The 576,716-nt window shown below is 44.2% G+C and overlaps 5 protein-coding genes and 2 pseudogenes across 13 annotated transcripts; 3 read left to right on the plus strand and 4 right to left on the minus strand.

The window, feature by feature from the left end:
• The first annotated feature begins 11,806 nt into the window (after positions 1-11,806).
• Positions 11,807-115,043, plus strand: UBE2G1 (ubiquitin conjugating enzyme E2 G1). Its single transcript, XM_055305109.1, has 6 exons — positions 11,807-12,182; positions 83,859-83,961; positions 93,219-93,316; positions 98,344-98,522; positions 103,277-103,398; positions 112,010-115,043. The coding sequence occupies exons 1-5, from the start codon at positions 12,137-12,139 to the stop codon at positions 103,361-103,363; spliced, it is 513 nt and encodes a 170-aa protein (XP_055161084.1). The 5' UTR covers positions 11,807-12,136; the 3' UTR covers positions 103,364-103,398; positions 112,010-115,043.
• On the minus strand, positions 75,037-76,212 carry LOC129496794 (malate dehydrogenase, mitochondrial-like; annotated as a pseudogene).
• On the minus strand, positions 77,002-77,086 carry LOC129498013 (U4 spliceosomal RNA; annotated as a pseudogene).
• Positions 115,044-118,744: 3,701 nt separating the features above from the next.
• On the plus strand, positions 118,745-200,224 carry ANKFY1 (ankyrin repeat and FYVE domain containing 1). 3 transcript variants are annotated; one of them, XM_055307203.1, is made up of 25 exons: positions 118,745-118,800; positions 134,343-134,535; positions 139,333-139,451; positions 159,254-159,389; positions 164,273-164,396; positions 165,250-165,399; positions 166,598-166,763; positions 173,659-173,863; positions 175,046-175,114; positions 175,323-175,522; positions 180,343-180,440; positions 183,218-183,446; positions 184,362-184,460; positions 184,734-184,887; positions 185,464-185,632; positions 186,338-186,456; positions 187,072-187,228; positions 187,482-187,682; positions 189,081-189,257; positions 193,274-193,421; positions 193,834-193,924; positions 194,218-194,342; positions 195,432-195,578; positions 196,285-196,375; positions 196,721-200,224. In XM_055307203.1, the coding sequence occupies exons 1-25, from the start codon at positions 118,791-118,793 to the stop codon at positions 196,851-196,853; spliced, it is 3,510 nt and encodes a 1,169-aa protein (XP_055163178.1). In that variant the 5' UTR covers positions 118,745-118,790; the 3' UTR covers positions 196,854-200,224. The 3 variants fall into 3 exon arrangements, with proteins under 3 accessions (XP_055163178.1, XP_055163179.1, XP_055163180.1); XM_055307204.1 differs by lacking the exon at positions 118,745-118,800 and adding an exon at positions 122,108-122,297; XM_055307205.1 differs by lacking the exons at positions 118,745-118,800; positions 134,343-134,535; positions 139,333-139,451 and adding an exon at positions 140,246-140,324.
• On the minus strand, positions 200,130-210,582 carry LOC129497942 (neuferricin). Of its 2 annotated transcripts, XM_055307206.1 has the most exons (5): positions 210,210-210,582; positions 206,578-206,718; positions 203,544-203,730; positions 202,118-202,330; positions 200,130-201,813 (listed from the first exon to the last, which is right to left on the minus strand). In XM_055307206.1, the coding sequence occupies exons 1-5, from the start codon at positions 210,457-210,459 to the stop codon at positions 201,807-201,809; spliced, it is 798 nt and encodes a 265-aa protein (XP_055163181.1). In that variant the 5' UTR covers positions 210,460-210,582; the 3' UTR covers positions 200,130-201,806. The 2 variants fall into 2 exon arrangements, with proteins under 2 accessions (XP_055163181.1, XP_055163182.1); XM_055307207.1 differs by having other exon boundaries at positions 200,130-202,330.
• A 255-nt stretch (positions 210,583-210,837) lies between these two features.
• Positions 210,838-314,215, plus strand: ZZEF1 (zinc finger ZZ-type and EF-hand domain containing 1). Of its 3 annotated transcripts, none has more exons than XM_055307200.1 (55): positions 210,838-211,346; positions 227,445-227,589; positions 230,940-231,134; positions 232,587-232,758; positions 233,914-234,113; positions 235,455-235,665; positions 239,335-239,451; positions 240,348-240,526; positions 241,958-242,056; positions 246,730-246,821; positions 247,189-247,337; positions 250,737-250,848; positions 251,891-252,106; positions 253,132-253,232; positions 253,749-253,918; positions 254,456-254,589; positions 257,845-257,915; positions 258,809-258,923; positions 261,215-261,374; positions 262,412-262,533; positions 262,636-262,758; positions 263,479-263,645; positions 263,726-263,807; positions 264,609-264,810; positions 265,790-265,938; positions 267,455-267,695; positions 269,968-270,047; positions 272,322-272,415; positions 273,909-274,377; positions 274,933-275,097; positions 277,634-277,753; positions 278,367-278,528; positions 279,830-279,959; positions 281,508-281,646; positions 282,988-283,153; positions 283,743-284,005; positions 284,891-285,051; positions 287,056-287,191; positions 288,363-288,502; positions 288,819-289,096; positions 289,978-290,152; positions 290,677-290,809; positions 294,667-294,860; positions 296,329-296,448; positions 297,721-297,912; positions 298,865-298,965; positions 300,100-300,235; positions 300,324-300,683; positions 301,946-302,089; positions 302,499-302,667; positions 302,829-302,927; positions 303,523-303,688; positions 307,594-307,747; positions 308,226-308,297; positions 309,640-314,215. In XM_055307200.1, the coding sequence occupies exons 1-55, from the start codon at positions 210,993-210,995 to the stop codon at positions 309,718-309,720; spliced, it is 8,877 nt and encodes a 2,958-aa protein (XP_055163175.1). In that variant the 5' UTR covers positions 210,838-210,992; the 3' UTR covers positions 309,721-314,215. The 3 variants fall into 3 exon arrangements, with proteins under 3 accessions (XP_055163175.1, XP_055163176.1, XP_055163177.1); XM_055307201.1 differs by having other exon boundaries at positions 257,848-257,915; XM_055307202.1 differs by lacking the exons at positions 308,226-308,297; positions 309,640-314,215 and adding an exon at positions 308,019-308,219.
• A 120,485-nt stretch (positions 314,216-434,700) lies between these two features.
• Positions 434,701-547,628, minus strand: TRPC6 (transient receptor potential cation channel subfamily C member 6). 4 transcript variants are annotated; one of them, XM_055304751.1, is made up of 14 exons: positions 547,282-547,376; positions 473,867-473,954; positions 470,682-471,456; positions 466,468-466,653; positions 464,528-464,692; positions 458,316-458,532; positions 454,413-454,646; positions 452,361-452,625; positions 450,813-451,008; positions 449,624-449,827; positions 445,952-446,026; positions 437,770-437,853; positions 436,150-436,225; positions 434,701-435,619 (listed from the first exon to the last, which is right to left on the minus strand). In XM_055304751.1, the coding sequence occupies exons 1-14, from the start codon at positions 547,298-547,300 to the stop codon at positions 435,468-435,470; spliced, it is 2,736 nt and encodes a 911-aa protein (XP_055160726.1). In that variant the 5' UTR covers positions 547,301-547,376; the 3' UTR covers positions 434,701-435,467. The 4 variants fall into 4 exon arrangements, with proteins under 4 accessions (XP_055160726.1, XP_055160725.1, XP_055160728.1 ...); XM_055304750.1 differs by lacking the exon at positions 473,867-473,954 and having other exon boundaries at positions 547,282-547,628; XM_055304753.1 differs by lacking the exons at positions 473,867-473,954; positions 547,282-547,376 and adding an exon at positions 475,338-475,353.
• Positions 547,629-576,716: the final 29,088 nt, after the last annotated feature.

The following is a 576,716-nucleotide window of genomic DNA, read 5'->3' on the forward strand; positions in this document are numbered from 1 at the left end:
GGAATATAACAGTCTCGTCATCTATCAGCTTCTCCCATCCCCTCGGAGCAAACGAGTCTTAAAAACCGGCTAGACATGAAGACCAGTGGCCACAGCCTTCAGGGTTTGAACGTCGTGGAAGGAACCAACTCACAGGTGCTCCCTGTCATCCAGGTGTGTTTGTGGCTGTGGAGGCCAGGCAAGGGGCCTGGGGACTGCGGAGAAGCGTTGGTTTGTGCGGGGCTGTGGGCGAGGCACCCGAGGGAGCTTACACACAGCTGGCTCAGTGCCTGGTCTGCGGGGGGTACTTGGAGTGCCTGGGGGAGCCCAGCCCCGGTGGAGCCTTCACACTTAGTCTCTCAGTGATCCTTAGAGCTTGCGTTCCCTCTACTGAGATGAGAAAACGCAACTCGTAGGCAGGGAGTGAGGGTCGGTAGGCTCGGTGAGCAGTGGACAGACAGGCAGATGAAGCCTGGAGCCCCAGAGGGACCCTCTGTGCCCAGGGTGGGCGGATGCACGGCTCCTGGGTTTCCTCTGTCCGTGCAGGCCCCAGCAGTCGGGCTGACTTCTCTAGTTCGCATAGAATGGACTTCCCTGCTGGTGGCAGTGTCCACAGCCTGTCTGTGGGCCTGATAGGTGCTCTCATGTAACCAGCACCCTGAGCCATGGCCCCGTTGCAGTCCCCTGCCCCCCCCCCCAGGATCAGAACCCAAGCCCTGTGTGAGCCTGGGTGGCAGTCGTCCTTCTGGGAAGGAGGTGCTCCCCTGCCGGGTTCCCCCAGCAGGAGCTGGGGCCCTGGACTCAGTTCTGGTCATGAGAAGGCACGAAGGTATATAGTGACCACCAGGCGACTTGTCAAATGAAGCTTTGGTCAAGAATTCATGTTGGGAGGGGCACCCGGGGGGACTCCATGGGTGAAGCATCTGCCTTCAGCTCAGGTCATGATCTCGGGGTCTTGGGATAGAGTCCACATCGGGCATCCTGCTCAGCGAGGAGCCTGCTTCCCTGTCTCCTCCCCACTCATGCTCTCGCCATCTCTGTCTCTCTCTCTCAAATAAATAAATAAAATCTTAAAAAACAAAGAATTCATGTTGGGAAACTTACTGAGGGAGGAACATTTCTTGCATTCATTCATTCATTCATTCAGGTGACTCGGATTTAAGGACCGAGAACAAGGTATTGTTCCGGGCCTTGGGGACAGGCAGTGAATGGGGGAGCCTGGGGAGCCCTTACTCTGTCTTGCAGTCGACATCCCGAAATGATCATAGTTTTAAATAATGGCATGTCTTGTAATGCACTTGAACAGAAGAGGACTTGATTGACAGTGATTTAGTAGCTTGCTGGGTGTCTGGGAAGCTGCAGATTGGCACCATACCTGCTGTATACAGCAGCCACTGGCCGCATGGGTATCCCATCCATGGCCAGTCTGCATTGGGGTGCACTTTATGCGATAAATATACACTGACTTTCAAAGATTTAGTATAGGGCAGCCCAGGTAGCTCAGCGGTTTAGCGCTGCCTTCAGCCCAGGGCATGATCCTGGAGACCCCAGATTGAGTCCCATGTCAAGCTCCCTGCATGGAGCCTGCTTCTCCCTCTGCCTGTGTCTCTGCTTCTCTCTCTCTCTTTCTCTCTCTCTCTTTCTGTGTGTCTCTCATGAATGAATAAATAAAATCTTTTAAAAAATAAGTAAATAAAAAAATAAAAGGGCAGCCCAGATGGCTCAGTGGTTTAGCGCTGCCTTTGGCCCAGGGCGTGATCCTGGAGACCCAGGATCAAGTCTCGCATCAGGCTCCATGCAGGGAGCCTGCTTCTCCCTCTGCCTGTGTCTCTGCCTCTCTCTCTGTGTCTCTCATAAATAAATAAATTAAATATTAAAAAAGAAAAGATTTAGTATAAAGAAGAATATAAATCATTCCACGGGTACTTTCTTATATTGATTACATGTTGAAATAATATTTAGGATATGTTGGGTTAAGTCAAATAATATGCTGTTAAAATGATCTCACCTTTGGGGGGTGCCTGGGTGGCTCAGTGGTTGAGCGTCTGCCTTCGGCTCAGGGCATGATCCCAGGGTCCTGGGATTGAGTCCCACCTTGGGTTTCCTGCAAGGAACCTGCTTCTCCCTCTGCCTGTGTCTCTGCCACTCTCTCTGTGTCTCTCATGAATAAATAAATTAAATCTTAAAAAAAAAAAGGTAAGCAACTTAAAATTACTTATGTGGCTTGCCCTACATTTCTGCTGGCAGCAGTCCTCTAGGACTAGGGATGATCTGCGGATCCCAGGGCTGGGCTGCTGACAGGAAGGAGGTGGCTCCCCTCCGGCCCTGGACACCTAAGTGCACAGCAGCTCACAGGCCATTTCTGACCAAGGACCTGTGGCCCTACTGCCTCCAAGAGCCTTGCCAGCCCTGCCAACAGAAGGGATCCTGCCAGGCCAATGCCACCTTCCCTGTGGCTCTGTTTCCTGAATTCAGGTCTAGGGGTGTCCAGGTCCAGCCTTTGGGGTCCTGGCTTCCAAGGAGGTCAGACAGGCAAGTCCAGCACCTACCTCTGGAGGCTGGGAAAGCACCAGCATAGAAGTGGGTTCAAAAGATGCTGGGTGGCTACCCAGCTACCCAGACAACAAATCCCATCACACGCACCAGTGAGCTTTCTGAAGCAGCCTCTGCAGTGTGCAGGTCACTGGTCGTGAGGTCCCCAATCATGGAATGTGCACACACATTGAAAGGACCTGGTTCTGAGGGCCGCCTGAGTGACTCAGTTGGTAGAGCATCCAGCTCTTGGGCTCAGCCCAGGCCTCCATCTCAAGGTGGTCAGTTTGAGCATCACACTGGGCTCCATGTTGGGCACGGAGCTGACTGGAAATAAATAAAACTGCTGTGAGCTTTAGCATCAACATGGAAGAACAGTGCCAACAGAATAGCCTCTTCTCCTGTGGGGGCTGCTTGTGCCTTCGGTACCAGGGGCATTTGGGGAGTTACTCCCACACTTGGACGGGTGTCCTCCACTCTCCTGTCCTGGCATCTGGCACGTGGCCTCCAGCCCCCCCAAGTTCCCGTGCTCTCTGGGTCTACGTCAGGGCAAGTGAGCAGTGCCGAGGAACGTCTCCGTTCTGGGCACACCGGCACCACTGCACACGTGTTCAAGATCAACATGCCCCGGGCTGCCTGGCCATCCATCCTCCAGCTTTGCTGGTCAGCTGTCTCTACTGTTCCCTGTTTCCTAACCCTCCTGCCCCACCCCATCCAAACACAGCCAGACCCTGCCTCCTGCCCCACACTGACCAACCACCTGCTTCACATCCCCCTTCCCTCCTGGTTCCAAGGGAAGAAGTGGCCTCCTTCCCGCTTGGGGCCTCCTCCACCTGGGCTGTGGTCACACGTCCCCCCTCCCCGGGCGCCCTCTTGTTCTCTCCAGCTCACCCTTAACACCCTTGTCCTAAACGATAGCACCACCCAAAACCAGCAACAAGAGCTTCTCTGTCCCCACCAGTCACCTTTCAGCCCCTGGATAGCTGTGTTTCTTGAGGTCAGCTGTGGGCTGTCACTGTGTGCTGGCCTTCACCACCCCCAGGCCCGTGGGCAGCCCCATGGGCAACGTGCCTGCCGGGTCAGGATCGGATCAGGATCCTCCCTACTGTGAGGGATGGCAATTACCTGAGACAGGTGAGGGGTCAGGAAGCCAGATGTCAGCAGATGACAGGTCTGTGATGCAGGCACGCATTTCTGGTGAGGACAGTGGTGAAGGTCCACGGAGCCTGACTCCCCGTGCTGGGTTTCCTCCTGCCTCCTGAGGGCCTGGGGCCCCTTCCCCCATGTGAGGGGACCATCAGGGTGCCCATGAGGATCCCCATGGCCCTTTGTCCTCTGCTTGTGCTCCGCCCACCCTGGCCCTGACTCTGCTCTCAATGATGGCCCGATTCCTGTGTCACCAAAGGACAACCCATCTCTTCTCTGCCCTGAGGACCTCCTGCCCTTTGGGCCCCCCTCAACTCCCCACTAGTCTATCTGCCCTCAGGCCTCTAGACTGGAGCTTCTCGAGCCCCTTCCCTCTACCGCCCTTCCCAGGGCATCTTTCTGGGGATGCCCCAGCTATCCTGGAAGCCCTGCTTCTCTGCTCCGACTGTTTCCATACCATCCACATTCCTTCCATTGGACACATGCTTATCTTCTCGCCTTCCTGTGGGGTCTCGGGGACATTCCCTGCTTGTTCCTGCATGTTTTAGGGCTGGAGGGAGAGGGAGAGAGGATCTCAAGGAGACTCCCTGCTCAGTGCGGAGCCCGACTGGGGGCACAACTCCATGACCCTGATATCCTGGCATCGTGACCTGAGTGGAAATCAAGAGTCGGGTGCTGAATTCTCTGGGCCACCCAGACCCTGGTTCCTGCACCTGTGGGAGGGTTTTCTGGGGTGGCCCCTTGATGGGTGAGGGTAATTCCTGTCGGTCTGTTCGGTGCCTACAGGCTTCTCCTGCCTCTGATCTGCTGGTGTGGCAAATTTGGTCACTGACTTCCTGGGTGGGAACCCAACCGCTCGCCCCTGGACACATCCATCTCAGACATGAGGCACTGTTTTTACGTCTGGCTGTATTCAGTTCACTAACTTTTTTTTTTTAAGTTTTGCATTTTGGTTCATCATTTACACTGGTCTGAACTTGTCACTTCTCAGACTGACCTTGTTGGGTCTCGGTATTTTGGTTATGCTGGTTTTCTATCATGTACCCTTGGTCCCTGACTCCAGATTGCAAAAGATTAGATTCAGTTGATCATCAAAATTTGGCTAAACATCAGTAAGGCCATCTGGGCTTATGGTTTTCGCTATAGGAAGATATTTAACTTCCAATTCCTCATGTTTAAAATAGCAATGGAGCAGACCGGGTGGCTCAGTGGTTCAGCACCGCCTTCAGCCCGGGGCATGATCCCAGAGACCTGGGATGGAGTCCCACTTCGAGCTCTCTGCATGGAGCCTTATTTATTTATTCATGAGAGACACAGAGAGAGGCAGAGACATAGGCAGAGGGAGAAGCAGGCTCCATGCAAGGAGCTGGATGTGGGACTTGATCCTGGAACTCCAGGATCACACCCTGGGCCGAAGGCAGGTGCTCAACTGCTGAGCCACCCAGGTGTCCCTGTTATTTTACTTTTGGGGGGCATATTTTTTAATAACAGCTTTATTAAGATATAATTTATACACTGTACAATTTACCCATGTAAAGTACACGTAATCCAGTGGTTGTTAAGATACTCATAGAGTTGTGCAGCTATCACCACAATTAATCTTAAGGTATTGTCATCTTTCTAAAGAGAATTCTGTGCCCATTAGCTGTTCCTCTCCCTGCCCACCCTTCAACTCCATGCCCAGGCAGAAACCCATTTACTCTCTGTCTCTATGGATTTGCATATTCTGGGCATTTCATATAAATGGAATCATATAAAGTGTGGCCTTTTATGTCATAATTCTTTTAGTTAGAATAATGTTTGCAAGGTTCATTAATATTTTATCGTGTGTCAGTGCTTTGTTCTTTTTATGGCTGCATAATATTCCACTACGTGTATTTATCCTTTCCTTAGTTGATGGACATTTGAGTTGTTTCCACCTTTTCACTGTTATGAGTAATGATGCTGTGAACATTCCTGTACACATTTTTTTATTTCTTTTCTTACGATTTTATTTTGTTTTAAAGATTTACTCAGGTATTCATGAGAGACACAGAGAGAGGGGCAGAGACACAGGCAGAGGGAGAAGCAGGCTCCCTGCAGGGAGCTGGATGCGGGACTTGATCCTAGGACCCTGGGGTCATATCCTGAGCTGAAGGCAGACGCTCAACCCGAGTCACCCAGGCGTCCCATCTGTACACGTTTTTGTGTGAACATGTGTTTTCAATTCTGTTGGTGACACACCTAGAAGTAGAACAGCTGAGTCATATAGAAATTATACGTTGAACTCTCTGAGAAACTGCCAGACTGTTTTCCACAGTGGCTGCACCATTTCACACTCTGCCAACCACGTATGAGGGTTCCATCCATGGTAACGCTCATTAATATCTGGCTTTTCTATCCAGTGAATGTGAAACGCTATCTCATTGTGGTTCTGATTCTTGTTTCCCTGAAGGCTAATAATGTTGAACTCCTTTTCATGGCCTTATTGGCCATTCATGTGTCTCCTTTGGAGAGATATCTCTTCAGATCTTTTGTTCATTTTGAAATTGGGTTATTTGTCTTTTTATTGAGTTGTAGGAGTTCTCTATATATTCTAGCTATGAGTCCTTTAGCAGATACGTGATTTGTAAAACATTTCTCCCATGTTTGGGGTTTTCTTCTTACTTTCTTGCTGGTGTCCTGTAAGCACAAAGGTTTTCATTTGGATGAGTCCAATTTATCTACTTTATCTTTTGTTACTTGTACTTGTGTCTTGTCTAGGAAACCACCACCTGATCTAAGATCACAAATATTTCCTTCAGTGTTTTCTTCTAGGTATTTTACAGTTTCAGCCCTTATCTTTACATGCCCAAATTAATTTTCAGTTAATTTGCATATATGATGTGAGGTAGGGGTCTGACTCCATTTTTTTTTTTTTTTTGTACATGGCTGTCCAACTCCCTCAGGACCATTCTTTGTGGTTATTTGGTTTTTCTAACTTTTTACAATAAGTGCTTAGCTTATTAAGTGTTCAATCTTTCTTTTCTAATATAAGCATATGAAGTTATAGATTTAAGTACTTTTTATTTTCTAATCTCAAAAAAAAAAAAAAAAAGAGCCAAATTGGCAACCCAAGAGAGACTTATTCTGTAGCTTTAAGAACACCTTGGCACACTACTCTGTACCATCTTCTGCAAGGTATACAAATCCAAATTTAAAAAGCCTCACTCTCTAGGACTTTTGAAAGATTATCCTATTATTAATTTAATAGAGTCGACTTATTAATTCAACACCTACTTATTGAGTGCCTACTGTGTAGTACCATTACAGTAAGTTCTGAGAACAGAGAAGAAATATACAGCACTGCCATTGCACAGCTTACAGACAATTGCAAAGAAAAAAACAATGTGATGCTGCATGATAACTGGTGGGAAAGGAGATATAATACACACTGGAAATAGGAAACAGGGAAGTAAGATTACTTTGGAGATGAGAAAGGTTTTCTAGGGGATATTGCTTCCTTCAAAGACCTGAAAGTTGGTTTAGCAGGAGTTCTCCAAGTGCCTGGCAGTAAAGAATGTTCTGGGCCACTGGAACAGCAAAGGGAAAGACAGAGGTATAAGAAAAACAAAGCTTGACCTTTTTTTTTTTCATTTATTCATGAGAGACGAGAGAGAGAGAGAGAGAGAGAGAGAGAGAGAGAGAGAGAGATGCAGAGACACAGGCAGAAGGAGAAGCAGGCTCCATGCAGGTAGCCTGATACGGGACTGGATCCTTGGTCTCCGGGATCATACCCTGGGCCAAAGGCAGGCGCTAAACCACTGAGCCCCCCAGCGATCCCCCATTGACCTTTTGGAGGAAGGAGAGAAGTGCAGTCAGCAAGAGGCCCAGGGTGAAGCTGGAGCCCCTGGGAGTTTAGATTTCATCCTTAAATAGTTGAGCCACTGTTTTAAGTAAATAAATAAAAAAAAGATTTTATTGATTTATTCATGAGAGACACAGAGAGAGGCAGAGACACAGGGAGAGAGAGAAGCAGGCTTCTTGCGGAGAGCCCAATATGGGACTTGATCCTAGGACCCCGGGGTCATGCCCTAAGCTGAAGGCAGATGCTCAACCACTGAGCCACCCGGGTGCCCCCAAATACCTTCTCTGGATAGGGGACTTCCTAGGCCTTATCTAGTATGGAACCTTTTTCTTGAGTTTTTCACTCACCCAATTTATTTGTCATGCCACTTATTATAATCCAATGTCAAATTGTTTAATATTTGCTTAGTTTTTTTTTACTGACTATCCTCTCTGACTGGTATCATTGCCATGAGAGTAGGGACCTGACCTGATTTGCCTAGTTTACTTCTACACTTTGTCCTGAAAATCACCTTTATTATTTATTATTTTTTAAAAGATTTTTAAAAAAGATTTTATTTACTTATTCATAAGAGACAGAGAGAGAGGGGATCCCTGGGTGGCGCAGCAGTTTGGCGCCTGCCTTTGGCCCAGGGCGCGATCCTGGAGACCTGGGATCAAATCCCACGTCAGGCTCCCGGTGCATGGAGTCTGCTTCTCCCTCTGCCTATGTCTCTGCCTCTCTCTCTCTCTGTGTGACTATCATAAATAAATAAAAATTAAAAAAAAAAAAAAGAGACAGAGAGAGAGAGAGAGAGAGGCAGAGATACAGGCAGAAGGAGAAGCAGGCTCCATGCAGGGAGCCCAATGTAGGACTTGACCCCTGGACCCCAGGATCATGACCTCAGTCAAAGGCAGATGCTTAACCGACTGAGCCACCCAGGAGCCTCTCAGTTGCTTTTAAAAATATTTTTAGGGCACTTGGGTGGCTCAGTGGTTGAACATCTGCCTTTGGCTCAGGTTGGGACCCCGGGGTCCTGGGATCAAGTCCCACATTGGGCTCTCCAAATGGAGCCTGCTTCTCCCTATGCCTGTGTCTCTGCCTCTCTCTCTGTGTTTCTCATGAATAAATGAATAAAATCTTTACAAAATGTATTTTTATATACCAGGAAAATGCAGACTATCTCACAATCTTATGCTCATCTCTATATGTAAATGTAAACAACCATTGTCTCACCACAAAACTCACTGAGCACGATGAGTTACAAAAAGAGAGCATGCTACAGACATACCAACAGGTGTTATCATGGTATCTGAAAATACCAGAGAGGCCACCTAAACTGGAACAAGAATCAACAGCATCGCTGCATGCTAGAAGACAATGAATCAATACTTTCATATTCCTGAAGAAAAAATATTTGATTTTAAACATAAAATTCTATACCCAGCTAAACTGGCATTAAGCTATAGATTTTTAAGACTTTGGCATTTTTGGACATAGAAGGACTTAGAACATTTTCCCTACATATATTTCTCAGAAGTATCTGAGAATATGCTCTGGCATTAAGAAGAAGTACACAAAGAAGAATTACGCTTGAGATCAGGGATGACATAGATGGAGCCCAGGAGCATGGCCAAGGAGAACCTAGGAAAGGTTTCTGGACATCAGGCATTGCTCAGTGCACCAGCTCAGATGAGAGGGGTAATATACAGTTTCGGCAAGGGAGATTTCTAAGAAACAGAGCTTGATAGAATACAGTAACAAGGGGGTGGGATGGAGAAGGGAAGGATATTGATTATAATTGAGATACCGCAAGAAAAAAAGGTATGATCAGAAACTCTAGGCCAAAAAGTGTCTGTGTAAGGAACACATATAATCCATTAGAGTCAACATTTTTTTTAAAGATTTTATTTATTTGAGAAAGAGACATAGTGAAAGAGAGCATGAATGAGGGTAATGGCAGACGGAGAGCGAGAAGCATGCTCTCCGCTAAGCAGGGAGCCGGTGGCACTGGATCCCAGGATCCAGAGATCATGACCTGAGCCCAAGGCAGATGCTCAACCTACTGAGCCACCCAGGTGGCCCAATTATATAATCCACTATAGTCAACAAGTATGAAGTCACAATAGTGTAAAAACTTATAACACCTACTGATTTAAAAGCTATTGATTGAGGGATGCCCAGGTGGCTCAGTGGTTGGGCATCTGCCTTTGGCTTAGGGCGTGACCTGGGAGTGAGTCTCGCATCAGCTTCCCGCATCGGCTTCCCTCATAGAGCATGCTCCCCCCTCAGCCTATGTCTCTGCCTCTCTCTCTCTGTGTCTCTCATGAATAAGTACCTAAAATACATAAATGTATTTATTCATGAGAGAGAGAAGCAGAGAGGCTGAGACTCAGGCAGAGGGAGTAGCAGGCTCCAGGCAGGGAGCCTGATGTGGGACTTGATCCCGGGACTACAGGATCATGCCCTGGGCTACAGGCTGGCGCTAAACAGCTGAGCCACCCAGGGATCCCCCAATACATAAAATCTTAAAAAAAAAAAAAAAACCTATTGATTGATATGTGATGATTTAATGACATTAGGAGAATAAAAGGTGGAAGGTAGCATAAAATAGCTAAATCCTCATTGGTTATAGCAAGAATAAATTCATAAGGTCTTTCTTTTTTAATTCATAAGGTCTTAAATGGATAAGTCAAGAAAAAGTATTAAAGTACATTATATAAACCAATGGAGGAGGTAAGTACCAGTGGAAAGTGCTAAGGGCAGTAACAGGGACCTGCCCGGGGTTGCTGGATTTCAGAGTGGGGAAGGCTAACCGAAGAATGTGTTTCAATATAAGCCCTAATATGCTAATTATGACTTATGTGTATTTATTACTTTGAAAAATATAAAAATTTATTTAAAAAGAACGGTTTTGGGGATCCCTGGGTGGCTCAGCGGTTTGGGGCCTGCCTTTGGCCCAGGACGCGATCCTGGAGTCCCGGGATCGAGTCCCACATCGGGCTCCCGGCATGGAGCCTGTTCTCCCTCCTCCTATGTCTCTGCCTCTCTCTCTCTCTCATAAATAAATAAATCTTAAAAAAAAAGGAACAGTTTCTAGGGGCACCTGGGGGGGTCAGGGATTTAGCGTCTGCCTTCGGCTCAGAGCGTGACACCGGGGTCGCGGGATGGAGTACCGCATGGGGCTTCCGGCAGGGGAGCCTGTGCCTCTCCCTGTGTCTCTGCCTCTCTCTGTGTCTCTTAGGAATAAATAAAATATTAAAAAAAAAAACTAAAAAGAACGGTTTCTAGTCCAGAAAGGAAGGGTGTTTTCGGACACTGGTTTTTATGGAGCAGCCAGAAAGCTCCAGCGCGGGGACAAGCTAGGCTGCGGCAGGGAGGCCCTGAGGAGAGCGGGCCGTTAAGTAGGACTTCTTTTCTCGTTATAAAGAAACACGTTTGGGGCCTTTCTGTCTCGCTCTCCTTCTTAGTGACCCCGCACTGAGCACACCTGAGGCCTTGCCTGCGGAGCTTGTGACCCCGAGGGAGCAGGGAGCCCCTCTCCACGTGTACCTGCTCTGGGGGCGCCCAGGGCGATTCTCGGAGACATTCCTCATCTGGAAAGCGGTCTGAGCTAGGACGCAGCCAGCCTCCTGCGGGCAAAGGCAGGGCGGTCCTTCCCCGCGGCCCCCGCTACAGAGGCGTGCAGGTGCACCGGGTAGGTGCTGGAGGGACCGAGGGGCCGGAGCGCGCTCCACGGGGTCGCGCAGCCCCCGGGGCCGTGCAGGTGCTCGAGGGACGGGAAGGCCCAGGTTCCCTCCGCTGCCTCCGCGGCCCCCACAGCTGTGCAGGCGCACCGGGCAAGTGCTGGAGGACTGGGGGCCCGAGCGCCGTCCGCGGGGTCCCAGGAGATGCTCTATGGTCAGTCCGTGGTCAGTCCGCAGTAAGAGCTGCGCCAGGAATCTTCACCCTTCTTTCTGTAAAAGGAGTTAGAGCACCTGACGTCAGCTTCGGGGGTTTACGTAAAACGGGACACACCAGCACGAAGTTCGGCTCCAGCCACAGCTCGTTCGCAGTCGCCCGCAAGCTGGCCCCGCACTCCGGGACCACCTGCTCCAGCCCGGGGGCTAAGTCCGGGCAAGCGGCGACCTCCTCGTCATGGTGTCCAAGCGGCGTCGGCCAGCGGCTCCGCTCCCCATACCCGCCCCGGCGTCCCCTGCGCCTCGCGCGACCTTCCCAAGATGGCGGCGGCTGGCCCCGCGGCGCGCAGGGGGCGGGATTCCGCCGGCGGGGGCGGGGCCGGCGGGCGGGCCGAGGCGAGGAGGGCAGCCCCAGCGCGCCTGCGCGGAGCGGCCCTGCGCGCAGTGAGGCAGTGGCGGGGGGAAAGGCACCGGCGGGGCCGACGGGCGGCTCGAAGGAGGGGAGCGGGCAAGCGGAGTCCCAGTACGCGCCGCGGCCGCCCGGGCGCCCTCCCGTTCCGGGCGTGAGGCGCCGTGTGGAGCCCCCCGCGCTGACCCGCGCCGGTAGCGAGGCGCCGCTCCCGCCGCCAGCCCGGCCTGCCCCGGCCCCGGCCCCGGCCCCGGCTCTCCCGTCGCGGGGGCCCGCGTTCCTCAGCACTCCCGGCTCCGGGCGCCCCCACAGCCTGCCCCCGGCCCCTCGGAAGCCCCGGCGCCGGCCCGGGCCCTCGGCGGGAGGATGACGGAGCTGCAGTCGGCGCTGCTACTGCGGAGACAGCTGGCAGGTGAGCGCCGGCCGGCCCGGGCCCTCCTCCTCCGGGCGGGCGGCCGGGGCGAGGTCGGGGAGTCCGTCCGGCCGGGCCCGCACTCGGCCGGCGTCGGGAGGCCGTCGGGGGCGGGGACGCGGCCCGCCGCGGGGACCCGGCCGGCGCCCGCCCCCTCCCCTCCGCTCCCCTCCCCCACCGCGCGGTGGGACGTTGCGGGGGAGGGGCTGCGGGGCCCCGGAGGGGCGGGCCCCGGGGCTCAGGTGCGGCCGCGGGGGGAGGGGCGGCCGCGGGACCCGGGGGCCGGGGGCGTCCGGGCTGGTTGGCTGCGGGGGGCCGGGCCGGGCCGGGCCGGCGGGCGGGGCGCGGGCGGGCGGGCTGGGGGAGGCGGCCCCCGGCCGCGGAGGGGAGGCGCGCAAAACTTCTGGCCGGCCGCGCGGCGCCGCGGAGTTGGGGCGGACAACAAAGCGCCGGCCTGGGCGGCCGCGGCGCGCGGGGTTGGCGGAGCGGGCAGTGCGGGCCGCCGCCGGGCCGCCGCCGGGCCGCCGCCGGGCCGCCGCCGGGCCGCCTCCGCCTGGCACGGGCCCCGCCTGGCCCGCCCGCCTCGCCTCGCCTCGCCTCGCCTCGCCTCGCCCGCCGCGGAGGGTGGGAGCGGGCCGGGAGCCGCTCGCGGCCGCCCCGGGCTTTGTGCCCCGAGGGCCCCCGCACCGGCTCGCTGAGCCCCCGAGCCGCGGGGCCGGGCCGGGGCGGCGGCCGGGGGCGGTCCCCTCCCCCATTGTCCCGGCCTCCGGCCGTTTGCGGCTTCCAGGTTGACTTTTTAGGGGTTGGCTCCTGCTCCGCTAGGACGGTGCGAGCGGGGCATGCGCACTGGGGGCGGACGTGCGCCGAGGGCGGGGGGGCCGGTGGCTTCACAATGCCGCCCCACGTGCTGCCAGATTTAAAGAGAAATGTGCACCCCCGGCCCCGCGCGCCTGCCGCCGTCGTCGCTGCTGCTCCCGGCGGGGTCCTCGCCGCCCCGAGCCCTGGGCCCTGGGCCCCGGGTCCGGCGCTCGGCGCTCGGAGCCCAGGCCTGCAAGAACTCCAGCTCGTCCACACTCCTCGAGCTGCTGCTTCAATCACCTCGATGGCTTCTTGAGAAAAGGGTTGTCAGGGACTGCTGGAGGTTGTATAATTAGCGTTATTATTAGACCATGAGCAAGCAGGTTTGGACACTTTCAACTTCTGGATGCTCAGGGCAGTGACTTGAAGTGGATGGAGAAGTTCTGGCGATAGTTGATAATCCATCACGGAGAATGTATCGGAAAAGCGATGAAACAATAACCTTATTGCATCCTGTTTTTTGTCTTTTTTTTTTTTTTTTTTTTTTGGTTTATTTTGTTTTGGAGGAAGGAGTTAGGATGTCCTTTTGTCTCGTGAAGAATTCTCTAATAAGTTTTTATTGTGTGCTGAACTATTGAACAGCATTAGAATACGAAGTCAATAGTAAAACAGTCTTCAGCTCTTAACATGGCAGGAAAGATACACATTTTTAAAGGTGTGAAGGAAGTTAGGCAGTTACTAAGAAAGTAAAGTATGACTAAAAACAGTGGTAGCAGTTGAGAAGTACTTTCCTACTCCGCTCTAGGTTTTGATGGCCTCTTGGTTCAGTTTTGCTTTTTGTCAAGATTAATCCCAAATGTTGATAAAACATTTTCCAGAGGTCTTCATTTTTGGCTTACTCTTTTAATTAATTTTAATTAATGATAGAGAGAGAGAGAGGCAGGCAGAGACAGAGGCAGAGGCAGAGGGAGAAGCAGGCTCCACGCACCGGGAGCCCGACGTGGGATTCGATCCCGGGTCTCCAGGATCGCGCCCTGAGCCAAAGGCAGGCGCCAAACCGCTGCGCCACCCAGGGATCACTGGCTTACTCTTTTAAAGGATTTTATGTGTAAGTGCTGTCTGCACCCAGTGTGGGACTCAAACCCACAACCCGGAATGGAGAGCTCTGCACCCTCCACCTGCTGAGCTGGCCGGTGCCCCACTGCTTGACTGTTAGCTAAGGCCATTGATACTCACTTTGAAGTTGGAGGAGAGACTGTATTGCTGTCATTTTTCAAGCCTCATTATAAAGTTAGTTAATTGCTGATTAAGTTTTCTTGCATTTAAAAAAAATTTTTTTTTTTTAAGATTTTATTTATTCATGAGAAACAGAAAGAGAGGCAGAGACAGGCAGAGGGAGGAGCAGGCTTCATGCAGGGAGCCTGATGTGGGACTGGATCCCCGGACTCCAGGATCACGCCCTGGGCCAAAGGCAGACGCTAAACCGCTGAGCCACCCAGGGATCCCCATTTTTTTCTTGCATTTTTGATCAGAAGCAGTGGACTGTTCTTAATTTCTTGAAGATTTGGACGGTTTTAATTAACATGAACAAAACAGGAGATGAAGGGAGTTTTTTTTTTTTTTTTAAGATTTTATTTATTTATTCATGACAGACACACAGAGAGGGAGAGAGGCAGAGACACAGGCAGAGGGAGAAGCAGGCTCCAGGCTCCACTCAGGGAGCCCAGAGTGGGACTCGATCCTGGGTCCCCAGGATCCGACCCTGGGCTGAAGGCGGCGCTAAACCGCTGAGCCACCCGGGCTGCCCAAAGGGAGTGTTTTAAGTGAAATGTAAAAATATCAAGAGACTTGATAATTACTTCCTAAAATAAAGGCCCTGTTGTATGTAAGTAGTACATTGAGCTTTGTGGTTCTTCAGATATCATTTGAAAACAGGAAAGCATGGTAAACTGTAATCTCTTGAAATCATTTAGAGTGAATTTTGAAAGGCTTAATAATAAATGCTTTAAAAGTCTTGAAGTGTAGATTTGAGTAGAGAAACTTGTATGCCATTGTAGCTGCTAGAATATCAGAAACAGTGGTCCACAGTGGTCGGGTTTATTGAGACTGGCCTTTACAGGTTTTACATCATTAGTCCTGGTGAGAATTTCCTGTATTTGTGTCTGTTTTGTTGGTAACTGAAGAGTGGGGTGCATTTGGTTGCAGAGTTTCTCAGACTCAGAACCACTGACATTTTGGGCTTACTATTGTGGGGGCCTGTACTGTGCCTTAGAGAATGTTTAGCAGCACTCTTGGCCTCTACACGCCAGATGCCGGTGGTAGTACACCCCCTCTGCTGTGACAACCAGACCCGTCTCATTGCCATTTTCCCTGGGAGATTCAAACCAACCCAGGCTGAAAAATCACTGGTTTAAGATTGTTTTGGTTAAGACCATTGTAGCTATTGTGAAGCAAGTAAGAACACCTAACAGACTCATGAAATCAGATAGGCTCTGTGTTTCTTTGTATTATTAGACTCTGACTTACTCCTTGGCGGGTTTAGCAGGAGTTTGTAATACTAAACACAGAAATCTGACACACCAGAGATACTTCAGAATTGTTTTATTTTTTGAGAAGGTAATATAAGCACTGGTTTAAGATATACAACGCAAAATGGTATATAGTCTTTCCAGTACCCCAAAGAATACCAGGTGCTTTTCTTGGAAACAGTCATCATTGATAATTTCTGTGTGCCTTTTCAGAGAGATTCTTGTATCTGTGTTTATGTGTATATATATTTACTGAGGACTGGCACGTACTGGGCAATGCGCAGGTTATGTGTATTATCTTGTTTCATCCTCCTGATAAAGAAATAGTGGCTTGGAGAGATTGAGTTACTTGCCCAAAGTCAAGCGGTGGTAAGTGAGTGGTGCTGCTGTGTTCAAATTGAAGGGCTTCTTATTTTGGAGACTTTGTTTTTATTTATTTTCTTGCTGTTTATTTTATTTTTTCTCTATTGTTTTTAATTGGCTATATTGCCTCCCAGGGAGCAATAATAACCACAAACATGAAATAGTATTTATAAATTTAAATATTCAGAGTTAATTTATCCAGTAACTACCAAAATGATTGTGGAAATGTTCTTAGTAAAGTGTTTTGTACAAAGTGCTATACATTAAAATCAAAGTGGTGTTCTTAATCATAAAAAGATTTTTGCCATTGTGAGCTTAAGGCCAACATTCTGCAGAATCGGGAGTACTAGTGAGCTTTGTGGTGTTGGTGGATAACTATGAGAAAAATTTTGAAGTTACTGGATTTGGAAATTCATTTATTTATTTATTTACTTATTTAAAGTAGGCTCCACACTCAGCATGGAGCCCATTGCAGGGCTTGAACTCCTGACCCTGAGATCAAGGTGCCCCTTGGGCTAGTTGGACTTACTCTCTACTCTTACTGAACTAAATTTTGTGATGTGATGAGCATTTATAAGGAATAAGGGGAAGTTTTTGTTTTTTTTAAGATCACTTGAAGTTTTTTAAAGATTGGTACCATAGGTTTTCAAGAGTTAAGGTCTCACAGACACTTGTCATTCCAGAATTAGGAAGAATTCTTTTATACAGTAACAATGAAATAATTGAGCTGCTTTTACTGTAGAAATTTTCATTGTGTATTTAAAAGTTATCTGGATGATTCCCAAATCTTCCATCTCCTTGGCTACCCATATAAGTAGGTTGTTGTGATGAGTTAGTTATATGTGTTTCTTAGATTTAGAATGTGCAGTGGAATCACTTGGGGAAATACAGATTCCTGATCTCATGCCCAAAGAGTCTACATATCATGATGAAGAAAATCGACTTTTTAAAGGAGTTCTGTGGGTGGCTGTGAAGCCAGGGGTTCAGAGCCATAACTGCAGTGGGTGCCCTGAGCTCTTTCCTCCAGAGGGCTCCCTACAGTTCCTGGTTTTGTCATGTGCTCTTTCTTTAGCAGGGTGTTCCTAAGATATTCAGAGAATACTCTTAGGAGGAGTCAGAAAGATTTGATATTTTTGACCTTTCTAGAATATATTGGCACTTTGACATACAGTTCCATTAACGATGTTAAACAAACAGAAATTGAATAATTATTGACAGGAATTACCCTAGTGTCAGAAGATTCTGGGTGATAAACGTAATTCTCTCTCTCTCTCTCTCTCTCTGTATACATATACACATAGATGCATATGTATGTATACTTATGTATATACACACATATATATGTATACACACACATATATACACATATACACACAAATATATTTTTTAAGTAGGCTCCATGCCCAGTGTAGAGCTCAGCACAGGGCTTGAACTCAACCCCAAGATCAAGACCTGAGCTGAAATCAGGAGTCAGACATTTAACTGACTGAGCCACCCAGGTGCTCCTTAATAGATGTATTTTTTAAGATTTTATTTATTTATTTCAGAGAGAGAGCTCCAGCGCACACACGAGTGTTGGGAGGAACAGGGAGAGAGGAGGAGAGAAACCGACTCTCCTCACCACTCGAGGCAGAGGTTGATACGTGGATCTCAGGCCTATGAGATCATGACTTGAGCCAAAATTAAGAGTTGATTGCTTAACCAACTGAGCCACTCAGCACCTCCCCCCCCTTAATAGATGTTAATCTTTTTTTTTTTTTAAGATAAAAGACTCAAACTGACAATCCTGAGATCAAGAATCTCAGCCTCTACCAACTCAGCCAGCAAGGCGCCTCTTAACTATTAACATTTTTAATAGTTGTTAACTCATATAGAAGAAAATGTTTAAAAATATGGAAATGGCAGGGAAGTCTACAAGTAAGTTTATATTGCATCATACTACTAATTGTTTAACAGTCTGGGAATTTTTATATCCAGAAATAATTCCTTTATTATAGAAATAGTGGAGCTACTGCATGTTTTACTGAATATGCTGTCAAGAAAAAAAGCGTAAGTGAAACATACTGTGATGGGGTGGGGGTGTTGGATAATTTACGTGCCTTGCAGTGGAGGAATTGGATATCTGACCTGTGTTGTCACAGAATCTAAAGCAGCCTCATTTTGCGGTGTATACATGTCAAATCATTATGTTGTGGACCTTAAAAGTACATAATGTTATATGTCAATTGTATCTCCGTGAAACTGGGGAAGTCTTTAATAATTTTTTAAAGATTTTATTTATTTGAGAGAGAGCGAGCGATCAGGGGGGTAGAGGGAGAGGGAGAAGCAGACTCCTCACTGAGCAGGGAGCCCAACACAGGGCTGGATCCCAGGGTCCCGGGATCATGACCTGAGCTGAAGGAAGACACTTAATCAACTGAGCCACCCAGTTGCCCCGAAGCTGGGGGAAAGTCTTAGTATTTCAGTGAATAAGTGAATTTTCTTAACATTAGGGAATAAATGATTTTTGAGTAATAATTTCTGTTGTTCAGTGAATATTTTTGATAATGCAATGAAACTCTTTTATAAGCAACAGTAGTTTGATTTTCTATAAACTACTGAATGAAACATACTACTTTAGTCTTTTGTAACAGATGACCTCACTTTCTGAGATGCTGCTGAGCATGTTAAAAGGTTAAAGTAAATTAAATTCTACAATCTGTAGATACTAGTATTTTGTATAATCTGCATTTGCTGTGATGTACTACCAGAATATATAGTTTTACTATGTAGTTTTTATGCTAATACACTTTGTATTTGGTGATACTTTTGTACATAATTAAGAAGCCTTGGTTGTGTATGGTACATGGTGTAGGAGACTGTCACTGTATTGCTGCTTTTGATTTCCTTTTCTCAGGTGGAGTATTTGTTTATATTATCAAGAAGGTTTCAACCCTTGGATTATTTGGTTTTGGATGCTTCAGTGCAGTTTTTTTTTTTTTTAAAGATTTTATTTATTTATTCATGATAGAGAGAGAGAGAGAGGCAGAGACACAGGCAGAGGGAGAAGCAGGCTCCACGCCGGGAGCCCGACGCAGGACCCGATCCTGGGACCCCAGGATCACGCCCTGGGCCAAAGGCAGGTGCCAAACCACTGAGCCACCCAGGGATCCCCCTACTAATTTTATGGTTAACTGTAGTGTAGATGTGTTCTTGCTTTAAGCAAGTAAATGCTAAGTGTTCTTTTGTTTTAATGGACTCTGTTCCATTCAGGATGAAAAATTTTGCCTTTCTTAATTATTAAGAAATATTTTTGTTAGAATTTGAAACATGAAGTGATCTCCAAGGTTTTGTTTAATGCATCTTTGATTGGTTTGTAGGAAGTAACTTCTCAGAGAAATAGGCGTAGAAATACATCATACAGAAGCAGTCTAACGAGGTAAACATAGCTGCTTACATCTGGTTGATGGCATTGTTCAGCTACAGACAAGTACAGATCAGAAAAAGCAAATATTTTGCAAATTATGATAATGAACAGATAAGAGTAAGAATAAAAGGCCTTTTTTTGGAAATAAGATACGTGCATCTTTTTAAAAGATTTTATTTATTTATTCATGAGAGGCAGAGACGCAGGCAGAGGGAGAAGCAGGCTCCATGCAGGAGCCCAATGGTGGGACTCGATCCTGGGATTCCAGTATCACGCCCCGATGGCCAGGTGCTAAACTGCTGAGCCACCCAGGGATCCCTAAGATATGTGCATGTTAAAATACAGCATTATATTTTTTTTCCCCAGTGTAGGGTAGTATTAGCCTTATTCAAGGATGTCAGAAATTTTTATTGGTGCTGTTCCAGTGTTGGATTCTGGCACTCCGAAAAAATGCTGGGAAAAATACAGTAATTTTTTGTTGTTGGCATAGCGATGTATACCTCTCTTTATGATGTGAAATTCTAGAAAATATGTGGGGAGTTAATTTTTGTAAGAGTAAAATTTCCTTTTTTTTTTTTTTTAATTTTTATTTATTTATGATAGTCACACAGAATGAGAGAGAGAGAGGCAGAGACACAGGCAGAAGGAGAAGTAGGCTCCATGTACCGGGAGCCCGACGTGGGATTCGATCCCGGGTCTCCAGGATCGCGCCCTGGGCCAAAGACAGGCGCTAAACCGCTGCGCCACCCAGGGATCCCTAAAATTTCCTTTTATTTATGCTTTCTGTCAATGTCTGATAACTTAGAAAAGCTGCTACTGCTCCTTTTGACTTTTCTCCACCTTTCTTGTCCATGTCCTCAGTGGTTAGGGGTCTGTGAAAAGTGTAAACAATAAATAACTTATTTATGTTTTTACCTGGCAGTAGAAATTTTTAAAGTTGTTTTGCTTTAATCTTGTAAGGATTGCTTTTAAAGAACAATTAATCACATTTAGGATTTTTTCCTAAATGTCCTTTATGTTAGGAAGCACTGTTTGGATTTGCTTTTGAATGTGCCCATATTTTAACTGTGTGTGTTGTCATTTTCTTATTCTTATGTCCATTACATAAGAATGTACATTACATTGGAGTTTCAGTTTCAAAGACAGTGGGTTGCTAGGTGAAGGGTTTTTGTGCACAGCATCCAAAGCACAATCCATAAGAGGAATATTGGTAAATTGGGCATCACCAACATTAAAAAGTTATGTTTGTGAGAGACAAATGAAAAGGCAAGCTACAAACTGGAAGAATGTATTTGTAAACTAAATATCTGGCAAAGAATAGTTGTAGACTATATAAAGAACTCTCAAACTCAGCAGGAAAAGAAAACAGTCCTTGTAGAAAGTGAGCAAAAATGTGAACAGACACTTCAGGTGGCACGTGAGCAAATGAAAAGATGGTCCACATTATTGGACATTAGGAAAATGCACATTTAAACCATGCTGTGCATTGGTGTAGAGGAACGTGAGCTCTCCTATGTTGGTGGGAGTGTGAGATGGTGCAGCCACTGTGGAAAAGTTCGTGGTTTCTTGTAAAAGCCTATAGACTATTATCAAGGGCACATTCAGGCATTTATTTTAGAGAAATGAAAATTATGTCCTTGTGAAAACCTGAATGGTCATAGTAGCTTTATAAGTGAGAGCTGAGAACTGGCAGACGACCCAGACACCCTCCGTGGGTGAATAAACGGTGGTACATCGGTATCATGGATGAACTGGATGTGTACGAATGAACACCGCTGATACACATGACCACTTGGATGAGCTCAAGGGAGTTCCTGCTGAATGAAGAAAAGCTAATCTCAAAAGTTTACATGCTGTATGATTCCCTTTACATAAAATTATTTTTATTGTAAAAAACACACAAAATTGACCTTGACTATTTTTTTTTAAGATTTATTTATTTATTCAGAGAGAGAGAGAGAGAGAGAGAGAGAGAGACAGAGACACAGAGACACTGGCAGAGGGAGAAACAGGCTCCATGCAGGGAGCCCAATGTGGAACTCAATCCCGGGTCTCCAGGATCATACCCTGGGCTGCAGGCGGTGCTAAACTGCTGTGCCACCGGGGCTGCCCCCTTCTTAACTATTTTTAAGTGTACAGTTCAGTAGTGTTAAATACATTCACATTGTGAACAGACCTCTAGAACTTTATCTTTAAAACTGAAACTGTTTATCCATCAAACCACAACTGTCCCTTTCCCCTTTCCTCTTGCCCCTTGCTCATAACCATCGTTTTACTTTCTGTTTCTGTGAATTTAATAACTTTACTTCCTATAAATGAAATCATACATACAGTATTTGTCTTTTTCTGACTTGACTGGCTTATTCACTAACATATGTCCTAAAGGTCATCCATGCAGTAGCTTGTGACAGACGTTCATTCCCTTTTATTTTTATTTATTTATTTTTAAGATTTTACTTATTCATGAGAGAGAAAGAGAGAGGCAGAGACACAGGCAGAGGGAGAAGCAGACTCCCTGTGGGGACCCCGATGCGGGACTCGACCCCAGGACTCCAGGATCATGCCCTGAACCAAAGGCAGATGCTCAACCCTTGAGCCACACAGGTGCCCCAGTTCCTTCTCTTTTAAAGCTAAATAATGTTCCTTTGTATGTGTGTGCCACGTGGTGTTTATCCACTCATCCATACATCTGGGTCACTTCCACCTCTTGGCTCTTGTGATTATTGCTGCTTTGAAAATGGGTGTGCAAATATCTCTTCAAGATCATGCTTTTAGTTTGGCTATAAATTCAGAAGTGGGATTGCTGGATCATATGGTAGTTCTGTTTTTAAAAATAGACTATTTTTAGAGCAGTTTTAGGGTCACAGCAAAATTGAGCAAACACTACAGAGATTTCTCATACACCCCTCTGCCCCCATATGTTCTAGACCCCCTGCCTGTTATCTGCACCCCCCATGAGTAGTGCCTGTGTCACAGTTTTTTAATTTTATTTTTTAGATTTTTCTTTTTATTTATGCATGAGAGAGAGAGAGAGGCAGAGACACAGGCATAGGGAGAAGCAGGCTCCATGCAGGGAGCCCGATGTGGGACTCGATCCTGGGTCTCCATGATCAGGCCTTGGGCTGAAGGCAGCGCTAAACTGCTGAGCTACTGGGGCTGCCCCTGTGTCACAGTTGATGAGCCTACTATGAGTTCTGTTTTTATGTTTTTTGGGGAACCTCCATATTCTCCCTAGTGGTAGCACTATTTTACATTCCCACCAAAAGGGTACAAGGGTTCCAAATTGTCTACATCCTCGCCAACACTTATTATTACCTTTTTGTTTGTTTTTGTTTTAAATATTTTATTTATTTGAGAGGGCATGAGTGGGGGTGAGAGAGGGAGAAGCTTGCTCCGCACTAAGTAGAGAGCTGGATTTAGGACTCAATCCCAGGACCCTGGGATCATGATGTTTGTTTGTTCTGGACTGTAGCCATCCTGATGGGCATTAGATGATATCTTATAGTTTTGATTTGTATTTCTCTGATGATTCATGATGTTGAGCAACTTTTCATGTGCTCATTGGACCTTGAATCTTTGGAGAAATGTCTATTCAAGTCCTTTACCCATTTTTAACCAGGTTATTTGATTTTTTTTGTTGTTAAGTTGTATGAGTTCTATTTTATTTTATTTATTTTTTAAGTTTGAGTTCTTTATGTACTCTGGATATTAGCCCTTTATTAGGTAGTAAATACTATTTGCAAGTATTCTCCCATTCCATAGGTTACCTTTTCACTCTGTTGATCGTGTCCTTTGGCATACAAAAATTTTCAAGTTTGGTGCTCTCTGTTTTTGCTTTTGTGGCCTGTCCTTTTGGTGTCATATCCAGGAAACCATCGCCAAATCTGGTGTCATCAGGCATTTCTCCTGTGTGCTCTTCTAATAGTTTTATAGTTCCAGGTCTCATGTTTAGATCTTTTATCCATTTTGAGTTAATTTTTGTACATGATGTAAGATAAGGATTCAACTTCGGTCTTTCGCACGTGGATATCCAGGTTTCCCATCACCACTTGTTGAAGAGACTGCCCTTTCCCACACTGAATGGTCTTGATATATGTATAGAATTCTCGAAATGACGCAATTATGGAGATATAGAATGGACTAGTGGTTTTCAGGGATTAGGGATGATAGTGGTGTGTGGCTATATAGGGTGGTGGTAGCATGAAGGATCTTTGTGGCCATGGGACAGTTTTGTATCTTTGCAAATATGCAGATGTGGTAAAATTGCATTGAGCTGTAGGCACACTGAGTGATGAAATCTGTATAAAGTGTGTGGATTGTATTGATGTCAATATCTTTGGTTTGATCTACTATAGCAGGATGTTTAGTATATGAGGCCTTTCTGTACTATTTTTTCCATTATAGATCTATACTTAAAAATAAAAAGGTTTTAAAATGTCACTGGTAGCCAAAGCATTTTTATCAGTCTTTTTTCATGTAGAGAACTCCCATTTTTACTATTCATAGTTTTAAGCAATGATACAACTGCCATATTAACACTTTCAAGGAAAAGGAAGTTGAGAGAGAAATCTATAGTTTAAGATAGAAATTCCATCTTAATTTTAAGTAATCCTTATCTAAACTGCTTGTGCTGCCATTTGGAAAATGGAAGAGAGGATCAGAAGAAAAGTTGATTTATTGAGGTCTTGTGTGGAGTTGCACTGGGAAATGCTGGGGGATGCAGAGGGGGTGTGGTATTCTACCTTGAGGTGCTGCGCATAGTAGAGAGAGGTCAATGGACATGCAAACAAAAGGTTAATGCTGTATGCACGTGAGCATGTGGAAAGAAGGAGTGATTAGCTTTGGGGGTGGGAAGGACGGTGGGGTTGGGAAGGCTTCCTGGATACATCAGAACCAGCATGTCTGGTCTCTTTAAGGTTATATACTAGGTTATATACTTTAAAGAAGTTTTTGCGTTTATTATGTAAAGAAAGTAGTAACTAGAAATAATTAACATGGTGGGCCGAAATCGAAAGTTGACAGAATTACAACAGATAGGTGTTTCTGAGAGACAACCCATAAGCCTGTTGAAGATTTCCATGAAGAGTCTGAACACAACTTTCAAGGGATGGCAGCAATTTGTAATTTAAAAACGCTTTACCCTCTGTCTGTGTCTCTGCCTCTCTCTGTGTGTCTCTCTCATGAATAAATAAAATCTTTTTTTTTAAAAAAAAGGGGGACGCCTGGGTGGCTCAGAAGTTGGGCATCTGCCTTTGGCCCAGGACGTGATCCTGGAGTCCTGGGATCGAGTCCTACGTCGGGCTCCCTGCGTGGAGCCTGCTTCTCCCTCTGTCTCTCTGCCTCTCTGTGTGTGTGTCTCTCATGAATAAATAAAATCTTTTTTTAAAAAAATATTTATTTATTTATGAGAGACACAGAGCATGAGAGAGAGAGAGAGAGGCAGAGACACAGGCAGAGGGAGAAGCAGGCTCCATGCACCGGGAGCCCGACGTGGGATTTGATCCCAGGTCTCCAGGATCGCGCCCTGGGCCAAAGGCAGGCGCCAAACCGCTGCGCCACCCAGGGATCCCGAATAAATAAAATCTTAAAAAAAAAAATGCTTTAAAGGGCCTAAGCCTGCTCACCTCACAGTTATATAAATAAACGTATTTAAAAGAGAGGCGATGGGAAGGAAACAGATCGTTGAGTGCTTGTCACAATACTCTTCCTGATCCCAGGACTTTCCACTTGTGGTCACATTCAGTCCTCACAGCAAATCTTTGAAGTCAATGTTACCACCTTCTTGAGATAAGGAAGTTGAGGTTTATATTCCATCTGGTAATTTCCCCAAGCTAACCCTGATGGAGCTGGGTGGCAAAAATAGGTCTGTCTGCTGATGGAGCCTGATTCCTTCCCTGAATGTGCTTTTATAAATGAGTTGACAATTTAATGAATTAAAGACCTTCTCTTGAGAGAAGTGTTCATACACAAATTTGGGTATAATTTCAGCATATTCTGATCTCTTGAGTGAAGTTCATTTGTGTATGTACAATGCTATGTCGTAACATGATTCCTTCAAATTTGATGACCTGTTGTTTTGTGTGCTGTGGGGATGGCAAGTGAGTACAGTGTTGTCCTTATGTGATGAAAGACCAGCTTTAAAGAAAAATCTAATTAATTTTGTAATAATACTTAGAAGAAAAACAATAGAAATGAGCTGTTAGAGAAATTAAATTGAAAAGACATACATTTCAGCCCATAATTTATGATATTAGGCCCCTATAAAGTGACTTATCAAATTGCTGTATGAGTTTCTAAATGCTTGCCTTGGGTTCATGTGTCACTGAGCAATAGTGGTTTGGTAGATGTGCACCTGTTAATGGAGCATATTTTGAGTATCACTGCTCTGGGCAGGGTGCAGAGTGACATTTAAACTGCATGCTCTCTCCATGAGGACGGAGACTTCTAGTCAAGTGTGATTAACATGAGTGTCGTATTAGTTTCAGGTGCACAATATGGTGACCCAGCAGTTCTGTACATTTCTCTGTGCCCATCAGAAGTGTGCTCTTCATCCCCCTTCCCCCACTGGGTATAGAGACTCTTATTTTTGCCTGTTAACTGACATCCCAGAAGCCTAGGAGGGTGACTGAAATTTAGCAGGCAGCCATTAAATGGGTATTGAATGCATTAGAACTAATGTACTCGATTTTTTTTCACCCTGAGGACTTAAGGACATGTGAACTGAATCTTTTAAGTTAGAAAGTAAAACAGAATACTTCCACTTAATAAACATTAGTTTCTTCTCCATGCTTAGTCCTAGGGCTATGTGATACGATCCCTGGCTTCCCTTTCTAGTGTGGAAGGCAAAGTTTTATAGACAAATATTGGTTAATAATTAGAGGTAGGTCTTTCACCACAGTAGAATAGACATTGTTGGCCTTTTTACAAGTATAGCTTTGACCAGATGACTCTCACTGTAATGCTTTGTTTCTCAACAGGGCTCTAATTTTTTATCTCAGAGCAATTTCTTTAATGGACAGTTCTATCTATTATGGCTATAGTTTTCTCAACTCTTATTAATTTATAAATTGCCACAAAAATTAAAGGTTCCCCCCCCAGCTTTTGTCTATTCTTTACTTTTTTTCTTCTTTTTTTTTAATATTTTTTATTTAATTATTTTTATTTATTTATGACAATCACACAGATAGAGAGAGGCAGAGACACAGGCAGAGGGAGAAGCAGGCTCCATGCACCGGGAGCCTGACGTGGGACTCGATCCCGGGTCTCCAGGATCACGCCCTGGGCCAAAGGCAGGCGCCAAACCGCTGCGCCACCCAGGGATCCCTTTCTTCTTTTTTTTAAATGTCTTCAAAGATTCTCTCTGGTCCTCTACCTTAGCTACCTTAGACTTTCTACCCAGGTGGCTGACCACATTTTTCCGGGAGAGGAAACTAGGTTTGACTTATTCACAATAGCAAAACAAAGACAACTAGACTTCATTAATCTCTCTCTCTCTCTCTTTTTTTTTTTTTTTTTAAGATTTTATTTATTCATGAGAGAGAGAGAGGCAGAGACACAGCAGAAGGAGAAGCAGGCTCCATGCAGGGAGCCCAACATGGAACTCGATCCCGGGACTCCAGGATCAGGCCCTGGGCTGAAGGCAGGCGCTAAACCGCTGAGCCACACAGGGATCCCCCAACTTCATTAATCTCTGAGACTGTCTTTAGCAGTATTTAAATTAGATGTACGTAGAGAATATAAAATGAGTTGATTGAATTATCCCTTTACTACTTAAGTCCTAGGATGTCTTTGAGGGTCATATGTTTCTTTCATTTTCTTACTTTTTTTTTTGATGGTGAGTCAGATGTATTTAAATCTTAGGCAACCTAAATCAAGATTCTACAGGAAGATGTCATATGTATGTTTTTAAAGAACTTTAGTAATGACAAATGAACATGATTATTGTAGATTTGGAAAAGAAAACTTATGATAGAAATATCAGCCATCCCTTTGAAGTTTCTGTTAATGTAATTATTTTTGTTATATTTTGCCTTTTTAGTAAACTGAAATTCTGGAAGGAAGGACCTTTAGTGTTAAGAATTTTAGTGGAAATCATACTCTTTGGAGTTAAGTTCTTTGAAGTTCCTTTTACATACTTGATACTGTTTAAGAAAATGAGCCCAAGATCAAGAAGTTGATTTTACAAATTCATTTAGCAAGTAAATGCAGCAGTAGGTTTCAAACCCAGGTTACCTTTTTAATAAGACTGCTGCTTTTTTATATGATAGCACGCTGTGTGTTAAACTTTGTATCTTTCAAAAGGCGCATTACTATTGCTCATGGCCTCACCTGATGTTTGGGTTTGTTTGTCATCTTCTTCATTGGAGGATTCTAAAACTAAAATATCCTTTAAAGGCTTATATAGAGAGGGGTGTTATTCTGAGACTTTGCTTTAATATTCTTTGACACCCCCCCCCCCAGTAAGTAGAGGAGAACATATATTTTTATTTAGCAGTGCATAGGGCGGTTTATATTGTCATCATTAGAAGTCTAGGATGTGCTAACATCATTTTTCAAAATGCTGTGAACATTTATGGCATGCTAGTTCCCCTGAGAAACACTGTATTTTTCAGCGTCTTCTCTGGTTGTTTATACATCTCTCCCTTAGGGTTATACCCTTGCTGCTGCTTCTCCCTTAGCATTTGCTTGGTGGAAACAGAACAAAACTGTCATCCAACTTGGTTTATATTTAACTCTCACAGGTGCAGCAGTGGCCTGGGTGAGAGCTCTGCTTCCTGCTGCTCTCTTCGGGGTCTAAGGCATCTGGCGTGTGGCTGCTGGGGAAGCTATACCACTGTTATAAGCTTTTTTTCTCTTGTTTTAAACCGTTAATTTTAGGAAGAGTTTTAGATTTGTAGAAAAATTGCAAAGATAGTACGGAGAGTTCCTATATATGTACCAGGTTTCTCGCTAACATCTTATATTAGTATGGTATGTTTGTTACAGTTAATGAACCAGTACTTATACATTATTATTAACTCAAGTTCTTACCTCAGATTTTCACAGTTTCTACCTGCTGTCCGTCTCTGTTCCAGGAGTCCATCCAGGACTTCACGTCGTGTCTGGTTGGCATGGCTTCCTAGGCTTCTGTTCTCAGAGTTTTCTTGTTTTTCATGGCTTTTACAGTTTTGAGAATACTGGTTAGGTACATTGTAGAATGTTCCTCAAATTGGGTTTGTCTAATGTTTTTCTCATGATTAGACTGGGGTTACAGGTTTTCAGAAAGAATACTGCAGAGGTGAAGTGCCCTTGTTATTACATTGGACTCATTACTTGCGATAACCACATGACAGCATTGCTTGCGTGATCCTTGGTCACTTGGGTAAGGCAGTGTTGGTTGGGTTTTCCACTGTAACTTCGTTTCCCCCTTTCCTACCCTTTTCATTGTAAACTACTAAGGCCAGCCCACACTCCTGGGAAGGAGGGAGTAGGCCTCCCACCTCCTGTTGGGGAGAATATTTACTTAACATTATTTGGAATTTTTCTGTAAGGAGGACTTTTCACTTCTCCCCTGTTTGTTAATTCAATGTTGTTGTATTGTGTATAGACTGGTGTGTATTTTTTAAAATTTTAAGTCGGCTCCGCGTCCAACGTGGGGCTTGAACTCATGACCCTGAGATGAAGAGTTGGCAGGCTCTACTGACTGAGCCAGCCAGGCACCCTACAGACTTGAATATTTTATTGTATACTTTGGGTTGCAATCTATATTAGTAGGGTTCTCCAGAGAAATACAACTGATAGGATGGAGGTAAATACATATATATATCATGGTGTATGATTGTAGAGGCTGGCAAGTCCAATATCTGCAGGGTAGCCTGGCATTCTAGGGGAGAGAGGATGTTGCAGTTCAACTCCAGACGCAGTGTGCTGGCAGAATTTTATCTTAGAGCGAGGTTAGTCTTTTGAAAAATTAGGACCTTCAGCTGATTGGATGAGGCCCATTCACATTATGGAGGATAATCAGCTTTACTCAGAGTTTACTGATTTAAATTATGGTCTTGTCTGAAAACAACCTTCACAGAAACACCTGGAATAATGTTTGATCAAATACCTGGGTACTGTGGCTTGCTCACACTGACACGTATAATAAGCTGTCACATGTTTTATTTCTTATGTCATTTATTTTGTTCTCAGATTGTTCCAGCTTTGGTCATTGACAGTTCTTTCAGGTTGTCTGGTATTCCTCTGACATGTGCTTGTCCTTTTAATTTTTGAGCACTTCCTTTTCTGATGACTGTAGAATGTATCAGACCTGTCTTGTATTTTCTCTCACCCAGCCCTAGAATCTGCTGTTTTTCCAAGAATGTGAGATGTGGTCTCTAGAAAGCAAGGTCTGGGCGTTGGCAGTGCTTGTTGCTCCTGGAGCGTCATTGCATTAGGAGGAGGTGGGCACTGTGTGCGAGTGGTCACCCTGTGTGTATCTACAGTGTTTCTGTGGTCCTCTGTATCTACACTTGGTTTCCTACTGATGTGGCTCACTCTGATAAAGGGCCAGGGGTCCCTTGTTTTCCTGACCCTGAGAAATGCAGCTCCCACCACTCATTTGAAAGCAGTTCCAGAATTGCTAACCATACCCTTGTGGGAAACAGATTGACAACTAGAGTATAGGCTTATGCACATTCTTTTTCTTCTCATCTTTCCAGTTTGTAGTCAGGACATTGATGTCCAGTGTTATTTAGATCTCCTTTTCCTAGCCGTCCCTTCAGTGGGGTTTTGTCAGCATTTCTGATAGTCATTTGTCAGAGGATCCTTGTTGATTTTTGAAATTTATTCTGCATACCTCAAAGTTCATTGTTTGAGTGGGTTTGACAAGTGCATAAAGTCACATATCCACCACTTCAGGACCCTGGAAATAGTTGTATGACCTAGAGTTCCCCTGTATGTGCCCCCTATGGTTGGTCACTGCCCTCCACTAGTCTTGGCAACCACAGATCTGTTTCATCCTTGGTGGTTTTGCCTTTTCCGGAATATCATATGTGGCTTTAGGGTCTGCCTTCTTTCACTGAGCAGTATGTATTTAAGTTTCATCCACGTTGCTGCATGGATCTGTAGCCTATTCCTTTTCATCACAGAGTCGCATTCTCTTGTGTATATATATATATATATGCTGTATATATATACAGTCGCATTCTCTTGTATATATATATACATATATATATATATATATACATATATATATACACACCCTTCTACTTTGTACATTCCACTGGACCGCGGTTTGCGTATCCATTCTCATGTTGAGGGCTGTCTTGGTATCTTGGTGTTTTCCAGTTTTAGTGACTATGAATAAAGCTGCTACAAGCATTTGTCTACAGGTTTTTGTGTGAACCTACATTTTCAGTTCACTTGTATAGATGCCTAGGAGTATGATTGCTGATTGTATGGAAAGACAGTTTAACTTGATAAGAAACTGCCAAGTTAACTGGAGGGTATTATGCTGAGTGAAGTAAGTCAATCAGAGAAGGACAATCATCACATGGTTTCATTCATATGGGGAATGTAAAAAGTAGTGAAAGGGATTATAGGGGAAAGGAGAGAAAATGAGTGGGAAAAATCAGAGAGGGGGACAGAACATGAGAGACTGCTAACTCTGGGAGATGAACAAGGGGTAGTGGAAGGGGAGGAGGTGACTGGGTGATGGGCACTGAGGGGGGCACTTGATGGGATGAGCACGGGTTGTTATGCTATGTTGGCAAGTCAAACTCCAGTGAAAAATATACAAAAAAAATGTATTAAAGAAAAATAAAACACAAGTTCAAAAAGAAAAAAAAAATCTGCCAGATTGTCTTCTAAAGTTGCTCTACCCCACATTTTATTTTGGAAACATACCATCTTAATGCATTGTTCTTAATCTTGATGTTTCACTTAATGTAGTATAGCCATCTTTTTTTATTGTTGGGTTTTTTTTTTTGTTTTTTGAGAGAGGGAAGAGAGGGGAGGGGAAGAAGACTTTTTTTTTGAAGATTGGTTTATTTTAGAGAGAGGGCATATGTGTGGGAGAGTGTGGTGGGGTGGGGGGTAGAGGGAGAGAGAATCCCATCCAGACTTACTGCCCAGTGCAGAGCTGGACCCAGGGCTTGAGCTGGCAACCCTGAGATCACCAATGGAGCCAAAATTGAGAGTCAGGCACTTACCCAAGGGAGCCACCCAGGCGTCCCTAGTGTAGTCATCTTTATGTATTTGCACATAGAGAACGACACAGTATTCCACTGTATGGCTAAAACATAACTCAGTTGTTAGTGAAACAATTCTTTAAATTATAAAGGTATTGCATATCATGGCATAAAATGTGAGTTTTATCAAAGAGAATAGAATGAAAAGCAAGTCTCTCATCTGCCCCTCCTTTCTCCATTCTTCAGAAGGGAATTGAGAGCTCATGGGCATCTTTCCTGTCTTCCAGCAGAACTTTGGAACTTCTGCTAGTCAGGTGTTGGAGGTCCCTAATCTCTTTGCCTTTTTATTTTCATATTGTCCATTTTCTGTCTTTATTTAGTTAAAATATTTTGGAGATTTTCTCTACTCTGTCCTCCATGTTACTGATATGGTTTTGTCATTTAGTTTGGCAATAGTATTTAAAGTAAATTAAGTAAAAACACTTAGTTTTTCATTTGGCAATAGTCTAATTTTCAAGAACAACTTCTTTTTCCCCCTAGAAGTTTATTTTTTAAACAGATTTATTGAGGTATATTTTGTATGCCATAAAATCTTCTTGGTGTAAGTATAATTCTGTACTTTTAGTACATTTAGAGTTGCAACCATCATCACAATATAATTTTAGGACCTTTCCACCACCACAGAAAGAAACCTTGTGCCCGTGAGTGGTCAGCTTCCCAGCCCCAGTCAACTACTGATTTGCTTCTTGTCCCTGTGAACTTTCCTTTTCTGGACATTTCGTGTAAATGAGACCTATGCATGGCTTCTTTCACTTAGCATATTTTTGTTAAGGTTGATCTCTGCTGTAGCGTATTACATCTGTTGTTCCAGCATCATTTGTTGAAAACACTATCCTTTTGCTCTGAATTATCTTCGAACTTTTGTTGAAAATCTCTTGATGGGACTCTGGTGCAGGTCTCTTTGGGGACTTGGTATTCTGTTACGTGGATCTGTGTGCCTGTCCTTCGGCGCTACCATAGTTTCTTGAATATTGTTGTATAGTAAGTTTTGAAATTATGTGGTGGAAGTCTTCCAACTTTGCTTTTCTTTTTAAATATTATTTTGGCATGTTGAGGTCTTTTCAGGTCAGCTTAATGATTTTCACAAAGAGACGCCTGAGTGGCTCAGTTGGTGAAGCGTCTGCCTTCGGCTCAGGTCATGATCTCAGGGTCTCAGGATCCAGCCCCACATAAGGCTCCCTGCTTCTCCCTCTACCCCTCCCCCACTTGTGCACGTGTGCACTCTCTCTCTTTCTCTCCTCTTAAATAAATAAAATCTTAAAAAAAAGAAGCCTGCTGTGATTTTGAGTGGAATTAAAGCAAACATCTAGATTAATTTGAGGAGAACTAACATCGTAACAGTTTGAGTCTTCCATCCTGTGAACATGACATACCTGGCCATTTATTTAGGTCTTTTATATTTTAGCAAAGTTTGTTGTTTTCCGTGTGTAGATCTTATACCTGCTTTATTGAATGTATCAATCAGTATCTCATGTTTTTTTTTTAATGTTGCCGTAAATTATATCATCTACAGTTTTTCTTTTAAGATGTATTTATTTATTCATGAGAGACACACAGAGAGAGGCAGAGACACAGGCAGAGGGAGAAGCAGGCTCCCTGCGGGGAGCCCGACACAGGGCTGGATCCCCGGACCCCGGGATCATGCCCTGGGCCGAAGGCAGGCACTAGACTGCTGAGCCACCTAGGCATCTGTCATCTACAGTTTTTATTTTTCAATTATTCATGTCTTATATATAGAAATAAAACAGGGACATCTGAGTGGCTCAGTTGGTGAAGCATGCGACTCTTGATTTAGGCTCAGGTCATGATCTCAGGGGGTCTGAGCTAGAGCCTTGCCTCGGGCTCTGTGCTGGGCGTGGAGTCTACCTAAGATTCTCTTTCCTTCTCTGCGTTGCACCTCCCTTCCCCTATCCCTATCACAGGATCTCTTGCTATCTCAAAAAAAGAAAAAAAAGGCTTTTGTATTTTGACCTTGCCTTGTGCAGCCATCCTAAATCGAGTTACTGTTTTTATATTTTCTGTAGGTGTTTCTGCATATACAGTTGTTTGCAAATCAACACATTTTTACTTGTCTGATTTGTGTGTCTTTTATTTATTTTTCTTATCACACTGGCTGTGATCTGCAGTACAGTGTTGCATGTAAGTATTGTGGTGATTTCTCCTTGATTCATTTTTCGGAATCCAGGTAGCAGTTGCTGTACTCTCTTCTTGAACTCTTAGCTCCAGGGCTGGGGGTAGGTCAGTTTCGCATTTCTCTGGTGGTCTTCCTGGAGCTTTTTCTCTTAACTCATTCTTTTAGCCTTTCTAGTAATGTTGTAAGCACCCAGTTCCTCGCTGAATTCTTTCTCCTTAAAACATATCCATTTTCTGTTTTCTGCCCTGAGCTTTGACTGATACACTTTAATTTACCATGTTGGTCATTCTTAGGGCCCTTGGGAGACAACTTCTTCATGGGTCAAATAATAATTAACATTGGAGTAGAAAGAAATGAATGTCTGCCCAGTGTCCTTTTTTATGGGTCCTCCATGATCTGATGATTCCTCATGATCTGATACCACTTTTGAGTGAACTACATGGAAACATTTTTGCTATGGAGAATGGGAAGGCAGCCTCATGATGAAGATATATTATCTAAGAGGGGTATAAGTAACTAAATAACTGACTAACTAACTGGCCATGCCACTTAATCACCAGTTGTTTCTTTCAGTCCCTGGGTGCATGTTCTACAAATAGTGTAGGTTGGAGAGTACAGCAGAAAGTAACTGCTCAAAGCCAGACATTGTCTGAATGCTTTATTATTTTGAAATGTTTGTGGTGGCATTTAGATTTAATTGCTTCGACCGTGTTCTCAACCAGGTACCTGAGCCATAGTATATTGAATAGAAATGTGCTCAGTTGTGTATCAGACAGGAGATTATAAAATTTCTTAGGTGAATTTGCTTTTCACCAGAGGTAGTCTTGTTCTTCAGGTAAATTTTTGAATGTTGACCTTTGAACAATGTAGGGGTTAGAGGTGTCCACCCCCTGCACACCCCTGCACAGTTGAAAATCTCTGTGTGTGACTTTGACTTCCTCAAAACTTAACTAGTAATAGCCTATTGTTAACTGGAAGCCTTACCAGTACTGTAAACAGTCGATTAACACATATTTTGTATGTTATGTGTGTTACATACTATATCCTGACAACAGAGTAAGCTAAAGAAAATGTTACTAAGAAAAGTCATAAGAGATAATACATGTACAGAACTGTATTTCTCCAAATTTCCAAAAAACTCCCCAAATATATTTATTGGAAAAAAAATCCATGCATAAGTGGACCTGCACAGTTCAAACCTATGTTGTTTAGGGTCAGCTGTGCTATTGGGCTTGGAAGACCCTGGAGAAATGTCCCTCCCCTGGGGCAGGGAGGACAGTCACATTTGTAATTGCCATGAAATGTGGGGATCATACAGCAGGAGGAGTTGGGAACATCATTATGGAAGTGATAACTAAGTTAAGACTAAAGAATAATTAATAGGTACTAGCTAGACGTTTGAAAAGGTCAGGACATTTGGGGACACTAAAAGAGGTCCCGAGTGGTTGGGGATGATGATGGCTGTTGGGGAATTGTTAAGCTGTTGTAAGTGACTGCTGGGACCATCTTCTTGGTCAGAGAGGACGTTTTGCTTCACACCAGGGTTATTCTGAGGAGTCCACGTTGAGTGTAAGTAACCGCACTCGAGGTATTTGGCCAGTGATGCAGTCAGAGGTCTGTTGCTACCATATTCAGCTCTGCCGGTATTAAATTTTTTGAGGATTGATTGAAGGCTCTGCAGTCCATCCCTTCTGGAGGTCTTGGATGGACATTGTAGTCTGGAATCCCTTGAAATTGTATTCAAAATTGTGCATTTGGTGAAGGGAAGGGAGGATTGCTCCCTTCTCATAGGGTCTTGAAACCACCTACCTGCTACCCCAGTCTCATCCCCCAGGTACTTTGATGTGCTCCTTCTGACTGCAGAAAGCTGTGCACCTACCTGTATAGAGAGGTCTTGACTGAACTGTACTTTGGATGCTGTCCCTGCTGTCCCCAACCAGGGGAGGAATGCTGTCACCAGCCCTCCAGTGACACTCATCTGGCTGTTAACGAAGATGTTGCATTTCAGTGTTCTTTTTAAGGGGACCTGGAGGAGAAATTAATTCTTTCTGTTAGCAATGCAAATAACTCTTTAATCATTAAAAAATACATTTTTTAATCTTAGTGGCGTTTAGTTGTGACTTTTTAAGAAAAAATATTTATTTTTTCATGAAAGAGAGAGAAAGATAGAGAGGGGCAGAGACACAGGCAGAGGGAGAAGCAGGCTCCCTGCAAGGAGCTGGATGTGGGACTCGATCCTGGGTCTCCAGGATCACACCCTGGACTGAAGGTGGCACTAAACCGCCGAGCCACCTGGGCTGCCCTAGTAGTGACTTTCGGATCATACTTCCTTTTTCATATAAGCTGCTAGATTCTATTAAGACTTGACAGAATAGTTCCTGGTAGCCAGTGGAAGACTGGATGCATGTACATTTGAACAGTTATAACTGTAGTGGTGGTTGATTGGTTCATATTAGTCTTGATGGACAGTCTACTGGTTTGTTTCAGGGTTCCTGAACTTGATCGATCAAATTCCAAGAAATAATCACTGGGTGAAGACATGACTGTATATACTAAGTTTATAGGAATCACAGAAATTGAATGACCATTAGGTTAGTTGATAAAATCAGGATTTAGGAAGCTTTCTACAGTTGTGCAGAAAATTTGCTAAAATAGCAGATAGTAGTTATTTGTTTTTAAAACCATTTCCAGTATGAGGTCAGGGAGACCTAGCTTGGCAGTAGGCAACTTCTGAAAAGGAGATCTATATTGATCACTCTTTATGTTAGAATGGGCTAGGTTATGTTGTGGTTAAACACGTATGCACACACACACACACACACACACAGACATACGCCTGAAGACCCCAGAGGTCTCTGCTCACTGAGGTTGCTCTGTGACAGTGCAGCCACCATCTCAAACATTGCCAGAGAAAAGCACTGTTTATCTGGAGGCTCTGTTCAACCAATAAAAGCTCTGGCCAGAATTGAATGGAGGCACTTTCACTTACAAGTCACGGACTAGATCTCATCACATGGTGCCTCTCTAACCACAAGGGGGCCAAGAAATGTATTCTTCCCCTGGTGTCTGACAGTGTCGCTGACAACTCCATTCTGTTCCTAGTGCACTGTGTAGTCACTGCTTGACATATATTGAGCACTCAGTAAACCTAGGTTAAATGGATGGCATTGTTCAAGTTGCTGCTAAATTTAAATCTCTGTAAAGATGGTTTTAAAGGGAACTCCTTTGCAGATTATGTTAGAACTAGGCAGTCTTTATTTATTTATTTTTTTTAAGAGAGGGAGAGATTGAGGAGGGACAGAAGGGGAGAGAGAGAGAATCTTAAGCAGACTCCATGCCCAGCAGGGGCTCATCACGGAGATCAATCTCCTGACCTGGAGATCATGACCTTAGCTGACTCATGACCTGAGCTGAAACCAAGAGTCCAATGCTCACGCTCAACGATGCTCAACCAACGCTGGAGCCACCCAGGCACCCCTCGCAGGCTTTATTGAATTTCTGCAGTTGTGGTTGCTTCTTCATTAGTACCCTTTCTCAGGCCATCTTTATTCCTTTTCTCTGTTCATTCCTCTTTTCTTGACTCCTTCTGAAACTGTAAGCTGTGTAGATGAGAGTGCAGTGTCTTATCTACTTTGAGGGACCATGAAAACTGTTTTCAGATAGTATCCGATCTATATATTTAGGATTATTTTAGCTTATACTTACTCTTGATTAGCATTAATATTTTATGTTCGTTGGGTCAGTATAAAGTGTGATCTACATGTAAAGCCTTCTTTCATTAGCTAGAAAATATACCTTAAGATGAGAATTACTATTGGTCTTCACATTAATGACAGTAGATGATATTTGTATTTTAGGGCAAGTATGGTCATTTCTATAAAGAGGATAGATCATAAGTTGTATAATAATTCTGAATACTATATTGTTACTGTCCTCTTAGCAGTCCTGATGTAAAACTAGTTTGAAAAGTGCAGTCTTGAATTATTTGTGTTTAAATTATGAGAAATACCATCCTTTTTTGGATTTTTGAATAGTACCCTAGGTTATTTTCTTAAGCATGGTGTGCTGTGTTTTTCCTCCCCATTCTCAATTTGAGTCTCTGGAGTCTGTTCTATTTTTACTTGTGGATCCTGCATACTGAAGCAGTCTCTGATTTCATGCTCTACAGATCAACAAGAGATCTCTTGTAAGATGAGAATTGGGTAATAGGTGACTATTAGGGGAGTAAACAGTTCTTAGTAAGTTAGTAAACATTTATTGAGTGAAATGTTTTCGGTAACAGCAGTTCTTTACCAAATGTCTGTTGGTACTATGACTAAAAGTAATTCCAGAATAAATGCAGTAGTTGGCTTTTTGCTGTGACTGCTAGAAGTGATTTTTTGTAGTATTGTTGAAGCTCTATTTTCTATGTGTTTAATTTTTTTAGCTATTTTTTAAGGGATCACTGAAAGTAATATTTATGAAATATTTACAATTGTCAGAAATAAGCCAGGACTGTTGAATTTTAAAAAAGTCTTTATTTGGGACGCCTGGGTGGCTTACTGGTTGAGCGTCTGGCTCTGGCTCAGGGCATGATCCTGGGGTCCTGGGATCAAGTCCTGTATCGGGCTTCCCACAGGGAGCCTGCTTCTCCCTCTGCCTGTGTCTCTGCCTCTCTCTCTCAGTCTGTGTCTCTCATGAATAAATAAATAAAATCTTAAAAAAAGTGTTCATTAATGAAAGTAAAACACTGTTGTTTGTTTATTTATTTATATGTTTATTTTTTTAAAGATCCAGCATCCCAGGATCACACCCTGGGCCAAAGGCAGACGCCCAACTGCTGAACCACGCAGGCGTCCCAAACACTGTTGTTTGTTTGTTTATTTATTTATTTAATCTATTTTTAAAAGCTTTTATTTATTTATTCATGAGAGACACAGAGAGGCAGAGACACACACAGGCAGAGGGAGAGGCAGGCTCCATGCAGGGAGCCTCACGTGAGACTCTGTCCTGGGTCTCCAGGATCATGCCCTGGGCTGAAGGTGGCGCTAAACCGCTGAGCCACCTGGGCTGCCCAGCACTGTTGTTTAAAAATCAAATTGTGCAACATTTATTCTTTGTAGGGCATTAGAATCTGCTTGGGGCTGGGGTTAAAAAAAATTATTTGGTTGTTAGATCACTTTTGCTAAACATTGCAGAGAAGACCTAATGACACTGTTTTCCCCCTCAAAGTGATGGACATTAAGTTGCTTTTTGGGAGATTGGGGCTTTCTTGCATATTTGCCTATCTGATTCCTTCTGGGTGTCTGGCCTAACAGGGCATCATATCAGATTTTAATTATGAGTCAATTTACTTTGCAGAACTGATCTAAAATTTTCAGATTATTTTGTTTTCAAGGTGAAGTTTGATTTTTATTTCTTGTGCACATGAATGCATATGGTAAAGCAAAACTTGTTTGAACTGGAGGGAATTTCCAAAGGTAGGTTTTCTCACTGTTGAACTATTAGTGCTTGGTTCTTTTTTTTTTTTTAAAGATTTATTTTTATTTATTTATGATAGACATAGAGAGCGAGAGAGAGAGAAGGGCAGAGGGAGAAGCAGGCTCCATGCCAGGAGCCCGACGCGGGACTTGATCCTGAGACTCCAGGATCACGCCCTGGGCCAAAGGCAGGCGCGAAACCGCTGAGCCACCCAGGGATCCCCTAGTGCTTGGTTCTTAAATCCTGATTTGTCTGCATATTCAGTTTGCTCTTTGACATTGGTATGCTCAGTCTGTTAGTTGTTTCTTTAAAGTTATATCATCCTCTCCCCTGAGTTGTGCCTGCCTCCCATGCATTTTTTTTTCTTAAATCTGTGGTGAGTTAGATGTCTTGGATGCAGGCAGATAGTCACACAGAACTTTGTTGGACAGGCATTTGGTCTTTTTGTCAACAGTGGAGCAATGGGGAGACAAAGGACAGGAGATTTCAGGAGAAAGGCCCACAGGGTGTGGTAACACATTTATTTACTGGTTCTCACTAAATGGAAACAGGGCTCCACAGAGAAATGACTGATTTGTCTGAGATTGGCAATGTTGGGAACATCCTGTCTTGTGTACAGAAAGCAGGAAAGCTATCAGAGGTCAATGGGCAGGCAACTTTATCAGTGGGCAGGGTTCCCATTGGACAGATTGCTCAGTGGGACAGTTTGGGTGGATAAAATGAGTACTAATTATGGATTAAAACAGATTTCATAATACTAAAGCCAATGACAACAGCAGCAGCAGTAACAGCAAAACACTTTAACAGTCACATTGGAAGACATGGAACCAGCCCCCTCTGAGGGCAAGAGTAAGGAATCAGGTATTCTGGGTAGGTGAATCAGTATCACAACTAATAAAAATATGAAAGAAATTAGAGTATTGCCATTTTGAAGCCTAATTAAATAGCTATAGGTAAGGATCAATAACAACTGTAGCTAGTAGGTTGAAGAGGGTGGCTTCTGTACAGATCATAAACAGGGACCAGCCAGGACATGGGCTTCCTGACGTGATGTAGTGGCACCCCCTGTGAAATTGTCTTGCAAAAAAACTCGATTCTGAATCTGATTAAGCCCTTAGGTCTGCCAATTTATAGGAAATACAAGGTACAGAAGATCATGTTCAAAGACCCCATGAGAGGATACACTTGTAAAATCCAGAAGTAAATTCTATAGGAAAGATGTCTTGGCTTCAACAGATAAGTGACAAGAAAAGAAAACAGCTCAGGGACCTAGAAATTAAAGAGCCATATTGACCAAATATAGTGTGGGGATCTTGTTTGGATGGATCCTGGTTCTCACCAAGTAATTGTAAATTAGTCTTATGGAGCAAAAGGGAAAATCTAAGTGCTAGATAAGTGATGCTAGCAAATTGTAAACCTTTCTTAGGATATAATAATATTGTGGTTATGTTTTAGAACCTATCTTAAAATATATTTTTTAAAGATTTTATTTATTCATTCATGATAGATAGAGGCAGAGAAACAGGCAGAGGGAGAAGCAGGTCCCATGCAGGGAGCCCGACGTGGGACTTGATCCCAGGTCCCCAGGATCACATCCTGGGCTGAACGCAGGTGCTAAACCACTGAGCCACCCAGGGATCCCAGAACTTATATTAAAATCTTAATAGATGGAAGTATGACATCTGGAGTTCCTTTTGCGCTGAGGCTGCAGCCATGAGTGTGCTCAGGCTTCAGAAGAGGCTTGCCTCCAGTGCCCTGCGCCGTGGCAGAAAGGTCGGGTTGGACCTCATGATACCAATGAAATTGCCAATGCCAGCTCCTGCCGGGATATCCAGAAATTGATCAGAAATGAGCTGATCATCCAGAAGTCTGTGACTGTCCATTCCCAGCTCTGTCCCACTTTGGGCATTGGTAAGTGAAATGGTATTTTCTGACAGTGCTCAAATGCCTGAGAGGGTGGCCTGGATGAGGAATGAGAGCTCTGCACCGGCTGCTCAGAAGATACCGTCAGTCTGAGAAGATAGGCCACCACATGTGTCACAGCCCGTACTTCTAAGTGAAGAGTAACATGTTCAAAATGAGCGGATTCTCCTGGAACACATCCACAAGCTGCAGGCAGACAAGGTTGGCAAGAAGCTTCTGGCTGACCAGGCTGAGGCCCACAGGTCTAAGACCAAGAATGCCCATCAGTGCTGCAAAGAGCGGCTCCAGGCCAGAGGGGAAATCGTTAAGACTTTGTCCAAGAGAAGGAGACCAAGAAATAGAATTCCCACTCCTCTGTATGTAGTGGCCTCAGATCAGTTATTCAATAAAACAAATCTTTATCAACCCCCCACCTCCCATAAAGTATGACACCTGGAGTTTACTTTGAAATCTATGTTGAGGAGATAGGGTTGCAGATATAGGTAAATGAGAATGGTCATGTGCTGATTTGAACCTGTGTGGTGCATACATGGTACATCATGTAACTATTCTACTTTTCTTCTAAAAATTTGCTAAGTTTTAAAAGTTGTATATGTTGATGCTTTGATCCTATCTGAATTGCATAAAATTCAGTTATGTATGAGGAAAATTTGTTTTCTCAATTGTTAAATTTTTTTCTTTAGCTGTTTACTCAAAGAACACTAGAACTTTTTGGTAATGGTATTTATAATTTGAATTCTCTGTGAAACTTGAATTCATGCGTTATTTTTTCAAGTGTAAGGTTACTCTAATTTATCTTCAATTCCTGCTTGCCTAATGGTATACTTTTCACTAGGGTATACCTAAAACTATAGTAAAAAAACATGGTGTAAATATTCCTGAGCTATCGATTTACTTGACAATTCAAGAAAAACCATTAAATTAAACATGGATGTATTACAAAGTTAAAATGAAAAATTGCCCTAACATTTAAAGTAAAAATGAGATTTGAAAGAAATTTATATTTGAAGATATTTCTGTTCTCTGCAGTTAGAGGTTTTTTTTTTTTTTACTTCTGTCAACTTTTAGTTTATTCATAGGTCTCCTGGTTAGGGTACAGATATTTATTTATTTATTTATTTATTTACTTACTTACTTACTTACTTACTTATTTTTTCTGACCATCCACAGCCGGGCCGCCATCTCCGTCCGGGGGAGCCCTTTTTTTTTCATATTAAGATTAAAATAATGTCTGAGACCCATTTTATTTGTTTGTTTGTTTATTTTTAAGATTTTATCTATTCATGAGAGACACAGAGACATAGGCAGAGGGGAAGCAGGCTCCTTGCAGGGAGCCCAAAATGGGACTTTATTCCGGAACCCTGGGATCACACCTTGAGCCGAATGAAGGCATGCGTAACTGCTGAGCCACCCATACTGAGACCCATTCCTTTTAATTAGACTTCTGTTTGAGTACTAGGGCGAGCGGTAAGAACCCTTTTTCCGTATTTTTTTAAAAAGATATGTATGTATGTATGTATGTATGTATATATTTATTTTTTTATGATAGACATAGAGAGGCAGAGACACAGGCAGAGGGAGAAGCAGGCTCCATGCCGGGAGCCTGACATGGGACTCGATCCCAGGACTCCAAGATTGCGCCCTGGGCCAAAGGCAGGCACTAAACTGCTGAGCCACCCAGGGATCCCCATTTTTCCATATTTTTGATTGGGCTTCTTGGTTGTAAAGTCTTTGAGGTACAACATGTTACGTTGTATGCTCATCCTTAATAGCAGTAGCTAGGTATTCTTTATTGTTTCCTTGTTATACTATTTTTTCCTCATACTAACTTGCCTTAATGTTGAGCATAAAACCTTGACTCTGTCTTCACTATATGGAGGACTTGGTTTTGTTTTAGAAACTTGCTGGGGTACCAACATACTTGTTAGCCTCAATTTTTTTTCTTTTAGCTAAAGTCTTTGCTACTTTTTTCCGGAGATGTCCCTGGAGCTTTAGTCTCCAAGGTTTATATCTGCTGCAACTGAAAAGACATTTACTGGTAATACGGGTTTTTTTTTTTTTTTTTTCCTTTCTGGAAAAACGGTTTGAAGAAGAATGTAGTAAAATCTCTTAACCCTTATACAGGAACAGAGGGCTTGACCTTGTTTGAAAATCATAGCTTTTAAGCCACAGGATCATGTAAAAACTATCTTAATATAACACTTAAAGCACTGACATACCAAATTTAATCTTCAAATTTAATTCTGTAGCCACTTAACAAATATTTTGGGTTCCTATTTCTCTAAGAATAATACTTAAAATAACAGCGTAAAAATCTTGCTGGCATAGCATTTACTTTTAGTGTGTGAAGACCGATAATAAGCTAGATAATTAAATTTAAAATATGGTGTGTTAGATTGTGATAAGTGCCCCAGAGAGAAAATAAGGGAGAGAGAGAATGAACAGTTGGGGGTGGTGTATTGATGTCTGGAGTGCTTTCCAGGCCTGTGGACTAATAGCCAGGCTCTGCTCCAAGATGGGAGGAAAGTCTGATGAGGAGCTCAGTGGGAAGTAGTGGTATCGTCTTCATAGGTAAGGACTTTGGTTCTTACTCTGAGGTTAGATAAGCCATTAGAAGTTCTTCAGCATAAGAGTGATATGATCTGGGGTGCCTAGGGTGGCTCAGGCATTTTTTAAGTGGCCAACTTGATTTCTGCTCAAATCATGATCTCAAGGTCCTGGGACCCAAGTCCCACGTCGGGGCTCCATGCTCATTGGGGAATATGCTTAAGAAATGTCTCCCTCTGCCCTTGATCGTGTGTATGTGCGTGCTTGCTTGCTAGCTCTCAAATACATAAATCTTAAAAAGAATGACATGATCTGACTCCTGTTTGATCAGTCTTGACTCGCAGGGTGAGAATGGACTGCAGGGGGACAGAGGCAGAGACAAATATGTAGACTGGGTATGAGGCTTTAGCAGTAGGTCAGATGGGATGCCATATTGGCTTGGTTCAGGATGGTGGCAGTGGAGATGATAAATGGTTGAATTCTTACTTTTGTTTTCTGAACAGAGCTCTCACTCTGGTGAGATCAGATGTTTTTTGGAGGGGTGCATGTGTGAGAATGTTTCAGGATGCTTTCGGGGTTTTTGGCCTGAGCAGCTGAAAGGATGGATGTGGCAGTGAGGTGGAAGGACTGCAGGACCAGAACATTACCAGAGGCTCAGTGTTAAATAGACAAATTTTGAATTGCCTGTTAGACATTGATGTAGAGGGGATCCCTGGGTGGCACAGCGGTTTGGCACCTGCCTTTGGCCCAGGGCGTGATCCTGGGGACCCGGGATCGAGTCCCACGTCAGGCTCCCAGTGCTAGGAGCCTGCTTCTCCCTCTGCCTGTGTCTCTGCCTCTCTCTCTCTCACTGTGTGCCTATCATAAATAAAAAACAAAAAAAAAATTAAAAAAAAAAGATATTGATGTAGAGGAGTCACATAGGCAGCTTATCATACATGATCAGGAATTCAGTGAAGATACTTGGTTCAGAGCTGTAACTAGGAATTGGTATATAGATTATATATATAGGGCAGCCTGGATAGCTCAGCGGTTTAGCACCGCCTTTAGCCCAGGGTGTGATCCTGGAGTCCCGGGATGGAGTCCCACGTCGGGCTCCCTGCAAGGAGCCTGCTTCTCCCTCTGCCTGTGTCTCTGCCTCTCTCTCTCTCTCTCTCTCTCTCTGTCTGTCTAATGAATAAATTTAAAAAAAGTCTTTAAAAAAAGATTGTATATATAAACTGAGGCTGAATGGGATGAGTGAGAGAAGAGGGTTAAGGAGTAACCGTTGGAGGCACACCAGCGTTAAGCAGTCAGAAGTTAGCAGAAACGAGTGAAGGGGTAGGAGGAGGAGTCAGGGAGGTAAGTGGAAAACCAGAATATGGTAGTCTGTAAGCCCACCAAAGAACATTTCAAGGAGGGAGGGAGATCACCTGTATCAGATGAGAAGTCTCAGGTAAGATAAGGGATAGATAGGGGTCACTAGAGGTGAATGGTGACCTTGAGAAGGAGTTTCAGGGGGTGTGGTTGGGGCAAACGCCAGATCAGTGGGAGCTTGAGAGAATGGGTGCGGGAATTGGAGGCATGGATATGGAGGAGCCCTCTTAAAATACCCCGCCTCAAAAGTTAGACTATAAAACGAAATCAGAGAAATGGGACAGTAACTGGAATGAGCTTGGGCTTCTTCCTATTTCTTTTTGTAAAAGTTGGAGAAATTATAGCATGTTTGTTGAGGGGATTGAATTCAGTAGGGAAGGCAGGAATTTCTGGAACAGAGTGTCTTTGAGTTGGGGAAATAAAATGGGATCCGATTACTGCCCAGTTTGGAAGCCTGAGCTGGGAACAAGGACAGTTGATCCAGAATTACACAGAGAAGGTAGAGGAATAAAGTATATGGGCAGAGATTCAGGGGAGAGGGTAGATCTGTGTAGTGTGTGTAAATTTAAGTAGTCACTTCACAGGATTTTTGTGAGGATTAAATAGTTTAATACTTATAAAGGGATCATGATGGAACATACTGAGTGTTCAGTTAGTATTGACTACCATCATCATCTCTTGTAGAGGTAACTAAACGATTTGGTGTCTGAGACTGTTAATGTTGTAATATTTATTTATAAAGTTAAAGAGTTATTTAAATAGCCAGTTTCCTTAAATCTGTGTGACACTCTGGAAATACTGTTGTTTTCCCTTGAGCCATATGGATCAGTCTGTAATTTCTGGTTATGCAGTGGTTTCTTGCAAAGATGCAGGCCACCAGAGGTGCTGCTCATACAATTAGCAACTTAGAGCACATCCCAGAAAAACAGGATTTCTGAATCAGAAACATTGTAGTTTTATGTTGATGGTTTTTGAAGGTGTTTGTTTTTGTATATATGAGTGAAAGTTCCTTCAACAAAACTGTAACATTGTGTGATAGAAAAGAGTTCTTTTTATACATTGGTTAGAAGTAGCAGAGAAATCCACATGTATCCAGGTGAAAATTGTATTTGCAGCTTTAGGGTCAGTTGTGAAGTGGGTGGGTGGGACCTGTGGATACTTAGGAAACCTGCTTAGACTCTCACTCTCAAATAAATATTTTTAAAAAGTAAAATAACCTAAAAATTGAATGTAAACAAAAGAGTAAAAAAGTGAAGTCTAGTAATGCCACCTTGATGTATATAAAAATGTATCAGTGGGCATTTTCACTACTGCTTGTTGGCCCATGTCTTTGTCAACTCTTGTTACGATTGAGAAGTGCTTCCCAATCTTCAGACACAAGTGATTTCCTTGTATTTTTATTTTTATTTTTTATTTTTTTTAAACATTTTATATATTTATTCATGAGAGACACAGAGAGAGAAAGAGGCTGAGACACCGGCAGGGGGAGAAGCAGGCTCCACACAGGGAGCCCGATGCAGGACTCGATCCAGGGTCCCCAGGATCACGCGCTGGGCCAAAGGCAGGTGCTAAACCACTGAGCTACCCTGGGATCCCCCTCCTTGTATTTTTAAATTAGTGAAGTTTGAATATGCCTTTATTAGACATTTGTATTTACTCCTCTGTGCTTTATTCGTGCTCTTTACTTGTTTAGGGATTTATGCATGTTTCCCCCTCAGCGAGTCTTTTGGGTTCCTCTTCCCCCTTTTCTGTTTTCTGCATGACCTCTTTCTGGAACTTGTATTCATAATGTCAGATGTGTTGGGTCTCTGTGGGGAGTTTAAACAGGAGAGCAGTGGAAGAGGAAGATGGACAGCCAAAGAGGCAGCACGTGCGTGGTCCTGTTGGGCCTTGTGGGCCCCTTGTAAGGGCTGGGCTTGGCCTGGGGTAGGGGTGGGAGGGTGGAGGGGGGTGTCTCAGCAGGTGTCATCTGATTCTACTGTAATCCTTTCCTTCTGACACAACCCGAACCTCCAAGTGCCACGGAAGATGTGCTAAATAGAAGTCAGAATGTGCTATTTCAGCAGCTAGAAAAACAAGCCCCCAAATACTTAAAAATTCAAATGGTATAATAGCTGCACTTTTTGTTAGATCAGACTTTTTTTTTTTTTAAAGATTTATTTATTTATTCATTCAGAGAGAGCGAGAGAGAGGCAGAGACTCAGGCACAGGGAGAAGCAGGCTCCATGCAGGAAGCCTGATGTGGGACTCCATCCTGGGTCTCCAGGATCACTCCCCAGGGTGCAGGTGGCGCTAAACCGCTGCGCCACCGGGGCTGCCCTGTTAGATCAGACTTAAAATATCTCTGTGTGTAAATTATTAGTGCAGTATTTTATCCTTGAACGGTTTGTTAGCAGCTAATATTGGGCTGTATGTTTAACATTTATTTTAGTAAGTTTACATTTTGTTGTAATTAACCTTTTCTTTTGCATTGAGATTATTTTTACAAATTTAAAAACTGTTAAGGATACTGAACACTATTTAAAATGCAAATGTTACTACTGGTATTCAGATACCAAGGGAAGGCATACTGGCATCTGTTTACTCCAGGATTGCACAGCCTGACATCACCTTGTCACATTCCATTCACCACCATGCCCTCCCTCTTCCCCCAAACCCAACCCAGCATTTTGATGGAGTGAGTGGCACTGAATTTATAGATTAATTAAGGAGGTATTTGACATTTTTGCAATATCAAGTTATTTTTCCAAGAACAAAATCTGACTTCCTACATAACCATGTCTTTCAGTGGGCATTTTAATTTATTTTTAGAGCGTGTTCTACATTTTCCACCAGATTTCAGTTTCTGCTGGGGACAGTCATTTTTCAGTGTATTTTTTGATTACTTAGTATTTATGTATAAGAAACCTGTTAATTTTGTAAGTGGCTACTTTGTTAATAGTTTTTATTTGATTTGGTCAGTTTCCTAGCTGTGTAATAATTATATTCAGATCTCTAATTATTTTCTTCATCAGTGTACATTGCCCAATTCTAAAATAGTGTTAAATATTTATTTTCATTATTTTTTATTAATAGTTTATTAACCATATTATATGCTTCTGTTTTTGTTTTTCTTTCTTCAAGGAACATCCATTTTATTACTTGTCTTCATTTCTTGTCTTCCGTGGTAGTTATCATGGCAGGTGACCTGGTTTTTGTCTTGTTATTGACTTTAATGGATATACTTGTGATTTCCATCTTTGTGGCATGATGTGTTAATGTGTGTATACAAGATCCTTAATGAATATACACATATTTGCAGCTTAATGTATGTTATATGGTATGTCTTTGCTAAAGATACTGGTACTATACCTATCTCTATTTTGGGGGGATTCTCTTTCCATTTAGTATCATAAAATAGATAATCTGTATACATCTATATTACATTTTATGAAAGATTTTCAGCAGTAGAGATGAATGTCCTTTCTCTTGGACCTTGATGTGATGTCTGCGAAACAGATTGAGCCTCTCTTGAATTTGTGGAAGATTGAGACTTTTAAAATTTGTTGACTTTTATTTTAGAAAAACAGTAAGTGCCTAATCTCTGAGGTGTCGTTGTGTACGTTCAAACTAGCCTCTCTGTTAGCACAGCTCTCTGGGGTTAGCCTCCTCAACGGTGCAGAGAACCAGTCTGCAGCTCTTCAACAGGGTGTGGCCGTCAGCCCGCTGGAAGTAGTACTAACTACTAGTACTATCAGTAGTGATGTACTGGCTGCTTTCTTGTGACTGGCTGGGAAAGCGGTCATACTTGGCACAAACAGGGCTTTCCGGACTCTGCTCTAGCAGAGCCAAGCTCTGGCACCCTGCTGGTAGTAGTGGTGAGTCTCTTGTGCCTGCCACCCTCCAGCTGGGCTCATTGTTTGCAATCAACTCATTATATACATTGCTACCTAGACTGGTGTCTGGAGTGCAGTAACTACTACTTGGTAGTGCTTGCTGTTAGTATTTTGAATTTTTGCCAAGTGTATTCTCTTTGTTGTTTGTGCACAACTGGCTTCCTGAGATAGGAAACTTTGTTTTTTGGATATGGTTTAATAAAGTTTAATAAAGGAATTACCTTTTGAATTTACTGTGAAAGGTTTCTGGAATGGTTGGGGAGATAACTGACACTACACTAAACCCTGTGGTGGTCAGCATGGTGTTTGTCTAGTCAATCAGTGGAACTGGAGAACACTCTGGATTTTCCTTGAAAACCACCTACTTCATCTACATCACAACATTTAGTACCTTAAAATTTAGTGGAAACTTTTTTTTTAAGATTTTATTTATTTGACACAGAGAGCAGCATGTGTGCACAAGCAGGGGGAGCAGCAGAGTGAGAGGAAGAGGGAGGAGCAGGGAGCCCGATGCGGGACTTGATCCCAGGACCCCAGGATCACGACAGGGAGCTGAAGGCAGCCGCTCAACCACTGAGCCCCCTGGGTGCCCCCTACTGGAAACTTAGGTCATACTTAGTTTGGTTGCTTCTGTTTCATCTTGTTTCTTTTTTAGCCCTAATTTTACATAATTGTTTTTTTAGTCCTGCTAATATGTTTTTTATTTATTAATTTTTCTTTTTTTCAAAATGCAGCTCCTAGATTTTATTTATTATTTATTTTTTAAATATTTTATTTATTCATGAGAGAGACAGAGAGGCAGAGACACAGGCAGAGGGAGAAGCAGGCTCCCCGCTGATGGCAGCTCCTAGATTTTAGAATTACATTTATTAGCTTCTGTTTTCTGAGTAACTTCTGTGTTTCTTTAATACCTTTATTCTGATTTTTATGTAATTGTATTTTCTATCCTTGAATTGAAAACTTAATACATTTAATTTTAATTCTTAACTAGTTGATAGTATTTAGGCTTGGATCTTATTCTGGGGATAGCTTTTTTTTGTGTACCAAAGGCTTTTGTCTAGATAGTCTTTATAATTATTACTTACTAGCTAATCTGTATTCATTTTGATTTCCATCTTTTAAGTAAGCTGTATGCCCAGGGTGGGGCTTGAACTCAGCACCCAGAAATCAAGAGTTGTGTGTTCTTCTGACTGAGCCCCCAGATGCCCCTGGGTTCCATCTTTGAATGGAGTAATTCAGGGAGAGATAGCTCATTGATGGTCACGTCTCCTCCCCTAAGTGGTGGAGTAGCGTGATTGATAATTTTTGAGGTGTTGTAGCCTAAATTAGCGATCTGCTCTCATCCTGTCTTGTGTTTAGATGTTTTATTATTTTTGTCTTTTGATCTTTCAGGACTGAAATGGTGATTGCCTTTTATGTTTATTTCACCCAGTTTCCTTGTATTTGAAGTTTTGGCTTGAAATATATACTTTGAAGGGTTTTTATTTTTTAAAGATTTTATTTATTCATGAGAGACAGGGAGAGAGGCAGAGACACAGGCAGAGGGAGAAGCAGGCTCCATGCGGGAGCCCAACGTGGGACTCGATCCTAGGTCTCCAGGATCACACCCTGGGCTGAAGGTGGCGCTAAACCGCTGAGCCACCTGGGCTGCCCATGGTTTTTTTGTATATCACTTTATAAACATATCTTCCTTAGACAGTGATCTTGATAATTGTAAAAAGCGATCCTTTTCTGCCACCTTTCACGTTCTTTGAATTGCACTAGTTTTAGGAACATGTTGATACTTGCCTGGTGGACTTTCATCTCACTTTCATTTGTAACCTCCCAGAGTCTGTTCTTTTATGTATGTCTCATTGAGACCCCCTACTTTAATCTAAGGTTGGGGGTGGACCCCGTGTGAGACACTTTCTATGCATTTACATCAATATTGTATGTTTGGTTTTGCTTCTGTGATATGGTTTTCTTCATTGACTATCCTTTTGCTTGGTTTTCTTTTTTCTCTATTATTTTTAAAAATAAGGGCATTTTATTTACTTATTTATTTGGTTGTAAAAATATTAACTTATTTTAGAGAAAGCTGGCGTAAGCATGAGCAGGGGGAGGGGCAGAGGGAGGGAGAGAATCTCCAGCAGACTCCCTGCAGAGCATGGAGCCTGGGCTTGACCCCTTGTCCCTGAGATCATGACCGGAGTCAAGATCAAGACTCAAACGTTTAACTCGCTGAACCACCCAGGCACTCTTCTTTTTTCCTCTGTGAAGTACGGTGTTTATTTTCTTATTTGCTATTCCCAATTCCCATCTCATTTTGTAAGTTAAATATCCTATGTCATTTATGTCTAAGGTACCCTTGAGTAAGAGGCCTCATTATTCTGGTAGCCATGATGGTGGTCAAGTGCTGCCTAAGAACCTGGATGTGCTATCAGTTGTGGTACATGTACTTTCTGATACGCTCAAAAGTGAAAAAAAGTGCATCTTAGAAAAGATGAGATAAGGTGCTTTTTTTATTTGTAGTTATTATAAAGTTGTAGGTTTAACATATACTGTCTTTTATGTTTATCAGTTACATTTTTGTTTGAGGACGGCTTGTGTGTTTAGAAATGTCCATCAGTGGCTTTCACAGGTGCAACGATATTTTGGCTGATTATAGAGTTTTTGAGCTATGTTACCTTTCCCTTAACACCCAGTAAACATTTTTCTGTTGTCTTCTGGTTCTGGGGTGACTCTTTCCCCCTTTGTTGGTGACCTCCTTGTGCCTGGGTGTTGGAGGGGTTCTTTCTCTGGTCTCGTCGTCCAGAACATCCTTTCTGCGATGCGATTCCCTGTCTTGTGGTAGGTAGGCTCCTTCACTCTGACCTGGAGTAGTTTCTGATGCATCTTTTACTGTGCTTTCCTTCTTATCTTCTTTCCTTGGGAAATACCAGGTTTATGCTTGTTCATCTCTATGTCTTAGCTTTCATTTTATTATTTTTTCTGAGTGCTTCCTTTGTCCTTTTCTGCTTTGTTCTCTGTAGATTATCTTTCATAGCATTGTTTTCATCAATATGAGGTCTGCGTCTTCCTCTGTATGATACAGTTCTCATGTTGCCGGTGGCTTCAGCACACCATCCAAGTGCGTTTATTTACGTCTGCGAGCAGCCCTTTGAATTTGTCTCGTTTATCTCCCTATTCTTAAAAAAGCCTTTATTACTTTTTGTGGTAAAAACAGGTAAAACCACATTGTTTTTGAGAAGATGGGGAAAACCATTTGCAAAGCGGCTAATACCAAAATTTATTTTCCAAGAGCACAAAACAAGTGTTTGTTTATTTACTTATTTAAGATTTATTTATTCATGAGAGACAGAGACACAGGCAGAGGGAGAAGTAGGCTCCCCAGGGAGCCTGATGCAGGACTTGATCCGGGATCCTGGGATCACACCCTGAGCTGAAGGCAGATGCTCAACCACTGAGCCACCCAGGCGTCCCTAAAACAAGTATTTAATAGATTGTTTTATCAAGTCCTGCTGTTAGGTAGATTTTAATGACACGAAATACGGAAGAGCCATTATTCATGTGCAGGCTTAGAGATGCTTCTTTTTGCACTTGGGTAGTCTTCTTTTTTACATGGTAGAAATGTTTTTCTATCATGTGTGCTTTTGTGGATGAGGAAGAAGTGTTCAAAGACTTTTTTTTCTTTTGTTTCTATTAATCATTAAATCTATTGATTTTTTTTTTCCATTCAGTGAATTGTAGATGAGGAAAGAAACTCATTGAAATCATGACCAACAGGGGCACTGTTGTCCATGTGGGCCAGAACAGACCTGGTGTGTGAATTTGTCCTTCCTGCCGAGTTGAAGGACACAGCGAAACTGTGAACCTGTGCAAACTGTGGTTCCTGAGAATGAGACTTTGGCTGTGGCTTCAAAAAAAGACACCAGACTTGTGTACTTGGAAGTTTCTTAGCTGTTTAGGGAATAGGTTCTTCCATGGTTTGGTTGGTTTGTTTTTAACGATGGCCAACACACAGGCATTCTTTCTGTTAGTGTGTTAACAGTGGTTGTCTTATTTTGTAGACTTACCTCTTCACTGTGGCACATGGTGTATGCCAGCAACATGTTCAGTATTGTGAAAAGCCTGAATTTACTACTCCAGAGTCTAAATCATCACTTATCTTTATAATTAAAATGATCGCTATCTTAACGGTTCCAAACTTAAAACTTAAAACACACACTTAAGCTGTGCTTAGTTGCCAGTAATAACAGCATCTTCCTAAGATCTACCTATTTCATTTTATTTTTATTTTTAAAAATATTTTATTTATTTATTTATGAGAGAGACACACACACAGAGAGGCAGAGACACAGGCCAAGAGGGAGAAGCAGGCTCCATGCAGGGAGCCTGATGTGGGAGTCCATCCCGGGACTCCAGGATCACACCCTGGGCTGAAGGCAGGTGCTAAACCGCTGAGCTACCCAGGGATCCCTACCTATGTATTTTAAAGACTTTATTTATTTATTTGAGACAGAGAGAGAGAGAGAGAGAGTGAGCAGAGGAAGGGGGTAGAGGGAGAGGGAGAAGCAGAAGCAGATTGGGTTGAGCAGGGAGCCCAACGTAGGGCTCAGTCCCAGGATCCTGGGATCACGACCCAAGCTGAAGGGTCTGCTTTACCGACTGAGTCACACAGGTGTCCGAGAGCTATGTAACTACTGCATTAATTTAGCAGGTAGTTGGCAAAGGCCTGCTCGGTGCTGGGAGCTGTAGCATGGCATGGATTGGGCACAAATTTGTATTTATTTATTTGTTTGTTTGTTTGTTTATTTATTTTTACAAATTTGTTTTAAATGGGCACGGATTTAACCCATGATTGCTGTGGCTCCATCAATAAAAAAGACACCCATGTCTTTTAGAGCTGTGTTCTCCTGGGGCTGGGGGAGGACACAGGGCTAAGAGTACAGTGTAGAGGGTTGTGGGGGATATAGAACAGGAAGGGGGATGAAGTAGGAGGAGTGTGCACGTGTGCAGGGGTCCTACTTTGAATGAGGGTGGTGACACTACAGAGGTGAGTTAGGTGAGGGCCAGCTAGAAGGTTGATGGGATCTGCTGGTGGAACCTCATGGGCCCTGTGGCCAAGGCCACCATGCAGACTCTGATCCTGCTGGCTGTGAACTCTGGACACGGTCACTGTGTGTCCCCCCCCTCCCCGTGTAAGTGAACGTCCATGACCAAAGTGAAAGCTTCATCAACAGCATCTCTGTCTCATTGTTTTCTTTTCTTAGGAACAAGAGATCCTGCTGGTGGCCCCCCCCCCCAGATCTGTGTCATGACCTCATGACTTGGGGTGGAGAGACACCTGCTAAATGCCATGTGGGCTGTGCTGTGATGGGAAGGGAAGGGAGGGAGACAGATGGCCATGTGTATTAGGGAGAAAGGGGGAAAGTGTAAAAAGGAAAAAGAATTAAAACTTCACATCAACATTATATGTACATTTAGTTTCAAGAATAATTAACTGTGAGGCCTACAAGAGGCCTAATGCTGAAGAGCCCCGCTCCCCAGGGGCAGCTGCTTTTAAAACACCTTTTCCATGAAAATTTCATGGGGCTCCATGTTTCTAAATAATGTGTTTGTCATGTTTATTGTTTACCAACCTTAGATGCTTGCTGTGACACATTTTCAGTGTCCACGTCTCACTGCTGATCCTATTCCCAGGCACTCTGCTCACAGAGCAGTCTCTGCCGTTCTGCCTGGAAGACCAACCACTGCTGCCTCCTGCCTCCTTCTTCCTCCCCCTCCTCCTCCATCTCCTCCCCTCCATCCCTCCTTTCCCCTCCTCTCCCTCCATCCCTACCCCTTCATCTTGCCCCTCCCTCCCCTCCCCCCAGTGGTGGGGGAGTACCCTCTGGGAGTACCCTGTACTCTGATGCAATCACTGTCTCCCATCCATTTTCCATCTTTAAGAGCCATGGACAAATCTACTTTGTCTTTAAACAAAATATTTTTAGCTAAACGGTTATTTTAAAATTTGTTTAGGTAAATTTAATTATTAGGAAGAAGAGGAAATGAACACATGGGATCACACTGGCATTGTAAACTGAAGATAGATTGGAGGTTGGCCACAGCCTTTTTTTTTTTTTGTTTAGTATGCACAGTGTGTATTTGTTTTTTTTTTTTTTTAATTTTTATTTTTATTTATGATAGTCGCAGAGAGAGAGAGGCAGAGACACAGGCAGAGGGAGAAGCAGGCTCCATGCACCGGGAGCCCGACGTGGGATTCGATCCCGGGTCTCCAGGATCGCGCCCTGGGCCAAAGGCAGGCGCCAAACCACTGCGCCACCCAGGGATCCCTGTATTTGTTTTTTTTTTAATTTTTTTTATTTGTTGAGAGATAAATTTACAGTATTTTATCTTTTTATTTTTATTTATTTTATTTTATCTTTTTAAAGCAAATTTTAAACATTTCCTCATGTCATTAAATGCTCTTTCAAAGTACTTTATATTATTATTAGTAGTTTTTTAAAATATTCATTTATTCATGAGAGACACACAGAGAGAGGCAGAGACAAGTCAGGCAGAGGGAGAAGCAGGCTCCCTGCTGGGAGCCTGATGCGGGACTTGATCCCAGGACCCTGGGATCACACCCTGAGCTGAAGGCAGACGTTCAACCACTGAGCCACCCATGTGCCCCTCAAAGTACTTTAAACAGATGCATAGCAATTTTCCATATTCTGTTAACCATAATATTCCTCGAATTTTGACTTTTAGGTTGTTTTTGATTTACAAATTATTAAAAATTATTTGTTATAGCTAATGCTTCTCTGGATTTTCCTTATGAACAATATTTACATGTTATCTTGGATTACTTTCTCTTAGGATAAATATCTAGGAGTGGTCACCATTATATCAAAGAAAAACATTTTTTCTTACCATTTTATTCAGATGCAGCTGACATACAGTATGGCATAAATTTAAGATGTGCAGCATCATTGCTTTACATAGTTAAAATGAAAAAAATTATTCCCCATCTGTCTCCCATCCCTCCCCCACCATGAGAGCTTTTAGGATTTCCTGTCCTGGGAACTTCCAGGTGTGCCTCAGGTTGTTAGCCATAGCCATGATGTTGTGTGTTATCTTAGGAATGGAAGTTTGTCTTTTCTGAGGTTGTTCATAATTATCACCATCTGCCTGCTAGGAAGCTTGTGCTAATTTATATTCTCATTGTTGTATTGAAAATTCACTTTTTACTATGTTCTTAATACTATCAGGGACTTCTGAAAATGTTTGATTCTGCCAGGTAAAAAGAAATAATTTTATTTTAATAATTGCCAAGAATGTTGGAACACTTCTTGACAGTTTTGAATTTTATGTATGTATGTGTTGGTTGTTTTAAATAAAGGTTTGTAAGAGCAGTTGTTTGTCTTTTAATTTTTTATGGTTATTTTACATGGAAATTTTTTTTTTTTTACTTGTCCAATTAATTAGGCTTTCCTGTGTTTTCTTCCTTTTTTTTCCCCCCGCACTTAGAATGTTTCCTATTTCTAAGATGAGATAAGGCTACGGAAAATTTGAAAGTCTCTTGGAAACGGGTGGGGGGGGGCGGTGCGGGGGGCGGGGGACTTGACATCCCTTCCTTTAAACACAGCTGGCCTTTGGCTTGTATTGAGAAAAATCCATCCTGGTAATTTAATTGTGGTTTGTTGTTGTCTTGCCTTGTACTGTAGAGGTGTTAAATTATTAGATGCTTCCATGAAAATACTTTATAACGTGTCAAGCTTTGTAGATGTATGAGGATTTACTAGTCCTAGCAGCTTGGAGCTCTGGGTAATTGGGCTAAATGAGTCCACTCACAGGGCATGATACTTCAGCTGTCTCTAGAGTCATGGGATGTCACCAGGGAATTTGTCACTGTTTGGCATAATTTTATTAGGATCTTCTGGTGATAGTTTATAGTTCTTTTTGGGAAAAAATTAACTTATTTTAGACTAAGAGAACTTTTATTGACATTTTAAGGTATTTATAAGTAGCAATGTGTTATAAAAATGTTTAAAAATTACCATTTAAAAAGCCTACGTGGCAGTGGGCCATGCAGCATCGTAAACAAGGTATTACTGGGAAGGGAGAAATTGGCTTATGAATTGGCTACAGGAGACAGAGAAGAATTATTTTGGAGGGATCCCTGTTTTCTGAGGTCCGAGAAATTATAGAGAGTGAACAATCTGTCTCATTTCACTTGCACGATTACTATGGTTTTGGTGTATTTTTTTCTCTAGACTTTTTATTTATTTTATTATTTAAAAAAATTTTTTATTGGAGTTCAATTTGCCAACATATAGCATAACACCCAGTGCTTATCCCACCAAGTACCCCCCTCAGTGCCCATCACCTAGTTGCCCCAACCTCCCTTATCCACTACCCCTTGTTCATTTCCCAGAGTTAGGTGTCTCTCATGTTCCGTCACCCTCACTGATATTTTCACTCATTTTCTCTCCTTTCCTTTTATTCCCTTTCACTAATTTTTATATTCCCCAAATGAATGAGACCATATAATGTTTGTCCTTTTCCAACTGACTTATTTCACTCAGCATAATACCCTCCAGTTCCATCCATGTCGAAGCAAATGGTGGGTATTTGTCGTTTCTAACGTTCTTTAGCCTTTTTAGTATGCATTTGTTTGTATATTTTATAATTGTGTGAGCATGTTGCCCTCGGTAGTGAACAGTGTGTTTGCAGCTGCGTTCGGTGTTAGTGTGGATGTGGCACAAGAGCCCTTCACATCATTTCTCATTTAGACCTTTCTGTAAAAGTCTTAATTCCGGTGTTTCATTTCGGTGGTTAGATTTCATGTGTTTGTTCCAGTAGAGACTGTCAGAGTTGTCCCATGGGTTCTGGCACACGTCCCTTGGTGATGCTGGCGGCCCAGCAGCCCCACATGCCCTTTGTTGTGCCCAATCACCTTCCCTCTCTGGTAGTCAGGGTACAAGGCCGTGAATTCAGATGGAAACCTTGGGCTTTACTGAAATGTTTGTTAGTTCATTGAACATTTATTCTGCCCATGAAACCACCTGGTACAAGTGAGAGCTGTTGGTTTGCATCAGGTACCAAACACCTTGGTGTGTTTGTGCTTTGAAGAGCAGAAAATACTAGCAGCTTATGCATGTTCCTAAGCATGTTAGTATGTGGAAAGTATTTCTCGTGTTTTTTAAAAACCAACACTGACTCATCTTTACCATCTAGTTTTCAGCTGGGAGAAGTAGACTGACCACTGTGTGCTAGTCTTGGCTGTGACGTCCCACTCTGGGAGGGCGCCAGGCCTCAGCCTGCTGGGATTTGCTGTCTCCTGTGAGCCCGAGCTGTCTGTGGGTCCAGCTGGGGTTGCTTCTGCCCTCTGGGTGTTGAACAGTGCTGGTGAGGCTGCTGGCTTCCTGGTACTACGGGGACTGTGGTAGGGACTCACTCCAGTGTACCTGTCACCTGCAGAGAACAGGAGAGAACATGGTCCTGCAGGAGGAGAAATATAGGTGTGTCTTGGGTTGCATGTGTGAAGGCAAGGGTGGCAGACGTGCTGGCACTTGTGTGTTTGGTTGGAATGGCTGCTGAGTGTATGGCGTTGGGAGGCCTGGAGTAGTGTGGCTGGTGATCAGTGGTGCCTTCCTGTGGTGTGGCCCACATCACGGCCTTGAGAGTGAGTGAGAGCCTTGGCTCCTGCAGTCTGTGCCTCGCTGTGTCCACCGGGAGGCAGGAAGGTGCTTGGCTTCCCTTTGGCAGGCTCCACATTGATCTGATTTGTATTTTGGGCATTTTTTGTTGTGATACGATACACATAACTGATCCTGTTAACCCTGAGTTTGTAGTTTACTGGCATTAAGCACATTCCACTACTGTGTGTATTGAGAGCATTTTCTTCATCTCAAACTGAATTCTCTACCTGTGGCACAGTCCTGCCCATTCTCTCCTCCCCCAGCCCGTGTAGCCACCATTCTGTTTACTGGCCCAGTGAATTGGGCGACTCCAGGTACCCCCTGTCAGAATCACAATATCTGTTCTTTGTGTCTGCCATGTGTCACTTACTGTAATAAGTTTTCAGGGTTTGTGCATATTATAGTGTGTATCAGTTCCTTTTCAGAGGCAGCATAATACTCCGCTGTGTGTATAGACTGCAGGTGGTTTGGCCTTTGTGAATGCTGCTGCTGTGAACTTGGTGAACCAGTGTCTGTTTGTGTCCCTGCTTTTAATCTTGTGGGTAGATAACCAGAAATATATTTGCTGGGCCATACAGTAATTCCACTTTAAATGTTTTCAGGAGCTCCTGTACTGTTTTTTTTTTTTTTTAAGATTTTATTTCAAAAAAAAGATTTTATTTATTTATTCATGAGAGACAGAGAGAGGCAGAGGGAGAAGCAGGCCCTTGCGGGGCACCTGAAGCAGGACTCGATCCCAGGACTCCGGGGTCACGCCCTGAGCCAAAGGCAGACACTCCAACCACTGAGCCCCTTCTGTACTGTCTTTACAATGGCTGCACCATTTACCATTCCCATCAGCACTGTACAAGGGCTTCTAATTTCCCTATATCCTTGTCAATATTTGTTTTGTTTTTATTTTTAAAAAGATAATAGCCATCCTAATTGGTGTGAAGTGGCATCTTCCTGTAATTTGGATTTGCTTTTCCCTAATGGTGAGTGATGTTGAGCATCTTGTCAAGTGCTCACTGGCTGTATGTCTTTGGAGAAGTTCCTGTTCAGGTCCACGGCCCATTTTTGACTTGGGTGTTTGCGTGTGAGCGTGTATAGACTTCATGTTTGGGTATCCCTCTTATGTTGGGTGATTTGAAGATCTCTCCCATTCAATGGGTAGCCTTTGATGCATAGGGTTTTTTCATTTTGATGAAGTCAAACTTACCTTTTTTCCCCTATGCTGCCTTTGCTTTTGGTGTCATATATTTAAAAAAAAAAATCATTACCAAATCTAATGTCTTGAAGACTTTCCCCTGTGTTTTCTTTGAAGAATTTTTTAGGTGTAGCTCTTATGTTTAGGTCTTTGACTCATTGTGAGTGACTTTCTAATACGGTGTAGGAAGGAGTCCGCTCCCTTCTTTGGCATGTGGACAACCAGCTTCCCCAGCACCTTTTGTTGAAGACATGGTCCTTTCCTGGTTTTGAGTGATCTCGGGTTTCTGTGATGAAAATCATGTGACCATATACATGAGAGCTTATTTCTGGGCTTTTATTCTAATCCACTGATCTATAGATCTTTTTATGCCACTATACTGTTTTGATTGTTATAGCTTTGTAGGAGGCTTTGAAATCAGAAAATAGGAGTCTTGCATCTTGGTTTCTTTTCAAGACTGTTTTGGCTATTTTGGAGTCCCTTGACATTCTATATGAATATTAGGATGGGTTTTTTTGTTTGTTTTCAAGATTTTTATAAGGCTTTTGTTGAATCTGTACATCTCTTTGGGTGGACTTTTTGCATATTTGAGGAAAAAATTCAGTTTAAGGGTCTCATTTTATTTATTTTTTTAAAATTTTTTTTATTATTATTTTTTTTATTTACGATAGTCATACAGAGAGAGAGAGAGAGAGAGACCCAGGCAGAGGGAGAAGCAGGCTCCATGCACCGGGAGCCCGACGTGGGACTCGATCCCGGGTCTCCAGGATCGCGCCCTGGGCCAAAGGCAGGCGCCAAACCGCTGCGCCACCCAGGGATCCCAAGGGTCTCATTTTAAAAATATTTTTTTCGGGGATCCCTGGGTGGCGCAGCGGTTTGGCGCCTGCCTTTGGCCCAGGGCGCGATCCTGGAGACCCGGGATCGAGTCCCACGTCGGGCTCCCGGTGCATGGAGCCTGCTTCTCCCTCTGCCTGGGTCTCTCTCTCTCTCTCTCTCTGTATGACTATCGTAAATAAATAAAAGAAAAAAAACATTAAAAAATATTTTTTTCAGTTTCTTTCAAGTGTTTGTCCTTTTTACTCTTATGCTGTATATTTACATAGATAGTATGTGTATGTGAGCCATGTGGTTTAAAGAGGTATGTAAGGCAGCGTGTAAGAGTATGGATAATCAGGTGGTTGTGATTGCAGCTGAGTCAGAAAACAGAAGTATGCTCCTCAGGATGTGGTAGGGAAGAATGCTGTATTAGGGGATGTCTTGTGAGCTGGGGACAGGAGGCCAGCATTGCTTATAGCCTGGTGCTGCATCTAGAGTAGACAGCGTGAGTGCTTGTGTCGGGAACATTGCTCTGGACGTCAGCTAGGAGTCTAAATCTGTAGTCTGTTTTGCCAGGATTAAGAGTAAAGGAGCTAGAAAGCACACCTGTTAAAGCAGAGTCATATTGTGAAAAGAGTTAAAGCTAGTTTGAACCCAGAATAAGCTGATCTGGTTGTTGCTGATTACTGCTCTCAAACCCCACACTATGCATAATTATAGTCAAGTGTGATTGTGCATCCATTTGAATTGCCTAGATTTCAGTGTGATTTTGGCAAACTGTAGTAATGGTAGGAACTTAATATACATTTTCTGTAAATCAACAAGTGCTATATGGAATCTGTGCTTAGCATGGTTCTGGTAAGTGTAGGGTTTATACCGACGGGTTTGTGTGTTACAGCTATCAGGTGAGTTTTTGCATATCCTCTCCCCTAAATTAATGGCTCTCCTTGAGCATTTTACAATATAATTGAATTATTAAAATAAACCTAAATTAATTAATATGGCCAGAATGTGGCAAACTCAGTAATACAAAGTGGCAGGGAGCACAAGTGAGAAAGGTAACTTATATTCCTGGTTTGGCATGAGGAGAGGGGGCCAGATATGGTTTAGGAGGAAGTCGGCAGTTGTCAGTATGAGCACCCCTGTAAGGGTGTTCAGGGATGCAGAGGATGTGTAGGAAGAGATAAAATGATGGAAAACTTTATTTTGAAGTTGAATCACAGAGGACGAGAATTATGTCTGAGGAAGAATAGTCTGGTGGCAGTTTGCAGGTTGGATTGCTTGGAAGGACAGTGGAGGCAGGTTGGAGAGAGGTTAGCCATCAGGAGCCTGCTGCAAGGCTGGGCGACAGGGGAGGGGACTGACATAAAGTCAAATGGAAGAATGGTTTAGGACAGAGCGTGGGTTCAGGTTGAGCTCTGGTAAGATTTTCTGAAGCTAGAAGCTTGAGAAAGGTAAATTTGGAAGTAATCCTCTACAGAAGGTAGAACTTGAAGGCTTTGTTGTGTGCAAATGCACAGAGGAGGAGGACAGATGACGAGATCTTGGAGTGGAGATGGAGGGAAACAAGCCATTAAAGAGCCCAAAGATACAGATGTAGTGATCTGAAGGTGCACCTGCACCCCAGTGTTCACAGCAGCAGTGTCCACAGTAGCCACATTGTGGGAGGAGCTGATATGTCCTTCAACAGATGAATGGATAAAGATGTGGTGTAGATATACACTGGAATATCAGCTATCAGGAAAGATGAATACCTACCATTTATATTGACGTGCATGAAACTAGAGGCTATTATGTTGTGTGAAATAAGTTGATCAGAGAAAGACCATTGTCTTATGGTTTCACTGATAGGAGGAATATAAGAAACAGTGCAGAGGTTCATAGGGGAATGGAATGAAGACTGAATGGGAAGTCAGAGACAGAGACCAACCATGAGAGACCCTTACTTCCATTTCGGAAACACACTGAGTGAGGGTTGTTGGAGGGGATTGGGTGGGGGGGACAGGGCAACTGGGTGATGGGCATTAAGAAGGGCACATGATGGGATGAGCACTGGATGTTACATGGAACTGATGAATTATTGAACGTTATATCTGAAACTAATGATGTAGTATATGTTGGTAAATTGAATTAAAATTAAAAAAAAAAAAGAGCCATTAATGCAATGAGCAGTGGCGGGATGAAGGAGAGAGTCACTGAAGCCTGAGGGATGGAAGTCTGGAGGGGAGGTGCGGGGCGGGGGGAGTGCAATTCCTAAACCCAGGTGGTGTGCCCAGCCACAGGGCAGGCGGGGAGTATGATGGAGCTAGATTCCAGAGGGAGGCTCTGTCTAAGGGAGTTGGCGATCTACCAGGGGAGAGGTGAGGGCTGAGGCATTTTGAAGGGTACGATTTAGTGGCATTACATCCATTCACATTGTGCAACCTTCACCATCACCAGAAATGTGTTTGAGTGGGAGAGATTGGAGATAAAGTGCTGTTTAAATATTTTTTGGTTTGATGAGTTGGACTATCATTTTTTCTCTTTCTCATTCAAAAAGGGTTTTGTGGTGGCTTATGGGGATTCTTGAAATGCCCAGATGTGTACAAGTGCTCCCACTTGAAGGTTTTGTAAACTATGCCCACTACTATGCCTCATCCTGGTCCTGTTTTCTTCTCCACAGCTTTATTTTTCTTCACAGAAAGCATCACTTCCTGGTATACCTTATATTTGTTTGTCTTTTCCAACCAGAATAAATGATCTGCAGACTGTCAAAGGGAGCAAAGATTGTTTTGCTCATTGCTGTATGTATCTCCAGTGTCTGGCACATAACTCAAGTAAAAATTTGAATAAATGAATACCTTTAGGTAACTATTGACATCAACTATTAGAAGAGAGAACAAAAGGGGAAAATGGATACAGGCATAAAGTATTCACTAGAATTATCTTTTAATAAAAATACATACCGAACAATTCTGTGTACTTACTGCTGGTATAAACTGCCTGTTCAGTATTCTCGCAGCCAAAATTTAGAGGCAGATTGGATGAGTGATGCAGTTCATGGAATAGATAAGATAAAAACATAAGCCACATACTCTGAAGAAGCCTATGCATTGCTGAGGTCAGAAAATTATTTCTCTTGAATGCCTTCCCTCATAAGGAAGGTACACACTATTTGAGTATAATAAATAACACCCTCAACCATCTTTCCAGTAAATACAGAAGACAGCCTTTAGTATAGGTGGAAAACAGTTGAGATAGTTTTATCGTATTTTAGGATTAAACCTAGGCTATGGGTATCCCTGGGTGGCTTAGTGGTTTGGTGCCTGCCTTCGGCCCAGGGCGTGTTCCTGGAGTCCCGGGATGGAGTCCCACATCAGGCTCCCCACAGGGAACCTGCTTCTCCCTCTGCCTGTGTCTCTGCCTCTCTGTCTCTCATGAATAAATAAATAAAATCCTAAAAAAAAAATAAATAAACCTAGGCTATGCTGAAAGAAGAGAGATGGTGGAGATATTTTGCAAGGAAGGAACATCTAGCAAGGGTGACTAGAGGCTCCTCTTTTTTTTTTTTTTTAAGATTTTATTTATTTATTTGGGAGAGAGCACAGAAGCAGGGGGAGGGGCTGGGGGAGAAGGAGAAGCAGACCCCTGGCTGAGCAGGGAGCCTGGTGCCCACGCACAACTCGATCCCAGGACCCAGAGATCTTGACCAGAGCCGAAGGCAGGTGCTTCCCCGATGAAGCCCCCAGAGGATCTTTAGTTATGTTGAAGGGACTGGTCGTACATGGAAGGGGAGTCAGAGAGTAAGTCTTGACCCTGTATGGTTCAGGAAATGGGGGAGGTTGTGAAGAGAAAGAACGAGTAGGATGAAAGTAGACTCAGTACTCATCCTGCCATAAAAGTAGCTTTATTTTCTGATTATAAAAATATTAATATTGCTTTTTATAGTGTCCCTCCCATTTTTTTTCAAAAATACTAAAAAGCTATATATAGAGAAAACCATTTTGCAACGTTTTCTCAAGTACTGTATTTTTTGTTAAGATGCTATATATTTATTAGAGAGAGAGCATGTGCACCCGGGTGGAGGGGTAGGGGGAGAGGGACAAGCAGACTCTGCACAGAGTGGGGTGGGGGGCATCGAGGTACCCATCCCAGGACCCTGAGACTGCGACCTGAGCTGAGATCAAGAGATCAAGAGTCAGGACCCTGAGACTGCCACCTGAGCCGAAATCAAGAGATCAAGAGGCGGTGGCTCAAGTGACGGAGCCCCCAGGCGCCCCTCAGGGGTGGTGTTTTGAGCACAGCAGCAGAGGCTTTAGGGTAGCCTGTCGGCTTTTCTCTGTGAGCAGTTAGCCTGGCATTTTTTTCTTGTTCTGTGAAATGAAAATATAAGATGGCTTTCATTTCTAAGAAAGGGCCTGCTTTAGAGATTACAGAGCTGGTTTCCAGTATTATCCTCTTTACTAAAAAGATGTGTAGTAGCCTCACTGTCAGCAGTGGCTGTTTTCCGGTGATATGTAATGTCCGCTGTCTCCAAGACCAGCCAGGACTTGCTCAACAACCTGACTTTCCTACTGAATCCTGTCCTCTCACCTCCTCCCACCTTGCACAACACCAAATGCCTGTTGCTGTGTCCACATGGTGCTTGGCGGCGTCCGTGCTGACTGGTTATAAATTTGTTGTACGGAGGGCTTCTCTCTTCTCCAGAACAGCCATCTGTACCTCCTGCATTTTTATTTCTCTTGCATAGAAACAGTCTTATGTGTGGTTGTGGGAAGTGTGATCACAGTCAGACTCCTGTCTTTGGTTTTGTTTGGGCCTGTGCTCCTCTGGGCCCCTTGCTCATGTTTACCTGTGTTTTCACAGGACATCCCACTGAGAAGCCGCTTTGGCTTCATGTGGAGATCACTGTACTGTGTGCTTGCTGGTAAAGGTTGTGTTGCTCTCACTCCATTTCTGGCCATGCAGCAGGGTTCTCTCCTTTTGTTGATGTGATGATAATGAGAAAAAAAAACACCTACAAATAAAATGAATGGTAATTAGAAGAACATCATCTATCAGTACCACTGAGGGAAAGGTTTGAAGAGGAGTTTAAGATGATGGGGGAGGCTTGCCATAATGAATTAATACATATAAGTAAAAAAAAATACACATAAGTAATATGTTAACATAGTGGTATGTTACTGCTGTCCCCACCCTGTCACACCTATGATTCTCCTCTTGGGAAGAAATCTTGGCCCCGCCTGTTTCTCCCTGCGGCAAGGGAGGACATTGTGGTAGAACCAGGAATCAGTATTGTGTTTAGTATGCATTTGTGATGCAGCATCTTGATTTGTATCACCCATCCTAGATTTTACTTTGTGTGTTGCCTTTTTTTGGTATTTGTTACGTGAATCCACTAACACGTGCAGCAGAAGTATGTTAAAACTCGATCATGTGTTAGTAATCTTTTTTTTTTTAAGTAAGCTCTACCCCCAACATGGGGCTTGAACTCTCAACCTTGAGATCAGGCATTGCAGTGCTCCACTGACTGAGTCAGCCAGGAATGATTTTTTCCTATCATTCATTTCTGTGTAGACAAAGCTGTTAATTGACTGGTGTGACTTTTGAGTTCCATGTCTTGCTTAGTCCCGCTAGTGAATAAAAAAATCAAAACTAAATTATTTTAGTTTGAAAATTATTAAAAACTTTAAAATAATTTAAAAATTATTATAGCTTATATATAAATGTATAATGTGATATAAGTCTTAGACTTATTCCTCTCTTCCCCAATGGATAATTCTATAAATTCCCAAAGAGCCTGTTTTTGTCTAGCATGTTGTATTGATCTGTTTATTCTGATATTCATGTCACTTACTCATGTGACATGAATTATAACTATTATGAAGATTATAAAGCTTCCTGTTTCATTTGAGCCTATTATAACTATGGTATCAAAATCTGACAGCGTGGAAACACTCTGGACCAGAGGGTGGAGGAGGGGTGGGCAGAATGGGTGGGGCGTGGGGGATCCAGGCATCCAGATACAGAAGGGATAAGCCTCAAAAGTAAAAGGCACAGTGCAAGGAAGATAGTCAGTGATACTGTAGCAGCCTTTAGGGTGACAGGTGCTGGCTACACTATGGTGAGCATAGAATGAGGTATAGAGAGGCCGAATCATTGTGTTGTACACTGAAACTAAGGTAACATTGTGTGTCAACTGTGCTCAAATAAAAACGTTTATTAAAAAAGAAAAGCACTCTGGACCAATCCCAGTATAGATGCCAGATCCTCAGTAAGATCTTAGCAAGTTGAAGCCTGCAGAATAGTAAATGACCAGTGGGATTCCACTTAGGGATGCGAAGGTGATGCATTACTGTTCCTGCTGGTACTGTACATTAGTACATTAAAGGAGAAGCAGTCCCATGTGATTGTGGGTCAGCAATAACATAATGTATATATTATATATATTATATGTTATATTTCAAAAGGCATATTTTGTTTGAAAATATGTTTGAAAAATAGTTTGAGGGGATCCCTGGGTGGCTCAGCGGTTTGGCACCTGCCTTTGGCCCACGGAGTGATCCTAGAGTCCCGGGATCGAGTCCTGTGTCGGGCTCCCGGCATGGGGCCTGCCTCTCCCTCCGCCTGTGTCTCTGCCTCTCTCTCTCTTTCTGTGTGTGTCTATCATAAATAAATAAACGAATGAATGAATGAATGAAAAATAGTTTGAAAAAATTCAACTTTCATTCTTTACATTTTAAAAACCAAACAGCAACAACAAAAAAAGCAATTTAGAGCCATAGAAAAAGAATGAAACTGCTTTAATGTGTAAATAATAGTTGTTGAAAATCAGCAGTAATTAATATGTAATATTTAAAAATCAGGAATAATAAAAAGGTGTACATCGCTACTGTTGATTGTATTTTTAATAATGTTCTAGCTGATATAGGAAAATGAGACAAAAAGCAAGAGAGAAATAATGGAAACAAAGTAAAACCAAATGATACGTTATCAAAGACAGATCTCCTTTAAAATTCCAGGAAAATCAACTGAAAGTTAGAAAAGAGGACTAAGATGGATTATTTGAATATAATACTTAAAATTGAAAATTTTATTATTTTTTTAAAGATTTTATTTATTTATTCATGAGAGACACACAAAGGCAGAGACACAGGCAGAGGGAGAAGCAGGCTCCCTGCGGGGAGCCCCATGCAGGACTCAATCCCAGGACCCCAGGATCATGACCTGAGCCAAAGGCAGGTGCTCAACCACTGAGCCACCCAGATGTCCCTGGAAATTTTACTTAATAAATGAGTTAAGAAAAACGAGCGTCTTTTTTAAAAAGATAAATGACAAGAACATGTTATTTATTTGTAATTTGTGTATAAAATAAAGCTCACCGGGATCCCTGGGTGGCGCAGCGGTTTGGCGCCTGCCTTTGGCCCAGGGCGCGATCCTGGAGACCCGGGATCGAGTCCCACATCGGGCTCTCGGTGCATGGAGTCTGCTTCTCCCTCTGCCTGTGTCTCTGCGCCTCTCTCTCTCTCTCTCTCTCTCTCTCTCTCTCTCTGTGACTATCATAAATAAATAAAAAAAATTAAAAAAAAATAAAGCTCACCTCACTAATAATTTGACAGTAAGTTATATTTTTTGCCTACCAAATCAAAATGCAAAATATTGTTTGGAACTGTAGTGAATTTTTTTTTTTTTTTTAGCTGTAGTGAATTTAAAACAGCTTTAAGGAAGGACTTTACTAAGTAGAATTTAACACATATCCACACTAACATTTTAACTCTGAGATGCATTCTGCATCTGTATAAACCATTGGCTTAAAAAATACCTGCTTCTGAGTTCTTCATTTATAAGGAAGATCACGAGAGGACATTCTGCTTCAGCGTACCTCTGAGCACTGGGTGGGCTTTGTGCAAAGGTTTCATTGATGACTGAAAACTAAATTTGACCATGCTGGTCATTCAGATTGTTAATGGAGTAACACGCAGGGAGTGATAGGGACGCAGCAAGGGAGTTGCCTTCTCTTGCGTGCTGGTGTCTCAGATGTGTGCGTAGAGGTTGGCTTCCAACTTAAGTGATGAGAGTTTGGGTGCTGTAGCCATCTGGGCCTTGGCTCTGAATCCCACAGCATTCTGTAATGTTGAGCGAGGCAGGGTGGGGGCTGTTACGTGTTCACTGAGTCTTCACCTGATGATGTGTTACTGCATCTCATTTTTTTTGTGAAATTGTTTCATTCGTCCTTTTTTTTTTTTTAAAGATTTATTTATTCATTACACACAGAGAGAGAGAGAGAGAGAGAGAGAGAGAGAGAGAGAGAGGAGAGGCGCAAGAGCCACAGGCAGAGGGAGAAGCAGTCTCCATGCAGGTGTGGAGCCCGATGTGGGACTCGATTCCAGGTCTCCAGGATCAGGCCCTGGGTGGAAGGTGGCACTAAATCGCTGAGCCACTCGGGCTGCTCATCATTCTTCCTTTTACAGGCAGTGGAATGCAGTTCAGCCAAACACTGGTTAGCAGAGGAAAGACAGCTTCCTTTGCTCTGGTTCCAGCCCCTTCCTGGTTGCCTTCAGAACTACCTGCTCTGTTGCAGATGGTCTGCGCCACCTGCCTCGAGCCTTAGTACCTCTTTTTTCTTTAAATTTCTTTTTACTTTTTATTTTTATAGTATAGTTGAATTCCTTTTTTTCTTTAGGGATCTGCTGTTTTCCCCAATTGGAAATAGTTTACATGTTTGACTCTCCGTAGACATTTTATCTGGGCTTTGTGGAATGCTTGTCTTAGGTCGTTACAGGTGCCCAGAAAAGCTAGTAGAGATTTTAAAGCACACGTGTGCGCTCACACTGTCTGCTTTTATCTCCTGCATATTTTTGAAAAGACTCACTACCATTAAGTTCTTCCTTTTCCCACTTTGCCTAAAATATGGTTTTCCCAGTCATAAAAACAAGTATTATAGAGAATTTAGGGAAGTTTAGGGGTGTAATTTTTAATAGTTTATTTGGACTCTTTTCTAGGTGCTCTGTAGCCAACTTAGGAGTTTATGTATGCATATAACAAATGACAATAAGACTCTCAGTTTGGATTATTTCAGCTTCTGGGTAGATACTCAGGGGGAGTGAAAAACTTTATAAGGAAATGCTGTTACAGATGAGTCCGAAGCCAAGTAGTGAGTTAGGGCTTGATCGCCTTCCCGTCCAGGGTCCACTAATAATTGGCTTTCCAGATCCTGGGGAAAAGATGGATTATTTAATAAAATTCCCCGGAACACCTGACTAGTCCTATTTGAGATAGGTAGATGGGAACTGGATTTGTATCTTTATGTTTACATAAATTATAAAAGGATCATGATAGTTATTAGTGTTTCCAATGTGCTGAGCAGTAGGTTAGACACTGTACACGTGTGAGTATATTCTTCAGACATGAAGTAGACACTGTTATCCTCCTTTTACAGATTTGGAACCTGACTGTAGACAAACTATTAGCCAGTAATTGAAATAAAACAAAAGATAAAAAGACCATTAGAAGAAAATAATCAAGTATTTTTTAGTCTGGAGCAGAGGGAAGGGGGTATTTCTAAGCATGATGAACGAAGGATCCATGAAGAATATTGACTTTTTTTTAAGTTACATTGCTTGAACTTCTGCTTAGCAAAACACTAAAATTTGCAAAGCTAAATAAAGCAAATAAAAAGTATTTTAAAACAAAATGGCAGTTATCCAGAGCCATAATGTTTAAAAGGCTCAAATCAGTAAGAAGCTGAATCACTTAATATAAAAAAAAGGGGGCAAAAAATATAAATAGGTAATGCATGTAAAAAATATTAATTATTAGTGCTCAGTGGGAAAAGGATAATACCCAGTGTTAGCAGTGCTGTAGGGAAATAGGTACCTACAGTGTTTTTAGGGATATAAGTTGAAATAAACTTTTTATGATTGATGTGAATGTTCCTTTGACCATAGTTCAACTAATAGAAGTTTATTTAGTTAATTTAGTTAATTTTTTAAAAGATTTTATTTATTCACAAGAAACACAGAGAAAAAGAGAGGCAGAGACACAGGCGGAGGGAGAAGCAGGCTCCATGCAGAGAGCCTGACGTGGGACTCGATCTCAGGTTTCCAGGATCAGGCCCTGGGCTGAAGGCAGTGCTAAACTGCTGAGCCACCTGGGCTGCCCCAACTAACAGGAGTTTAGATTTGGGGTATACTTCCTCATAGGTACTAGGACAGCACAAGAATGCTCTATGGCAGTGTTATCTATACCTGGAAAAAAAAATAGGAGGAACCAAGTATCTAATGTATATGCCATACCTACATGACCACATGGTATAAAGTGATTCCATTTTCTGTACATAAGGGGTGTTGTTCAAAACCAGAATGTGTATAGCAAACTGTTAACAGTGTTTATTTTTGGAGGATGAGAAGGTAGAGTGATTAACTGCTTACATTTTATTTTCCTGTGTTATTTTAGAATGAATGGCGTTTTTTATAATTAAGAAAATAGAAGTAAAAATAAAGTTGAGGGATGCCTGGGTGGTTCAGTGGTTGAGCATCTGCCTTTGGCTCATCAGACTCCCCATGGGAGCCTGCTTCTCCCTCTGCCTATGTCTCTGCCTCTCTGTTTCTCATGAATAAATAAATAAAATCTTAAAAAAAGAATAAAGTTGAAAGAACCCTACCACGCACATAGTAATAACCATCACTGACATTTGACAAACAGCATTCCAGACACTTTGAATGCATATGTGCAGGTGGAAACACAGAGTTATCATATGCATGCCAGTTAAAAATCTTAACTAGATTGCATTTGACTGAAACAAAACACAACAAGCTAAAAGGTGTTATTGGAAACCTGATTGAACCATAGATTCCTGAAAGAGCCGGAGAGTGGATAGGAGAGATTATGAAGGCCTCTGGGTGGTTGTGAGAGAAGGCATTCATTTCTTGGTCACCTGGCCCAGGAACAAACATACACATGTTCTCCTCCTTCCCTGTCTTCCCTTTCCTGATTTTTTTTTTTTTGGGGGTGGGGTGGGGTGTAAGTTTTATTTTTACATGATCAGGGTTTATAACCTAATTTTAAAAGTTTAGAACCAGTCATGGTGCTTTAGTTTGAGTTACGTATTTACATGGGGTCAGTGAGTACGCTGGTCTTTTTAGTCTGGCTTTTCTGTTGCATAATTCTTTATTTTGATTCATTTCCCAGCAGTTACTCCAGGCAGTGCCATGTACTTCTGGAGTCCTTAGCTCTTGGTGTTGGGGAACACTTACTGCCCTCGTTCCCTGGCCACCTCTTCTGGTTCCGTATCTGTGGTGCTCCCCTGGTTGCTCCCTCCTGAAGGGAGTGCTGCAGAGATGACTGGGCTGCCCTGCCCCGGGCCTGCCCTGCCCCTGCCCTTGCCCTTGCCCTGCCCCTGCCTTGCCCACCCCACCGCTTCTCGGTCACCGCACACGTGCTCTGGTGGCCTGCGTTTGGTGCCATGGTTTTCCTGGCCTGTGTGGTGTGTTATCAGGCTGTGTATTTAGTTAGTATGGGAGAGTTTTATTTATTTGTGGCCTTTTTATATTCTCATCCGTTTGTGAATACCAGATCTCCCTTTATTGTCTTCACTCCGTTCAAGTGTATAATCGTTTACCTCCTTAACATTAGGACCATGATTTATTTACTAGAGATGCTAAGAAACATTTGTCCTTTCTAATATGACAGTAATCCCTGTCTGTTTTTTCTCATTTTGTTTCTTTTCTAAGTTTTTCTTGCTTGCCTTGAAGGTGTCTGTTGCTTTATAAATAATGCCTTCTTTCAAATCATTGAAAATTTTTAAAATTTTATTTTTATTTGAGAGAGCACAAGTGAGCACACAAGTGGAGGGCAGAAGCAGACTCCCCACTGAGCAGGGTGCCCATTGCAGGACTCGATCCCAGGACCCTGAGATGATGATTCCAGCTGAAGGCAAACACTTCACCGACTATGCCACCCTGGTGCCCCTCAGGTCTTTTTTTTTTTTTTTTAAAGATATATTGCAGTATTTTCTTTGAGACTCTTTATCTGAGTCTTCCTGGATTTTTATATGTGTTATTAGATGGCTTAAGTCAACTTGAACTGAAATGGCATAGAGATTCAAAAACATCATTATTGTGCTGTGAGATTTTTTTTTACTGTGAGTCTCCTGTTGACAGTAACAGGGATGGTAGGGAGCGGTCAGCTTCACTTGGAGGTTGTTGAGACCACAGGTGTAGGTGAATACAAAAGAAAGCAAATTCCAGGTATTGATAAATTAGAGTAATTTAACCTAGTTTCATTGTACAAAAAAAGGTAGATAAGGAGATAAGGTCTGCTAGATACTGAGTAAAACAGAACCTGGTTTTGAGAATTTTATACCCAGAAACCTTAATTTAATTTGGGCAATACTTAAGAAAATCAGGATGTAGGATGTAGTAAAGTGATTGACTCTCACCTGCATTCCTGGCAGTAGGAACAGACTTTCCCTGTTCACCTACCCTGGGCGGATGGGTGGCTGGGATTGTGCGCTGCCACTGCCACTGCTGCAGTCGCTGCGAACAGCCTTTAACCTTTGTATTCCCAGTGATGTGGTTGAAGCTGGAAGGAAAGTTGAGGACCTTGGCTGTGCCCTATTCAGGGAGGGGAGGGGGCAGAAGTCGGCAGAGTCCAACTGGATGTGAGCTTAGAAAATACAACTCTTCGAAAGGAGAAATAAGTACCCTTAGTTGGAAGGGATAGGAGTTGAGCTAGAATGAAGTATGGATACAAAAGGACATTTGGGGGATCCCTGGGTGTGGCTCAGCAGTTTAGCACGGCCTTTCGTCCAGGGTGTGACCCTGGAGTCCCGGGATTGAGTCCCGCATTGGGCTCCCTGCGTGGAGCCTGCTTCTCCCTCTGCCTGTATCTCTGCCTCTCTCTCTCTCTCTCTCTCTCTCTCTCTCTCTCTCTCTCTCTCATAAATAAAATCTTAAAAAAAAAAAAAAACAACCAAAAACAAAGGACATTCGGCTCCTCCAGATTTATGGAAGGGCAAGAGTGTACCAGGTGTCAGGAGCTAGAGTTCTGTTAGAACCTCTCTTGCTGTTGCTTACTTTTTTCATTTATCTCAATTTTGGCTTCATTTTCTCATACCACCCTTCTCCTTGAGATTTGAACAGCTGCCATGCTTCATGGCACAGCTTCCCCATGGAGTTGGGACTTCCTTTCTTTAATGCCAGTTTGAAAAATCATCCAGAAGATCTCATTCTTCTGGCTTGAGTCTGTATTCATTCACTCATTCTTATGGCCCTGCATGTGGGTCTTTGTTGGACAGCTCCTACTGGAACTAAACAGTTGAGTGTGATGTGTTAGATGTAGGGTAGGTAGTATTTCCCCAGACTTCAGAATTCTAAAGAACATTGATTATTCTTTTGGTAACCTGTAGCCCAGTGAGCAGTTTTAAAGGAAGAGCTGTTGTAGGTTTTACCATGCTTTACCAGTGAGGGGGATGAGACTCAGAAGGAATGAATATGAGAGAGAGAGAGAAAGAAAGGAGCAAGAAACAACTCATTCATCATTACAAGGCCAGGGAGTGAGTTGGCATTCACACCCAGGTCTGACTGACATAATACTGTATCATATTGATGAACTAATGGAAGCTTGGAGGAAACAAATGTTTTCTCTATTTATTTGGGTTACTTGGTTTGTGGTGACTTAAATGTTTTAAATTAAATGGTAATTTATTCTTACAATAAGGTCAAAATTATTTTAATAAACCACCTCGATACTTAGGAGGAGTCATTAGATGGTATCTGGATAAAAGGTTCTGTTTGTTATTTCAAAAGTTCAAAAATAAGCCAGTGTAAAAATAATCACTTACAGAATTGCATCTTCGAGCCAGTTATGTGTTATAGAAACAGACTGGACAGGAATGCACATTTCCTGGACCAGGAGGCCACAGCCACCCAGACACAAAGGAAGGTCACTGCTTGGCTATAAATATCAGTTTGTATTTGGCTTTGTAGCAGTTAGACTTAACCAACCATTGGTTTTGGCAACGTGTATTTATAGTTAAAGTAGCTTATTTCCTTAAGAGTAAAGTATAAAATGATACATAGTTAGGTCTTTGAATGTTGTTGTTCTAAGACCTCATATTTTTGCTGAGGCTCAATGATAGCGTGTTTTCATGTGATTGATAAAAAATTGTAAAGCATTATTTTTAGAGACATTAGAGTGCCTTTTAAGCATTTTTTTTAACTATTTGAGAAAAATTTTAGGCATATAGTAACACAAGAGTAGACTGATTGGTACCTGACTCTCCATGTACTCACCTAGCCTCAGGAATTAGTAGGTTGTGAGCAGTTTTATCCATCCCATATGATTTTGAAGCCCATCACAGAATCATGTATCATTTTTCATTTGCCTATAAACATTTCAGTATATGTCTCTAAAAAATGGGGATAAAAGACCAGCCTGTTACCACAACCACATTTTTAAAAGCTAATAATTGGTTAATATCATAAATGTTATATTAGTAACTTAATATTATCTAATATCTACTTAGCCTTCAGTTTTTTGCATGTGTCATATATTTTTTTAAAACTTTTTTTTTAAAAAAAAAAGAAAATGGAAGCCTGCTTTTATTGACACACACACTGACAGACTTGCGATTGGAAGGGGCGGTGACGTTAACATGACACTGGTGGTTAACGCAACGGAAACATGAGGACAGGAGATGGCTTTGCAGGGACATGATGCCTTCATAAGTTAGGGAAACGGACTGCTAGCTGGCTGCCCTTTCATTTCATGTTCTTCACAAACTCCTCTCCCTTTTTGATGGAGGCCTTCAGCTCGGGGATGGCTTCTGCTATCATCTTCTCTTCAAAAGGGGAGATCTTGCCAATGCCTAGATTCTTCTCGATGCCCTTTTTCCCCAGCAGTAAAGGTGTGGAAAAATAGGCACAGTCTGCTTCCTGGGATTTAACAAAGGAACATTCGACAACTCCTTCCTTCCCATTCATTGCATCCACAAGGGAGAAGACAAACCGAGCTCCAGCGTATGCCATGGACAGGGTGGCAGAGCCTGCTCCAGCTTTGGCCTTCACCACCCCCGTGCCGGCCCCCTGAATCCGCCCAGTGATGGCTGTCAGCTGGTCCTGGGGAAGGTCCACCTTGGGAGTGCACTGAGAGATCAGGGGGATGATGGTCTTCCCAGCATGACCGCCAATGACAGGAACATTGACTCGCGCGGGATCCAAACCCTTTAGTTCTGCAATGAAAGTGCTGGCCCTGACAATGTCCAGGGTCGTCACCCCGAAGATTTTATTGGGGTATTAAGCTCCGTGTTTCTTGAAAAACTCCGTTGCAATTGGGATGGTGGAGTTGACCGGATTTGAAATGACGCAGATCATGGCCTCAGGGCAATGCTGGGCGCAGGCAGCAGTCAGGGTGGCCACAATTGAGGCATTGGTGTTGAACAGGTCATCCCGTGTCATGCCTGGTTTTCTTGGGACTCCGGCTGTAATAACCACCACATCGCAGCCTTTGAGGCAATCCGGTAGCTGCTCAGGTCCGAGGTAGCCTTTCACGGTTGCTCTGGTCTCGATGTGGCTCAGATCTGCGGCCACTCCGGGTGTATGAGCAATATCGTAGAGGGTCAGGCAGCTCACTAAGGGGCTGTTCTTGAGAAGCAGCGCGAGGGGCTGCCCAATTCCTCCGGAAGCCCCAAGCACAGCTACTTTAGCACTGTTCTGGGCCGAGGTGCTGAAGCTGCGGCGGAGAGCGGTGCCGGCAGGGCGGGCGAGGGCGGAGAGCATGGTTGGTTGGAGTGGGCAGGGAGCCGAAGAGCAGGCGCAGGAGCCGGCGGCTGGCAGGTGACCTTTTTTTAAAACTCTTGAGTTTAGTTCTCTCTTCCGTTCCCCATGTGGTATGTTTATTGAAGCTTTTCCAGGCCCTGCCTTTTAAAATTTCCCTGCAGTGTGGTCTTTGCTGATGGTGTGTGTCCCGTGCTGTGCGTAACCACATTTCTCTGTGTGTTTCTGAAATTGGTAATTGTGTCTGGGGGCATGGACAGGCTCAGGTTTGTGAGCGAGGTGAGATCACTTCCTGAATGGTGGTTTATCAGGAGATACATAATGACTGGTTGTCTTCCTTTTTATTTGTTTTTATTTTTATTTTTTTAAGGATTTTATTTATTTATTCATGAGAGACAGAGACACAGGCAGAGGGAGAAGCAGGCTCCGTGCAGGGAGCCAGACATGGGTCTCTATCCCAGGTCTCCAGGATCACACCCCCGGCTGCAGGCAGTGCTAAACCACTGTGCCACCGGGGCTGCCCTGTCTTCCTTTTTAAAATGCCTGGACCAAAATGACAGTATGGCAATGTGTCCATTTTTCATTTTTTAACTGGATTATTTCTATGGAGAGATACCTCATTTGATCAAATTGTAATTACTATTTGATTACTTGGTAGTATAATTTTGTATAGAAAAGTAAGAATAAATCTTGAATCTTATGCCGTTTTTAATTGGTTTTCAAAACAACAAAATGGTTTATTAGCATCATTGATACTCATATTGTCTCATATGTGGCCAGTGGGAACCTCTCTAAGTTGGATGAATCCTTTTCAATTAGCAATAATCACACCTCAGATAAACCTCATTGGCCTATGATACTGCCACCGCACAAAGCTTGGATGAGTCCTTTGAAGAAGACCATAGTATTATTTGACAGCTTCCTTTTGATTTGGCGTGTATGACCTGAGCCTAGGACATGTGCTTTCAGAGACCTGTACTTAGCCATTTCTCTGAGTATTCCCTGGTCCCCGTAAGTAGTAAATCCTATCTGGAGCCATATTCTGGGCACTAGTGATGCTTGTTTCTACAGGGCTGGTCATTGTTCCTAGACCTTTCTGTGGACAGAGCACAGAATTTTTTTTTTTTTTTAAGATTTTATTTATTTGTTCATGAGAGACACAGAGAGAACCAGAGACATAGGCAGAGGGAGTAGCAAGCTCCGGGTGGGGAGCCCGATGGCGGGACTCTATCCCAGGACCCCGAGATCCCACCCCGAGCCAAAGGCAGATGCTCAACTCCTGAGCCACCCAGGCATCCCCAGAGCTTAGATTTTTTAAAGCTTTATCATGAATTCATACTGAAACTTGTATTCAAATTCAGAAGTATAGTTCTTATTTTTCATATGCAGCCCCTATTCCCATTCTCTTTTATCTCTCAGTAATGACCTATTGTAAAAGTCTGCTCATGCATTATTGTCCATCACTTATACCTCTCCCTGTTGTCATCCTTGTACCTGTACCTATTGTTATTCTCAAGGACATTTCCTTGTCCTTGGTTTGTTTTTTGTTCATTTTTTGTAGACTTACCTGCTATGTTGCAAACAGTGTCTCCTTTGTACGAAGCTTTACTGTTGTGCTGGGTTTAAAATATTTGGTGCAGTACAGTCTGTCGAGCTTTGCCTGTTGGAGGTAGCTTAGGGGGGCCGCCTCCAACCCAAAATTATGTAAGAAAAACAATCCTATATTTTTTTTTCATTAAGTTTATTGGTTAGTTTTGTCTTGTAGTCCATCCAGATTTGAATGTATTGGGAGGTATCCCTGTTAACATTTGAATGTTGGTAGGATGTTGAAACATTTTCTTTGGCCTTTCTCATTAAACACCCATGGGAATTTTTTTTTTTAAGTTTTATTTATTCATCAGAGAGAGAGAGAGAGAGAGAGAGAGAGAGGCAGAGACACAGGCTGAGGGAGAAACAGGCTTCACGCTGGGAGCCCCATGTGGGACTCCATCCCGGGTCTCCAGGATCACACCCTGGGCTGAAGGCGGCGCTAAACCGCTGAGTCACCAGGGCTGCCCGGATTTTTTTTTTTTTAAGATTTTATTTATTTATTCATGAGAGAGAGAGAGAGAGAGAGAGAGAGAGAGAGAGAGAGAGGCAGAGGGAGAAGCAGGCTCCACATAGGGAGCCCGATGTGGGACTCGATACCAGGACTCCAGGATCACGCCCTGGGTCAAAGGCAGGTGTTAAACCGCTGAGCAACCTGGGAATCCCCTACCCGTGGGAATTTTATCTACGTGTGGCTACTATACTTTTCCATTTACAGGCCTTAGAAAAAGTTTCCACTTGTATTTTTTCCCCTTACCTTCTTTTTGTCACCTCTGTGTTGCCTAAATGGCTCCTGCCTTTCCATTATTCTGACACTGGTTATGCCTGGGGCCTTTTTGGCTTTCCTTTACTGAACCCAGTGGATTGATTTTAGATCTCCTCTTTCTTGAGTAGTGTGTTTATTATTGTTGGCAACTTTCTCCATTGGCTTCTTTAATATAATTCTCTCTTGGGTTTCCTCCTGCTTCTCTGTCTTCCCATTCTTAGTCACTTTTATGGCCTCTCTTTTTTTTTTAATCCTCAAATATTGGTATCTCTAGAATTCATTCTGTTAGATCTTCTATATAGACTTCATACTTATGGCTCATCCTTGATGATGCTATCAATCTTGAGACTTCAGTTCCAACAATATTCTGATTATCCCCCTCCCAAGTTTCTCTCTTTAAGAATTAACAAAAAAACACAGTGTATTTATGCCCATAGGTTTTTAAAACTAAGCCTATCATCAGGAATGCCTGGGTGGCTCAGTCGGTTAAGCATCTGACCTGTGATTTCTGCTCAGGTCATGATCTCAGGGTGGTGAGATGGAGCCCCACGTCAGGCTCTGTGCTGAAGCGTGCATCTTGCCTTAGATGCTCTCTCTTGCCTTCCCTCTGTCCCTCCTCTCCATTCCGGTTCATATTCTCTCTCTCTTAAAAAAACAAACTGGGGACGCTTGGGTGGCTCAGTGGTTGACAACGCGTCTGCCTTTGGCTCAGGATGTGATCCTGGGGTCCAGGATTGAGTCCTGCATCAGGCTTCCTGCATGAGGCCTGCTTCTCCCACTGCCTATATCTCTGCCTTTCTCTCTCTCGTTTCTCTCATGAATAAATAAAATCTTAAAAAAAAAACAAAAACAAAAACAAAACTGTTAGACCCATCATCGTTTCTTTTTCTCAACCCTCAAATGAATACATCTTCCTGATGCTGGTGGGCCGGATCCCCAGCTGCACAGGATAGAAATAAAATGTGAGCCAGCAGGAGGTAAAAGCGGAGTTTATTGAAGGCTAGAGAGAGCACAGGTGTGGACAGTGTCTGGGAGACTTAGAGAGGAAAGGAGATTCCTGTCCTCTGGGCCTAGGGTTTTTTATTGAGGATTGTGGTCCAGTGTATATGACCTCAGGCATCCAGTAACAGGCTTGACCAAGAGAGGAGGGTCCAGGTGTTACTCCTTGGAGCCAGGGAGCTTGGTGTTCAGTAGTCTCGTGCCTGCGGTCAGGAACATGCATATGGTAGCTTCGTCCAGTCATTCTTACCTGGTCATTCCTTAGACGTGGTCTGACTCCTTGTCCCTTGCAAGGAGGACACACGCTGTCTGTTTTCTGAGGCCTGTGTGAAGTGGGGGTGCAGGTCCCAGCAAAATTAGAAGCAGGAAAAGGAGCAGAAAGCAGAGTTGCATGGGGTCCTCAGTTCCCTCTTTCATGCCCGTAAGTCTCATTTCTGAGAAGGAGCAGACTTCTACTCTGTTGCTCTGCAGAGAAACCTGTTTATTTTTGAAAATTGATATAAAATTAAAATGACATCTAAGCTGTTTTCAGGTGGACAGTTCAGTTGTATTGAGTGTATTCACAGTTTTGTGCAAACCACTGTCTTTTCAGTTCCTAACCATTTTCCATCACCCCACAGACACCCACCGTGTCCGTTTCCCCTTCCCCTCATCCATTGGCAACTCTGCTCTGCTTTCCATCTCCACGGACTCACCTTTTCTGGACGTGTCCTATAAATGGAGTCCTACAATATATGACCTTAGGTGTCTGGTTTCTTTCAATGAGCCTGGTGATTCTGAGGTTCATCTAGGTTGTAGCATATGTCAGTATTTCATTCCTTTTAGTTGTCAAGTATTCCATTGTACACGCACCAGAATTTGTTCTTCCATGGACGTTTGGGTTTTTCCACCTGTGACTATCATGAATAATGGTGACACATAAACATTTTTGTGAAACTTGTATGTGGACAGATGTCTTTGTTTCTCATGGATAGATACTTAAGAGTGAACTAGTGGGTATTTGGTAACTTTGTGTTTAACTTTTGGAGGAATTCTGTGTCATTTTAGACTTGTTATTTTAACCTGCACATCACCAAGTTTAGTTGGTTGATTTTTTTTATCCTAAATGTCCCTGTTCCCTGCCAATATTCCCACTGGCATCTACTAAAGGTACACTTTCCAGGATTACCTTTAAGGCTTCCTTTTTCTTTGGTTTTTGTCATCATTACAGCTGTATTCTCTGTCATCTTTTATGCTCTGCAAGATTTGTTTTTGGAAATGTAAATCTCATGGTCACCTCATTGTTTTAAAAACAAAACACCAACCCTTCAGAGGCTTGTCATTGTCCCATGGATACAGGGCTTCTGACCTTCTGTCTGCCCTGGGCTGTATACCCTCCTTTGTTCCAGCCAGCTCTGATCCCTGTTTCAGGTTTCTGTATAGGCTCCTCTGTCTAAGCCTTGCAGCAACCACCCAGATCCTTTGTCTTATTTCAGAGGTCTCCTCTGATTTTAGAACCCCTTTCCTGTCTCTTGAGGATGCTCATGTGCCCCTCCAAATCATTGCACTGGGTACTTCCATGGGAATCGGGGTGTCATGCAGAAGTATAATTGGGAACTTAGCAGAAGTATAATTATTGGGAACTTAGCAGAAGTATAATTACTGGGAGCTTAGCTGAAGTCAAAAGATTATTTGGTAAATTATTTAGGTAAGACCTCATGAAAACAAGCGTTTGTGAAGGTGTGGTATCACTCTGCCACCATAGGTGGGTGGAACCTGCTGAATACCTGTGAGTCTAGGCCTTGGGATCCCCTGTTGGGGGCAGAAGTCACAACAAAAGTGAGATATTGGATATCTTCAGTGTTGCTTTTGCATTACTTACAAGCAGTAGATGTGATCACTCCTGTAGAAGAAAAGCATGGAGGGAATGTGCAGAAGAATTTTGGGAATTATGATGCATTGACAAGAGTGAGAAGCAGTCATGTACTTTATGGGACATGTGAGGAAATTCCCAAGGGTAATTTTGACCATATGTGCTACTTTCAGGGCTAACCCACCTCCATTTATAAAACTCCACTGGACTTCTGATGGAAAATGCAGCGGGAAGATGATTTCTGGATAAATGATAGAATCTTCCACAGGTCTTGAATACAATGTTAAAGAAAATGGTCTGAGAAATATGAACATGTTCATCTAGAAAAAGAGCATGAGTGCCCTTAGTGTATGGTCTGTGCTGTGCCCTACCCTGTGGACCGTGACATGGGTCTTAGGGTGCCCCCTCACCCCCGGAGCTGGCATGAGCGTTCACATGCAGAAGCAAATGCAGTTCCTAGCTTCATGTCTTTCCATCCTCAGTATCCTCTTAAAAATATCTTAGACTCGCCATTTATTTGAAAGATTTTATTTATTCATGAGAGACACAGAGAGAGGCAGAGACACAGAGGGAGAAGCAGGCTATCCCCCGGGGGGGGGGGGGCGATGTGGAACTTGATCCCAGGACCCCGAGGTCACAACCTGAGCCAAAGGCAGATACCCAACCACTGAGCCCCCAGGTATCCCTGACTCGCTATTTAAAAGTAAAAATACATTTCTTGCCCTTTGAAATACAGTCCTGATTTAAAACGTTAGATAAGTCTACTATGCCTTTTAGGCGAAAACTTAGACTTTTGTTTATTTATTTATTTAGTTTTTTTTTTTTTAAACTCAGACTTTAAAAAAAATCTCTCAAATAATGAGAAAAGACATTCGTATTTAAATATAAATAAAATTTAACTTTAGGCTCGGTGTTTCACTGGCATGTTGGAGTGTTAAATCCTAGTTGTTGAAATAGCACCACCTTCTTATTTCTCAAAAATTAAGATCTTCTGGGTTGGTAACACACTCTGTTCGGTCCTCTGTAAAAGCACTCTGGGTTGTATTACACTCACTAGTGTCCTTAGAGCTCTTTGAGCCTGACGGCAGAAGCATGAGACTCACACCCTTGTTCAGGCCCCGAGTGTGCGGTCCCCACTTCTCACTTGGAGCCAGTTGGTGCTACTGTTTGAGCTCCTTGTTGTGTTTTTTTTTTTTATATAGAGGGTGTATATATATTTTCTATCATAGTGTTGATGGCTTTACAGGTGTGTATGTATATTAATATATATCAAGTTTTATTTAAATATGTGCGATTCACTGAAGGTCAATTATACTTCATTAAACAGCTGTTTAAAAAAATCTGTTCATAATACCCACTATCAGTAGGTCATTCTTTTTTTTTTTTTTTTTTTTAAGATTTTATTTATTCATGATAGACACAGAGAGAGAGAGAGGCAGAGACACAGGCAGAGGGAGAAGCAGGCTCCACATAGGGAGCCCGACACGGGACTTGATCCCGGGACTCCAGGATTGTGCCCTGGGCCAAAGGCAGGTGCTAAAACCGCTGAGCCACCCAGGGATCCCCAGTAGGTCATTCTTAAGCCTTGTTGGCCTGTGCGCCCCCACCTCACTAGTATTTTGCTTCCACCATCCTCTGTCCACTCCATAGCACTGTCTCTCTGGAAGGGGGGAAGCTCATGATGCCACTGCCGTTGCTGTAGGCTCCAGCTATTCTTCTTTTTAAAATATATTGATTGACTTAAGTAATCTCTACACCCTATGTGGGGCTGGAACTCAGGACCCTGGGATCAATAGTCACACTCTCCCGATTGAGCCAGCCAGGTGCCCATCTGGCTGTTATTCTTAAGCCATCCCATATGCCGGAAGCGTGCCTGGCAAAGGGGTCAACACACATGGGTGGGCGAGACGCGAGGAGTCTTTGCTCCCTCTGTGCTGAGTGAGGAATCATGCATGAACACTGGCTGTGGATGTGTCCCCCTGGGGCTACAGAGGGCTCGACAGATAGACACACATTAGTATCAGTGAAGGCTGGGTGAGCTCCGCAAACTCCAACAGAAGGTATTAGGTCCTCTCGTGGTGCTTTTGAAAGTGTCCCCCAGAGCACAGTCTAAGAATTAAGAATGCCTGGGCATGCTGGCTTCCCTCACCTGTGGGCCACAGGCTCTGAGGGGCTGGGCCTGATGGCCGTGTGTCAGGATGTGTCCACCACGGAGGTCCCCCCAGAATGCTGAGAGCCTGCTGGAAACCACGGTGGACGTATGAGGGGCCAGGTGACCCTCTTTACAGAAATGCAAGTATTTGGCCGTCTGGTAGCATTTTGCTAATGGACCCCAGTATATCTGCTAAAAGGTTTGGAATTTATACTATGTATATTCATATTCTGTAATTTATCTGTTGGGTGAAAATTTTATGCCTAAAAGTTCTAATTTTTTCTCCCCCACAGAACTCAACAAAAATCCTGTGGAAGGCTTTTCAGCAGGTTTGATAGATGACAATGATCTTTACCGGTGGGAAGTCCTCATCATTGGTCCTCCTGACACACTTTAGTAAGTACCATGGAACTGATACTACAGTGGCTCTCATCATTAATTGAAATCTAAACTGCTTTGGCAAACTGAAGTGAAATTATCTTTTAAAGCAGTTGAAATGGCTTTGTTTAGGTGAAATTGTTTGTACTAAATGATCATGTCTAGGGTTTTTGTGTTCCGCTTGAAATTCTAGTGTCTAAAACCTGTTGTGCCGAGACACCCGCACCCCAATGTTTATAGCAGCAATGTCCACAATAGCCAAATTGTGGAAGGAGCCTCGGTGTCCATCGAAAGATGAATGGATAAAGATGTGGTATATGTATGGAATATTACTCAGCCATTAGAAATGACAAATACCCACTATTTGCTTTGACGAGGGACCTGGAGGGTATTATGCTGAGTGAAATAAGTCAGTCAGAAAAGGACAAATATTATATGGTCTCATTCATTTGGGGAATATAAAAATTAGTGAAAGGGAATAAAGGGAAAGGAGAGAAAATGAGTGAAAATATCAGTGAGGGTGACAAAACATGAGAGACACCTAACTCGGAAATGAACAAGGGGTGGTGGAAGGGGAAGTGGGCGGGGGGTTGGGGTGACTGGGTGATGGGCAATGAGGGGGGCACTTGGCAGGATGAGCACTGGGTGTTATGCTATATGTTGGCAAATTGAACTCCAATAAAAAATTTAAAAAAGTTGCTTTCTTAAATATATAATAGTTTCAGAAATTCCGATATTCTTAATACCTGGAATAAATTTATTACAGAAAAGCTATTTTTAAGGTGAAATATATATACTTTATATGAAAAAAAATATATATATAGGTCCTCCTGACACACTTTAGTAAGTACCATGGAAAGCTATTTTTAAGGTGAAATATATATACTTTATATATATACTCTATGTATTTATATATATATATATAAATAATGTTTGTTACTTGTTCCTTGGATATTGGATTCATTTTGGCAGGATCAGGGGGAGAAGAAAATTCTTGGTTGAAATGTTTCTCCCTCTTCCCTACACTTGTACTGTAGTGTGCCTTCACCCCCAAAGGGAACGTTGTGATTTCAAAGATAAGTCTTTGCCTTTCTTAGCACGTTATCAGTTTACTTAAAGCATAGTATTACATCTGGCAGATGTTCATGCAGAACAGTTTACATGGCAGTGTCTTCAGGCTGGAGAGAACTTGCCAAGATCATGAGTGTTAGTGCTGCTTTAATTGGGTCCCCACAGAACACTGCCCAGAACCAAGGTGTTCTGACCCTTGAACTAATAGTGAGCTAATGTTTACCTTTTCCCAGGTCATAAAAGTGATTGTTACAGCTAATCAATTAATCGTTGTTAACTGATGTGAAGTTAGCAGAATGTAGTGGTATCAAAGAGCAAGAGAAAAAGAGAGATGGGATTTCTTAAAATATTTTGTCCTACCTTTTAGATTCAAAGACCACAGTCTTATTTTCTGCTCTGAATGTTTGCAGACTATCTTAAACTTACTAATAGTCTGTGTTCTGTAAGATGGATTGTTAGTGATGAATGTAAGTTCCGTACTGTTTATATAAGTTGAGGTTTTGGAACAAAACACAGTGACCTTCTTAGAGCCAAACACCCAAGGGACAGAGGGCAGATCTGTATCTTGACTTTCTTGGGGACTACACTTCCTTGCTCAGCTGTGGTCCTCGACGCTATGCAGGCAAGGATTTGGATACAGTGGTTTCATTTTAGGTGTTAAAAGATGCCCCCCCCAGTAAAATACCTGATGGAGAAGAAAATTCAGGCTACTAGTTACCAGGGTAGGCTGGCACGGGACATACAGGGTGAGCTGTGGTGTGGGCTTTGGGTTTTCTGTCGTTTGGAAGTGATTCATGTTTTGTCACGATTGTTTCCAATCAGAGTTTTTGCTCACGTATTTCTCAGTGCTGTGTGTGTATTGGTGATTGCTGCAAATTCCATGCAAACATGGAATGGTCGTTCCATGGTGTTAGTTTGGGTAGGTAACAGTAGCTGTTGAAAACCATCTTTGAGGTACCCCCCACCTTCATATTATTTAAAAGCAAATTTCTTATTAAATTTTGCATGTAAAAACTATACATATAACCTGGTTTATAAGCCTGATGAAGTCCAGGTTTTCAAGCTAAACACATGACATGAAGCTTTACTTGGGAAACACAGTGACGTTCCAGTGGCAGAGTCTTGTTACTCTTCCAGTTGATGGGAGGTAACAGGAAGGATTCTTCTAAACTGGTGTCTGTAGAGAAGATTAGTTAGGCTTTCAGGCATGAGCTCCATTTCTCAGGACCTCGTAGAGCTCTCACACGTCCTCGTGCAGTGCTGGCACGTGTCTCTAAAGACTATTAGCTGCTTCTTATGTATAACATGTACCTTTGGCTTCACCAGAGAGAACCACTTTTTAATAATCGATGTACTGATTAATAGCCCATTCTTTCCATCAATTAAAAACTTATTTCAGTCTTCAGTATACGTTTAAAAAGTGCTAGCTGCTGGTCTGAAATATGGGTAGCAGAAGCCTTTGTGGCAGCTCCTCTGGAGTGTAGCCGTCCTGAGGAGACAGCTGGAGGCCTCCGTGCACAGTCCTTCCTGATGGGACAGCTGTGCCACACACGCATGATGAGCATCCTGTGAGTAATGAGGCATTATGGCCTTTGGCAGACATCATAATAACCATCCTGAATAACCTGGATAGAATTCCTTCTTGTTAAAAATCTTTTCTAAGATTCATGTGCTGAAAGTTATGGTATTGTTTTTTTAAGGCTCTCAAAAAAAAAAAAAAAAAAGAGGTTTACTGAGCCTAGGCCATCCCTTTGGCAATTTCCTATTTAGAACAGTTGCAAAAATAAAGCATTACACTGGTGTTTACATTGCTCCTTCATCTAGTCCTCAGATGTTTTCGAGCATTCTCATGTTAGATTCTGGGAACACAACCTTGGTTAAATGCAGCATCCCTGCTTGCAGAGCGGTTACCGTATAGTCGGCAGAACAGATCACCACATGGTCACTTACCACACTGGGTAACGGCCACGGTGTTAGGGCAGCTCACTGAGGGTGTGGCCGGTTTGGGGCACCAGAACTTTCCCCAGAGGAAGCTGTATCTCAAGTGGGAACTGAAGAGTGAGTTAGTAGCCTTTTTTGGCTACAGGCAACCGAAATCTGAACATAACTGGCTTAGAGAATAAGAATTTGTTGTCCTGCACTGGTAGCAAAATGGTTAGAGCAGTTTTGAGACATGTGAGCATTTCAGAACATCACCTGAAGGAAGAAGAGAGGCTAGGTTTTTCTTAGTTTTATGTGTTTTAGACACAATCTAGAGACTTTCCCCTGGGAGCTCTCCAGCTGTCAGAGTTGAGTCACCTGCTCATTTTTACCCAGTAGCTGGTAAGACGGACGAGATGGCCACAGTGGTTTAGATAGCTATTCTGGAATGGAAGAGATTGGAACTGTTAGCAACTGAGTAGGGATCAACTGGACAAGTGTTCTGGCAGAGGCGGGGAGGGGGGTGGTAATGACGGAGCCACGGTGTTTCCTAGGGGAGCTGTGCGTCATGGGCATGGAAGGTGGGATGCTCCACGGTGTGGCTGCGGAGAGAGGTGAGCACACGGAAGGTCCAGATACAAGGTTGGACAGGGAGTGGAGGGCCACTGGAAGTTTATCAATGCAGTCAAAGGGCTTGGATTTGTATTTGGTCCTGAGGACAAAGCACAACCACTGGAGAATTTTACCCCATGAGCCACCAGTTAGGTTTATAGGGTACAGTGTGCATCGAATTCCTGAGTATCACAACTTTGGGATTATGGATTTCATTTTCCTTCAGCTTACTTGCATTTTATTTCTGCAAGAAAAATTTGTTCTTAACACTGTTATTCTAAAAGTTTCTTCGTGGTGGACAAGATGGGCTGGGAGTTGGGCGCTAACCATAGCAATCCCCGGGAGGGAGATGTACATCCTTTGCTCAGAGGATAGAGTGGGAGTTCCTGGGGGCAGATGAGCCCCGAGGGGGTAAAGAGAGGAAAGTGTGTGGAGAAGTAAGCTCTCGAAAAGTGTTAAGAATCCAGTATTTCATAGTGTGTGATGATGTAACAGTAAGGAAATTCCCGGTGTTCTTGTAGTCGCCTGAGTGGTGTACAGAGAGTCAAGGCCGCATTGCAGTTGTTGGAGGGGTCTGTGGGGTGCAGGTGTGCAGACTTCCAGTGTAAACCACTGCTCGCAGGGCACACAGGGGGCTAGGGTTAGAAGTCAGTAAAAGTTAACGTGGACTGATCACTTCACCACCTAGCAGATGATGTATGTAGTGACAGCAGGAGTTAGTGACGTGAGTCATTGGCCGTCATGTAGTCACTAGAGGGCACTCTACACCATTCAGTTGGGTGATCAATAACTAGTCATCCCCGCGTTTCCCGAAGCCCGAGAGTTATCACGAGTGTTAATGTAGCCGTTGTAGTTCTCCTTCCATGGTATTATGCGTCTGTTACCGCTTCCTGGTGCTGAGAACAGGCTCTCTAAGCTGTGTTTCTGTGACAGCTGAAAGGTGTGTGTGCAGCCTGCCCGTGTCAGGTAGCATCCAGAAACAGACATTTTAGGCAAGAGCGGCAGCATGGTTTTTAAAGGAAGCTCAGGAGACTCGGATATCACTACATAATTACGAATTTTATAAATTTGTACCAGTGAATGGTGAGTGTGTACCTTCTCTTATCTCTTATTCTTTCATCATCAATGCCTAGTCTGTTCAAGAAGTATGCTTTATTTTATTACTCCTGGCACGGGTGTGGAAAATATGGAAAATAATAAGATTATATTGCATTTTATTGTACTGCGTTTCCTTGAGTGGGTATAGGAAATGTAGAGTCGATTAACCAAACTCTGGTTAATATTATTCTATAGTAACAACATCCTTTTACAGTTCTGCTTAAGACTTGGAAGCACAAGCCATATGTTCTGTAACGAGAATTTGGAAGGAATGAACCTTGTACCCGCATTGCTTACCAACTGGTGTGTCAGTGGCAACGCCACGTCCCTTACCACTCAGCTCCCTGACCCTGCCACTTCTGTTTGCCGTGGTGACTTCGAAGTTACTTCAACTTTGTTTTAGCAGTTTTGTGTCTAGGGTAAAAACCCCATGCCCAGGAATGTTTGGGATACTCACTGTTCTGTTGCATGTAGTAGCAAAAAATTTGTAAGTAATCAAGTATCTTATCTGTATGAATAAATTGTGAAATGTGGCAGATAAAATGAATGGACAAGAAACAGGTATGACCAGGAATATTTTTAAAAGAACAGTGTTGAGCAAAATTTCAGATGGCAGCATTCAGGATGTCGTTTAAATAAAGTAAATATGGCAGAATGATAGAGTCTGGTCTCTGTAAGATTTCTGTAATTTAATACAGAAACAGTAAGTGAGGCTCATGGAAGAGGGTTCAAGAAGGCTTATTTAGGTTTCTCAACCTTTTCAAACGTGAAACTCTCTTGGTTTCTCACCCCTTTTTAACATCATGCTGATAATTGCACTATTAGTATCTGTGATGTAACAGAAGATATTTTTTAATTCATAGATGCTTTTTACTGAACTGTCATGTAACTCAACCCAGTAATATTTTTGCAGATTTGGAAAGTAGTAAATATGTGACATATGAACGTTTAGTTTATAATATTTCATGCCCCAGGGGTGGTGCTCCTCTTCCCAGTCTGGCTGTTCACCGGGAGTTTGCACCCACAAGCCGAGACCACTGAGCTTGGGTTTTAGAGAAACAGGTAGGAATCCACTGATAGGAGGAAAACTATCAAGAATAATATGGTTGGTTCAGAGTGGGGAGGACTCTGTAGAACTCTGTAGACAGAGTGAAAATTATGTGCTTTAAACCTTTTGAGATAATTCTTTTAATAAAATTTGATATTTTAAAGATTAAAAATTTAAGAGAGGGAGGCAGTTTTTCATGACTGGGATTCCAATCAGCTAATAGAAAGTGAATCTAATCAGTCAAAATGAAGACCCCTAGGGATGCTTCCTCAATACAGAGGCATGCAGGGCTGGGTCCTTGGACCGAAGCACGAAGGCTTTGTGGCAGCTCTTCTGATGTCCTTTTAACGTAGACTTTTAGCTGTTTTCTCTTGGTAGCTTTCAAACTGGCCTTTTTTTCCTGCCATCATCAGAAGTGTTTTACATCATGACCCAATGCGTGAATGTAGATTACAGTAGTAAAAATGGGCTATCTGGGATTAGTGCCAGTGTTTTCTACTCGAGTTTTATTAGGAAAACTGGTTAGTGACTCATTTAGTTGGCTTTGTAGCCGCAGTTTGAAAAGCGCGTCCATACGTTCACAGGTCCCAGGGTCAGTCTGGCACTAAGTCCGCATAGGGAGGGGAGCTGTGTGCAGCCCTGCCACCGACATTGCGCAGGCCCTTCCCACCAGGGCCCTGCTTGCTTCCCCTTTGGTCCGTTGTCCGTATGTTAGGACTGGAGGCTGTGTGCCAGGCATACACTTGGTCATCGTTCTAACTTTTTTTTTTTTAAGATTTTATTTTATTTATTTATGAAAGACACAGAGAGAGAGAGAGAGAGAAGGGGGGGGGGCGCAGAGACACAGGCAGAGGGAGAAGCAGGCTCCATGCAGGGAGCCTGATGTGGGGCTTGATCCCGGGACTCCAGGATCACACCCTGGGCCAAAGGTGGCGCTAAACCACTGAGCCACCCAGGCTGCCCCTCGTTCTAACTTTTTACCCCGGATATCTGGACCGCATTCAGTCTGTTCTTCCAGCACAAAAGGAAAAGATGGGGGATCCCTGGGTGACTCAGTGGTTTGGCACCTGCTTTTGGCCCAGGTTGCGATCCTGGAGTCTTGGGATCGAGTCCCGCGTTGGGCTCCCGGCATGGAGCCTGCTTCTCACTCCTCCTGTGTGTCTCTGCCTCTCTCTCTCTCTCTGTGTCTATCATAAATAGAAATAAATAAATAAATCTTTAAAAAAAAAAACAAAACAAAAGGAAAAGATGTTCTTTCTTTTTCCTGAGGAGCTTTTCTTCCAGTGGCTTAGTTTGAGTGTCACTCATCTTCCTTCCCCATGTCCTTGCAAACAAATTCCATTTTTTCCTCTTTTTTTGAAGCCTGGTATTTGTGGTGTTTCCCCATCCAGTTATCCTGTTCTTTAATTGCCAAACTTTTCAAATTGTCCTGCACATCATGCTTTTCCTGGACCACCCCATTCTCCCTCTGACCCTCTGTAGCCCTATCCTGTTGATTTTACCATGATGGTGTCACCATGGTTACTCTGCGTGGTGGGAGCCCATCAGTCTTCCCTGGGTGTTCAGAAGTATTTGGTTTTAATGATCTGCTGTCTGTTTTAAAGTTGTTCCCCCAGAAACTTTGTGCTCAGAAAAGGCGATAAAAATTAATGCTTGTGGTTAAAAATTCGATCTATATTGAAATATACAAAGCAGAGAAGAAAAGATCCCATCCTCTTGTGCTCTGTCTGTAGTAGGGTTGTGTTTGCTGATGGTTTTCTATCTATACAGAAGAATTCCCTGTTTTTCCTTATGAGGGACAAATGGGCTTATCCTATAGATACTTGATTTTTTAAAAAATTTAATATTAGATTGCTCCCATCATTCCAGTAGTTATTACTGGTATTTTGCTTGATACTTTCTTCTGCCACTACAATGGTAAGTTCTGTGAAACTAGTGGTCTCTAATGTCTGCTTCTCTGTTTTATTATTTTACATAGAAGAGGGCCTCACACAAGCAGGTAATCAGTGTATATTAGTTCAATTAATGAAAACCATTTAATGACCTGAGAATCCCATTTCCCATTTCTAATTGATCTGAAACAAATATAATCACATGACCCTGCTCTGATGGAGCGTACACCAAACCATAAAGAATCAGATGTGCAAATAGATGTTGGAATTAAAAAATGAAGGCAGTGTGATAAAGGGACACAGTGGATAGTTAAGAGTGGGGAGTCAAGTAAGGTCTCAAGAGGTAATGTTGAAGCTGAGTTCTTTTTTTTTTTTTAAGATCTTATTTATTGGGGTCCCTGGGGGTCTCAATGGTTGAGTGTCTGCCTTTGGCTCAGGTCAGATCCTGGGGTCATGGGATCAAGTCTTGCATCGGGCTCCCTGCAGGGAGCCTGCTTCTCCCTCTGCCTATGTATCTGCCTCTCTCTGTGTTTCTCATGAATAAATAAATAAAATCTTAAAAAAATAATTTTATTTATATAAGAAGAGTGAGTGAGTGTGTGAGCATGTGTGGGGGTAGGGCAGAGGGAGAGGGAGAAGCAGACTCCTTGCCATGTGGGGAACCCGACTCAGGACTCGATCCCGGGACCCCGAGTTCATGACCTGAGGTGAAGGCAGATGCTTCATCGACTGAGCCCCCCAGGAACCCCGAAGCTGAGTTCTAATTGACAAGGGGAGAAGGGTATTTCAAACACAGGAAATGGCCCATACCAATGACATAAGGCAGGAACCCAGTCATACGCCCCACAAGGCTGACTTGATGTCCTTGGTTTTTGCTGTTAACGTAATACTCATTGTACTGGTTGACAGCCATTCCAGAACAGATCTAAGACAGCACTAAAATAGCCGTCACTGGCGGTATGTTCTATTAAAATGAGATAAAATTAAAAATTCAACTCCTCAGTTGCATCGGCCATATTTCAAGGGTTATGGGCTACCATCTTGGACAGCGTGACTATAGAGCATGACACCACTTGGGAAGTCACTGGAATGTAAACTCCTTGAGAGACTTTATGCTCCTAGTGTCTGACAGGTAAAGGGTGAAGAAGTATTTGTTAAATGATGAGATGAATAAATGAATGGATGAATGGAAGTTCAGCACATGTGTCCCCATGGGGAACAGCCAGTATGTGTGTGAATTCTGAGTGAGAAAGAGCTGATGTGAGCTGATGAAGGGACAGAAGACGGCCTGGAGTGGAGGGAAGGTGGTAGTTGGAGGTGAGGATGGAGGAATTGGCCTTGGCCCCACGGACAAAGTTACACCCCTGGCCTCTGACATGTTAGAGTTGCTGGCACAACAGTGACGTGACCTGGTACGGATGCCTGTTCCTTCCATTTTCCCAGCTCTGTGAGAGTTTGGTGAAGTGTAGGTGTAGTAGCAGTCTGTTAACTGACTGTGTGAGTGAGGGAGACCCAGAACCTTGATTCCCTTCACTTAGAGTTGGCAGCCAGCATCCTTGTCTCATGTTTGTTGTCTTTATTGTTTGTTGATACACAGAACTCACGGCAAGAACTTGTCTTTGTTTTTCTTCCAGCGAAGGTGGTGTTTTTAAGGCTCATCTCACTTTCCCAAAAGATTATCCCCTCCGGCCTCCTAAAATGAAATTCATTACAGAGATCTGGCACCCAAATGGTAAGTTTATCTGGTTTTACTCTGACATGTGTAAATATGATGACCCATCACTGAGGTTTTCAAGGTCAATGAGAAAGAGGTGGTTGTCAGTGAAATCACAATGGGATTTCTGTGCCCAGGTCACTGTGTTCATTATGCGCATGGCCTTGTGTTCGTTTGTCTAGAACAGCAGGAGGAATAGACCTCATATAAAAATATTTATTTATTTACTTAGTTTTCAACTCTTTGAGACTCAGGGTTTCATGAGAGGCAAGGTTATCACTGGGTAATACTTGCCATGAATGGAGTGCTTACAATTGAGGAGACAATTTCCAAGGTATGAGGTGACTCGAGCTACTGTGGAGAGCACAGGACTAATTAAACCTGGATTTTAAATTTATATTTCTCATCTTTATTCTTAGACTGTGGGCAACGGTTAACTTTTTACCTATATTAGCTGTTAAGGGAAGCATCTTGCTGGCCTTAGGAGGTGACCGCCAGGGTCAAATGAGCTGTCCCTTTGGAAAGCATCCAGTCCTGCTGTGCATGGAACGCGGTGACACTGACTCTTCTACCCAAAGATGTATTACCATTTAAAATCCACTTTGTGGGCCAAAGGTTGGGCTAGGTAAAGTGTGTTTGTACACAGTCTCCCTGAGCCTTTGCCCTTGGTTTGTGGGGTGGGCTCACGAGTGTTTTTTTCTTGAGTGTCAATATTTTGTCACCAGAGTTGTCGTTTCTGGCTCCTGCACTGATCTGCGTTCTGCTTCTCAGCATCGGCGCTGCGTTGCCAGGGAGCAAAAATCCGTGAGAGGGAGTGAGTGAGTGAATGAAGGCTTTGTTACAAGGATATGGAGAATATGGGAGAGCCCAGAAGCAGATGGGTGTCGGGAGACCCAAACTGGGGAGCAGAAAGCCCTCAGGAGCCCCGTGGGGAGCCAGCTTCATTGCACGTGCCGCCCTGACCGCCTCTCCTCGGCTCTGGCGACTGCTCTTACCTTCCCTTGTGGGATTTGACGTGTCACAGGCAGTCTTGCACCCGTCCCAGAGGAAGATGGAAGAAAGCTTCCGGGTGTTGGCTCCACCGCCTGTTGGCTGCGTGGCTATAGGCAAAGCCTCTGTGAGCCTCAGTTTCTCTGAGAGCCCTGCGTGAGAGTCTCTTCCTTTGGGAGGCAGGAGAGCAGTGGCCTGGTAGTTTACGAGGACAGCTGATGAAATGAGGGCTTGTTGTAGGTTGGAGAGACTTCATTTTGCAGGCCACGAGGGGAGAGGCGGTGGTGAAATCACCAACACTTGACTGGAGAGCAGAGGTGCTTCGTGAAGAAAGGGCACCTGAGGAGGTGGTGGGGCGGAGAGGGGGGCAGGCCTGGAGGCAAGAGAGGCCATTCCAAGGGAGAAGAAGGCAGCCATGAACTGGGCCCTGAGGGGAAGACGGTTCCTGAGTCTCAGGGGAGGAGCGGACATGCAGACGTGTCATTGGGAGGAGAGTGTTGTTGCCACACGGGCGTTGGGCCACACGGATGAGAGGCTTGGAGAGTGCTTTCTAGAGAATGTGATTCTTAAGCGGAATTTTGACGTGTGAACACCTGGCTTTAACTTTGTTCCTTGGGCTGTGGGTTCGCATTAAATTCTGGTGCTTTATTTATTTTTTTTTATTTTTTAGAAGATTTTATTTATTTATGAGAGAGAGAGAGAGAGAGAGAGAGAGAGAGAGAGAGAGAGAGAGAGAGAGAGAGAGGCAGAGACACAGGCAGAGGGAGAAGTAAGCTCCATGCAGGGAGCCTGATGTGGGACTCGATCCCCGGACTACAGGATTGCACCCTGGGCCAAAGGCAGGTGCTAAACTGCTGAGCTACTCAGGGATCCCCAAAATCTGGTGCTTTAAAACTGTGTGGCAGATTCATTTGAGTGTGTCTCCTTCTGGAAAGATGACACCCATGGAGGAAGGACTGAAGAGTGAGCCAGACCAAGGGCTGGGAGACATGTGGAGGATGAAAGCTTGAGTGGAGAGTCAAAGCAGGAAGGGAGGTTTAGTTCCTTTCACTTGCTGACTAGCAGCTGTGGGTGGTGGTAGTGAGGGAAAGATTTGGAAGTGATGGGCCACTCACAGAAGGTCTGTGGAGTCAAAGCCACATCAAAATACGTTACACCCACCAGGTGGCTCCCGTCTAAAAGGAAGATGACAAACGAGTATTGGCGAGGGCACACAGGAGTGGGAACCTTTGTCCACACTAGAAAGATCACAGCGGTGCAGCCACTGTGGGGGGAGAGTCTGGCGGTTCCTCAGGGGTTGAACATGGTTACCTCACAACTATTTCTAACTCACTCCATTCCTACTGGGTGGAGAACCAGGAACGTTGGAAGACATGTCCACACAACACTTGCACTTGAATGTTCCTGTCCCAGGATTTGTCATGGTGAAGCATTAGAAACAACCGTCAGAAGTCAGGCTGAGAGGCCTGGACGGTGAGGGATCCCATGGGCTCGAGCTCGCATGACAGGTGTGCTACAGGGGTTGGGGCAGCCATCAACTGGGTCCCTTGTCGAGGGCTGGGGGCTGGCTGTGTATAGGCAGTGGACTAAAACTCCAAATGGAGTGAACAATTTCAAGTAGCTTAAAAAAATAAGTTATTTGTTGGGTGTTAGGGCAAGAATTTCCTAGTTTCACATCCTGAAAGGCTAAACAGTGAGATGAGTGGCCACTGAATGGAGAATCAGGCTTGTAAGTGAACCTGTGTCAGCAAGAGCAGTGAGGATCCCTGTTGGGGTGTGAAGGTGACAGGAAGATGGGAAGGAAGCAGTTTGGCAAGAAAAAACTAGACATTTGAGTCTGTAAATGGGTAAAGGTTAAAAACGGACATTTCACCAGAGGAAATGTATTTTCTTTCTTTTTTTTTTAAGATTTTATTTATTTATTCACGAGAGACACAGAGAGAGGAAGGCAGAGACACAGGCAGAGGGAGAAGGAGGCTCCATGCAGGGAGCCTGATGTGGGATTCGATCCTGCGACTCCAGGATCACACCCTGGACTGAAGGTGGCGCTAAACCGCTGAGCCACCGGGGCTGCCCTATTTTACACTTTTCTAATTTAAAGATTTATTTATTTGGGAGATAGAGAGAGAGAGAGAGAGAGATGGGGGAGGGGCAGAGAGAAAGAGAGAATCTCAAGCAGACTCCCCACTGAACACAGAGCCTGATGCAGGGGCTCCATCCACGACCCTAAGTTTATAACCTGAGCCAAAGCCAGGAGTCAGATGCTCACCCCACTGAGCCACCCAGGCGGCCCACTTGGATTTTATATTTTAGACTGTAATTTGGTAGTAGGTATGGAGCCTATAAAAACCTTTCACTTAAAAAAGTTAAATTATGTTTAAAATGAAAGGACTCAGGTTAAAGATTTAAAGATATTAGATGATAACAGTAGTTCCCAAAAAAGGAAAATGAGTTTTATTTTTTTAAGATTTTATTTATTTATTTATTTATTTATTTATTTATTTATTTATTTATTTATTTATTTATTTATTCATGAGAGACACTTGAGAGACACACACACAGAGAGAGAGAGAGAGAGAGAGAGAGATAGGCAGAGACACAGGCAGAGGGAGAAGCAGGCTCCATGCAGGGAGCCTGACGTGGAACTTGATCTCGGGACTTCAGAATCACACCCTGGGCCGAAGGCAGGCGCCAAACCACTGAGCCACCTAGGGATCCCCAGGAAAATGAGTCTTAAATTGATTCTGTCTGATGGAGTTCTATAGAAACATTTAACACCATGTTTTCAAAGAAAATGACTTGGAAAAAACCCTCATTATGTGGTACACGATGAAATTAAAGAACACAGTACAAGCATTTTGTGTCACATTTCGCAGTGCGCTTACAGTTTTTCATTACTTTTCCTGCCTCTGGTCTAGTGTCTGCACTCTGCCAATTGTACTGGGAGGTGGGGGCCTGAAGAGCAGCCCAGATGAGGCCCGAGTTGCGGGCCTGTCACGGCTGTGCTCGTACGCCCGTGTGCAAGCAAGCATTGGGGAAGCGTTTGTTGGGGCACAAGCGGTATGAACAGACTCGGGCTCAGCTTCCCCCGAGTTTCTAACAATAAGGCAGGGGCCCAAGTCAGGACATGGAATGTAACTGTTAGGGTGGTACCTGTCACAAGTCTGTTAGACCTCAGGTGCAAAAACAGGGATGAATTAGGCATATTGCCACTGATTATTTATGGGATTTGGACATTTGGTTGAAAAGCTTCTTACGCCAAAAATTCTTAAACTTTCCTGTCTTTTCTAACATTTTCCAAATGAGTATACTTTATTTTCTTCTTCTTTTTTATTTTGCAGTGGAGAAAACTTCACCATAAAAGATTAGTCATGGATTTTTGGTATATTTGTGTGATATAAATGAGCTGGTGGGTTCGAAGTTCACCTTTGTTGTGATCAACATATTAGTTTGTGACTTGGATTTTAAATCCTAGTTTTACAGAAAAGATGCTTTGTGAATGTCATTCACGTTGATGAATTTTCATTGGCAATGTGACATGTTCCTTTTTTGAATTTGAGTATGCTCCTGTCCCTGAAAATGTGATTTTGCCTTTATGTGATTTAAAAACTACATGATGAGGTTACTTCTCATATTTTCTTTAGGGAAGTCTCTGGATGTTTGACTGTCACCACTTTAGATCAGTAAGTTGGTGGGGAATCTGGGAAATCCTCACATAGAGACTCAGCTCTGGAATTTGGATCTGTACTTGATACGAAGAGCAGAGTCATTTTGTATTTCCTGCGTGTAAACCCATGCATGTATAGGCAACTTGGGGCTCTGCACACGGAAGAGATTGCTTGTGTGTGTGTCGGCTCTGACAAGTGGGGCCTGCTGGGTACAATCTTTGGTCTTCCTAAAGGTGAACAGGTTCCATCTTGGAAATCATCTTCTGTATATATTGAATGTTTTGTACAGACCTGTGGGAGCCAGGGCCCTGTCTAAAATAGCTGCTTCTATGTTTAACCACGGTATTGTAAATACTTTAAACAGACTCTCACACTTTAATTTTGCAGTTGATAAAAATGGTGATGTATGCATTTCCATTCTTCATGAGCCTGGGGAAGACAAATATGGTTATGAAAAGCCAGAGGAACGCTGGCTCCCAATTCACACTGTGGAAACCATCATGATTAGTGTCATTTCGATGCTGGCAGACCCTAACGGAGACTCACCTGCTAATGTTGATGCTGCGGTAAGCTGGTCATGCACAATGTTCCCTTCCCTTTAACCACCCTCAACGAGGGCTGCAGTATCTGTGTGTGTGTGTGTGTGTGTGTGTGTGCGCTCGCGTGCGCGCGCACGCGCGGATCTATTCACACACATGTATGTCTCTCTGGAATCTGTACAAAAATAGGTTATAGACGTTAAGTAAGCTTTACCCCTAAATACTTGAACCTGCATCTTTTAAGAATAAGGGCACTATCTTTCATAGCTGTAAACACTCTTCACCTAGATTCACCAATTGTGGAGACTTTACGACATTTTTTTTCCCTAAAGTGTTTGAGAAGTCTTTACAGATGCCGTGACTCTCCACTTGTAACACATCACCAGCCTCTCCTGAGAACAGAGGCATCCTCCTCGTACCCACAGCACAGGTCTGTCAGCGTACAGTCCTGCTTACGCACACGTGGTCCATAGTCACACTTCTCCAATGTTGTTCTTCATACCTGCCTTTTTTAAATCCATAACCTGGGAATCTACATTTTCTTTGTGTTCATGTTTTATTAGTCTCTTGTGCTCTGGGATAGTCTCTTTCCTCAGCCTTCTGTTCTCCTTTGAAAAGCCTTTCATTCTAATTCTTATTCTTAGGACTTTTATGAGCATCTGTCAAAGCCAGGAGATTAAATTCGCCTTTCTTCTTGGGTTACTTCAAACCGATAGAAGAACCTGGGTGAGATCGCCTGTATTATATGTAGAAGAACTACATCGATGAACCCTTTTCAAATTATGCCTTTGAATTTTTGAACTTAGTGAACAAATTGAAATAAAAACTGGCAGAAAAGCCTCCTAGCTTTTACTTAGCTGAGCGCCAGTCTGAGCACTGGAAGCAGTGGGAAGGGAGAAGAAATCCTGTGGAGTTATTTTGAGAGAGAACTAATTCTTGTTTACTTTGATGCATGCTTGGTTTTCTGTAATCAAATCAGAACTGACAAGCTGTATCTTAATCTTCATAAAGGTTAAAATTAAGGATAAAATAAGAGCAAATACCTGAAAGTATGAATATGGAAAAGTTATTAACTCCCCAGGAGAGCAGAGTCTGGAACCATGGGGCCTCCTGAGAAGGGGCTATCCTTGCCTGATGCTGGACGTTTCCATGAAGATGGGAGTAGTTTTGTGCAAAGCTGAACGATTGCAGATGAGACTCTGATCTGTGCACCACAGGCTGTGCGACATCTGTCCTGCTTCTTCTGACTTCATCAGTTAGTTGCCTCCTGTACAGATGGTCCTGGCTTGCACGTGGTTTCGTTTACCTCTTATGTTGGCTTTTCCCTCTTGATTGGACACCTCATTGTGTGTTCCTGTGTTCTGTCGTTTGCTCTTCTGACTTTCTGGTCAGTGGTGCCTGTTCCGGGAAACCCGCATCCTCTCTGGAGACCCTTTCCTGGCCCCTCCACCCTTGGGCTCCGACAGGGCGTGGCTGCCGTCCTGGGACTTCTGCTACCTGCTCTGCTGTTTCCTGGGTCTGGCTTGTCCTCTCTTGGTGGCCATCGTCCTGTTGCCCCACACATTTCAGAAAGGCTCTGTGGGAACTAAGACCTGGGTCCTTACTTGTCTGGACAGGTTTTTATCCTGCCTTGTACTTAAGGGAGCGTTTGTAGAATTCTGGGGAGGGGTGCAGTGCAGCTTTATACAGATTTGGACTTTTTGTGTTATTGCTGCTGCCGAGGAAGCTGATGCATGGCTGACTTTCTTGCGTTTGTGGGTGACCTTTTCTTTCTTTTTCTGTTTTCCCTGTTCCCTTCAGGTTCTTGATCTTCAGAATTTCATGTTGTGTGGCATTTACGATTTTTCATTTCTGTGCGGTAGTCCCTCTTCTTGGTGACGAGGATGTTCTGAGACCCCCGCCCCCTGGGAGATGCCTGAAATTGGGGATCAGTACCCAGCCTGTGTACATTTGATGTTTTTGTTGTTGTTGAAGGTCTCATTTATTATTTATTTGACAGAGTGAGCGAGAGAGCACACAAGCAGGGGGAGGGCAGCGGGAGAGGGAGCCTAATGCCCAACTGGTTCCCAGGACCCTGGGAAGGCAGACCACCTAACCAGCCAAGCCACTCAGGCACCACCCCACGTGAGGTTATTTCCTATTTGTACACACACGATAAAGTCCAGTTTGTGAGTTGGGCCCAGTGAGAGATTTACAGCGACAACTGATAACAAAACAGCAGCTGTAATGGTACCCTCCCTGTAAGACAGGTCGTGGGACTGTGGGGCTTGCCCTCCTTGCCAGGCTGTGAGGTGATCATGTGCTCTCACGACACAATGACGCTGTCTGAGGCAATGGGTGACCCTTCTGGTGTCACTCAGGGGACTGTCTGCTCCTGGGCTGACCGGGCTTGGCCATGGGCTGCTGAGCCCACAGAGCGCACCACATGGCTGTGGGGGGACGCCTGTGGTCAGCATGTCCTTGTGGGACTTGAGCTCCGGGAAGTTTTCCTCATGTATGGTATTCTTTCCTCCTTGTCTTTATTGATTTTTATATTTGAGCACATGCTCCTTCCTGCTTTGGACCTGTAGCTTTTGCCCAGATGGCCTCGTGCTCTGTCCCATCTAAACCTGCACTGATTCCGAGTCCTGTGGAATTCTCCTTTGGGTGGCATTACTCTTAAATTTTTAATAAGAAGCTTTTTCTCTTCTGCGTTTTTATCCTTTTTCATAAAATCATGTCACTGTTTAATTAAATGGTTCTTCCATCTTGTGGGAGTTCTAATTAAATTTTTTAAAGTTAAATCTGGTCATTCTCTGAGGCAGGTTTTTTCTCTTGTATTTGAAGTCTGGGCCAGAGCCCTGTGGGCTTTCTGCTCCATGGGTCGCTGACGGAGCTGCTAGGGTGTGCAGGGCGAGGATGGCACAGGTGCACGCACGGGGTTGACCCCGCTTGGGTGCGGGCTGCGAGCCAGACACAAAGTTCAGCCTGGAGGGGCAGGCCCTCCTGGTGCTAGCCCACGCTAGTGGGATCGTGCATCCTTGTTGTCTGTTAGCATCTCAGGAACATGGTAGACCTTGGGCCTGGGCCATGGGTGGGAGGAAATGCCATACTGTTGAGCTGTGTCCGTTCAGCCCAAGTCTGAGTGGCTCTGTGTGAGCTATGCCTTCTGTGGGGTTGGCCTGGTCCCCCCTTTTCTCTGGTTCCTGCCGCCTGCCTGTGGTCTTCCAGAGGAAACTCTTGCCCCATTTAGATGACTGTCCTTGGCAGCAAGGGTTTATAACCTCAAGAAACAATTTCAGTATGGTTGTAGTAATGGGGTCTCAGGAGAGCAAAGACATGGATGGACCCTTTGCCTTTGGCTTGAAACTGCAGGTAACAGCACCACAGGGCTGGTCCTGGGTGGTGTGTGCCACAGTGGCCCCCGCCGTGCTGGCAGTCCTGGCAGGTGTCTGCCCTGGGCCCCCTCTGGCTGGGGCGCCTCATGCTGCGAAGTGTGAGTGCCTTTCTCCACTGCCCTGTATGTGGGGATCAGCCTTCCTGCCTGGGCCCCGTGCCTGTGCTTTATGCTCTCTGCTTGAGGAGACTCTGTTCCTTGAGACTGACCTTCTCTGTGCCTGAGATCGCTCTTTTCTTCCTTTTACTTAAAAAGTGATGATGAAGTATTTACAGATCTTGTAAGATTTCATCTGCAAATACTTGAGCGGACATCTCCAAGTCTCTGTGTCGGCGTCACAGTGTGTCCCAGGGTTTATCATGGTAGTTGGCTTCCTGGGCTGCCCTGCTTTGAGGGCAGAAAGTTCAAATCTCTTCCTCTGCAGGGGCGAGGAGTGAAGATTTCTAGCCTTTTCTGTTGCTAAATGAAAGATTTTTTTAGAGTTGGAGGAGGAGCCGAGGCCTAGGGAGGGATCTGTGGCAGGCTCCACATGGGTGCCATCCCAGCACAGGGCTCCACCTCACGACCCTGAGGTCACCACCTGAGCCAAAACTAAGTCGGACGTTTAACTGAGCGACCCAGGTGCCCCTGAATGATGTTTTTCAAAACAGAAAAGGGCTGGATGCGTTGGTGAGAATTTTCTGCTGCTCTCAGGTTCGAGAAAATCAGCCCAGTTTTCATAAACTCTGTTGGTGCTGCCTTGGGTCCCGTTCTCATGCCCCCGTGTCCCCTCGGTGTGGCGCATGCACTGCAGCTCTACTTAGGGAGGACCTTAGCGTCGGCTATAGTTTCTGGAGCCTCCTGTGGCCTGAGAGCTAACCTGCAGGTGTCACTGCCCTTCTCAGTAATGTACAACTGTCAATGTTCACCATGCATTCTTGTTTCTCTGAGGATTTTGCCTGTAGAGGAAATTTGCGTAAGGGATTTCTGCTCTCGAGTCCCAGCACACAGTGCCTGGCAAAATATGTTTTGACTACTTTTCTGACTTTTTTTAAAAAAAGATTTATTTATTCATTCATTCATTCATTCATTCATTCATTCATTATTGATTTATTTATTTATTATTTATTTATGACGTAGAGAGAGAAAGAGGCAGAGACACAGGCAGAGGGAGAGAAGCAGGCTCCATGCTGGGAGCCCGACATGGGACTTGATCCCGGGACTCCAGGATTGTGCCCTGGGCCAAAGGCAGGCACTAAACCGCTGAGCCCCACCCAGGGATCCCCTACTTTTCTGACTTAATCAGCTATTCAACGTTTAAAGTGTGCACGTTGCCAAAGCGTTGCATTCAAAATAAAAAACTAGTGTCTGAGATTATAAGAAGAACTTGCATCAGGTCACTGCATGTTAACTTTTGTATCTACAGAAGGAATGGAGGGAAGACAGAAACGGAGAATTCAAAAGGAAAGTTGCCCGCTGTGTAAGAAAAAGCCAAGAGACTGCTTTTGAGTGACATTTGTTCAACAGCTGTAACTTCATTATTTCAGGGTGAGTTCATTTTTAAGTCATACTCTTTTGCCTTGTGGTAAATGGCATATACATTTTTGGAAATTGTGTGATTTGGGTATTTGAACAGCCTGATTTCACTGGCCTCATTTTTTAATGAATGGGAGTGTCCAGTGATCTGTTGTTTTCTTAGCAGAGACTATGTAGCCCACGTGCGTTTTGCTCGGATAGATTCTGAGTCTTCAGCCAGACGGTTGTGTTTCGCGGGTCACGTGGGGTCGTGGTCTCTGCCCCTTGACCATGTGAGATGAGGCTTTGGTTTCAAGGTTGTTTCTTCCGTCTTCACCGCCTGCTGGGCACTGAAGTTTACAGTAAAGGGTGAGATGAGATTTCATTTTCTGATTATTTTTTTCATTTCCTTTTTTTAAAGAAAGATTGTATTGTAAAATAAACTGGCAGGACCATTAAACATCTACCTTCTGTGTTTTCATTGGTCTTCATTCCTGTTCACTACTGATAGGGCCAGTAGGAGACGTCTCCCTCTTGTTGTACGCTGCCCGCAGGCCTTTCTTACATCCAGGAGGGAGTCCAGGATAGAAGGGGACACAGTGTGGACCAGATGTGTAACACTTCAGTTATTCAGTTTCTTTCTTTTCCTTTTTTTTTTTTTAATATTGGTGTGATAAAATTATTTACGACATGTAATATGTAAAGAATCACCATTCCTGATGCATCCCTGTACTGCCACCTGGTTTACACCCTGTGCCCCCCTCTGGCGCCTCTCATTTCTCACGCACCCTATTCTGTGCTTACCACTGGTTTCCTTCACTATTTCATCAAGCTGGTATCCAGGCGGTGTGCTGTGTGACTTTGAACTGTGCGTTAGTGGGGTACACTGTGTGCATTCTTCCGTGGCTCTTGTTGCTTCATGGTATAGTCTTGAAAGTGGTCTGTGTCGTGTCTAGTTGTCCGCGTCTGTCGTCACGGTCACGTTGGGCCCTCATCAGATGTGTCACTGTCCCTCGTGATGCTGACTGCTGTTATCTCCCATGTGGGGAGAGATTTCTTGTCTGCGTGTTTGCTGTCAGAGTGAGTGTGGCTGCCCTGTTTGTTGATTGTGTTTGTGGGGAAAGCCTGTCGGGGTGAACATGTGGGGTGGAATCGCTGAGGTAAGGGTCTGTGCACATCACGATGGCTGAATGTCACATTTTCTCCAGAACGCTGCGTCTTGTTTGTATGTCTATTTATACTCCGAGTTTGGATCCTCTGCTCCACTTGTTATCAGCAGACCTCTGTGTCCGTTTCCACTTGTAAGGGTGTGGAGTGAGCCCTCTGACGTGCGTGGCTGGCCCAGCTGAGGGCCGGGTCACTTGTTAAGTCGTTTCTTCTGGGAAATTCCTATTCTGTTAGCTTCTGGATTTGTATCCTGGTCGGTTCCCTTTCTTTGTGGTATTTCTGGATAAACAGAGTCTTTGTTTTTGTTTTGTTTTGTTTTTTTAAAGAGAGAGTGATTGTGCATGTGTGCACATGAGCCGGGGGGAGGGAAAGAGTGTCAAGCAGATGCTGCGCTGAGCAGGGAGCCCAGCACGGGGCTCAGCCTCACAACCCTGACATCATGACCTGACCCGAAGTTAAGAGTTGGGCACTCAACCCCCTGAGCCACCAGGCACCCTGATGACAGAGATTTGTGACCTTAGTGCAGCTGGATTAGACATCTTGGTATGGAGTTGACTTTGTGTTCTGGTTTTTCCTGTCTTGTGAAAGTTTTGTGGTTTTGCTTTTGGTACATGTGTTGAAGCCACTGCAATTGATTGGTGTGTGGTGTGAGGCAGGAGTTGGGCTCTGGTGCTCCTGGGTTAGACCGTGGCCTCATCGACTGTTGGCAGGTGGTCACCATGGATGTTCAGGGGCTATTGTGCTAGGAAGTCGTGTTTACAGATGTGTTGGTGTATGTCTGACCTTACTGTTTTATTAGTTGGCTTTTCCTGTCCCAAAACTAGCATCACATTGTTTTACTTTTTATTATTTTTATGATGAACTATATCAAATGCAAAGGTGCAAATCAGAAATAAGGCTGAGTCTACCCACCCCTTGTTCTGTTTCCATGTTTAATATCCCTCGCTTCTCGAGACTCTGATCTACCTTTAGGTCTCCTTATAACAACCTGAAATACTGACCAGTCTTCACAGTATTCCTGGTTTCCACCAGCTTGTTTGTGTCTAAACTGCTTATGTTTGGTTAAAATCCGGTCCCTAATTCATTACCACTGCACCTCCCCTTTCCCTCCCCTCTGCTCAGGGGTCTCTGTCTTCCCCCGTTTGGCCCCTGCTTCCCACCACCTTCCATCAAGTTGTTCTTCATAGATCGCTGTCTGGGTCTGCTGGGTCTGAGCAGCTTTCCCTTGCTGCTGGGCCTGGACGCCTCTGCCTGCCCTGCTGTCTTCTCCTCAGCTCAGTGTGCTCAGTGCACTGGGTCTTGCATGGATATGCCAATATCTTAGCCATTTCTTCCCCACAGGATTTCCCAGTCAGAGAGGAGTTGGAGGACGACAGAGATTTGCATATGCTGAAGCCTCAAAAACAGTACTTTGTAAATTTAAGAAATAACCAACAATTTTATATTTATCATAGTAGTATATTGGAAATTTAGTTAAATAAATAAATACTAATGAAGGGCCACGAACACACATTGTTAGGTATTTTTTTTTTAAATTTTTTATTTACTTATGATAGTCACAGAGAGAGAGAGAGGCAGAGACACAGGCAGAGGGAGAAGCAGGCTCCATGCACCGGGAGCCCGATGTGGGATTCGATCCCGAGTCTCCAGGATCGCGCCCTGGGCCAAAGGCAGGCGCCAAACCGCTGCGGCACCCAGGGATCCCCACATTGTTAGGTATTGTACATTCTCTCCTTCGCTAGTGGGATGAGGGTTGATGTTAGATCACAACATACACCTGTGCATAAAGAGTACTTATCTAGGTTAAAGTTCACTCGAGAAGATGGAGGCAGAGAAGTGTTGATTCAGGTCACCTCACTGTTCAGAACCGGGTAACTGTAAAACAGCGTGATGTATTGTGAATGATGACACGGAGCAGATGACTTGCAGGTAGGGAGTGAGGAGGCAGTAAGTGGATGTCTGGGCCCGCTCAGGTCAGCCCTGTACACACGGGCTTCCCTGTCACAGGTCCTTGTCCGCCAGACATGCCATGATGGCTTATGCTGCTGCCCAGGCCATGGCAGCTGGAGTCCTTGACAGAGCAGAGTTTTAAATAAAATTAACACAGTGATTGTGGGAGTGATTAGTGGTAGTTACTACTCCTAATCTGGTTGTGACTGTTTAAACTCAGGATTTTGTGTAAACATGATCATCCTTGAAGTGTGTGTGTGTGTGTGTGTGTGTGTGTGTGTGTGTGTGTCTCTTGCGTTAATAAGAACCGAATAAAGGAATTGATACTTTGGTGTCATTTTGAAGCCTATCAGGAGCCCTGTGTGGCTCACCTCTGGGCGGAGGCGGAGTGTCCTTGGGAAACACTGGCCGACTTGCTGGAGGTGGCGCACGTTCCCAGGCGCACCGGAGCCACGCTGGGAATTGCTCGTGTCTATCCATGTGTGCATGGGATGCTCCTGCCCTCACTCAGCAGGTGTTTGGGTGCCAGCCCTGAGGGAGGGAGTGTGTTTCCGGGCCCCCATACAGTGGCTCCTCCTGGTTGGGCCTCATCCCGGCCGCGCTCCTGTGGTGCAGCAGCTGTTCCCCTGACAGGGCATCCCCCTCCAAGGTGTGATGTGCTCCGAGCCTTAACTCAGCCACAGAGGGTGTTTGCTTACTCTTGTCGGCCACAGTGTGTTGCAGCTGGGAAATAAAGGCCACGATACATAGCTGAGCCAGACATCTCTCTGGGTTAACTAAGAGAAATCACTTGAAGATTGGACTTTGAAGAATTCACATCAAAGTCCATAAGTTAACTAATGTCTTCTGAAAGCCGGTCCGTGTTGTACTCATCACTGACCACGGAGCAGTGTGCGCAGCTGTGGGGTTGAGGTGCTGCGTGATTTTCACATGTGCTTGTTCTTACCTAACCATCCTGTATGAGGCTGTTTGCAGAAGCCAGGTCTTGCCACCAGCATAGACACACTGGCCTGTCACTAGAACTCTTCGTAAAGGCTGGTTCTCTCCATGCCTTGTCAGCTTCTGCATGTCCTAGGAGAGTCGTGCTGTAGGAGGTGCATGTGAAGTAAAACCCCTGAGGTCAAACAAAAATAGATTTAAAATTGTTTTATAAAATCTACATCCAAATCCATGACTTGTGTTTTCTAAAAAACAAGGTATTACTGTTCAAGAACTTGATTCAGGCTTTATTTTTTTAAAAAACTATGGTGAAAGCATGTAGGTTTGCCCCATTGCCAGTTCTTATGTGCACTGCAGTGTTGCTGTTTCCAGAGGCCAGGGCTCCAGGTGTGAGGCCGTGGGGTCCTCTGGCTCTGGCCCCCTCACAGTCGGCTTCCTCAGCGGTAACTGGTGAGGGGATGCAGAGTGGGGTAGCCTCCCATCCAAAAGGGAGCACCGTACCGGACTACCCACCGTGCTCGGTGCAGACGCACAGACAGCCTGCTCAGGCTGGTCCTTTTCCTGGGGTTGCCTGCATCCACCGGCAGGTCAGTGCGAAACCCGCTGCTGTGTGGGACCAAGGACGGCTTTGATGTACCTGCGCCCCCTGCCCCCCAGTCATTTCTCCTGCTGGATCTCGGTCCTGCTCTCTTGTGTTGGGAAGCACTTCTAGGAACTTTGCACAAATGCATCTCACCACCTGTTTCCCAGGGGCCCTGAGCTACAGCTAGGCCTGGTGTGGCCCAGCACAAGGAGGCTGAGCGCAGCTGCCGGTGTGTGTGCGCAGGCCCCTGGTCCTCTCCCCCTAGTAAATGAGTGGGATTGTGAAGGAAATGCGTGGCTGGCCCGCTGCACGGGCTGTTGGGCCGCGGCCCTGTTAGCCATTTGCAGGAAGTCCCCAAACCCAACTATTCTAGAACAAAATAAGGGAGAATATCAAGGTAGAGAAGGACTCATCAGGCTCGGAAATACCCAGAGAAGAGAAAAATCATAACTTTGACTACATCTGAACCAAAAACGTAAATATTACAAGACAGTGAACAAAAACAAATAGGAGACCTGGAACAGATAACTGTCGGGTGTTCAGGACTTGTCTCTAGCATCTACAGCAGCGTGGGCAAATCAGTGAGGAAACAGGCAGTACAGAGGAGGGTGATCTGCAAGGTAATGAGAGGAACTGGAAAGAAGGCTGATCGTCACACATTTGGCATCAGAAATGGGAAGCTGCGAGGAGGTGACATCAGAGCTGCTGGGTTGTCAAAGGTCAGAATGTCCCAGAAACCCGGGCACTGGTGAGGATTTGGGGAAATGTGCTTGGAATGCAGCACGAGCAGAGGTGGCGCATCAGCGCTGGGGAGCAGGTTGTTGTTGGTATGGGGTGTGGCTGGAGACAAGTGGCTCGGCTCTGCAGACGTGCATTCACCGCCTGCGGTGCTGGCCGAGGTCTCAGAGGCCCCACAGCACAATAGGCTGGTTCAGGTGGCACTGTCGGCTGTTGTCTAGCAGTGCAGGGTGTGCCATAGGCGAGTCACACATGCTTGCAGGTGGTTAGACCTCAAACAGCAGTCGAGCAGGAGAAGCCAGTTTGACAATAAGAACTAATAGCAGTGAGTAGGACATGGTCCGTGGAGTGACTCGCGCGGGTGGTGTCCTTCCCGGCCATGGTGACAGAGAGGTTCTGTTAACACGGGAACTTGAAGAAATATACACAGTTCCTAGAACTTGCAGTGGTACCTGGGGAGTAAGAGTGCGGCACACAGGTGTCTGTGTCGGGCACTTTGGGCACCTGCCCGCCCTCTTGCTGTGCTTCTCACGCAAGGTCATCCTTCCAGGAGTGTCTTCCGTCCTCACCCTGTGAGCCCAGCCGGCCTGTCATGGCCCCTCCTATGCTCACCTGTCCCGCTGCAGGGATGGCGCAGACACGACAGCATGGCAACATGGAAGCCTGTTCATGAGAAAACGGCTCTCATTGTGCCCCGGTTCTGTCCCCAGGGGTCACCATGGACCGTAGCTTCATCTTCAGAACTCCGACTCCTCCCCTCATAGGTGTACACATGCCACGCCTGTGCCCCAGAGCATGTCTTAAGAATGTCATGTGGCCTCTGGATACCGTGCTTGTTCCCCATGGTCTGTGTGTCGTGGTGTGATGCAGATGCGCTTTGACAGCTGTGTAACCTGGAGAAAGTGGGAGGTGATGCCCAGAGCAGGTGACTCTGAATCGCTTCGGTTCTCGTGCCTGCGGACGTGTGAGTCTCCTGCCGTTGGCGTTGGTGCTGTCATCTTGGGAGAGTGTCACCGAGCCTGGCAGGGCACACAGCGCTGGCCTGGGGCTCCTGCTGGGACCGGAGTCTCCAGAGTCAGTGCAGGTGCCACTTATGAGGGCCAGGGACCACCCCTCTTGGCCGCCATGTGTCACAGGATCCCTGTGGGTAGGGGGGACGTGGAGCCTTCAGGGGCGTTTGTGTGAGGGCAGCTCTCAATGAGGAGCGGTGGACATCACTGAACGCTGACTGCTGAAGAGGTACTTTCACTAGTACTCTTCTCATCAACTGTGGTTTTGTTTGGAGGCCCATCTGCCTGATCTGTGGTTTTTTTTAGACTTTTTTTAAAAAAAATTTTATTTTTATTTTTATTTATTTATGATAGTCACAGAGAGAGAGAGAGAGAGAGAGAGAGAGAGAGAGAGAGAAAGAGAGGCAGAGACACAGGCAGAGGGAGAAGCAGGCTCCATGCACCGGAAGCCCGACGTGGGATTCGATCCCGGATCTCCAGGATCGCGCCCTGGGCCAAAGGCAGGTGCTAAACCACTGCGCCACCCAGGGATCCCTTTTTTAGACTTTTTAAAAAGATTTAACTTGTGTAGTCACATAGGAAATGGATTTGATTCCAGTTTTAGAAATAAATGTCAGAAAAAAAATGTTAGGCGTTTAATGACTTTGAGCATCAGCCCCTCTGGAGCACTTTTCTTTTTAAAACTTTATGGAGGGGCAGCCCAGGTGGCTCAGCGGTTTAGCGCCTGCCTTTGGCCCAGGGCCTGATCCTGGACTCCCAGGATCAAGTCCCACGTCAGGCTCCCTGCATGGAGCCTGCTTCTCCAACTCTGCCTGTGTCTCTGCACCTCTGTCTCTCTCTATCTCATGAATAAATAAATAAAATCTTAAAAAAAAAATAAAACTTTACGGAGAGACAGTTTTTAACTGATTTTTTTCATGGCCCTGAAATTTCTCATTCACTTCCTTGGGGGATGATTCTAGAATCTCTTTTTTGAGCCCTGACAGATGAAGTGGACAGGGCCTAACACGGGTGTGGTTTGGTCTTTGGAAAAACCTTCAAGTCACATCACCTGAGAGTCACACTGCTGTTGTATCACAAGGTGTCTGTTTAAAGTCTTTGGGTTTTCCAGCAAAATACGTGTGTGTGTTTTGTGTGTCTGGGCCGCGGAGGAGCTCGCGCCTGGTGTGCACCTGCTGTGCCAGAGGCTGCTCTGGCTGGGGGGAGCGGAGCCGAGGTTCTGCCTCAGGCACTGTTTTGGGGAGGTGGTCCTAGTGCAGGGCACCTGGGGGCAGGCCCACTGTATGCTTTGGTGCACTTGAATTTGGGTGATGGTGAGGTTAGCAAATCCCTTCGGGGTTTAGAAGGCTTGCTGTGCTGTGGCTGACGTCGTTGTCCTAACCCGGCTGCCTGCTTAGGTTAGGAGCTGGACATTGTGCCCCCTGGGCCTCCAGTCATCTCGCACTTGGCTTCTGTGTCCCTGGCACCATTGCAGCAGGCAGGGCAGGTGTGGGAGCATGTGCAGGGTGTTTGGGGCTCACAGCGGCACAGCAGTGGCTCTGACGCCCAGCCATCTTTGACCTACACTGGCTTCTGTTTTTAACTTTTGAACTGGAACCTTGTGTTTTTCTAACTTGTGGAGCAGGAAACCCTGCCCCGTACTAGCCCCGCCATGTGTCTCACACTTCTCTGTAATGTAGGGGGACGCATCTTTGTGTGGGGCTGAGGAATGTAGCATGAGGTAAGGCTGTGGGCTGGGCATAGGGATCTCGCATGTGGGCTGAGGGCGTGAGAGCACTGTGTGCAATGTATTGGAGACCATGGTTGGATCAGAGAGCTGTCCTGGCCTCGGAACCTACAGGGTTGGCTAAAACTCACCATGTTGAGACGTGTGGTGATCTTGTTTCTCTGAATCTGCCTTACAAGTTCCCACATCCCTTGACTTGCAAGTACTTCTGTGTTTGACTCCAGACGCAGCAGAATTCGAAGGACATTCGGGATGTTGAAAACAATGTCAGGTGGAAATGCTGCACGTCTGTGCTGTCCCGTGTGGTGTTCGCCACTCACAGTGAGCACGTGAAGGCGATTTTAAGTTGTATTCACTGTGATTTAAATTTGAAATAAAATGGCTGTATGTGATTACCATGTTGGACGAGCACGAGAGTGAGCTTAAAATGAAATTAAGAATTTGTCTCCAAAGAAATACAGGTAAAAATTTCTAATGAATGAATTCCTTTGTCGTTTGTGAAGTCATGTCACGCTGTTTGTTTCATTGTAGGTCTCCAACTGAGAAACATGGCACTGTTTTTCCTGCACTCTACCCACCTATTGCTGGACTTCTGTTGTAACAAGTTGGCGGACACTGGCTGGAGCTGGGCTGCAATAGAACACGCCAGTACCAGTGCTGACAAGAGCCTAACAAGTGCCAACTTACAGAGGATTACGCATTTTGAATTCTAATGAACTGTTTTAACCTTCAGGAAGAATTGTAAAGACCTGTACATAGCACAACATGATCCGGATAATATATATACATGTACATCCACAAATACACCTTGTACCAAATAATGCTTTCTTGTAGTAGAATAAGAATCGTGTAAATTCTAAAAGATTTTAGCAGGTTTTCTTTCCCTAGTCATTGTTTCTTATCAGTTTAAAAAGACTCCTTAAAGCATGTCAGATGAAAAACAATTAGGATTAAAAGTTTCCATTTAATTTCCTTTAAACCATTGAGGCTTCATTAAACTCTTTTCACTTACTAAACTTTTGTATCTTCTTGTTTTGACATACACCCCTTTGCTTTTCTCTCTTCCCTCTGCCAGAAAGTTTTCAAATCATTTAGTTCAAATACTGAAATACTTACTAAGCAACTACTTGATTTTTAGTGATGACTTCAGAGGAGTGGTCATCACTAGGTGCTGGTCCTTTTGTACTCTGGTTGCACCGTCTCTTGGATCGGGTGTAGCAATACCACATTTTGGCTGTTGAGAGCCCTTGGACTCACTCATTATCCCTGAGAACTAAAAAGAGTTGGTTCAGAATTCAACGTGCTGAAATTCGCCCCGGACAGTACAAAATTCTGGTCTGGTTTTGTTGTGCCCCCCCGTGGGTGTTCAGGGTGGATGGACTAGTGTGTGCAGCTGCAGGCTTTCTGCTTCACTTGTGGGTTTGCTCTTACAGACGCTGTGACCCCCGCCCGGCCCCTCTCCAAGGCCCCTTGTGTTTCTCTGCCTCTATTCTTCGATACTGCAGATTTTTCTCATGTATTGTACAAAGAAATTGCGATGTATATTTTCATGTAATTTGATTTTGGAATTCTGTCACCTTATGTAGTGAGTTCTTCCAAAATATAATTTGTTTTCCAATAATTGTCAAGTTGTTGGCTTTTATTGTATTGAATGAAGGTTATGATACTGAATGCCAGAGAAGTGCAGTTTAGAAAAATCTCAGGTTGATTCCTTATGCAAACAGACTTAATACTTGAAAATCCCATGGCCATGGCAGTGTGTGCATCGGGCTCCACCTAGGTTCTTCTGTGGCTCAGAGCACTGCAGGATGTGAATGCTTTGCTGTTTGACACATAGATTCTGTCGCTGACATAGTGCGCTTGGATTTCATTACTCTTTGAGCAGAAGTATATACTTCATGTCATGTTTTATAAAGTAGCTTCAGGAAATGATGAGGCGAGTGTGCAGTGTGAGCGGCAGGCCCAGGTTCCCCTGTGTTGGGTGTGAGGTTGGGTTTGGGAAGTAGTCTTTGGCCTGGAAAGGACAGGACGTGAGACGGTACCAGAGGGGACATGATTCCGTGCAAATTGGTGCGTCTCTGCTCCGTGGGGCTTGGAGCGATGCTTGGGCAGAGTGGAGGGGTCCCTGCGAGTGGCCTGTCCTCTGTGGACCTGCATGTCCTTCTGGAGCAGAAGTAAGATGGTTGTGGATGTAGACACAGCAGAGTGATTTTTTTTCTAAGTCCCTGTCTGTTCTTCACTTTGAGGCATAAAAACCCATAAATGTGTTAATGATTTGAATGTGAAAATGGTTTGTTTTGACTCATTGCAGCAGATTTTCCTCCAGAACTTCATTTGTGACTTTTTTTTTCTTCCAAAGACTGTAAAACATGTTGCCCCAAAGTGCTGGTACTGCACACCCGCCTGGGATTTGAACGCAGTCCCTCTTACTCTTACATCAGAAGCTTTGCGTGGTTGCTGGTGGCAGAAGGGAGTCTGCATTTCGCTCTCCTCTTGCTGTGATTCTGTTAGTGATCTGTCGAGTTAAAACCCGGGGCTTGACTCTTCAGGGGGTAGCAAGTGACTAACTCAGGGACAACTCTTACTGAACTCCAAGTGCCACCGTAACACAGGTACCTTGGCGTAACCGTGTGTGTTTTGGGGCTAGACAAAGGGGTTGAAGGGAGAGCCAGGAATGCACGCCCCTCCCTTCATGCCCCTTCCTGCCTGGCGCCCTGGCATGCTGCATGTGGACACACAGGCCTCGGGAGGTGGTGTGACTTGCCCTCCTCCCCCAGGGGCGTCACCTGTGCCTTTCCCCATGTTCATCTGACAGTGTGAACCTTACGCCTCCACGTTCGATCGTGACCCACTCTCAGGTGACACCAATTAGGTGGCCTTGGTGCCACTAGCGCCTCATCACTAATGTGAGGCGAGTCCTCTCCGCTTTAGGAGAAGGCATCTTCTCCCCAGCTCTGTGCCCAACTGTCAACATCCACACCATCCCCAGGGTTTTGGAGCTGTTGGCGGTTTCCCAAATTGACTCCTGAGTTCCTGTAAAGGCTTAGAGATTTCAGTCTGTGCTCATCACGGGATGGATGATCTCCGTGGCTTTTCTGGCCTCATTTCTGTGAGTTTAAAATCCACGTGAGATTGGTTCCCTTGTCATTATGGGGCGGTCTCTCCGTGAGGCTGTTCCACTTGTTCTCTGACCACTTGGCTGTCCTGGTAACATTAATGGCCTTCATTCTCGGTCGTGAAATTTTATTCTGTGTGCTCACTCACCCTCCACAGATCTGCACATTTTGGGCTGTGGTACCTGTTATCTATTTTTGCCCGTCTGGTCTCCAGTTGGTGGAATTACCTTCCCTGTACCTGCCACTTCTCAGCATCTTTGAAATTTGACATAATGTTGCTTCATTCCAGCTTTTTTTCCCCTTTCTTTTCTTTTTTTTTTTAGTTCTGTAACTTGTTGATTGTATTTAACTATGTGAGTTCTGTTGTGATGTTTGCTGTATTGTAAAGCACCTCCAACATGTTGGGGGGGGTGCTCTGTAAATCAATAAATGATGACTTAGAGGCTGTATCACGAGCTATTTTGGTTTTAGGATGCAGGTCTCGAAAGCAAATTGTGGGATTATTTCCAAACAGCACATGATACCAAAAGGTCCATGGGAATTTTGATAAAGAATTCTTAAAACTTCATTCAAAGAAGGAACCAGAGGGAGGGAGGTGGACTTCCAACCTGATGTGACAGTTTTAAAATTTCCAGCAGGGCCAAGCCCTACTCCTCACCACGTGGTACGCCTGCTAACACGGGGCCTTAGGTGAAATGAGCACGGGTTAGTGCGTGTTTGGGGGATTTTATCTGTAGCCTGAACCGGCTTACAGAGACATAAGCTAGACAGTGAAGAACCTAGACTGGAGCATGAGCCGGAAGAGACTGCTGGCGCCCTCCATGATGCCATCTCCGTCCTCTACATGGATGGGCACATGTGGCCCAAATACCTGCCCAGGATCACTTAGCAAGTTAGTGGCACAAAGGAACAAGACTGAATACTTTTTCTTTCTTTTCTTACTAGGATGTCACAGTCTGGCCTTCACCCTGCACCCTCACGTACAGTTCCCGAGGGTGTGTCTGTTGGGATGCACACTACCCATGGCTGCATGGCCTCCTCCTCCCAGAGAAAGGGATGAAAAGCCAGATCCCTAATCAGAGCTGAGTTAGAGACCAGAAGAAAATCCTTGAGAGCAGATTGGAGATTACCAAAATTTAATTTTCCTGATATATACATTTGAAATAAATTATAGAAGAGTCCAGATGATGTCCCTGCACCTCAGATGCCAGTTTTATGCACAATCCTCTGCCCAAGGTTAGAGCAAACAAGCTGCTTCAATTGCAGAGAAACGGGTGTTTGCCTATGTAGGTCTACTGTCCTAGGGGGAAGGACCTTCCTGGGGAAGGACCCGCTGATTTTCCCTGTTCCCCTCATAAACACAGGCCTTTCTTTTTTTTAAAAAATATTTATTTATTCAGAGAGAGAGGGGCAGAGACACAGGCAGAGGAAGAAGCAGGCTCCATGCAGGAAGCCCGACGTGGGACTCGATCCCAGGTCTCTAGGATCACACCCCGGGCTGTAGGCGGTGCTAAACCGCTGCGCCGCCGGGGCTGCCCAAACACAGGCCTTTCTAAAAGGAATTCACTTTGTGGGCAAATTACTTCCAGGAGAAGGTACTTACAGTTGCTTGGTCTCAGATGTGTGTGACATAGCAGCCAGGGTAGCGCCAGGGTTTCCGTTGCGGTTTTGTTTCTGAATCCGCGTGCCCCACAGAGCAGTGGTAAAATGATGGGAACGTTTGGAGTCCTGTCCACTAAATCAAGAAGCAGACACGTCCTAGATGCAGGAGCTGCACAGAAGGTTCCAGCAAGGTGCTTAAGTTTTCTCCCTTCCTGGGAGGAGTGAGCGTGATGGCGCTATGTGTTCACATCTCCTTTATCCCTCGTGGCCCAGAAGTCAGACTCCTGTTGTTTGAGCTTCTGCTTTGTGGCAGGCTCATGCCCTGTGTGCTCTGTGACAGACACAGTCCTGTTCTCAAGGGATCCTCCAGAGCAAGTATAGAGCGACCACATTTGGGTGGGGACCTAGCTCCACAACCCTGCCCACATATAGGTGCTGCTACCCTGTTCATGGGAGGACCAGCCCAATGATCCTCCTCCCCTTTTTACCGGGACGTGGCGCTCTTCCCCCAGAAAGAGTCTGCTCCCTGGTTCCCCAGAGGCAGCCAGCATTTATGTTCCTGCACCTCGTGTTCCCAGTGGGGACCACCCCACGCGAGGCTCCTCTTCCTCCTAGCAAGACCTGGGCCAGGTGTCCAGTGAACTCTGTTCTAGTGCTCAGGTTTTTCTGAACATCTATATTTCGGGTTGCGTCTAAAGTTGGGAGCACCCCTGAAGCCCATGGGGTGTTGAGTTAGGTCACCAAGTGCGAGAGATGCCCTGTGTCCCAGGCTGGACTCAGAAGGCCCCTTCGTAGCTTGGGGGTTTCGAGCCAGTAAGAGTCTACTGGGAAGACAAGGCCCAGGGTCAGGTTCTGTTAGGTGCCTCTCAGAGGGGTGCGCTTGCTGCTGACGGAGGCTATGAGCAGAAGCCCTCTAGCCCTTGATGAGTTTCCATTTGGCTGTGGGCACCTAGGCCACGGGAAGGGCACGTGTTGGTCTCTCCCCGCACTGTGCTGCTCCGTGGTGTCTACCACCTTCTCTCGGGTGCACTGTGGGTTCTAGTCTTGCTCCGCACTGAACCCGCTGCAGAGCCTAAGAGGGCAGCATGAGCTGGCAGGGACATCACCTGCTGAGCCAGACGTGACCCTGGTCCTCCCGACTGTGGGTCCCAGCCCACAGAGCTCCGGGCTCATCAACCACGAGCTCCTGCTGTATGCCTGACCCCCCGCTGCTGGGGACATCAGCTCCGATGATTCCTCCTAAACACTTGCACATCACCAGAAAGTGTTTGTAGGGCACTCTTAGGTAGACAGGCCACTTGTGGCTGTTGAAGGTGGGCCTGAGGACCCTGGGGGCCCACCGTCGGGCGCACCTCCCACCATGCTTGCCAGGCAGCAGCGGTGAGATCTGGCACCGCCCGTGCAGCCCAGACCACCTGCTGTGCCCAGCTGGTGCCAGGCCGCCCTGCCTTCTCCCTGTTTGTCCCACTGCTGCGCAGACGTGGTCCCGACACATCGTCATGCCCCTTCTTCCATCTCCCTGGAGCCCCTCTGCCACAGTCCCTCCCTCTTCCTCAGAACTTGAACCCCATGACCCTTTGTTTCCATGATCCAAACCCCACATTCCTTCTCCACGCACCTAGTAATGCTCCTAGGAGTGACCCCAGGTAGCACCTAAGGCTTCCCACATGTGGCTGCCTTGCGGGTCTTCCTCCTTCCTGACCTCAACCCCAATCCCTGACTTCAGGCTTTTCATCCCCTGCAGCTGGTATGTTTCACTCCCTGCCCTGGACTTCATTGCATGCCAGTGCTGCCCAGCTTAGGGGCTTTGCTGTGTCATCCTGACGCAGGGCCCACACCGGCCCTCGACCTCCCTGGGACCTGGGTCTCACGGCCCTACACCTGCCTCTCCCAGGTCTGCGCTTGAGCTGTCTGCCCCCGCACTCTCAGCTGCTGGCTGTGGCGGGAAGGCCCCAAGCCAGGCCAGCACTGTCAGCTAGGCTGGGTTTCTGCTCAGAGGTCGCCGCGTGCAGGTGCACAGAACACCCTGGGGGGGGGGGGGCTGCCCCGCCCAGCGTCCCTTCCCAGGTCTCCCGGCTCCGCCTGACCCCAACCCCCGAGCTGACGTCATCGGGGGATGTGATGCCTCTCTGCCCTCTACATCCACTTGCGTGGGCTTTAAAGGGCTAAGCCATGGCCTCTTCTCCCTGCTGGGGTCCCCGGTGGGATGCATCGTGGGGTCTGTGGGGGGTTTCCGCAGTGGGGTGCACCGTGGGGTCCGCCGTGAGTCCCCGGCTGAGTTCCTGTGGCCTCTCCCGCTGCGCCAGCCCCTTCCTGCTGGTCACAAACGCGCCTGGAGACCTCCACCCCCTCCGGACCGTCCCGGCCGGGTTTGTGCTGGCAGTTGCGCGGCAGCCGCGTGCATCCGGCTCGGACAGGGTCCGGGGCCGCTCGTCCGGCCTCGAAGGCGCGAGGGGAGGAGAGACCGCCTCGCTCCCCGCCCGCCCCCGAGACTCTCGCGAGACCTGCGGGCTCCTGTCAGCGTCCCGGCGGCGCGGCGCGGCGCGGCGCGGCGCGGCGCACTTCTCGCGAGACTGCGGCAGGGCCGGCCCGACATGGCGGAAGGTAGGGTGTGTGCGGGGCCGCGGAGAGGCGCCGGGCGGGGCGGGGCGACGCGGGCCTCCGGGGCCGCCCGGCCGGGCGGGAAGCTCGCGGGGGCGCGGGGGGGCTCGCGGGCCGTCCTGCTCAGGCCGTGCGGGCGGCGCGGGCCGGCAGCCCTGGCGCGGTGCTGAGGCGACGCCCCTCTGGCGCCAGTGACCCCGCGGGCCGCGGCGGCTGCGGGCGGGACCCCGGGCGGGCGGGCGCCGCGGCCCCGCGGGCAGCCGAAGGGGGCAGCCGGGGCCGTGTCTCCGTGTGTGTGCGGGCGGCGAGGTGGCGTCCGGGTGGAGGCCCGGAGCCGGGGGCGCCCGCTGCTGTTGCCGTCGCCCCGCGGTGGCGCGCCGGGGCCGGGCTCCTCCCGGGACTCGCCGCGCGCCCAGCGAGCGCGGTGGCTGCTCACCAGCCGTGTTGTGGGCCGGGAGCTCCGCCTGCACCGAGCCGTCCCCCTCGGACCCCCGCGGGCGGCCAGGGTCTCTCGCAGGCCTTTCCTTTCCCGTCGGGACCGGACTTGGGAGCAGGCTTGTGCAGGGGTCAGGGCGGGGGTCGCGGCTGAGCGTGGCGGGAAGCAGGGGAGGAGTGAAAGGAACGAGGGACGGCGAGGGTGTGCCGCGAAGCGAGCTCGAAGCCAGCTCGGGGTAGATCGCAGGTCACATCGACGTTGATGGCTGGTGGTTGGGCACGGCGGGGAGGGCAGGACGGGGTGTGTGAGGCAGGGAGGGGGGTGCAGCGGGGCCTGCGGGTGCCCTGCGGGGTACAGATGGTGGCACTGCCCCACCTTGCGTCAGGCTCCCGCCACGCGGACCTCCTGCAGGCTGGGCACACGGATGAGTGGAGTCCCGCTCCGGGGAGCCCTGGGAGGCCGCAAAAGGTCCTTCGTCCCCACGCGGTTAAGTTGGCCCGGGATGATGGAGAGGGGAGTACAGGCCTGAGATTCTGACTTGACAGCTTCTCTTTTATTATTACCTTTATTTGTGTCTGAGTTTTCTGGCCTGTGTGGTGATTTAAGATTTTGGGAAACAGTGTTGCAGAACTTTGACGAGGAAGATCTGCGTAGGGCATCGAAGGTGTTACGCGAAGGAAGGCGAGAGTTGGGAGAAAGTCTTGGCGCTGTTTAGTCCTGCTTGTGCGTTAGTCAGAATTTGTCAGAGCTGGCTACCCTTGTTTTGAAATACTCATTTAAATATAAACAAATAGAAATCTGTGTCATGGGAGAATGAGATTATCTGTGAGCGTGTCCTGTGGGAACTTCTGATAATGGTTTCGTCTGGGGGTGGAGCGCGAGAGGTGTGGGAAGTAGTGCCTAGGAGTGTAAATAGAACCCGAGGACGCTGAGTGGACAGTTCTCTTCCGCTGTGACTCTTCTAGGAACCAGCATTTTTTCCCCTTCTGTGCATCCATGGGTATTGGTTTGACCGATGTATTTAGCTAAAAATCTGTCCTAATATTACTTTCCTTTTTCACTCTACATGTGCAGCTATCCTACTAATATAAACTTGCTTCATCAGTCAAAAAAGTCCTTCCTATTTGGACTTCCTGGTTTTACTTTTTCTCCTTGATCTTGCTTCCTCACAGCCTACTTTTACAGTTTCCAGTGTTCCCTTTAAAACATAAAATCAGGGCAGCCCTGGTGGCTAGTGGTTTAGCGCCGCCTGCAGCCCAGGGTGTGATCCTGGAGACCCGGGATCGAGTCCCACGTTGGGCTCCCTGCATGGAGCCTGCTTCTCCCTCTGCCTGTGTCTCTGCCTCTCTCTCTCTGTGTATATCTCTCATGAACAAATAAATAAAATCATAAATAAATAAATAAATAAATAAATAAATAAATAAATAAATAAATAAATAAATCAAAAAATCAGATCATGTCTCTTTCACTCTTCTCAGTATGCCTACCCCTGCATACCCCACTCTCCACTCATGGCTCTCCGTGATCTTAAAATATATTACAAAGCCTTCCAGTGCCCTGCAACTCCCAACAGGGTCTGGCCCTGCAACACTATTTCCTACTTCTCATTGCCGTGCTCTCACCACTAACTTCCTTGTTCTTTGTACATTCCCAGTGCTTGTACCTCTCCATCTTTGTCCTTGCAGCTCTCTTGGTCTGGAACAGTCCTGGTTTCTGCATACAGCTCACTGACTTATTTGGTTCACTTCTGTCACCAGCAGTACCTGTTCACTTTCTCCTTGAGGATTTTTTTCCCCCCACAAAGAAAGAAAGCTTATCCATTGACTGCAGTGACTCTGGATGTGTGGAAGAGAGATGCAGGGTTCCTGCAAGGCAAGCTGGCTCTGGTTGAGACGTCATCATGATTTATTTACATCATGCCCAACAAAATGATAAATTCCTGTGTCAGTCTTTCTCTTGTTGAATTGGAGTAGGCCAAGGACCTGGGGTATTTTTTGAACTCTACCTCGTAAGGCCCTGTGGGTAGAGGATGGGATGAGCATGGAGTAGGAGGAGGGAGACCAGTGGTAGTTAAAGCAGAGTAGCCAGACCTAGAGCTTCTTCACAGAAAACTCTGCAGTCTGTGAGGGGAGGTGAAATGCATGTGTGTAAGAAACTGTATTGTAAAGGAGAAGGTGAAGATGCTAGGAGTTAACTGAAAATTCAGATGGGAAGAGGCTTTGTAGGAAAGTGGTAAGGGGGTTTGTTTTGGGTGGTGAGGGAAGGCCTTTGCTGCAGGAGATAGTATTTGAGATGTAATGTGGAAAATAGACCTCTTTTGGACATGGAGAAATGGGAGTGGGAAGAGGTCACTCTTCTTGGTGGAAGGAATAGTGGGATATGAGGCAGGTTATGAAGGATGGGTTAAGCATTTGGATTTTACTCTGTAGGCCATGGAGTGAGGCTCCTGAGTGATATGAGCCAAGGTAGTGACATGACTAGAATCGTTGGAGGCACGTGGGCATGTCTACAGGGTAGACGATGGATCTGGGAGGAGGCCTTCACAGTTGGTGAGGAGTTCTTTGGTAAGGAGCATTGGGGCTGATATGAGTGAGACTTACAGAAGGTATAAAACACAGGACTTTCGAAGCCTGTTTTTATGTTGACAAGAGAGATATCAAAGATGATTCAAAGGCTTCTGGGTCTGGATGACTCGGAGAATGGCTGTTAGGAGGAGGAACAGATTTGGGAGCAAATATCTTTTTTTTTTTATTTTTAAAATTTTTTTTTTTAATTTTTATTTATTTATGATAGTCACACACAGAGAGAGAGAGAGGCAGAGACACAGGCAGAGGGAGAAGCAGGCTCCATGCACCAGGAGCCTGATGTGGGATTCGATCCCGGGTCTCCAGGATCGGGCCCTGGGCCAAAAGCAGGCGCCAAACCGCTGTGCCACCCAGGGATCCCCGGGAGCAAATATCTTGACCTCTGTTTTGGACGTACCTTGCGGTGTCCAATGCTTGTCTCTTAGCAGGCAATGAGAAGCATTTCCGGTCCGACTGGCATTTGGGTGAAACTTAGCTAGGTAACTAATATTTATTGCATATCTCTTATGAAGCCACCCCTATGACCAGGGCTCCACAGAGTGAGGTTTTGAAGGCTGTGTGTCATGCCACTGACATGTAGATGAGACTGCATGATGTGTAGATGAGATTTCACAGAGCTGGGTTACATTCAGGAAAGTGTATTTCATTTCTGTTAGGTGCAAGCTGCTGTGCCAGGCGTGACAGAGTGAACAAGACACAGTCTTAGCCTTGACGGGTCTGTGGAGCAGACAGGGAGTCACAGTTTCTCAGAAAAGCATGCATATTGTGTTTTATAGTCACGGATATTGTCCAGCCACACTCTGAAGTAGGTGACCTACATTCCATCGCCAAACCTGTGGGTCCCATGAAGCTCTCACACGCGTTCCTTTCTGTCTGCTGCCTTTCCATTGATTCAGACGAGTGACTCTTCACACAGAGAACCCTGCACATTGGAATCATCTGGGGAACTTTTAAAAACCTGGATTTATGCATCACTCACCTCAGGGAAGGGCAACATAGCCCATAAAACATTTTCTTCAAACTGAGTAATTATTGAATAAAACATGGTTTTACTGAATCAGTTTTTTTTTTTAATTTTATTTATTTATGATAGTCACAGAGAGAGAGAGAGAGGCAGAGACATAGGCAGAGGGAGAAGCAGGCTCCATGCACCGGGAGCCCGATGTGGGATTCGATCCCGGGTCTCCAGGATCGCGCCCTGGGCCAAAGGCAGGCGCCAAACCGCTGTGCCACCCAGGGATCCCTGAATCAGTTTTTTAAACAGATATGTCTATGTATATGTGTGTATCTATGTTTATATAGATATACATGAAATAAGGTAATATTTCTTATCTAACAAAGGAGTCCTGGGTAGTTAAGTTTTATCTGTAACTAAAGTAAAAGGATTTTTTAAAGCAGGCGTTGGTTAAACGATGGCTTTTGTACTTTGTGAAAGCATCAAGGCAGTTACAATTGCTAGAATTTTTTAAAAGTGTATAAAGTCAAGATATGAATTATCTCTTAGCACCATCATATTTTTAGTAATATCCAAATGGTGTGTGTGAGAGAGAGAAGCAGGCGGGTGCAGACTGGCAGGGTCCTGTGGCCCTGACTGATCCTTTGCATATTCCAGATGGTACTAACTGCCTCTTCCCCTTTTCCTTTCCAGGAGGCCATGTTGTGAACCTGAGTTCTCAACAGTAAATTACTTTGTAATTCTTACTTAATATTCTCTGTTGCATGATTGTTCTACAGTTAGCACTCTTTTTTTTTAAATTTTTTTATTTATTTATGATAGTCACACAGAGAGAGAAAGAGAGAGAGGGAGAGACACAGGCAGAGGGAGAGGCAGGCTCCATGCACCGGGAGCCTGATGTGGGACTCGATCCTGGGTCTCCAGGATCGCGCCCTGGGCCAAAGACAGGCGCCTAAACCACTGCGCCACCCAGGGATCCCTTAAATAAGGTGTTTTTTTTTTTTTTTTTTTTTTTTTATGATAGTCACATAGAGAGAGAGAGAGAGGCAGAGACACAGGCAGAGGGAGAAGCAGGCTTCATGCACCGGGAGCCCGACGTGGGATTCCATCCTGGATCTCCAGGATCGCGCCCTGGGCCAAAGGCAGGCGCCAAACCGCTGCGCCACCCAGGGATCCCTACAGTTAGCACTCTTGATTAATGAATAGATATGAACCCCTGTGAAGGAAAATTTCCTTCTGCCCTGGGAGGGGTTTAGAAAAATCATAGTGGTGGTAATTCATCACTGGGGAGGAGCTTTTATCTGTTCTGATGCTGGTAAGGAAGATAGTAGGTTCTGAGAAGTTGATATTTTAATGAAATACTGTTATTGTGGAAGACCCTAATATATGCCTGAAACAACAGGTATTCTTATAGCTCTCAACATAGGATTTTTTTTTCAAAATAGGATTTAAAAAAATTATTTATTTATTCATGAGAGACCCAGAGAGAGGCAGAGACCCAGGCAAAGGGAGAAACAGGCCCTATGCAGGAAGCTCAATGTAGGACTCGACCCCAGGACCACACCCCAAGTCAAAGGCAGACGCTCAACTGCTGAGCCACCCTGGCGTCTCTCAAAATAGAATGTTATCATAGCTTTTACAATTATTTTTTCTTTTATCTCATGGACATGGTTAAAGCAGAGTAGGAATAATGTCATTTAGTCAGTAAAGAATTGTACAAATAACCCTAACTTACTGGTAAAATTGGCACTGGAATTAGAACTAGAGAATTGTGAAGAAAGGAAACAGCAAGATATTGTTAATCTAAAAAGACTTGATGTGTACAGTTTGGGTTAGAATCAGAGTAAGCAGAGGGACGTAGAAATTGCATTTAGGATGGGGAATGGGAAGAACACATTTAATTCCTGGTTAATGAATTAACAATACATGTTTTTTTGCTGTCCTGATATTGGAGCTGAATTTAGGCAGCGTGGTACAGTGGGATGAGCAAGGGCTTTGGCTTGAGATCTTGAATCTTAGGTTAGTCTCCTGCTAATTGTATAATTTTAGACAATCCGTTGAATCGAAGTGAATTCTGTTTGTACTGTTTGGAATACATTGGTTAGAATATGAGAGAATTAACTGCTATAGGAAACATAAATATTAATTCCTCTTTCTATTGCAAAGTGTTACAAAACTGTACATTTTATGTACTGTGTAAAACTTTGCTGTTGACCCTAATCCAGCAAGAAGCTGCTAGGGCTTTAGAATTTTTTACTGTGCATAATCTTTTTTTTTTTTTTGGTAAGGGTAAATGTATTAGTTTCCTAGGGCTGATGTAACACGTTTCCCCAAACTGGGGTGGGGTGGGGCTTAAAACAAAAATTGTATTCCTCATGGTTCTGGAGGCCAGAAGTCTAAAATCAGTGTCACTAGGCTGAAAGGAGAGTGTCACCCAGGCCCTACTCTCCCTCTGGGAGAGAATGTGTTCCTTTCTTCCTTCCGCTTCCAGGGCTGCTGGCATTCCTTAGCTTGTCAATCGTCAAGGCTAGCATCTCCATTTCTCTCTTCTGTCTTCATATGGCCTTTCCTCTGTCAGAGCTTCTTCTGCCCCTCCTCGTAAGGACATATGTAATTATTCGTGGGGCCTGCCCATCTCAGCTCTTCAATTTCATCAGTCAGGTCTGCAGACCCCCCCCCCCCCCGCCATTGCCATAGAAAGGTAACATTCACAGGTGCCAGGATTAGGGCGTGGACATCGATGGAGACCGTTTTCCACCTACCATAGTAGGCAGCGTCATGAAATTTGATCTACTAAGTCGTAAGATTTCTAAAATTCTTCTGTTTGTGTGCAGTTTCTGAATGCTCAGAGAACATGCCACACAGTTCAAAGTACTGTCAGTGGACTACAAAGATAAATAAGACGTTTCCGGCCCTCAACAAACTTCTTAGACGAGCCACAACACCTCAGTAGGAAGCTTGTACTTTTGTAGACAGTGGAGAACCAGCTGAAAGTGTTTGGCTAAGTGAAGCTGTGTTTTAAAAAAATCAGTCAGGGATGTGTGTGTGGAGTACAACGACAAGGGAAGTATGAGAGAAGGATGATAGGAGCATGTGAGTGAATGATGTATAGCTTCGAGAAAATGTTGGTGTGATGGTGTTCAGAAAGAGAAAGATGTCAAGGTGCATCCCAGAGGGACTGTGTTGTTAGTTTTATTGAGGCATAATTGACGAACAGTAAAATTCACCGTTTTTAACTTGTCAGTTGACATATTTACAGTAGTGTAGGTACACTGCAGTCATGATCTAGAACATTTCTATAATCTGAAGGAGTTCAAGGGAACTCCATTTCTGGGCCTCTGCCTCAGTTCCATTTCTGGGCCTCTACAACCATTGATCTGCTTTCTGTGATGTGATTTCCCTTTTTCAAATGGAATTATGTAGTGTGTAGTCTTTTGTGTCTGGCTTGAACTCAGCATGTTACTTTTGAGGGAGTATGTTCATGTATCAGTAGTCTATTTTTTTTTTTTTTACCTGGGAGTAGTGTTTCATTACATTACTACCATTTGTGTCCATTCACCAGCTAGACCTTTGAGTTGTTTCCTGTTTGTACAGACATGTTTTCATTTTTCTTACCTAAATACCTGGTAGTAGAACTGCTGGGTCACAAGGCAAGTGTATGATTAACTTCTGGAGAAACTGTCGGACTCTCTTCCAAAGTGGCTGTGCTGTTCTGTATTCTCACCTCTACATCTTTGCCAGCACTTTTCCTTTTAGCCATCTAGTAGGTGTGCAGTGGCCGTCAGTGTGGTTTTAATTTGTATTTCTTTAATAACTAATGATACGCATCTTTTTACTTGTATACTTGTCATGCATTTATCTTTGGTGAAGTGTTCAAATTTGTGGCCACTTTTTATTGAGTTGTCTTATTATCGTGAGTTTTAAGAGTTCTTAATATAGTCTAATAACAAGTCCTTCGTTGGAAATACGCTTATCAGATAGTTTTTCCTTGTCTGTGGCTTGCCTGTTCATTTTCTTATGTGTTTAAAGAACAACTTTTGAAATTTATAATGTCTAGTTTATTCAATTTTTTCTCTAATTGATTCTTTTTATCCATTTAAGAAATCTGTGCCTCATCTAATACTTTTTTTTTCTATTTTTTAGTCTAGAAGTTTTATAGTTTTAATCTTTATGTTTAGATGAGTCAACTTTTCCATAGAGTGGTGTGTGAGAGTTGGGGTTTTCTTGCTCTATATGGATACTCAGTTGTTCCAGTCCCATTGTCCTGTCCTCATTGAAGTGCCTTGGCATGGTTGTCAAACCACCTCACCTGGCTGTATATGTGCAGGTCCGCGTCTGGGTTCCAGGCCTTCCGCTGCTCTCAATGTCTATCCTGATGCTGATATGACATTGTCCTGGTTATTGCAGGCTTGTAATAAGTTTTGAAATCAAGTCATGGAAGTGCTGCATGTTTCTTACCCACTCCTCCCCTCAGTTGTTTCAGCTGTTCTAGGTACTTTTCATTTCCATATAAGTTGTAGAATTGTCTTGTTAAGTTATACCAAAAAAAAAAATCTGCTGAAATTTTATTGGGATGATGTTGAATCATGGATCAATTTGGGGAAAATTGACATTTTTTTTTAAAGATAAATTTATTCATTTGAGAGAGTGCTTGCATGGGGGTGAGGCAGAGGGAGAGGAAGGATCTCAAGCAGACTTCCTACTGAGTGCTGAGCCTAAGACTTAATCCTAGGAGCCTGAGATCATGATCTGAGCTGAAATCGAGAGTCATATGCTCAGCCACCCAGATTGCCCCCACCTCCCCCAGAATTGACATCTTAATAACACTGAGCCTTCTGTTACAAGATCATAGGATAACTCTCCATTTATTTAAGTTTTGATTCATTTTTTATTTTTTATATTTTTAAAGATTTTATTTATTCATGAGAGAGAGGCAGAGACACAGGCAGAGGGAGAAGCAAGGCTCCATATGGGGAGCCTGATATGGGACTGGATCCCAGGACTCCTGGGTCGCGCCCTGAGCCGAATGTAGATGCTTAACCACTGAGCCACTCAGGCGTCCCTGAGTTTTTAAAATTTCTGTCAGTAATGTTTTATGGTTTTCAGTGTGCAGGTCTTGCATATTTTTTGTTAAATGTATTCCTAAGTAGTTTATATATTATATTCTTGTAAGTGGATTATCATAATTTATTCATAGGTCTTTTAAAGCTGGGTAACAGTTGAAATGGAAGTAGCAAGAGGAGTTTGATTTGAAGAACTTTGATTTGGGGCTTGATGAGTTTGTGGTACTTGTAGGTTATCCTCCATGAGAGGCTTTTAAGATTTGGAGCCATTTACAGGGAGGTAACAGTCAAGTATGAGTGTGCATGAGGCCTTCAGGAAACAAAGTTTAGAGCAACGTGAGTTGTAGGTCTCAACCTTGTAGGTAGTCAGACTAGATGCATTCTTTTCTTTTCATAATTGGCTCTGGGCATTATTTTGATAGACTAATTCTTTAAAAATCACCTAGAGCGGGGGTTGGCAACTCTGGCCTGTTTGCCAAATCTGACCTGAGACTTAACTTTTGTACAGCCCTTGAACTAAGAATAAATAAGTAAATATATATATATTTTTTTAATGATTGAAGAAAAAAATCAAAAGAAGACTATATCTCATGGTATGTGAAAAGTGGATGAAATTCAGTTTTCAGTGTCTGTAAACAAATTTTGGGGGAGAACAGCCCTGCTTATTCATTTGTGCTTTTGCATTACAATGGCAGAGTTGAGAGTTGCCATAGACTGTGTGGCCCACAGAGCCTGAAATAGTCCAGTCTGGCCCTTCCCTGAGTTAGTTTGCTCAGTCCTGACTTAGAAGGAAGAATCTTGTACAGACCACTGCTGGTTCCTTCTCTGACTGTCCCATGACTTGCTGATTAAATATATGTAGAATTATTTTAGGCTGTTCATTGCGAATGCAGATATTTGAGTCTTAAGCATTTTTGGTTAAGTCAAGACTCATGAACTGTCAGAAAGCTCCTCACGATGATGTCTGACCTCAGATGCTGTTGGTGAAGAGCATGTGGGTGTTTACTATCTGGGCAGAAACATGGTAAAATTATAATGCAGGCTGCTGACAGTCCTCACTGATACTTATCAGCCCTTTTGGGGAAATGAGGTTTTCTGTGTTATGTAAATTTCCATGCTTATTTTTCTAAAGGAAAATTGGAGGAAGTGGTGGGAACATCAGTTGAAACCAGCCACTTAATGAAGAAGTAGATAGTAACCCTTTAAGCCAGACACTGCTTTAAATGATTTAACTCATCCTTGACAAAACTCTGAGATACGGCTTTTATTCCCATTTCCTCACAGAGAGCAGTGACTGCCTGAGGTCCCATGGCTAGTTAGTGGGCAGGCTGGTTTCCAGCTCAGTCCAGTGAGGCTCCAGAGTAATGCCACTGGGGACGAGACTGTGTTGCCTTTCTAAGGGTTGTGGTAGTAGCAAACATTCACTGACCATACATCGCAGGGCAGGTCTTCTTCTAAGGTCACAACACATTTACAGATAAGAATGAGGCATTTGACTTAGGTGTCCCCAATAGAAAGTGTGGGGCCAGGGTCTGATCCCACTTAGTCTTGGTCCAGAGTCTGTGCCTTTCTCCCTGCCCTGTGCTGTAGGTCCTCTCTCCGCTACTGCTCAGAATGGTAACTGTATGCTTTTTTCCTATATAAACTCTTAATAGCTTGATCGCACTTCAAGGACACTCTTTTGTTGTTTGCAAGCAGACTTGCTTTCTCCATGATATAAGAAATGGTGTGATGATGGTGGTATCACTGTTCAGCAAGGATGCTGGGCAGCATCTGTGATTTTGTGATAAGAGCCCTAAGTCACCCTGAAGCCTTCTTTTATCTTGCCTCTTCTCTGATGATAATCTTTATAGGTCCAGGCAGCTAGAATTTTGTGTCAGCAATTCTGGAGAGAGATTAGGGCTATTGCTGTAGATTTTGGAATTATGTGATAGCCATAGACTGATAGCCATAGACTGATAGCCAAAGACATTTACAGGGATTCCTTGAAACAACTTTTATGCCCTCCTAATTTTAAGGGTTAAAAGAATCAGTGACTTTCTATTCTCCAAGGCAAATGTCTTCATAACTCAGTATCCAGATACCTTGTGCCCGTTAGTTTTGTTTCACCCTTCTTGTTTGTGAGCGCCTTGTAGGTACTACATTGGTGCCAGTGTTTGCAAGAGTTGCGAGCTAGACCATCTTTTTAAAAACCTCTCCAAGAGGCAATTCCTAATCTGTAATGCTTATTCCATGGTAGGTGCTTCATAAATACTTGAAGATGCATAGTTTAAGTGAAATGGAAATGCACAGTTGTGGGTTGGAGCTCTTGAGGAGCATAATACTTAGGTTGGCTAGAATGTGGTGTGATGGGAACTGAGGAGAAAGGGTTCAGTTTGCTTTGTGGAAGAAGCATCAGCGGTCTGTAGCTGCAGGCTGGCCCTGTCTCTCAGGCAAGTGGGATGTAAGTATAACCAGCAGATAGAACTAGCAAGTTGAGGTGTCCTCTGGCCATCCTTTTCATTTGGCTTAGGCAGAGGCAGGAGTGGCAGGCGTGTTTGTCAGTGAGCTCTTGATAATGAGGCTGGGCCTTGCCTGCTAATTATTTGTATTTCTCATATTCTGAGTACTATGTTTTCTACAGACCTGTTGACTGATACTAGTTTAAAGGGAGAATCTGACCAAGAAAGTAAAAGACTGAAGCCTGTTACTTATATTTTCTGGACTCAGTATGCTACAGATTCTTACCAGGCTTTATTTAAATCATTTGAAGTAAAACACCCCTCTCTTGGGACGTTTTCCCTTGTTCTCGTGTAAGCCACGTGGCTTCAGGGTCTGGTTGTATCCCCGGCAGAGTGCTGTCTTTTCCATTCCCCTGTAGCTTTATAAACAAACCCGTGTGCCGTGATGGTCATCTTTGGCATTGGCTCTACATTCTTAATGAATGTGACTGGATTATGCACTTGTCTTCTTCAGAGTGGAAATCTTCCAACAAATCAGCGAATGAACCAAAAATGCAATTCAGTGGGTCTTCTGTCTTCACATAAGTTCCCAGAGCCATCTCCCTGCTCGTGATTTGGGGAGGTGTGTGCTGGGTGCTGAACTCTTCCTCCAGGGCTGTCAGCCGTTTTTATTTTTTAAAACATTTGATTTATTTATTCATGAGAGACAGAGAGGCAGAGACACTGGCAGAGGGAGAAGCAGGGTCCCTGCAGGGAGCCCAATGTGGGACTTGATCCCAGGACCCCGGGACCACTCCCTGAGCCAAAGGCAGACGTTCAACTGCTGAGCCACCCAGGTGCCCCCCCACCCCCCCAGGGGAGCTGTTTTAAAAGTACACTTTCCCCAGCCCCACCCCAGATCTCCTCAACAGCCTGAGTGATTCTTAGGCAGCACAGCCTGGGGGTAACATCATCCTCCAGAGCCTGAGAGGCCAAGGGTGGTCACGGGGTTGGCATCATCTGGGAGTTGAACTAAAAAATGTGGTCCTAAGTTCCTCCCTTGAGAAAGTTTTGTGACCTCTGAAAACCCTTCTACTTGGGTATTAGAAAATTATTTGTCTTTGTTTTCCATAATCTTTAAAATGTGTATAAAACAATATATTTGCTTTAAAAGTGCACATAGATTTAAATTTAAATATCGGGGCACCTGGGTGGCTCAGTCAGTTCGGTGCCTACCTTCGGCTCAGGTCATGATCTCAGGGTCCTGGAATCGAGCCCCACATCGGGCTCCCTGCTCAATGGGGAGTCTGCTTCTCCCTCTGCCCCTTGCCCCCCACTCATGCTTTTTCTCCCTTTCAAATACATAAATGAATAAATGAATAAATAAATAAACAAACTTAAAAAACCCAAAACAGTCTATTAGTATTTCTCTTAAATCTTTTCTTTTTTCCTGTCTGAAAAAATACTGCTTTCTAATTATGAAAGCAGAACACATTTGTTTAGAGTACCTGAAATGTGCAGAGAAGTGCAGTAATACTTCCCCCATGAGACCTGCTAATATTTTGTCTGATTTGTCTTTTTTATTTCTCAGACATGTGAATATTTATAATAAAATTGGAATTATAAAGTATAGTTTCAGTGCCTGCTTTTTTCTGTTAATATTTATCTTTGAATATGCATGTATAGTGTTACATATTTCTTTGAAATCATTTGTTGCATAACTTCACAATCAAGTACCACACTTAGTTTATTTAATAATTCTTGTGGTTTTGAACCAATTTTTGATTGTTTGCATATTTATAAAGAACAGCAATTGGGTTTCAGGTAGGGGAGGGATGAAGATGAGGAGGGGAAAGGAAACCTCTTTTATGAAACTGGATTGTACACATATTTAGTGAACCTTTGTGTGTCAGGCCCTGTGGTAGGCTCTGAGATGTAGATGTGAATCCTTTCACATTGGGGATCAGATACAATGACTGAGGGCCTGAATTAAGTCATAGTGGAGATGGGGATACAGCAGACAGGAAGGATTCCCAGAGATGTTTAAGTGGGAAAGTTGATTTCTGTAGGGTTGGGGCCATGCGAGTGAGAGGGAGATATTTTAAGATTACTCCCACATTGCCCCTTTACATAACTGGGGTGGACAGTGGTGTCATTTATTAGTATAGGGACCATACAAAGGTGGAGCAAATTTGCCTAAAGTTCTGTCCTGGGCGTAGTGAACTTGAGGTGCCTGTGGGCCACTGGACAACAGTGTCTTTTAGGCAGATAGATGGGCATAAGAAAAGAAGTCTGGACTACAGAAATGGGTCCGTGGATCATTAGCACTTAGATCGTGGCATCAGCTGCAGAACCTGACCTGGTGGAGCTGCCTTGGGAAGACATACAGTTGAGAAGAGGGCCAGGGGTATAACCCTGGAGAGTATCAGTGGTCAGCGGTGAGAGGGATGCAGAGGAGCATGGGAAAGACAGAATTGGAATTGGAAAGAGGGTAGCATTGTGGTTGCTGAAAGAAGGGAATAAAATTGTCATATGCTGCTTGGTAGGTCCAGGAGAAGAACTATGGCAAGTGTCTGTTGGATTTGGCTATTAGGTCATTGTTGAGGAGTTTCAAGGGAATGGTGGGGACAGAGGAGGGAGTGGCTGGGGAGTAGGGGTCAGGAGGTGGTGTATGGAAGGGTAGTGGTGGGCAGATGTGCTGTGGAAGGAGGGTTTTGTTTTGCTAGAGTCCTGAACAGGTTTATGTGTGCTCTTTCAACCCAGTTGAAAGAGATTGAAGCTGCTAGAAGGGTGGTTGATGCTAAAGCAGAGGACCTGTGCAGAGTGATGGGATTGGGGCCTAGGTGGAGGGATTGCACACTTGCGTAGGTGGAAGATGCTTACCCTGAGGGAGCACAGGGTGGGCGGGAGGAATTGTGGCCAGAGTTGTTAGCAGTAGCTCACTTTTCTCAAGACACTGAGAATGAGGCAGGTTGCATGCAAGATGGGCTTGAGGGCAGTGTCTTGTGAGGGGTAGAAGGGGGAGGGGCCAAGGCCTGAGCTCCCTATTTCCATGGTTAGAGGCCTGGATCTGTAGAGGTACTGATTAACATCGTGCCCTGAGTCCATCAAGGCTTTGGATCCCAGGTAACGGAGAAGGAGAAGGGGAGTTTCTTCACCGTGTACTTCCTCAGGGAAGTCTTCCCTGGTGTCCTAAGTTAAATATATTACCGGTTCTCTACTTCTGTGCTTTCCTTCTAGTGCTCCTAGAGTTGTATTTCTGCATTTGATTGTTAGCAGTGTTATTGTAATCATAAAAGTTTCCTTGGCAAACTGAAAGCTCTGAGGACAAATACATCTGAATTTGCTTACCAATGTGCAGTGTCTGGGACCTAGTAGGTGCTCAGTAAATGTTTGTTGAGTTTAAGAATCAAATATAGTAGTTCTCAACCTTTTTAATCCGCCTCAGCATGCCTGTGGATGTGACCTGCTTTCATCTGAACCATTATTGACTGCTCTGCTTCTTTCCTGAAGGAGGGGAGGTCAGGTGGTGTGGAATAGTGGGTAATAAACTACAGGCCCTGGTGTGAGAATGTATGGGCTTTTAGCCCAGCCCCATGTCTCAGCAGCCACAGGACTGTAGCATCCTCACCTGTGGAGTGGCTGGTGATTGTGCCAACTACATGGGGTTGTTCTGAAGCTTGCCTGAAAGAGTTCACATATGACATATAAGAATTAATTTTCACTACTAGTGATTGGGGAAAAAAAAAAGTCCTAGGTGATTTTGATAATCTTTCTTTGAGACTCCTGGCTTGATGATAAAGGATTTGCAGGGCAGGTACCTGTTAGCATCTTAAGTGTCTTTGTTTCTTGTCATTTATTGAATATTGAGCTTCAGAGAAACTGAGTAGAGAAATCCCTGAACCATAGGGTCTTTCTGGCCCAGTAATGCGGTGGTACCTGTAAACAAAGCCATTATGGGTCCTCAGTCAGTATTGCTAAGAAGTAGATATTTTGCTAGCGGTCCTGTCTATGGGGTGAGGAATTGGTGAATGCTGTCTGTTTCACATGTGCCACAATAAACTTGATTCTTTGTTTCCCTCACAGAGGAGGTGGCCAAGTTGGAGAAGCACTTGATGCTTCTCCGACAGGAGTATGTCAAGCTGCAGAAGAAACTGGCAGAGACGGAGAAGAGATGCACTCTCTTGGCTGCACAGGCAAACAAGGAGAACAGCAATGAGTCCTTCATCAGCCGCCTGCTGACCATCGTGGCTGACTTGTATGAGCAGGAGCAGTATAGGTGAGCCTGTGGATGCAGGACTCTTTGGATGGATTCCCTTTGGATGTCACTCCTCTCTTACTGACTCCCTTCCAAGTTAATTTTTCTCTAACCAGGATACTAGCAAACTTTTAGCAAACCTGGAATGTAACCCCTTTGGGGCAAGATTTAGTTTCCTGTTTATTTTCAGCACAGAGTTTGTGGTGATAGCATTAGTGATGTAGACTGGAATTAGCTTACATGTCCAGGGATTCAGAGGGAAAGGTCACTTTCTCTTGGGATAATAAAGGAAAGAGTCTTGGAATGAGTGGGGAGGGTAGCAGGGTGATTGGGGAGGATCTGCAGTCACACAGCCTGTGGTAGAGGCTAGTGGGCACTTATGGCTGTGTGACCTGAAGTTGTGTGACATGCTTCAGACTCCTAATCTATAAAATGAGGATGCTGCTGCTTACCATTATGTTGTGAGGATTAAGTTAATAAGTACATGTTTGAATCACTTAGATCAGTGTCTGGCACATAGTAGCTGTTGTTACTAAGTGAGTTTTGAGGTAAATATTCTAGATGGGGCAGGGTTCAGTAGATAAAGACCATGAGGTTCTAGTAGGGGAGCCTGAGGTTAGGCTGAGACATAGCATCATGCAGAGGATTCAGAGGACAGGAGGGGCTGTCATGGGGTACGTGTCCATGTGGGGGGCACTGGAAGAGGTGGGCAAGGTAGGGTGGTTTGCATTGGGAGACCAAGATGGGAAATTTGGACTTGATCCTCTAGGCATTGTGGGACAGCACTTTGACCTGTCGGACTGTCATCGTCAAAGTGGTGTTACAGGAAGACGAACCTGGTATCATCGTGTAGGTAGCACTGTGCAGAGGATAGGGCGGAGGAGTGGCTGGAATGTTGTGCATAGTCTAGACCAGAGATGAAGAAGGGTCAAATCAGGATGATGGCAGTGGCTGTGGAGAAGACATGGGTGTGAATGTACATACGAGGGGAGAGCTTGGCTACTGAAGAGATGGACGATCAGACTAGCTAAGACTTAGTAAAATTCTACAATAAATTAGGACATTTAAAATAGATAACGTCCAGAACTGCCATCTTCCAACTTAATCATTTGTAAAAGAAAGAAAAATTTAATACCAAAAACATAGGAAATATATACTCTGAGTAAGGATAGCCTTTAAAAATGAACAGATATAGCTACTTGTAAAATATAGTTCATTGTCTCTTTTTTTTTCTTCTTTTTTCCATGGACAAGTGAAAACTGTTTCCCCCGGTGTGGGGAAGCCTGACCCTGCACTGTTGTGGGCGCCTTGCTTGCACTCCAAGGATCTTCTCCCTTAGAACTCCCATTGTTGGAATATAAAAAATAGTGAAAGGGAATAAAGGGGAAAGGAGAGGAAATGAGTGGGAAATATCAGAGAGGGAATATCAGAACATGAGAGACTCCTAACTCTGGGAAACGAGCAAGGGGTGGTCGAAAGGGAGGTGGACAGGGGGTGGGGGTGACTGGGCGATGGGCACTGAGGGGGGCACTTGATGGGATGAGCACTGGGTGATATGCTATATGTTGGGAAATTAAACTCCAATTAAAAAAAAAAAGAACTCCCACTGTTTACTTTCTGTTACTTCTCTGCCTTGTGCATCCATTATACTGTGGCCCCTCTGGGAGGCCACGGACTGGGCCCGCTCGCTGTAGTGTGGTCCCATGGCTTCAGCATGCACCTGCTGAGCTGCTTAAGCTTAAGCCTGTCCCCTCACCCAATGCAGGTTGGAGATCCCATGGTGAATGGGGCTTCAGAGGTGACTGGGGCTTTGTAGATGGAGTACCTGAAGCTGGAAGATCAGTTTCTAAAGCAGATGGTCTTTTACTAGAATAAGAAAAAAAAAAAAAAATCCACAAACCTTTGTCCCATAATATGCATGTTGTTGAAGACTTTATTTTATTTATTTATTTAGTTTTAAAGATTTTATTTATTTATTCTTGATAGAGAGAGAGAGGGGCAGAGACACAGGCAGAGGGAGAAGCAGGCTCCCTGCAAGGAGCCCAATGCAGGACTCGATCCCGGGACTCCAGGATCACGCCCTGGGTCAAAGGCAGGCGCCAAACCGCTAAGCCACCAGGGATCCCTGTTGAAGACTTTAAACAGTATTTATAGGGCAGCCCTGGTGGCATAGTGGTTTAGCACCGCCTTCAGCCCGGGGTGTGATCCTGGAGACCCGGGATCGAGTCCCACATCAGGCCCCCTGCGTGGAGCCTGCTTCTCCCTCTGCCTGTGTCTCTGCCTCTCTCTCTCTCTGTCTCTATGAATAAGTAAATAAAAAATCTTTAAAAAAACCCCCACTATTTATATGTGCATCTCGTTAACTCGAGTAATTAAAGAATAGGTATTCAAAGGGTTTTAAATTGAGAAATGTGGAAAAAATTGGTCCCTTTATTTTTACTTAAGTTCAGAAGAAGGTTTTTGTTCCTTATGATAGTTAAAAGTGACGGTAATACATCATTCTTCCAGTAATCAAGCGTACAGTTTTCCTGTTAAAGTGTTTGAGAAACTACCAAGAAGAAGGTCTTACTTATGCTTCCTCTCCAGTAACAATATCCTAGTATCTGTATTTTACAAGGAAATGCTCTTTGACTGGAGTGAAAATTAAAAAAAAAAAATTATTATTTATTTGAGAGAGAAAGAGAGAGGAGAGAGAGAGAGAGCAAGAGAAAGAAAGAGAGAACCAGCAGGGGGAGGTGCAGAGGGAGAGGGAGAGCCGACTCCCCACTGAGCAGGGAGCCCAATGCGGGACTCGATCCCAGGACCCTGAGATCATGACCTGAGCTGAAGGCAGATGCTCAACTGACTGAGCCCCCCAGGTGTCCCTAGAATGAAAATTTTTAAAAATTATTAGCCTCCTATTTGTTTCTGCTTAGTGTTCTCAGAAACTTACCCAGTCTTCCTTTTTTTTTTTTTTTTTTTAAAGATTTTATTTATTCATGAGAGACAGAGAGAGGGGGCGGTGGGCAGAGACAGAGGCAGAGGAAGAAGCAGGCTCCATGCAGGGAGCCCGACGTGGGACTCGATCCCAGGTCTTCAGGATCACGCCCTGGGCCGAAGGCGGCACTAAAACACTGAGCCACCCAGGCTGCCCTAGTCTTCCATTTTTTAATTGCATTTATAGAAATTGTTATTGTTAGAAAATATTAGCAAAGTCCTTGTCTGTATTTCCCTTTGGTATGTTAGACTACAAAAGAGAAAACAATTTGGCCTGGCAGTCATGAATATACAGAAATATTCATTTTTATGATTTTGTGGCTAGAAGTCAGTCAGTGGCTGAAACTGGAAACGAGTCTTCATTTAAATTACCAGAATTTAATACTTTATACATAAATTCATACTTTAAAAATTTGTGCTTTATAAACAGCTTGTTTTCATGACTTTTAGAAATTTTGTCAATGGATATGATTTGTTCTATTTTAATAAAATATCAATTATTTCTTTTTATTTGTTGATTAATAATATTTTACTATGTTAACAGTAGTTAGTTGGTAATAATTTGAAATACTGAGTATCCTGTTGCTCTTCTGATCAACTGTGATTAGTTGCAGCCTGGTCTTCATTGCAGCTGGAATTGCTGACATGCTTACAACATCATATAGTACATTCTGGATGGTGTATTTGTGGGATAAACTGCATCTGTATCAAGCATTATATAGAAACAGTGTTCTGCTCGGGTCTTCTCTTAAGTGGATGAGTTAATTCATGTAATAGATTTTTTTTTCCTTTTATTGTAGTGACTTTTGTGTATTTAGCTTGTAAAGGTTTCCACCCTAACATGTTTTGAAGGGGAGTATGAAAATAAAAGAACATGTAAATACACAGAATGATGATAATTAATGACTTTGGATTGCTGCCAACAAAGCCATCTGGCACATGCTTGTGTCAGCCCAGTGGGTCATCCTTAATTTTTTGTTAAATGTCCAGACGCTTTCCTCCCTCAGCATTTGACATTTCAGAGTCAAACATAAATAACTATTTGGAAAGCTTTTTTCACATAATAGTTTGTCATAAATATGGAAATTTTTTTTTTTTAAAGATTTTTATTTACTTGAGGGAGAGAGAGAAAGTGAGAGAACACAAGTGGGGGAAAAGCAGGGGAGAAGCAAACTCCTCACTGAGTGGAGAACCTGACACAAGACTCAATCCCAGGACCCTGAGATCAGGACCTGAGCCAAAGGCAGACGCCTAACCAACTGAGCCACCCAGGTGCCCCTAAAACATGTTTGAAAAAAAGATTTCTCCTACCCCATTTCCTTATAAATGGTTGAGTAAAATATGTCCAATAATAGGTCTAAATGTTTCTTTTGAGATCAGGAATCTGGATATTGGGTTTCATGTTCTTGCCAGCTTTGTCAAAGCCAATTTTTAGTTTTTCCGCATACCCTTGTTTGAGCGCCAGGACAGTACAGAGCTAGTGTCCTGCTGTTTACCCTTCCTGTTTTTCTCTCCCTGATGATTTATCCTGATTTATTCTGCATGAAACCTCATCTTGATTTTATATGAATATTAATCCTCCTATTTAACTGGTAGATTCACCACCTTAAGAATCCCACTAAGGGAAAAGCAGAACATCCTATGTGAACTGAAGCTTGAATGTAGAAATACAAACATGTCTAGCAATGTATATTATACACATGGCCCAGTACAGTTCAATGCTAGCACAGAGAGAGAGGTTTGCTGTGATTTTTTTTCTTTTGCAGATATATGTTGATCAACCCCTCTATTCATCATTTGTGAATCCTAGCCATACCTAATTATGACATTTTTCTTTATCAGCGATCTGAAGATAAAGGTTGGAGGCCAGCACATCCACGCACACAAGTTTGTCCTGGCAGCCCGCAGTGATAGCTGGAGTCTGGCTGCTTTGTCTTCCACCGAGGAGCTGGACCTTTCAGGTGAGCCTCTGACCTGGTGAGGGTTCAGAACTGCTAGCGCAAGAACTCTTGGCAGAAAGTTCTGTGTGTCATTTTGAAATATTAGTGGTTTAATGAAAGTAGAAAACGTATCAGTCGATGGTGACCACAAACTAGTTAAATAATTAGTGAATCGGTGGGTTGAACTCAAACACTTGTTTGATATCTGACTAATAAATTGTAAATATTTGGATATATTCAATATTCTTATAATTTATAAATTTAAAGTATATGTCCAGAAACTCTTTCCATATAATATTACAAATATGGGAGCAAGGATAGAAAAAAGTTTTTCTTCACCTAAAAAGTCTGGTGTTCATTTGTTTAAAATTTAATCATAGTTGCCCAAGTACTATTCCTGATTTACAGGAACTGAACTCAGAAGTAAGAGTTACTCTAGAGACGAGGAGTTGTCTTTCTTTAGCATTAAAGGATGACCATTAGGCTTCAGAATTTGAGCGGGTGCATTGAGCTGTTTAATGTATGACTTAAAATTGTTTTATGCCACATTATGTTGTATAGAATTTGGGTGAATGCGGTAGCAAGTAGACTTACAAAATTCATTTTCAAAAGTTTACTTTAGAATTGCATTATCATTTATTACCTACTTTTTTAAAAAAGCAAGTTTAAAATTTAATTATCTTATTAATAGTCATGAGAATTAGAACATATGGTAAAGAGATACTCAGGTAATAGGATAATAAGTTACTTGGCAGAAGTGATTGGCTGTGTGAAAATGCTGCTGAATTAGATCTTTCTTCAAAAGGTTTGCCAGTTCGGAAGGTACTATTTTCTATGTGCAGTGCTGGGAACACTGAAATGATTACAACAAAGTCCTCGCCGTACAGAAATGAGGTAATAACAGATCATTTCAGGCCAGGGTTCTGCAAACAGTATTATAATTGTTTTATGTCTAAGGCACAGAAGATCATCATGGGCTGATCTGAGCAGTGTTGCAAAGGTTAAGTGGGCGTTTATATTAAGAGTTTAGTGGAACAGATGGCTAATGCATCTTTACTGTGAGTGAACGCTTGTTTCTTTAGGATCATTTCTGGGGTTTAGCCTGAGACCCATAATTCAGAATTGCAAATACAATATCTATGCATGGATACACATATGTGTCTATACATAGGCACCTATACCTGTGACTACACATCTGTTTGGGAGACAGTCTTCGCTGCTGTACGACGAAAATCTTTGAGCAGAGCTTTTCCTGAGGCCATATGTCTTTGACTCCCTATGTAACAGAACTGTGGATAACGTTTATTTATTTATTTTTTATTTTTAAAGATTTTATTTATTTATTCATGAGAGACACAGAGAGAGAGAAGGCAGAGACATAGGCAGAAGGAGAAGCAGGCTCCTCGCATGGAGCTGCTGCATGTGGAACTCGATCCCGGGACTCCAGGATCATACCCTGGGCTGAAGGCAGTCCTAAACCGCTGAGCCACCCAGGCATCCCTGTGGATAACTTTTAAAGCCCATTAGATCATGAGGTATTCTTCACAAGATGCATGATAGGATCTTAATTTAACTACATGACCAGGTAGTTTACAAAGACTAGAGGAGACTATGTTGAATGCAATCAAAATGAATAAGAGTGGAGAACAGATCAAACTTTGTAAGGATACAGAAAATTGCATTAAGGTGTAAAAAGCCTAATTCAAACATTACCATTTTGCTTTTACTTTTTTAGTACATCCTAACACTGAAGAGTAGCTTTAAGTCAGTGACTGAGCACAAGACTGCATCACTGTGAATCAGGAGATTAGAAAATGTTTAGTGTGGGAAAGTGTAATGTTCATGCCTTTAAATGTCCTTGGGCTCCTTCCTGTTGTAAATACTAAGCCTGGTTCGATCCCTGTGGGCTCATAGGAGGGAGCTACAGCAGAGCAAAGGTTTTGTGTCTTGGGTAGATTAGACACCTCCTCGTTAGCTGACAGCCCAGCCTGTGGTGGTTCTTTTTTTCATACAGTTTATCCATGAAATTTGTCCTAGGGTGAGTTCGAAGGAGGTGGTGCTAGAGGTGGACCTGTTAGCCTTTATTCCCTTGTGTGTTCAGCCGCAGTCCTGCTGCATTGCCTGGGGGGTGTGGGTGCCATCGCCCAGTTTGGGTTGTAGCAGCTGGGAGTGCCTCCCAATCCTGTAGGTTATGTGATACCTGGAAGCACTGACCCTGCAGGGCTGGCCAGCAGTTTGAGGGAGATTGGGAATAAGCTCTTGTAAACAAGTGTATAAATAACACAGCAGCTATGTTTTAAGTGGTTGAACTTTTCCACACTAATGGAGTTGATAAAATCATTTCATGAATTTATTGGTGTTTTGTTTCTTCAGAATTATTCCCTCCATATCACAGATGATGGACACCTCAGGGCCCTAGGACACAGAGCAGTGAACAGAATTAAATTCTTGTTTGCATGGAACTTACATTCTTAGACTGACTTTCTGAGTTCCACATTTTCTTTTGAAGTTTTTGTGTAATTGGTATTTCTTAAAACTCAAAATAAGTACAACTTTGTGTTAGTCATTGTAAGGGTTTTAGCATGTGTTGGTGAGGATACAGTAAGGCATTGAATGCCAAGTATTTAAAACGTGTCCGAATATATGAGTTTTCTTAACCCATACGTTGTTCCAAAGAGTACATACACTGTGTTGTGTCTGGTATGATGCATTGACAAAAGTGCAGTTATTTCTGTAGGATTTGCAGTAAGCACATAACCTCGGTCTAATTGTGAGAAAGTATCAGACAAACCCAAATCGAGGAACATTTCACAAAGTAACAGGCCAGTGTCACTGAAGTCTGTCAGGGTCATGAAAGACAAGGTACCAATATTACAGACAGGAGAACAGGGAGACAGTGAAATGCAGTGTGGTTTCTGTACCATAACAAGGAAAAATTGGCAAGATTTGTAAAGGTCCATAATTAGGTAACAGTTCTGTGTCAGTCCTAATTACCTAGTTTTGATTATTGTCCTGTGATTAGTTAGATGTTAATATAAGGGAAGATGGGTAAGGGGTATCTGGGAACTCTGTAACTTTTCTGTAAGTCTGAAATTATTTCAAAACACAAAGATAAAGAGATAGAAATTTGCTTTTTATTTCTTTATTATTTGAATTATAAAGATACATTTGTTAAGATACTGAGTGATCAACTGAGAGGAGAAAGAATTTAACTACTAGCTCAACAGAGTATCTCCAGACTGGAAGGAGAGCTTCTCTGTGAAGTAAAACTGCTTGCTTCAGGCAAAACGACTTGTTTATAGTATCCCTATAACACTTTAGCAAGAGCGGCTCCCAGCATTAGACTACTTGCTTTGAAGATAGAGTTTCTGGTGTGCTTTCTCCAGCAAAGGTCTGATGCTTTCCTGGCATAACTGTTTGTGGTGAGTCCTTCAGCTTTCCTGGAATGTGTCCTGCGTTCTGTCAAGCCTGTCCAAATATCAGAGAGCATCCTTCTCCCTCCTGTTGAGTCTGCTAGGGCAAACTGTGCCCTGAAGCACCCCCTAGAGGCTGCCCTGTACAGTAGAGAGCACCCCAGAGAAGCAGGAGGAGCACTTTGCTGCAGCTCATGACCCCCCCCCCCCCAACCCCGGCATCCGCAAGGTGTTTTTGTTTTTAAGAAAAACACAGCAATACTTGAATACTTGATGTCTGTTGGATACCGTGTGAACTGCTAGCTGAACATGGTTCAGTTAGGGTTAGATCATGCTGCGTTCCTTTGGATGATATCCATGGTAGACTTAAAGTATGTCCATAAATAATTTGATCCTCCTCCCTTCAAAGGTGGGACCCTAAACCCCTTCCTTCAGTGCAGGCCGACTGAGCTCTACCCGAGAGATGGGGGTGGAAGTGATGGCAGGTTCCTTTTGAGGCAGTCGTGGAAGGCACTGTGATTTCCTCATTGGTCTGTCTTTCGGACTACTCTCTGGAGAGCTAGCTGCTCTGTGCTGAGGATGTCACACAGCCTTGTGGGCTCCTGCTGAATGCTCATGCCCCTTGCCTGACATTCTCTGGCAGACTCTGTATCATTGGTGGTGAAACTCTCTTACTCCATCCTGGTGTTGCTGTTGTGTTTTTCTAATTATTGTTTATGTTAACTTTGTGTTTTTTGTGTAAAATAGTCTTACAGCAGCACCCGGGTGGCTCAGTCGGCTAGGCATCTGCCTTCAGCTCAGATCATGTTCCCAGGGTCCTGGGATTGAGTCCCACATCGGGCTCCCTGCTCAGCAAGGACTCTGCTTCTCCCTCTGCTGCTCCCCCTACTTCTCTCTCTCTCAACTCTCTCTGTCAAATAAGTAAATAAAATCTTTAAAAAAGATAGTCTTTTAATACTAGTAGTAACAGCCATGTTCACATGGTTATTACTGCGTCCTGGTAGAGCTTTGTGTATACTTCACCTGTATTCACTTACTCATCTTTAGAATGGTGTTTTGAGATGAGTACTGTTTGCTTCTATTTCATAGATGAGGGAACTGTGAGGGATGGTAATATTGAACGACTCACCCCGGTCAGCAGTAGGAAGTATGCAAGCTGGAGTTTGAACCCAGCCAGTTTGGCTACAGAATCCTCGCCATTAACCACAGTGTTGTGCTGCCTCTCACCTTTGGTTTCTTCGCTTCCAACTTCATTGAGATGTAAAGAAAGTGTAATAAATTGCCCTTATTGAAGGTGTATAGTCTGCTCACTTGACATAATTGTGAAACCATCCACAGAATGACAAACACCTTCACCTCCCTAAAATTTCCTCCCATGTCTTTGTAATCCATCTCTCTTCCATCCACATCCCCAGGCATCCACTGATTGGCTTTCATTTACTGTTAGATTAACTTCTATATTCTAAACTTTTGTAAAAACAGAATCCTGGAGTTTATAATATCTTTCTCCCAGCTTCATTCACTCAGCATACAAACCGAGATTTGTCCAAAATCTCTGTATGCTGTGGTTTCAGTTGTTCATTCCTTGTCACCCCTGAGTAGTATTACATGTGTGCATGTACCGTGCTGTGTGTTCTTTTGGTGACCTGCTGGTGGACGTTTGGATGGTACAAATAAAATTTGTGTGCTCGATCGTGTCTGTGTTTCTCTTGGGTAAGTACTTACTGACACCGTGGGCAGGTTCACCATATGAAGGAATATGGAGTGCACGGTGGTTTCATTTCCCATTTCTCTGAGGACCAGTAATGTTGAGAGTACCTCGCGTGTTACTGACCATTTGTGTGTCTTCTTTGGGGAAGTGTTATTTATTTTTTAAAATTTTATTTATTTATTCAAGATAGACATAGAGAGAGATAGAGACAGGCAGAGGGAGAAGCAGGGTCCATGCAGGGAGCCCGACGCGGGACTCAATCCCGCGGGACTCCAGGATCACGCCCCAGGACAAAGGCAGGCACTAAACCTCTGAGCCACCCAGGGATCCCCTCTTTTGCCCTTTTAAAAATTGGGTTTCAAGTTTTGAATTGTAAGCATTCTGTATATAATCTGGATACAAGTTATTTGTCTGAAAGCAAGCATTCCTGCCTTGTTCCTGATCTCAGAGGGAAGGAGTGTGATCTTTAAACACTACATATAACTGTTGATTGTAGGGTTTTTGTAGATGTGCCCTTTGTCAATTTGAGGATTCTTAGTGTTTGAGATATTTAGGACGTGGTTTTGAATTTTGTCAAACCCTTTCTTTTTCTATCTACTGAAATGACTCTATAGTGTTTCCCATTTATGCTGTTAATATAGAGGATTACATTGATTTTTTTTTTCAGTGTTAAAACTAGCTTTGCATTCCTGGTCTAAATGCCATGTGGTCACTATGTGTTATCTAAGTCGTAGACTTTGCAGTTTTCTCTTACTATTCTCTAATGACTTTTTTCATTGCCAGTGTTGGTGTTTTATGTTCTCTCCCTTTTATAACTTGATCAATCTACTTAGAAGTTTGTTGATTTTATTGATCTTTTCAAAGAATCAACTTTTGCCTTTGTTAATTTTCTCTATTGTCTAGTTCCTGTTTTAATAATTTCTGCCTTTTTCTTCCTTCTACATTCTCTGGATATACTTTACTCTTTTTTCCCCTAGTTTCTTAAAGTGGAACCTTAGGTTATTTATTTTTGATCTTCTGTTCTAATACAAGGATTTAAACTTCCCATTTCCTTCTAAGCACCACTCTAGCTGCATCTTGTAGATTCTGATATGTTGTCTTTTGGTTCAGGGTATGTTCGGATTTTCTTTGTCATTTCTTTAACCCATGAATTATTTGGAAGTATGTTGCTTAGTTTCCAGATACTTGGAGTTTTCCTCGATATTTTAGCATGACTAATTTCTTTCCTTCTTTCCTTTTTTTTTTTTTTGGAGGGAGAGTGCAGGCATGCGCAGAATGGAGGGTGGGAGGGACAGAGGGAGAGAGGGAAGGAGAGAGAGAGCATCTAAAACAAGATGCTGCAAAAAATCAATCAATCAATCAATCAATCAATCAATCAATCAAGATGCCGCCCAGCGCAGAGCCTGACACAGGTCTCCATCTCTCCGCCCTGAGATCATGACCTGAACCAAAACCCAGAGTCTGACACCTAACCAGCAGAGCCACCCAGGTGCCCAGGAGTAATTTCTAATTTTTTTTTTAAGATTTTATTTATTTATTCATGAGAAACACAGAGAGAGAAGCAGAGACACAGGCAGAGGGAGAAGCAGGCTCCCTACGGGGAGCCCAATGTGGGACTCGATCCTGGGACCCTGGGATCATGCCCTGAGCCGAAGGCAGATGTTCAACCACTGAACCCCCCAGGTGTCCCTGATTTGTAATTTAATTCTGTTATTGTCAAGTAACATACTTTATATGGTTTTGATCCTTTTTAAATTTATTGAGGTTTGTTCTGTGGCTCAGCATATGGTCTATCTTGGCGAACATAAGTGCCCATGAGAAGAAAGTGTGTTCTACAGTTTTTGGAGATAGTCCTTTTTAGGTGTTTGATAATATTGTTCAGACTTTCTGTATAGTTTCTTTTTCTTTTCTGTCCAGTTCTGTTAGTGCCTTGAAGATGGGTGTGAACGTTGCCTCTGGTTTCAGGATTGTCAATATCTCCCTTCTTCTGTTCATGTTTGCTTCATATATTTTGGGCCTTGTCATTATGCACTTATATGTTTATTATGACTTCCTGATGAAGTGTGGCTTTTATCATTTTGAAATGATAATATTTATTTCTGGTAATATTCTGTGTCTTGAAGTCTGTGTCTGACATGAGGTAGTTACTCTGGTCTCCTTAATATTTGCAGGGTATATATATTTTTTGTATTTGTTTGCATTTATCTTACCTGTATTTTTTTAAACGTGTCCCTTGTTGGCAGCACATAATGAGGTCCTGCAGTTTTATCTCTTCTTTTTAGGTGGAGTGCTTAGACCACCAGTATTTAATGTGATTATTTTTACGATGAAGCCTATCATCTTATTTGTTTGTCCCAGCTTTTTTCTGGAGTTCTCATTTTCTTGCCTTCTCTTGGATAATTTGGATATTTAGTATTCCATTTAGAATTTTTAAAAAGACTTATTTATTTTTAGGGGCACCTGGGTGGCTCAATTGGTTGAGCAAATGCCCTCGGTTCAGGTCATGATCTCAGGGTCCTGAACTGAGCTCTGTGTCAGGCTCCCTGCTCGGTGAGGAGTCTGCTTCTCTCTCTCCCTCTGCCACTTCCCTTGCTTATGCTCTCTCTCCCTGTCAAATAAATGAAGTCTTTTTAAAAAAGATTTATTTATTTTTAGAGTGAGAGATTGAATGTGCACAGGGGAAAGGGGCAGAGGGAGAAGGAGAGGGAGTCTTTAGCAGACTCCATGCTGAACTCAGACTTCCACGTGGGGATTGATCTCTCTACCCTGAGATCACAACCTGAGCCAAAATCAAGAATTAATGGCTTAACTGTGCCAATTGGGGACCGTCCCACACTTTTTTTTTTTTTTTAGAGATTACATTTATTTATTCATGAGAGACACACATAAAGAGAGAGAGAAAGAGAGAGAGGGGAACAGACACAGGCAGAGGGAGAAGCAGGCTCAATGCAGGGAGCCTGACGTGGGACTGGATCCGGGGTCTCCAGGATCACACCCTGGGCTGAAGGCGGTGCTAAACCACTGAGCCACCTGGGCTGCCCCCTCCCCCCTTTTTAAGATTTATTTATTTTTAGAGAACATGAGAGAGCAAGTATTCCATTTAGATTTACTGATTTCTTGACTACTTCTGTTTATATTATTGCTTCGTGTTTGATTTATCTAGGGCAAAGTTCGTCCACTTCAGCATTGTTGATATTTTGGACTCTTTAATTCTTTGTTATGGGAGCTGTGCATTGCAGGACGTTTACCCTTTAAATGCCAATAGCACTCCCCCAGTTTTGACAACCAGAAGTATTACTGGACATTGAGAGGTCCCTTGGGGGCAAAATTGGCCCTGGTTGAGAACTACTTTAGGGACTGCATTATATATATATATGCCCCTCACTTTTGATAGAGTAGTTATAGTCTATTTGTAGTCTGTGGTCTATTTGTACTACATCATGTAAAATGTAAAAACCTTTGCAACCATGTAGGCCTGTTCACACTTCTACCACAGACCTTTATGATATAGCTGTCACACATGTTCCAAGTACATACATTGAAAATCCCACTCTTCACAGTTGTACATACTTAAACAAACTCAGCAGGATTAAGAAGTCATTTATATTTACTCAGATAATTCTTTTTCTTGGGTTGTCCCTTCATTTGTCAAGGTCCATGTTTCCCCCTGGTATCATTTCTTTTCATCCTGAAGAACTTCCTTTCGTAGTTCTTACAAAGTCTGTTAGTGAGATTCTTTTCCCTCATCTGAGGGTGTCTTTATTTTTTCCTTGTGTGTAAAGGATATTTTCCCTGGATATAGACACTGAGTTGACAGCTCCCCTTTCTAAAGGAACTTTAAAAATGTTGTTCCACTTTGTTCTGGCCTCTGTGGTTTCTGATGAGAAATCTGCAGTCATGGGAATCTTGCCTGTATGTAGTGGTCATTTTTCTCTAGTTGCTTTCAAGACTTTTATTTTTATTTAAAAATTTTTAATCATAGTAAAAGATACTTCAAATTTAAAATTTACCATCTTAAACATTTCTAAGTGTTTAGTCGTGTTAAGTATATTCACATTACTGTCAGCCTATCTCCAGAACTTTCTAATTTTGCAAAACTGAAACTCCATACCCATTAAATAACTCCACATTTCTCCCTGTGTCTAGTTCCTGACAACTACAATTCTACTTCCGGTTTCTATGAATTTGACAACTTTAATTACCTCATATAAGTGGAATCATACAGGATTTGCCTTTTTGTGTTTGGCTAATTTCACTTAACACAGCATCTTCAGGGTTCATTCGTGTTGTAACAAGTGTCAGAATGTCCTTCCTTTTTTTTTTTTTTTTTAAAGATTTGCTTATTAATTTGAGGATGGGGAGAGCTAGAGGGAGAGAGGCATTTCTCAAGCAGACTGGGCCCTGTGCTCAGAGCCTGTGGGGCTTGATCCCAGGACCTGAGGTTATGACTGGAGTCAAAATCAAGAGTCAGATAGATGCTTAGCCAACTGTGCCACCCAGGTGCCCAGAATTTCCTTCCTTTTTAAGGCTGAGTAATATTCCACTGTTTGTATATACCACATCCTATTTGTCCATTCATCCACTGAGGGACACTTGGGTTGTTTCTGCCTCTTGGCTATTGTGAATAATGCTACTGTGAACATGAGTACATGTACATGTATTTCTTTAAGATCCTGCTTTCAGTTTTTTTGGATACATACCCAGAAGTGGAATTGCTAGGTCATATAATAATTCCATTTTTAATTTTTTGAGGAACTCTCATACTGTTTTCCATAGGAACTATGTCATTTTACATTTCCACCAACAGTACACAGGGTTCCAGTTTCTTCACATCCTTACCAATATTTGCGAGGGAACCTGATGTGGGACTTGATCCCAGGACCCCCAGATCACGACCTGAGCCGAGGCAGATGCTCAACCACACTGAGCCACCAGGTGTCCCTGTCTTTTAAATTTTAACTGTGTTTTCCCTTACTTTCTGGAGCATAGTTACACCAGATGCTTCCGTGTCTTTGATAAATTCAATATGTGGGTCATCTTGGGGTTAGAATATGTTGTCTTGTGCCTTGAGAAATGGTCATATTTTCCTGATTTTTTTTTTCCTACGTCAAATGATTTTGGATTGTATTCTGGATATTCTGATTGTGTTTTGTAGACTCTGGGTCCTATATCATCATCCTCTGGAAAACATTGCATCTAACTTTAGGTTCAGACTGAAGTTGATTTACCTTCTGTAGGTAGTGGTTCAAACATCACTTCAGTTCTTGAAGCTGGACTGGGGACTCTGCCATGCATGAGTAGCTCAGAGGTGAGCCTGAGGCCTGTGTGGTTCATACACAAAACGGACCGATTTTCCTGGTGTACCTGACTAGGAAGATGGAGTTTTTACTAGGAGGTTAGGCATCCGCATGGTCACCATACCAGTGTGAATCCCTGACTGGAGTCTGTCTTCAGGGTAAAGCTATAGGGAAACAAAAATGGGTATGGTTGCTTCTTCAAGTTTCCCTCCCCCTATAATTCAGCTACATGTGTACTTTTCAGAATCCTTAGGTAGTTGTTTTTGGTGCTCTGTCAAAAGTTTTTAGCTATAATCAGTTAAAATAGGATGGGTTGTTACCCTGCCATGATAGAACTACAATGTCTGTCCTTTTATTCCTTTACAAAGGAATAAATTTTATTCCTTTATAATTTCTTTAGGGATTATTTAGAAGTATGAGTTGGGGTTTATTTTTATTTCCAAGAAGTTAGGGTGCATCCTTAAAATGAATAAAGAGGATGCTTTTACTTTCTTTTTAATAATAAATTTATTTTTTATTGGTGTTCAATTTGCCAACATACAGAATAACACCCAGTGCTCATCCGGTCAAGTGCCCCCCTCAGTGCCCGTCATCCTTTCACCCCCACCCCCCGCCCTCCTCCCCTCCATCACCCCTAGTTCGTTTCCCAGAGTTAGGAGACTTCATGTTCTGTCTCCCTTTCTGATATTTCCTACCCATTTCTTCTGCCTTCCCTTCTATTGCCTTTCACTATTATTTATATTCCCCAAATGAATGAGACCATATAATGTTGGTCCTTCTCCAATTGACTTATTTCACTCAGCATAGTAGCCTCCAGGTCCATCCACGTCGAAGCAAATGGTGGGTATTTGTCATTTCTAATGGCTGAGGAATATTCCATTGTATACATAAACCACATCTTCTTTATCCATTGATCTTTCTATGGACACCGAGGCTCCTTCCACAGTTTGGCTATTGTGGACATTGCTGCTAGAAACATCAGGGTGCAGGTGTCCCGGCGTTTCATTGCATCTGCATCTTTGGGGTAAATCCCCAGCAGTGCAATTGCTGGGTCGTAGCACAGGTCTATTTTTAACTCTTTGAGGAACCTCCACACAGTTTCCAGAGTGGCTGCACCATTTCACATTCCCACCAACACCGCAAGAGGGTTCCCTTTTCTCCGCATCCTCTCCAACATTTGTTGTTTCCTGCCTTGTTAATTTTCCCCATTCTCACTGGTGTGAGGTGGTATCTCATTGTGGTTTTGATTTGTATTTCCCTGATGCAAGTGATGCAGGACATTTTCTCATGTGCATGTTGGCCATGTCTATGTCTTCCTCTGTGAGATTTCTGTTCATGTCTTTTGCCCATTTCATGATTGGGTTGTTTGTTTCTTTGGTGTTTAGTTTAATAAGTTCTTTATAGATCTTGGAAACTAGCCCTTTATCTGATAGGTCATTTGCAAATATCTTCTCCCATTCTGTAGGTTGTCTTTGAGTTTTGTTGACGGAATCCTTTGCTGTGCAAAAGCTTCTTATCTTGATGAATTCCCAATAGTTCCTTTTTGCTTTTGTTTCTTTTGCCTTCGTGGATGTATCTTGCAAGAAGTTACTGTGCCTGAGTTCAGAAAGGGTGTTGCCTGTGTTCTCCTCTAGGATTTTGATGGAATCTTGTCTCACATTTAGATCTTTCATCCATTTTGAGTTTATCTTTGTGTATGATGCAAGAGAGTGGTCTAGTTTCATTCTTCTGCATGTGGATGTCCAATTTTCCCAGCACCATTTATTGAAGAGACTGTCTGTCTTCCAGTGGATAGTCTTTCCTCCTTTGTCAAATATTAGTTGACCATAAAGTTGAGGGTCCACTTCCGGATTCTCTATTCTGTTCCATTGATATATGTGTCTGTTTTTGTGCCAGTACCACACTGTCTTGATGACCACAGCTTTGTAGTACAACCTGAAAAATGGCATTGTGAGCCCCAGCTATGGTTTTCTTTTTTAAAATTCCCCTGGCTATTCAGGGTCTTTTCTGATTCCACACAAATCTTAAAATAATTTGTTCTAACTCTCTGAAGAAAGTCCATGGTATTTTGATAGGGATTGCATTAAACGTGTAAATTCCCCTGGGTAACACATTTTTACAATATTAATTCTGCCAATCCATGAGCATGGAATATTTTTTCAATCTCTTTGTGTCTTCCTCAATTTCTTTCAGAAGTGTTCTATAGTTTTTAGGGTATAGATCCGTTACCTCTTTGGTTAGGTTTATTCCTAGGTATCTTATGCTTTTGGGTGCAATTGTAAATGGGATTGACTCCTTAATTTCTCTGCTTTCAGTCTCACTGTTCATGTATAGAAATGCCACTGACTTCTGGGCATTGATTTTGTATCCTGCCATGCTGCCAAATTGCTGTATGAGTTCTAGCAATCTTGGGATGGAGTCTTTTGGGTTTTCTATGTAGAGTATCATGTCATCGGCGAAGAGGGAGAGTTTGACTTCTTCTTTGCCAATTTGAATGCCTTTAATGTCTTTTTGTTGTCTATTGCTGAGGCTAGGACTTCCAGTACTATGTTGAATAGCAGTGGTGAGAGTGGACATCCCTGTCTTGTTCCTGATCTTAGGGGAAAGGCTCCCAGTGCTTCCCCATTGAGAATGATATTTGTTGTGGGCTTTTCGTAGATGGCTTTTAAGATGTTGAGCAATGTTCCCTCTATCCCTACACTCTGAAGAGTTTTGATCAGGAATGGATGCTGTATTTTGTCAAATACTTTCTCTGCATCTAATGAGAGGATCATATGGTTCTTGGTTTTTCTCTTGCTGATATGATGAATCACATTGATTGTTTTACGGGTGTTGAACCAGCCTTGCGTCCCGGGAATAAATCCTACTTGGTCATGGTGAATATTTTCTTAATGTACTGTTGGATCCAATTGGCTAGTATCTTGTTGAGAATTTTTGCATCCATGTTCATCAGGGATATTGGTCTATAATTCTCCTTTTTGGTGGGGTCTTTGTCTGGTTTTGGAATTAAGGTGATGCTGGCCTCATAGAATGAATTTGGAAGTACTCCATCTCTTTCTATCTTTCCAAACAGCTTTAGTAGAATAGGTATGGTTTCTTTTTTAAACGTTTGATAGAATTCCCCTGGGAAGCCATCTGACCCTGGACTTTTGTGTCTTGGGAGGTTTTTGATGATTGCTTCAGTTTCCTCCCTGGTTATTGGCATGTTCAGGTGTTCTATTTCTTCTTGATCCAGTTTTGGTAATTTGTGACTTTCCAGAAATGCGTCCATTTCTTCTAGATTGCGTAATTTATTGGCGTAGAGCTGTTCATAATCTGTTTTTAAAATCGTTTGTATTTCCTTGGTGTTGGTAGTGATCTCTCCTTTCTCATTCATGATTTTATGAATTTGAGTCTTCTCTCTCTTCTTTTTATTTTTTTTTTAAATTTTTTTAAATTTATTTATGATAGTCACAGAGAGAGAAAGAGAGAGAGGCAGAGACATAGGCAGAGAGAGAAGCAGGCTCCATGCACCGGGAGCCCGATGTGGGATTCGATCCCGGTTCTCAAGGATCACGCCCTGGGCTAAAGGCAGGCGCCAAACCGCTGCACCACCCAGGGATCCCCTCTCTTCTTTTTAATAAGGCTGGCTATTGGTTTATCTATCTTCTTAATTGTTTCAGAGAACCAACTCCTGGTTTTGTTGATCTGTTCCACAGTTCTTCTGGTCTCGATTTTGTTGAGTTCTGCTCGAATCTTTATTAACTCTCTTCTTCTGCTGGGTGTGTAGGATCTATCTGCTGTTTTTTCTCTAGCTCCTTTAGGTGTAAGGTCAGCGTTTGTATTTGAGTTCTTTCCAGTTTTTGGATGGATGCTTGTATTACGATGTATTTCCCCCTCAGGACTGCTTTTGCTGCATCCCAAAGAATTTGAACGGTTGTATCTTCATTCTCATTAGTTTCCATGAAACTTTTTAATTCTTCCTTAATTTCCTGGTTGACCCTTTCATCTTTTAGCAAGATGTTCCTTAACCTCCATGTGTTTGAAGTCCTTCCAAACTTCTTGTGATTTAGTTCTAATTTTAAGGCATTATGGTCTGAGAATATGCAGGGGATGATCCCAATCTTTTAGTATTGGTTAAGACCTGATTTGTGACCCAGTATGTGGTCTATTCTGGAGAAAGTTCCATGTGCACTGGAGAAGAATGTGTATTCAGTTGAGTTTGGATGTAAAGTTCTGTAGATATCTGTGAAATCCATCTGGTCCAGTGTATCATTTAAAGCTCTCGTTTCTTTGGAGATGTTGTGTTTAGAAGACCTATCGAGTGTAGAAAGTGCTAGATTGAAGTCACGAAGTATAAGTGTATTATTATCTAAGTTTGTCTTAAGTTTGGTTATTAATTGATTGATATATTTGGCAGCTCCCACATTCGGGGCATATATATTGAGGATTGTTAAGTCCTCTTGTTGGATAGATCCTTTAAGTATGATATAGTGTCCCTCTTCATGTCTCACTATAGTCTTCGGGGTAAATTTTAGTTTATCTGATATAAGGATGGCTGCCCCTGCTTTCTTTTGAGGACCATTTGAATGGTAAATGGTTCTCCAACCTTTTATTTTCAGGCTGTAGGTGTCCCTCTGTCTAAAATGAGTCTCTTGTAGACAGCAAATAGATGGGTCCTGCTTTTTTATCCAGTCTGACACCCTGCGCCTTTCGATGGGGTCCTTAAGCCCGTTCACGTTCAGAGTTACTATTGAAAGATATGAGTTTAGTGTCATCATGATATCTATTCAGTCCTTGTTTCTGTGGATTGTTCCATTGGACTTCTTCTTAAAGGGGAATTTTGAGAGTCCCCCTAAAATTTCTTGCAGAGCTGGTTTGGAGGTCACATATTCTTTCAGTTCCTGCCTGTCTTGGAAGCTCTTTATCTCTCCTTCCATTTTGAATGAGAGCCTTGCTGGATAAAGTATTCTTGGTTGCATGTTCTTCTCATTTAGGACCCTGAATATATCCTGCCAGCCCTTTCTGTCCTGCCAGGTCTCTGTGGAGAGGTCTGCTGTTACCCTAATACTCCTCCCCATAGAAGTCAGGGATTTCTTGTCTCTTGCTGCTTTAAGGATCTTCTCTTTATCTTTGGAATTTGCAAGCTTAACTATTAAATGTCAAAGTGTTGAACGTTTTTATTGATTTTAGGGGGGGATCTCTCTATTTCCTGGATCTGAATGCCTGTTTCCCTTCCCAGATTAGGAAACTTCTCAGCTAGGATTTGTTCAAAGACATATTCTGGCACTCTGTCCCTTTCGGCACCCTCGGGAACCCCAATTAAACATAGGTTTTTCTTCCTGAGGCTGTCGTTTATTTCCCTTAATCTATCTTCATGGTCTTTTAATTGTTTGTCTCTTTTTTCCTCAGTTTCCCTCTTTGCCATTAACTTGTCTTCTATGTCACTCACTCGTTCTTCCACCTTGTTAACCGTTGTCGTTAGGACTTCTAGTTTGGATTGCATCTCATTCAATTGATTTTTAATTTCTGCCTGATTGTATCTAAATTCTGCAGTCATGAAGTCTCCTGAGTCCTTTATGCTTTTTTCTAGAGCCACCAGTAGCTTTATAATAGTGCTTCTGTATTGGCTTTCTGACATTGAATTGCAATCCAAATTTTGTAACTCTGTGGGAGAGAGGACTGTTTCTGATTCTTTCTTTTGATGTGAGGTTTTCCTGCTAGTCATTTTGCTCAGTGCAGAGTGGCCAAAAACAATTGTATTGGGAAAAGGAGAAAAAGAGATGAGAGAAAGAAGGAAATAAAAGAGAAAGAAAAGAATAAAGAAAGAAAAAAAGAAGAAAAAGAGAAAGAAAAAGAAAGGAAAAAAAGGGATGGGTAGCAAACAAATCAAAAGGCAAAAAAAAAAAAAACCCTAAGAAAACAAAAAACACGGAGTATTCTCTGATTCTGTATACTGTAAGTCCCTTGACTTCCTCTGGAACTTTCCAGCGCTGCTTGGTCAATAATTTGTTTTTCCCCTGTCCCTCTAGCTGGTCTTCTGGGGGAGGGGCCTGTTGTGCTGATTTTCAGGTGTTAGCACTTGGGGGAGCTGCTCTGCCCCCTGCCTGGCGCAGGGCTCAGTGAGTCATGTTTATCCTGTTTATGTTGTGAGGCCACCTTGAGGCTCAGTGGGGGTTGTTTACCCTGTGAAGCCCCAGGAGGAACAACCACAGTGGTGGTGGCCAGCTCTGGAGCCCTGGATTCAGTTCCCGCAGTAACTACAGAGCTTTCAGTCTGCAGGGGCCTGGATGCTCCGGGGGCGGGGCCGCTGATCTGCTCAGCTTGGGGCAGGAGTGTCCTTGCTGTTCTGTCCCCTCCTGGACTCTGCCTGCCCTGGGGGTGGGGGGTGGGGTCGGATCCTGGGCTGTGTCCCAGTGCCCTGTGCTCCTGGGCCTGCACTGTTGCATTCCTGCTCCGGGCGGAGCAGCCCCCTCTGCGTGGAGCCTCCGCCAGAGCCCCTCCCCCTCTGAGCTGCTCCCTGGTCCAGGGTCCAGCCATGGGCGCGTTCCAGCCCTTTAGGGAGCTTGGCGCACTCTCCCCGGGGCGCAGGTATCTGTTAGTGTCCCAGGGAGCCTGAGGGCATCCCCGCTCTCCTGGGGTCCTGCTCTAACTCCCTGGGAGCGCCTTTCTGCCGGGGGTGGGGGGGTTGGGGGGGTGGGGGGGGAGGAAGATGGTGCTTTCCTGTCCTGGGGGCATTCGCCTGGGCCTTAGCCTGGCTCCTCGCGGGCCCCTCCCCCTTGGATGCCTTTTGTTTCTTTATCCCCCCCCCCTTCCTACCTTGATAGAAGGGTGAACTCTTCTCACTGTAGCATTCCAGCTGTTCTCTCTTTAAATCTCAGGCCAAATTCGTAGATTTTTCAGGATGATTTGAAGGTTATCTAGGTAGTTTGGTGGGGACAGGAGACTTGGGGACCCTACTCTTCTGCCATCTTCTGGCCCAAGTACTCTGCTGTTACTTTTGAAAGATGCTGTTTACCACAGTTTTTTAATTTTATGAATCAAAAACTAAAATAAATGAAGAAAAAATTGTTGGAAACTTGCAGACAATTCAGTTAAACCAGAGTCATAGTAAGATTTTCAGAACACCTTTCTCAATGTTTTACTGATTAAGTACAGGATTTAAGTAAGGAAATTAATTTCCTCAGTATGCTTCATTTAATGGCTAATTGCCTACTAAGTTTATTCCCATTCTTTCCAAATGGCTTATAAAACGTTTATTTAAAATCAAAACAACAACAAAACTGGCTACATAAAAGATCTCAAGTTCTCTACTAAGTGTGGCTGTGGGCACCTAGACTGTGGTGACATCAGAAGTTGGGGTGTTCTTTCTCTTGTGGTCCCTACAGTCACAGATTTTGATCAGCTTGTGTGCCAGCGGCCCTGGTGAAGGGTGACTGCCTCTAGAAGCAGGTATGCCATACAGGTCGTGGAGGCCACTGCTTTCACTTCTCAGAGTCTGCTCCTCTGCGTCTCCTCCTGCTTTTACAGGCTCCTTTGACTTGAACAGCCACTTGTGTAAGTAGATGGGATGCAATAGAGACTGCATGATTCACTTAAAAGTGTGCAGTTGGAACCACACCCCCTCCTGCTGGCTTAGTGCTCTGCCCACCTTGTAGCATGGCTGCTTGGTCGGACTCTCAAAATGAATTTATTTTCAGTGTATTTTGTAGATTAAGGGAAGAGTCAAGGCATGAGTGGAATGCTTGGAGATCACTTGATCTTCATTTGAAATTTTGAGGGCTCCCAGAAAATCCCTGGTAATTGTGGTTAAGAAAATTATTTAGGTTTTAGTTTATCAGTTGTCAGGTTTATTGATTTGGACAATTGAGGGAGGGTTTTGAAGGAAAGCAGCCAAATTTTAAAACAGAATCAGGGGCACCCGGGTGGCTCAGTCAGGCATCCCACTCTTAGTTTCAGCTCATATCATGATCCCGGGGTCCTGAGATTCAGTCCCATATCAGGCTCCACACTGGGTGTGGAGCCTGCTTAAGATTCTCTCTCTCCTTCAGCGTCTGCCCTCCTCCTCCTCCTTTCAAAAAAAAGAAAAAAGAAAAGCAAGCAAAATCAGGGAAATAAAAAAAAATAAAAAATTAGCCCAAAGAAAAGTTATAGATCCTACTAGGGTTAATTTTAGGGTTTATTCTTCCAGTGTCTCAGTAGATAGTCAGGCGCACCTGGTTGGCTTATTCCATGGAGCATGTGACTCTTGACTTTGGGCTCAATCTCATGACTGGGTGTAGAGTGTAGAGATTACTTAAAAAAAAAAAAAGACTGATAATCTTACGGCCATAGCACCCTGAGTGTCCTCAGTCTTATCTGATAGGACAGATCAGAAGCTTAGCTAAGCAGGGTTGGGCTAAGCAGGGTTGGGCCTCTCGTTAGTACTTGGACAGGAGACAGACACAAAGGCGTGTGTGTCTGTGTGTGTGTGTGTGTGTGTGTGTGTGTATACATACTGATACACATGTGTATACACACACATCTCCAAAAAACGAGATCATTTAATACATGTATTTTTAGCCTTTTTAAGAACCTGATATGTAGTGCATATCTTTTTAGGTTGATTATTGAGATCTAAATAACTTCAATTGATACAAAACTTTCCAGTGTGAGTATATACTATAATTATTAGCTTACCAGTATTGTACTCTGAAGATTTTTGTTCCAGTTTTTCATTTTTAAAAATAATACTGTGTTCACTGTCTTAATATATATGTTTCTCTGTATTTGCTCAGTTATTAGACTAATATTCTACACATATAATTGGTGTACTTTTTAGGAATCTTTCAGACAAAAAATGTATTCTAGTTTAAATTTGTGTTTGTAGTTACTGGTAAGGTTTACTGAACCTTTTTATTTATCCTTGGGAATTACCATTTATATCATGTTTTCATGTGTGTTTGTAAGATCTTTTTATTGGGATATAAACTCTGTCATATATTTAGAATGTTTCCCCCCAATTTATTTGATTTACATCTTTTTTCTTTTTAAGAGAGAAAGGTAAGGAGGGAAGGGGATGGGGGAGAGGGAGAGTAAGAATCTTAAGCAGGCTCCATGCTGATGTGGGGTTTAATCTCATGACTCTGAGATTATGACTTGAGCTGAAATAAAAAGTCAGACACTCGACCTACTGAGCACCCAGGTGCTCCTTGACTTACATCTTGAGTAGTTTGCTTCTCTTACTTACCACCCTTTGCAAAACTTTAACATTTTTCTGAAGTCAGATGCTGCCCAGAAAAGCATTAATTGCCATTTTTAATGGCTGCATGATATTTGAGTTGAGGGTACCAGAATTTATTAGTCTGAAGTTTTAGGAATCCTCAAACAGGCATAAGTGTGTTATTGGTGCTTTGTTTTCAGTGTCTCTCTTTTCATAAGCAGATGCTAACCCTGAGGTGACCAGGACGATGCTCCGCTGGATCTACACAGATGAGCTGGAGTTCAGAGAAGATGACGTATTCCTGACTGAGCTGATGAAGCTGGCTAATCGGTTTCAGCTCCAGCTCCTCAGGGAGAGGCAAGTCACAGCACATCTATTCAAGCACCTCACATGGTGGTGGCTGAGCTTTAATTATGCCAAGCTCTGGGAAAACAGCTGCTTCTGCTAATGTAAATAACTTTTGCAAGGTGTTCTTTTAAAGGCAGTGGGGAGATTATTTTATCTCCCTTGCTTTGTTATTTTGTAAGCTAAATTTTGCCACAGTTTTTAGGTATTCTCTTTTCTTTCACTGATTTTTTTTTAACCTGAGATTACATAATAGTGTAAGCTGATAAACTGAGTATGAGCTAATACAGCAGATTATAGTGTCCAAACTCTCAGCTTTCCCTCCAGTACCACTTCCTGTGACATTTATTCTACTTATGTGATATATGTACTTGGGTGAAGTCCTTGGTCATATTGTTTTTGCTAGAAACTCAATAATGCTTGAATTAATACACAAGAGTATGGCTCAGTAGGTTTCATAGACAGTGTTTCTGAGCTTTTGCTTCATTTGTTACTGCGTTTTAGATTCTGAAGGAGATAGTCTGCTCTGTTTTTTTTTATATTGCATTTTCTCTTTTGCTTTTCCAAGTTGGCCTTCCAGAGCAACAGAGAACAAAATGTCATCGAGATGATGTCATGCCTTTGATTTCTGTTTGGCTTGTGGCCTTTGGTAGTCAGATTGGTTGGTGGGACGTACATCATTTAGTTATCTTTCGTATCACCTTGGGTGCTACAGGAATGGCCTTCAAACAGTGCTCCACCCGCTGTTGTGTTGCCCTTGGAGCCCAGAGCTGCTTGCTGCCACTACTGTGGGGCTGCTGTTCACTGAGCCTGCCATGCACCACATGAATGAGCACACAGGTTCCTCTTAATGCTCTAGGGTTAACATCAGCTTGAATGTATTTTTAATATCTAAAACCAAAAACTCAAAAAACCCCAACAGGTCTGAGATATGTAAGCATGTCTAGTACTTGGTTAGCAAAGCTGACTTGACTGTGGAGGCCTTGAAGTGAACTCTGGTTTGTTTGGGTGAGTATTTGAGCCATCTGAGAGTGAATTGAGAATGATTTTAATTAGATTGAATATGATTTGTATCTTTTTTCCCCAGATTTCCTGAGCTTTTTTCCATTGGCCTTGACAGACTTGCTTGTAAATTAAATTGCTTTGATAAAAATGCCCTGGGGTCAGAGTAGTATAGGTAATTGTAATCTTTGTAATGGATTCTTTAATTAAAATGTTTGCTTATTGACTGGGTAGGCCCTTAACCATCAACATTACCAGGTGCTCAATTTTGTATTGTTGGATGTCAACATTAAGTTGTTATCTGTCTCTGTTGAGGCTTTGGTGAGAGCAGGGCTGGGAGATACCCAGGAGTCCAGGTGGGGGTGGGGTCAAATGTCAACTTTTTATGTACGTATGTATGTATTCATTCATTCATTCATTTAGATTTTATTTATTTATTCATGAGAGACACAGAAAAAGAGAGGCAGAGACACGGGCAGTGGGAGAAGCAGGCTCTCTGCAGGGAGCCCAATGTGGGACTCGATCCCGGGACTCCAGGATCACACCCTGGGCCAAAGGCAGGCACTAAACTGTTGAGCCACCCAGGGATCCCCCAAATGTCAACTTTTAAAGGGTCACAGAGTGCCCACTGCTGTGTGCAGGAAGAATCACATGTCTGAGGTAGTAATCTGTCATAAATGTGTGCAGGTCAGTATAAAGCAGGTATTGCTCATGTTTGTAATGTCGGGATCTCGGAGGTTTGGGAATGCTACCACCACTTTGATGAAAAGGAAGGTTTTTTTGGTAAGTATTATCAGAAAGATGATTTAAAAAAATATTTTATTTATTTATTTGGCACAGAGAGAGAGAACACAAGCCGGGGTGCAGAGGCAGACTCCCTGCCGAGCTGGGAGTCTGAGGTGGGGGCTCCAGCCCAGGAAGCTGAGTTCATGACCTGAGCCAAAGGCAGAAAGAAGCTTCACCAACTGATCCACCCAGGAGCCTTGATTTTTTTTTTTTTTTTTTTTACAGAGAATTAATAGTATATGCTAAAAATTGACAATTAATATAGTAGTTGTTTTCCTGATTGTAGAAATACAAGCTCAGCGTATAGCATTTAGAAAATACAGAATAATACAAAGAAAAGGCCCTGGGTCATTTGTAATTCAGCCACTGCTAATGTTTTATTGTTTCTCCTGTCAAGTATCTTTTCCACACCTCCTTTTCATGCACATCAGAGTAATACTGAAACTAGACAGAAATTTGTGAGATGCTTAATATATTCTGGATTTTATACTTTGAAAATTGTTTTGTCCATCTATATCCTTTTAGTGCTCTAAAATTAAAACATGTATTAACAAAATTCTTAGGATACCTGGGTGTCTCAGTGGTTGGGCATCTGCTTTCAGCCCAGGGCGTGATTGATTCCTGGGTCCTAGGATCGAGTCCAACATCGGACTCCCTGCATGGAGTCTGCTTCTCCCTCTGCCTATGTCTGTGCCTCTCTCTGTATCTCTCATGAATAAATAAATAAATAAAATCTTTCAAAAAAGACAAAACCAAAATATCTCCAAAAGAAAGTTAGTCTGGGGATCCCTGGGTGGTGCAGCGGTTTAGTGCCTGCCTTTGGCCCAGGGCGCGATTCTGGAGACCCGGGATCGAATCCCACGTCGGGCTCCCAGTGCATGGAGCCTGCTTCTTCCTCTGCCTGTGTCTCTGCCTCTCTCTCTTTCTCTCTGTGTGACTATCATAAATAAATAAAAATTAAAAAAAAAAAAAAAAAGAAAGTTAGTCTGTCCTACTACTTTTGAAAGAGAAGATAAGAACTGAGAATCTGAATTTTTAAATGAGATGACATGGTCTTTTATGTAAAGGTAAGTTTAATTTTATGTTATGCAAACCATTTTGAAATAATAAATGGCATTCTGGGAACCCCAGAGGTAGGTGAAAATGAAGTGTCTGCCAGTTGTAACAAAACATCTGTCTTCATGAAACACATTTGAGTATCTTTGTACAGATGTCATTTGGCAGTAGAAAGAAGGGGATTTGTCTGTAAGAGTGCTTAGCAAAGCTTCTCTGCAGACGTGAATCAGTAGTCCCTTAGGTAGGACGTTAGGACAGCTGTTCATGGGTATCTGTCATTGTAAAATTGAGAATTTCCACGCATTTAAGCAGAAGACTCTTCTCCCAAATGCTCTGATTTTATAACAGGTCACAATCACTTGGGGGAAGGTTGCTCAGATGGTGTTGCTCAGTACAGTAACTCACTGTGATACTGTAACACTTTGATTTATAAGTGCCCTGTGGGAGATGCTTCTTCACACCACCTCACCTGTGTTACTTAGAAACAAAGAACTTAAGCATCAGTCTTGGAATAAAATAGGTGCCAGCGTTTATTGCTGGATGGAGAAAGGATGGCAAAGCTGTTGCTGCCCACCCCCCCCAAGGTCTCATTGGTGAGGCTTGGGAGGTTTGTTCTTTTGTTCTTCTCTGGTCTTTGTTAACACTTCCATCCTTCTTCCCCTTCTCTCTCCTGCGTCAGTGGCCTCTCTCCAACTCTGTGAGCTACCCCTCACCTGTAAAAACTCAGAATTATCTGCTAGATGATCATTTTTTCTTACTGTAGTACTGAAACCAGTCCATTTTGGTTATAAACGAGGCTGCTGCCTTGAGAAGGCCCTCAAACTGGTGAGCATATCAGGTATGTACCAAATACTGTGTGCAGTTCACTTAGCTTTCCTTTACCTGGGAAAATGCACACAGATACTCTGACCCTCTGAACAAGAGCACTGTGTTTACTACATGGAACAGGAGACAGGGCACAGACAGTTCAGTGGATCTCCATTCAGGTCTTTTTTACCTCACAGCTCAGTGTTGTCAGTGCTGATTCTGCCCTTAGGATCAGAAAAGGGTTTCTGTGGGTGTTGCAGGACAGATGAAGCAATAGTAGGCTGCCAGGTCTCTGTGATGCTTTAGAGGTGAGCCTCATTTGTACGGAGATGTGCAGACACGGGAGTGGAAGGACTGTGCACTTGCCTCCTTTCCCCCAGTCCCAGTGCTGCATCTCCTAGGCTAGGGTGTGGGTTGGCTTTGTGCCAGCAGGGACCTGGTTGCCTGTCTGACATAAAGGGTGCCTTCTTATCAGTGCATGGGAGAGTCTTGTGGTGATGCTTGTAAGCAGACTTTTTGGACATCCATGGAGCTGATTTTTCTGTGTTAGTATATTCTATAATAAGTTAGGGACATGTGAATTGTACACTGTAGGTGTACTGTTGGTGTGCTTCAGGTGTAGTGGGGGTGTACTGTGTGTATACCGTGTACATGCTATGGGTTTACTGTGTGAAATTCAGTTGGCTCTATACATTTTCTAGGTGGACTTTCAAAAGTCAGTTTTATTGAGTGATAATGCACATACCGTATGGTTCAGCTTTGGGAGAATGTTTCAGACAAACTAATTTATTGAGGCATACACAGAGCCTCCTGCTTGAAGCTAATTTGAGGCCTCACTGGTGGCATTACAGAACTGTGCTGATAGGAATTGTACATATGTCCTGTACAGTTAAATATAAAAGGAGTGAATTTGACCTATTGTGTGTTTGATTTTGCCAGCACCTATGTATAATAAACCTGTGAGTTTCATGGAATTACTTATAAGGCAGTGGGGGGTTATGCTTAATGTGTTTATTTAGAGGTTATTTTGATTCTGACCAGAATGGTCAATGTGCTATATAATGCAATTCTTGTACTTTTAAAATATGGTAGGTCAGCTGTACTTATCCCTAACTCCTCTGTGTAACCTTGTATGTTAGTGTTATTGGACATAGACAGCCAGTACACAGATTACAGCTTTGGTTTGTTCACTTACGAATCTATTTGTCCTAATGACACCATTCATCATTAATATTCTCTTGCAGATGTGAGAAGAGTGTTATGTCTCTGGTGAACGTCAGGAACTGTATTCGCTTCTATCAGACCGCAGAGGAACTGAGTGCCAGCACTCTCATGAACTATTGTGCAGAAATTATTGCCAGTCACTGGGTGAGTGAGAGATTGAGGGGTGTGAGCAAAGCACCCTCACGGCTAGCCGGAGACCTGAGCTGAGGCCTGCTTCTATGGAAAGTTACCTCTTGGCTCTTACTTGCATTAGATGACATTTGAGATTGCTGAGGCTCTAAACGTCTCATTCTGATTTCAGAATGGAGAGGTAGAGGTAGCTCAGGTCAAGAAACAGCTGCCTGTACGCTCCATCCACAGAAGCTGCCCGCAAGCCCGGCTCTTTCCACGTTCTCTGCGGTGTGTGGAGACCATCATTAAGTCTTGATTTGCTGTTCTGCGGAATTGTTTGTCTTAAAGAACAATATTTGCATTTAAAAAAAAATCATACCTAGTGCTGTGTTTTATGGCCCAGTTTTATAGCAAACTTTGGTACTTAACAACATTTTGAGAAAAGATGTCCAGAAGAATTGTATTGTAAAGAATCAAAACAGGTGTGGTGCTTTAGGAGAGATAGAGATTTGCGGTAGTGAAGACCCTCTGACTGGGGGGGCCTCACCCCTGAAAGTTATGATTAGCTCTGCAGCTGCTATCTTTGTGGGGCTAACGACCCCATCGCCCAACAGAGGGCTCCTAGTGGCCTCCTTGCTGGGTGTCAGTGGTGCTTTACTGCCTCCGAAAGCACAGCAGGGCTGCTGTGGACAGCACAGGCTTGGTTCCTGGCTTTGTGTTCCTTCCTGTGCAAACCTGAGCAGGTTACTTCCCCCTTCCTTCTTTACCTTCTTTGTGCTGAGCCCTGTAGTAGGGCCAGACACGTTCTCAGGGCTTCTTCATGAACATCTCTCGTTACTGTTGGTGTGTCGGATCTGCTCCCTTTTCACTGTCCTTCTGTCCTCAGGATGACCTGCGCAAGGAGGACTTCAGTAGCATGAGTGCTCAGCTGTTGTACAAAATGATCAAGTCCAAGACTGAGTACCCCTTACATAAGGCGATCAAAGTAGAGAGAGAGGATGTGGTCTTCCTCTATCTAATTGAGATGGACTCACAGGTACTGTAACTGCTTTTTCCCAAAACCATACATGGCTTGTTTTTCTCTAAATTGTCCTCACTGCCCCTAAACTGTCACCACCACAGTCTTCTAAGGCACATCTGTCTACGTGTTGTTTGTTCAGGGCTGTCTGAGCTGTTTCCATTATGCTCCTCAAAATCCTTCCAGCTTCTGCCTGTTGGCCATTTCCAAAGCCACTTCCATGTGTTTAGGTCATTGTTGGAGTAGTACCCAGCTGCCAGGTACCAAATTCTGCTTTAGTTTTCTTTTGCTGCTATAAAAAAATTGTCACAAACCTAGTGGCTAAAAGCACATGTATTACCGTACAGTGTTGTAGGTTGGAAGTCCAGTGCAGCCATCACCTGTCCACAGTTCAGGTGTAGGCAGGCTGTGTTCTTTTCTGGAGGTTGTAGGAGAGAATCTGTTTACTGTTCATTTGGTGTGCAGGCAGAATTTACCTCTTTGTGGTTATAGGCCTAGTAACCCCATTTTCTTGCTGACTCTAGGCTGGGGGCCCTTTCTGGCTTCTGGAGGCCACCACTTCTTCCCTCTTCTGAGCCAGGGATGGCGTCTCAAATCCTCGTGTCACATCTCTCTGCTCTTCTGCTTCCTTCTGCTTCCCTCTTTTACTTTTAAGGACACATATGATTAGACAGATGGGTCCCTCCCGGATAATCCAGGATGTGTTCCCTCAAGGTCCTTAACCTTAATGACACCAGCAAAGTCCCTTATGTTGTGGATGGTGGCACATGTTCTGTAAGTTAGGACATGGACATCTTTAGGGGCTTTTATTCTGCTGACTGCACTGCCCAGTGAAGAAATACAGTTGCTCTTGACATATGGGAACATAATGTGCTTTAGACTGGGTGTCCAGTACCCAGGGAGACATCACGTTGTGTCGGGAATTAGATATTAAGCCACAGTCTTTTATGAAAACGTTAGCTGTCTCCCCTTTGGGCTCTGACCCTCTAACCTGGCCTTTGTGTTCCTATAGTACTATCTGCATTTCCCTTGTGGCCCTCATTGTCTTCCACGGTGTTGGTGTCTGCTCTGTGATCCCCATTAATTCTGTGTTCCCTGAAAGACATGTGTTCAAGGAGGCCTGAGAGTAGTTTGTGAATCCAGTCGCATTTGGAGAGTATACGTGTTCTAGCACTGTAATTTGGTATTTTTATAAAAAGATGATATGTCTCTGCAGCTCCCTGGGAAGCTGAATGAAGTGGACCATAATGGAGACCTTGCTTTAGATCTAGCACTGTCACGACGACTAGAGAGTATTGCCACCACGCTGGTTAGCCACAAGGCTGATGTGGACATGGTAGACAAGAATGGCTGGAGCTTACTCCATAAAGGAATCCAAAGAGGTAGGAAGAAGCAGTATGTTTTGTATTTTTCTCTGGTGGCAATTTTACTTTAATCCAAGTAATTTTTGAGATTCTCTGACCCTGTTGTACACATTCTACATTCTGTAAAGCTTTTTCTGTCTGCGCATGATGTAGAATCTGTGATCTAGGATGGGCTAGTGCCTGTGCCTGGTTTCTTTTGCTCTTCTGGGGTCAGCAGTGCCCCCAGAGGAAAGACCAGAGGGAGGTGTAGCTGTGACTTGTAAGCAGTGGACGTGTATCACTTTCTTGAGGAATTGTGCCAGGAGGACTTTACATGTTTGGGGACTGTAAGAGAGGGAAAATATCAAAACCATGCACGTGTAAACACATTCTCAGATTCAGAATTTTCACTTGTACAGGTTAGACTTCTGTCATGGCAAAGTGATAGAGTTTCATTTTGTTCTAGGAAGATTATTTGAAACTGTAGCTATGTTTTGATTATGTTGCTGTTAGTAGTGGGAAGAATATAGAAGTGATAAAATCAAAACACTTTAGGGTAGTCGGGGTGGCTCAGCAGTTTAGCGCTGCCTTCAGCCCAGGGCATGATCCTGGAGACCAGGGATCAAGTCCCACGTCAGGCTCCCTGCATGGAGCTTGCTTTGCCCTCTGCCTGTGCCTGTGTCTCTGCCTCTCTCTCTCTCTCTCTCTCTTTCTCTCTGGGAGTCTCTCAGGAATAAATAAATAAAATCTTTTTTTTTAAAAAGAATTTTAATGTTAATTAACTTTTCAAGTGGAAAAATACTAATCTTTTCTGTTTGGTTTTTCCTGTGGCCTTATTAATTGGTAAGTCCTAAATGGATCCTGCTTGCCTCTGCTTTGCAGTCATCATTTCTGACAGAGTGAGAAGCTGTCCAGAGGCAGAGTTCCAGCACGAAATGACAGCTTTCAAAAAGGCTAAATCTTAATTCTGTAGAGGGTTAGATGACCTGATTGAAAGACTTAGCCATGGCCACATTTTGTTCACATGTGGACCACAAAGACAGTGTACTGGTTTCTGCCCATCTGAATCCTGTATATTCACCTTTCCAATTGCGTAGCTATCATTACTCTGCTCTGGTACTGTGCTGTTGTTACTGTGCTATTGCACTGTCACTCTTACATTTACTGTCATTATTATACTGGCATCATTTATATTTTATCATTCACAAGTTTCTCCTAGTTGGTGGAATGTAGTTACTTCAAATATGGTCCTGTTGCAGCTGTGGCTTTGTTCTTTTTGGGCAAAGGTTTTAATACAGATATATTTCAAAGCCATGTGTTAGAGTGTGAAGCTTGCTGGTTGACACAGGGGAAAATGTTGCTCATGATCAGGAAGGAATTCCTTCGAGTGTGTCAGCGTCGAGAGCAGATGCATTTCCCAGGCGCCACTCTGCACTGTGCAGAGCTGTTGGGTACTTAGCACACTGGGTGTGTGTGCAGTGGGGAAGGTTCCCACCACATGGGGAATTATTTTTCCTATACTCTGTGGTGTCTGGGATGTTTATTTTGGAAACAAATACACTTGTTACTAAAAAAAAAAAAAAAATCTCAGAATTCTATTTCTTTCCTCTTAGGGAGTTTAAATTCTTATGTGCGATGAAAAAGCATCCTTGACGTGATATTAAATTTTTTGGTGATTGCTTAGTTACGAGAGTTGCCAAGAATTGGCAGTGCATCTTTGATTCTTATTTTCAGGCGACTTAATCTTCCACTCGGAATTGATCAGTTGCCTGCAAGCCTGTGCATTCTGGCACTGGTATCATCGTCCTGATTGCTGCCAGCTCTGGAGAGTAGCCCATGGCATGGTAGACTAAGCACTGGGGTCAGAGCTTGGGTGGGCTGGGGTTTGAACCCTGGCTCACCACGGAGTCAGGGGCCTTGAAGAAGTCAGTCAGTTACTGCTGGGTCTCCTTTTCCTTATGTACAGAGTAGTAATCCTTCCTGCTTTCCAGTGTTCCCAGCACTGGGACTGCCGGGTGGTAGGGTCAGCTCCAAGCTGCTGTGCCATAACTAGCTTCAGTTCCCAGGGGGCTGCTTTCACGTTTCCTTCTTTAGGTTGAGCCGTCACTCTGTGGCCCTTCCTAAATGAGTAATGTACTTAATTTTAACTGTCAACCTTGCTTTAAGTTCTTGATAATTTGAGCAAAGATCTTTGCTATCTGAGATGTGGGTCCATTCTGGATGCCCACTAGAATCTGTGCTGGGCAGTTCTGTGAAGAATGACATGGGCAGCCAGTGTCTCTGGACGAATCCTCTTCTTACAGGAGGCATACAGTGGCCAGAGGGTGGCCACCTCCAACTAGCTAGTCAGGGCAAGAAGGTGACTCCTTGCTGTTTAAAAATATCTGGTGATCAGCATTGACCTTCTAATAATCATTGGTGGTTGACGGGTCTCATAAGCAGGTGCTCCTGTCTCACTCCTTGCAGTCTGTGCACAGATGGTGCCAGCACCTGGAGCAGTGTGAGGCCGGCTGTGTTCATGGTGAATGTTACTGGGTTCCCTGAATACAGCCCTGCTCAGGAAGCTGCACTAGAGGAGAGGTCATGTGTAGACTTGTTTTGATGTTGGTGGTGTTAGGGTTATGTTAATGTGGACAAGCCATTACAGTGATATCTTGTTTACCTGGTGGTGCCAGTGGATGGGGTTGATGAAGTAGCCAACTTTGAAGCACCAAGTCGTTCGTTCGTTTGTTCATTCGTTCTCTTTCTTTTCTTTCTTCTTTTCTCCCTTTCCCTTTCCTCTATTCATGAGAGAGACAGAGAGAGGCAGAGAGACCCAGACAGAGGGAGAAGCAGGCACCTTGCAGGGAGCCCATTGCAGGACTCCATGTCAGGACCCCAGGATCACACCCTGAGCCGAAGGCAGATGCTCAACCACTGAGCCACCTAGGCATCCCCAAACAGTTGTTATTGTAGCTGTGTTTGACGGAAATCTCTCCAGGATGTATTAGAAGTTTTCTTAGTGACAGAAACTTTATAAATGGTGCTTTTGGTATTTTCCGTTCTCTCCCTTTGTTCTGCTCTTTGATGTCCACTGTCTTTTCCCTCTAGATTGTGTACCCATGGGGACTAACTTTCTTTTAACATAAAACACCCCGATTTTCAACTTCCAGTAATTCCTAAATAACTTTCTGTGTGGGATGCATGTATTTGTGTGCATATATATATATATGCAAGTAATGTAGATTTTTGTCTGGTTCATCTTCCATAGGTATAGTGTATTATCAGTTTTTCATAATGTAGTCTTATTTTAGGTTTACTGTGTTCTCTTAGTTTGGAGCATGGGCTGACCTTAAAGGTATGAAACCATATCCTAGCTCTCCATCATATACAGCAGGCTTTTTCATTTTAAGGCCCTCTGTCCCAACACCTGGATTTCCTTTCCACTTCCAGAATGTAACTGGCTTTCTCTGGGATATTTTATTCTGTTGCTAATGTTTGTACATATTCTCTCTTAGGTTGAATCTCTGTGGGTGTTGTTCCTACCACACATCAGGGCCTATGGAGAAACTCACTATGTATATATGAATAGCAAAGGCCTGACCCAGCCTAGCCCCCAACATGCATGTTGTTGTTTTCAGAGCTCTACCAATATTCTGGTGTACAGAAAGCTAATTTTTGGTCTTTTGCATGTGATGTTGGTAAAGATCACACTTTCCCCCAGACCCCAGAAAAGAATTGGGGGCTGGTTAGAGAAATTTGAAGTTGCCTAAAATCATAATTGATTGGAATTAGAGCCAGTCTGTTGAAATGGGATCTCATAGCCTTGAGCAGTCGATCTGTTTTCTTCCCAAACATTTTCCTGGTGCCTATTTTATATTAGACAGTGGCAGGTAGATAGGTATATCAGACATGGATCAATCAGCATCTGAGGGGCTTGTGGCAACCTGAGCATTTCCTTGCCCAAGCTGACATTCTCTGGCAAGATGGTCCCTTAGAAGAAAGTACAGAGCAGATAGGAGGTATTGAAAACCAGAGGATTTTGAAATTCTATGTCCACTGAAGACCGGATGAAACCCATACAGTCAAATGAAAATGAGCACAGGAATACAGGGGCACTTGGGTGGCTCAGGCAGTTGAGCATCCAACTCTTGATTTTGGCTCAGGTCATGATCTTGGGGCTGTGGGATTGAGCCCCGTGTCAGGCTTCACACTCAGTGAGGCGTCTGTATGAGGATTCTCTCTCTCTCTCTCCCACTTTCTATCCCCTTGCTCTCGTGTGCGTGTTTGCACTCTCTCTCAAGTAAGTAAAATCTTAGAAGAAAACGAGCATAGGAATACAGATAATAGACTTGAGAACTTTGCCATTCCTGAAATCCTAAGCCCTATTCTGGATGTTCAGATTGCAGAACTATTGTTAAAGATGAACAATATTGCAAGATTATAAAAGAAAACTTGTCGTAGGTGTCTCTGAAAGGAGAAAATTGTCATGTGGAGATTGGGAATCAAAGGAGGGTACATCTATGGCACTAACAGAATTAGGGGCAGGTGAATGTGTCTGGATGCAAAGACAAAAACAGATCAACTACAGAAGCAACACTGTTGCATATGATCTTCATAGCAAAGAAGTTCTATGGCATCTTCGGCAACCTGGCCTCCATCCATCCTAACACCGCCAGCAGGCTTAAGACATATGTAGAAAGTCGACGGTTGTGAAACCAGCAGAGCAACAGTTGCGCTGCATTTGGGGGATCTTCCAGCTGAAGAAGGATGTGATTTGTAAGAAATTTATTTTGTAGACCTTGGTGAAGTGGAGACAATTTACAGAAAGTACCTCTGAGTTTCAGCTGAACCCTTGGGACAACTTAGCAAAGTGCTGTGTCATGCCTGCTAGGGTTACACCTGGCCGGACAAGGGGAGGTTTGCTTTGGAAGACTTCCCTGCAGTGAGCTTGTCGGTACTTCCTGGAGGTCCCCAGAAGAAACTTTTGCTTCCCCGCTCCGGCTAGACAGAATGCCTCAAAGCAAGCATCATGGATTAGTAATTGGGTGATTGCTCTGTTAATAGTTCATTATCTTATGATGCATTGCTATTTTTGCCTTCTTTTCTTTTCTTTTTTTTTAAAATATTTTCTTAATTTATTAGAGAGAAAGCAGAGCAGGGACAGGGGTAGAGGGAGAAGCAGACTCCCCACTGAGCAGGGGACCCAACGTGGAACTTGATCCCAGGATCCCAAAGGCCGATGCTTAACTGAGGGAGCTACGCAGGTGTCACTTCTTGCCTTATTTTCTTTTTTTTTTTTTAAATTCTTTTTTTTTTAAATATTTTTTTTGAATTTTTATTTATTTACGATAGGCACACAGTGAGAGAGAGAGGCAGAGACACAGGCAGAGGGAGAAGCAGGCTCCACGCACCGGGAGCCCGACGTGGGATTCGATCCCGGGTCTCCAGGATCGCGCCCTGGGCCAAAGGCAGGCGCCAAACCGCTGCGCCACCCAGGGATCCCTTGCCTTATTTTCTTAAGAAACATTAATTTTATGTATAGTGAGTGTGTTTGCATGCGTTAAGTTGTAAATGGAAGAGTCGCCTGGGTAGCTCAGTGGTTGAGCGTCTGCCTTGACTTAGGTCATGATCCCTGGGTCCTGGGATTGAGCCCGGCATTGAGCTCTCCGTAGGGAGCCTGCTTCTCCCTCTGCCTGTGTCTCTGCCTCTCTCTGTGTGTCTCTCAGGAATAAATAAATGAAATCTTTTTAAAAAGTTATAAATGGAATTAAATCCAAGGAGGATTAAACTTTAAGGAATCATCATAAATTTGATTGCTTAATTTCTATCATCCTCCAGGTTGACTTGACAAGCTTACTTGAACTGCTTTCCACAAGTATTTTTGATGTGAAATTGTCAGATTGCTTGGTTCTGAATTTAGCCATGTATTTTCAGAATTGTATCCCTTTGGTATCTTTATGTAAACTTAATTCTTGGCCTTTTGTCAGGATGTCAAGGTAGTTTGTGTTTCCTCATACAGAGCACTGAGTAGTCGAGGACAGCAGTCTCACCTGTTGAATTTACTGGATTTTATGTAAGTTATTCAGAATTAATTTGGTATTTGTAGGTAGCCCCAGGGAGACTCTTGCACCTCTAAGTGCTCCAAGAGTTAGGGCAGTGGAGGGGACTTAGGAAAAAGCTTTGTTTTGACAACCACTTAATGTACCATGTGAAGTTTTTATAAAGAGTAGCTGTACAGATTCTTTATTTAAATATTCAGTTGCAAACTTCTTTTTTTTTTTTAAGATTTTATTCGTTTATTCATGAGAGACACTGAGAGAGAGGCAGAGACACAGGCAGAGGGAGAAGCAGGCTCCCTGCGGGGAGCCCGATGCGGGACTCGATCCCAGGACCTCAGGGTCACGCTCTGAGCTGAAGGCAGATGCTCAACCGCTGAACTACTCAGGTGTCCCATCAGTTGCAGACTTCTTGTTGAGACTTTTGTTTGTACGTAATAGAACATTAAAAAAATCTGTGAATCACAATAAATCAGACAGAATTGTCCTCTGAAAAGGAACCTGTATGCAGGTATGGCAGATTGGTGGTCAGGAAATGACAGAGGGACATCAGTTGTGTTGGAGAAGAATCTTGAGACTGCCTTTGAGGGCTGATGACCAGGAGAGGCCTCTAAGTGGAGAAGCCTGGTTTACTTAAATAGTGATATTGCAGCGCAGGACAGGACATGTGACAACGGGTGATCAGAAACTGAATGAGGCCTTTGAGATTCAAGTATGTGACTTTGTTATCTTGAAAATGAGTTTCCGCTTCCAGGTGTCCCGGATGTTCTGGGAAGACATGCCCGATTCTCCTTCTTTTTTGTCCATAGTTACTGACTTTCCCAGGAAGCATTGGCCAGAAGAGCTTGCCCTGGTGTTGTTGTGGGTGACCCATTTTTCTGCTGTTTCTTTTCAAGGAGATCTCTTTGCTGCCACCTTCCTCATTAAGAATGGGGCACTTGTCAATGCTGCTACATTGGGTGCCCAGGAGACACCGTTGCACCTTGTGGCATTGTACAGTTCGAAGAAACACACAGCAGATGTGATGTCTGAGATGGCACAGATCGCAGAGGCTCTTCTGCAGGCCGGCGCCAATCCCAACATGCAGGACAGCAAGGGCAGGTAAGTGGGGTTAGATGGCTTGCTCTCAGTGCTGTTTCCAGAATGGTATTTTAGGGTGGCACATAACTAGTAGATTGGGGCTTGTTATTCAGTCTGATTTTCCCTGAGGTCACAGATAAAGGTTTGTCAGACCGATGAGAGGAGTGACTAAACCCAGAGACATTTGGGGAAATCATTTCCGTGCTGGGAACTGAGGTCCATGGGTTTGTACGCAGTTTCTGTCTTGTTCAGGTGGTTACTGGTCCAACTTCTGCAAGGGAACTTTGTCTCAGCATCTTGGTCAGAGCTGGTGGGGTGCTGTGAAGAAGGGGTGCACACCGTCTTGGGCCATCTGCCGTGTTCCCGATCAGCTCTCCCCTCGGCATCTCTGCAGCCTTTGTTGTGTCCCCTTTGCTTCTCCCCAGAAGTACCTTGTTAAGGATTCCTTGTGGTTTAGAGCCCATGAAAAAGCTGTGTATCTTTGGAGCAGCATTGTGGGAGGCACAGAAGGGGACCACCAGCAAGGGGGACCAGCTCAGTGTTTTACACCCTAGAGAAACCTATCAAACTAAGAACAGAGCTCTGTGCAGTTGTCAGGATAGGGACATGGACATGTGTGGAAGGATCTGCAATTGAGTGAGATGGGTCTCTGAACTCTCATTATCATGTGATAATTACTTTATTTCCCTAAGTAATTGCATCCTTTTTATCTTCTGTTGGATCTTTGACTTTCTCCTGCTGCAGCAGATGCTTGCCCTTGTGATGGGTGCTGGTGCAGGGTGGGGGGGGCCCTTTAGGGTGTGTGGGGGCTGGATACGCACAGTGAAAAGCGCTCAGATGCTGCTTTCAGCAGTCCCTGCCTGTTGCCAGGCTGTTTGAGTGTAAACGAGAGCTGTAGGAAGAGAAACATGTGTTTTCACAATGGTGGGGGATATGTGGGGAAAACAAACTGCTGTTTAAGAATATGGAGACCTGGTGCAAGTCAGCATTCAACTGGAGAGCGTTTTATTATCTCTTCCTTTTGGTGGATCTTGTCCTTTGGACCACTGAGTAAACAGTGACATGATTTTGGAAAGCTGTTGGCCAGAGCACGCAGAGACACTGCTGCAGAGATGGGGTTTTCTTGTGGGTGGCGACCCTGCCTCCTGCCCTGAGGAGTCCTGACCGATGCCTGTTCTGACCCCTCTTCTCTTCCATCTGTAGGACTCCCTTACACCTGTGCATCATGGCCAGGAATGAATATGTGTTCAGTCAATTGCTGCAGTGCAAACGGTACGCACGTGGAGCAGTGAAAAAAACAGTCGGGAGGGTGGGATTGTGAGTGAAAAATAATTCCTTTAAAATATCTTTTAGTGTCATAAATTTTAATAAGTAAAAGTAAACTAAAAAACTGTCATTCAAAATGTGCATAAAGAGGCTGTTGGCAGTACAGTGTCTGAAGAGGGTTCTATTTGCTGTTCCTGCTGCTTCCTTATTTCAGGCTAGATTTAGAGCTGAAAGACCACGAGGGCAGCACTGCTCTGTGGCTTGCAGTGCAGTACGTCACCATGTCTCCTGACCACTCAGTGAACCCCTTTGAAGACCTCCCGGTGGTGAATGGGACTTCATTTGATGAAAACAGCTTTGCAGCCAGACTTATCCAGCGGGGCAGCAACACCAATGCCCCTGACACCGTAACAGGTAAAGTGTGGTGCCCCCAGAGCTGGTGCTTAGGTCTGAAGGGTAGGTCTGGAGGGCCGTGAAACATCACGTCTGCCTTTTTACCAAAAGGTTAGAAACTGAATGGTATATTGTTTTGAGAATTAGTTTGTGCTTTTCAGTATAGTAAAATTCCAAGATTATGCTTTAAGAAGTTTAGCCAGACTCTGAGTCTGTTAAGCAGGAACACTTATTTGGGGGCAGTGAGGTCCAGAACTCCTTTTACACTCTTAAAATGATATCTCAAAGAGTTTTGGTTTCGATAGGGTATAGCTGAGGTATTTAACTAATATTATTAGAAATTAAAACTGAGAAATTTTTAAAAGATGTATTAAATAACAAACCATTACATGTTTAGCATATATCATTTATTATGAAGGATAATATTCAAACAAAATTAGTTGGAAGAGTGACTGGTTTCTTGTATCTGCATCTGTATTCAGCCTTTTGAGATATGTTGTTTTGGTTAAAGTATGTGAGGAAAACATACTCTCACACCTATGTAGCCGGCAAAGGGGGCACATTTCAGAGCCTTCTCAGATAATTGTGTATGCGTTTCTCTGATTCCACAGCAAGCAGAGTTGACCAAGTGATAGTTTAAAGTTAGTTGTAATATGGAATCTGAAACTGTACCAAGAACTTTTCATACTCTTATATTGAAATCCAGGATCCATTTGTGCTTTGAATGAATCTTTTCTCCATACATGATTCTATAACATCACAACTTGATTATTTGAAAAATATTGGTTCACCGAGTTATGCAGATCTTCCAGATGTTTGTGTATTTTAGATTCTTGTTTACTAATGTCACCATTGATCTTATCAGAGGAATCTTCTACTGTTGATAAGCTGCCAAACTTGTAGTGTTTTTTTTTTTTAATTTTTTTATTGGTGTTCAATTTGCCAACATATAGCATAACATCCAGTGCTCATCCCATCAAGTGCCCCCCTCAGTGCCCATCACCCAGTCACCCCCACCCCCCACCCACCTCCCTTTCTACCACCCCTTGTTCGTTTCCCAGAGTTTGGAGTCTCTCATGTTCTGTCTCCCTTTCTGATATTTCCCACTCATTTTTTCTCCCTTCCCCTTTATTCCCTTTCACTATTTTTTGTATTCCCCAAATGAATGAGACCATATAATGTTTGTCCTTCTCCGATTGACTTATTTCACTCAGCATAATACCCTCCAGTTCCATCCACGTCGAAGGAAATGGTATTTGTCGTTTTTAATGGCTGAGTAATATTCCATTGTATACGTTAGCTATTTTCTTTTTTTTTTTTTTAAGATTTTTATTTATTCATGAGAGACACATAGACACAGAGAGGCAGAGACATAGGCAGAGGGAGAAGGAGACTCCAGGCAGGGAGCCTGATGTGGCACTTGATCCTGGGACTGCAGGATCACACCCTGAGCTGAAGGCAGATGCTTAACTGCTGAGCCACCCAGGCGTTCCAAAGCCTTAGCTGTTTTCTAAGTGAATATTCTTTTTATTGGATTTTTCCCGTTACAAGTGAAATGTCACACAGAATTCTGGAAGGATAGGTACCCATTGAAATTTAGGAAATGTAGTAATTTTTACTGCTCTATTAAGGACTGTGCCTTTTTGGCTGGTGCAATGTGGTGCAGAGGAACGCGGTGACTCCTGGTATGCTCTGGGGCCCCAGTTTGATCTGACATAAGTGCCACAGTCATCATAGCGGGACAAGCGAGCATCAGGAGGATAGTTTTGACCTCATGGACTCCCTGAAAGACACTCAGGAACCCCCAGGAATCTACTGACCACACTTTGAGAACCCTGTTTTCACATGGGTATTTCCTTGTTCTGACTAAATAAAATACAGAGGTATTTTAAGGAAGAACTCAGGATAATACATATAAAGTGTGGGTGGGTGCCACAGATGATGGGGATGGGCCAGAAGGAGGTGGATATTAAATAGCCCTTTCCTTGAAAGAACTTAATGATTTAAGTAAAGAACAAATTCAGTCGCCCCTCTGGTGACTTGAATGCTAAAGTCAGGGCACTCCACACCAGGGGGGTTGGGAAGACCTTCTGGAAATGAGATTGGTCCTAAATTGCTCTGAATTTACAAAGGTATACTGGTCATTGGCCATAATTTATTCATTTCGAATATAATCATACTATATGAGGGCTGCAATATATAAGAACTTGGTTCTTTGATATTTAGGACTTGGATGCTAGCTACCTTCAGACCCAGTTCTTAAGAAAATTTGACGGGTACCTGACAAGCATATGCATCCTTTCACTGTGGGCTGCACCACTATTCTCTCTTTTTTTTCTTTTTTTTTTTTCTAAATTTATTTTTTATTGGTGTTCAATTTGCCAACATATAGAATAACACCCAGTGCTCATCCCATCAAGTGCCCCCCTCAGTGCCCGTCACCTAGTCACCCCCACCCCCTGCCCACCTCCCCTTCCACCACCCCTAGTTCGTTTCCCAGAGTTAGGAGTCTTTCATGTTCTGTCTCCCTTTCTGATATTTTCCACTTATTTTTTCTCCTTTCCCCTTTATTCCCTTTCACTATTTTTTGTATTCCCCAAATGAATGAGACCATATAATGTTTGTCCTTCTCCGATTGACTTACTTCACTCAGCATAATACCCTCCAGTTCCATCCACGTCGAAGCAAATGGTGGGTATTTGTCGTTTCTAATGGCTAGGGAATATTCCATTGTATACGTAAACCACGTCTTCTTTACATTCATCTTTCAATGGACACCGAGGCTCCTTCTACAGTTTGGCTATTGTGGACACTGCTGCTAGAAACATCGGGGTGCAGGTGTCCTGGCATTTCATTGCATCTGTATCTTTGGGGTAAATCCCCAGCATGCACCACTATTCTCTGCTTACGTCCATGTATCAGGTGTATTCGTCATGCTGTGTACATCTTACAAGGTAACTTACTAACGTCTGGACTGCTTGATTTGTCAATTTGGGGGCGTATATTAACATTTTTCATGGTGAGTCTGAAGATTTGTCCACTGTCTTGCTAGTTCTGTCAATTTTCCTTTATATACTTTGAGATTAGGTACAAGTTCAGGATTATTATTTTTTCCTCGTTCCAATTCTCCTTTTACATGGAATGGCCTTTGTCCACTGTCTCAGCCTTTCTGTCACGTCTTAGCAGTTGAAGGTTACCTTTGTTTGATTCGGAGGCCCATGTGCACGTCTTGTGTGTCCCAGGAGGACTACAGGAGTGAAGATGGGACCCTCATTAGGGTTTTCTAAGTTATGGTGGCTCTCGGCCCCAGGTGGAATCCTGGTCTTTGAGGGAAAAGGAAAAACAGCATGAAAATAAAGCATTTGTCCCATTTCTTTTTTTCTTTTTTTTAAATCTAAATTTTAGGTTGTTACTATACTGTGCAGTATTGGTTTCTAGAGTAGAATTCAGGGATTCATCACTTACATGCAGCACCCAGTGTTCATCACAAGTGCCCGCTTCATGCTCATCCCCTACCTCGCCCATCTCCCACGCATCTCCCTCCAGCCACCCTCAATGAGTCCCTGCTGTTAAGAGTCTTAAATGGTTTGTTTCCTTCTCTCCTTCTTTTCCCCTCCTTCCTCTGTGTTCATGTTTTCTTGATTCCATATGAGTGAAGTCTTATGGTATTTGTCTTCCTCTAACTGACTTACCTCACTCAGCACAATACAGTCTAGCCCATCCAAGTCATTGCAAATGATAAGGCTTCATCCTTTCTAATGGCTGAGTAATATTCCATTGTGTGTGTGTGTGTGTGTGTGTGTGTGTATATCCCACATCTTCTTAGTTATTCATCTGTTGAAGGACGTTGAGGCTCCTCCCACAGTCTGGCTACTGTGGACATTGTTGCTGTGAACATTGAGGTGCAGGTGTCCCAGTGTTTCACTACATCTGTGCCTTTGGGGTAAATTCCCAAAAGTGCAATGGCTGGGTCGTAGGGTAGTTCTATTTGTAACTTTCTGAGGAACCTGCACACTGTTCTCCACAGTGGCTGTACCGCCTTGCATTCCCACCAACAGCTCACAAGGTCTCCCCTTTCTCCACGTCCTCACCAACACCTGCTGTTTCCTGTACTGTTGGTTTTGACCATGTCCCATTTCTTCACCACTTTTAGTCCTGGTATTTAATGTGAGTTTTCAAATAGTATAGCTGCAGCACATGAGATTTTGTGTTGATCCAAACAGGAAATGGATGTTAATAGGAAGGGAAACGCTGCTTTGGGGCTAAAACCATTCCATGAAGGAAAGAAGCAATGTTTTTTTCCTAAGCTTTTTATTTAGAAAATAGTAGTAAGCAAAACATTTCTGCGCCAAGAACAAACTTTTAGGGTCTTAGGGATAAAATGTAAAGGGCATTTGCTGGTCGAACATCCCTTCTAGGTCCAGAGGTTCTCAGACAGTTGTCCTGTCCCCTGGACTTTTGGCAGCATCTGTATACATATTTGTTACAGCAAGGCTGGGGTGCTGTTTGCATCTAGTTGTTTTACAGGGTGCAGAACAGCCCCCTCACAACAGAGTCACTTGGCCCGGAAGGTCAGGAGCACCGCTGCTGAGAAAGCACGCTCTGACCCATCCTTGGCAGCAGACAGAACTCACCTCTGGTCTCGGGTGGCATCCAGTGGTGAACTCTAGGAGAACGAATGTCCTTTGACTCCCAGACCAAATCTCTGTTCCACCTGGGCCTGTCCAGTGTCTGCGTCCACACACAGGACTCGGTGTGGGGTATGGGCTGTCTGTTGGGATAGGTGGGCAAGGAGGTTTGTCGTTGTGCACGTGGGAACCGAGTGTGCTCACTGTCTCCAGGGAATTGCCTACTGCAGCGGGCAGCTGAGGCGGGGAACGAGGCAGCTGCTCTTTTCCTGGCAACCAGCGGTGCCCACGTCAATCACAGGAACAAGTGGGTAAGTGTGCCAGGGCGGCTGAGGAAGTGGAGTAGCTCTATGGGGAAAGGCAATGGTGCATATGTAGGAAAAATAGCTTCTGTTTTCAATTTTTGTCCTAATGATACATGTACTTGGTTAAAAAACCAGGCTGAAATGGATGTTTTGTTCCCAAATACTGGTTGGTTGGTTGATTCAGCAAGCGTTCCCTAAACATGTGTGGCATATCAGCTCCTCACCTAGATGCTGGGGTCTGCCAGGCTCGTACACAGAACTTACTGCACTAGGATCTCCATCTTCTATGACGCTTGGTGTTTGCTGAATCTTTCCTGTGTGAGTGCTTATTCAGCCTCAAGGTCGCTGCAGTGTTCAGGTCGAAGTGTGGCCTTGGGGCGAGGCTTCTCTTTCTCATCTGCCCTGTGTGATTGTAAGCAAGTTACTGACCCTTTGTGAGCTTCAGTTTCCTTCTTTGCAAAATGGGGTTCACAGGGTGTGGTTTCAGGAAAAGGAAAGGGTAAGTGTGAGTGCTTGTAACATATGTATGGCCAGGCCGACTGGTGCCGTGTGAAGTTGTCTTATTGCTGTTTTCATGGAGAGAGGCTGTGCTTGTTTTTAAGGTCATGTTTACTTTGAGCCTTTGTGCTAAGAGCTTTGAGGATGTTGGCTCTTAATTCTCAGAGTGGGCCTGGAAGGGGCATTCTCGACATCTCCAGATCCTGCATTTCGGGGCACAGAACGTTGAGGCTCCGAGAGGTGAGGTGACTCACCAGGGACGCAGCCTGCTCTCCCACCAAACAACGGCGTGTCCCTGAATGCACCGCTGGCTTTCTTGACTTTGCTCTGATTGTTTTGTGTCTCTGTGTCTGTCTCTTGTGTTGCCAGTTTTGCCCACCGTTCATTTCTGATACTATACAGACACACCTTGTCTCCAACTTTAGAAAAATCCTTCATGGAGGGCGCCTGGGGGTGGGGGAGTCAGCCAGTGAAGCCTCTGCTTTCAGCTCTGGTCATGATCTCAGGGTCCTGGGATTGAGCCTCATGTTGGGCTCCCTGCTCAGGAGAGCCTGCTTCTCCCTCTGCCCCTCCCTCCACTTGTTCTCTCTCTGTCTCTCTCTCAAATAAATATGGTCTTTAAAAAAAAGTACCCTTCATGGAGCTCATGTTGTTTACCAGCTGTTCCTTCTCTGATGCCCTTTATAGCAAAACTGGGAGGACTCTGAGATGTGTGAGAAGAGACCAATTTTGAAGGCAAGTGGGTGATTTTAGAGAAGGGTCTGGAGTGCTGGTTGAGTTCTTTGGACTTCTCCTATGGCAAGAGATGATCTATGTGAAGGGTTTTGAGTAGATAGGTGGTATGACCTTCTGAATTGAGAAAGCATACCGAGAAGCTGCCATGTGGGTGCGCCGTTGGGGTGGAGCCTGGAGCTGGTGGGTGTTCTCTAGGTCGGCAGGAGCTGTGCTGACCTCAGTTACTGAACGTGGACCCACGGGGACAGGCTTCAAAGGGTTTGCAGAATTATACTCGCAGCAGCTTAGGCTCTCAGAAGCAGGGGCAGGAGGGAGTGTGAGGCTGTTGGGTGCACCCATGAAGAGAAAGAGAATTGCCTGCAGGAGGAACTGCTGGGCAGTGAATTCGAGTTTGTGACTGTTGAGCAGGAACAGATGGCGGGGACGTCGGCTGAGATATTCGCATACTTGTAGGCTCTGGTGCGGGCCATGGGGGCCGGGGAGCATGCTCTGTGTGAATGTGGGTGTGGGGGTCTGGAGCAGAAGATGATCCCACAGAGGAGGACACTCTCAGCCCTCCACAGCATGACATGTGTCTGTGGGGAAGGGCGCAGTGGGGGTCAGTGGGAGTCTGAGTCCTGTGACATGGTGACTAGCTGTGGGGCATCCACAGACTTACAGTACCTGAGCCCAGAAAACTGAGAGGTGACAATGTAAACATGTTAGTTAGAACCCAGCTGAGACAGTTCAAGGTTCCCTCTAGGAAAGGGAAATTTTTTTTTTTTTTAGGGAAAAGGACGTGGGATCTTGCTGAGTTTCACAACGAGCCTTGTAGGGTCTTTGACTCTTTGAATGGATGAGGTCTAGCTTCCATAAGAATAAGGAGCAGAGCAGTGTGTTCTGTTTGTTTCCATCTGTTTGGGTGGAAAGATGCTGTGTGTGCATCTGTGTCCATGTCCTCTTCTGACTGTTCCGCCCTTGGAAGGATGCAGGAAGCTGGCACTGGGGTTTCCTCGGGTGGGGGAGCAGGAGAGGACATTGTCATTGTCTGTTCTTGTGCCTTTTGAACATTGAATCAAATATGTGGAGTACCAGTTTAAAATGTTTTTAATTTTGAGAGTGGAGGAAAGAGGACTTGATCAGAGACCCTGATGAGGTTGATGTGGGCCAGGCAGAGAGACCCGTGGGGGTGGGGGCCAACTCGTAGCCCCATCCCCACGGGCCCACGGTCCAGGCTCTGCCAGCCTCCCCGGGGCATATTTCTGTGGCACTTGGAGGTTGTCTGCGGTTTAATCATTGAAGATGTTTAAGAAGATGATGGGACATGTAGATGAGGAGCCAGGGTGCTGGGAGGGCACTTGGGCCAACATTGAAGAAACCGGGCTGATAGCATAGGGAAGGCAGGAATGGACTCGCAGGAGTTGGACAAGTCGTGGTCAGCTGGTGACAGGATGGGCTGAGGGCCGTGACTGCCTCTGGAGACCTGGGTTTGAGAATACAGGCGTCAGCCCTCTGTGACGGGCACTCCCATCCTGACGGTGCTCTGAGGTGGGCTGTTTGCTTCCGTTTAGGGAGAAACCCCGTTGCACACAGCCAGTCGGCACGGCCTGGCCAACCTCAGTGCAGAGCTCCTGCAGCAAGGCGCCAACCCGAACCTGCAGACCGAGGAGGCCCCACCTTTGCCACGGGAGGCCGTGTCCTCTGCCAGCTCAGTGGATGGTGTCTATCTACAGACGCCGCTGCACATGGCCATCGCCTATGATCACCCAGATGTGGTGTCTGTCATCCTGGAGCAGAAAGGTGGGTAGCTGGGGCCTCCCCACCCTGACCTGTGAACGGTCATTCTGAGGAGTTAGTTACAGAGTTCACGTTCCTTCCATTGATGAGTTATCTTGCCCCCAGATCCTTTCAGGTCATACTAGGTCAGCATGTAGTCTGGCTCCTGACCACTATTCCCTGTGTACATGCTGAGGGCAAAGCCTGCCCACCGCACCTGTCAGGTGATGGGGTTAGAACCGTAGACGACTTCTCTCTCATGTTGGGTGTTTCCCAAAGCTCTGCCTCAGCGTGAACAGTACCCAAGGACCCTGCAGCCTCAGACCCCACTTGAGTGGGCGGTTCTCTCAGCAGCCTCAGTCTCCCTGGCACGCTGGTGGCTGGGGAACCGTGGGAGGAGCAGGGGGGCCCAGGGAGCCCCTGCCATGGGGAGGCCCACTTCCCTCAGAGAGTCCTCCCTAGGTTCTCCTCTTGCCTGTCTTGGAACCTATCCTCCTCTTGCCTCTGTCCTGAGGAATGCCAGCATATTTCCTCCCTGTTCTTACGGAAGGAAGCAGGATTTCAGGTAGAATGCATCTTTCTCTGATAAGAAGGTAGGAATTACATATTAGGAGAGCCCTGCCAGGCCATGGTTTTGACCCCGTTTGTTTGCACTCAGATAATTATTATGTGTTTCCATAGTGGGTTTGTTTTCCTTTTGTGAAGACTCAGTATTTTAAGCTTTAAAAACTTTTATTATTCCCATAAGCTGTGCTCCAAAATGCCAGGTTTCTGGGCTTCCACTCTGCATGAGAAGATTTATGAACTCTCTCTGTACAGAGGGGATTGTATTATAGCCAGTCAGTGAGTTGGAAACCAACTAGCTCTTAGCTCTGGAGTCCTTTAAATGTGGTCCAGGGGGTGGGGAAATCAAGTGTTCGTTTCCTTTAAAAATTTTAGCTAATGCTCTTCATGCCACCAACAACTTGCAAATCATTCCGGACTTCAGCCTCAAGGACTCCCGAGATCAGACGGTGCTGGGCCTGGCATTATGGACTGGTGAGGTGGTGCCAGAGGCTGCCGGGGGGCAGGGAAGGCGTTGTCCAGAGGCTGCTGGGGTCTGCAGACCGGCCTCCGTCCAAAGGGTGGGGGAGCAGGAAGGGAGGGAAGCGTGCAGGGGCAGGGCTCATCATTGGGTTTGGGTTAAGCCTCTGATACCTGGTGGAAAACTGCTGGCTTTGAGAAGTCGAGGGGGTGTGTTTGTTGCAGTGAGATGTTGAACAACGGGGGAAATGTGGAGCATGCGTTGGTCAGGGCCTATTTGTGTCCCAGGCATGCACACAATCGCAGCACAGCTGCTGGGCTCCGGGGCTTGCATCAATGATACCATGTCGGACGGGCAGACCCTGCTGCACATGGCCATGCAGCGGCAGGACAGCAAGAGCGCGCTCTTCCTCCTGGAGCACCAGGCAGATATCAACGTGAGGTAGGCGGGAGCAGCTCCCATCTGATGGAAAGCATGATGGTGGACTTGTGGGATGGTGAAAGGGAATCCTCAGGACCCGGGCTCAGTACGGCACGGAGGTCAGTGCAGGACCTGTTCAGAAGCACTTGTTTAGACAAGGATTTTGTACATAATGAAGAACATTCTTGGGGGAAAAATACAGGGTTAAGTTTCTATTGTTTCTGTATTTTCAAGGAATTTATCTCATCGTCAGGTGACCCTGAATGACTGGGGAGTGAGAGGAGTGTTTGGTCAAGGAGGCAGCGTGATGGCCTTTATTGAGGTGCTGTCGGAAGCAGCTGTGCCTGAGGGGTTCCCACACGCTGGGGTGTTGGTCCATTGTCTTCTGGGTGCAGTAGGATGGCTCGGCGATAATTCCCAAAAAGGCAGAAGGGATAGATTCTACTGACAGGTTAAACTGCTCCGAAAGAATATTGATCAGTGCGCCTGAAGTGTGTTTGAAGGATACAGTGGGTTCTGGCCTTGAATGCCTGGGGTGGACGCATTACCATTTGGCTCCAGCTACAAATGTTGGTTTTGGGGTGCATGTCCTCACAGGACTCAGGATGGGGAGACAGCCCTTCAGCTGGCCATCAGGAACCAGCTTCCGCTCGTAGTGGATGCCATATGCACCCGAGGAGCAGACATGTCTGTGCCGGATGAGAAGGGGAACCCCCCGTTGTGGCTCGCCTTGGCAAACAACCTGGAGGACATTGCATCCACCCTGGTGAGCAAGCTCAGCCTCAGCCTCTGTTTACACGTGGGGATAGATTGTCACCTACAGAGTAACCACCAGGACAAGAGATCCCACTGAGCAGCAAGTTGGGGCCAGGATGAGCTGTTGAAAGTCCTGTTCAAGAAACTTGCAGTTCAACATAATCTTGGCCAACACTTTGTTTTAGGCTGTTTTTATCAACACTGTCAAGAAGTGGAAGAGCCAAGGTACCTCCTCGGGAGTCCTCTCCTGAGGGTGTGCTCGGGTAAAGGCTCCCCTCACCATTAACATGGTGATAAGTCCCCAGATCCCTGGTTTGTCTTTCTTACCCAGGGGGTCCTCATTCAGCTTTCTGAAATGCCTGGAATGGGACGAGAAGTGCTATGCAGCTGGGGTCTTACCCAGGGGGCATTGAGATGAACTGTGAGTTTCAGGTGTGTCGCTGAGGCCAGAGGAGTGTGTGTGTTTTCTGTCCCTCCTGGAACACGGCTCCCAGAGTGATGATTAGCGTATTCTTGTATTTCTCAAAGCAACGTCACAGCATCTGGGACAGAGCACATTCTAATCAGTGTATGTACCAATCACAGGAATTAGCAGTTGATTATCAACTGTATCTCGCCTGAAAGAATGAACCTAATGGTGTCACGTAGAGCTCAGAGGTGGTAATAAAACGTGTGACTTTGCTGTGCAGTGTTGTGAGTAACCTGTTTTCCACAGGTCCGACATGGTTGTGATGCCACGTTCTGGGGCCCGGGGCCCAGTGGGTGTCTGCAGACGCTCCTGCACAGGGCCATCGATGAAAACAATGAGTCTACCGCCTGCTTTCTTATTCGCAGGTCTGAGAACCCCACGTGTCTCTTCGTGTCTTCTTCAGCTATAGGTCTGGCATGCCTCGGCTGGTCAGAGGGGTCCCCAGTTACAGTTGTTGGAGGGTCACTGTTCTATGAAGTCACCACTTAAGGCACTTCACCCAATTCTGAGGAGAAAGGCTTGGGTGCCCAAACGTCAGAGTCCAGAAGCTGAGCCAGTTTCCTGCCCTGGGGGCCGTAGAGGCTCCGGTAGTCCAGTCAGACCAGTTCACCCCGTGCAGCCAGGAGGTTGTGGTGGAGGAAGCCAGGTGGTCCCTGTGCCCCCCCCCCCCCCCCCCGTCTCCCCAGGAGGCCCACGTCACACTCAGGGGCAGATATATGGGAGGAGCCTTTAGAGCAGTGGTTCTCAAGTGATAATTGCATACAGATCCCTTGGGGGACCTTGAAGAGTTCTGATGCCCAGGTCGCCCCCAAGACCAAGAAGAAGCAATGGGAGTGGGGCCCAGACATCAGTATTTGACACCAAGATGGCAGCAGCTTCTGTGTTGGATGAGACTGCTACTATGCGTTCATCTGCATGCCTCTGGCTGGGTTGGAAGCCTGGCTCTTAGAGCCCACCTTTCGTTTCCTCCTTGATTTCAGTGGCTGCGACGTGAACAGTCCCAGGCAACCTGGTGCTAATGGAGAAGGGGAGGAGGAGGCCAGAGATGGGCAGACCCCCTTGCATTTGGCAGCCTCCTGGGGGCTGGAAGAGACGGTACAGTGTCTTCTGGAATTTGGTGCCAATGTCAACACGCAGGTACGGAGAGTTTCTCTTTCCAGGAGAGAGATGGTAATAAACCAGGTGTGTTTGTGTCTCGGGGTCACTGGAGCTTGGGGTGATGGCAGCCGCTCTTTTCTTCTCTGGGCTTGGCCTCTTTAAGAGCTGATTTTAAACACAGGGTGGCAATACTGGTTCTCAGAACCAAATTTGGTTTGAAAGCGATCCCCTTCATATTTTTCCTGAGTTTGTTCTTTCATCTGGACTTGGAAATCACGTCTTGTCCCTGCAGGATGCAGAAGGAAGAGCACCGGTCCACGTGGCCATCAGCAACCAGCACAGTGTCATCATTCAGTTGTTGATCTCCCACCCTGGAATCCACTTGAGTGTCCGCGACAGACAGGGCCTGACCCCTTTTGCCTGTGCCATGACGTACAAGAACAACCGAGCAGCGGAGGCCATCCTCCAGCGGGAGTCTGGGGCTGCTGAGCAGGTGAGGGACCCGCACCCAGCTTCCTGCACGTGCCCACACTTGGTGGAGCCCATTATGTGGAGATTAAAAAGGTGGCCATCACCAAACAGATCTCTTGGACATGATGATGTCTTTGTGGAAATTAGACTCCCCTTTCTTGAAGTCTGGCCATTCAGGTGAACTGTGGGTACCAGCTGAGATCTGGCTCCCCTGTCCTGCGTCTGCCCATAGTGGTGCCAACAGGGGGGCCCTTAGAGGAGGAATCCTGTGGCCTGCATACGTGGTATCACTGGTGTCTCTGTGTGCTTTTGCTTGGTCTAACTGCCCTGGTTATGAGGGTCCTGAAGAGATGTGACTTGAGCTGGAGGGGCTTGTGGTGTGATGTTGGAGCCGCTCTCTGGGGGACAGTTTGTGAGGAGCTGTCATCATCCAGTGTAGCAGGCTCAGGCCTGTCCTCTGGATCTTGAGCAGTTGCTCAGCGTGGCTGGGAGGCACTGCCCTATGGGACAGAGGGGGTGGGAAGTGCCAGCCACAGCCACTCCCAGGGGGACTGGGGTCCCCTTCCCGCCCCTAGAGCCCTGTCAAGGTCCAGGAGTAGCCACTGATGACTGTGACCTGGAGACTTGGCATCTGAACACAGTGCCATCCTGACACAGTTGGGGACTGTCGCTTGGTGTTTCAGTGTTTGTGCATGAGCGAGCGGTGTGGGTGCTGGCCTCTGCCCCACTCAGCTGCTGTTGTGTGTTCGTGAAGGGGAGCCCCTCACCTGTCCTCACATGCAGTGTGACGTGGGCACAGTGGACCAGAGTCCTTTGCAGAAACAGCAGTGCGTCTGTGCTCATGCGCGTGGGGGCTGTGATTGTGGCATGTTGCTGCGCCTACTTCTCACCAACATGACCGCTCTCATAAGGACAGTTTGTCTGTGCTTTGGTCCAAGTGAGCTTTCATCTGCTCTGTGTCAGCAGAGCAGAGTCTGTGGCACGTGGGGGCTGCTTGCCTGGAGGGTGGTGTTATGCTATAGCTTGATGAGAGACCAGACTTCCCAACACCACGCAGGGTCTGGCGGTCACAGCAGCTGTGGTGTGAGAGAGCCAGAGGAGGGGATACCCATGGGGATGCACGTGGCTAAGCACTGCCTCTGCCTTTTCCCATCCTGCAGACAGTCTGTTAGCATCCTAACCCAGCGTCTGCTGTGGGAGGGTGCATGGTGTGCCCTGTGGCCCTGTGCATGTGCAGGGAGGGTCTGTGGTGTGCATGGCAGGAGGCACGTGCAGATTGGGTTCTTGGGAGGGGCCCCCTGGACCGAGGGCCTTGGCTGCCCCGTCATATGCTCTCCTGTGGCCAGCACGGCTGGCCAGTGCTCAGGGGGCGCTCTTGGAAGGGGGACCAGAAAAGTTTTGGCTTCTCCTGTTGCTGTAGGTGGATAACAAGGGCCGGAATTTCCTTCACGTGGCGGTTCAGAACTCTGATATCGAGAGTGTCCTGTTCCTGATTAGCGTCCAGGCTAACGTGAATTCCAGAGTCCAAGATGCCTCCAAGCTTACCCCTTTGCACCTTGCCGTCCAGGCGGGCTCAGAGATCATTGTCCGCAACTTGGTAAGTGTCACTGAAATGTTGCATGCAGAAGCTCTCACCCGGGTGTTTGCTGGGGTTTGTGAGTGCCTAGTGTGAATCTGGGGAAGTAAGCCAGTGCTGCGGGTGCAGAGAGTCCTGAGAGCCCAACAGATGGGCAGCTTGTGCAGGTAGGTGCCCCAGTGAGGCCTTGCAAAGAAGCAGGATTTGGGGGGTAAGGCGGGCCAGGTGCAAGGGAGGCGGCTTGCTCAGGGCGGCTCGGCTCGCCTGTGTGCACACGCACTCGGTACCTCTTTTTTAATAGTCTTTTTTAAATTGGGGTGTGACCTTATGTTAGTTTTTTGTACATCATAGTGGTTTAGTGTTTGTATGTAGTGCAGAGTCATCCCTACAATATGTTTAGTAAATGCCTGTCACACAATTATACAAGTTTTTTTCTTGTGATAAGGACTTTTAAGATGCACTCTTAGCAACCTTCAGATACGTAATATGGTATTATTAAGTGGGTTCCCACGTTATAGCCCTGGGACTTCTGTGTTCTGCAACTGGACGTTTGTGCCTCTGACCCCCTTCAGCCATTTCAACCCCCAATCCCCACCCCACCTCTAGAAACCATTAATCTGTTCTCTGTATCTACAAGTTATGGTTTTTTGTTTATGTTTTAGATTCTGTACGTAAGTGAGATCATATGGTATTTGTCTTTTTCTGACTTACTGTAACACCCTCAAGTTCCATCCATTTTGTTACAATGGCAAGGTTTCATTCTTTTTGATGGCTGGGAATATTCCGTTGTGTACCTTCTGTTCGTTCATCAGTCAGTGGACGCTTGGGCTGCTTCCGTGTCTTGGCTTTACTTGTAAATCATGCTGCAGCGAACACAGGGTGCAGACAGCTTTTCAGAGCAGTGTTTGTCCAGTGATGCAGGATCTGTACAAGCCTGGAGCCCTCCCAAGGGATGGGTGCCTGTGTGTCCATGAGGGTCCTCACTGCGCTGTGCAACGTGCAGTATGTGTTAGGGAAGGTGGTGTCCCAGACTCGGGAGAGGGCTCCCTCTCCTTTGTGGAGAACTAACTCTCGGGGAGGCCAGAAGCCGGTCTAGATTATCAGAGTTGAGGTGCTGGTTGTGCTGGTTCATTGGGTTTGTGTGATAGTAAAGGCATTTTAAAGCTTTATTACAATGTGTGCAATAAACGTACTTCTTTATGTATTAAAAAAAGTGTTTTTCCTTTGGATAAATACCCAGTAGTGGAATTACTGGATCATATGGTATTTTTAGTCTAATATTTTGAGGAGCCTCCACACTGTTCTCCAGAGTGGCTGCACCAGCTTGCACTCCCACCAGCAGTGCACAAGGCTCCCCTTCTCCACATCCTTGCCAACATGTTGTTTTCTATGTTGTTGATTTTAGCCATCCTGACAAGTGTGAGGGGATACCTCAGGGTGGTTTTGATCTGCACTTCCCTGATGCCAAGTAGTATTGAACGTCTTTTCATGTGCCTGTTGGCCATCCTGATGTCTCCTTTGGAGAAACATCTATGCAGTTCTTCTGCCTGTTGTAAATTTTTTTTTTTTTTATTTGCTATTGAGTGGTACTGAGTTCTGTGTGTACTTTGGATATCAGCCGCTTACCCTATGTAGGATTTGCAGTATTTTCATTGGTTCAATAGGTTGTGCCTTTTCACTTTGTTGATTTCAATTTCCTTTTCTGTGCAGAAGTTTTTTAGTTTCTGGCCTGACTTGTTTACTTTTGCTTTTGGAGTCAGATCGAAAAATCAGCACCAAGACTGATTTTACCACTGATTTCTTTCTTTTTGATGGCTGGGTAATGTCCGTCATGTACATTCCATTCGTTCATCAGCGGACGCTTGGGCTGCTTCCGTGTCTTGGTTTTACTTGTAAATCATGCTGCAGCAAGCACAGGGTGCAGACAGCTTTTCAGAGCAGTGTTTGTCAAGGAGCTTACCACCTCCTCATTCTCAAAGCTACCCAGAGAGGTGTAGGGAAGGTTTTACCTCTTACAAAGGAGAGAATGTAAGCTCAGGAACAACTTTCCCCCAAGATAATGGGGTAGTCAGGAGTGTGGCTGGGATTTTAGCCTTTTCTGTTTGGCTCCGAAGCCTGCCTTTTCCAGTACCACAGAGTGCCACCCGCCAGGGAGCAGTCTGAGCAAGGAAGCAGAGACTGGGAAGTCTATGTGCTTTCTCTAGAAAGGTGTGGTTGAAATTTGGGGGAGGGAGAGGTGGAGAGGAGGGGCGGGTAGGGACCAGATTATGCCTGTGACACTTCACACCAAGAACCACAAGCAGCCTTTATCTGTTGTGTGGAGAAGCCAAGCAGGTGAGCCCGGGGCATATCCATTCCCCGACCCTGGTTGCTGTGGTTGCTGCTGTGTCCCACCAGCCCCAGCACCTGGTGCATGAGTAGCCAGTGGGCACTTGACCCTTGGGTGGTGCCCTGCCTTCTTTTTCTTCTTTTTTTAAAATTAAATAATCTGTATGCCCAAAGTGGGGCTTGAGCTCACAGCCCTAAATGAGCTCTACCAGCTGCACCAGCTGGGTGCCCATCTCCCATTTTTGTTTTTGAAAGATACTTTTTTGAAAACCTTCATGCCTTGTTACATGTTAGAGCTGAGAGAGTTTTGACCTCTGTGGTGGGGTGTGAGGGTGTGGGGCAGGGTCATGTGTGAAGAGCCCAAGGGAAACCAGTTCCTGGGAGTGGGCTGGAGAGCGATTGGTGAGGGATCTGGTGGGTGTGGGGACTGGCCAGGGAGGCAGAGGTGGGCCTCAGAGTCCGGCCATGTGTCCATCGATCGGAGAGACTTGGGAGGTGAGAAAGTCATGGGCCCCTTCATCAGGGTTGCACCACTGCCTCTGTAAGGCCTGACCTCACAGCTGATGCTGGAGCCTGTTCACGTTGGAAGAATGTTTTTGCCCAAACCTCTCCCCGTCTCCCGGTTGAGCTCCCCAGGGTTAGCTATGACTCCCAGTGCACACAGCACTTGCAGCCGATGTCCTCCTGGACCCGTGGGTGCTTTCACTGGGCGCCCGGAGCTCTGGACAGGCTGGGACTTGGAAGTCGGGGTCTGCAGCAGAGCTGAGCAGGACCTTGGTCTCCCAGAGGCAGAGTGCTGCATGGGGGAGAGGCCAGGGTGGCCTCAGGCTGCAGGGTGGGCATGGTGGGCTGTGGTTGCAGCCCGGAACCCTGTCACAAAAGGAACATGTGGACAGGTATTGTCAAAGGGTCTGTGTTTATTTCTTTCTTTTAACAATTAATGTAGGAGGGAAACCTGGTTGGCTCAGTAGGTGGTACAGGTGATGCTTGATCTCACTGTCGTGAGTTCAAGCCCCCTGTTTGGCATGGAAGTTACTTAAAGATAAAATCTTAACAATAACAGCAAAAAATAGTGTAAAAATAGTACATGCTTATTGTGGGAAAACATGAAGCATGTGAGGATAGGAAGCAGGTCTTGTCTCCCTTTTGCCCCCCATTCCTCTGAGTTTGGTGTCTCTGCTTTTACAAACCCTCATGGTGTGCGTGCACGCATCCTCCCTCCCTCCCACTGTCTCTCTCTCTCTGCAGATAGGGTCGTACTGTCTTCTAACTGGCCTTTTTTGACTAGAATATCCTAGACCTCTTTTCATGTTATGCCCCAAATCTTTATTGTCTTATTGACTATTCATTATGTCATTTGAATGTACTGTAATTTTCCTGACTGAATCCTGTGACGTGGTTTTGCTCTACATAAGCAGTGCACGTCCTTATGTAGAACAGTGGACATCCCTGCAGTCCTGCATGGTTAGATCATGCAGTCCGAAGTAGAGTTTCTGTGTCCTAAGGAATGGCTTTCTCATACCCTGAGAGTTGCCTAGGATGCATCCTGCTGGCTTATGCCTGCCGGGGAGTGGGTGTGAAGCCCCTGTGCTCCCAGCTTTGCCGGCCAGGCCTTCTGCGGGTGTCAGGAGACAGGTGGGCTTGGTCCCCGTCAGGGGGACCTTCGCTGGCTGTGGTGTAGAGACTGTTCATGTAATCAGCTTCAACAGCTTCTTGCAGGAGCCAAAGTGAACGAATTAACCAAGCATCGCCAAACCGCCCTCCATCTCGCTGCCCAGCAGGACCTGCCCACCATCTGCTCTGTCCTCCTGGAGAATGCAGTGGACTTTGCAGCTCTGGATGAGAATGGAAATAATGGTAGTTGCCAGTCATTCCCCTGTGCCCCATGCTCAGTGCCCTGAGTGGTCCCCCCGGTCTGGAGGTGGAGGTGCCCCGTGCCCCGTGTGCTACTCTCCAGGGAGGCTGGTTTTACAGCACTAGAGTTGGGACAGTGAAGGCTCTGGGCTGCGAGGCTCATCCCTGGGCAGCTTCCCATCGGCATGGTAACCCTGGGCCCCTAACGTGGTTTCCCACAAAACCATTTAATCTTGCCTCTGGGCTGTGGTGGAAGCAGATAGCACAGTCTTAGGAGGCTGCAGGAGTGACTCTGGCATGGGGTGGTGGAGCCTGGAGGGGCCGTGAATGGGCACGGGTACTCTGGTGTGTCCCCTGTAGAGGGGGTTTTCTGCGTGGCACCTGGGCGCTCACAGTAAAAGGGTTTGCTCTCCAGCTCTTCATCTTGCCGTCATGCATGGTCGGCTCAGCAACATCCGGGTCCTCCTGACTGAGTGCACCGTGGACGCCGAGGCCTTCAACCTGCGGTGAGTGTGTGGGCTCCTGGGAGGAGGCCTGGGCTCCCCACCCTGCCTGCCCCTCCCAGCTGGCAGTCACTGTCCTGCTGGAGCCTCAGTGCACTATAGAACTGGCCCTTGGGGCACTTGACCAACATTGGTACCTTGGAAGTTTCTTTTCGAAAAATATTTTGTAGAAAAACTTTCATGACCTCCTGTGTGTCCTTAAATTTATCCAGTGTCACAGAGTTCAGAAAATGACATCTTTTGTGTACGATGACCATGGCTCATCTGTACCCAACTTTCCCATCTTGCTTTATCAGAGGCCAGTCGCCGCTGCACATCCTTGGACAGTATGGCAAAGAGAACGCGGCCACCATCTTCGAGCTGTTCCTGGAGTGCATGCCTGAGTACCCTCTGGACAAACCGGATGCAGAAGGAAACACAGGTATGTTGGGAGGCTCCTGCTTCTCGGAAGAACGGGAGCATGGGAACACGTGCCATTCCTGAAGGACCCTCTGCCTGGAGTGTTTGGGATGGGCTCCCGGAGCATCTGTCACTGATGCCCGCTGGGGTAGGCAGTGTCTGACCTGGGCACATGCACGTCTGCAGTGTCTGCAGCCCCAGAGCATCCTCGTGTCCAGACAGCCTGCCCGCCTGCTGTCATTGTCCCCATCTGCCCCTTGTGCCACGGTGTGCTCACCCTCCCTGGGCCCCCCCATGCTGCTCTCGCTGCTGCAGTCCCTGCTCATTTGTGTAGCTGTCACCACGTTTTTGACGTAGTCTTGCATTTATATTCTCGTGGAAAACCCGCTACCCCACGTATGTTAAGTAGCACAGGGAGCGTGTCCCCATTTTCCAAATAGGGAAACAGCTGGAACCCAGATCCTCCTTGCCCAGACTCTCTTCTGCCACGTTCCTATTCACCCTCCATCTCGCCACACTGACATCGTTGGCCTTCAGCAGAAGTGTCACCAAGGGGCGTCCCAAACCTTAGCATGGGACCAAATACTTTCTCATCAGCTCTTGGCCTCTGTCCTATGAGGCCGGCGGTGATGGGCCTGAGGCTGAGGGACCCACACACCCCGCAGCCGGTGCCACTGTCCAGGACCCAGGAAATGGGCAGGCAGGCGCTTCATGTCTGGGCTCCCAGTGACGTAGGCCTGGTTCCCAGGACTGGCTCGGTCCTGTTCTGGGTGGTGATGTGGGTCCATTGTAGCCTCTCTGGGCTTCTCCCGTTGGATTGTACTGTGTAGAGAATTAGGTGAAAATGTCAATGAAGGGTGTGGGGCAGGTGCGTGATGGGGCTGGGTGGGGCCATGGGCAGCAGTGGGCAGCTGAGACCACATGTCCCTCGGTGGGGCTTTGCTTACTTGTCCTGAGCTGCATACCTGGCGGGCTCCAGGGCAGCTCTGTGACCAGACAAGGCTGCATCCCCTAGAGGCCTCCCCAGGGTGTCTGTGGGGGCTGCGCTCTGTGCCCTGCCACTAGGCTGGGCCAGACTAGAAGGAGCCTGGCCTGTGGGTCTGTTTTCCAGTGCTGCTATTGGCCTACATGAAAGGGAACGCCAACTTGTGCCGCGCCGTCGTCCGTGCTGGGGCTCGCCTCGGGGTCAACAATAACCAGGGAGTCAACATTTTCAATTACCAGGTGGCCACCAAGCAGCTTCTGTTTAGATTGTTAGGTGAGTGGCCCTTTCCTGCCCCTTCAGGGTGGACGCAGACCCTGTGCTGGTGACCTCTGAACCCAAATGCCGTGTGGATCTCCGCGAGGGTCCCAGCAGTCCTGCACTCCCCGACCCCATCCTGTGGGCAGGACTCCCTCGCATGGCCCCGGCAGCTTCTCCACACACCCCTTGTCCCCTCGCTGACACGGGCCACCACCTCCTCCAGCCCCCACTCACCCCTGCCCTGCCCCTTTGTGGTGAGGGGCAGAGGCTTGAGCTCACCGACTGCCAGGAACCCTGGGAGCTGCCACCCTGGTGACAGTGCGGAAGGTGCCAGGCGCTGACTCCTCATGCTGTGCCTTCCCTGTGAGCTCTGGTCGCAGCTTCCACAGCTCACACCAGGCCTTGCCCCCTCATTCTGCCTCTCCTGCCACCTCCTCTGGTGCCCGCACCACCACCTAGCCACCTTTACCCACTCTGTACAGCCACCAGGGCTCACAGACCTGCCCCTCCCTCGCTGGCTTGCCCACCGTGCGCCCCCCCCCCCCCAATGCCACGCTGTCTCACCACCTGGGGCCTGGCCCCTTCTGCCCCAGGCCACTTGCAAGTGCTGCCCCAGAGCACTCCCCCGACCATCCAGAGCGCCTTACTCCTTCACCCCTGGGTCACTGAGAAGCCATCCCTCTGTTGGCTCCATGGCTCTGACAGGGGTGGGTCCTTGCAGATATGCTGTCCAAGGAGCCTCCGTGGTGCGACGGGTCTACCTGCTATGAGTGCGCCGCCAAGTTTGGAGTCACAACTCGCAAACATCACTGGTAAGCCTGCGAGGTTGTGGCCACGGGGCAACAGCACTTCTGCCCATGTCCCCGCTTCTGCCTTACTCCCTGACGCCAGGAAGCCAGGCCCTGAGCAGGGATGGGGGCGCTGGGGGGTGCACCTGGAGAAGGGCAGGAGTGGGGTGGGGGGTGGGCGGGAGAACCTGTTCTCTGGCTGTGGCTGAGCCGCCCTTTACCTTAAGAGGCTCGTCCGCCAGCATGTATGGTCCCCATGGGCTAGGGCCGTGTTTGCGTGGACTCCCTAGGGTGTGTGCTGGTGGGGGGCAGGCACCACCAGCCACACTTCTCTGGGCCCCCCCTCACGCCCCCTGCTTATTTCCACAGCCGCCACTGCGGACGCCTCCTGTGCCATAAATGCTCAACCAAGGAGATTCCTATCATAAAGTTTGATCTCAACAAGCCCGTGCGCGTCTGCAACATTTGCTTTGATGTCCTGACTCTGGGGGGTGTCTCCTAGGGAGACCCCAGGCCATACCCGGTCACCTCCCTGGCAGCTGCTCTGCTCACCAGCCTGACCACCCAGAGCAGGGCGTGGCTTTCTGGTCTTCCTACGGAACAGACTGCACAATGAAGGACCCAGTTGTCATCCACCCCATTTCGAAGATTCTGTTGGGTTGTCCATGTGTCCGTGATCGAGGTCACTGGATGACGCCGAGGACCAGGCCGAGTGGCCCCAGTGGCACCTGTCACAGGAATTGTACCCCATTCTGTTTGGAACATACGAAGACACTCGGAAAACCATTCCCCTCCCAGTAGCTTAGTGTCCATGTGGAGCACCCCTGCACCTCCTGCACGGACAGCGGGCTGGCAGGGCCCCCACAGGGGTAAGAGCTGCCGTCACTCTAGGGTAAGTGGCTGTGGACTTGTGTGCACAGTGTTTTCATAAACAATACAGGATCCTCTTGCCCGAAGTCTTTTTTTTTTTTTTTTAAACCTAAGCTGATATTTTTAGTGAGTTATCCCTTTAAAAATGGTAAAATCTTTCTAAACAGGGTTCAAAGATGAGAGCTGAAAAATCGTGGCCTTAACAACCGAAAGCTTTACCAGTACTCACGCTCTTGGGTGTTGGGAGCGTGGTCTCGTTCTCTCGTCTGGCCGTGTCCTGTCCGCTGAGGCCTTGGTCACGAGGTGTGCTGGCCGGGATGCACTTTGATCACGCTGCATTTTTTATGTAGCCGTGTTGTGGGTGATTACAATTTACAAATCCATGTTCAGAAATAGCCTTGCACATCCACGCATTAGGGACTAACGATCAGCGCTGATCCGACCTTAGTGCACACACAGTCTGTGGGAAACCGTCCTGCAGGCGTCCCTGTGACCAAGAGGGTGACCTGGGCCCCACAGCGGGGACGGTGTCGCCCGGCCTCAGGCTGGCAGGTGCAGGTCCCCCCAGTTGTGCGCAGCCTGCCTGGAACACGCAGGCTCATCTGCGGAATGTGGCTGCGGAGCTTCCTGGGCCTTCGTCACTGCTACTGCGTATGCTCACCCTGCGGCACCAAACTTCTCCTTCCGAAGGTTTGGCCAGTTTTTTACAAGTGTACATTACAGAGAAACTCGTACCACTGCTTTAAGCAAAGAACTCTGAGACGAGCATTTGTGTTGACGTGTGTTCTCAGAGCCTAACAAGGTCAACCATGCAGACCTTTAACAACCACTACATTCATTGTTTTGCATTAATGGGTGTGGGTATCTGTCAAGGGACTCAATATTTTTTTGCCACAGCCTGTTTTTAGGTTTTTTTTTTCTGGGTAGCAGTGTGTCCCCTCTGTTGCTGTGGATTTATAATCCTGCTGCCTAAATGTGTGTAAGATGAGCTGATAAACCAGAGTGCTACTTTTTAATATTTCTGTGATTATGAGATATATATGCTTTCTATGTTAATATGAACTTGTGCACAGTGTTTAAAAGAAAAAGTTAATTAGAACTGTTCCCGTCCCCTAAATCTGTGATATGTTTCTATAGAATTTTTAGAGAAACGACCAGTCTTGGCGGTTGCCCAGGCAAGGCCTGTGGTCAGCTTGCATTTTCTGGTGCCGAGCAGGGCCACAGGGAGGTAGTTGGGCTCTTCTTCAGTTGGAAAGGACAGTCATTATGCTCCAGATGAAGTTCAAGGCAGCCAGTACTTTTGTACTTGCTCTTGTCACGTTTGTGGTGGAGAGCAGAGGATGGCGGGACAGTCGGGGACGAGGCTGATTGTGCTGTCCACCTTGCCGTTATCGTTGTTAGTCGTGCCTCCATGCCCTTCATGTCTACGGTCCTGCTTCTGATAGTCGAGTCCAGCTTCTGTTTCCTCAGAGAGTCCAGGCGGCTGTGGAGCCGAGTAGCCGTGGGGCGGGAGCGCCTTGTGTGAGTTCTGTGCCAGCGTCAAGTGTGTCTGCATACGTGTGGATGGGGCACCTTCCGGGGTTTCAGGGTGCCCGCTGGGCTGCATGCAGCAGGTTCTGTGGCCATCGCCGCGGCCCCCATCACTGCCCTGCTTGGGACCTGACGCTAGAGAACTGCCGCTGTTCTTGAGATAGGTGAATCGTAGCTTGAGTCCAAGGAGCAGAATGTCAGTTTGATTCAAAGTTGCCAGTTGTGAGTCCAGTGGGAAGAACACTGCTGATGCCAAGTCTGTGCTCCCTGCCTCCTGCTCATCACCAGGCTGACTGCACAGTGCGCTCCTGTGGCCTCTTCCACGCACCCGTGCATGTCGGGTGGCTGACCACCCCTGCTTTGATCCTCTAATGCGGGAATTCCCACCCAACTTAAGTGCCTACACTAGGACTTTTTAGTTCTGATTTTTAGTGCTGTCTCGTCGAGCAATGTGTCAGACGGAGCGTTGCACGGGGCGTTTGCTGCCTGTGCGCCGCCCACCCAGCCCCCGCGTGGTCCAGGCCAGACGGGACCGCATAGCTTGCTTGCCACCCACTCTCCAGAGTGGGGTCCCCGTGCCACTCGCCGTCTACCTCAGCCCCAGGTCACTGTGGCCGCCCCCGCATGGAGCCCTCTGCCCCCCGCCTATCCCACTGACCTTATCCTGAGCTGACCTTGTCTGCGGGCTGAAGTGCAGGGAGGCCTGGAGGACCATGCAGTGCTTAGACCTGCAGGCACCCTGATCCCTGGACAGGAGCGCGCACAGCCGAGTGTGATGCGGTCACGACAGCTGCTGAAGGAGCTCCTGAACACGAGCGTCTGTCTGGAACTGGGATGGCTGCCTCGGGACAAGCCCTGGAGAAGCGTGCATGGCCCTAACCTGAGGTGCCCTAGCCGTGGAGAGGAGGCGCAGGAAGCCACAGGCTCAGTGTAGTTTAATGCGGGAACTCAGGAGGAGCCAGTGAGCAGCGCTTGATGGGATACAAACAACACTGAAGCCCTGGGAGCTGGCACAGATGCCTTAAGGACTCTTCGGAGGAACCATCCCCGCCTGCGCAGTTCCCTTTGTGGCTAAGTGACATGCTAACCTGTCACACACAACAGCAGTGCTTTTCTGTAGTGACGAGTATCCAGGTGGCCCCTGGACATCAAGATGCATCCTGTTTTGGCTGAGGTGTGCCGCTGGCTGTCCCCGTGACAGCTTTGTGAGTGGGGGAGGGCGGTGGTGAGGCAGGACTTGGAGGCCACATCTGGGACTACCCCTGGGCCCGCAGGATGGGCAGCAGCCTCATGGGTGGGCCCAGGACATGGGGAGTCCATGTCTGGAATGTATTTCTCCATTTTCTGTAACAACTCCTTATGATACAATGAGGTAACATTGTGCACTTAAAGTGGAAACTTTAATAAGACCTTTGTAGTTACTTTTTAACGCAGAAGAACAAGACACATTAAAAACAGATTTTTAACTCCTGACATGTGAGTCCCTTTCTGTAATCGCCCGCCCTCTGTTTGAATTCCCAAACACTTCACCTGCCAGTATATTTGTGCCTGGGAGGCCCGCTCACTCTGTGACCTCCTCTCAGGAAAGACGGGGTGTGTGCAGTACACAGCGAGGCTCCTCCAATGAGGGCTGACGGGAGCCAGGTCTGCGGGCATGGGGGGGCATCCTCGAGGGGACTCTGGATTTCTGGATGCAGCTGCACCCCGTGTGTGGGGTCCTTCACGATAGCTGTCCAAGAGCCAAACAAGCAGGGGTGTGGCTGTGGTCCGGGGGGGCTCCCTTTGGCTGCAGGCTCTCCACACTGGGGTGGGCTGCAGCTCGTTCAGGTGCCCCTTCTGGATGCTGTTGAGGTGGCCATGCCCAGCACTGGTTCTATCTCAGCAAATCCTATGTCCATCCTGGGGGGCGGCCTCCCCGGCTCCGGCAGCTCCTCTTGCCAAGGTATGAGGCAGGTGTTGATGAGGAAGTGCGCACCCAGGGGATGCTTGGCCTGGAGACAGCAGGGTGTCCTTCCTGTTTTCAGTCTGGGCAGAGCCTGACGTCTGCACCCAGCCCCACACAGTCCCCTCTGTGACCTGTGGGTTGGCCTCACCTGTACTGCCCTCCTTCCCCCGTTCCCCATGTGACCACAGAGGGATACCTGGTGCTCCTATCTACCCCAGGCATGGCATGTAGAGCCAGGGAGGGGCGCAGGGGAGCTGGATGGGGAGGAGCCTGGTGCCCAAGGCTCAGCCCCGTGGCCGAGGCCTGGGCTCCTCACCTGCCAGCTAAGAGCCAAGTCCACGCACTTGCACCCGGTTGGGGAGCCCTTGGCCCCTGCTCAGGGAGAGGTGCCCAGGATTTCTGGGTTGGCGCAGACAGGGACAGCCTGGAGGCGGCCCTGGGGGCAGGCATGTGGCAGCAGGGAGGGGGTTGGACGGCCCCAGCAGCTGGGGGGGCAAAAGCATTCACACCGGTGCATGGACACAAGACGTCACAGATCCCGTGACCTGGTCATCCTGGGTGACGGTGCACAACAGCGTGCAGGGCTTGGGGGGGGGGGGGTTGGGACGAGCGAGACTTCTCTAAAGAGGCTGTGGGAACGGGAAAACTGGGGGCCTGAGGTGGGGTGGGTGAGGAGCCCCGGCAGTGGGGACCTCGCAGGGAGACATGCAACGTGCAGTCCAGGTGCCCAGGAGGTGCTCCAGGGGACAGGTGTGGGGGCAAAGGGAACCAGGCTGAGAGGAGAGAGAGAGAGTGTGTGTTTGTGTGTAGTGCTCCGGGAGTTTTCATTGGGGGTGGGGGGGCCCCTCTGGCCACACGCCCGCAGAGAAGGTGTTGCAGCACCAGAACCACCGCTTCATCAGACACAGACACTCCCGCACTTCATTCTGTGTGTTTGCAAATGAAACAGCCTCGCTTCCAATTGCTGCTTTGTTCAGAGACATCTACACTGGCTGCCTCCGTAAGCAGAAGCTTCCATGTTTTACCATCTGCGCTCACGGTATGGGCCTGGGTCCGGCTCAGGCAGGACTCAGTTGTCAGGAAGGTGCTGGATGTCAGGGTTGCAAGCGTTCAGAACCTGGAGGGGGGACCCGGACGCGGTTAACTTAGGTCGACGTGTCTGCCTCAGTCTGAGCTGCAAGGGGATGGGTTTGCTGGTGCCCCCAGTGCCTCCACCGGCCTGGGAGGTATGGGGGGGGGGTGGCCTGGCCCACCACCTGCCTGTGGGAAAGACGTGGTTGGAGCCCAAGCCTGATACCCGGGAGTCAGTCCCATGGGTCTACAGGGTCAGACATGAGCGGGTCCGGGGACAGGGGCACCAACAGGACTAGGGGCTCAGGCCGGGCTCTCTGGGAGGGATCACCCCCAGGACACCGGCTCACAGTGGGAAGGAGCATGTGACGGCCAGAGGCGGGCAGCCTGCATACTCCCCCAGGCCAGGGTTGTCCAGGTCCCCACGATTTGCGTGTGCAGTGAGGCCCGGTGCCTGGTCACTCGGAGGTCCAGTTGTTCTTACACACACACAGTGCGGCTCCTTGGCACCTGGCCTGTACAGCTTCCTGGGGACACCAACCCAATCTCTGCTCACGCCTCCGCTGGGGACAGAGGAGAGGGCTTCTTACCAACAGGAACTCCTGAGTCGGGGGAAGGCCGCAGGGAGGCCGCCTGGCTTCCCCAGGCCCCCCTCTGCAGCGTTGCTTCTCCAGCCCCCCCCCCGCGAGGGTGGAGCCCGCCCCCCCCTTCCTGGGCTCCCCGTGAGCTCCACAGGAGTGCTGCCCAGCCGGGTCTTCATTTTAGGGTCGGAGGCCCTAAGGTGCGGGTGCGCAAGCGAGGCAGTGGTCACCCGTGAGGCCCCGGGACAGAGCATAGCTGCAGGCGGCCCTGCCCCTCGTCAGGCCCCGTCCTCGTCCCTGAGCTCCAAAGGCGGAGGATGGGTCTCCCTCCCAACACTGCCAGAGCAACCTCTGTCCCCAGGCAGAGGGACCTTCCAGCGAGGGGGCGGGGTGCCCACGTCCCTCCTCCCACCCAGGGGAAGGACTGTCCTGTCCTTCCCCCCACCGAGGGGCAGAGTGCCTGTAGACCGGTGCCCATGGGTGTCCCCTGCCCGTCGGAGCAGCTCTGCCCCCCAGATACCAGCACAGCTGCAGAGGTGGGAACCTTTGCCCCCCTTCTGTCCACACCCAGGCCCTCTCTGATCTCAGGCCCCATTGGGGTCGGGGAAGCAGTGAAGCCAGAGTGGGCAGCGTCATGGGCCAGGTCCTGGCTCCTGGGGCCCCTCCTTCTGAAGACCTGGTCACCCTGGAGAGGCCCCATCTCTTCCTGCCCCATGCCTGGAATTGAGGTGGATGAGACATGGACACAGAGGTGGACGGCTTTGAGCCCTGGCTCTCTCTCCTCGCACGAGATCCACCTCAGAGAGCGACGGGGACACAGAGGAAGGTGGATCACCCGTTTCGCACTCAGGAAGGAGCCTTCCTGTTCTCGGGGGAGCTGGGTCTGGGTGGGTGTGGGGGCCCAGCATCCCCCAAGCACCTTAGGATCAGCCCTGGGCGTCCACCCAACTGGGTTCACCTCTCTTGGTTTCTATGGGAAAGGCTCCTGGGACCAGCCGGTTCTTCCCAGGAGCCTCAAGCGTGTGGACCTCTGAGCCGGTGTCGCAGGGTGTCCTGCCGCATCTCATCCCCAGACCAGGCCTCCCGGGAGTTCAAGCAGACACCACCCACCAGATCCGGCCCGGGACTTGAACCCGGGGCTACCAGAGCACGCAGGGGCCCCAACTGTGACCCGGGACGAGGGGAGCCTGTTTACCTCTCCGTGGAGCACCAGAGCCGGCTGCCCCTGCCCGAGCTCCACTCCGCGTTGCACGGGGGGAACTTTTGCTTCTCCTGCAGCGCCCGCTGGCCTGCCTCTGCGCCCTGGGCCATCACGGCTTCCACCCGGGTCAGGGTTGGGGTCGGGAGGCCGTCCTCTCCATAGAACTTTCCTATCACCCTGCCTGTGGTGACAGGAGAGCCGTCAGGGTCCCAGAGCGGGGGGCTTACGGACCTCTGTGGTGAGGTCCAGGTTCCCAGGGTGCCGCCCCCCGGGGACACCTGAAGACTCCTGAGGCAGCCGCCCAGCTCTGGCTGTGGAGGCCTCCAGTGTGGAGCCCGCGGGCCTTCCCGGAGAGCAGAGCTGCCCCATGCGCCCGAGGCACCAGGAATGTTCCATGAACGTACCAAGGACTGGCGTATCTGGTAACATTTCTGTGGCTCAATTCTTCCCCAAGTTAAATGATTTTGTCTTGTATAACTACAAGGAAGTAACTTATGGAGCATTTACTCAAGGTCAGGCACTACGGGCACACTTGACCCACATCCTGCAAGTCCTCAGGGCGCCCAAGGGGAGAGACGGGGAGGGGAATAGTTGGGGGCCTCTGGGACCAGAGCTCGCTCCTCCCACCACTGTCTTCTTGCTCCATCCTTCCGTTCAGGGACTGACAACAAACTTTTAATTCTTCCAGCACCGCCAGCAAGCGGTCCCGGAGTGGCATGTCCTCCAGGGGCTGGGCGACAGGAGCCAGCAGCCATGCAACCATGAGCCTGAGCCCTGCCTGGACACCAGGGGCAGTTGCGTCCTGTGTGTTCAGGACTCGGGCCCTCCGGACTTTCCAATTCTGTTTGTGTCACTTTTGTGATGGGGATTAGGAGCCACCACTTACGTTACACACAACATATGCTTCCCTGTGTGTGTGTACCACCCAACAGCAAATGTCGCCAGTCCCGTCTCTGAAGACACCACGGTTCTGCCCATCTTTTCTATTTTCTGCCACTCCAGCCCTAACCCAACTTGGGCCTGCAGCTGCGGCCTCCCAACAACCTAGCCTCCCTACTATTCTTTCTGCACAAAGCAGCTGAGCGACTTTTGGAAGACACAAGCTCACCGGGTATCACCTCCGCGCCTGCTCTAACCTCCCGCAGCATCTGAAAGCTTACGGATAAAAGACAGACTTCCTGTCAAGGCCTCCAAGACTCACCATCTGACTGCTTTGCTTCTTCACATCCTTCCGCAGCCATTCCTTCCTTCCTATCTGCCACCCGTGTCCCATGCTGATACCATCCCCTCAGCCCAACTGGCTTACCTATTGTCCTCTCCAGGCCACCCCAGCACTTGCCCTGTGGTGACACCCACCCCCAACTACGTGCACACAGCCCCACCTGGGAGCATGTGGTCGGTTTATTGCTGATGGTCTCTCTGCCCCACCGGTGAGGCCCTGGCACCCAGAACAGCTGAGGACAGAGCATCTGTTTTACATGCTCATTAGACTAAATGAAGGGATCAGGCTGCTAGTCCCAGGCCTGCTGCCTCTGAGCCAGTCTTGCAGAACACTTCCTCCTACATGTCTCCGTGTGCATTGTGACAAGCCTGTCGTGTGGGCTCTGCACAAGACCCAGAGAGAGGGCAGGAGTAGGAGACAACAGAGAACGCAGGTCCCCACCAGCACAAAGAGAAGGCGTCTCATTCACCGGAGCCTTGGCCATTGGTTGCTGAGATGGCTTCCCGTCTTCACTTCTGTGTGCACCTGTAATAAGCCTTCCTCCCCAGTGTGGCCCTTCTGGTGCCCAACAAGCCCAGAAGGTGACACAGCCCAGCCCCTGGAGAATGAGCTTGCAGAGGGCAGGAATTGCACCTGACGCATCCCCGCTCGTGTCCCCCATCACCATCAGAGCTGTGACTTACCCGTCATGGGAATTCAAGTACATGCGACTATAAAATCTGTCTGCAATGTTGCTGATTATAGGCCTCTGCAACCCTGATGTGCACACACCAACACTGTCCAACCAAGGCTGGCTCACGCGTCCCCGCAGACACCTCAGTGTGTTCCCCAGTGGTCAGGAGGATGTGTGTGCTCTGGCACCCCCTGCCCACTCTCAGGGCTCCATTCTAATTCTTTCATGTAAGGATTTCCTTTCCTTATTAATCTGGTAATATTTCAACCAACACCCTGCAGAAAGCCCTTGGCCACTCCAGTCGCAGACATGATTGTGTTGTCAGGAATGACCCCGGACAGACCAGATGAAAACCAAGGAGGGGTTGTACAGGCTGGAAGTACAGGAGCCAAGGTGTGCATTGGGCGCTGGACACAGAGAGAGCTTCAGATGTTATGAAAAAAGCCCTGGTCAACTGGATGTGGGGGGAGCAGAGGGGTTCATACACATGCCAAGGTTCCCAGAGAAGGCAACCCAAGTGGTCAAGATGGAGCCGACAGCCAGGGGCATTAGGGGCAGAGAGAGAACGCTTCCAAGTGAGACCTGTTCTGGGGGTGAGGGGCACCAGTGTTCCCCAGGAAGCCAGCCATGTCCAGGAGACAGCACAGGCCCCAACCACCCCGATTCTGTGTTTACAGAGCACTTCAGCCTTTAGAGTCTAACATTTCCTTAGGACACCATTAGCGTCTTTCTGTGTAAAAGGTGATTCCCTCCTGTGTCACCAGGAAGTACCAAGTGCCGTGCCCTGCACAACCCACTTTCCCGCATGTCTGATTCGCGGACTTCCCCCTGGGAGATGGCTCCCTCAGGATGGATGCCAGCTACTGTTTGTCTCCTTACAGGCCACCCCCCCCCCCACACACACACCTCAGCCTCAAGCCCACCTGATTGGGTGTGGAAGCCCAACACCTGGGCAATCTTCTCCCAAGATGAAGCGTGAGGGAGACAAGGCCTAGCCCGAGCGTGACGGAAACACTCCATGGGTACTTTACAGATTTTTAACACTGAGTCCAATCCCCAAAGAACTCTAACCCTTTAAAAAACCTGCAAGACAACCAAATGGAATCTATGGAAGAGACCTGTGGAATACCTACCAACCAATTCATAATTCTTCTCATAGAATGAAAGCCAATTCTGAAGTGTCAGCACCTCCGAAAATGACAAGTCAGACACATCGTCCACCAGGCCTGCTTCAGAGTAGTCCCCAGTCACAAATGCCCGGGACGCATCTCGGCCTGCAGGAGACAGAGGTCCAAGGAGATTAACTTGTGCCCCTCCGGCACTGCACTGACTCAAGAACCTGTGGTCTGACAAAGATCTGGAAACCCCTTCCCCCATCTCCTGACACATGCTCCTGGACCTGGGACACAGGATGTGGCATTCTGTGCCCTGTAGCTCCCTGACACCATGTTCCTGGCATTCCCCCCTCCGTTGCCAGTTTATTTTCCACCGGCCCTCAGGCACTATTCGTGCCCACCCCCTCTGCTCTATCTGCACCCTCAACCCAAACTCCAGACCCGTATAGCCAGTTGTCGACTCAACATCACTTAGATGTTTTACAAATATCACAAGGTCGAAAGGTCCACAGGACACAAATCAGCACCCCGGCCCTAGGACACCTGCATCTATCCTAGTACTTCCTAGTTCACCAAGTAGCAACCAGCTGCTCAACCAAGTCCTCCCATTTCCTCCTCCGTCGTCCCATCTGTCTGCCTTTCTCCATCTGCCACAAAGCAGGCCCAGGCTGCCATTGTCTCTCATCCTAACCACTACAGTAAAAACCCAGCAGCTCTACCTAAATTCTTTCCATAAAACATAGACTGGTATTTTAAACATGAATTGATGTCATTCTCTTGCTTAAAAATCTTCAGTGCCTTCCCTTTGTGCTAGAATACTGTCCACATTTCCTTAACATGCTTCTCAGGGCCCTACAGAGTGGCCACCAACTTCGCCTTGTCCCTCTGCTCCTTCGCTCTCCTCCCCAACGAGCTTAGGACCTCTGGTAACACAAGTATGCCTTTCTTTTAACAGTCATCACAAAAATAGTTCACTAATTGTTGACATAAGACCTACTTCACGTCTATTTTTTTTACTAGTTTGCAAGTTTTATCGGGGCAGAGAACACACCAAACCCAGTATTGGTTCCCCAGTATCTGGTCATGCCTAATCTTTTAGTGATGACCAGTATTGGCTGAACGAACCCCATGGATTTACAGTCAATTTTCTGTGAGTCATGTTTCAATAATTCAAAGGGGGAAAGAATAGTCTTTTCAACAAATGGTGCTTGGACAAGTGGATAGCAACACGCAAAGCAATGAAAATGGACCCCTACCTCACATAAAATTAACTCAAAGGGATCCCTGGGTGGCGCAGCGGTTTAGCGCCTGCCTTTGGCCCAGGGCGCGATCCTGGAGACCCGGGATCGAATCCCACGTCAGGCTCCCGGTGCATGGAGCCTGCTTCTCCCTCTGCCTGTGTCTCTGCCTCTGTCTCTCTCTCTGACTATCATAAATAAATAAAAAAATTAAAAAAAAATAAAGAAGTTTATTTAAAAAAAAAATTAACTCAAAAAAGATCAAGGACATGAGTGCATGAACTCAAACTGTGTAAGTCTTAAAAGGAAACATAGGTGTAAACGTTTATGCCCTTGGATTAGTGATGGTTTCTTAGGACACCCAAAGCACAAGCTAAAATGAAAAAATAAACTGGACTTGATCAAATTTTAAAAATTTTGTGCATTAAAGCACACTATCAAGAAAATGAAGACAAGCTATGGCATGGAGGGAAAATTTGCAAATTATGGACCTGATGAGGGTCTAGTATCCAGAGTATACAGAGAACTCTCACAACTCAATAATAAAAAGACAACTCAATTAAAAAAAGGGACAAAGGATTTGAGCAGGCATTTCTTCACAGAAGATATACAAATGGTCAACGAGCACGAGAAGATGCTCAACATCAGTAGTTATTAGGGAAATGCAAAAAATCAAACCCACTAAAATGACTATGATGAAAAAGACGACCAGTCTGGCAAGAATGTGGAGAAACTGGAACTCTTCGTTGATGGTGGAGTACAGCCACTTTATTTGTTTAAAGACTGTATTTATTTATTCATGAGAGACAGACAGAGGCAGAGACACAGGCAGAGAGAGAGGCAGGCTCCCTGCAGGGAGCCCATTGTGGGACTTGATCCTGGGACCTGGGGGTCACACAGTGAGCCAAAGGCAGACACTCAACCACCGAGCCACCCAGGCATCCCCAGGGGTGCAGCCACTTTAGAAAATAATCCGGCAGCTTCTCAAAAAGCAAAACACAAGAGTAACTACATGACTCAGCAATCTCATGCTCAGACATTCACCCTAGGGAACAGAAAACATATGTCCAAACAAAAACATGCATGTGTGTGTTCATAGTGTTTTCGGAACAGGCAAATTACGGAGACACAGACATCCGACAAATAATGATTAAATACACAAAATCTAGTATACACACTCAACGGAATACTACTACTCCACAAAGAGGAACACGGTACTGATACGTGAGGATAGAGCCTGGATGAACTTTGAAAACACTGTGCTAAGTAAAAGAAACCAGGCACAAAAGGCCACATGCATGATTCCGCTTCCAGGAAAAGTCCAAATAGGCAAATCCTCAGGGGAAAGTGAACAGTGGCTGCCAGTGGCTGGAGATGGAGGGACTGGGGAGTGACAGGACTCCTAACATGTGGGGTTTCTTTTGGGGGGTGATAAAAATGCCTGGAGTTAGCCGGTGGTGATGCTTGCGGGCTTTCTGAATGTTAAAAACTACTGAACTGTATGCTTTAAAAAGGTCAGGATTTTATATCATGTGATTATACCTTAATTGACAATACTACTGGTATTGAATGAGTGCTCGTCTCTGCTTCCCCTGCTAGGCTGTGTGCGTGGGGGTGAGCAGCCCCTGGCTCAAGGCCGCTGCAGAGCAGTGGTCAGTGACTGGACGCTCAATCAACAGCAGGCACAGAGGAACTCAGCTGAAGCCAGAGCCCAACAACAACGACCCAGAGATGGAGGCTTTACGTCGGAGCGTGTGTATCCTGCCGCGGCAGCCACAGCAGGGAGCGGCGGGCTGGGCACCCAGGCTGCTCTCGCCTGGCAGGTGAAGGAACCCTGACTGCGGTCCCAGCTCGGCTTCTGCATCGCCAAGTGCTCCGGGCAGGTTCCTTCCCTTGCTGGGCTGACTGAGGAGCTCGGCAACTCCCGCCCCACTCCCCCCGTCAATCCTCCCGTTTCTGCAGCCTGCCCTAAAGACAAAGAGGGGAGGCGACTCGTGTTGAGGTACCGGGGCAGCTTCCCAATGCTACGGCCGTGGCAAATAGAAAACGCCTCTTTCCTCTCACCGTCGGCTCCTTCCTCTTTCCCCTGGGGCTGGTGAGCCCATCTCGGAGGGGGAGGGTCCTGGCCCGAAGCCTGTCGGCCCATCCCCCCAGCTGTAGGATGGCGGCCGCGCGCTCAGCTCGTCGGCCGCCGCGGACCAGGGACCCCGCCACACGTGCTCCGCCGGGGGGCGTGGAAAGGACACACCTGGCAGGTGACCGCGCCTGCTTCTCGGGCCCACGTCGCGGGGGACGGCCGCCCACCAGCCGGGACCCGCGGGAGAAGGGCCGAGGGACGCACGGACGAGCGGGGGCGTGAGTGAGTGAAAGAGCGCGCGCGGACGGACGGACGGACGGACGCCTCGCCAGTACCTGCGAAGCCGCTATAGTGGGCCCCGGGCTCGTAGTGCCTCCTGCCGGGGGACACATCGTACACGCGGCCAAGCAACGCCAAGTAGAGACCCGGGGCCCCGGGGCCGCCGCGGTAGCGGGCCAGCTCCTCGGGCACGAACAGGCGAAGACCAGCGCGGTCGCTCCACCAGCCCAGCCACCGTGCCGCCGCCGCCGCCGCCGCCGCCGCCGCCAGGCCCAGCAGGAGCCCGCGGCCGCCGAGCCGCCGCATTCAGCCCACAGGCGGCCGCCCCGCCACCCACGGCCAAGATGGCGGTGGCGCACGCGTGACGTCACCGGCGCGACGCCCTCTCGACCCCGCCCGCGTCACCACGGGGACAGCGGGGGACTAAAGGGAAAAAGGCTTGCGAGAGACCCCTCCCTGGCTTCGCCGTTTTTCAGCGTAGCTGGCGAACGTGGAGCGATACTGCCAGTGTCAGCGGCGAAGGCTCCGCCGCGCCGGCGCCCGCCCCCCACAAAGATGGCGGCAAAGGAGGCTGCGGGATGACGTAGACGGCGGGACCTTCTGGGAAATCGGGGTTCCATTCTCTACGGAAGCCGTCCTCCGCTTGCTGTCTCACAGCTTTCGCTTGGGTCCGCTTGACGGCGTCTTTGCGACGGCAGTTCTCGCTTGACGGCGAGGAAGCCGGAAGCCGCCGCCGCCGTCGTACCCTCCCCGTCCCGCCCGCCGGGCGCCGCCGGAGGTTGACAGGTCGAGGCGGGGAGGCGGCGGCGGCACAGCCGGACGCCCGACACGAAGACCCCATGGGGAACGCTCCGAGTCACAGCAGTGAAGACGAAGCGGGTGCCGCCGGGGGAGAGGGCTGGGGCCCGCACCAGGACTGGGCTGCGGACGCGAGCGCCGTCCCCGGCTCGGGCCCCGCTGCCCCAGCGCTGCCCCCCGCCGCCGCCCTGCTGGAGCCGGCCCGACTGCGAGAGGCGGCGGCGGCGCTGCGGCCCGCGCCGCCTTGCGAGTCTCTGGTGTCCCGGCACCACGGCGCGCTGTTGCGCTGGCTGGAGGAGCGGCTGGGCCGCGGCGAAGAGGCCGTCACCCTGGAGCAGTTCCGCGAGCTGCTGGAGGCTCGCGGCGCCGGCTGCTCGGGCGAGCAGTTCGAGGAGGTCAGGCCGGGCTGGCGGGGGCGGGGCGGGGGCTGCAGACCGGCTCGCAGGTCCGGGAGGGGGAGGGCAGCGCAGTGCGCTCCTGGGACCGTATGGAAAGCCCGGCCTCGGCCGCCCTTGGTTGGAGGACCTTGGCAGGCTCTGCTGTGCTCGCATCCTGCTGGAGTACCGGCGTCTGTGCTGCTGCCTGACGCCAGGTCGGCTGCGACCCGCGGGCCTAGGGATCGGGGCGGGGGTGGGGGGTGGCAGCGAAAGCCATCCTGTTTCACCGACTGGAGGGATTTTATGGATGCCCTCTGGATCCAGTGTGGGCGCCTGACAGATGTGGCGGGAGATGGCACGTCCCGGAAGAGCTTCCATTCTAGCAGCCATTCTCATCACACAAAGATTATCTTTTCCAAATACACATTTGTTTTTAGATAGTTGAAGGCCCATGTTTTAGACTCGTGGAAATCTGCGTGTAACCTGGGACTGATAGGCATATGTCAGGTTTCCTGCCAGTACTTGCAGTTATACAGTGTTTGGCATAGTCCCCAACATCATCTTTATTGAATCATGAACAGCAAGTTGATACCTCAACAACATATATATATATATATATATATATATATATATATATATATATATATATTTTTTTTTTTTTTTTTTTTTTTCCTCAGAAGGGTTGTTAGGAATTGTACGTTTCACTTTACAGTTAAATAGAGACCTGATCCAGGGTTCCCGATGGCTCGTTGGCAACCTAAGACCTAGTACTCAGATCTTTTTTATTTATTTGTCTTAATGTCCCACTGCCTGCTTTTTGGGACCCTATTTCTTTAACTCCACAGAGTTATAACAAAAAAGATACTTTGTTTTTGAAAATGAGCAAGCCATGTAGAATCCTCAGTGTCAGTGAAGGATGAGTATATAAAGCAGTAAACTGACAGATGCTTGTAATGCCATTAAAAAGTGATGTCCACTTCACAACCAGAGAAGGCTTTTAAAATTTCTTAAGAATGTTTCCCTGTATGTGGTCAGAATTCAGATAATATGGTTTGTACGTTTCTTACATTTTCCTTAAAAAATACCTGTAAGACATCCCAGTTCTTGAAAATGTGGTTGTACTACACAGTGAAGGCTCTCCATATATATTTTTTCTTAATTCCAAGAGTCCACATAATACTTTAGTCTTTAGGTCTAGGTGTATTAAGAGAAAATGAAGTAGTTCCAGAAAGAGCTGTGTCGATCCATTGAAGGAGTTGGGACATTTCAGCATTGTCCAGAAGGGAATGGAGAGAAACAGTATTTAACTTGAGAGTGTCTGACAGGAAAAGAGCTACAGGCAGAGTTGATGGAGTCCTATAATGTAAGGCCAAGAAGTCCTTAAGGTGTGGCCCAGAAATCACTCAAGGGCTGTGATATTGTTCATTGAGCAAATATTTGTTGGACATATACTGAGTGCCAGGCACTTGGATGACAGTAGACAAAGTAGATACTTGCTCTTAAAGAGTGTGTAGCCCTGAAGGAGACTCAAGTGAACTCAGCGGTTATAGATGTATTACCCTAAGGAAAGTGTAAGGAAAAATATGGCAATATCTAACCTCACCTAGGAAGTCAAGGAAAACTTACCTGGAAAGTGACATTTCAGCTCAAAGAGGGATAACACGTAAGGAGCAGAAGAGTTAGCAGTGTTTCGGGGAGAAGGAGTCACATGCACAAGTCGGAGTTCAGAGAGTGGAGAATCTGTAAGAACAGTGTGTTGTGTTAGGGTTAGGCAAAACTGCTTCAAGGGACAGAGAGGCCAGTGCATCAGTGGTTTAAATAGTAAACAAGCTTCTTAGGGAAAACTCCAGGTGGGTGATCTAGGTTGACATGGCAGTTTCAGTCATTGGGGACCTGGCTCCATCCATCTTGTGCTGTCATCCTCCACAGGCACCTTCTACCTAGTGACCCAGATGATTTCTTCAGCTTTCACTTTGTGCATTACAACAGTAGGAAAGGGCAAAGGGAAGGAAAGGGCCAGGCTCACCTCCCATTGGCTCAAGCCCAGGGACATGGTGACACTTAGCTGCATGGGGGGCTAGGAAAGATTTTTATTCCACGGCTATGTATTTAGCTGAAAAATCAGGATGTGATTACTGAGAAAGAGGAGAATAGATACCGCATTACAGTTAGTGTGAAACACATGGCTAGGTCCCCGAATGCAGAAGGAGGAGAGCAAGCTAGAGAAGTCGGCAGGAATCAGGTTATGAGGAGTCCTTTGCAGCCTCTGTTATGTAGGAGTCTGAAAACTGGAGTTTTAAGCAAGGTACAAATGCTCTGGCTACCTTATGGGGAACTGGTGGTAGGAGGCTACAGTGGATCCAAGCAGATTGGTTAGGAAGCAATTATGACAGTTCAGGTAAGACACTAGGTGGCTTGTGCTGGGGTGGTCGCAGCCAAAATGGCATGAATAGTTGTGAGAGCTATTTAGGATGTAGAATAAGCAGTCCTTGAGACTAACATGTGAGTAGAGGATTAGAAGCAGAAAAGGATGAAGGATGACTCCAGCATTACTGTCTTAAGCAATTGGAAAGGTGATAGGGCTGTTTATTGAGAACAGAAACCCTTTCAGGAAGGGATGATCTGGAGAGGGAAGATGAGTTTGGTTTGGCCATGCTGAGCCTAACGTGTCTATGGGGCAGCTAAGTGAAGGGATCTCTCAGACTGTTGGGTGTATGGGCCTGTAGAATCCTAGGAGAGAAGACTGCTTGAGATAACAGTGGTCTGTTTGTTCATTGGGGTTTCCTGAGAAATAGCCACATTGTTTCTTCCTACTAGGGTGTGTGTGTGTGTGTGTGTGCGCGCGCGCGCGCGCGCGCGTGCATGCGCACACATGCTCTGTGAGAACTTAAATCCCTTGCAGGGAGTTCGTAGACTGTTGAACATAGTCATTCAGGTCATTCAGCCACTGTAACTGAGGAAATATATGGGGAGAAAAACCTGAGTGGTTGTACCTTCCTGGTATCACAAGATCACAGTGGTCACACATGTGGCAAAAATAAACATTTAGGAGCTGTAAGAGCAGCAGTAAGAACTGGTGACTTGTAAAATGTTTCAAGTTTGTGTTTTATTTTTGCAAAAATCCCGGGGCCATCTAGAGCTGTGCCATAGGGTGTGAAGTATCCATGCACCAAACTCATGGATACACACATGGATGTCTTCTTTCACATCTGTATAACTATCTCCCCTCACTCTCTAGGGTGTGTTCAAATACTGAGCATCTAGTGATTTAGGCCGATGGGTGACGCCAGCCACCACACCGAGGATGACACTGAAGACCCTGTAGGATTTAGGGACTCAGCTTCAGTAAGATGGGGAAGTGAGTTCTGGTGTTAACACTGCAGTGTGTCTTCTGACTCCAAGTTCTGGACCCTTCCTGGTTTAAGGACCTGGTTGGTTCTTTGGGATTATTTCTCTTTAGTCTCATCATTTTTTTTAGTCTTAATTCTTTAATTTTCCCCTACATACTAAGGGAGGCCTGGCAAGAATAATTCAAATTTGAGAAAAAGCATCATGTATTTTTCTTGAAGCCTTTCACCTTTATTGGATTTGGTGCGGGGACAGTTGGTGCTCGGCGTGGTGCTAAAATCTGGTGACTTGCCCTTCCTGCTTGTTTAGCACTGGTTAGTTGAAGAGAGCAGGCCTGTCTCTATGTGAAAGCTTAGCTAGGGTTTAAACAGCTAATAGGGATAAGCGCATAGTGGTTGTCCTGTCCATAAACATGGAGTCATTATACAGCGAAGTGGCCAAGAAGATAAATATTAGCCCAGTATGTGTCTCTGTGCTCTAAGGTAAGTCTGTCCTTTGATACGAGTAAGTAGACACTTTTGTGGTCTTAGTTAATTTTACATGTAAGCTTATGAAGATGTATTATGATTCTTCAAGTTTAAGGGTTTTTGTGAAGTGATAATAAAATGTCTTTATAGTAGCCACTAAAATGATGAGTTAATTCCCTTCCTTCATTTGATGAGACGTAGCACAGTAAAGCAGGTTACTTACTGTTATCATCAAAACGCTAAATGGTTCTGGGCTTCGTGTTCTTGCCCTTGTGCTCCAGCTGTGCATTTCTGTCTGTCCACCCAGGTGTCTTGCCTTCACATTCCCGTGACCTTAGTTGCTTGAGATGGTATCCTAAAGAAGTTGCTGGAATCGTAATATTGATCAAAGTCTGAAGATTTATTATTTTATAGTGTGGTATACCTTTTCTTGTGGTAGGTGTGGTCCATGCGGATGGACTCTGATTTGGTCCTAGGGAGCGATATCTAATTGACTTTTATGCAGAAGAGGAATAGATTTAAATCCCTTTTGGATATCAGAGATTAGAGATTCTGTGTTTGTGCTCATAGTACAACATGCTTCTAGAAAATTATGTAGAATCTCAGGCAGGAAAAGCTGCTGAACAGAGGATGATGGAGATGGCTTTCAGGAGAGAATTGGAGAGGAACAGGTCTTACTTTATTAATTTGCCATACTAGCTCTGGGTCTTGCTTTGTGAAATTCATGGGATTTATAAAGCCTGAGGGCAGGACATTATTATGTATTTGCTTACTGTTTGGGCACAGTTGTGGCTCACAGCCAGTGCTCACTAAGGTTCTCCCCCACAGGGCCTCAGGTTGAGTTAGCATATTGAATATGGTGTTGGCCTCCTTCTCCAGCTTTGTACTTGATATTCAGTCTGTAACCTTGTCATAGTAAGGTATTTTTTGATGTTTGAGGAAATAGTTAAAAATAGTTTAGAGAAAACTTTAAAAAGGTTCTTGGTCAGTGTGTGGTTTAGAGGAAATTAGAGAAAAATAAGATTTGTCTTTATGTCAAAAGTATTAATTAGCTAGTTTAGAATAGCTCTGAGCCCAAGAACTATGCAAATAGAATTCTGCAGATGTGTTCTCTACTCTTTGAAAACAGAGTATGAGAGACTCGTGTCTGTGCTGGAAAGACCAAGCAGGCCACCAGCATCACTTGCCCTCCACTTGGAGCCTGCAGAGACTCCCTACGTATTCCTCAGAATGGGCTAGAGCCTGCAGGCTGGCCTGTCTTCCTGCCTGACCTCATCGACCTCCACTCCTCTGCTCAAGCCCTGCTCCCTAGCCAGTGGGACACCTGCCTGGTCCCACACGTGGACCTTGTTTCTCTCAGCTTTTCAGCGTTGCCCACCTTAGCACCATCACTTGGGCAGGACCACACCTTTCTTGTGACATGATTCACGTGTCTTCTGTATAATTCTGTTTCAGCCCCACACTTGAGGTTCTTGTTTCCTGTTCTGTACCCATTATTTGGCATTTAGAGTGCACTGTCTGGTCTTGTTCTGCAGGTAGGCTTTGAGGCCCCCACCCACCTGCCTGCACTGTCCCAGCACAAAGAAGCATTCAGTAAGTGATGGCCATTAGTGGTGATGAGACAGCATAGGAGAGAAAGATGCTGGGTGAATTGGAGGTTATTTTGACCCTGTGTGCTTTGCTATTTCGGGGATGATGTAGTGGCTTCTGGAGATGAAGAGCTGTAGAGGAAGGGCCACAGCTCTGTTTTACATTTCCTTGATTTCCAGAACACTACTTCATCATGTACTGTCTTACTGTAGGAGCTTCAGTGGCTCCCCATTGCTTTTAGAATCAAACCTTTAAGTCTTCATACCTTTCCATTCTTACCTCCTGGTGCTTTTTAGCCAGCCAAGCCCATGCACAGTTTCTCACACACATGGGGATTTTGTCCTTGGCTTCCTTACCCCCCTGTGGCTCTTTGCTCCATCCTAACCCCTCTTCACTTTCAGAGACCACAGAGGAGCATTTCATAGTAGCGTGGAATTTGGGAAAGGCTTCACCAGACCAAGGCTTGAGAGATTAGAAGAATTGCCAGGCGAAGGAAAGAAGGGATACAGCTGAAAGGTGTAGCATGGGGGCGCCTCGATGGCTCAGTTGGTTGAGTGTCCAACTCTTGATTTTGACTCAGGTCATGATTGCAGCAGGGTCGTGAGATTATGCCCTGTGTGGGGCTCCGTGCTCCATGTGCAGCCTGCTTGGGACTCTTTACCTGTGCCTCACCTCCCCCCCTGCATGCACACGCGCGTGCGCTCTCTCTCGCTCACTCACTCTCTCAAGAAAAGAAAGATACAGCATGTGCAAGTTGGGGTGAAAGAGTGTCACAGTTTGAGAATGGTACTCCTTTGTCAGTCTAGAGTCTGAGTTGGAGGGACCTTAGTAACCATTGCATGCAATCTGTCCCTGCCCCTTGCCCCAAAAAGGAGTCCCTCTTGTAATATCCTGGACAGCTGTGTAGTGAGTCTGTTAATGGTATCTGTGCGCTTGTTGTTTTGTAAGTCTCCCTGTTCCACTGTTCTTCTTTAGCCTGAGCTTAAGACCTGGGCCCTGGGGTCAAACTGCATGTGGGAAAATCATGGTTCCACCATCCTCGAGCCATGTGATTAACTCACACAACCCCTCTGTGTGTCTCCCTGTCTCCTAAAAGATGAGCATGATAATGGTGTCTACCTTGTATAGTTAGCATGAGGAGTAAATGAATTAGTTCATGTTGAGCATTTAGAGCAGTACCTGGCACACCCTATTCTCTCTGCTTGAGCTCTGCACTAGGATGGTTTACGTCATCTTCTGTGTCACAGCCCTTTCAGTACTTCACATAGACATAAATGCAACACAGTCTCACAAACAAGTAAACTGAGACATTAAGTGGAGAGATGAGCCTCTCAGCCAGCAAGTGGCAGAACTGGGACCAGATCTAGATCTCATATGCATCTTGTTTCTCCCAGGTTGAACCAATGTACAGCCTTCGTGTGAAGCCTGATGCGTGTGTTCTGCTGGTTTGTGCCCCTCTTCTGGTGTGTGATGATTTTGGTACATTCTCGTGTGTACCATGGTCTTGATCTCACTGGTGACTAAGGAGGTTAAGCAGGAATGGTCTGAGTGCTGTCATGTATTGCCCTTGGGCCAGAGCAAATGGGTGGAAGTCTGGAGTCAGCCAGTCCACTTCTCTGCCTCTTGTCTGCAGGGTGGAACATAACTGGCCTCTAATGAGATTATAGTAACAGTTCTTTGCAAGTTTACTAGGTACATTCTTGTTCGAGAGACCTTTGGATCTTCACAACAAGCCAGGAGGAGGGGGTTTGTGCAGGAAGAGGGGTTGAGACTTAAGGGCCCAGGGTCTTGTTCCAGGCGTCACAGGGAAGTGGTGAATCTGGCACCATCCTTGAATCCAGACTTCCCGTCAGCCTGACTGGGTGACACTTTTTCTCTCCCATGCTGCACGGCAGAGGGCCTGCACTCACTCGAAGAGTTAGGGGGTGGATGGCAGAGCACATGAGTGGTTGAGGTAGGAAGAAGCCTGAATCAGGAGAGGAGGAGGAAGATACAGTAGGCCATGTTACTGTCTGCATGGAAATGGACGTTAGCTCCATGGACATAGGGGGCATTGCTCTATTTTTAGAGAGGAACATCGACTTCCTTCATTTTGCACAGTTAGAGCCAGACCCACTGTATTCAGTTGGGTTTAGGGCCCCACATTCCAGGCTGTAGAGTTTAAAACTGTTGGGGATCTATTTAGTGAGTGTTAACTTGCATGTAAAACATGAAGCAGAATAGAGTGGAATAGAAAATATCAGGATATATTGTATCTGATAAGAGAAAGTATTATTTCTTGAAACTTTTATATCAGCATTACACAGGCATCATGGAAATGTGTTTTTTTTTTAAGATTTTATTTATTCATTCATGATAGAGAGAGAGAGAGAGGGAGAGAAAGAGAGAGGCAGAGACACAGGCAGAGGGAGAAGCAGGCTCCGTGCAGGGAGCCCGACGCGGGACTTGATCCCGGGTCTCCAGGATCACGCCCTGGGCCAAAGGCAGGTGCCAAACTGCTGAGCCACCCAGGGATTCCCTGGAAATGTATTTCTTATAGTGGCTCAGCCAGTGAGACTTGAGAGGCACTGCTCTGAAGTTGTGTCTGGAGGGTCCCAGAGAGGGCAGCCATCATGGGAATGAGACTAGGGCCATTGCCATTAGAGATCTGGTTGAGGGAGACCAGGGCCTGGTGATCACTGGTGTCAGTGATTGGGGGGCTGTCTTGGGGCAGAGGGGTCTGGATGTGTTCTGAATGGCCCACAGTGATGACATTAGGGAGGTACATTGCCATTCATCATACAGAGAAGAGAGTTGTTGCTGTCAGAACTGGCCAGAAGACATGAGCTTCCCATCACTACAGTGTCAGAGAGACACTGCAGAAGGGGTTCAAAGCTACGGGAAGGCACATATGTTAAGAGACTGGTAGGTCCATTCCAGTTTCAAGGTTTATGTAGATATGGAAAAATCAGCCTTCTCCACCCTTGATATTCTCCAGTGGGCCTGTGGTGCTGTTACTGTGCGAAGGAGCTCCTCAGCCTGATGGGCCAGGCTTTCTATCCTGACGTCTGTCTCTCCATTGATTGTTCTGCCCCCGCGCCCGCCACGCTGAGCCAGTAGGAGTCCATGTGGTCTTTCACACACTCGTGTCTATGCCTGCGTTCTGGCCCCTCCTGAGGATGGCTGTCCCATCTTCCTTTGCCCATGAATTCCTGGTTTTTCATTAAAGCTTAGCACGAGGGTGGTTTTGTCAGGCCCGGGTTCGCTGAACGTCTGTCCCAGTCCCTTTGGGCTTCTGGCATCTGGAGTTTGTTAGCTCGAAGCATGCTGGCACGTAGTGCAGGATCCCACATCATACCAGGATTCAAATCCAAGCACTGTTATTTACTGGTATGAATCTTGTGACCTTGAACAAAATACTTGACCTCTCTGCACCTCACTAGTAAAAGGGCAGTACCCTCCTTTAGGGTTGCTGTGGAAGCTAGGAGTAGGTCAAGTGAGGTCCTTGAGCTCTGCCTGGAGCTTAGTAAATACTCAGAAAACGTTAGGTACTGTAGTTGTTTATGCTGTAGTTCTGTTGTTATAATTATGATGTATCACATTGGTGCTGTTGGTTTACAGATCTGTCTTCTCCCAGGCAGTGAGGATTTGGGAGGGTAAGGACCATGCCCTGTTTATTTTATTTTATTTTTTATTTTTTATTTTTTTAAAGATTTTATTTAAAGGTGGCGCTAAACCACTGAGCTACCCGGGCTGCCCCGCCCTGTTTATTTTAATAGGCGCAGAGCCAAGCTTGGGTTCAGGTATATAGTGGCTGCTTATTAGAGAGTGTTGAGTGAGTGCACGAGCAAACTGGATTCCATGAAGTCCTATGAAACAAACTATGTGTTAAGTGTTACTGTAAAAATCTGTACATTTCTTTAAGGACAATTTCCAAGTGTTGGGAAGTTACATATTTATTTAGTGAAGCTGTTAGCAATGCTGATTTTTTTTTCCACCTAAAATGTCTTTGTTTTTGTTTGTTGGAAAATTCTTTTTATTGTATTGACAAATGAACAGAATATTTTTTAAAATAATTTTTAATATAATTTTTACTTCATAAAGATTTTACCAATTTATTTGAGAGAGTTTGAGTGGGAGGAGGGGCAGAGGGAGAAGCAGACTCCCTCTCCCTAAGACTCCCCCACTTAGGGAGCCTAAAGGGCCTCGATTCCAGGACCCTGAGATCATGACCCAAGGCAAAGTCAGATGCCCAACCGACTCTGCCCCCCAGGCACCCCCTAAATTAAATTAAAATTTTTTGAGAGAGACAATATGAGTGGGGTGAGGGGAGGGAAGGAGCAGAGGTAGAAGGAGAGAGAGATTCTCCAGCAGACTCCATGGTGAGCACAAAGCCCAGTGTGAGGCTTAGTCTTACAACACTGAGATCATGACCTGAGCCAAAATCAAGAGTTGGGTGCTTAACCCAGTGAGCCACCCAGGTGCCCTTGGAATCTTTTTATAATAGCAGAAACGTCACTATTTTTATAGCCTTGTTTCTATGGAATTTTTATCAGCAATCAATGCAGGAGTTGGGAAGCAGAGAGCTCTGAAAACTCGGGAAGCAAGTAGGAAGTTTGCAGGAGTTTTGGTGGACACAGGACTTGAGGGCCACCTTGAGGTTTAGAGAAACTGAGTCTCAGGTATAAGGCTAGTTCTGTGGGAACATGGGCAGGAGGTGCTGTTAGAGAATGAGGAGCTTGGAGACAGGTTCTGTGCCAGGGGTCTCCAGATTGCTCAGAGCCCCGGGGCTTCTCGGAGCACACGGAGGAGTTGTGAAGAGCTTATTAGCTCTGGAGCCTTGGATTCCAGTCCTAGCTGTGTGACTTCAGACAAGTTACCTGAGCCCTCTGTGCATCTAGAAAATGGGGAGGTCGGTAGGAAGTACTACTACTGTGAGGAAGGATAAATGGTATTCTGCGCAGGGCTCGAATATTAGTTCAGAGCTTCCCACACCGTGTGTCATCCCAGCTCAGTGGGCGACAGCTGCCTCCCTCCCCTCAGACCTGGGGCTGTACATACGTCACTTACTGAGCTGGGCTGTTGACAAGTGGGGGAAGGGGCTGTTTTCTCGTCCTGTGGTACTCACGCCTTGAGACAGACAGACGGGCAGACAGAGGCTCTGCTTCCCTTCTGTCTCCTCCCACTGCCTCCACTTTTTTTTTTAAGATTTTATTTTATTTATTTATGAGAGACATGGAGAGAGAGAGAGAGAGAGAGAGAGAGAGAGAGAGAGAGAGGCAGAGACACAGGCAGAGGGAGAAGCGGGCTCCATACAGGGAGCCCGATGTGGGACTTTATCCCGGATCCCGGGATCACGTCCTGAGCCAAAGGCAGATGCTCAACCGCTGAGCCACCCAGGCATCCCTGCCTCCACTTTTATATGAAGCTTGTGCTTAAGATTTCTTCATCTTTAAGATTCCCCTTCATTATTACAAAAGCAATGTGCAGATTGACATGTTAACCACTGTTAAACAGGTGTTTCTTCTTTCAAGTCTTATTTTGTCTACATTCATATAATATTTTCACGTTTCTGCGTCTGAGATGTTTTGTACTAATGTGGGAACTGCATATTTGCTTTGTTTAAAACTGACATGAGGGGCATCTGGGTGGCTCAGTTGGTTGGGTATCAGACTCTTGGGTTTTGGCTTGGATTGTGGGATTGAGCCTTGCATCGGGCTCCCTGCTCCATGGGGAGTCTCCTTGGGATGCTCCCTCTCTCTTCCTCTTGTTGCCCTCTCTCCCTCTCTCAAATAAAATAAATAAACTTCTTTTTTAGGAGATTTTACATATTTGAGAGAGAGAGAGAGAGAGAGAGAGATTGAGAGAGCACCAGCAGGGGGAGGGACAGAGGAAGAAGCATACTCCCCAGTGAGCAGGGAGCCCGATGCAGGACTTGATCCTAGGACCCTGAGATCAACCTGAGCCAAAGGTAAATGCTTCACCGACTGAGCCACCCAGGCCCCCCTAAAATAAATAGATCTTAAAAAACCAGCACAAAGCTACGTGAGACCAGCCTCTCTGCAAAAGGTACCCTTTTGCAGCCTACTTTTCTCAGTCCATGGTCCTCTCCTTTCTGTCGGTTCCCTTCTGTGTCATCTAATACCCAGTCCATGTTCATATTTTTCCAGTTGTCCCAGAAATCTTTTATGGTTGATGTATTCACTGTGTGAAATGTTTACTTAGAGAGGAGGAAGTATTAGGCTACTTAAAAAAGTTGTAAAGCTACCCATCCAGTATATCCCATGCTTGAAGTGGACACTCAGAATTGTTTATTTTCATATATTTGTTTCTCACATGGTACCAAGCCCACGAGGCTGCTGGTGCTAAAGGCCCTGGTCATCTGCAGTCCCACCCAGGGTCGTGCTCTACAGGAGCCCTCACTGCTCACCTCCTGCAGCCAGCTCATTCATGGTGTACCTGCGTGTCACCAGACAGCGTGCTTACCTTACTCTTAGTTTTCAGCTTTAGACTTTATCCATGCTGTTCCCACTGCAGAAAGAGTCCATTGTGGTCTGACACCTTCTTGTCCTTTCCACATCCATACGTGTCCTGTCCTGGGAGATTTGTGTCACAGTTGTTTAGACCCCCTGGTGCGTATGTTCTTGTGGGGATGTACACGGCTGACCCGTGCAGTACTCCAGGACTGCGTTCCCTTTCTACACATCTTTTTTTTTTTTCTGAGGTTAACGATGGAATTGGTACTTTTCTTGTGCTTAATTTTCTGGTCTTCTAGCATTAGTTTAACCCCAGATTCTGTGCCACTTGCCTGAATCTCTTCTAACACATGCACTGTGTTCAGCACACAGTCCCTCACTCGTCTCCTCAAGAGCCTCTGATCCGCTGCCCTCTGCGCTTGGGAGTTCTTGAGGTGTGCTGTGCACGTGCTGCCTTGGAATCTGCAGCCATGGGGGATGCATTTTCTCTCTTGCTTTGACCACATTCTTCCCCTTTCTTGGCCTGTTCTCTATCCTGATGACTGCACCCTCTAGGAGATTTCTGATTAAGAGAACACTAACTGGTTCATAGAGCCCTGCGTATATGAGAATGCCTCTTCGCCTCTGTTGCAGTTGGTGGTGTTGTGAGTGTGTATTAACCTCCAAGTTAGAGAGAGTCCCCCTGAATGTGAGAGGCCCGCTGCTATTCCAGCTCCTGTGTAGCTGCCGAACAGGCCCTGCCTCCTGACCTCCGACATGGACACTGTCTTCTTCCTGGGAGGAGAAACCTCTCTTGCCCTCTCTTGCCTCTAGCTGTGATGAAATCTCATTATGATGGGCTTTTGTCCACCGTGGATGGTATTCAGCATCTTCAGTTTCAAGGCTCACATCCTTCATTATCTTGGATCCTAAGAATTGTCATTTCTCTCCCTCACTTTTCTGTTTCCTTCTCTGGAGCTCACCGTGTCTGGATCTCAGGCTCCTGGACTGGTGGTCTTCTGGATGTTTTCCTCTTGTGTCCATCAGTGTGTCTTTTTGCTCTACTATCTGGGCACTTTAGTCAATTTACCTTCCAACCTTTTGAGATTGATCTTCCCAGATATGTTGAGATTTTCATTTTGCTGTGATATTTTTAACTTTCAAGCATCTGAAGAGATTGTTTTTAGGCCCCTGGTCTTTCATGACATCTCAGGGTCCTTTTTTATTAGGTGGCAGTGCTGCCGACTCCTCTACTCCAAATGTACTAAAACACTAGGTCGTATACTTTAAAAGGGTGAATTTTATGGTATGTGAATTACACTTCAGTAAGGCCGGTATTAAAAATGTCTTTTAAAGTATTTCTCTGAAGATATTAAGAATAATCTTTTTGACATTTTCTTCTCCTTTCCTTTCTCCTTTCCTTGCTTTTTCTGTTTCACATGAAGCCTTCCTTAAATGTCCAGTGGTCCTGGGCTAGCCACTCATACTAAAGACTGGGGGACTCAAGAGGTGGATGCTCTTGTGCCTCTGCTTGGTGATGGCTGAGCCTCCCTGAAAGGTGAACTTGTTGGTCCCTTTGATGGGGAGCCCTCCAGTACTAGTGTCTCCAGGCCTGTCCTTGTGGCTTGTCTGGTTCCCCAGAGGAGACCTCTCCTGTCTCCTGCCTGGAGGGTGAGACTGGCTGCTAGCATTCTAGGAGCCCTAGCAGAAGGATAAGTCTCATAAACCTTTACCCTGTAAGCACTCGTGCTTGGTACTTATCGTCCAGAGACTCTACCACCCTCTCAAGGGAGTCCACCCCTCAGGCTTCTGATTAGAGAGAGAACCGGGGGTTGTCTATATTTGTTTGTTTTAATGGAAAATTTTAAATATAAGAAAATAGAGAGACGCCTGGGTGGCTCAGCAGTTGAGCGTCTGCCTCGGCTCAGGGAATGATCCTGGGATCTCGGGATTGAGTCCCACATCAGGCTCCCTGCAGGGAGCCTGCTTCTCCCTCTGCTTGTGTCTCTGCCTCTCTCTCTGAATCTTTTATGAATAAATAAATAAAATCTTAAAAAAATAAACATAAGAAAGTAAAGTTAATCATAGAATGTTCTTGTTTGCCATTTGCAACAGCCACCAACTCAAGGCCAATTTTATTTCATCTAAACCCCACCTATTTTCTCCTCCAAATTATTTTGAAGCAAATCTTTTCCATCCAGAAGTATTTTATTTCATCTATAAATGTTTTCTTAAATATCTTTAATAGATAAGAACTCTTTTAAAAAAATACACAATCCCGCTACTACCCTTTCCCTTCAAAACAAGAACACAAACCCCAGTGATTCCTAAAGATCAGCATTACAGCCAATTTTAACTGCTTTTTAAAATAGGCCGCTCACTGATTATGTCCCCTCTCCATGGCTCCTGTGGCTGCCACGTCCTGTGAAAGCTGTTGGAGTCCTGCACTCAGAGCAGCCTGTGTCTCTGCTGTGCCCAGTGCCAGCCCAATGTCCCACTCTCTTGTGGATGAGTGACCTGCACTGTTCCTCCATCTGTTCTCCAGCTTCCAAACTATTGTTGCTGTTGCGTGATACAATGTTGTCTTTGTCTTGGCTCTTAGAAAAAGATCCCTTGGTAATACTGTCTTAGGGGGATTTGAGGAAGTAGAGGTATATGCATTGGTTTGCACACTCTTTGTGGCTGCTTGTCCAGCTTCCTTCTCGTGATAGCCCATCGCAGGCACCTGCTCCTCACCCTGAATGCCTGCACTCCTGGATCCGTTCTCACAGGCAGGGTCTTCACACCACCACCATCTCTTTCCTCTGATCCCTTCCATTTCATTTCCTTTAGGTGTGGAGCTTTCAGACTGGGTCTAATCAGAAAAGAACAGGCTGATCAATTCTCTCTCCTTCTGAACATTGTTCTTTGAGCGGTGTAGCCTTGGATCCTATTAATTTTTGGATAATCTTGTCAGGTTAAGGAAGGGCAAATAGAATGCTGCGTCTTTCTGTTGCGTGAACTCTGCCCCCCATCCTGTGTTCATGCCCATGGTTTTTGGAGCCGAGTGTAGGAATTTGCTCTGTTCCTATTCAACACCGTGTTTGGAGGTCTGTGGTGGAAATAGGGTCGGTCCTGAAACCTCAGTGGGTCCTCCCCATATTCCATGAAGGAGAGAAATAAGGAAAAGACAGCAGTATGTATGTATGTATGTATGTATGTATTTATTTATGATTATTTATTCATGAGAGACACAGACTGAGAGAGAGAGGCAGAGACATAGGCCCAGGGAGAAGCAGGCTCCCTGTGGGGAGGCCAATGCCGGACCCGATCCCAAATCCCAGGATCACAACCTGAGCTGAAGGCAGGTGCCCAACCACTGAGCCACCCAGGTGTCCCAAGGCAGGAGTTTTAATGAAGAGCGAGGATTACTTAAAAAAGAAGGTGGGAGACTCCTGAGGTACTTCGTGGTGGGGGATGTCTGTGAGTGATTGGATCAGCAGGAAGAAAGAAGCCACTGATCGGGGAGGGATTGCGATCCAGGGAGATCGGGCTGTTGCCAGGCAAGGAAAGTCTCCTGAATGTGGGAGGGGCTGGTGCCAGGGACACAAGAGAGGGTAGCAGTGCAGGTTAGGAGACAGGGCACTTTGTGCTCTGATGTGCTTTCACTGTATTGGGTTCTCTTCAGATGTGTCCTCATCCAGACAGCAGCAGGGGCTGATAATATTTGTTCCATCTTTCAGATCAAGGAACTTGGGCTTTCGGAGGTAACAGAATGTGTGGGAAGTCACAGAGCCTGTTAGTGACAGAGCAGGATTCAAACTGAATCCCATACTATACCCAGTTCCCCAGACTGCCCGATACCTGCAGTGAGCTAGTTCAATTATGGCTAAAGGTTAGTGGAAAGAGCGCTGTGAATACCCAGTTCAGTCTTGTGTCCGAGGTGGGTTTGAAAGGAAAAGCCCCAGGAACCTGAGGTGCTACTTTAAGTCAAGTCTCTGGTGGTAGCTTTATGTATGACACTTTGTAACTGGCTGGAAAATGTTGCCCTGGTTGCTTTCTGTAATTATTTGGAGAAGGAGATTAATCTCTGGAAAGGGAGGTTATAACACTGTGTGTCTCTGTAATGACATTTATATATATATGCTCTGCAGAGTGCAGTGACTTACTGTCCTGAGCTTGTTTATTCTCTGAGTGATGTAAATGGACTCTTTCCCCAACCACCACCAGGGCACTGGCAGCAACAAAGTATCTGGATTTGGGACAGACGTGATTTTATTATATCACTTATGTTGTAGGCCTTTGCCCAGTTTGATGCTGAGGGCGATGGTACTGTTGATGCTGAGTACATGCTGGAGACCCTGAAGAATTCCAGTGGAGCCAATCTCCAGGGGGAGCTGAGCCACATCATCAGACAGCTGCAGGCCTGTTCTCTTGTCCCAGGTAAGGCTCTCATCCGAGTGTCGAGGGCCACAGAGTGCTCTCATAGGGCTGACGTGAATGCTGCTGTCCTACAGGCGAGGTGAGGCGAGGCCAGCGGGAAATAGATGTGCTTCTCCACGAGTCTCCATGAAGCACACAAACTGAGTCAGTGTTCCAGGTAGTCACCTTCTTGTGTTCCCAGTAGAGTGATGCTTGAACAGCTCTACCTTCTTCAGTGGACCTCTTAATTTCATCCTCTCAGGAAGCTGGTCCTGGCCTGAACTGTATGTTCTCTCAGCATCCTGCATTTATCTTTTGCCTCATGTCACCACTGTCATTAATTATCCTCTTCTCTGTGTTTGTCTTTAGTTTTAACACTGTGAGCTCCATGAAGGTAGTGAGCTTTAATTTCTGCTGTGTCCTCACATTTAACACATTTTTGGTATGTGGTAGACATCCAGTGGGTTTTCTGTTTATTAGAAAGCTATCACTCTGACATTTGAGTCATAATAAAAGTAATATAAAATAAGTAATACTTCTTTTACATGGTACCTATGAAAAAACTTTGTGTTTATGTATGGTTTCTTCTGGGGACTCAGAAGACAGAATCGAAATTAAATTATTCTCTTATTTTTTCCAGTGAGAAAACAGTTGAGTTTTTGAAAGGAAAAACTTTGCATATCATCCTTTTAGCCTCAGCTTATCTCAGAACTTTTCCTACTCCACAGTTGGTGTTGTAATGCTTAGCGCAGAGCCTGGCAAGAGCAGCAGTGGAGGCAGGTAGACTTGCTAGATGCATAAATGTACATGTGTGCCCTTGACCTCTGTGGCTTGCTGCAGAGGCCATACTGAGCTAGGGAAGGATGACGTTTGTATATTAATGAAGAATGCAGATTTCCATTCTTCCTCAAAATGTCTTTAATTATGTAATCTTTATAGAGCATTGTAGGTGGTCCATACATGTGAACTTTTTTCCTACTCTTATGGCAGTTAAAATTATGCTTTGAATTATTAGCTAAATTACATCTTGGCATTTATGTATTACTCCCACTTTTGTGTTACCAGCACATGGGTAGCTTCTGGAGCTTTATGTGGACACTTCAGACTCATGTTTGGAAGGAGAGGAAGCAGGGAGACCAGGGGACCCACCTGAGAGAATACTTACTGCACGGCTGCTCTGGGTGGCTGGGGGAGGTGAGTTAGGTTAGAAGAACTCAGGGTTTGGATCCCGAATGGTTGTGTACCAGAGTTGTGACTAGGACCATCTAGTCAACATTTTCTGTCATCACTCAGCTTAAAGAACTTGCTTTATCATGGTCTTAGCTTGAACCTTGGTGAGCTGGGCTGGCCTGTCTCCTGGGATTGTTTCCTTATCCCTCTTCCTAAGCAAGATCAGAGCTTGTCCCTTTCTTACATCATCGCTCTAGTGCGTAGTGTTTGTCAGACTTGCTGCTCGTGGCGGCCTATGAAGAAATGTTTCCGTTAGAAGAGTCTGTGCTTACACCTCGGTCCTGAGCACATGGGTGTGCCACCAGCAGTGTCATCACCTTACTGCTGCCGTGGGGTCTGCCATGAAGGAAAACTTATACATGGATGGCAGCAGGTGGCACGCATTTTTGAGTCCTGGGGAATCGAACTTGTGTCTTCAGGGTTTGTCTGGGGGGTGTCATCAGGATGGGGTGATGGGGTGCTTCCAGTGCACAGTTCTCCTCATCCTTGTGTTCTATCTTAAAAATCAATGTGAAAGGATGCCTGGGTGGCTCTGCTGTTGAGTGCCTGCCTTCGGCCCAGGGCCTGATCCTGGAGTCCTGAGATCGAGTCCCACATCAGGCTCCCTGCGTGGAGCCTGCTTCTCCCTCTGCCTGTGTGTCTGCTTCTCTCTGTGAGTCTCTCGTGAATAAATAAATAAAAATCTTTAAAAAAAAATCAATGTGAAATTTTAGTCTTGGATATAACCTGTTTGTTTTACACTTAAAATAATTTCTCCTGAGGCTTCTGGAGTCTTGCTTGAGGTGCTGCTTACATGGGGTGTTCATTTTGTGAAAGTTCATTGAGTCATACACTTATAATGTAGGCACTTTTTGTTATGTCTGATATGATTCATTAGAAGTTCTAGCAACAGAAAAGAAATTCCCCCAAATCTGCAAGTATATCTGTGCCCCAGGAGAAGCTGCTGGGTTTATCCTCTCCTCCCTTCACATGGGGTTACAGGCACTATGGTTCCTGTATATACATGGTAGGTTATGATGGACTGTGAAAGGGTTTTAGCCCAGGGTAGACATCCTGTGTTTTGTGTCTCCATAAGATTACTCATGTTAATGCCAGATAAAGGGGAGCCAGGAGGGCCACTCAGGATGTCTGGAGCAGTCAGTATGAACAGGTGATGTTGAGGCCAGTGGGACACACAGAACCGGCTGACTCCACAGAGCCATGCTGGAGGGGAAGGTGGGATAGTGGAGGAGCACTTGAGGTCAGAGCCTTATCTGCTATGCAATGCCACCAGGAATCCTGCGCAGGGCAGTGGCTGCATTATCATAATCACGTCTTACATAGTGTAGTGTAAAAACTCTCTAATGCGATAAACTGTATCCTAGTCGACGTGCTATATGCAAAGCTTGTTTAAAAACTTCTAGTTGAGGGACACCCGGGTGGCTCAGTGGGTGAGCATCTGCCTTTGGCTCACGTCTTAACCCCAGGGATCAAGTTCCACATCGGGCTTCCCGCAGGGAGCCTGCTTCTCCCTCTGCCTATGTCTCTGTCTCTCATGAATAAATGAAATCTTTAAAAACAAAAACAAAAAAACCCTTCTAGTCAGTATTTCAGAGCTTATACATTTTAAAGCTTGGATTGAAATAATTTATTGTAAGTCTTCTAAAATTCTATGAAATTAAAATTTTTACAGATTTTTATTTTAAAGTAATCTCACCAGGCCAATGTGGGGCTCAAACCCACAGCCCTGAGATCAAGAGCCTCACGTTCCATGACTAAGCCAGCCGCCACAAAATTAATTTTTAAATTGAGATTACCACTGGTTCATTTCATTTCTTTTCTTTTCTTTTTTTTTAAAGTAGGCTCCATGCCCAGCCTGGAGCCCAGTGTGGGGCTTGAACTCATGACCCTGAAGTCAAGACCTGAGCTGAGATTGCTAAGAGTTGGACACTTAACTGACTGAGTCACCCAGGCGCCCCTGCCACTGGTTCATTTCTTAAAACTTGTTTAGATTTTTACATGATGAAAGCTGAGAATATCAATGAAGATTCTTAATGGTTGCTTTTAATTCAGCCAATTCTGATAGGCCACTAGGCAGAGAGCATGGGAATACTGTTGTGGTGGGTTCCTAAAAACACCAAATATGGGTTTTGTCTGCCCAGGTTTCATAGACATATTCTCAGAGTCCAAGGAGGGTCTGGGTGTGCACGCATCCCTGATCCTGCGTTTCCTGCACCGCAATCGACTCTCCGGCATGGCCATCCCCTGCCCCATGCTGGACCACTGCAGTAACATGTGCTCCATGAGGGCTTCTGTTCTGAAGGAGTCTTTGGACCAGCTGGTACAGAGAGAAAAGGGTAAGTATAAGTGTGTGCTGGGGGCTCCTGCACACATGTTCTGTCATTGTTTCTTCCAAATGCAGTATAAATAAGGTCTTCTCCCTGCCTTCCTTTCTGAAAACTGGAACAGTAACCAGTTTGTAGCTTAAGAATGTGATCTGCATACTTGCTTTCGTCTCTCCCCCTGCCCCCCTTCCCCCTTCACATTTTGCTCGATGTGACTTCAGGGAGGTCTTCCTCATTACCCTACCTCATTACCCTATCTAATTAACGCCCCCACCCCACCATTTCTCATCTTCTGGTCACTATCACCTTTGTAGGTTTCATGGTCTCAGTGGCACTTATTATTTGAAGTTGTGACATTATTATTTCTTTGCATTTTGTCTGCCTTGTTCATGTTATTATCCTTAGCACCCAGAACTGTACATGCCACGTAGAAGGTACTCTGTAAGTGGTAGTAGAATCAATGAGGAAAGCCACTACACTCAGTCTGGACTCACTCAGAAGTTGATAGTGTGGATAGACAGGTCCATGGAACATAATAGAGTCCAAAAACAGACCCGTGGAATACAGGACCAGGTATAGTCAGCTTTGCAAATGGATGGAAAGGCAAATTAGTCAATGAGTAGAATTAGAGTAACTGGCCAGCTTTTGGAGAAAAAAATAAAACAGATTCTTTACCTCAGTTCCATTCACTGAAACCAATTTCAAGTGGATTAAAATGTTCAACGGCAAAGAAACTGTAAAGTACCAGAAGAGAGTAGTCCTAGTGCACAACTCCTGATGGGAGACCTCGGTAAGCAAGACTTAGAGAGTAGGAAACTACAGGAGACTAAGACGATGCAACTGAAAGTACAGCAGAAGATATAAGCAGAGTCAAAAGCTGAATGATATTCTAGGGAACAAAAATACATTTTGTAACATGTTGCAACAGCCTGGATTTTTTACTAACTCTGATCTTGGACACTTACTTAACTCTCTGTGCCTTGGTTTCCTCATCTCTGAACTGAATTAGTACCTAGAAAAAATATGGAAAAGTGCCTGGCTCACAGTAAACATCCCCTGTATGTACATGTGTATATGCGTCCTATAGCATACAAACTGGTAAGAAAACCTGTGACCCAGCAGAAGGTAGATGAGGGTAGGACTGAACTGCTCTCAGAAACACAAATGGTTTATAAAATCTCACACGTAATTAAATAAATATAAATTTAAACTGAAAGATACCATTTTCTTCCCTGTTGTGGTTTTGCAAATACATCAATGATTTAAGTATTTTACCACAGAGGTCCGGGAGCAACCCTTGGCCAATGTCTGCTTTATATGAGTTCTTGGGAAGGCGATTTTTAAGGAATACTTATTTTTCCAGGGCCAAAATACCAAGCATATTTATGTTAGATATTTTAAATGATCCTTTTTTTCCCCTTTGTGAAAGAGATGTCATGTGATAGAATTTGGTTTTCTCTGTAGAAAGTCCTGGAGATCTAACCAGAAGCCCAGAGATGGATAAACTCAAGTCAGTAGCAAAGTGCTACGCTTACATAGAAACATCCTCCAACCCTGCAGACATCGACAAGATGACAAATGGAGAAACATCATCATACTGGCAATCAGATGGCAGTGCTCGCTCACACTGGATTCGGTGGGTGGTGTAACACCAGTTGAGAGTCCAAGAAAATTACCCTCTTGCTTTCTCTTGTCTCGTTAGTGCATTAAATTATTTTCTAAATTTTAGAATACTTTCTACTTAACTGCTTGATTTTTTTCTTATTGTGACTTTTTGTGAAAATGCATTAAGAATAAAGTAAAGGAAAAAAAAAATGAAGGGAGGGACGCCTGGGTGGCTCAGCGGTTGAGCATCTGCCTTTGGCTCAGGGCGTGATCCAGGGTCCGGGATGGAGTCCCACATCAGGTTCCTTGCGGGGAGTCTGCTTCTCCCTCTGCCTGTGTCTCTGCCTCTCTCTCTGTGTGTGTGTGTGTGTGTGTGTGTCTCTCTTATGAATAAACAAATAAAATCTTAAAAAAAAAAACAAGAATAAAGGGAATTATATGAAATCATGCTACCTGGTTCATGTATTCATAAACATGGATAATTCCTCTACTTGGTATTTTAAGGTAGAAAATAGTGTTTGACTAGTATTTTATAATACTGATTTCAAATCTTTTTCACTACTTTTTCAGAAAAATTAATATCACAAGGGGCAAATACTTTTCTTATCTCAGATGTGATTTTACCTTTTAAGATCCTTTCCATGCATTTAAAAAATCTGTATGCAGCTGTCTTGGCCAGTTTGGCAGATGAGTAAGGGAATGGGATGACCAGGAACCCTGGGGTAGAATTGATGGCAGTAAACTGGTATTTATAGAACTTTTGAAGCTGCCATCTAAATTGTCACCTGTCTCTTCGGAGAATGGGCTAATTTCGGTTGGTGAAAATAGAAATAATTGTCTTGTTTTCTCATAGAGAGTATATATGACCTTTGGCCATCTAATTTATAGATGAGGGAATATATTCAGTTCTCGAGGTTTAGAATTTACTTTTTGCCAGGTAAAGTGATTTTTTTAGGATGTTCATATTGTACTTGCTTGCCTGTACTGATAGCTTAAAAGGGAATGTGAGGTTAATCTTGAATGGAAAGAAATTTTACAGACATGACATAAGCAGAAGCTCATAAGGACTTTGAAACTCATAACATTTCAGGTTGGTTGTTTTTAGGATCATGGAGATGGAACCTGTGAATGTGGCCCATGACAACCTGTATAAACATTTGTAGTCTGTGCTCCCTATGTTTTCCAGCTTAAAGATGAAGCCAGATGTTGTGCTTAGGCACTTGTCCATTGCTGTGGCTGCCACTGACCAGAGCTACATGCCGCAGCAGGTGACGGTCGCCGTGGGCAGAAGTGCCAGCGATCTTCAGGATGTCCGCGATGTGCACATTCCCAGCAATGTCACTGGCTATGTGACACTTCTGGAGAACGCCAACATTAGTCAGCTGTGTGAGTCAGCTCAGATGCTTGTCATTCTATATTAAGGGGACTGGATGGCAGGTGGTGGGGAGGAGGTTGCTCAGTGGGAAGACCTCTAAAGTGGAGAAACCGTCACATTTCCTTGGGAGGTTGATTTGCTTCTCGTGATGCACATGGGAGTAGCCATTATTTCACCTTTATGGTGTTGTAGAGGGTTATAGAAGCCTTTTTTAATTAAAAGTATTTTATTCTTGTTTCCTTATTAGAAAAATATGGATTAACAGAAATTATTCAAAATCTCATTACCTAGGGATTGTCACTGTGAATATGTTAGTATGGATCCTTCCAGAACCTTTCTTATGTGTGTGTGGTTTACACACATGCACACGTTTTAGGATAAAACATAGTGTTAAGTACATGAATTTATAAGAATGGTGATATTCTTTCTGTGCTGTCGTTTAATTTTTTTAGCACATTGTCAGACCATGTGTTCTTCACACCTTTATTTAGTGATGTAAGAATTTGTCTTAATTTTAACCAGCCCTTTATTCTGGGACATTCAGTTTGTTTCCATTTTTATACAATTATAACCTTGCTTCACACCTGGCATTTTGGAAATAATCACAATTCTGTGATTTCTTTCCAGGCTTTTTGCATTCAGGGAGCCGGGATGCTTCATGTTTTGTCTCATTTCTCCTAATGCTTTCCTGGGCCAAAAGAAGTGTTCTTACTTTGCTCAGAGGAACTGAGGCCTAGGGAGGTAGAGTCTTTGTGTCTCATCCCTGGGCAAAGCAGTAGTTAAACTCCTGGAGTAGACGCTTGCTGTCTCACACTGTGCTGCTCCCTTCTCTCAGTTGTGTGCTTTTGAACTTGTCACCTCCTCCTCTCCAACCCAAATAAGAAATTGTGACAGCTCTTAAAAGTGAGTCATGCCTGTGTCATCTATTTGGACTTGATTATTAAAAATAAATTCTCACAACTGCTGTGAGCCAGCTATTGTTTAAATCAAAATTTCAGAACACTATCAAAAATTCTAGACATTTTCTTCCTGTGTATTTATAATTGGGATTTAAAAAGTGATCTTTGTGTTAATTTTCAAGATGCATCAATTCCTAAGAAACTTTGTGATGGAAAGGTTTAAGCCACCCTTACACTTACATGTTATTCTTAGGACTCCTAATTTTGGTGATGCTTATCTGACAAACTTATATGCTAGCTCCATTGTACACATTATTTATTTCTTGCTTCAAAGTATATTTCAGAATTTTCTTTTCAAAATGTGAATTACTATTTTGCTTTTAGTTGGGAGCCTAGCATTTGCTGAACTGAAGAAGTTAATCCAACACTGAATTTGTCGTTTGCGCTTGACAGATGTCCAGATTAACATAAAACGTTGTCTTAGCGATGGATGTGACACTAGAATTCATGGTCTGAGGGCTGTTGGCTTTCAGAGAGTTAAGACGTCTGGGGTCTCCGTGTCAGATGCTTCTGCCATCTGGTACTGGTCTCTGCTGACCTCTCTGGTGACGGCGTCCATGGAGACCAACCCTGCCTTCGTCCAGACAGTGCTGCACAACACGCAGTAAGTCCCCCTCTCCGCCTGACCCTGAGACTCTGTGGCTTAGCCCTGGGCACCTGGGTGTGTCTTGTCTGCTTTCGGCTCCCGTTTTGGGATGGGGATCACAGGCGCCGTTCTGTTCCTCACCCATGGGGCAGGTTGCTCACATTCATGGAGCACTTTGTATCAGATACAGCACCTTCAGATGCTGTGCGTTATTTACCTACTCACATTGTGAAACATGTAAAACTTACTCCTGTGTCACCGATGAGGGTCCTGTGACGCTCCCCAAGGTGTGTCACCGGGCAGGGTTGCACCCCTGGGAATCACGCCTTGGAACTCAAGGTTGAGTGAGAATCTTTTCACTAATGAGGGAGATCTTCTCAAAGATACTAAACAATTTATTTTTAAATGTAGAGAGCACCTTTGAAAATAAAAATTAAGAAGGTAAAAGTAAGTTAAAATGAAGTAAAAAATTAAAACTTTATTAAATTTAAATTAAAAAAAATTAAACATTAAAAATCTAAAGAAACCCCCCAAAACCTTTTAGGGCAAAAAGCCACAGTGGTAACAGCCAAGACAAAAAGTAGTGACATGTAACCTTAAAAGCAAGGAAGTACTCGTGTTATATTTAAGTTCAGTCCCTGAGAGAGAGATTACTGATAGGGTTCCCTGGATGTCCTGTGAGAATGTTTGTGGTTGCTGTTAAGTGAACTTTTTCCTGTGGGCAGGGCCACGTATGGAGACCCATATTTGTCCATACTCCTCTGTCATGCTTCCTGTTTAAAATTGTGTTAAAAACATCAATTAGAAACTTGGAGAAATATTGCCAGTACAGTACAAACAGCTTTTATTTCCTTCTGAGCCACTTGAGAATGGTCTGCAAACCTGGTGCCCAGTTGTCCCTGAGTATACAAGTGTGTGTTTCCTGCCAGCAGGGAGTGTTCTCTGCCCCTTTCTAGCTCAGGAAGTTCATGGGATACACAGTGCTGTCATCTAGGCCTCAGGTCTCCTTTGGGTCTCTCACATTGTCCCAGGAATGGCCTGTGTGGCAAAAGGACCCAGGCCACACTGTGTTTCCTTGTCATGTCTCCTTAGGCTCCTTCCGTGTGGACCAGTTCCTCAGTCTTTCCTCTATGTTAAGACTTTGAGGTTAATGAAAATTATTTCTAGGAGTGTTGTTCAGTTTTGGTTTATCTGATGTTTCATAATGATTAAATTTAGGTTTTATGTCATTAGCAGGAGTATCACAGAAAGAGGATGTGTTCTCATTGCATGTCCCGTCAGGTGACCCACAACGTTAGAGTGTCCTCTGCTAGTTCTGCTCATATTAACTTTGACACCTTGAAGGAAGTGGAGTCTGCCAGATTTTTCCATTGTAAAGGGATTTTTTTTGTCTTGGTATAGTATTTTGTGAGGATGTGCTTTGAGACTGTAAATGTCCCATTCTTCCTCAAACTTTATATGGGTGTGGACTCATGGTTTCCTGTGGGTTACATCACAGTGTTGATATCTAGACTGGTCCAGATTTGGCCAGTGGGAACTCCATTAGCCTGGTTCATGTGTCCTTTTGACATGTCCTCAGCAGCTTGGAATGCTTCCTTACTTTCTAGAACAACAGAGATCGCAGGCCTGTCTTGAATGCTCCCTGTGTTAGTCCCGGAATCAGCCATTGTTTCTGAGGAGTCATTATCCCTTTTAGTGGAGAATGATATTTAGGAATGAAACACATGGAGCTCATTGCAGGTGGGGTATTGCATATCTCAGGCCCTCTCAGTGGACCCCATGAGGAAGTACGTGTTGTACATACGTAATATGCACATGTGTGTAATATGCACATTGTGTACGTTACATACATTTACAGCCATATTCATTTCTGTCTTTGGTGCTGGAGTTTGCAGTGATACTCGGTCCTGATCCAGCACCAGTGTTCATTCTAGTTTTCTCTCTGTAATTGCACCTCTCTTCTCTGATGATGAGAAAACTGCTGCCCACCTCCCTTATTACATTTACTTATTTAATTAGTCCTAATCAACGTAAGCAGTGTTCCATCTCCCATGCTCTCACCTGGACACTCTCCTCACCCGACTCCTGCTCCAGCACCATTGGCAGGGCTTCTGCAGGGCTGTCCTTGTGCACGTGCTCTGCTGGATCCCCTGGATCCCCTGGCCTGGCACCAGGCCGCTCTCCTGGGTTTGCAGTGGCCCTAGTGGGCCATCCTGTGTGCAGATCCTCTCTCACGGTGCTCAGCACCCCATCAGGGGCCACCATGCTGCCATGCCCTCCCACCCAAACACACAAGTGCCTGCCTTATGGACTGAGCTTTCAGGAAGGGGAAGAAGGAGAGCTCTCTACCTTATTTTTGTGAAGATATGTTAGGTTGTTGAATGGATATATATAAAGTTTGTATATCTAAACAGTTGTAATTGTTAATCTGCAATTATGTTTTTACTCCTCATGTTTAAGTATCGGTGATCTAAAGCTACTGTAGAATTTTTTGAAAAATTTTCAGTGAGGAAAAATAAAAAACATTATGAAGCAAAATTGTTTACTTGTCTCAGTAGAAATAGATCTGGTCAATCACTGCATGCTCATGTGCAGTGCTGAACTCACAGAGCAGCTGCATTTGGTGTGGCTGCTGTCCTGCACGGCTCCTTGTAGGGCAAGGGAAGAATGAGAGCAGAGGGAGGCTGACACAGTATTGGCTTTATATTAGTGTCTCTGTCTTGAAATAGAAATAAATTGTTCGAGGGATTCTCATTATTGTTACCATATAATTGACTGTCAGTTGTAGAACTTTGAGTTATTTTTTTGTATCCCTTTAAGTTGTTCACAGTGGACTCACTCACCCAGCTCACTTGCTGGCATAAAGGAGGACCCTGTGATTTTTGGTTGCATAAATTTGTTTGATGGCTGCTAGTCTGGAGGAGGTAAAACTTCAGAAAGATTAACGTAAGAGGAGACGAAAGAAGAGAAACACTGAAGCAGACATTAAAGCAGAAACGTGGGCAGCCCCGGTGGCCCAGCGGTTTAGCGCCGCCTTCAGCCTGGGGTGTGATCCTGGAGACCCAGGATCGAGTTCCACATCAGGCTCCCTGCATGGAGCCTGCTTCTCCCTCTGTCTGTGTCTCTGTCTCTTTCTCTCTCTCTGTGTCATGAATAAATAAATAAAATCTTAAAAAAAAAAAAGGCAGAAAGGCCAAGAAACACAGGCAAGAATAGAAACTGTGACAGGTGCTCATATGTTTAGGAGGAAAGAAAATTCCTGCATGTCTTTAGATGCTATCGATCTTACAATCGTATGTATAAATAATCTTCTTACTGGGCCACAACCTGCTCGGCCTCTGCGGGGTCACATATCTGAAGAACTTTGGAGTTTTCTGTAGAGTTTGTGTGTCTTTGCCCACCCTACATGAAATGAGAACTTGTTCCCAAAGAGTGAGATGAGTCTTCGTGGAGGGAAATGGAACTCTTAAAAGAAAGAATAAATAAAAAAGAAGGAATTTCCATGAAGTTACTTGGCACCATGACTCCTAGGGGAAAAGCTGGCTTGATGTTGTGTGCCAAGTTCTCTGTGGGAACACTTTGTGAGGGATTAATCCCAACAGGTGCCTAACAATTTGGTTTTCATCAAATATTATGAAATTACCTTTTTGCCTGGATTTGTTCTGATTTTCCATCTCACAATTGCAGGAAGGCACTACAGCACATGCCTCCACTTTCCCTCTCACCAGGATCTACAGATGTCTCAACTTTCCTGTCTCCCAACGTTCTAGAAGAGGTGGACAGCTTCCTCTTAAGGATAACTAGGTAAAGTCCAGGTTGATGGGATGAGGCTTATAAGGGTAGATGGTCTGTATGCTTGTTAAAGTCTTTTTTTTTTTTTTTAATTTCTAGTGTTTTAAATATCAACGCTAAAAATGGCTCATTTTTAGTGACTGAAGAAAGTGAAATCATAGTTTAGCCCTCTAAGCTCCATTATCTAGTGACACCACCTGACCCCAGGGGGTGGGTATGGAGGTGGGGGGGCCTCTGATGCAGCCAGAACAGGTGTCTCAGAGTCCCCAGAGCAGAGGCTCTCCACCTGTTTGGAGCCCCAGCCCATGGCCTCACCTGGCACCTGCTGCCTCTATGTAGGTGCTCACACCACTCATCTGTGGGCCCAGGCAAGGCTCCTTAGTGGCTTGACAGGCAGTGCTTGCTGTCCTCTGTCCTGTTTCCACCTGGCCCTGAGGGCACTGTGTCATAGTGCCGACAGTTTGAAAAGTTGCAGTGTAATGGGTTTAAAAAGACAGGCATGTGTTGGAGCACACCTGAGGTAAGTTGTTGGTACTTGGGGGAATGAGCTCTTGACGTCTTGCTAGTATTCGTTCTTTGTAGCAGAGGCTTTTTATGTAGCAGCTTTTTTATTGTGGTTTATTTGTTGTTTGGTTGATACAGTCTGACTTGTTAAAATTGATATTGTTAGTATTATTTAATAGTTACAGAGTAAGGGCACAGAGGTAAGGATTGAATTTCCTTGTCCTATGGGTTGATTTAGTTTTTCTTTAGGTTATCTTGTGGATTTTGAGAAAGTATGTCTGATGAACACAGAGAAAGCATGTGTTATGTGATTTTACTGATGCTGGTCAGTGATGTGGGATTTGGGCTGCCTGGGTTTTCTCATGATTTTAAGAAGTGAAAAGTTTTTTGCTCTTTGTTTATAGCTGCTGTTCGACTCCAGAGGTGGAGCTGACTCTTCTGGCCTTTGCACTAGCAAGAGGAAGTGTTGCCAAAGTGCTGAGCTGTCTGTGTACCATTGCTGACCACCTGGACACACGCTACGATGCCTCGTCCCTCATCTCCTCCATGGCATCAGTCAGGCAGACCCTGCTCCTTAAATACGGTAAACGAGCAAGGCGTGCTGGACCAGCTGCAAACCCATCACTAACCTGGCATCCTCTTATATCCTCCATGATTCCGGGATGACATAGCCTCTCCTACAGGGGAGGGCAAAAAGAAGAGGGTATGGGCTCATTGATGGCAGCATCAGAAGAGGGCCTGAGTGTCCCTGGGGTTGTACTCTTGGGATTTACTGGCCTGATCACTTAGGCTTAGTGGCCATTTGATCACAGCCATCCTGGAGGAGGTGCAGGTGTGTCTCTGTGTAGACCAAGAGGTTTGGGAAGCTGGAGTACCTTCCATCTCAGGGAGGGAGGGATCCTGGTCTTAGACTTGCACCCCTCTGCCATCCCTCTTGAGAGCTGCCTGCCTGCCACCGCTTTGCCCACCAGGGCTCAGCAAAGAGTCCACCTTCGTGCTTTCCTGCTGACCAGGATGGGCCTTCCTAACCCTTCTCAGTGGATGTGGGAGGAACAGCTTATTCACTGTCTCGGCCTCTAGTGCTAAAGATTCTGTCCACAAAGTCCAGTATCGGATCCCATCCTGTTCAGTTAGAGCGGCAGACAGTGCTGTCTCTGCCATGATATTTGTACCTTTGCCTTAATACAACTTAATCATTTATTTTATGTTTAATAATTAACGGTCATACTGTTGATGTCTGGTAAATCCAATTTTCCCCCTAAATTTGAAGAGGTCATTTTGTTGTGGGGTTAAGGGGCCTGTAGCAAGCACAGCTGGATGGCAAGGGTATGTAGTGTTTGGAAAATACTCTCCAGGAAAGTTATCGATTCACATGAGCAGTTATTTGGGCTGGGAGCACTGGACAGGGGAGTGATGCATGCAGGAATGTTTGTTATTGGCAGTGTCCTAGTTCTGGATTGGGTTCTAGGTTAATGGGTATTCATCATAGTCTTAACACAAAAGGGAAAGGAAGAAAAGCTTTCAGGTCATCGTAGCAAATGGTACTTTTAAAAATTCTTAAAACTTTCAAAATTTGCCTTCAGGTATATTAAAGGAACAACACCCAAGACCCTAAGATATTATTTATATATTTAAATGCAATTATAATAAAATTAAGTATTGTCTCCAAAACACCATTTTAGGAATCCATCTCCCAAACTGTGAATCTGTGGTATGAATCTGTATCTTATGATGTGCTTTGTTTCAGAATAGTAGTTATTCTAGAGACCTCTTCTTGGAATTACATAGGGATGTAGAGCTCTGCGTGGTCTGTTTGAGGAAGGCATGGAAGAACGGTGCCAGCTTTTGTCCAGTATAGCTTCTCTGTTTTAGCTGTTACATGAGTGCATTTGCAGTCAGCAGTGTGGGGGCCACCTGTGCTCCACTTCCACTGGCATGCCTGCTAGCTTTTATTTTTTTACAAACTAGCACCACCTTCAACCTCTCATTTCAACCTCTATTTTTCTTCGATCAGGTAAACCTCTTCAGCTGACCCTTCAGGCCTGTGATGTTAAAGGGAAAGAAGAGAAATCAGGGCCTGAAAACCTCCTTGTCGAGCCGTGGACGAGAGATGGTGAGTGGTGGGTCTGTCCATGTTTGGTGAGCAAGAGAGGCCGCAGTGTGTCCTCTGGCTGTGGGGACCGTGGGCTGGGCCTTGGGCTGCTTAAGACATGTAGGCTGTGCACCAGGTCGGCCTTCATAAGGCAGTGGTTCTAGAACCATCTGTGCCTTCTGTAGGGCAGCCCGGGTATCCCGCTTGGTGTCAGTCACATGTAATGGCTTGCATATACTTGAGCCCTCCGATTTTGAAAAGCGAGGACTCTTCCTTTTGGAATCTAAAAAGTCACCATTTTAAAAAATTGATTGTTTTTAAAGATTTTATTTTTTTTATTCATGAGAGGCACAGAGAGAGGGGCAGAGACACAGGCAGAGGGAGAAGCAGGCTCCCTGTGGGGAGCCCAGTGAGGGACTTGATCCCAGGACCTCAGGGTCATGCCCCGAGCTGAAAGCAGACGCTCAACTGCTGAGCCCCCCAGGCATCCCAAAGTCACCATTTTTAAATTCAGATGATTTTTCTATTGTGTTGTCCTAAAGCATTAAAAACCTCAGCAGGGATGGATGGATGGATGGATGGATGGATAGATAGATAGATAGATAGATAGATTAATTAATTAATTAATTAATTAATTAATTAATTTTAAAAAAAACCCTCAGCAGGTCCGAAGCATATTGCTGAAAAGATAGTTAAGGGGAAGGGTCTATCTCAGTATGGCTCACCTGGATCTGGAATGTCTGGAAGAAAGCCTCAGTCTTCACTTGGTACCAACACAGAGCTGTGAAGGCTCTCTCTCACGTGGTGTGGGCCCTTTGCCTTGTCCCAGGGTGTCGGTGAGGCTCTCCTCATCCGTCTTGTTGGCCAACTGGCTCACTTCCTGCGTGTGCCCCCGTAGGGTAAGTGGACTGTTGGGAACATGGCTAATTCAGCCCAGGAAGGGAAATGTGCTGGCAGCCATCAAACACTGGCACGAATTGCCCTCCTGCTTTGAATTTGCTTTCTCCTGAGCCTTCCTCACGGACACCTGCGTTCTTGGCGGTCGCCTCTCCTCTGTTCTATCCCCTGTGTGCTTCTGCTAAGGCCGCTTCCTCTCCCTGGTGGACTTTACAGGCCACAGACCCTTGCTGCGCAACCTCTGCAGGAACATTTCCTTCACCTGCTAAGGGCCACACAGGCTGCTCACTCCCCCACCACACTGTGGGCTCTTGTCCTCCCTCCCTGACCCAGGACAGGCAAGACCACTCTGCCAAAGGCTCTGCATTTTTCTTCACTCTCTGGAGAGTCAGGAGTTTTGTCTCCAGAGCATAGAAGACAGAACCTTCTCATAACCTATAGGTGGATTTGTCTTGTACTCTCATCATCATCCACTGAAAAGTCTCTGTTTTATTTTATCTTTTTATTTTACTTTTATTACTCTTTCTTTTTTTTAAAGATTTTATTTACTTATTCATGAAAGACACAGAGAGAGAAAGGCAGAGATGTAGGCAGAGGGAGAAGCAGGCTCCAGGCAGGGAGCCCGATGTGGGACTCGACCCTGAGACCATGGATCACGCCCTGAGCCAGAGGCAGGTGCTCAACCACTGAGCCACCCAGGCATCCCTTTTATTACCATTTCAAATCATGTCCCATCTATTCTTCTTTTATTTAAGACTTTTCTTTAGAGCAGTTTTAGTTTATAGCAAAATTGGAGGAAGGCACACAGCATTCCTGTATAACCCCTTCCCCCATGCACCGCCTCCCCCATGATGAGCGTCACTCCAGAGGGAGGCATTTTCTTACTGAGGATGGGCTTATGTCAACATGTTATAATCACTCAAAGTCCATAGGTAACCTTAGGATCCACTTTTCTTTTTCTTTTTATTCTTTTTTTTAAGATTTATTTATTTATTTATGTATTTGAGAGAGAGGACGTCAGGTGAAGGGGCAGAGAGGGAGAAGCCAACTCTGCACTGAGCAGAGAGCCTGACTCAGGGCTTGATCTCACGACCCTGAGATCACAACTTGAGCCAAATCCAAGGTCGATGCCCAAATGATTGTGCCCACCAGGCACCCCCTTTAGGGTCCACTCTTGATGTTGTATGTTCTGGGAGGTTAAACAAATGTATAGTGACATGTAGCCATCATTATAATACCACACAGTATTTTCAGCATCTTAAAAAACAGTATATGGATTTATAACTCTAGTCAAAGTCCAAAAGGACCTCACGTTTTTTTGTAGAATGAGAGTTGAGTACTGTGTTACTCTCCCTGTGACTCTTCTGCCCACTGCCCCTCCCTCCCTTCCACTTCCCTCCTGTGGATGGATCTTGTAAAATAGTTGTAGTTGGTGGGCTGGTAATTTTGGTTATGTTTCTGACAAGTACACAGGTGGGATGTGTGTGAGCCTTGGTTTCCCCTGGTCGCTCACTCCATGGCCATCACGGTCTGTGTCTTGTAACTCTAGGTTTGGGTCTCTGTTGCTCACTACAGAAAGTGAGTCTGGGGAGATAGGTCAGGTAGGGGAAGGTCCTTGCGGCCAGAACAGCTGAGTCTTGAGTGATTTCTTTCTTCCTTTACGGGGAAAGAGGCTCTTTTCCCTGGTAGACTTTAGGCTTCCCAAATACACAAAGTGCCGCTCTGGACAAGTGCCTTTTGCCGCCCAGAGTGCCAGAACCCCCACACTGACCCTCCGAACGGCCTACTTTCCTGTCCCGTATTCTAAAAGACTACCAGGTGCTACCGACAGAACGAAGGGGTAGATTTGTGAAATATTTTAAATCTGTGATTTGTTATTTATTTACTGTCATTTTAAGAAAAGAAATTGGGTGAGTAGGGGAATGATATCAAAACAGAGGGAGCTGTCTCAGGGATTGAGCATCTGCTTTCAGCTCAGGGCGTGATCTCAGGGTCCTGGGATCGAGTCCCACATTAGGCTCCCCACAGGGAACCTGCTTCTCCCTCTGCCTGTGTTCTGTGCCTCTCTGTCTCCCATGAATAAATAATAAAGTCTTTTAAAAAAAAAAAACCGAGCTGTAGGACATCACATGAGCTGTTTTTTTTTTTTTTTTTTTTTTTTTTTTACCAAGGAAAGAAAGAACAAAGTTTTATTTATTCACCTTTTAGGCTTTGGAAGAAACCTTTCGATGTGTGTTTGGTGGCAATGTCATTTAAAAAGTGTCTGATTCAGGGGGATCCCTGGGTGGTGCAGTGGTTTGGCGCCTGCCTTTGGCCCAGGGCGCGATCCTGGAAACCCGGGATCGAGTCCCACATCGGGCTCCCGGTGCATGGAGCCTGCTTCTCCCTCTGCCTGTGTCTCTGCCTCTCTCTCTCTCTCTCTCTCTCTCTCTTTCTCTCTCTCTCTGTGACTATCATAAATAATAAAAAAATAAATAAAAAAAATAAAAAGTGTCTGATTCTTTCAATGTAGTTACCGCTTCAGCTCCTTTGAGACAAATGGCCAGTGCGGGTGGTCAGTTAATGGAGGCCTTGAGCACACAGCAGAGCAGCTCACAGATTAGGGTTACTGGAAGTGAGTTGTGTGGGTTTCTTACTGTGTGGCTTCCTCGCTTACCACGTAGTTACTGTTCCGCAGAACTAGGTCCTGCCCTAGCTTCTTCTTTCTCTGAATGAGACTGTGCTCCTTTGGGTTTAACTTTCTTAGTTTTGGTGACACTTTTGCATATTGTCTCATGGGGATTCAACTTCAAACATTTTTGTCTATTGAATTTAGTGTAATGAAGGCAGCAGCATGAGGCAGGTTTAATCTTTGGGTCTTGAGCAGGCGGAGTGGTTTACGGCGAGTTCATGGTTCCTGATTGAGTGGTTGGTGCTGATGTGGGCATGTGTGTGCATTTTATCATTTACAGATGTTTGAAAGAGAAAGACAGCCTTGGGTCTGGTAACAGACCTTTTTGTGGATTATTAAAGGATAATAGCAACAAAAGAGGTAAACCATGATTCATACAAATCTAAAGTGGATGGTTACACTGTTTATCTCATTAATGAGTGAGAGACCAGGGAGGTGTTATGCACAGTTCAAAGGAGAATTCGTAAGACACATACAGACAGTAAGAATGCCACAGGGACCTGCAGGTAGGTGCAGCATTGATCAGTCTTCAGCAGGTACCTTTCCACAGAACACCGTCTTTATTTCTGCAGACAGAACCGTCCACACAACTGTCTTTATTCTACGGTTTATGGAGTTGAGTAGCTCACAAACCATGAACGGTGGAGGGAGTGCAAAGAGTGTGGCCAGCGTTTCTGCCTGTGTCAAAGTCTTGCACAGTCTTTCCTTGCCAGAGTGTTCCTGAAGTTCCATCATCCCTGCGTTGTCCTCTAGACCCACGTGCCTTTAACCTGGTCAAGCATCAGGCAGGTTTAGGAATGGCATGGAAAGACGACTGGCGGTCCTATCTTTTGTGTGTTTGAATTCAAGTCACAATCTGTATAAATTTGATATCTCTTTATTGCTACCTCAGAGCAGGGCTGCCAGTGTGGTTGGGAAGCTTGTGTGCTGAGGAGGCCGTGCCTGGCCACAGGCTGTTAGGTGGGGTTGGCAGTGAGCTTGCACCTATATAGAGGGGAGCTCTCTTCCTGAGTTTTATGAAAATACCAGGTAGACTAGTTATACCCCCGACCCCCTACTCTCCGTTAGTTCTTAGGGTCATGACAAGGGAGTCAGTCGTCCTCACTTCAGTGTCTTCCTTTTGCAGGGTTTCTTACAGAGACGGGAAAGACCAGAGCAAGTACCATTTTTTCTGCAGGAACTGAATCTGCCTTCCAAGTTACACAGATCAGGATTATGGTAATTCTCACGCTACCCTTTTTAAGCAATGTTACTGCTATTTTTAAACATAGAGTCATGTTTCCAAGTCCCTGTCACTGGATTTTCACCTCTCGCTGAGTGATTATCCCATGCCAGGACTGTAGCGGAGCACCGGGCACAGAGATGAGTAGATTTTTGTCTGGGAATGTGTGAGTATGAGGATTGAGAAAGATAAGGGCTCTCTTCTTAGGAAGCAGCTTTTTAATTTTTTCCAGGACTTAATGTATTCAAAATATCATTTTGAGTTTCCCTTTAAGCCATTTGAATTTAACCATGTTATTTGGAAACAAAACAGCCACAGGATTTTTGTACCTTCCATGTATTTGAGCTAGATCTCTGTTTCTAGGTTCGACGTGGTGGCATCGGTGCCCAGTGTGGGTTGGTGTTTGCCTATAACTCATCTTCTGAAAAATTTCATGCCGAAGAACACTTCAAAAGGTTTGAAAAATATGACAAGTGGAAGCTTCAGGAATTCAGGCAATTTGTAAAGAGCAGGTAAGGAACAGAATAAAAATCTTTGTAGTTAATAAGTCCATATGTGTTTTCTTACTGGCAAAATATGCTTTCGTATCTTTGTGGAAGAGCTGCTCCTGGATATCCCCAGTGGTCAGGAACATTCATTGCTTTCTAACAGTATCTGTGAAAACATGTTGTAATTTGCTTGTAGATTCTTAACTTGGTCCCTTCTGTAACCAGGCATATGCATCTCCAGAATGGCTGGGTACTGATGCGTGCCTGCACTGTCATGAGTGTTACCTAGTCACTGGGAAGCTTACTGATACTCCAACCTCCCCCCTCCTAATCATGCTTTTATTGGAGATACTTTTAATCACTGACTCTGCCCTGAGCCTGATGCTGGGTGCAAAAGAGATGCAGTGAACACGTCGGCACGGTCCCTGCTCTGTGTTGCTCACTGTCAGCTCACAGTGTCAGCACTGGGCAGGAGGGGTGGGGGCTCTGGGAAGAAAGACCCTGGAGCGAGTGTTGTTTGTAGAAAGAGCTACAAAGGACGACATACCTTGGAACCGCCACAGGAAGAAGTGGAAGGAGAGATCCTGAGCAAAGAGCAGAGCAGACTTGAGAACTCGGGTGAAGTATGGTGAGCTCAGGGACTTGCAAGTATCAGAAGTGTACTGTGAGGTGGAGAGTGGCGGGACAGGAGCTAGAGGGCCGGAAGGCAGCCTGAGTCAAGGCTTGGGCTTGATCCTCTAAGCAAGGATAGGGGGCTAGCATGGAGGGAAGAATAAGGAGACCAGATGTGTGCCTTACCAGTACTGTTCTGTGTCACACTGCATGTTGTGTGTGGCCAGGGAGAGCCAGCATGGAAGCTGGATGGAGTAGGAGGGGGAAGCCAGAGGCAGGGGTCACCTCACCACAGCAGCACTGTCAGTGATGGGGAGGTGGTGGCCCAGTGAGAGACCACCAGAAGGTGACTGAGTGTAGAGCAGAGGAGTAAGGATGCCGCAGGCACCGGGAGAGCCAGGAACTTAGGACTAGGCAGGTGAGGCCACTGGGAGTGTCCTTCTCTATAGAAAATGACTTGGGGAAACAGTCTTTGGGGAAGCTGATGAGCTCTGTGTTGGTTCTGTTGAACTTGAGGTCTCAGCAGACTTTGAAGTACTTGGCAGCTCATTGGACATGTGCGTTGGAGCTGGGAAGAGGTATGAAAGGTACCAACAGGAGAGACATTTAAAGGATGATTTAAGTGAGTTAGATGATTCTGGAAGAGTATGTGGCCTGGGAGAGAAGAGAGACCCTATAGCTCAGCATGCTGACAGGCAGCAGGGAGGCCCCCGTGTGTCATCGCAAAGCCAAGGGCCGTGATGCTAAAGGAAGAGAGTGGGCAGCAGTATCACATGCTACCCAGGCTCAGGTGGATAAAGTCTGCAAGTGGACCTGCCCGGTTCAGCCCAGAGGTCATTGGTGAGCCTCAGGCAGCCTTGCCCCCCTCATTCCTAGCAGTGAGTTAACAGAGCTGAGCCCCAGACTTGTCTTGGGTGACGGGGTGCTAGACTACCAGAAGCCCTTAACTGTCATCCAGAACTGTGTTGCCAAGCTTGGGTGTGTGTACGTGTCCCCAAGGACTGTGTTCAACATGGATCCTGATTGGTAGTTCTGGGTGGAGACTCTGGTAAGAAGCTCTTGGGTGATGGCATTCCCCACCCGTGGACCACACTTTGAATAGCATGGATCTAGAACAACTCTCTCTGTCTGCTGGACTTGGTTTGGTGGCATTCCTGACCGATGGTTGCTCAGCCTCTGGAATCCCCTTCCTGCTGGAGAACTCACTGCCCTTCAGTGGTTAGATTATGTTCAGTTGATCACTACTGTTAATTCTAGGCCTCTAACTGAACTTGAACAAGTCCCCTTCACTCCTAAAATCTTCCTCCCCACCATATATGTATATGATTTTTCAAAAGGTTCCCCCCCTTTTTTTTTTTTGATGATGATAACTAGAAATTATACTTGTTTTTAAGCAGCTCTGTCCTATTCTTGGAACAGATTAAAATAAGTTTTTTTCCCTAAACCTGCTGTTAAATAAGATCTTTCACCCCTTATGTAGGTCTTTCTTTTACCCTAGATGTAGGCCTATTCACTACTCCCTTGCTGATTTTAGCTTCTGGCTCCAGCCTGCACTGCTCTGAAATCTTGGTCTGGTTGGCCTGCATGGTATCAATCTCTCTCCAGTTTGCAGATCAAAATGTTAATGTACACGTACCTATCTTCTTCCTTTTTCTTTTCTTTTCTGTCCTTCTGGCCAGATGTGGGTAAGTCAGCTTGCCCCTGTGCCCACTGGCACTGTGCATACTTAGGAGGGTGAAGTTCTCTTTTCTGCCCTCTGCCTGCTGTGTGGTGTAGTGAACAAGGATGCTTCTCTGTGCTCTCTGACTCTAGCCAGCTGTCTCTCTCTCTGAAAGAGTTTCTTAATGGCTGCCACAGAGCAAATTTAAAAATCTTCCAATGTGATATTGATGAAATGGTTTTGGGTTAGGACAGAATACTACCTGTGCTATTGGTTTTTAGGATTAATTATGTCATGAAATTTTTACGGTAAGAGGAGAACATTTTTTTCTCCCTGCTACAGAACCTACTCAGGACCTTAATCTTTACATCTTCTTGCCGTGCATGCCCATGTTAGCTCGTCCTCACAGAACACACACGTGTAGCTAGCTTGCTAGCTATATTACAGGATAAGTACTGGAAAGTTTTACAGATGTGACTTGAAAAGACTGTCTTTTTCTCCTTTGGTTATTTAATTCCTGAAAAGGGAGTACAATTCAAATGTCTGGTTTGTAAACAGAAGTGGCTGGAGTTGTGCTCCCTTTAGCTTCCCTGGAAGGACCTTTTAAGGAACAGGAAAAAAATTGGAGGCTGACAGTTTCCTTTTTTGGAGCTATAGGATCTGAACGCTCCCTGGCTTTTACCCTCCAGTTGTTGCAAGTGCACCGAACCTCAGGCTCATCGTCCATATAGTAGCCAGACCTAGGGAAAGAAAACGATGGAACCTGTCTCTCCTTTGGATACTTCTAGAAGCACACAGTGGTTGTTGCATTGTTCCTTCCTCCTGAGTTGCTCATCTCCGATGCCTCGGTTTCATGTCTCATTCTTCAAATATGCCAGCTATCTAGAGAAACAGACTTCCTCTTTAGTTCCTAGATTATATTTGGCACTGGTGCTGGTTCCTATGTCACGGATAAGGAGGCTGAGGGATGGGGAGGGGATCACCACCAACTACTTCACACACTTAGAGGCACCAGGTGCCACAACCTGTCCCTGGTTGTTAACTGCAGGCCACACATACAATTCAGTGCCACTCAGATGCTGCTTTATTTGTTAGACCCTTGAGAAGTGTAGAAATAGGAAAATGTTTTGTGATTACCATTGTGTTTACAGGGTTGGTTGCTCAGCTGATGACCTTGGCGAGGATGACCCTATTGGCTGGTTTGAGCTAGAAGAAGAATGGGATGAAGCAGATGTCAAGTTGCAGCAGTGCAGAGTTGCCAAAGTAAGCATTAGTGAGTTTTGGCCTTCACACATTTGCCCACTCCCTGCTTTTATTCTGTCCGTGTTTATGGAGTGGTTAGCATGTGCCAGCCCCGTGCCAGCCCCAGAGCCCTAGAGCCAAATCGGCCATGACTGTGCCCCTCACGGGGACACAGATGGATGAGACGCCACATACAGGGATGTACGGGGCTGTCACGGCCCAGAGAAGGAGAGTCTTACTGCACCCAGAGCTCACTAGGGGAGGCTTCCTGGGAAAGGTGGTGTGCTCCCAAGTGTTGAAAGTCGATGAAGTCCCCACCCACAGCCAGGCTGAGAGTGTGGGGTAGGGTGTCTGCAGCTGGGAAGCAGAAAGCACACTGGCCTAAGCGCACGAGAGATTGTCTCCATGGTTGTGAAAGGAGCAGTGATTATCCAGCTACCTCATTTTTTTAACCCTTAGTGTAAATCTTAGAAGCTTCAATATAAGAGAAATAAGAACTATCTTTAGGGCTCATATGTAGTAGGTGTTCAGTTAAGTATTTATACCTTCGAGTAGTGGAGTCTGAATGGCTCTTGACAAAGGAGCTTCTACTGCAAGACGCAGAGAGTTTGCACGCAAGTCGGGCTTTAAAATGGCTTTGTCTTTGAGCGGACAAGTCTGTGTCCTGGGCTATGGTTGTATTATTGTATTGTTGTATTGTATATTAGTTGGGGGCTTCCTTAGGGCATTTGTCGACTGTTTTTACCACATACCTGGTTTCTGTTTCAAAATGACTGGGCCACAGAGCAGATATATGTCTCTGATTCATCCTGTTTTACCCTATGCCGCGAAGAGGGAGTAATGCTGTTTTTCCTGTTGTGATCTTTCCCAAAGCCCGACACGATTCAGCACAACTTTTTTTTTCTGTTTGTTGAGATGTTGGGTTTCTGTTTTGTGCCCCGTGCTAGGGAGAGTGGAACCTAATTATTAAAGTCCTCGGGGGACCTTCCCAGAAGGGCATTTCTCTCTCTCCCATTCGTATTCCAGCTTCTGAGTCCTCCTTAAATCTCTCTGTCCTCCCTAGTATTTGATGGTGAAGTTCCTCTGCACCCGTCAGGAGTCGGCAGAGCGCTTGGGAGTGCAAGGTCTCAGCATTAGTGGGTATGTCCGGCCGAAGCGAGTGGAAGCGGAGCAGCACATTGTCTGTGCCCACTGCAGAAAGGATGGGGAGGAGAGTGTCTGCGGGACCACGCTACTCCTCAGGACGCTTCAGTTCACTCAGCAGCTTGCCCATGACCTGGTAGTGTTTCCTCAGTTGTTGAACCTTGTTCCTTGGGGAAAACTAATGGTGGCATTGAGGGAATGAACAGCCACCGGTGAAAGCTGACCTTTTGAAGCATGCGGTGTGAACGTTGTGCTGCTGTGATGATGTTGGAAGAGCAGGGGAGTGAGGTGCTGGCCACCAAGGGGGTCAGTGAATCAAGGACCAATGGAGGCGTATGGTGTCCCTGGGAGGCTTCCTACAATAGACTACAGGCAACCGTAGAGACCCCAGCTGTGATTGCCAGAGGTAGACTAGGGACACAAAACAGGTTTATGGGATTCCTGTCTCCTTTAAGTACTAGGAGAATTATTTCTGAAGTGCAGGTGAATGGTTTGTTCAATAAAGGTACCAAAATGTCAGGATTTAAAACCAGTTGTTTCTGATGCTGACTTGTAGAGTCACTCATGAAAACACAGTGACTAGTTGCTCCAGGGAAGCTTCTTGCCATTGTCACCGTGGAGAACACGACTTAACCTCTCGCACTCATCAGGGTGTGTTTGGGGGCTGTGACTCAGTTTACCTTTGGTGTGCTTGGTCTTTTATTCAAGTTCTCCGGTGGCAGCAGAACACATAAATGAGCAAATGCTCATCATGGGGATGTTTGGAGCCGCGGGTACACTGGAGCAGGACTCATGCAGCCAGGGGTCAGAGTGCATGCTGTGTAATCTCACTGGCACTCTGGGTATGGTGGTCAGGGAGCCTTCCTGGGTATGTTTGTGTGTGCATACATTTACACATGTGTTCTTACATATATGTGCACGCGCGCGCGCACACACACACACACACACACACACACACACACACACAGGTCTTGTGGAAAGTTTCACACCAGGAGTAGTTGTTCAGGTGCTCCTGAGTTGGGAAGCGTTAGTACTGGCTAATGGGAATTCTGCATGTGTGGCGCTGCCTCACCCGCTCACATCGAGGAGTAGATGAGTCATTACAATATTTCTCTGAGTGCATTTTTCATTGTATTTTTTCTGGTTTTTCTAATTTTTTAGGTGCAGCAGAAGGAAAGTGGCTTAAAATATAAATCTTTTCTGGACTTCGCGGGTCTTGATTTGCAGATCTTCTGGAATTTTTATAGTAAATTAAAGCAAAAGTAGGTCAGAATTTGTTATAAGGTGATAATCCTGTAAACAAAAGTGAAAATACTATTTTACATTCTACATATGTAGTTTTTTCTTCCAAGATTTTTAGACTTCTCACTAGTTTATATTGTTTTCATTTGAAAGAATTGGTTATTATTAAAGGTAACAGCTCACGTTTCTGTAACGTACTTTGGGCAGTGTTTCTGCAAACATTTTGTCATCTGATTCCCATCACAACCTGGTGGGGAAAGCAGGTCAGGGATTGTGGTAGTACCCTCATTTTATAGATGAGGACATAGGGTCAGAAATGTGTGTCTCTGCCCCACTGTGGACAGAGGCCGTCAGGGTCTGTGTGTTCAGACTCTACCTACCAAGATGTCCTTTTTTGCATCCTGCCTCTCTTCCTCTTGTTGGCATTGTTTGTACGGTGCTGACATGTGGAGGAGAGCCCTCTTAGACAGCTGCTGGCTTGGGAGGGTAAAAGCAGCCTGCCTCTTTGCCCTCTGATACCCTTTGTCTTTCTGTAGCCCGAGGGAAGAGTGCATCTGTGCCCAGACCCTGCTTCTGCGGCTCCTGCAGAGCTGCTTGTCAGTGCTGCAGAGAGACGGGCCAGCCACCCCCGAGGAGGCCAAGGCTCCCCGGCAGAGCCCTGGAGGGGCGGGGGCTGCCAAGGAGCTCCACGCACACTTATGCGACGGTAGGGACTGGGCTTCTTGAATGAGACTGTGTGCTGGCAACCTTCCAGGCCTCTTGCTGTGAGAACAGGGGTCCTGTGATCACACAGACCCAGGAGAGGGATCCCTGGTTTGGGAAATGAGTGTTTCTTTGAATCTTGTTGTGAGTTGTCCGAGAATTCACTCGTTAATGACTCTATCTCCTGGGTTCTGACACGGGTGTGTCACCCTGAGAGTATTGACTGTCGTGAAGACACTGGGCTGGGTGGAGGGCAGAGGGTAAGGATGAGCCAGGGATCACACACCTGGCCACGTGACAGTACTTTCAGGGCTGTGCCGGGTCGTGTCTCAAAGGGACAGGGAAATAATGAGAGGAAACCTGGCACGTGTGGTCGCTGTGTTAGTTGAGTGTGGTTTCCTGATACCGCCTTGCCGTGCAGAGGTACCATTCTCTGCGCGACAGGGAGTAGGGAGTTTGTGGGCAACTTAAAGCCCATGTGTGTGTTGAAAGTGAGTAGATGGGAAATATTAAAGCTGAGTCCATTATTCATTTTCCTCAGTGGTGGATAGGGTGGACGGAGACTCTGTGCCCATGGAAACATTAAAACAAGAAGTCAGGAACACCCTTCTCAGTGGGGCTGCCGTCTTTTTTCCTGATCGACAGAGCCGGAGGAGCCATCTCTTCACCATGATGGTAACCATTTGCATCACAAGTCTGGGGGATGACATGTATTAGTCATCTTCATTTTCTCTAAGTATCTCCTCAGTTTCAGTTTTCCAGATGTGTATGTAATACTCACTATGTGTGGAGCAGTGTGGGACACAGACCACTGAGGACCTAGTACCACCCTGCAGGAGGGGACAGAAGGTCAGAGCCTGCGCTCCCACAGCGGGGTGCAGTCTCCACCCTTTTAGTGATTCGCCTGCAACAAGCATTCTTTTTAACATTTTCATCTTTTATTGTGGGGAAATCTAAAATACAAAACTAGAGTAAATACAATACCTCCTGCCCCCTGTGTACCCATCACTTAGACTGTAAACTTGGGCTAATCTTGTTCATCTGTGATCTGGGTCTTCCACGCTCTCCCTGCCCTTCCCGCAGTATTATTTCAGAGTCCATCCCTGACCTCTTCATAAATATTTCAGATTATATCTGTCATGAAATGCAGCCCTTGCAGACACCGTCTCCTCATCACTCAGACATTAGTAGTGGCGGTAAAATATGCTTTCGGTATTTATAAGCATTATGTTACCAAGTGGACTAGCCTGTACAAAGATCCAGGTTTTTCATTCCGAAGGCAGTATTTCTGTGTGAAAAATGAGTGTGATACATGGAGAAAGATAATTAATGATAACGTAAGACAAGGAGAATTTTCTCTGCGGTTGGGCTCTGTGCTCAGCCTGGAGTCTGGTTGTGCCTCTCCCTGCCCTCCCCTTCCATGTGTTTGGGTACATGTGTTCTCTTTTTCTCTTTATCTCTCAAATTATTAAAAAAAATAAAAATAAAAACTTAAAAATTTCTCTCACTAAACCACACTGAAAACTTCTAGGTCAGGGAGATTCAGAGTTCCTGGCGTTCCAGTGATGGTGCAACACAGGGAAACATAAAGAGTAGCAAGGAAGCAGAATTACAGGCCAGTCTTACTTGTAAACATAGTTAGAAAAAACTAACAAAATATTAGTAAACCACTTCAGTAAAATACAAAGTCCTGACAGAGTTGAATTTACCCTAGAAACACAAGGGTGGTTTAAGGTTAAAAATTAGTAAATGAAGTCAGAGGAAGAAGGTATGTCAGTAAATAAAGAAAACATTTAAATAAGATTAAAAAAAATAATAAATAAATAAATAAGATTAAATTCTGTGGGTGATTAGAACTGTAAAACCATTAGCAAACCCAAAACAGAAAGAAAGGGACTCCCTCAACCGGTGGAGGACATGAACCTTTAATAAATTATATACTGGGTGAGTGGGCCACTAGAAGCATCTCTTTCAAAATGAGGAAGCAGACAGGATTTTTACTGGCCGCTGCTTCTCCATGATGTCATATTAGAGGGTCTGGCCAGTGCGGTAGGACAAGGAAAAGAAATTTTTTAAAAAAACAGATGGGGGATCCCTGGGTGGCGCAGCGGTTTGGCGCCTGCCTTTGGCCCAGGGCGTGATCCTGGAGACCCGGGATCGAATCCCATATCGGGCTCCCGCTGCATGGAGCCTGCTTCTCCATCTGCCTATGTCTCTGCCTCTCTCTCTTTCTCTCTCTGTGACTATCATAAATAAAAAAAAAAAAAAAAAAAAAAATTTAAAAAAAACAGATGGTAGGAGAAAGCACAAGTGGGGAGGAGAGGGAGAAGCAGACTCCCCACTGAGCAGGGAGCCTGACGTGGGACTTGATCCCGGTTCTCTAGGACCACACCCTGGGCTGAAGGCGGCGCTAAACTGAGATCATGAACCTGAGTTGAAAGCAGATTCAACCAACTGGGCCACCCAGGCGCCTCAAGGAAGAGAAATTATAAACATACCAGTTGGAAAGGATAAAAGAAATAATTCTTTATAGGTGATACAGTTATAGATTATTTTTTATTGTCTGTAGACAAGCCAGCAGTTGAATTACTGGTAAGAGTTTGATGAAGAAAACTAGATACAGCATTTTTAAAAAGCATTTCTAAAAAAAAAGAAAAATCATTTCTAAATGCAACAGCTAATTAGCAAATGTAATAAAGTGATCTGTGGGATGTGTAGAAAGAAATAAAGGAGGGATCAATCGCATAAAATGTGGCCTCTGGTGCCCGAGGCCTACAGCCCAGCTGGGGACACCTGCCACAAGGAAAAAAAACGCAGATGTGTTCCACTTTGTTTTTTTTTTTTTAAGATTTTATTTATTTATTCATGAGATACACACACACACACACACACACACACAGAGGCAGAGACACAGGCAGAGGGAGAAGCAGACTCCTCACTGAGCAGGGAGCCCAACATGGGACTCGATCCCAGGTCTCCAGGGCTGAAGGCAGCACTAAACTGCTGAGCCACCAGGGCTGCCCAAGATGCATTCCACTTTTAGAGGAGAATCATGATGGGGCAAGTGATTGCGGGTGGTTCCTGAGAGGAGGAAGGATCTTGGGGAGTTTTCAGTGCTCTGCAGGGTTTGTACATCAGCCTGGAGGATCAGCTTTCACATGGAGCCATGACGTTGGACAGCATCAGTGGCCTGCCTGTGCCCCGGACTATGGGTGGGACCCCATTGGACTTGTTTACCAGGCTGCTGAGCTATGATAGGTTTGGCTAGCATGTGTTCCACACAGAAAAGGAACAGGCATATAGCCTCTCATGTGACACTTCTGTTAGTGGAGAAGCCCTGTCACATTCCCTGGCCTCTCCCTGCCGATGGCAGTGGTCAGGGTCCTCCCGTCTCATGCTGATGACTGAACAGCTGTGCAGATGGGCCCCGGGGCTCAGGTCTCTGGAAATCCACCACCTTACCTAACAGTTCATGTTCAGTGCATTCATGGAATTCAGAAAGTGCCCTCTAGTAGCCCAGTAGTCTTGTCAGAACGTGATTCCTGTTAACTGTCCTCACAGGCTGCTCTGGCTTGTGGAGGAAAAGCTTTGATCTATTTAAAAACCAAGAGAACACTCACAAGAAACACCCCTGCCCTTTCCTCTTGCGACACCATACCCATTGATGGAAAGCACACATCTTAGCGTTGGCATCAAGATTTCCAGCAGGAAAGCTTGGAAATGTTAACTTTGGCAGTGAACAGAAGTCAACCTGCTGCCTTGTTTAGACGGGTGCTTCCACCGAGCACCAGGCTGCTCTTAGCTAGCGCCATGAAGCATGTGCCCACTTCAGCTTTCCTCTCACTTGGGAACAGTGGCCAGTGCATGCTCCCCCACTCTCTGGAGTGTTGTGGAGCAGATCCTCTGATCGTGCTCTTCCTTGTTTTCTAGAAGAATGTCACCGAGCAGGAACACAAGCAGTCCCAGCAGCTCACTTTCCAGTCACTATGCACCTATTTTAGGTAAGTTCATCGTTGTTTTAGGTTGTGTAATAGCTCAGATCTTTGCAGAGTTTTCTTTAGCTGTCCCTCCTGTTTGCTCAGCCAGGTTTCTAGAGTGAGCTACCACCAGTCACAGCGATGACTAGAACTAAAATAATCTTGTCAGGAGTTTAATCCAAGTCCCAGTCCTCATGAGACCGTTTGGAATAGAACTCGCTGAGGATCTCTGAGCACTTCAGATTCTAAGTGATGTCTGAAGACACAAACTGAAGCCAGAGGAGTTGCAGTCCTCTACCCAGGTCTGAAAACCCAGATGCACAGAAGGGTAGTTGAGCAAAGGAAGGAAAGGGGCTGACTTGGAGATTTGTACGAGCTTTGGCTAGCAAAGCAGCCAATGGGCATGTAGGCTGTGGTACCGCAGGAATAGGCTCTTGAAGAAGGAGGGAACTAATTGCCCAGGCTACTGTCTGCACCTCTGCCTGTAGCTGGTGCAAGAGCAGACTGGAGGGCCATGTGAGGGCTGTTGAAGGGTGCCTGGACTTGTGGGTCGAGGGCCGAGAGAGAGCCGCGGAGCTCTTGTGGAGGGCGTTTGGAGACAGAGGAGGTTCAGCCTGGGTTGTTACGTTCGCCAGCATGACATCTTGCTTACGGTCAAGGTTCATCAGATTGACTTCTCAGAATCTCCTCCTAGGACTTGAGGGTTTACGGGCTTTGCTTTTAAGGACATGGGGACAGAGGGTGGCATAGACCCTGCTGGGACGTGGCCTTTTCCTGACCCAGACCCCTCACCTTCCTGAAAACTGGCACTGAAATCCTGCTAGGTTCTTTTTTGGAATAAAAAATAACTTTTTTGAGGTAAAAGTGTGAAAACGCCTGCCTGAACAAGGTGTCCTGACAGATGTGTGTACTTGCAGTGACAAGGATCCAGGTGGTCTTCTGCTCTTGCCTGAGAAAGGTAACCTGGCCGACATGAACAGCAGCGAAGTTCTGGCTGTCATGAGCACCCTCCTGTCCGTTGCTGCTCGAGAGGTAACTGGGGGTAGCTCTGCTTCCGTCCTTCCTCCTTCACCTCGTGGTCTGGTGATCAGTCACAGTGTGGATGTAGCTTTGTCCCCACAGCTGTGACGGATGGGCACTGATGCTCCGCAGCCCACCGCGGCTCCTCTCCCGCTCTGATGGCGAGTGAGGCACGCTGCCCTGTTCTGTGTCACCAGTGAGCAGTAGATGTGTGGATGCTCGTGGAGACTTCTGTGCAGAAGATGAGGGGGTCTGTGGTATGGCTACAGAGCCCGACGTTTGGGCATGTGTCTGTGGTGTGAGTTCTGAGGAAAGTGTAAGATTGCTTAGTAAATCCTCAGGTAAATCAAGTCTGGAGAGATGGTGTCTTTTCTTCTGTGGTAATGAGATTTCCAAATTGTTACTTTATTCTTTTTAACATGAAGGATTGTTTCTCAAGATGTAGTCCATGTGTCATCTGGATCCAAATCAGCTGGTGTATTTGGACAGAAATTTGGGTTTCCAGGGCCCGGCCCGGGCTCCTGGTGTAGAACTTCTGGGGATGGGATTAGGGGTCTGTGTTCTAGCGCACGTGCCCGGGACTCTGATAGGACAGGACCCCCATGGCCAGGGGATGTGCGACATGGGGACAGACGACACCCTTGAGGCTTTGGATGACAGAACTTTTCCTGTGGCTGAACTTTATTTGAGTCTTGGTCTTGGTTTTAGTGCTTTCCTGCTTTCAGGTGCCACCAGAGACACAGTTTCATTCATTCTGGCTACTTTGCTCTTGGAGAGACATCTTTGAGTGCACCAGCATGTCGTTTGCCAGGGTCACCCTACGGGCTGGCCACTTCATATGGCTTTCAATCCAGGGTGGTCTCTATCCCACCGTGACACCCGCGTCCTTTAGGGTGCCGTGCTGTGTCAGCCTCACCTGTGCGGAGTGCTCTATGGCTGCTGTCACTCAGGGCTCTAGTGACTTTGCATCCGGTCTTGTCTGCATACTGTCCCATCTCTATCTTCTTTGAAACTCTGCGTCCCATTAGCCGTGCCCCATCTGTATTTAGGCCACCTCCCGTACTTGCACGTGTGCATAAGGCCAGTGACAAGACGGGGAGAGCCGGGTGTTTGCAGAGGAGGATGACTGTGGGCCGACTTGAGATAGGCTGACTTGGCGGCTCTGGGGGCCTCCAGGTGGCGGGAGCTCTGGGTGCTCAAGAGTGGACTCAGTGCTATGCATCTGGCAGCTACTGACCAGCGGCTGAGATTCGAAGCCACAGCCAGGGGCCCCTCCTCACCTGTGGGCATCCGAGGACCATCTCACTGGAAAGGCAGGAGGGCAGCAAGGCTTCCTGGGAGCCGCAAGTCTCAGGAAAAAGGAGTTTTGGGAAGCACAGGGAAGGGAGAGCCACTGATCTCATGGTCGGGTACTGAGGTTGTGTGCTCTGGGTGGGAGCGGTGGCCTTGGGGAACCGGGTCAGCGAGCGGCAGCAGGGGGTGGCCAGGAGGGAAGGGCTAATGCATAGAAGCCGCAGGTGTCTTAGTGGGATGGAGCTCATGTACAGGAGAGTAGGACCTACAGGTGGTACAGGGAACCACCTGGCTAGCTACATGCCTGCCTGCAGCTCACTCTCCTTCCTCCTGGCGGCAGCCACCCCTCCAATTTATCTGAACCTGTTTTCTCGAGCGTTTCCTACATTGCAGGCTGATTTTGCCTGGTGTCAGGTCCACAGGGTCACAGGGTACACAGTCTTTGGGGATGTGCTGTTTGCACTCCACGGTGCTTTTTGAGGCTTGTCTGTGCTGACCTGTCGCTGGCAGTCAGGGCTCCCTACACCTGCCATGGCGAACCTGGTTTACTTTGGAGGGGTAATTAGATTGTTTCCAGGTGGGGGAGGTTAAGCGGAAATTGTGGTAGGAACGTATTCCGTGGTTCTTTTGTGTAAGAATTTCCCACCGAGGTCAGGTGGATCTGGAGAGAGCTTCAGGAGAGAGAAGCTGATAGTGGGAGAGTCACGGAGGATGTGGAAGGACTTTAAAGGTGGGGTGGGTGCGGCTGGAGCCAGAGAGAAAGGGGACTTGCAGGTGGAAGAGGGAGGAGGTAACTGTGGGACGAGCCCCCAAGGGGTGGAAGAGGAGGACACAGGCAGCGCAGGCCTTCTGGGAGGCTTCCAGGGCATGGGGGGTGACAGGGCTCCTGCACGCCCACTCTCTCCATCCCTTCTTCCCATCCCCGCTCCCTTGGATGGCTGTGGGTCAGGAGCCCTTGCCTGCATCCTGGAAGGCCTTGCTGTAAATGCTCTCTGTCTCCTTCCTCGTAGTGTGAGCTCCTGCTGCTCACCAGGGCCCAGGGACGGCCCAGCTCCGTGCTCTTCTCCCTGTTCTGGGCCGTCCAGGGCAGCCTGCTCTCCTGGTGCTACCTGCAGCTGAAGAGCACCGACGCGGGAGCCCGGGGTCTCGCCGCCCACCTCATTGACCATTGTGAGTGTCAGCACCTGGCGTCATGAACCCGCCAGCACAGAGAGGTGTCTGGGCGTGGCTCTCTCCTTTAATGCCTTGTGCATGCGGTGCACATGGGGTTTGTTCTTCTATGTCTCTGGGATGTTTTTTCTTCCTAAAATGGGAAGCTGTACACGTGTTTTTGCCCAGTGTTCTGCTGACTGTGATCAGCCTAGGAGTTTCATCATGAGGTCGGGTGACTTCACAGCCCGAGGGGATGCAGCACGTAGAGGGGAATGCCACACTCTTCACTAGAGCCTGTCATCCCAGCTCTAATCGACTTATCCAAAAAAGAAAGTCTTTTCTTTTAAAATCTAAGGTAGGGCAGCGCAGGTGGCTTAGCGGTTTAGTGCTGCCTTCAGCCCAGGGTGTAATCCTGGAGACCCGGGATTGAGTCCCACGTCGGGTTCCCTGCATGGAGCCTGCTTATCTTCTCTGCCTGTGTCTCTGCTTTTCTATCTCTCCCTCTGTATCTTTTATGAATAAATAAATAAAATATTTAAAAAAATAAAATCTAAGGTATAGGTGAGCACTGCTTTGGTCATTTCAGAGCCTGAAAATCCTCATACTCGTGTCCAGTAAACCCACAGAAAGTTCTGTGACCTTTCTTAGGGTCTGAGAGCTGCACAGGTGGGAAATCCCATCACATTTGGTCTCAGTAGTGAGACACCGGCTGACGGCACCGAGCCCTGGCTCCTGTGGCTCAGCCTGTGGGCTGCCCACTGAACACGGGCCCCTGTGAGCACAGGGAGCCCCCAGCCTGGCCACCGGGCCGCTCAGCCGACAGCTTCACCTACACAAGGGCTGCGCTCTCTGCTTCATCCCAAAGTAGCAAAGACCAAGAGATTTGCACTCCTTTCCTCCCAGAGGAAAACCGATCTGTGACTCTTCGTGGTTCCAAGGTCTTTCTCACATGGTGCTTGGTCTGGGACCCTCTCCAGTTTTGTCCTCGAGGATGACCAAGCCGGTGGTGTTTTTCACCACCTATCATGTTAATTACTGTCTTTATGTCTCGATAGATGTGGGACAGTTTGTGGCAAGCACGAGAGTGATTCTGGAATCCCTTTTGTCACAGTATAGTGGACAAACCATTGTAGAGAAACTGTGTAATTCGGTGTTTTCGATGGCAGCTCGTCAACTGGTAAGATGCGGCTACAGCCTTTGTGCGGGAGGAGAGGTGGTGACCTCTGACCCCAGGCAGAGCCCAAGGCAGGTGCTGAGTGCCTTGTCAATCTCCCCCTAGGTGATCTTCCTGCTGGACTTTTGCACTTTAGACATTTCACACTGTGCTCTCCTGCGAGAGTTCAGTACACTGACAGAACTGTTAAAGCAGCTCTGCGCGGACCCCACAGGAGAGCCAGACAAGGTAACCCGGGTGTCTGAGTGACCTGTACAGCGCAGTGCAGACCCAGAGAGGTTGCGGGGAGCCCCCGAGTTCTAGCAGGGGTTTGCTGGCAGAGGGCAGCGACAGCCCGAGCTGACCGGCGTGGTCAGCGTTAGGACGGAAGCCATGTGGAGGTCTGTCTCCTCTTAACGGTGCATGAATGTGTGTGAAACCATGTAGCGAATGACCAGATTGAAGTCCAGAAAAGAGAATATATGGCGAAAGACAAACTAAAAGGATCCAGGGTACAGAGATTCTTTGCTATTGAGTCTCAGACAACTGTGTGGGAATAGAAAGGGCATAAGCTGTGAAGCCTGTTGTAAAGGAATAAAGCAAGGACTCAAAGTGGACAAGGGAGATGATGGGCTCAGATTTGCCAGGGTCCAAAATTCAGTGTTTTTTCCACTGAAATTTGGAAATTCATGACTGTGGTGATTTAAAGAAATAGCTCAGTCATGGCCAGAACCAGGAGCTCACTCTGGGGATCCTGTCGTGTACTGCGGAGCCCAGTGTCCCCTGCCAAGGGTTCAGTGTGTGTTGAGCTGTGTATGCAGACAGAGCAGTGGGGAGGCTGCTAGCCCGTGTGACCATCTGCGTCCCATGTATGGGCTGCCCGTCCACAGCGCTGACGCAAGCACGGTTTTCTCTGTGGCCCACACAGAGTGACGGGAGTTTGCCTTCTTGACTCATTTGTGTGTGTAGCTTGATGAAGACACTTGGCAGCAGGAGTGTCCTGTGGTATTACACACCTGGACCAAGGAGTCTGCCCACAACTATGAGAACAATTGCCATGAGGTGTCTGTCTTCATCAGCCCTGGGGCAACCTACTTTGAGGTAGAATTTGATGAGCGCTGTGAGACTGAGAAGAGGTAAGACTCAAATGTTCTCTCCCTGAGCCACAGTGGGTGAAAGCGAGAGGAGGACAGTGACAGACATTATGCCTCCCCAGGTACGATTATTTGGAGTTCACTGACGCTAGAGGCGGGAAAACACGCTATGACACCAAAGTTGGCACTGAGAAGTGGCCCAGGGTAAGTGGTGCTCCCAGCACCAGTGATGCCTGCCCCTCTGCACTGGCTCTCCTCGCCGTTGGTCCCCGGGGGTGGGGCATGGTCCACGAGGGAACCATTTCTGTCGCACTTTGGTAAAAGGAAGAGCTGATGTTGGTTCGTACAGGACTGCCGGCCACTTGTCTCGTAGATACAGTTACTTATCTCCATTCCCTTGATGTGTCATCTCGCTGCTCGGGCACTGTGGGGCCAACTTGAATGGTCACTGCAGAGACCAGATGGCCCCAGGGGTCTAATGACTTCCTGTCTGGTTGTTTACAGGAACATTGACCAATCCCTGGTTTGTGTCACAGTGCCCAGTGTGAATGGGGGAGTAGTGGCCCTTAGTGTGGAAGGGCCGGGCCCAGGGGGCCCCCAGTATGTGGGGGGGGGCAGCAGTGCCCACTTGAGGCCTGCCAGGTCTCCAGGGCATGGAGCCAAGTGCCACTCCCTGCTGTTGGCGCACTCTGCCATTGGTGATCTTGGCGGGGAGCAGCAGGGGGACACAAGCCCTGTTCCTGGATGAGCAGGAAGTGGACAGGTGGGTGTCCACAGGTGACAGAACTGCCACAACTGCTGCTTCACGCGGTGCCATCGTGGACTGTTTCAGCTGCTCCTTCGTCCATCCCTCCTTCTCTCAGCAGGGTGGGCAAGCTGAGACAGTGCGGCTGGAAGGCAGACCGGGTGTAAACATAGAATGATTGAATCTTGAAGGATGTGCTTGCTGCTGCGGGTGCGCCTCTCCGGTGCGTTCCACTTCATGGCTTTTGTGCTTGTCTCTAGAAAGTGATCTTCAAGGCTGGCCCCCGGCTGCAGTTCCTCTTTCACTCTGACAGCAGTAACAATGAGTGGGGTTACAAATTCACCGTCACCGCCTATGGCCTGCCCGATGTGGCCGTGTCCTGGGCCCTGGATTTACAGCTGCTCGTTTGCCGGCTGATGGGACGCCTCGCTGCCCAGTGCATGGCGCTCAAGTCTGCGCACCGTGAGTCTCAGGCGCATTGGCTCCACACAAGGGCAGGGTGGAGGCGTGTACAGGGCGCCCTTGCAGGCCCTGTGCACCAGACCCTGCACGGCGTCTGCTCAGCGCTGTTGCCCTGAAGCGTCTTGACACACACTTGGGCATGTACCCCTGAGGGTGCTTAGGCTCCCCTGTCTGGAGCGCAGCCTGGGCAGGGGCTGGTTTTTAGCAGCATGGTCATCTCTTTGTGTTAGTGACATTTAGAAGGCAGAAATAGAATAAAGCGTATATCCTTTAATCACATGAATACTTATGTTAAATATGGAAACTTGGATTTTGTCTTTTTTGGGTTTTTTTTGGATTTTGTCTTAAAGTGGTTTTTTTCAACTTAGTTATTAAGTGCATCCAAGAAGCAAGAACTATAGAATGAAACTTTCTAGTATGTCTTGTTTCATTTCTGGAGATTTTTTGTCTGTAAAAGGAAAATATAGAAATTGCATGATGGAGAAAGATCAAGGAGAAGAGCCATTCCTGGTGCTAACACTTAACATTTTCACATATTCCCATCTAGTCTTTGCTATCTAGTCATAAACACGTGTGGGTGGGTGTTTAATTCTTCTTCTTCTTCTTTTTTTTTTTTTTTTTAACAAACGTAAGTTTATGAATTGCAAAAACTTCTCCATCATTGAGCACGTGTGCCCAGCCTGCAGTTACTCCCTGGTGGTGGCCCTCACATCCCTTCATCTACCTGACCGGGATTGCAGGGGTGCCTGTGACAGGCTGTCCCACAGTAGGGCCACGCTTCCGGGCACCCTCTTGGTGGGGGTGCGTTTGGGGTGCATGTCCATGAAGCAGCACAGCTAGCTCTGTGCTGGCAGGTGGGGGTGGATACCCTGCACGTCCGCAGGATGCCCACATAGTCGAGACCTTCTTTTGGTTGGCCCACCAACCTTAGGGTCCCAGGGAAAGCATGGGGCTCTCACCAGCCACCTTCTCTTTCCAGAGTTTGGAGACGACATGGCAGTGGCTCCAGCAAAAATGGCGTTGGTCCTGAACTCTCCGCTGTGGAAACCTGTTTTCAGGCATCAGTTGAGTCCAGAGTTGGGATTAGCAGTGAGCTGGCCCACGCACCTGCACCAGGATAGTAAGGAGGTATTTATGTCTTTCTCCTTGGAGCGCAGTCTGTTTGCTGATGGCTCCTGCTCCCAGTGACGAACCCTTGTGTTTGCGTCATCTTCACCCCCCTCAGCTGTTGGCGCTCTGATGGCACATGCCATCCCTTGTTCATGTGGTATCCGCATCACATGTGGCAGGTGCCAGTTGCAGTGGTGTTCAGACCCAGCGAGCAGTAAGTGCTCAGGAAATCTGGCTAGGTCGCTGGATGGGTCCAGTGAGTGTGTTCCCAGCACCTGCTGAGTTAACGGTTCATGCTGCACCTTCTGTTCCCCATGGAACAGCAGCACCCTGCCTGGGCTGGACAGGTCTGCCCATGGTCTCTGTTCCGTTCCCCCTGTCTCCGTCTCTGCCCTGCACTCTGATCTGGCTCCTTCCCTTGGCCACGTCACTCAGGGCAGCCAAGAATCAGGGGCTCTTCCATGGCCTCTGTTATGTTTGGCTCCCTCACACCCTGCCTTGCTCTGGCTCCGTGTGGCCCGCTGTCTTCTCCAGCTGCACCCTGGCCTCCTTGCTGGGCCTCATCCCCTTCCTCCCTGGAAAGTAGGCTTTCCTCGGGCTCTCTCCCCTGTCCCACAGCTGCCGACACTTTATCCTGTCCCCTCTCTTGTGCTGTTACACTTGTGTAGAACCTCCCTGCGCCTCTGTCTGGAGCCCCGGTGCTTCTTGGGCTCCACTCCTGTGTCTCTGTCCTCCCATTAGGTAGTCTGTCTGGAGTGGCAAGCCAGGACGTGTCCCTTCCCTGGCCACTTGCTGCTGTCACTGTGCGTCCTGTGTTCCTTGGTGCTGAACCATGGCTCCCCATCTTGTTCTCATTTCTCCTGCCCAGTTGGCCGCCACTCCATGGACTTTCCTGGGGTGCATCCAGCTCCTCCCGTCTCCCCTGACTGCATCTTCCTCCAGGCCCTCTTCCTGCACTTGCAGTGTGCAAGGTTACCTTGGGACCTACTAGGGGTTTTTAACCACCGAATACCTTGTTAACCTGCCGCCAAGCACCATTCATGGCTCCCGTTGCCCACAGGGTGAAGTCTGGGCTCCTCAGGGTGGTGGCTGAGCTCTGTCCAGTGTCCTTTCGCCTTACCTCTCTGCCTCTAGTTCCCACCACTCCCCAGCTACACCTCAGGCCGGGTCAGCATCTCCACCGAATCCTAATTTCTGCTCACGATTTTGTTCCTCATTGGGCAGAGCTGCTCAGTGTTCAGGGTCCAGCCCAAAGCCCACACCCTCCAGGAGGCTTCTCTTTACCACCAGAGCCTGTCAGGAGCTCTCTCCCACCAGCTCCCAGCACGGGCCAATGCCTCCTGGCACTTGGCCCTCGGGTACCTTCTGTTCTGCAGTGGCGCTATTGTTCATGTTCTTAGGTGTTTTATTTAGGTTTGCCTTGTCTTTAAATCCACATATCTGTCTGGTTACTGTCCTGCTTAGGCTTAGTCGGTGTCCCATGAGCTTTGTTGTTAGAATGACTGTGTTAAACGTATGTGTTGTTTTTTTCCAGGTCAAGAACATCCCCGATGATCCCTGCCACCACTTTCTTCTTGAGTTTGCACAGTCAGACCCTGCCCAGAACTTCTGTGGGCCATTTTCAGAACTTTTCAAAGGATTCATACAGGCATGTAGAAAACAGGCCCCAAAGACAGATATAGTTGCTGGTTCCACTATTGATCAAGCTGTGAACGCCACCTTTGCTGCTCTGGTGTGTCGTACTCCAGGCTTATATGAGAAGCTGCAAAAATATGGTAACTTATACTACAGGGAATATTTCTGATCTGAAGGCCAGTTGCTAAGTTTTAAGAAAGCCTATCTTTTGTGAACATTTTAAAACAAACATTTCTACAACTGTAGAACTCATCTGGTTAAGTCCTACTCTGCCAGTCAGAAGATTCGTGACTAGTTTATAGTTAGTGGATTGTCCTCTATGGCAGGTAGCCTTGAGTTTCCTAACCAGGTCACTTCTTACTCCAAAATTCTTGTGGAAAACTGCCCAGAAGTTTAACAGAAGGAGACTGTAACTTGGGTTATAGTCTCAGGCAAAAACTAGAAGTTGTGCAGCTTCAGGTTGATCAAACGAGCTCTCTGCACCTTCATACCTATGTCTGTAAACTTGGGAGTTGGAAGCTCTACCCTTCTCACAGATGCCGGTTAAACCCTTAGTTGTTTAGGTGATTCAGTATGCTAATAGCCAAGGAAGGAAACGTCTTCACTCTTAGCTTTAGTTTAAAGCCTTGTAGCTTTTATACGCTTCCTGGTTGGTAGCCTGCTCCCCACCATTTCTGTTCCTCCCATCCCCCCAGAGAGATGCCTCTGCTACGGCGCGCGTGCGTGTGTGTGTGTGTGTGTGTGTGTGTGTGTGTGTGTGTGTGTGTGTGTCTCGCCAGCAGGCTGCAGGAACCACAGGAGGGACGGCCTCTCTCTCCTCATCATCTCTCACGGGGAAACATTATAGACCCTACTTAGGAATGAGATAGGGCTTTTCCCAAGCATTTTGGCGGGGTGTGTGTTCTTTCCATGATGCAGATGTGAGGAGCAGATGGTAATTATTACAGTGACGACCATTGCTGCCTTGTGCCACTGAGGTCTTTAGGTCTCACATTGCAGAGTTTATTTCCCAATTTCTAAAACATCTCCATTAATCCTGCTTCCCAAGCTTTACTATTTCCTTGAAGAAGCTGCTCAGATAAAACCTATATTGAGGCATGAGTGGTTTATGAAAACAAGTGTTCTATGGAAGAGTGTGTCTCTGCCAGGGAGTGGAGGATCTGCCAGGTTTTTTGTTTTGTTTTGTTTTGTTTTTTGACCTGCCAGGTTTTTAAAGAAATCCAATATATGTTTTCATGATCAAATTATAGCAAGAGACCTGTGCAGTCTTTATTGTTGTTTACCTGTGGGAATTCTCAGGAGATAGATGAAAACCTTGCGAGTTAAAGCTGAGAAACAAAGTTTCTGGCTGGTGGCGAGCTCCCAGCTTCTTTTCAGATTATGTTCCTGTATCACATCCCTAATTTCAGGGGCGAGACACACAGTCTGATGTGGAAACTAGAAACACTTGGCTGAATACAGGTTGTTTCCAGAATAACCTGCCACTGGGGCTTTGGAAGCACAGCTGGTCTGCGTGCTCCAGAGCTGTTTGTGAGTCCTGCCGGGTGGAGCTGCTTGAGCTTCTCAGTGCTGTGTTTGAGTGTCTGGGGTGCAGCCCTGTACCTCACACCTGCACAGAAAGCAGCCCTCGCACTGTGCATTGGGTCTGCAGAGAGCTTCACGCTTTTCTGGTGTATCATCCTCTGGTTTTTACAAGCCAAGTAAGGAGTGGGCCTCAGAGGTCTTTATGTTAAACAACTTTGTTATTTTTCTAATCATGAAAAAATTACCCATTCATGTAGAAACTTACAAAGTACAGGAAAGCTTAATATAATTATCAGTTATAATCTGACCACTTGAAGGGTGCATCTGTTAACATTTTTCTGTGTATCTACCTGGCCTTTTTACATGGGCATATTTGTGTGGTATATATAGCTGTATATGCATCGTAGATGTGTGTATATATACATATACATATATTTACACACACACATCATGTTTTTAATATGTATGTTCTTTTTAAATAGGTAACTTTGTGTTTATATGGTTTCAAAAACAGTCTTTTTTACTTTATACTATGAACTTTCTTCATGTCAGTAATTATTTTTTACCTGCACATAATCTTTGTTTTACTTTTTTTTCACTTTCATATTTTTACTTTAAATATTTTACTCCATTTAATAGTATGTCCATTTCAGATGTTCACTTGAAAAGAGTTAGTTTGCAGTGACACAAAGAACCTGTGCCAGGTACTTGTGACTTAATTGATCCCCCCCCCCCCGGCCCCCCCAAGCCTCATACCACCCATGGTGTATGAGCCTCAGGGGAAAGACTATTTCTCTGTGTTGGGAGATTTAGAAGCTACTTTATGTGTAGGTTGCACTACTGAACCGAATTAACTGAGTATGATCTCATCGTCTCTCCTTTCCCCAGTAAACAGTGGAGGCAACACAGCCCTGAGCGAGGACTTTGCACAGGTGTATTGCTTGGCAGATGGGATCCGAGTATGGATGGTAAGATGTGCTTTGAGATTTTTATGTATTTTGAGTTGTCCCACCATGGTTTCATGCAGTTAAGGTAAGTAGCTCTCTTCTCAAGGATATAACTTTAGGAATTTTTTTAACTAAAGTTCAGTGACACGAAAAGCTCTAAAATAACGTAGGATGCTTGAAATCGTGGTATGAGTGCTGAGAATGTTCAGAGAAAACAGGGCGCATGCCTGGAGCCCCCTAACACCTGTTAGCAACCCCAAGGCCACTCTGCGGGACCTCTTCAACTGGGAGGGAAAATTTTGCTGTAAGTACTGGGCAGGCGCTGATGGCTTTAGGTGGGTGTGAGGCTGCTCTCCAAGGAGAGGCCTTCCTACATTGTAGAAATGTAGTTCTGTAGCGTTGCTTATTGCAGCCATGCCATGGAGGAACATGTCCATGAGTAGGATGAGCAGAGAAACAGTAAGTTGTGTTACTGTGCAATACGACGCTACCATGTGAGGTGATTTGTACGATGCTGTCCTGTAGTGAGAGTGAAGGAGGTGAAGTGTGTGTGTGAGCTCACACATGATGAGCAGAAGCCAGTCCTAGAGGAACCCATGAATACGTTTTATCTTGTGTAAAGTTTACACACAGCCCAAATCTGTGTCGTGTTAGGTATATAAGTAGGTAGTAAAAGTATACAAAGTCATGGAAATGATGAACATCAAACTCAGGAGAATCATTTTTTTTTCTTGAGCGTGGAGAAGAATCCCTATGTATTTTCATTATGGTCCCGGTATTCACAATCATCTTGAGTGCTGTGTAGGAATGGGGAGGAGTCATGAAGTAATGGAGAGGATGGGCAATGAACTTGAGAGCAGGAGACCAGCCGCAGTTCTTAGATGAGCACAGCGGCTGCTCCTGGGTATAGGATGGTCAGATTCTGTGGCTGGAGTGAGTCGTGCACGGTGGTGTGTCCCAAGACCCTTCCCACATTCCCGGCTTGGTGACTTGTCCCATTTGGTGGAAGCGTTGACCAGACTGGAGAAATGGCCTTTGATCTGGGAGTAGGGTGGGGTGAATTTGTTCTGGGGCCACACAGGTGATCTGAGACACCAGGCTGGAGAAGTCAGTGAACCTGGAAGAATCTAACTGGCTGGTGCTTCACAGAAATGTCAAAACAGAGGTACAGGTAGCTTCAGATCACTGGCAATGGGGTTTCTTAATGTATGAGTTTACCCAGGAACCAGAGAGGCTTGACCAGGGACCACAATGATGAGAACGTAGTTGGTGCTCAGTACGTACAGGATAGGTAGATGGAGACCGAGATGGACAGAGTCTCCTGAGAGAAACTAAAAGGTGTTGTCAGAATGGTAAAAGGAGGGTCAGGCCAGTGTTGATGAGACACTAAGGTAGTAGTAGCAGTTTAAGAAAAAGAGATTCTGATAAAACCGCCTACCACAGATGCTTGAAGCAGAAGAATTTGGCAGTTGACGAGGCACAGCATAGATCGTGCCTCTGCTTTAGGGTAGGACAGACTGCCGATGGCTAAATGCAATGCCAGCCTTCTCTCTCAGACCTTGGCCTCCCAGATGTCACACATGGCTTGTGCTTGGGCTATGAGCACTGTGGCGCACAGCATGACCATCACCTGTGCTGCTACCAGGAGCACTGCTCACTGCCCGGCAGGCCCAGCCTCACTTACACAGGTCCCCTCACACAGGGTAGAATGGAGATCAGATTGTGGTCCAGTGTGTACCAACCTGGGTGGGGAACCCCAGTCAGCCCCTGCACTGCTCTAGAGCTCCTCTGCTCTGTCTGTACCAGGTCGGCTTTAGATAAGGGCCCCTCCAGCCCCAGTGTTCTACTTTTTTTTTTTTTTTAAGATTTTATTTATTTGTTTGAGAGAGTGGGAGAGTGTGAGCAGGGTGAGGAAGCAAACTCCCTGCTGAGCCCGGAGCCTGATGGGGTACTTAATCTCACGACCCTGAGATCATGACCGGAGTTGAAATCAAGAGTTGATCGCATAACCGACTAAGCCTCCCAGATGCCCCATGATTTTTTAAGTAATAGGATCTGGTGTACCCCCACCCCCACACCCCGCCTCCGACAATGCATAGTTGAAAAGAAGACTGCTTCAAAGCCTGGATTCCTTCTAGGAAAAACCACACAGCTCCACCCCATGTCCTCAGCAGCGGGATAGTAATTGTACAGTTTTCTGTGATGTCCGTGCTGTGTGCTTTGAAGTCCTTGTGTGGCTGCTCATGCAGTCCACCCTCCACAGTGTAATCGTGTGGCTCCAACTTTGCCCCCCAGCTGGAGATGAAGCAGAAGTCATTGATGAACCTGGGGAATGAGGCAGAAGAAAAGCATGGCCCAGAAGCTGCCGAGGCGAACCCTGAGAGCCTGGGTGAGTGTGCTGAGCCTTCTGTTACATGTCTTGGGAAACCGGAGGCCTGTCTTGGGGGTGATTTTAGTTGAAGGTGTGTTGACCTATGGAAAGTACTGCAGGAGCTATATGTGGTTTCTACGGATGGGTCACAAATAGAAAATGCCAGAGAGTCACTGTTTTGTAACATGATCCAAACAGAGCACTTGTCTCACAAGTGAGAGGCATCAAGTGCTTTTGACCTACATCTTGTTGTGTTTTTGTTTTTTATATTTTAAAAATTGTTTTTAAAGGGCAGCCCCAGTGGCTTAGCGGTTTAGCGCTGTCTTCGGCCCGGGGCATGATCCTAGAGACCCGGGATCGAGTCCCACGTCAGGCTCCCTGCATGGAGCCTGCTTCTCCCTCTGCCTGTGTCTCTGCCTCTCTTTCTCTCTGTGTCTCTCACGAATAAATAAATAAAATCTTTAAAAAAACTAAAATAAAAAAATAAAAAGATTTTATTTGACAGAGAGAGAAAGTGCTCTAGCACAAGCAGGGGGAGTGGCAGGCAGAAGGAGAGGGAGAAGCAGGCTCCCTGCTCAGCAGGCAGCTCAATGAGGGACTTGATCCCAGGACCCTGGGATGATGACCTGAGCCAAAGGCAGACGCTTCACCAACTGAACCACCCAGGAACCCCTCTTGTTACGTTTTTAAAGTGTGCTCTCACTGAATATTCAGTGAGATTAAGGAATTACTGTTAATATCTTAGTGATATCATAGTTCTGTTAGAAACTATTACTATTTTAGAAAAATGCTGAAGTTTTTAGATGAAAGTGTGATGCCTGCAATCTGCATGGCAATAAACCAGGGAGAGGGTGGCTGGTGAAAGGAGACAGGGTCAGGTGTGCATGATGGGTCCTTATAGTCTTTTCTCTCTGTATGTTAGAAAATCTCCACAATAGAGGCGTCTGGGTAGCTCAGTTGAGCAGCCAACTCTTGATTTTAGCTCAGGTCGTGATCCCAGGGTCATGGGACCAAACCCTGTGTTGGGCTCGCTGCTCAGCAGGAAGTCTGGAGATTCTCATACCACCCCCCACCCCCACTCCTCCCCTCACTCACGTATACTCTCTCCTTCCTTCTCTCTCAAATAAATAAATAAAATCTTTTTTTTAAAAAGGGAAGAAAACAGTGCTGGGAAAGTTTTGATTTGTATATGACATAGAAGTTTGTTTTCCTCAGAAGATGCATATGCCACTTTTTTAATGGAAGTATTTCTTGTCCTAAATTGTAGAGTTTTAGGACATCTGGGCAGCTCAGTGGTTGAGCATCTGCCTTCGGCTCAGAGCATGATCCCCAGGTCCTGGGATCAAGTCCCGCATCAGGCTCCCCGCAGGGAGCCTGCTTCTCCCTCTGCCTGTGTCTCTGCCTCTCTCTGTGTCTCTCATGGATAAATAAATAAGGTCTTTAAAAAAAAAAAAAAAACAGTAAGTTGAATTTTGACTTTTTTCCGTGCTTTCTTTGCTTTCTGCATTTAGCAAAAGAGTGTATTCAGAAGAGTCTTCTGTTACTACGATTTTTGCCCATGGGAGTAAGTTCAAAAGAAAGCTGTGACAAGCTGGTGGCTGCAGTAGAAACAGATCACCTGCAGCCCTGCGACAGGTGCCCAAGGACGAGCTCTGTGGTGGAGGAGCATTTCCAGGCCTCGGAGTCTCCCGTGGACACGGGCACCCTTGCCGCAAGCAGTGGGGGTCCTAGCTCAGATGTGCCGCTGAAGCTGCTGCCCAGTGGTGGCCCCCCTGCCACTGAGGTGTCCTTTGCCACTGCCGAAGAGCCCTCTTCACCTTCCGCTCCTGCCCGGCGGCCTCCCTTCACCCGAGGGCGACTTCGACTGCTCTCCTTCCGGTCAGTGGAGGAGGCCAGGCCCGTGCCCACCGTGAAGGAGAAATACCCCGTGCTGAAGGATGTCCTGGACTTCATTAAGGACCAGTCCCTCTCTCATGAGAGGTGAGCTGGACAGTGCCCTCCCCTCCCTGGGCCAGTCAGGGGCTTCACGTTCATGCTGAGGGAGGGGTCAGGATTTGTTTTAGAACCTTCAAGATGAAGTTGGGTGATTCTTTCTTGTAAAGAAGTATTTTTTCACTGAAGGTTTGTACCTTATACTGTACGTAAATTGTATCTCAGTAAGGTACTACTAGGATAAAAAAAAATTTGTTTTGGAGGATGCCATTTACAATGTGTCTTATTTTAATCCTGGGATAAATTTAGGATTTGAGATTTTCTGACAAAATATCTGTCAGCGTGCTTGCATCTCCAGAAGTATTGCATGTTTTAATTTCCTGCCTTAAGAATTAAAACTTTGTCTCTGTGGGGCAGTAGAAATAATCACTGTTCCTTTTTAACTAATGAATTAGTTTGGGCTGTTGATATGAGCTGTCCCTGTTGATGCTGAGCACTGAACGTAGCAGACGGGTGCAGGACCGCCCTCCCAGGAGCAGCTCTGCATTTCCGTGCTGCAATCGCGGGTTCTCTCGGAGGCCCTGACCTGTCTTCTGTCTTCAGTGTCGTAAAGGTTCTTGCCTTGAGGAAAGCTCAAGCTCAGAGCGTCCTGGAGGTCCTGAGGATCATTCAGTACTGCACGGAGTCCCTGGGACGGCCTCATTGCTTCCACCCACCGTGTATACTTTTCCTGATGGAGCTTCTCACCTGCCAGAAAGAGTTTACCAAGTAAGGATCAATTACAGGTCTGCCAGGAAAACAGGGCTCATTTCAGAGAAATCCTGACAATTGTCTTTAATTAGTGACTATTATTTCCACATAGGATGCAAATTTATGTTTTTGGCCAATTCTTTCATTCTAAGGAGAAATGGGTTCTATCCTTTTAGTAAATAAATACCAGAAATCTGTTTATTCCTCCTGGTGAGTTTATCAGCTTTATTTTACCAGACAGCGAGGATTGTGTTCCCTGGGTGCCCACACTTCTGAAAGCCGTGAGCTATGTAGAATTTTCTTTTACAGTAAGGACATTAATCTGAGTACCTCACAAGGTTGTTCTAATAGCCACTCTAACTATTTCCTGAGCATTGACTGCCCGGCACTGTTCTAGGTGATGCAGGTGCAGCGGTGGACAAGGCAGACGAAATTCTTGTTCTAAGGGGCTTGTTCTGTTGAGGAGAGACAGATGATCAAAGAAATCCATCCATCCATATAATGTGCCCATCCCAGACATGTGGTGACTTAGTCTGGGTGGTCAGGGAGCAGGCTGGGAAGTCCCCCTGTGAATAAAGAGATGAATGACCAATGAGCTTAGAGGGTAGAGCACTGGAGGCAGAAGGAACCGTGCCCCCGAGGTGGGGGCTTGTCCTCAGGAAGTGAACTAAAGCCGGTGTGCCTGTGTGAGGGGGGACAGCAGGAGACCAGCTCAGGAAATGAGTTGAGGCTCAGATGATGTAAGTCTTTATAGGACAGGATTTCAGGTGTTTGGATTTTGTCCTGAGTTGTAGATGGGAGACCCCTGGGGAATCCTAAGCTCACAAGGAGCACGCTGCATTTTACGTTTATGAAAGATGTTTCTGGCTACTCTGTGGGAAAGTGTGGACGGAAGCAATGTAGTCGGGAAATGGCTCAGCCGGCCAGGCAGGAGGTGGGGGGCTCTGGACCCTGGAATAGTCCTGGAGATGGAGAGAAACAGGGGCACGCAGGATCTGCTTTGGAGGTAGAGTTGCCAGGATGCACGAAGGGTTGGGCATAGAGTGGAGATGGAAGGAATCGGGAAAAAGGAGCAGCTGGGTCTTGGCTGCAGTGGTTGTTGGATGGTGATGCATCGTACTGAGGGCAAGAGAATGGAAGGAACAGCTCGGCGTGTTAGGTTTGACCTGCTTTCACATCCAAATCAAGGTTCCAGAGGACAGAGTTAAGGGTCTGACGTTCTGGAGAGAAGCCAGGGTAGGGATAGAGTTTGCACACTGTCTGTGTGTAGCTGGTCTTTGCAACCACGAGACTGGATGATCAGGACAGAGCACAGAGGTGGCCAGGAATGGGCCCAGGACTGAGCTGAGGGACATTTCTGTGTGCAGAGCTCAGGCAGAGGAAGAGGCCATCAAGAGCCAAAACCAGGGGCTGGAGGTGGGGCCAAGGCCAAGACAAGGACATGCCAGCGTATCAAATGTTGATGTAGGAGCTTGTGCCAGATAGGGACACACTGGGTTTGTCTGGAAGCCACGGGGCCAAGCGCCCAGCTGGACAGGCTTGAGTGGAAGATGGGGTGGGGGGGTGGAAGGGCAGACAACCACTTCAAGGACTCTGGCCTTAGGTGGAAGCAGAGGGAAAGGCAGAATTGCAGGGGCGCCGCTGAGGGTTTTTGAGAGGTGTTAGCACGTGTCCACACGCTGGTGGGAAAGTCCTAGACTCACTGAATGCAGGAAGAGGACACGGCTGGTTGCAGACGCAGAGGGTCAGTGTGGACAGGGCCAGGGCGACCATTTGGTGGCAGGAGCAGTGTGGCGCACGAAGAAGCAGGCCGGTTGGTGGGTTCAGTGGTGCAGAGATGGGGCCTGTGTGGTCCTTCTGTTTTTTAAAAATAAAATAACATAGTCGTCAGTTAAAAAGAAAGGGTTGGGAGAAGTAGTGGCGGTTTATGGAGAGGCAGGAAGGCTGCCAACAGGGATGCACAGCGGAAAAGCCAGCCCGTGGGCCTGGCAGTTTGAGTGCTGCCCTGAGCCCCGTGGTCATGAATGTATAGCGGTGCCCGTCAGCCTGGTGGCCTCCTCCAGCAGCATGACGTTGCATACAACGGCAGGGTTTCTCAAGCCGGCCTTGGAGGGAGGAAGCAGTGGGGAGTGGGCACCTGTTAGGGCCAGGAGATCTCCACTGGCTACACTCAAGTTGGGATTTCAGAAGTCCTGCCATCACTGTGGGGACAGCGTCAAGGATGGGACGGCCTTTGGAATGGAGGAGGTCCCTGGAGGTGACCATGGATGTCTAAGTCTCCCGGGTGCCAAGGTCACAGGTGAGGGGAGAGTGGCAGGCCTGAGGGGCCTGGCTGAGTGAGCCGACGGGGTGGGTGGGCGTAGAGAAACAGGAATCCTTGCCTTCCCATACTACTGACGGCCTCGAGCTATCACTCCCTAAAGTTTGGTCCTTGTGCTCCTGCCTCCGCGCCGCACGGTCAGCTCGCTGCTGCTCGGTCTGGCTTCACGTAAGGAGTAACGATCGTCAGCTCAGTGACGGCCCTGGAGTGATTGGTGCTTCCTTCTGCTTCCAGTTATTTCACACACATGGAGGGCTGTGGTGCACGTCTGCGCAAAGAGATTCGAGACACTTACTACCAGTTTGTTCTGTTTTTGGTTAAAGCAGTTAAAGAATTTAGCAGCATGAATGACAGGTATGGTATAACTTTATCATTTCTACAGAAAACATCATTTCTATTCTTGCTGCCTTTAAAAGAAATAACATGTTCAGTGTTGAAAATGTGGAAAAACGCAAAGTAAAAAAGACCCCCCTTGGTGTTACCGTCTAGAGCCAGATGGTCGCTTGGAGGCACTGGTACATTTGTTCCAGCCTTTCCCATGTGCTGTGTTGTTTTTCAAGGGGCCAGCCCTTGGTTTCCGTGAGAACGTGTGGCCTGACCTGTACAGTTGCTCATGTTTCAGTGCAGTTTTAAGACAGGAATGTGAAGCCATCCCCCAGTCTCGTCCCTCATCAATCTGCGCTGAATGAATGACCTGTGCTCGTTTGGGGCTGGCTCCTTGTCAGGATGTGATTCTTCCTCCCCGGCCTTGTCCAAAGGGTACCCTGAGATAGGCGTGGCCGGGCGGAAGCCTCACAGCGCACTTGCAGGACCCTTGCCAAACTGTCCTTTGAAGGGGGCTTGTGTAGGATGTGGGAATTTGAAAGGACGGCTGGCCCCTGTGCTCTCCGCTCACAGACACCCCAGGTTCTGACTGGCGTCCTGTGATGGGCAGCCTGGGTAATGCCCTGTTTCATGGGTCCCCTAGGTCGCTGCTGCCTGCCTTGTCCTGTGTGCAGACAGCCCTGCTCCACCTTCTGGATATGGGCTGGGAACCCGGCGATCTCGCTTTCTTTGTGGACATTGGGTTACCACACCTTCTCATGAAACTGTCACAAGAGAATATAAGCGTCCACGACAGCGTGATCAGGTAAGAAGCCAGAACTGCAGCCTGCAGTTCCTGAGGCAGAGGGCTCAGAGTGTAGCTGCTGGCGTGATACTCCCTGGAGCATGTCCTGGCTCTGCTGACACTGAGTTGGGTGGCCCTGGGCCACTCGTTTGACCCTGCTGTGCCTCAGTTCCCTCTCCTTACACCTGGAGGTGATGGTGGAGGGTAGATGGCGATGCTTCTCAGTTGACAGCAGTGTCAGCTGCATGGAAGGGTCTGGAAGCTGGTGGAGGTGGGTCAAGAGGACCTGGACCCTTTGTGGTTTTGGAACTTATTGAATTGGAGAATCTTTTTTTTTTTTTTTGATTACATGCATGTGGGATTTCAGCCTTTGTAACCTCTTGCACATCATAAGGACTTAGGATGTGAGAAACAACAGTACGTGGATTTTCTTTGCTTCCCACTCTTTGTGTCTCTCCACCCTGCCTGAGTCTACTTCCCATCAGCCACTCGTGTACATAGAAGAGAGAACAGAACAGGAGAAGGACAGCATGGGGAGGGGAAGTTAGTGAGTCAGCCTTAGTACAGACTCCACTTTCTCAGACATTCTGGGAAGAGGAGCCAAAACTACCCTGACTCCTTGTCCCAGAGACTGGCATCGCCCTCTGTGGGTGGACGTAGCTGGGGTGGCATATGAGCCCACGGGTGTGCCCAGAGTCCACCCCCTGTGCCCTGGTCCCCCAGCACCCAGCTGGAGTGTGAGCAGGCCTGACCACAGTCCGTTCACACACCAGAATCAGCAATGTGTCTGTTGGTAAATGGTTTGCATTTGTGGTTCAGCAGATCCTTTTATATTTGAGGTTCTGGTTGCTAAAACAAACTAGAAACCAAAATTACAGAAATTCATGACTTTGCATCTTAAAGGAGCCTGTGAGATTACCTGTATGAAACTCCTTGTTTGCAATGAGGAGCCCTGAACCAGGGCTGAGTGCCATGTGAGGGCCAGGCAGCTGATAGGAGCGCCATTCCCTGGGGTGCCTGCCTCTCTCCTGCTGATCCACCAGAGCCACTTGGGCTGCAGCGCCAGCACATGGTAGCTTCACCACATGAGGCTGGCAGGGTCTGAGTCCTCATTCAGGGTCGTCTGCTCCGGAAGGGGCATTTCCCTTACTGCCCTGGGCTGTCAGCAGCCTGGACATCAGGGGGCTTTGAAAAACCAGAGGTGCATGCTTTCCACTCGGAAGTCTGAAAATGCTCCGTCATTAGACCTGTGGGACAGTGTGCCACCCAGCACCTGTGGGTTATTGGGAGAGGCATCCTGTTCTCTGCTTGTGTCCTTTCAGCCAGTGCAGTGAAGAAGATGAGCTCGCGGATGCCAAGCAGAATTCAGAATGGATGGATGAGTGTCAGGATGGCATGTTTGAGGCCTGGTATGAAAAAATAGCCCAGGAAGATCCAGAGAAGCAGAGGAAAGTAAGACCTCTTGACCAGAGTTTTCTGAAGTGATTGGCTGGGAGTTTGGAGAGGAGACTGCCCAGGGGAATGTCAGCAGACCATGTCCCAGAGGGCTCCCAGTGTTAGTTCACACCTTCGGGAGATGCTGTCACTGACTCTGCTCTGTGGCCTGGGGGTGAGAGGGGTTCCTTGAACCCTGGATTGACCAGATCCTAGGGAGACGACTCTGCTCTGTGGCCTGGGAGGGGAGGGAGGGGGTCCCTGAACCCTGGATTGAGTGGATCCTAGGGAGACAGCTCTGCTCTGTGGCCTGGGGTTGACCACATTCAGAGCACAGCTCCTTCCGGTAGAACTGGACTCAGAGCGTGGGCTTGTGCGGCCTGAGCATGACATAAAGTACCAGCTTATTAATTTACAATGAGAGAGAGGATTGCCCAAGGGTTTGGGTTCTCGCGTCCTCGGGTAGCATGCTCCCTTCCTGCGGGCGTAGGAGCGGGAGCCAGATCTTCATCATGGGCTGACTGCTGGGCGCAGAAGCAGCCATGTGCACTCGGAATTGGAATTCTGTTGTTCTGACGTGCACCAACCTGCCGCATCTATCTTCATGTGAGATGTTGGTGTGTCAGAATATGTGATACCAAGTGGCTCCTGCCTCAGAGTCCTTCGTGTTTGTGGTGGTGCATGCCTGCTGTGTGCCATTACGGTGCTCACGTAGCACCTCTCTGGGGCTTGCATGGGGCACGCTGATGTGGCCTCTGTGACTTAGTGACTAATGTCCCATCACTCTGGGCTGTAAAGAGAAATTGTACCGAGGCCTATGGCCACTCTCCAGTACAAACAGCTTGCTTGCTCTCCGAACACTGCTCTGTCCCACCCAGTCCCCAAGCCAGAAGTCTGGATGTTCTTGACCTCGCCTTTCTTGACCCTGCGTCTGGTCCGTGCCCGAGGTGCCACACCATTTGGGCCTGCCCCCTGCACCGCTGTGTCTCCCCTGGCGCCGTGCGGCCCCTGCCCCTTCACAGGGTACTCTGACAGCTGCTCCCGTGACCGGTCTCCGGGGCTGTGGCCTGGACTCCTTCAGTCCATCCTCCACTCAGCAGAGGAACTTTGAGAACACTCCGAGTGATCATGTACCACACCTGTCTCTTGGTCTCCTGCATTCTGCAGCCTGGTGCTGAGAGACGGCCAGTCTTTGGAACTGCTATCTGGCCTCTTGGTGCTTCCTGTAGAACTCAAATTTTGTTTGGCATGCCTGCCACCTGCCTCCCCGCAGCAGATACGTGTCTATCTCTCGGGTCTCAACCAGGTCTTGCCCCATGACCTTTCCTGACAGTCTCTGGTGCCCTCTGCAGAGTTTCCTTGGCCCCTGACTTCATACATCAGAGCTGTTGTCACCCTGTGCGGTCCTCAAAGGGATTCCCCAGTAGACTCCAGGCTCCTCCCTCTCCTCATCCTCGCCCCTGGCTGCATGGTGGATCTTAAGTACCTGTTGGAGGACGGCATGATTGATGAGTCTTGGCCCCATCGGAAAGTCTGTGGGCTAATTGTGTGTATCTCTCCCTACAGATGCACATGTTCATTGCTCGCTACTGCGACCTGCTAAACGTGGACATCTCCTGTGATGGGTGTGATGAGATTGCCCCCTGGCACCGCTACCGGTGTCTGCAGTGCAGTGACATGGATCTCTGCAAAACTTGCTTCCTAGGTATGTGCCGCCCCCGAGCCAGTCATTGCTCTATTTTCTGTGACCTTATCATTTGTGTAAAGCCTCTTGTGCGAGATAGAAATACTGCTGGTGGTATGCCCTGACCCGTGGGCAGATAGGAGCCTTACCTCCCTGAGTGAACGAGAAGCTCCATAGCTATTACCTGAGGTGCTTCTGTCTTCCCTCCTGCTGGGTGTAGGTACTCGGTGAACACACAGCACCACTGAATGTACATTCAGCTGAGTTTCCGGAACACAGTTTTCCTCTCTGAATCATGCAGGGTTTACAAGTAGATATACACACAAAAGCAGCCCTCAGAAATTCTTGACTATACCTGATGTATAGCAAATTGACAGTCTGAGCAGCCGTGTGCCTAGCCCCATCGTGCAAGCTACCGCCCTGTCCTGGGAGCACTTACAGTCTTAGCAGGGGCCTGGATGTCCTTGCACAGTGTATGTCCCAGGACAAGGGTGTGCATGCTGGGGTACAGGTGGGGGGTACAGGGTTCAGGCCACACAAGTTCAGAAGTAGCCACAATCCCTGTTGCAGGGACGGCTCGGGAGGCAGTGGGAGGTACAATGTGACTCGGTCTCTGAAGAAAGTCAGAGCTGTGTGATGCGAAGACACAGAGTGAGTCCAGGCCCAGGAGTGAGCATCTGTGGTGTGTCAGTGTCTTTCCGGCTGAGTGATGGGCTGAGATGGGGGCTCCCAGACCTGGACCCTGGGGCAGTGGGGTGTTGACATCAGCAGGCTTCTGCTGGAGGAAGGTGCTCCGGCCTTATGGGAGTGTCCTTTAGGGAGGCAGTCACAGCAGCAACAAGGGACTTAGTGCCTGGACCAGGTCCTCGGCAGTAGGAGCAGAAGTGGGTCAGCTGTCCGGATTGGTGAGCGGGATGTGGTGGAGCTTGCTTGGACCACACAGGACATGGACAGTTTCTCACTCACTGGGTTTGAGGTTGTGGAGTCTGTAGTTCTGGAATGAAAAAGTGAGAGCAAAAACCTGGTCACTCTTCAGTGCTTGTTAACAGGAATACACAGCAGACACTTCATGTTTGTCAGAGGAGGGGTCACACAGGAGACGGCTCACGGTGGGTACACGAACTTGTCTCTGTCAGGGGTGGTCATGATGGGAACTGGTGGGGCTGTGTGGGGCTGTGTTAGGGGTCTATCCCTGGTACAAGGCTGAGAAGTTCCGTCCAGGACAGCCTGGATCCAGAACATGCCTGTGGCCCCTCACATCCTGAGCAGGAACTTGGCAGAGTCCTGCTTCTGGATAGTTAGTGTTTGGAAACTAGCACTTCTGGAAGCCCTTAGCCCGATGACCTCATGTTCTTTCCTCAGGTGGGGTGAAGCCCGAGGGCCATGGAGATGATCACGAGATGGTCAGCATGGAGTTTACCTGTGACCACTGCCAGGGTTTGATCATCGGCCGGAGGATGAACTGCAACGTGTGTGATGACTTCGATCTTTGCTACGGGTGCTACGCGGCAAAGAGATACTCCTACGGGTATGCCTGCGATGACCTCTGGCCACAGAGTGCCTTCTTTGTGTACTCCTTCGCCTTTTTTTTTTTCCTCAGTGATAAAAACCTTTTTACTATAACAGATTTAAAACACACCCACAAGTAAAGATGCTTGTACTCTGAATCCCCTTGTTGCCACTATGCAGATTCCACAGCTAGGCAGAGCTTGCTGTATGTGCTTAGCCTATTCCTTTTTTCCTTTATTACAGTATTTTAAAGCAATTCACAGACATTAGATCATTTCCTTCATATGCACTCCATATCTATATCTGAAAATTATGAGTGTTTTCTCACATTACCAAAATGATATTATCACATTCTAAGCATTTCACAGTGAGGGCTCCTTGGCACCTGCTCTCCAGAGGCATTGTTTTGCCCGGGCAGGGATGGGGGCATGAGATCCTGAAGTGGCTTGTACAGTGTTTGTGTTGCTTCGTTGTTCTAGGCAAAGGGTGTTTAAACTTCAGTTACCACAGCCTTAGAGGTCACAGTGCCCAGTGCTGACCCTGAGCGCTGCCTTCTTTTCGAGCCCTCACAAAGGCTTGTACGCCATGAGCATGTCTTGCCTTTGCAGCCACTTGCCCACCCACGGCGTCACAGCCCACCCGATGGTGACCATCCGGATCAGCGACCGGCAGAGGCTCATCCAGCCATACATCCACAACTACGCCTGGCTGCTCTTTGCTGCCCTGGCTCTCTACAGTGCCCACCTGGCCAGTGCAGAGGACGTGGATGGTGAGAAGCTGAATCCCCAGGACCGTGGCACTGCCAGCCTGCTGCGGAGCCAGTGCATGCAGCTTGTCGGGGACTGTCTGATGAAGGCTCACCAGGGAAAAGGTAATTGTTCCTCTTGCATAGGACCAGGATGACTCTCAGCTGCTTGGGTGGGAAGAGCCTTTGCAGAAGTGGAATTCTGTGCTTGGTGAGAGGCAGCTCGACCCACTTTCTACCCCAGGCAAGGGAGAAAGGGGCAGTTCCGAGTTCACCTGCTTCTGAGTTCAGTCCACATTCCTATGTGCATTTGTGAAAAATGACATTAAAAATGCATTTAATTTCTCTAAAATATTCATGTGAAGATGTAAAAAAAAGTAGTAATTAAGACTCCTAATGTCTGTGGATGAAACACTTGGTGTTTGAGCCTGCTTGGCTTAGCTTTGCTGAAGGAGTATTGTTTTGACCCAGGTGTGCAGATCTCCACGTAACTGCATTCTAGATGAGGGCCATTTGTAGTTATAGTTGCTTGATTAGTAAAATACCTGGCTGACTTTGACTTTACTGAGGGGCACTGAAGAGAACCTAATGTGCGTGTTCCACTTCTGAGGTGTTGGGAGTTCGAGGTTCCCTGTTCTGGTGTGAGGTAGGGACACCTGGTTGGGCAGCACGTGCACAGTGCTTCAGAGCTTGTCAGTGGGAGTGTAGACATCTGATTGTGTGGGGCTACTGTGCATTGTCATGTTAATGATCTTCTTCTTAGGCAGTCCTGTCTTGTCTTGGTCTTCTGCTATTAATCAAGTCTAGGCATGCCTCTTCAGGCTTTAGGTGCTTGATGTCAGGAGCCAATTAGATGTGGATAGCCAGGGAAGTTGGTGTTGGTGCGCTTCGGTTTGCTTTGTGGGGAACCCAGCCATCTTTCTCCATGCAGTGTAGAATGATGTATGGCATTTGCAGGAAATGACCTCACTGTAAAACTTCTAACCATTCCCTCATTTGCTCCCCATGCAGGTCTGAAAGCTCTAGCTCTCCTTGGTATATTGCCAGATGGTGAACCTAGTCCAGAAAGTCGGGCCCCACCCGTCACTGTGCCCACTCGCACGGCAGAGGAGGAGAGAGCTGTCTGGGGCCCTGAGGACCTGCCACATAAAAGCCTTTCTATGTGCTACAGTGTACGTCACAGTGTATTACTACACAGAAATCTCAGGCCGAAACGAGGAGCCACTTAGGGGTGGGGGCAGAGCAGAGAGGTTGAGGCACAGACTCTTGACCCAGACCCTGGGTTCCAGCCACTGCTCTTCCAGGTCCTGGGCACATTACCACAATCTGCTTCACTTTCCTGTCTGTGAAATGGGGTGAGAATAGTAGTACCCATCCCATAGGGTTATTCTGAGGATTTACACATATCACATTGCCAGCTAATGTGTGTACAGTGCTTAAAACAGTGTTTGTAGTACGTTCCATGTCAGTGCTAACTGCTCCTGTTACCTGCCTTCTGGTGGGAGTATAAGGAAGGAACACTATGCACCTAAGGAGGTGAGTTCCTGGCCCATGGTGAACACCTCGTATGTGAAGCTGTTAGTATTTTAGAGAGAGAGAGGGTACGTGCGTGGCTGTGGGGCAGAGGGAGAGGGAGACAGGATCTCAGACCCCATACCCACGCTTCATCTCCCGACTCTGAGATCATGACCTGAGCAGAAACCAAGAACCAGATGCTTAACCAGCTGAGCTGCCCAGCGGCCCTTGAAGCTATTTTTATAGTGAGCCAGTAGACCAGTAATACTAAGTGCTCTGCTTTCTGAATGGATATAGTGGTTTGCGTGTTCCTGTGTGAGTAGAAGGAAAGCCTTTTGGATCCAGGTGGAGCCTGTGATCGCAATCCTAAGGTTGGTTTTGTGGAAGAGCACAGCATACGTTCTGCAATGCTGCCTCTGAAACTTGAGCTGGTGCTGTGAGTCCCCCTGACTTTACCTGAGGAGCAGCTGGTGTTTCCTGGTTCAGGGATCCCGTTTGGTGGGATTTGATCCCATTGTCCTTTAGAGGAACACAGAAGCGATGATGGCTGGTGAAAACCATCCCCTTCATTCGGCAGAGAGACAGCATAAGACAGGCGACCTGAGCTTCAGAGTGGTCAATACTTTTGACCACAAAACAGCTTCTCCAAGGCAGCATTTTAACCACCCACAGATGGTGATGAGGCAGAGAGGACGTTGTCAGTAGCAACAGTCTTCACCTTTGAGCCTGGAAATAGTTGTGTCTTCCTTTGAGCTCCTAGCATCTTAGCACATGCCACCCATGAGCACTCCACTCCCTGTGTTTCCTCTTATCCATTAATCTGTCAGAATGACCTGGATGGATTTCTTTTTATTCCATAGATTAAAATCGATGACTATTCGGGGCACCTGGCTGGCTCAGTCTTTAGAGTGTGCAACTCTTAATCTCAGGGTTGTTAGTTCAGCCCCATGTTGGGCAGAAAGCTTACTTAAAATCAAAATCTTTAAAATCTATTTTTCATTACATATTTTGATGCTGAAATTGTCCCATGTTTAGTGAGTGAGTGGAAGCTCCTTCCAACTGGCCTCTGAGTCCATCCCATGCTTTTGTGTTTGAGTGCTTCCTTAATTTTTGTTGCAGAAAGATGTTTCAGGCTCATCCACAGAGGCTTTTCCTAGCTCAGGGAAAAAGGTCTCAGGTAATGCAAGCCAAGTCATCTTGCCAGTCTGAGCGGCTCACTGCCCGACTCTTGAACACAGGAAACCCTCCCACTCCAGTGAGAGCCCCTGTAACAAGGCTCCTTGTTACTTCCTTGCTAAAGTAGAATTCCCAGAGGTATAGACCAGCTCTGTGTGGTAGAAGGAACTCCATGTCTTTGTTTTTTTCTTCTTCCCAAGGGAAGAACCTTCCATACGTGGCTTCTCAAAGCTCAGTAGAACGTATTAGAGGTTTATAGTGTAGTCATTGCTTGTGAGACTGCAGCTGGCACAGGGGCATTTGGGAGATGTTTGGGGGATGGAGTGCAGCAATTACTGTCTTAATTAGAGCATAGATTTGTCATCAGGAATGAGGGACATTTTCTTATGGAATTCAAAAGTATTTCAGTCTCTAAAGACTGGCTAATGATTTTAAAAATTGTCTGACAGCATTAATGAGCAAACTCCTTTACATTTTGTTTTCAGGGAAAGGAAGATGGTCCTAAGGAAGTCAGACCTTTAGATAGCAGGAAGAGAAGTAAGGCAGATGAAGAAGTTGCATCCTTAATGAATGGTCCTTTGTGCCAGACTCCAATCTCAGACACCCCTGCAAGGCTTCCAGGTAAAGGCTCTGTGATCATTACCTTCATCTCTTCTATCTTAAATGCTCACAGACCTATCCCTGAGTGATGTATTGCACTGGCTAGTGACAAGGGGCTCCTGGTTTCTCAGTTTTGCATCGGTGGTACTGATAACACTTTGAAAGTCCACTTCCCTTCACTTTGTCTGCTCTCCTCCCTTGTGATTCCCGAATTTACTATGTCTTCTGTGTGCCAAGCAGTCTGCTAGAGTGGGGGGGGTACAGCAGGGAACAACAGGCAGACACACACACACACACACACAGCTCCTGCCCTCATGGAGCTTGCAGTGTGGGAAGGTGGAGACTAAGGTCACTGTAATCTGAGTAGGAATGCGACTCTGTCCAGGACAGAGTGATGAGTGGGTGCTGGCACCTACTGGTGTCTAACTGGAATAGACAGTATCCACAGGAAGCCTCGTAAAGGTTGGGCTGCGAGGAACTTTAGCTGTGCTACCCTCCCCTGTGGGGAAGGGGTTTCTGGGCAACAGGAGCAAAAACCCCAGAGTGGGAAGCCCCCAGGCTAATACACGGGGAGTCCCATGGACAGGTGCATGGGGCTGGAGCCCTGGAGGGTATAGTGTCGCTCCACTGTGGGGGCCTGAGCTGCCTGCCTTGGGACGGCTGCGGCAAACTGCATTTCAAGGTCAATGGAGGTGCCATGGGTTGAAGAGCCTCCTCTTGGGGCAACCACGGCAGCAGCATCTGTTCACCTGCCTGCTTCCTGACGGAGGCAGAGGTGAGCTCCTGGCATCCTGCCCCATCTGTGGGGTGTGCTCATCTGTGCAGTGCACGTAATTCCACCTTCCAGATAACAGGCCGGCTCTCCTGGTCAGTCCCGGTCCACATGTGGTTCACTCCTTCCTCAGGTGCTCACCGGGCACCCGCCATGCTCCAGGTCCAGCTCTGGGTGCTTGTGGTGAGCATACACCTCGGGAAACAGACAGATAACCCATATCAGGGGTTTGATGTGTTACAGGTGAAAGTGGCCTGAGCCCCAGAGAGCAGACTTGGGGGCTCTCTGCGTTTTCGTGGGGTGGTCAGGGAAGGCCTCCTGGAGCAGGATGGTCTCTGTTGTCTAGCAGCATGTTTGTTTGCCTATTTGTACATGTTCACAACCTGGCAAAATCTGAACATTTGATGTTTTATAACTCAGATGCTGAGAATACAGTCATGTTGTCTCAGGAGTCCATCGAGGAAAAGGCGGTTACTCCAAGTCCTGAGCAGGTGTTTGCTGAGTGTTCCCAGAAGAGGATTTTGGGATTACTAGCAGCCATGTTACCTCCCTTAAAGTTGGTAAGAGACAAATGGTATTTTCCTCTCTGGAAGAGGGGTGGTGGTATATGTGGAAAAATATATTTTTTTGGAAAGCCATGTACTGAAACCACCTGTTAAGAACCATCTGTGTGTCCCTGAGAGCTTTATAGTTAGATGTAGTGTCACAGGATGATGCCGGAGAATGTTCACACATGATTGTATGCAGCTGTTGGTGAAGACACCGCATAGTCCCTTCGGCAGCTGGCCAGCTATGAATAGATGTGAACAGGCTCAGTGTTCATTTGTGGTTAATGTGGATTCCATGGTAAACAGGCATCTCTCCCTCTCTCGGCAGGACCCTACAGTCCCCGTGATAGACCTGGAGCACGTCCTCCCACTCATGTTTCAGGTTGTCATCTCAAACGTAGGCCACCTGAATGAGACCTACCACCTCACGCTGGGTCTTCTCGGCCAGCTCATCACCCGCCTCTTACCAGTGGAGGTGGATGCTGCGGTGGTGAAAGTCCTCTCCGCCAAGCATACCTTGTTTGCAGCAGGGGACAGTTCTGTGGTGCCAGATGGCTGGAAGACCACCCACCTGCTCTTTAGCCTGGGAGCCGTGTGTCTGGACAGGTAGCCCCCCACACTCCGCCCTTTAGGTCCATGATTTGGCTGTGGATTGAATCCAGTGTGCTGGTGTCTAGGCATCTCTGGTGAGATTAGGATAAGATTTAGTAGAAAAGGTGTCAACTGACATTAAAATTGTACTTAAAACTCACATCTGGGCGCTATCTGCTGGTTAAACTTTCTGATGGTATATATTCTGGTGGGTTTTTTTCCTGGCAGCAATAAGTACAAGCTTTGGGGTTCAAGAAAATAGGTCTATCTTTGTTATAAAGCAACATAATCACAATATCAAATATGGAAAATAAAAATGGAGGAAAAAATCACCCAGCTGCACCATCTTTTTTTCTTTTCTTTTCTTTCTTTTCTTTTCTTTTCTTTTCTTTTCTTTTCTTTTCTTTTCTTTTCTTTTCTTTCTTTTCTTTTTTTTTTTTTTTTACGATTTTATTATTTGAGAGAGCAGGAGTGTTCGAATAGGGAGTAGGGTGGCAAAGCGATATCAGACGTCCCACTGAGCACAGAGCCTGTCCTAGGGCTTGATCCCATGATCCCAAGATCATAACCTGAGCCAAAATCAAGAGTCAGATGTTCAGCCCACCAGGCATCCGCCAGGCATCCCCTACAAGTGCCATCTTAATGCACCTGGTGCTGTGTTAATATATTTCCTCCTTAGGTTTTATTTGTGTGTAAACGTGATTGTGCACAAGTGCACGTAGATGTGTGACTTTTTACAGAGATTTTTAAAAAAAAAATCTAACCGTATACTGAGTGTATAGGTGACAGAGGCTTTGTTCTGAAGTTCTTGAACCCTTGGGTGAGTGGCTGTTGGGCACGCTCTGAGTGGAGTTTTGAGCCTTGCCCTGCCACCTAACGGAGTGCTTGCCTTCCAGCCGGGTGGGCTTGGACTGGGCATGCTCCATGGCAGAGATCCTGCGGTCCCTCAACAGTGCCCCACTGTGGCGTGACGTCATCGCCGCCTTCACAGACCACTGTATCAGGCAGCTGCCTTTCCAGCTGAAGCACACCAACATCTTCACCCTGCTCGTGCTGGTCGGCTTCCCACAGGTATAGCACTGCAAGGCCCAGCGTACCTTCCCGTCCTTGTTGCATACAGCAGGCTCTCTATAGCATATATTTTTGGGAGTTTCTTTCCTTCAGTTACATGATTTGCATTTACGGTATTGGTATACTTTCAGGATTATGGGATGGTTTGTTCAACTGCATTTTTAACATTTTAGCTATTTGACTCATTTTATTAGCCAGTACTTTGAATAATAGGTAACTAATCTATTGAATTACAGAGAACTTCTGAGTATGGTTGTTTCTCACTTGGCATTCATCTTGATCTCATTTTAATCCTCATGTCTCACAATTGGTTGGAACAGAGAGGGCTGTGAAAACATGGCTTCATCCTGTGGGCATGTAAACCACATCTGTACGGGGGGTGGGGTGCTGGACTCAGGAGAGCCCATCCTGAAGCCCCTGTAGAAGCTGTGGCACAAACAGAGGATGGGCTTGTGTCCCGTTATGGGTCCGTCCCTGTGTCTGCTGCCTTCTGAGTTGCCTTCTTGGTCTCTGTCACATTCTAGGTCCTCTGCGTGGGGACCCGCTGTGTGTATGTGGATCATGCTAATGAGCCACATAATGTCATCATCTTGAAGCACTTCACGGAGAAGAACAGGGCTGTGATCGTTGATGTCAAAACCCGGAAAAGGAAAACAGGTCCCAAGCCTAATTATTTTTTCTTAGAAGGGAGCTGTCAAATGACTGCATACCCTGAAGTCAGTGAAGATACTGTGGTTCTTGCTTAAGTTATAACTCCCTGAGCTGCTTTTTCCTCATCTGTGAAGTGATATGGTTAAATGAGGGTAGATTGGAAAGGTCTTGCCATGCCATCATTTTGTATACACAGCTTTGGGGTTCTGGTTTAGGGTCTGAACGTCTAATACTGTCACTGGCTGATGATTTGTTTTCTAGGGTAATTTAAACATATCGTGGAATCAGAAGCTACATGAATGTAAAATAACTGAATAATTGTGTTGACGTTTGTATCCCTTTCCATTTTGCTTGATCAGTAGAACAGTAAAAATATAAGACCTTTGACTTAATTTGCCATACATGAAAAACCTTGGAGTATGTCAGTGTATGTGCGTAGTTCTGCTTCTGAAACATTCAGCTTCAGCATTAGCATTGTCTGTGCTACTTTTGTGTGTGGTGTGAGGTAAAGACCAGGGTTCTTGTTCTTTTCCTTTTCCTTTTTCTTTTTTGCATATTAACTTCCAGTTGTTTCAGGACCACTTGTTGAACAAACTAGTTCTCCACTGAATTATCCTGGCATCTCTGTTGGAGATTAGTTGACCGCCATGGGTGTGTGTCTATTTAGGGTTCTGTTACACACCATTATCTCAAATACTGCATTCTCTCAACTGTTGTATATTTATACTAAATCTTTTTTTTTTTTTTAAGATTTTGTTTATTTATTCACGAGAGACACACAGAGGCAGAGATACAGGCAAGGGGAGAAGGAGGCTCCCTGAGCTGAACCCAATGTGGGACTTGATCCCAGGACCCCAGGATCACAACTTGAGCTGAAGGCAGATGCCTAACCGACTCAGCCCCCCAGGCACCTGAGTTTATTGTTTAATTTACAAATATTTGGGGGATATTCCAGATATCTTTGTGTTACTGATTTCAAGTTTAATTCCCTTGGGGTCAAAGAACATACTTTGAATTATTTTAGTCCTGTTACAATTATTGAAACTTGTTTTATGGTCCAGAATTTGATCTGTTTTGAGTAATGTTCCATATACACTTGAAGAGATTCATGTGGCAGCCGGGGTGGCTCAGCGGTTTAGCACCGCCTGCAGCCCAGGGTGTGATCCTGGAGACCCGGGATAGAGTCCCACGTCGGGCTCCCTGCATGGAGCCTGCTTCTCCCTCTGCCTGTGTCTCTGCCTCTCTCTCTCTCTCTGTGTCTCTCATGAATAAATAAAAAATCCTTAATAAAAAAAAAAAAGAGATTCATATACTGGGTTGTTGGCTGTAGATGTCATTCAGGTCAAATCAGTGGATAGTGTTAAGTCTTCCATGCTCTTACTGGTTTTCTGTCTGTCCTAATGATTACTGAGAGAGGAGTGTTGAGGACTCTAACCATAACTGTTTCTCAACTCAGTACAAAATATATCCTTTTTATGTCTGATAATATTCCTTGGCTGAAATTGACTTTACTATTTATGTAGCTTCTCTAGGATTTGTTTTATTACTGACATTCATGTGGTGTGTATGCTCACTGTGACCTGTCTGTGTCTGTCTGTCTATCTATCTATTTAAAAGGTTTTATTTATTTATCCATGAGAGACACAGAGAGAGAGAGAGGGAGAAGCAGGCTCCATGCAGGGAGCCCAACGCAGGACTTGATCCCGGGTCTCTGGGATCATGCCCTGAAGGTGGTGCTAAACCGCTGAGCCACCCAAACTGCCCTGTCTTTCCATTTAAAGTGGATTTCTTGGGCACGCTCCTGTGTGTGCCTCGGGGCATAATGAGTGAGCTCTGCTGAGTGGAGTTTTGAGCCATGCCCTGCCACCTAACGGAGCGCTTGCCTTCTAGCTGGGTGGCCTGGGACTACCTTCAAATAATATTCTACCTCTTAACATGTAGTGAGGAAGCATGGATTTTGTATTTCTAACCCCCATTCCTTGGTGCTGTAATTGTCACATATTTTACTTCTATACATTATAAACCTCAGAATAAAACATTATTTTTGCTTTAAAAAGTCAGATGTTTTGGAGCACCTGGGTGGCACAGTTAGTAAAACATCCAACTCTTGGTTTCAGCTCAGGTAGTGGGATTGAGCCCCACACTGGGACGAGTCTGCTTAACATTCTCTCTCTCTCCATCTTCCTCTGTGCCGTGCCCCCAGCTTGTTCACATGCACACACATTTTCTCACTCAAGTAAATAAATATATCTTTTAGAAAAAGAGTTCTCATTTAAATGAATAAAAAAATAAAAGGTACTTTAAGAAAGATTTTAAAATGAAAAAACAGTATATTTTATATTTACTTACTGACATATTTATCATTTCTGGTACATTTCATTCCTTTGTGTAAACTCAGGTATCTACCTGGTATCATTCTTCAAGCTGAAAAACCTCCCTTAACATTTCTTGTATCACAGGTCTGCTGCTACAGAGCTTTTGTTTTGATTTGTCCTACCAAATATTTATATTTATTTTGATTTTATCTTCGAAAGATAATTTTGTTGCATATGAAATTCTAGGCCAAGAGTTTTTCTTTGAATACTTAAAAGGTTTTGATCCATTTACTTATGGCATACCTAGTTTCTACCACAAGGTTTGCTCTCATTCTCTGTTACTCTTCAAATGTGTCTCTTTTCCTTTGGCTACTTTAAAGATTTTTTTCTTAGTCATTGTTTTTTAGCATTTTAATTAGGATATACCTGGACGTGATTTTATTTGTTTCTTCTTGGGGGCTTATTGATCTGTAGATTTACAGTTTCTATTAAATTCAGAAAATTTTGAACTATTATGTCTTCAAAATAGTTTTTTTTTTAAGATTTTATATATTTATTACTGAGAGACACAGAAAGAGAGGCAGAGACACAGGCAGAGGGAGAAGCAGGCTCCCTGTGGGGAGCCCGGTGTGGGACTCCATCGAGGGAATCTGGGATCAGGCCCTGAGCCAAAGGCAGAAGCTCAACCGCTGAACCACCCAGGCGTCCCCTGTCTTCAAATAGTTTTGTCCTCCCTCTCCCCCTCAAAGAAACATCTACTCTCACTGGGGGAAAGACAATAGTCCCAGCTCTGTGAGCTCCAAGAATTGTTCATCCTACTGCTTTCCTAGACCTAGGTGGTTTCTTGCCACATGTTTGTGCGGGTCATACTCAGCCAAGAGGAAGCTTCTGTGGCTTTGCACAGAGGTCCCCCAAACCCTCTCTGTATCTGTGCGTCTCCCTTCTTTGTGATCATCTGCCCCATAAATTCTTGCTGCCTTGACTTCCCTGAAAGCTCACCTCTTTATCATCAGTTCACTGAGACCTATAGGACTCTGCTTAGCTTTCTGGTCCCTGTTCTAGAGCCTGGAAATTGTCTCCTGAAAGCCAGGTGGTGGAAGAGCTGCTCTGGTTTATGTCTCTTCTATCAGGGATCATAGTCCTGTACTACTTTTTGCCTCGTGTCTGCAAACCATTGTTTCTTATATATATTTTTAATGCTCTGGTTGTTTAGGATAAGAGAGTCTATCCAGTCTGTCTTAGTTTTGTTTGGAAGTAGAAGTCCCACCTCCATGCTCTATTAAGAAGTCCCTTTAACACTTGGAGACAGCCTGTTTGTGCACAGTAGTAGGCATGTAAATTGTCTCTCTTGGTGGACCAGTGCCATTTCTGTGCTCACCTGCAAGCCAGCCTTGAATGTAATGGCTGGGTTTGAAGCCAGGGCAATTTGTATTTTGGGACCTGCAGTTCTTGCTTTGGTAAGGCACGTTACTGGGGAAGAGCCTTAGCTGCAGGAAGCATTCACTGTACTTTCATGCCTTTCTCTTCCTGCCTGACATCACCCTCCAGTGAAGGACTACCAGCTGGTCCAGAAAGGACAGGAATGCAGCAGCTCTCAGGCCCAGCTGAGCCAGTACTCCCAGCACTTTGCCTTTATCGCCAGTCACCTTCTGCAGACCAGTATGGACAGCCAATGTCCCGAGGCAGTAGAAGCAACATGGGTCCTGTCTCTGGCCCTGAAAGGACTGTATAAAACACTAAAGGTAATGGTGACTTTCCAGTTACTAGTGAATTGCTGTGATTTAGTGTCTGTGGGGCATTTACTGCAAGGAAGTGCCATCTAATTTCGGTGGGTGGTTAGCCAAAGAATCACGATTATTTTTGGGAATGCTTGGGGTCTTGCACAAGGATAATTTTAGGGAAGAAACAGAATTTTCCCAGTATCAGTTCTTAGTATTTTTTTAGTACTGTTTCATGGAACCAAGTATTTGCCTGATGGGCATGGCACCATGGCAGATGGGCAGAAACTGGAGAGAATAGTTTCCCACTTCCCTTGGGGCCATCATAGGGCAAGGAGAAGAGAGCCAGGGGACCAGCCTTCCGTGGAACCCGTAGCCATAGGCTTGGTGGTTGGGGTGGAAGGAGCAGATACGTCAGGAGCCAGGGGTGGGGGGTAGCTGGTGTCAGACAAGAAGCCCCTGCTTGTGGGAACGTGGGTTTACTGGTACCTGAGGGGCCTGACAAAGGAAGGGATCACCTTTAGGAGGATCTTCCCCTCAGAAGTTGCCGTGAGAGAAGAGTTTCATTTTAACAGCTTTGGGTCCCTGGACATGGGCAGAACTGCCCAGAAGGCCACAGAAGGGCTTGGCAACACAAAGTCAGCATGGATGGGGTCTGGCTCTGGCCCAGTTCTGAGCACGTGTTGAGGGCTCTGAGGCTCTGCAGCTGCTATTTGTTGCCTCCACGGCATTTATCACAACCTGCTTTGTTTTAGTTAGTTTGTTTAAGATCTTATTTATTAGAGAGAGGGAGAGGCAGAGGGAGAAGCAGACTCCCCACTGAGCAGGGAGCCCAATGCGGGTCTCAATCCAGGCACCCCTTTTATTAGTTGTTTGATTATGGTAGGAAAGAGAAAATAAATGCCCTGAGGGCACAAACTATTTCTTTGAATCTGTTTTGATACATATTTGTTGAGCAACAAGAGCCAAGTGGAGCTGTGTGGCACTGACCTCAAGAGAAGGTGGGCTGACAGTCTAACCTGCCAGGGACACAGCACGGGCCCTGCAAGGTGGTGACATGTGAAGTGGTGGATGAGGAGTCTGGGCAGAGCGACATGTGCAGGGAGAGTGGTTGTCAGCAGCAGGAGGATACCCCCAGGCCTTCAGGACAGAGCAGGGGAGCAGGCAGGGGGTCTGCAGCACCCCGTCTGCCATGAGTCGGAATTTAGGCTTTGTTCCAAAGAACACGGGGAAGCCTTTTGGGAAGGCAGAGCCCGGAGGGGGCCGCTGGTGCAGGATGTGGCTCAAGCCCAGGGTATCCTGGGCTTGCTGACGGGGACGTACTGAGCAGATGGACTCAGGTGAGGGCTGAGTCTCGCCGTTTCATCCTCCTGCCAACTCTGGGATTTCTGCATGCCGTGACCTGGGCCACTCAATGGGACTGGGCTCCTCCCATCCTGCTCATGCTACTTCCCTTGAGGCAGCGGCAGGTGGTGTCCCTTGTGTTTGGCAGGCTCACAGTTTTGAAGAGACCCACACCACCTTCCTTCAGACGGATTTGCTGAAGCTGCTGGTGAAAAAGTGCAGCAAAGGGACTGGTTTCAGTAAAACGTGGCTCCTCCGGGATCTGGAGGTAAGCGGTGGGTGTGGGTCCTGCTGCTGCACTGCCTGCCACTGACGGGTAGGTCCCTGCGTGGACTGAGTAGCGGGGTGGCCATGGCTAGCACTGCCCTGTGCATGCCATGCTGTGCAGTCCCAGAGCCGAGCCTAGATTTGTGTCCCCTCTTGGAAACAGGGATTCCGACCCCTGCCCTCCCTGTCAGGGGAGAATGAATCTGATGTTTGTTTAGAGAGCACCGGAGGGGAAGTATGTTACGGAAGCGCACGGCCACTCATGGCATCACACTGATGAAGTGTGTCCTTGAATTATCATTTCCCTTTGTCCCTAACTCTGAATTTGTCCTCGGTCATGTTTATTTTATGAAGGATTTAAGTCAATAATTTTTACCTTCTCACAGTTCCTCCTGGGCCTCAGATTTTTCTCTGTGGCATTACTGAGGTTCTTTGTGGTTCTGTGCACTGAGGGGCAGCCACAGGTCCAAGAAAGGCTGCTGTGCAGGTGGAGGTCCATCAGCCGCGCTCCATCACACACAGGCTGAGTGCCAAGAGCCTGCACTCTGGCGCCACGAGAAGGTTTGCTTAGGTCTCAGGAAACTGCTGAAGTGTTATAATGCAAAACCTGGAGAGCATCAGAGGAAACATTTTAAAACGAAATTTTTTTATGACTCAAGTAATAGAACCACAGTGCAGAAAATTTGAAATCTGGAAAAGAAAGGAAAACTTCAAATTCTGCCCCACAAACAGCCTTTGTTAATATTTTATGTATTGCCTTATTCTGGTTGTTTCCATCTGTGTCCCTGTCACACGCATAGACGCAGGTTAAACAGTGCATGGCACTGAGACGCAGTGAGCGCGTGTGGTGGCCACTTCCCTGAATCACCAGGGTAATGGCTGCAAGTGATACATGAAGGTGGATTTCAGCTTCATTGACCATAGCACGTTTTACGTAATTCCTAAAAGGTGAGTTACTGGCTAGGTCAGAGGCAGGAGACATTGTCATAGTTCCTTATATTTCATTAACAAAGTGCATTCTAAAAGTAAGCCCAGTTGACGTCAGCAGCAAAGTTAGTAAACGATCCCTCGTGGTTTCAGTAGGTATTTTTTTGATTTCAGGTAAATTGAACATGTTTTGTTTTGTTTTATTAATTTTACATTGTCTTGGGAATTGCTGTATCTTTTACAAAGTTAGGGCAAATATTTTGTACCATCTGAGGGTCAGAGATCTGCATGACGTCCTCACTCATGGGACCACCACACCCCTGCCCTGCCCATTTCCCATCTGCAGATCCTGTCCATCATGCTGTACTCCTCCAAGAAGGAGAGCCACACCTCAGCTGAACACACAGCCCTGGAGCGAGATGAGAGAGGAGACCAAGAGGAGGAGGTAGATGGCACAGTCAGCAGCCCTGGTGAGCCAGACCAAAAGAAGCTAGACCCTCTGGAGAGCCTGGACGAGCCCACCAGAATATGTTTCTTGGTGAGTTCTGGGGCTGAGGTGTGGACGGAGGGGGACTCCGAGGGATGGATTCTTTGCTCCCTTTGTGTGAAAATGCCTCAGTCTGACGTGCTGAGAGGTCACTTCCTGAAGACTCAGTCTGAATCGTGCAGAATTGATACAGAAGAAAGAAGCTCTTGCAACAGTAGTTTTTAGGCTTTTTGGGTCTAAAAGCTTTAAATATCTGTCCTGTGAAATAAGCACCTGCAGTTTTGCTCATACTTTGCAGCCCTTCCAGGCATGGTGTCCCCTCGTGGCTTCTGAGTTGCATTTTCTTATTTATGTTCCCTGGGGATATGCTCTTCCCTGCACATTCAGTGACTGCTGGGAGAGTCAGAGAGTGTGGGGTGGGGATGGAAAAAGCAAGTATAGTTACTCAGAAACCAGAAGGAAGCACCTCTTTGGACTCAGGTGCCAGTTGTCAAAGTTCAGTACGTGGCAACTGCGAAGCAGTGAGCAGTGGGCGCATTGCGGTGGGTGGCAGCTGTTGCATGTGATGGCCTCGTATTTCCATGCTTTACGTTTTCCTGTGAATTTCTAGTAGCAGAGCAGATCCTACAGTCCAAGTTTTAGAGCTTATAACTTTATTTGCTTTAAGTGACCACATGATACTCAGTAATTATAGCCCGTGGTAACTTTGGAAAACCGTTTTACCCGGTTTGAGTTCAGAGGATAAGGATGCCCTGAAGCAGTTTTTTGGGTTTTTTTTTTTAAGATTTTTTATTTATCCATGAGAGACACAGAGAGAGAGAGAGGCAGAGACACAGGCAGAGGGAGAGGCAGGCCCCATGCAGGGAGCCCGATGTGGGACTCGATCCCGGGACTCCAGGATCACGCCCTGGGCTGAAGACAGGTGCCAAACCGCTGAGCCACCCAGGTGTCCCACCTGAAGCAGTTTTAAATCATCTCTCGTACTTCCTCCCATGGCCTTCAGATGGCACACGATGCGCTCAATGCTCCTCTGCACATCCTCCGGGCCATCTACGAGCTGCAGATGAAAAGGACGGATTCTTTCTTCCTGGAGGTTCAGAAGAGGTGAGGGAGCCGTGGTGCAGCTGACACGGGGATGGGAGGACACAGAGGGCAGGGCCGTGATGGATTCCTGCCAGCAAGCTCTGGGCCACATCCCCTGCGAGGCCAACATGTGGAACTGGTTCATGGCTTCGTGAAGTGCCGTGGAAGCCCACCCCACCATGTTGGCTGCGTCCTCTCTGTGCTATGCTGTGTGTCCCTCCTGGGTGCAGGCTGATGCCAGGCTCCCTGCATTGTTGCCCCGGGCAGGGTGCTGTGTGTTTACCCCTGCACGGTGTTTCCATGGGTTTTCCCTAAGGCTTATTGTAAAGTTAGTAATGCTGCCTTTCTCTTGGTCAGGAAGCTTAGCTTGGAACTGCTGCTTGGGCTCTGCTCCCAAATGTGTGTGGAATTTTACCTGTCTGCAACAATTTCCCCCTCTGTCCTGTCACATCCTACTTTTGACTTCTTATTCTTACATTCAATTCCAATTTAGTTTTTCTTTTGTGTTATTTTATATTTCTATTTTCTTGTATTTCTTAAATGTTGCCTCAAGTCCTCTACAAAATGAGACAGGGTCCAGTCTAAGCTGCTGTAACTAAGCAACCCCCAGATATGGGGTCCAGGAAGATAGAACTGGTTTTCCCCCTCGTGGCATCCAGGGTGGGTAGGCGGATGTGCCCCGTGCAGTGGCCCTGTGCCCCAGGGGTATTGCTCTCCTGTGCGTCATCACATGGCTCACCTATACCCACCTGCATTCCAGCCCAGAGGAAGGGGGGGAGGTAGAAGGGTGCACCCCCCACCCAGCTGCTTGAGGATAGGCTCCTCCTGTGGCAAGAACCTACTGGCATTACCCTGGATAGTTGAAGAGGGGCTGAGGACCCTGTCACAGCTGGGCGGTTGTGTGTCTTGCTAAAAGTTCTGGGGACTTTGTTTACAAGATAAGGGAGCATGGATCCTGAGGGATGGTTCATGTCTCCTACCAGCAGGATGTATAAGGATGTCTGCATGTGAGAGGCAGTGAGTGCCTGAGTCTAGATGGCGGAACGTGGGGGCAATGCTGTGATTGCAGAATACCAGGAGAGCAGCTCTGACTGCTGTGGCCTGAACTCCTGGTGTCCTGTGTGTATGAACCCAGCCCTGTGCCCTTCTCTCCAGGTTTGATGGGGATGAGCTCACCACAGATGAGAGGATTCGCACCCTGGCTCAGAGATGGCAGCCCAGTAGGGGCCTGAGACTGGAGGAACAGAGCACCAAAGCCGTGGATACAGACATGATCATCTTACCGTGTTTGGTACGTTGCCTCTGCCTTTGGTGTCTGCCCCTGCCTTGCCTGGTGGTGAGGGCGCAGGCCATGGTAACGGGGGTCTTTGGGTTTGCAGTCCCGGCCTGCCCGCTGTGACCAGGCCACGGCCGAATCCAACCCCGTGACCCAGAAGCTGATCTCCAGCACCGAGAGTGAATTGCAGCATAGCTATGCCAAACAGCGGCGCAGCAAGAGCACCGCCCTCCTGCACAAGGAGCTGAATGGCAAGAGCAAGCGGGCCATCCGGGAGTACCTGTTCCGTGTGAACGAGGCAACAGCTGTCCTGTATGCCCGCCATGTGCTGGCATCCTTGCTCGCCGAGTGGCCGGGGCATGTACCGGTGAGCGAGGACACCCTGGACCTCAGCGGCCCTGCCCACATGACCTACATCTTGGACATGTTCATGCAGCTGGAGGAGAAGCACCAGTGGGAGAAGGTGATTGTGAAGCAGGCTGGGCTAGGCCCTCGCCCTCTCTGCTCACCCTCTGCCCCCACTTCCCACACTTGAACAGGTCCCCCGGTGAGGACCCTCCTAGAGGGAGGTGACCCGTGTGGCTTTGTGACAGCTGTGGTGCAGCAGACGCGGGGTCGGGGGCAGGGGGCTCATGGCTGGGCTCTTGCAAGTCCTGGCCCAGAGCTGAGTTCACGGCCTGATGCAGACTAGGTGTGGGGAGAGAACCTTCCATCACTGTCCCATGGAGCCTGGCTTTGCACCCTCCCTAGCCCATCTCTTGTCATACCATGCCAAGCCCAGGCCACGGGGTGAGTTATGGCTGAGGGCCTATTCCCATGGTCCAGGAAGCCACCAGGGCCGTCTGCCCCAGGGTACTTGCACCTGTTGTACTGTAAGCTGTCGGAGGCCCCCAGCCTCTGGAAGGCAAGTGTGGTCCGTAGTCTAACCCCACACTCCAGGTCTCAGCGTCTAGGCCTCTGGTTCTGGTCTCGTTCTTAACGTCAAATCTTCAGTGTCGTCTTTGAGAGCAGTCCCAGGGCTAGCGAGGCTTCCTGGGGTGAACACACCCAGAGGGGCCACGTGGAACCATACGGCCTGGTCTGGGCGGGGTACTCCGTGGGCACCACCTCCAGCTGAGCTGGGAAGTTTTGTCAGCACCTTCCCAGCTTCTGAGCACAGAAAACCTGTATCACATCACTGCCACCCCATCATCCCCCTCGTCGTGGCAGCTGCACATGCCACACGCCCTCCCCCTGTCTCACACAGGCTCAAGCATGGCCTACGGGAAGGTTCCTCAGGAAGTGAGCGTTCCTTGTCTTCCCTGACTTGCCCATCTCAGAACCCAGAGACTCGTTGTCTCAGTCCCTGAGCGGAGATCGCAGTCCCTGGGGTCCTGGCAGCAGCGCCTCTCATTGGAGGTGCCGGAGAGCAGCATGGCCTCCCCCGGAGTCCCCACTTCCACATGCTGCAGCATGTGTGCACTTAGACTGTGATTATTTCTCCGTGCATCCCCGTGCTTGGCTCAGGACTCTTACGGACCCGGGACCCCCTCTGAGCGGCCCTGTTGGTTCCCTCAGAGCTCCCACAGAGTGTTTCCAGGAGGCACGGAGTGTCCTGGTCCCCAGTAAGGGGCGACTGAGGGAGCTGGCTCAGAGGTGGGGCCAGGGCCCAGGGTGAAGCCAGCCCCTCTGGATGGGCCTTGGGTTGAAATGGACACCTCTTCCTTCCTGCCTCCTGTCCCCCAGATCCTGCGGAAGGTGCTTCAGGGCTGCCGAGGGAGCATGCTGGGGACCATGGCCCTGGCCGCCTGCCAGTTCATGGAGGAGCCGGGGATGGAGGTGCAAGTGAGAGAGTCAAAGCACCCATATAACAACAACACCAGCTTTGAGGTATGGCCTGCACACGTGGCTGGCAGGCCCGACCGTGAGGGTCGCCAGGGATTCATCATCGTCCACAGTGGCCGTTCCCCTCGGGCAGCCCTGGCCGAGAAGGGGCTCCCATAGTGTGAGCTGCAGTCTGCCTCCCCAGCCCGGTCTTCCGACCCTGTTTTCATAGGAAACAAGGGCCTCTGGGCCTGGGGGAGGTCACTTTTCCTGCAGCAGTGTCCTTGCAGGGAACTCTTGGCACCTTCAACAGGGAGACTGAGTGTGGGCCCAGGAACCTGGCTGGCTGCACCTCGGGGTCCCCTGCCCTCCATCTCATGGCCAGCGCGTTCCCCGTCCGCCTTCACTTACAGTTACAGGATGCGGCCGGAGACAGGCCATCAGGATTGACAGTGTTCTTGTGTCCCCTCCCCAGGATAAAGTCCACATCCCTGGTGCAATCTACCTCTCGATCAAATTTGACTCACAGTGTAGCACAGAGGAGGGCTGTGACGAGCTAGCCATGTCCAGCAGTAGCGACTTCCAGCAGGATCGACACACTTTCAGTGGGTCTCAGCAGAAATGGAAGGATTTTGAGCTTCCAGGTAGTAAAGGAGCACTCGGTCTTCTGGGCTCTTAGTATCAGTACCAAGGAGAGGGGTGTTGTGGGGGGTCACACAGGGTCAGCCCTTTTCATCAGGAGCACGTCACTTGCATTCCCTGTTGCTGCAGTGTCCTGAGCTGTTTCTGTTTCTTTGTGACCCAGGGGATACTCTATACTACCGCTTCACCTCTGACATGAGCAACACGGAGTGGGGTTACAAGTTCACTGTGACAGCCGGACACCTGGGCCGATTCCAGACAGGTGTGTGCTCTGTTCTCTCCTTTGTGTGGCCTTCGCGCCAGGGACCCTCCATGTGTGCAGGTGCTGCAGTGTCCCTGGTCTTAGCGTCACAGCAGGTGCTTTCCTCCGAGACTTGCACTCATGTCCTGCACTCATAAACATAAATGGATACAAGAGCCACCTGTTCCCCGGGGTCCTACAGACACGCTTTTTCTCTTAGAATTTGCAGGGCACAGGGATCCCTGGGTGGCTCGGTGGTTTAGCCGCCTGCCTTTGGCCCAGGGCACAATCCTGGAGTCCCGGGATCAAGTCCCACGTCGGGCTTCTGGCATGGAGCCTGCTTCTCCCTCTGCCTGTGTCTCTGCCTCTCTCTTTCTCTCTGTGTGTCTATCATGAATAAATAAATAAAATCTTTAAAAAAAAAAAAAAGAAAAGAATTTGCAGGGCATTTTGCAAAAAGGGAAAACTGAAAATGGTGTTCCTGTGTTGCTTTTATGAAAGGCATAATTTTAGGCAAAATTTAAATGATCATGGTTGTTTTATTATATTTTTATATTTATTAAAACTTAAGCAGCTAATATTTTAAAAATAACTGTGTTTTGTGGGTGTGGGCCAGGCTTCGAGATTTTGAAGCAGATGTTGTCAGAAGAAAGAGTTGTGCCACACCTCCCACTGGCCAAAATTTGGGAGTGGCTGGTGGGGGTGGCTTGTCGCCAGACTGGTCATCAACGATTGAAAGCCATCCACCTGCTTCTGAGGATTGTGCAATGCTGCACCCACAGGTGAGCCGATGTGCATGGGTCGTTTTCAGGGAGTTTGCACTGTAAGCCCCTCCTCCCACACTGGGACTTGCGTTTCTCTCTCAGTGGAGTCTGATGAAAAGACATTTCTAATTTTAATATCTTGCAGTTCATCAGTCTTTTCTCTTACATTGTAGTGCTTTTGTTGTGTTGTGTTTAGGAAATTTTTGCCGTTTTCCATCTTGGGGTCATGAAGATATTTCCTGAGTTCTTGAAGCTTAATTGCTTTTTCTTTCACATCCCTGCCCCTCCCCATCTGTTCCTCACCCCAGCCCCTCCTCTTCTCCTCGCCCCCAGCCCCTACCAACCTCCCATGTCTACGAGTTTGTTTATCTGGTTGGTTCTGGTTTCCACATATATGTGAGGTCACAGGGTTTGTCTTTCTCTGGTTTATTCCACTGAGCACAATGCCCTCATGGTCCATCGGTATCACAAATGGCAGGGTCTCCTACACTCAGATGTTCACAGTAGCCGATGTGTGGAAACAAACGGAGTGCCCATCGGTGCAAGAGTGGAGAACACAAATGTGGTGCATGTACATACCCACGGAAGGAGAGTTACTTGTGCTCCCATCGGCACAGCGAGATCTCGGGGTTTTGATTTGCATATCCTTGATGATGAGACATGTACAGCATCTGTCTTTCCATGAGTCTGTTGGTCATCTACATGTCTTCTGTGACAAGATGTCTGCTTAGGTCCTGTGTGGCCATTTTTCAATTAGGTTATTTGGGTTCTTTTGAAATTGAGTTGTACAAATTCCTTGTATATTTTGGATATTAACCCCTCGCCTGGTTTGTGGTTTATGTAGCTCCTCCATTCCATAGGCTGCCTTTTCATGTGTCGCTGGTCTCCTTTGCTGGGCAGCTTTTTTGTTTGATATGGTCCCACTTTTTTATTACTGCTTTCGGTGTCAAATTCGGAAAATCATTGCCAAGACAAACATCAAGGAGCTTACTCCTTATGTTTTCTTGTAGGTGTTGTACAGCTGGAGTTCTCACATTCAACTCTTTAGTCTGCTTTGAGTTGGTTTTGTGTGTGGTGTAAGAGACGGGGCCAGCCTCGTGCTTGTGCATGTGGCCGTCCCATGTTTCCAACACATTTGTTGACGAGACTGTCCTTTCCTCATTGCACATTTTTGGCACTTTAGTCAAATATTAATTGTATATGTTTGGGTTATTTCTTAGCTCTCTGTCCTGTACATCAGTCTTTATGCCTGTTTTTATTCCAATACCATCCTATTCTGATTACTATTGCTCTGTATTATAGTTTAAGATCGGTAAGTGCAATGCCTCCAGCTTCGTTCTTTTTCAATACTGATTTGTTTATTCAAGGTCTTCTGTAGTTTGATATGAATTTAGGATTGTTTTTCCTATTTTTGTGGAAATGCCATTGAGATTTTGATAGGGGCTGCATGGAATCTGTACATTGCTTTGGGCAGCATGAACATTTTAACAGTATTCCTGGGGTCCTGGAACACAAATTGTTCCCTACACTTATTTGTGTCTTCAGTTTCTTTCATCAATGTTTACAGTGTTCGTTGTACAGATTGTTTACTTCCTGTGTTAAAATTTATTTCTAAGTATTTTATTCTTTTTTATCTTACTGTAAATTGGTTTGTTTCCTTGCTTTCTCTTTCTGATGGCTCGTTAGTGTATAGAAACGCAACTGATGTTCTGTATTGATTTTGTGTCCTGTAACTTTACTGAGTTTAGTAGTTTTAACAGTGTTTCTGTGGCATCTTTGGTGTTTTCTGTGTAGAATGTCGTCTGCAAACAGACAGTTGCACATCTTCTTTCCAATGTAGATATAGATACCTTTTGTTTCTCTTTCTGGCTCGATTGCTCTGGTTAGAGCCTCTGGGACTTTGTATTGTTCCTAATGCACGTGTTGTTGTCTGTGCATGACATACGTATACACACAACTCTTCACCTGATGGGATTTTGTTTGATCCTTGAGAAGACTGAGTCCCCTGCTCCACCGCCATTATGTGTCAGCTCCTCTGCAGGCCTCCACTGCTCAGGTCTGATGATGTTCCACAGGTTTCTGTGGAGAGGCCCACACAACATTCCGTGAGAGTTATTTCTAGGTAGTTAATGGTTTTGATGCCATTGCAGTTAATGTTTTAGGATTCTTTTTTTTTTTTTTTAGAATTCTTCTTTTTGTTTTTGCTCGTATATAATTAAGTTTTGTGTATTTCCTTTGTGTGCAATGACCATGCTCTGTTTATTGACTCTAAGAGGTTTTGTATAGAATGTTCAGAGCACAATCCTGTTGTCTCAAGCCCCACAAATCATAATGGGTTTTAGGTTTTCCTCTTGGTCCTTGGAAACCTTTTTTTTTTTTTTTTTTGGCCTGTTTGCATGAGCCAGGGTCTCCCATAGAGTGTTGAATAGATGTGGGGATTAAAGACATTGTTCTTCATTGCAGACAGCGGTGTTGGCAGCTGTGCCACATGCGTTGTCCACACTCGCACCCTGGCCTGTCAGGGGTCAGTCTTTCTCTCTAGCATTTCTTTTCTTAATAGAGAATGTGAGCTGGCGGTGGGGTGGGGTGGGGGGCAGAGGAGAGAGAGTGTTAAGCAGACGCCCAGCACAGAGTCCAATGTGGGGGGGGGCTTGACCTCACGACCTCAAGATCATGAACTGAGCTGAAATCAAGAGTCAGATGCTTAAATGACTGGGCCCCCCAGGCACTCTCCCCCCAGCATTTTTAAGGCACACAGACACAGGGTGCCAGTCAGTGGAGTGATGATGTCTGAGTAACAGGTCGTCTTCAGGGATAGGATGGGGCCATAAGCAAGTCAGGAGGCGCCGTCTGTGTGTGTGCAGGCTGGCAGGGGGAAGGAGAGAGCCAGCGGGGTGGCTGTTGGTGCTGCCATGTCCTGCAGTGAGAACTGTCTGGTTGAGTGATGGATTGGAAACTGTCATCAGGCGCTGGGCCCTTCCTGGCTGCATTGTAGGTGCACTCCTGCTACATGCAGACCTTCCTCAGCCCCTGGGGTGGGCGGATAGACGGATGGACAGACGGACGGATGGAAGTGGGGTGGGCTGCACAGTTGCATCGGCCTTGCTCCCTGAGCACTTTCCTACAGCTGTTGAGCTGTCCCTTTGCATCAGGCCAGGTTTTCCCATTGCTCTGCTTTAGGAAGACTGGCTTCTCCAGGAGGAAGGGATTGGCTCTGAGAGTAGGTGTACAAAAGGTCACACACCACAGAAAAGGCAAAATTTAAGGTGATACATGCATAAAGTCGTGTAGCGAGGCCCAGGGTATTATTTGCGTCGTAACTTTTCTTCTCTGAAGGGTGTTGAAGTGGAATTAAAAGCACGTTCTGAGCCGAACGTGTCAGCGAGTCTCAGCAGAGACCCAGGGAATGGTGAAGGGCTCTGGCCCAGGCAACCTCTTCAGCACATTTCTTGAGTTTGTGAGCCTAAGATTGTGATAACGGTTGTCACTGCCATGTGAATGTCTTGTGGTCTGATTGTTGAAGCAGTGAGCATTGCAGAAAGTCTAGGAAATCGACTGGGATAAGCGCGGAGAATGTGTTGGGTGGATTGCGTTTATCACGGTCACAGCACTGTGTGTACAGCTGGGTTTTCATTTTTTAGTGTTATTTTGTATGTATAGTTTTATGTGTTGCTTTTTTCCCTGTTACCATTATTCTCAGGATTTTCCCACCATCAGTGGAAGCTCTTCACAGCAACCGTTGAGATGGTTTCTGTGCCTGCTGCAGGGTCCCTGCTTCCTGGAGCCCCCGTGGGGGTTCTGCTCCTTTCCTCTCTGCTGCTAGTAAATATTTTTAGCCATTTTGGGGGAAGGTCATGACTTTACTAGATGTGGGGGGAGCCCATCCCTGGCGTCTGTCTCACGTCTGGCCCCGCTCCCCACAGCGACCTCTGTGACCTTGCGCTGCTAAAGCCCCTGTGGCAGCTCTTCACCCACATGGAGTACAGCCTGTTCGAGGACGTGACCTCACCTGGCATCCTCCTCCCCCTGCACCGTGCCCTCACTGAGCTCTTCTTCGTCACCGAGAACCGCGCCCAGGTGAGGGTTCCGCCGGTGCTACCTCCACCACCCGGCTGGGCAGGTGTGGCCTGTAGCCACAGATCCCTGCTCTGCCCGACCCCCAGGAACGCTGCCTGCTTGGTCAGGCCTAAATCCCATGGGGGAAGAACTGCCTTGGCTCAGTCCTTACCAGGAGTGTGTTCTAGAAAATGAAATGAGGGGCTCTCCTGGTTCTCCCTCCCCGATCATAGGCGGCTCACTAAATGTGAGACACGAGAGGCCTTTCAGAGTTCTCTGGCTTACCCCCCAGTGTCCACATGAGGAAGGAGCCCCTGCCTGGTCCCCCCGTGCGTGAGTCAGGGCAGAGTCCCCAGAACCAGGCCTCCGGCTCCTCCTGGTCCAGCCCCTTCTACAGCCCTCGAGTGAGGTGCCTGGCATCACCGGGCGAGACTGTGTGCTTTTGGGTTGGTGTCCGCTGGGTGCTGCTCGCTGCCTCTGCCCCTGTGCCCCTCCCCAGGAGCTCGGCTTGCTGCAGGAGTATCTGCTGGCCTTGACCACGGACGACCACCTTCTCCGCTGCGCGGCACAGGTACTGTCTCTCCGCCAGAGCTGGCCACCCCATCACCACGTCCCCCGGGGTCTGCATGGGGCTCTGTCCCCACCCGGTTGCCTCCTGGTGTCCGAGAGCACTTGGCCCATTTATCAGCATTGTTCATGTGAGGTCGTGGCTTGGAGGATGCTAGCAAGGATTGGTGTCTTTGAAACCGAAACAACCAGTGCCTTAAATTAACAGCGTGCTGAGGTTCCCTCAGGGTTCGGGGTCAGGTTCCCCTGGTAGGAAAACTCCCGACTGTCTGGTCCCACTCTGCTGAGTTACTGAGCATCCTAAAAAGCTTTTGCTTATGTGTGTTTTATGTATTGATCATATGCCGCTAGACGTTAAACTAGACTTTAAGTTTAGAAATTAAAACTGAAACATTCGTTAGTTCATTGTAAGAAATAGTGTACTCATTCCATGTTAATAGTAACATTCTGTGAGAAACAGCTATATTTTTCAAAATAAAATCGTTCCTGAGGAGGGTAGTGGTCATTCCATCCGTCCTGGCAGAAGGCCTCCAACTGGCGCCTTGCCATTGTCCCGGCACGCACAGGCCTCTGGGAATGTCCCCACATGCTTGAGAGCCTGCAGGTGGCAAGGGCAGAATCAGGTCTCAGCATCGCTGTGACGGTTGCCACCACATAGACACCCCTTGACTGTCAGAGAGCTTGTGGTCCCACTCTCCTGGGCACCTGTGGGGACACTGAGGCTCCAACAGGAGTTTGCCCAGGGTCACGCGGGAGCAGGCCCATTCGGCCCGGGGGGAGGCTCTGGGTGCCTGCTTGGAAGCAGGAATCCGCATCAACTAGGAGGTCCTGAGCCCTGTGGGCAGAGGAAGGTCTCTCTCCTCCCCACAGTGCCCCCGACCCCTCGTTTCAGGGCTCAGGATGCGCAGCCAGAGTTTGAGGTTCAACCATATGGCACGGGGAGCCTGTGCCACACGAGCCTGTGGGCCCCTCCCACCCATCTGGCCCCTGGCCGGCCTCCGGCCCTCACTCTGACCCCCAGCCTGTCCGTGGTGCTGGACGTGCTCTGCCTGTCTCCCTGCCGCCCTCTGCTCCTGCCATGCTGGGCTGGTCCTCCAGGCCCACTGAGGCCCCAGCGTTGCCCTCCCTCCTCGGAGCAGTGATAATATTTCCACCCTATGTTCACAGAGAGAGAATTTGTCTCTGTCTCTGGGCTGCTGCTCTGGGTGAGGGGAACCACTTGGGGCTCGTGTTTGCCTTGCTCCCTAGACATGAGTGCTCTGCTGAGGGTCCTGTCCAGGCCACACCTCATGAGTGAGTAGACACGTGGTTCTTGACGTTGGCAGTGACCCTTTGTCCCTCCACAGGCCCTGCAGAACGTCGCTGCTATCAGCCTGGCCATCAACTACCCAAACAAGGCGACCCGCCTCTGGAACGTTGAGTGTTAGCCCTGGAATGGCACACATGCAACTAGCTGCTCAGCCCCAGGACTTGAGAGCAGACATCTGAACTCCTTCAGGAAGAGGCTGTGACGTCCGTGCCCGGCTTCCCCTCGTTCCCACTTGCACTCCACCTCCAAGAATGCACCGCATCACCATCTAGCCTCCTGCAGACGGCACAGTGCGTGAGGACGGCCAGCCAGACAGAGCCCTTGAGAAAGGAGACCTACCTTCGCCAGGGTCGGTTCCAGTGGAAGCCACAGCCCAGAAGGATCTGAAAGAAGCCTGTGTGGATGGGGTTGTATGTCCATGAGCTGGAGCTGCTGGCCCTGCCCTCACGTCTGCACAGTCTGCCCAGAGCTGCCTTCTCACCAGGACCCCAGCGGCCCCTGCTTGGCCTGGGAGCTCTTCTGCGCTTTCTTGAGACTGGGTGTCCAGACCAAAGCTGCTGCGAGCTTGTCCTGGCCTCCCCCTGGTCCCCAAGTATGCACCTGGCTGTTGCGCAATGTCCTCGGTGAGATCAAGAACCTGTGGACATGCCAGCAGGCCGCCCACGTGCATTGCTCACACACCGGCTCCCAGCATGCCTGCATTTAGCTGTTTTAACATATTTCAATTTCCACCTGATGTTTTTAGAACAACTGTTCGACTGCCTTGCGAGGCCTCAAGGGGCGCCCAAAGGATTGGTCATTCAGAGGACACACTGTTCATGTGAAAGCTTCTATACGTAAAGACTTGAAGTGTTATCCGATGAGAACTTATTTTAGAAGTGAAAAAAAAAAAACAACACAAAAAAAATATATGATTTTATTTCTTCTCCATGGTCATAGTCACACACCGCATTGCCTCTGGGAGCGCTTGCTTGTTTGGCTGTGACGAGGCAGTAACTGCATTAGTTCTAGTGAATGCTGTTTCCTGTTCTCCTAATGATCGCAGAATGATGACTCTCTTTCCAAAGCCGTGTTTCGGGGAGCGAGAGGGGCCATGGCCACGCCTTAGTGGCACTTGGCGTGGATAGCACCTGAGCCAGCAGCCAGTGCAGGATGGCGTCTGGGCCCAGGGAAGGCCTCTTGTAGCCAGGGCCACGCTGAGCAGGTTAGCACCACCGTGGCCTCCAAAACTCCCTTTGCAGGGTCTGGGTGGGAAGGCTTCCCTGCGGAAGTGCTTTCTGGGTCAGGAGTCTGAGGGGCGGCCCCCTAGCCCTGGAGTTTGGCTCCCAGCCCACCTGTCCTGTGAGGGGCCCAGGGGAGGAGCAGAGGGCAGGCCCTGAAACACTGTGCAGAGGCCCGAGGCCTGGGCCCATGGTGTTGGGTGCTTTCACCCTGCTGTACCCCTGGGGAAGCCCCATGTTCTCTGGGGGCCCCGGCTCCCACACAGGGGGCCTGGGAGACGAGACAGTACATTCCCCAACTGGCCTCCTGCCATCCGCGCTCATGACCAGGCTGGCTGACCGAGCCAGGACAGGTGGGCGGCAGGGTCACAGCTCTCAGGGCGTCACTACCGCCTTTGCCGGCTGTCTTCCCGTCAGGAGGCTGAATTATAGAGAGGCCGGCCTCCGCGCAGCTGCTCTCTGCTCTCACCCCTGTCCTTCTGGCCACTCTGGCCCCACTTTGCTCAGAGCCCCCCAGCTTCCGCTTTGCTCAGCTGCCACTCTACCCTGCACCCCGCCCCCACCTCTGCTCCCTGCATCCACGGGCCCACAGTGTCTAGAGCAGTGGACGCCAAGACTGGTCAAGACCAAGCCGCCAGGTAGGAGACAGCGGTGTCGTGGAAACATGTGCCTGATAAAGCGATTCTGACCCCAATCCTGTATATTGTAACATGGACACTGCTCCCAGTGGGAGGGGTGACTTATTTTCATCATCGTTTTTAATTTGTTTTCTTACGGGTTTACGATTTTGAATTTTTCTTATTTGTTTGAAAGAAAGAATTTTGATTATATCAAGCTGAGCACGTTCAGCCTGTAAAAAAGATGTTAAGTTGTGGGTAAAATATACAAATGAAGAGAAATATATTGTACAAATTCTATATATAAAAATGCAACTGCGTGTGTGTTTTTTTCCCCCTCCTTTCCTGTCCTGTTCCTCTGCCTCTGTGAGGACCCTACTTGGAGCATCTGCAAGGCCCAGAAGGATGGAATTGCTGGAATCGGGGTAGGCTGGACCAGAAGGGTCTTAGCTCCAGGCGGCAACTCCTCTACAAGGCTGAGCCAGGACTGGTGCCGCATGGCAGTCAAAGTCCATGCTCACCTCCGTGTCACGCCTGCACTGCGGCTGCTTGGAGGTTTGCACACACTGGTGTCCGCGGGTCAGCCCCTCCAGCCAGACACGCGCCCCCCCCCCCCCAGTGCCTCGCACAGCTCTCAGGGCTGCCGTGCTTCTGCCTCTCAGTGCGGGACTGACATCTGCCTGTCTTTGGGTCTTGGCTTCCTCATCCTTCTGGCTCCCTGGGTCTCTGCTGTACAGTGCACGGCTGTCCCTTCTTGGCCACCTCCCTGGACCTGAAGGCTGGCTTGGGTGAGTTAGGAGAGACATTTAGGGGGAGCTGGCCATCTCTGAGCATCAAGACACCTTGCCTCCAGCTGGGAGCATCCAACACATCACCCTGGAGCCCGGGACAGCCTTCCAGGGACTGGGGGCAGCGGCTGAGACCCAGACTCCACCCTCACCATCTCTCAGGCCAGGAGAGTCTCTGTGGCATCCCTCTGCACGCTTCTTACTCACCGAGTCCCTCTGCCCCGAGTACTCGGACCAGAGGCCATCTGAGCCGTGCGCTGTGGGGGACAGAGAACAGGAGTACAAGGGGAGCGAGAGGACACGGGAGTGGGAGGAGTGGGAGGACACGGGAGTGGGAACATGGAGAGTGGGAGGACTGGAGAGAAGGAGAACAGGGAGCAGGAGGACTCGGAGCATGAAGACATGGAGAGCGGGAGGACTCGGGGAGTGGGAACATCGAGAGCAGGAGCACACGGGAGCGAGAGGACTCGGGGAGTGGGAGGACTAGAGAGCAGGAGGACACGGAGGATACGGGGAGCAGGAGTGAGAGGACTCGAGCAGGGGGACACGGAGAGGGAGGATACAGGGAGCGGGAGCACAGAGCAGGAGGACACGGGGAGTGGGAGGACATGGAGAGCGGGAGGACTTGGGGAGCGGGAGCTTGGAGAGCGGGAGAATTCGGGGAGCGGCAGGACACGTGGAGCGGGAGCAGAAGGAGTGGAACCCTTAAAGGGCATGTGATCTTGACTTTATTACCTAAACTCTGTTATCTGAATTTTCTCATCTTTAAAAGGGAGATAATAATTGTCAGTTACCATGTATTCCATGCAAAAGCACCCAGCACAGTCCTAGCATAGAATATATTTTCAATAAATGTTGGAAACAGGAAAAAAGACTCCAGCAGAACTTCAGTTGATCTCAGATCCTCGGGAGGAGCGGAGGATGTGTTCCCCGCCCCGCCCCCCTCTAAGTAGGGACTCATGTGCTGGACGAGCTTTGGGGTGGGGGGAGGCAGCTCACGTGACTCTACACTTGAAATCCTCCAGAACAGGGGATCCCTGGGTGACTCAGCGGTTTAGCGTCTGCCTTTGGCCCAGGGCGTGATCCTGGAGTCCCAGGATCGAGTTCCCCATTGGGCTCCTGGCATGGAGCCTGCTTCTCCCTCTGCCTGTCTCTCTCTCTCTCTCTCTCTCTCTCTCTCTCTCTCTCTCTCTCCCTCCTCTATCGTAAATAAATAAATCTTTAAAAACAAAAATCCTCCAGAACAAAACCTAGGAATTTGGTAGCAAGTCGTGTTATCTTTGTTATTTTCCTGAGCATAAAGCCCAAGGTTTCTACCATCTCAGAGTATCCAGAGCAAGTGGTCTCAAGAAGCTAACTCCTCAACCACGGTTTAGATTGTGTTTGTCATTAGTCATCAGCAAAACCAGTTCCCAGGATATTTTCCAAAGAAGTCATTTCAGCTCAGCCTTGTCCGTGCTGCCGGGCGCTCCAAGGTTTGATCATCCATGGGACCGGAGCGGTCCCGCACAGCAGTGGGGGGATTCACACTCCACACCTGGCACTTGGTCAGCTTCTAAGGTCTTTCCTGAGGAAAAGCATTTGTAATACCTGATTACCTTGCCTGAACTTCAGCAACTGCAGCAAAGACTCATCCGGTTCCTGTTAAAGGATGGATAATATCCAGGACCCATCAAACATCTGGAATATTGTAAATAACACTTTTGAATAAATGAAAGAAAACATTCCAGGTCAAGTTATTTCTGTTTAGAACTTATGTTGCTTTCGAATTTTTCCAGTGTTTGAAGAACACCCTCAGTACTAGTATTTCAACAGCACCATCTTTTGAAAACGTCTGGATCATGGGATCAATAAAAAATAAATTTGAGGGCAGCCCAGGTGGCTCAGCGGTTCAGCCCAGGATGTGATCCTGGAGACCCAGGATCAAGTCCCACATCAGGTTCCCTGCATGGAGCCTGCTTCTCCCTCTGCCTGTGTCTCTGCCTCTCTTTCAGTGTCTCTCATGAATAAATAAAATCTTTAAAAAAAAAAAAAAAAAGAAAGAAAGAAATTTGAAAAATCAGGATCAAATGTATCAAGTAGTCTGAATATAAAGAGACAAAAAAAATCAATTTACAATGTTTCTATCCCACACAAAAAGGATTTGTCGAATCTGATGAGGCTGCCTCTCAACCTATTTCCCTATGTTTTCTTAATTGTTCTGTTTTTCTTTCATAGAAATATTACCATAATCTTAGTTTAATAACAGTTATTATCATTAAAATACAATTCTTTTTTAGAGTCACTGGGGTAGGTGCTGTGACAATTTAAAAAAAAAAAAGGTTCTTAAGTGGGTCCTGGTCCCAGGGGTACATTAAAAGTAACCATAGGCAAGAATTTAAATCAGTTTTGAAGACTTTCCCAAGGAAAATAATTTTTTGGTAGATCTTGCCTCTTCAAAATGACTCTGAGCACAGCTATTTCCATCTCCAATCTCTGGATATGACAATAATAGGTTAACATTAGGATTAAAAAAAATCCAGACCAGGAATCTTCATTTACCATGGAATATGTAAGGAATTTTTGTGGGCAGGACGTTTATGAGAGCTGCCAGCAGTTCAGCGCATCATGACTTGCATAGACAAAAAACACCATTCAAAATGCAGACGATGCCTTGAAACAGATTGCTGGAAATTATTGGCCAAAAAGATCTACTCCCCCCTATTTCTAAATATAACTTTATATTCGGTCTATTATTTATGGGATGACACCTTGGGTCTGGATTGTTTTTTTTCAAATGTTGTGACGACTAAGACCTGTTTTGGATATTGCATAGTATACACCAATAGTCCCAATCCTGATGCGGGAACTGTCTCTTTGACCCCATGAGAATAAGCTATGGAGTTTATTAAAATCCAGATTTCTAGGCTGCAACCCCAGAGATTGTGATTCAGCCTCCCATGGGATTCTGATGAGTATGCCCATTTTTGGACTACTGGTCTACACTTTCTACTCTACTAGGGACTGGGAGGCAGGCCAAGGTGAAACTCTGCCACTATAACTGGCCTTGTGGAATCTGAGTCATACAAATCCAGAGTGTAGCTGATGAACATGTCATCTAGATATGGAGGCAGCTGAGAAGATGCCAAGAAACTTCTCCAGAGCTCTTTGGTCAAGATGAGTGGCTACTCCTCTGAGGAGACAGAGGGAACGCATCGCTCCTCAAGCTACAGCAATAGAGTCACCCACTCCAGCTCTTATACCTTGGATACACAGCTTCTCAGGAAGTCACTTTTCTGTAGCTCATGTAATGCTTGTGTCAGCTGATGGGGAAGAAATATTACATATTCCAGGAAGCATGAAATTGCAATGGGGAAGCCTGGAGCTTTGTAATAAATACAAGCAGAAGAAGATAATGACCGCCAAAATGGTTTTTTTTTTTAAAAAAAAGACTATCTTATTAAACTTGTGCTCATGATTGTCTGACTTGTTTTGGTGTATTTTATCATCTACATTCAACATGAAAAAAAAACATGATTTTAAGAAAGTTAAGCCATTTTCCCTCCTTTTCACCTCCCTTAGAGAAAAGATCAAAGACCCCTCAGCCTATAATGACATTTTAAGAATGAGGAATGGTCATCTCCAATCTTTTGCTACACACCCAATAAAAAAGAAGTGCCCAATCTCTTTATTTTTTGGTATATTTTTTTATTGGAGTTCGATTTGCCAACATATAGCATAACACCCAGTGCTCATTCCATCAAGTGCCCTCCTCAGTGCCCATCACCCAGTCACCCCCGCCCCCCCGCCCTCCTCCCCTTCCACCACCCCTTGTTCTTTTCCCAGAGTTAGGGGTTTCTCATGTTCTGTCATGCTCACTGATATTTCCCACTCATTTTCTCTCCTTTCCCCTTTATTCCCTTTCACTACTTTTTATATTCCCCATATGAATGAAACCATGTGATGATTGTCCTTCTCCAATTGACTTACAGAAGTGCCTAATCTCAAGGAATTTACAATATAGGTAAGAAAAAATATATCTAAAATATTGAATTTATATGAGACCCAGGATCAGAAGATTTTAGAGCTGGGTCTTTGTATCTGAATATTACTATCCTATATGCAGTAAAAGACTAAAATGTGGAGTTTGTGCGGGACATCACTCACTCTCTTCCTGTGATTAAGTAGCACACGTTGAGGGGATCCCTGGGTAGCTCAGCGGTTTGGCACCTACCTTTGGCCCAGGGCGCGATCCTGGAGTCCTGGGATCAAGTCTCATGTCCGGCTCCTGGCATGGAGCCTGCTTCTCCCTCCTCCTCCTCCTCCTCCTTCTCTCTCTCTCTCTCTCTCTCTCTCTCTCTCTCTCTCTCTGTGTGTGTGTCTATCATAAATAAATAAATAAATAAATAAATAAATAAATCTATCTTTAAAAAAAAAAAAAGCACAAAGCGTGCTCCTTTTACTGAAACCCTCTGTCTCAGTTGTGTCCATACTAGCCAAAGATTGCACAACACTGCCTCTTCACCTGTAATGTGACTTTTTTGGTTTCTTCCCTTTGGCAGGCCCAAATTTATTTATTTTTTTTTAAGCTATTAACCAGAGATGAAGTCTCCCCTAAGCTGCTCCTCACCAACATTTGCTCTACTATTTGCATTTCCTGACTTGGACTGAAAGGTAAAAATGGTTGTGCATATGGAATCAAGATGTCCCACATTTCGGATCTGAGCCCCAAGGGTCTTAAGACTTACCGTCCCACTCTTTCTGAAACTAGTGCCCAGCAGCTTTCCAGTCTCTCCCTATTCCCCTTTACCATCCTTGTCCCCTGCCCTGGTTTGGGCCTGTCATTGGAATTCTTCCTGTGTGGTCATCAACACTTCCTTCTTTTTTCACAACAAGCAAAAAATACATGTGTAAGTAGTATGGGTGACTTCCCCCGCCTTTGGGAATGCCAAGGAAATGTACATGAAATACCTGGAGAATCACTACATGCTGAAACTCTCAGATCTGAAAGTTCAGGCAAGAAAGCATCAAGACAGGCTGGAATAACTGGGCAAGGAGTCCTGGAAATGGGTGGTAGGGGTGGGTAGGCAGCATTCTAAGCAAATACACAGCACACACCTCCCCAGAGAGGACTCTGCTTTAGGGTGTCTTGCTCCCACTCAGGGGAACGAGGAGATTCCTGGCACCCGAGGCTCCCATGTATCCTGCCATTTAGGACCAGCCTTCCTTAACCATTAAAGTTTAACTGTCCCACGTACCTTCTCTGAAGACTATCATAAGCTAGGGTTAATTTATTTGGCTTTTAAGAAAAGGTGTCAATGCTTAAATAAGACATGGGTTTTAGAGCATTTTACGGTGAGGAAAGGCAAGCACATATCCCAAAAATGTTAGGGAGAAGAACCAAAGGTCCCAAAGCAACACCTAAGTCAAAATCTCTTGACATTTATGTTTTATCTTTAAAGTGAATAAAAAATGTACTTGCTCTGTTTCTCTTCTCACAGATGGATTTGCTCCCCCTTTCATTCTGGTCTTGGCTCAAATACCACCTTCTCAGAGGGGCTTCTCATGGGCCTCTCTGAATAAGATGGTCCCCTTAGCCCTCACGGTTCTCTTTTTAGCCAGCATTCCTTCCTACCATTGATCCAGTTATTATGTCCCACACTGTCTGCAAGCTCCCAGGTAGGACTAGAGCTGTCTATACATTTGCACAAAGTAGTTACTCACTAAATATTTATTAATTGAACGAGTTATACTCTGTGATATGTATGGCTTTCTTTTTAATTAAAAATATCAATGTTGGGGGACACCTGGATGGCTTAGTGGTTTAGTGACTGCCTTCAGCTCAGGGCGTGACCCCGGCATCCTGGGATTGAGACCTGCATCGGACTCCCCACAGGGAGCCTGCTTCTCCCTCTACCTGTGTCTCTGCCTCTCTCTGTGTCTCTCATGAATGAACAAATAAAATCTTTAAAAGGTATACCAATGATGTATCAGTGAATTTTTTACCTTTTTCAGAAAATATTTTGAGAAATCCATTGCTCTATAAATACACATCTGTCAATGCTGTGGCTTTGTTATGTCTTGTGTCATCCTACCTGAGCCGCCAGGAGTGCTCATGACCCATGTATGGAGCCCAGCTTCAAAGCTTAGGGGTGAGTTCTGTGGAGGTTCTAGGGGGCACTAGGAGTGCTTGTCCTACTGGACACCACCGTGTCATCTGGGGCTAGAAGCAAAGTGAGCACCCACGTCTTTCACTCTGCTTTTTCTGTCTTCCTTCCACCCTCTGTCAGCATGGGGGTTTCCCACCAACCATATCTTTGCAGACAAACTCTGAGATGGACTATGGCTTGGGACTCCATTGACATTATAAAGTCTCGTTATAACCAGTATAAGAGGTTTCTGTGACACTGACATGGCCTTTGTGCCCAGAATGTATCACACAAAGAGTCACATGAGAAACTGTCAGTCCAGAAAAGTTAAGTGGGTGACTGTGGCTCTGGTGAAAGCCACTCTGGGGGATCACACTGGAGGTGATATTCGATCTTGGTCTGGCTCTGTCACTGATTTCCAGTATGAGTTAGGTGAGTCAATCTGAACTTCAGGCTCATCATTTAAAAAATTAGGAAATGTTTTTAGATAATTTATTCATTCAAGAACTATGTGATGAACTCCTATGAAGTTCTAGGCAGTCTCCAAGATGGATTCTCTCTCAGGAATTCTGACTCTCATCTGCCCCTCTCATAGTGAGTTCCCATTTGACACAGTGGCTGTTGCAAGGACATTCCCTAGGGAAACATTGGACTAGCAAGTGTCTTCGGGGTGAGTCTACACGCCATTTGATGAGGGGCCATGAGCAATTCTGAACCAAACCCCAAGATTTTGGCTAATTTGCCTAGTGCTATCTTATTTGCACAAAAATAGCCGTGCTGGATCAGGCCTTCACTGCAGCCGGCTTCACTGCAGGATGGCCGGCTTAGCGAGGACCTTGCCAGGACCCTCTGAGGGTATTCCGAGCCCCCAGTCAGGTCATGCAATGCAACCAGAGGTTGTAAATCAGGATGGATGATGCATAGCATAGTTTCACCGAGAAGATGACAAAAACATTCAAATGACAGAGTAGTATGTAATTAAACATACATGTACACTATGTAAGTGAAGGGAGATGTAAACGATGGGGCCAAACAGAGGAATGGGGGTTCCGAGGTGCAGGCTGGAGGAATCAGGGGCCTGTGGTGCCTAATGGAGGAAGGACCAAGAGACTCCCTGCTGGTCACGACACGCAGCATCAGGGTTCCAGCTCTGCCCGGCCCCCGGCCCCCGGGCTCAGGGGCGTTCTGGCCCCAAAGACCTTGGGACGGCACACTGGCCTGAGCGCAGCCTCTGGGGACGTGCTCTTCCTTCCTGGGTGTGGCTTTTCTCAGCTTCTGGAAGCTGTGGATTCTTCTTTTGTTTTCCTCTGAACTGCACTGTTGTGTTTGGGCTCAATGGTGTTAGTTGACACTTACTCTTTCTAAAACAAATGGAATATAAATCATACTTGTTACCTATTCAACAATGACTGTTTTTCCCCGGGCCCCTGCATCTTCATCTGCTCACCCCAGGACCAACTGAGAATTTTAGAAAACATTATACTTTTAACAGTTTCAAAGAATTAGTTTGGTTCTTAAAAAATTCAACAAAGTCACACTTTTAATAATCTGTAAGAGGCACCCAGGTGCCTCCGTGAGCCATATTCGACATCAGAGAATACCTTAACTAGATATTCAGGTTACGACCAGGGTCAAGTTGCATACATAATTACGTACAGCTTTCTGTTTGTCAAACATACCTCCATAAAGTGTTTTAAAAATATAATATACGGGATGCCTAGGAGGCTCAGCCATTGGGCATCTGCCTTCGGCTCAGGTCATGAACCTGGGGTTTGGGATTGAGTCCCACATCAGGTCCTGCATGGAGCCTGCTTCTCCCTCTGCCTGTGTCTCTGCCTCTCTCTCTGTGTATCTCTCTTCAATAAATAAATAAAATCTTTAAAGTAAAAAAAATAAAAACTTAAAATAGGAGGGAATATAGTCACTCAAAGCACTGAGCACCTTACCCGTCACAGTAAATATGTAAATAAACATAAATCTTGTTTAACCCCTGCTGAGGACTGGGAGCTGGTCTTACAGGTACTTGGCGAGTAGCCTCGATGGCCAACTGCCCATCAGCCCCTGACAACCACATCCAGCTCAGCTGCCCATCTCCCCCCTGCACCCACACCCAGCTCAGCTGGCCATCAGCCCCCTGCATCCACACCCAGCTAGCTGCCCATCTCCCTCTGGCATCCACACCCAGATCAGCTGCCCATCTCCACCCGGTGCCCACACCCGGCTCAGTTGCCCATCTCCCCCTGCACGCACACCCAGCTCAGCACCTCCTCTGCTATGCTCAAGGACACCCCAGGCAGAGGGGCCTGGTCTAGGTGAAGACCAGTCGCAGCTTGGGTCTGACAGGTAGAGAAGGTGGCTTCACAGACACATGACATTTTATATTGGTTACTTGCTGTGTGCCTCCACTTTCTGTCACCCTGGCCCTTAACCTTTAGCTCCTGTGAGAACCGGAGTGGCAGATTCCTGTTGACATTGCAGAGTGTGTGGATCTGTGATTCCTTTGTTCTGTGTCCTTGGGTCTGGAGATAAAGGTGGGACAAGTCATCTTACTGTGAAGGCAACAAAAATAAATATCCAGTGTGCTCTTCCCTTGGTACCTCAGACTTGAAAGATACGCAAACTACACACCTCATGTTATACACAAAGCTTCAGGGACTCATTGAAGTTCGTAAAGTGAAATCTGTTGTGCCCAAGACTGCGAATCCGAGAAACCACCGAGGAGCCGACACCGACGCAAACACACGAGGGTTTACTTACAAGCTCGAGCTTGGGTCCAAGTACGCCCGACACAGCGGAGCAGGGACTTGGACCCCGAGGTGGGTTTCAGCTTAGTTTTTTATAGGCTGGTCTAGGGGACCTTCAGAAGGGGTGGAGGAATTTCTCAAGTTCTGTTTACATTCTGATATGGGGCCTTCAAGGGCATTGAGCTCTGTTCTCATTCTAATAGGGGCTCCCAGCCCTTGCCTTGGGCTCTGTTTTTATTCTAATATGGGGCTTTCTGGGACGTTTAGCTGTAAGCTGTTTTCTTCCTGTAACTGAAGTAAGGTAAAGTTCAGCTCTTATTCACAGGGGCCTGGGATGGCTGTACTTGTGCTAACGCTGAACTTAAAGTGGAATGGCCTTAATTTTCTGGGCCTCCACAGTGGCCACACAAGGACACAGCTGTGGTCATCCTTCTGGGGCATTCCCAGTCCCCTTACCCCCCTGGTCTGGCCAATCCTGCACACCCCAGGCCTCCTGATCATCTCCTGTAGTAGCACTTGGCACACCATGCTGTCATTTGTTGTCTCTCGGTCTGTCCTTTCTGCTAGGAGAGATTTCTCCCACAGCTGCCTGGCTGGATGACGGGTAGATGAATGGATTCTGGACCTTTTGTCCTGGAACTGCAGGCATCCATCAAAACCCTGATGGGCAGGGTGAGTCTCTGCCCCTCTGTGTGCCACCAGCCTCAGGGGAGCATGGTGCTCAGCACCAGAGATTTGGGAGTCCTCCCAGATGAAGTTTGTTCTATGAAGGTGGATTCCTTCTGATGTCATAACCATATAACGTGGCCGCTACTGTGGGACAGGAAGCATGCTACTGTGTTGTATTCTACTTGCACACTGTGGCTAACAAAGAGTAAACATGTGTTTGCACTCACACGTTCACACTTAGACCTCCATTTCTGAGCATCACCACCATGCAAACTTCAGTGAATTCCCTTTGAGTTGCAGACATGTAGACAGGTCACTAAAAGTATAAATAGAGGAGGATGGATATGGGGTTCTGGCTAAAACGATGGAAGTCCTTGCCTCTGAGGGTAAAGAAATCAGATTTTACCCAGAAGGCGCTACGTTGTACTCAAAGGAGTGGCATGATAATATTATCTTTTAGGACAGGGATCTGCACAGACTTTCTGTAAAGTCTTTCTGTTACGTGTTGCAATCCACGTGGTCTCTCTGACAGTGACAGCAGCCACAGATCGTATGTAACTAATGCATGTGGCTCTGTTCCAACTGTACTTTATTTACCTGAAACAGGGGGAGTTTACATTTGGCCCAGGGGTGGTAGTTTCCCACACCCCAGCTTTGCAACACAATGGACGATGGGTGAGAGGGCTTTTATTTTAAAATGGTGGAGTGAGTGTGCACCGGGATCTATCCTGCCTGACCCCGGCCCTTAAACTTGAAGGAAAAAGGGATGATAGAGATATTGGCCAACAATTCAGGCCTTAGGAATTTATCTATATGCCTCGAGCTTCCCATGAGATGTTTGTCTGTGGTTGAATTACAGGTATTGTTTTGCTGATTATGTGCCCACTGACTGGCAGGCATATCTGGTGGGTTATATGCCACGCAGATGGTCATCTTGTTTGGGACAAGACCCAGAGGACATTTATGGTTCTCGTGAGTTAGGGAGAGGACCTAGCATGTGTGGGTTTCAGGACAAGTTTGATTCAGCCCTCAGCAATGTTATCGAGCACCTCATTTCCAGGGCCCTCTGTGGCACTGGCCTGACCTAGGCCATTTCTGCAGTGATGGAAAGGCTCCTGGCCTCAGCGGTCCTCCCCAGGGTTTGTTCTGCAGGCAGAGACCTGAGGTTCCTGCCACCTTGTTGGCTGGGACCACGTCACATGCCCGTGGAAGAGCAATCCCTGGAGCCAGGGAGTGGGGCTGTGGAGACTGGCACAGGTGGTTAGGTCCTCTGTTCATAGTGACTTTCCCACATGCCATGGTGGCAACGTCTTCTGTGAAACATTTGTTGATAAAAAGAATGTTAATTTCTGGCAGTGAGTGGGTCCAAGATGCTGGCTTAGTACCTAGCACCTCAGTCCTGGCACCTCGGCATTACTGTACTATCCTGCGGAGACAATGGCCGAGAATGAGCAAAGCTGATGGAAGCTGGTCTGGACTGTACACCATAAGGGTGTGTGTGGGGAGTGGGGCGGAGGGGGCATGCGGTATGGGAATTGGGGATAATAGCCCAGGCCAACCTGTGTCTCCCATTTGCCTAGTTCAAGAAGGTCACCGCCAATAATATTGCAGGTGAAGAATAAGCCTTCTGCATGGAGTCTGGCAAGACTTGCTGCAAATATTTTCTGTTTGGTACCGAAGTCTGAGAGAGTGACACCCTCCATCTGCTAGGAAAGGCGCGAGAGGATGAGTGCTCTCAAGAACGTGTCTGGCTTTCGCAGGGCTCACTTTGAGCCTGCACGTAGACTGATGAGGACAATTAAAAATACTGTTCTAAGGATGGAGAATAGGAAGAATGTGGTGTGCCTGTAATCTGGGGAAGGGGACAAATCTGGAGTCCACTGTGGAGTTCTTCGTGAGACTGGTGGTGATCTGCAGCCTGTGGCTGATGAGATGCTTGTCCTTTGTATTAAGTTGTGAGTGTGGTTTCTGTGACTTTGTCCTAATGCCTGGAATTTCCAAGGAGTGGGATTTTTATGTCACTGTAATAGTTGGTGTCCCAGGAGTGGGCAAGTCCCGTTCTGCTGCTGAGAAGAGTGTCTCCAGCGGCTGGAGTGTGTATTACAAGCCTATTGGTTAGTGGTGGGGAGGTTACAGTGGTCAGGAGGCTATTGTGATTGATGATTTTTACGGAGATTCCATATGATGAGATATTAGATCTTATGGCTAGATATCCTCATTAAGTACTCATAAACAGTGATTCTTCTGATTTTAATAGTAGATATATTTTTATTACTTCTAGTAACCCTCATTGTACTTGGTGGTATTCCAATGATCAGTGCATTACTATGTTGCCTGCATTTTATCCTTGTATTGATTAGGATTTGAGAATGGAAAGTGTTGGTAATGCCCCCACAAATTGTATACTGGCACATCAAATAATTATTAATAAAATTTTATTTTTGACAACAAAATAGGAATTATGTTCCTGTGATTCTCAGTTTAAACCAGGGCCCATAGTTCTTCCTAGGGAGCATTATCAGATTCTATTGGGAACTTGGTCTTTGTTATTGTGGAAGAATCAGGAATCAACAAATTATTTGTCTCCTGTTTCATTTTCCATGAATATTTCCACAATATTTGGTTTCACAATTCTGTTGTGAAATCATCCTAAATTTAGCACCAGCTCACCCTTCCCTGTAAGGGGTATTTTGAGCCAAGAAAAAATCAGCTTCTGGGTCACTGGAAGACTCTGGGATGAGAATGTTGTCAGAAGTAGTTACTGTGACCCTAAATTCTGAATCAGCTCTTGACACCCAGACTAGATTTCAGATAGAAATTGTGTGTCCATGATGACAACTGAAGAAAATGTGTAATCCTTCACCCTAACCCCTAAATTTAACATTAAAACCTAACTTACCCTTAAGCCCCAAACTGGAATCCCAAACCCAAACCTTAAATTGAACCCTAAGCCAGAGCTCTGAACCTGAGCCTTGAACCAAACCCTGAACCATGAACCCAAACTCTGAACCAGAACTCTGAGTCATGAGCCCTGAACCCCAACCCCTGTCAAAACCCAAACCTCAAATGTGACCCAGAACTTTATCCTCTAAGCCCTCCTAAATCCTAAACCCTATATTATAAGCCTAAAGCCCTAAACCCTAACTATAATCAGTCCCCTCCCCCTCTCCCTAAACCCTCCCCCTGATTTTAAACCTAAACCTTGATCTAGAACCCTGACCCAAACCTGAAACTGAAACCAAACCCAAACCCTTAACCACAATTTGTTTATGCATTCCCTATTGATGGACATTTGTATAGTTTCTACTTTTGATTTTGTAAACGGTGTCAGGGTTGGGGGTCTGGGTTAGGGTCTTGGACTGGGGTCAGGACCAGGCTTGAGATAAAGTTCAGGTCAGAGTGTGGGTCTGTGTCAGAGTCAGGATCAGGGTCATGGTTATGTTTGGTGCCAAGGTTTGGGTCAGGAACTGTTGTCATTCCATATTGTTTCTGATTAATTGTTCCTTAGCTATTTCTGGAGAAGTTGGGGGATATTGGGCTCCATTCAGCTTGAAGTTCCAAAATTAAATGAATTCAACTGGACCCAGGGAGGGAGCAGGTGCTTCCATTGAACGGTGAGCTCACCTTGTCCAGCACTGCCTCCATCACCTGCAGAGGGCGCAGGACCCCAGCTGCCCTCCAGAGCTGGGCATGAGCAGCTCCTGTGACAGGAGCCCTGCCTCCTCAGGAAGTGCTGTGGAGACTTCAGAAGGATGTAGGGTAGTGTCCATGATGACAAGAGCCCCACCTCCTTAGGACCAAATTGGGAGAACATGGGTCTGCCTCCACACTGACAAAGCCTGGCCTCTTCAAGACTCGCTGTGAAGGCTTCTAGAGGACATGGGGAGGTGTCCTCATGGACAGGAGCACAGCCTCCTCAGGACATGCTGTAGAGGACAAGGGTCCACATCCACGACAACAGAAGACCTGCATTCTCAGAATCCACTGTGGAGGATGTGGTCTGTGGGTCTGTGTCCACACTGACAGGAGCCCGGCTTCCTCAGGACCTGCTGTGGAGACTTCAGAAGGAGGTGGGGCAGTGTCCACACTGACAGGAACCTGGCCTCTTTAGGCCCCAGTATGTGTCCGTCCTGATGGGTCCTGGCCTCCTTAGGACTCACTATGGAGACTTCAGGAGGGGCATGGGATGGTATCTTCACTAACAAGAGCCCTGTCTCTTCAGGACAGGTCATGGGGGCTATGGAGACATGGGTTTGTGTGTCCACGCAGACAGGAGCCTGGACTCCTCAGGACTCTCTGTGGGGGTTTGTGGAGAACATGGGGTAGTGTCCTTACTGACAAGAGTCCGCCTCCTCAGACCTGCTATGGAGGACGTGGATCTGCATCCACACGGACAGAAGCCCTAAGTCCTCAGGAGGGGGGTCTGTGGAGGATGAGGGTCTGCATCCATCCCAACAGGAGCCCAGCTTCTTCAGGACCCACTGTGGAGGGATCAGAAGAATGTGAGTCCGTGTCTACACTGAAAGGAGCCTGGCCTCCTCAGGATCCAATCTGGAGCATATGGGTCTACGTCCATACTTACAGGAGCCTCTCCTCCTCAGGACTTTCTATAGTGACTTCTGGGGGATATAGGGTGGTATCCCCACTGCCAGGAGCCCTGTCTCTTCTGGACCAGCCTTGGGGGATTCCAGGGACATGGGTCTGTGTCCACACCAACAAGAGCCTCCCTCCTCAGGACTACAGTGGAGGATGTGTGTCTATGTCCACGCTGACAGGAGCCCGGCCTCCTCAGGACTTGCTGTGGAAGATGTGGGTCCCCAACCACATAGGCAAGAGCCCCAGCCTCCTCAGGACCTGTGGTGAAAGAGGTGGGTCCATGTCTACACAGGCAGGAGCCCCAGCCTCTTCAAGAGCCGCTGTGGAGGACCTGGGTCCATATCCATGCTGACAGGAGCCCAATACCCTTAGGAACTGCTATGGGGACTTCTAGAAGACATGGGGCAGTGCCATTACTAACAGGAGCTGTGTCTACACTGATAGGAGCCCAGCATCCTCAAGATCCACTGTGGGGGAATGTAGAGGACATGGGGCAGTGTCTTCACTGACAAGAGCCCAGCCTTCTCAGGACCTTCTGTGGAGGATGAATCTGTGTGCCCACATCAAAAGGTGCCCTGGCCTCCTCAGGACCCACTGTGGAGACTTCAGAAGGAGGTGGGGTGTTGTTTATACTGACAGGAACCTGTCCTCCTCAGGATCTGTTGTGGAGGCTTCTAGAGGACATGGGACAGTGTCTTACCTGACAGGAGCCTACTCTCCTCAGGACCTGCTGTGGACAATGTGGGTCCTCATCCCCACCAATAGGATCCCTGGTCTCCTTAGGACCCACTCTGGGGGCTTCTAAAGGACATGGAGTGGTGCCCTCACTGTTAGGAGCCTGGTCTCCTCAGGACCTGCTGTGGAGGACATGGGTCTGTGTCTATACAGGCAGGAGCCTCTGCCTCCTCAGGACCCACTCTGGAGGATGAGAGTCTGGTCCTAAACATCAGGAGCCCCTGCCTCCTCAGGATCTGTTGTGGAAGACAAAGGCCTACATCCCCGTCAACAGGAGTCTTGGCCTCTTCAGGACCCACTGTGGAGAATGTGGGTCCACATCCATGCCTACAGGAGCATGGCTCCTCAGGACCTACTGTGAAGGCTTCTAGAGCACATGGGTCTGTGTCCACACCAACAAGAGCCTTGTTGAGCCTATTGTCCTTCCTGAGAGAAGCCTGATTTCCTCATGACCCGCTGCGGGGGTTTCCAGAGGATGTTGTGTTTGTGCAGGCTGACAGGAACCTGGCCTCCTCAGAACCCACTGTGGAGAAGGTGGGTCTGTGTCCACACTGACAGGAGCCAGAGCCTCCACAGGACCCTCTTTGGAGGTCATGGGCCCACATCCACACCAACAAGAGTACCCCGCACCCTGGCCTCCTCAGGACCCACTGTGGAGAACATGGTCCTACATCCTCACCAAAAGGAAGCCTGACCTCCTCAGGACCCACTAGGAAGAGGCGGGCTAGTGTACTTGCTGACAAGAGTCCTGGCCTCTTCAGATTGTGGAGGACATGGGTCTGTGTCCCTGCCAATAGGACCCCTGGGTCCTCTGGATCCATGTGGAAGAGGGGAGTCTGTGTCCATGGGGACAGGAGCTCAGCTTCCTCAGGAACCATGTAGTGGGTTGTAGAAAAAGGGGCAGTGTCCTCACTGATGAGAGCCCAGCCTCCTCAGACTTGCTGTGGAGGACGTGAGTCCTCATCCACATTGAAAGGTGCCCTAGCCTCCTCAGGACTCACTGTGGAGACTGCAGAAGGAGGTGTGGTGGTGTCCTACCTGACAGAATCTTGGCCTCCTAGGACCTTTGTGGAGGATAAGGGTCAGTTACCATGACCACAGGCACCCAGCCTCTTCAGGACCCACTGTGGAGGACCCTTGTCCACATTGACAGGAGCTTGCCTCCTCAGGACCCGCTATGGAGGAGATGAGTCTGCAGACACACTGACAGGAGCTCGGCCTCCTTAGCACCTTCTGTGGAAGACATGTGTCCATGTCTGCTCTGAGGGGAGGCCGGGCATCTCAGGACCCACTATGGAGGATGTGGGTCCATATGCACGCCAACATGATTCATGCCTTCTCAGGACCCACTGTGGATGATGTAGGCCCGCGTCCACACTGACAGGAGCCATGACATCTCAGGATCCACTGTGGAGGATGTGGGTCGGTGTCCACTGCTGACAGGAGCCTGGCCTCCACAGGATCCACCGTGGAGAAGGTGAGGCTGTGTCCATGCCCACAGGAGCCTCGCTTCTTTAGGACCTGCAGTGGAGACTTCAGAAGGACCTGTGCCAGTGGCCTGCATTTATGTGGACAGGAGCCTGTCCTCTTCAGGACCCTCTATGGAGGACCTGAGGCCATGTTCCTGCTGACTGGAGCTGGACTTCCTCAGGACCTGATATGGAGGCTTCAGAGGGACATGGGGCAGTGTCCATGTCTTGACAGGATCCGGCCTCCTCAGGACACACAGTGGAGACTTCTGGAAGACAGGCAGTGGTATCCTCACTGACAGGACCCCTGTGTCTTCTGGACTGGCCATGGTGGCTTCCAGAGATGAGGGTCCGTGTCAATACCAACAGGAGCCCAGCCTCCTCAGGATCCATCATGGGGGCTTCTGGGGACAAGAGTGTTGTCCTCACTGACAAGAGCCCAGCCTCCTCAGATGTGCTGTGAAGACTTCAGAAGGAGGTGAGGTGGTGTCTACATTGATGGGAGCCTGTCCTCCTGAGGATCTGCTGTGGAGGCTCTAGAGGACTTGGGGGGTGTCCTACCTGACAGTAGCCAGGCCTCCTAGGGCTCTCTGTGGAGCCTCCTCAGCTCTTGCTGTTGAGAACATGGGCCTGTGTCCACACTGACAGGACCCCCACGTCACCAGGACCTGCTATGGAGGAGGTCAGGCCATATCCCTACTGCAGGAGTCTGGCCTCCGCACCCACTGTGGAGGAGGTGAGGATATGTCCATGTCAACAGGACCCCTGTCTCCTCAGGACCTGGTTAGGGGGAGGTGAGACCGTGTCCTCACTGACAGGAGCCAGGCATCCTCAGGACCTGCTGTGGAGACTTCGGCAGGACATGTGGCAGTGTCCACACACAGGATCCTGGCCTCCTCAGGGCACACAGTGGAGACTTCTAGAGGGCATGTGGTTGTATCCTCACTGACAGGAGCCCTGTCTCTTCTGTATAGGCCATGGTGGTTTCCAGAGACAAGGGTGTCCGTGTCCACACTGACAGGAGCTGGGCCACCTCAGGACCTGCTGTGGAGACTTCAGCAGGTTGTGTAGCAGTGTCCACACTGACAGGATCCTGGACTCCTCAGAACAGGCACTGGAAGCTTCTGGAGGACTTGGGGTGGTATCCTCATGGACAGGAGCCTTGTGTCTATCTTGACTGGCCATGGTGGGCTCCGGAGATGAGGGTCTGTCTCCACACTGGCAAGACCACAGCCTCCTCAGACTTGCTATAGAGACTTCAGAGGGAGGTGGGGTGGTGTCTACATTGAGAGGAACCTGGCTTCTCAGGACCCTGTGGAAAAGGTGAGGCCACATCCATGCTGACAGGAGTCTGGCCTCTGCACCCACTGTGGAGGAGGTGAGGACACGTCCACGTGGACAGGACTCCTGTCTCCTCAGGACCTGCTGAGGGGGAGGTGAGGCCATGTCCTCACTGACAGGAGCCGGGACCCCTCAGGACCTGCTGTGGAGACTTCTAGAGGACAAGGGGTAGTATCCTTACTGATAGGAGCCCTGTCTCTTCTGGAGGGACCATGGTGGTTTCCAGAGACAAGGGTCTGTCCACACCAACAAGAGCCTGACCTTCTCAGACCTGCTGTGGAGACTTCAGAAGGAGATGAGGTGGTGTCTACATTGATAGGAGCCTGTCCTCCTGAGGACCTGCAGAGGAGGCTTCTAGAGGACTTGGCGGGGTGGGTGGGTGTCCTACCTGACAGGAGCCTGGCCTCCTAGGACTCTCTGTGGAGTCTCCTCAGCTCCTGTTGTGGAGATCATGAGCCTGTGTCCACACCGACAAGAGTCCAGCCTCCTCAGATCTGCTGTGGAGACTTTAGTAGGAGGTGAGGTAGTGTTTACATTGAGAGGAGCCTGGCTCTTCAGGACTCGCTGTAGAGGAGGTGAGGCCACATCCACACTGACAGGAGTCCGGCCTCCGCACCCACTGTGGAGGAGGTGAGGACATATCCATGCCGACAGGATTCCTGTCTCCTCAGACCTGCTGAGGGTGAGGTGAGGCCGCATCCTCCCAGACAAGAGCCAGGCCTCCTCAGGACCTACTGTGGAGGCTTCAGAAGGACGTGTGGCAGTGTCCACACTGACAGGATCTTGGCCTTCTCAGAACACGCAATGGATACTTGCAGAGGACATGGGGTGGTATCCTCACTGACAGGAGCCCTGTCTCTTCTGGGCAGGCCATGGTGGCTTCCAGAGACAAGGGTCCGTCCACACCGACAGGATCCTCGCCTCCTCAGGATCCACTGTGGGGACTTTTAAAGGACATGGGGTGGTGTCATCACTGACAAGAGCCCAGCCTCCTCAGGCCTACTGTGGAGGCTTCTAGAGGACTTGTGGTTTGTCCTACCTGCTAGGAGCCTGGCCTCCTCAGACTTTCTGTGGATCCTCATCTCCTGCTGTGGAGGACATGGCCTGTGTCCACACCAAGGAGCCTGGTTCCTTCGGACCTGCTGTGGAGGAGGCGAGGCCACATACATGCCCACTGTGGAGGAGGTGAGACCACGACTATGCCGAACAGATCCCTGACTTCTCAGGACTTTTTGAGCAGGAGGTGAGGCCGCATACTTACCTATAGGATCCAGCCCTCCTCAGGACCTGCTGTAGATGCTTCAGCAGGATGTGTAGCAGTGTCCACGCTGATAGGATCCTGGCCTCTTCAGGACAGGCAGTGGAGATTTCTGGAGAACATGGGGTGGCATCCTCACTGACAGGATCTCTGTGTCTTCCTGACTGGCCATGGTGGCTTCTGAATTTGAGGGTCTCTCTCCACACCGACAAGAGCCCAGCCTTATCATACCTGCTATGGAGACCTCAGAAGGAGGTGGGGTGGTGTCTACATTGAGAGGAGCCTGGCTCCTCAGGTCCTGCTGTGGAAGAGGCGAGGCCACATCCAGGCTGACAGGAGCCCAGCCTCTGCATCCACTGTTGAGGCGAGAACACGTCCATGCCGACAGGACCCCTGTCTCCTCAGAACCCATTAAGGGAGAAGTGAGGCCATGTCCTCACTGACAGGAGCCAGGCCTCTTCAGGACCTGCTGTGTAGGCTTCAGAAGGATGTGGGGCAGTGTCCACACTGACAGGATCCTGGCCTCCTCAGGGAACACAGTGGAGACTTCTAGAGGACATGCAGTGGTATCCTCACTGACAGGAGCCCTGTGTCTTCTGGACTGGCTATGGTGGCTTCTGAGGAGGGTCCATGGCCACACCAACAGGAGCCTGGCCTCCTCAGGGTCCACCATGGAGGTTTTCGGAAGACATCAGTTTTGTCCTCACTGACAAGAGCCCAGCCTCCTCAGACCTGCTGTGGAGACTTCAGAAGGAGGAGGGGTGGTGTCTACATTGAGAGGAGCCCAGCTCCTCAGACCCCTCTGTAGAGGAAGTGAGGACACATTCACACTGACAGACCCCCCACCTCCTCAGTACCCACTGTGGAGGAGGTGAGGCTGGGTCCCCACTTACAGGAGCCAGCCCTCATCAGGACCTGCTTGTGGAGGCTTCAGAAGGACATGTGGCAGTGTCCACACTGACAGGATCCTGGCCTCCTCAGAACATGCAGTGGATACTTATAGAGGACATGGAGTGGTATCCTTACTGACAGGAGCCTTGTTTCTTCTGGACAAGGCATTGGTGCTTCTGAGGAGGGTCTGTGTCCACACCAACAAGAGCCTGGCCTCCTTAGGGTCCGGGTCCACTTTATGAGGTTTGCAGGTGACATGGGGCGGTATCCTTACTGACAAGAGCCTAGTCTCCTAAGACCTGCTGTGGAGACTTCAGAAGGAAGTGGAGTGGTGTTCACATTTACAGGAGCCTGTCCTGAGAACCTGCTGTGGAGGCTCTAGAGGAGCTGGGGGATGTCCTATCTGACAGGAGCCTGGCCTCCTAGGGCTTTCTGTGGAGCCTCCTCAGCTCTTGCCGTTGAGAACATGGACCTGTGTCCATACTGACAAGAGCCCACCCTCTTCAGACCTTCTGTGGAGACTTCAGAAGGAGGTGGGGTAGTGTCTACATTGATAGGAGCCTGGCCTCCTGAGGACCTGCTGTGGAGGCTTCTAGAGGACTTGCAGGGTGTCCTAACTGACAGGATCCTGGCCTCCTCGGACTCTCTGTGGAGCCTCCTCAGAACCAGCTGTGGAGGATGTGGGTCTGTGTCCACGCAGACATGATCTTGCCTCCTCAGGACCCACTGTGGAGAAGGTAATGCCATGTACCTGCCGACAGCCTGGCCTCCACAGGAATGGTTGTGGAGCACATGGGTCCACATCCACACTGACAGTGACCACACCTCCTCAGGAGCTGCAGTGGAGAACGTGGGTCTGCATCCATGCAGACATCAGACCAGCCTCCATACCTACTGTGGAGGAGGTGATGACATGTCCATGGCGACAGGACCCGCTGTGGAGGACATGGGTCTGCATACACATGAAGAGGAGTCCCCTCAGGACCCACCGCGGGAGGAGCAGGTAAGAAGAAGCTGCCTGAGCAGGGGCTGTTGGGGGCTTCGTGCTCACACGACCCTGTGGAGGAAGGTGTGCTGCGTCGACGCTGGGGTCCGTGACTGCATGTCTGGTGACGTGGTGTCCAGCATGGGGTTGTGCATGGGGTTGTGCATGGGGCTGCGCAAGGGGCTGTCTCCCCTTTCTGGGCTGAGGATCCACTGAACAGGTCTGTGTGTCCGTGTTTATGCGTCACATGGATTCTTTCATGCAGCTCCTCAGGCAGTCTGCAATCATGGAGCTCTTGCCGCCTCCACCCTGTGGGGTTCTTCTCGAGTCCACACCAGCTTTGGGGTTGTTGGTTCTGTATGTGTGGAAACTCCGCTGAGAGTTTGGAAGGAATGCACTGGGTAGACAGCTCCGGGGAGAGTGGGTATTTTCACAGCATCGGTTCTTCCAGTCGTTGAGCACAGAGGATCTTCCATGTCTGTGCGTCTCCCTGGATTTATATCATCAGTGTCTGCAGGTTTGAGAGGACAGGCCTGTCACCTGCTTGCTTGAAGTTACTCCGAGGTACTTTGTTCTTCTGGATGCAGTTGTAAATGAGACTGTTCTCCAAGTTTCTCTCTCTGATGGCTCATGATCAGTGTGTGGAAATGCAATTGATTTCTGTATATTGATTTCATATCTTATGAGTTTACTGAATTTATTATTTCTGTTAACCTTACAAATAACACTATCAGTTATTTTACCAGCAGAAAAAATGGGTTTGTTCAGGAATAGTGGAGACTTGCAATCCGGGACAAGCATGCTCCGGCAAAGCCACAGGCAGGTGCAACAAACAAAGGACAGGGACATTATTTCATGGGGAAGGAGGAAGTTGGGCGGTTGTTTTGAAGGAACGTCCCCTGGAGAAAAGCAGGTTTGGGGATGGAGGTTCCTCACTAGCCAGGCTGCAGGGGGGCAGGATCTTGTAGGAGATCCCCTGTTGGGGCCTGTCCCTGGGGCATCTCTCCTGTGGGCGGGTCCTCATGTTGGAGCCTGTACTTGACACCGGGTGCTGGGCTCCCCCTTCCAACCTCCCCTCCTAGACTCCTCAGTGCACTTACTGAGGGTTCCCTTCATTCATTGTCACACTTCTGACCATGTTTTGGTGGAGTTTTGTAGAACATTCGAATTCCAAATCCCCCTGCCTCTGCACCCCAGACACAGGGACCTCCGTTGTAACCCTCCCACATGCCTCTGGCTCACATGCGGCCTCCCGGGGGGTGAATGGCCTTTCCACTGTGGGTGAGCTGGGCCTGGGTAGGGCTTGGCCTCTGTCACAGAGCTGGATGTCCTCTCTGGTTCTCTGGTGAGGTGCTGATGTGAGTGGAGGAGTCACTTACTCTGCAGAAATTTCAGACCTGCAGTAAACCTGTCCCAGCAGCACAAACACCCTGTATCCCAATCCTCAGATTCCCCAGCCGTCAGCCCTTTACCTCATCTGCCCCTGCACAAGGAAAAATTCAGCGTGTTTCAGCCAAACCAAGGACCCTCTCCCAAGGACGCACCACATAACCCCGTGTGAGGAAATATCACAGATGACACATTCTACCTGAAGTACTTTTCAACTGTGTCCACCTGCTCACTATCTAAAGTGTCTGAACCATTCTGATCCAATTTTCTAACGTAGTTAGGGTGTGGTTTAGGACATAGGAGTTAGGGGATAGGATTACAGTATAGGGCAGGTTTGGTGAGGGTTAGAGTGAAGGTCAGGCTCATGATTCGTGTACAGGGGGACACTGAAATGGAGCTTGCTCAGGGGGTTAGAGTTTAGAATAGAGGTTACTGGTATGGGTAGGGTTACTGTTTAGGATTAGGATTATAGGTTATAGTTATGAGTTATGGTTATGGTAAGGGTTAGGGTTAGGGTTTAGGGTTTGGGTTTAGGGGTTAGGGTTGGGGTTAGGGATTACGGTTTAGGGTTAGGGTTTAGGGTCTAGGGTTAGGGTTAGGCTTAGGGGTTAGGAGCTGGGGGTTAGGGTTTAGGGGTAGGGTTAGGGGTTAGGGGTTTAGAGTTAGGGTTGGGGTTAGGGGTTAAGGTTAGGGGTTAGGGTTAGGGTTAGAGTTAGAAGCTAGCTCCACTCTGGGTGTTGCAGTGCCCTAGAAAGCGTTGTATTGATCTCAGAGACACAAGCCTTTTGGGCCTGCAGCTTGCCACATGCCACTGACACACAGGACATACAAGCTAGCTGCACAGGAGTGGAGGGTTCATGAAAATGCTATGCAGTGAACTGTGAGCACCCAGCATTCCTGGAGAGCAGCTTTGCACTACCCTCTCACCTACCGATCTTAGTACTGCCCTTGGAAATCAAGAGCACACTTCGTGGCTCCTGGGAAATGTGGCTTACTGCACTCCGAGAAGCAAGCGTTCCTTGCAGACAGCTTCTGACAAGCCTCTAGCATAAGGGAGTTAGAAGCTAAGTCCACAGTAGATGTGGAGTCGCAAGGGGCAGGCCCTGTGTTGCACTCTCAGAAAGAAGCATTCCTTGAATGCAGCTTTCAACTAGCCATTCACCTATGCTAGTTGGTAGCTAACTCTACTCTGGGTGAGGTGATGCCATGGAAAGGCCTTCCCTTCCCTTCCTGTAACCCCGGTCGGGGTTGGCTGCACCATCCAGTCCCCTCCAGGGACTCTGGTCAGTGTCCCCTCCTCTCCTGGTTCCCCAGTTGGGATCATCTGTGAAGTCCCCTGCTTTCCCAAGGACCCGGTCGGGGTCGGGCGCAATTTCCCCTCCTCCCTGGGACCCTGGGCGGGGTTGGCCGCGACATCCCTTCCTCCCCTGGGACCACAGTTGGTGTCAGCCACGACATCAACTCCTCTCGGAGACCCTGGTTAAGGTCAGACGTGACATCCCGTCCCCTCCTGGGACCCTGGTCAGGGTTGGTCACGATGTCCCCTCATCCTCAGGGACTCTAGACAGGGTGGGCCGTGAAATCCCTTCCTCTCTGGGGATCCCGGGTGGGGTCGGCCGCGATGTCCCCTCCTCTCCAGAGACCATGGTAGGGTCGGCAGCAATGTGCCCTCCTTTCTGGGGACCATGTGCAAGGTCATCCATGAAATCCCATCCCCTCCTGGGTTGGGGTTGGCCATGACGTCCCGTCCCCTTCCCATACCCCAGTCGGGGTAGGATGCGACATCCCCTCCTCTCCGGGGACCCTGGGCTTGGTTGCCCACGACATCCCCTCCTCTCCTGGGACCCCAGTCAGGGTCAGCTGCGATGTCCCCTCTTCTCTGGGGACCCCAGGCAGATTTGGCGGCTACGTGCCCTTCTCTCTGGGGACTACATGCGGGGTCGGCCATGATGTCCCATCTCCTCCCAGGTTCACAGTTGGGGTCATCCGCATTGTCCCAATCCCACCGGGGACCATGGTCATTTTGGCTGCCATGTCCCGACCCCAACTGGGACCCCGGTTATCGTTGGCCGTGACGTCACACCCCACCTCCGGGACACAGATTAGGGTCACCTGCAACCTCTCCTCCTCTCTGGGGACCTGGGGTGGGGTCGGCCATGATGTTCTGTCCCTTCCTTGGTCCCCAATCGGGGCCAGCCACGACATCCTGTCCTGGGACCCTGGGCAGGGTCGGTGGTGATGTCCTCTCCTCTCTGGGGACCATGTGCAGGGTCAGACAAGATGTTCCATCCACTCCTGGGGTCCCCAGTCATGGTCGGCCACGACATCCCTACCTCTCTGGTGACCCCAGGTAGGTTCTGCTGCGATGCCCCCTCCTGTCTGGGGACTACATGTGGGATAGGCCGTGACATCCCGTTCCCTCCCAGTCCTTGGTTTGGGTTGGCTGCAATGTCCCGTCCCTTCCTGGGTCCCCAGTTGGGTTTGGATGCAACGTCTCGATCTAACCCAGGACTGTGAGCCGGATTGGGACCCCGTCAGAGTTGGCTGTGACATCCCCTCCTCTCTGGGGACACCAGGTAGGGTCTGCCAGGATGTTTCCTCCTCTGTGGGGACCCCGGGTGTGTTCAACCATGATGTTTCCTCCTCTTTGGGGACCTTGTGCAGGTTCAGCCATGATGTCCCATTCCCCCTGGGTCCCCATTCAGGTTCAACGGCAATGTTCCCCTCTTCTCTGGGGACACCATGTGGGGTCTGCCACAACATCCCCTACTCTCTGGGGACCATGAGTGGGATTGGCCACGATGTCCCCTCTTCTCTGTGGACCATGTGCAAGTTTACTGCAACATCCTGTCCTCTCCTGGGTCCCCAGTCATGGTCAGACATGCTGTCCCCTCCTCTCGGGGGACCATGGGTGGTGTTGGCCACAACGTCCTGTCCCCTCTTGGGTCCCCAGTCAGGGTCAGCCGTGATGTTCCGTCCCCTCCCGGGGCCCAGGTCGAGATTGGACGTGATATCTGGTCCCCTCCCGAGTAACCAGTCGGGTTAAATGTGATGTCCCGTCCTCTCCCATGACTATAGATCGGGTTGGCCACGATGTCATGACCCCTCCCAGGTCCCTGGTTGAGGTTGGCTGCGACATCCCCTCCTATCTGGGGACACCAGGTGGGGTCTGTGGTGAAATCTTCTCTCCGGGGACCCTGGATGGATTCTGCAGCGATGTGCCCTTCTCTCCAGGAGTCGGCCATGATATCACCTCCCCCCTAGGTCCCCAGCCAGGGTCAGATGTGATGTCCCCTCCTCTCCGGGGACCCCAGTTGGGTTCAGTGGCGACGTGCTCTTCTCTCTAGGGACCACGTGTGGGGACGGCCCCAATATCCATCCCCTCCTGGGGCCCTGGTTGGGTTTGCATACGCCATCCCCTCCTCTTGGGGGGACCATGGGCAGTGTCAGCCGCGACATCCTCCTGGGTCTCCAGTTGGGGTTGGACACACTGTCTCCTACCCTCTCGAGAACATGTGTGGAGTCAGCCACGATGTCCCATTCCCTCCCTGGTTCCCAGTCGGGATCGGATATGATGTTCCCTCCTCTCTTGGGACCCTGGTCACTGTCAGATGCAACGTCCTGTCCCCTCCCAGGTCACTGGTCAGGGTAGGCTGTGATGTGACATCAACTTCTAGGACCCAGTTAGGCTCTGCTGCTGGGTCCCATCCTCTGTGGGACACCAGGTGGGGTCTGCTGCAATGTGTCCTCCTCTCCGGGGATCCTGGGCAGGTTGTGCAAGATGTGCCCTTCTCTCCGGGAACCACGTACAGGGTCGGTCGCTCTGTCCTGAACTCATCCTTGTTCCCCATTGGGTTTGGCCATGATGTCACCTCCTCCCTGGGGACCCCAGGTGGATTTGGCCACGACGTCCTGTCGCCTCCCAGGATACTGGTCATGGTCGGCCACAACATCCTGTGTCCTCCTGGGTCACCGGTCGGTGTCAGCCGAGATGTCACATCCCCTCTCGGGTCCCCACTTAGGGTCAGCTGCGACCTCCCCTCCTCTCCAGGGACACTGGTTAGGGTTGGCCACAAAGTCCTCTCCTCTTGGGGAACCATGGAGGTTGTTGGCTGCGACATCCTGTCCCCTCCTTGGCCCCAGTCGGGGTCAGATGTGAAGTCCCATCCCCTCCTGGGACCCTGGTTGGGGTCAGCTGCAATGTCATGACCTCTCCTGCGGGGTCCCCTGCGGGGTTGGCTGCAATATCCCCCCCTCCTCTCTGGGACCCCAGGTGGGGACGGCCGCAATGTTGCCTCCTCTCTGGGGACCACTTCTGGGGTCACCTGTGACGTCCCATCCCCTCCCTGGTCCCCTGTTGGGGTTGGCCACGACATGCCATCCTCTCCCGGGACCCCTTTTGGGGTCAGCCACAAAGTCATGACCAATCCCATGTCCCCGATCAGGGCCGGCTGTGACGTCATGTCCCCTATATGGACTCAGGTCGGGGTCGGCTATGAGGTCCCGACCCACCTGGACCCCGGTCCAGGTTGGCCTGGACATCCCCTCCTCTCTGTTGACCCCAGGTGGGATCGGCCATGATGTTCCCTCTTCCCGGGGAGCCACTTGTGGGGTGGGCTGTGACATCACATCTGTTCCTGGTCCCCAGTTGGTGTTAGACATGACAGTCCATCCCCTCCTGTGTCCCCGATCGGGGTCGGATGCAACGTCTCTTCCCACCCCCCGGGACTCTGATCTGGGTCTGCCATGATGTACCCTCCTCTCCAGGGACACCAGGCAGGTCTGCTACTAAGTCTCTTCCTCTCTGGGGACCCTGGGTGGGTTCTGTGGTGATGTGCCCTTCTCTCTGGGAACCACGTGTGAGGTTGGCCGTGACATTGCCTCTTCTCCGGGGACCATGAGTGGGATCGGCCATGACATCCCCTCCTTTCATGGACCACATGCAGGTTCACCACGATGTCCCATCCCCTCCTGGGTCCCCAGTCAGGGTCAGTGTCGTTGTCATGACCCCTCCCAGGTCCCTGGTCAGGGTCGGAAGTGATTTCCTGTTCTCTCATGTGTCATTGGTCGGGGTCGGACACGACGTCCCGTCCACCCCCGGTTCCTCATTCTAGGTCAAATACATATTGTGGTCCTCTGTCCTTTTCGGCGCCCTCGGGAACCCCAATTAAACGTAGGTTTTTCTTCCTCAGGCTGTCGTTTATTTCCCTTAATCTGTCTTCATGGTCTTTTAATTGTTTGTCTCCTTTTCCCTCAGTTTCCCTCTTTGCCATCAACTTGTCTTCTATGTCACTCACTCATTCTTCCACCTCGTTAACCCTCGTCGTTAGGACTTCTAGTTTGGATTGCATCTCATTCAATTGATTTTTAATTTCTGCCTGTTTGGATCTAAATTCTGCAGTCATGAAGTCTCTTGAGTCCTTTATGCTTTTTTTTTTCTAGAGCCACCAGTAGCTGTATAATAGTGCTTCTGAATTGACTTTCTGATATTGAATTGTAATCCAGATTTTGTAACTCTGTGGGAGAGAGGACTGTTTCTGATTCTTTCTTTTGAGGTGAGGTTTTCCTTCTAGTCATTTTGCTCAGTGCAGAGTGGCCAAAAACAAGTTGTATTGGGAAAAGGAGAAAAAGAGAGGAGAGAAAGAAGGAAAGAGAAGAGAAAAAGAAAAAAGGAAGAAAAAAAGGAAAAAAGAGAAGAAAAAGAGAAAGAAAAAGAAAGGGAGGAAAAAGGGTGGGGGAAGCAATCAGAAGTTAAAAAGAAAAAAAAACCACGGGGGAGTATCTTCTGATTCTGTATACTTTAAGTCTCTTGACTTCCCCTGGAACTGGTCTGTCTAGCTGGTCTTCTGGGGGAGGGGCCTGTTGTGCTGATTTTCAGGTGTTAGCACTTGGGGGAGCTGCTCTGCCCCCTGCCTGCTGCAGGGCTCAGTGGGGGTTGTTTACCCCGTGAGGCCCCAGGAGGAACAGCCACAGTGGCGGGGCCAGCTCTGCAGCCCTGGAGTCAGCTCCCGCAGTAACTCCGGAGCTCTCCGTCTGCAGGGCCTGGAGGCTCCGGGGCGGGGCCGCTGATCTGCTCAGCTCCGGGCAGGAGCGTCCTTGCTGTCCTGGGCCCTCCCGGCCTCTGCCTGTCCCGGGGGGAGGCTGGATCCTGGGCTGTGTCCCGGCGGCCAGGGCTCCCTGGGCCTGCGCTGTTGGATTCCGCTCCCGCCCCGCAGCCCCCTCCGCGCGGAGCCGCCGCCCGAGCCCCTCCGAGCTCCTCCGGGTCCCACCGTGCGCGCTGCAGCCCTTAGGGAGCTCGGCGCACTCTCCCGGGGCGCAGGTGTCTGTTAGTGTCCCCGGGAGCCGAGGGCATCCCCGCCCTCCTGGGTCCTGCTCCAACTCCCTGCGAGCCCCTTTCCGCCCGGGAAGGTTGGTGCAGCTCCTGCTTCTCCGGGACGGGGCTCTCCTGTCCTGGGGACACTCGCCCCGGCCTCAGCCCGGCTCCTCGCGGGCCCCTCCCCCTTGGAGGCCTTTGTTTCTTTATTTCTTTTTCCCCCGTCTTCTACCTTGATAGAAGCACGAACTCTTCTCACTGTAGCATTCCAGCTGGTCTCCTCCCTGAAACTGACTTTTAAAAAAGTGAGCTACCTTCTATTTTGTACATAACACCCCCCTTGCGTTATAGGCTACTGCCTCAATTTACAATTTTTGAATTGTATTGGCCCATTTGGGTAAGAAATGAATTCAAGCAGTATCAATTTTAGATGCCTGCAGAGATTACTTGAGGGAACTGGTGAAAATAATGAGTCAAAAAGGTTTAATTCAGATATAGTAATTATTCTTAGAGCTATGAACTCACAATTGCAACTTTTAACTGCTGTGAACAGGCTTTTCCAAGATTATGTCAAAAAGGAATATGGCAGGAAGTTCCATCATGAATGTATTGGATATATACGCCTATGGACTGAATGGGGGGAAAAAAAGTCTAGCTATCACATAGATGGACATACAGAATTTGGTATTGAATTTCCAGTGATCACATCACATGTGGACTGAGATGAGGGATCGTGTGTGGATTCACAATGTGATCTGTCTCAAATGACTGCACTTCTACGGCCATGAAGAGGACCCACTCCCCAAAGCTGCAGCAGATGACTCAGAAAGGGTCTGATGATGCACGTGAAGAGCTGCAATGAAGTTGTTTTTGGAAGCAGGGTCTCCACCAGGTGATCTACATGTAGCTATCACGAAATCAACACTAGTCACTGCACTGCTTCACCAACATCTCTAGAAGTTTGTGTTTTCACCTTCCCTTTGCTGGCTCATCTTAGAAATCGGGGTCACTGCATTCTATGGGGGGGTGGTAGTGGCATTTAAGGATATCAGTTTAAAATTATGCTTTCATGTTTACCTTGAACCATGGTGTAGAAGGAGTCGATTAAGGAGAGATTTGAAGTGATGCTCACATCCTCTTCACGACTGGATGACTTGATGTCCACTGTGATGGCCTTGTCCGTGTCCCCGTGCAAGTTTGTGACCACCCCAGTTGGAAATGTAACATTTGTCAGACGACCTTCACTGCCATAGCTAAGTAAAGGAGGCAACGACTTGGTGTTACATGGCAAACGGCTGATTCTCCTTACTGATAAACATAAGGGGAGGCAATATTAGCTGCAGAAATTTGGAAGGATATTTGTCTTTGTGCATGAGCCATGTAGAGTGAGGACTTCAAACATGCTTTGAAGTAATCAAAAGCCTGTTTAACACAGAAAAACCTCACTGGCGAGAGCAAGAGTAAATAGACTAGCTCTCCACCTCAGCATATTATTCTTTGAAGTGTGACCAAAATTCGCCTGCACATCTAATTTGCCGTTTCAAAGGGAACATGTTTAATGATATTAAATTCCTTAGTATTCTCCATATTTCCTACAAAGTAGATTTAATTCGCTGTTATATCAGTTTTTAAAGTTTTACTAACTTACGCCGTCTATGGCAGTGCCATATGAATATATACAACTTTGTAAAACAATATGTATACACACGCATCTGTATTTGCATATGTAAAAATATTCTTTTAGCATCTTGCAATGTCTTCAACAAATTAATAAAATAATGCCATTTAAAGAGTCTCTTATGCCTCAGTGTTGAATACTTTATAATGGTATATTGGGACTTAAATGTTGGCAGGGGTGGTGATAATCTCTCTCGTCTGGACTGATGTTGTAGAAATGGGTGAGCTCTTGAATGATGATTTGTTATGTTTACTGAAATGTGATGTCTTATTTCCTGACATTTCATGATAAGCTGCTTTTTCATTATACACTCTGTTTTTTTTAAGCATAATAAATAGAAGAGGAACATATGATTAAAATGTTAGGATATATTTTAAAAAGCTGCCCTAGAATCATAATTATGCATTGCAGCTACAACATGTTAGTAAAGAACTGATTTGGGGGGTGACTTTTCTACTTGTGGTGGCACCAAAGAACATTTCAAAAATGACAGTGTGTAATGAGATACCACCTCACACCAGTGAGAATGGGGAAAATTAACAAGGCAGGAAACAACAAATGTTGGAGAGGATGTGGAGAGAAGGGAACCCTCTTACACTGTTGGTGGGAATGTGAACTGGTGCAGCCACTCTGGAAACTGTGTGGAGGTTCCTCAAAGAAGTAAAAATAGACCTGCCCTACGACCCAGCAATTGCACTGCTGGGGATTTATCCCAAAGATTCAGATGCAATGAAACGCCGGGACACCTGCACCCTGATGTATCTAGCAGCAATGTCCACAATAGCCAAACTGTGGAAGGAGCCTCGGTGTTCATCAAAAGATGAATGGATAAAGAAGATGTGGTTTATGTATACAATGGAATATTACTGAGCCATTAGAAACGACAAATACCCACCATTTGCTTCAACGTGGATGGAACTGGAGGGTATTATGCTGAGTGAAGTAAGTCAATCGGAGAAGGACAAACAGTGTATGTTCTCATTCATTTGGGGAATATGAATAATAGTGAAAGGGAATATAAGGGAAGGGAGAAGAAATGTGTGGGAAATATCAGAAAGGGAGACAGAACATAAAGACTCCTAACTCTGGGAAACGAACTAGGGGTGGTGGAAGGGGAGGAGGGCGGGGGGTGGGGGTGAATGGGTGATGGGCACTGAGGGGGGCACTTGACGGGATGAGCACTGGGTGTTATTCTGTATGTTGGTAAATTGAACACCAATAAAAATTAATTTATTAAAAAAATAAATAAATAAAAGGTTTGTGAGAAAAAAAAATGACAGTGTGGTTTGAAGAGAGAGAAAAAAAAAAAAACCCTGCAAATTCCAGGTGGGACACGAGGAACTTCCTTGGGACAACAGCACGTGTAAGTCTGGGCTTCAGATCGTTACTAAGCCTGCTTCATTAAGGAAAAGTCTAAACAAAATGAAGACTAGCACCATGTTTGACCTACACTAAGCCCAGATGCAGAACAGTAGAGAAACAGTCTTCTTTGGCAAGACAGAAGTTCCCAGGGGAGGGGAAAAAAGGGGGAGCATCTCAATAATAGGGGTAAATATGGGACAGCAGGGAAGAATGAGTAGAAAAAAGGACTTAAATGATATTTTGCAATAAAAGGAGCAGGGTTTAGAGGGTCATAAAGTAGCTTTGGAAACTGTGGTTAGTACTTAGGTTCATGAAGGTGGAGAAGACTCAGCAAGGGTAGCACCATGGTAGAGACAGGAAGGAAGGAAGGAAGGAAGGAAGGAAGGAAGGAAGGAAGGAAGGAAGGAAGGAGAGAGACGATATCTGTTTGGGGCCCAGCAATGAAGGCGATCCCATTAACTCCAAGGGGACAGTATCAGTCAGACAGAGGGCCTGATGGACCTGCTCTGCCAACGTCCCACGTGGTCTAGCCAGCCACACACGTGGGCACTCGGGGGAGAAGCAAGCGAGGACGAGGAAGAAGAGAGAAAGGAAATGCATCATTAAGTGCAATTATTGTTTGGACCCATAAAAGACAGAGCTGAAATCAAAAAAGGCAGACTCGCTCCCCTCCCCACCAACCCAAATGCCCCCAGAAGATGAAGACGTCAATGAAAGAAATTCAACATGGCTCACTGCAGTCATTGCTTTTAAAAAGAAACTATGGGTGGAAAGGGAGGTGGGTGGGGGGTGGGGATGACTGGGTCACGGGCACTGAGGGGGGCACTTGATGGGATGAGCACTGGGTGTTATTCTATATGTTGGCAAATTGACCACCAATAAAGATAAATAAATAAATAAATAAATAAATAAATAAATAAATAAATAAATAAATAATCTTTAAAAATAATAAAGAAAAAAATGAAAAGAAACTATTGCTCCTGAAGAAACAAACAAGGCATAGCTTTATTTCTGCAGAACTGTGGACAAAAATCAGCTTAAGGTTCAGTCTTCACCTGGACACAAATATGGCATTTCTTGACATTTCTCACGTGCCATTGTGCTTTGAAGAAACCCGTAATGGGTATGAACACTTCTGCACCAAAGGTAGTTCAGTGCTACATTCTCTCCTGACCCCCTCCCATTTCACAGATGGAAAAGGGGAAATACGATTCACCCAGGTGACTCAATCAGGCTCTCCTGGCGTCCAATGACCGGGCCCTGCTGGGGCTTCCACGTGCCGGACCCCAGGCCCACGATCTTTCTGCAAACCATAGAGCCTGCTGGAAAGTGGCAAATGACAGCTTTAGAGAGATGATGCCACCTGCAAGTGCGTTGCAGCTCCATTCTCTCTGCTGTCACTAGCCTGCCCCTTTCTGACCCTCTTGCCCATTTCTGTTTGCTAGCTCCATTCCATCTAAGTGGGAGCGTCACCCTTCTCCTTCACGAAGCATTTCTCCCACCTTTGCCTCCGCTCTTTTGCCGGCTTCCCACCTGCTCCGGGGCCTGCAGGGCAGGCATTTCGTATCACAGGAGGCTGAGTGCAGCGCCATAGATCCTGCGAGGCCGCACACTTCAGACTCAACCTATCAGCCTTTGGTTCTTCGAAAAATAAAAATACAAGTAACCTTTGCAGGCAGTGCAACTCAGAGGGGCATGGGGTTAAGCCAAGGTCTTAGGGTCCCCGCTTCCCAGATGAGCCCTGGAAGTCCTGAATTGGTGCCTGAAGAGCAACGGCTGTATGGACAGAGGAGGGTCTATCAGCTCCCAATTCGGTGCAGGGACCTAGGGCAGCTGCAGGAGGCAAGGGAAGGCCAGGCTCTCACCAGGCTCATGTGCTGGCAGGGCCAGAGGAGCCCAGGGGTGAGGCCACATGTCAAGCAGCCTCCCAGGCTTGCCAATTCTACCCACCAGAAAAAAAAAAAGATCTGGGACCCATAGAAGATTTTTTAAAAGATTTTATTTATTTATTTATTGATGAGAGACACAGAGAGAAAGAGATAGAGGCAGAGACACAGGCAGAGGGAGAAGCAGGCTCCACGCAGGGAGCCTGACGTGGGACTCGATCCCGGGTCTCCAGGATCACGCCCTGGGCCGAAGGCAGCGCTAAACTGCTGAGCCACCCCGGCTGCCCCCGCCCCAGAAGAGTTTTGTCTAAAAACGTTCTACCTTGTTATCCCCACCATTTCCTAAAAGAAAGGCCATTTAAGCAAACCAAGGGCAGAAAGGACCTAACGACAGGGCGAGAGACTGTGGTTTAAAAGGAATAAAGTAAAGCTTGGTGAAAAAATTCTCCATGTCGTTTAGGTTTTCATGTCAGTGAAAACCCTCCCCACGGATCAGCACCTGCGTCAAGGAAATGCAAACAAGATGGAAGAGAGACATTACCATGGCCAGGGGCCTCGAGAGAAGGCAATGAGAAACAAATCAGGCAGTCAAGGGTGAGCCCTTCTTTTCCTCCACAAGGGGAGGGAGATGGTGATGGGCTGGCTGTACTCTGGAAAGTTCTGGCCCTCTGTGCCAGCAGAGGCCCTCCCATGGAACCAGCTCCGTGGCTTTTTTTTTTTAAGATTTATTATTTATTTATTTATGATAGACACACACACACAGAGAGGCAGAGACACAGGCAGAGGGAGAAGCAGGCTCCATGCCAGGAGCCCAACGCAGGACTCAATCCTGGGACTCCAGGATTGTGCCCTGGGCCAAAGGCAGGTTTGGCAGGTGCGAAACCGCTGAGCCACCCAGGGATTCCCCCAGCTCGGTGGCTTTACCGAATGGTGCTCAGCCTTTGGGGGGTGAACTGGCCCTGCCTGGCATGTGCACCTGAGATGCCACTTTTCTTTCATCAGCCTCTTGGATGGCCAGTGCCACAGACTCCAGGGAATCTGCATGTAACATCAGCTTCGTGCTCTCCAGCCCACTCATCTGGGCTCAGCCTCAGAGCTTCAAATTCCTAACACAGCACATTCGTTTTTGCTCCCGATTGACCATCTTCACAAAGGACTCTCCCTGGCAAAGACACTCCCTCTGGTTCTTTGTGACCTTCTGCTCTTCCACTGATGGGATGCCCTGAGCTGATGTTTATCTATTTGTTTGTCTTTAATTTTGATTGCATTTCTGCCTGGACTTGCTGTTTTAGCCTGTGCGGTGTGTTTTTAAATCTCTTTTTAAGTTTCCTAAGCAGTGGGATTATTGACCAATGGCCCAGAGAGTCAGCCTCAAGCCTTGCCAGTGGAAATGCCGCATTCATCCCGACGTGAAAACCGCCTCTCCCCTCAGCATAGACAGAGGTGCCCACCCTTCGCTTCCTCCGGATCCCTCGGATCCCTTCCAACCGCCGCCCTAACCCTAAATACTGGTCTCCTTGCCCCTCCCTGTGCTCACAGGCCCAGATCACCCTCCCAGACACCACTCCTACACAGCCTGCCTGCTCGCACATCTGTGGCTCCTCAACGGAGAGAAAAACTGCCTGAGTCAGACGGTTACCATCACGACGTCAACAGACCATCGATATAGCAAATGTGCTTGAGTGGAAACACTGTGCCATCCTCGCCAACTGCCTTTGAAACCCAGCAACAGGATCATCTGTTGTCAATAGTGTTTTCCCACAAGATGGCCTCTTTAATCAAACGTTACGTTTTTAAAATGATCTCCTGCTTCTGGGAGAAATCTGTGTGCGTGAGAGTTGGGTTTTGGAGAAGTAGGTGGAACCCAGATGAGGGGTCATTTGCAGGAGCAGTGGGCTGAGTGTGGGCTTCTAATCCAGCCTGACACGGAGCTGGTCTTTCTCAAAGAGGACGCAGACTTACATATCGACTCGGACTATGTTTGAGATGCCTCTCTCCCAAACCTTTATGTTCTTCACCCAGAGAAGAGTGAAGCTGGATGTAGGTTTTATTCTGAGGTATCTGTATATACATGTATGGGGTCCACCAGGCCAAAGTTGGCCTGCTCTGAGAAGGCAAGACAGCAGATGTCGGGTGAGCCACATTCTGGAGACCTCTGGAGGGGGTAAATGGTCAAGTCCGAGTTTATTTTATTTTTATTTTTTCAAGTCCGAGTTTAGACTGACCTTATCCTGTCTTCCCTGGGCCATCCCAGGATAGGCCTACTCTGGGGGCTGCTTAGTGAGGGCATATTCTCTGCTTTTAGGCTTGTGTCACAGTAAGCACGCCTGTGAAGGAGACTTACCCAACCTGCCTTTCTCCTCACTGTCCCTTTGATACAGAGGGAGAATGTTCGATTCCAACTTCTGGAAGGTTCCTTAGGTTCAAATTTCCTTCCATAGTTTAATTAGCCAGCAACCCCCCCCCACTCCCCCAAAAAACCTCCCTTTAATCTCACCATCTGTCATGGCAATATTTTTCCCCCCACAATGATAATATGGACATCCTACCTGTCACTGCAGTGAAGTAGGACAAAACGACTCACCTTATCATAACAAAACACATGCACAAATCATTCCTTGAGCTCATTCCTGATGAAGGGCGTGCTCAACAGCAAAAACAGCAGAACAGAGTCTGATTTAAACTTCCAGTGATGGACTGACCAGGAACCCTAATAACGGGACTGTGACTTGTAACATGAGTATCAAGAGAATTTACATCTACCCAATTCTAGAAATGAATATGAATCTGAGGTGTACACATTTTAACAATTATCGCAAAGTCCTAATTTCTTTGAATTCAGTAGCAAGATGATGAGTCAGAAATCGGCCAAGCTCAGCTTCTGGAGAGGAAATGTAAAATGCTTCCATCACCACGGAAAGTAGAGCGATCAACCAACTTCCAAAATCATGCGTCTACCTGGTACGGAGTTGACTGCTACCTACATAGTACCAAGAATGACAGGCAAATGCAAAAGAAGAAAGACACAAGAAAGTCTTAATTTACATGAGTTTTGTCTCGAGTGCTAAGAGGATCACAATGAGCAGGGGTGAGAACGGTGCCGGGGTAGGGAGGTGGCTAACACATGGCAGCAACATTTCTTTGCTGCCAACATTTCTTTGCTGCCAGGTTGTCATCTGTCACAGGTCTGGAATGGTGGGGGCAAAATTCGGCCAGTGCTGTGCTCCCTAAAACCGGAAAAGGCAGTAGCCTGAAGTCAAGCCACTACTGTCTTGTTCTAACACCTCAGGAGATAGGTTCAGAGAAGCAGGGAACCGGCGGACCTTTCCTTCTTCACCTCTCTGGTTCAGCCCTCTCTCTGAACACTGAACCCACAGGACCTATTTTTCAGAGATCACACTGAAGCAAGGGACCCAGTGCCTCTTCCACACACAGTTATGATGACCACATGACAGAGTAATGACAGGAGGCACCGCCCAGCTTTGAAGTTCATCTAAGAGACAAAGGCGTCCAAAGTCAGGACATCCCAGAATTAGCTCCCTTTGGGTTTGAAAGATTCTGGATTAGCCATCGTAACGAGATGGATCATATTTAAGTCATTTTTCTTGAAGACCAAACAACTGTTTATTGACTGAAGAAGGCTGATATATGTGGGCAGCGAGGAGGAGAGGGAGAAGCAGGCTCTCCACTCAGCAGGGACTGATCCCAGGACCTTGGGATCACGACCTGAGCCAAAGGCAGACTCTTAACCCACTGAGCCACCCATGCACCCCAATTTCACATAACTTAATCAAGAGCAGCCATGAGCACATTTGGCACATGGCTTGCATTTTGAAAGACTATAACTAAGCCTTGTGTTACTAGCATGACAGACCGAAATACCACTGCCTCAGATACCTCGGACGATTAGGGATAACATACGGAGGAGCATCCTTCATGGTTGGAAGCCTCACTTCTCCAAAGCGCGTGCTGCACATGGCAGTAGCTATTGGCTCTGCTCCTCACCTTCTGGGTGCTAAGTGAATGGCAATCTGATGTCCAGGATACAGTTGGAACAGGGACAGAGCTCCACACTGCTGTAAAGCAGGAAAAGTGTGGAGGGTTTTTCTGTCTTGTTTTTCCTCTTACTACTGATTTGCTCAGTACTATTTTCTTTTAGAGGGAAGGCACTGGCATTCTCAAGTACTGGGTTGGACACTACTTAGATTTAGTATATTTGTTGTTGTTGTTGTTGTTTGATTTAGTACATTTGAAAGTTTAAAATGCACCCTTTCCAGTTCCAACATTTTTTTTCAAATAAAAAGGAACAAATATGAAAGTGACATTAATCTGAAAAAGTGACCATTACTCATAAACATTTAGCTGTATGACATGATCCATTCAAAATTCTGAACCTTCCAAAAAACTTTGCAAAGTCAAACCTAGATGATTTGCCAAGACTGTGAAATATCCTTCTCTGGCTATTTGGAAAGGGAGTGTAGAGAGTTACTAGCATGATATGGTTTAAGACAGGTGGCTAGAGTAGTAAGTCACCTTAAGGTTTTGCTTTTCTAGAAAAGTATCTATAGATGATCTAAGATGTAGCCAGCACGTGGGCACAATGTTAGACACACAGTGTGGAGAACAGTTTATTTAAAATAAATAATATTCCTTATGAGATTTAAGCATGTTAAATTTTATAAAATAATTTGTCTATTTGTGAGATCCAAAATATATGCTTTCAGAGCATATTCATTTATACTATAAGGTTTACTACAAGTAATTACTCTAAATTCTTGCTTTTTTCTCAGATTATTCATTTATTTTTCCTAATATTTAAAAAATTAGGTGAGAATATATGTAACTCAATTTGTGCAGAAGAACAATTTTTTTCTCACAATCTAAAAAGAACTGAAAAAAAAAACCCTACATGTTAGAATAGACTAATCACTTAAGGATTAAGATCTGCTAGAAATATTTTGGTAAAGTTACATTGATTTTTTTTCTTTACTTTTAAAAACGTTCTCCTCCCTCCATTTTTGATAAATCTTCCTAAAGCACTCTGGATCAAATCATGGACTTACTATAGAATTAGGTACTCCTAGATGAATCTGTGGTGAAGACTATCACATAGAGTACTTTTTAATGCAGCACCAAAATAATTAAAATGGGAGAACTATTTTGGTGACGGATTTATGAATGATTCAAAGGACACAAGAAGAATATTAGGTAGTTCTCACTTCAGACTTCTATAGTCTTTAAAAGATATAGCTTTATTTTTTTTCTAATTCTAATCCTACAGCATGCTTAGGATAAAATGCTGCCACAATTGAATCAATTTGAAGGTAAGTATATTAGGTGTGAACAAGATCTTACCATTCTGACATCCAACACATGATGTTTATCTAATGTCCAACCACCCAAGTTGGAAGCATCTAATTCATAGCCTTGCAAAATGGCAGTCCTCTTTTCCCACAGAGTCAAGTCCAGACACGGTTCATATTCATATCCAAATGACACTGAAATAAAGAGAAATTACAGTTCAATTTCTCAACCACAAGCAGAAATGCAATTTATTCTATTATTCTGATAAAACTGGTTTTTTCCACTTGTTTATGTGTAGTTTACTTTTATTTATTTTTTTTATAAATCTATTTTTTATTGGTGTTCAATTTGCCAACATATAGAATAACACCCATTGCTCATCCCGTCAAGTGCCCACCTAAGTGCCCGTCACCCAGTCACCCCCACGCCCCACCCACCTCCCCTTCGACCACCCCTAGTTTGTTTCCCAGAGTTAGGAGTCTTCATGTTCTGTCTCCCTTTCTGATATTTCCCACTCATTTTTCTCCTTTCCCCTTTATTCCACTTCACTATTTTTTCTATTCCCCAAATGAATGAGACCCTATAATGTTTGTCTTTCTCCGATTGACCTACTTCACTCAGCATAATACCCTCCAGTTCCATCCACGTTGAAGTAAATGGTGGGTATTTGTCGTTTCTAATCGCTGAGGAATATTCCATTGTATACAGAGACCACATCTTCTTTATCCATTCATCTTTCGATAGACATCGAGGCTCCTTCCACAATTTGGCTATTGTGGACATTGCTGCTAGAAACATCGGGGTGCAGGTGTCCCGGAGTTTCACTGCATCTGTATCTTTGGGGTAAACCCCCAGCAGTGCAATTGCTGAGTCGTAGGGCAGGTCTATTTTTAACTCTTTGAGGAACCTCCACACAGTTTTCCAGAGTGGCTGCACCAGTTCACATTCCCACCAACAGTGCAGGAAGGTTCCCTTTTCTCCGCATCCTCTCCAACATTTGTGGTTTCCTGCCTTGTTAATGTTCCCCATTCTCACTGGTGTGAGGTGGGAGCTCATTGTGGTTTTGATTTGTATTTCCCTGATGGCAAGTGATGCAGAGCATTTTCTCATGTGCGTGTTGGCCATGTCTGTGTCTTCCTCTGTGAGATTTCTGTTCATGTCTTTTGCCCATTTCATGATTGGATTGTTTGTTTCTTTGCTGTTGAGTTTAATAAATTCTTCATAGATCTTGGAAACTAGCCCTTTATCTGCTGAAAAATACCCACCATTCTTTCGACGTGGATGAAACTGGAGGGTAGTATGCGGAGGGAAATAGGTCAATGGGAGAAGGACAAACATTATATGGCCTGATTCATTTGGGGAAAATAAAAATAGTGAAAGGGAATAAAGAGGAAAGGAGAAAAAATGAGTGGGAAATATCAGTAAGGGAGACAGAACATGAGAGACTCCTAACTCTGGGAATCGAACTAGGGGTGATAGAGAAGGGAGGTGGGTGGGGGAGGTGACAGGGAGACGGGCACATAGGGGTGCACAGGACGGGATGAGCACTGGATGTTATTTTATATGTTGGCACATTTTAAAAAAGGAAGATGCACTTGCAGTGCCACCTGGCTGCCTATTTCTTGCAGGCTATGACAAGGTTCTCCAGAGGGCTATATATGTTTCAAATCTGCTTTTAATATATGATGCTGTTTCTTCCATAGTGCACATTCACAGGTGCAGAAATCAAGGCCTGGAACTGGAAGTGGTACTACTCACTATAACCCTTCACGATCTACTTGCAAAATGTTTATTTTCTGTTCCCACGACTTTATATTCTGCTGGCCTAGAGGTCTCAGTTTCAAAGAGAGACGCAAAAACAATCCCACTACTCTGGAAATTGAAACTGCTGCCTGGCCACTTTGAGCTCTTCATGCCTCTGAATCAATAGGCAAGGAAGGAAGTTGCTATGCTGACTGGGGGATTAATCCCAAATACCTGGGAGAAATTGGATGAACTCCACAATGGAGGCTAAGAAGAGCATGTATGAAAATCAGAGGATCACTTAAGACATCTTTTAATATTACCTTCATGTTTTCATTTTCATTTCCCTCCATGTATTTTTAAGTTTATACTTTCATTTCCTCTTTAACACATGCATTATTAGCAGGAGGATATTCTTTAACCCCCATGCATTTGTGGTATTTCCAATTTTTTTCTTGTGATTGACCTTAAGATTCATATCATTGTGGTTGGAAAATATGCATGGTATAATCTTCATCTTTCTGTACATGTTAAGGGCTGTTTTGTGATGGGGTATGTGGTCTATTCTGGAGAATGTTCGATATGCACTCAAAAAGACTGTGTATCCTGCTGTTTTAGGAAGAAATGTTCTGAATATATTTGTTAAGATCAAAAAATAAAAAGAAAAGAAACCGAAAAAACCCTCCATTTGCTTCCATGTGGATGGAACTGGAGGGTATTATGCCGAGGAAATAAGTCAATCGGAGAAGGGCAATCATTATATGGTCTCATTCATTTGAAGAATATAAAAAATAGTGAAAAGGAATAAATGAAAAAGGAGAGATAATGAGTGAAAATATCAGTTGAAGATGACAGAATATGAGAGATGCCTAACTCTGGGAAAAGATCAAGGTGTACTGGAATGGGAGGTACTTTGTCGGTTGCAGTGACTGGATGACGGGTGCTGAGGGGGGCACTTGACGGGATGAGCTCTGGGTGATATGCTATATGATTGCTATGTGTAGGGATTTACACATCAAAACCACAATGAGATACCTCTTCACCCCAGTGAGAATGGTGAAAATTAACAAGACAGGAAACAAATGTTGCAGAAGATGTGGAGAAAGGGGAACCCTCTTGCACTGTGGGAGGGAATGTGAACTGGTGCAGACACTCTGGAAAACTGTGTGAAAAAAAAAAAAGAAAACTGTGTGGAGTTTTGTCAAACAACGTTAAAAATGGAACTGCCCCGTGACTCAGCAATTGCACTGCTGGGGATTTTTTTTTAAATTTTTATTTCATTCATGATAGTCACACAGAGAGAGAGAGAGAGGCAGAGACACAGGCAGAGGGAGAAGCAGGCTCCATGCACTGGGAGCCCGATGTGGGATTCGATCCCGGGTCTCCAGGATCGTGCCCTGGGCCAAAGGCAGGCGCCAAACCGCTGCGCCACCCAGGGATCCCCACTGCTGGGGATTTTTAAATTTATTTTTCTATTGGTGTTCAATTTGCCAACATATAGAAAAACACCCAGTGCTCATCCCATCAAGTCCCCCCTCAGGGCCCGTCACCCAGTCACCACCACCCCCCTCCCAACTCACCATGCCCCACCCCCAGTTCGTTTCCCAGAGTTAGGAGTCTCTAATGTTCTGTCTCCCTTTCTGATATTTCCCACTCATTTCTTCTGCTTTCCCCTTTATTCCCTTTCACTATTTTTTCTATTCCCCAAATGATGGACCATATAATGTCTGTCCTTCTCTGATTACCTTATTCACTTGGCATAACACCCTCCAGTTCCATCCATATTGAAGGAAATGGTGGGTATTTGTCATTTCTAATGGCTGAGTACTATTCCATTGTATACATAAACCACATCTCTTTATCCATTCATCTTTTGAAGGACACCGAGGCTCCTTCCACATTTGGCTATTGTGGACATTGCTGCTAGAAACATCGGGGTGCAGGTGTCCCGGCGTTTCATTGCATATGTATCTTTGGAGTAAATCCCCAGAAGTGCAATTGCTGGGTCATAGGGCAGATCTATTTTTACTTCTTTGAGGAACCTCCACACAGTTTTCCAGAGTGGCTGCACCAGTTCACATTCCCATCAAAAGTGCAGGAGGGTTCCACATTCTCCACAAAATCTCCAACATTTGTGGTTTCCTGTCTTGTTAATTTTCCCCATTCTCACTTGTAGGAGATGGTATCTCATTGTGATTTTGATTTATATTTTCCTCATTGACAGTGATGCGGAGCATTTTCTCATGTGCTTGTTGGCCATGTCTATGTCTTCCTCTGTGAGATTTCTGTTCCTGTCTTTAGCCCATTTCCTGTTTGGATTGTTTGTTTCTTTGCTGTTGAGTTTAATAAGTCTTTATAGATCTTGGATACTAGCCCTTTACATGACATATCATTTGCAAATGTCTCCTCCCATCCTGTTGACTGTATCTTTTTTTGTGCAAAGCTTCTTATATTGACGAAGTCCCAATAGATCATTTTTGCTCTTGTTTCTCTTGCCTTCATGGATGTACCTTGCAAGAAGTTACTGTGGCCAAGTTCAAAAAGGGTGTTGCCTGTATTCTCCTCTAGGATATTGATGGACTCCCATCTCACATTTAGATCTTTCAACCATTTTGAGTTGATCTTTGTGTATGGTACAAGAGAGTGGTCTAGTTTCATTCTTCTGCATGTGGATGTCAAATTTTCCCAGCACCATTTATTGAAGAGACTGTTTTTTCCAGTGGATAGTTTTTCCTCCTTTATCAAATATTAATTGACCATAAAGTTGAGGGTCCACTTCTGGATTTTCTATTCTGTTCCATTGATCTATGTGTCTGTTTTTGGGCCAGGACCACAGTGTCTCTATGACCACAGCTTTGTGGTAAAGCCTGAAATCTGGCATTTTGTTGCCCCCAGCTATGGTTTTCCTTTTCAATATTTCTCTGGCTATTCGGGGTCTTTCTGATTCCACACAAATCTTAAAATAAGTACTTCCAACTCTCGAAGAATGTACATGGTATTTTGATAGGGATCCAGTGTCTGGGTGACTCACATACCCAGGAGCACGAGAGTTAAGAGGGTTCCCAGTCTGAGGGATCCTGGTAGGTGCTCTTTTCTGGGGACTGAATTTCTCCATGTCCTGCTGTGTTCGAGGGTTTGTGGTGTATGGGCGCCTGGTCAACCTGGGATATGGAGAATCCATTTGTCCACTACTGAGCTGGGGCAGGCAGCTCGTGGTCTGAGGGCACGTGTTCCATGAACCCCACCGTGTCCAGTGATGTGGTGATTCCTTGTCCCAGGACTTACTTGCTTCATACAATGCCTTCTCTGCCGGGTGCCTGGAGGCACTGCAGACACTGTACACATGGGGGTGGAGTGGAGGTTTAGGGCATTCATGTGTTCCCTCAGGACGGGGACTCACAGCTTTCCTTTGTTGAGCCCTGGGTTGACCCCAGGGGTGTTGGAGAGGCATTTCCCCTCTGCCTGAGTATCCATGGTACCGATTCCCAGTGTCCCGCTCCCACAGTCCACATGGGAATATGTCCGTGAGCAGCCAGGCCAACCTCTCAGTGGGAAATGGGAGCAGGAGTCGCCTCCTGTGGGTTCATGGTCTCTCAGGACCACAGAGGGGGATGAATGGATGTGCAAACATGCAGGTGGAGCCCAAAGTCTTGGCAAGAGGACTGGGGCAGAAGGGTGGTCCGGGGGCTTGCCATGGGCATGGGCAGAAAACAGGGCAGACAACCTGAGGGAGAGCAGGGAGATCTGTGGCTGAAGTCCCATGTCTGTCATTAAGGGCACCTGCGCGGTTGTCATGCTTTTATATCAACCCAGGTGCATCCGAGTGCCCCTTTGTGATGTCAGGCCATTCCCCGGCCAATCACGCACGCTCTCGGAGGGGCCTGGCTCAGGTGGCCAATCACCATGCAGCTCAGGTTGGCAATGTCAGATGGCTTTCTCCTTGACCCTCCTGATACCGTTGCCTAGAGACAATTTTTAATGGAAAACAGTGTAGGAGGGGACAAGATGGCGGAAGAGTAGGGTCCCCAAGTCACCTGTCCCTACAAAATTACCTAATTTACAAATCCTCCTGAAAACCTACTAATTCGGCCTGAGATTTAAAGAGAGAACAGCTGGAATGCTACAGTGAGAAGAGTTCAGGCTTGAATCACCGTAGGAAGACGGGGAGGGGGAAGAAAGAATGAAACAAAAGGCATCCAAATGGGAGGGGTCCCGCGAGAGTACCCGGGCTAAGGCCACGGCGAGTGTCCCCAGGACAGGAAAGCCCCATCCTGGAGAAGCAGGGCTTTCACCAATCTTCCCAGGAGTTGGAGCAGGATCCCAGGAGGGGCGGGGATGCCCTCAGCCTCCCTGGGATACTAAAAGAGTCCCAGTGCCCCAGGGAGAGTGCACCCCACACTGCGGCCAAGCTCCCTAAAGGGCTGCAGCTTGCATCTGGCAGCGGGGCCCTGGAGCAGCTTCGAGGCCCCTCATGCAGCGGCTCCACTGGGAGGGAGCTGCGCAGCCCTGGGCACAGCTTGGAAGCGCCTCAGGCAGAAGCTTTGTGCAGAAGGCTGCCCCGGCCCTGGGAATTGCTCAGAATGCGCTTGGGCAGAGGCTCCACGTGGAGGGGGCTGGGCGGCCAGGAGCATGATTCCAACAGCTCAGGCCTGGGAGCACAGTGCGCCCGGGACTCAACCCAAGATCTGGCGCCTCCCCCGGGACAGGCAGAAGCCAGGAAGGCACAGGACAGCAAGGACACTCTTGCCGCCGGGTGGCCCCAGGCTGTGCAGATCAGCGGCCCCTGCCCCCAGAGCATCCAGGCTTCTGCAGACTGAGAGCTCCATAGCTACTGCGGGAGCTTACTCCAGGGCTCCAGAGCCGCCTGTTGTTGTTCTTCCTGGGGCCTCAGAGGAAAAACAACCCCCACTGAACCTCACAGTGGCCTCAACGGATAAAGAGGTTAAACATCTTTCACTGAGCCCTGCACCAGGAAAGAAACATTTGCTTCGACGTAGATGTAACTGGAGGGTATTATGCTGAGTGAAATAAGTCAATCAGAGGAGGACAAACATTATATGGTCTCCTTCATTTGGGGAATATAAAACATAGTGAAAGGGAATAAAGGGGAAATGAGAAAAAATCAGTTAGGAAAATCAGAAAGGGAAACAGAACATGAGAGACTCCAAACACTGGGAAACAAACTAGGGGTGTTAGAAAGGGAGGTGGATGTGGGGTGGGGGTCACTGGGTGACGGGCACTGAGAAGGGCACTTGATGAGATGAGCACTGAGTGTTACTCTATATGTTGGCAAATTGAACACCAATAAAAAATAAATTTAAGAAAAAATTAAAAATAAAAGATTCAGCTGTAGTGCCATCTAGGTGGCAATTCCTTGCAAGGTAGGACAAGGTCCTCCAGAGGGCCATATATGTTCGAAGTCAGCTTCTAATGTATGACGTTTCTCCCATAGCTCACATTCACAGGTGCAGGAATCTAGGAATAGAACTGGGAGTGGTATTACTCACAATAACCCGTCATGATCTACTTGCAAAATGTTTACTTTCTGTTCCCACGATTAAATATTCTGCTGGACTAGAGGTCTCAGGTTCAAAGAGAGACACAAAAACAATCCCACTGAACTGGAAATTGAAACTCGTGCATGGACATTTGAGCTCTTCGTGCCTCTGAATCAATAGGCAAAGAAGGAAGTTACTATGCTGGCTGGGTAATTAATCCCAAATACCTGGGAGAAATTGGATGAACTCTATAATGGAGGTTAAGAAGAGCATGTGTGAAAATCAGAGGATCACTAAAGACATCTTTTAATATTACCTTCATGTTTTCATTTTCATTTCCTTCAATGTATTTTTTAATTTACACTTTAATTTCCTGACTAACCCATTCATTATGAGCAGTAGGATATTTTTTAACCCCCAGGTATTAGTGGTATTTCCAATTTATTTTTTGTGGTTGACCTTAAGTTTCATGTCATTGTGGTTGGAAAATATGCATGGTATAGTTTTCATCTTTTTGTACTTGTTAAGGTCTGATTTGTGACCTGGTAGGTGATCTATTCTGGAGAATGTTTCATATGCACTCAAAAAGATTGTGTCTTCTGCTGTTTTAGGATGAAATGTTCTGAACATATTTGTTAACTACAAAAAAAAAAAAAGAGAAAAGAATAGAAACAACAAAGACCTACTGCATGCTTCATTGTGGATGGAACCGGATGGTATAATGCTGAGGGAAAATACTGAATCAGAGAAGGGCAATGATTATATGGTCTCATTCATTTGGGATAATAAAAAATAGTGAAAGGGAATAAAGGGAAATGGAGAGAAAATGAGTGAAAATATCAGTTGACGATGACAGAATATGAGAGACTCCTAACTCTGGGAAATGGAGAAGGGGTAGTGGAAAGGTTGTTGCCAGGTTGGTTGGAGTGACTGGATGACGTATGCTCAGGGGGGCACTTGACGTGATGAGCCATGGGTGATATGCTATATGTTGGCAAATTGAACTCTTCTCATTTAGGACCCTGAATGTATTGTGCCAGCCCTTTCTGGCCATCCAGGTCACTGGGGAGAGGTCTGCTGTTAACCTACTACTTCTCCCATAAAGTTTAGGGATCCCTTCTATCTTGCTGCTTTGAGGATCTTTATCTTTTGAATTTGGAAGTTTCACCATGAAACATCAGGGTGTTGAAACGTTTTCACTGAGTATAGGGGTGGATCACTCTATCTCCAGGATATGCAGGCCTGATTCCTTCCCTAAGTTAGGGAAGTTCTCAGCTATGATTTCTTCAAATACACTTTCTGGTCTTCTGTTCCTTTTGGGACCCTCTGGAACCCCCTTTAAATGTAGATTTTTCCTTTTGAGGTTATCATTTATTTCCCCTAACCTTTTCTCATGGTCGTTTTTCTCTCTTTTCCTCTGCTTCCTTCCTTGCCATCAACCTGTCTTCTGTGTCACTCACTCGTTCTTCTACCTCATTAACCTCATCGTTAGGACCTCCAGTTTGGATTGCATCTCACTCAATTGATTTTTCATTTCGGCCTGATTAGATCAATATTCTGCAGTCCTGAAGTCTCTTGAGTCCTTATGCTTTTTTCTAGAGCCACCAGTAGCTTTATAATAGTGCTTCTGAATTGGCTTTTTGACATTGAATTAGAATCTAAATTTTGTAACTCTGTGGGAGTGAGGACTGTTTCTGGTTCTTTCTTTTGAGGTGAGGTTTTCCTTCTAGTCATTTTGCTCAGTGCAGAGTGGCCACAAACAATTTGTATTGGGAAAAGGAGAAAAAGAGAGAAGAGAAAGAAGGAAATAAAAAGAAAAAAACTAAAAAACAAAGAAGATAAAAAAAGAGAAAAAAAGAAAAAAAAGAGAGAAGAAAAGAAAAAGAAAAAAATGGGGCGGGGGAGCAAACAGAAATCAAAAAACAAAAAAAAAAGGGGGGGGGAGTATCCTCTGATTCTGTAAAAGGTAAATCCCTCGACTTCCCTTGGAACTTTCAAGTGCTGGTTCATCAATAATTTGTTTTTCCCCTGTCTAGCTGGTCTTTTGAGGGAGGGGCCTGCTGTGCTGATTTTCAGTTATTAGCACTTGGGGGCCTGGTTCAGGGCTCAGTGAAAGATGTTTAAGCTCTTTATACGGTGAGGCCACTGTGAGGCTCATTGAGGGTTGTTTATCCTATGAGGCCCAAGGAAGAACAACAACAGTGGCAGCGGCCAGCTCTGGAGCCCTGGAATCAGCTCCTGCAGTAACAACGGAGCTCTCAGTCTCCAGGGGCTTGGATGACCTGGGGGTGGGGCCGCTGATCTGCTAAACTTGGGGCAGGAGTGTCCTTGCTGTCCTGTGCCCTCCCAGCCTCTGCCTGTGCCCGGGGGAGCGCCGTATCCTGGGCTGGATCCAGGCTGCGCAGCCCCTTCTGCTCGGAGCCTCTGCCTGAGCCACTTCTGAGCTGCTCCCGGGGCTGCTCAGACCCTCTGTGAGCTGCAGGCGCCCGAGCTGCCTCCCTGCTGCTCCCGTGGCCGGGCAGCGTCGTCCCCCCCCCCCCCCCCCAGCCTCCACCTGAGCTGCCTCTGAGCTGCTCCCAAGTCCAGCCAGGCGCGCTGCAGTCCTTTAGCATCTGTATCTTTGGGGTAAATCCCCAGCAGTGCAATTGCTGGGTCGTAGGGCAGGTCTATTTTTAACTCTTTGAGGAACCTCCACACAGTTTTCCAGAGTGGCTCCACCAGTTCACATTCCCACCAACAGTGCAGGAGGGTTTGCCTTTTCCACATCCTCTCCAACATTTGTGGTTTCCTGCTTTGTTAATTTTCCCCATTCTCACTAATGTGAGGTGGTGTCTCATTGTGGTTTTGATTTGTATTTTCATGATGACAAGTGATGGGGAGCATTTGCTCATATGCTTGTTGGCCATGTCTATGTCTTCCTCTGTGAGATTTCTGTTCATGTTTTTGCCCATTTCATGATTGAGTTGTTTCTTTCTTTGCTTTTGAGTTTAATAAGTTCCTTATGGATCTTGGAAACTAGCCCCTTATCTGATACGTCATTTGCAAATATATTCTCCCATTCTGTAGGTTGTCTTTGAGTTTTGTTGATGGTATCTTTTGCTTTGTAAAAGCATCAACTATCTTGAGGAAGTCCCAATAGTTCATTTTTGCTTTTGTTTCTCTTCCCTTGGTGGATGAATCTTGCAAGAAGTTACTATGGCCAAGTTCACAAAGGTGTTGCCTGTGTTCTCCTCTAGGATTTTGATGGAATCTTGTCTCACATTTAGATCTTTCATCAATTTTGAGTTTTTCTTTATGTATGGTGTAAGACAAGGTTCTAATTTCCTTCATCTTCATGTGGCTGTCCAATTTTCCCAGCACTATTTTTTGAAAACACTGTCTTTTTTCCAGTGGATAGCCTTTACTGCTTTGTCAAACATTAGTTGACCATAGAGTTGAGGGTCCATTTCTGGATTCTCTGTTCTGCTCCATTAATCTATGTGTCTGCTTTTGTGCCGATACCGTACTGTCTTGATGATGACAGCTTTGTAGTACAATGTGATATCTGGCGTTGTGATGCCCCTGGATCTGGTTTTCTTTTTTAATATTCCCCTGGCTATTCGGAGTCTTTTCTGATTCCACACAAATCGTAAGATGCTTTGTGCCAAGTCTCTGAAGAAAGTCCATGGTATTTAGATAGGGATTGCATTAAATTTGTAAATTGCCCTAGGTAGCATTGACATTTTCACAATATTAATTGTTCCAATCCGTGAGCATGGAATATTTTCCATCTCTTTGTGTCTTCCTCAATTTCTTTCAGAAGTGTCCTGTAGTTTTTAGGTTGTAGATCCTTTACCTCTTTGGTTAGGTTTATTCTGATCTGTCTCATGATTTTCGGTGCAATTGTAAATGGGATTGACTCCTTAATTTCCCTTTCTTCAGTCTCATTGTTAGGGAATAGAAATACAACTGATTTCAAGGGCATTGATTTTATATCATGCCACACTGCCGATTGGCTGCATTAGTTCTTGCATCTTGGGCAGGAGCCTTTTGGGTTTTTTAGGTACAGTATCATGTCATCGGCCAAGAGGGAGAGTTTGACTTCTTCTTTGCCAATTTGAATGCCCTTTATTTCTTTATGTTGCCTGATTGCTGTGGCTAGGACTTCTAGTACTGTGTTGAATAGCAGTGGTGATGGTGGTCATCTCTGTCTTGTTCCTGATCTTCGGGGAAAGGCTCCCAGTGCTTCCCCATTCTGAATGATATTTGCTGTGGGCTTTTCGTAAATGGCTTTTAAGATGTCGAGGAAAGTTCCCTCTATCCCTACACTCTCAAGGGTTTTGATCAGGAATGGATGCTGTATTTTGTCTAATGCTTTCTCTGCAACTATTGAGAGGATCCTATGGTTCTCGTTTTTTCTCTTGATGATATGATCAATTACATTGATTGCTTTATGAGTGTTGAACCAGCTTTCCATTCTGTGGATAAACCCCACGTGGTCATGTGAATAATCTTCTTAATGCACTGTTGGTTCGTACTGGCTCTATCTTGTTGAGAATTTTTACATCCATGTTCATCAGGGATATTGGTCTGTTATTCTACTTTTTGGTGGGGTCTCGGTTTGGTTTTGGAAGTAAAGTGATGTTGGCCTCATAGAAGGATTTTGGAAGTACTCCTTCTCTGTTTATCTTTTGGAACAGCTTTAGTAGAATAGGTATGGTTTCTCCTTGAAACGTTTGATAGTATTCCCCTGGGAAGCTTTTGACCCTGGACTTTTGTGCATCGCAAGTTTTTGATGACTGCTTCAATTTCCTCCCTGGTTATCGGCCTGTTCAGGTTTTCTGTTTCTTCCTGTTCCAGTTTTGGTAGTTTGTGGTTTTCCAGAAATGTGTCCATTTCTTCTAGATTGCCTAATTTATTGATATATACCTGCTCCTAATAAGTTTTTAAATCATTTCTATTTTTTGGTGTTGATGATGATCGCTCCTTTCTCATTCATAATTTTGTTAATTTGAATCTTTTCCCTCTTCATTGTAATAAGGCTAGCTAATGATTTATCTAATTAATTCTTTCAAAGAACCAACTCCTGGCTTTGTTCATCTGTTCCACATTTCTTCTGGTCTCTATTTCATTGAGTTCTGCCCGAATCTTTATTAACTCTCTTCTTCTGCTGGGTGTAGCATCTGTTTGCTGTTTTTTCTCTAGCTCCTTTAGGTGTAAGGTTAGCTTTTGAATTTGAGTTTTTTCCTGTTTTTGGATGGATGCTTGTGTTGCGATGTATTTCCCCCTCAGGAGTGCTTTTCCTGTATCTCAAAGATTTTGAACAGTTTTATCTTCATTCTCATTAGTTTCCATGAATCTTTTTAAATATTCTCTAATTTCCTTCTTGACCCTTTCATCTTTTTGCTGGATGGTTCTTAAGCTCCACGTGTTTGAGATCCTTCCAAACTTGTTCCTGTTATTTAGTTCTAATTTCAAAGCATTATGGTCTGAAAATATGCAGAGGATGATCCCAATCTTTTGGTATCATTTGAGACTTGATTTGTGACCCAGTATGTTGTCTAATCTGGAGAAAGATCCATGTGCACTTGACTAGAATGTGTATTCAATTGTGTTTGGATGGAAAGTTCTGCAGATATCTGTGAAATCCCTCTGGTCCAGTGTATCCTTTAAAGCTCTTGTTTCTTTGGAGATGTTGTGTTTAGAAATCCTGTCGATTGTAGAAAGTGCTACATTCAAGTCACCACGTATAAGTGTATAATTATCTAAGCATGTCTTAACTTTGGTTATTAATTGATTGATACACTTGACAACTCCCACATTCAGGGTATGAATATTGATGATTGTTAGGGCCTCTTGTTGGATAGATCTTTATGTACAATATAGTTTCCCTCTTCATCTCTTACTACAGTCTTTGGGATAAACTTTAGTTTATCTGATCTAAAGATGGGTATTGCTGCTTTCTTTTGAGGACCATTGGAATGGTACGTGGTTCTCCCATTTTTTATTTTCAGGCTGTAGGTGTCCTTATGTCTAAGTTGGGGCTCTTGTAGACAGCAAATAGATGGGGTGCTTTTTTATCCAGTCTCAAACCACAGCTGCGCCTTTTGATGGGGTAAGCCCATTCACATTCAGAGTTACTAATGAAAGATATGTATTTAGTGTCATCTTGATACCTGTTCAGTCACTGTTTTTGTGGATTGTTCGCTGGACTTCCTCTAGACAGAATTCCCCTTAGTATTTCCTGCAGAGCTGCTTTGGTGATCACATATTCTTTCATTTCCTGCTTATCTTGGAAGCTCTTTTTCTCTCCTTTATTTCTGAATGAGAGCCTTGCTGGATACAGTATTCTTGGCTGCATGTTCTTCTCATTTAGGATCCTGAGTCTATCCTACCAGCCCTTTCTGGCCTGCCAAGGCTCTGTGCACAGTTGTGCTGTTATGCTAATCCTTCTCCCCATAAAAGTTAGAGATTTCTTGTCTCTTGCTGCTTTAAGGATCTTCTCTTTATCTTTGGAATTTGCAAGTTCCACTATTAAATGTCAAGGTGTTGAGCATTTTTTATTGATTTTAGGGGGGACAATCTCTCTATTTCCTGGATCTGAATGCCCGTTTCCCTCCCCAAATTAGGGAAGTTTTCAGCTATGATTTGTTCAAATACATATTCTGGGCCTCTGTCTCATTCAGCACCCTCGGGAAACCCCAGAAAACATAGATTTTTCCTTCTGAGGCTGTTTTTTGTTTCCTTTAAACTTGCCTCATGAGCTTTAAGTCGTTTTTCTCTTTTCCTCGGTTTCTCTCCTTGCCAACAACTTGTCTTCTGAGTCACTCACTCGTTCTTCTACCTCGTTAACCCTCATCGTTAGGCCTTCTAGTATGGATTGCATCTCATTTAATTGCTTTTCAATTTCGGCATGATTAGATCTAAATTTGCAGTCATGAAGTCTCTTGAATCCTTCATGCTTTTTTTCGAGAGCCACCAGTAGCTTTAAAATTGTGCTTCTGAATTGGCTTTCTGACATTGAATTGTAATCCAAATTTTGTCAATGTGTGGGAGAGAGGACTGTTTCTGATTCTTTCTTTTGAGGTGAGGTTTTCCTTCCAGTCATTCTGCTCAGTGTGATGTGGCCAAAAACAAGGTGTACTGGATAGAAGCGTGAACTCTTCTCACACTGTAGCATTCCAGCTGATCTCTCTTTAAATATCAGGTGAATACCTATGTTTTCAGGATGATTTGAAAGTTATCTAGGTAATTTGGCGGGGACAGGTGACTTGGGGATGCTACTCTTCTGCCATCTTGCCCCCTCCTCCTCTGTTTTCCATTTAAACATGGTTTCTAGGCAACGATATAAGGATGCTCACTCAGAATGCCCTCTGACATTGGCAACCTGAGCTGCATGGTGATTGGCCATGTGAAACAGTCCACCCTGAGAGCCTGCGTGATTGGCCAGTACATGGTGGTGACATCACAGAAGGGCATTCTGATGCACCTGGGCTGATATAAAAGCCCTGTTTTCTGCCCCTGTCCATGGCAAGCCCACTGCCACCCTCTTCTCTCCCAGGCCTCTGGCCAACACTTTGGGCTCCACCAGCATGTTTGCACCTCCTTTCATCATCTTCTGTCTTCCTGAGAGTCCAAGAACCCACAGCAGGTGACTCCTGGTCCCATTTCCCACATTGAGGTTGGCCTGGCTGCTCACAGATATATTCCCATGTGGCCTCTGGGAGCAGGACACTGGGAATCGGTACCATGTTTTCTCAGGCAGAGGGAAAACCTTTCCCACACCTCTGGGCTCACCACCGTCCTCAACACAGGAAAGCTGTGAGTCCACATCCTGAGGGAGCCCAGGGCACTCACTGTTTCTCTGGAGCTCTCCAACCCAGCTCAGCACAGGGCACATGAATGCCTTAAACCTGCAGTCCACCAGTATGTGTTCAACCAGGCACCCGGAAGAGAGGGGATTGTATGAAACAAGTAAGTCCTGGGTGAAAGAATCAACACATTACTGGACACAGTGGGGGTCATCGGAACACAGGCCCTCAGGCACGAGCTGCCTGCCTTAGCTCAATAGCAGAAAAATGGATCCTCCAGATCCCTAGCTGACCAGGAGCCCACAGACCACAAACCCTCGAACACAGCAGGACACTGAGAAATTCAGTCCTCAGAACAGAGCACCTAGTAGGAGACCACAGACTGGGAACCCTCTGAACCCATGTGCCCCTGGGTATGTGAGTCACCCAGACACTGGATGGACCAGGAACCCTTATAGCACCAGCTCTCCAGCTGAGCCCAGAATAAGGCAAGTGGGGCCAGGAAACACTGGGTTTGCTGAGTGCCTGAAAATCATGAGCCCTGCATCCCAGCTCATCATCGGGAAAATGAGGCACCTGCATAGTGGGATCAGCATGTGCCTTGGACCTGGAGACCAACATCACAGCTCAGCTGTACTCACTTAGGCCCCTGGTACGTGGGCTCCCCTTGTGATTTGGACTTGGGGTTACACATCCCAGACATGGCTAGGCCAAGCAGACCCCTGGAAAGCAGGATCACCATGTGCCATTGGACCCCTAGACTAACAGCATATGTCAGCACTAGGGCAAGCCTGCCTCTGCTTAGGAAGAATTCATGAGACTGAGAAAACTCTCATAGGACTTATCAAAGAAAAGATAAAGAATCCCAACAAATAAAATCATAAATGAAAGAGGTGGATCACAACCAACTCCAAATAAATGCAATCAATTATAAAGAATATTATGAGCAATTATATGCCCCCAAATTGGGAATCTGGAAAAAAAAATGGATGCTTTTCTGGAAGTTTATAAACTATGAGAACTGAAACAGGAAGAAACTGAAAACCGGAACAGATCCATAACTAGTAAAGTAATTGAAGTACTCATCAATAACTTCCCAGAAAACAACAGTCCAGAGCTGAATCCCTCCCAGAGAATTCAACCAAACATTTGAATAAGAAGTAATACATATCTGAGGCGGGACAAGATGGCAGAAGAGTGGAACCTACTCTTCTGTCCCCACCAAACTGTTCCCACCAAACTACCTAGATAACCTTCAAATCATCCTGAAAACCTACGAATTCGGCCTGAGATTTAAAGAGAGAACAGATGGAATGCTACAGTGAGAAGAGTTCATGCTTCTATCAAGGCAGGAAGATGGCGACAAAAGAAATAAAGAAACAAAAGGCATCTAAGGGGGAGGGGCCCCGCGAGGGGCCGGGCTAAGCCCAGCACGAGTATCTCCAGGACATGAAAGCCCAGTCCTGGAGAAGTAGGAGTTTCACCAATCTTCCCGGACAGAAAGGCACTCCTAGGGAGTTACAGTGGGATCCCAGGAGGGGCGGGGATGCCCTCAGACTCCTAGGGCCACTATCAGAGCACCTGTGCCCCAGGGAGAGCATGCCACACCCCACGGGCAAGCTCCCTAAAGGGCTGAAGCGCACCCACAGCTGGACCGGGGGGAGCAGCTTGGAACCGGCTCAGGTGGGGGCTCTTCGCAGAGGGGGCTCCGTGGCCACGGGAGCAGTTCGGAGGCGGCTCAGTCATTGGCTTGGCAAAGAGGGGGCTGCGGGGCCCCGGGAGCAGCTCGGACGCAGCTTGGGCAGAGGTTCCATGCAGAGGGAGCTGCGTGGACAGGAGCGCTATTGCAACAGCACAACCCGGGAGCGCAGGACTCAAGAGACTTCATGAGTGCAAAATTTAGATATAATCAGGCAGAAATTAAAAATCAACTAAATGAGATGCAATCCAAACTAGAGGTCCTAATGACGATGGTTAAGGAGGTGGAAGAACGAGTGAGTGACATAAGAAGACAAGTTGATGGCAAAGGGGGAAACTTAGGAAAAAAGAGAAAAGACGACTGAAAGATCCTGAGCATAGGCTAAGGGAAATAAATGACAGGCTCAGAAGGAAAAATCTATGTTTACCTGGGGTTCCCTAGGGTGACGAAAGGGACAGAGGTCCAGAATACGTATTTGAACAAATCAGAGCTGAAATCTTCCCTAATAGAAATAGATCTCCCACTAAAATCAATAAAAACCTCTCAACACCTCGACGATAAATAGTGGAACTTGCAAATTCCAAAGAAAAAGAGAAGATCTTTAAAGCAGCAAGAGTCAAGAAATCTCTAACTTTTATGAGGAGAAGTATTAGCATAACAGCAAACGTCTCCACAGAGACCTGGCAGGCCAGGAATGGCTGGCAGGATATATTCAGGGTCCTAAATGAGAAGAACATGCAGCCAAGAATACTGTATCCAGCAAGGTTCTCATTCAGAACAGAAGGAGAGATAAAGAGCTTCCAAGATAGGCAGAAACCGAAAGAGTATGTGACCACGAAGCCAGCTCTGCAAGAAATACAAAGGGGGGATTCTGTAATAGAGGAAGTCCAGGGGAAAAATCCACAAAAACAGGGACTGAATAGGTATCATGATAACACAAAATCCATATCTTTAAATTGTAGCTCTGCATGTGAATGGGCTTAACGACCTCAGCAAAAGGCACAGCTGCAGTTTCAGACTGGATAAAAGAGCAAAACCCATCTATTTTCTGTCTATGAGAGACTCATTTTACACATAAGGACACCTACAGCCTGAAAATAAACGGTTGGAGAACCATGTACCATTCCAATGGTCCTCAAAAGAAACAGGGGTAGCCATTCTTAGATCAGATAAACTAAACTTTATCCCAAACTCTGTAGTAAGAGATGAAGAGGGACACTATATCGTACTTAAAGGATCTATCCAACAACAGGACCTAACAATCATCAATTTTTATGCCCTGAATGTGGGAGCTGCCAAGTATATCAATCAATTAATAACCAAAGTTAAGACATTCTTGGATAATCATACACTTATACCTGGTGACTTGAATGTAGCGCTTCCTATAATCGACAAGTTTTCTAAGCACAACATCTGCAAAGAAACAAGAGCTTTAAATGATACACTGAACCAGATGGATTTAACAGACATTTACAGAACTTTCCATTCAAACACAACAGAATCCACATTCTTCTCAAGTGCACATGGAACTTTCTCCAGATTAGATAACATACTGGGTCACAAATCAGGTCTTAAAAGACACCCAAAGATTGGGATCGTCCCCTGCATATTTTCAGACCAAAATGCTTTGAAATAAGAACTAAATCACAAGAAGAAGTTTGGAAGGATTTCAAACACATGGAGGTTATGGAACATCCTGCTAAAAGATGAAAGAGTCAAGTAGGAAATTAGAGAAGAATTATAAAGTTTCATGGGCACTAATGAGAATGAATATACAATGGTTCAAAATCTTTGGGATACAGCACAAGCAGTCCTGAGGGAGAAATACATCGCATTATGAGTATCCATCCAAATACTGGAAAGGACTCAAATACAAAAGCTAACCTTGCACCTAAAGGAGCTGGAGAAAAAAACAGCAAATAGATCCTACACACAGCAGAAGAAGAGAGTTAATAAAGATTCGAGCAGAACTCACTGAAATCGAGACCAGAAGAACTGTGGAACAGATCAACAAAGCCAGGAGTTGATTCTTTGAAAGAATTAATAAGATAGATAAACCATTAGCCAGCCTTATTCAAAAGAAGACACAGTAGACTCAAATTAATAAAATCATGAATGAGAAAGGAGAGATCACTACTAACAACAGGGAAATACAAACGATTTTAAAAACATGAACAGCTAAACGCCAATAAATTAGGCAATATAGAAGAAAATGACGCATTTCTAGAAAGCCACAAACTATCAAAACAGGAACTGGAAGAAATACAAAACCTGAACAGGCCAATAACCAGAAAAGAAATTGAAGCAGTCATCAAAAACCTCCAAAGACACAAAAGTCCAGGGCCAGATGTCTTCCCTGGGGAATTCTAACAAACATTTAAAGTAGAAACCATTCCTATTCTACTAAAGCTGTTCGGAAAGATAGAAAGAGACGGATTAATTTCAAACCCGTTCTATGAGGCCAGCATCACCTTAATTCCAAAACCAAAGACCCCACCAAAAAGAATTATAGACCAATATCCCTGATGAACATGGATGCAAATTCTCAACAAGATACTAGCCAATAGGATACTAAAATACATTAAGAAGATTATTCACCACTACCAAGTAGGATTTATCCCTGGGATGCAAGGCTGGTTCAACACTCATAAAATAATCAATGTCATTCATCATATAAGCAAGAGAAAAACAAGAACCATATGATCCTCTCAATAGATGCAGAGAAAGCATTTGACAAAATGCAGCATCCATTCCTGATCAAAACTCTCCAGAGTGTAGGGATAGAGGGATCATTCCTCAACATCTTAAAAGCCATCTACGAAAAGCCCACAGCAAATATCATTCTCAATGGGGAAACACTGGGAGCCTTTCCCCTAAGATCAGGAACAAGACAGGGATGTCCATTCTCACCACAGCTATTCAACATTGTACCAGAAGTCCTAGCCTCAGCAGTCAGACAACAAAAATAAATAAATGTATTCAAATTGGCAAAGAAGAAATCAAACTCTCTCTCTTTGCCGATGACATGATACTCTACGTAGAAAACCCAAAAGACTCCACCCCAAGATTGCTAGAACTCATACAGCAATTTGGCCGCATAGCAGGATACAAAATCAATGCCCAGAAGTCACTGGCATTTCTATACACTAACAATGAGACTGAGGAAAGAGAAATTAAGAAGTCAATCCATTTACCATTGCATCCAAAAGCATAAGATAACCTAGGAATAAACCTAATCAACAAGGTAAAGGATCTATACCCTAAAAACTACAGAAGACTCCTGAAGGAAATTGAGGAAGACACAAAGAGATGGAAAAATATTTCATGCTCATGGATTGGAAGAATTCATTTTGTGAACATATCAATGATACCCAGGGCAATTTACGTTTAATGCAGCCCTGATCAAAATATGATGGACTTTCTTCAGAGACTTGGAACAAATTACTTTAAGATTTCTGTAGGATCAGAAAAGACCCTGAATAGCCAGGGGAATTTAAAAAAAAGAAAACCATAGCGGGGGGCATCACAATGCCAGATTTCAGGTTGTACTACAAAGCTATGGTCATCAAGACAGTGTGGTACTGGCACAAAAACAGACACATGGATCAATGGAACCGAATAGAGAATTCAGAAGTGGACCCTCAACTTTATGGTTAATGAATATTCGACAAAGGAGGAGACTATCCACTGGAAAAAAGATTGTGTCTTCAATAAATGATGCTGGGAAAATTGGACATCCAGATTCAGAAGGATGAAATTAGACCACTCTCCTGTACCATACACAAAGATACCTGAAAATGGATGAAAGATCTTAAGTGAGACAAGATTCCATCAAAGTCCTAGAGGAGAACACAGGCAACACCCTTTTTCAACCTGGCCACAGTAATGTCTTGCAAGATTCATCCATGAAAGCAAGAGAAACCAAAGCAAGAATGAACTATTGTGTCTTCATCAAGATAAGAAGCTTTTGCACAGCAAAGGATTCCGTCAACAAAACTCAAAGACAACCTACAGAATGGGAGAAGATATTTGCAAATGACGTATCAGATAAAGGGTTATTATCCAAGATCTATAAAGAACTTTTTCAACTCAACAGCAAAGAAATAAACAATCCAATCATGGAATGGAGAAAAGACATGAACAGAAATCTCACAGAGGAAGACATAGACATGGCCAACATGCACATGAGAAAATGCTCTGCATCACTTGCCATCAGGGAAATACAAATCAAAACCACAATGAGATACCACCTCACACCAGTGAGAATGGGGAACATTAACAAGGCAGGAAACCACAAATGTTGGAGAGGATGTGGAGAAAAGGGAACCCTCTTACACTGTTGGTGGGAATGTGAACTGGTGCAGCCACCCTGGAAACTGTGTGGAGGTTCCTCAAAGAGTTAAAAATAGATCTGTCCTACGACCCAGTAATTGAACTGTTGGAGATTTACACCAAAGATACAGATGCAATGAAATGCCGGGACACGTCCAGCCCGATGTTTCTAGCACCAATGTCCACAATAGCCAAACTGTGGAAGGAGCCTCGGTGTCCATCGAAAGATGAATGGATAAAGAAGATGTGGTTTATGTATACAATGGAATATTACTCAGCCATTAGAAGTGACAAATACCCACCATTTGCTTCAACGTGGATGGAACTGGAGGGTATTATGCTGAGTGAAATGAGTCAATCAGAGAAGGACAAACATTATATGTTCTCATTCATTTGGGGAATATAAATAATAGTGAAAGGGAATAAAAGGGAAGGGAGAAGTGTGTGGAAATATCAGAAAGGCAGAACATAAAGAGTCCTAACTCTGGGAAATGAACTAGGGGTGGTGGAAGGGGAGGAGGGGGGGTGGGGGTGAATGGGTGACGGGCACTGAGGGGGGCACTTGACGGGATGAGACCTGGGTGATATGCTATATGTTGGCAAATTGAACTCTTCTCATTTAGGACCCTGAATATATCCTTCCAGCCCTTTCTGGTCTTCCAGGGCTCTGTGGAGAGATCTTCTGTTAACCTAATACTTCTCCCCATAAATGTTAGGGATCACTTGTCTCTTAGTGCTTTGAGGATCTTCTCTTTATCTTTGGAATTTGCAAGTTTCACCGTGTTGAACGGTTTTTATTGATTTTGTGTGTGGGGGGGAATCTCTCTATCTCGAGGATGTGCATGCCTGTTTCCTTCCCCAAGTTAGGGAAGTTCTCGGCTAAGATTTGTTCAAATACACTTTCTGGTCCTCTGTTCCTTTCGGCAGCCTCTGGAACCCCCTTCAACGTAGATTTTTTTCTTCTGAGGCTGTCATTTATTTCCCTTAACCTTTCTTCATGGTCTTTTTATTTCTCTTTTTTCCTCAGCATCCTTCCTTGCCATCAACATGTCTTCTATGTCACTCTTCCTTCTTCTACCTCATTAACCTCATCGTTAGGACCTCCAGTGTGGATTGCATCTCATTTAATTTATTTTAATTCTGGCTTCATTAGATCTAAATTCTGCAGTCATGACGTCTCTTGAATCCTTCATTCTTTTTTCCAGAGCCATCAGTAGCTTTGTAATTGTGCTTCTGTATTGGCACTCTGAAATCGAATTGTCACCCAAATTCTGTAACTCTGTGGGAGAGAGGACTGTTAGTGATTGTTTCTTTTGTGGTGAGTTCTTCCCTCTAGTCATTTTGCTCAGTGCAGAGTGACTAAAAACAAGTTGTACTGGAAAAAGGAAGGAAATAAAGAAAAAAAGGGGGGGGAAACAAAAAACAAAAACAAACCAACAAAAAAAACAAGAAAAGTTTCAAAGTTTAAAAAAATATAACAAGGAGGGGTCTCCTCTGATTCTATATACTGTAAGTCCCTCAACTTCCCCTGGAGCTTTCCAGCGCTGCTTGGTCAAGAATTTGCTCTTCCCCTTTCCTTCCAACTGGTCTTGTGAGGGAGGGTCCTGCTCTGCTGATAGGTGTGAGCACCAGGGGAGCTGTTTATCCTGTGAGGCCCATGTTCCCTGGCCGCCCCACTCCAACCCAGGCGCAAGGTGACATAGGGAGGAACAACAACACTGGTGGTGGCCAGCTCTCCAGCCCGAAAGTCAGCTCCCACATTAAGTCCTGCAGCTCCCAGTCCGCGGGAGCCTGGCAGCGCCGGGTGTCGGCGGCACTGACCTGCACAGCTCGGGTGTGCCCCGTGGCAGGAGCGTCCTCGCTGTCCTGTGTCCTCCCGCCCCCGATTGCCCAAGGGGATCGCCAGATCCTGGGTTTTGTCACCCAGGGCCCTGCGTTCGGGGCCTGCGCCGCTGGAATCGCTCTCCCAGGGCCGTGCATTCCCCTCCTCGCCGAGCCGCTGCCAGAGCCACCACCTGAGCTGCTCCCGGGATCCGATGGGTGCGCGCTCCAGACCTTTTCAGAGCGTGGCCCATGGTGTGTGGCGCGCTGTCCCCACTTCCTCTGTTAGTGACCCGAGACCCTGGGGGCTCCAGTGCCCCTCCTGGGATACTGCCCAAGTTCCCTGTGAGCGCCTTTCCATCCGGGAAGATTGGTAAAGTTCCTGATTATCCCAGTCTGGGCTTCCCTGTCCTGGAGTGTCTCCTGCCCGGCCTTAGCCCGGCTCTTCGTGGGGGTTCTCCCCTCCCACGCTGGAGTCTTGTTCTTTATTTTTTCGTCCTACCTTGATAGAAGCGCAGACTCTTCTCACTGTAACCTGCCAGCTTTTCTCTCTTTAAATCCCAGGCCGAATTCGTAGGTTTTCAGGATGATTTGAAAGTTATCTAAGTAATTTGTTGGGGATAGGGGATTTTGGAATCCTACTCTTCCGCCATCTTGCCGACAGCCTTGGCTCTCATTATCTTGATTTCCTATTTTCCCATTCTATTTACACAAATATGTTATTTTATCTTATTTTTATTTTACTTGTTAAAAATTTGAATTCAATTTGCCAGCATATCATACACCATTAGTTTCAGATGTAGCGATCCATAAATTATCATTTGTGTGTAACATCCAGTGCTCCTCACACCACGTGCCCTCCTTGATGCCCCTTACCCAGGTCCTGATCCCCCACCTACCTCCCCTCTAGCGAACCTGAGTTTATTTCACAGAGTTAGAGTCTGTCATGGTTTTGCTCTCTCTCTGATGACTTCCTATTCAGTTTTCCCTCCCTTCCCCTATGATTCTATGCAATGTTTCTTATATTTCACATATGAATGAAACGGTATGATAATTGTCTTTCACTGACTGACTTATTTCATTCTCTAATACCCTCCAGTTCCATCCATGTCGATAGAAGTGGTAAAGATTCGTCCTTTCTAAAGGCTGAATAATATCCCATTGTAACTATAGCCCACATCTTCTTTATCCATTCATCTGGCGATGGATATGTGGACTTGTTCCACATTTTGACCATTGTGGACATTGCTGCTGTGAACATTGGGGTGCAGGTGCCCCTTCTTTTCACTACCTCTGTATCTTTGTGGTAAACACGCGGTAGAACATTTGCTAGGCCATAGGGTAGCTCTGTTTTTAAGTTCTTGAGGATCCTGCACCCTTTCCAGAGTGGCCGCTCCACTTTGCATTCTTACCAACAGTGCAAGATGGTACCCTTTTCTCCACAACCCGGCCAAAGTTTGTCGTTTTTCTGTCTTGTTCATTTTAGCCATTCTGCCAGATGTGAGGTGGTATCTCATTGTAGGTTTTGTTTTGTTTTGTAATTTCCTGATAATGAGTGATGTGGAGCATTTTTTTCATGTGTCTGTTGGCCATGTGTTGTCTTCTTTGGAGAAATGTCTGTTTGTCTCTTCTGCCCATTTCTTCACTGGATTACTTGTTTTGAGTGTTGAGTTCCATAAGTGTTTTATAGATCTTGGATATTAGCCTTTTATCTCCTATATCATTTGCAAATGCCTTCTCCCATTTTGTAGGTTGCTTCTTAGTTTTATGGACTTTTTCCTTTGCTTTTTATCTTGATGAAGTCCCAATAGTTCAGTTTCACTTTTGTTTCCCTTGCCTTTACAGACATGTCTTGCATAAGTTGCTATGGCCAAGGTCAAAGAGGTTGTTGCCTGTGTTTTCCTCTAGGATTGTGATGGATTTCTATTTCACCTTTAGGTCTTTCATCCATTTTGAGTTTATCTTTGTGTGTGGTGTAAGAGAATGGTCCAGTTGCATTCTTCTGCATGTGGCTGTCCAATTTGTTGAAGAGACTTTTTCCAGCGGATATTCTTTTCTGCTTTGTCGAAGATTACTTGACCATAGAGTTGAGGGTCCATTTCTGGATTCTCTATTCCATTCCTTGATCAATGTGTCTGTTTTTGTGCCAGTACAATAACATTTTGATAATGACAGCTTTGTGATTGCCATGCTTTTATATCAGCCCAGGTGCATCAGAGTGCCCTTCTGTGATGTCACCGCCATGCCGCAGCCAATCAGGCAGGCTCTCAGTGTGGCCTGATTCAGGTGGCCAATCACCATACAGCTTATGTGGCCAATGTCAGACGTCTTTCTCAGTGACTCTCCTGATATCGTTGCCTAGAAACCATGTTTAAACGGAAAACAGAGGAGGTGGGGGCAAGATGGTGGAAGAGTAGGGTCCCCAAGTCACCTGTCCCTACCCAGTTACCTACATAACTTTTATATCATCTTGAAAACCTAGGAATTCGGCCTGAGATTTAAGGAGAGAACAGCTGTAATGCTACAGTGAGAGAAGAGTTCACACTTCTATGAAATACAACTTATTTTTGGTCACTCTGCACTGAGCAAAATGACTAGCAGGAAAAACTCTCCTCAAAAGAAAGAATTAGAAACAGCCCTCTCTCCCAAAGACTTACAAAATTTGTATTACAACTCAGGGTTAGAAAGCCGAATCACAAGCATAATTATAAAGCTACTGGTGGATCTAGAAAAAACCCTAAAGGATTCAAGACACTTCATGACTGCAGAATTTAGATCTATTCAGGACAAAACTGAAAATCAATTAAATGAGATGCAATCCACACTAGAGGTCTGAACGATGAGAGTTAATGTTGTAGAATGATTGAGTGACATAGAAGACAAGTTGATGTCAAGGAGGGAAACTGAGGAAACAAAGAGAAAAATGACTAAAAGATCATGAGGATAGGCTAATGGAAATAAATGACAACCTCAGAAGGAAAATCTATGTTTACCTGGGGTCCTGAGGGTGCCGAAGGGACACAGGCCCAGAATATGTATTTGAACAAATCAGAGCTGAAAACATCCCTAATTTGTGGTGGGAAACAGGCATTCAGATCAGGAAATGGATAGATCCCCCCCTGAAATCAATAAAAACCACTCTATACCTGGACATTTAATAGTGAAACTTGCAAATTCCAAAAATAAAGAGAAAATCCTTAAAGAAGCAAGAGAAAAGTAATCTCTAAATTTCATGGGGAGAAGGATTAGCATAACAGCAGACCCTTCCATAGAGACCTGGCAGGCCAGAGAGGGCTGGCAGGATATAGTCAGGGTCTTAAATGAGAAGAACATGCAGCCAAGAATACTTTATCCAGCAAGGCTCTCATTCATAATAGAAGGAGAGATAAAGAATTTCCAAGATAGGCAGAAACTGAAAGGATATGTGATCAAGAAGCCAGCTCTTCAACAAATCCTAAGGGGGAATCTGTAATAGAGGAAGTCCAAGGGAATAATCCACAAAAACAGGGACTGAATAGGTATCATGATGACACTGAATACATATCTTTCAATAGTAACTCTGGACATGAATGGGTTTAGTGACCCCAGCAAAAGGCGCAGCTGCCGATTCAGACTGGATAAATAAGCAAAACCCATCTCTTTGCTGTGTACAAGAGACCATTTTCGACATACCTACAGCCTGTAAATGAAAGGTTGGAAAACAATGTACCATTCCAAAGGTCCTCAAAAGAAAGCAGGAGTAGCCATCCTCAGATCAGATAAACTAAATTTTATCCCAAAAACTGTAGTAAGCGATGAAGAGGGACACTATATCATACTTAAAGGATCCATCCAACAAGAAGACCTAACAGTCATCAATATTTATGACTGGAATTTATGCCCACAATGTGGGAGCTGCCAAGTATATCAATCAATTAATAACCAAAGTTAAGGCCTACTTAGATAATAATACACTTATACTTGGTGCCTTGAATGAAGTGCTTTCTACAATCAATAGGTTTTCTAAACTCATCTCTAAAAACAAGAGTTTTAAGTGGTACACTAGACCAGATGGATTTCACAGATATTTACAGATCTTTCCATCCAAACACAATTGAATACACATTCTTCTAAAGTGCACATGGATCTTTCTCCAGAGTAGACCACATACTGGGGCAAAAAACAGGACTTAACTGATACCAAAAGATAGGGATCATCCCCTGCATCTTTTCACACCATAATGCTTTGAAATTAGAACTAAATCACAAGAAGAAGTTTGGAAGGATTTCAAATATATAGAGCTTAAGGACCATCCTGCTAAAAGATGAAAGCGTAAAGCAGGAAATTAGAGAAGAATGAAAACATTCATGGAAACTAATGAGAATAAAGATACAACCGTTAAAAATCTTTGGGATACAACAAAAGCAGTCCTGAGGGGGAAATTTATCGCAATATGAGCATCCATCAAAAAACTGGAAAGAACTCAAATACAAAAGCAAACGTTGCATATAAAGGTGCTGGAGAAAAAAACAGCAAATAGATCCTACACACAGCAGAAGAAGAGAGTTAAGAAAGATTCGGGCAGAACTCAATGAAAGAGAGACCAGAAGAAATGTGGAACGGATGAACAAATCCAGGAGTTGGTTTTTGAAAGAATTAATAATGTAGATAAATCAGTAGGCAGCCTTATTAAAAAGAAGAGGGAAAGGACTCAAATTAATAAAATAATGAATGATAAATGAGAGAACACCACCAACACCAAATAATACAAACGATTTTTTAAAGGTTATTATGAGCAGCTATATGCTAATAAATTAGGCAATCTTGGAGAAATGGACACATTTCTGGAAAACCACAAACTACCAAAACTGGAAGAAATAGAAAACTGAACAGGCTGATAACCAGAGAAGAAACTGAAGGAGTCCTCAAATCCTACCAAGACACAAAATCCAGGGCAAGATGCCTTCCCAGGGGAATTCTATCAAACGTTTAAAGAAGAAACCATACTTCTTCTACTAAAGCTGTTCTGAAAGATAAAACGAGATGTAGCACTTGCAAACTCCTTCTATGAGGCCAACATCACTTAAATTCCAAAACCAAAGACCCCACCAAAAAGGAGAATTACAGACCGATATCCCTTATGAAAATGGATGTAAAAATTCTCAACAAGATTCTAGCCAGTAGGATCCAACAGAGCATTCTCTTTCACTATTTTTTCTATTCCCCAAATGAAGGAGACCATAGAATGTCTGCCTTCTCCGATTGTCTTACTCACTCGGCATAACACCCTCCAGTTCCATCCACATCAAAGGAAATGGTGGGTATTTGTCGTTTTTAATGGCTGAGTAGTATTCCATTGTATACATAAACCACATCTTCTTTATCCATTCATCTTTCCATGAACACCGAGGCTTCTTCCACAGCTTAGCTATTGTGGACATTGCTGCTAGAAACATCGGGGTGCAGGTGTCCTGGTGTTTCATTGCATCTGTATCTTTGGGGTAAATTGCCAGCAGTGCAATTGCTGGGTTGTAGGGAAGATCTATTTTTAATTCTTTGAGGAACCTCCACATTGTTTTCCAGAGTGGCTGCACCAGTTCACATTCCCACCAACAGTGCAGGAGGGTTCCCCTTTCTCCACATCCTCTCCAACATTTGTGGTTTCCTGCCTTGTTAATTTTCCTCATTCTCACTTGTGTGAGGTGGTATCTCACTGTGATTTTGATTTGTATTTCCCTCTTGGCCAGGGAAGCAGAGCATTTTCTCATGTGCTTGTTGGCCATGTCTATGTCTTCCTCTGTGAGATTTCTGTTCATGTCTTTTGCCCATTTCCTGTTTGGATTGTTTGTTTCTTTGCTGCTGGGTTTAATAAGTTCTTTATAGATCTTGGAAACTAGCCCTTTATCTGATACGTCATTTGCAAATGTCTTCTCCCATTCTGTAGGTTGTCTTTTAGTTCTGTTGACTGTATCCTTTGCTGTGCAAAAGCTTCTTATCTTGATGAAGTCACAAAAGTTCATTTTTGCTTTTGTTTCTTTTGCCTTCATGGATGTATCTTGCAAGAAGTTACTGTGTCCGATTTCTAAAAGGGTGTTGCCTGTGTTCTCCTCTAGGATTTGATGGAATCTTGCCTCACATTTAGATCTTTCATCCATTTTGAGTTTATCTTTGTGTATGGTGCAAGAGAGTGGGCTAGTTTCATTCTTCTGCATGTGGATGTGTAATTTTCCCAGCTCCATTTATTGAAAAGACTCTCTTTTTCCAGTGGGTAGTCTTTCCTCCTTTATTGAATATTAGTTGACCATAAAGATGAGGGTCCACTTCTGGATTCTCAATTCTTTCCATTGATCTATGTGTCTGGTTTTTTTTGCCCCCCCTTCTTTTTTTATTTTATTCTATTCTCTTTTTTCCTTCTTTTCTTTTTTTAAATTCTTTTTTGTTTTTGTTTTTCTTTTCTTCTTTCTCTTCTCTATTTTTCTCCTTTTCCCAATACAACTAATTTTTGGCCATTTTGCACTGAGTAAAATGACTAGAAGGAAAAACTCACCTCAAAAACAGAATCAGAAACAGGTCTCTCTTGCACAGATTTACAAAATTTGAATTACAATTCAATGTCAGAAATCCAATTCAGAAGCACAATTATAAAGCTACTGGTGGCCCTTGAAAAATGCATGAAGGATTCTAGAGACTTCATAACTGCAGAATTTAGATCTAATCAGGCCAAAATTAAAAATCAATTAAACGAGTGAGTGACATAGAAGACAAGTTGATGGGAAGAAGAGAAACTGAGGAAAAAAGGAAAACGAAAAAAGATCATGAGGATAGGTTAAGGGAAAAAATAACAGCCTCAGAAACAAAAATCTACGTTTACCTGGTGTTACCGAGGGTACCAAAAGGGACAGAGGACTAGAATATGTATTTGAAGAAATCATAGCTGAAAACTTTTCTAAATTGGGGAGGGAAACAGGCATTCAGATACAGGAAATAGATAGTTCCCACCCAATATCAATGATCTATATTCTGCAGGCATGAAGTCTCTTGAATCCTTCATGCTTTATTCCAGAGCCACCAGTAGCTTTATTTTTGTGCCTCTGCATTGGCATTCTGATATCGAAGTTTTACCCAATTTTTGTAATTCTGTGGGAGAGAGGACTGTTTCTGATTGTTTCTTTGGGGTGAGTTTTTCCTTCAAGGGACTTTGCTCAGTGCATGGTGGCTAAAAACAAGTTGTACTGGGAAAGGAAGGAAAAGAAGAAAAAAGAAATATTTCAAAATTAAAAAAAAATAACAAGGAGGGGTAGCCTCTGATTCTATATAGTGTAAGTCCCTTGACTTCCCCTGGAGCTTTCCAGCGCTGCTTGGTCAAGAACTTGCTCTTCCTGTTTCCTTCCAGGTGATCTTCTGGGGGAGGGACCTTCTTTTCTGATTGTCAGGTGTGTGCCCCGGGGGAGCTGCCCCAGCCCCTGCCAGGGGCATGGCTACCCGGGAGCTGTTTATCCTGTGAGACCCATGCTCCCTGGTGGCCCCGCTCCGTCCCAGACACAATGTGACATAAGGGAGGAACAATAATACTGGCAGCGGCCAGCTCTTCAGCCCTAGAGTCAGCTCCCGCAGTAACTCCTGCAGATCCCAGTCCGTGGGAGCCTGGATGCTGCCGGTGTGGGGGGCACTGACCTGCACAGCTTGGGGGTGCTCGGCGGCAGGAGCGTGCTCGGCGGCAGGAGCGTGCTCGGCGGCAGGAGCGTCCTCGGCGCCCTGTGTCCTTCCGCCCCCGCATGTCCTTGCTGTGTCCCCCAGCGCCCTGAGGTCCAGGGCCTGCGCCTCTGGAATCGCTCTCCTGGGGCCACGCATTCCCCTCCTAGCCCAGCCGCTGCCAGAGCCGCCACCTGCGCTGCTCCGGGGCCCGTTCGGTACGCGCTCCAGCCTTTGCTGGAGCTCCGTCCATGATCTGTGGTGTGCTCTCCCCATTTCCTATGTTAGTGACCCCGGGAAACTGGGGGCTCCACTGCCCATCCTGGGATCCTGCCCGAGTTCCCTGTGAGCGCCTATCCATCCGGGAATGTTGGTCAAGTTCCTGATTCTCCTGGTCTGGGCTTTCCCGTCCTGGAGTCTCTCCTGCCTGGCCTTAGCCTGGCTCCTTGTGGAGGCTCTCTCCCATTGGAGTGTGCTCATTTATTTTTCCATGTTCCTACCTTGATAGAAGCGCAAACGCTTCTCACTGTAGCCTTCTAGCTATTCTCTCTTTAAATCAGAGGACGAATTCATCAGGTTTCAGGATGATTTGAAAGTTATCTAGGTAAGTTGATGAGGACAGGTGATTTCGGGATCCTACTCTTCCCCCATCTTGTCGACAGCCATGTCTCTCATTATTTTCACTTCCTATTTTCCCATTGAATTTACACAAATATTTTATTTTATCTTACTTTTTAAAAATTTGAATTCAATCACCCATTAGTAACGACAAATACCCATTGTTTGCTTTGACATGGTTGTAACTGGAGGGTATTACGCCGAGTGAAATAAGTCAATCGGAGAAGGAAAACATTATATGGTCTCCTTTATTGGGGGAATATAAAACATAGTGAAAGGAAATAAAGCGGAAATGAGATAAAATCACTCAGAAAAATCAGAAAGGGAAACAGAACATGAGAGACTCCAAACTCTGGGAAACGAACTAGAGGTGGTAGAAAGGGAGGTGGGCATGGCTTGGGGGTCACTGGGTGACAGGCACTGAGAAAGGCACTTGATGGGATGAGCACTGGGTGTTATTCTATGTGTTGGCAAATTGAACACCAATAAAAAATAAATTTAAGAAAAATTAAAAATAAAAGATTCAGCTGTAGTGCTATCTAGGTGGCAATTCCTTGCAGGCTAGGACAAGGTTCCCCAGAGGGCTATATATCTTCTAAATCAGCTTCTAATGTATGATGCTGTTTCTCATATAGCTCACATTCACAGGTGCAGGAATTGAGGACTGGAACTGGGAGTTGTACTACTCACTATAACCCGTCATGATCTACTTGCAAAATGTTTACTTTCTTTCCCATGATTTATTATTCTGCTCCCTAGAGGTCTCAGGTTCAAAGAGAGACACAAAAACAATCCCACTGATCTGGAAATTGAAACTGGTGCCTGGCCACTTTGAGCTCTTCAGGCCCCTGAATCAATAGGCAAGGAAGGACGTTACTATGCTGGCTAGGTGATTAATCCCAAATACCTGGGAGAAATTGGATGAACTCCACAATGGAGGTTAAGAATAGCATGTGTGAAAATCAGAGGATCACTTAAGACATCTTTTAATATTACCTTCATGTTTTCATTTTCATTTCCTTCCATGTATTTTTTAATTTACACTTTAATTTCTGATTAACCCATTCATTATAAGCAGTAGGATATTCTTTAACCCCCATGTATTAGTGGTATTTCCATTTTTTTTTCTTGTGGTTGACCTTAAGTTTCATGGAATTGTGGTTGGAAACTATGCATGGCATAGTCTTCATCTTTTTGTACTTGTTCAGGTCTGATTTGTGACCTGGTATGTGATCTATTCTGGAGAATGTTTCATATGCACTCAAAAAGATTGTGTCTTCTGCTGTTTTAGGATGAAATGTTCTGAATATATTTGTTAAGTACAAAAAAAAAAGAAAAGAAAAGAATAGAAACGACAAAGAGATACTCCTTGCTTCGATGTGGGTGGAACCGGAGGGTACAATGCTGAGGGAAAATAGTCAATCGGAGATAGGCAATCATTATATGGTCTCATTCATTTGGGATAATAAAAAATAGTGAAAGGGAATAAAGGGAAACGGAGAGAAAATGAGTGAAAATATCAGTTGACGATGACAGAATATGAGAGACTCCTAACTCTGAGCAACGAAAAAGGGGTACTGGAAAGGGAGTTGCCTGGGTGGTTGGGGTGACTGGATGACGTGCAGTGAGGGGGGCACTTGACGTGATGACCATGGGAGATATGCTATATGTTGGCAAATTGAACTATTTTCATTTAGGACCCTGACTATATCATGCCAGCCCTTTCTGGCCACCCAGGTCGCTGGGGAGAGGTCTGCTTTAACCTAATACTTCTCCCCATAAAGTCTAGGGATCCCTTGTATCTTGTTGCTTTGAGGATCTTCTCTTTATCTTTGGAATTTGGAAGTTTCATGATGAAATATCAGGGTGTTGAATGGTTTTTATTGCTTTTAGGGGAGGATCACTCTAGCTCCAGGATCTGCATGCCTGATTCCTTCCTCAAGTTAGGGACGTTCTCGGCTGTGATTTGTTCTCATACACTTTCTGGTCCTCTGTTCCTTTCGACACCCTCTGGAACCCCCTTTAAATGTAGATTTTTGCTTCCTAAGCTGTAATTTATTTCCCTTAACCTTTCCTCATGGTCTTTTGTTTTTCTCTCTTTTCCTCTGCTTCCTTCCTTGCCATCAACCTGTCTTCTATGTTACTCGTTCTTCCACCTCGTTAACCCTGGTCGGTAGGACCTCTAGTTTGGATTGCATCTCTTTTAATTGATTTTTAATTTCTACCTGATTAGATCTAAATTCTGCAGTCATGAAGTCTCTTGAGTCCTTATGCTTTTTTCTAGAGCCACCAGTAGCTTTATAATAGTGCTTCTGAGTTGGCTTTCTGACATTGAATTGTAATACAAATTTTGTAAGTCTGTGGGAGCGAGGACTGTTTCTGGTTCTTTCTTTTGAGGTAAGGTTTTCCTTCTAGTCATTTTGCTCAGTACAAAGTTGCAAAAAACAATTTCTATTGGGGAAAGGAGAAAAAGAGAGAAGAGAAGGAAGGAAAGAAAAAGAAAAAAACAAAAGAAACCAAAAAAAAGAAGAGAAAAAAGTAAAAAAAAAAAAAAAAAGAGAAGAAAAGAGAAAAACAAAAAACGGGGGGCGGGGGGAGGAGGAGCAAACAAATCAAAAAACAAAAAACAAAAAAAAAATAAGGGGGAGTACACTCTGATTCTGTATACTGTAAATTCCTCGACTTCCACTGGAACTTTACAGCGCTGGTTGGTCAATAATTTGTTTTTTCCCTGTCTAGCTGGTCTTCTGGGGGTAGGGGCTTGCTGTTCTGATTTTCAGGTGTTAGCACTTGGGGGAGCTGCTCAGCCCCCCTGCCTGGTTCAGAGCTCAGTGAAAGATGTTTAAGCTGTTTATACAGTGAGGCCACTGTGAGGCTCATTGGGGGTTTTTTATCCTGTGAGGCCCCAGTAGGAACAACAGTGGCGGCGGCCAGCTCTGGAGCCCTGGAATCAGCTCCTGCAGTAATTACGGAGCTCTCAGTCTGCAGGGGCCTGGATGCTCCGGGGCGGGGCTGCTAATCTGCTCAGCTTGGGGCCAGAGTGTCTTTGCTGTCCTGGGCCCTCCTGGCCTCTGCCTGTCCACGGGGGAGCACCGAATCCTGGGCTGTGTCCGCCAGTGCCCTGTGCTCCCGGGCCTGTGCTGTTGGAATCGCGCTCCCAGCTGCGCAGCCCCTTCTGCGCGAGCCTCTGCTGGAGCCGCATCTGAGCTGCTCCTGGGGGCTGTGGAGACCCTCTGTGCGTTGCCACCCCCCATGCTGCCTCCGAGCTGCTCCCTTGGACAAGCAGCCCCCGGTGCCTCCGCCTGAGCCGCCTCTGAGCTGTTCGCGGGTCCAGCCAGGCACGCTGCAGCCCTTTAGGGAGCTCAGCAGTGGGGTGTGGCGTGCTCTCCCTGGGGCGCAGGTGCTCTGTTAGTGTCCCTGGGAGTCTGAGGTCATCCCCGCCCTCCTGGGATCCTGCTCTAACTCCCTGAGAGCACCTTCCTGTCCGGGAAGAATGGTGAAACTCCTGCTTCTCCAGGCTGGGCTCTCCTGTCCTGGGGACACTTTTCCAGAGTGGCTGCACCAATTTGCATTCTCATCAACAATGCAAGAGGGTTCCCCTTTCTCCACATCCTCGCCAACATTTCTTGTTTCCTGCCTTGTTCATTTTAGCCATTCTGACAGATATGAGGTGGTATCTCATTGTGGGTTTTGTTTAGTTTTGTATTTTCCTGATAATGAGTGATGTAGAGCATTTTTTATCATGTGTCATGATATCATAAGCATATTTTACATGTGTTCTCCACGTGTAGGATCTTTTGGAGAAATGTTTGTTCATGTCTTCCACCCATTTCTTTGCTGGATACTTGTTTTGAGTGTAGACTTCCATAAGTTCTTTATAGATCTTAGATACTAGCCTTTTGTCTCATACGTCATTTGCAAATGCCTTTTCCCATTTTGTAGGTTGCTTCTTAGTTTTATGGACTTTTTCCTTTGCTTTTGAACTTGATGTAGTCCCAGTAGTTCAGTTTTGCTCTTGTTTCCCTTGCTTTTATGGACATGTCTTGCATATGTCACTATGGCCAAGGTCAAAGAGGTTGTTGCCTGTGTTTTCCTCTAGGATTGTGATGGATTTCTATTTCACCTTTAGGTCTTTCATCCATTTTGAGTTTATCTTTGTGTGTGGTGTAAGAGAATGCTCCAGGTGAGTTCTTCTGCATGTGGCTGTCCAATTTGTTGAAGAGACTGTCCTTTTTCTAGCAGATATTCTTTTCTGCTTCATCGAAGATTAGTTGACCATAGAGTTGAGGGTCCATTTCTGAGTTCTCTATTCCATTCCTTGATCAATGTATCTGTTTATGTGCCAGTATGATAAGATTTTGATGATGACAGCTTTGTCTATGATATACAGAAAAAACCTTAGACAAAATACAGCCTGAAGTCCAGACATTGTGATATAACCTGCTTTTGATTTCTTTTTCAACATTCCTATGGCTAATTGGGGTCTTTTCCGGTTCCTTGCAAATCTTAGAGTTATTTATTTTTGCTCTGTGAAAAATGTCAAGGGTATTTTGATAGGGACTACTTCGAAAGGGTACATTGCCCTGGGTAGCATGGACATTTTCACAATATTGATTCTTCAAATCTTTGAACATGCAATGTTAATATATGTCTTTGTTCTTCCACAATTTCTTTCATAGGTGTTCTGTAGTTTTTAGTTACAGATCCTTTACCTCTTTCATTATGTTTATTCCTAGGTATTTTATGTTTTATGGTGCAATTTTAAGTAGGATCAACCCTAAATTTCCCTTTCTTCAGTATCATGTCTCGTGTCTACGAATACAACTGATTTCTCTGCATTGATTTTTCATCCTGCCACATTGCTGAATTACAGTACGAGTCCTAGCAAAGTTAGAAACTCTTGGGATTTCCACATAAAGTATCATGTCATCTGAGAAAAGTGCGATTGTGACTTCACTCAGGCTCACCTTGTGGCCTGGTTCAGGTGGCCAATCACCATGCAGTTCAGGTGGCCAATGTCAGATGGCTTTCTTAGTGACCCTCTTGATATCGTTGCCTGGAATCCATGCTTAAACGGAAAACAGAGGGGGTGGGGGCAAGATGGTGGAAGAGTAGGGTCCCCAAGTTACCTGTCCTTTCCCAATTACCCGATAAATTTCAAATCATCCTGAATACCTAGGAATTCAGCCTGGGATTTAAGGAGAGAACAGCTGGAATGCTACAGTGAGAGAAGAGTTCACGCTTCTATCAAGTACAACATTTTTGGTCACTCTGCACTGAGCAAAATGACTAGAAGAAAAACCTTACATCAAAGGAAATAATCAGAAACAGTCCCTATCCCACAGAGTTACAAAATTTGGGTTAAAATTCAATGTCAGGAAGCCAATTCAGAAGCACAAGTATAAAGCTACTGGTGGGGGATCCCTGAGTGGCGCAGCGGTTTGGTGCCTGCCTTTGGCCCAGGGCGCGATCCTGGAGACCCGGGATCGAATCCCACGTCGGGCTCCCGGTGCATGGAGCCTGCTTCTCTCTCTGCCTGTGTCTCTGCCTCTCTCTCTTTCTCTGTGTGACTATCATAAATAAATAAAAATTTAAAAAAAAAAAATAATAAAGCTACTGGTGGCTCTAGAAAAAAAGCAAAAAGGATTCAAGAGACTTTGTGACTGCAGAATTTAGATCCAATCAGGCAGAAATTAAAAATCACTTATATGAGTTGCAATCCATACTAGAGGTCTAACGATGAGGGTTAATGACATAAAAGAATGAGTGAGTGACATAGAAGACAAAGTGATGGCAAGGAGGGAAACTGAGGAAAAAAGACACAAATGACTAAAAGATCGTGAGGATATCTTAAGGGAAATAAATGACAGCCTCAGAAGGAAAAATCTATGTTTACCTGGGGTTCCCGAGGGTGCCGAAAGGGACAGAGGTCCAGAATACGTATTTCAACAAATCAGAGCTGAAAACATCCCTAATTTGGGGAGGGAAACAGGCATTCAGTTCCGGAAATAGAGAGACACCCCTTAAAATCAATAAAAACCACTCAACACCTCGATGTTTAATAGTGAAACTTGCAAATTCCAAAGATAAAGAGAAGATCCTTAAAGCAGCAAGAGACAAGAAACCTGTAACTTTTATGGGGAGAAGTATTAGCACAACAGCAGACCTCTCCACAGAGACCTAGCAGGCTACGAACGGCTGGCAGGATATATTCAGGGTCCTAAATGAGAAGAACATGCAGCCAAGAATACTGTATCCAGCAAGGTTCTCATTCAGAACAGAAGGAGAGATAAAGAGCTTCCAAGATAGGCAGAAACCGAAAGAATATGTGACCATGAAGCCAGCTCTGCAAGAAATACTAAGGGGGAGTATGTAATAGAGGAAGTCCAGGGGAAAATCCACAACAACAGAGACTGAATAGGTATCATAGATGACACTAAATACATATTTTTAAGTTGTAACTCTGAACATGAATGGGCTTAACGACCTCAGGAAAAGGTGCAGCGGCAGTTTCAGACTGGATAAAAGAGCAAAACCCACCTATGTGCGGTCTACAAGAGACTCATTTTACACATAAGGACACCTACAGCCTGAAAATAAAAGGTTGGAGAACCACACACCATTCCAATGGTCCTCAAAAGAAACAGGGGTAGCCATCCTTAGATCAGTTAAACTAAAGTTTATCCCAAACCCTATAGTAAGAGATGAAGAGGGACACTATATCATACTTAAAGGATCTATCCAACAAGACGACCTAACAATCATCAATATGCATGCCCCGAATGTGGGAGCTGCCAAGTATAGCAATCAATTAATAACCAAAGTTAAGACATGCTTAGATAATAATACACATATACGTGGTGACTTGAAAGTAGCACTTTCTACAATCGACAGAATTTCTAAGCACAACATCTGCAAAGAAACAAGAGGTTTAAATGATACTCTGGGCCAGATGGATTTCACAGATATTTACAGAGCTTTCCATCCAAACACAATTGTATACACAATCTTCTTAAGTGCACATGGAACTTTCTCCAGATTAGACAACATACTGGGACACTAATCAGGTCTTAACCGACACCCAAAGATTGGGATCGTCTCCTGCATATTTTCAGACCGTAATGCTTTGAAATTAGAACTAAATCACAAGAAGTAGTTTAGAAGGATTTCAAACACGTGAAGGTCAAGAATCATCCTGCTAAAAGATGAAAAGGTCAAGCAGGAAATTAGAGAGGAATTATAAAGTTTCATGGAAAATAATGAGAATGAATATACAACCATTCAAAATCTTTGGGGTACACAACAAGCAGTCCTGAGGGAGAAATACATCACAATACAAGTATCCATCCAAAGACTGGAGAGAACTGAAATACAAAAGTGAACCTTGCACCTAAAGGAGCTGGAGAAAAAACAGCAAATAGATCCTACACCCAGCAGAAGAAGAGTATAATATAGATTCAGCAGAACTCAATGAAGTAGAGTCCAGAAGAACTGTGGAACGGATCAACAAAGCCAGGAATTTGTTCTTTGAAAGTATTAATGAGATAGATAAACCATTAGCTAGCCTTATTAAAAAGGAGAGAGAGAGAGGACTCAATAAAATCATGAATGAGAAAGGAGAGATCACCACCAACACCACAAATGATGTTAAAAACTTATGAGCAGCTATATGCCAATAAATTAGGCAATCTAGGAGAAATGGACACATGTCTGGAAAACCACAAACTACCAAAACTGCAACAGAAAGATGTGGTTTATGTATGCAATGGATATTACTCAGCCATTAGAAACGACAAATACCCACCATGTGCTTCAACGTGGACGGAACCGGAGGGTATTATGCTGAGTGAAATAAGTCAATCGGAGAAGGACAAACATATGGTCTCATTCATTTGGGGAATATAAAAAATAGTGGAAGGGAAAAAGGGGGAAAGGAGAAAAAATAAGTGGGAAATACCAGAAAGGGAGACAGAATAAGAAAGACTCCTAACTCTGGGAAACAAACATAGGGTGGTGGAATGGGACATGGGCAGGGGGTGGGGGTGACTGGGTGACGGGCACTGAGGTGGGCACTGATGGAATAGGCACTGGGTGTTATTCTATATGTTGGCAAATTGAAATAATTAATGAGAAAGGGGAGATCACTACCAACACCAAGGAAATACAAACAATTTTAAAAACATATTATGAACAATTATACACCAATAAATTAGGCAATCTATTAGAAATGGACGCATTTCTGGAAAGCCACAAACTATCAAAACTGGAACTCGAAGAAATTGAAAACCTGAAGAGGCCAATAACCAGGGATGAAATTGAAGCAGTCATCAAAAACACCCCAAGACACAAAAGTCCAGGGCCAGATGGCTTCCCTGGGGAATTCTACAAACATTTCTTATTTTTTTATTTTTTAAAAATAAATTTATTTTTAATGGTATTCAATTTATCAACATACAGAATAACACCCAGTGCTCATCCGGTCAAGTGCCCCCCTCAGTGCCTGTCACCCATTCACCCACACCCCCACCCTCCTCCCCTTCCACCACCCCTAGTTCGATTCCCAGATTTAGGAGACTTTATGTTTTGTCTCCCTTTCTGATGTTTCCCACACATTTCTTCTCCCTTCCGTATATTCCCTTTCACTATTATTTATATTCCCCAAATGAATGAGAACATACACTGTTTGTCCTTCTCTGATTGACTTACTTCACTCAGCATAATACCTTCCAGTTCCATCCACGTTGAAGCAAATGGTGAGTATTTGTCATTTCTAATGGCTGAGTAATATTCCATTGTATATATAGACCACATCTTCTTTATCCATTCATCTTTCGATGGACACCGAGGCTCCTTCCACAGTTTGGCTATTGTGGACATAGCTGCTAGAAACATCGGGGTGCAGGTGTCCCGGCGTTTCATTGCATCTGAATCTTTGGGGTAAATCCCCAACAGTGCAATTGCTGGGTCGTAGGGCAGGTCTATTTTTAACTCTTTGAGGAATCTCCACACAGTTTTCCAGAATGGCTGCACCAGTTCACATTCCCACCAAAAGTGTAAGAGGGTTCCCTTTTCTCCACATCCTCTCCAATACTTGTGGCTTCCTGCCTTGTTAATTTTCCCCATTCTCACTGGTGTGAGGTGGGATCTCCTTGTGGTTTTGATTTGTATTTCCCTGATGGCAAGTGATGCAGATCATTTCTCATGTGCATGTTGGCCATGACTATGTCTTCCTCTGTGAGATTTCTCTTCATGTCTTTTGCCCATTTCATGATTGGATTGTTTGTTTCCTTGGTGTTGAGTTTAATAAGTTCCTTATGGATCTTGGAAACTAGCCCTTTATCTGATACGTCACTTGCAAATATCTTCTCCCATTCTGTAGGTTGTCTTTTAGTTTTGTTGACTGTATCCTTTGCTGTGCAAAAGCTTATCTTGATGAAGTCCCAATAGTTCATTTTTGCTTTTGTTTCTTTTGCCTTCGTGGATGTATCTTGCAAGAAGTTACTGTGGCTGAGTTCAAAAGGGTGTTGCCTGTGTTCTCCTCTAGGATTTTGATGGAATCTTGTCTCACATTTAGATCTTTCATCCATTTTGAGTTTATCTTTGTGTGTGGTGAAAGAGAGTGGTCTAGTTTCATTCTTCTGCACGTAGCTGTCCAATTTTCCCAGCACCATTTATTGAAGAGACTGCCTTTCTTCCAGTGGATAGTCTTTCCTCCTTTATTGAATATTAGTTGACCATAAAGTTCAGGATCCACTTCTGGATTCTCTATTCTGTTCCATTGATCTATGTGTCTGTTTTTGTGCCAGTACCACACTGTCTTGATGACCACAGCTTTGTAGTAAAACCTGAAATCTGGCATTGTGATGCCCCCAGATATGGTTTTCTTTTTTAAAATTCCCTTGGCTATTCGGGGTCCTTTCTGATTCCACACAAATCTTAATTTGTTCTAACTCTCTGAAGAAAGTCCATGGTATTTTGATAGGGATTGCATTAAACGTGTAAATTGCCCTTGGGTAACATTGACATTTTCACAATATTAATTCTGGAATATTTTTCCATCTCTTTGTGTCTTCCTCAATTTCTTTCAGAAGTGTTCTATAGTTTTTAGGGTATAGACCCTTTACCTCTTTGGTTAGGTTTATTCCTAGGTATCTTATGCTTTTGGGTGCCATTGTAAATGGGATTGACTCCTTAATTTCTCTTTCTTCAGTCTCATTGTTAGTGTATAGAAATGCCATTGATTTCTGGGCATTGATTTTGTATCCTGCCACACTGCCAAACTGCTGTATGAGTTCTAGCAATCTTGGGGTGGAGATTTTTGGGTTTTCTACGTAGAGTATCATGTCATCGGCGAAGAAGGAGAGCGTGACTTCTTTGCCAATTTGAATGCCTTTAATGTCTTTTTGTTGTCTGATTGCTGAGGCTAGGACTTCCAGTACTATGTTGCATAGCAGTGGTGAGAGTGGACATCCCTGTCTTGTTCCTGATCTTAGGGGAAAGGCTCCCAGTGCTTCCCCATTGAGAATGATATTTGCTGTGGGCTTTTCGTAGATGGCTTTTAAGATGTCGAGGAATGTTCCCTCTATCCCTACACTCTGAAGAGTTTTGATCAGGAATGGATGCTGTATTTGTCAAATGCTTTCTCTGCATCTAATGAGAGGATCATATGGTTCTTGGTTTTTCTCTTGCTGATATGATGAATCACATTGATTGTTTTACGAGTGTTGAACCAGCCTTGTGTCCCGGGGATAAATCCTACTTGGTCATGGTGAATAGTTTTCTTAATGTACTGTTGGATCCTATTGGCTAGTATCTTGTTGAGAATTTTTGCATCCATGTTCATCAGGGATATTGGTCTGTTATTCTCCTTTTTGGTGGGGTCTTTGTCTGGTTTTGGAATTAAGGTGATGCTGGCCTCATAGAACAAATTTGGAAGTACTCCATCTCTTTCTGTCTTTCCAAACAGCTTTAGTAGAATAGGTATGGTTTCTTCTATAAACGTTTGATAGAATTCCCCTGGGAAGCCATCTGGACCTGGACTTTTGTGTCTTCGGAGGTTTTTGATGACTGCTTCAATTTCCTCCTTGGTTATTGGCCTGTTCAGGTTTTCTATTTCTTCCTGTTTCAGTTTTGGTAGTTTGTGGCTTTCCAGGAATGCGTCCATTTCTTTTAGATTGCCTAATTTTTTGGCGTATAGCTGTTCATAATATGATTTTAAAATCGTTTGTATATTCTTGGTGTTGGTAGTGATCTCTCCTTTCTCATTCATGATTTTATTAATTTGAGTCTTCTCTTTCTTCCCTTTAATAAGGTTGGCTAATGGTTTATCTATCTTATTAATTCTTTCAAAGAACCAACTCCTGGTTTTGTTGATCTGTTCCACAGTTCTTCTGGTCTCGATTTCGGTGAGTTCTGCTCGAATCTTAATTAACTCTCTTCTTCTGCTGGGCGTAGGGTCCATCTGATGTTTTTTCTCTAGCTCCTTTATGTGTAAGGTTAGCTTTTGTATTTGAGTTCTTTCCAGGTTTTGAATGGATGCTTGTATTGCAATGTATTTCCCCCTTAGGACTGCTTTTGCTGTGTCCCAAAGATCTTGAATGGTTGTATCTTCATTCTCTTTAGTTTCCATGAATCTTTTTAAATCTTCCTTAATTTGCTGGTTGACCCTTTCATCTTTTAGCAGGATGGTCCTTAACCTCCACGTGTTTGAGGTCCTTCCAAACTTCTTGTTGTGATTTAGTTCTAATTTCAAGGCATTATAGTCTGAGAATATGCAGGGGACGATCCCAATCTTTTGGTATCGGTTCAGACCCGAATTGTGACCCAGTATGTGGTCGATTCTGGAGAAAGTCCCATGTGCACTTGAGAAGAATGTGTATTCAGTTGAGTTTGGATGTAAAGTTCTGTAGATATCTGTGAAATATATCTCGTCCAGTGTATCACTTAAAGCTCTCGTTTCTTTGGATATGTTGTGCTTAGAAGACCTATCAAATATAGAAAGAGCTAGATTGAAGTCACCAAGTATAAGTGTATTATTATCTAAGTATTTCTTCACTTTGGTTATTAATAGATTTAAATATTTGGCAGCTCCCACATTGGGGGCATATATATTGAGGATTGTTAAGTCCTCTTGTTGGATAGATCCTTTAAGTATGATATAGTGTCCCTCTTCATCTCTCACTATAGTCTTCGGGGTAAATTTTAGTTTATCTGATATAAGGATGGCTACCCTGCTTTCTTTTGAGGACCATTTGAATGGTAAATGGTTCTCCAACCTTTTATTTTCAGGCTGTAGGTGTCCTTCTGTCTAAAATGAGTCTCTTGTAGACAGCAAATAGATGGGTCCTGCTTTTTTATCCAGTCTGAAACCCTGTGCCTTTTGATGGGGTCATTGAGCCCATTCACGTTCAGAGTTGCTATTGAAAGATATGAGTTTAGTGTCATCATGATATCTATTCAGTCCTTGTTTCTGTGGATTGTTCCACTGAACTTCTTAAATGGGTATTTTAAGAGTTCCCCTTAAAATTTCTTGCAGAGCTGGTTTGGAGGTCACATATTCTTTCAGTTCCTGCCTGTCTTGGAAGCTCTTTATCTCTCCTACCATTTTGAATGAGAGCCTTGCTGGATAAAGTATTCTTGGTTGCATGTTCTTCTCATTTAGGACCCTGAATATATCCTGCCAGCCCTTTCTAGCCTGCCAGGTCTCTGTGGAGACTTCTGCTGTTACCCTAGTACTCCTCCCCATAAAAGTCAGGGATTTCTTGTCTCTTGCTGCTTTAAGGATCTTCTCTTTATCTTTGGAATTTGCAAGCTTAACTATTAGATGTCGAAGTGTTAAACAGTTTTTATTGATTTTAGGGGAGATCTCCCTATTTCCTGGATCTGAATGCCTGTTTCCCTTCCCAGATTAGGAAACTTTTCAGCTATTATTTGTTCAAATACATATTCTGGCCCTCTGGCCCTTTCGGCGCCCTCGGGAACCCCAATTAAATGTAGGTTTTTCTTCCTCAGGCTGTCGTCTATTTCCCTTAATCTATCCTCATGGTCTTTTAATTGTTTGTCTCTTTTTTCCTCAGTTTCCCTCTTTGCCATCAACTTGTCTTCTATGTCACTCATTCGTTCTTCCACCTCGTTAACCCTCATCGTTAGGACTTCTAGTTTGGATTGCATGTCATTCAATTGATTTTTAATTTCTGCCTGATTGGATCTAAATTCTGCAGTCATGAAGTCTCTTGAGTCCTTTATGCTTTTTTCTAGAGCCACCAGTAGCTGTATAACAGTGCTTCTGAATTGGCTTTCTGACACTGAATTGTAATCCAGATTTTGTAACTCTGTGGGAGCTTTCTTCTGAGGTGAGTTTTTCCTTCTAGTCATTTTGCTCAGTGCAGAGTGGCCAAAAACAAGTTGTATTGGGAAAAGGAGAAAAAGAGAGGAGAGAAAGAAGGAAAGAAAAGAGAAAAGGAAGAAAGGAAGAGAAAAAGAAAAAAAAGATAAGAAAAAATGAAAGAAAAAAGGGTGGGGGAAGCAAACAGAAATCAAAAAGCAAAAAAAAAAAAAATCACAGGGGAGGGGGGAGTATCTTCTGATTCTGTATACTTTAAGTCCCTTGACTTCCCCTGGATCTTGTCCGTCTAGCTGGTCCTCTGGGGGAGGGTCCTGTTGTGCTGATTTTCAGGTGTTAGCACTTGGGGGAGCTGCTCTGCCCCCTGCCTGGTGCAGGGCTCAGTGGGGGATGTTTACCCCGTGAGGCCCCAGGAGGAACAACCACAGTGGTGGCGGCCAGCTCTGGAGCCCTGGTTTCAGCTCCCTCAGTAACTACAGAGCTCTCCATCTGCAGGGACCTGGATGCTCCAGGTGCAGGCCGCTTATCTGCTCAGCTCGGGTCAGGAGCGTCCTTGCTGTCCTGGGCCCTCCTGGCCTCTGCCTGTCCCGGGGGGAGGCCGGATCCTGGGCTGTGTCCTGGCGCCCTGTGCTCCCGGGCCTGCGCTGTTGGATTCGCAATCCCGGCCCCGCAGCCCCCTCCACAGAGCCGCTGGCCGAGCCCCTCAGAGCTGCTGTTGGGTCCAGCTGAGCGCGCTGCAGCCCTTTAGGGATCTCAGCAAACTTTCCCCAGGGCGCAGGTGTCTGTTAGTGTCCCAGGGAGTCTGAGGGCATCCCCGCCCTCCTGGAATCCTGTTCTAACTCCCTGCGAGCCCCTTACCGCCCGGGAAGATTGTTGAACCCCCTCTTCTCCCGGTCGGGGCTTTCCTGTCCTGGGGGCACTGCCCCGGCCTTAGCCCGGCTCCTCATGGTCCTGTCCCCCTTGGATGCCTTTTGTTTCTTTATTTATTTTCCCCCCCATCTTCTACCTTGATAGAAGCGCAAACTCTTCTCACTGTAGCATTCCAGCTGTTCTCTCTTTAAATATCAGGCTGAATTCGTAGATTTTCCGGATGGTTTGAAGGTTATCTAGGTAATTTGTTGGGGACAGGTGACTTGGGGACCCTACTCTTCTGCCATCTTGCCCATTTAATTGATTTTTTAAATTCTAGATCAGTCACGATGTCTCTTGAGTGCTCTATGCTTTTTTTCTAGAGCCACCAGTAGCTTTATAATAGTTCTTCTGAATTGGCTTTTTGACATTGAATTGTAATCCAAATTTTGTAACTCTATGGGAGAGAGGACTGTTTCTGGTTCTTTCTTATGAAGTGAGGTTTTCCTTCTAGTCATTTTGCTCAGGGCAGAGTGGCTAAAAACAAGTTTTATTGGGAAAAGGAGAAAAAGGGAGAAGAGAAAGAAGGAAAGAAAAAGAAAAAGAAAAAAGAAAAAAAGAAGAAAAGAAAAAAACAGGGGGGTGAGCCAACAGAAATCAATCAAACAAACAAAAAAAGGAGGCGGGGAGTATCCTCTGATTCTGTATACTGTAATTCCTTCGACTTTCCCTGGAACTTGCCAGTGCTGCTAGGTCAATAATTTGTTTTTCCCCTGTCCGTCTAGTTCTTATGGGGGAGGGGCCTGCTGTGCTGATTTTAAGGTGTTAGCACTTGGGGGAGATGCTCAGCCCCCTGCCTGGTGCAATGCTCAGTGAAAGATGTTTAAGCTGTTTATCCAGTGAGGCCACTGTGAGGCTCAGTCGGGTTGTTTATCCTTTTCTATTCTATTCTATTCTATTCTATTCTATTCTATTCTATTCTATTCTATTCTATTCTAATTCTTTTCGATTCGATTCAACTCATTTGTATTCTATTCTATTCTCTTCTATGCGATTCGATTCGATTCCATTCTATTCTGTTCTATTCTATACTATTCGATATGATTCTATTCTTTTTTTTTAATTTATGATAGTCACACACACACAGAGAGAGAGAGAGAGGCAGAGACACAGGCAGAGGGAGAAGCAGGCTCCATGCATCGGGAGCCCGACGTGGGATTCGATCCCGGGTCTCCAGGATCGCGCCCTGGGCCAAAGGCAGGCGCCAAACCGCTGCGCCACCCAGGGATCCCTCTATTCTATTCGATTCTTTTTTACTCTATTCTATTCGATCCTTTTCCATTCTATTCTATTCGATTCGATTCTTTTCTATTCGATTAGATTCGATTCTTTTCTATTCTATTCCTTTCGATTCTATTCTATTCGATTCGATTTTTTTGTATTCTATTCTGTTCTGTTCTATTCTAATCCTTTCTTTTCAATTCTATTCATTTCGATTCGACTCCATTCGACCCTCTTCTATTCTATTCTTTAGATTCTATGCGATTCGATTAGATTCAATAGAATTTGATTCGATTCTTTTCTATTGTATTCGATTCTCTTTTATTCTATTCTATTCTTTTCTATTCTTCTATTCTATTCTCTTCTATTCTTTTTGATTCGATTCCTATAGATTCTATTCTATTCTATTCTATTCTATTCTATTCTATTCTATTCTATTCTATTTGATTCTTTTCTATTCGATTCGATTTTATTGTATTCGATTCGATTCTATTATTCTATTCTATTGTATTCCATTCGATTCGATTCTTTTCTATTCGATTTGATTTGATTCGATTCTTTTCTTTTCTAATCTGTTCTATTCTATTCTTATCTATTCTATTCTTTTCTATTCTATTCCGTTCCATTCTTTTCTATTCATTTCTATTTGATTCGATTCCATCCTCTTCTATTCTATTCTCTTCTCTTTGATTCGATTCTTTTCTATTCTATTCTATTGGATTGATTCTATTCTATTCTATTCGGTTCTTTTCTTCTATTTGATTCGATTCGATTCAACTCGATTCTTTTCTATTCATTTCTATTTCTTTCTATTCCAATCAATTGTATTCTATTCTTTTCTATTCTATTCTCTTCGATTCTATTCTATTCTATTATTCTATTCTTTTCTATTCTATACTATTCTATTCGAATCAAATCTGTTCTTTTCTATTCGATTCCATTTGATTCGATTTGATTCTTTTCTGTTTGATTCGATTCTTTTCTATTCTATTCTATTGTATTCTTTTCTATTCGATTCAATTCTATTCTTTTCTATTCAATTCTTTTCGATTCGATTCTATTGTATTCTTTTTATTCTTTTCTAATCTATTATTTTCTCTTCTCTTCTCTTCTCTTCTCTTCTCTTCTCTTCTCTTCTATTCTATTCTATTCGGTTCTTCTATTCTATTTGATTCAATTTGATTCAACTCGATTCTTTTCTATTCGTTTCTATTTCTTTCTATTCCAATCAATTGTATTCTATTTTTTCTATTCTATTCTATTCTATTCTATTCTATTCTATTCTATCTATTCTAATCGAATTTATTCTGTTCTTTTCTATTCGATTCCATTTGATTCGAATTGATTCTTTTCTGTTCGATTTGATTCTATTCTATTCTATTCTATTCTATTCTTTTCTTTTCTATTGTATTCTTTTCTATTCTATTCAATTCTATTTTCTATTCGATTCTTTTTGATTCGATTCTATTGTATTCTTTTTATTCTTTTCTAATCTATTCTCTTCTCTTCTATTATATTCTACTCTATTCTTTTCTATTCGATTTGATTCTATTTGATTCTATTCTTTTCTATTTTATTTTACTGTATTCTATTCTATTCGATTCTATTCTTTCCAATCTATTCTATTCTTTTCAATTCCATTCTATCCTTTTCTATTCTATTCTATCCTATTTGATTGTTTTCTATACTTTTCTATTCGATTCAATTCGTTTCAGTTCGATTCTTTTTATTCTATTCGATTCTATTTGATTCTATTCTATTCTATTCAATTCGATTCTTTCCTATTTGATTCTATTCTACTCTATTCTATTCTTTTCGATTCGGTTCGATTCAATTCTTTTCTAGTCTTTTTGATTCGATTGGATTCTATTCTGTTCTAATATTCTATTCTATTCTATTCTATTCTATTCTATTCTATTCCATTCCATTCCATTCCATTCCATTCCATTCCATTCCATTCCATTCCATTCCATTCCATTCCATTCCATTTTTTCCTATTCAATTCTATTAGATTCTTTACTATTCTATTCTATTAGATTTGATTTGATTCTTTTCTATTCTATTTTTTGTTCTATTTGATTCTATTAGATTTGATACGATTCAATTTGATTCTTCTCTATTCTATTCTATTCTTTTCAATTCTATTCTACTCGGTTCGATTCGATTCGTTTTGACTCTTTTGTATGCTATTCTATTCTATTTTATTCTAATCCTTTCTATTCTATTCATTTCATTCGATTTGATTCGACTCATTCTATTCTATTCTATTCTATTCTATTCTATTCTATTCTATTCTATTCTTTTGTATTCTATTCGGTTCGATTAGATTTGATACGATTCGATTCTTTTCCATTCTATCTATAATATTCTATTCTATTCGATTCTTTTCTTTACTATTCTATTCTATTCTTTTCTATTCGACTCTGTTCTATTCTATTCTATTCTTTTTTCTATTCTATTCTATTCAATTCAACTCCTTTCTATTCGTTTCTATTCCTTTCTATTATAATCAATTGTATTCTATTCTTTTCTATTCTATTCAATTCGATTCGATTCGAATCGATTCTTTTCTATTCTATACAATTATATTCGAATCAATTTTATTCTGTTCTTTTCTATACCATTCGATTTGATTTGATTCTTTTCTATTTGATTCGATTCAATTCTATTCTATTCTATTCCTGTCTCTTCTCTTCTATTCCTTTCTCTTCTATTCTATTTGATTCGATTTGATTCTTTCCTATTCGAGTCTATTCTATTCTATTCTTTTTAATTCTATTCTATTCTATTCTATTCTATTCTATTCTATTCTATTCCATTCTATTCTATTCAATTCAACTTGATTCGATTCTCTTCTATTCTATTCTATTTGATTCAATTCGATTCGATTCTTTTTATTCTATTCTATTCCTTTCGATTATATTTTTCCTATATTCTATTCTATTCGATTTTATTCTTTTCGATTTGATTGGATTCTATTCTTTTCTATTCGATTCAATTCTATTCAATTCGATTCTTTTTATTCCATTTGATTTGATTCGATTCTTTTTATTCTATTCGATTCTATTTGACTCGATTCGATTCTTTTCTATTCTATTCTATCCGATTCTTTTCTATTCTATTGTATTCGATTCGATTCAATTATATTCGATTATTTTCTATTCTCTTCTATTTTATTCTATTCATCTTTTCTATTCTATTCAATTTGATTAGATTCTAATATTTTCTATTCGATTCGATTTGATTCGATTTGATTCTATTCCTTTCTATTTGTATTCTATTCTATTCTTTCTATTCGATTCAATTCGATTCTTTCTATTCTATTCTATTCTATTCCATTCTATTCCATTCTTTTCTATTCTATTCGATTTGAATCTATTCTAATCTTTTCTGTTCGATTCTTTTCTATTCTATTCTAATCTATTCTATTCTTTTCTATTCTATTATATTGTATTCTAATCTTTTTAATTCAATTCAATTCAATTCTATTCTATTCTATTCTATTCTATTTCATTCTATTCTATTCTATTCTTTCTATTCTATTCTATTCTATTCTTTCTATTCTATTCTATTCTATTCTATTCTATTCTATTCTATTCTATTCTATTCTATTCTATTCTATTCTATTCTATTCTATTCTGGTTGATTCTATTCTATTCTCTTCTATTCCATTCTTTTCTTTTCTATTCGATTTGCTTCGTTTCAATTCTATTCGATTAGATTCGATTCTAAGCTTTTCTCTTTTAATCGATTCTTTTTTTAAATTTTTATTTATTTATGATATTCACACATACAGAGAGAGAGAGAGAGAGAGAGAGAGAGAGAGAGAGAGGCGGAGACACAGGTAGAGGGAGAAGCAGGCTCCATGCACCAGGAGCCCGATGTGGGATTCGGTCCCGGGTCTCCAGGATCGCGCCCTGGGCCAAAGGCAGGTGCCAAACCGCTGCGCCACCCAGGGATCCCCCTTTTAATCGATTCTATTCAATTGTCTTCTATTCTATTCTATTCTTTTCTTCTATTCTATTCTATTCGATTCAACTCGATTCTTTTCTATGCGTTTCTATTCCTTTCTATTCCAATCAATTCTATTCTATTCTATTCTATTCTATACTATTCTATTAGAATCGATTCTATTCCTTTCTTTTCTATTCGATTCGATTTGATTCTTTTCTCTTCGATTCTATTCTATTCTTTTCTATTCTATTGTATTCTTTTCTATTTGATTCGATTCTATTCTTTTCTATTTGATTCTTTCCGATTCTATTCTATTCTTTTATTCTTTTCTAATCTAGTCTCTTCTATTCTACTCTATTCCTTTCTATTCCATTCGATTCAATTTGATTCTATTCTTTTCTTTTCTATTCTATTTTATTCTATATTTTCGATTCTATTCTTTCCTATCATTCTATTCTATTCTATTCTATCCTATTTGATTGTTTTCTATTCTTTTCTATTTGATTTGATTCGATTCATTTCGATTCTTTTTATTCTATCCGATTCTATTAGATTCTATTTGATTTTTTTCTATTCTATTTGATTAGATTCTTTCCTATTCGATTCTATTCTACTCTATTCTAATCTATTCTGTTCTATTCTATTCTAATCTATTCTTCTCGATTCGATTCAATTAGATTTGATTCAATTCTTTTCTAGTCTATTCCATTCGATTGTATTCTATTCTATTCTTTTGTTTTCTATTCTTCTATTCTATTCTATTCTATTTGATTCGATTCTTTTCTATTCCATTCTATTCTATTCTATTCTATTCTATTCTATTCTTTTCCATTCTATTCTATTCTTTCCTATTCGATTCTATTAGATTCTTTACTATTCTATTAGATTCAATTTGATTCTTTTCTATTCTATTCTATTTTTTGTATTCTATTCGATTTCATTAGATTTGATACGATTCAATTCAATTCTTTTCTATTCTATTCTCTTTGATTCTATTCTATTTGGTTCAATTCGATTCATTTTGACTCTTTTGTATGCTATTCTATTCTATTCTAATCCTTTCTATTCTATTCATTTCATTCGATTCGATTTGACTCTATTCTCTTCTCTTCTATTCTCTTCTTTTGTATTCTATTTGATTCGACACAATTCGATTCGATTCTTTTCCATTCTATTCTATTTGATTCATTTTGATTCTTTTCTATTGTATTCTATTCGATTCTATTCTCTTCTATAGTATCCTATTCGATTCAATTCGATTTTATTCTTTTTATTTTATTCGATTCTATTTGTTTCCATTCTATTCCTTTCTATTCGATTAGATTTGATTCTTTTCTATTCTATATATTCAATTCGATTCTATTCGATTCTATTCTTTTCTATTCTCTTCTATTCTAGGCTATTCTATTTTGTTCATTTGTATTCTATTCTATTGTATTCTTTTCTATTCTTTTCTATTCTATACAATTCCATTCGAATCAATTCTATTGTGTTCTTTTCAATTTGATTTGATTTGATTCGATTCGATTCTTTTCGATTCGATTCGATTCTATTCAATTCTATTCTTTTCTTTTCTATTCTATTCGATTCTATTCAATTCTATTCTTTTCTATTCGATTCTATTTGATTCTATTCTATTCTTTTTTATTCCATTCTATTCTATTCTATTCAATGTGATTCGATTCTTTTTTATTCTATTCGATTTGATTCGATATTCTTGTATTCTATTCTATTTGATTCGATTGGATTCTATTCTTTATTCTATTCTATTACTTTCGATTCTGTTCTTTCCTATCATTCTATTCTATTTGATTTGATTCGATTCTTTTCTATTTTTTTCTATTCTATTTTTTTCTATTCTATTCTATTCTATTCTATTCTATTCTATTCTATTCTATTCTATTCTTTCCCATCTATTCTATTCTGTTCGATTCAATTCTAAACTTTTCTATTCTATTCTATTCGACTCTATTCTATTCTTTTCTATTCTATACTATTCTATTCGAATTGATTCTATTCTGTTTTCTATTCGAATCTATTTGATTCGACTTGATTCTTTTCGATTCAATTCTTTTCTATTCTATTGTATTCTATTCTCTTCTATTTGATCGATTCTATTCTTTTCTATTCTATTTTTTTCTATTCGATTTTATTCTATTCTTTTTATTCTATTCTACTCTATTTGATTCGATTCTCTTCTCTTCTCTTTTATTTTATTCTATTCTATTGTATTCTATTCTCTTCTATTTGATCGATTCTATTCTTTTCTATTCTATTTTTTTCTATTCGATTTTATTCTATTCTTTTTATTCTATTCTACTCTATTTGATTCGATTCTCTTCTCTTCTCTTTTATTTTATTCCATTCTCTTCTCTTCTCTTTTATTTTATTCTATTCTGTTTTATTTTATTCTATTTTTATTCTATTCTATTCTATTTTATTCTATTCTTTTATTTTATCTATTCTATTCTATTAGATTCCATTCTTTTCTATTCTGTTCTATTTGATTGTATTCTATTCTTTTCTATCGATTCAATTCAATTCGATTCTTTTTATTCTATTCAATTCTATTTGATTCTTTTCTTTTCTATTCTATTCGATTCTTTTCTATTTGATTCTATTTTATTCTATTAGATTCTTTTCTTCTTTTCTATTCTAATCTTTTCTATTCGGTTCTATTCTACGCTATTTGATTCTATTCTATTCTTTTCTATTCTATTTTATTCTATTCTATTCTATTCTGTTCTATTCTATTCTATTCTTTTTGATTCGATTCGATTCTTTTCTAGTCTATTCGATTTGATTGCATTCTATTCTATTCTATTCTTTTATACTCTTGTATTCTATTCGATTCTTTTCTATTCTATTCTATTCCATTCCATTCTATTCTTTTCTATTCAATTCGATTCCTTTCTATTTTATTCTATTCCATTAAATTTGATTCGAATCTTTTCTATTCCATTCGATTCGATTCTTTACTTTCTATTCTATTCTGTTCTACTCTTTTATATTCTATTCTACTCAATTCTATTCAGTTCTTTTCTATTCGATTCTTTTCTATTCTATTCTTTTCGATTCGATTCAATTCGATTTGATTCTTTTCTATTCTATTTTATTCTATTCTATTCCATTCCATTCTATTCTATTCTCTTCGATTTGTTTAGATTCTTTTCTATTTTATTCTATTCTATTAGATTCGAATCATTCCTTTCTATTCTATTCAATTTGATTCTTTCCTTTCTATTCTATTTTGTTCTATTCTTTTATATTCTATTATACTCAATTCTATTCAATTTTTTCTATTCGATCAGATTCTCTTCTATTCGATTCAATTCAATTCGATTCTTTTCTATTTTATTTTATTCTATTCTCTTCCATTCTATTCTATTCTTTTCTCTTTGATTTGTTTCGATTCTTTCTATTTTATTCTACTCTATTAGATTCGATTCATTCCTTTCTATTCTATTCAATTTGATTCTTTCCTTTCTATTCTATTCTGTTATTCTTTTCTATTGTATTCTACTCAATTCTATTCATTTCTTTTCTAATCGATTTGATTCTTTTCTATTCTATTCGATTCTATTAGATTCAATACGATTTGATTCGATTCTTTTCCATTCTATTCTATTTGATTCGATTTGATTCTTTTCTATTGTATTCTATTCGATTCTTTTCTATACTATCCTATTTGATTTGATTTGATTCTTCTTATTCTATTGGATTCTATTCGTTTTGATTCGATCTTTCTATTCGATTCTATTCGATTCAATTCGATTTGTTTCTTTTCTATTCTTTCTATTTGATTCGATTCCATTCGATTTGATTCTGTTCTGTTCTCTTCTCTTCTAGTCTATTCTATTCTGTTCCTTTTTATTCTATTCTATTTATTCTTTTCTTTTCTATTCGATCCTATTCTATTCTATTCTACTGTTTTTTATTCTATTCTATTCAATGCGATTCGATTCTTCTCTATTCTTTTCTATTCGATTAGGTTCGATATGATTCATTTTGATTCGATTCTTTTCTATTCTATTTTTTTCTATTCTATTCGAATCAAATCTATTCGATTGTATTCTATTCGATTTGATTCTATTCTATTCTTTTCTATTATTATCTATTCTATTTTATTCTATTCCATTCGATTCTATTCTTTTCTATCCTAATCGATTCTATTCTATTCAATTCGATTAGATTTGATTCAATTCTATCGATTCAATACAATTTAATTAGATTCTTTTCTATTCTATTCTACTCTATTCGATTCTTTTCTATTCTGTTCAATTCTATTCTATTCTTTTCTATTCTATGTGATTCGTTTTGATTCAATTAGATTCTTTTCTATTCTTTTCTCTTCCTTTCTATTCTAATCGATTCTATTCTATTCTATTCCATTCCATTCTATTCTATTCTTTTCTATTCTATACTATTCTACTCGAATCGATTTATTCTGTCCTTTTCTATTCGATTCTATTGTTTTCCTATTCGATTCGATTTGATTCTTTTCTATTCGATTCGATTAGATTCCATTCTCTTCTATTCTATTCTATCAATTCTATTCGATCGATTCTTTTCTATTCGATTTTATTTGATTCGATCTATTCTGTTTTATTCTTTTCTTATCTATTCTATTCTTCTCTATTCTATTCAATTTGATTCTTTTCTATTCTATTTTGTTCAATTTGATTCTCTTCTCTTCTATTCTATTTGATTCGATTCTATTCTTTCTATTCTATTCTATTCATTTGTATTCTATTATATTTGATTCTATTCTACTCTATTCTATTCTATTCCATTCAATTTGATTGTATTGTGTTTTCTATTAGATTCAATTCTATTTGATTCTTTTTATTCTATTTGATTCTATTTGTTTTGATTAGATTCTTTTCTATTCGATTCGATTCTATTGTATTTGATTCGATTCGATTCTTTTCTATTCTACTCTATTCTAATCTATTCTATTCTATTCGATTCTTTTCTATTCGATTCGATTTGATTCTATTCTTTTCTATTCTATTCGATACGATTCTCTTCTTTTGTATTCAATTCGATTCGATTCGATTCTTTTCTATTCTATTCTTTTCTCTTCTCTTCTATTCAACTCTTTTCTATTCAATTCTATTCTTTGTATTGTATTCTCTTCTAATCTATTATTTTCTAATCTATTCTATTTTATTCTATTCAGTTGATTCTATTCTTTTCTATTCTATTCTTTACTGTTCGATTTGATTCTTTTCTATTCTCTTATATTCTATTTGATTCTATTCTATTCTTTTCTATTCTATAATATTCTTTTCTATCCCTTTGTATTCGATTCTATTCTATTCTTTTCTATTCTATTTTATTCAATTCGATTCTATTCTTTTGTATTCTATTCTATTCTATTCGATGATAAGGTTTTCTAATCGATTCTGTTCGATTCTACTGAATTCTTTTCTATTCTATTCTATTCAATTCTTTTCTATTCTATTCTATTTTATTCGAATCGATTCAATTGTATTCTTTTCTATTCGATTCGATTCTTTTCTATTCTCTTATATCCTAGTCGATTCTATTCTATTTTCTAATCAATTCGATTAGATTCGGTTAGATTAGGTTCTTTTCTCTTCGATTCTATTCAATTTCATTCTATTCTATTCTTTTGTATTCTATTCCAATCTATTCTATTCTATTTTAATCTATTGTTTTCTATTCTATTCTATTCGATTCGATTCGATTCTCTACTCTTCTATTCTATTTGATTCGATTCAATTCTATTCTTTTCTATTCTATTCTATTTTATTCTATTCGATTTGATTCTCTTCTATTTTATTCTATTTGATTCAGTTCGATTGATTCAATTTGATTCTATTCTATTCTATTTGATTCGATTCTATTCTTTTCTATTCGATCGATTAGATTCTTTTCTTTTCTCTTGTATTCTATGATTCTATTCTTTTCTATAATATTCTTTTCTATTCCATTTTATTCTATTCTATTCCAATCTTTTATATCCTATTCGATTCGATGATAAGCTTTTCTATTCTAATAGATTCTATTCTATTCTATTGAAATCTTTTCTATTTTATTCTATTCTATTTGATTCAATTCTTTTCTATTCTTTTCTTTTCTATTCTATTCTAATCGATTCGGTTCAATTGCATTCTTTTTGATTCGATTTGATTCTATTCTATTCTATTCTCTTATATTGTAGTTGATTCTATTCTATTCTTTACTATTCGATTCGATCAGATTCTTTTCTATTCTATTCTATTCGATTTGATTCTATTCTATTCTATTCTATTCTATTGTTTTCTATTTTTTTATATTCTATTTTATTCTCTTCTATTCTATTTGGTTCTATTCTATTCTTTTCTATTCGATTCTATTCTCTTCAATACTATTCTATTCTAATTATTTTCTATTCTATTCTATTTTATTCTATTATATTCAATTCTATTCTTTTATATTCTATTCTATTTTCATTTCGATTTGATTTGATTCTTTTCTATTCTATTCTATTCTATTCGATTCGATTCTTTTCTATTCTATTCTATTCTATTCTATTCTATTCTATTCTATTTGTTTTGATTCTATTTTTCTCTATTCGATTCAATTCGAATCTATTCTATTCTATTCAATTCGATTCTTTTCTATTCTATTCTATTCTATGCGATCCTATTTTCTTCAATACTATTCTTTTCTATTCTATTCTATTCTATTATTTTCTATTCTATTTTATTTTATTCTATTCTATTCGATTCGATTCTTTTCTATTCTATTCTATTCTATTCTATTTGATTCGGTTCGATACAATTCGATTTGCTTCGATTCTTTTCTATTCTATTCTATTAGATTCGATTTTTCTCTATTCGATTTGATTCAAATCTTTTCTATTCTATTCTATTCTATTCTTTCTTTTCTTTTCTATTCTGTTCTATTTGATTCGATTCGAATCCATTGTATTCGATTGTATTCTTTTCTATTCGATTCGATTCTATTCTTTTCTATTATTATCTATTCTATTTTTTCTATTCCATTCGATTTGATTCTTTTCTATTCTATTCAATTCTTTTCTATGCGATTCTATTCTATTCTATTAGAAACGATTCCATTCGATTATTTTCTATTCTACTCAAGTCTATTCTATTCTATTCGATTCGATTACATACGATTTGATTAGATTCTTTTGTATTCTATTCTATTCTATTCTATTCTTTTCTATTCTATTTGATTCTATTCTATTCTTTTCTATTCTATTCTGTTTGATTCGTTTCAATTCAATCGATTCTTTTCTATTCTTTTCTCCATTTCTATTCTAATCTATTCTATTCGATTCTTTTCTATTCATTTTTTCTATTCTATTCTATTCTATTCTATTCTATTCTATTCTTTTCTATTCTATTCGATTCTTTTCTATTCTATTCTATTCTATTCTATTCTATTCTATTCTATTCTATTCGAATCTCTTCTCCTCTATTCTATTTGATTCAATTCTATTCTATTCATTCTATTCTATTCTATTCTATTCTATTCTTTCCAATCTTTTCTATTCTATTCTATTCTTTCCAATCTTTTCTATTCTATTCTATTCTTTTCTTTTCTATTCATTTGTATTCTATTCTATTCTACTCTATTCTATTCTATTCAATTTGATTCTATTGTATTTTCTATTAGATTCGATTAAATTCGATTCTTTTTAGTCTATACGATTCTTTTGATTTGATTTGATTCTTTTCTATTCAATTCTATTCTATTCAATTCGATTCTATTCTTTCCTATTCTATTGTATTCGCTTCGATTCTTTTCTATTCTATTCTAATCTATTCTTTTCTTTTCTGTTCTATTCTATTCAATTTGATTCGATTTGATTCTATTCTTTTCTTTTCTATTCTATTCGATACGATTCTATTCTTTTGTATTCAATTCGATTCGATTCAATTCTTTTCTATTCTCTTCTTTTCTCTATTCTCTTCTCTCTATTCTATTCTATACAATTCTTTTCTATTTGATTCTATTCTTTCTATTCTATTCTTTTCTATTCAATTCGATTCTTTTCTATTCTCTTATATTCTATTTGATTCTATTCTATTCTTTTCTTTCTATTCTATTCTTTTCTATTCTATTCTAATCTTTTATTTTCTAATCTATTCTATTTTATTCTATTTGATTGCATTCTATGCTTTTCTATTCTATTCTATTCGATTGTATTCTATTCTTTTCATTTCTATTCGATTCTTTTCTATTCTTTTATATTCTATATGATTCTATTCTATTCTAGTCTTCTCTCGTCTATAATATTCTTTTCTATTCCATTTTATTTGATTGTATTCTAATCTTTTCTATTCTATTCTATTCATTTCGATTCTATTCTTTTCTATTCTATTCTATTCGATTCAATTAGATTCAATTCGATGATAAGCTTTTCTAGTCTAATCGATTCTATTCGATTCTATTGAATTCTATTTTATTCTATTAGATTCGATTCGATTATTTTCTTTTGTATTCTATTCAATTCAATTTGATTCGATTTATTCCATTGTTTTCTATTCGATTCTATTCTATCTGGTTCTATTCAATTCTATTATTTTCTATTCTATTCTATTCTATTCTATTCTAATCTTTTGTATTCTATTCGATTCAATACGATTCTATTCTTTTCTATTCTATTCTATTCGATGATAAGCTTTTCTAGTCTAATCGATTCTATTCGAGTCTATTGAATTCTCTATTCTATTCTATTCTATTGTTTTCTATTCCATTCTATTCTATTCGATTCGATTTTCTTCTTTTCTATTCTATTCTATGTGATTCTATTCGATTCTATTCTTTTCTATTCTATTCTATTCTGTTCTATGCTATTCAATTCTTTTCTATTCTCTTCTATACTATTCTTTTCTATTATTTTCAATTCTATTCTATTTTATTCTATTCAATTCGATTCTACTCTTTTCTATTCTATTCTATTTGATTCGGTTCAATTCAATTCTTTTCTATTCTATTGTATTCTATTCTATATTATTCTATTAGGTTCGATATGATTCGATTCGATTCTTTTCTCTTCTAGTCGATTCGTTTCGATTCGATTTTTCTCTATTCGATTCGAGTCTATTCTATTCTATTCTTTCCTATTCTATTCTATTTGATTCAATTCGATTCTATTCTTTCTATTCTATTCTTTTCATTCCAATGTATTCTATTCTATTCTATTCATTTGTATTCTATTCATTTCGATTCTATTCTACCCTATTCTATTCTATTCCATTCAATTTGATTGTATTGTATTTTCTAATAGATTCGATTCAATTCGATTCTTTTTATTCTATTCGATTCTGTTTGATTCGATTCGATTCTCTTCTACTCCATTCTATTCTATTCTATTCGATTCTATTCGATTCTTTTCTATTCTAATTTATTCTAACCTATTCTTTTGTATTCTATTCTAGTCTATTCTTTTCTATTCGATATGATTTGATTCTGTTCTTTTCTTTTCTATTCTATTCGATTCTATACAATTCTATTCTTTTGTATTCGATTCAATTCGATTCTTTTCTATTCTATTCTCTTCTATTCTTTTCTCTTCTCTTCTATTCTATTCAATTCTTTTCTATTCGATTCTATTCTTTTCTATTCTATTCTAATCTATTATTTTCTAATCTATTCTATATTATTCTATTCGATTAGATACTATTCTTTTCTATTCTATTCTATTCCATTCTTTTCTATTCAATTCGATTCTTTTCTATTCTATTCTGTTCTTTTCTATTCGATTCTATTCCTTCTATTCTTTTCTTTTCTATTCTATTCTAATCTATTCTATTTTATTCTATTTGATTCTATTCTATTCTATTCTTTTCGATTTGATTCAATTCTTTTCTATTCTCTTATATTCTATATGATTCTATTCTATTCTATCTATTCTATAATATTCTTTTCTATTCCATTTTATTCGATTGTATTCTAATCTTTTCTATTCTACTCGATTCAATTTGATTCTATTCTTTTCTCTTCTTCTATTCTATTCTATTCGATGATAAGCTTTTCTATTCTAATCGATTCTATTCAATTCTATTGAATTCTTTTCTATTTTATTCTATTCTATTCAATACGATTCTTTTCTATTCTATTCGAATCGATACGGTTCAATTGTATTCTTTTCAATTCGATTCGATTCGATTCTTTTCTATTCTCTTGTATTGTAGTCGATTCTATTCTATTCTATTTGATTCGATTCGATTAGATTCTTTTCTATTCGATTCTATTCGATTTGATTCTATTCTTTTTTATTCTATTCTATTCTATTCTATTCGATTCGATTCTATTCTATACTATTCTATTCTTTTTTTTAAACAAATTTATTTATTTTATTTTATTTTTTTTAAATTTTTTTATTAATTTTTATTTATTTATGATAGTCACAGAGAGAGAGAGAGAGAGAGAGGCAGAGACACAGGCAGAGGGAGAAGCAGGCTCCATGCACCGGGAGCCCGACGTGGGATTCGATCCCGGATCTCCAGGATCACGCCCTGGGCCAAAGGCAGGCGCCAAACCGCTGCGCCACCCAGGGATCCCTATACTATTCTATTCTATTATTTTCTATTCTATTCTATTCGATTCGATTCTTTTCTATTGTATTCTATTCTATTCTACAGTTTTCAATTCGATTCGATTCGAATCTTTTCTATTCTATTCTATTCGATTCGATTCAAATTCATTCTATTCGATTGTATTCTTTTCAATTCGATTCAATTCGATTTGATTCTTTTCTACTCTATTCTATTGTTTCTATTATTATCTATTCTATTTATTCTATTCCATTTGATTCTATTCTTAAATAATCTATTCGAATCTATTCTATTTTATTCGATTCGATTCAATTCTATTCTATTCCAGTCTATTCTATTTGATTCGATACGATTTGATTAGATTTTTTTCTACTCTATTCTATTTGATTCTATTCTATTCTATTCGTTTCGATTCAATTGGATTCTTTTCTATTTTTTTCTCTTCCTTTCTATTCTAATCAATTGTATTCTATTCTTTTCTATTCTATTTCATTCTATTCTATTGTATACTATTCTACTCGAATCAATTCTATTCTGTCCTTTTGTATTCTATTCGATTTTATTTGATTCGATTCTTTTCTATTTGATTCAATTAGATTAGATTCCATTCTATTCTATTCTATTCTATTCTATTCTATTGATTCCAGTCGATTCGATTCTTTTCCTTTCGATTCTATTTGATTCATTTCTATTCTATTCTTTTTTATTCTATTCTATTCTTCTATTCTATTCTTTTCTATTCTATTCGATTCTATTCGATTCTTTTCTATTCTATTCTATTTGATTCAATTCTATTCTTTCTATTCTATTCTATTCTTTCCAATCTATTCTACTCGATTCTATTCTATTCTTTTCTATTCTATTCATTTGTATTCTATTCATTTCGATTCTATTCTACCCTATTCTATTCCATTCGATTTGATTGTATTGTATTTTCTATTAGATTCGATTCAATTCGATTCTTTTTATTCTATTAGATCCTATTTGATTCGATTCCATTCTTTTCTATTCGATTCCCTTCTTTTCGATTCTATTCTATTCTAATGTATTCGATTCGTTTCAATTCTTTTCTATTCTAATCTATTCTTTTCTATTCTATTCAATTCGATTTGATTCGATTCTTTTCTATTCGATTCGTTTTGATTCTATTCTTTTCTTTTCTATCCTATTTTATTTCATTCGATACGATTCTATTCTTTTGTATTCAATTCGATTCGATTCGATTCTTTTCTATTCTACTCTCTTCTATTCTCTTCTCTTCTATTCAATTCTTCTCTATTCGATTCTATTCTTTCTATTCTATTCTATTCTATTCTATTCTATTCTATTCTATTATTTTCTAATCTATTCTATTCGATTCGATTGGATACTATTTTTTTCTATTCTATTCTATTCTATTCGATTTGATTCTTTTCTATTCTCTTATATTCTGTTCTATTCTATTCTTTTCTATTCAGTTCTATTCTTTCTATTCTATTCTTTTCGATTCGATTTGATTCTTTTCTATTCTATTCCCTTGTATTCTATTATATTCGATTAGATTCGATACAATTCGATTGGCTATTTTTCTATTCTATTCAATTCTATTTGATTCGATTCAATTCGATTCCTTTCTATTCTATTATATTCTATTCTATTTGATTATGTTCGATATGATTCGATTCGATTCGAGCCTTTTCTATTCTATTCTACTCTATTGTATTCTTTTCTATTCTATTCTACTCTATTGTATTCTTTTCTATTCTTTTCTATTCTATTCTATTTGAATCGATTCTATTCGATTGTATTCTTTTCTATTCGATTCGATTCGATTTGATTCTTTTCTCTTCTCTTCTCTTCTATTATTATCTATTCTATTTTATTCTATTTGATTCGATTTTATTCTCTTCTATTCTATTGTTTTCTATTAGATTCGATTCGATTGTTTTCTATTCTATTCTATTATATTCTTTTGTATTCTATTCGATTCGATTAGATTCGATATGATTCGATTCGAATCTCTTCTATTCTATTCAATTCGATTCTTTTCTATTCTATTAGATTCGATACGATTCTATTCTATTCTATTCTATTCTATTTGATTCTTTTCTCTTCCTTTCTATTCTAATCTATTGTATTCTATTCTTTTCTATTATATTCTATTCCATTCCATTCTATTCTATTCTATCTATTCTATACTATTCTATTCAAATCGATTCTATTCTCTTCTTTTCTATTCGATTTGATTTGATTCGATTCTTTTGTATTTGATTCGATTCAATTAGATTCCATTCTTTTCTATTCTATTCTATTCTATTCTATCGATTCTATTCAATTATTTTCTATTCGATTCTATTTGATTCGATTCTATTCTATTTTTTTATTCTATTCTAATGAATTCTATTCTATTCTTTTCTATTTGATTCGATTCGATTTGATTCGATTTGATTCTATTCTTTTCTATTCAATTCTATTCTTTTTATTCAATTCGATTCTATTCTTTTCTATTCTATTCTCTTCTATTCTATTCTTTTCTATTCAATTCTATTCTTTCTATTCTATTCTTTTCTATTCAATTCTATTCTAGTCTATTATTTTCTAATCTATCCTATTTTATTCTATTCGATTGGATTCTATTCTTTTCTATTCTATTCTATTCTTTTCTATTAGATTCGATTCAGTTCGATTCTTTTGTATTCTCTTATATTATATTCAATTCTATTCCATTCTATTCTATTCTATTCTATTATATTATATTATATTCTTTTCTATTCCATGTTATTCGATTCAGTTTGATTCTTTTCTATTCTATTCGATTCAATTCGATTCTATTCATTTCTATTCTATTCTATTCGATGCTATGCTTTTCTATTCTAATCGATTCTATTCGATTCTATTGAATTCTTTTCTATTCTATTCTATTCGATTCGATTCTTTTCTATTCTATTCAAATCGATTCGATTGTATTCTTTTTGATTCAATTCGATTGGATCATTTTCTATTCTCTTATATTCTAGTCGATTCTCTTCTATTCTTTTCTATTCTATTCAATTCAATTCGATTGGATTCTTTTCTATTCAATTCTATTCGATTTCATTCTATTCTATTCTTTTTTATTCTATTCTAATCTATTCTATTATTTTCTATTCTATTCTCTTCTATTCTATTTGATTCGATTCTATTCTATTCTTTTCTATTCTATTCTAGTCTTCCATTCTATTTTATTCTATTCGATTCTATTCTATTCTTTTCTATTGTATTCTATTCGATTCAATTCGATCGATTTGATTTGATTCTATTCTATTCTATTTGATTTGATTGTATTCTATTTTTTTCCTGTTTGATTTGTTTCGATTCAACTCGATTCTTTTTACTCTATTCGATTCTATTTGATTCGATTTGATTCGATTCTTTTCTATTGTATTCCATTAGATTCGATTCCATTCGATTCTTCTCTATTCTATTCTATTTTCTATTCGAATCTATTCCTTTTTATTTGATTCGATCCTTTTGTATTCCATTCGATTTGATTAGATCCAATCTTTTCTATTTGATTCGATTCTATTCGATTTGATTCCATTCCATTCCATTCCATTCTTTTCTCTTCTGTTCGATTCTTCAATTTGATTCAATTCTATTCTTTTCTATTCTATTCTATTCTTTTCTATTCGATTCAATTCGATTTGATTTTATTCTTTTCTCTTCTCTTCTATTCGATTCGATTCTTTTCTATTTTATTCGATTCGATTAGATTCTTTTCTATTCTATTCTTTTCTATACTATTCGATTCGATTCATTTCGATTCTTTTCTATTCTATTCTATTAGATTCTATTCTATTATTTTCTATTCTATTCTATTTTATTCTATTATATTCTATTCAAATTGATTCGATTCGATTTGATTCTTTTCTATTCTAATCTATTCTAATCGATTTATTCTATTCTCTCTATTCTATTTGATTCGATTCTTTTCTATTCTATTCGGTTCGATTCGATTCTTTTCTATTCTACTCTATTCTATTCTTCTATTCGATTCGATTCAATTCTTTTCTATTCGGTTCGATTCAATTCTATTCTATTCTATTCTTTTCGATTCGATTCTTTTTTTTAATATTATCTTTTTTTATTTATGATAGTCACACACAGAGAGAGAGAGAGAGAGAGAGAGAGAGAGAGAGGCAGAGACACAGGCAGAGGGAGAAGCAGGCTCCATGCACCGGGAGCCCAATGTGGGATTCGATCCTGGGCCTCCAGGATCACGCCCTGGGCCAAAGGCAGGCGCTAAACCGCTGCGCCACCCAGGGATCCCCCATTATTTTTATTTCTATTCAATTTGATTCTTTTCTATTCTATTCTAATCTATATCATTCTATTCTATTCTATTTTCTATTCCATTCTATTCGATTTGATTCTTTTCTATTCTATTCGATTCAATTCATTTCAATTCTCTTCTATTTGATTTGATTCTTTTATATTCTATTCGATTCAAATCTGTTCTTTTCTATTATATTCTATTTGATTCTATTCTATTCGATTCGATTCTTTTCTATTCTATTTTATTCTATTCTTCTTTTCTCATCTATTCTATTCTTTTCTATTCTATTCGTTTCCTTTCTATTCTATTTTGATCTTTTCTATTCTATTCTTGTCTTTTCTATTCTTCTCTATTCTATTCTTTTCTTTTCTGTTCTCTTCTTTTGTATTCTATTCTTTTCTATTCAATTCTTTTTTATTCTATTCTATTCTTTTCTATTCTGTTCTATTCTTTTTCTTCAATTGTATTCATTTCTATTCTATTTTATTCGTTTCTATTGTATTCTTTTCTATTCTTTTTGATTCTTATAGAATTGAAAGGGAATACTATGAAAGATTATACGCTAACAAACTGGGAGACCTGGAAGAAATGGACATATCCCTATAAATATGCAAATGAGCAAAACTGAAATAGGAAGAAATAGAAAATGTGAACAGACCCATAACTAGCCAAGGAATTGAATCAGCAAGGTACCTGGGTGCCTCAGTGGTGGAGCATCTGCTTTGGTTCAGGTCATGATACCGGGGTCCTCAGGGATCAAGTCGCATATCAGGCTCCCCCATTGAGCCTCATTTTCCCTCTGCCTATACCTATGCCTCTCTGTGTCTCTCATGAATACATAAATACAATCTTTTAAAAAGAAAAAAGATAAAAAGATGAAAAAGGACTCAAATAAAATCACAAATGAGAGAAGAGAAATAACAACCAACACTAGTGAAATACAAACAATTATAAGAGAACAGTATGAAAAATTATATGCCAGCAACGTAGAACCTGGAAAAAAATAGATCAATTCCTAGAAATATATAACATAGCAAAAATGAAAAAGGAAGAAATAAGAAACTTGAACAGAGATAACCAGCAAAGAAATTGAATCAGCAATGAAAAATCTCCCAACAGGAGATGCTTAGATCAATAGAACAGAATGGAAAGCCGAAACAAGATACAAACCTGTAACTCTATGATCCATTAATCTACAACAAGGCAGGAAGGAATATCCAATGGCACAAAGACAGTCTCTTCAACAAACCCTAACCCTGACCCCAGGATAAGAACAAATGGTGTTGGGAAAACCAGGCAGCCACATGCCGAAGAATGAAACTGGACCACTTTCTTACACCATATATATAAAAAAATAAATTCAAAATGGATTAAAGACCTAAATGTGAGACCTGAAACCACAGAAAGAAGAAAAGATAGGCAGCAACGTCTTTGACATTGGCCATTGGATCTTCTTTCTAGATATGCCTCTGAGGCTAGGGAAACAAAAGCAAAAATACTATTGGGACTTCATCATATTGAAAAGCTTCTGCAAAGTGAAGGAAACAACCAAAGCTAAAAGGCAACATACAAAATGAGAGGAGATATTTGCAAACAACACATCCAATAAAGAGTTAGTATCCAAAATACATAAAGCAAATATAAATCTCAGCATCCTAAACACAAATTATCCAACTGCAGATGGGCAGAAGACATGAATGGACTCTGTCTCTGACAAGACATCCAGATGGCCACCAGACACATGGAAAGACACTCAGCGTCACCCATCATCAGGGAAATGCAAACCAAAACCACAATGAGATGTCACCTGACAGCCGTCAGAATAGCTAAAATTAACAACACAAGAAACAACAGGTGTTGGTGAGGCTATGGAGAAGGGGGAGCCCCCCTACACTCCTGGTGGGCATGCGAACAGGTGCAGCCACTGTGGAAAACAGTGTGGAGGGTCCTTAAGAAGTTAAAAGTAGAGCTACCCTACGATTCCAAAATTGCACAGCTAGGTATTTACCCCGAAGATACAAACGTAGTTTAGTAGATTCAAAGAGGGACACGCAGCCCAGTGTTTGTAGCAGCGTTATCAACAACAGCCAAACTGTGGGTACAGCCCAGATGTCCATCAACAGATGAATGGGCAGAGACGATGTGGTAAATATATACACACTGCGACATCACTCGGTCATCAGAAGGGATGAAATGAAGCCATTTACAATGACGTGAGAGAAGTGGAAAGGACTTATGCTAAATGAGCTCAGTCAGTCAGAGAAAGACAGATACCAAATACCATACAATTGCATTCACATGTGAATTTTAAGAAACCAAACAAACTGGCAAAGGGGAGGGGGGGGATGAGAGAAGCAAACCAAGAAACACACTCTTAACCACAGAGAATAAACTAATAAATACCAGCGGAAGGTGGGGGGGGGGGGGATGGGGAATCAGGGGATGGGGATAGTGGAGGGCACTTGTGACCAGTACCAGGCATTGTATCCAAGGGTTGAATCACTATGTGGTAAACCTTAAACTATATCATACTGTGTTTACAAACAGGAATTCAAGTAAAACTTTAAAATAATAATTGGTAGTATTGATGAAACGTGTGCACAAGAGATAAAATCAGAAAGGCAACTGAAAATCCAAATAAAGAGTATTTAGAGCCACAAATCCCCTCCTTAGTTCAGCTCAGGAGAAGCCTGCCATATCTATTCTCACCCCGCAGAAGACTGGATTTTGATTTTCTGGGGAGGCCACTGACTTGGTGGAGTCAGGCTATCTTTGAATCCAAAACCTAAATAGAGTGCATAAAACTAAACTGCTGAAGATACTAGAGTCCCAGTGCAGGCACATACCAAGACCCAAACTCTAACCATACACAGACATAACCCTAACCCTACACTTAAGCCTAATGTTAACCTAACCCTTAAACAAGACCTATCACTAATCGAAAACCAAACACAAACCCCAAGACCGAAACACATTCACTGAACCTTCCTGCCAACCCTCAACCTAACTCCCTGACCCCTACCTTAAATCTAACCCTAACCCTAACCTCTAACCCTAATCCTAACTTAATGTACTCAAATCTTATTCCTAACCTTAACCTGTACCCTAACCCTGACCCTCTAATACTAACCCTATCTCATATCCCAAACTGTACCCTAATCCATACCCTAAAACTAACCCCTAACCCACTCCCTAACCCTATCTCTTACCCTTCTCCAAAATTGTACCCTGGGGGATCCCTGGGTGGCGCAGTGGTTTAGCGCCGGTCTTTGGCCCAGGGTGAGATCCTGGAGACCCGGGATCGAATCCCACGTCAGGCTCCCGGTGCATGGAGCCTGCTTCTCCCTCTGCCTGTGTCTCTGCCTCTCTCTCTCTCTCTGTGACTGTCATAAATAAATAAATAAATAAATAAATAAATAAATAAATAAATAAATAAATAAATAAAATTTAAAAAAAACAAAATTGTACCCTGACCCTGACCTGACCCTAACCCTAACCCCTAACCAAACACTAACGCTAACCCTAGCCCTAACCCTCGCCCTAACCCTAAACCTAGCCCTAACTTTAACCCTAACCCCTAACCCTAAGCCCTAACCCTAACTGCAAACGTAAGCCCAACCCTAACTCTAACCATAACCCTAACCCCAACTCCTAACCTCCAGTCCAATCCCTAAAGCCTAAACCCTAACCCTAACTCTAAATCCTGTCCCTAACACTAACCCCTTTCCCTAATCCCTAACCCCCATCCTAACTCCTAACCACTGACCCTTACCCTTATCCCTCACCCTAACCTCTAATCCATAACCATAAGCATAAGCACTAACCCCTAACATCTAACCTAACCCTAACCACCAACTGCCTCCCCTCCCCTGACCCTACCATTAATTCTACCCATTCACTTACCCTGTGGTTCTGAGTAGTCCCTTCTGATGTGGACGTGGCCCCCAACGGCTCCTCCAGAGTCCTCCAGGGGGTCCTGAGGAAGCCGGGCTCCTGTGAGTGTGGACGTGCCCCATGTGTTCCTGAGTCATAGCGGGTCCTGAGGACGCCGGGTCTCCTGTCACTGTGGACTATACCTCACATTCTCTGGAAGCCTCACAGCAGGTCCTCAGGAGGCCAGGGGCTCCTGTCAGCCTGGACATGGCCCCACGTCCCCCGGAAAACTCACCGCGGGTCCTGAGGAGGCTGTGGGCTCCTGTCAGCATAGACGCAGCCCCATATGTCCCGAAGCCAAAGTGCAGGTCCTGAGGAGGACAGGGGTCCTGTCAGTGTTGACGTGGCCCCACATTTTCCTCAAGCCTCACCATAAGACCTGAGGAGGCTGGGGGTCCTGTCAGCATGCACGTGGCCCCAAATCTTCCCAAACCTTCACAGTGGGTCCTGAGGAGGCCGGAGACGTGTCAGTGTGGATGCGGCACCCACATCTTTCTTAGGCCTCACCACGGCCCTGACAAGGCTGGGGTCTTCTGTCCGCATGGACGCATCCCCATATTTCCCGAAGTCTACACCGGGGGTCCTGAGGAGGTCAGCGTCCTGTTGTGTGGACATGGCGCCACGTCCTCCCGAAGCCTCACTGCGGGTTCTGAGGAGGCCGGGGCTCCTGTCACCATAGATGCGGCCCCACATCCTCCAGAAGCCTCATCTTGGGTCCTGAGGAGCCCGGGAGCTCCTGCCAAAGTGGACGCGGCGCCACATCTTCCTGAAGCCTCCCCGAGGGTCCTGAGGAGGCCCAGGGGCTCCTGTCACCGTGGACGCACCCCACATGGTCCCGAAGCCTACCCGCGTGTCCTGAGGAGGCCGGGGCTCCTGTTAGCGTGGAAGCGGCCCCACGTCCTCCTCAGGCCTCCAGAGCGCAGACTGGCTCCTGTTAGTGCAGGCGGACCAGACCTACTGCGCATGCGCGCCCCCTGGTCCGGGCCTGGGCTCGGGCGCCCCCTGCGGGACGCTCAGGCGCTGCAGGAGGCCGTGCAGTAGGCGGTGTGCCATGCTCAGAGCCGCACCTGCCTCCTTCCAGGCTCCAGCTGAGACCTATGAGCTTCGGAAACGTCGCGCTGAAACGGAGCCCAACACCCGGCTTCCCCAGAAATACTTAAAGACAATGAATTGGAGCCCACAGGACGCGAAATGAAATGTGGACAAAACTTTTACCACGTCCTGCAAAACTCACTCAACCCTCTTCCACTGTGGGCCGGACCGCGGGCTGGTGCAGCCGCCCTGGAAACAGTGCGGAGGCTCCTCAGGAAGTTACCGATAGAGCTGCCCTGCGACCGGCAGGTGCACGGCATGGAGCTCACTCTGAAGATACAGATGCAGTGAGACGCCAGGACACCTGCGCCCCGATGTCCACAGCAGCCGGGTGGGAGGAGCCCACAGTAGCCACACTGTGGGAGGAGCCTCGGTGCCCTTGGACAGATGATGGATAAAGAGGATGGGAGATAGATGATGGTCACAGAGAGGAATGTTACTCAGCTATCAAAGAGAAGGAAATCTTGCCATTTGCAATGATGCGGATAGAACTAGAGGGATCATGTTAAGTGAAATAAGTCAGTCGGGAAAGAGAATGACCGTGTGGTGTCATTCATAGGTGGAATTAAAGAAGCAAAGCAGATGGACATCTGTGAAGGGAAGGAAAAACAAATAAGATGAAAACAGATGCAGGAAATACAGACTCTTAATCATAGGAAACAAACTGAGGGTCGCTGGAGGGGAGGGAAGGAGGAGGGGATAACAGGGGACCGGCATGAAGGAGGGCACGTGATGTCACCAGCACTGCTGTTATCTCCAACTGGTGAATCCTTGAATTCTTCCTCTGAAAATATAATACACTATACGTTAATTAATTGGGTTTAAATTAAATTAAGTTAAAATAAAGTCAGTTGTATCAGAGCACATTTCCTTCTGGACTCTCTGTTCTGCTCCTTCAGCTTATGCCGGGACCACCCCCCGTGGGTCTGGTTTGTTTAAGTAGGCACCACGCCTCATCCATGACCCAGCCCAGGGCTAGAACTCGCGACCCCGAGATCAGGACCGGAGGTGAGGTCAGGAGTCGGATGCTTAACCGTCGGAGCCAGCCGGGGGCCGGGAACCACACTGCTTTATCCTGTGTCTCTGTGACATCGTTTGAAATAGGAAAATGCTGCGTCCCACTCTGTCTTGCTTCTCCAATACTGATTTGCTGTCCGGGGTCATTTGTGGGGGCGGACGGATGTTAGGTTTTTTTTTTTTTTTTTTTCCTATTTCTAAGATCTGCCACCATGATTTTGATAGGAATGACATTGAAACTGAGGGTGGCTTCAGGAACTGCGGACATTTTCACAAGATGAGGCTCCACCCCATGAGCCCAGGACGGCCTCCCAGAGCCTGGTGTGGCTCAGTGCACAAGTCCTGTGCTCCTTTGGTTCAGACTCATTATTTATTCTCTGTGATGCTCCTGAGAAGGGAGTCACGTCCTTCATTTCCTTCCTGAGTGCTCATTGTCGGGACACAGCAAGGCTACTGAGCTCTGTAGGGTCAGTTTGTGTCCCGTGACTTTACTGAACTCACTCCTTAGTTCTAACAGGTTTTGGTGGAGGCTCTCGGGTTTCCTGTTTCTAGTACCGTGTCTTCAGCAAATAGGGACAGTGCTCCTGATACCGGGGTGGGAGTGCTCTCTGATCCCAGCATGACGGTGTGTCCTGGGACAGTGGCTGCGAAGGTGGACTGTAGGTGGGCGAGCGACAGACAGGCAGTGAGGGCCTGTGTGTGATGTTCCAGCCCAGCCTGTGCCCCTCAGGGTTATGGGGTAGTCTCCGGCTCCGGTCAGACAGAGGGGGACCTACCCACGGGGAGCATCTGGACACATGTGTCCTTGGAAGGTTTTCATGCGCCGTCATTCTTGGATGTGTTTGGATTGCAGCACCATGCAGGAGGACTCGGAGACCCTGCTGGCCTTGCAAAGGGCCAATATTGTGGCCCAGTACCATCAGGTGAGGCCCAGAAGGGACCACAGACACTACACACCCATGACAGGGGGGACCATACCTGCAAGAGCAGGGGAGGCCCAGGAGAGGATCAGAGCCAAGGATGAGCCAGGTCAGCCCAGACAAGGACCATAGTCATCAGGAATAAGTGAGACCCTGGGGATGGTCCCGGTATCAGTAGCAACTAAGGGTCCATCTTGGATCCTAGTCATTGGTAGCTGAGGAGCCCAGTCACCAGGTATGGTGAGGCCCAGGTGGGGACCACAGTCACCAGGTCCAGATGAAGTCCACAGCTACCATGTCCAGGTGAGGCTCAGGTTGGGACCAGAGTCACCAGGTCCAGGTGAAGCCAAGGTGGGGACTACAGTCGCCAGGTCCACATGAGGCCCAGATGGGGACCAGAGTCACTAGGCCCAGGTGAGGCCCAGTTGGGGACTAGAGTCACCAGGTCTGGGGGAGGCCCAGGTGGGAACCACAGTCACCAGGTCCAAGTGAGGCCCAGGTGGGAACCACCTTGATAGAAATGCGAACTCTAGCTGTTCTCTCTTTAAATCTCAGGCCAAATTCATAGGTTTCAGGATGATTTGAAATTTAGCTAGGTAATTTTGTGGGGACAGGTGACTTGGGGACCCTACTCTTTGGCCATCTTGCCCCTCTGACAGGAATATTTTTAGCAGTGAACAGTAAAGTCCATTTATTAAAAGTTGTTATTAATTTGTGCAAACAAACGTCTGTCGGATTAAAGCAACTGTGAATCACACATATCCACACGGGCTAGAAAATTTTGTTAACCTGAGTTTCTAGATCATTTTCATTATGTGAGTGATTTCTTTCCAAAACTAATTCCCAAAGGAAGTAGGGCAATGTGACAAGAGAAACAGCCAAGCAACATGAGAAAAAAGAAACCAACAACAACAACAACAAAAAAAAACGCTAAGCATTTTTCTTGGGATCAGAGAAATCCTGATCGTGTAAGTTTTTTTCACCCTGCCCTGAGAAAAACCAATTCCCTGACTCAGATGCTTCAGGAGAGAACTGGGTTTCTGATCCAGTAAATCATGACTGCCTCTGGCACTTGGTTCCCACAGCTGTGGATGTGGCCTCAGACCAGCTCGGTGGTTTCCAGGCTGCACTTGGAGGAGTTGGAAGGACTCTGAACATGCACCTTAGGGGCAGCCTGGGACCCACACCCTCCAGCTTTTAATTGATAGGTACACCAACTCACATAAAACTTTGCTAGAAAGAAGTCGGATTGTGTGTTTTAAGATGACTTGAAAAAGGGCAGCCTGGGTGGCTCAGCTGTTTAGCACTGCCTTCTGCCCAGGGCGTGATCCTGGAGACTCAGGATGGAGTCCGACTTCGGGCTCCCTGCACGGAGCCTGCCTCTCCCTCTGCCTGTGTCTCTGCCTCTCTCTCGCTCTCTCTCAATGAATGAATAAATAAATCTTTAAAAAAAATAACTTAGGATACATTTTCCCAGGACTTGTTCAGAGAACCATTCCCTGGATTAATGTCTCTACCTAAGTATGAATCAGTGACCTGAAACAGACCCGGCATACACAGATTCTCCTATTTATTCAACACCCATTCCTTCCAAAAAGACGTCTATTCGGCCTTCTATATGGCAGGCATAGAGACAGGCTCTGTCCCCACCGGGTTTCGATCTATGTCCCCAGAGTACTACCTGCAGTCTTTTGAACTTCCTATCAGGAGCCTTAATGCTGATTTCTGAAAGCAAAACAAGCGAGTCCACAGTTCTCCTTCATACTTCCCCAGCAGACCCTTAGGTTCTCTCCACAGAGTTGAACTGTTGAGACACTTACTGAGTCATTGATTGTGTAGGTCAGTCACAGAGCAGCATTGCCATCCAAAACAAAAAGGAGGAAAAAGGAGTTTGGAAGTAATTGGGTCTCATAAATCGTGGGGAGGGAATATTGAAACTGTGACAATGTTTCTTAGTGCACCTTTTCTCAGAGCCACATCTCTCCAGATGTGGAGACATAGACGCAGCCCCATATGTCCCGAAGCCAAAGTGCAGGTCCTGAGGAGGACAGGGGTCCTGTCAGTGTTGACGTGGCCCCACATTTTCCTCAAGCCTCACCATAAGACCTTAGGAGGCTGGGGGTCCTGTCAGCATGCACGTGGCCCCAAATCTTCCCAAACCTTCACAGTGGGTCCTGAGGAGGCCGGAGACGTGTCAGTGTGGATGCGGCACCCACATCTTTCTTTGGCCTCACCACGGGCCCTGACAAGGCTGGGGTCTTCTGTCCGCATGGACGCATCCCCATATTTCCCGAAGTCTACCCCGGGGGTCCTGAGGAGGTCAGCGTCCTGTTGTGTGGACGTGGCCCCACGTCCTCCCGAAGCGAAACCGCGGGTCCTGAGGGGCCCGGGAGCTCCTGCCAGAGTGGACGCGGCGCCACATCTTCCTGAAGCCTCCCCGCGGGTCCTGAGGAGGCTGGGGCTCATCAGCGTGGACGCGACCCCACGTCCTCCTCAGGCCTCCCCAGCACAGGTGGGATCCTGTTAGTGCAGGCAAAAGAGGCCTACTGCACATGCGCGGCCCCTGGGCGGGGCCTGGACTCGGGCGCCCCCTGCCGGACGCGCAGGCGCTGCAGGAGGCCACGTAGGAGGCGGCGTCCTCACGCCCGGGGCCGCACCTGCCTCCTTCCAGGCTCCAGCTGTGGCCTTTGAGCTTCGGAAACGTCTCACTGAAACGGAGCCCAACACCCGGCTTCCCCAGAAAGACTTAAGGACAATGAATGGAGCCCACAGGACGCGAAATAAAAAGTGGACCAGACTTTTACCACGTCCTGCAAAACTCACTCAACCCTCTTCCACTGTGGGCGGGACCGCGGGCTGGTGCAGCCGCCCTGGAAACAGTGTGGAGGCTCCTCAGGAAGTTACAAATAGAGCCGCCCTGCGACCGGCAGGTGCACGGCCTAGAGCACTCTCAGAAGATACAGATGCAGTGAGACTCGGGGACACCTGCACCCCAATGTCCACAGCAGCCGGGTCCACAGTAGCCACACTGTGGGAGGAGCCTCGGTGCCCTCGGGCAGATGATGGATAAAGAGGATGGGAGATAGATGATGGTCATAGATCATAGATAGATAGATGATAGGAATGGTACTCAGCTATCAAAGAGAAGGAAATTTTGCCATTTGCGATGACGCGGATAGAACTAGAGGGATCATGTTAAGTGAAGTAATTCAGTCAGGAAAGAAAATTACTGTATGGTTTCATTCATAGGTGAAATTAAAGAAGCACAGCAGATGGGCATCTGTGAAGGGAAGGAAAAACAAATAAGATGAAAACAGAGATGGAGGAAAAAGAGACTCAATCACAGGAAACAAACTGAGGGTCGCTGGAGGGGAGGGGAGTGGAGGGACAGGGTAACTGGCAGACGGGCATGAAGGAGGGCACGTGATGTCATGAGCCCTGGTGTTATCTCCAATTGGTGAATCCCTGAATTCTACCTCTGAAAGTATAATACACTATACTGTTAATTGGGTTTAAATCAAATTAAGTTTAAAAAATCAGTTGACTGTATCGGAGTGCATTTTCTTCCAGGCTCTCTATTCTGCTCCTTCAGCTTATGCCAGAACCACACCCCTGTGGGTTTGGTTTGTTTAAGTAGGCTCCATGCCTCATCCACAGCCCAGCACAGGGCTAGAACTCATGACCCCGAGATCAAGACCAGGGGTGAGGTCAGGAGTCGGATGCTTAACCAACGGAGCCAGCCGGTGGCCCGAGAACCAACTGCTTTATCCTGTATCTCTGTGACATCGTTTGAAATAGGAAAGTCCAGAGCTGTGTCCAGCTCTCTCCTGCTTCTCCTATACTGATTTGCTGTCCAGGGTCATTTGTGGGGGCAGATGGATGTTACGAGTGCTTTTTCTATTTCGAAAATCGGCCACCATGATTTTGATAGGAATGACATTGGAACTGCGGGTGGCTCCTGGAACTGTGGACATTTTAACAAGATGAAGGCTCCGACCCCACGAGCCCAGGATGTCCTCCCAAAGTCTTGTAATTTTCAGTGTACAAGTCTTGCACTCCCTTGGTTCAGTCTAATTATTTTGTTCTTTTGGATGCTCCTGATAAGGGAGTCATGTCCTTAATTTCCTTTCTGAGTGCTCATTGTCGGGACACAGCAAGGCTACTGATCTCTGTTCATTTTGTGTCCCACAACTTTACTGAATTCACTCATTAGTTCTAACAGTTTTTGGTGGAGTCTCTCGGTTTCCTGTTTCTAATGCCACATCTTCAGCAAATAGGGACAGTTTGTCGTCCCCCTTACAGGTGTGGAACCTTTTCTGTTTCCTGTCTGTTGACTACATTAGGACTTCCAGTGCTGAGAGGGGACTTCCTTGGCTTGTTCCTGCTCTTAGGGGAGACAATTTCAAGTTTTTACCCTTGAGGATAATGTCAGCTGCGGGCCTTCCTACACGGCCTTTATTCTGTTGATATGTTTCCTCAAAACCACTATACCAAAAAAAAAAAAAAATTAAAAAACCCGCTATGCTTTTTATGTTGTATTTTGTCAAATGCTTTTTCTGCAACTCCTGAGAGGATCGTATGCCTTTGTCCTTTCTCTTGTTTTTGTTTTTAAGATTTTATTTATTTACCCATGAGAGACAGAGAGCGAGAGAGCAAAAGAGAGAGAGAGAGAGAGAGAGAGGCAGAGACACAGTCAGAGACATAGACAGAGGGAGAAGCAGGCTCCATGTATGGAACCCGATGTGGGACTCAATCCTAGGAATCCAGGATCACGCCCTGGGCCAAAGGCAGGCGCTAAACCGCTGAGCCCCCCTGGGCTGCCCCATGTCCTTTCTCTTGTTAATGTGATGGATCATGGTGACTGATAGCCAGAGGGGACGCCGGTGGGAGATGGGCAAAATAGATGAAGAATATTAAGAGCGGGATCCCTGGGAGAGCAGCGGTTTCTGCAGTCATGAAGTCTCTTGAGTCCTTTATGCTTTTTTTCTAGAGCCAACAGTAGGTTTATAATAGTGCTTCAGAATTGGCTTTCTGACATTGAATTGTAATCCAGATTTTGTAACTCTGTGGGAGAGAGGACTGTTTCTGATTCTTTCTTTTGAGGTGAGGCTTTCCTTCTAGTCATTTTGCTCAGTGCAGAGTGGCCAAAAACAAGTTGTATTGGGAAAAGGGGGAAAAGAGAGAAGAGAAAGAAGAAAAGAAAAAGAAAAAAAGGAAGAAAAAAAGAGACAAAAAGAAAAAAAAAGAGAAGTAAAAAAGAGAAAACAAAAGAAAGAAAAAAAAGGGAGGAAGCAAACAGAAATCAAAAAAACAAAAACAAAAACAAAACAAAACCCCAAAACAAAACAAGGGGGAATATCCTCTGATTCTGTATACTGTAAGTCCCTTGACTTCCCCCTGGAACTTCCAGTGCTGCTCGGTCATTAATTTGTTTCTCCCCTGTTGGTCTAGCTAGTCTTCTGGGGGAGGGGCCTGCTGTGCTGATTTTCAAGGTGTTAGCACTTGGGGGAGCTGCTCAGCCCCCTGCCTAGTGCCGGGCTCAGTGAGTGATGTTTAAGCTGCTTATTCGGTGAGGTCACTGTGAGGCTCAGTGGGGGTTGCTTACCCTGTGAGGCTCCAGGAGGAACAACCCCAGGGGCAGCGGCCAGCTCTGGAGCCCTGGAGTCAGCTCCCACAGTAACTAGGGAGCTCTCCGTCTGCAGGGGCCTGGATGCTCTGGGGGCGGGGCCGCTGATCTGCTCAGCTTGGGGCAGGAGTGTCTTTGCTGCCCTGGGCCCTCCTGGCCTCTGCCTGTCCCGAGGGAGGCCGGATCCTGGGCTGTGTCCCGGCGCCCTGTGCTCTGGGGCCTGCGCTGTTGGATTCACGCTCCCAGCCATGCAGCTCCCTCCGGGAAGCCTCTTCCTCTGCCGGAGCCGCCTCCAAGCTGCTCCCGGGGCCGTGCTACCCCCTCTGCGTGGAGCCTCCGCCCGAGCCTCTCCGAGCTGCTCCCGGGTCCAGCCTCGCGTGCTGCAGCCCTTTAGGGAGCTCGGCCACCGGGTGTGGCACGCTGTCCCCGGGGCGCAGGTGTCTGTTAGTGTCCCAGGGAGCCTGAGGGCGTCCCCGCCCTCCTGGGGTCCTGCTCTAACTCCCTGCGAGTGCCTTTCCACCCGGGAAGGTTGGTGAAGCTCCTGCTTCTCCAGGTGGGGCTCTCCTGTCCTGAGGGTTCTCGCCCAGGTCTTAGCCTGGCTCCTCGTAGGGCCCCTCCCCCTTGGATGCCTTTTGTTTCTTTATTATCCCCCCCTCTTGATAGAAGCGTGAACTCTTCTCACTGTAGCATTCCAGCTGTTCTCTCTAACTCTGGCCGAATTCATAGATTTTCAGGATTATTTGAAGGTTATCTAGGTAGTTTGGTGGGGACAGGTGACTTGAGGACCCTACTCTTCCACCATCTTCTCCATGAATTTTTTTAATTCTTCTCTAATTTCCTGGTTGACCCATTCATCTTTTAATAGGATGCTTTTTTACCTCCATGTGTTTGAGGTTCTTACAAATTTCTTCTTGTGATTGAGTTCTAGTTTCAAAGTATTGTGTGAAAATATGCAGGGGATAATACGAATCTTTTGGTATCGATGGAGACCTGATTTGTGACCCAGTATGTGGTTTATTCTGGAGAAAGTTCCATGTGCACTTGAGAAGAATGTGTATTCAGTTGCATTCGGATGGAATGTTCTACATGTATCTGTGAAATCTATCTGGTTTAGTGTATCATGTAAGGCCCTTGTTTCTTTGGTGATGTTTTGCTTAGAATATCCCTCTTTGCTGAGAGTGCTGTGTTGAAGTCTTCTACTATTAGGGTATTATTATCTATGTATCTCTTGACTTTGGCTATTAATTGATAGATATACTTGGCAGCTCCCATAATAAGGGCATAAATGTTCATGATTTTTAGGTCTTCTTGTTGGATAGACCCTTTAAGTATGATATGGTGCCCCTCTTCATCTCTTACTACAGTCTTGGGATAAACTTAAATTTTTCTGTTATGAGGATTGCTACCCCAGCTTTCTTTTGAGGACCATTTGAATGGAAATGTTTCTCTACCTTTTTATTTTCAGGCTGGAGGTGTCCTTAGGTCAAAAATCTGTCTGTTGTTGACAGCATATATATAGGTCTTGCTTTTTTTATCCAGTCTGATACCCTGCATCTTTTGATGGGATCATTTAGCCCATTTATGTTCAGAGTAACTATTGAAAGATATGAATTTAGTGTCATTGTATTACCTATACATTCCCTGTTTTTGTGGATTGTTTCTTTGGGCTCCCTCTTTCTTTCTTTTTTTTTTTTTAAATTTTTTTAAAAATTTATTTATGGTAGTCATACACAGAGGGAGAGAGAGAGACAGAGACACAGGCAGAGGAAGAAGCAGGCTCCATGCACCGGGAGCCCGACGTGGGATTCGATCTCGGGTCTCCAGGATCGCGCCCTGGACCAAAGGCAGGTGCCAAACCGCTACGCCACCCAGGGATCCCTCCCTCTTTCTTTTACAGGGTCCTCCTTAATACCTCTTGCAGAGCTGGTTTGGTGGTCACATATTCTTTCAGTTTTTGCCTATCCTGGAAGCTCTTTATCTCTCCTTATATTCTGAATGACAGACTTGCTGATAAAGTATTCTTGGGTGCATATTCTTCTCACTTAGTACACTGTATATATCATGCCAGACCTTTCTGGCTTGCCAGGTCTCTGTGGAGAGTTCTGCTTTTATTTATTTATTTATTTATTTATTTATTTATTTATTTATTTATTAAGATTTTATTTATTCATAGAGACAGAGAGAGAGAGGGGCAGTGACACAGGCAGAGAGAGAAGCAGGCATCATACAGAGAGCCTGAGGTGGGACTCGATCCAGGGTCTCCAGGATCACGCCCTGGGCTGCAGGCGGCGCTAAACCGCTGGGCCACCGGGGCTGCCCGAGACGTCTGCTTTTAATCTGATATATCTCCCCATATAAGTTAAGAATCTCTTGTGTAGAGCTGCTTTAAGGCTTTTCTCTTTATCTTTGGAATTTGCAAGTTTCACTATTAAATGTCAAGGTATAGAACGGTTTTATTTATTTTTTTGCGGGGGGAGGATTTTCTCTTGGATCAGAACCTGTTTCGTTCCCCAGGTTTGAGAAGTTCTCAGCTATGATTTGTTCGAATATACTCTGTGGTCCTCTTTCTCTGTCAGCCTCTTCTGGAATCCCAATTAGATGTATATTCTTCTTCTCAAGCTATCATTTATTTCCCTAAGCCTTTCTTCATGGGCTCTTCCTCAGCTTCCTTCCTTTCCATCAACTTGTCCTCTATGTCACTCACTCTCTCTTTCACCTCATTAACCCTAACAGTTAAAGCATCTAGTTTGGACTGCATCAATTATAATATTTTAATTTTGGCCTGATTAGATACCAGTCTTGCAATGATACAGTCTCTAGAGTCCTTTATGCTTTTTTCCAGAGCCACCTGTAACTTTATAATTGTACTTCTGAATTGAATTTCTGGCATCATATTAAATCCACATTCAGTAACTCTGTGGCAGAGATTATTCTTCCAGTTCTTTCTTTTGTGGTGAATTCTTCCTTCTAGTCATTTTTTCCAGTCCAGAGTGGCTGTATGAGTGAGGTGAGTCAAAAATATCAACTATGACCTAAGTAAAATACACCCTAGATGATTCCATAGAGGTCAGAGACCAGTAAATAGAAGAAAAAGAAGAACAGAAGAAAATAAATGAGAGAACCACTAAAGTGAAAAACCAATTTTAAAACAAAGTAGTAAAAATAAAAAACTGAAAACCATATACAAAGAAAAAAATAAAATAAATAAAAAAGTGGGGAGGATGGTGGTGTTGAGGAAGTGATGGTGGCTAGAGAATGTAGTTTCCCCAAGGGGACCTAGAGGGTTATCCTCTTGGTTTGAGTGTATTTTGTTGGGATCCCTGGGTGGCTCAGCAGTTTTAGGATGTTAGAAGATGCTCAATCCCAATTTTATATACACAAGTGATACTTATAGAAAGCCCCAACATCAACCACAAAAGCATAAACAAGATAAAAGAAGGGGAGAGAATGGGAAGGAAGAGAAAATATAGTCTCACAGGATGAACCAAGAAAGTGTTCCACATGGTTCTGGGTATATTTTTGTCTCTGTGTTAGAAGGTACTAACTTCCACCATTGTAAAACAATACAGGACAGAAAAAAAACAGAAACCCATATCTCATAGATCTACCAAAATTAATTGAAAACATTGAAGGGAATCCAGAAGTGAAAAGTATATCTAAGATGTGTAATTGTAGAAATAAGAAAGTCAAAAAGGAAAGTTTAAAAATGAAGAGGTGGTAAAATATTGTAGTTAAGGTGGGAAAAGAGAAAAAATATAGGAATTTTTAACCTGATATAAAAATAAGTCATAATGAAAAAACAAAGAAGAAAAGAAAAAACAACCCTCAAGTTCTATGTACTATTTTCTCTCAGTCCTGAAGCTTTCCAGTGCTGCTTGTTCAGTAAACTTCCTCTTCCCCTGTTCTTCCAGCTGGTCTTCTGGGGGAGGGTCTGCTGTGCTGATTCTCAGCTGTGTGTGCCTGGGTGGAGATGCCCCATCCCCTGCCAGGTGTCAGGGCTCTGTGTGAGCTGTTTACCCGTGAGGTCTTTGTTCCCTGGCAGCCCCAATTCTCCCAGGTGAAAGGGGAAAAGAAGAGGAAAAAATTGGCAGTGGCCACATTCCCAGCTCTGGAGTCAGGAGCTCCCCCTGGATGCCAAACTGTAGCCTCCCAGCCCACACTGGCCTAGATGCTCATGGGTTTGCTGCACAGTTTTCCAGGCACCCCGTGGCAAGAGAGTCTTCACTATCCTGTGCCCTCCCCCACCCCACTGCCACCTGTCTTGGGGAACACAGGATCACTGGCTTAGTCTGCTTGGGACTTTTTTTTGCTGGACCCATGCCCTAGGGGCCGCCTTTCCCAAAGGGAACAGAGGACAGCCACCTCCATCTGTTGCAGGCTCTAGGGTAAAGGGAGCTCTGGAGCCAGCCAGTGTAACCAGTGGGCTTCTCCCAAATGCCCTGGAGGGCTGTAGCGCTTCAACCCTTTACTGAGATTGGACCGTGATTTGCAGTGATCTTTGTCCCAGGCGCTATTCTTTTTTTTTAAATTTTTTTTTAATTTTTATTTATTTATGATAGTCACACACACACACACACAGAGAGAGAGAGAGAGAGAGAGAGAGAGAGGCAGAGACACAGGCAGAGGGAGAAGCAGGCTCCATGCACCGGGAGCCCGACGTGGGATTCGATCCCGGGTCTCCAGGATCGCGCCCTGGGCCAAAGGCAGGCGCTAAACCGCTGCGCCACCCAGGGATCCCCTCCCAGGCGCTATTCTTAAAGTGTCTCCAGGGATCTTGATGCTTCACTGTCACTCCTGTGGTTCTGCCCGATTTCCCTGCTAAGCACTTTTCTGTCAGAGAAAACTCAGGTGAGGATTTTTAAAGGTCCTGCTTGTCCAGGATTGGGCTTTTGTGCCTGGAGGCTTTCACCTGGCTAGTGTGGTTCCCCTCCCCAACTGGATTTCTTTTTTTAATTTTTTCACCTTCCTACCTTGTTAGAAGCAAAACATTTTCTCTCTAGCATTCCAGCTGTTCTCTACCTCTCATGTCAAATTCATAGGTGTTTTGAAAGCTATGAAAGTTATCTAAGTAAGTTTTGAAAGTTATCTAGGTAAGTTAGTGAGACCAGATGAGTTGAGGACTCCTACTCTTCCACCATCTTGTCAGTCTTGTGTTGTTTTAGATGTTGCCTCAAATCATCAGTAACAACAACCTCCATGAATGTGTACAAATACAGATTCCTGTTTGATATATGTTGAGAGAAGGGGAGAACATATTGAAATTGATAGGTAAGTATTTGCAAGTTATCTCAATACTTCTTTCCTTTATACTCAATGCCAAATGTGGGACTTCACTCACAATTGCCCTCAGAAATAGCATAAAATTATGCTATAATTGGACTATATAACCACAATCATTTCTGACTTTTTTTTTTACTTAAAAAAAAGGGTCTGGCAAACAAGGCCCTAGATACGAGAACACCCAAGCAGACTAAGCCAGTGATCCTGTGTTCCCCCAATACAGGTGGAAGTGGGGAGGGCACAGGACAGTGAGGACTCTCCCACCACGGGGTGCCTGGGAAACTGTGCAGGAGCATTTAGGCCAGTGTGGGGTGGGAGGCTGCAGTTTGGCATTTATGGGGAGCTCCTGACTCCAGAGCTGGAAATGTGGCCACTGCCACTTTTCATTTCTGACTTTGATACTTCTCCAATAAAGGGTTCTTATTTAGTCAGTAATTTTTCAGTCACAGTAAAAATAATAAGATAAATAGGTTTAGAGCGTCTATATTGCTGCAAATGAAAATAGGACAAGCATTTCATATGCAGTTGTGCATGTTGCACACATACACACACATGTACACATGTGTGTGGATACACACACATAAACTAAACCACATTTCCAGGGTTCATTAGAGGAAGCACTTTTTCACTGTCAAGTGTAGAATTTTCAGCAAGATGAATCAGAAAGATTTTACTGCATTTTGCACAGATATTACCAATCTTATTCTGTGGGAGCCAAGCAGGGCAGATGATTAAACAGCATTCTCCAAATAGCGCTAGATCATCATTTCCTCAGTTTCAGGGCTGGAAGTCATCATCAGGGGTCCCCTAAGGCAGGCAAGCAGTACCAAAGTCACTGTCACAAGAAATACCTCATGGGAGTCACTGCCTGCCACCTGTAGCTACTATAGCCTCTAGGCAAATGCCACCCAGCAGTTATGTCATCACAATAGTTAGACACAAAAGAGCAGTTCATAAAAACAGGCATCAAACCAGGCACAATTTTCATCCTAATCTGTAAACTTTAGCCTGAACAATGAAATTTAATCACCAAAAATATTAAATATTAAGGTTTTGGATGATGGGATGACCCATGTTATCTTTGGACATTTTGTTTAAAAGATGGTCACACTGGCACTTAAAAAATAAATTGGAAAATAATATAATTCAATTGGACAAATAAATATGATTTTTAAAGGAAGTCTTAGCATATTATCTATTGCTTTCCTCTTGCTTTGGTTCCATTGATAATTTCTCCCCAAGTTTTCTAATAAGTTCTGCTAGGTCTTCTGAAGTCTGAGTTTTTTCTTCAAGGAGTTCATAGCGGAGGCTTGAGATATCCTGCTTAATTTCTTTCAGTTCCCCTTTGAAAAACAAGAGTGAGAGGAAGTCAACTGTAAATACACAGGCAGAAAATCTAGTGAAATCTAGTGATTCTGGAACAGGATGAAGCCAGTCCCAATTCCACACACATCTGTAGTTTGAATCCTTTCAAAGGAAAAAACTTCCTAATGGGGCAGATTTCTATTTTCTCAGCTAAGCTTTTGGTTAATGAAAAGGCTATAGAGAAAGAATTACAACAAATGTTCCAAAAAGGAGGCAGTGGTGACAAATGTTTGCAGGAGTTGGGTTGGGGGCAAGAGTATTTGCTTTTCCCAACCACCTCCTCCTCCCTGAAAGCCAACCCCAAAAGCAAGAGTCACTTATGCAGCAGGTGACATCTGCCCCAACTGTGGAGAATGAGCGCATTTCCCTGGATGCTCTAACAGCCTGACAGTTGTTGGAGGAACCTCATCTTTCCTAACCCTGGAGGCTCACCCTCCCACCTCTCTCCTTTCAGCTTCCCTGCAGCCTTCACTCCTGCTAGGGGCCAGCTGCTCTCTGTTCAACTCACCTTCATTCACTTCATCACTCTCCTTATCTACCTGGGCTTGTAGCACATATCTCTTAATGAGCCTCTTCATAATTTTCTAGACAAAGAAAGGAGAAATCAGCTCAGTTTTATGTTTGTGACAAACCTTTCATTTGGAATAAGTGTCCAAGTCTCTCTTTCCTAAGGACTTTAAGGAGTGATAGCTAATAACAAAGATTAAGATGATTTATGTGGCAAGGAATGCATACTGTCAGCAGGTAATTAATGCAATTTTTACATTACCAGAATTAATGACTCCAAAGTTAATTCTTGAGAAAGGAATAAGTTTAGAGCAAACATCTACTCCCCAATGTTCATTGCGTGTACTTTATTTGCAAAGTATAAGAGCAAAACACAGCCTTTTCATTGGGGAGGTGAAAGGTATGGATAGTACTGCATGTGGAAACCAGAAATTAACCAAATGCACACTTGTTACTGCTTTTTTGACTTCCTTTACCAAGAAATGTAATCAGTTTTGATTTTATACTTGCTAGTAATTCAGAAATGACTAGTGTCATTATAACAAAGTTTCTCTGGTACCTGGACTTCTACCATGAGAATGTTGCTTTTACCTTCATGAAAAGTAGCAGGCTCAGTATCATGTGCAGGAAGTCCTGGGTGGATACATAGTTAAGCCAAGTCTTACTTTAAACCCCAAATTAAATGTTGGACAGTAAAATTCCACTTTCAAGAACTTATTCTAAGAATGTAATTGGGTGCATGGACAAGTAATTCATCGTAGTATTACTTATAATGTAAAAAACCCCTTCAAGTAATCAAAAGGAAATTATTTTAATAAATTATTATATACTTAGTACAGTGATAGTACTTAGTACCAATGCTTAGTACTTAGTACAGTGTGAAAGTACTTAGTACTTTGTATAGTACAAAGGAATACTATACATACATTAAAATTAGTATGAATATATGTTTTGTGAATGTTTTAAATAACAGTTGTTTCAATATTAACTCATTTATATGATGTCATGTATACATATATATATAACATTGAAGAATATGTAAAATTATATATATACACATATAATCACCTGGCAGAAGATCACCAAAAGTGAGTAGTCTTTAAATCTCAGTGGTAGAGTTTGAGGTACATTTTTCTCTTTTATGTATGTTTTTTGTGAGAATAGACTCTTCACAATGAACATGTAGACTCTAAACTCTGGTATGCCAGGACTTCATCTGTTTTATTTACTTATGTACCTCCAGAACTTCGAAAGTACAGCCACATATGTGTCGAATTCATGAATTATTTTGATATTGAGGAAAACAACATAATAGATCATTTTCATTTAAAGAATCACATGGTGGGATCCCTGGGTGGCTCAGGAGTTGGGCACGTTGGGCACCTGCCTTCGGCCCGGGGTATGATCCTGGAGGCCCCAGGATCGAGTCCCACATCGGGTTCCCTGCATGGAGCCTGCTTCTCCCTCTGCCTGTGTCTCTGCCTCTCTCTCTCTCTCTCTCTCTCTCTCTCTCCCTCATGAATAAATAAATAAAATCTTAAAAATAATAAAGAATCACATGGTTTGGGATTTCAAATATTACAAATAACTAGCCTTAGTTCTTTAAAAAAATCATGCTTACCTGATACTGTCTTGGAGGATTATTGAAACTGTTTAACTGGAAATCTTCTGAGCTCCTTACACTTGATTGTTTACTATGCCCAAGCTGTAATTTGAAAAGAATTAGAAATTCCTCTTTTTCTTTTAAATAATGTGAGGAGATTTATTAGTTATATATAGGAATTTATTCATTACATATGTACATTTTAATTTAATTTGCTCGGCAGTCTGTCTTCCAAGATAAATCATAGGAGCTTATGTTGTGTGCTCAGCCACTCAACAGCTAATTAGGCTTCTCTGAGGAGCTCACAGACTTCATGGCTGAGACTTCATGAGATGAGATTTCATGTCATGAGGGTCATGCTTTAATCTGCCCCCAGGTAAGTCTCCAATGGAGGGAAAGGCAAACAAGTTGGGAGAGTAATGGTGGAGATCTCAGAAGTCCACTAATCTTAGGAGGCCAGCATAAATGACCACAGCATCCACACCAGCAGGAGGGTGTGATGGGGGTCCCGGAGGAACACCAGCATAAGACTTGGTTGTGGGACAGAGTTCAGGTGCCAAGAAACAATTAATTAATGTATTTGAATTTTAGAATCTGTATACTATCATATTTGGGCAGTACTTTTCAAAAAATATATTGCTTGAACAGGCAAATAACAAAGGTCTAAAGCAATCAGTAAAAAAAGGTTGTAAAGTACCATATTAACATGCTAAGAGAATGATTTAAAAACTCTTTATGGCATTTTCTAAGAAGAAAAAATGTTTTTTTTAATAAATTAATTTTTATTGGTGTTCAATTTACCAACATACAGAATAACACCCAGTGCTCATCTCGTCAAGTGTCCCCTCAGTGCCCGTCACCCATTCACCCCCACCCCCCGCCCTCCTCCCCTTCCACCACCCCTAGTTCATTTCCCAGAGTTAGGAGTCTTTATGTTCTGTCTCCCTTTCTGATATCTCCCACACATTTCTTCTCCCTTCCCTTCTATTCCCTTTCACTATTATTCATATTCCCCAAATGAATGAGAACATATAATGTTTGTCCTTCTCCGATTGACTTACTTCACTCAGCATAATACCCTCCAGTTCCATCCACGTTGAAGCAAATGGTGGGTATTTGTCATTTCTAATGGCTGAGTAATATTCCATTGTATACATACCCCAAAGATTCAGATGCAATGAAACGCCGGGACACCTGCACCCTGATGTTTCTAGCAGCAATGTCCACAGTAGCCAAACTGTGGAAGGAGCCTCGGTGTCCATCGAAAGATGAATGGATAAAGAAGATGTGGTTTATGTATACAAAAAATGGTTTTAAAAAGAAGTAAGTAAGAAAACTTGAGCAAAACACAGCAGCTCCAATTTGCTTGTTTTTTTGTTTGTCTGTCAGAGCACAACTGTTTTCCAGCGGACAAGTAATTTCAGGACCATCTTCAGAGACAGCCATGATTTATATTTCCCAATGATATCTAAGCTGCTCTAAGTAAAGCTCATTGAGAATTAAAATCCGTAACTTCAATGCTTTGATGCTTTACGTGGCCACATGCTAAATTAAAACAGCTAGTCAGAAAGGGAATAAAAGGGAAAGGAGAAAAAATGAGTGGGAAATATCAGAAAGGGAGACAGAACATAAAAGACTCCTAACTCTGGGAAACGAACTAGGGGTGGTGGAAGGGGAGGTGTGTGGGGGGGTGGGGGTGACTGGGTGACGGGCACTTGACGGGATGAGCACTGGGTGTTATTCTAAATGTTGGCAAATTGAACACCAATAAAAAAATAAATTTATTAAGTAATAAAAAATAAATAAAACAGCTAGTCACACATTCATCCATTGAACAAGTGTGTATGGACTGAGGGTCCTCTGTATGCGGGTGCTGTGCTACAGATTCTGGGTATTCAATGAAGAATAAAACAGGTACAATCCAGCCAAGTTATTATAACAGGGGAAATACGGTAAGGCTGGTAAGGCCCATAAAACACAATATGCAATTTTCAAAACACTATGTAGATAGCACACCTTTCCATGTAGCTATTTCTGCTTTTCTTCGGACCTAATAGTGTCAGCAAAATATCCACATTCTTTTACTTTATATTAACTTTGGAAAACATTAAGAGAAAAGTATACTGTTGACAAAATTAACCAAAGAGAGGCAGCTTGGATTCTTCAAAAGAGCTCTTGACAGAATGTGAAGACGGAACTCTCTGGCTCTGCCACGGGCTGCTGTGCAGCAGTAGGGGAGATGCCAGAACCTTCTGCACTCAGACTATGAAGGGAGGCCCAGGAGACACCTGTACTTCTTCAAGTCCTACTAATATATTAATCTGTGAGACAAATGCAAACTTCAATGATATTTTTAATAATGTAAGTTTTAATATTTATTTTTTAGAATATAGTTATTCCTTTATTTTTATGGCAGTATAATTCTTCCTGGCTTTGACCAGGATTTGTGCCATAAGGGCTTCATTACATGTGATGACTAGATTCAAGCTCACTTTCATCCCCCATGTGTTATGATAGAGCACGGAGGGTGAGGACAGATTCATAGCAGAAAAGGGAGTCCTTGGCCTCATGCCTTTGATTCATTTGCTATCTATTCATGAACTGTCAGCCTCATGATTGAAATAATCCCTTCTGTCATTAGAGGCCACTAGTATGTCCAAAAGGTGTTCATGGAAGGAGGAAAGTGAAAACTTATGTTTCTTTGAGATTTTTTTGAAGATGAATGTGTGGGCCTTCATGCTTGATATGCCAATCATCGGCAAGGCAGCTCACAACACCATACACCTGTGGAGATCATCCTTTTGAGATTTTTTTTTGGAACTGAATATTATATTAACATCACAAGGCCCTCTTTCATTTCCTCTTTTTCTGATTTAAGTCTGTGTTTGCTATTCTACTCCCTGAAACAGCCTTTGCCTCTGGCTGAGTGTTTACTCTGCCTAACCCTTTGGGTTTTAGCTGAAAACCTAAGCTCCTCAATAAGGCCTTTCCTGCTCACTCCATGAAAAATAGATCCCGCACAAGCTAGGCCTCTTGTATCCTTTCTAATGTTTCACAATTGACAATCATTTTATTCACTGGCTTGGTTATGTGTTTACTGTCTATATCCTCCTGGGCTCTGATGGAAGGAGGGATTTTGTTGGCCTCATCTTGGTGTCGCTAGAGCCAGCCTGACCCTTGACAGGTGCTCAGAAAGCACTGGTTGGTGAAATGAAGGAAGAAGTACTTTGGAGTCACTGATGGGGTTCACTTGCTTTCTAGACACCTTGCTATATGAGACATGTGCAATCTAGGTTGATAAACCAGTTGGTGGCAGCTCAACTTAATGGTAAAGATACAAGTGAAACAAGAAGAATGAATTTAAGGCATGAGGCAGACGCCCTACACTGGGTGGCATAGAAGAAGTAACAGTGGCAGGAATGCCAGAAAGTGGTACTCTGTTCATCTGAGAATGTGTATGAGTGTAGATGTTCCAGAGTACAGATGTTGAGTGTCAATAACCACAGCTACTGGGTGTTCGTCCAGTTCTGGCACAAGACACGGCACCCCCACCACTGTGTGCACTCCATGTATATGGTCCAGAGTCTCTCAACTGCAACATTTTTGAACTTTGGGCTAGATAATTCTTTATATTCTTTATTGTGGGGGCATCCTGTGCATGGTAGAATGGTAAGCAGCATCCCTATGAGATGCTCTGCCTCAGAGGCTCTGCACAGCCTCTGCCTATAAGATGCCAAAAACAGCTCCCTCTCTGGTGGCGACAGCCAGAATGTCTCCAGGAATCACAGCTGTACCCTGAGGTACTGGGAGTGGGGGAATCAAGAGCACCCCTGGCTGGGAACCACCGGTATAGTTAAATGGTCTGTGACTAAACAGTTATAAATTAATTTGGATCACTTTTATGTGACTAATTCTTCTCTAAACTTGAAATATGATCTGGATGCAAGCAAAAATTGATGCAAGCAAAAATATGATCTGGATGCAACAAAAAATTCTAATCAGTTTCTAATATGTAGTCAGTATTTAACAAATACATGTTAAACAATTATATGAAAGAAATGGTATAGGGGAAACTCAGTGCTGCAAAGGAGCCCTCTTACCACCTGGTGACGGGAAAGGCTAATGGAGATCTGCTGCCATCCACACCCACTAAAGAAGCCTGGAAAGTCAAAGGGGACTCTAGAGGTGATATGAATAGCATTTATACCTCAGGGATTTGGGTTTCTGCAGATGGTACTGACATGGAAGATCCAACAGGAGTGGGGAGGGAGAGCTTGTGGGTGGAAGCTCTGCTCCTAATATGCAGACACACTCCATGTGTGTGTGAGAGACACACTCTGAAGGAATGGTTGCCTATCTTTTGCTTTTATACCACATTTCCTGCCTTCTTCATGTTTTCTCTTGCTCATTTCCTAGTAATTAGCTTGGTATTAGCATTTAGCCTAAGGCTGGGAACAAAGCCCTGAGCTAAAACGGTATAGACACCTATGTGCTGTCAGCAGGGATGCAGACAAGAGACAACCATGTGGTACAGTGCTTATAAAGCTCTTGCTTTGGAATCAAGTAGATCTGACTCTGTCATTTGTGTGAAATGAGATTTTGGGCCATTACTTCAGCTCTATATTCTCCAGTTTCTAATGCATAAAATAGAAGAAATAACATTCCCTCCCTCTCAGAGGTAATGTGACAGTTGAAGAGATAAGGTGTGTAGAATCCAGATCCTGGTATGTATACAAACGGCACTCCACATGTGTAGCAGTCATCACTATTGCATAGAAGGATGAGTATCTAACACCTACAATGTGGGTTCAGGCCTTGTTGCATTTTAATCTAGTCTACCTTTTCTGGAGATGCTCTGCTGAATATTTCTGCTTACTGATGTGTCCATGACAAAGTCATTCAGGGAATGAAATATTCCCACACCCAGACGAGCATTAGAAATTGCTTAAGATCTTATTAGAATATACGTTTCCCAGCTCCACTGCCAGGGATTTTAACTCAATATACCTGAAAGAGAGGATTGAGAACCTGTACAAAATCAACTGGAGAACTGGCCCTGGTGATACTGATGATCTGGAACTGTTATGTTATATAATTATTTCATTTGATGATTGAAAAGATAGCCTCCAATCTAATTCAGGCTAAAGGACACAGTTCCTAGATAAACAACTAATTGAAAAAAAATCTCCACATCCCACTCAACCCAGTGTAGAATAGACAGAAAATGCTAAAATAACACATCTGTGCTCCACGTCGGCCTACTGTGGAGGGCGCACAAGCTGGCTCTGAAGCTGACCACTTTCCAAGAAAGTAGTCTTTCCTGGAGCTTGCAGAGAGCAGTTATTTGGCACTTTCAGGTTTAAACAAGTCACGTGTTATGACAGAGAACTGACTTTAACTACACTATCCTTTCAGACTGTACCTGAAAAGTGAATGCTAGCAACCACTGAATTCACGGACCTTCAGAGCTGCAGAATATAATCAAAGATAATAAGCAGGTCTGCTTACTTTGCTTCAATATGTATTTTAATTTGGCTCACCCTACTGGTTTCCATGGTGCATCTGGAGAACCTGTGAAGACAGTGCTGGTGCAAACTGACCACTGTGATCCTCAAGGGGTCAGAGAGAAGATCCAAATGAAATGGAAACTTAATTGTTTTAGACTTTATGAAAAAGAAAGCAAAAGCTACCCACGTTGGGTAAGGGCGCATAACTTTCCTTGGTACCTGTCAGAGCCACACATTTCCAGTGGGAGTCCACAATAGGCAAAAATGATTCGAAATATAAACAGTTTCTTTAAAAAGCATTCTCCCAGGAATACGTGTCTGGCACGTGCCCCAAGTTTTGTTCATCACAGGCTTACGGGCCAAGCAAAGTAAAGAGGATAGTTGTGTTACTCTGGTCTTCTAGGAACCAAACGCCAAGACAGTTAGAAGTATGAGATGTATCCAGAATCATGCCTCTGGAAGATAATGGGGAATAGGAGCAGGGGAGGCAGAAGACACTTCCAGACCCTGAGGCTCAGCTCACCTGCAACAGAGGGGAGAGCAAGACTGAGAACCAGTCAAGCCAACAGGAAACAGCAGTACAGATGTGGCCCCAGGGAGGGTCATGCACTGGCCAGAAAGGCCTGGGACCTAGAGTGTGGCTAGGGTGGGCAGCCTTGGGCCCTGGGTGCTGGAGGCCGTCGGCTCATCACACACCCTGACAGAAGGTGTGAGCAGCCCATTACCACAAGAGCCAAGACACACAAATACACCAAAGAGTCTCTGGACAGTGAGACTGATACTAGAATTGACTTGTTATTGATTCACAACTAGAGGCAGATACTACAGGTCAGGAATGCTCTTAAATATCAGAGAGGGTAACAGAACATGAGACTCCTAACTCCAGGAAACGAACAAGGGGTGGTGGAAAGGGAGGTGGGCGGGGGGTTAGGGTGACTGGATGACGGGCACTGAGGGGGGCACTTGACGGGATGAACACTGGGTGTTATGCTATATGTTGGCAAATTGAACTCCAATAAAAAATAATAAAAGAGTTTATTTTAATCCAGGATTAAAATGTTCTATTGGAAAATGTGAAGTGAGCCAAGCCTCCTTTAAAAGATATAAATTACATGGTGCCTGGGTAGCTCACTTGGGTGAGCGACCGACTCTTTGTGTTGACTTGGGTTGTGGTCTCTGGGCCATATTGGGATTTGGGGTTGTGTTGGGATCTCAGGGTCATGGGATCAAGCCCCGTGTTGGGCTCTGCGCTTAGTGCCGGTAGGATCTCCTTGGATTTTCTTTCTCCCCCCTGCCCTTCCTGCCTGTCTTCACACATGTGCTCTCTCTCTCTCTCTAAAATAAATCTGTTAAAAAGTGTATTTTTCAGATATTAAAATAAATTTTAATTTTCTACATTTTTGTAGAAATTACAAAGAAAATAGGGTTATTTGATTTCCGAGATACTATAGCTTCTATCATAAAGGAAAAAAAAGCATTTAAATTCCCTTGAATTTTCCTATTTGTCCAATGATTTATTCTCATGCATGCACCACACGTGTGGCACAAGTATGTCTGCCATTCACAAAGCATCATCATATGCTCCCAGCAGTGGTGCGTGATGGGTTGACAACTGGCCATGCCTAGTTTATAGACAAGGGAAGTGAGGGTCAGTGAAGCACCATGAATTACTGCTACTGGGCCCCAATCTTCCGAGGACTAAGATCAATCCTGATCCCTACTTCCTAGAATTCCTATTCTGCTGAGGGCGGCAAGTACTTAGCTCAAAAACAAAGCTAAATGGCCTCCCCGCCCCTCCCAGGCATTTGCAAGTCTGGCTAAGGAGCAACCACAAAGGAACTGGGAGGCACTTCCAAGGGCCCAGGCTGCTTTAGCCAGCAAGCAAAGAAATGCCTCCGTTCATCATCTGAGAAGCCACGGTGATGGGCAGAGGGGGAGGCCGTCATCTCGCCTCTGACTACAGCAAAATCATCCAGGGAATCAGAGGCGCCATGCTGACAACAGTCTTATGTGGCCTAATTCTGAAGCATTCAAGGAGAGGGACACACAATCATCTTATTTAAGCCACCATGATTCTTTTTTTAATTATGTGCAACTGAATTCAAGTCCTACCTGCTACCTGGCCCATCTTCTAACAATGTCATCTCTAATATCCCTTGGTAACAAGTGCATATTGCACCCCTACTATGTGCACCCTAGGAGAAGGAAGCAAATTTCCTCATGGTAGGGAAGTCTGCCATTCCGGTAGGAGCTGATGTACTTGCAGGGCTCAGGAGTCCACTGACTGCAGGGGCCACTGAGTTTCTATCATTGCCGCTAGGGCTGCATCCTGCCACCTGCCCCACTGCAGGGATGCCAGCCAGTTCCCACTGGCTCCCTGATGACTTCCTCCATCTTTTCTATGCTTCCTTCTTCACGTCACTATCCCTATTTTTCATCACCCGTAAGTACCCCAAAATATATGGTTACTCTCGGTCTTAAATATATATATATATATATATATATATGTAATTCTTTTTGCTGATTATTTTCACCCCTCCATGACAGATTCTTTGAGGCATTATTAAAATAGTTAACTTTTTTTCACAGGTCTATTATCTATTTCTTGAAGTTGCTTCTGAACACCTGTCCTTTTCTCTGAACATATCAGCCTGGTCACATGCATGACATCATATTTTCAGGTATGATCTTACCTGTTTTTTGTCAAGTGGTAATTTTGAAAGGTCTTCATGACTTCCCAAAATTCCAAATTTATTTTCTTCATTTCTCTTTTAAAAATAGAAAAAAATAATTAATAAAAATAAAAATAGTAAAAATATAATTGCTAATTCTACATTTTGAATTACAAAAACAATGTCATTCTTTATTTTGTATTTTAAAAGTCACCTGGTCTAATTATATAGCAAGTTTCAAGAAGAGAAACATGTGCTTACTGGGTTCTTCCCAGTGGTAAGCACTTAGAAATTTCATCTGGACAATGAATGCTCGCAGGTTGCAGTTTTTATTTATTTATTGATTTTTATTTTTTTATTTTTAAATTTTTTTTGCAGTTCTTTTTTATTTTTATTTTTTATTATTATTTTTTTAATAAATTAATTTTATTGGTGTTCAATTTACCAACATACAGAATAACACCCAGTGCTCATCCTGTCAAGTGTCCCCTTCAGTGCCCGTCACCCATTCACCCCCACCCCCTGCCCTCCTCCCCTTCCACCACCCCTAGTTCATTTCCCAGAGTTAGGAGTCTTTATGTTCTGTCTCCCTTTCTGATATCTCCCACACATTTCTTCTCCCTTCCCTTCTATTCCCTTTCACTATTATTCATATTCCCCAAATGAATGAGAACATATAATGTTTGTCCTTCTCCGATTGACTTACTTCACTCAGCATAATACCCTCCAGTTCCATCCACGTTGAAGCAAATGGTGGGTATTTGTCGTTTCTAATGGCTGAGTAATATTCCATTGTATACATAAACCACATCTTCTTTATCCATTCATCTTTCGATAGACACCGAGGCTCCTTCCACAGTTGGGCTATTGTGGACATGGCTGCTAGAAACATCGGGGTGCAGGTGTCCAGGCGTTTCATTGCATCTGAATCTTTGGGGTAAATCCCTAACAGTGCAATTGCTGGGTTGTAGGGCAGGTCTATTTTTAACTCTTTGAGGAACCTCCACACAGTTTTCCAGAGTGGCTGCACCAGTTCACATTCCCACCCCCAGTGCAAGAGGGTTCCCTTTTCTCCGCATCCTCTCCAACATTTGTGGTTTCCTGCCTTGTTAATTTTCCCCAGTGTGAGGTGGTATCTCCTTGTGGTTTTGATTTGTATTTCCCTGATGGCAAGTGATGCAGAGCATTTTCTCATGTGCATGTTGGCCATGTCTATGTCTTCCTCTGTGAGATTTCTCTTCATGTCTTTTGCCCATTTCATGATTGGATTGTTTGTTTCTTTGCTGTTGAGTTTAATAAGTTCTTTATAGATTTTGGAAACTAGCCCTTTATCTGATATGTTATTTGCAAATATCTTCTCCCATTCTGTAGGTTGTCTTTGAGTTTTGTTGACTGTATCCTTTGCTGTGCAAAAGCTTCTTATCTTGATGAAGTCCCAATAGTTCATTTTTGCTTTTGTTTCTTTTGCTTTCGTGGATGTATCTTGCAAGAAGTTACTGTGGCCAAGTTCAAAAAGGGTGTTGCCTGTGTTCTCCTCTAGGATTTTGATGGAATCTTGTCTCACATTTAGATCTTTCATCCATTTTGAGTTTATCTTTGTGTATGGTGCAAGAGAGTGGTCTAGTTTCATTCTTCTGCATGTGGATGTCCAATTTTCCCAGCACCATTTATTGAAGAGACTGTCTTTCTTCCAGTGGATAGTCTTTCCTCCTTTATCGAATATTAGTTGACCATAAAGTTCAGGGTCCACTTCTGGGTTCTCTATTCTGTTCCATTGATCTATGTGTCTGTTTTTGTGCCAGTACCACACTGTCCTTTTGACCACAGCTTTGTAGTACAACCTGAAATCTGGCATTGTGATGCCCCCAGCTATGGTTTTCTTTTTTAAAATTCCCCTGGCTATTTGGGGTCTTTTCTGATTCCACACAAATCTTAAAATAATTTGTTCTAACTCTCTGAAGAAAGTCCATGGTATTTTGATAGGGATTGCATTAAACGTGTAAATTGCCCTGAGTAACATTGACATTTTCACAATATTAATTCTGCCAATCTGCAGTTCTTTTTTAAAAGATTATTTATTTGCGTGAGAGAGAGGAGGGGCAGAGGGAGAGGGAGAAGGAGAATCTCAAGCAGACTCCCCATTGAGTGCAGAGCCTGCCCCAGTGCTCAATCTCATGACCCCTAGACCATGAATTGAGCGGACCCCAAGAGTTGGATGCTCAATCGACTGAGCCCCCCCAGGGGCCCTCAGGTTGCAGTCCTAATTAGACCTGTAAACTCCACACTTAAAGTAAAATGAGAGAAATTCCTGCCATCAACTCACTGAATTTTAGAAGTTAAAACACTGGAAGAATGCAGTAAATGGTGTATTTCTCCAAAAATTTCACATAAATAATATAACTACATGTAAAGAAGGCTTTATAATCCTCAAAGTCCTGTTACATATTTATTTGATTTTTATCTTTATGATGTTGATATAAATTACCACAGCACAGCTGGAGAAACTAAAGCTCAGAAAGCTTATTATTTACTTGAGAATCCCAACAGGTCAATGGTAAACAGCAGAAATTAGAATGTTTCTCTTTTCTCTCAGTGATAGAATCTTAGAACTGCAAGATGTTATAATCATTTGGCTCAACTGCCCACTCACTGTAGGAAGATCTTTTATAAACCCTAATATTGGTCATCCAACATTTACTGATTGTTTGCAATGATGGAACTTACTACTTCACAAGACAGCCCACTCTGTTGAATAGATCTTATTATGATAAGTTTGTTTTTACACTGAACTAAAATTGAACTATTTGCAACTTTTGCCCATTGCCTCTCTTCTTGTTTTTGAAGAGACAAAAACACAAGTATATATACCATAGTCAAAATTAGGAGTTCTAAAGATACTCACCTTGTTCCCCTTCAATCCTCCTTCTTTGGATGGAATAGCCAGTTCCTCCCATTCCCCATCCCATGACACCTTATCCAGACCTGTCCCCCATGCTGGCCCCTCTTGTCTGAAGGAATCTGTCTCTCAGTGTTCCCCCAACTGGAGAGTACTGCTTCAGCAGAGTCACTGCCCCCACCCCGTACACAGTTCTACACAACATCCCACATGTGCCTCAAACATTTATGAATGGACTGCTACCCCTCATCTACATGTTGTGTTTCTTCTAGGGCTTCTTGAGATTGCATTGCCTCATAGGATAATTGTTTCCAGTTGATACCCTTAGATCTTTCTTTCTTGAATGACTCAGTGCCAAGCCTTGTCTTCCATATTACATGCAAGTAATTGATTTCTGAAGTTTTCACTGTAGAAGTTAAGAGTCTGTCAAATTCCCCCAAGTCATAATCAGCTACTGATGCTTTATCCTGCAGTGAGAATCGAAGGTAACGTAGAGGCATGTAGCTTCAACAGCAAAAATGGGGCCCCTTACAGATAATGTAATACACTATTATAGTTACATTTCATGGATTTTTCCTATATTCTTTTAAGTAAGAAATATCCAGTGTGCTCCTGTTAAACAGACACAAGCCAAAGGACCATGCTGATCTGGGAACGATGGGACATGTCACCATGGACCACTTCTTTCTTTCTTTTTTTTTTTTTTTTTTTTTTGGACCACTTCTTTCTAAAGGGATGTGTGGTTTTAATGATCATAGTGTTTAAAAATATAATTTTAAGTTATCAAGTCATATTACCTTGTTCATCTCTGCATCCTCCTGGAAACCTTTCTTATGGCCCTGGAACATCTCAGAAATCCATTTTTTAAGTCTCAGTAAGAGATAAAACAGGGACTTTGGACTCGGCACCAGGTTGAAAGGAACAGGTAGAGTTCTTCCCTCCTCAAAGTAGGAAAACCAAAGTTTGGCCCTTGCAAATTTCCATTCTACATCAGCATCATCCTATACAAATACACATGACAGTTTAGCAAAGAGATGCATAAACAGAATTACTGGGATTCTTCTAATATTGCATAGCTAGGTGCCTGCAAACACTCTCAGACCACAAAGACCAGTCCAAGATTTTTTTAAAATGTTAAGGCTCTACTCAGACACTCCTTCCAAAAGCTGTCTGAAATTTTTATCAGGCTTGCAGAACTACAGAGCTCAAAATGTGCATATGTTTACAAAAACACTGAAAGATATAAATGTATTTTTCTACATTCTAAAAAAATACCATATAATTATTCACTCTTTTGTTCTGCAAGAGATCATAACTTAATTTGGGACACCCTCTGAAATTTCTGGAATAAACACTTATTCTCTCACTCTAAATTTGAGAGAGGGTCAACTTTAAACATCACTACCAAAAAGATTTGGAGACTAGTGGTATTTGTAAGCAATAATTTTTAAAAATAAAATATAAATTCAAGCTGACATAGTATTTCTAAGTTTTCTTTAAAAAAAAAACCAATAATAAATCAGGTAACATTTTTCCTCCTTCTGACTTAACTATCCCCCTACACCCATCAATGTTGCATTTGGAAGCAAAGAGTGAAAATTTTATAGATTACCGGCCAGACAAGTATATAAAACAGGCAAAGAACAAAAGAGGAAAAGCAGCCTGTACTTCCACCAGCATTGCTGAACTGATGCCCAGAATAAGGTAAAGCATGTCGTCACGGAGTACACACACGTACATTTTGTCATGGAGTATACAAATGTATGTGTCATTATAGAGTACACAACTGTCCATGTCATCATGGAGTACACAAGTGTACACATCATGGAGTACACATGTACACATTGTCATGGAGTACATAACTATACGTGTCATCAAGGAGTACACACATGTTCACATCATAATGGAGTACACAACTGCACGTGTCATCATGGAATACACAACTGTTCATGTCATCACGAGTACACAAATGTACGGAAATCATACCTCAATTTCCTGGAATGAACTGTTGATCATTGCAATCAGCATATTTAGCAAAACAATGACCATTATGACATTATAGACTCCATAAAGAACATAACCGATGTTTTCAATGAACTTGTGATTATAGTTGATGACCACTGATTTCACTTCAGAAAGTCCAAATATAGCCCAGAACAGTGTCTTAAAACTCTCCTCAACTCTGGGAGAAAATAAAGAGAGAAAGTAAATAATGAAGTGTATAAATGACTATCATCCCATAATAGAATTAAGTTGATTTAGTATCTTTGCAAATAACTAGATATTCATGAGAAAATTCTTTACTTTTCTAAACCTATTTTCTGTAAAATGGGTACAGTAAGTTTTATTTCCTGGATGGTTGCAGGGATGAAGCACTAAGCTCAGTATCTGGCACATAATAAGCACTTAATAAATGCTATCAACAACTTGATAACCACAGGTAGCAACATTTTCATAATCCATAGCCTTGGCAATGGAAGTGTTAAGTGTATTATTTAATAAAAATAACACAATTTGTGGGACGCCTGGGTGGCTCAGTGGTTGAGCATCTGCCTTCGGCTCTGGGCGTGATCCTGGGGTGCTGGGATCGAGTTCTGCATCGGGCTCCCCGCAGGGAGCCTACCTCTCCCTCTGTCCTGCGCCTCTGTCTCTCTGTGTCTCTCATGATTAAATAAATAAAATCTTAAAAAAAAACAACACAATTTGTTAGAGTCCTTTTAGGCTTTCTGCTCATCTATACTTCTACTTGTATCCAATAAATAAATAATAATAGTGTGTGTCTTAAGGAAAATATGACAATTATACACATAGACACTATTATCAAAATCACTGACAAGTCTTAGGTAGGAATTTCAATGCTTTATGCATAATTATTGACCAAAGCTAAGCCCCTCTGCTTAACCGAGCTGGTTTCATTTCTTTGATAAACTGCACTTTATGAGACTGGTTAACGTAGTTTATGCTTCAGTCAATGTTTCTCATTGTAAGGTGGACAACCTAAATTTGAGTGATCTATTCTAAAAATACTACATAAAAAAACACTTGTGTCTATGGAAAACCTAAGTCAAAACACTTGTCACTACTTAAAACCTAGATCTTCTCAATGATAAGATCTGACGAACTGGACCAAAGCCCCAGGAACCCTAACAAGCAGAAGAGAGGCTGGTGTCCAGGACCAGGGCTCATGGCACAGCTTTTCTGTAACACTAGCTGCTATGCAACATCCAGCAAGTTAAGTTTTTTGAACTTCAGTTTCTTCTTTTTGTGTAAGAGAGATAATAAAATGATGTGAGTGAGGTATTTTACCAGAATAACTGGTGCTAAAAATGTTAGCTATTATTACTTTATATCAGGAGATGCCTATGTTTTCAAGTTCTCCCAATTCATTTAAAAATCCTCTAGTTCTGCTAAACAGAAACTGGAGATGAAGTCTTCGCCAAAACATTATCCAGCCCATGGACATAGATGAACACTGTTAAGCTAACATTTATTTAATCTGCAATCTCCACCATCAGATCATCTGAGATCACATACGTTGTGAAAGCTTCATTCTGTTTTGCACCAATGTAGTAGGAGTAGAGGTTGAACATTCCAATCATGAAGGCCACAAAGACCATGATGAATATGACCATGAACTTGAAGATATCCTTCACTGTTCTCCCAAGTGATATCTGCAGAGGCCCAAAACTTTCATTGGCTGGTAAAATATAAGCTATTCTTGAGAAACTCAGAACTACAGCAATTGCATAAAGACCTTCAGATATGATCTGAGGATCAGAGGGGTCCCACTTGATCCTGGCTAGGAAAGAGGAAAGACAAGAGTTACCATGAATGTCTCTAAGTTGTTTACTGAGGGAACTCCTTTTCTGCAAAAGAAATATAATCACATTAACAATCAAATGTCTGTTGGAAATCTGTGATATTCAACAGCTTCTTTAAGGACCAGGCATATGGAAGCCTCTGAATGTTTTAAGAACCAGGACCCTCCTGGTTTGTTGGCAATTTTCCATAAGAAAGTAGCATAATGGTTAAGAGTTCAAACTAGGGACTCAGTATCTGCAAAAATTCTTGTGTGTGCATGTGTGTGCATATACACATGTGTCTGTGTGTAAGAACTAGTGCAGATTATTTAACTTCCCTTCATTTTATTTTCTCATCTTTAAAAGTGAGATAATACCACTCCTCCCTTTTTCACTTGGAAAGTCAATAAGCCAACATATTCAGTGTTTAGAACTTGCTTGGCATTATACAATTAGCATTTATTATTTACCCTTAAACTTATAATTACACTAAAATGTAATTTAGGGCATGCAAAGTACTTGCAGTTATTTCAACTTACTAGAAGCAATTTTTATTGGTTGCTCAGATAAATCTATTTTAATCATAAAAATGTGGCAAGTATTCATTTTTTCATTTTCCTGGCATTATTATATTAGGCCATCAAAACCCAATTAAGAAACCATTATGTAGAGAAATGCAAAACAATGTGTAAGAAAGAGGAAAAATAGGATTATATTTGCTTATTTGTTTTTGCTTACTTGTTAGGAAGTGAAATGAGGAACAGATACAAGAAACTAGTAAAAGCAGTTTCCTGGTTTATAGTGAGTCTATGAGTACAATGTATAAATAGCTGTGACTTTTAAAAATTCTGTATATTAAAAAAGTGTTAAACATTAAAATAGATGTTTTTAAAAATACTAATAAAGAGATCACTGTGTGATATCGTCAATAAACCCACAGAGATGTCAGTCCGATGTTAACTGATTTCTTAGCAGGATGTTTGAAATAAATATTCAAAAGGGATCTGTCTTCCCCGCCCCAGGTTTCCTCAAGGAGGGACGTCCCCTCAGCACCCACAGAACCTGTCTCCCTCCTGACTCCCCCTTCCTCCTGGAGGTGGAATGCCTCCCCTAGCAGCTACCCTGAGAGAGTGATAACTGAGTGTACTGGTTTCAGCTCTATCCACCTTCTGAGAATCCTCCTCATCTGCTTCTCCGTGAAGGTACCTCACCCCATCGGGCACTTGCAGCCATGCCCGCTGTGGGGAGGACTGCCCTGTCCACCACTGTCTACAAACCCAGGGACACATCTGCCTCATTATGGAGCCCTTTGGCTAAGAGACTCAGAACTAGGTCATCCACTATGAACTTGATCAGCATTAGAGGCAGGGATCTGGCTTCACAGCTTTGTTTGGTTTCCCACCCAGTTCAAAGCCTGGCTGGGGAGCAGCACTGAGTCTTATCAGGAGCAACCCAGGGATCCCGCATTTCCCCTGCTATCACAGATTTTACTGTCTTAAACATAAGTGGTACTCAAACGTATACCACTCAAATGTGTTTTTAATAGATACAAAGAAAAGCAATAAATCTAAGACATAAGACAGACATTCCCAATCGTGGTTTGCCAACCGGTCCAAAAGAGAAAGTTACAGGTTTCCAGCCAGTAGAAAGACAAAGGCAGGCGCAGAGAGCATGCTTTTTCAGACACAGATGCTTCCAAACTGAGTACTAATCAAACTCCTACTGGCTCTTAGCAGAAAACTCTGCATTTTTATTAACTTACATTGACAGTGCACTATAAACTTACCCAAATTGTAGTATTTCACATTGTCTCCCAATGTGACTTTGGTCAAGTCCTTTAGAGTATCATTTGTGTCAATGATGTGCTGGGCTTTGGAAGCATGCCAAAATGCCATGAATCTTGCAATGAATGATGCTGCAAAGATCGCTAACATACCAAAGTCAAGCATATTCCACAACTCAAATAAATATTCCTTGGGGCCTTCTGTCCAAATTTCTTTACATTCGGCCCATATCATGCCTGCATTAGAAAAGGATTAAAATAGATTCAATTTAATTTCATTCCAGCCTTAGCTCTCCAATAAAACAAAGTAAGTTTGAAAGGTCTCAGCCTGACATTCAAAATCCTTCAAAGTCTGGCTACATCCCACCATTCCAACCATAATTCCTGTGTCCCACAAATCCCAGTCCAGCCATATCAGTGTATCACCTGAAGGCAATTGACAAAGCTCAAGAGTGCTCAAACAACAATCTTTATTTTTTAAAAAATTTCTTCAGTAGGCTCCATGCGCAACACGGAGCCCAATGTGGGGCTTGAACTCACAACCCTGAGATAAGAACTGAGATGATATCAAGAGTTGGACACTTAACCAACTGAGCCACCCGGGTGTCCCATCAAATAACAGTCTTTAATCCACTGATTCTATACATATAAGGTATTTAAAAGATGTTTAGGGGCACCTGGGCAGGTAAGATATGCTGATTTTAGCTCTTGATCTCAGCTCAGGTCTCAGTCTTAGGGCCTATGACTTCGGGCCTTGCATTGGGCTCTGCACTGGGCATGGAGCCTGCGTAAAGCAGCAGCAACAATAACAACAAAAAAAAAAGGTGTTCATTTTAGCCTTCTTCATAATAACCAGAACATACAAACACAGCCACACTCACACCCTCAGAATGGACGCCATGATGGGACTCCCACGATGGAGTATTTGCAGCCATTTAATATGATATTCTAATGACTATGGGGTGGTGGCCACAAGGATGGACCTCACATATCTCCAACTACAGAAATTTAATTGTCCTTGGGCTTCAGCAATCACTTCTAGACACTATGGGCATGAGGCCATACTTCCCATGGGCTGTTTCCCACTGGTGCCCAGGGGCCCCCATGCTTGGGAGACACTGGGCTTCTGTGATGGCTAAATGGAGATCTGGGATGCTTCTCTCCCACCTTCCTTCCCTGTCCTCTTCCCTTGGGATCTGACCTGCATCCCAGCCTGATGGCCCTCGCAGCCTCAGAAACCTCCTCATGTCTGGTCACGTGAAACCCCCTTAAACCCCCACAGCAAAACTGTTGTGCATTTAATCATGTCTCTGCACAAGCCTCTTGGAAGATGTGGATGAAAGCTCATGAAAAACATTTATGGATAAACATTTAAACATGTTAACCAGGGCAGCCCTGATAGCTCAGCGGTTTAGTGCCACCTTCAGCCCGGGGTGTGATCCTGGAGACCGGGGATCCAGTCCATCGGGTTCCCTGCATGGAGCCTGCTTCTCCCTCTGCCTGTATCTCTGCCTCTCTCTCTCTCTCTTCTTCTCCCTCTCTCTTTCTCTCTCTCTCTCTCTCTCTCTCATGAATAAATAACAAATAAAAAAATAAAAAATAAATAAAATCTAAACATCTTAACCAAAATGTCAGGGTGCCTGGGGGGCTTAGTTGATCAAAAGTGTTTGCTTTCTGCTCAGGTCATGATCCCAGGGTCCTAGGATGGAGCCCCATGTGGAGGGTGTGCAGAGTTCTGCTTCTCCCTCTCCCTCCACCCCTCCCCCCTGCTCATGTGCTCTCTCTCTGTCTCAAATAAATAAATAAAATCTTTTTTTTTAATTTTTTTATTTATTTATGATAGTCACACACAGAGAGAGAGAGGCAGAGACATAGGCAGAGGGAGAAGCAGGCTCCATGCACCGGGAGCCCGATGTGGGATTCGATCCCGGGTCTCCAGGATCGCGCCCTGGGCCAAAGGCAGGCGCCAAACCGCTGTGCCACCCAGGGATCCCAATAAATAAAATCTTAAAAAAAAAAAAAACAACCTGAGCTGGACACTTAACAAACTAACCCAACCAGGTGCCCTTAAAAGTAACATATGAACTCTTAGTGAAAACTTTAATAATAATCATAATTATTTGAAATCTATGGAACATTCCCTATGTGCAAAGCACTGTTATGTACTTTATATATACTAACACACATACATAAGCAGTTAGTTTATGACAATGTCCAAATGACTATTCTTAGTTTAAATCAAAGGCTCAAAGTGAAATGTAATTTATTTCTTATAATTCTATGGTACCTGGTCAATGTCAAATAAATTTAGAAAAGAAATAGTGACAGATAAAACTCTCCTTTATCTAAGGTGTATTACACCCTGGGGATGCAGTTTGCACACTGAGCCCCCACCCTGTTTCTCCCCTTTGCTATGAGCTCTAGTATTTACTGGACATCTTCCCCTGGAAATCCCATGGGCGCTTCAAAGCCAACCACAGCTCAGACCTACTCCTCAGCTTCTCATTCTCCTGGGTCGGGTTGAGCACAAGCATGACAGTCTCTCTGCTCCACTGTCAGAGAAGTGAAGCCACCACCCAGTAATCCCAGGTGGGGCCCACGGGCTCCCTCCCTACATGCAGAGCACTGGCTTTCCTGGAGGCCTACCCTCACACCCACCCTTCCCTAGATGCTAGGGAGGCTGAGGTTAGGTCTAGGCCTCTGCACTCAGCACCTCTCGGCTGCTGTGACCTTGCTAAGATGTGCTGACACCGGTACCTAATGCTGAAAGCCGCTGGGGCCATGTGGCCACCACTGATCCACACTCCAAGGTCCCTGCACTGGAGCAGTGCCACCTCCTGACGTTTCAAGTGTGCCAGGTGCCATCCCATCTCCACAGTTCCACTGGCAGGGTTTCCAGGCCTCCTAGCATCCTTTCTCCCCAAAACTCTAGGTCTGCGGACTTTGCCTTATTTCCAAGTCTGAGTGGGAAGGTCTGTCCAGGGAGGTGGCCTCTGCCCCTTCTATATTCCACCTCACTCAGACTTAGATGCCTACTCTGTGCATGTTCATGTGATCCTAACAGCACCTCAGCTACAGTATCTGTCAGTGATGGATGTACTGACTGACCTTGACCACACTGAACTCCCCTTACTGCAGGGGCTCTGCGCACTTACCTAGGTGCCCTCCTTCCTTAACTAAGGCACCACCTGGCTACTGAATTCATGTTTGTGAATGCACAAACATCTCATTGAAATACCTTTCACATTTGCATTATATTTAAGGACAAGCCATGTGCATGATTGATTCTGAAGACAAACAGCCTGCATGCTCTCTGCTTTACCCACTGTATGGGGGATCTAAAGCAAATTACTCAGTCCTCAGATAAACACTGTAAAATATGTGTTCAAGTCAGGCTACAGATTACAGAACTACGACTCAGAGAGATTGTGTGTTTGATGTCTGTAAAGTGCTTTGAACAGTTCTGCACGTAATAGCTGTTCAGTAAATGGGAGTGACTAATAGCTCTATTCCCAGTAAAACTCAACATAAAATCATGTGGTTGCCTTTAAATCAGAAGTCTCAGCTCTCCCAAAATATGAATAGCAGTACTTCATCATCAGCCAGATTTGATTAATACTATTGTACTGTTTTCTTCCAGGTTTTTCTTGGAAACTTAAAAAACAGGTGGTGTGTGAGAAGACCATGCACCTGATACTGAACCCAAGATAAGTACACTTAAGAAACAGAGGGAGAAAAAAGGAAAAAAAAAAAGGGGGGGGGAGAAACAGAGGGAAAATCCTGGTGTGCGGTGTGCCACATCACCTGGATGCATCTGTGTAAGTGTTGCGTAAAGGAATCAGGGTCAGTCAGCCCAACTGCTCAGGCCACACACACAAAAAATGAGGACAGAATCTCAGTCTTTACCTATTACCCAGGATATAATGAGCATCTCCATCCATGAGAAACAGGATGTTTTCATCCTGAACAGCTGTCTTGCGTTATCCGTGCTGGTTTCATTAGGAAGGAGTTTGGTGCCTTCAAATCTGTCAGCTGCATTCATGACCAGCAGTCCCAGAAAAATGGTAAAGGAGGCAGCATGTGCCACAAATTTCATGAAGGGTCCGCGCATGATCTTCCCCATCTGCCACAACACACACCGAAAGAAAATCTTAACTCTGGTTTGTCTACTTTGCAAAACACACGCATATACACAGTAATAAATACCTGTGTACTCCGGTGTTCTCCAAGATAATTATGTATATTTATATAACTAATGAAAGAATAATAATTCTTTATGCTGTCTTAAAATTTTGGTCATATCCCTCATCTACACTTGCTGATATTCTGGACTTACAATTAAATAAGTTAACTTTTCTGTTAAATGATACTTAAATTCTTAAAATATTATATAACATTGACAAAATAGTATTTTATGACAAAAGGCAAAGTATAGTGCCATCACTAATCATAAAAGCCAAACTAATTTAGTGGATGAAAATGTGGAACTGGGGATCCCTGGGTGGCTCAGCAGTTGAGCACCTGCCTTTGGCCCAGGGCGCGATCCTGGAGTCCCGGGATCGAGTCCGGTGTCGGGCTCCCGGCATGGAGCCTGCTTCTCCCTCTGCCTGTGTCTCTGCCTCTCTCTCTCTCTCTCTCTGTCTCTCTCTCTCTCTCATGAATAAATAAATAAATAAATAAATCTTAAAAAAAAGAAAATATGGAACTGAATCCACTTGCCATGTAAAGATCCTAGATCCGTGTTTGCTCTACCTGCTGTCCTCACACATGTGTCACAGACACAGGTGCACCTGATGTGGCTGTGCTGGTGTTCAGGTTGACAGAGTAGAGTCACGAGTACCACACACAGAACCCCCAACTGAGGACAGGATGACAGGCAGTTCCCATAGCATATTGGGAACAACATCCTGAAATGACACTGGATTTAAAGTCCAATATTGTAACTTCAGGTTCCAGAGTCATTCTCTCATTAGCTGAATGGCAATGAGTAAATTTCCTGAGTTATGGGGAAATCATATTCTTCATGTGAAATATGGAAACAATAAAAGCTCTTTTGCTTCTGTTGTACAGAATTAGTTTCCATCAGAGATGCACAAGTCTTAGGTGGGCAGAGGGACAGGGTGTCCAGGATGAGTCTCAGGGGATCCATACATCCCCTGAAATAGCAAATGACTCAGCATATATGTGCAGATTAGATTTCTTCTTGGAAGGGGGCTTCATTGCTTTTAACAGATTTTCAATTGAATTTATTATTACAGAAAAATGTGTAAATTAATAACCCATCAACACTTAGCCAGCAAGTAATAGTTTCAGTGCTTTACTCTGTTCACTCATGTCCGTGACAACAGTCTAAGGGGAGGTGCCCCTAAGACTCTGTGTTACTGATGAAGAATTTGAGGATCCTAAGATCCAGAAACCAGCCTAAAAGTCACACAGCTCCTTAAGTGGTAGAGCTGGAATCTGAAAGCAGGAATTCTTGTTTCAGAGTTAATGATTCTATTTGGTTTACAAATAATTTCATATTATTCTCCTTAAAGTACAGAGATATGTCAATTCTTTGAGGGAAAAAAAGGTTCTTTTATTTATTTATCTTTAAGATTTTATTTATTTATTAATGAGAGACACAGACAGACACACACACACACACACACACACACACACACAGGCAGAGACACAGGCTTCATGCAGGGAGCCTGAGGTGGGACTTGATCCCAGGACACGGGGATCACGCCCTGGGCTGAAGGCAGGCGCTAAACCGCTGAATCACCCAGGGGTCCCAAAAGGTTCTTTTAATACTGAAAAAAGCTTAACATTACAGTGGAAGGGATGCAATCAAGTTCTCTGTTCCTAGAAACCTTACTCGTCTATGTTTTTCAAAATCATAGAAGCTAAAGCTGAAATTAATCCTAGTCTAGTCTCTCCTCTCTCTTTTTTAAAGATTTTATTTACTCATGAGAGACACAGAGAGAGAGAGGCAGAAACGCAGGCTCCATGCAGGAAGCCGACCTGGGACTCGATCCCGAGTCCCCAGGATCAGGCATTGGGCAGAAGGCAGCGCTAAACTGCTGAGCCACACAGGCTGCCCTCTCTCTCTCTTTTTTAAAGATTTATTTGTTTGTTTGTTTATCTGAGAGAGTGCATGAGCAGGAGGGGAAGACGGAGAGAGAGATGATCTCCAGTAGACTCCCCTCTGAACACGGAGCAGACACGGGGGCTCCAACCCAGGACCTCAAGATCACAACCTGAGCTGAAAACAGAGTCTGAAACCCACCTGATCACACCACCCAGGCACCTCCATACACCTCTATGTCTTACTACAAATTATTGAGAGTTGTGTTCCTCTTTAAACTAAGGGAGGTTTTGGCACCATTCAGTGGACTTCAGGAATTGAAGTGAGTTATGCATTTTAGTAAAATCTGTCGTCCATGTATGCTGGGATATAAACAAATTTCTAAAAATAAATGACTGTAGGGCAGCCCCGGTGGCGCAGCGGTGTAGCGCCCCCTGAAGCCCGGGGTGTGATCCTGGAGAACCGGGATCGAGTCCCACATCAGGCTCCCAGCATGGAGCCTGCTTCTCCCTCTCCCTCTGCCTGTGTCTCTGCCTCTCTCTCTCTCTGTGTGTCTCTCATGAATAAATAAGTAAAATTCTTTACAAAAATTAAAAAATAATAAAAATGACCATAAATAAGGGGACTTACCAATTGAACAAGGTAAATAATTAATGGGCCTGACAAATGTTTGACGTTAAGTGTTGAAAGAAATACTTGGCTTTGGAGATTATATATTATACTTTTTTCAAGTATTTAATGATGACTAAATACCTAACTGCCAAATACCAATAGGAACAGGAAAGGTGGAAGCAATCTCTGACTGACTTATTTCACTCAGCATAATACCCTCCAGTTCATCCACATGATTGCGAATGGCAAGAATTCATTCTTTCTGGGATCCCTGGGTGGCGCAGCGGTTTGGCGCCTGCCTTTGGCCCAGGGCGTGATCCTGGAGAACCGGGATCGAATCCCACATCGGGCTCCCGGTGCATGGAGCCTGCTTCTCCCTCTGCCTGTGTCTCTGCGCCTCTCTCTCTCTCTCCCTCTGTGACTATCATAAATAAATAAAAATTAAAAAAAAAAAAGAATTCATTCTTTCTGATGGCTAATATTCCATGGTAAGCAAAATAAATCAGAGAAAGACAAATACCACATGATTTCACTAATATATGGAATTTAAGAAACAAAACAGAAGATCATAGGGGAAGAGAGGGAAAAATAAAATACAATGAAAGCAGGGAGACAAAACATGAGAGATTCTGAACTCTAGGAAAGCAACTGAAGGTCTCTGGGGTGGGGGAGGGGGTGACTGGGGGATTACCAAAAGAGGGAGGGCACACCATGTGATGAGCACTGGGATGTGGGAAGAGCACATGCATGTGCTCTTCATGCAACTTAAGAATCACTGACCTCTACCTCTGACACAATTGAATAAATTTAATCAATTCAATTAAATTGAATTTAAATAAATTTTTTTTAAAAGTTGAAGTTAGCTTAAGCTAAAATGGCTTGAAATCACAGCATGACCTATTTTTATTGTAATGAGCATAAAACATATTTGGATTATGGTGGACAAAGGAAACAAGTAAAGAAAAAAACTTTCTGCTAGAAGGAAGCAGACTTGAGGAAAGAAAACCAACTTTACACGGAAATAGGGACTTTGTCAAGGTATACAGGCCTGCAATCTGATCTGGCTTAATTCTTATGGATGTGTCAGAAATTGTTTAGTATTCAAAGTAGTTTTTTTTTTTTTCTTAAGTAGGCTCCACACTCAGCCTGGAGCCTAGCTAGGGGCTTGAACTAGAACCCTGAGATCATGACCTGAGCTGAAATCCAGAGTCATATGCCTAACCAGTGGAGCCACCCAGACTCCCCTAGTATTTAAAATAGTATTTTATTTTCTTTTTTTGTATATTTTTTTACTGAAGTTCGATTTGCCAACATATAGCATAACACCCAGTGCTCATCCCATCAAGTGCCCCCCTCAGTGCCTGTCACCCAGTCACCCCATCCCCCCCCCACTTCCCCTTCCACTACCCCTTGTTCATTTCCCAGAGTTAGGAGTCTCTCGTGTTCTGTCACCATCTCTGATATTTCCCACTCATTTTCTCTCCTTTTCCCTATAATCTCTTTCACTTAAAATAGTATTTTAAATAAAAACATCAATATAGCTTTTAAGCAATATTCCCCTATAACCTGTAAATAGTATTTATGTTCATTGCTAAGGGAAAAATTGTGAAGGTCAATTTTATCATCATACTTCAAAAGCTAAATAACAGGTAATAAAATAGATTTTAAATAAAAACAAAAATACCTTGACAGTGTCCTTTTAATTTAATTATTTGCCTCAGGGTTCATAAACGAGAGTGGAAAACAGATGCAAGGAAAGAAACATGACCAGGAAAGAAGAAATAGTAAAGGAAATAAGGTTAATTAGGATTCAGTCAAAATCTAAGAAACTCTAAGGACTGTCAAAAATAGTGTTGTCAAAAAAAAAAAAAAATAGTGTTGTCAAAACACCAAGCACTCTGGAAGTCATCATGCTTCTGAACTCCCTGGATATGGAAAAGGACAATCATTCAGTTTGGAAAGATACTACAGTTTGATCACAGAGTCATCAGGAAACCAGGATAATTCAGAACACTCCCGCCCTGGCTACTCAATTCAGCTAAATCTCTGAAGACTTGGGAGCAGTAAGGTAGGAAGGGAGTACCTATGCACGTGGATGTGACCTATGTGCTAGTAAGGATAATTCTGGATTTTTGTTTCAATAAGAAATCTGTCATTTCTATGACAAAGAGAAGAAAAGAAAAATGATAACTTTCTAGAAAAAAAAACACTACTAATTTCTAAATCTACTAAATCTCACTATTTTTACCTTTTCTGTTTTACTTCTAGAAGCTCAATATGAGGGCCTTATATATTTTAAGGGAAAAAAACTCCTATGATGACAGATTTTGCCTTCAGGAAAAAATCCTGAGTTTCCAGCAGTTCCCATCATTGCCCCTGCAGGGGACTATGTCTTTTCCTCTGTGAGGAAGCCTGGCTCCACTGTGGCCCAAGTCCACTTAGAAAGGTCCCTTTAAATCCCATCAAATATGTGACTAAGTAAAAAGAAGACAATATGTTGCTTATGGTGACTCATGTGTTTGCATCCATGTGCTACAAATGTTTGAAGATGAGTCCTGCCCGCATAAAGAACAGCAAGTATTTGACTGGTGTTTGTACACAGCACCCGGGTGGTCCAGCAGACATTTTAGCCACATCGTTTCAGTTATTTCAGTTTGACTCTCAGAATTGAGACTTACACAGTCCAGAAATGTAGCTTCAAAAACATGAAGAATGAGATTGCTGGCAATGCAAGACATAGAATTCTGTGCCTGTGAAGAGTGACAGGTCAACATAGTTCAGACTTGTGCTGTCACACTAATGAAAGGCTGGGCCCTTTGAACATAGTATCTCCACCAAAGTCTGAGCAGATGGATTTTGCTGACAGACTATCTTTGCTGTCCCATCGCAGTGTTCTTTGTCCCTAAAATAAATATTCTTCACTGAAATGAGCATCACATTAGTATTTACATGGTTTTTCTTTATTTAAATTGAGATTTATCTGGTCAAATTGGCTAAAATAAATACACACAAAAAAGAACGAGTATCTCGGACCTTGCCTGAGGAGGAATAAAGGACAAAAAAATTATATTTTAGTATTATATTTAAAATATCTGTTCAATGCATACTATGACCTCATTAAGTTTATAAAAATATATGAAAAGACACGCCTCTAGTGGGGATTGAAAGGAAATATACTAACACAGTAACTAGTCTTCTTTCTCAGCTCAGTAGTGGTGGTATAACAGGTTAATTCTATATCCATTTTCCTGTCTATCTCCTACAGCAAATTAATATTATTTTTGTAATACTAAGAACAATAATATTATTTAAACCCAACTGTGACTTCCATGAAATGTTCATCTGGGAAACAGAATTTTCCCTGATTCACTGGCTCTAGATATATGACTCTGCAGACATCCAGGACACTATTCAGGTCCGGGCTCTGCAGACGTACCTTGCTACATGGAGCGAACCAGTAAATGAGAGCCAGGAAGGGCAATCCGACCGCCACTGCGAGGACCACAAGAAACTTCACCGCCATGGTCTGCTGCCGTAAGCCAGACAGGTTCTCATACCATATGGACAGAAGCTGCTGCTGACAGTTTGGATGAGCTACAAACTAGCAGGGAAGTGAGAAAACATTTAATAGCTTGATCAAAGAAAAGTTCATAAACTCCTTTCTTGTGTTTTAATATTTTGTTCTGGGGTTTTCCATGAAAAATATTGTTTGAATTACAGGACATACATTAAACATCTAGTTGACAGGCATCAAGCAACGTGGCAGGAGTTTCTAATATGTATTATATAGATTTGAAGATTCCCATTTATCAAACTCTTCCTTTACTACTAATGGTCTTTCTTTGAAAGCATAGAAAAATTTCTGAAATTTAATATTATAAAAAGATTAATCAGTTCTTTGCACAAGGACTCATATGTTTTTCTCCATCTTGAAAGAGTGATGTAAAGACTCTACTGGCCAGATATTTAAATACTTTTTTAAAAAAAGCATGCCACCTTTTCTGCACTGACCCACAATGCTACACCCACTGACTCCCATTTGTATATGGGTCTGTGCTTAGGCTGCCTCTTCTATTCCACTGATACATTTTTATTCTTGTGCCATAAACTCTTTCAATTAAGAAAACTTTATAATTAAATTTTACTTGTTATTTTCCCCAATTTTTATTCTAGCATATTTATTTTTTATAAGTGAACACCACATATGACAGAGGGCAACATTATTTAATATACAAAAGGCAACAGTGCAAAATAAAAATTGATTTAAAAATATTGAAAGGTGAGATAAAAGAAATACAAATGGTTAATGATGGTTAACCTTGAAGATAATTAAAACATGATACAATGTTTATCTTCTCTGAATGGTAAGATTTAATAACACCCATTGTGAATAGAAAAAAATAAGTCCTCTGGTATACCAGTGGCATGTATATACACCAGTACACTTTTTTTGAAGGGAAACTTAGCAAATATTTTGAATTAATGAAAACCTGAAGAAAATAATAAACACTCTTAAATAGCAAGCTGATTAAATGAAATAATAATATACAAACAGCTTTTGAAAAGATGAGATGGATGTTTATTAACTGAAATGTGAAGATATCCAAGATGTAAATTTGTGGAGAGGAATATAATAGTGCTTAACTACTCTCCACTAAGAATTGGGAATATAGAGGGGCTTCTGCTGGCTCAGTCCCTAGAGCCTGCCACTCTCGATCTTGAGGTTGTGAGTTCAATCCCACATTGGGTGTACAGATTACTTAAAAGTAAAATCTTAAAAAAAAAAAAGAATTGGGGAAAGAGAAAGGTGGCATGTCTATACTGCTTGAAAACTTGCCATAAGCATATATGGTAAGTTTTATTAGACTCTTTCTTATATAGACTAGTTTAATAGAAACTGTCCTTAAAAACTTTTGTGTTTTTTTAAAAAGATACCTAATCTAAGAAAGCAATCAAGAATGGAGGGCATGACATGAAGGCAGAGACTGAAAGTGGTCCCCAGAGAGTGTTGGAGGGATTCAGATGCACCCCAGAAGGAATCAAGGGCACTGGTCCCAAACCAGCACACAGAAACAAATGGTAAATGAAACTGGGTCTCCAGTGCTGCTGTTCCTTTTATATAACTAGTACCTGATAATCAGGACACACAAAGTCATTTTCACAGCATGAGACAAGCACAAGAAAGTGGCAATCACTGCCTGGACAAGTCTAGGTTTCAAAGATTCACACCTAAGCTCTAAGGGTTACTTAAAGAACCTGCCTCGTGCACCTGCAGGTTAGTGAAACCCAGCTCGAGAGCATTATGCCAGCCCCTCATCCTTACATCGCACCAATAAAACCTGAAATAGCATACATGGGCTTCATGCCTGACCTTACTTTTTTTACTTCGTATTTAATGGCAAGTTTTAAACGGCTGAGATTTGGACGACCGTGATCTCCGCCACTGGGGCATGCTTCAACATCCCCATTCAGGATGGCCTCCACTTCTGCCGTATTCCTGCACAGATCAAGGAGTCCAACAACAAAATCTTTGCACTGCATCGACAGTTTTTTGTAATCATTCTAGGAAAGACAAAACAAAACAAAACAAAACAATAATGGAGAAGTAGCACATTTACTATGCTATGCAGTGGAATTTATCAGTGACTTGATAGTTTATAGAGAAAAACAGAAAAATTCTATCTTAGGTTTACTCTTCTTTCAATGTGCTTTAATTGCTGGTCTGCTGAGTGATTTCTGAAATATCTTAGCACCGTAAAGATTTTCTTCCTATCCAAAGAAAAGAGATTTGTCTAAAACATAATCAAAGCTATGGAAAAGTCGAAAAGTCATGTACCGTGTCAAATTCATCTGTTGGTTCAGAAGAAATACAAAGTGAGCAACTTTCCCCTCAGCCAGATCTTACTACTTTGCACATGTCGTATCTCTTATGTTCGTTCATGACTTCATCAGCAAGCGCATATTATATATTTGATAGATCTTTGGAAGATCTTATAAACTGTGTTGGTAAGGGATCCCTGGGTGGCGCAGCGGTTTAGTGCCTGCCTTTGGCCCAGGGCGCGATCCTGGAGACCCGGGATCAAATCCCACATCGGGCTCCCAGTGCATGGAGCCTGCTTCTCCCTCTGCCTACGTCTCTGCCTCTCTCTCTCTCTCACTGTATGCCTATCATAAATAAATAAAATAAAATAAAAAAAACTGTGTTGGTAAACTTGAGAAACACAGGACATTTAGAGAGGTTCTCGAGAAAAACAAACATGTGTCATTTATCTACTTACTAAGTTGTTATTGAGGAACTTTATGTACCAAAATCAGAGTCAAAAGATAAGATCTAATATAAAGGCTGCAAACCAAAATTCTCCTCTTTGGAGAAAAGAAAATTTAATGAAAATGCTTTTTGTTGTAATTTATTACTGATTATAATATAATGTTGGGAAGATTTAGAAAGTGTAGATCATATTCAAACATCAAAAATTCACGTTTTGAAAACATGTTCAACATCACTATTCATCAGAAAAATGCAAGCCACAATGAGATACCACCTTCCATCTGTGAGAATGGCTAAAATAAAAAAGACAATAATGTGTTGCCAAGAATGTAGAAAAAAGAGAACTTGCCTGCAGTGTGAGTGGGGATATAATATACTTCAATTAAAAAAAACCTCTAGGTTATATACACTATGTATTAGTATCTTCATTCAGGTCTGTGTTTTCTCTTCCATTGAAATGAGGCCATTTATAGCCCAATGTGAATCAAGAAAATATATTAGCTGGAGCTTGTTGCATTGCAAATGGATTCCATTGTCTCATGTAATCTTCAAAATCATCTTGCTTAGTTTGGTTAAGAATGTGTCCAAGATCATCCAGCCACTTAGTATCAAAATCAGGCTTCAAATCCAATTCTGTTTGGCCCCAAACCCTTTGCCTTTTAGAATTATGCCACTTTCTATGTAGAATGCTTTTCTTTTGATCTTTGAAGACCTGGGAAGCAAGTAGGGTAAATACTATTCCCATTTTGCATATCAAAAATCTAATCTTACCATTTACATCAATGTGGATGGAACTAGAGGGTATTATGCTGAGTGAAATAAGTCAATCAGAGGAAGACAATTATATGGGTTTCACTCATGAAGAATATAAGAAACAGTGCATAGGATCATAGGAGAAGGGGGGAAAACTGAATGGGAAGTCATCAGAGAGGGAGAGAAACCATGAGAGACTCTTAACTCTGGGAAAGAAACTGAGGATCACTGGAGGGGAGAGGGGATGGATGGGGTCACTTGGGGATGGACATGAAAGAGGGTATGTGATGTGATGAACAATGGGTGTTAGATGCAACTGATATGTAACTGAACTCGACCTCTTCAACTAATGATATACTTACTACAGGTTGGCTAACTGAATTAAAAAGAAAAAGAAACTTAAAAAAAAAAAAATAAGGTCCCCTGAGGTCACAAAGCCTGAGTGGCAGAGTTTACCTTCAGAGCCACAGCTTTGCTAGTTGTCTCCTCCATCCTGGAAGTACTGGTATGCTTAGGATGAAAGATCTCTTGGAAGAATCAGGAGAGGAAGATGCTGGGGCAAGTCTATATGGATTTGTATAAAGCACCTACTTGGGTGCTTTACTCCTCTCTGTAAATCATGCCAAGTGGCCTTCCAACACAAGTTAGTGACTTCTACATAGGCTAGACTTTGCTAATGGCAGATGCAAACAGATTCCCAAAGACAAATGGCTCATGCTACTTCCAGACAGGTATCTGCTCAGATAGTATACACAGAGTCACAAGGAAATATCCTTACCCTTTTCACGCAATAGTCAGTTAGGATCTTAGCAACAAATTTTGAGGTGTGTGAGTGTATATGTTCCCCATGTCCACTATCAAGTAGAATGGCTACTGGTTTGCACTTTTACACTAAAATATATCTACAATCAAATCACAGATCTTCCACTGCTCAGGCATGTGATCTCAGATAGGTTAAAACCAATATATGAAGTAGGTGCTATTAGTATTCCTATTTTACAAAGGAGAAAACTGAGGTTAAATGAGATTAAGCAAACCACATGTAGAATGTACTTAGCATGCTGCTGAACATTTAGCAAGCTTTCAGTAAAGCACAATTATTTTATTCTATGCCATTAAAGGCAAGATCTGAAAACAGGCCCATCCTTGATATTTGCAAGTACCCATGCAGCTAAAGGTAAACTTCAATGCATCTAACCTTTCTTATATTAGCCTTCAACTCCTAGATGTATCCTTAGCCTTTAAAAAGACAAAAATGTAAGGATCAAAATCGATGTTCCCTACAATTCCAAAAAGGCTCAGGTGAAATTAGATATTTAAAAGGAGAGCATGTTCCAGTGGGGGGCAGTACTGTTCAGTAGGAACCTCACGAGCTGAAAAAGTATGGGAGCTTTGTGCTATTTAATGCCTGACCTAAAAAACTGTTTCCAGTTCACTACTAATTCTCAAGACATATTCTCAAACAAAACAAAACAAAATTTAAAAAAAAAAGAAAGAATAAGACTATAGGAATCCCTTTACAAATGTTTTCATATTTTAAATTCTCTGAAATTGACAGGTAAAGTCACTTGAAATGAGTGTTGGCAGTAGTTCATTAGCCAGATGCTGCACTGTGATTTTGGTTCCTTGAAAGGAAATGTGAAGCTGGCAGGTTGAGTTAACTGTGGGTCATGTCTTTGGGCCACATGCTCTCACCATACACTAGTAAATTAGCAGTGAGTGTTTGCCTGTCAACCTCTGAGTTGAAAAGCAATGACTGATGGAAATTCTGGGGCTGGGAATCTGGGCTTTCATCCTCTCTAAATGCAGCACAAACCATGTGGACCGAGAGGTATCTGGCATATCTCTCCATGCATCTTCTATAAAAAGACTCCTTGACTACTTCTTTTGTAGCTACGAGCTATAGCTTTTGCTGTCATCTGGCTCTGAAATATCTTTTCCCTCCCCTGCCTCCCCAGATCCTTTGCACTCTGCCCTATGCAGCTGAAATGCCATAGCACCTGTAACTCCCCTGAGAACTGACTGGGACTGCAGAGCACAGTGACTATAGCTCACCTAGTACTTCCACTTCTCTCTATATCACATCTATTTACATGCACATGTGTCTCTCCAGTCAAACCAGGACTTCTTTCAGCTTATTCATCTTTCTGGCCTCAGTGGCACCTATCACCATGCTTTGAACCCAGACGTGGTTCCCCAGGAGATAGAACCTGCTCTAGAGTACTGCATGCCTGGATTCTGAGCCCAGCTTGCCAATTAACAGATGTGTGTCTTGGGCCTTAATTAACCTTTCTATGTCTCCATTTCATCTGAAAAGTATCTCATATCTTCTCAAGGCTGTGATAAGAATTAGACATAACAAATGTAAAGTGTCTACAGTAGACCATCTCAAAATGGCAGTGATCACAAGTTTTACTACATTTTCATTACAACAAAGAGTTTGTTCAGAAAATATATAAAATTATTTCCTTTCCACGGTAACTAGCATGATGCTGCACCTACTAGAAGCATATGGATACACCTTGACTCTGGCTTTTGGAGAGTGAAGTCCTTAACGTAAGAGACCTACCTTGAATTCTTTCTCAATGTTGGCCAGCACTGCCAGCTCATTGCTAAGTTCTAAAGCTGTCATGACTGGGTCTTCACTAGACAGTGATAGGTAAGCTGGACTTGCCAGGCCCTTATAGGCATTAATCCTAGATCTGGAGTGGCTGAAGGAGTCATGCTTCTGTTTTTGGTTGCATTCACTGCACTTGCAGAAATAATCATGAGGCCGTTCAATCCGAGCACCCTTCCGCAAGAGGGTGTGCACTATTTCATATTCCTGGCAGTGGGCAGCCAGAATGATTGGGGTCACATCATGAGAGAACCGTGTCCCATCTTCATCATACGCATAAAAATCATCTTGCTGGAGTTCTGACTGGCTGGGGCTGGTTGCTAACCTCTTGCCTTCAGCAAAAGCTGGATGGCTGAGAATAGCTTCCACGATCCGAACATAACCTTTACTAATAGCTAGAAGCAAAGCGTCCCCAACTCGAGACAGGTTTTCTTTCTTGAGAAGAAGTTCTGTGATTTCCAGATGCTCATTGGCCACTGCCAACTGCAGGGCATTCTGGCCCATGTAATCTACACAGTTGACGTTCAGTGAGAGACATTCTTCTAACATCTTCCTCACCACCGGGATGTTGCCATATTCAGCAGCATCTAAAAAACGCTCCTCCTCAACAGATAAGCTTGTTGAGCGATCATTAAACATGTATGCTGGTCCCCGGTTGGCTAGCCTTCTCCCCTTCTCACGGAGAATCGTCTGCCGCCGGTGGGCCAGTCTGCTGTCGGTGTCCCGGCTGTAATAAAATAGAAAGATTGGAACAAATCATATTAAAAGCATTTTACTGTGCCAAATGACTTGCTGTTCATCTAATGCAACCCTCAAGTATATTAGATGTTGCTCATCAGCTCTAGACCAACTATAATATAAATGAAGATGCGTTTGTTAATGGATTCCAAGAACTTCTCCTTTAAGAAAGCCAAGCACTTTGCAGATTTCAATGTTTCCATTTGGGGTGGAGACTGGCAATTCCCATAGTCTCTCTGTGCTGTTCACATAGGGATTAACAGGTATGTGTCGATCACAGATGCTGTATGGCCCAGGAGAACCAGTGGTGACAAAAGTAGAAACTTTCCTGCCCTAATAAATCTTAGGGTCTCAGGGAAGAAATTGGGAATCAACACAGTGCCTTGTCATCAGCTGTTTGTCATGATAAACCTAGAGCAGCATTATCTAACGATGCTTCCAGGAGAAAGTTACAGGCTAAAGATGGAAAGATGTGTAGGACTCAGGGGAGGTTATGTTTTGGAAGTGTGAGAGAGTGGGTGCAAGTAGGCAGTTTCCCCAGCACAGGGATCAACCAGATGCTACAGCACAGGTCTCATTAATGGGAACAATTGAGACTTGGACTCTGCGAGGTGTTCTAAAAATCACTGGAAATGAGAACATTATGATTACAGTGCAGGTGGGAAAGAACACCTCTATGATGAAGACGGTGGTCAAAAAGGTGGCTAGCCTTCAGGATAAGCCTTCACTCTGTGATAGGAGAAAGTGATTCCTTCTCTAATCAAATGCTACAATGGGGATTTTTTTCCCTTATTGATTTATAACTTTATGTCTTATAGTTTAAGACTCAATCCTTATCACTATCATTAACCACAGACTCACATGGGCCCTTCCCTGCAGAACAAAGAGGGGATATGTTAGGAGGACAGGGGGCTGAAATTTCAGAGGGGAAAAGGTGTGATTGATGATAGATGTGAGAGATGTTTCCTTCTTTAGAAATGTTTATAGAGCCATCCATCTAAAACTGTCACAAATTTCCCATTAGGAAGAAATTAAAGTCAGTCCAAAGACCCCATAAATGATCCTTCCCTCCAATGTGGCCTAATTATGTTTCTCTATGAGTCCTTATCCTTCTTGGTACCAAGTCTCTTGTCTCTGGTAGTGTGATGCCCAAAGAAGTAGTGATATGTCAGCCACTCAGAAACAGATTATGGTTCTCTAAGGAGCTCAAAGAGTATGCTGACACATTCACCAATGCTTTCCATAGACTCATTCAGCAATAAACCCTTCCACCATCCTTGGTCTCTCTTCAAAAGTAACCAGCCTGATTTTTATTAAAGAGACAACTTTGTAAATTTAAGAAATGATGTCTAGGGAGGCACCTGGGTGGCTCAGTCAGTTAAGCATCTGACTCTTGATTTCAGCTCAGGTCATGATCTCAGAGTCATGGGACTGAACTCTGCATCAAGTTTTGTGCTCAGCAAGGAGTCTGCTTGTCCCTCTCCCTCTGCTCCTCCTGCTACTCCCTTTCTCTAAAATAAACACATAAAATCTTTAAAAATAAAACCATAAAAAATAAATTTAAAATGTTATCCCAGGCCAATGGCTAGACATATGCCACAATTCTATTAATTTTTAAAGTAGGTCTTTAGATACTGTATAGGGAACTTTTGTTAAATATTAAGAAAATGATTTTTATATCTATTTTGATTTCTATAGCTATTGCTTTGTTTTCAATTCCATTTTTAATTTTATCAAGTTATGCACATGCACAATTTAAGGACTCCATAAGCATGTTATAAAAAAAACAGCAACCGTATGTTCTTCATTTCCCCCACTTTCTGATCCCCAGAGGTAAGAATGTCAACTATTTAACTGATTATTTTATAATTTCAATCCTTATATCCACATAACTTAGTAATATTGTGATTTCTGATTTTCCAGGTTTGTCATTATCTATGGACTTCCCACCGAAGCTGAGCATTTAGCTCACTTTCACGTTCTCCCTCCTCTCATACACACACCCACATGGACACATACAAACATGTTTCACAGCTCCATATCATTCCAGGATAGTTATGGTGTAACTATTATGTTAGGATAATGCAGTGCTAGTCCAAGCTGTGACATGTGTGTGTCTTTCCTGGCACCACTGCTCTGTGTCCTGAAACCCAGTAATTAAAAATTTTTTTTCTGTATTCATATGCTTAATGTTCTGTGTATGTATGACTAATTCAACAAAACTCTACACTCCTTCAATCTAAATCTTCATTTAATTCATCCAATGTGCTACGTGTTTTTTGAATTTTAGCCTCTTGAAGACTGTCTATGAACCTGGACCCAGCTGTGGTCTAGATTCAAATGTATGTTGTTCTTGGATCTTCTCTTTGGCATCATCCCAAGGAGTCTCTTCACTTTACTTTTGTGATGGATCCTCATGTAATGTATCCCAGATCCTCCTCACTCTCAGTTCACTCCCGTAATCCAGGACAGCACATCTTCTAGGAGCTGACAGAGAAAACAGCAGGAGAGGAAAATTCCTTCAGGTTTTGCATATCTAAAAATGAGTTTGTAATATCAACAGTCTTAATTCGTAGTTTGGCTGGGTAGAGAATTCTAGGTTGAAAATAATTTTGAAAGACTTGTTCTATTAGACACTAATTTTTGTAGTAGCTCTTGGGAAATATGAGGCTGGATATCTCTTTGCTGCTGCTATCCTAAAATTACATAATTTTTTATTGGAGGTAATCTCTTTTCCTCCATCATTCTGTGCACCCAGTAAATCTTTTCATCTAGAAAAAAATGTGTCCTTCTCTGAGAAATATTTTTTTTCTTTTTCTGAGAAATATATTTTTTTTAATTTTTATTTATTTATGATAGTCACAGAGAGAGAGAGAGAGAGAGGCAGAGACATAGGCAGAGGGAGAAGCAGGCTCCATGCACAGGGAGCCCGATGTGGGATTCGATCCCGGGTCTCCAGGATCGCGCCCTGGGCCAAAGGCAGGCGCCAAACCGCTGCGCCACCCAGGGATCCCTGAGAAATATTTTTGACTCACATCTCTGATAATTTTGTTTCTGGCTCACTGTTGTTTCTGGGACTCCTTTTGGATGCTGGACATTCTGGGATTACCATTTAATTTTCTTATCTTTTCTCTCCAATTTTCCAGTTAATTGCGTGTGTTTTTTTTTTTTATTGATTTGGTTTTGGTTTTTTAGGGGTTTTGTTTGTTTGCTTTTGTATTATAGTCTGGACATTTCTCTAACTTTATCCTCTAATATATCTTTTGAAAATTTTTCTCTGCTATTATGTTTTTAATTCTCAAGAACATCTTTCTGTTCTTTAGAACACCTTTTCTTCTTTCAAAGACATATTATCTTCTCTTCTCTAAATCCAGAGACATTAGTGATAAAGACTCTACACAGATCCAAATACTTCAGAGAATCTACTTCTAAGTTGCTTTTTTTCAAAAATATTTTATTTATTTATTTATTTAAGAGAGAGAGAGAGAGCACAAGCAGGGGAGTAGCAGAGGGAGAGGGAGAAGCAGGCTCCCCCCTAGGCAGGAAACCCAAAGCAGGGCCAATCCAAGGACCCTGAGATCATGACCTGAGCTGAAAGCAGACGCCCAACCAACTGAGCCACTAGGTGTCATAAATTGCTTTTTAATGAATATTTCATCCTCTATATTTTGTATCAGAGTTTTTCCTCAAAAAGCTAGTGATTTTTGTAGCTATTCTTTTCTATTGAAAAAAAGTATTAATTCCAAAGTCTTTTCTAAAAAAGTGCAATTTTCCCTCAGAATAATTTCCTAATGTAACTTTCGGCAAAAGACGATTCTTGGAGGTGAGTCTTTAGAAGGGAAGCATTATGTCTGAAGTAAAGAATGTTACCTGAGGTCGAACTGCAGAGAGATCACCAAGACTTGTCATGTAAGCAGTCATCCATCCTCTTCCTTCTGAGATTCTGACCCCCTTCCCTTCTCTCTGTCATTCTTCCAGCTTCTAAGAATCCCTTGCAGTCCTGCCTCCTGCAAGCATTCCCCCCATAGTTGCTGTCATAGGACAAGAGAAACCTCACACCTTAGGGAAGGAGATGGTCTGCTGAACATGGATAACGAAAAAGAGAAACTGTAAAATCTAGAGAAAACAGTTAAGATGAGAGGCACCTGAGGGGCTCTGTTGGTGAAGCATCTGCCTTTGGCTCAGGTCCTGGGATCAAGACCCATGTCAGAGGGGAGTCTGCTTCTCTATCTCTCTCTGCCTGCGGCTCTGCCTGCTCGCTCTCTCTCTTTCTCTCTCACTCTCTCTCTTACTCTCTGTCTCTCGCATGCTCTCCCCCCCTCTCTTTCTCTGTAAAATAAAAAAAAAAAATCTTAAAAAAAAAATGAGATGAAAGTACTAGGAGTGAGGACTTGGGGAAGAAGTTCTGATGCTACTAAAGCAATACCAAATAAGCACAAAATAGACACAAAATAGGACCAAGAACCAAGTCTGTTTTGTTCTTTTTCTTCCATAAGAATGGGTGAAATAATTACTCTAACTAAGGTTTTTCTGGGGTCCCCTGAATTTACAAATGTGGAAAGCTCCTAATTTTGGGTTTCACTATTTCTCATGGCCACAGGAATATGCATTTCTATGAACAAGAAGATCACCAGCTTCATCACTTCTCAGCCATTATTCAGGTGGAAGACTAATAGAAAGGCAAGGACTGCAATGGTGATCGATTGGCTTTTGTCTTTTTAAAGAAAGAAAAATTATTATCAGTAACTTTACTCATATTCGAATTTTTAATCTGTTTTCCAGAATGTTATTCATTCACCTAACACCTCTAAATATATACTGAGGTATATATTCTGTATTCTATTCCTGGGTCTCCAAGATCATGCCCTGGACTGAAGGTGGCGCTAAACCACTGAGCCACCTGGGCTGCCCTGTTTTCTTCATTTTTAAAGCATCTCCTGTCTCATCATTGCAAACACTAATATTAATCCACTGGAGTGACACACATTTCAGATACACTTTTTATAAAAAGGCCTGGATTATCATCATTTCTTTGGCACTCTGTCTACATGGGAGCCAGACATACAATGTTTATAGAGGCATCTGAGAAGATGCTGTGGGCATACACCACCCATTCTTGCATGGGTGGTGAGATAGAGGGAGGGCTGCCAGTAGGGGGACCCAACAAAATGCATATTTTGCTGCCTCCTGCCTTCCCTAACTGCAGTCTAAAAAGGCTCTATGTATTGTATTTTGTCACAAGTGGTGTTGCTTAATCCCTGCCTTTCAAAAGCAAAAGCAAAACGTGTAAAATAACTTTTCAAGGAATACACATTTTAAGACTTTCAAGAAAGATATTAGATGCTGCTAGATTACATTTACCCCTTCAAGAATGGATTTTATAAGGCCATGTTGTAGAACTGTACATTAATTGCAAAGAAACCTAGTAAAACCATCTACTAGAAAGGGGGACACCCAAAACAATATATCAACAGAAGCAATATTTTCATTCCAGCTAAAGGGCATATTTTTGCAAAGTCAGTTCTTCTATTTAAGAAAAATATTTATTAGGAATTTTTATTCATCCATTTAGCCACATGTAACATGATTAGATGTTTAGTAAGCTACATTTTCATGTCTGTATTTTAAAAATTTGTTTTATCACAATACATAAATACCAGTTCCAGGAAGGAATGTATCTAGCCACTGCCCCCTCAGTCCTCAAATATTGATTAGGTCATGAAAATCAATAGTTTTTACATACCTCATTTTCCTGATACTTTTTGCTGGCGAGATAGTGCCAGTTGCCCCAGATAGTGAGAGATGGAATAATCCATCTTGATTGAAAATGCTGGTAACGCAAATTAGCTTCTGAGTCAGATGGACTGTGTGCTTTGAGTCCATAGCATGTAATATCTCTATTTCCTGTTCAAATATAATGTGCTTTGACCAAATGGAATTGCTCTTATACAAACTAAGCTTTATATTAAGTATCTAGCTTAACTTTTTGTTTGTTGTTTCAAAAATCCTTGAAATTTTAAAGGGAAAGCACAGTTGTACTAAAGCAGTGTGAATGTAAAGGGCATGTGAGTATCCACGAGGCACAGGGGAGCCGAAAATGCCGACAGTCAGCCAGAAGTGAAAATGAAGGAAATTCCAGGATGTACATTTTATTATCTGCACAATAACCCATGGGAAAAGTTGAACTTAAGTATTTAGAGATTAACAGTCAACACAACTGGCAATTTTGCCAAACACTTTAGGAGAATGAATGATAAGAGTCCTTTTATCCTAATGAGACTGTTTTTACATGTCTGCTTACTCAGGCCACACACATCTGTCCCTCCCTCTGGGCTGAGGAGCAGTCAGCATATGCGGTGGCTTCCCAAGTCCCGAGAGGAGGGACTGTTGTGTCTCTTCTTCACCAGAGAATCCCCAGGGCTTAGCAGAAAGGCACATTGCAAACTAAACAAGAACCAAGCTTCTGGAGCCCATGTGCTCCCAGAGAGCCAACAGCAAAGAAGATGCACAACCCTACCGACAAAACACAGGCCGAACCTCATTGTGTGGATCTGGAGATATGAATAACATCGTATATCCCAGAGGGCGGGGCAAGATGGTGGAAGAGTAGGGGTCCTCAACTCACCTGCTTCCACCAACTTACCTAGATAACTTTCAAAACATCCTGAACACCTATGAATTTGACCTGAGATTTATTTTTTTTATAATTTTTTAAAAATTTTTATTTATTTATGATAGAGAGAGAGAGAGAGGCAGAGACACAGGCAGAGGGAGAAGCAGGCTCCATGCACCGGGAGCCTGACGTGGGACTCAATCCCCGGTCTCCAGGATCGCGCCCTGGGCCAAAGGCAGGCGCCAAACCGCTGCGCCACCCAGGGATCCCCTGACCTGAGATTTAAAGAGAGAAAGCTGGAATGCTACAGAGAGGAGTTTTCGATTCTAGCAAGGTAGGAAAGTGAGGAAAAAAAAAAAAAAGAAAAGAAAAAAAGAATCAAGTCGGGGAGGGGCACCACAAGGAGCCAGGCTAAAGCAGGGTGGCAAAAGCCTCTGGGACAGGAAAGCCCACCCCTGGAGAAGCGGGAACTTTAAAAATCCACACCAGATTTTTCTGGCATGGGAAAGTGCTCAGCAGGGATTTGGGCAGAATTGCTGGAGGGGCAGTCAGTGAAGCCTCCAGTTTCCCGGAGTCACTAATAGAGGAAGTGTGCCCAGGGTAAGTGCACCACAAACTGTGGACAGACCTTGGTAAAGGGCTGGAGTGTGCAGCCGGTGGGGCATCGAGGGGGAAGCCAGTGGGTTAGGCGGGCAGCTCCGGATAGAGGGGTCTGTGCCTTGCTGCCTTTGGGAGCCCGGCTCCCCAGAAATGCAATTCCAGCAGCACAAGACCCCGAATCCCAGAGCTCCAAGAGCGGACAAAGCCCATGATCCTGCACTCCACCTGGGACAGGCAGAGAAGGGGAGGGCAAGGACAATGAGGACTCTCCTGCCGCTTGGCGCCCTGCAAGCTGTGCAGATCAGTGCACCCACACTGGCCATGGGAGCATCTTGGCCAGGACAAACTGGGAGACTGCGGTAGTTACTGCGGGGAGCTGACTCCAGGGCTGGAGACCTGGCTGCCACCAGTGTTGTTTTTCCTCCTTGTTTCACCCTGTGCCTGGGAGACGTGGGGCCGCCAGGGAAAAAAGGCCTCACGGGATAAACAGCTCACCCTAAGCCTGGCACCAGGCAGGGGGCAGAGCATCTCCACCCGGCACACATACCTGAGAATCAGCACAGCGGACCCCTCTCCCAGAAGACCCGTTGTAAGAATAGGGGAAGACCAAGTTCTTAACCAAGCAGCCCTGGAAAGCACCAGGGGAAGTTGAGGGATTTATAGTATATAGAACTAGAGGGTCCTCCCACTTAAAAAAAATGTTTTTCCCTTTTTCCATTACAACTCATTTTTATATCAGACTAAAAATTTCCAAAATTTTTCCCTTTTCCCACCTTAACTACAATATTTTAACACCTCTTCATTTTTATGTTTCTTCCTTTTTGACTTTTAAATTTCTACAATTACATCTTAGATATGTTTTCCACTTCTAGATTCCCTTCAACATACTCAATTTAATTTTGGGAGATATACAAGATACAGTTTTTTTGTTTTCTCTGCCTCATTTTGTTCCACAATGGTGGAAGTTAATATCTTCTAAAACATGACCAGCATGCACCCAAACCAAGTGGAATACCATGTTATTTAATTCTGTAAGATTATATTCTCTCTTCATTCTTATTCTGCAACCCTCTTTTATCTCATTTATGCTTCAGTGGTCAAAGTTGGGGCTTTCTACAAGTATTGCTAGTATATAAATTTGGGACTGAGCATCTTCTAACTTATAGAACTTGATACACTCAGAACCAAGAGGATCATCCTCTAGAACCCCTCAGGTAGACTACATTCTCCCTCCACAACAACACCTTCACCACTGCCATCTAAGTACCCACCATTTTATTCTTTTCTTTTTCATTTTTACATTTGTTTTTTTCTCATCTTTTTTTTTCTTCTTCTTTGAAATTTTTGGCCTTTTATTTTTTCCTACTTTGTTTTAAGATTTGTTTTTCACATTAGTGGTCCTTTTGTTTTATTTTGTTCTGATCTTTGTTTTCATTTACTGGTCTCTGACCTCGTCAGAATCATCTACGGTGAAATTTACTTAGGTTGTGGTTGATATTCTTGGCACAGCCTGCTCATACAGCCACTCTGCACTGAGCAAAATGACTAGAAGGAAATTGAAGCAGTCATCAGAAACCTCCCAAGACACAAAAGTCCAGGGCCAGATGGCTTCCCAGGGGAACTTTAACACACGTTTATAGAAGAAACAATACCTATTCTACTAAAGCTGTTCTGAAGGATAGAAAGGGATGGAGTACTTCCAAACTCGATTTATGAGGCCAGCTTCACCTTGATTCCAAAACCAGACAAAGACCCCACCAAAAAGGAGAATTATAGACCAATTTCCGCGATGAACATGGATGCAAAAATTCTCAACAAGATACTAGCCAATAGGATCCAACAGTACATTAGGATTCACCATGACCAAGTGGGATTTATCCCCAGGATGCAAGGCTGGTTCAACACCCGTAAAACAATCAATGTGATAGATCACATCAAGAAGAGAAAAAACAAGAACCATATGATCCTCTCAATAGATGCAGAGAAAGCATTTGACAAAATACAGCATCCATTCCTGATCAAAACTCTTCAGAGTGTAGGGATAGAGGGAATGTTCCTCACCATCTTAAAAGCCATCTACGAAAAGCCCACAGCAAATATCATTCTCAATGGGGAATAACTGATAGCCTTTCCCCTATGATCAGGAACACAATAGGGATGTCCACTCTCACCACTGCTATTCAACATAGTACTAGAAGTCCAAGTCCTAGTCTCAGCAATCAGACAACAAAAAGAAATAAAAGGCATTCAAATTGGCAAAGAAGTCAAACTCTCCCTCTTTGCAGATGACATGATACTGTACATAGAAAACCCAAAAGACACCACCCGAAGATTGCTAAAACTCATACAGCAATTCAGCAACGTGGCAGGACACAAAATCAATACCCAGAAATCAGTGGCATTTCTATACACTAACAATGAGACTGAAGAAAGGGAAATTAAGGAGTCAATCCCATTTACTGCATCCAAATGCATAAGATACCTACACATAATCCTAACCAAAGAAGTAAAGAACCTATACCCTAAAGACTACAGAACACTTCTGAAAGTAATTGAGGAAGATGTAAAGAGATGGAAAAATATTCCTTGGTCATGGATTGGAAGAATAAATATTCCTAAAATGTCTGTGCTACCCAGGGCAATTTACAGGTTCAATGCAATCCCTATCAAAATACTATGGACTTTCTTCACAGAGTTGCAATAATTCTAAGATTTGTGTGGAATCAGAAAAGACCTCGAATAGCTAGGGGAATATTGAAAAAGAAAACCAGAGCCAGGGGCATCACAGTACCAGATTTCAAGTTGTGCTACAAAGTTGTGATCATCAAGAAACTGTGGTACTGGCACAAGAACAGACACATAGATCAATGAACAGAATAGAGAACCCAGAAATGGGCTCTCAACTCTATGGTCAACTAATATTTGACAAAGCAGGAAAGACTATCTACTGGAAAAAGGACAGTCTCTTCATAAACGGTGCTGGGAAAATTGGACAGCCACGTGCAGAATGAAACGGAACCATTCTCTTACACTATACACAAAGATAAACTCAGAATGCATGAAAGATCTAAATGTGAGACAAGAATCCATCAAAATCCTAGAGGAGAACACAGGCAACAGGCTTTTTGAACTTGGCCACAGCAAATTCTTGCAAGATACATCTATGAAGGCAAGGGAAACAAAAGCAGAAGTGAACTCTTGGGATTTCATCCAGATAATAAGCTTCTTCACAGCAAAAGAAACAGTCCACACAACTAAAAGACAACCTACAGAATGGGAGAAGATAGTTGCAAATGACATATCAGATAAAGGGTTAGTTATCAAGATCTATAAAGAAGTTATTAAACTCAACACACAGGAAACAAACAATCCAGTCATGAAATAGGCACAAGACCTGAACAGACATTTCACCACAGAAGACATACACATGGCCAACAAGCACATGAGAAAATATTCTGCATCACCTGTCAACAGGGAAATGCAAATCAAAACCACAATGAGATACCACCTCACACCAGTGAGAATGGGGAAAATTAACAAGACAGGAAACAACAACAGTTGGAGAGGATGTGGAAAAAGGGGAATCCTTTTGCAGTGTTGGTGGGAATATGAACTGGTACAGCCACTCTGAAAAACTTGGGAGGTTCCTTAAGGAGTTAAAAATAGAGCTACCCTAGGACCCAGCAATTGCACTACTGGGGATTTACCCCAAAGATACAGATGCAGTGAAATGGCAGGACACATGCACCCCAATGTTTATAGCAGCAATGTCTACAATAGCCAAACTGAGGAAGGAGCCTCAGTTCCATCGAAAGATAAATGGATAAATGGAAGATATGGTATATATATACAATGGAATATTACTCAACCATTAGAAATGACAAATACGCACCATTTGCTTCAACATGGATGGAACTGGAGGGTATTATAATGAGTGAAGTAAGCCAATTTGAGAAGAGAAAGCATTATATGGTTTCAGTCATACGGGAATATATAAAAAATAGTGAAAGGGATTATAGGGGAAAAGAGAGAAAATGAATGGGAAAAATTAGAAAGGGTGACAGAACATGAGAGACTCCTAACTCTGGGAAAGGAACAAGGGGTAGTGGAAGGGGAGGTGGGCGGGGGGATGGAGTGACTGGGTGACAGGCACTGAGCGGTGCAATTGATGGGATGAGCACTGGGTGTTATACTCTATGTTGTCAAATCAAATTCCAATTAAAAAAATTAAAATAAATAAATAAGTAAATAAAAATTTAAAAAACACATCATATACCCTTTCAAGTTAGAATTGAAATCACTAAGGTACAGAAGTAGTTGAAATGCATATTCCTTTAAAGGCTTTCCTGTAACTTGATCAGAAGTGGAGATTTTGTGGTCATTTCCTCTCACCTCTTCTGCCCTCTGCTTGTCCTGATACCCCACATAGAGCATGACCACCCATCTTCACCATGTATTACCAAATCCCCAGGACTTCCAGAGAGTTCTCAAGATAGCAATTCCCTATGTGACTCAAGAAGCCTCAGTTTCTCCGTGGAGTCATCTTATCCCATTCAGTACTAACTTTCCAGAGATCAGTCATATGGCATTACACCTTGGCTTTATTCCACCAGGGAAAGGCAGATTCCTGAACCATTTGTCTCTCAAGTGGGAGCCAGCATGTTTTGTGTATGTTACATATTTTAATTTATTTTGATCACAACTGACAGTTTGCTTTTATAAATTAGACCCAACTATGTGAGAGAATGAAAACAGGAGTAAATAATGAAACAGTTGTAGAAACTTTTAATATTCACCATACACAAAGATAAACTCAAAATGGATGAAAGATCTAAATGTGAGACAAGATTCCATCAAAATCTTAGAGGAGAACACAGGCAACACCCTTTTTGAACTCAGCCACAGTAACTTCTTGCAAGATACATCCACCAAGGCAAAAGAAACAAAAGCAAAAAGGAACTATTGGGACTTCATCAAGATAAGAAGCTTTTGCACAGCAAAGGATACAGTCAACAGAACTAAAAGACAACCTACAGAATGGGAGAAGATATTTGCAAATGACGTATCAGATAAAGGGCTAGTTTCCAAGATCTATAAAGAACTTATTAAACTCAACAGCAAAGAAACAAACAATCCAATCATGAAATGGGCAAAAGACATGAACAGAAATCTCACAGAGGAAGACACAGACGTGGCCAACAAGCACATGAGAAAATGCTCCGCATCACTTGCCATCAGGGAAATACAAATCAAAACCACAACGAGATACCACCTCACACCAGTGAGAAGGGGGAAAATTAACAAGGCAGGAAACCACAAATGTTGGAGAGGATGCGGAGAAAAGGGAACCCTCTTACACTGTTGGTGGGAATGTGAACTGGTGGAGCCACTTTGGAAACTGTGTGGAGGTTCCTCAAAGAAGTAAAAAATCTTTGGGATTTACCCCAAAGATTCAGATGCAATGAAACGCCAGGACACCTGCACCCCGATGTTTCTAGCAGCAATGTCCACAATAGCCCAACTGTGGAAGGAGCCTCGGTGTCCATCGAAAGATGAATGGATAAAGATGCTGTGGTCTATGTATATAATGGAATATTCCTCAGCCATTAGAAATGACAAATACCCACCATTTGCTTCAACGTGGATGGAAATGGAGGGTATAATGCTGAGTGAAGTAAGTCAATCGGAGAAGGACAAACATTATATGTTCTCATTCATTTGGGGAATATGAATAATAGTGAAAGGGAATAGAAGGGAAGGGAGAAGAAATGTGTGGGAAATATCAGAAAGGGAGACAGAACATAAAGACTCCTAACTCTGGGAAACGAACTGGGGGTGGTGGAAGGGGAGGAGGGCGGGGGGTGGGGGAGAATGGGTGGCGGGCACTGAGGGGGCACTTGATGGGATGAGCACTGGGTGTTATTCTGTGTGTTGGTAAATTGTACACCAATAAAAAATAAATTTATTAAAAAAAAAAAAAGAAAGGGAGACAGAACATGGAAGACTCCTAACTCTGGGAAACGAACTAGGGGTGGTGGAAGGGGAGGAGGGCGGGAGGTGGGGTGACTGGGTGGCGGGCACTGAGGGGGGCACTTGATGGGATGAGCACTGGGTGTTATTCTGTATGTTGGCAAATTGAACACCAATAAAAAATAAATTTATTATTACAAAAAAGAGAAACTTTTAATAAAATAACAAAGTCTGAAATGGAATTGTTTTTTTTTTTACCCCCACTTTATGGATTATTTATCACATCTTCCTTCTTCAAAATATTCTTTGGTAGCTCTCTGGGCACATGATTCTATTTTTTTTCAGTTTTTATTAATTATGATAGTCACAGAGAGAGAGAGAGAGAGAGAGGCAGAGACACAGGCAGAGGGAGAAGCAGGCTCCATGCACTGGGAGCCCGCCGCGGGACTCGATCCCGGGTCTCCAGGATTGCTCCCTGGGCCAAAGGCAGGCGCTAAACCGCTGCGCCACCCAGGGATCCCCACGTGATTCTATTTTGATCTATTTTAATACAGTACCCCTGAGAATATTAACAAGTTTATGTATAATACAAGCAAAATATATCCCTATTATCTTATCAAAGAAAGAGGTTTAAACTATTTGCTTCTCTTAACAGAAACTGTCGTTGTCCTGTGTATTATTACACAAACCTATTCTCAGCTCCACATGTAACCTCATGTAGGACAGACTCCAGGCAGGAAAAAACCAGCATTTTTGAACCGGGTGACCTGAGGCATTTCCTGAAGAGACTGGGAATGTGTGGGCAGGAATTATGGAAATCCAACACGCGCCAGGTCCTGGACCGTGTGGGTTGAGGCCAGAAGGGCATAAGGACAGAATAGCCAGTGCAGTTTAGGCAGGACAGCCTAAGGCAAGGGCCGCTTGATAGTTCTTGACCTTTGCCAAGGGCAACAACCAACCGTCAAGGAGAGAGCCAAGGGAACAGATATCCTGACATCCTTGTCTCTGTTGCCCCGCAGGGGACTCCTGGGGGCTGCCCCACCTCAGAGCCTGGGGACAGAGGAGCCTGTGGATGCAGCGTGGATGGCCAGCCCACACGAGCAGGGGACGGCAGGCAGGGGAGAGGCTGGCCAGGAGGCCGGGCCACTGCACCTGCACATGCACCAGTGGTCAGTCTGACCTCAGCATGACTCTTGTCCTTATGAGTGCTGGTGGAAACGTGTGCAGAGAACATGGCAGGTGTACAAATGCTCTATTATGAATAACAGATGCCAGGAGGAGGGGCAAGATGGCGGAAGAGTAGGGTCCCCAAATCACCTGTCCCCACCAAATTACCTAATAACCTTCAAATCATCCTGAAAATCTACGAATTTGGCCTGAGATTTAAAGAGAGACCACCTGGAACGCTACAGTGAGAAGACTTCGCGCTTCTATCAAGGTAGGAGGACGGGGAAAAAGAAATAAAGAAACAAAAGGCCTCCAAGGAGGAGGGGCCCCGCGAGGAGCCGGGCTGAGGCCGGGGCGAGTGTCCCCAGGACAGGAGAGCCCCGTCCCGGAGAAGCAGGAGCTGCACCAACCTTCCCGGGCGGAAAGGGGCTCGCAGGGAGTTGGAGCAGGACCCAGGAGGGCGGGGATGCCCTCGGGCTCCCGGGGACACTAACAGACACCTGCGAGCGCAGGAGAGTGCGCCGAGCTCCCTAAGGGCTGCAGCGCGCACCGGAGCAGCTCGGAGGGGCTCGGGAGCGGCTCCAGGGAGGGGGCTGCAGGGCGGGAGCGCGAATCCAACAGCGCAGGCCCCGGAGCACAGGGCGCCGGGACACAGCCCAGGATCCCCCCTCCCCCGGGACAGGCAGAGGCCGGGAGGGCCCAGGACAGCGAGGACGCTCCTGCCCCGAGCTGAGCAGATCAGCGGCCCCGCCCCGGAGCCTCCAGGCCCTGCGGACGGGACAGAGAGCCCCGTAGTTCCTGCGGGGGCTGAATCCAGGCTTCCAGAGCTGCCCTAACCACTGGGGGTATTCCTCCTGGGGCCTCACGGGGTAAACAACCCCCACTGAGCCCTGCACCAGGCAGGGGCAGGGCAGCTCCCCCAAGTGCTAACACCTGAAAATCAGCACAACAGGCCCCTCCCCCAGAAGACCAACTAGAAGGACAAGTTCCAGGGGAAGTCAAGGGACTTAAAGTATACAGAATCAGAAGATACTCCCCCGTGTTTTTTGTTTTTGTTTTGTTTTGTTTTTCTTCTTTTTGATTTCTGATTGATTTCCCCACGCCTTTTTTTTACCTTTCTTTCTTTTTCTTTCTCTTTTTCTTATCCTTTTTCCATTTTTTCTTTTTTTCTTTTTCTCTTTTCTTTCCTTCTCTCTCTCTCTTTCTCCTTTTCTCAATACAACTTGTTTTTGGCCACTCTGCACTGAGCAAAATGACTAGAAGGAAAACCTCACCTCAAAAGAAAGAATCAGAAACAGTCCTCTCTCCCACAGAGTTACAAAATCTGGATTACAATTCAATGTCAGAAAGCCAATTCAGAAGCACTATTATACAGCTACTGGTGGCTCTAGCAAAAAGCATAAAGGACTCAAGAGACTTCATGACTGCAGAATTTAGATCCAAACAGGCAGAAATTAAAAATCAATTGAATGACATGCAATCCAAACTAGAAGTCCTAACAACGAGGGTTAACGAGGTGGAAGAACAAGTGAGTGACATAGAAGACAAATTGATGGCAAAGAGGGAAACGGAGGAAAAAAGAGACAGACAATTAAAAGACCTTGAAGACAGATTAAGGGAAATAAACGACAACCTGAGGAAGAAAAACCTACGTTTAATTGGGGTTCCCGAGGGAGCTGAAAGGGACAGAGGGCCAGAATATGTATTTGAACAAATCCTAGCTGAAAACTTTCCTAATCTGGGAAGGGAAACAGGCATTCAGATCCAGGAAATAGAGAGATCCCCCCCTAAAATCAATAAAAACCGTTCAACACCTTGACATTTAATAGTGAAGCTTGCAAATTCCAAAGATAAGGAGAAGATCCTTAAAGCAGCAGAGACAAGAAATCCCTGACTTTTATGGGGAGGAGTATTAGGGTAACAGCAGACCTCTCCACAGAGACCTGGCAGGCCAGAAAGGGCTGGCAGGGTATATTCAGGGTCCTAAATGAGAAGAACATGCAACCAAGAATACTTTATCCAGCAAGGCTCTCATTCAAAATGGAAGGAGAGATAAAGAGCTTCCAAGACAGGCAGGAACTGAAAGACCTCCAAACCAGCTCTGCAAGAAATTTTAAGGGGACTCTTAAAATTCCCCTTTAAGAAGAAGTCCAGTGGAACAATCCACAAAAACAAGGACTGAATAGATATCATGATGACACTAAACTCATATCTTTCAATAGTAACTCTGAACGTGAATGGGCTTAAGGACCCCATCGAAAGGCGCAGGGTTTCAGACTGGATAAAAAAGAGGGACCCATCTATTTGCTGTCTACAAGAGACTCCTTTTAGACAGAAGGACACCTACAGCCTCAAAATAAAAGGTTGGAGAACCATTTACCATTCAAATGGTCCTCAAAAGAAAGCAGGGGTACCCATCCTTATATCAGATAAACTAAAATTTACCCCGAAGACTATAGTGAGAGATGAAGAGGGACACTATCTCATACTTAAAGGATCTATCCAACAAGAGGACATAACAATCCTCAATATATATGCCCCGAATGTGGGAGCTGCCAAATATTTAAATCTATTAATAACCAAAGTGAAGAAATACTTAGATAATAATACACTTATACTTGGTGACTTCAATCTAGCTCTTTCTATACTCGATAGGTCTTCTATGCACAACATCTCCAAAGAAACGAGAGCTTTAAATGATACACTGGACCAGATGGATTTCACAGATATCTACAGAACTTTACATCCAAACTCAACTGAATACACATTCTTCTCAAGTGCACATGGAACTTTCTCCAGAATAGACCACATACTGGGTCACAAATCGGGTCTGAACTGATACCAAAAGATTGGGATCATCCCCTGCATATTCTCAGACCATAATGCCTTGAAATTAGAACTAAATCACAACATGAAGTTTGGAAGGACTTCAAACACATGGAGGTTAAGGACCATCCTGCTAAAAGATGAAAGGGTCAACCAGGAAATTAAGGAAGAATTAAAAAGATTCATGGAAACTAATGAGAACGAAGATACAACCGTTCAGAATCTTTGGGATACAGCAAAAGCAGTCCTGAGGGGGAAATACATCGCAATACAAGCATCCATTCAAAAACTGGAAAGAACTCAAATACAAAAGCTAACTTTACACCTAAAGGAGCTAGAGAAAAAACAACAAATAGATCCTACACCCAGCAGAACAAGAGAGTTAATAAAGATTCGAGCAGAACTCAACGAAATCGAGACCAGAAGAACTGTGGAACAGATCAACAGAACCAGGAGTTAGTTCTTTGAAAGAATTAATAAGATAGATAAACCATTAGCCAACCTTATTAAAAAGAAGACAGAGAAGACTCAAATTAATAAAATCATGAATGAGAAAGGAGAGATCACAACCAACCTCAAGGAAATACAAACGGTTTTAAAAACATATTATGAACAGCTCTACGCCAATAAATTAGGCAATCTAGAAGAAATGGACGCATTCCTGGAAAGCCACAAACTACCAAAACTGGAACAGGAAGAAATAGAAAACCTGAACAGACCAATAACCAGGGAGGAGATTGAAGCAGTCATCAAAAACCTCCCAAGACACAAGAGTCCAGGTCCAGATGGCTTCCCAGGGGAATTCTATCAAACGTTTAAAGAAGAAATCATACCTATTCTACTAAAGCTGTTTGGAAAGATAGAAAGAGATGGAGTACTTCCAAATTCATTCTATGAGGCCAGCATCACCTTAATTCCAAAACCAGACAAAGACCCCACCAAAAAGGAGAATTACAGACCAATATCCCTGATGAACATGGATGCAAAAATTCTCAACAAGATACTAGCCAATAGGATCCAACAACACGTTAAGAAAATTATTCACCATGACCAAGTAGGATTTATCCCCAGGACACAAGGCCGGTTCAACACTCGTAAACAATCAATGTGATTCATCATATCAGCAAGAGCAAAACCAAGAACCATATGATCCTCTCATTAGATGCAGAGAAAGCATTTGACAAAATACAGCATCCATTCCTGATCAAAACTCTTCAGAGTGTAGGGATAGAGGGATCTTTCCTCGACATCTTAAAAGCCATCTACGAAAAGCCCACAGCAAATATCATTCTCAATGGGGAAGCACTGGGGCCTTTCCCCTAAGATCAGGAACAAGACAGGGATGTCCACTCTCACCACTGCTATTCAACATAGTATTGGAAGTCCTAGCCTCAGCAATCAGACAACAAAAAGATATTAAAGGCATTCAAATTGGCAAAGAAGAAGTCAAACTCTCCCTCTTCGCCGATGACATGATACTCTACATAGAAAACCCAAAAGCCTGCACCCCAAGATTGCTAGAACTCATACAGCAATTTGGTAGCGTGGCAGGATACAAAATCAATGCCCAGAAGTCAGTGGCATTTCTATACACTAACAATGAGATTGAAGAAAGAGAAATTAAGGAGTCAATCCCATTTACAATTGCACCCAAAAGCATAAGATACCTAGGAATAAACCTAACCAAAGAGGTAAAGGGTCTATACCCTAAAAACTATAGAACACTTCTGAAAGAAATTGAGGAAGACACAAAGAGATGGAAAAATATTCCATGCTCATGGATTGGCAGAATTAATATTGTGAAAATGTCAATGTTACCCAGGGCAATTTACACGTTCAATGCAATCCCTATCAAAATACCATGGACTTTCTTCAGAGACTTAGAACAAATTATTTTAAGATTTGTGTGGAATCCGAAAAGACCCCGAATAGCCAGGGGAATTTTAAAAAAGAAAACCATAGCTGGGGGCATCACAATGCCAGATTTCAGGTTGTACTACAAAGCTGTGGTCATCAAGACAGTGTGGTACTGGCACAAAAACAGACACATAGATCAATGGAACAGAATAGAGAATCCAGAAGTGGATCCTGAACTTTATGGTCAACTAATATTCGATAAAGGAGGAAAGACTATCCATTGGAAGAAAAAGAGTCTCTTCAATAAATGGTGCTGGGAAAACTGGACATCCACATGCAGAAGAATGAAACTAGACCACTCTCTTGCACCATACAAAAAGATAAACTCAAAATGGATGAAAGATCTAAATGTGAGACAAGATTCCATCAAAATCCTAGAGGAGAACACAGGCAACACCCTTTTTGAACTCAGCCACAGTAACTTCTTGCAAGATACATCCACGAAGGCAAAAGAAACAAAAGCAAAAAGGAACTATTGGGACTTCATCAAGATAAGAAGCTTTTGCACAGCAAAGGATACAGTCAACAAAACTAAAAGACAACCTACAGAATGGGAGAAGATATTTGCAAATGACGTTATCAGATAAAGGGCTAGTTTCCAAGATCTATTAAGAACTTATTAAACTCAACAGCAAAGAAACAAACAATCCAATCATGAAATGGGCAAAAGACATGAACAGAAATCTCACAGAGGAAGACACAGACGTGGCCAACAAGCACATGAGAAAATATCCGCATCACTTGCCATCAGTGAAATACAAATCAAAACCACAACGAGATACCACCTCACACCAGTGAGAATGGGGAAAATTAACAAGGCAGGAAACAACAAATGTTGGAGAGGATGCGGAGAAAAGGGAACCCTCTTACACTGTTGGTGGGAATGTGAACTGGTGCAGCCACTCTGGAAAACTGTGTGGAGGTTCCTCAAAGAGTTAAAAATAGACCTGCCCTACGACCCAGCAATTGCACTGTTGGGGATTTACCCCAAAGATTCAGATGCAATGAAACGCTGGGACACCTCCACCTTGATGTTTATAGCAGCAATGTCCACAATAGCCAAACTGTGGAAGGAGCCTCGGTGTCTATCGAAAGATGAATGGATAAAGAAGATGTGGTTTATGTATACAATGGAATATTACTCAGCCATTAGAAACGACAAATACCCACCATTTGCTTCAACGTGGATGGAACTGGAGGGTATTATGCTGAGTGAAGTAAGTCAATCGGAGAAGGACAAACAGTGTATGTTCTCATTCATTTGGGGAATATAAATAATAGTGAAAGGGAATAGAAGGGAAGGGAGAAGAAATGTGTGGGAAATATCAGAAAGGGAGACAGAACATAAAAACTCCTAACTCTGGGAAAGGAACTAGGGATGGTGGAAGGGGAGGAGGGCGGGGGGTGGGGGTGAATGGGTGATGGGCACTGAGGGGGACACTAGACGGGATGAGCACTGGGTGTTATTCTGTATGTTGGTAAATTGAACACCAATAAAAAATTAATTTATTAAAAAAATGAATAACAGATGCCTCACTTATCCTCTTTCTGAGCTTATTTTCCCTGCTGTCAGCTCTCTGTCAGGAACAACATCAACGTTCAACTTCAGGCAGTGCCCTATCTTAAACTAGCCTGTGATGAAGATTCATCCATCTGCATTTTAAGTTAATACTCATGAGGCTCCGCAGGAGCCACTCCAACTCTGAGGGTCGGAGGACCACAGAGCAGAGAGTCTTCCTTCCTGACACGTCTTAAAGTTACACCACAGGCATGGTTTCTGTGCAGTTTCTTCTTTTGTCTTATCTCTGGGATACATACAAGACTAGGAGCTAGACTCTTGCCACCCTCTTTCACTACCTGGAATCTTCTTTTGTCGTTCACCAAAACATAAATATGGATGATACATAAGCACAGGAAAATATGCTCATATTATGCCAATAAAGAATGCAAGTGATGACCTCTATAAGATATACTGCATACTGGGACACCTAGGTGGCTCAGCGGTTGAGCGTCTTCCTTTGGCTTGGTGTGATCCTGGAGTCCCGGGATCAAGTCCCACATTGGGCTCCCTGCATAGAGCCTGCTTCTCCTTCTGCCTGTGTCTCTGCCTCTCTTTCTGTGTCTCTCATGAATAAATGAATAAAATCTTAAAATATATATATTTATATACATATATACATATATACTGCATGCCTATTAGAATGGCCAAAACTAACAAGAGGAGTTGTACCATGCTCCAGTGAGGATGGAGGATAACTAGAAATCTTTTCTGTTCCTTTTTAAAAATTATTATTATTATTGTGCAGGATTTCTGGTTCAGTGGCACCGTCTTCCATGACATCTGTAGAGCTCAGAGCCAGCAGTGGATTGCTGGCTACTCTGGTGCCACAAGATGGGGTTGTAGTTTGGGTTATCCACCGTATCCCAAGACAAAACCTTTCTCTCTCTTGCTTATTTGCTCTTTCACTACCTAATAGCCAAAAAGCAATTCTCACTTCATTTTCACTCTTCTCTCCAAAACATGCACACTCTGAAGAATACTTGCTTCTAAGTCCTTTCTCTGTAGTCTATGCTCTGACCTACTAGGGCACCTGTTTCAGTATTTTTTGGAAGGAGGGGCAGCTTGGTCCTGTTGGCAGTAGTGTTAGATCCACCCAAGGCTATTCACTGTTTTCTTCTCATCTCTTTCACATAGATTTTCTTACTCTGTCCTTTTCCTGTGTATACAGGCCAGGGTGGAGGGGGGCAGGCAGGATGGGACAGCTCACATTAGGATCTAGTAGGTTTTTCTTTTCAGTCTTGCAGTTATTTTGAACTTTTGGTTACCCCTGTTGCAGGGGCCGGGGCAAGCTGACCCAAGATGTGCCACTTTGGCATGAACATGGTTGAGAGTAAAAGTGATCTAAACCCAGCAGATTCAGGAGAAGCTCTTTACCTCCCCCTCAATGCCAGCTTGTACCAGGATAAGAGTTATTCAGAGATGCCTCTCCACCCAGGAAACCCATCTGCATCACAGTTCAACCTGGTTTTTCCAAACACCTGCTCTCACCTTCCTGCTTGTGGCTGTCCTGTGTCCTCAGACCCTACTCCTCTCCAGAGCTCACAGGAACTTCATGTTGCCTCAAATGTCTTTGGAATTTCTATGTCTGTGTGGCCACCCTGTTTGTAGGTCCTATGTAGTATTGGAATCTATGTGAGATTCGGTGGGGGGAGGTTTGGAGCCCATGATCAAGGAAGAATTCTTGAGATGTCTTTGGTGCATAATGGTGGTTTTATGAAAGCCTGGGGGCAGGCCCCATGGGCAGGAAGAGCTGCTGCCCTGGGTTGTGAGGGGCGGCTGATTATATACGGAGGAGCTGGGGAAGGTAAGGAAGAGGGAGGTTTTTGAAAGAACTTTGATCTGCTAAAGACAGGGTCCTGGAGGCCTTGTCATTATCAAATTAAGGTTGTTTCTCCCTCTAGCAAAGCATTAACATTATATTTTATTTTAAGATTTATTTATTCATTCATGATAGAGAGAGAGAGAGAGGCAGAGACACAGGCAGAGGGAGAAGCAGGCTCCACACCGCGAGCCTGACGCGCGGGACTCGATCCCGGTACTGTAGCACTGTGCCCCGGGCCAAAGGCAGGCGCCAATCCGCCACCGAGCCACCCAGGGATCCCCCAGCATTAACATTATAGACGGGAGTTTCCTTCTGGAAGTTAGGTTATTGATAAGAATGCTTTGTTCTTGAAAATCACTGAGAGATTTGTAAATTGAAGGAGATATAGGACCTGCTGGGCTGTGATCTCTATTGGTTAACCATTTGCTTTCCTTCCCTTAGCTTCAGGGCCACCGGGAGTACTGGAGGAATGTAACCCACAACCTGCCTGGGAGTTGGGGCATGGTTTGCAGGGTTTGTGGGGTGTCTGCCATGCTTGTCTTTGTGGAGGCGGAGAAAATTAAGGCCATTCCACTTTAAGTTCAGCATTAGCACAAGTACAGCCATCCCAGGCCCCTGTGAAGAAGAGCTGAAATTTACATTACTTCAGTTACAGGAAAAAAAAAAAAAAAACCAGCTTACAGCTTAACGTCCCAGAAAGCCCCATATTAGAATGAGAACAGAGCTCAAGGCTGGTGGCAGAAAGTCCCATATCAGAATGAGAGCAGAGCTCAATGCCCTTGCAAGCCCCATATCAGAATGTAAACAGAACTTGAGAAATTCCTCCACCCCTTCTGGAGTTCCCCTAGACCAGCCCATAAAACTAAGCTGAAACCCACCTCGGGGTCCAAGTCCCTGCTCCGCTGTGTCGGGCGTACTTGGACCCAAGCTCAAGCTTGTAAATAAACCCTCGGGAGTTTGCATCCGTGTCAGCTCCTTGGTGGTTTCTCGGATTCGCAATCTTGGGCACAACAGTCCTCAGTGAGCCTTCTGCTCCCTCAGCAGATCTATTAAATGTGATTTTCTCTGCATGTCAATTTGATTCTAAGTCCAGCTAGAAGGACCACAGAGCAGAGAGTCTTCCTTCCTGACATGTCTTAAAGTTACACCACAGGCATGGTTTCGGTGCAGTTTCTTCTTTTGTCTTATCTCTGGGATACATACAAGACTAGGAGCTAGACTCTTGCCACCCTCTTTCAGTACCTGGAATCTTCTTTTGTCGTTCTCATGAAACATTTCAAATCAATCATACCAGAACTAGCACATTCTGGGAGAGACAGACAAAGCAAAACCATTTTAGTGGTTCTACATTTGAGATGAAAAATATATACAATCACAACTCAAATACTCTGCTGTACTTGCAAAGATCATTTAATGCATGTGCATGTGGGTAGAAGAGAAAGTGGTTTAAAATGTTTCTAATGTTGCACAAAAAGATTAAGAATGGATACAGTGATTCTATGTGAAAATTTCTAACCTTTCCATGTCATTTGAGGAAAATATTCTTTCTTCTCTCCTCTCTGTGTTCCTTTGTCATTCTAAAATTACAGTGTCAAGGAATCTCTAGCTTTGTGCTTGCTGAAGTCAACAGAGAATTACTCACTGCTAGCCATGTTGCTTTCCTCCAAATGATTCATTATTCTTCTATCTAAAAGTAGCTTCTCATTCATGCTATGCAGAGGCCACCTGTGGGCAGACAAGCTTGAGCGATGGAAAGCAGAAAGACCCATGGTTACCACCTGGCTGACCACAGCAGACCACCTACCTCAGAATATGCACAGGCCTCAGCTAACCAACAGATTACTTCCAACTAGGCACAGTTAACAAAAAAATATGGTGCCACACCTGCCCACCTTCCCTCTTTAAAAACAGCCCCCAGCTACTGCCTTCCCACTAACCTGCCTGCTACTCCCTGGTGGTGGATTCAGTAAGCTTCCATCTCCTTTGTACACCTCCCATGCCCCCGGCCTCCCTCAGTCCTCACCCCACATTTGGGGCCCCCATCCAGTCTTTACTCTTTCCTCTGCTCCTATCTTATAAATCTGGGATGGTAGGCCCATCGTGGCCATGCACGTAAATCTACCCACACGCAAAGAGACAGTGCCTTCTATCTGTAAATGTAATCCTACCACACTATAAGAGCTTTCGTTTCCATATGCCCCATTTCTCAAAACAGTGAGTAGTACATGGTATGATCTGTGTATATCCAGTGCTATATACACAATCTTTGTCTATAAAATACAACAAAATTTGACATCACTTGTTATCTATGGGTGGGTGGTAGAATTTCCTACATTGGTTTTTTTTTAATAGAAGATCCAGAATTTTAAAGGCATTTTTTGCCAGATAAGTTTATTTTATTATTTAACAAAAACGTACATATTTAGTATATTTAAGGTGTATGACATGATGATTTGATATACAAATACACAGTGAAATGATTACCACAATCAGGTTAATTAACTTATGCATCTACTCACATAGTTACCTTTTGTCCTTTGAGTTGAGAGTACACGAAGTCTACTTTCTTAGCAAATTTCTTTTTTTTTTAAATTTTTTTTTAATTTTTATTTTTTATTTATTTATGATAGTCAGAGAGAGAGAGAGAGAGAGAGAGAGAGACAGGCAGAGGGAGAAGCAGGCTCCACGCACCGGGAGCCCGACGTGGGATTCGATCCCGGGTCTCCAGGATCGCGCCCTGGGCCAAAGGCAGGCGCCAAACCGCTGCGCCACCAAGGGATTCCTCTTAGCAAATTTCTGATATTGATGAAGGATGGAAGTAGAAACATGTTCACCTTTAACCCAGAAGGCTGACCTACTAGCCTTCATAGTTTTAATAATGATGAAATAAGCACTGGTTGCTACATTCTTAAAGGTTCTCATCAACGTGAGAGCAAAAGCAAAAGAAAAGTTAAACTTCCTACTCCCTCCAGACCACTGACACATCCTTGAAACATCAGAGTGAACTTCCCCTAGGCACTCTGCTGCCCCCTTGTTAATACTTGGTCAAGGGCAACAGGCAATCTTAGCCCGACCCCAGGACTCTGTGAGTCTACTTTAACACATAAAAATTCCTGTAGAAATGTCCTTTATCTCTACCCCCCCCAAGAAATGTGTTGGTGATCACCCCTCAAGCACTTGGCCCACTGATATACATCTGAAGGGTCTCATGACTCAGCTTTTTTTTTATGACTCAGCTTTTATTAGGCAGTAATAAATGACTCTTTCCCAACAACAAGCTAGCCCCTCGAGGTCCTGAGAACCTGGCTTACAAATTCATTAGAGACTTATGCCCTCCCTGACCCCCTCTCAACTTGGAAGTCTATAAGGGGCCACCTCTCAAGACCCCTTCCTGCCCACGAATCATGTCCCCAAGCTTTAGTAAAACCATCTCTCTGCAACAAAGACATCTCAAGAATTCCTTCTTGGCTGTCGGCTCTGAACCTCCACGTTTCTTACATCATGATTCCCTGTACACCTAACTGATAGTTAATATGAAACTGATGATAAGCATAAAGAAATCTTTAAAAAGTAGTATTATGAGTAGAAATTTGAAGAAGAAATTTATGATCTAGTACTCTCTGCATGTCCCTTCCCCCTTGAGCACAAAGCATATAAGCACCAGCTTCATACAGCGAAAGTGCAGCTTTTTGTGCCTAGGAGTCCTGTTCCCATGCTCCTTAATAAAATTCCTATGTTTTACCATGAAATATGTCAAGAATTCTTTCTTGACCTTCGTGCTCAGGGACCCTGCAGCAGTATCGGTGCAGTGATACTATCATCATTATGCTCTACAGTAGATGACTATACCGATTGTGCCACATGACTCACTTCTGTGCCTTGACCAACATCTCCCATTTCCCCACCTCCCAGCCTGGCAATCACCATTCTACTTTCTGCTTCTGTGTATTCAACTTTGTTAGATTCCACATATAAATGAGATCAACTGACATTATTTTTTAAGTAATTTTTCTTTGATACCAAAAAAAAAAAAAACACAAAAAAACACCACCTACTTCATTCACTTGGCAATTATTTCTCACTTTCTAACCTTTAGAAATACATACGCAACAATCAACTCTCATTGCCTCACTTAAAATAGGCAACTACTTTAAGTAGAAATCTAAAAGGATTTATTAAATAAAATGTATAAAAACCTAGTACCTAATTTTTGTATAAATGTGGAAAAGTCAAACATCTCAAAGTAATGACATTTTTGGAACAAACACAAGGGTTGTTAGCATACCCCTTGCCATGGCAGAGCATGTTGGCCTTGGAGTCAGATGGAATTTGTTTTGTATTCCAGGTTTGTGACTTACTCAGTGTGCAATCCTGATTGAGCAACTTAATTTCTGAGATTGATTAATTAAATTAATATTCTGAGAACAGATAACAAGAATACTAACCTTGTAGGTATATTTGAATGAGTAAGAACAATTTTAAAATGACCCACAGCAAGATGCCCTAGAATTTTTGGAATTTGGTGATTGAATGGAAAAAAGGAGGCAGAGAGGGGCATTCGGGTAGCTCAATGAGTTAAGGGTCTGACTCTTAGTTTGGCTCCAGACATGATCTGAGGGTTGTGAGATCAAGCCTCGATTTGGGCTGTGTGCTCAGCATGGAATCTATTTGGGATTCTCTCTCTATCCTTCTGCCCATTCCCCACGATTGTGCACACATGTGCACATGCACTCTTTCTCTCTCTAAGTTAAAAAAAATCTTTAAAAAATAAGTAGGGATCCCTGGGTGGCGCAGCGGTTTGGCGCTTGCCTTTGGCCCAGGGCGCGATCCTGGAGACCCGGGATCAAATCCCACGTCGGGCTCCCGGTGCATGGGACCTGCTTCTCCCTCTGCCTGTGTCTCTGCCTCTCTCTCTCTCTCACTGTGTGACTATCATAAATAAATAAAAATTTTAAAAAAATTAAAAAAAATAAAATAAATAAAAAAATAAAAAAATAAGTAAATAAATATCAGGCTTGTAGATACACAAGACTTCACTTTGTGACACAGAGTTCATAGATCAAAAGGTTAGATAAGATTCACACTTCACAAAAAGCCTAGAAAAATCAGGAAAGATTAGTTGAGTTCGCATACTGCAGCTGGGGGAGTGGCTAATGCACAGGCAGGGTATTGACCAGCAAGGGTGGGCCAAACAGGAGAAAATGGAAATATAAGTATGCGGGCACCATCCAGTGGTGACAGTACTGCCCCTAGAGTGGTCTCCTAGAGGAACTAGCAGATGCTGCTGCTTCATTAAAAAAAAGTTAAGTTGTCTGGGTAAAAGCATAAGCCTGCACTGAGCATGCCTTTGTTTTTTAAGTAGGTCCTCTGATAGATGTGGTATTCTTAAAATTGTTTTAATACAGAGTCATCTGAAGGCAAAGTAGAATAATTTTAAGACTGGGCAGAAGCCTGTTCTACAGAATTAAATAACCTCAGAAAACATTTATTTATGAAACACTTAGATACCATTTACTCTGCGTGTGCCAGGTATAATTTGAATAATATAATAACTCAATTTTCCTAAGAATCCTATGACATCCTTACTATTAGTGCCTCCACCGCAGAGGAGGGAAAACCGAGGAACCAGAGAGGAACTTGTCCTTGGTCACCCAGCTTCTAAGGGGCAGAACAGGGATCTGACCCAGAGTCTGCCTCCTTCACCTGCTAAAGGCCTGGCCTTTCACCTGAGTTGGCAATCATCTTTCCTCCTAGATGTGACAGGCTATGACACTGCAGATGGGCAACAAGGAGGGCATCTGCTCCAAGTCACACTTTGATTCACAGTCTTGACTCTAAGAACATCTGTTTGGTTGTTTCCTGAATCCCATGAATATGATGACAAGGGGATTTGAGGGTTTTTGTATTTTTTATTATTTTTATTTTTATTAAAGATTTAATTCACTCATTTATTCATGAGAAAGACAGAGAGAGGCAGAGACAGAGGCAGAGGGAGAAGCAGGGTCCATGCAGGGAGCCTGATGCAGGACTTGATCCTGGGACCCCAGGATCATGACCTGAGCTAAAGGCAGATGCTCAACCACTGAACCACCCAGGTGTCCCGAGGTTTTTTGTATTTAATACAATTTAAATACCAACCAACCCAAATACACAGCCCCACCTCAACACCCCCACATTCATGCCACACTCCCAGTCCTCGGTACCGAGGCATAGGTTACTGTCCTGTTCTCATCCCTGGAAGCAGTCGAGCTCCCTGTCCTCCTGTTCTCCCTGTCCACTTCACACGCTTCTCAGCCACGTTACCGCAGAATATCCTCTCAGCCTCCCCTCAGCTCGCCTTAGTCACAGTACAGAGGGCTTGCAGAAGCTGGCTCTGTAGATCAGAGGGTGGCATGTGTCCTGAGACAGCGGCAGAATTGCATGGATAAGAACCAAAATCAGACTCATTACTCATGATGCTAAAGTAAAAGCAAGGACAGGTCAGGTCCAGCTGGACTCCTGGCACATTTATCCAGAGCTCAGAAGCTCACCCTCCAGGGCCTCTCTGGGAAGGTGCCTTCCAAGGCACAGGCAGGGACTCTAGTAAACTTGTATTCATGATTTTGTATTTTCTTTAAAAACAGACCTTAAAATTATATAAGCATCAGACCCCACCAAGCCTAGATCTGCTCCCAGTAGAAGTGATGGTTTTAGTCACACCTTCAAGCGGCATCAGCTCCGTCGTTTGGAAACTAGAGAACAAACAAAAGCTCTGTGTCCTACAGGCTGCCTGCCACCACCTCTGAGGAACTCTTACTTTGTTTTATAAATACTGAGGCTATCCTGAATTTGAGGCAGATCTTCCCTCCATAGAAGACGTTCTTCCTTCCTCTGTTTGCTAGATTCCTTGGTGTCAAACTCCACATGCCAGTCTGGAAGCCTCCACTCCATCTGGTGCAGGAGGCTGCTCTCCCACTACAAGTCCCTGTGGGCAAGACATCTTCTCAGCCTTTGCCTCTGCTGTGTCCCCCATGCCACTCCCATGTCCCATGCTACACGTGCACCCAGTCCCTGTCACTGCTAATACCGCCTGTGCTGCTGCCCATGTTCAGTATTGTTGCAAGGTTCCACCGAGCAGCTGTTAGGAAGCTGTTTGAACCACATTATCCAAAAACAGACAAATCCATCTAGAGTTACATTTCCATGATGTCAAGGAAGGTGAAAAAAATAGGTAGCTGGATAATATGACAAGCAAAAGATCAATAACTATACATTCTTGATCCAGCTGAAGGGAATATGAAATAAAAACTGATAAACATTTAGAAATAATAGTTCACTTAGCAAGAGATGGCTCACATTCCTTTGACACACCCACTTCATAGCAAAGTGACGCTTTAACTCACTGTGATTTTTCAGAAGTTAAAATTATGGTTCATTAGGAAATCCTGACTTGCACACAGAAACCATGTATATTCACACATGGCTATAAAATGTATGTGACAAAATAAACACATATAAGTCATGTGGGGTTCCCGAGCAATTAAGAAATGTAGAACAATATATAAAAGAGGAGTGCAAGTTTCCAGAATGCTCAGAAGTAAGATGTTCTAGTTCATTTATCCTTGTGGTTAACTTACTGACTAGTCAAAGAATTTATTCATTTTGTTTTTTGCTTTAATCTTTGTTATTGGAAGTCTTCAAAAAGATTTTATCAACTTTTGTGCCAGAAATTAAGTCCATTTTTTTTCATGACTTGGGACTGCAGAGGACTATAAGGTCATTATTCTGAACAACCTCAAATATAGAAAATATAGACAGCTGGGCTGACTCTGGGGTATGACTTAGTGGTTTAGTTTATAATTTAGTATAATCAATGCTGATAGAGCTTTCCCCATTGAGGTTTGTTGAGTCTGTTAAAAGCAGAGCATGAAAGCATGTTCTGAGGGTCCTGGTAAACCAGCCAGGTTGTGGTTAGCAGTTAGGATGGGAAGAAGGAAATATTTTTCAGGTCAATTAAATGACCTGTCTGGAAAAATTTTCATTTAAAAAGTTGATAGGTGGGCTTCCTGGCTTGTCCATGTCCCTGGGAAAACTGGCATCGAAAACATAATGTCTAGCACTCAGGCCTCCTAAGAAGTTCAGGGAGCTATGCACTTAGGCCATGGTTCTGGTCCAGGGCCGTGATCTGGAAAGTCTTCTGCAGAAAGTGACACTTCAGCTAAAACCTGAAGGGATAAGACAGGGTAGGAGGAAGAGGAAACTATGGATGTGATAGCTCCTACACCACCAGGGAAGCCCCTGGGCTGCAGGATCAGGAGGCGGGAAGAACTCTAGTCCTTCAGGCTCTGGCCCTTGGAGCTGCAGCCTTCATGCTGTCCCAGCCACTTGATGGCTCTGGGAGCCACCAATGAGTTGAGCACACAGAGTGCTGTGACCCTGGGTGTGCCGCAGATCTCACCATGCAGCGTGGACATGGGGCTGAGGCCAGGGGGCCAGGCCAGGGCACTGCTGCAGTCCCGGGGCAGCCAGTGGCTCTGCTGGGACCCCGGCCCGAATGTAGAGTCGGGAGGACGTGGATGCCCGGCAGCTGGGAGGCAGGCAGGAGGGACGCAGGTGTGAGCCTGAATACCATGCTGCCCTGGAGCCGCCACACTTGCAAGTGCAGGTCTAGGGAGGATATCACGCAGTCACTGAGTGTCCCTGCCTTTAGGAAATCTTTTAAGATGATTTTGTCTGTTTATGTTTATATATAATCACATGTACATTCCTACAATATTCATTTACTGTATCCCCCGTTACCTACATCACAGTCTCGGAATGACTATACTAATACTCCTATCACTTCTACAACCACTGGGGGTGCGTTGTTTTGTGGTTTTACCCTTTATTTATTTTTATGTTCCTTCTCCCCCTACATTTTGGCAGTTGGCCCACATTCCATGCAGCACAGGGTTACCTCGACCACACTGTCCCTTCCGATGGTCTCAGTTCCATAGTCTCAGCACTTGTAAGGGCACCCAGGCCTGTCTCAGGGTCCTCCAGTCACTCAGGGACGTGGGAGCACATCCCTACCAGCTTCCTGGGCTTTTGGATGCTGTTCGAAGTCTGTCTGAACCCCTTGTATTTGAGTTTGCTCAACAGAAAATCCCTGGCTGATGTTTTGTTACTGGAGCATTGCAAACATGTGACCTCACTTTCTGCATAAACTATTGCTGTCAAGAAAGACCTGATAATCATCTGATTTTCTGTCCCTTATGGGTCACTTGCCAGTTTCACCTAGAGGCCACACCAGTGTTTTCTTTAAATTGCAGTAATTTTACCACAATGCAGCTTGATGTCTGTCATTCTGGACTGATATTCCTAGGGGCTCACCGTGCTTTCAACATATTATTTCAAATACGCTCAAAAACTTTTCTTGAGTCACTGTTGTGCATGGCTCTCTTCTGCTCCCTGGCCCTGTTTTTAATTTCTTCAGAGGCTTCAATTATTTTTATGTGGAATTGCCTATTTTTCATGTTTTTGTGACTTTTTCTCTAATCCTTTAAATCACCTTATTCTCTCTTTTACATTAATGTGTTATCCTCTTCCACCATTTGTTTCTTTTAAAGCATGCTCTGTTGCTTACATCTTGTGCTAAATATTTTATTTTTGAAACCTGTTTTATTACCTTCTTTCTGAATTTTTCTCACTCTGTTGAATATTGTTCTTCCACATCCTGTATCATATTTTTGTCTTTTAGTTTGTTTTTGGAAAAAGGCTTTGTCTGTACTTCTCTGTTCTCTGTTTTACCTGAGTTTATTTTCTCCGAACTTTTGGAAGGAGGCAGAGTCCAGGAAACTTCCCTCGTGTCACAGAGCTCCCTCTTCTGTTGTTTCTGAATGGCAGCTTGCTTCCCACAGTTCCTGAGCTCCGTGCGCCTCCCATGCTGGGGTGGGCTGAACAGTCCCAAAGGCATCTGCATCCTAATTCCTGGAACCCATGACTATGTATGTTACGGAGCAAAACAGACTCTTCAGATATAAGAGTGTTTATAGGCCATAACACAAAACATAGGGAGAGATTCTGGATTATCTGTGTAAACCCAATCTAATCACAGAGCACTGAAAAGCAGAGGGCCTTCTCCACCTGGAGGGAGGAGAGATGAAGTAGAGGCAGAGAAGAGAGACAGGAGATGTGAATAGGGCTGAGTCCACATGAGGGGATGAAAGAGGGCCACACAACAGAGAAGGTTTTGCAGGCTCCAGCGGCAGAAAGCAAGCTGTGGAGCAGATGGCAAAGAAATGGGACCTTTGGTCCTACAACCACAAACACTGAGCTCTGCTATAAACCTGAATGGATGTGGATCCTTCCTAGAATTTTCCAATAAGAGCTCAGAGGCCTGATACCCTGGTTTCAGACTTGGGACATAGAACCAGCTGAGACCATCCAGAATTCTGAACTACACTGTGAGATCATATATTTATGTTGTTTTAAGCTTCTAAATTTGTGGCAATGTTTTACAGCAGTTAATGAAAACAAACACACCCACCTTATTCTAATAGACTTGGTTATCTAGAGCACTTTGAGGTTCATAGAAACGAGCAGAAGTTACAGAATTTCCCATACACCCCCTGACCTGCTCACCTACAGCCTCTTCTATCTCAACACCCTCCACCTGAGTGGTGCTTCCTTAGACTAGGTGACTCTACACCAACACATAATTATCACCCCAAGACCCAGTTCACATTAGAGTTCACTCTTGCTGTGGAGCATCTTACATGTTTAGATAGATGTATAATGGTGTGCATCCATCATTACACTCAAAGCAACAGCTTCGGTGCCCAAGACATCCTGTGGGCTGTGCCCACCCATTCCCTCCCTATCCTCTACCGCTGGCCACCACTGATCCTTTTACTGTCTCCATTGTCCTGTCTTTCCAGAATGTCATGGAGCTGGAACCAAATAGCATGTAGGCTTTTCAGATCAGCGTCTTTGACTTACTAACACGCGTTTAAGTTTTTTCATGACTCATCCATTCCCTTTGAACCTTCTTTTATCTGTTCTCTTTACCATGTTCAATTTTAACTCCACTCTTGACTGTGAGGTCTTATTCCAGAAGAAGCTCTAACGGCTGTTTTGGGACTTCACAGGGTCTAAGCTGCTCTGATGTTTAGGAGTTACCGTGAACCCCTGGGCTGTGCTGCTGGAGAGAGCACACCCGTCCCAGTCTCAACTGCGTGTTCATGGCGAGCCGACCTTTTAGAAAATACATGCCGGCTGCTGTCAGCTGAGCTGCTCCACTCATCAGTGCCACACTTAGTATCCCTCTGCTTCCTGCAGAACAGACTCTGGTCCGGAGCAGCAGCGGCTTCTAGCTTATCCTCTCAGCCTGCATTTCTGTGGAGATACTTCATTACCAGTTTTATTGTTAATATGGTCCATCAGTTTTTGATTTTGCTAAATAGTTGCCCTGGCTGTTTATATGTGGCCATTGGAATACATTTAAAATAATGTTTCTTCCGTGGTCACCATCTTCCCAGAATCCTGGGATGTATATATATATCTATATATCTATATATCTATATATCTATATATCTATATCTATATATCTATATATATATATATATGAGAGGGATTGAGAGAGAGAGAGCACAAGCAGGGGGCAGAGGTAGAGGGAGGAACAGACCCTCCACTGAGCAGGGAGCCCGACAACAGACTTGATCCCAGAACACTGAGATAATGACCTGAGCTGAAGGCAGACACTCAACCCACTGAGCCACCCAGGCTCCCCTATAGTACATATATTTTTAAGATTTTTTTTATCATATGCATATTTTCCCAAGATTACGTAGTGTTAAATATCCATATTTATTGCACATGCTTGGAATATACTGACATTCATTTTTGTTTAACTGTGTTGCCTTACGTGAAAACGACAGGTGCATACTGAAAGGATGAATAGGATGAGTGAATTCTTCATGTGCCATCTCTGTGGAGAGGTTCCACGCATGCCTACTTTTGCCAAGTTCTGCAGAATACCTTGGATGTTGGGCTGGAAGATGCCTCTTCCAACTGCCACTCAGTGCTGGAGAAAGCCAGCAATACTCTCTTATTTTTTTTAAAAGTACAGTTCCATAGTATTAATATTCTCAATAATTTAAGAGCTAAAAGTTCAGAGTGTGTTAATATACAAGTTCTCACGTGGCTGAGAGGGAGGACCTTAAGCAGAACTCCTCCAACCAGGAACCACCCTAAGGCTTCTATTACCTTAAAAAAATATAATGTGCCTGAAAGTCTGGAATATCTGGAAATATCAAGCAACTTTTGGACAATTCAGATTGGGATCAGTAATAGTCAAGTCTAATATGTTAATGGTAGAGTGGCTGGTGGATGCTCTATTAGAAGAGAAGATAGATCCCTAGATAGTATGAAAATAACTGAAATTAGAACCATTATTATATTTAGTCTATTGATTGTCTCCAATGTCTAGTGTCTTGGTCTCTACTATCTTGACCTTTTAGATCTAAGAACGCAATTATCTGAGATATAGAGTCTAAAAGAAATGCCAGGTCTGTTAGGCACCTGTCTGGTACACTCATACAAATAGGTAATAAGAGCACCTATTATTAAGTTAATAAGTTAACAGTGTAGCCAATCATAAATAGGGTGCCAACTAACTGCTCATGACTGAAAAAAATGTAACTTGGTCACTCTGTTTGATCCCTCTGGTGAAGATAGTGACCTTAAATGAAAATTTAAAAATTTATCCTGCGGGAACAGATCTAGCTCAGTTGGGTAGTTTTGCAAGTTTGGCTTATGTAAATACTGATTTTTTAGCTGGCTAATAATCATTACTAAAACCTGCAGTCATACTGAGCTGATTTTCAAAAACCGAATGATGCTTGTATCATGATTTTTACCTAAAGGGAGTGTTTCATTATCTAAAATTTAATGAGTGTTTTCATGAGTGTTAAAAAGCCACATGATTCAGAAAAACACAAAACAAAACTGAAGAGAGAATAGTGTCAAGTAAAAAGTAAAAATACTTTGCTGTTGAGGCCAATAAATAAATTATCTAAACAAATTTTGAACAAGTCTTTATAGCAGTATTTATATATGCTACCATTAGGCTTAGTGAATGTGATTTCTGTAGAATTCTAAATGACTTTATAAAGATGAACCTAGATAGATTAACTATGGACATCAGACCTCAACATAAGAGAAAAATCTTTAGGAGAAAACGTAGGAGAAAATCTTTGTGACTTTAAATTAGACAAAGATTTTTTTGATAGCATGACACCAGGAAAGAATTTGTAAGCTATAAATAATCAAAATTAAAATTGCTGCTCTTTTATAGACACTCAGGAAATATACAAACTACAAAAGGGGAAAAATATTGGCAAAACACATGTATGATAAAGAACTTGTATCCAGAATACATAGGTAAGTAAGACAAATTCTCCAAAAAATGGACAAATGATTTAGAAGACACTTCAACAAAGTAAATATACAAAAAGCCACTAAGTATATGAAAAAAGGCTCAGCTTAATTAATCATGAAATGGATAATTTTAAAAAAATGACAATACCAAGCTTGTCAAAAGTGTGGAACACCTGCAACTCACACATTGCTACTGCAAATGCAGAATTGTACAGCCACTCTGAAAAGCAATTTGGTAGTCTTATAAAGTTAAACTTACATGTGGCCACTGACCCAGCAATCCTGCCTCAAGATAAATGAACACAAAACTTACACAAGTGTCTATATGCAAATGTTCATAACAACTCTACTCACAACCAAGAAATCCTGAAAACAACTCAAATGTCCATTGACTGATCAATAAATAAGCAGATTATGGTATATTCATCCAATGAAATGCTACTCATTAATAATAAAAATGAATGAACTAATGAGACATGCAATAACAGGGATCCACCTTGAAAATGTTCTGCTGGGCAGCCCGGGTGGCTCAGCAGTTTAGCGCTGCCTTCAGCTCAGGGCCTGATCCTGGGGACCTGGGATCGAGTCCCGCGTTGGGCTCCTTGCATGGGGCCTGCTTCTCCCTCTGCCTGTGTCTCTGCCTCTCTCTGTGTCTCTCATGAATAGATAAATAAAATCTTAAAAAAAAAAGAAAATGTTCTGCTGAACTAAAGAAGCCAGAAACATTCCATTTGTATGACATCCTAGAAAAGACAAAATTAGAGTGAAAAAAATAGGTCAGTGATTATGGGGGCATGAGATCAAGAGAGGAAAGTGACTGCCAAGAGATAGGAGGGAAATTCTTAAGTGATAAAATGTTCTATATTATGATTTTGTTGGTAATTAATGACTGCATGCATTTGCCAAAACTCACTGAACCATAAACTTAGGGTAAATGTAATTTCTAACTCAATTAAACTTTTTCAAAAATTAGATTTCATTTCAACGAGCTCATTGAAATACTTTAAAATGCTGTGGGAATTTACTTTGTTCAAATCTTGCTGTCAATGAACACAGAGCTAATGAACCACACACAGTCATTTTCAACAAATGACATGTTTACACTTAAGCAATGTATGAAGGAAAGTCAAATTATTAGCTTGTCTAGACCCCACACATCAATATCCAGTGCCACAAAGTAATAAAGAAAGCAGACATTTGCCTGTTAGTCTTCAAATTACTTGACACTTTTTGAGCTTTTCGAGAGATGGAGTAGGAGCACCAGAAGTCTGTTAAATGTAGAAACTCTGTCCTGTCAGATGGTATATCTTAGGAATTTGCTGGGTTTGATTTGTGGAGATCACCTAGTTCTTTAAGTATATGGCCCCTATAAGAGTTTGCTTCTGAATGAGAAAGAGTTCTGTAGTAGTATTTATTCACACCTACATCATGTATGTGTACCCATCATATTCTGCCATATTTGAAGTAAAATGAATATGTTCATAAAGCACATGGCCTCTGCTTTATAATCCATAAAATAGCTTTATTGACACATCACATCAGATAGTCTGCCTGGGTCTTTTGAATGCCAGTGTGATTCCCTGACTCTCACAGGAGACCTGAGTCTCCTGGTGAGGACCACACATTCATCAAGTCTCGGCTCCAGAATACTTCTTTCTCACAGCTCAGCTAACACATTACAAGTATTTAACCATTACTTAGCACAAAGTTGATGATGATGATCGCTTGTTTTTCCCCACAATCACCACCTCTCTCCATTTGACTGATTCTACGGAGATAACTGTATTTTTCACATCAGCTATTAAATACAGTTTTATCTGACCCATTTATCCTGTGTCATGCCTGGTGCTATCTAGTTTTTACAGAGAGGGACTCTCCATTTATTTGTTTTGCCTGTGATCATCTTCTTGGTCCATGCTATGAACAGAGCAATAAAGAAGAGGGGAAAGTAAAGATAGATTATTTGAATTCATGCAGGAAGTAGAAAAGTATATGGATGTGGAAATACATTCTAGACTTCTTTATACTCATGCTGAGAAAGATGAAGCTAGAAATGGCAGAGATTTAGGGGAACATAGAAGTCCCTAGTAACAATTTATTGCATAAATACATGTATAAATTAATGAATAAGCAATTAAAGTGGCCAGAGACCCTGAGCTTTGAATCTCAGCTTTTCAATCAGTACCTGAAAATGTGGGCAAACTGCTTAGCCTTTCTGGGCCTTGTGGGTTTTTTCATTTACAAAATGGCAACAATATTATTTACTTTGCAAAACTGATTTGAAGATTAGACATGATGTGTATAAAGCATCTAGCATATCATTTGGGAAGTAGTGAATTTTCAAAAAGTTAAAGTGCAGCTGCAGGAAAAAAATGTTTGATAAAATTCAACCTCTATTTATAATTTAAAAAAGTCTTTTACCAAACCAGGAATAGATGGAAACTTAGTACTTCTCACATATAAACTCTCTAGGAGATGCCAATCATAACTTCAATAGTCCTTAAGGCTATGCAGAGCATGGAAGACTTACCATATACATGGAAGCTGTTATTTCAGTCATGGGACTTAAATAAGATTCCTATGAAACAGACCATAATCCAAGTAAACTCCAATAAAGCAAGCTTTCTGAAATATAGTTCTCTCATTCCTTCCCTTCTTGTAGTATATACCAGGAATTTAAAATTGTCCACTTCATTTAATCTCCCCAGCAAACTAAGAAAAGGGGTGTTATACTTACATCACAGATGACAAAAGAGGTATTTAAAGAGCAGTTTGTCCAAGGATGAAAAATACTGGACTCCAGCTCCATTGACAGCAAAGCATACATACCTTTTCTACTTCAGGAGACACCATGTCTATAAATACCATGCTTATTAGTAAAAAGAAGCCTAAAAGGAAATGACTACCAAAAAACTTAAAAAAAAAACAAAAACAAAAGAACAGATTTCTATACTGTGGAACATAATGCCCCTACTGGAGAATGGAATATATCTGTGGTCTCTGCAGTGCAGGATTCTACCAAATATGTATACTACTGAATATGAAAACATCATGGTACAGAAAAGTATGAAGAAATAATCCAATCTTGTTTTGTAAAACACACACACACACACACACACACACACACACACACACACGGAGTGTTGCATATGTACAGATGTTGTCTGAAAGGACCTGCAAGGATATGTCAGTGGTAACTCCAGGCAGTGCCACTGAGCGGGAGGGTGACCTGCATTATTACCTTTTTACCTTTCTTTCTTTTTTTTTTTTTAAAGATTTTTTATTTATTTATTCATGAGAGATATATATAGAGAGAAAAGCAGAGACTTAGGCAGAGGGAGAAGCAGGCTCCACACAGGGAGCCGGACATGGGACTTGATCCCAGGACTCCAGGATCACATCCTGGGCCGAAGGCAGGCGCCAAACCGCTGAGCCACCCAGGAATCCCCTCTTTTTACCTTTCTACATTTCGGATTCACTTCATGTTATATTTCTATATTCTATATATTCTATATATATATATATATTATATTTCTGATTCACTTCATGATCAAATAACAATTTTACATAAAGAATAACAATCTAATTGTCTTTAAAAAATAGTATGTGATGTTCAGGTAGGAAGAAAGGTCTACTTTAATCACCTAGTTGACTAGAGAGTAAGTAAGATACAAAATTAAATGCCCATGTTACGTAAAAAGAACTCAACGTCTAGGAATTCACCTGATTTATTCAACAGTTTGACTTTTTAAAAAAAGGATATATCTTAAAATAAAGGAATTATTTACTGAAATCATGCGAGGACATTTTACTTCTTTTCATTTTGGGGTGACTTTTATTTCTTTTTCCTGCCTGATTGCTCTGGGTAGGAGAGCAACATAGTTTCAGAACTATGTTGAATAGAAGTGGCCAAAGTGGGCACCCTTGTCTTGTTCCTTGATCTTAAAGGAAAAGTTTTAGCCTTTCACTATTGAGTAGGATGTTGCTGCGAGCCTGTCTTATATGGACTCTATTAGTTGAGGTACATTCTTTCCATACCTAATTTTTTGAAAGTTTTTTTTTATCATAAATGGAAGCTTCATGATAAAAAACCTATAATTTTTTTTTCTTGTAGTATCTTTGTCCAGCTTTGATATCAGGGTAATACAGCCTCAGATATGAATTTGGAAGTGTTCCTTCATTTTCATTTTTAATTTTTTGGAATCATTTGAGAAAGAGTAGCAACAATTCTTTTATAAATATTTGATAGAACTCACCAAGAATTTGATAGAATTCACTAGAAGCCATCTAGTCCTGCACTTTTTTTCATTGAGAGATTTTTGATTACTAAATCAGTCTCCTTACTTGTAGCTATGTTCATTTTTCTTCATGATTCAGATGTGGTAGGTGTAGGAATTTATTCATTTCTTTTAGGTTATCTAATTTGCTGGTATATAATTGTTCATAATAGTGTCTTCTGATTCTCTGTATTTCTGTCGTGTCAGCTCTTTCATTTCTGATTTTATTTATTTGAGTCAATTTTTTTCCTTAGTCAAGCAAAACATGATCTTATACATATAAAACCCTAAAAAACCCACGAAGAAAGTGTTAGAATAAATGAATTCGATAAAGTTATAGGATACAAAAATCAATACACATACAATGGAATATTACTCAGCCATCAGAAGAGATGAATACCCACCATTTGCTTCAACATGGATGGAACTGGAAGGTATTATGCTGAGTGAAATAAGTCAATTGGAAAAGGACAATCATCATATGGTATCACTTATATGGGGAATATAAGAAATAGTGAAAGGAATTATAAGGGAAAGGAGGGGAACTGAGTGGGAAAAATTAGAGAAGGAGACAAACCACGAGAGGCTCATAACTCTGGGAAACAAACAAAAGGTTGTGGAAGGGGAGGCAGGCGGATGGGGTAACTGGGTGATTGGCACTGAGGAGGGCACTTGATGGAATGAGCACTGGGTGTTATACTATATGTTGGCAAATTGAATTTAATTTAAAAATTTTTTAAAAAGAAAAAAATACACAAAAATTAGTTGAGTTTCTATACACTAACAAAAATCTATCTGTAAAAGAAAGTTAGAAAATAAGTCCATTTACAAAGAACAAAAACGCTTATGAATAAATTTAACCCAAGAGATGAAAGAGCTACACACTGAAAACTATAGAACATTAATAAAAGAAATTGAAGATGTCTCAAATAAGTAAGAAGATATCCTGTGTTTATGGATTAGATAAATGAATATTATTAAAATATCCATACTACCTTAAGTAATCTACAGATTCAGTATGATCCCCATGAAAATTCCAGTAGCATTTTACACAGAAACAAGTAAAGCAATCCTAAAATATATATGGAACCACAAATGACCCCAAATTGTCAAAATAGTTCCAGCTGTTCTTGCTTGTTCTTAAGCAAGAACAAAGCTGGAGGTATCACACTTCCTGTAGTCAAAACAGTATGGTATTGGAACAAAAAACAGATACATAGATGAATGGAAAACAGAGGCCCCAGAATAAACCCATGATATATGGTCATCTAATTTTCAACATAGGTGCTAAGAACACACAATGGGGGAAAAGCAGTCTTTTCAATAAATGGGAATGAGTTTTTCCCCCACTAGGGAAAACTGGATATTCCCATACAAAAGATGGAAGTCATACCACACACAAAAATCAAATCAAAGTGGATTAAATACTTAAACATAAGACCTGAAATCATAAAACTCCTAGAAGAAAACACAGGAGCAAATATCCTTGACATAGATCTTGACAATAATTTTTTGGATCTGACATCAAAAATAGAGGAAGCAAAACCAAAAACACACAAGTAGGGAGTACGTTGAACTAAAACTTTCTGCACAGTAAAGGAAACAATCAACAAAATGAAAGGTAACCTATGAAACAGGAGAAAATATTTACAAACCATCTATTTGATAAAGGGTTAATATCCATAATACATAAGGAACTCTTAAAACAATAGCAAAAAACAAATAACCTGATTTTAAAATGAGCAAAATTTTGAATAGAAAATTTTCTAAAGAAAACATGTAAATGGCCAACACATCTATGAAAAGATGTTCAACATCATTAAATAATGAATGCAAATCAAAATCATAGTAAGACATCACCACATAACTTAGAATGGCTATGATCAAAAGTTAACAGAATTCTCAAGGATATGGAGAAAAAGAAATCCTCATACATTGTTGATAGGAATAAAAAAATGGTGCAGCTATTACAGAAATCAGTATGGTGATTCCCCAAAAAAATTAAAATTAGAGTTATCATATGATCCAACAATCCTACTTCTAGGTATACAGCCAAAGGAAATAAAATCTGTATCTTGAGTAGGTATCTGCAGTCTCAGGTTCACTGCAGCACTATTCACAACAGCCAAAAAATGGAAACAACCTAAATGTCCATTGATGAATGAATGGATAAAGAAAATTTGATATGTGTTTGATTTTATTCAGTCTTAAACAAAATCCTGCCATTTGTGACATACTTAAATCTTGATTGAGATTATTATGCTAAGTGAAATAAGTCAGACACAGAAAGACAAACCATGATCTCACTTGTATATAGAATACATTTAAAAATACAAAACAAAACAAACACACACACACACACAAACTATCCTGAACTCATAGTAAAGAGAGTAGAATGGTAGTTTATTAAAAAAGAAAAAGAAAAAAAGGAAGTAGCAACATGATTGCAAGGACTGGAGAAAGAGGTTCATGGGCATTATTGCATAAAGTGTGCAGAGATCTGTTCTGCAAGCTGCAAAGAGTTCTGAAGGTGGGTGATGGTGATGGTTGCACAAGACCAATGTACTTAACACCACTGGATGGTACACTTGAAAATGTTTGCAATTAAGTTTATTTTATATGTATTTCAGCACAATAAAAAAGTTAAAATATTTATAAAGGAAATTATGTGGGGAAAAATATATGAGGCAAATAAGTCAACTATATGGAAAAATAATTACTTATATATTTTATATTTCATATTATATCATATAGCTCAAGAAACATGAGTAAAATATCCATGTGTTTTATGTAGTTAACTAAATAAAAACACACCCAAAAAAAGAGCAAAAAAGGCAATAAGAAGGCATTCAGTATTTATCAGTTCTGTACTATAATTAAAAACCTGAGTGAGATAGAAGGGACCATAATGAAATGACATAATGAAATTAAAGTTTTAAATGTTTATAATAAAGTGGTTTCAATGAAAAGAAATTGGCTAAGAGAAAAACACTGCAATGAATAAGACAGTAAAGGGTTAGATTACTGTATTCTGAAAAGGGTTTATATAAAATTGTGAGGAAAATATTATGGCGCCAATAAAGAAATAAAGTTCATGGAAACATAACTCATATAATTAGTAAAGTAACACATAGAAAAATATTCAATCAACTAATAACTAAATAAATGCAAATTACAACTGGTAAAAGGCTTATTTTTCATGCACTGAATTAGGAGTAGTATAAAGAATGATATCACCAAAACTGTATACAACTGAAGTGAAATTTATATCTGCCTTTTTTTTTTTTTTTGCTGATGACACAGAAACTGGAATAGCCTTTTTGGAAAGTATTTTAATAATATGATTAAGAATGTATTTAATTGGGCAGCCCCAGTGGCCCAGCGGTTGAGCACCACCTTCAGCCCAGGGTGTTATCCTGGAGACCTGGGATCGAGTCCCATGTCAGGCTCCCTGCATAGAGCCTGCTTCTCCCTCTGCCTGTGTCTCTGCCTCTCTCTATCTCTCTCTCTCTCTGTGTGTGTGTCTGTCATAAATAAATAAAATCTTTAAAAAAAAAAGAATGTATTTAATCAGTAAACAATCAGGTTAACAACTGAAAGAATTAAAAGGAATAAATGAATATCACGGATGGACCCTCTGGAAAGACAACATACTTGAAAGTACTAAAGTGTAAAAGGTCTTTGTGGCCAATTTAAGGTGACAAGTTTAATATATTTATTTATATTTATATTTATATTTATATTTATATTTATAAGTTTGTCAAAAAGGAAAGCAAAAGTATTAGATTTGACCATTCATACTTCTTTTTTGCATAATTTCCCTTTTTAACAAATAAGTAAATGCATCAAACCAAACAGCTTCTACATAGTAAAGAATATCTTCGAAGAAATGAAGAAGCAGCCTACTGAATGGGAGAAATATTTACGAATCATTTATCTGGTAAGAAGTTAATATCTAAAACATATAAAGAACCCATACAACTCTATAGGAAAAAAAATCCCAAACAATCCAATTAAAAGTGGATAGATCTGAATATAAATTTGTCAAAGATATACAGATGGCCAATTGGTACATGAGAAGATGCTCAAGATCACTCATCATCGGCAAATACAAATCAAAATCACAATGAGACACCATCTCACAGCTGGTAAAATAGCTATTACCAAAAAAACAAGAAACAGCAAGTGCTGGAGAGGATGTGAAGAAAAGAAAACCTCACAGACTGTCGGTGGGAAAGTAAATTGTTGCAGTCACTGTGGAAAATAGTGTGTAGCTTCCTCAAAAAATTAAAAATAGAATTACCATATGATCCAATAATTCCACTGTAGAATAGATATATGAGGGAGATGAAAAATCACTCTCTCAAAGAGCTATCCATACCCTCTTTGCTTTTTTTTTAAATAAATTAATTTTTTATTGGTGTTCAATTTACCAACATACAGAATAACATCCAGTGCTCGTACCGGCAAGTGTCCCCCCTCAGTGCCCATCACCCATTCACCCCCACCAAATGCCCTCCTCCCCTTCCACCACCCCTAGTTCGTTTCCCAGAGTTAGGAGTTTTTATGTTCTATCTCCCTTTCTGATATCTCCTACCCATTTCTTCTCCCTTCCCTTCTATTCCCTTTCACTATTATTTATATTCCCCAAATGAATGAGAACATACACTGTTTGTCCTTCTCCGATTGACTTACTTCACTCAGCATAATACCCTCCAGTTCCATCCACGTTGAAGCAAATGGTGGGTATTTGTCGTTTCTAATGGCTGACATACCCTCTTTCCACTGCAGCATTATTTACAAGAGCCAAGATATAGAAACAAGATATAGAAGATATAGAAACAACTGCCCATCAATGGATGAATGGATAAAGAAAATTCAGAAGAGAGAGGGAGAGACAGACAGACAGTGCAATATTATTCATCCATAAAAAGGAAGGAAATCTTGACATTTGCAACAACAAATGTTGTTGGATGGACCATGAGGGCATTATGCTAAGTGAAATGAATCAGACGCAGAAAAACAAATACTCCATGATCTCACTTATATGTGGAACCTAAAAAAGGAAAGAAACAAACCCTCACAGATACAGAGAACAACTTGGTGGTGGGTGGGGGGACGGGGTGGGCAAATGGTTAAAGGGGATCCAAAGGTAGAGACTTCCAGTTATAAGATAAAGAAGCCATGGGAATGTCATGTACATCATGGCAACTATATATATATTTCTAAATAATACATATAATTATATACAATAATACTGCATTGCATACTTGAATGTTACTAAAAGAATAGATGTTAAAATTGCTCATCACAAGAAAAATAATTTTTGTAACTATGTATGGTAGTGGATGTTAACTAGACTTACTGCAGTGATTATTTTACTATATAGACAAATACTGAATCATTATATTGCACACCTGCAACATAATGCTATATGTCAACTATACCTCAATATCAAAATAAAAGCAAACTAAGTTCTAAAGAAGACCAAAAAAATCATGTTATTTAAATCATTTTCCCAAGAAAGAACATTTAGAAATGGCTGGTCTATCATTCTCAAACCTAAGGTAAATTTCTCTTATTACTTCCTCCTACAGTCAGGATTTGCAATTTTCTCCTGTAGTTATAAATAACTTCTTTTTAATTTTATTTTTAATTTAATTAATTAATTAATTCATTCCTTCATTCCTTCATTCATGAGAGAGAGAGAGAGAGAGAGAGAGAGAGAGAGAGGCAGAGATACAGGCAGAGGGAGAAGCAGGCTCCATGCAGGGAGCCTGATGTGGGATTCAATCCTGGGACTCCGGGATCACACCCTGGGCTGAAGGCAGGCACTAAACCACAGAGCCACCCAGGGATCCTCTATAAATAATTTTTAAATAAATTTTCCTCCAGTATATGGTCTCTGCCAATTACTGATTTAAAAAACTCCTGAAATCCAATTGTTACTCACAGATGGGCCTACAGTGTTTCTACACATCTGTGTTCAAGGCAATGACAGTCTCTGTTTCAAACTATAATTTCAAGGACGTCTGTCCAGTAAAGAGGAGACAGAGAGGGTGTCTCTGCAGGGCGCAGGGGCAGGCATGGCAACTGCCCATTGGTTTCCCCAGGTCAGAGTCCCTCTTCTGCAGGACAGCTCACCGGGTGCAGCACTACCTCGTTTTGTCTCCCTGTGAAGACTGGGGCGGGGGAACAGATCCAACGATGAGAACACATGGGTACTGACACTGCTCTGGCAATTAACTGAGCTCTATGTCCCCCCACCCCAGGTTTGTATCCTCTACTAGTATCCACGAAACTGTGACAGCCTATCTTGTAAATTTGCATGGGAAGTAAAATCTCAAACTCTGGACAGTTCTGAACATCCATAAGATCATATAATTTACTTATAATTTATAAATTATTTGCAGGACCTATAAAGCTATGATTTTCCTTTAAGTGAAGCCAGGACCACTTGGTGCACATTTTCCCTGGTGCAGCAGGTCCCCCCTCGTTGTAAGAGATACAACAAATAGATGAAACAGAGAAATCCACATAACACATTTGTGAAACAAACAATGACCTATTTTTGAAAAAATAGCACATGAGGCAGGATTTTCTAATCATCCAGAACTACTCAGTTCTAAATATTCTTACCATCTTCTGTCTCAGTAATTTATACCTCAAGAATCAAAAATGGTCCAGGAAGCATCTGGACCAAATAATAAAACATTGGTCAATCCATTCTGGCACAAAGAAGAAACTAAAGAGATGAGCCAGAAACTTCTAAGTTTTGCTTCTGAGATATATTTTTCTTCTGTCCATTTTATGTTTGTTTGTTACCTGCCCCCCAAGAAAAAAAGAGAACAATGCTTGACACTTCAACAACAAATTTTAAAAGAAATTCAGTCTCAGCTATCAGGTTACCTACTTTAAAAAATCTATCTAACTCGATTGTAAATGTGTCAAACTGTCACTATTTTCCTGTTTGTACTGAGTATTCATCTTACCCTGGTGGACTGGACTAGTCCTAATTCTGGGTTCTGGGTAGTTCCTAGAATAAATACGTACAAATGGGGTGAACACTAATGGTAGTGACAATACAAATAATTTACCCAGTTTGTCTTTCTGTCTCAATTCCCAGAAATGAAATGAAAAATCAGATCCAGGAAACTGTTTTTTTTTTTTTTTCTTCAAAAATAGGAAAGAAACTAAGTTGTATTTGATTAATGTGAAAAGAGAATTTTAAAGTCTGGGTTTTCAGAAATTCAGGAAGTAGGGTGTGAATGGGGGAGGGGTAACCAGAAAGAAGCAGTCAATCCCCACGTGTGCCTGCCTCAGCATCTAATGCTCAAATCCAGGAACTTCAGTCCCATCCAATTACTCTAGATCTGAAACAGGTCTCGTGCAGGAACCTAATGTCCCCTGAGGTTCTCTGTACAATCTCCTACATCTGCCCACCTGGAGGACAGCTTTTTGGTTTTTTTGCTTTTGTTTCTCCCTGATTAGGCTTTGTAACCCTCTCCCTAAATCCTTAGTATAGCTGGTATCCTATTTGAAACTGGATTAATAAAAATAATTAAGATGACACTATAAGCTGTATCCAAATATCTTACTACCACTCAATTCCTGTCACCTTGCCCACCCATCAGATCAGATCCTTTGGGTGCCAGTGTTAGCCGAAGCCAACTGATACTAGTCCAGGCCCTTGGACACTACCATCTAGAATGCTGATCAATACTTTAGAACCCACTTTATGTTCCTCATAGTTTCCAGCCTCTTTCCCTTCTTGGCAGTTCAGCATACACTGTATAAGGTCCACTAAGAATTATTTTTTTTAAATATTTTATTTATTTATTTACTTGAGAGAGAGGGAGAGAGAGACAGAGACAGAGAGAGAGACAGAGAGAGTACACCAACAGGCAGTAGCGCAAGGGGAGGGTTACAGGGAGAGGGAGAAGCAGACTCCCTGCCAAGCAGGGATCCCAACAGGGGACTCAATTCCAGTGATACAGTTTGGGAATGTAAATGAAGTTTGGTAGGGGGAGGTCTGGATCCCATGACCAAGGAAGAATTCTAGAGATATCTTTGGGGCAAAATGGTGGCTTTATGAAAGCCTGGGGGCAGGACCCATGGGCAGGAAGAGCTACTGCCCTGGGTTGTGAGGGGTGGCTGATTATATACTGGGGAGCTGGGGGAGGAAGGAAAGAGGACGTTTTAAAAAAATTTCATCTGCTAAAGAGGATTCACAGGATACCAGTGACCTTGCCATTGTTAAGTTAAAGTGATTTTTCCAGTAGCCAGGCTTCAGCATGAAGACAGTGGGAGTTTCCCAGAGGAATCTTACATTCTGCCCACTTTAACTATCTGTCAATGGGCTATAGGTCATAGGGACATTTAAAGGTATCTACATTTCCTTCCGGAACCTAGAGTATTGATAAAAATGCTTTTTTCTTGTAAATTACAAGACATTTGTAAAGTGAGGGAGACTCAGGTCTTGCAGGATTGTGATCTCTCTAAATTAGCTTTAGGGCAGCCAGGAGTGCCTGAGGAAGGTCACACACATCCCAGCTGCCGCGGTGGGGGGAGGGGGGGCGGGTGGGGAGTGGTGTCAGCTTGTGCTTTGTTCTCAGCTGGCCTTCTGCTCCATCATCACCAGGACTCTGAGATCATGACCTGAGCCAAAGGCAGAGGCTTCACTGACTGACCACCCAGGCGCTCCTCCAATAGGAATTATAAATTATTCTACTGAGTATGTATGAGAAAGCTCCTTTATTATATTCACGTCTCTTTTGGTTTCCATAGTTAGTTCTAGAAAAGTAAATGCACTTGTACATCATTCTCTCCACAAAAATTTACTTAATATTTATCACGCTCCAGATGTCAAGCTCATGGAAAAAAGAAGCACTGCAAATACCCACTGTGTACTAGACTCTGTTGTGAGTGTCATGAGCACCTTCCTTGTCTGGTTTAGATACTGTGCTAGACATATGCATGTTGCATATGGAAATACAGAACACACACAGTTGCCACTGAATTCACAGGGAGGTTACTTTGCCGTACTGACAGGATGCATAGAGAGTCTGTAAGGAAGGAGGAAGGAAGAATCAGCATTCTGGGCGACAGACCACTGTTCACAATGGGAAGGATGCATGAGATTGTGCTCTGTATCATTTCAACAGGAGAACTGAAAGTGGAAATTCTTCCTTTTTACCTCAGTATAGATTTTTTAAATTATTATTATTTAAGGGGTCAGTTTCAGAGAAGCTAGACAGAAAAGCTGTGATTTGCATATGTTCATATTTTTAAACTTCTATTTGCATGTATGTTATGCTTAGTATATTACCTAGGCACCTCAGTAGGTCTGAGAGGGGAGCAATGTAGGAAATTAACTGTGAAGAGAATAAGTGGAGGCTGTATGCCAGGGTCTCCATGCTACCCTTGCCTATAGGACTCTATGGATGAAATACATTGGATTGGGGACAGGGTGAACTTCCCAGCTCTGGGAGACATGCTGGCCGCTACCCTACCCTCCAGCACCTGGCCAGTTCCTACTGGCAGCCACAGGACTAGGCAAGGCCATTTGAGTACATGCATTAGCAGGCTCACAGCATCCCATTCTCTGCTTCACCCAATGAGGGAAACGTTTAAAATAAAAATGAGATACAGCCAATGTACCAATTTCTTATTAACTACAAGTGAAAGAAAGTTATTGTAAATAGCAGGCTCACACAGACAGCAGCCAGTGCAGCTTTCAGAGCAGCCGAGCCCCAGTCCATCCCAGCCCACTCCCCCACCCTGTGGGCAAGGAGCTCCCTCCTTCTTCCCATTTCCGGCCTCCTTCTGTTCATCCGGTCTCTGGCCTTGAGAGTCCTAATACAGGCCACAGTCGATCCCGCAGGCTCAGATGCTCCAGGCTGCATTCTCCTTAGCTACTGCCCATGACTTTCAGGCTAGGACAGGGTGGCCCGGTAGTCAGGAGCCCCCAGTCTGTGCCAGCCCCTCCCAGGGGGCCACATGGGCCTGTGGAGGGAGCCCAGGCCTTGTTGTCATTCCCTACATGAGGGACTCATTAAGGACATGGCAGGGTGATCAAACAACTCACTCTCCCGCTGGTGATATCGGCTTTATTCACCCATTCTTCAAAGGCAGGATGCTTTAGGCTTCATGTCCACCAGTCACAGAAGGTATGGGAGGCTCCATCCTATTTCTCCTGCCTCGTTTCAACATTGTCATGTGGTATCCTATGCTTTCACCATGATGAAAGAGACTTCTCTTTTATTCCATTATTTTAAAAAAGCCTCCTCTTGGCAACCCTAACATTTTCCTGTCTAGCAAGGATCCTCTGTGCTCAGTTTGTTTTTTGTTTTTTGTTTTTTGTTTTTTTTTTTTTGCTCATGACCTGAGCCTGGGAAGAGATGGAGTTGGTACTTTCCCATCATAATCCTTGATGTGAACCAGGGACTCCCCTGCCCCCGTATGAGTACCCCTCAGCATATGGCAAGACCCAAGGGCATTCAAAGCTATGGATAAACATACTACATCTTTTTTTGGAAGACATGCTGATGGAAAAACTATTTTATTGTGAGATGAACATGGGAACAGTATGGAACAAGATGCAAACTTCTAGCATAAAACAGATGTCAAAGATTATTTGAGTTTATGGTAGGCCATAGCAGTTTTCATGAGAACCAGTCATTTTTGCCCCCTGTGGTCAGAGATATAAAATGTAGAGAAGTTTATGAAAATAAAATTTTATTTATAAAACTTGGAGGAGCACGATGTCAGCTATTCCCTAGAGAGTGTTTTTCCATAAAGTTACACCTATAGATTTTAAGACTTAGTACTTTAAACCTTAATAGCCATGGTATATCATGGAAATATCTCTAACTAAAGGTAAACTTTGGTTGGTTTGGCTGGTTCTGTTTTTAACAAAGAGTTAACAGATTTCTTAGTAATCTGAAAGAATTTTCATTGCAGCATTTTTTCAGAATTTATTTTTCCATAAGCTTGAAAGCATCTACTATCAATTCAAGCTGACTTTTTTACAGTTCTTATTTTTTAAGCAACAGCTGGACATGGAAAAGTGCTGTAAGCCCAAGATGAGAAATTAAAATTAAAGCTTTTATGACACCAAGATTATAACATTCTCTCTTTGGATGGGGGAGGTGAATGGAGCAGTAGGTTTCATTGTGGTGGTATATTATCGAGCAAAATGTATTCAGTCTCTAGGGTTTCTTGGAAACTGACCTTTTACTCATTCTAAATCTTTAAAGGCTGTCAATCTGGGAGTTAGATCTGTCTTTGGTCTTGGACTTCTTTGAAATTCTTCTTTAAAAATTGGAATATTTCATGTATAAAATCTTACTTGTGGGCTTCTCTTAAAAAATCAGAGGATTCAGAAACACTGGCCCCTTCTGAGTCATGGTGATCACTTTGGGGGCTAAGCAGGGATGGCCATTGTAAAGCACGATGTTCTTGAAAAGCCATCACTTCCCTAATTTACATCAGACTTGCTTTACTTGCTTTCATTACTTGCCTAGGAATTAGAGTTGGCAAGACTGATCCATTCCACCACTCTTCCATGCACCAGGTGCTTCAGATGGTGTGCATGGCAAAGGCCTTGGCAACCAGCAACTGTGTTACTAAGTGCTGGCCCCACAGCCCCAGGCAGTTGACACACCTGCAGGTCCCCAGAATGGGAAGAGAGCTCCAGCCCAGGGCACAGGGGAGGCTGGAGACACACTCCCTGCAGGGCTGTGCTGGAAGGAGCAGGATGCCAGCCTAGTGCTAGCAGGCAGAGCAGGAAGGAAGGAGCTTGAAGAAAGGCACAGCAAAAGCATCCGCACTTTTGCTACAGGATCAGGAAGAAGATGAAGAAGAGGCTGGCAAGGGGAGTCAGCCTGTGGACGCTGGTTTACAGAGCTGCCCCATGGGGGTTCACTACCAGGCCTTACAGTGTGAATGATTCTGTTATCTACACTGGATTTAAAATCTAAAATGTATTGTGTACATCTATCCTTTTTTGAAGTTATGTTCAGAATGGTAAATTTAAGTTTCTTTTTTAAAAAAAGATTGATATTTATTTTAGAGAGAAAGAATGCTCATGTGCAAATTGGGTGGGGGCAGAGTGGGAGAATCTCAAAAACAAACCTGGCTGTGCACAAGCCTGTCAATGGGGGGCTCTATCCCACGACCCTGAGATCATGACCTGAGCCAAAACCAAGAGTCGAACGCTTAACCAGTTGAGCCACCGAGGCACCCCTTAATTTCTTTTCCTTTTCTTTTTTTAAAAAAAGGTTTTATTTTTAAGTAATGTCTACATAATGTGGGGCTTGAACTCACAACCCAGCGATCAAGACTCACATACTACACCGATTGAGCCAGCCGGGTGCCCCCAAGATAAGCTTCTTTTGATGACTCAAGGGTACCATTGTAAATGTCAGTGGTTACCCCATGCTGCCAATAAAATATCAATGAGTAGCTCAGCTTTATATATATAAATATGTATTTACTAAATATATATATTTATATATATAAAGCTATTAGGCAAATTGACAGCAACTGACTGACATAGAGATAAGAAATTCTGAAGTACTGTCTCCCTTGTTTGTTATTTCTGATAAGCTAAATGGGAGGACCAAACCCATTAGAAATATCTACACTAAGTCTTTTATTTAGCTTTATAACTACATGCATTAGCTTCATGCCAACTCTTTAATTTTCTCAGAAGCCTGTCTCCCATGAACTTTTTTTTAATTAAATTAATTTTTTATTGGTGTTCAATTTACCAACATACAGAATAAAACCCAGTGCTCATCCTGTCATGAACTTTTAAAATTTGTTTTAACCTTCATGCAGACTCTTGAGTGTGTTGGAGGACAGTGGCTCTCATTGTTGTCCTCCTCCATCTGATCAGATGTCACAAGGGAGAGAAGCTGCCTTAGGCTGAAAGCAGATGGTAAAGGCTCTTTCTACAAAAGTCTCCTTCCCCCGTCCCCCGCCCCTTCGCACTCTGTCTCTCTGTCAACAAAATATTTGAAAAGGCAGGTCAGTATCAGGATTCCAGAGATTATTTTAAATGCCCTATAATTTAATTTCTAAAAAAGCAAAATCCTCTGATATTTTGGCCTTTTAACAGTTATTAATGAATTGCCTAGTACATTCCTCACAAATGCATAAAATACACTGTAGCATCACACACACAAAAAATATGGTTTCAAGTTGCCAGATGAGTGAAGTGAACCTGTGGTAGAATAAATATCTTACGATACTAAACATCCAAATGTGCTTTGAGCATGAATGCCTCCTAATTCTGCTTTCTCTTCCTTCTCTAATCCTCCTGAGACTGGGTAGCTCAGGTCACAGAAGGAAAGAGAAGAAAGATAGGAATTAAAAAGAAACATGTACTAAAGAAAGAAGTGTGAAGAGGGAGATAACCAACTAGGGGAATCAACCAGTTTCAATGGGACTTGCAAGGATTTGAATAAGCTGTTTTATATTTAGGACCAACCAATTTGAGGCAGTCCCTAAAGAAGTTTATGACTTCACCCCGAGTCCCAGAATGTCAGCAGGGTAAATTCCCTATAAATCGCATTTTACAATTCCCTCCTTATTCTTTTTCCATTTTACTCCTTTCATGACAAGAAAATGCCTCGTTCTGTACAACTTGAAATTTTAGAGTAAGTGGGTTGGGTTTTGTCCCAGATGTTCCTGGGGTGGGGTAGGGGTCAGATGTGGACCATCACCAGCAAGGGGGTTGGGCTGGGACAAACTGAGTATTGGGCAGCTCAGAGGGGAAAACAGTGAAAACAAAAACAAGCTGTGCCTTCTGAGTATTTTATGATAAAAGATCCAGGATACTCCCTTTAAGTGGCTGTGAAAAAATCACACAGATAAAATCCTAAGAAAAAAATCTATTCTTTTTTGTGTACACACTTAGTTTTATTATAACAAAGCAATTTGTGTCCTTCTAATGTTTAAAACTGAGCATCACCTTTCCTTTCCAGTGAAACAAGAAAATTTAAAAATAAACAGGAAAAAAAAATTATAGAGAATGCCAATTCCAAGATCGTATAGGGTTCTGCTGAGTCTCCCATCAAGCATCAGGGCTCAAGCCAATCTTAGGAGAGAATTTAATCTTAAAAGTATCATCTTAAAAAAAAAACTAAAATAAAATAAAAGTGTCATCTTAAACTGTAAAGATGTCTGTTAAACCCCACCTCGGGGTTATAGTGTGGTTTAAATGAGTTAATATGTGCAAAATGCTTAAGATAGTGCCTGGCACATAGTAAATTCTTTATTAACATTTCCTCTGCCAAGAATTTGGAAAACGAACCCATATAAAAGGTTAGAAGAGCATTGATCAACATAGTAGCCTCTTGCCACAAATAGCAATTTAACTTTTAATTCAAATTAACTATAATTAAATAAAGCTAAAAATTCAGTTGTACCAGTCACATTTCAAGTGCTCAATACCACTGACTGTTGTACTGGACACAGCAAATATAGAGCACCTCCACCACTGCAGAAAGTTCAATTGCACAGTGCTATTTAGAAACATCGATGGAGGGGAACCTGGGTGGCTCAGTTGCTTTTGGCTGACTGTTGGTTTTGGCTCAGGTCATGAACTCAGGGTTATGAGACTAAGGCCCACATCAGGCTCTGCACTCAGGGGGAAGTCTGTTTGAGATTCTGTTCCTCTTCCTCTCTACCCAACACATTCTTTCTTTCTCTGTGTTTCTAAAATAAATAAATCTTTTAAAAATTTTTTAAAAAAGAAACTGATCATGGTGATGGTGGTGATGGTGATGGTGGTGATAATGGTGATGGTGGTGATGGTGGTGATGATGGTGATAGTGACAGTAGTGATGGTGTTGAGGGTGATGGTGGTGATGGTGATGGTGACAGTGGTGATGGTGGAGATGATGATGATAGTGACAACAGAGACCTCAAGGGATGGAATGAGGACAAGAATGTGTTGAGTCAGGCACTCATTAAATACTGAGAGAGGGTTTCCTTGGGACCAGATGCTGTATGAAGTGTTGAGGATACTGTGAATGTTCAGGTGTTTGTTTGCCTACAAGGGTGGGGTGGGGATGGTGTATCAGGAAAATTAATTTAAGGAGACTTGAAGGGTGAGCAGATTTTAGGTAGGAAAATATCACAGAATTTTAAAACTATTTATTATCAGTCTTCCTTACTAAGATCTGTATTCCCTAAACCAAGACTCTGGGTTTTTCACCATTTTTATTTCCTGTTCCTTGTACATGGTTTACTGCATAATAGGTGCTCACCATACATTTATTGAACAAATGAGTTCACAAAGTCAAATATGAATGGAATGAAGATGATCAAGAAGAGAATTCTAGAAATGAACCTGGAGGGAGGAGGAAAGAGAAGGTAGGATGTGTGGAGAGACCAGGGGTTCTGAAAAAAACAGAGTGAGCAGAGTACAACACGAGGAGGTGAGTGTGCTGTGCTCTCTGTGAGAGAACAGAGCAAAGGTGAACACAGATCTATCTGCCTTTTCACAACAAAGAAATTAAGCATAAGAGATTAGATTTATCCAGAAAAGTTAGATTAAAATTATCATATTTGTCTACTCTCTTCTCTAAGTAATCTGTATTAAACTTTGGGTTTAACCCAGCAATTAAAAGGTATGATGGTGGGGGATCCTTGGGTGGCTCAGCAGTTTGGCACCTGCCTTTGGCCCCGGGTGTGATCTTGGAGTCCTGGGATCGAGTCCCACATCAGGTTCCCTGCACAGAGCCTGCTTCTCCCTTTGACTGTGTCTCTGCCTCTCTCTCTCTCTCTCTCTCTCTCTCTCTCTCTCTGCATCTCTCATGAATAAATAAATAAAATCTTAAAAAAAAAGATCTGCCTTTTCATCCTTTTGCCTAGGGTTGGTCCAACTAGTTTCATATTACGTATTTCCCTTCTTTGTTCCATTTTTTACTTGCACATTCAGAATGAGGAAAGGATGGCCTGGGAGAAGACAGGTTCTATGTTTGCTGCAGGGAGCAACAGAAATGCATGTACACATTGCAAGAATCCAAAGACATGCTTCCCACCTCCCATAAAAATCTAAGATGAGAGAAATTTAGGGGTTCAGGCTATGTTAATATCCTCTGCTGTTAATTTGTTTTCTGACCTGCACAGACTTACAGGTAGCCTACAGTATCTTCTTAGGATTGTTGCATAATTATTTGATATTAGAAACAATGCTTTGAACATTCGTATATACATACAGAATATATACAATCCTGGGGCACTTGGGTAAGAACTTCTCTTGGGTGGTGGCTCTCAAATTTAACATATTAGAAAATAATCACCTTAGAAGTTGTTAAAATACTGATAGTAGGTTGCTATACTTATACATGGAATCTTAAAAAAACATTTCATAGATAATAGATAACAGATTAGTGGTTGCCAGAGGTGGGGGGTGTAGACAAAATGGGCGAAGGTGGCCAAAAGTATAAACTTCTAGTTACAAAACAGGTAAGTCCTGGGGATGTGATGTACAGCAAGATGACTGTAGTTAGTAACACTGGATTGTACATCTAAAAGTTGCTAAGAGACTAGATCTTAAAAGTTCTCAGAAAGGAAGTTTCTAAGTATGTATGGCCCTGGATGTTAACTAGACTTATTGTGCTGATCATTTTGTAATCTGTACGTATAATGAATCATTATCTTGTAGCTGAAACTAATTTAATACTATTTGTCAATTATCTCCCTAAAAATGATCTTTTTTTTAAACAAAAGCCTGAGAAACACTAGGATTTACATTTTGCAACTCAATGTAACTAAATGAAATTAAATATCAATTATTGTAAATAACTTTTCCACACACTAAACTCCTCTCAGGCATTGGTAAACCTCAGTCAACACATTTGTTCAGTCATTTATCTAAAACATATTTATTGATTGCCTGCTAGGAGACAGGTGGTATTCTAGGTGGTAGGACTAGAGTGGAAAGTGACTCCAAGTCCATCCCTTCATTGAGCTTACACCGCAGCTGGGATACAGGGGAAAAATCAAGTAAACAAACACCGTGATTTCGGATAACAGAGAGACACACACTTTTCAACCAGAAACTGTTTCCTTCTCTCCTCTTTCTAACCCCATCCTCCTCTTTCCCATTTCTCACTGTCCAAGAGCAGAAGCAGAGGTTTGTTTGCTCTGTCTACAGCCAGAGACACTACCAAGTTCAATTCCTGATACTAGCTGACTGCTCCTTTGAAAATCAGGCAATGAATCCACAAATGTTCACTGAGCAGCTACTATTGCCTCATAGTGAATCTCTGTCCAGCAGAGAATAAAGGAAGAGAAAAGTAAGAACCCAGAGAGCAAGCAATAGACAAAGCAGGCCAATGCTGATGTGCACTTAGCAAGCATCTGCTCAATGACTCAACACAACCACGTGCTGAAGAGTAAGAGACAGGCAAGACCATATTTGTTCAATCAAAAACACTCATTTTTTTTTTGCATTTTAAAATATTTAAAATTGGCTTTTACCTTACAATGATGATACCTTCCACTGGGTAAAATACCACAATGATAAGAGCAAAATAGCATCTGAGAACTATAGAGAAGTTATGGCATGAAAACAATGGTCAGGCTGTACACACACACACACACACACACATGCACACACCGCACACACATGCATACATGCTGCTAAACTCCACCCCCAAGGTTGAAACCTTTCCAAAAACAAAGGAACTGGCTGTCACCATCTCCCTCCCCTGCCCCTTAGCATAAGCACAGGGCTACCTGCAGGAATCAGCACAGCACCACCAATGCTTGCTACCTAACTTCCTTACACCAGGACTCACCCTCCTACACTATAGTGAAAATGCCATTCCCAATCATGCCTGTCTCAGTCCCAGTGCTGCTCACCCCCTCTCAGAGAAGCCAGGCCCAAACCCTTGCTTACATCATGTCTCCTAACCTGGGAGTTTTGCTGGGCTTCTTCTCCAGTGGTGATGGCAACAGGCTTCATTTCATAACAGACCAGCTGACACCTCATTAAGACTTGCTGCATTCAGGTCAGGGACCAAACACTGCCCATGACAGACAAGGAAAGCCTCTCTGACGATGACTGGCCTGAAGGATAAAGTGGCCAGGACACAACAGCACAGCACACGCAGCACACACTGGAGACACTTCCAGAAGCGCCAGACCCTGGGAGACGAAGGACATGGGACTGCAGTGCACTCCAGGACCTCCACTTCACAAGGCCATTGCCCTCAAGTGCAGAAGACAGTTCACTTTCCTAACACAGAGAAATAGAGAGAGGCAGACAAAATGAGGAAACAGAGAAATTTGTCCCAAATGAAAGAACAGAATAAGGTCACAGCCAGAGACCTAAATGAAATAGATATAAATAATATGCCTGATAGAGAATTTAAAGTAATAATCATAAGGGTACTCCCTGGACTTGAGAAAAGAGCAAAAGGCATGAGTGAGACCCATAACAGAGAGATAAGGAATGATGTAGCAGAGACAAAGGACTCAATAAATAAAATGAGAAACATGCTTAATGGAACGACCAGCAGGCTAGAAGAAACAGAGGAATGAATTCATGACTGAGAAGAAAGAGTAATGGAAAGTTATCAAGCTGAACAAAAGAAAGAAAAAAAGAATTACACAAAATGAGAATAGACTTAGGGAACTCAGTGACTCCACCTAATGTAGTAAGATTCATATTAGAGGAGTATCAGAAGAGAGAAAAGGGGACAGAAAATTGTTTGAAGAAACAATAGCTGGAAATTTCCCTTATCTGGGGAAGGAAACAGACACCCAGATCCAGGAGGCACAGAGGACTCCCATCAAAATCAACAAAAGCAGGCCAACACCAAGACATATTGTGATTAAATTGGCAAAATATAGTGATAAAGAAAAGAATTTAAAAGCAGAAAGATAAAGGAAGGCAGTAACTTATAAGGGAAAACTCATAATACTATCAGTAGATTTTTCAGCAGAAACTTTCCAATCCAGAAGAAAGAGGCATGATATATCCAACATGCTGAAAGGGACAAATCTGCAGCAAAGAATACTCCAACCAGCAAGGCTGTCATTCAGAATTTTTAAAAAAGAGGGAAATAAAGATCAGAGCAGATAATATAGGAACTAAATGATACAGAAAGTAAAACAAACAAAAACAACAGAACAGCTCAATGAAACCAGAGTTCTTAAAAAAAAATCAACAAAATTGATAACTCTTTAGCCAGTTTTATTAATACTAAAGGTAAAGGATTCAAATAAATAGAATCACAAAAGAGATAACATCCAACACCTCAGAAATACAAATAATTAAAATTGAATATTATGAAAAACTACATGCCAACACATTGGACAATCTGGAAGAAATGGATAAATTCCTACAAATGTATAAACTACCAAAACTGAAACAGGAAGAAAGAGAAAATTTGAAGATTGATGATCAGCAAAGAAATTGAATCAGTAATCAAAACTCTCCCAACAAACAAGTCAAGGGCCAAATGTTTTCACAGACAAATTCTACCAAACATTTAAAGAAGAGTTAATATCTATTCTTCTCAAACTATTCCAAAACATAGAAAAGGAAAGAAAATTTACAAATGCATTCTATGAAGCTAGCATTACCCTGATACCAAAGCCAACAAAGACTCTACTAAAAAAGACAACTCCAGGCTGATATTCCTGATGAACACAGATGCAAAAATCCTCAACAAAATACTAAGAAACTGAACTCAATAGAACATTTAAAAAATCATTCACGATGAGCAAGTGAGATTTAATCCTGGGATTCAAGCAAGGTCCAATATTTACAAATCAATCAATGTGATAAGTCATATCAATAAAACAAAGGAGGGATCCCTGGGTGGCGCAGCGGTTTGGTGCCTGCCTTTGGCCCAGGGCACGATCCTGGAGACCCAGGATTGAATCCCACGTCGGGCTTCCGGTGCATGGAGCCTGCTTCTCCCTCTGCCTGTGTCTCTGTCTCTCTCTCTCTCTCTCTCTGTGACTATCATAAATAAATAAAAATTTTAAAAAAATAAATAAAACAAATGATAAGAACCATAAAATCATTTCAGTAGATGTGGAAAAAGCATTTCATGAAGTACAACATTCATTCATGATAAAAAAAAAAACCCTCGATAAAGTAGGTTTAGAAGGAACATATCTCAACATAATAAAGGGCCATCTATGAAAAACCCACTGCTGATACCATCCTTACTGATGATAAGAGCTTTGACTAAAACAGACCTTCTCCCCTAAGGTCAGGAAGGAGACAGACATATCCACTCTCACCATCCTTATTCAACACAGTATGAAAGTCCTAGCACAGCAATGAGACAAAAAAAAAAGAAATAAAAGGCACCCAGATCAGTAAGGAGGAAGTCAAATTTTCACTATTTACAGAAGACATACGGTACATACCCTAAGGACTCCACCAGAAACCTACTAGAACTGATAAATGAATTCAGTAAAGTTGCAGAATACAAAATCAGCATATAGAAAACTATTACATTTCTATATGCCAACATACAGAAGAAGAAGAAATTAAGAAAGCAATTCTATTTACAGTTGCACCAAAAACAATAAGATACCTAGGAATAAACCTAACCAAAGAGGTAAAAGACCTGTACCCTGAAAACTATAAAACACTGTTGGAAGAAATTGAAGATGACACAAAGAAATGGAAAGACATTCCATGCCCATGGATTGGAAGGAGAAATATTGTTAAAATGTCTATACTACCCAAAGCAATCTACACATTTAAGGCAATCTCTATCAAAATACCAAAGTAGTTTTCACAAAACTAGAACAAATAATTCTACAATTTGTATGGAACCCCAAAATGCCATAAATATCCAAAGCAATCATGAAAAAGAAAAGCAAAGCTGGAGGCATCACAACTCCAGACTTCAAATTATAAATATATATTTATATTTAAATTATATATTTATAAATTATAAATACAAAGCTTTAGTAATCAAAACAGTATGGTACTGACAAAAAAAAATGACACATAGATCAACAGAATGGAATAGAAAACCCAAAAGTGAAAACTCAACTATATGGTTAACTAATCTTTGATAATGTGGGAAAGAATATCCAATGGGAAAAAGTCTCTTCACTAAATGGTGTTGGGAATACTGGACAGCCACGTTCAGAAGAAGGAAACTGGACCTTGCCTTACACCAGACACAAACATAAACTCAAAATGGATGAAATATCTAAATGCGAGACATGAAACAATAAAAATCCTAAAAGAAAATACAGGCAGTAAATTCTCTGACATCAGCCATAGCAACTTTTCCCCTAGATCCATCTCCCGAGCCAAGGAAAACAAAAGTAAAAACAAACTATTGTGACTTTATCAAAATAAAAAGCTTCTGCACAGTTTTCAGTCAAGAAAACTGAAAGGCAGTCTATTGAATGGGAAAACATACTTGCAAAAGATTTATCTGATAAAAAGTTAGCATCCAAAATATATGAAGAACTTATAAAACTCAACACCCAAAAACCAAATAATCCAATTAGAAAATGGTGGAAAGGGAGGTGGGCAAGGGGTGGGGGTGACTGGGTGACGGGCATTGAGGGGGGCACTTGATGGCATGAGCACTGGGTGTTTCGTTATATGTTGGCAAATTGAACTCCGATAAAAAATTAATTAATTAAAAAAAAAGAAAATGGGCAAAAGACATGGACAGATATTTCTCCAAAGACATTCAGATGGCCAACAGGCACATGAAAAGATGTTCCACATCACCCATCATCAGGGAAATACAAATCAAAACTACAGTGAGATCCTACCTCACACCTGTCAGAATGGTTAAAATTAACAACACCGGAAACAACAGATGTTGGTGAAGATGTGGAGAAAGGGGAACCCTCTTGTACTGTTGGTGGGAATGAAGGCTGGTGCAGCCACTCTGGAGAACAGTGTGGAGGTTCCTCAAAAAGTTAAAAATAGAGCCACCCTATAATCATGCAAATGCACTACTGGATATTTACCCAGAGGATACAATAACACTAATTCAAAAGGATATATGCACCCAGATGTTTATAGCAGCATTATTTACAATAACCAAGATATGAAAGCAGCCCCAGTGTCCATCAGCTGATGAATAAATGAAGAAAATGGAATGTTATTCAGCCATTAAAAAGAATGAAATCTTGCCATTTGCAACAACATGGGTGGATCTAGAGAATTCAATGCTAAGTGAATCTAGAGAATTCAATGCTAAGTGAAATAAGTCAGTCCAAGAAAGACAAAACCCATATGATTTCACTCATATGTGGAATTTAAGAAATAAAACCAGCAAATGGGGAAAAAAAAGAAACAGAGAGGCAAACCAAGAAACACATTCTTAGCACTAGAGAACACACTTATGGTCACCAAAGAGGAGGAGGGTGGGGGATGGAGGAAATAGGGGATGGGGATGAAGGACGCACTTGTGATGAGCACCAGGTGATGTTTGGAAGTGCTGAATCACTATATTTTATACCAGAAGTATGTATGTTAACTAACAGGCATTAAAATAAAAACTTAAAAGAAAGAAAAGAAATTTGTTAAAACTTATTTTAAGGGCAGCCCCGGTGGCGCAGCGGTTTAGCGCCGCCTGCAGCCCCGGGTGTGATCCTGGAGACCCGGGATCGAGTCCCACGTCGGGCTCCTTGCATGGAGCCTGCTTCTCCCTGGGCCTGTGTCTCTGCCTATCTTTCTCTCTCTGTGTATTTCTCATTAATAAATAAATAAATAAATAAATCTTTAAAAAAAAACAACTTATTTTAAAAACTCTGAGTCTGTCTTTTCTTTAGGAGAACATTTTTTATGTACTGATCCGATTCCTTTATTTGTTATAAAACTATTTAGGACTTCTCTATCTTCATGAGCCAATTTTGATATCTTCTATTATTCTGAAAATTGGCCACAGTGTCTTAAATTTTCAAACTTTGGGCATATGTAATATTTTCATTGTAATTTATTTTTAACTATATTAAGATTTCTAATATGATTTCTTCTTTATCTATGAAATGTATAAATGCATACATTAAGATTTATGAAAACTATTTTTGCTTATGAGGGTTCTTTTTCCCCCACATCCTCACTAACACTTGTTTCTTGTGTTATTCATTTTAGTCATTCTGGCAGCTGAGTTGATATCTCAGTGTGGTTTTGATTTGCATTTTGCTGACAATGAGTGATGTGGAACATCTTTTCATGTGCTTGTTGGTCATCTGCTTGTCTTCTTTGAGAAATGTCTGTTCATGTCTCCTGCCCATTTTTAAATTGGATTATTTGTTCTTTTGGTTTTGAATTATATAAGTTATTTCTACGTTTCGGATACTAACCCTTTATTGGGTATATCATTTGCAAATACCTTCTCCCATTCTGTAGGCTGCCTTTTAGTTTTGTTGATTGTTTTCTTTGTTGTGCAGAGCCTTTTTATTTTGATGTAGTCCCAATAGTTCACTTTGCTTTTGTTTCTCCTGCCTCAGGAGACTTATCTAATTCAATTGCATTGTGATCATATAGTATTTCTATGAGATACATATTCTTTTACTAAAATTTATATGTGCTAGACAAAGCAAAACTCAACAAATCTTAATGTTTCACATGTGCTTGAAAAAAGTGGACATTCTTTAAATAGTCAGGTTCTATATATATGTCTAATAAATCATGCTGTATAATTTATCTTTCAAGGTTTCTTATTTATAATTTTTTATTCAACCTATCAAAAATTGAGATTTCCCACCATGATGAAAGGTTTTCAATATGGCTCTTACAGTTCCTTCAATATTTGCCTTTATTTCTAAGGCTACTTTATTGTAGGTATGCAGATTTTTAACTTTAATACTTGCAAGATGAATTATACTTTTTTATAATTTTGTAGTGGGCCTCTATTTCCCTACTAATGGATTTCCTTTGAAGCATTTTTTTCTTTTGGTTTAGTGTACCTACCTATATTTCTCTTTGTGTTTGCCAGATGTATCTTTTTTCCTCTCTTGATGTCCAGTTTTTCCATGTCCTTATGTTTTAGATGTCTCATATTTAAATAAAAGATAACTGGATTAAGAAAAATCTATTTTGTAAATCTGTTTTTTTCACCTTGGTGAATTTTGTCAATTAAATTTTATCTTAACTGATATATACAGACTTTTTTTTTACCATCTTATTTTTTGCTTTGAATTTATCCTGTTTCTTTTTCTTGGCTTCTTTTTCCTTGCTTGCTTTTTCCCCAGTTGACTGTTTTCCTCTGTCTTTATTTTCCCTTCACTGATTGGTAGAGTTATACACTCTATTTCCACTCTTCCATATTCTTACAGAAGCTACCTTTGAAGTTTTACAGTGCACAGTTAAAGCATCCCCACTTCCCAAGCAGCATCACTTCAGAATCTTTTTTTTTTTTTATGATAGTCACAGAGAGAGAGAGAGAGAGAGAGAGAGAGAGAGAGAGGCAGAGACACAGGCAGAGGGAGAAGCAGGCTCCATGCACCGGGAGCCCGATGCGTGACTCGATCCCGGGTCTCCAGGATCACGCCCTGGGCCAAAGGCAGGCGCCAAACCGCTGCGCCACCCAGGGATCCCACTTCAGAATCTTTTTTTTTTTTTTTAACTTATGATAGTCACACACACACACACAGAGAGAGAGCTGAATCTTTTTAAGTCTGATAACTCCTTCTCAGTTCACATGATTTTAGTTCTGTCCTTTTTTTAAACCTATGAATTATAATTACTATTATTCTCCTATAATGTGTAGATAACTACATATCTACATAGGTACGTTTCATTTCTCCCATTTCTTTGCCATCTCAGACCACCCTCCTAAGAAACATTTCTAGTCTAGTACAGTCTGTCCTGACTTATGATGGTTCCACTTACAGTTTTTTGACTTTATGATAGCATGAAAACTATACACATTTGGTAGTGACCATACATCAAACGTTGAGTTTTGATATTTTTTCTAGGACTAGCAGCATGTGGTCTGGTGCTATCTGGATGTTTACAAGATCATTTTTAGTGAATCTGTTATAATCTAGTTTCAGTGCCTTGTAACTGTCTGGGGACCTCTCCTTATTTATTGTCACATATGTGTTGTGGCTTTGTTGTGGTTCCATCTCTTTCATCAATTCTAAAGACTTTGCCAATATTTTTCAATTATTTCCTCATCTATTCTCTGTATTCTTTGCGTACGGGACTTGGAATACATGGAATGTCTGCAATTCCAGCCTTTCCATCCGTTAACCTTGCTCACAGTTCCGCTCACAGTTTACATGATTTTCTGCATTCTAAGAGACTTCTTACTTCCTGTCTTCTAGGTCACTTTTTTTCCCCTACAAGCAATTCTCTCTCAGGCTGGATGCAGTCTTCCACACTAATTCTGATCTATTGATCATTTTATCTCAAAAATATATATTTTTTTTAATTTATGGAAGTTGTTTTGTTGTTTTTCAATATGCTTGTTCATCTTGGCCAATTTCTTTTGCTTGTTGACTTTTGTGATTCCATCTTGATCTCTTTGCATAATTCAAGTAATTTTATTTTCTTATCATAAATCCTTCTACAAATTCCTTGGGGGATTTAAATCTCGTATATGGTTTCTGTTGACTCCCACTTATGATGGCTGTTTCCTTGTGTAAGATGAATTAAATAAATACACACTCATAATCAAGGATCACCAATTTGTGGAGAATTTAAAGGACAAGTATTAATTGAGGAGTCTCAGGGCCAAGGGGTATCCTGAACCTGAGGTCAGGAATTCTGCCTTTCAAGAGAACTCACTGTGCAGCACTGCTCTGCTAGCCTCTGTCTTGTGATGTGGAAAAACAGAGGCCGGGATGCTTATTCTCCCCACTTCCTGCAAGTACAGAAATATAAATTGTTTTATGCAGAATTTAGTTGTCTTGTAATAGGATGGCTGCTAATGTAATCTATTCTACTACACCATTGGAGGCAGAATTACAAAAAGTTTTTCAAAACTTCCTAATATTCAGAAAAAGAAAGCCAGCTAATTTGGCTTTGACAATAAACTTATTTAATAAGAAAATTTTTCTCCTTTGGGTAATTTTATTCATTCAAATCTTGGGTGATCTGAATAAGAACAAACTTAGTCCATAGTTTATGAAATTACAGATAATCCAAATCAGGAAGAAGGTCAATATTAAGATAGAAATAAAATTCTTTGTCTTCTAGTTTAAATATAAAATTACTGCATCATACTTTTACTTAAGAAACAAACTAGAAAGTTCACTTTTCTCATATGCTTTCTCATAAAACACTACATTACTTTCCTGACATTGTATCAAGCAAAACATATAGACACATCATTTATTCTCCTAAAATATATCAATAGCACCTAGTATATAGTAGTATTTGATGAGAATCTGCTGAATTAAAGTATAATATTTACCATCTTATCTGATAATATCTCATCATTGGATCCTCGGCAGAAAAATGAATGTTTAAATCCCATAGCTTTTTCTTGGATAAATATATAGTAATGGTTTTCTTGATTTAAATTAGGTTTAGTTCCTAACTCTGGTTTTCATAGTCAACCTAAAGTAGCTGAAACAAAATTCCAAAATTTGGAGGAATTTTTTAAATGTTATTCCCAGGCAATCCTAGTAATTATGATCTTGTTGGACCATCATAATTCTTAGGGAATCTATATTTAAAAAACAACTCAAGGGATTCTGATATGTAGCCAGATCTGCAAACTGTATCCTCATCTTCTGGGACATATGTTTAGACAAGAGGCTGATAATATATTCTCTGTGTTTATATCACATAATATGCAACACTTTGAAATAATTGATCCAATTTTTAGAGGACAGATTGTAATGAAAATCAACTAGATGACTTTGATTACTGTAGAGTCTGCCTAGGCACAACTTGGTCCAAATCAAAGTTATCAATATGATGCAACGTTTAGACCATTTTCACTTAACCATTTCTTTCTCACTTTCTTGAATTTAAGTTGGATTATTTCATCAAGTACTTAAGAATTTCCTAGATAGGGCAGCCCTGGTGGTGCAGTGGTTTAGTGCCACCTGCAGCCTGGGGCATGGTCCTGGAGACCCGGGATCAAGTCCCACATCAGGCTCCCTGCATGGAGCCTGCTTCTCCCTCTGCCTGTGTCTCTGTCTCTGTCTCTGTCTCTCTCTCTCTCTCCCTCTCCATGTGTGTCTCACATTAATAAATAAATAAAATCTAAAAAAAAAAATTTTTTTTTTAAAGAATTTCCTGGATAAAAAGAGCTTTGGTCTCAGAAAACTCAGTTTTTATGCAATTGTTTCCATATAACTTACATAAAAATTCAAGAACCTTTCACCATTTTAGTAAAAACAAAAAAGATAGACCCCCCTGGGTATTTTGTCAACACAGTAAAAAAAAATGAAATAGTTAATATTAATATATTCTTGTTTGTAGGATTATTAAAAATATTTAACAAGCACCATCTTAGAACTCAAGCATATATCACATGCTCTTAGAATTCATCCAAAAACCTGAGGTGCAAGAACATGAAACTCCAATATTGCAGTGTTTCTGAAAAAACTAGGATGAAAACATGGTACCTTAGCAGCAAAAGCTAGCAACACCATTTGAGGTCCAGAGAGAAAGGAACTGAAGTGATAAGGCCAATCCACTGAAATCACTTTGGATAAAAGAAACATCAATGCATTCATCCAACAAATATTTCATGAGTACCTGGTCACTGTTTGCAGACCAGCTCCCTGTTCCCAGGGAGGTGCCATTCTCCTGGCGGGGAAGAAGTACAAACAAGAAGCAAACAAAAAAAAAAAAAAAAAAAAAAAAAAAAAAGAAGCAAACAAACATGAGCTCACATTAACTGTCAGATACGAGCTCAAGTTCTGGTTCAGATGCTGGACAGCTGTAAAATGGGAAGTTACGTTTCTGAAACCTCTGCTTCCTCATTTACAGATGGAAATCATATAACACAAGTTTGTTATGAGAATCAAATAAGCTAATATAAATAAAGCAAAAGACTCTCATAGTCTTATCTGTGTTTCAAAGTCAGCTGGAGAATAAAGATCAAATCTTGTAAATTCTGGACTGACCAGAAAGGGTGTCCTTTGCTTATAATCTTTCCTATCCCATTCTCTCCTTTACCCCAATTCCAGAACCAAACACCAGGAACTCCATGTAACTGCAAAGTCATTTGAATTGCCCAGCACCAACAGCTTTTGGTCTATCATAGATTCTTTTAATTCTTTAAGGAAATGCTGTATCACCATCATTCTTTTGGGAACAGAGGACAGGTCTGTGTAAGATAACATGGGCATTGAAGATGCTGAGTGGAAAAGTGACTCAGAAAATCCATTTCTGACATGAAGGAACTTAGGAAATACATTAACCAAATTCATTTTGTTTAGATTTCCTTTTTTTCATCTGTGCATAAGAGTTATATGCGACCCAACTCTGTATGTAATTAAGTATAAAAAGCTTTTCAATAGATATAAAACAAAAATCTAAAGTATAGTTTAATTGATAGCATTTTTTTTTGCTTATATGTTGAATGCATATAAAATATCAGGGCAGGTTACACAATTGATAGAACTTTAGATTCAATGAAACATGGTGTTCATGGGTCCCAAATATGACACCTGGGACATCAAAGAACTTAAGCAAATATTTGTTAAAAGAAATTAATGCATCCTACAAAATGGAATACGGTGTCTGGCCCTGAATGCCCAGCCACGAAAAGATGTTCTGCAGAAAACAGTCTCCCAGGTAGTAGCAGGGATTTTATCCTGCCCAGGGATCAGCTTCTTGCCCCTGCCAGCCACCCTCCAACTCATTCACTGCAAAATTCTTGTTCAAAGAATTTAACATAGTAACAATAACAATTAGTTTTATCTGTTACAGTTTAACTGGCTAAAAGAATTTTAAAAAGAGCTTTAGAAATACGTCATTTCCAATTCTTATTATAAATCCCATGATGATTTTCAGTAATGTCCATGAAGAGATCTCGTCCCAATTTTGTGTGAGAATTTTGTGCTACAAACCAGAGCTATGGGAATTTAAAGATGAAACATGTCTTGGGTAGACAATGAGTTTTAATATGACTATCCACACTGTAATTGCCTCTAACAATATGCACTTTCAGATGAAGACACGTAAAATGCTTTTAACCATGATGCAGATCATGCAGTGAAATCTGCACTTTCACACCAGCCAGTGAATCAGGTCAGCTTTCTGATGCAGCCTGCATCACAGCACCAAAGCAACTTAATTTTCACAGGCCGAAATGAAGAATAAAAGAAACCTTTCTCTTTCATTACCTCTGCAGAGTCATCCTCAGCTTGTGGGCCATTTGATAAAATTAGTAAATCAGCTACAGATTAGTCAGTTTGGGCACATTCATAATTTTCCTTTGGTGATAAAGATTGGCAGTTCAAAAACCTGGCATCCCTGTTTATCTGGATAAGTGATAAAATGGGGTATCCCTTCCTTCCTTCCTTCCTTCCTTCCTTCCTTCCTTCCTTCCTTCCTTCCTTCCTTCCTTCCTCTTTCTGTCAACTACTCAGTATAATCGTTAGCAAGTCACTTAACCAGTCACTTAACCTCTCTGCTGTGGTATTTTTTTCTTTCTTATCAGTAAAATCAGTAAAATGGGCTTGTTGAATAGATATGAAGTATGTTAATATGTACTAGGCAGTTAAAAGAGCCTCCTACATAGAAGCCCCTAAAGCCCCTAACAAATCTAGCCACTGTTTTCATTATTGCTGCACATGATCATATAAGGTCAACAGAGATGAGTGAATAAATAGATTATTAACTCAGTGGAAGAAGAAGTGGAATAGAAAGCTCGATCCTCAAAGGTGATGATTTCAACAGAAAGAGAAGGTAGAGGTGAAGCATACTGATCTACCTAACTTTCCTCCTGTCCTGTCCCCTCACCCATGCTGAGCACAGGACCACAATCTTGCTTCAGGAAATGAGGGCCAACCTGTGCTGTCTCAAGTCCCTATGAAAACACAGAGGAGAAATTATGAGTGTGCTCTCCAAGGGCACCTGCCGCCACATATCCAGCTGCGTGGATGCTGAGAGGGTAGGGAATGGGTGCAACCTCCCAACCCAACAACTTACTAGCTGTGTAACTCCTTGAACATTGCTTAACCTCTCTAAATTTCAGCATTGTCATTTATAAAATGGACATTAAAAATAGCCTAGAGGCCACTCCAAAGAGCAAACTACGTTTGAATGACAGGTAGAAAAGGACCTGGTACAAGGTAGTTATTCAAAACTGTATGTAATATATATGTCTCCAAAATACATGTACATATTTTTGATTAGTCCTCTACAGAAACAGCAACTTGCACTAAATGGTAAATAACTCTAGTTAACATTAGTTCTCCTCTTTGCCCTGGCTGAGTTACCTGGATGAGGCAGAGAACAATGATGCTGCAATCATATATGTTGTTTGGGAATCTGTAACATTCATTTCTAGATGCTCGCTGCAAACAGACATTCTGTAAGAAATGTGATTCAATCAATTCCAAAGACTTGAGAATCTTGAGCAGCATACCAATTTTAGATGCCAAAGTTTAACTGAAATTTGGCATATAGATGAGCACTTCTCCCTGTCCTGAAAGCCCGAGAAGATTCCTACACAAAGAGCAATCACAAATAGTAATTTCATCCAACTGGATCCAATTATATTTAGCATACTTCACAAAGAGGGAGAAAAATAAGAATGGACTTAAGAAAATGTTTTCCTTTTATGATTTACTCTCTAGGAGGCGAAGATGAATTGCCTTATGAAGTTACTTCTTATAACACGAGGAACATAACTGTCTAGAAAAAAAATATGCAATGTCTTTCTAGAGGCAAATCAACATCTTGTTACAGAATACATGAGGCCCTTTCAGCGTATCTGGCAGTGACTCCACAACCTGCAAAGCTGACCCCTAAAAAACGTCTTCATGATAATAATTTGTTAGCAGCGGATGTTGCTTCAAGCCAGGGGAGGTTTGGAACCAAAACAGGTTGTCTCTGTCATGTAGAACAGACCTCCAAAGTGGTCAATTAAGAGACCCACCAAATATCCAAGAGATGGAACAGAGGTCCATTCATAAATGAAGAAGGGGAAGCAAATCCAAAGGTGACTTTTACATTTGCTTTTCTCCTACTAGTAGCTTCCAAACTGCAAACCCTTCACCAAAGCCCAGGTCTATGCTTTATGATTATATTCTATTTTTTTTCCAAAGGTCATAATGGATCCTAGGATTCTCTGTGAAGTCTACACTACTATATATGAATCCCTTTTTGGCCATATTCATATTTAAAGAGACCCTATCAGCCATGGAACATTGACTTTGTATAAAACATTATGTGAATAATTTCTTTTATATAAAAGAAAACCACAGTTCATACAAGCTACACATTATATAACAGATATCAAGATAATGTGAGTACATTTCCATCATATATATTTTTATTTTAGAGCTTACTCCTTCAAGTCACTTGTATCTTAGTTCATTTTATATATCTCCTCCTATATTTAATGTTCAGCAATTTCAAAATGGTATGTTTAAATGAGTTTAGTTTTCTATATTGCACTGATATTGTTGTACTTCATAAACACGAGAATTCACCATTTCTGGAAAATTATCACCCATTATCTATCCCAATGTTACCTCTCCCCTGTCTGTATTTTCCCCTTCTGGGACTTCTATCTTCTAGTTCCATAACTCAATGATGTTGATATGTTTCATTTATTTATGTCTGCATTCTGGGTATTATCACCAAATTTGCTATGGTCAATCTACATTTTAACCCTTCCACTGAATTTTTTATTTCAAAATTATACTTTTCATTTATAGATTTTCCATCTGTTTTTTAAAAAATTAGTCTTATTTTCTTAGGGTTTGATTTCTTGTTACATGCTGTCAATATTTTATACATGCCCATCTTACATTCTTTCTGGTGTTGTTATATTATGTCAAGTGTTTACGTTTAAAAACTGCTGTTATGTGTTATGCTCACTCTTCTCATGGATCATATCATCTGCTCACTCTCAGTCCTGGCCAATTGTTTCCTTGTATGTTTGGTCACATACTACAGTGAGCATTTCCTCCGAAGGCTTGCTGTTTCCTTGAGGATCCTTGGCAGGGGGTACGATTGCTTCAGGACAGCTTTGTGTTTTCCTCTGCGAGGAGCCCCAGGGGTATTTTTTTTATATAAATTTATTTTTTATTGTTGTTCAATTTGCCAACATATAGAATAACACCCAGTGCTCATCCCATCAAGTGCCCCCCTCAGTGCCCATCACCCAGTCACCCCCACCCCCCGCCCACCTCCCCTTCCACCTCCCCTAGTTCGTTTCCCAGAATTAGGAGTCTCTCATGTTCTGTCTCCCTTTCTGATGTTTCCCAGGGGTATTTTTTGACAGGAATATTTCTAGGTCAGCAGGTGGTATAAAAAAACAAAAACAAAAACTCACAAGACACAGGCACAATGAATAAAATTCTTAGCAGAAGATTTCTTTCTTACTAGTCAAGTTTCTTGTTTTCACTCATGGCTGGTGGCATTTTTTAAAGGAAGGGTCCTGTTTTCATGCAGGGATAGGAATCCCTTGGTTCCAGCTCTGGGCTTCATCTGGAACCAAGGCCTTAGCTTCACCTCTGTGCCATGCAGATATTGGAATCCAATCTCTGTGGTCACATTGATCCATCCCCTGTGGGGCAGCCACAGTGTCAGTTCATACACAGTCTGTACTTGACTTTTCACTGCTTTGCTTCAGGCACATGGTAATAATCCTCTCTCGTTGATTGATTGATTGCAAAATTAGTTAATGTTTTGAAGTCATTTTAAATATTTAACTCAGTATTACTAGGTATTTGTAATCATAATTTTTTTAGATTATCTCAGTCTACTGCATTGCCAGATTTAGTTTATAGACACTTCACTGTTTCATTATTTATAATCATTTAATCAATTAGTCCTTCCCAAGCAGAAGTGTAGTAGAACTGTATTTCAGATGTTGAGTAGTTAGAAACCCTTCACATTATTTTTTATGTCCAGGATTCTTTCCCATGTTCGGAAGTAATGGACTAGAGACATACTTTTAACTTCTAAGTGAAATAGCTCTGAAATGCCTCCTGGGATCCAGGAAGGATGTGGGTCATTTCTTGCTAATCACCATTACAAAGTGATCAAAAGGGAGTGTATTAACTGATTTCTAACTAAAAGTTGGAAAGAGAGAAAGGGGATCTTTTTTTTCTACATACCATTTTGAATGTTACCCCTCAAAAACTATTGAGGCCTGAAAATATGCAACTGCTCTCAAATAAGATGATGTGCCACAATTTTCAGTAGTAAAAGCCTCATGATATAAGCAATATAACATGAAAGTCTTTCTACACATGTAAACTATGAAACAGAATTTTAAGCAAAAGTCATAGAATTTGTCCCACAGGAATTACAACTTTCAATAATTTGTGACCTTATAAGGGAAAAATCTCAATGATTTGAGAAAATGGTGATACCCATATCTACAGTATACTAATGATTGCCACCTTCACAAATAATACCTTATACGATAATATATCATATTAATTATAGTATGATTCGACATGATGAGGGGGTGTTCACGAATTGAAGCACATTACAATATCTCCGTCATCTTCTGCTGCCCTGGTCTACACATTTAGAATGGTCTGAGTTTCCTGAAGCAAGAAAGGAGAATTATTCTCTAGAGAGTAGGTAATGTTAAGAAGTAGATACATCAATAAGGCAGTGGATCACGTTCAAAGAAAGTACGGGGCAAAGTTTACAGGACAACTTAGAATTATCACTTCACTTAGTCCCTGTCACTACTAATTTACAACCACAAATTTTTAAAATCAAATTATTATTTCCCACACACAGAGTAACAGATGATTATAGAATAATCAGGTGAAAAAAAATCTAAATTTTCTCTACAGGACAGTCTAATTTTTAAACAGCAGTATAGCTTTTTAAAGTTGCTTAATTAGCTGCAGATGACATTACCAAATATATAACCTTCAGCCTTAGTAGGTCTTGTCTAAGCCAATAAAAAAATTCACTTTTGTTTTAAACATATACCCTCAAAGCACATTTGAAAATAGCTGTATTCAGAATATGTAGGATTGACTTTTGTTTTTCTTCACATGTATCTCCTTGCTCCTCAGAGCATAGTCCATGGACAGCATCATCTCAGACACTGTTAGATACGCAGAATCTTGGGCTACACCTAGGCCCTACACAATCTGAATCTGCATTTTAACAAGATTCCCAGGTGATTCGTTCGCCCATTAAGGCTAGAGAGGCACTGTGCTATAGACATAGAAATATTTTCTAATTTAATGTCAAGAACAAGATTTCTTTTGTGGATGATGGAAATGTTGTGGAAGACTGTCATAGAGAGTGATGATTTTTTTCACACTTTTGTGGATATATAAAGCACTGATCTGTACAATGTGAATGAATTCTATGGTATGTGAAATATATCTTGATATTTGAAAAAGGAAGAAAAGATAATAGTGCTTAAATGCTTCAAATTGTACAGCACAGAGATGAATGGAACCAGCTCCAACTTTTTCTCTCTTATCTTGGGAAAAAATTAGATGCACCATTTCCTGGGGCTCACCTCTTCCCGAGAAAGGGAACAGCCCATCTGAGATTCTGGGCACACCTGACCTACCACTGGAAGGCGCACCTTTCATCACAAGGTTGTGCCAGGAGCCTGGCAGGGGGGGAGACGGTGAGGAGGTGAGCGCCCCCCCCCCCCCCCCCCCCCCCCGCCTTGAGCCGCTTACCCCGCTGCTGCTCAGAACCGCCTTCCTTGGAAACCGCGCGGAAACAATGTCAGGAAGCCACACCATCCAATCAAGGGAAGTGCAGAGAAGCAGAAACGCTATCTGCCGGCTGCACGTGCGCTCGCAGAGCCTGCTCCTCACCCCCACCCTCTGACTGCCCCCGCAGAAACCCCGCCAGCTTCTAAATCAAATCTTCTAGTTACTCTACCCCCTGGCATCTACATCGGACGACTCTCCACCCCCCCACCCCCCCACCCCCCCACCGGGTGCCCTCGGTGAGCGCTTGGCGCTCGGGCTGGGACGGCCCACAGGGCTCCCGCGGCCCCGACTGCACCGGGAGACCTGCGGTGGGCGCAGGATGTGCGGGGCAAGCCCACCCGGGCACTGACGCCTCTGAACTTCTGCGCTGCCTGGCCGCGACCGGGAGCGCAGAGCAGGGTGGGCAGGGGGCAGCGGCAGGCAGGGCGTGCAGACGCGGGGCGCGCGGGCAGCGCCGGCGACCCCAGAGTTGTGACCCTCTGTGCCTCGCACGCGGAGTCTGGCAGCCACGAATCCGAGAATCCGAGCCAGTGCCTGGCCCGGACTGTGCGTTCGGCGCAGCGACAGGGGTCTGAGCCGACTGGGAGCCAGCCGGGCTGGAGACGGACCCGTGACTTCGTCCGTGGAGTCGGTGGGTGCCGTAGGTCACGCTCTCCTGGCCCAAGTCCCCGCGTGCGCTCAGCAGGGGCACCCCCCGGACGCGCGGCCCCCAGCTCCCCGGCCCCGCAGGCTCTGTCCAGGCTCGCGTGGCCGAGGAGGGACATGCGTGTCCAGAGGCTCCTCCGCCCGAGCCCCCGGGCCGCGCCCCTGCGCCCGACCGCCCCCGGGCCCGCACTCACAGGCAGGGATAGTAGCCATAGGCCGGCCGCGGGGGCTGAGGGCCGCCGTCGTCTCCAAGCTCCGAGTCCAGGAGCAGATAGTCCTGGCTCTGGTTGCGCCGCGCGCCGGCCCCGGCCGCCCTCCGGGGAGAGCCGCCCCTGCCGGGTGCGAACACCCGGCTCTGGTTCATGGCTCGAGCCCTGCCGGGCCGGCAGGGGCCGGGCTCCCGGGGAAGGCACGTCGGTCTGGGCGGCCCGGTCCCAAGCGGAGGTGAGGGCTGCGGACTTCGGCGGCTCCGAGCTCCGCGAGCGGCTCCCAGGCCGGCCCGGGGCGAAGTCACCACTCGGGGGTACCCGGGGGACCTAGCCCAGCGCGTCGGGTGAGGGGACCCCGCGGGAGGGGGCCGGGGCTTCGGGGCGGAGCGAGCGCGGGCGGGGCGGGGCGTGGAGCCAGGAGTCCCCGTGGCAACCGGCGCTGCGCCCGCCTCCCCTGGGGCGCGCAGGGGTCCCCGCCTTCGAGGGGTTTCGGCGGCCTCCGCGCTTCACCCGCTTCACCCCTGGACTGGGTGGAACCACGCGCCCGCCCTCCCTCTTTGCTTTGCTCTTTTTCTTTTCCCACTTTTCTCTTCTGTCCTCTTTTTCTTTCCTCCTTTCCTCTTTCCCTCCTCATTCCTGTCTCCCTCTCTCTCTTCCCCCTAAGTCTGCTTATTTGGAAATAAGACAAATTGAAAACTTTCTAGGAAGGTTCCTTTAAGGAAGGTTCTTGAAGTACCAAAGAAACTTGTTTTTGTTTGTTGCAAAGGACAAGAGCCTCTCCTTTCTCCAGACTGTCTTCGTTCTCTTAGGGCATCTTCTCTCCCATCCCCAACCCCTGAATTTACTGTAACTCTTTATTTTAAAATGAACGACGTTCTATGTTCCCAACACCAGATGTGCCCAGTTCCTGAGCAACAAAAATAGGCAGGCATTTATGATGAGACGATAAAGAAGACAGCAGCCTACTTACCTCAGAGAAAACCTTTCTTTCCATCCCTGCAAATGCTGAAATTATTTCTCTGCCAGATGTTTTCTCCATTTCTAAACTGTTTTTAATTTTAAGATTTAGTTTTAAATTCTGTTTAATCTTCACAGATGTGAGAACTTAAAACTTCTCAGCAAGAATGAATCAATATCAATAGTTGTTTAAGAATCAATCAATTAGGAATCTGATTCATTTATTCAACAAATACTTAATCAATGCCAACTGTGTACCAAGCACCATTTTAGGATTCAGAGGCAAATTAGCCTGATAAGGGCCCTACTTGCCTTCATGGAGCTTTCGTGGAAGAAAGAGATTAAACCAGAGACATAGGCCACGATGAAAATGAGACGGGTTGGGGGATCCCTGGGTGACTCAGCGGTATAGTGCCTGCCTTTGGCCCAGGGCACGATCCTGGAGTCCCAGGATCCAGTCCTGCGTGGGGCTCCCGGCATGGAGCCTGTTTCTCCCTCCTCCTGTGTCTCTGCCTCTCTCTCTCTCTCTCTCTCTCTCTGTCTATCATAAATAAATAAATAAATCTTAAAAAATAAAAAAAAGAAAATGAGATGGGTTGATGTAATGATGGTAACTGGCAACTACTTCAGGTCAGGTAGTTAAAGAGGCCTCTCCAAGCAGGTGCTGGTTAAGGGAAGAGAGAAGGCAGGGAGCCAGACATGAAAAGATCAGAAGCCCACTACAACTGGATTGAAGACAGCCAGACTGTCTGAAATTCTTTTTTTTTTTTAAAGATTTTATTTATTTATTCATGAGAGACACACACACAAAGAGAGAGAGAGAGAGAGAGAGAGAGAGAGAGGCAGAGACACAGGCAGAGGGAGAAGCAGGCTCCATGCAGGGAGCCTGACATGGGACTCAATCCCAGGTCTCCAGGATCATGCCCTGGACCAAAGGTGGCACTAAACTGCTGAGCCACCCGGGCTGCCCTGAAATTCTGAAGTAAAGGTACCTTTGCATACCATGGATAAGTGAGCAATGAAAGGGATTTTGGAAGTGTGAGCAAAAGCAATCAACTTGATAGAAGGGGGAAGAGATGACAAATTTAGAGTTTCTGAGTTTGCCAGCACTGGGAACAAGAGAGCTCAGGAGGGTGAAAGCCACTGCACCCTGAGGGCGCAAGTAGGTGGCATGGATGGATGGATGGATAGAGTAATAGACCAAAAAAAATAGGAAAACACTCTTGACCTCAAAGACTAACCTCAGTCATTCTAAAGCGTGTTGTTCCTAATTTAAGAATCTCCTTTTTTGTTCTGTCCACATCTGGAGCCATGATTTAGAGTTTTGATTTTTTTTTCTGGTCATTATACCCAGCAATAAGATATTCTGCTTGAAATGTGTTTGTTCATGGCAAATACTGTCTGTAAGAACTCAACTGCTTTGATGCTTGAATGAATCAGTTAATAAATGTTTAATTTAAATGGCACCAAGGCAATCTGTTTAGAAACATCAACTGGAGGAAACAGTTAAGTGGGGAAGTAATATTCAAATGTTTTTGACCTGACTCGAATTCTGTTAAGTCAAAGCAAAATTGGAAAGGACAAATTAGTGTTAGTTGATGTGTTAGTCTTTAACTTAAAAACAAACAAACATTGAGACACAACTACTTTGTTGTTTTGTAGTTAGTTGCACTGTCTGTCCCTTTTCTCATCACACAATTTTTCATACTCAGGTAGCAACCTTCACACTGAAAATGTTATTACAGTAAACTTATGATGTGATATCAGTGTATCCTTTTGCAACATAAGACTCACTTTTCTCTATTCTTTGACATAGAGTTGGTACTGGACCAGTAAATGCATCTGTCCACAGAGGCAGAAGTAGGCTCTCAAGGACTTGATGCAGGTCCACAGAGAGAAGCAGGTTGGTAGTCTGAGGGCCTGTGTTCTTGTTTTAACCATTCCCTTCACTGAGAGCTTGTGATTTCCTCTCCTGCTTAGCCATTGCTAAGTGATGGGTTCCTACCAAGCACCCCTCAGTCTCTTCCTGCGTTGTAGACTTACCTACTAAGTATTGTTTCTTCAATCACATTTAAGAACATGGTGGCACTAAAAGACAAGACCAATTCTCGATCTAGTAATATGTTTTAACCAAGTGCAGCAGCATTGAGGGCATGCAGACCAAAGAAAGTAGTTGGCAGAATGAGAAAATACAGTGCTCAAAGTGAAAACCATTGGGTGTGTGAAGAAGTGACAGTTCTCACAGAGATGGGGTGGTATGCGTGTGCTGATAGGTCTGCTGATGATGTTGAGACGAAACAGGACACTGGGCTGGGACTTCTAAATTCAGGGCCTGTTCTCTATGGGGTGGTAGGGACACTATGACAAGATCACTTCCTCCTCACTACACACATCTGCACGGTTTGATTGATTACTGATTAATTTTACAAAAGGTATAATTATTTTAACAGTATTTTGAAAAGTTAAGTGGGGCAAAATGAATAAGAGAAGGGGTTGCTCCCTAGAGAGTCTCGAGCTAGGAGCCCAAAGGCAAAGAAAACAGAATTGTCACTGGCCTCAGGCTAGGAGAATGAGAGGAGATGCTTCCTTGCTCAGGGAGAAACTGAGGAGGTGCTCCGTGGAAGATGGGGCAGCTGCTGCTGCTGACAGGAAGCTACTGACACAGGAGCTTTGCTGGGAAATGCAGTTTAGGGTGAGTTGGCCGACAGCTACAGATAATAGTAGAGTCAGGAAATCATCTGGGTAATTTAAAGCATGGAGCTCCAAGTCCTGACTCCTAATTCATGTAGAATACACAGAGGAAAAACGAAAACAGCCCAGAAGCTTCAGAAGGACTGGTCTTCTCTCGGTGAAGGTCTTCATAGGTTAAGGCTTGAGGCAGATACTTGCATGCACTACATCTCTGAACCTCCCTATCTTAATTTTTAAAGTAATGAGGTTGTAATAATTCCGTTTACTATCTCTGTTGTTGCTAAAACTTTATTATGTTAAACATTAGAAACACTATGTGAAACATCAGCAATTTATTTTAATTTACTATATTGACTTGAGCTTAAATAGGCGTTCAGTATCTTAACATTATTATTCGGATATTGTGTAAGCACTGTGATCACCACGGCTTTGCTTAGGATAAGTCATGCTGGACTAAATTAACTTGTCTTTTGGTAGAATGATTAGAATCCTTTCAGTAAACTACTGACCAAGGGCATCATGTAATGTATTTGGCAGCAAGATTAACAAATACGGACTGGGTAACAGAGGAATGGTTCATAAACAGTCAGAGGACAGTTGAGAGCACTGCTGAGTTATGGAGTGGAGTCACCCTGGCTCAGGAAATGCAGACATATCAAGAATGGATGCAACTGCCTTATATGTAGTTATTTTCTTATCACTGGAAGTAGTCAAATACAGCCTGGACCTCAATTTTCTACATATGCTGTAAAGTGAATAATGTTAACTTTGGTAAATTAAATGAACACCAAGATCCCTTAAGCACAAGTACAAAATTAAAAAATTAACCATCCCCAGGGATCCAGAATACAGAGTTGATAAAAACCAATATCTATTCTAAATGTATGTTTAAAAAAAAACTTAGGAAACTGAGAATAACAGACACATCATGACCATGGTGAAGAATACCTATTTCAAATAAAACCAACATGGAGAAATATCAAAGATGCTTCCATTGATGGAAGGAATAAGGGAAAAGTGTCCCAATACATTACTATTACTCACTAACTAAGAACTTCTACAATAAGCTAAATAAAATATGATAAATAAATAAGAGGAAAAGTTTGAAAAATGTTTTTAACTGAAAATTATTAAAACAGGAGAAAGAAATATGTTTGGAATAATGTTAGAGCATAAATGTAAACAGAAAATTAAATAGTTCTCCTATATGCTAGCTATAGCCAGTCAAAAAATAGTAAAGGCTAAAAAATATAAAATAAATAGAAATAAATTCAACCAAGAATTGTAGAATTCATGTAAAGTATAAACTTTAAAAAAATGAGTCAAAGTCTACATAAATTATATATTTTATTGATAGTTTGATGAGACTGAGACTGGTGTTAAATTTATAGATTAATTTGAGTAGAATGTAGTATTTTAAATATGTATTCCCTTATAGGGACAAGTTTTCTCTATTATTTATTTTTTCTAAGAATAAATGTGACAAAAGCAAGTAAATGCATTTTTAAAAAGCAGTGAAAGGCACTTGATCTATAAGACATTAAACGATTTAGTAAAACCACAATAAATAGTTGGGTATTCACAAAATGGAAACATTAAAAGAATATAATAGAAAGTTCAGTCAAAGACTTAAGGATATAAGATTTTATGGTATGATAAAGGACATAACTCATTGGGGAAAATGAAGCCATACTGAATAAAGGGAAGTGGGTAAGAGATTTCTTTCTCTACCTTTGCCATAAAGTAAATGAGATGCATTAAGAAATTGAATGTAATTTTAAAAACCATAAAACCTCTAGAGAAAGAGTCGGGTGAACTTTTATTTTTTAATATGTAATCTTCAGGTGTATAATGCCATTCTAAGTATTCACTAAAAGCTGAAATAATAAAGAAAAATACTTGGGTATTGATTAATAAAAGCAAAACTTACATCTGTGTATGTATTAAATTTTATATTTATACAGAGAACCTTTGAGAGCTGAGCTAATGCAGCCCACCCAGACGACTCATGCCTGCAGGTGTCCAGAGAGGAAAAAGTTGAGAGTTTCAGCTCTCCTGAGGGCTCATGGCTCCTTTGGCAGAACACGTCTCAAAATTTAAATTTCTTTCGGCAAGATTCCAGTCAGCTTCGTGGGCCAATAATTACACACATTTTTGGAGGGTTGCGTTTCTTATAGTTGGGGTGTTACCTTACTTTCTGACGTTTACCACCTGTCCTTGCTCACCTCTCCCAGGTGCATCCCGAGACCCCCAGGTTGCAGGGGTCCTCAGGGCTCCTCACCCCTCTTCTCCAGATGCAGGGGGAAACTGACCCTTCAGGATTCACAGGTGGACTGGCCCCTAGATGAGGAATGACCCCTCCGCGCCCGGGGTGGCATCGGTACCTTCACGCCCTAGTGCATTACTGTAGGCAAGGGATGTGGAATGGCGGGGGGGGGGGGGGCAGCGGCCTCTGACACCCCCCCAGCTGTGCCCGCTCCGAGATTTCTGGCTCATCTTTTTCCTGCGTTGACCAGCTCCAGCCCAGGGCGGCCAGCACTCGCTGTGGACCTCTATACCTGCGATTGCTCTCCACACTGCGACTGGCAGCAAATGTGCAGGTGTCTCCAGGACAGGGGCGGGAGGGCAGTGCTTGCCCTCTGCACGCTGCGGAGCGCCCGGGGACACACTCGGGGTTGGTCCCCACCTGGCGCCTGGAAGCCATGCCATCACTTAGTTCTCTTTGTGTGCACAGAGCACAGTACTGCCCGTTACTCCTTTCTGCAGCAGACCTGAAGAGGGCCGGTGGGGAAGGGGGGGGAGAGCATGTGACCAAGGTGCCCCGGAGATCTGTCTGGGTGCCCCGAGACCTCTCACGGCTCCCCACGGCCCCACCTGGGGGCGTGCATGTTCCCGCTGGGCTGCTGACACAAGCAGGATGTGGACCCAGGACAGAGCCCAGCTGAGGCCTGGCTGTGGCCCTTCCCGTCCGCAGCAGGTGTGGACAGGCATAGCAGGTGTGGACAGGTGCGGTGCTCCCCGCGCTATGGACAGGACGGGCCTGAAGGGAAGCGCCCTTTGTGTGTCCCCTCGCCCCATCCTGTCTGCCTGTGGTCTGTCCAGAGTCCACCTGAGCTTGCCAACCAACAACTTCATAGCGACAGAATATATGTTAGAAAATACGGTCACAGCAAAGGAGGCCTGCTCTGCGTTAATGATTTTCCAGGTTTTTTCAAGACCCCAAGTGCAATGAGAAAATGTTCTGCATCACTTGCCATCAGGGAAATACAAATCAAGACCACAATGAGATACCACCTCACACCAGTGAGAATGGGGAAAATTAACAAGGCAGGAAACAACAAATGTTGGAGAGGATGCGGAGAAAAGGGAACCCTCTTACACTGTTGGTGGGAATGTGAACTGGTGCAGCCACTCTGGAAAACTGTGTGGAGGTTCCTCAAAGAGTTAAAAATAGACCTGCCCTACGACCCAGCAATTGCACTGTTGGGGATTTACCCCAAAGATTCAGATGCAATGAAACGCCGGGACACCTGCACCCGGATGTTTCTAGCAGCAATGTCCACAATAGCCATACTGTGGAAGGAGCCTCGGTGTCCATCGAAAGATGAATGGATAAAGAAGCTGTGGTCTATGTATACAATGGAATATTCCTCAGCCATTAGAAATGACAAATACCCACCATTTGCTTCAACGTGGATGGAACTGGAGGGTATTATGCTGAGTGAAATGAGTCAATTGGAGAAGGACAAACATTGTATGGTCTCATTCATTTGGGGAATATAAATAATAGTGAAAAGGAATAGAGGGGAAGGGAGAAGAAATGGGTAGGAAATATCAGAAAGGGAGACAGAACATAAAGACTCCTAACTCTGGGAAACGAACTAGGGGTGGTGGAAGGGGAGGAGGGCGGGGGGTGGGGGTGACTGTGTGGCGGGCACTGAGGGGGCACTTGATGGGATGAGCACTGGGTGTTATTCTGTATGTTGGCAAACTGAACACCAATAAAAAATAAATTTATTATTAAAAAAAAAAAAGACCCAAAGTGCATAGCGGGTACCGATTTCTCCCTACAACCGTTTTTGGGTAATGTTTTTAAGGGATATATAAATATTTACATACTCAAACTCAAAACAACATTTTAAACAAAATTGTATGTTACATATATAGATATAATTTCAAATACAATTGGTAGAACATTGTCAAAAATCACAAAGTAGATTTTTCTGTTGAGAAGTAAGAAAGTTTATTGTGACAGGATTTGGTTTTGTTGTGACAGGAGTGTGGTTTGACATCTTACCTCTTGTAAATTTTTTATTTTGAAACGATTTCTTTTTTTAATTTTGAAACATTTTCAAATAAAATGTATATAGAAAAGCTTCTAGAAAGTGGAAAGAATTCTCATCTACCTTTGACCCAAATTCACCAATTATATTTTTATTTATATTTCACATTTGGTACATCACCATCTCTCTATACAGACACCATTACGATTTTTCTAATCCATTGATAGGAAGTTGAAGATTTCATATCCTTTTACCCCCAAAATATCTCAATGTGAATTTCCTATGAACAAGGATATTTTAACATTATACAATTCTCTTATCAATCCTCTGTTCTTAATCTGGCTTTGCACATTATTCCAAGAATGTCCTTTTTGGCAGTTTTGTTTGTTTGGTCCAGGACTCAGTCCTAGCTCACGCACTGCAAACACGTGGCATGTCTGTCTCATCCCCTTTGATCTGGAACACTTCCTCAGCTTGTCTTCAGTGTGGCACATTTTGAAGGCATAGGTCAGTGATTTCTGTGGCACATCCCTCAGTTTGGGTTTGTCTGACATGTCTTCATCACAGATGGAGGTTATACATGCTGGCCAGGGTAGCACTAACATGACATCATACTCCCCTCTGTATGGTGTCAGAAAGTCTATGATGTCCATTATGGGTGGTTCTAACCTTGATCACCTGGTTAACATGGTTTACTCCTGGTTTCTACCATCAAGTTATCATTTACCTTTGTGATGAACAAGTAACTGACAGAGTGATACTTTGGATCTGAGTAAATAAATACCTTGTTCCTAACCAAACTTACACCCACTAGTTTTAGCATCCACGGATGATTCTTGCTTGAATCAATTATTACTATAATAGTTACAGAATAGTGATATTTCTAATGTCATCATTCCTTCTATATTCATTTGCTGGTGTTGTACTATAAGGAGGAGCTCTGCTTTCCCTTCTAGCAGTTCGTTTATTTTCCATGAACTCATGGATATACATTTTATTCAAAGTGCTATTATCCATCATTGTCATTATTTATTTTGATGTTCAAGTGGTCCTGGATTTGTTCCTTTTCTGTGCGTCTCTTTAAAATCATTTCTCCATACTAGTTTGTAAAGATTCTCTTCAATCTTTTTTTTAATAGATGCACATTGTGCAAATCAAGGTGTAGCAAGCCATGATCCACTGGCAAAATAGGACCCACCATCTATTTTTGTAAATGGAGTTTTATTGGCACACAGCATGCACATTTGTTTACAATTGTTTATGACTCCTGCAACCACAGAGCTAACTGCAGAGCAACAGAGACAGTATGGACCAAACACTACAATCTGGCCCATTAAGAAAAATTGGCTGTCCCTTGGGGAAAACTTAAAATCTGTTCAAACAATATACAACATATTGAAGTTGAGATTATATCCAATATCTGTAACTATTAATCATGTTATAATGAATAAGCCTATGCACATGTATTTTCACACTTTGGAGTTACATTTTTAGGATAAATGCCTAGAAGTAGAATTAATAAATTAAAAGCAAATCCAGAGTTTCTGAGTTTCTCGAATCTAATAACCTGTGCCTTATTACACTTGTATAAAATTTAGGAGAGTATGTGTTGAAACACTTCTTCTGACCCATCCTCTCCTCTCTTTCCTAGACTCCATATATGTGTACGTTATTCTACACAGCAGCATCTCACAGATTCCTAAAGCTCTATTTATTTTCTTTCAATCCTGTTTCTTCTTCAGATTAGATATCCTTTATTGGTCTGTCTTTACGTTCTCTGTTGTTTTCCTCCATCACCTGAATTCTTCTCTGAAAGCCATGCAATGACTTTAAAATTGCGGATGCTGTATCATCCTGCCACACTGCTATCAACACTCCCTTCTCTGTGCATTACTGTAGCAGCCCCTGTGAAACCTTTGCCTGCTCATTCCAACATCTGCATCATCACTGCTTATCATCTTTCTCTTAAAAATGGGCCACATTTTCCTGGTTCTTACTTGCTAATTAATTTTGGATTGTATCCTGGGAAGACTCTGGAATATTACATTTTGGAAGCTCCGGAAAAGCCTGATACTGTTTCTTTTGAAAGCAGAAAATTTGACTGAAGTTAAATTGTAGACCGTTTCTCCTGTTTGGCAGCTCAAATCTCAGGTTCATTCTTGTATATTTAGTTGTCACTTTATCTGTTCCTCTATGCAGCTCAAGGGCCAAAGTCTCGGCCAGAGTTCACTCACATAATTTAAGAATCACCGTACTCTAGCTCTCTTTTCAGGAATCTCTCCTGACTTCCCTGAAATGGCCCTGAATTTGTCCTCTGCTCCACAGGCCACAAATACTGTAGAATGCCGGAAGTTTACCCACCCTACGTGCAAGCTGCTTTGGCCTGTCTGCAAAAAAAAGCTATAAAAGGGAAAAACTTACCCTGTGTGGGCCTCTTGTTCCAAGTTTTCTCTCAAGAAATCCTAACTATATGGTTCATTCACTTTCAGTGCCTTTGTGTATTTTTTGTCTTTTGCCCAGGGTTAATCATTGTTGCACATGGCAACTTTGATGCTTACAGAAATTTTATTTGTGATATAGAAGTAGGCACATCATAGCTGATCTGGTAAAAACCAAATAGGAGGAGATAATCTTGAAAGAAGACAGTGGAGGATGACACAGTATTCATAGGGAAATGGCATGTCAATTAAGGGATAAGGGAGGCAAGAAGACAGTGGCGCAGCTTCCTCAAATCTTAGCAAATCTGGATTTTGGGTCATGGTTAGTCGGCATGGGTGTAAGGAAAGTTAACCCTTCTTAGTTTTATCTTCCTATCCATATACCTGGTCCATTCTGGAGTTTGTTCTTGTGCATGGTGTGAGAGATGGATTCCCTTCTGTCTTTTTCAACGTGGCTGCCCTTCACCCCAACATCTATTAAAAACTTCACTTCTGTCCCAGTGTTTCCACATAGCATCTTCATCACAAATTAACCTTCCATGTGTGTTTGGACTTATTTCAAAACTTGCTGTTCTATTCCATTAATATACTTGTTTATTCATAAAAAAGCTCCAAACTGTTTTAATAACAGAGGATTTGTAATATATTTTAATATATTGTCCAGCTAGTCCCTTTTCTTAGCTTTTCTCTTCTGTATTTTCTTAGCTATTGCTATATGCTTGTTTTTCCGTATGAACGTTGGTATCGACTTTTCTAACTCCATAGAAAAAAAGTTTGCTGGTATTTTTTTTGAGCAAACCTGACATATTTGCAACTCGAGTTATTACACCCAAATACAAGGGTTGTCTTTTTTTATTTACTCATATCTATTTTTGTGCCTTGAAGAATTGTTTTAAAGTGTTTTTAGGGTAAGCACGTTCCTAAGTTTAAACATTTTTATCCTCTTATTTTAAATATGGTCACTGTTCCATTGTATTATCTAAATAGTTATTTTGCTTACAAGAAGTCCACTAATTTCTATGTTCTTCTTATGCCTGGATACCTTATTGGATTCTTTTCTTGTTTTAGCTTATTGCACATGATTTAGAGTTTTCTAGGAATACCATCATATCATTTGAACTGGAGATACCTTTTTTCTATTTTTTTCAAATTCCTATGACTATAGTTGTCTAATCCTATTGGCTAATGTCACCAGCACATTGTAAAATAGTAGATTAAATATATATGTATATATATATATATATATATACATACACACACACATATATATATATAAAACTACATACAAGTGTGTGTGTTTGTGTGTATGTGCATGTGTGTGTAAGAAAATATCCATCAATTACTATTTTCTGGAGGTTTCTCCAATTTGTCTGAAAAAGAGGCTTTCCACCACCCCTAGTTCATTTCCCAGAGTTAGGAGTCTTCATGTTCTGTCTCCCTTTAGGGGTGGTGGAAGGGGAGGAGGGCGGGGGGTGGGGGTGAATGGGTGACGGGCACTGAGGGGGGCACTTGACGGGATGAGCGCTGGGTATTATTCTGTATGTTGGCAAATTGAACACAAATAAAAATAAATTTATTATTAAAAAAATTAAAATTAAAAACTTTTTAAAGGAAAAAAAAAGAAAAAGAGGCTTTCCAAGCAACTAAAGATTTTTCTTCCTTGGTTTATTATATGATATGGCCAATTATGTTAATAGATATCTTACTATTGAATCATTTTTGCAGTACCAGAATAAATCCAAATTGATTGTTAAATATTACTTCCTAAATGTGGTACATGATTTTGTTCACTAATATTTTATTTAGCATATTTGCACCAGTGTTCACTAGAGATACCTGTCTGTGACAATCTTTTCTGTGCTATAAAAGTAAATGTTTTGAAAAGCATTCAATGTCAACAAAGGGAATGTGGGTTTTTTTTAAAGATTTTATTTATTTTTTGTTTATTAGAGACAGAGAGAGAGAGAGAGAGAGAGAGAGAGAGAGAGGCAGAGGGAGAGGCAGAGGGAGAAGCAGGCTCCATGCAGGGAGTCTGACATGGGACTCAATCCCAGGTCTCCAGGATCACGCCCTGGGCTGAAGGCAGCGCTAAGCCACTGAGCCACCGGGGCTGCCCAAAGGGAATGTTTATGTGAGATAGTTTTGGTGCTAAAAGAAATCATGTTACTTTTTACAAAGCAGATATTGGTTAACAAATAAATTAGGTGTTTGGTGATTAGGAAGTTATGTTTCAAAAATACTGTATCCCTAACATGTTAGTATATAATAAACACTACAGATAGTTATAAGTTCTTTACTGTGTTTTAGTGACATTTTAGGAAATTGATTGAGGATTTGGCATTAACATGAATGTATTATAGATGATAAATAGGCTCCTCACCAGTAAGTGACATTTTGCATAAAATGTCATTTTCCCATGGACATAACACTGATGTTAAACAGAAATTGCTTGTCTAACAGTTTTCAATAATAAGACCTCTCAGAATGCATGAAGCAAAAAGTAATAGATCTATGAACAGAAATCCACAATCTCAGAGATTTTATTTTGACATGTCTTTGTTCACAGTTGATGTGGGAAATCCTTCTTTACTGAAAGATATAAGAGATTTGAACAGAACTGACAAACCTGACCTAGTAGTCATTATAGCAGGGACTGGCAAACTGGGCCAGATTGTGCCTGCGGCCTGTTATTGAATGAAATGTGATCTAAGAATGGCTTTTATATTTTAAAAGAGTTGTGAAAAAATAAAAATAAGGACAAATGTGCTACAAAGACCATATGTGGCTCACAAATCCTCAAATATGCATTATTTGGTTATTCATAGAAAAAGTTTGCACTAGACAAACTGCAGAATACACTCCTTTTAAGTACACCTGGATTACTAAAATAACAGAGGAACTCATAATGGAAATTAGAATGGGGTTCCTAATAAATGAAAAAATGCTGCTGCATCTACTTGTAATGTGCTCACCAAACCCTGTTTCATATTCCCCTTCCTGAGTGGGTAAGAAAATAACATTTGTCAGATTCTTCTGTAGTTATGCAGGGCCATGCGCCTGGCTGGGTGTGAGGGTTCTCAACATTTCCGCACAGTGACTGACTCTCTTCCAATTGATATTTGAGATCTATTCCTCTCACCTTGAGTTGAGATCAACTTAAATGACTCATTTATCACCATCACAATGCAGCAGGAACAACATACAATCTCCGAGGCAAGGTTCAAGGGGGCCTTGTTACATCCACTAAGTCCTCTTGGGTCACTCATTTTTGGAGTAACTGTATGAGAAGTCCATATACTTTGAGACCTCCAAGCTATGAAGAACAGACCACAGGGAAAGGCTCTGTGTAGGTCTGCTGACTGAAGTCCCAGCTGACCACTGGCACCAGCACCCAGCTATCTGTGTGAAGACACTCCTGATTGCAGCCCTCAGACCCAGCCATCAAGTCTTACTGAACACTTGATAGGCAGAATGAATGAATGAAATAAAATGGTGATTTCCTGCTACTAAGTTTGGGGTGGTTAGTTACACAGCAAGAGTAACAAGACCCCAACCAGTGGAATTATATAAGTCCCTCCTTACTATTAAATTCTCTTTGACAGTGACTCAGTCGGTGATGTTAGGCATCACCCTAGGATGGGAAGGGCCTGGATCCTTGAGAGACCCCTGGAGGAGACTGGCCAATGAGAGTGATTTGATCCATTGTAGACTCACACTTGAGTGAAAAAAAAGTCTTTACTGCACGGAGCCACTGATATCAGACTAATAGCTTATCTGATCTGATGCACACAAATACATTCTGTAATTTGAGGGATGAAGCTAAAGCAGAATATAGAGGAAAATTTATCTTTAAATCCATGTTGTAAAAAGCAGAGAAGTGAAAATTAGACATCCAGCTCAAGATGTAATAAAAACAAAAGCAAAGTAAACCCCAAAAAATGTAGAAGAAAATAAATAAGAACAGAAAGCAAAGGAATAAAATTCAATTATAAAAAATATACAATTAAAAAAATACAACTTATCTAAATTAATGAAATTGGTAACTCTAAGTATGACTAAAAAGAAAAGAAGAGAAAAGGCAGAAGAAAGCAATTTCTGGAATTGCAAATGGAGAGATATCATTGCACATCTTTTTTTTTTTAATATTTTTTTCTTTATTTATTTATGATAGTCACAGAGAGAGAGAGAGAGAGAGAGAGAGAGAGAGGCAGAGGGAGAAGCAGGCTCCATGCACCGGGAGCCTGATGTGGGACTCGATCCCGGGTCTCCAGGATCGCGCCCTGGGCCTAAAGGCAGGCGCCAAACCGCTGCGCCACCCAGGAATGCCTCATTGCACATCTTGATGCAGGCAGCAGACTAGTGGGGAAGGATAGGTGGCTGGGGATGTCCTGCAGGACCAGCCAAGAGGGTGCCAGGCTTCACTCAGGATGGAAATCAAATGTGAGCCTGCTCCTTCTGTGAGCAGTTTATTGAAGGTACAGACAGATAGTCCAGGAGACACAGAAGGGAAAGGAGACGGTCTTGTCTTTGCTTGGGGTCTGGGGTTTTTCCTGAGGATTATGGGCTGATGCACCTGTCCTCTCAGGCATCCAGAAACTGGTCAGAACAAAGACAAGGACCCAGGTGTCCATGCTCAGTCACTTACTCCCTGAAGCCCGGGATCTGGGCATCGAGATGTCTAGCTCTGGTGGTCTGGGATGCACCTGTGATAGCCTCAGACTGTCATTCTCACCTGGTCCTTCCTAGATATTATCTGTTCTAAAGAATTGTTAACTCCATGTCCCTTACCAGGAGGATGTGTGCTTGTAAGCATTCTGAGTGGGGGTGCAGGTCCTTCTAAGAACAGAAGCAGGAAAAAGAGCAAAGGGAAGCAATAGCTTTTTCCCTCATGAAGTCTCATGGGTTTGCCTGTCATGATCCTACAGACATGAAGAAATAGTAAGAAAATGTTATAAACAAAGCTATACCTGTAGGAAGCTGAAAAAATCCTAGGAAAGTGCATCTTATCAAAACAAACACAAGAAGAAGCAGGAAGTCTTAGAAGTTTTATATTATTAAAAAATGAATCAATATTTGAAACTATCCCATAAAGAAAACAGTGCAAATGACTTCATTGGAAAATTATACCAAACATTTTGAAAAACAATCTTAAACCAACTTATCTGCAGAACTATAGAGAGGGTACATTTTCCAATTACTGTTACAGGAACAATAAAGTCTTTTATAAAAAGATTGTATTTATTTGTTTATTTGAGAGAGAGCAAGTGAGCATGGAGAAGAGCAGAGCAGGAGGGAGAGGGACAAGCAGATACCACGTTGAGTGTGGGGCCCAAGTGAAGCTCAATCTCAAGACCCTGAGATCATGACCTGAGCCAAATCAAGAGTCAGATGCTTAATGGACTGAGTCACCCAGGCACCCCAGGAACAACATAGTCTTAATACTAGAAAAAACTGGACAATGTAAGACAGAAGACTGAGGGCCAGTCTCATTCTTTGTTGTGTGCTCGTGGATCTCCAGAAGTCCACTCAGAAGCCCAAATACATACTGAACAAGCCAAAGACACAAATTTCTAAAGACCATGTGGATTGTGAACACATTGACTTTATCCTAGGAATAGAAGGGGGATTTAATAGTTAAAAATCAAACAAGTTATTTACTGCATTAATACTCTCAAGGAGAATACTCAAAAGATCATTTGTCTTTTGTTCCTTTTTTTGGTTTTTATTCTAAGTGAATAATTAGGAATGTGGATAAAGACTTTCTAAGATAGTCCCCATCTTTCCCCTGCTTCTCTGCCTGTGCCTTTGCAATTCCTCGCACTAAAGAAGCAGAGTTGATTTCCTCACCTTTTGATTCACAAGTTGGCAGTGAGACTTCCAGTGGCCAGGGGGTGTTAGTAGATGTGATTTCCCGGGACTTGCAAATGTGTTTCTGCTTCCTATTTCCTCTCTTCTGTTCCTCAAACATGTCGAGAATGCTTCTGACTTAGGGCCCCTTCCCTCTTTCTCCCTACATCTGGAAAGATCCTTCATGGAGGTATCTGCACAGCCCATACCTCATCTTCATTCACTCCTCTGCTTACTTGTTATCTCATCAGAGAAGTCTTCCCTGAATAGATAAATAGTGTATCTATGAAGGGAAAATTCAAAACATCACTCTTTAACCTGTTTTCCCAGTTTCTTTGTAGCACCTAATGCTAATTTATTCCTTGGTTGTCTCCCTGACTGGATTATGTGATCCATGAGAGCAGGGACTTTTTCTGTCTTGGTGCCTAGAATAGTACCTGGCATAGAATTAGTATTCAGGGGTTATTTGCCATCTCAAAAGTGTGGGACCCAGGAAATTTAACAAAAATCCCCTACCCCTGGACAAGCAGAGCAGGACTAACTCCATTTTGTGCTACACCTGCCACCTCCTATATGACCCCCACATGACCTGCTTATTGCTTAAGGCGCTGCCCACCCCCCACCCCCAGTCAAGCCGCTGGGCACACCCGAATGGGAAATCGGCTCATAACGATGTAACCCTGCTTTGTGCCCGCCAAAACTGCGCGCCGATTCTGACCACAGTACTAGGCCAGCTCAAGTGGATACTGGAGGGTAAGGTGTAACTCAATCGGCCACCTGCGTGTGGACCGACGTGACTGTGCACCTTTCTGCGTATCCCATGGGCCACTGGCCCCTAGAAAGCTGCTACGCCTCTTAGTCTCGGGGTCCAAGTCCCTGCTCCGCTGTGTCGGGTGTACTTGGACCCAAGCTCGAGCTTGTAATAAACCCTCGTGTGTTTGCATCGGTGTCGGCTCCTTGGTGATTTCTCGGATTCGCAATCTTGGGCACAACAGAAAGTATGACCTGAGTCTTATTGATTCTACCACTTTAACCTTTGTTAATTTAGGGCACATAATTCACCAGAACCTGGTATGTGCTGGGATGAGGTAAGATGGGAGTCGGAAGTAGCTAGAGTATAGAACAATTACTTAAACTGTGATTTAAAGAGTAAACAGAAAGGACAACTACGGCAAGTACATCCTTGCCATTAGTCTTTCCAGCCACCCCATCTGCACTGAGAGAATAACAAACTGGATTTCATAAAAAGCTATATGAAGCAATAGAATAGATCCTTTTTGGAGAATTTGAAGATTTGAAGGAACAATTCGGAAAATATAACGAGTAGGAAATCTAAGCAGGGGTGAAGAATTAATGCATGATCATCACGGTGTGCAAAGAAGTAAATGAAACATTTTCACTCCGATAAAATGTATATGTGCGAAATAGACATCAGAGAAACAGCTGGACTCAAAGGCACAATGTAGAGGGAGCTATGAAATCCAGAAATTAAGGAAAAGCAAATGTATAAAATTACCTAATTTTCTTTAGTTAGAACCAAAATATTTAGATGCTAAGAATGTGCTCACATAATTGGACTTGTTTAGTAACTAGGCAGATTAGATAAAGGGTTCGTGGTTATGACATTGTAACAGTGTGTATTGAAATATAATTGGAAAGACAAGTAATAGATGCTCAACAAAAGCTGAATTCTTAGAATTACTTTCAAGGAGGTGACTTAGTAAGTACAGCAGTCTTGTTCATATCACATAGATATTTTCATGGCATTAAAGAATTACTAGATGTTCGAAAATGGGGAAAAAAACTATGTACAAGAGGATAAATAGCTTGCCTGAGTGAGCCTGAATTAGTCTAAGCTATTTTAACTCTGTGATTCTGTCCTAGAAAGCCCTTGGGAATTGGAGGGAACTATGGAGGGAGAAAATTTGTTTTTTTCCCAGTTGAATGATACCAAGATATTCCTGAAATATATTTGAAAGGCTTAACATTCCAAAGACAACTCAGTTTCTGTCAGTCACAGAGAAAATAAAAAGGCGGAAAGTTTATTTTTATTACACATTTCCTCCAGTGGGCCCTCTCCAGGGTGATTACTGCCATTTGCTGTAGAAATAGATAAGGGTGTCAACTCAATGAGTCAAACAGTTGTAAGTTAGACCAAAAAGAAAATGTGGTTTCTTTTCAGCTTGGGAAAAAATTATTTTTAATTTTGTGTATCTCTGATCATCCTCTCAAATCCAAACTCTGATGGTTCTCTTATTATTATTTTTTTTAAAAATGTATTGAGACTCCCAGTTTCTGGTCTAACACATAAGGATCTTGGAAGTTACCACTTTGGCCTAATGAGTAAAAACTGAGAAGATGGAAAAATCAACAATTCTTAGATTTACAAAAGAAGTGAGGTCTCAGAGCAAACCTCCAGAGAATCACAGCTCGCTGGAGCCTTCATGGTTTCAGTGCTGAGAGAGGAAAATAGGAACTGTAATTAACAAAGTGCTGGAGGCACAGTGGAGCTAAGTCTGGGAAAAAAAACTCCAGAGGCCTTAGTTACTGGAGGCTCCACTTACTTTTGTGAATTTTACCTCCTGAAACTGTTACAATGAATATCAGAAAAATCCTCCGGTGCTTTCTGCAGGGGGCAGGGGAAAGCAACCATTTAAAAATAATGCTGGAGCACTCTGTTTTTTTGTATTTATTTATGATAGTCACACACACACACACACAGAGAGAGAGAGAGAGAGAGAGAGAGAGAGAGAGAGAGAGAGAGGCAGAGACACAGGCAGAGGGAGAAGCAGGCTCCATGCACCGGGAGCCCGACGTGGGATTCGATCCCGGGTCTCCAGGATCGCGCCTTGGGCCAAAGGCAGGCGCTAAACCGCTGCGCCACCCAGGGATCCCCAGGAGCACTCTGTTCTTAATAAAGCCACCCTCGAGAGAAGCTGATTAACCAGAGTTTAACCTGCCCGTGTTCTATTAGACTCAAGTCTGTGGCAGAAGGAAAATACCCAGCTCTCACCCAGTCTAGCTGCCCATCTCACCAAGGGAGAGAAGAGGGACCTGGAGAAGCTTGCGTGAGGCTCCAGCCTGAGGAAAAAGCTCTGAAAGACTGAAAACTAGTCACAGGACTACAGAACACCTTTCTCAGGATGAGAACATCTCATCCCACATTATTGAAAGCCTATTTGTAACAGTTTTACTTACCTAGTGGATGTCCAACTATCAATTAAAAAAATTGCAAGACACACTAAAGGTAAAAACAAAAAAAAAAAAAATTTGAGGAGACAGAGCAAGCATCAGAACCAGACTCAGGGGGATCCCTGGGTGGCGCAGCGGTTTAGCGCCTGCCTTTGGCCCAGGGCGCAATCCTGGAGACCCTGGATCGAATCCCACATCAGGCTCCTGGTGCATGGAGCCTGCTTCTCCCTCTGCCAGTGTCTCTGCCTCTCTCTCTCTCACTGTGTGCCTATCATAAATAAATAAAAATTAAAAAAAAAAAAACAGACTCAGATATGGCAGGGATGTTGGAATTATCAGACCAGGATTTGAAACAACTATGATTAAAATACTAAGGGCTCTAATGCATAAAGTAGACAGAATACAAAAAACATATGGCAGTGTAAAAATAGAGATGAAAATTCTAAGAAAGAATAAAAAAGAAATGCTAGAAATCAAAATCACTAACTGAAACAAAGAATGGATTTGATTGGCTTATTTTTAAACTGGAAGCACTGAAAAGGGAATCTCTGATTGAGTATATCTCAATAGAAACCTCCAAAACCAAAATCAAACTGAAAAAAAATCAGAACAGAGTATCTAAGAACTGTGGGAAACTACAAAAGATATAACTTCTGCATAATGGGAGTACCAGGAAAAGAGGGAGAGAAAGAAAAAGAAGATATATTTAAACATTAATGACTGAATGTCAGACACAAAATCAAACATTCAAGAACTTCAGGGAACACCAAACAGAAAAATGCCTCCAAAGCTACACGTAGGCAACTTATTGTCAAATTACAGAAAATTAAAGATAAAAAATATTGAAAGAAGATAGAGGGGAGAAAGAAACCACCTTACCGGTAGAAGAACAAAGGCAAGAATTATATCCAGCTTCCCAGATATCATGCAAGTGGAGTATTTGAAAGAAGAAAACCACCATCCTAGAATTTTGTATCTTGTGAAATTATCATTCAAAAGTGAAGGAAAATATAGAATTTCTCAAGCAGAAACTGAGAACTGAGTGAATTTGTTGCCAGTAGACTTTCCTAAAGAATTTCTTTAGGTAGATAGAAAATGATATAGGTCAGAAATTCAGATCTATATTGAAGAAGGAATTAGAGAAAGAATAAGTGAAGGTAAAATAAAAACTTTTATTTTTCTTATTCTTAATTGGTCTAACAGATAACTATTTGTTTAAAATAATAATAGCATGGGGCACCTGGGTGGCTCAGTGGTTGAGTGTCTGTCTTCAGCTCAGAGCATGATCCCACGGTCCTGGGATCGAATCCTGTGTTGGGCTCACTTCGAGGGGCCTGCTTCTCCCTCTGTCTATGTCTCTGCCTCTCTCTGTGTGTCTCTCATGAAGAAATAAATAAAATTTTTTTAAAATTAAAATATTAATAGCTACAGTGTATTTGTTACATGTTTATGGATGAGAAAAATGAGTGACCATAATGATACAAGGGACAAGAGAGAGAAATTAGGATTACTTTGTTATCATAAAGTACTCACAACTACCCATAAAGTGGTATTGTGTAACTTGAAAGTGGACTAGTACTGGGTTGCCTGAGTGGCTCAGCTGCTTAAGTGTCTGCCTTCAGCTCAGGTTATTATCCCAGGATTGAGCCCCACATCAGGCTCCCTGCTCAGTGGGGAGTCTGCTTCCCCCTCTCCCTCTGCCCCTGCTCCTGCTCTCCCTCTCTCTTTCTCTCAAATAAATAAAATCTTTAAAAAAGTGGATTAGTTTTAGTTATCAATGTATAGTACAAGCTCTAGGGCAACCACTAAAAAAAGAGAAAACAATAACTATTACTCAGCAATAATATATTGTGCAATTAAAAATTTGTTAAGAGGATAGATTATATATTAAATGTTCTTTGAAAATATAATAAAATAAAAATAAAAACAGAGGAAATATAATTGATATGCTGAGAAGAGAGAAAATAGAATCATAAATTAATCATAAATTCTCAATGAAAACCACAAAAGACAGAAAAATAGTGGAAGACAAAAACAATAAAATATGGTAGATATTAATCCAACTATATCAAAAATCACTTTGAACATCAGTGGTCTAAAGACAAAGTCAGAGTGGACCAAGAAACAATATGGGATTATGTCTTCAATAGGAAATCTGCCTTAAATATAAAGACACATATTGATCAAATGTGAAAGGGTGGAGAAACATGTACCATGCTAACAGGAATCAAAAGAAAGCAGAATCTGTTGGTTTCTGACAGAGCAGATGTCAAAGTAAGGAAAGTTGCCAGGAACAAAGGAAGTTATTATATAATGATAAAGAGCAATTCTCCAGGAAAATGTAAGTTCTCAGCATGCATGTACCTAACAAAAGAGCATTAGAATACTTGAGGTAAAAACCTAATAGAACTGCAAAGAAAAGCTGAACCCACTAGCACAGCTGGAGTGTTTGGGAGCCCCCTATCAGAAATGATCACATTCAGCAGGTGGATGTGATGGTGGAGTTCAGCAACCGGATGCAGTGGACATCTTCAGATGACATCATCCACTCCCATCCTTCTTAGGCTCCCATGGAACCCACACCAGGAGAGACCACATATGGGGCATAAAACACACCTTGACTACAGTTATTTAACTAATATAATGTCTGCTCTTAGACCACATAGAATTAAACTAGAAATCAGTAACAGAAAAATAGCTAGAAAACCTCAGATACATGCAGATTAAACCATTTTTTTTCTTAATGCCATAAACTTTTTAAAGATTTTTTAATTCATTTATTCATGAGAAACACAGAGAGAGAGAGGCAGAGACACAGGCGGAGGGAGAAGCAGGCTCCATGCAGGGAGCCCAATGTGGGATTCGACCCAGGACCCTGGGATCATGCCCTGAGTCAAAGGCAGATGCTCAACCACTCAGCCACTCAGGCGTCCCCACAAATTTTTTATTATGGTAAAATAAACAGATTAGAAAACCTAGAAATAGACCCGTACACTTCTAGTTAACAGATCTCTAACAAGGGGCAAAGAAATGCAGGGTAGAAAAGAGAATATTCTCAATTAATGGTGCTGGAAAAACTGGATATTCACAAACAATTTATACACAGACTTTTTCATTCTTCGTGAAAATTAACTCAAAATGGATCACAGACCTAAATATAAAATGCTAATTATAAGTGATGCAGGAGAAAATCTAGAGGGCTTGGAGTTGGCGATCTGAAAATACAACACCAAAGTCACAATCCGTGAAAGAAAGAATTGATAAACTGGACTTCAGGAAAATTAAAATTCTCAGCTCTGCATAAGACATTGTCAAGAGAATAAGAAGACAAGCTACAGGCTAGGAGAAAATATTTGTAAAAGACATATTTGATAAAGTACACAATGAACTCTTAAATTTTTTTAACTCTTAAAATTTAATAATAAAACAAGCAGCCCAATTAAAAAATGAGCCAAGACCTTAACAAACAACTTGTCCTACAAACATTATATGGTCTCATTCATTTGGGGAATATAAATAATAGTGAAAGGGAAGAGAGGGGAAGGGAGAAGAAATGGGTAGGAAATATCAGAAAGGGAGACAGAACATGGAAGACTCCTAACTCTGGGAAACGAAATAGGGGTGGTGGAAGGGGAGGAGGGCGGGGGGTGGGGATGACTGGGTGACGGGCACTGAGGGGGGCACTTGACAGGATGAGCACTGGGTGTTATTCTGTATGTTGGCAAATTGAACACCAATAAAAAATAAATTTATTATTAAAAAACAAACACCTTGTCCTAGAAGATATACAGATGGCAAATAAGCATATGAAAAGATGCTCCACATTGTGTCATCAAGGAAATGCAAATTTAAGAAAAACAAAAAACAAAGAAATACTACTACACACCACTGGAATGGCAAAATTGAGAACACTGACAACACCAAAGGCAGAAGATATGGGACAGCAGAGAACTCTCATTCATTGCTTAAGTGAAAAAGCAAAATGGTAGTTGCTTGGACAACAGTTTTATGATTTTTAACAAAACCAAACATGCTCTTACCAAATGATCCAGCAGTCATGCTCCTGGCTATTTGCACAAAGAAGTTGGAAACTTATGTCCACACTCCACACAAAAATCTGCACGTGCATGTTTATAGTAGTTTTATTTCTGCTTGCCAAAATGTAGAAGCAACCAAGATGCCCTTCAGGAAGTGAACGGATAAATAAATTGTATATCCAGACAATAGAATACTATTCAGCGCTAAAAAAAATGAGTTAACAAGACATGAAAACGCTTTGAAAGAATTAATAAGATAGATAAACCATGAGCCAGCCTTATGAAAAAGAAAAGATAAAAGACTCAAATTAATAAAATCATGAATGAAAAAGGAGAGATCACCACCATACCAAGGAAATACAAACGGTTTTAAAAACTTAGTATGAACAGTTATATGCCAATAAATTAGGCAATCTAGAAGACATGGACACGTTTCTGGAAAACCACAAACTACCAAAACTGGAACAGGAAGAAAAAGAAAACCTGAACAAGCCGATAACCATGGAGGAAATTGAAGCAGTCATCAAAACCTCCCAAGACACAGAAGCCCAGGGCCAGATGGCTTCTCAGGAGAATTCTATCAAACATCTAAAGAAGAAACCATACCTATTCTACTAAAGCTGTTCAAAAAGATAGAAAGAGATGGAGTACTTCCAAACTCGTTCTATGAGGCCAGCATCACTTTAATTCCAAAACCAGACAAAGACGCCACCAAAAAGGAGAATTATAGACCAATTTCCCTGATGAACATGGATGCAAAAATTCTCAACAAGATACTAGCCAATAGGATCCAACAGTACATTAAGAAGATTATTCACAATGACCAAGTGGGATTTATCCCCGGGACACAAGGCTGGTTCAACACTCATAAAGCAATCAATGAGATAGATCATATCAACAAAAGAAAAAACAAGAACCATATGATCCTCTCAATAGATGCAGAGAAAGCATTTGACAAAATACAGCATCCATTCCTGATCAAAACTCTTCAGAGTGTAGGAGTAGAGGAAACATTCCTCAGCATCTTAGAAGCCATCTACCAAAAGCCCACAGCAAATATCATTCTCAATGGGGAAACACTGGGAGCCTTTCCCCTAAGATCAGGAACAAGACAGGGATGTCCACTCTCACCACTGCTATCCAACATAATACTAGAAGTCCTAGCGTCAGCAATCAGGCAAAAAAAGAAATAAAAGGCATTCAAATTGGCAAAGAAGAAGTCAAACTCTCCCTCTTTGCAAGATGACATGAATCTGTACATAGAAAACCCAAAAGTCCACCTCAAAATTGCTAGAACTCATACAGCAGTTTGGCAGTGTGGCAGGATACAAAATCAATGTCCAGAAATCAGTGGCATTTCTCTGCACTAACAATGAGATTGAAGAAAGAGAAATTAAGGAGTCAATCCCATTTACAATCGCACCCAAAAGCATAAGATACCTAGAAATAAACCTAACCAAAGAGGTAAAGTATCTATACCCTAAAAACTACAGAACACTTTTTTTTTTTTCAGAACACTTCTGAAAGAAATTGAGGACACAAAGAGATGGGAAAATATTCCATGCTCATGGATTGGAAGAATTAATATTGTGAAAATGTCAATGCTACCCAGGGCAATCTACACATTTAATGCAATCCCTATCAAAATACCATGGACTTTCTTCAGAGAATTGGAACAAATCATCTTAAGATTTGTGTGTAATCAGAAAAGACCCCGAATAGCCAGGGGAATTTTAAAAAAGAAAACCAGAGCCGGGGGCATCACAATGCCAGATTTCAGGTTGTACTACAAAGCTGTGGTCATCAAGACAGTGTGGTACTGGCACAAAAACAGACACAGAGATCAATGGAACAGAATAGAGAATACAGAAGTGGACCCTCAACTTTATGGTCAACTAATATTCGACAAAGGAGGAAAGACTATCCACTGGAAAAAAGACAGTCTCTTCAACAAATGGCGCTGGGAAAATTGGACATCCACATGCAGAAGAATGAAACTAAAGTATTCTCTCACACCACACACAAAGATAAACTCAAAATGGATGAAAGATCTAAATGTGAGACAGGATTCCATCAAATCCTATAGGAGAACAGAGGCAACAGGCTTTTTGAACTTGGCCACAGCAACATCTTGCAAGATACATCTCTGAAGGCAAGAGAAACAAAGGCAAAAATGAATTACTGGAACTTCATCAAGATAAAAAGCTTCTGCACAGCAAAAGAAACAGTCAACAAAACTAAAAGACAATCTACAGAATGGGAGAAGATAGTTGCAAATGACACATCAGATAAAGGACTAGTATCCAAGATCTATAAAGAACTTACTAAACTCAACAGCAAAGAAACAAACAATCCAATCATGAAATGGGCAGAAGACATGAAGAGAAATTTCACAGAGGAAGACATAGACATGGCCAAAAAGCACATGAGAAAATGCTCTACATCACTGGCCATCAGGGAAATACAAATCAAAACCACAATGAGATACCACATCACACCTGTGAGAATGGGGAAAATTAACAAGGCAGGAAACAACAAATGTTGGAGAGGATGTGGAGAAAGGGGAACCCTCTTGTACCTTTGGTGAGAATGTGAACTGGTGCAGCCACTTTGGAAAACTGTGTGGAGGTTCCTCAAAGAGTTAAAATAGAGCTACCCTACGATCCAGCAATTGTACTACTGGGGATTTACCCTGAAGATACAGATACATTGAAACGCCGGGACCCCTGCACCCCGATGTTTATAGCAGCAATGTCCACAGTAGTCAAACTGTGGAAGGAGCCTCGGTGTCCTTCGAAAGATGAATGGATAAAGAAGATGTGGTTTATGTATACAATGGAATATTACTCAGCCATTAGAAACGGCAAATACCCACTATTTGCTTTTTGTGGATAGAACTGGAGGGTATTATGCTGAGTGAAATAAGTCAATCAGAGACGGACAAACATTATATGGTCTCATTCATTTGGGGAATATAAAAATTAGTGGAAGGGAATAAAGGAAAAAGGAGAGAAAATGAGTGAAAATATCAGTGAGGGTGACAGAACATGAAAAAACCTAACTCTGGGAAACTAACAAGGGGTGGTGGAAAGGGAGGTGGGCGGGTGGTTGGGGTGACTGGGTGAAGGGCACTGAGGGGGGCACTTGGCAGGATTAGCACTGGGTGTTATGCTATATGTTGCAAATTGAACTCCAATAAAAATAATTAAAAAATTAAAAATAATAATAAAAAAACAAGACATGAAAGAAACTTAAATGCATATTGCTAAGTGAAAGAAGCCAATCTGAAAAGGCTGCATTCTCTGTGATTTCAAACTGTATGGTACTCTGGAAAATATAAACCTATGGAGACAGTAAAAATATAAATGGTTGCCAGAGGTTAGGTTGGAGGGAGGGATGAATAGAACAGAAGATTTTTAGAGCAGTGAAACTATTATGAACAACATTATAATGGTGGATACATGTCATTACACATTTGTCCAAACCCATAGGATGTACCCCAGGAATGAACCTTAATGTAAACTATGGACTCTGTGTGAAAATAATCTGTCAGTTTAGGTTCATTGATTATGACAAATGTGTCACTCTGGTAAGGGATGTTGACAGTGGGAGGCTATGCACATGTGGGGGTACAGGGCATATGGGAAACCTTTGTAAATTCCTCCCAATTCTCAATTTTGCTGTGTACCTAAATCTGCTCTAAAAAAATTACGTCTAATTTTAAAAAATGTATTAAGTTCCACTTGGTCGTCTGACACCATCTGAGGCACTGGAACCATTTATATGGTTCCGAGTCTAAGCTCAGGTTGCTTTTTGTTTTGCAGGGAAAACAAACACACTGTGATGGCATCTATGATGAGGCAAACAGAGTGATATGGACATGCCTGAGGTCAGGTCTGAGGAGGCATTGTAGCATCAGGAGTCTGGCCACTAGGAGTTGAGGGGGGATGGTGGGTGTAATTCCCAGGTGTTCCAGGATGAGGGAGTAACCTGATCATTTCAGGCAGCAAGAAGGTCCAGGGACCCTGGGAGTTTGGTTTGATTGGGGCACAGATTTGAAGCAGGAAGAGGAGAATGAGGGGGCTGGATTTCCCAGGGAAATCTAAGTTCTCTTTCAGAAGTATCTTCCTGAAGATTCTCATTTCTTTGAAGATTGTCTAAACTCAAAATTTATCTTGCTACCTCATGCCCTCCTACATGAAATCTGATTCTGTTTACTTTCTTTTCCTAAAAGGTTAGTAGTCTAGGGGCACCTGGGTGACTCTGTTGGTGAAGTGTCTGCCCTCAGCTCAGGTCATGATCTTGGGGTCCTGGGGTGAAGCCCCATGTTGGGCTCCCTACTCAGAGGGAAGTCTGCTTCTCCCTCTCTCTGTGCCCCTCCCCCCTGGCTTGTGTGCTCTCTCTCTCTCTCTTGCTTTTTTTCCCCTCTCTCTCCCTCCATCTCTATTTTATTTCAAAATCTTTAAAAAAATTAAAAGCTTAGTAGTCTTTCAGAAACTAGGAAAATAATTTTCTACAAAATATTGACATGTGTTCTCAAGATTTTCCTGGCCTGAAAGCAAAGCCATATATTTACTGTATATGTCAAGAAGACTTGTAAGATGATCAGATCTGGGGCCCTAACCTAAGACATACCCCCCCACTGGCTGCTGTGTCCCCCACATTGCTTAACAGGGTTTTTGCCTACAGAGTGGATGGGGGATTCCAGACCCCAAGCAGCCACTGTGATTCGGGGCGGGGGTGGGGGGTGGGGGGGTGGGGATCCACACTCTGGAAACCTGAGGTGGACTCACTCTCTGAGAGAAACATAACAAAGGAGCACATTCTCAAGGTTAATAGGTCCCCATCTGGGAATCCCTTGGTAGCTTTAACTTCTGCTGTGCTTTTCTCATGGACTGTAAAGATTTTGAAGCATAGAAGTTAAAAACTACCATAGCCTCTTCCCACCAAACATGCACCACGTCATGATTGAGCTGGACATTCCCCCCTGTGACCATGTGAGGAGTGACAGGAAGCATCCTGACACACATTCATGTCTGTGCTGATTCACAAGCCAAGGGACCAGCAGTGTGTAAGTGCCTCTCTAGAACATTCCTCTTGAGGGAGTTTATTAAAACCATTGAATGGTCTTGTTATTCTTTGGCAAAATAAAATCCAAATCCTTACTGTGGCTCAAAACCTTGCAAATTGCCACTTCTGACTTCATTTTCCTCTTTCAACATCGTGTTGTATATCTTCCCTTTGGTTTGCAGCCTTTTCTACCCAACACAGCTATGCAGGTCTTTCATAGTCCTCCATCTCTGATGCAGAGCATTGGATTTATTGCAAGGAAACAGGAATGCAGGTGGCTCAGGAAATTAGTTCACCTGTCAGAGTCATTATGGGCCTAGTGCTCTCCAAACTGAACAACAGCGTTTGAGTGACCCAGCTACTCACTCTTTTCTAGGATCTATTCTTAGCAAATAGCAAATCTGATAGTGACAGAGCATTTCATATTGTACTATGGCAAACATTGATATACATTTTCTTTGACTTGGTCCAGTAACCAGAAAGATTTCAATTAATTTTTTTTTTTTTTACATAAAAGAACTACTTAGTAAGATTTTTCCTCTGCAAGAGATGGTGTAACCAGAGGGATTTGGGCACTTCATGGTACACTCAGCTCTAACAGTTCAGCAATAACGCCACTGGTTGAGGGCAGAGTATACCTGAGTTCTTGTCCTGGCTTTGTCACTATCAGGTGCACATACTTGGCACATTGAAGACCACAAAAATGTATATGAATAAGTGAATGGTTATGTGTTTGACTAGGTCTCTTTCATCTTTTCTGGGCCTTCTTTCTCTCCACTAAAAAATGAAAATGATATTTTACTTCTAAGACCCTGATAACTGTAAAGTGATGTGATCTAAGGTAAGAATGTTTCCCAGAGCTCATTCCTACCCTTCACAGAAAGTCCTTTGAGCAAGATGAAATT

Source organism: Nyctereutes procyonoides, unplaced genomic scaffold (genome assembly GCF_905146905.1).
Source record: "Nyctereutes procyonoides isolate TBG_1078 unplaced genomic scaffold, NYPRO_anot_genome, whole genome shotgun sequence".
NCBI lineage: Eukaryota > Metazoa > Chordata > Mammalia > Carnivora > Canidae > Nyctereutes > Nyctereutes procyonoides.

Bases quoted from the DNA above. Each gene is read 5' to 3' on its own strand.
- ANKFY1 (XM_055307203.1), top strand. The intron at 164,397-165,249 runs GTGAGTGAGAGA...TTCTGTCCTCAG, and splicing joins AAATTATTGCCAGTCACTGG to GATGACCTGCGCAAGGAGGA. The intron at 184,461-184,733 runs GTGAGGTGGTGC...TTTGTGTCCCAG, and splicing joins GGGCCTGGCATTATGGACTG to GCATGCACACAATCGCAGCA.
- LOC129497942 (XM_055307206.1), bottom strand. From the start codon at position 210,459: ATGCGGCGGCTCGGCGGCCGCGGGCTCCTGCTGGGCCTGGCGGCGGCG. The intron at 206,719-210,209 runs GTACTGGCGAGG...TGTCTCCTGCAG, and splicing joins CCACTATAGCGGCTTCGCAG to GCCGAGATGCGTCCCGGGCA. The intron at 202,331-203,543 runs GTAAACAGGCTC...CTCTGTCCCCAG, and splicing joins CTCTGGTGCTCCACGGAGAG to CGGAGGCGTGAGCAGAGATT.
- TRPC6 (XM_055304750.1), bottom strand. From the start codon at position 547,451: ATGAACCAGAGCCGGGTGTTCGCACCCGGCAGGGGCGGCTCTCCCCGG. The intron at 464,693-466,467 runs GTAAGGTCAGGC...CTTCCCTGCTAG, and splicing joins TTAAATACGAAGTAAAAAAA to TTTGTAGCTCATCCAAACTG. The intron at 454,647-458,315 runs GTAAAGACTGAG...TTTCTAATGCAG, and splicing joins CATTATATCCTGGGTAATAG to GCATGATATGGGCCGAATGT.
- UBE2G1 (XM_055305109.1), top strand. From the start codon at position 12,137: ATGACGGAGCTGCAGTCGGCGCTGCTACTGCGGAGACAGCTGGCAG. The intron at 83,962-93,218 runs GTAAGTACCATG...TTTTTCTTCCAG, and splicing joins GGTCCTCCTGACACACTTTA to CGAAGGTGGTGTTTTTAAGG. The intron at 93,317-98,343 runs GTAAGTTTATCT...TTAATTTTGCAG, and splicing joins AGAGATCTGGCACCCAAATG to TTGATAAAAATGGTGATGTA.
- ZZEF1 (XM_055307200.1), top strand. From the start codon at position 210,993: ATGGGGAACGCTCCGAGTCACAGCAGTGAAGACGAAGCGGGTGCCGCC. The intron at 294,861-296,328 runs GTAATGGTGACT...TGTGTTTGGCAG, and splicing joins GACTGTATAAAACACTAAAG to GCTCACAGTTTTGAAGAGAC. The intron at 296,449-297,720 runs GTAAGCGGTGGG...TCCCATCTGCAG, and splicing joins GGCTCCTCCGGGATCTGGAG to ATCCTGTCCATCATGCTGTA.